This window comes from Scyliorhinus torazame, chromosome 4 (genome assembly GCF_047496885.1).
Source record: "Scyliorhinus torazame isolate Kashiwa2021f chromosome 4, sScyTor2.1, whole genome shotgun sequence".
Taxonomy (NCBI): domain Eukaryota; kingdom Metazoa; phylum Chordata; class Chondrichthyes; order Carcharhiniformes; family Scyliorhinidae; genus Scyliorhinus; species Scyliorhinus torazame.
In genome coordinates, this window is record NC_092710.1 from 78,719,093 (window position 1) to 79,287,760 (window position 568,668).

The following is a 568,668-nucleotide window of genomic DNA, read 5'->3' on the forward strand; positions in this document are numbered from 1 at the left end:
GCCTTTTACCTTTCTAAGCTGCTCTACAACCTTGCCTGTAGTCAGCACCCCAAATCTGGCCTGCAGCCTCTGTCGTTTCCTGAGTAACTCTGGCTTTGAGGATTCCACGTAACTCCTGTCCATCCGCAGAATTTCCTGAATCAGTCGGTCTGGCTCTGCCCTATCTGTCCTGTCCCTGTCCGCCCGGATTGAAATAAGCTCCCCTCTCACCACTGCCTTCAGTGTCTCCCAGAGCACCGCTGCCGAGACTTCTCCAGTATCATTCACCTGCAGGTAATTCTGCATGCATTTCCTCAGCCTCTCGCACACCGTCTCGTCCGCGAGTAGTCCAACTTCCAGCTGGGTGCAGAAAGCTGTCCTTACAAAACTGCAGGTCTACCCAGTGCGGAGCATGGTCCGATATGGCAATTGCCGAATATTCTGCCCCCACCATTCCGGCCAGCAGGTCCCTACTCAAAACAAAGTAGTCTATTCGGGAATACACCGTGTGGACGTGGGAGTTCTTTTATTATGCTCTTGACGTAGCATAAGCTGCTTCCTTGATGTGCACTCTGACAAAGGAAAGTTCAGACTTGGAGATAGCTTCAACACGTTTATTGAACTAGTAACAATTCTCCTACTTGGATTCGACGCTACTGTTAATCCTGCTATAGTTACTCAGACTGACTAACCAGTCTGCTACAATCCACGTGGTGAGAGTGATGTGTTTCAATCAACCCTGTGTTTGTACTCACTGAGGGTCTCCACTGGAAAGAGACTGAGCATGTGTGCAGTGTCCTCATATATGGGTTGGTGTAATGCCCTCCTGTGGTAGTGTCACCTCTGTGTGTATCGTGAATGTCCATTGGTCGTGTCCTATCTTACTGACCTATTGGTTGACTGCCTGTGTGTCATGTCTCTGGTGTTCCCTCTAGTGTCTAGTTAGGTGTAGTGTATGTACATTAACTCTTTGTGGACTTACAGTGATGTATATCACCACATTCCCCCTTTTTTCATGTTACATATTTTCTGTACAGTGTTAAAGGAAATTGAACAAACTAGGTAGATGAGTGATACTCTGTACAAGTTATGATAACAGTGATCATTAAACAATAAGTCCAAATCATATGTGTGAGTCCAAAACCCATCAATTATTATGGTCGAATGTCTTTCTTGTTTGGTTGGTGAGTTGGTGATGTTGATGGTGGCATTGCTTTGTAAACACCATCAGTGTCCCTGTGCTGAAGGAACCAAGAAGTGGTCAAATCACTTTGTTGTCCGATTTGGACTCTTTCTTTCGGTGCTTGTGGTGGTAATTCTTGATGGCATCTGTCCTGAAAGCCATGCTTCCTGTTGGTAGTGCAGCAAACGTGAATTGGTAAGATGCATCGTCCTGCCATGGTTGTCGTTGTACTGAGCTGAGCAGTAACAGTGTCCCTCATGGGCAGAGTTGTACCATGTCGGACCAGTCGTGGTTCCATTGGTGTTGTTGTTGTGTTTGTTGTCGACGCTGTTGCCTCTGGTACACTTCCTGTTATTGTCTTTGATGTTGTTGTGTTTGCTGCGCTCAAGGACCACACTCTGTGGATAATATGAGTCCTTCACACAGTTACTCGTGTCAGCGTGCTTTGCGGCATCTGCTGTTTTCTTGATGGTGCCGCCACTGAGTTTGCGGCGCTCCCCGTCTGGAGTCACGCCCGCTTTACTTGAATCAGCTTTGGCTTGTCGATGCTCCCCGCCCGGAGTCTGGTCTGTTTCACCTGAGTCAGTTTTGGTTTGTCGATGCTCCCCGCCCGGAGTCTGGTCTGTTTCACCTGAGTCAGTTTTGGTTTGTCGATGCTCCCCGCCCAGAGTCTGGTCTGTTTCACCTGAATCAGCTTTGGTTTGTCGATGCTCCCCGCCCGGAGTCTGGTCTGTTTCACCTGAGTCAGTTTTGGTTTGTCGATGCTCCCCGTCCGGAGTCTGGTCTGTTTCACCTGAGCCAGTTTTGGTTTGTCGATGCTCCCCGTCCGGAGTCTGGTCTGTTTCACCTGAGTCAGTTTTGGTTTGTCGATGCTCCCCGCCCGGAGTCTGGTCTGTTTCACCTGAATCAGCTTTGGTTTGTCGATGCTCCCCTCCCGGAGTCTGATCTGTTTCACCTGAGTCAGTTTTGGTTTGTCGATGCTCCCCTCCCGGAGTCTGGTCTGTTTCACCTGAGTCAGTTTTGGTTTGTCGATGCTCCCCTCCCGGAGTCTGGTCTGTTTCACCTGAGTCAGTTTTGGTTTGTCGATGCTCCCCGCCCGGAGTCTGGTCTGTTTCACCTGAGTCAGTTTTGGTTTGTCGATGCTCCCCTCCCGGAGTCTGGTCTGTTTCACCTGAGTCAGTTTTGGTTTGTCGATGCTCCCCGTCTGGAGTCTGGTCTGTTTCACCTGAGTCAGTTTTGGTTTGTCGATGCTCCCCGCCCGGAGTCTGGTCTGTTTCACCTGAATCAGTTTTGGTTTGTCGATGCTCCCCGCCCGGAGTCTGGTCTGTTTCACCTGAGTCAGTTTTGGTTTGTCGATGCTCCCCGTCTGGAGTCTGGTCTGTTTCACCTGAGTCAGTTTTGGTTTGTCGATGCTCCCCGTCTGGAGTCTGGTCTGTTTCACCTGAATCAGCTTTGGTTTGTCGATGCTCCCCGCCCGGAGTCTGGTCTGTTTCACCTGAGTCAGTTTTGGTTTGTCGATGCTCCCCGCCCGGAGTCTGGTCTGTTTCACCTGAGTCAGTTTTGGTTTGTCGATGCTCCCCGTCTGGAGTCTGGTCTGTTTCACCTGAGTCAGTTTTGGTTTGTCGATGCTCCCCGCCCGGAGTCTGGTCTGTTTCACCTGAGTCAGTTTTGGTTTGTCGATGCTCCCCGTCTGGAGTCTGGTCTGGTTCACCTGAGTCAGTTTTGGTTTGTCGATGCTCCCCGTCTGGAGTCTGGTCTGTTTCACCTGAGTCAGTTTTGGTTTGTCGATGCTCCCCGCCCGGAGTCTGGTCTGTTTCACCTGAGTCAGTTTTGGTTTGTCGATGCTCCCCTCCCGGAGTCTGGTCTGTTTCACCTGAGTCAGTTTTGGTTTGTCGATGCTCCCCTCCCGGAGTCTGGTCTGTTTCACCTGAGTCAGTTTTGGTTTGTCGATGCTCCCCGTCTGGAGTCTGGTCTGTTTCACCTGAGTCAGTTTTGGTTTGTCGATGCTCCCCGCCCGGAGTCTGGTCTGTTTCACCTGAATCAGTTTTGGTTTGTCGATGCTCCCCGCCCGGAGTCTGGTCTGTTTCACCTGAGTCAGTTTTGGTTTGTCGATGCTCCCCGTCTGGCGTCTGGTCTGTTTCACCTGAGTCAGTTTTGGTTTGTCGATGCTCCCCGCCCGGAGTCTGGTCTGTTTCACCTGAGTCAGTTTTGGTTTGTCGATGCTCCCCGCCCGGAGTCTGGTCTGTTTCACCTGAGTCAGTTTTGGTTTGTCGATGCTCCCCGCCCGGAGTCTGGTCTGTTTCACCTGAGTCAGTTTTGGTTTGTCGATGCTCCCCGCCCGGAGTCTGGTCTGTTTCACCTGAGTCAGTTTTGGTTTGTCGATGCTCCCCGTCTTGAGTCTGGTCTGTTTCACCTGAATCAGCTTTGGTTTGTCGATGCTCCCCGCCCGGAGTCTGGTCTGTTTCACCTGAGTCAGTTTTGGTTTGTCGATGCTCCCCGCCCGGAGTCTGGTCTGTTTCACCTGAGTCAGTTTTGGTTTGTCGATGCTCCCCGTCTGGAGTCTGGCCTGTTTCACCTGAGTCAGTTTTGGTTTGTCGATGCTCCCCGCCCGGAGTCTGGTCTGTTTCACCTGAGTCAGTTTTGGTTTGTCGATGCTCCCCGTCTGGAGTCTGGTCTGGTTCACCTGAGTCAGTTTTGGTTTGTCGATGCTCCCCGTCTGGAGTCTGGTCTGTTTCACCTGAGTCAGTTTTGGTTTGTCGATGCTCCCCGCCCGGAGTCTGGTCTGTTTCACCTGAGTCAGTTTTGGTTTGTCGATGCTCCCCTCCCGGAGTCTGGTCTGTTTCACCTGAGTCAGTTTTGGTTTGTCGATGCTCCCCTCCCGGAGTCTGGTCTGTTTCACCTGAGTCAGTTTTGGTTTGTCGATGCTCCCCGTCTGGAGTCTGGTCTGTTTCACCTGAGTCAGTTTTGGTTTGTCGATGCTCCCCGCCCGGAGTCTGGTCTGTTTCACCTGAATCAGTTTTGGTTTGTCGATGCTCCCCGCCCGGAGTCTGGTCTGTTTCACCTGAGTCAGTTTTGGTTTGTCGATGCTCCCCGTCTGGAGTCTGGTCTGTTTCACCTGAGTCAGTTTTGGTTTGTCGATGCTCCCCGCCCGGAGTCTGGTCTGTTTCACCTGAGTCAGTTTTGGTTTGTCGATGCTCCCCGCCCGGAGTCTGGTCTGTTTCACCTGAGTCAGTTTTGGTTTGTCGATGCTCCCCGCCCGGAGTCTGGTCTGTTTCACCTGAGTCAGTTTTGGTTTGTCGATGCTCCCCGTCTGGAGTCTGGTCTGTTTCACCTGAGTCAGTTTTGGTTTGTCGATGCTCCCCGCCCGGAGTCTGGTCTGTTTCACCTGAGTCAGTTTTGGTTTGTCGATGCTCCCCGTCTGGAGTCTGGTCTGGTTCACCTGAGTCAGTTTTGGTTTGTCGATGCTCCCCGTCTGGAGTCTGGTCTGTTTCACCTGAGTCAGTTTTGGTTTGTCGATGCTCCCCGCCCGGAGTCTGGTCTGTTTCACCTGAGTCAGTTTTGGTTTGTCGATGCTCCCCTCCCGGAGTCTGGTCTGTTTCACCTGAGTCAGTTTTGGTTTCTTGCCGCTCCCTGTCTGGAGCCCTTTCTGGTTCACTTGAGTCAGCTGAGGTTTATTGATGCTCCCCGTCCGGAGTCAAAACATTCAGGAATGCATTTGCTTGTGGAGAGGCTCGAGCGGATGAGGTTTGAAGCAACGTGGTGTCACCGGAGTCACCAGTAGTCTCACTGTGATTGTCGAGTGCCTGTGTACACACTAGCTGAGGTCTGTCACGTTGCACAGCTGGTATGGGAAGTGGGATGTCGTCATCACTTGTCTCACATACAGTGGGTGGAGCCTCAGTGTCTTCTTGTCGTTCACCCGAGCTGGGTGGACCGTCAGAGTCTTCTTCTGGCGGCTCCAATAATCTGGGTAGACTGTCAGAGTCTGCTTGCTGTACACTTGAGCGTGGTAGACTGTCAGAGTCTGCTTGGTGTACATTTGAGCATGGGAGACTGCCATAGTCTGCTTGGTGTACACTTGAGCGTGGTAGACTGCCATAGTCTGCTTGCTGTACACTTGAGCGTGGTAGACTGTCAGAGTCTTTCTGTTGTTCACTTGAGCGTGGCAGACTTGCATTGTCTGCTGCTGGTTGCTCAGAGGAGATTGCTAGACCCTCATGGTCTTGTTCATGCAAGGACTGCACTTTGGAGTCTTGCATTGCTTCCATCGTGGAGGCTGTCCACGAGCTCGCTGTGGAGGCTTGTGTCACTCCCTCTGTGGAGTCTTGCAGCGTTCCTTGCGTGGAATCGTGCATTGGTCTCTCTGTGGAAACTGTCATCACTTCTTGTTCATGCAAGGACTGCGCTCTGGAGGCTTGCGTTGCTTCTATCGTGGAGTCTGTCCATGAGCTCGCTGTGGAGGCTTTGATCACTTTCTGTGTGGAGGCTGGGACCCTTTGTGGTGCGTGGACCACTCTCTGTGTGGAGCTGGGGACACTTCGCGGTGCGTGGACCACTCTCTGTGTGGAGTCGGGGACCCTTGGCGGTGCGTGGACCACTCTCTGTGTGGAGTCGGGGACCCTTGGCGGTGCGTGGACCACTCTCTATGTGGCAGCAGAGCGCTCTCTGTGGGCTTGCACCGTTCTCTGTCTCTTGGTGCCAGGCCGCAGCATAATCCTGCACTCACGAGTCGGGATGTCATATCTGCTGGGCTGAAGATCCTCAAATCCGAAGAACTCGTCGTCGGGGTTGTCAATGTGCAACACGTCTAGCTGTGGTTCGGATTTGGTACTGGGGTAGCCTCCCAAGGTGAAAGCTTCGTCTGTGTCGTTGTCTTCCAAGACAATATCATCATGTTTTGTGTCGGAGCTGGCATTGGGCCCGCGATGTCCAAAGAAGAATTCAAGGTCTGAGTCACAGTCTTCAAGGACTGTATCGTCTCTTTGGGCGATGCTAACTGCTTGTTGCAGGGTTCTGCGGAGGTTACTTTCAGCGACTGGTCGAATTTCAGGCATCGTGCTGTCGTTCCAGGTGAAAGAATCTGGCTTTGAGGTATAATTTTTTTTGTGTGTTTTGGGACATTTCCCTTTTAAGTGGGAGTGGTCTGGGGCCTCTGACGTCATGACGTGTGTGACGTAGTGCGTAGGAAGCGATTGCGCATGAGCATGTGCATATCGCTGTTCGTTTAATTGGTGCCTTCTTTTCAGAAAAGAGAAGCCGCGCATGCGCAAACGGACCTGCTCGTTCTGCGCGCTCTTCGCGCAACTGCGCATGTGCAGCACCTTTCCCAAGATGGCTGCAATTCAAAACTGCCGTTCGTTGCTGCCAGCCGCCCTCGCGGTGAGTGTTGGCGCCTCTTTTACCTTTTCTTCTTGTATGTTCCTCGCAGAATTCTTGGAATTTGTCCAGGACTGCCTGGAAAACGCTCTTGTTTTGCCCCTTTGAGTATTTGAAGGTCTGGAAGATTTCAGCTGCTTCTGGACCCGCGATGGTAAGCTTTATTTTCTCTGCATCCGCCACGCCATCTAGGTCGGACGCTGCCGGGTAGATCTCGAATCTCTGCCGGAACCAACGGCAGTTTTCACTGAGATTGCCCTTCCCCGATTGTGACGACGCTGGACTGAGTCCGCAGTTGCCACGCCGAGCTGCCGACAAATGACAGCACACGTGACCAACGCGGTTGGGAACTCGGCCGGCCGGGGCGGAGCATCGGCATGGGGTAGGGGGAGGGGGGAGGGCCGCAGGCAATGCCTTGAGGCCGTCGATATGGCGCGCATTGGAGTGGGCGGAGCATCACGGAAGCAGCGCCGCCCCCCCCAATTTCGTCAGAAACGTTGATTCTCGGCCGATGCCCGTCCGATTTCGCCGTTGGCAATCGGAGAATCCCGCCCCACGTCTTTTGGGACTTGTGGGAGGAAACCGGAGCACCTGGAGGAAACCCACGCAGACACGGGGAGAACGTGCAGATAGTGCTAACCACTGTGCTACCATGCTGCCCTTGCTCTTCAGAGGTGATGTTGCCAGGTTCTCTCACTTATACAGCTGTTGTAAATCGGGCAGGTGTGACTTCATGTGGGGGGGGGGGGGGGCGGGAACCCCGACGGGTGGGCTTACTGATGATATTTGTTTAGACCCACCATTGATGAGGGATCGCGTTTCCGGGCTCTCCTGGGGCACCGTTCTCACTGCTGCTTAACCCGGGCTCAAAATTCCATTCATAAAAGACGGGATTTTCCGGCTGTTCCCACTGGTGGGATCTTCTGGTCCTGTCAACGGCGACCCCAACCCCCCGCCTCCCAGAAGATCCGTACTGCAAAACACCTTGCCGGGGTCAGGGGGGAGGGGCAACGTATATTCCCGTTTATAGAGAGGGAGCCACAGAGAGACGGCCAAAAACAGACCAAGAATAAAAAAGAGTGACAGAACTAATTGAACGTCAGAGAGAGAGAGAGAGAGATAGCGAGATGGAGAGAGGACAGTCAGAGGGAGCGAGGCAGGGGAGGGGCTGGGGAGATACTCAGAGATACACACAGTAACATGTTCAGAGTTCAGCACATCACCCCCGTGATGAGAGGCAGGCAGAGTCTCCGAGTTTGGTGCTCGATTTACTTCAATCTGCATGGTAAGCAGGAGAGCGAATGAGACGGAGTGACAGACAGTGGGAGAGGGAGAGAGAATCAGGGAGGGAGAAAGAGAAAAACGGGCAGAGAGGGACTGAGTGATTCTGAGACAGAGAAATTAATCGACAGAGAGGGAGAGAGAGAGAAAGTGAGAGTGAGAGAGAGGCAGTGACGGAGAGACAGAAAGAGAGAGGGAGAGACAAGAAGACAGAGAGATAGAACTGAGAGAGGGATAGATCAAAAGGATAGGCAGAGAGAGAGAAACGGGCTGAGAGGGACCGTGATTCTGAGACAGAGAAATGAATCGACAGAGAGGGGGATGCGAGAAATTGAGAGAGAGAGAGACAGCGAGGGAGAGACAGGAAGAGAGAGAGACAAAACTGAGAGCGGGACAGAGCAAAAGAGAGGGATAATGAGAGAGAGAGAGAGAGAGAGAGAGGGATTGAGAGTGATAGAGAGAGGGTTAGAGAGCGATAGAGAGCGACAGCGAGAGCGATAGAGAGCGACAGCGAGAGCGATAGAGAGCGACCGCGAGAGCGATAGAGAGCGACCGCGAGAGCGATAGAGAGTGACAGCGAGAGCGATAGAGAGCGACAGCGAGAGAGATAGAGAGCGACAGTGAGAGCGATAGAGAACGATAGAGAGCGAGAGCGAGAGCGATAGAGAGCGACAGGGAGAGCGATAGAGAGTGACAGCGAGAGCGATAGAGAGCGACAGCGAGAGCGATAGAGAGCGACCCCGAGAGCGATAGAGAGCGACAGCGAGAGCGATTGAGAGCGACAACGAGGGCGATAGAGAGCGACAGCGAGAGCGATAGAGAGCAAGAGCGATAGAGAATGACAGCGAGAGCGATAGAGAGCGACAGCGAGAGCAATAGAGAGCGACAGCGAGAGCGATAGAGAGCGACAGCGAGAACAATAGAGAGCGACCGCGAGAGCGATAGAGAGCGAGAGCGATAGAGAGCGATAGAGAGCGACAGCGAGAGCGATAGAGAGCGAGAGTGATAGAGAGCGACAGCGAGAGCGAGAGCGATAGAGAGCGACAGCGAGAGCGATAGAGAGCGACAGCGAGAGCGATAGAGAGCGATAGCGATAGAGGGCGACAGCGAGAGCGATAGAGAGCGACAGCGCGAGCGATAGAGAGCGAGAGTGATAGAGAGCGACAGCGAGAGCGATAGAGAGCGACAGCGATAGAGAGCGACAGCGAGAGCGATAGAGAGCAACAGCGAGAGCGATAGAAAGCGAGAGCGATAGAGAGCGAGAGCGAGAGCGAGAGCGATAGACAGCAACAGCGAGAGCGATAGAGCGCGAGAGCGATAGAGCGCGACAGCGAGAGCGATAGAGGGCGACAGCGAGAGCGATAGAGAGCGACAGCGAGAGCGATAGAGAGCGACAGCGAGAGGGTTTGAGAGTGACAGACAGAGGGATCGAGAAAGAAAGAGAAAGGCAGGCAGGGATAGATGTGGCATGGCGGCTCAGTGGTAAGCATTGTTGCTTCACAACTCCAGGGGCCCGGGTTCAATTCTGGCCTTGGGTGACTGTGTGGAGTTTGCACTTCCTCCCCGTGTCTGCGTGGGTTTCCTCCGGTTTCTCCGGTTTCCTCCCACAGTCCAAAGACGTGCAGGTTAGGATTGGCCATGAGCAATGCACGCATTACGGGGATAAGACCGGTGTGGGGCCTAGGTAAGGTGCAATTTTCGAGGGTGGGTGCAGGTTACAGGGCGGGGGATTGGGCCTATCGGGTGGCCTTTCAGAGGGTCGGTGCAGACCCAATGGGCCAAATGGACTCTTTTCCTACTGGAGGGATTCCATGACTCTATGACACGGAGACAGAGTCAGAAACAGAGTGAGACAGAGTCAGCGAGATAGAAAACAGACAGACGGATGAAGGAAGTGAGAGAGATCCCGCTGTACATTTTTCATTTCTTCCCGTTCTCGCGGTGATTTTTCCCTCTCTTGCTCAAGCTTTGTCATCGGCCCTGTATCTGTCCCGCTGCTCCCCCTCTACCTTCCCCGATGTCCCATTCACTAGACCTTCACCCTCACAATATCTCCAGTCTCCCACTATCTGCCCGAAAGGTCCGAGTTGGAGCTGGTCCAAGGTCACGGGAACAAAGCTTTCCATTTATTCAGAATTCCTGGGAACTGGGTCAGTGGACAATATAGAGAGAGGCTGCTTCATGTATACAATAACAGAATCACTGGAGTGGACTGAAATTAAGGGTTAGAGTGTTTAATATATAGAATAACAGATACCCAGGAGTGAGTTACAGACTGGAAACTAATCGAGGGTCTCGGGCGAAACGGCCCCGATCCCGACCGATTCAGGCCCTGACAATGGGCTAGGATCAGGGCCGCATCATCTACACGTGCCAGGCCTTGTCGCCGCGTAAAGGCAGCGCCGCATAGATGACGCGGCCGGTGCCGCATAACTGGCATCACCCGTGCATGCGCGGTTGCCGTCCTCTCTAAGTCCGCCCCGCAAGAAGATGGCGGACGGATCTTGCAGGGCCGCGGAAGGAAGGAGGTCCTCCTTCAGAGAGGACGGCCCGACGATCGGTGGGCACCGATCGCGGGCCATGGCTCATTTGAGGTACCCCCCCGGTGCAGGATGCCCCCTCGCCCCCCCCCACAGGCCGCCCCCCCCCCCAGCGTTCACGCACCGTTCACGACGGCAGCGACCAGGTGTGGACGGCGCCGGGGGAACCCGCCGTTTTGGCCTGGCTGCTCGGCACATCCGGGCCTGAGAATAGCCGGGGTGCCGGAGAATCGCCATTTTGGGTGTCAGCGGCCCACGGAACTCAACGGGGCCGTTCCCGCCGCTTGGGTGAATCGCGGGAGGGCGTTGGACCAGTGTCCCGGGAAATTTTGGCGGCCCAGGCGATTCTCCCAACCGGCGCAGGAGTGGAGAATCTCGCCCATGGAGTTTGAAAGGCTCAAACAGAGTAATTTTGATAGGTGGATAAGGGCTTTGAAAATAGACCAAACGTATGAAGCTCTCAGAGAAATTATACTTTTGGAGGAGTTTAAAAATTCAATTCCTGATGTACTGAGAACTCATGTGGAAGAACAGAGGGTTAAAACTGCGAGAGTAGCAGCAAAAATGGCAGATGATTATGAATTAGTTCATGAATCAAAAATTGGTTTCCGTCATCAGTTTCAGCCAGTGAGGGATAGAAACTGGGGACAAGAGAAATACTCAAGTGATAAAGGTAAAGGTGATCTGATGGGAGACAATAAAGCGAGTGTACCTCAGATTAAAAAAGAAATCCAGGAGGGTGGAAAAGAAATGAAAAGTTTCAGATGTTTTCACTGTAATAAACTAGGCCATGTAAAGTCACAGTGTTGCTGGTTGAAGAAAAGCACTGGGAAGGCTGATGTGGTAAAACCGGATAAGACAGTGGGGTTTGTTACAGTGGTAAAGGAAAGCCCAAGGGAAACGAAGGAGGTGCAAAAGATTGTATAGCCTGTTCAAGAAGTAATTGATAAGAAGGTGCCAGATGTATTTAAAGAATTTACTTGTGTGGGTAACAAGGTCGCAAAGTCACAGGTTAAGACAGGAGGAGAAATCAAAGAGTGAAGATGAACTTGAAGTGTAATTATCAGAAATGTTTTTTGATCAGATGGTTGAAAAAGAACAAGGATAGGTGGAGGATGAGGCGATTATTTTTAGTTCAGGAAAATTGGCGGAGTTACAACAGAAAGATGTAGAAATAAAACGGATAGATCAGAAAGCATACACGGAAGAGGAATCTGAGAGTATACCAGTGTTATTACCGTAAAAATGATGTCTTGATGAGAAAATGGGGACCTGTACATATGCAGGCGGATGAAAAGTGGGCAGAAGTTCATCAAGTCGTATTGCCGGTAGGGTATAGAAAGGACATGAGGTACCAGTGGGAGGTCATTTGTGAATAAGGGAAACTCAGGCTAAAATCCAGAAACATTTTTATTGGCCTGGACTACATAAAGATGTAGTTAAATTTTGTCAATCATGTCACACATGTCAAGTGATAGGGAAACCTCAAGCAGTGATAAAACTAGCGCCCTTAATACCCATTCCAGCATTTGAGGAACCTTTTACAAGGGTCCTAATCGATTGTGTAGGACCGCTTCCTCAAGCAAAAAGTGGGAATCAATATCTTTTGACTGTAATGGATGTGTCTACTAGGTTTCCAGAGGCCATTCCAGTACGTAATATTACAGCTAAAAGGATTGTGGAGGAGTTACTTAAATTCTTTACTAGATATGGACTACCCACAGAAATTAAATCGGATCAAGGAACGAATTTTACTTCAAAGTTATTCAAAGAAGTTATGGATAGCTTAGGAATAAAACAATTTCAATCAACTGCGTACCATCCAGAATCGCAGGGAGCGTTAGAAAGCTGGCATCAGACATTAAAGACAATGTTGAGGGCTTATTGTCAAGATTATCCAGAGGATTGGGATAAAGGAATCCCATTCGTATTGTTTGCAATTAGGGATGCACCTAATGAGTCTACCAAATGTAGTCCTTTTGAACTAATTTTTGGTCATGAGGTAAGAGGAGCACTTAAATTGATTAAGGAAAAATTGGTGGGTGAGAAATCGGAAATTACACTATTGGATTACGTGTCAAATTTTAGGGAACGATTAAATAGAGCAGGTGAATTGGCTAGACAACATTTCAACATTTGAAAGTTGCACAAAATGTGATGAAACGGGTAGCGGACAAGAAATCCAAAGTTCGTAGTTTTGCGAGTGGGGACAAAGTTTTAGTGTTGTTACCAGTGGTAGGGGAGCCTTTCAAAGCTAGGTTTTGTGGACCGTATCAGATTGAAAGGAAATTAAGTGAGGTAAATTATGTGGTAAAAACACCAGATAGAAAGAAGACTCACTGAGTGTGTCATGTGAATATGCTTAAAAGGTACTTTGAAAGGAAAGGAGAGAAAAAGGAGGTTTTAATGATTCTAACTCAAAGTGACGAACCAAATCCAGATGACTGTGAATTTGACATACTTCAAATTAAATTGGAAAATGAGGATGTTCTTAAAAATTGGGATAAATTGTTACGTTACCTTCCAGAGGAAAAACAAACTGACCTGAAAGAGTTACTGATATCACATGGGCAAGTTTGTAGAGATAAATTGGGAAGTACTATAATGGCTATACATGATGTAGATGTGGGAAATGCTGTTCCTATCAAACATCCATATAGACTTAATCCTTTAAAATTGGCACAGGTTAACAGAGAGATTGAGAGTATGCTGAAGAATGGCATAATTGAAGTGGGTTGCAGCCAATGGAGCTCACCCATAATGATGGTACCAAAACCAGACGGTACCCAACGGTTGTGTGTGGACTATCGAAAAGTGAATGCAGTTACAAGAACCGACTCTTATCCTATCCCACGTTTGGAGGATTGCATTGAGAAAGTGGGACAATCCGCTTTTATTTCCAAATTGGGTTTACTGAAAGGTTACTGGCAAGTACCTTTATCTGAACGGGCGAAGGAGATTTCAGCTTTTGTGATTCCAGATGGTATATACCAGTTCAAAGTTATGCCATTTGGCATAAAAAACGCCCCAGCCACATTTCAACGGTTAACTAATACAGTCGTTTCAGGATTACCCAATTGTGCGGTACACATCGACGATCTGGTAGTTTTCAGCCAGGCGTGGAAAGAACATTTAAAACATCTGAGGGAGTTATTCGATCAACTTCAGGAGGCGGGTTTGGTGATAAACCTAGCCAAAAGTGAATTTGGAAAAGCCCAAGTCACTTTCCTTGGCTATACAATCGGACAGGGTCGACTGGGAAATGTGATAGCCGATGCTCTGTCACGAATGTGATCAATTGAGAAGGATTTCGGTTGGAGGAAGCAGAACAAAGAAAAATAGACACGATTATTATACCTGTTTGAGTGTGCTGTTTTCTTTAAATGAAAATGTATATTTCTTAGTGGATGGTGCAAAAGTGAAAAATGAAACCATCTTGAAGTTGATGGTTTATTTTTTTTTGGGGGGGGAGGTGTCATGTGAGAATACCTTTAAGACATATATGTTTAAGCAATGTACCTTTAAGAAAACAGTGATGTCAGAGAGAGGTGGAGCTGGGCTTTAGGTCAGCCATTTTGCAGTTTAGTTTTACAGTTTGAAAAAGAGCTTGTGTGTGTCTGGGTGTTTCCAGAGGGCTGCAGTTTTAAAAAGCAGCTTGTGTGTGTCTGTGTGTTTCCAGAGAGCTGCAGTTTGGAGAAAAAGAGCTTGGGGAGTGTCTGTGTTTGCAGTGAGCTGGATCTCTGCCATGAAAGACTATCTCTGGATCATTAGGGCGATTTAAACTCATAATTGTAAAGCCTTTAACCTAATGTGATTCTGTTTAAAGGTGTTAAATCTCTTGGAATTTTGAAGGAACATTTTGAGGAATTATTTACTGTTGTAATATTTTCTGAGTTATCTTTGAAGTAAGGGGTGTTAAGAGATCCAATGTTTATTTAAGATGTTAAGTTGAGTTCATGGAATAAACAGTGTTTTGTGTTTGAAAACCCACGTGTCCATAATTGTAATCCCACTCCTAGGGAACAAGCCATGTGCTGGGAAAAGCAACAAATACATTAAAGGGAGAGGTTTGTTGAACTCCATGATACATTTTGGGGTTCTGAAAATGCCTCGCCCATAACATGGTTTATATATAGAATAACAGATACACGGGAGTGAGTTACAGACTGGAATCTAAACAAGGGGTTCAGGGTGGTTTATATATAGAATAATCAATACCCGGATGTGAGGTACAGACTGGAATCTAATTGAGAGGTTCAGGGTGGTTTATATATAGAATAACAGATACCCGGGAGTGAGTTACAGACTGGAATCTAATCGAGGGTTCAGGGTGGTTTATATATAGAATAACAGATACCCAGGGGTGAGTTACAGACTGGAATCTAATCGAGGATTTGGGGTGGTTTATATACAGAATAACAGATACCCGGGAGTGAGTTACAGACTGGAATCTAATCGAGGATTTGGGGTGGTTTATATACAGAATAACAGATACCCGGGAGTGAGTTACAGACTGGAATCTAATTGAGGGGTTCGGGGTGGTTTATATATAGAATAACAGATACCCAGGAGTGAGTTACAGACTGGAATCTAATCGAGGGGTTCGGGTGGTTTATATATAGATAACAGATACCCAGGAGTGAGTTACAGACTGGAATCTAATCGAGGGGTTCGGGGTGCTTTATATATAGAATAACAGACACCCGGGAGTGAGTTACAGACTGGAATCTAATCGAGGGATTCGGGTGGTTTATACATAGAATAACAGATACCCGGGAGTGAGTTACAGTCTGGAATCTAATCGAGGGGTTCGGGTTGGTTTATATGTAGAATAACAGACACCCGGGAGTGAGTTACAGACTGGAATCTAATTGAGGGGTTTGTGGTGGTTTATGTACAGAATAACAGATACCAGGGAGTGAGTTACAGACTGGAATCTAATCGAGGGGTTCGGGGTGGTTTATATATAGAATAACAGATACCCGGGAGTGAGTTACAAACTGGAATCTAATTGAGGGGTTCGGAATGGTTTAAAAATAGAATAACAGATGCCCGGGAGTGAGTTACAGACTGGAATCTAATCGAGGGGTTCAGGGTGGTTTATATACAGAATAACAGATACCCGGGAGTGAGTTACTGACTGGAATCTGATCGAGGGGTTCGAGGTGGTTTATATCGAGGGGTTCGAGGTGGTTTATATATAGAATAACAGATACCCGGGAGTGAGTTACAGACTGGAATCTAATGGAGGGGTTCGGGTGGTTTATATATAGAATAACAGATACCTGGGAGTGAGTTACAGACTGGAATCTAATCGAGGGGTTCGGGCTGGTTTATATACAGAATAACAGATACCCAGGAGTGAGTTACAGACTGGAATCTAATCGAGGGGTTCGGGTGGTTTATATATAGAATAACAGATACCCAGGAGTGAGTTACAGAATGGAATCTAATCGAGGGGTTCGGGTGGTTTATATATAGAATAACAGATACCCAGGAGTGAGTTACAGACTGGAATCTAATCGAGGGGTTCGGGATGGTTTATGTATAGAATAACTGATACCCACGAGTGAGTTACAGACTGGAATCTAATCGAGGGGTTTGAGGTGGTTTATATATAGAATAACAGATACCTGGGAGTGAGTTACAGACTGGAATCTAATCGAGGGGTTCGAGGTGGTTTATATACAGAATAACAGATACCCGGGAGTGAGTTACAGACTGGAATCTAATCGAGGGGTTTGAAGTGGTTTATATATAGAATAACAGATACCTGGGAGTGATTAAACACTGGAATCTAATCGAGGGGTTTGGGATGGTTTATTTTTTGAATAACAGATACCCAGGAGTGAGTTACAGACTGGAATCTAATTGAGGCGTTCGGGTGGATTATACATAGAATAACTGATTTGTAAATTTAATTTCAGCTATCAGATTGATTCGTTCTGCCAGTGTTACTGTAACCCATGGAGACCGTGCTGTTTTGCCTTGCGACCACCCAAGATTTGAAGATTCTTCTCGCCTTCACATTGTGTGGACATTAACCCCTTGGGCTGAGAATGCTGAAACTTTTCAGGTGATGCTGCAACCGGCTCCGCCAAATCCCCACGGCACAATCTGATCCCACTCTCCCCGCATCCGATATCCATCCAAATCCCACCCAGTCTAACCCACTCTCCCCGGCATCCGATATCCATCCAAATCCCACCCAGTCTAACCCACTCTCCCCGGCATCCGATATCCATCCAAATCCCACCCAGTCTAACCCACTCTCCCCGGCATCCGATATCCATCCAAATCCCACCCAGTCTAACCCACTCTCCCCGGCATCCGATATCCATCCAAATCCCACCCAGTCTAACCCACTCTCCCCAGCATCCGATATCCATCCAAATCCCACCCAGTCTAACCCCACTCTCCCCGGCATCCGATATCCATCCAAATCCCACCCAGTCTAACCCACTCTCCCCGGCATCCGATATCCATCCAAATCCCACCCAGTCTAACCCACTCTCCCCGGCATCCGATATCCATCCAAATCCCACCCAGTCTAACCCACTCTCCCCGGCATCCGATATCCATCCAAATCCCACCCAGTCTAACCCACTCTCCCCGGCATCCGATATCCATCCAAATCCCACCCAGTCTAACCCACTCTCCCCGGCATCCGATATCCATCCAAATCCCACCCCGTCTAACCCACTCTCCCCGGCATCCGATATCCATCCAAATCCCACCCAGTCTAACGCACTCTCCCCGGCATCCGATATCCATCCAAATCCCACCCAGTCTAACCCCACTCTCCCCGGCATCCGATATCCATCCAAATCCCACCCAGTCTAACCCACTCTCCCCGGCATCCGATATCCATCCAAATCCCACCCAGTCTAACCCACTCTACCCGGCATCCGATATCCATCCAAATCCCACCCAGTCTAACCCACTCTCCCCGGCATCCGATATCCATCAAAATCCCACCCAGTCTAACGCACTCTCCCCGGCATCCGATATCCATCCAAATCCCACCCAGTCTAACCCACTCTCCCCGGCATCCGATATCCATCCAAATCCCACCCCGTCTAACCCCACTCTCCCCGGCATCCGATATCCATCCAAATCCCACCCCGTCTAACCCACTCTCCCCGGCATCCGATATCCATCCAAATCCCACCCCGTCTAACCCACTCTCCCCGGCATCCGATATCCATCCAAATCCCACCCAGTCCAACCCACTCTCCCCGGCATCCGATATCCATCCAAATCCCACCCAGTCTAACCCACTCTCCCCGGCATCCGATATCCATCCAAATCCCACCCAGTCTAACCCACTCTCCCCGGCATCCGATATCCATCCAAATCCCACCCAGTCTAACCCACTCTCCCCGGCATCCGATATCCATCCAAATCCCACCCCGTCTAACCCACTCTCCCCGGCATCCGATATCCATCCAAATCCCACCCAGTCTAACCCACTCTCCCCGGCATCCGATATCCATCCAAATCCCACCCAGTCTAACCCACTCTCCCCGGCATCCGATATCCATCCAAATCCCACCCAGTCTAAACCACTCTCTCCGGCATCCGATATCCATCCAAATCCCACCCAGTCTAACCCCACTCTCCCCGGCATCCGATATCCATCAAAATCCCACCCAGTCTAAACCACTCTCCCCGGGATCCGATATCCATCCAAATCCCACCCAGTCTAACCCACTCTCCCCGGCATCCGATATCCATCCAAATCCCACCCCGTCTAACCCACTCTCCCCGGCATCCGATATCCATCCAAATCCCACCCAGTCTAACCCCACTCTCCCCGGCATCCGATATCCATCCAAATCCCACCCAGTCTAACGCACTCTCCCCGGCATCCGATATCCATCCAAATCCCACCCAGTCTAACCCACTCTCCCCGGCATCCGATATCCATCCAAATCCCACCCAGTCTAACGCACTCTCCCCGGCATCCGATATCCATCCAAATCCCACCCAGTCTAACGCACTCTCCCCGGTATCCGATATCCATCCAAATCCCACCCCGTCTAACCCACTCTACCCGGCATCCGATATCCATCCAAATCCCACCCCGTCTAACCCACTCTCCCCGGCATCCGATATCCATCCAAATCCCACCCAGTCTAACTCACTCTCCCCGGCATCCGATATACATCCAAATCCCACCCAGTCTAACCCACTCTCCCCGGCATCCGATATCCATCCAAATCCCACCCAGTCTAACCCACTCTCCCCGGCATCCGATATCCATCCAAATCCCACCCAGTCTAACCCACTCTCCCCGGCATCCGATATCCATCAAAATCCCACCCAGTCTAACCCACTCTCCCCGGGATCCGATATCCATCCAAATCCCACCCCGTCTAACCCACTCTCCCCGGCATCCGATATCCATCCAAATCCCACCCAGTCTAACCCACTCTCTCCGGCATCCGATATCCATCCAAATCCCACCCAGTCTAACCCACTCTCCCCGGCATCCGATATCCATCCAAATCCCACCCAGTCTAACCCACTCTCCCCGGCATCCGATATCCATCCAAATCCCACCCAGTCTAACCCACTCTCCCCGGCATCCGATATCCATCCAAATCCCACCCCGTCTAACCCACTCTCCCCGGCACCCGATATCCATCCAAATCCCACCCAGTCTAACCCACTCTCCCCGGCATCCGATATCCATCAAAATCCCACCCAGTCTAACCCACTCTCCCCGGGATCCGATATCCATCAAAATCCCACCCCGTCTAACCCACTCTCCCCGGCATCCGATATCCATCCAAATCCCACCCAGTCTAACCCACTCTCCCCGGCATCCGATATCCATCCAAATCCCACCCAGTCTAACCCACTCTCCCCGGCATCCGATATCCATCCAAATCCCACCCAGTCTAACCCACTCTCCCCGGCATCCGATATCCATCCAAATCCCACCCAGTCTAACCCACTCTCCCCGGCATCCGATATCCATCCAAATCCCACCCAGTCTAACCCACTCTCCCCGGCATCCGATATCCATCCAAATCCCACCCAGTCTAACCCACTCTCCCCGGCATCCGATATCCATCCAAATCCCACCCAGTCTAACCCACTCTCCCCGGGATCCGATATCCATCCAAATCCCACCCAGTCTAACCCACTCTCCCCGGCATCCGATATCCATCCAAATCCCACCCAGTCTAACGCACTCTCCCCGGCATCCGATATCCATCCAAATCCCACCCAGTCTAACCCACTCTCCCCGGCATCCGATATCCATCCAAATCCCACCCAGTCTAACCCACTCTCCCCGGCATCCGATATCCATCCAAATCCCACCCAGTCTAACCCACTCTCCCCGGGATCCGATATCCATCCAAATCCCACCCAGTCTAACCCACTCTCCCCGGCATCCGATATCCATCCAAATCCCACCCAGTCTAACGCACTCTCCCCGGCATCCGATATCCATCCAAATCCCACCCAGTCTAACCCACTCTCCCCGGCATCCGATATCCATCCAAATCCCACCCAGTCTAACCCACTCTCCCCGGCATCCGATATCCATCCAAATCCCACCCAGTCTAACCCACTCTCCTCGGCATCCGATATCCATCCAAATCCCACCCAGTCTAACCCACTCTCCCCGGCATCCGATATCCATCCAAATCCCACCCAGTCTAACGCACTCTCCCCGGCATCCGATATCCATCCAAATCCCACCCAGTCTAACCCACTCTCCCCGGCATCCGATATCCATCCAAATCCCACCCAGTCTAACCCACTCTCCCCGGCATCCGATATCCATCCAAATCCCACCCAGTCTAACCCACTCTCCCCGGCATCCGATATCCATCCAAATCCCACCCAGTCTAACCCACTCTCCCCGGCATCCGATATCCATCCAAATCCCACCCAGTCTAACCCACTCTCCCCGGCATCCGATATCCATCCAAATCCCACCCAGTCTAACCCCACTCTCCCCGGCATCCGATATCCATCCAAATCCCACCCAGTCTAACCCACTCTCCCCGGCATCCGATATCCATCCAAATCCCACCCAGTCTTACCCACTCTCCCCGGCATCCGATATCCATCCAAATCCCACCCCGTCTAACCCCACTCTCCCCGGCATCCGATATCCATCCAAATCCCACCCAGTCTAACCCCACTCTCCCCGGCATCCGATATCCATCCAAATCCCACCCAGTCTAACGCACTCTCCCCGGCATCCGATATCCATCCAAATCCCACCCAGTCTAACCCACTCTCCCCGGCATCCGATATCCATCCAAATCCCACCCAGTCTAACCCACTCTCCCCGGCATCCGATATCCATCCAAATCCCACCCAGTCTAACCCACTCTCCCCGGCATCCGATATCCATCCAAATCCCACCCAGTCTAACCCCACTCTCCCCGGCATCCGATATCCATCCAAATCCCACCCAGTCTAACCCACTCTCCCCGGCATCCGATATCCATCCAAATCCCACCCAGTCTAACCCACTCTCCCCGGCATCCGATATCCATCCAAATCCCACCCAGTCTAACCCCACTCTCCCCGGCATCCGATATCCATCCAAATCCCACCCAGTCTAACCCACTCTCCCCGGCATCCGATATCCATCCAAATCCCACCCCATCTAACCCACTCTCCCCGGCATCCGATATCCATCCAAATCCCACCCCGTCGAACCCACTCTCCCCTCACTCCGCACACATTAATATCCCACCCAGTGTAACCCCACCCTCCCCTTCACTCACAGACCCTTTAATATCCCACCCAGTCTAACCCCACTCTCCCCTCACTCCGCACACATTAATATCCCACCCACTGTAACCCCACTCTCCCCCTCACTCCCCACACATTAATATCCCACCCAGTCTAACCCCACTCGCCCCCTCACTCCGCACACCCTTTAATATCCCACCCACTGTAACCCCACTCTCCCCCTCACTCCCCACACATTAATATCCCACCCAGTCTAATCCCACTCTCCCCCTCACTCCCCGCACCCTTTAATATCCCACCCAGTCTAACCCCACTCTCCCCCCTCACTCCGCACACCCTTTAATATCCCACCCACTGTAACCCCACTCTCCCCCTCACTCCCCACACATTAATATCCCACCCAGTCTAATCCCACTCTCCCCTCACTCCCCACACCCTTTAATATCCCACCCAGTCTAATCCCACTCACCCCTCACTCCCCACACCCTTTAATATCCCACCCAGTCTAACCCCACTCTTCCCTCACTCCGCACACCCTTTAATATCCCACACAGCCTAACCCCACTCTCCCCTCACTCCCCACACCCTTTAATATCCCACCCAGTCTAACCCCACTCTCCCCCTCACTCCCCACACCCTTTAATATCCCACCCAGTCTAACCCCACTCTCCCCTCACTCCGCACACCCTTTAATATCCCACCCAGTCTAACCCAACTCTCCCCTCACTCCCCACACCCTTTAATATCCCACACAGTCTAACCCCACTCTCCCCCTCACTCCCCGCTCCCTTTAATATCCCACCCAGTCTAATCCCACTCTCCCCCTCACTCCGCACACCCTTTAATATCCCACCCAGTCTAACCCCACTCTCCCCTCACTCCCCACACACTTTAATATCCCACCCAGTCTAATCCCACTCTCCCCCTCACTCCCCACACCCTTTAATATCCCACCCAGTCTAATTCCACTCTCCCCCTCACTCCGCACACCCTTTAATATCCCACCCAGTCTAACCCCACTCTCCCCCTCACTCCCCACACCCTTTAATATCCCACCCAGTCTAATCCCACTCTCCCCCTCACTCCCCACACCCTTTAATATCCCACCCAGTCTAACCCCGCTCTGCCCCTCACTCCGCACACATTAATATCCCACCCAGTCTAACCCACTCTCCCCTCACTCCGCACAAATTAATATCCCACCCAGTCTAACCCCACCCTCCCCTTCACTCACCAGACCCTTTAATATCCCACCCAGTGTAACCCCACCCTCCCCTTCACTCAACAGACCCTTTAATATCCCACCCAGTCTAGCCCACTCTCCCCTCACTCCGCACACATTAATATCCCACCCAGTGGAACCCCACCCTCCCCTTCACTCACCAGACCCTTGAATATCCCACCCAGTCAAACCCCACTCTCCCCTCACTCCGCACACATTAATATCCCACCCAGTCTAACCCCACTCTCCCCTCACTACCCACAAATTAATATCCCACCCAGTCTAACCCCGCTCTGCCCCTCACTCCGCACACATTAATATCCCACCGAGTCTAACCCCACTCTCCCCCTCACTCCGCACACCGTTTAATATCCCACCCAGTCTAATCCCCCGCTCCCCCTCACTCCCCACACCCTTTAATATCCCACCCAGTCTAATCCCACTCTCCCCCTCACTCCCCACACCCTTTAATATCCCACCCAGTCTAACCCCACTCTCCCCTCACTCCCCACACACTTTAATATCCCACCCAGTCTAATCCCACTCTCCCCCTCACTCCCCACACCCTTTAATATCTCACCCAGTCTAATTCCACTCTCCCCCTCACTCCGCACACCCTTTAATATCCCACCCAGTCTAACCCCACTCTCCCCCTCACTCCCCACACCCTTTAATATCCCACCCAGTCTAATCCCACTCTCCCCCTCACTCCCCACACCCTTTAATATCCCACCCAGTCTAACCCCGCTCTGCCCCTCACTCCGCACACATTAATATCCCACCCAGTCTAACCCACTCTCCCCTCACTCCGCACAAATTAATATCCCACCCAGTCTAACCCCACCCTCCCCTTCACTCACCAGACCCTTTAATATCCCACCCAGTGTAACCCCACCCTCCCCTTCACTCAACAGACCCTTTAATATCCCACCCAGTCTAGCCCACTCTCCCCTCACTCCGCACACATTAATATCCCACCCAGTGGAACCCCACCCTCCCCTTCACTCACCAGACCCTTGAATATCCCACCCAGTCAAACCCCACTCTCCCCTCACTCCGCACACATTAATATCCCACCCAGTCTAACCCCACTCTCCCCTCACTACCCACAAATTAATATCCCACCCAGTCTAACCCCGCTCTGCCCCTCACTCCGCACACATTAATATCCCACCGAGTCTAACCCCACTCTCCCCCTCACTCCGCACACCGTTTAATATCCCACCCAGTCTAATCCCCCGCTCCCCCTCACTCCCCACACCCTTTAATATCCCACCCAGTCTAATCCCACTCTCCCCCTCACTCCCCACACCCTTTAATATCCCACCCAGTCTAATCCCCCTCTCCCCCTCACTCCCCGCACCCTTCAATATCCCACCCAGTCTAATCCCCCTCTCCCCTTCACTCCGCAAACATTAATATCCCACCCAGTCTAACCCCACTCTCCCCTCACTCCGCACACATTAATATCACACCCAGTGTAACACCACCCTCCCCTTCACTCACCAGACCCTTTAATATCCCACCCAGTCTAAACCCACTCTCCCCCTCACTCCCCACACCCGTTAATATCCCACCCAGTCTAATCCCACTCTCCCCCTCACTCCCCACACCCTTTAATATCCCACCCAGTCTAATCCCACTCTCCCCCTCACTCCCCACACCCTTTAATATCCCACCCAGTCTAACCCCGCTCTGCCCCTCACTCCGCACACATTAATATCCCACCCAGTCTAATCCCACTCTCCCCCTCACTCCGCACACCCTTTAATATCCCACCCAGTCTAACCCCACTCTCCCCTCACTTCGCACACATTAATATCCCACCCAGTCTAACCCACTCTCCCCTCACTCCGCACAAATTAATATCCCACCCAGTCTAACCCCACCCTCCCCTTCACTCACCAGACCCTTTAATATCCCACCCAGTGGAACCCCACCCTCCCCTTCACTCACCAGACCCTTTAATATCCCACCCAGTCTAACCCACTCTCCCCTCACTCCGCACACATTAATATCCCACCCAGTCTAACCCCACTCTGTCCCTCACTCCGCACATATTAATATCCCACCCAGTCTAACCCCACCCTTCCCTCACTCCACACACCCTTTAATATCCCACCCAGTCTAACCCCACTCTCCCCCCCACTCCGCACACCCTTTCATATCCCACCCAGTCTAATCCCACTCTCCCCCTCACTCCCCACTCCCTTTAATATCCCACCCAGTCTAACCCCACTCTCCCCTCACTCCGCACATATTAATATCCCACCCAGTTTAACCCCACTCTCCGCCTCACTCCCCACACCCTTTAATATCCCACCCAGTCTAACCCCACTCTCCCCTCACTCCGCACATATTAATATCCCACCCAGTCTAACCCCACTCTCCCCCTCACTCCCCACACCCTTTAATATCCCACCCAGTCTAATCCCACTCTCCCCGTCACTCCCCGCACCATTTCATATCCCACCCAGTCGAACACACTCTCCCCCTCACACCCCGCACACATTAATATTCCACTCAGTCTAATCCCACTCTCCCCATCACTCCCCGCTCCTGTTAATATCCCACCCAGTCTAATCCCACTCATCCCCTCATCCATTAATATACCACCCAGTCTAATCCCCCTCACTCCCCGTACCCTTTAATATCCCACCCAGTCAATCCCACTATCCCCTCACTCCCCACACGCTTTAATATCCCACCGAGTCTAATCCCATTCTCCCCCTCACTCTCCGCACCCTTTAATATCCCACCCAGTATAATCCTACTCGCCCCCACACTCCAACACCCTTTAATATCCCACCCAGTCTAATCCCATTCTCCCCCTCACTCCGCACACCCTTTAATATCCTACCCAGTCTAATCTCATTCTCCCCCTCAATCTCCGCACCCTTTTAATATCCCACCCAGTCTAATCCCACTCTCCGCCTCACACCATCAACCTTTAATATCCCACCCAGTCTAAACCCACTCTCCCCCTCACTCCGCACACCCTTTAATATCCCACCCAGTCTAATCCCACTCTCCCCCTCACTCACCACACCCTTTAATATCCCACCCAGTCTAACCCCACTCTCCCCCTCACTCCGCACACCCTTTAATATCCTACCCAGTCTAATCTCATTCTCCCCCTCACTCCCCGCACCCTTTAATATCCCACCCAGTCTAATCGCACTCTCCCCCTCACTCCCCACAGTCTTTAATATCCCACCGAGTCTAATCCCATTCTCCCCCTCACTCTCCGCACCCTTTAATATCCCACCCAGTCTAATCCCACTCTCCGCCTCACACCATCGCCCTTTAATATCCCACCCAGTCTAATCCTGCACTCCCCCTCACTCCCCACACCCTTTAATATCCCACCCAGTCTAACCCCACTCTCCCCTCACTCCCCACTCCCTTTAGTATCCCACCCAGTCTAATCCTGCACTGCCCCCTCACTCCCCACACCCTTTAATATCCCACCCAGTCTAATCCTCCACTGCCCCCTCACTCCCCACACCCTTTAATATCCCACCCAGTCTAAACCCACTCTCCCCCTCACTCCGCACACCCTTTAATACCCCACCCAGTCTAATCCCACCCTCCCCCTCACTCCCCACACCCTTTAATATCCCACCCAGTCTAACCCCACTCTCCCCCTCACTCCGCACACCCTTTAATATCCTACCCAGTCTAATCTCATTCTCCTCCTCACTCCCCGCACCCTTTAATATCCCACCCAGTCTAATCGCACTCTCCCCCTCACTCCCCACACCCTTTAATATCCCACCTAGTCTAATCCCACTCTCCCCCTCACTCCCCACACCCTTTAATATCCCACCCAGTCTAATCGCACTCTCCCCCTCACTCCTCGCACCCTTTAATATCCCACCCAGTCTAATCGCACTCTCCCCCTCACTCCGCACACCCTTTAATATCCTACCCAGTCTAATCTCATTCTCCCCCTCAATCTCCGCACCCTTTTAATATCCCACCCAGTCTAATCCCACTCTCCGCCTCACACCATCAACCTTTAATATCCCACCCAGTCTAAACCCACTCTCCCCCTCACTCCGCACACCCTTTAATATCCCACCCAGTCTAATCCCACTCTCCCCCTCACTCACCACACCCTTTAATATCCCACCCAGTCTAACCCCACTCTCCCCCTCACTCCGCACACCCTTTAATATCCTACCCAGTCTAATCTCATTCTCCCCCTCACTCCCCGCACCCTTTAATATCCCACCCAGTCTAATCGCACTCTCCCCCTCACTCCCCACAGTCTTTAATATCCCACCGAGTCTAATCCCATTCTCCCCCTCACTCTCCGCACCCTTTAATATCCCACCCAGTCTAATCCCACTCTCCGCCTCACACCATCACCCTTTAATATCCCTCCCAGTCTAATCCTGCACTCCCCCTCACTCCCCACACCCTTTAATATCCCACCCAGTCTAACGCCACTCTCCCCTCACTCCCCACTCCCTTTAATATCCCACCCAGTCTAATCCTGCACTGCCCCCTCACTCCCCACACCCTTTAATATCCCACCCAGTCTAATCCCACTCTCTCCCCCACTCCGCACACCCTTTAATATCCTACCCAGTCTAATCTCATTCTCCTCCTCACTCCCCGCACCCTTTAATATCCCACCCAGTCTAATCGCACTCTCCCCCTCACTCCCCACACCCTTTAATATCCCACCTAGTCTAATCCCACTCTCCCCCTCACTCCCCACACCCTTTAATATCCCACCCAGTCTAATCGCACTCTCCCCCTCACTCCTCGCACCCTTTAATATCCCACCCAGTCTAATCGCACTCTCCCCCTCACTCCCCACACTCTTTAATATCCCACCGAGTCTAATCCCATCTCCCCATCACTCCCCACACCCTTTAATATCCCACCCAGTCTAATCCCACTCTCCCCCTCACTCACCAGACCCTTTAATATCCCACCCAGTGGAACCCCACCCTCCCCTTCACTCACCAGACCCTTTAATATCCCACCCAGTCTAACCCACTCTCCCCTCACTCCGCACACATTAATATCCCACCCAGTCTAACCCCACTCTGTCCCTCACTCCGCACATATTAATATCCCACCCAGTCTAACCCCACCCTTCCCTCACTCCACACACCCTTTAATATCCCACCCAGTCTAACCCCACTCTCCCCCCCACTCCGCACACCCTTTCATATCCCACCCAGTCTAATCCCACTCTCCCCCTCACTCCCCACTCCCTTTAATATCCCACCCAGTCTAACCCCACTCTCCCCTCACTCCGCACATATTAATATCCCACCCAGTTTAACCCCACTCTCCGCCTCACTCCCCACACCCTTTAATATCCCACCCAGTCTAACCCCACTCTCCCCTCACTCCGCACATATTAATATCCCACCCAGTCTAACCCCACTCTCCCCCTCACTCCCCACACCCTTTAATATCCCACCCAGTCTAATCCCACTCTCCCCGTCACTCCCCGCACCATTTCATATCCCACCCAGTCGAACACACTCTCCCCCTCACACCCCGCACACATTAATATTCCACTCAGTCTAATCCCACTCTCCCCATCACTCCCCGCTCCTGTTAATATCCCACCCAGTCCGATCCCACTCATCCCCTCATCCATTAATATACCACCCAGTCTAATCCCCCTCACTCCCCGTACCCTTTAATATCCCACCCAGTCAATCCCACTATCCCCTCACTCCCCACACGCTTTAATATCCCACCGAGTCTAATCCCATTCTCCCCCTCACTCTCCGCACCCTTTAATATCCCACCCAGTATAATCCTACTCGCCCCCACACTCCAACACCCTTTAATATCCCACCCAGTCTAATCCCATTCTCCCCCTCACTCCGCACACCCTTTAATATCCTACCCAGTCTAATCTCATTCTCCCCCTCAATCTCCGCACCCTTTTAATATCCCACCCAGTCTAATCCCACTCTCCGCCTCACACCATCAACCTTTAATATCCCACCCAGTCTAAACCCACTCTCCCCCTCACTCCGCACACCCTTTAATATCCCACCCAGTCTAATCCCACTCTCCCCCTCACTCACCACACCCTTTAATATCCCACCCAGTCTAACCCCACTCTCCCCCTCACTCCGCACACCCTTTAATATCCTACCCAGTCTAATCTCATTCTCCCCCTCACTCCCCGCACCCTTTAATATCCCACCCAGTCTAATCGCACTCTCCCCCTCACTCCCCACAGTCTTTAATATCCCACCGAGTCTAATCCCATTCTCCCCCTCACTCTCCGCACCCTTTAATATCCCACCCAGTCTAATCCCACTCTCCGCCTCACACCATCGCCCTTTAATATCCCACCCAGTCTAATCCTGCACTCCCCCTCACTCCCCACACCCTTTAATATCCCACCCAGTCTAACCCCACTCTCCCCTCACTCCCCACTCCCTTTAGTATCCCACCCAGTCTAATCCTGCACTGCCCCCTCACTCCCCACACCCTTTAATATCCCACCCAGTCTAATCCTCCACTGCCCCCTCACTCCCCACACCCTTTAATATCCCACCCAGTCTAAACCCACTCTCCCCCTCACTCCGCACACCCTTTAATACCCCACCCAGTCTAATCCCACCCTCCCCCTCACTCCCCACACCCTTTAATATCCCACCCAGTCTAACCCCACTCTCCCCCTCACTCCGCACACCCTTTAATATCCTACCCAGTCTAATCTCATTCTCCTCCTCACTCCCCGCACCCTTTAATATCCCACCCAGTCTAATCGCACTCTCCCCCTCACTCCCCACACCCTTTAATATCCCACCTAGTCTAATCCCACTCTCCCCCTCACTCCCCACACCCTTTAATATCCCACCCAGTCTAATCGCACTCTCCCCCTCACTCCTCGCACCCTTTAATATCCCACCCAGTCTAATCGCACTCTCCCCCTCACTCCGCACACCCTTTAATATCCTACCCAGTCTAATCTCATTCTCCCCCTCAATCTCCGCACCCTTTTAATATCCCACCCAGTCTAATCCCACTCTCCGCCTCACACCATCAACCTTTAATATCCCACCCAGTCTAAACCCACTCTCCCCCTCACTCCGCACACCCTTTAATATCCCACCCAGTCTAATCCCACTCTCCCCCTCACTCACCACACCCTTTAATATCCCACCCAGTCTAACCCCACTCTCCCCCTCACTCCGCACACCCTTTAATATCCTACCCAGTCTAATCTCATTCTCCCCCTCACTCCCCGCACCCTTTAATATCCCACCCAGTCTAATCGCACTCTCCCCCTCACTCCCCACAGTCTTTAATATCCCACCGAGTCTAATCCCATTCTCCCCCTCACTCTCCGCACCCTTTAATATCCCACCCAGTCTAATCCCACTCTCCGCCTCACACCATCACCCTTTAATATCCCTCCCAGTCTAATCCTGCACTCCCCCTCACTCCCCACACCCTTTAATATCCCACCCAGTCTAACCCCACTCTCCCCTCACTCCCCACTCCCTTTAATATCCCACCCAGTCTAATCCTGCACTGCCCCCTCACTCCCCACACCCTTTAATATCCCACCCAGTCTAATCCCACTCTCTCCCCCACTCCGCACACCCTTTAATATCCTACCCAGTCTAATCTCATTCTCCTCCTCACTCCCCGCACCCTTTAATATCCCACCCAGTCTAATCGCACTCTCCCCCTCACTCCCCACACCCTTTAATATCCCACCTAGTCTAATCCCACTCTCCCCCTCACTCCCCACACCCTTTAATATCCCACCCAGTCTAATCGCACTCTCCCCCTCACTCCTCGCACCCTTTAATATCCCACCCAGTCTAATCGCACTCTCCCCCTCACTCCCCACACTCTTTAATATCCCACCGAGTCTAATCCCATCTCCCCATCACTCCCCACACCCTTTAATATCCCACCCAGTCTAATCCCACTCTCCCCCTCACTCTCCGCACCCTTTAATATCCCACCCAGTCTAATCCCACTCTCCGCCTCACACCATCACCCTTTAATATCCCACCCAGTCTAATCCTGCACTCCCCCTACTCCCCACACCCTTTAATATCCCACCCAGTCTAACCCCACTCTCCCCTCACTCCCCACACCCTTTAATATCCCACCCAGTCTAACCCCACTCTCCCCTCACTCCCCACACCCTTTAATATCCCACCCAGTCTAACCCCACTCACCCCCCTCACTCCCCACACCCTTTAATATCCCACCCAGTCTAATCCTGCACTGCCCCCTCACTCCCCACACCAGAGACATGACACACAGACAGTTATACAATAGGTCAGTAGGATAGGGCACGACCAATGGGCATTCACGAAACACACAGAGGTGACACTACCACAGGAGGGCATTACACCAACCCATATATAAGGACACAGCACACATGCTCAGTCTCTTTCCATGGAGACACTCAGTGAGTACAGACACAGAGTTGATTGAACAACACACCCACCACGTGGATTGTAGCAGACTGGTTCGTCAGTCTGAGTAACTATAGCAGGATTAACTGTAGCGTTGAATCCAAGTAGGAGAATTGTTAATAGTTTAATAAACGTGTTGAAGCTATCTCCAAGTCTGAACCTTCCTTTGTCAGAGTGCACATCAATGAAACAGCTTATGCTATGCCAAGAGCATAATAAAAGATGGTACCAGTGAGTAACTGTTTAAATCCATATAGTTTCAACTCATATAGCTCAACTCAACAAAACAGTGACAACCAGCAACAACAGCCAGGCAAGATGATGTTTGAGATTCCGGTTCCACAGCAGCTCACGTATCAAGGCAATCTCAGTGAAAACTGGCGTTGGTTCCGGCAGAGATTCGAGATCTACCTGGCAGCGTCCGACCTAGATGGCGTGGCGGATGCAGAAAAAAATAAAGCTTACCATCGCGGGTCCAGAAGCAGCTGAAATCTTCCAGACCTTCAAATACTCAAAGGGGCAAAACAAGAGCGTTTTCCAGGCAGTCCTGGACAAATTCCAAGAATTCTGCGAGGAACATACAAGAAGAAAAGGTAAAAGAGGCGCCAAAACTCACCGCGAGGTCGGCTGGCAGCAACGAACGGCAGTTTTGAATTGCAGCCATCTTGGGAAAGGTGCTGCACATGCGCAGTTGCGCGAAGAGCGCACAGAACGAGCAGGTCCGTTTGCGCATGCGCAATTGAGAACAGGACATCAAGTAAAGGAACAACGATATGCACATGCTCATGCGCAATCGCTTCCTACGCACTACGTCACACACGTCATGACGTCAGAGGCCCCAGACCACTCCCACTTAAAGGGGAAATGTCCCAAAACACAGAAAACAATTTAAAGCCTCAAAATCAGATTATTTCGCCTGGAACGACAGCACGATGCCTGACATTCGACCAGTCGCTGAAAGTAACCTCCGCAGAACCCTGCAACAAGCAGTTAGCATCGCCCAAAGAGATGATACAGTCCTTGAAGACTGTGACTCAGACCTTGAATTCTTCTTTGGACATCGCGGGCCCAATGCCAGCTCCGACACAAAACGTGATGATATTGTCTTGGAAGACAACGACACAGACGAAGCTTTCACCTTGGGAGGCTACCCCAGTCCCAAATCCGAACCACAGCTAGACGTATTGTACATTGACAACCCCGACGACGAGTTCTTCGGATTTGAGGATCTTCAGCCCAGCAGATATGACATCCCGACTCGTGAGTGCAGGATTGTGCTGCGGCCTGGCACCAAGAGACAGAGAGCGGTGCAAGCCCACAGAGAGCGGCCTGCTGCCACATAGAGAGTGGTCCACGCACCGCGAAGGGTCCTCGACTCCACACAGAGAGTGGTCCACGCACCGCCAAGGGTCCCCGACTCCACACAGAGAGTGGTCCACGCACCACAAAGGGTCCCCGACTCCACACAGAGAGTGGTCCATGCACCGCCAAGCGTCCCCGACTCCACACAGAGAGTGGTCCACGCACCACAAAGGGTCCCCGACTCCACACAGAGAGTGGTCCACGCACCGCGAAGGGTCCCAGCCTCCACACAGAGAGTGGTCCATGCACCACAAAGGGTCCCCGACTCCACACAGAGAGTGGTCCACACACCGCGAAGGGTTCCCGACTCCACACAGAGAGTGGTCCATGCACCACAAAGGGTCCCCGACTCCACACAGAGAGTGGTCCATGCACCGCCAAGGGTCCCCGACTACACACAGAGAGTGGTCCACGCACCACGAAGGGTCCCCGACTACACACAGAGAGTGGTCCACGCACCGCCAAGGGTCTCCGACTCCACACAGAGAGTGGTCCACGCACTTCAAAGGGTCCCAGCCTCCACACAGAAAGCGATGAAAGACTCCACAGCGAGCTCGTGGACAGACTCCACGATAGAAGCAACGCAAGACTCCAGAGCGCAGTCCTTGCATGAACAAGAAGTGATGACAGTTTCCACAGAGAGACCAATGCACGATTCCACGCAAGGAACGCTGCAAGACTCCACAGAGGGAGTGACACAAGCCTCCACAGCGAGCTCGTGGACAGCCTCCACGATGGAAGCAATGCAAGACTCCAAAGCACAGTCCTTGCATGAACATGACCATGAGGGTCTAGCAATCTCCTCTGAGCAACCAGCAGCAGACAATGAAAGTCTGCCACGCTCAAGTGAACAACAGAAAGACTCTGACAGTCTACCACGCTCAAGTGTACAGAAGAAAACTCTGACAGTCCACCCAGATTAAGTGAAAGACAAGAAGACACTGAGGCTCCACCCACTGTATGTGAGACAAGTGATGACGACATCCCACTTCCCATACCAGATGTGCAACGTGACAGACCTCAGCTAGAATGGACAGAGGCACTCGACAATCACAGTGAGACTACTGGTGACTCCGGTGATACCACGTTACTTCAAACCTCATCCGCTCGAGCCTCTCCACAAGCAAATGCATTCCTGAATGTTTTGACTTCAGATGTGGAGTATCAAGAAACCTCAGAAGATGCAAGTGAACCAGAAAGGGCTCCAGACGGAGAGCATCGACAAACCAAAACTGACTCAGGTGAAACAGACCAGACTCCAGACGGGGAGCATCGACAAACCAAAACTGACTCAGGTGAAACAGACCAGACTCCGGGCGGGGAGCATCGACAAACCAAAACTGACTCAGGTGAAACAGACCAGACTCCAGACGGGGAGTATCGACAAACCAAAACTGATTCAAGTAAACGGGGCGTGACTCCAGACGGGGAGCGCCGCAAATTCAGTGGCGGCACCATCAAGAAAACAGCAGATGTCACAAAGCACGCTGACACAAGTAACTGTGTGAAGGACTCGTATTATCCACAGAGTGTGGTCCTTGAGCGCAGCAAACACAACAACATCAAAGACAATAACAGGAAGTGTACCAGAGGCAACAGCGTCGACAACAAACACAACAACAACACCAATGGAACCACGACTGGTCCGACATGGTACAACTCTGCCCATGAGGGACACTGTTACTGCTCAGCTCAGTACAACGACATGCCATGGCAGGACGATGCATCTTACCAATTCACGTTTGCTGCACTACCAACAGGAAGCATGGCTTTCAGGACAGATGCCATCAAGAATTACCACCACAAGCACCGAAAGAAAAAAAAAGAGTCCAAATCGGACAACAAAGTGATTTGACCACTTCTTGGTTCCTTCAGCACAGGGACACTGATGGTGTTTACAAAGCAATGCCACCATCAACATCACCAACTCACCAACCAAACAAGAAAGCCACTCGACCATAATAATTAAAGAACTTTGGACTCATGATTTGGACTTATTGTTTAATGATCACTGTTATCATAACTTGTACAGAGTATCACTCATCTACCTAGTTTGTACAATTTTCTTTAACACTGTACAGAAAAAATATAACACGAAAAAAGGGGGGGGGGATGTGTCACTGTAAGTGCACAAAGGGTTAATGTACATAAACGACACCGAGCTAAACACGAGAGAGAGCACCAGAGACATGACACACAGACAGTCATCTAATAGGTCAGTAACATAGGACACGCCCAATGGGCATTCACGATATACACAGAGGTGACACCACCACAGTAAGGCATTACACCAGCCCATATAAAAGGACACATCACACATGCTCAGTCTCTTTCCAGTGGAGACACTCAGTGAGCACAGACACAGGGTTGATTGAACATCACTCACACCACGTGGATTGTAGCAGACTGGTTCGTCAGTCTGAGTAGCTATAGCAGGATTAACAGTAGCGTCGAATCCAAGTAGGAGAATTGTTAATAGTTCAATAAACGTGTTGAAGATATCTCCAAGTCTGAACCTTCCTTTGTCAGAGTGCACATCAAGGAAGCAGTTTATGCTACGTCAAGAGCAGAACAAAACACCACCAAGTATAATCTTCAGTCTCCCCATCACTCCCCACACCCTTTAATATCCCACCCAGTCTAATCCCACTCTCCCCTCACTCCCCACACACTTTAATATCCCACCCAGTCTAATCCCACTCTCCCCTCACTCCCTACACCCTTTAATATCCCACCCAGTCGAATCCCACTCTCCCCTCACTCCCCACACACTTTAATATCCCACCCAGTCTAATCCCACTCTCCCCTCACTCCCCACACCCTTTAATATCCCACCCAGTCTAATCCCACTCTCCCCTCACTCCCCACACCCTTTAATATCCCACCCAGTCTAATCCCACTCTCCCCTCACTCCCCACACACTTTAATTTCCCACCCAGTCAAATCCCACTCTCCCCTCACTCTCCACACCCTTTAATATCCCACCCACTCTTTTCTCTAGTCTCCCCTCAATCCCCGCACCCTTTAATATCCCACCCAGTCTAATCCCACTCTCCCCCTCACTCCCCACACTCTTTAATATCCCACCCAGTCTAATCCCCAGACTCCCCTCACTCCACACACCCTTTAATATCCCACCCAGTCTAATCCCACTCTCCCCTCACTCCGCACACCCTTTAATATCCCACCCAGTCTAATCCCACTCTCCCCTCACTCTCCACACCCTTTAATATCCCACCCACTCTAATCTCTAGTCTCCCCTCACTCCCCGCATCCTTTAATATCCCACCCAGTCTAATCCCCCTCTCCCCCTCACTCCCCACACCCTTTAATATCCCACCCAGTCTAATCTCCAGTCTCCCCTCACTCCCCGCACCCTTAAATATCCCACCCAGTCTAATCCTCCTTTCCCCCTCACTCTCCACAACCTTTAATATCCCACCCCGTCTAATCTCCAGTCTCCCCTCACTCCCCACACCCTTTAATATCCCACCCAGTCTAATCCCACACTCCCCCTCACTCCCCACACCCAATAATATCCCACCCAGTCTAATCCCACTCACCCCCCTCACTCTCCACACCCTTTAATATCCCTCCCAGTCTAATCTCCAGTCTCCCCTCACTCCCCACACCCTTTAATATCCCACCCAGTCTAATCCCACACTCCCCCTCACTCCCCACACCCAATAATATCCCACCCAGTCTAATCCCACTCACCCCCCTCACTCTCCACACCCTTTAATATCCCTCCCAGTCTAATCTCCAGTCTCCCCATCACTCCCCACACCCTTTAATATCCCACCCAGTCTAATCCCATTCTCCCCCCCACTCCCCACACGCTTTAATATGCCACCCAGTCTAATCACACACTCCCCCTCACTCCCCACACACTTTGATATCCCACCCAGTCTAATCCCATCTTCCCCTCACTCCCCACACACTTTAATATCCCACCCAGTCTAATCCCACTCTCCCCCTCACTCCCCACACCCTTTAATATCCCACCCAGTCTAATCCCACTCTCCCCCTCACTCCCCACACCCTTTAATATCCCACCCAGTCTAATCCCATTCTCCCCTCACTCCCCACACCCTTTAATATCCCACCGAGTCGAATTTCCACTCTCCCCCTCACTCCCCGCACCCTTTAATATCCCACCCAGTCTAATCCCACTCTCCCCTCACTCCCCACACCCTTTAATATCCCACCCAGTCTAATCCCATTCTCTCCCCCCCCCACTCCCCACACCATTTAATATCCCACCCAGTCCAATCCAACACTCCCCCTCACTCCCCACACCATTTAATATCCCACCCAGTCTAATCACACTCTCCCCCTCACTCCCCACACCCTTTAATATCCCACCCAGTCTAATCCCACTCCCCCCCACTCCCCACACCCTTTAATATCCCACCCAGTCTAATCCCACACTCCCGCTCACTCCGCACACCCTTTAATATCCTACCCAGTCTAACTCCACTCTCCCCCTCACTCCCCACATCCTTTAATATCCCAACCAGTCTAAACCCACTCTCCCCCTCACTCCCCACACCCTTTAATATCCCACTCAGTCTAATCCCAGTCTCCCCCTCACTCCCTACACCCTTTAATATCCCACCCAGTCTAATTCCACTCTCCCCCTCACTCCGCACACCCTTTAATATCTCACCCAGTCTAATCCCACTCTCCCCCTCACTCCCCACACCCTTTAATATCCTACCCAGTCTAACCCCACTCTCCCCCTCACTCCCCACATCCTTTAATATCCCACCCAGTCTAATTCCACTCAACCCCTCACTCCGCACACCCTTTAATATCCCACCCAGTCTAATTCCACTCTCCCCCTCACTCCCCACACCCTTTAATATCCTACCCAGTCTAATCCCACCCTCCCCCTCACTCCCCACATCCTTTAATATCCCACCCAGTCTAATTCCACTCTCCGCCTCACTCCGCACACCCTTTAATATCCCACCCAGTCTAATCCCACTCTCCCCCTCACTCCGCACATCCTTTAATATCCCACCCAGTCTAAACCCATTCTCCCCCTCACTCCCCACACCCTTTAATATCCCACCCAGACTTAACCCACTCTCCCCCTCACTCCGTACCCCTTCTATATCCCACCCAGTCTAATCCCCCTCTTCCCCTCACTCCGCACACCCTTTAATATCCCACCCAGTCTAATCCCCCTCTCCCCCTCACTCCGTACACCCTTCTATATCCCACCCAGCCTAATCCCCCTCTACCCCTCCCTCCGCACACCCTTTAATGTCCCACCCAGTCTAATCGCACTCTCCCCCTCACTCCGCACACCCTTTAATATCCCACCCAGTCTAATCCCACACTCCCCCTCACTCGGCACACCCTTTAATATCCTACCCAGTCTAATCCCACTCTCCCCCTCTCACCCCACACCTTTTAATATCCCACCAAGTCTAATCCCACTCTCCCCCTCACTCCCCACACCCTTTAATATCCCACCCAATCTAAATCCCACTCTCCCCCTCACTCCCCACACCCTTTAATATCCCACCCAGTCTAAACCCACTCTCCCTCTCACTCCGCACACCCTTTAATATCGCACCCAGTCTAATCCCACTCTCCCCTCACTCCCCACACCCTTTAATATCCCACAAAGTTTAATCCCACTCTCTCCCCCACTCCCCACACCCTCCTATATCCCACCCAGTCTAATCCCACTCTCCCCCTCACTCCCCACACCCTTTAATATGCCACCCAGTCTAAACCCCCTCTCCCCCTCACTCCCCACAACCTTTAATATTCCACCCAGTCTAACCCCACTCTCCCCCTCACTCCCCACACCCTTTAATATCCCACCCAGTCTGAACCCACTCTCCCTCTCACTCCGTACACTCTTCTATATCCCACCCAGTCTAATCCGCCTCTCCCCCTCACTCCGTACACCCTTCTATATCCCACCCAGTCTAATCCCCCTCTCCCCATCACTCCGCACACCCTTCTATATCCCACCCTGCCTAATCCCCCTCTACCCCTCCCTCCGCACACCCTTTAATATCCCACCCAGTCTAATCGCACTCTCCCCCTCACTCCGCACACCCTTTAATATCCCACCCAGTCTAATCCCACTCTCCCCCTCCCTCCGCACACCCTTTAATATGCCACCCAGTCTAATCCCACTCACCCCCTCACTCCCCACACCTTTTAATATCCCACCCAGTCTAATCCCACTCTCCCCCTCACTCCCCGCACCCTTTAATATCCCACCCAGTCTAACCCAGTCTCTCCCTCACTCCGCACACCATTCTATATCCCACCCAGTCTGAACCCACTCTCCCCCTCACTCCGTACACCCTTCTATAGCCCACCCAGTCTAATCCCCCTCTCCCCATCACTCCGTACACCCTTCTATATCCCACCCAGTCTAATCCCCCTCTCCCCATCACTCCGCACACCCTTCTATATCCCACCCAGCCTAATCCCCCTCTACCCCTCCCTCAGCACACCCTTTAATATCCCACCCAGTCTGATCCCACCCTCCCCCTCACTACCCACTCCCTTTAATATCCCACCCAGTCTGAACCCACTCTCCCTCTCACTCCGTACTCCCTTCTTTATCCCACCCAGTCTAATCCCCCTCTCCCCATCACTCCGCACACCCTTCTATATCCCACCCAGCCTAATCCCCCTCTACCCCTACCTCCGCACACCCTTTAATATCCCACCCAGTCTAATCCCCCTCTACCCCTCCCTCCGCACACCCTTTAATATCCCACCCAGTCTAATCACACTCTCCCCCTCACTCCCCACACCCTTTAATATCCCACCCAGTCTAATCCCACTCCCCCCCCACTCCCCATACCCTTTAATATCCCACCCAGTCTAATCCCACACTCCCGCTCACTCCGCACACCCTTTAATATCCTACCCAGTCTAACCCCACTCTCCCCCTCACTAATCACATCCTTTAATATCCCACCCTGTCTAAACCCACACTCCCCCCTCACTCCCCACACCCTTTAATATCCCATCCAGTCTGATCCCACTCTCCCCCTCACTCCCCACACCCTTTAATATCCCACCCAGTCTAATTCCACTCTCCCCCTCACTCCGCACACCCTTTAATATCCCACCCAGTCTAATCCCACTCTCCCCCTCACTCCCCACACCCTTTAATATCCTACCCAGTCTAACCCCACTCTCCCCCTCACTCCCCACATCCTTTAATATCCCACCCAGTCTAATTCCACTCTCCCCCTCACTCCGCACACCCTTTAATATCCCACCCAGTCTAATTCCACTCTCCCCCTCACTCCCCACACCCTTTAATATCCCACCCAGTCTAATTCCACTCTCCCCCTCACACCCAACACCCTTTAATATCCTACCCAGTCTAATCCCACTCTCCCCCTCACTCCCCACATCCTTTAATATCCCACCCAGTCTAATTCCACTCTCCCCCTCACTCCACACACCGTTTAATATCCCACCCAGTCTAATCCCACTCTCCCCCTCACTCCGCACACCCTTTAATATCCCACCCAGTCTAAACCCATTCTCCCCCTCACTCCCCACACCCTTTAATATCCCACCCAGACTTAACCCACTCTCCCCCTCACTCAGTACACCCTTCTATATCCCACCCAGTCTAATCCCCCTCTCCCCCTCACTCCGCACACCCTTTAATATCCCACCCAGTCTAATCCCCCTCTCCCCCTCACTCCCCACACCCTTTAATATCCCACCCAGACTTAACCCACTCTCCCCCTCACTCCGTACACCCTTCTATATCCCACCCAGTCTAATCCCCCTCTCCCCCTCACTCCGCACACCCTTCTATATCCCACCCAGTCTAATCCCACACTCCCCCTCACTCCGCACACCCTTTAATATACCACCCAATCTAAACCCACTCTCCCCCTCACTCCCCACACCCTTTAATATTCCACCCAGTCTAACCCACTCTCTCCCTCACTCCGCACACCCTTCTATATCCCACCCAGTCTAATCCCCCTCTCCCCCTCCCTCCGCACACCCTTTAATATCCCACCCAGTCTGATCCCACTCTCCCCCTCACTCCCCACAGCCTTTAATATCCCACACAGTCTAAACCCACTCTCCCCCTCACTCCGTACACCCTTCGATATCCCACCCAGCCTAATCCCCCTCTACCCCTCACTCCGCACACCCTTTAATATCCCACCCAGTCTAATCTCACACTCCCCCTCACTCCGCACACCCTTTAATATCCCACCCAGTCTAATCCCACTCTCCCCCTCACTCCCCACACCCTTTAATATCCTACCCAGTCTAACCCCACTCTCCCCCTCACTCCCCACATCCTTTGATATCCCACCCAGTCTAATTCCACTCTCCCCCTCACTCCGCACACCCTTTAATATCCCACCCAGTCTAATCCCACTCTCCCCCTCACTCCCCACACCCTTTAATATCCTACCCAGTCTAACCCCACTCTCCCCCTCACTACCCACATCCTTTAATATCCCACCCAGTCTAATTCCACTCTCCCCCTCACTCCGCACACCCTTTAATATCCCACCCAGTCTAATCCCACTCTCCCCCTCACTCGCCACACCCTTTAATATCCTTCCCAGTCTAATCCCACTCTCCCCCTCACTCTCCACATCCTTTAATATCCCACCCAGTCTAATTCCACTCTCCGCCTCACTCCGCACACCCTTTAATATCCCACCCAGTCGAATCCCACTCTCCCCCTCACTCCGCACACCCTTTAATATCCCACCCAGTCTAAACCCATTCTCCCCCTCACTCCCCACACCCTTTAATATCCCACCCAGACTTAACCCACTCTCCCCCTCACTCCGTACACCCTTCTATATCCCACCCAGTCTAATCCCCCTCTCCCCCTCACTCCGCACACCCTTTAATATACCACCCAGTCTAATCCCCCTCTCCCCCTCACTCCCCACACCATTCTATATCCCACCCAGTCTAATCCCACACTCCCCATCACTCCGCACACCCTTCTATATCCCACCCAGCCTAATCCCCCTCTACCCCTCCCTCAGCACACCCTTTAATATCCCACCCAGTCGAAACCCACTCTCCCCCTCACTACCCACACGCTTTAATATTCCACCCAGTCTAACGCACTCTCTCCCTCACTCCGCACACCCTTCTATATCCCACCCAGTCTAATCCCCCTCTCCCCCTCCCTCCGCACACCCTTTAATATCCCACCCAGTCTGATGCCACTATCCCCCTCACTCCCCACACCCTTTAATATCCCACCCAGTCTAAACCCACTCTCACCCTCACTCCGTACACCCTTCTATATCCCACCCAGCCTAATCCCCCTCTACCCCTCCCTCCGCACACCCTTTAATATCCCACCCAGTCTAATCGCACTCTCCCCCTCACTCCGCACACCCTTTAATATCCCACCCAGTCTAATCCCACACTCCCCCTCACTCCCCACACCCTTTAATATGCCACCCAGTCTAATCCCACTCTCCCCCTCACTCCCCACACCTTTTAATATCCCACCCAGTCTAATCCCACTCTCCCCCTCACTCCCCACACCCTTTAATATCCCACCCAATCTAATCCCACTCTCCCCCTCACTCCCCATACCCTTTAATATCCCACCCAGTCTAAACCCACTCTCTCCCTCACTCCGCACACTCTTCTATATCCCACCCAGTCTAATCCCACTCTCGCCCCCACTCCCCACATCCTTTAATATCCCACCCAGTCTAATCCCCCTGTCCCCCTTCCTCCGCACACCCTTTAATATCCCACCCAGTCTGATCCCACTCTCCCCCTCACTCCCCACACCCTTTAATATCCCACCCAATCTAAACCCACTCTCCCTCTCACTCCGTACACCCTTCTATATCCCACCCAGCCTAATCCCCCTCTACCCCTCCCTCCGCACACCCTTTAATATCCCACCCAGTCTAATCGCACTCTCCCCCTCATTCCGCACACCCTTTAATATCCCACCCAGTCTAATCCCACACTCCCCCTCACTCCGCACACCCTTTAATATCCCACCCAGTCTAAATCCACTCTCCCTCTCACTCCGCACACCCTTTAATATCCCACCCAGTCTAATCCCACTCTCCACTCACTCCCCACACCCTTTAATATCCCACCCAGTCTAATCCCACTGTCTCCCCCACTCCCCACACCCTCCTATATCCCACCCAGTCTAATCCCACTCTCCCCCTCACTCCCCACACCCTTTAATATGCCACCCAGTCTAAACCCCCTCTCCCCCTCACTCCCCACCACCTTTAATATTCCACCCAGTCTAACCCCACTCTCCCCCTCACTCCCCACACCCTTTAATATTCCACCCAGTCTAACCCACTCTCTCCCTCACTCCGCACACCCTTCTGTATCCCACCCAGTCTAATCCCCCTCTCCCCCACCCTCCGCACACCCTTTAATATCCCACCCAGTGTGATCCCACTCTCCCCTCACTCCCCACTCCCTTTAATATCCCACCCAGTCTATACCCACTCTCCCCCTCACTCCGTACACCCTTCTATATCCCACCCAGTCTAATCCCCCTCTCCCCATCACTCCGCACACCCTTCTATATCCCACCCTGCCTAATCCCCCTCTACCCCTCACTCCGCACACCCTTTAATATCCCACCCAGTCTAATCCCACTCTCCCCCTCCCTCCGCACACCCTTTAATATGCCACCCAGTCTAATCCCACTCACCCCCTCACTCCCCACACCTTTTAATATCCCACCCAGTCTAATCCCACTCTCCCCCTCACTCCCCACACCCTTTAATATCCGACCCAGTCTAATCCCTCTCCCCCTCACTCCCCACTCCCTTTAATATCCCACCCAGTCTAATCCCACTCTCCCCCTCACTCCCCACACCCTTTAATATCCTACCCAGTCTAACCCCACTCTCCCCCTCACTACCCACACCCTTTAATATCCTACCCAGTCTAACCCCACTCTCCCCCTCACTCCGCACACCCTTTAATATCCCACCCAGTCTAATCCCACTCTCCCCCTCACTCGCCACACCCTTTAATATCCTTCCCAGTCTAATCCCACTCTCCCCCTCACTCTCCACATCCTTTAATATCCCACCCAGTCTAATTCCACTCTCCGCCTCACTCCGCACACCCTTTAATATCCCACCCAGTCGAATCCCACTCTCCCCCTCACTCCGCACACCCTTTAATATCCCACCCAGTCTAAACCCATTCTCCCCCTCACTCCCCACACCCTTTAATATCCCACCCAGACTTAACCCACTCTCCCCCTCACTCCGTACACCATTCTATATCCCACCCAGTCTAATCCCCCTCTCCCCCTCACTCCACATACCCTTTAATATCCCACCCAGTCTAATCCCCCTCTCCCCCTCACTCCCCACACCATTCTATATCCGACCCAGTCTAATCCCACACTCCCCCTCACTCCGCACACCCTTTAATATACCACCCAATCTAATCCCACTCTCCCCCTCACTCCCCACAGCCTTTAATATGCCACCCAGTCGAAACCCACTCTCCCCCTCACTCCCCACATGCTTTAATATTCCACCCAGTCTAACCCACTCTCTCCCTCACTCCGCACACCCTTCTATATCCCACCCAGTCTAATCCCCCTCACCCCCTCCCTCCGCACACCCTTTAATATCCCACCCAGTCTGATGCCACTCTCCCCCTCACTCCCCACACCCTTTAATATCCCACCCAGTCTAAACCCACTCTCACCCTCACTCCGTACACCCTTCTATATCCCACCCAGCCTAATCCCCCTCTACCCCTCCCTCCGCACACCCTTTAATATCCCACCCAGTCTATTCCCACTCTCCCCCTCACTCTGCACACCCTTTAATATCCCACCCAGTCTAATCCCACACTCCCCCTCACTCCCCACACCCTTTAATATGCCACCCAGTCTAATCCCACTCTCCCCCTCACTCCCCACACCTTTTAATATCCCACCCAGTCTAATCCCACTCTCCCCCTCACTCCCCACACCCTTTAATATCCCACGCAATCTAATCCCACTCTCCCCCTCACTCCCCATACCCTTTAATATCCCACCCAGTCTAAACCCACTCTCTCCCTCACTCCGCACACCCTTCTATATCCCAACCAGTCTAATCCCACTCTCGCCCCCAATCCCCACATCCTTTAATATCCCACCCAGTCTAATCCCCCTGTCCCCCTCCCTCCGCACACCCTTTAATATCCCACCCAGTCTGATCCCACTCTCCCCCTCACTCCCCACACCCTTTAATATCCCACCCAGTCTAAACCCACTCTCCCCCTCACTCCGTACACCCTTCTATATCCCACCCAGCCTAATCCCCCTCTACTCCTCCCTCCGCACACCCTTTAATATCCCACCCAGTCTAATCGCACTCTCCCCCTCACACCGCACACCCTTTAATATCCCACCCAGTCTAATCCCGCACTCCCCCTCACTCCGCACACCCTTTAATATCCTACCCAGTCTAATCCCACTCTCCCCCTCACTCCCCACACCATTTAATATCCCACCAAGTCTAATCCCACTCTCCCCCTCACTCCCCACACCCTTTAATATCCCACCCAATCTAATCCCTCTCTCCCCCTCACTCCCCACACCCTTTAATATCCCACCCAGTCTAATCCCACTGTCTCCCCCACTCCCCACACCCTCCTATATCCCACCCAGTCTAATCCCACTCTCCCCCTCACTCCCCACACCCTTTAATATGCCACCCAGTCTAAACCACCTCTCCCCCTCACTCCCCACCACCTTTAATATTCCACCCAGTCTAACCCCACTCTCCCCCTCACTCCCCACACCCTTTAATATCCCACCCAGACTTAACCCACTCTCCCCCTCACTCCGTACACCCTTCTATATCCCACCCAGTCTAATCCCCCTCTCCCCCTCACTCCGCACACCCTTCTCTATCTCACCCAGTCTAATCCCACACTCCCCCTCACTCCGCACACCCTTTAATATACCACCCAATCTAAACCCACTCTCCCCCTCACTCCCCACACCCTTTAATATTCCACCCAGTCTAACCCACTCTCTCCCTCACTCCGCACACCCTTCTATATCCCACCCAGTCTAATCCCCCTCTCCCCCTCCCTCCGCACACCCTTTAATATCCCACCCAGTCTGATCCCACTCTCCCCCTCACTCCCCACACCCTTTAATATCCCACACAGTCTAAACCCACTCTCCCCCTCACTCCGTACACCCTTCTATATCCCACCCAGCCTAATCCCCCTCTACCCCTCACTCCGCACACCCTTTAATATCCCACCCAGTCTAATCTCACACTCCCCCTCACTCCGCACACCCTTTAATATCCCACCCAGTCTAATCCCACTCTCCCCCTCACTCCCCACACCCTTTAATATCCTACCCAGTCTAACCCCACTCTCCCCCTCACTCCCCACATCCTTTGATATCCCACCCAGTCTAATTCCACTCTCCCCCTCACTCCGCACACCCTTTAATATCCCACCCAGTCTAATCCCACTCTCCCCCTCACTCCCCACACCCTTTAATATCCTACCCAGTCTAACCCCACTCTCCCCCTCACTACCCACATCCTTTAATATCCCACCCAGTCTAATCACACTCTCCCCCTCACTCCGTACACCCTTCTATATCCCACCCAGTCTAATCCCCCTCTCCCCCTCACTCCGCACACCCTTCTATATCCCACCCAGTCTAATCCCACACTCCCCCTCACTCCGCACACCCTTTAATATACCACCCAATCTAAACCCACTCTCCCCCTCACTCCCCACACCCTTTAATATTCCACCCAGTCTAACCCACTCTCTCCCTCACTCCGCACACCCTTCTATATCCCACCCAGTCTAATCCCCTCTCCCCCTCCCTCCGCACACCCTTTAATATCCCACCCAGTCTGATCCCACTCTCCCCCTCACTCCCCACACCCTTTAATATCCCACACAGTCTAAACCCACTCTCCCCCTCACTCCGTACACCCTTCTATATCCCACCCAGCCTAATCCCCCTCTACCCCTCACTCCCCACACCCTTTAATATCCTACCCAGTCTAACCCCACTCTCCCCCTCACTCCCCACATCCTTTGATATCCCACCCAGTCTAATTCCACTCTCCCCCTCACTCCGCACACCCTTTAATATCCCACCCAGTCTAATCCCACACTCCCCCTCACTCCCCACACCCTTTAATATCCTACCCAGTCTAACCCCACTCTCCCCCTCACTACCCACATCCTTTAATATCCCACCCAGTCTAATTCCACTCTCCCCCTCACTCCGCACACCCTTTAATATCCCACCCAGTCTAATCCCACTCTCCCCCTCACTCGCCACACCCTTTAATATCCTTCCCAGTCTAATCCCACTCTCCCCCTCACTCTCCACATCCTTTAATATCCCACCCAGTCTAATTCCACTCTCCGCCTCACTCCGCACACCCTTTAATATCCCACCCAGTCGAATCCCACTCTCCCCCTCACTCCGCACACCCTTTAATATCCCACCCAGTCTAAACCCATTCTCCCCCTCACTCTCCACACCCTTTAATATCCGACCCAGACTTAACCCACTCTCCCCCTCACTCTGTACACCCTTCTATATCCCACCCAGTCTAATCCCCCTCTCCCCCTCACTCCGCACACCCTTTAATATCCCACCCAGTCTAATCCCCCTCTCCCCCTCACTCCCCACACCATTCTATATCCCACCCAGTCTAATCCCACACTCCCCATCACTCCGCACACCCTTCTATATCCCACCCAGCCTAAACCCCCTCTACCCCTCCCTCAGCACACCCTTTAATATCCCACCCAGTCGAAACCCACTCTCCCCCTCACTACCCACACGCTTTAATATTCCACCCAGTCTAACCCACTCTCTCCCTCACTCCGCACACCCTTCTATATCCCACCCAGTCTAATCCCCCTCTCCCCCTCCCTCCGCACACCCTTTAATATCCCACCCAGTCTCATGCCACTATCCCCCTCACTCCCCACACCCTTTAATATCCCACCCAGTCTAAACCCACTCTCACCCTCACTCCGTACACCCTTCTATATCCCACCCAGCCTAATCCCCCTCTACCCCTCCCTCCGCACACCCTTTGATATCCCACCCAGTCTAATCGCACTCTCCCCCTCACTCCGCACACCCTTTAATATCCCACCCAGTCTAATCCCACACTCCCCCTCACTCCCCACACCCTTTAATATGCCACCCAGTCTAATCCCACTCTCCCCCTCACTCCCCACACCTTTTAATATCCCACCCAGTCTAATCCCACTCTCCCCCTCACTCCCCACACCCTTTAATATCCCACCCAATCTAATCCCACTCTCCCCCTCACTCCCCATACCCTTTAATATCCCACCCAGTCTAAACCCACTCTCTCCCTCACTCCGCACACCCTTCTATATCCCACCCAGTCTAATCCCACTCTCGCCCCCACTCCCCACACCCTTTAATATCCTACCCAGTCTAACCCCACTCTCCCCCTCACTCCCCACATCCTTTGATATCCCACCCAGTCTAATTCCACTCTCCCCCTCACTCCGCACACCCTTTAATATCCCACCCAGTCTAATCCCACTCTCCCCCTCACTCCCCACACCCTTTAATATCCTACCCAGTCTAACCCCACTCTCCCCCTCACTACCCACATCCTTTAATATCCCACCCAGTCTAATTCCACTCTCCCCCTCACTCCGTACACCCTTCTATATCCCATCCAGTCTAATCCCCCTCTCCCCCTCACTCCGCACACCCTTCTATATCCCACCCAGTCTAATCCCACACTCCCCCTCACTCCGCACACCCTTTAATATACCACCCAATCTAAACCCACTCTCCCCCTCACTCCCCACACCCTTTAATATTCCACCCAGTCTAACCCACTCTCTCCCTCACTCCGCACACCCTTCTATATCCCACCCAGTCTAATCCCCCTCTCCCCCTCCCTCCGCACACCCTTTAATATCCCACCCAGTCTGATCCCACTCTCCCCCTCACTCCCCACACCCTTTAATATCCCACACAGTCTAAACCCACTCTCCCCCTCACTCCGTACACCCTTCTATATCCCACCCAGCCTAATCCCCCTCTACCCCTCACTCCCCACACCCTTTAATATCCTACCCAGTCTAACCCCACTCTCCCCCTCACTCCCCACATCCTTTGATATCCCACCCAGTCTAATTCCACTCTCCCCCTCACTCCGCACACCCTTTAATATCCCACCCAGTCTAATCCCACACTCCCCCTCACTCCCCACACCCTTTAATATCCCACCCAGTCTAATTCCACTCTCCCCCTCACTCCGCACACCCTTTAATATCCCACCCAGTCTAATCCCACTCTCCCCCTCACTCGCCACACCCTTTAATATCCTTCCCAGTCTAATCCCACTCTCCCCCTCACTCTCCACATCCTTTAATATCCCACCCAGTCTAATTCCACTCTCCGCCTCACTCCGCACACCCTTTAATATCCCACCCAGTCGAATCCCACTCTCCCCCTCACTCCGCACACCCTTTAATATCCCACCCAGTCTAAACCCATTCTCCCCCTCACTCTCCACACCCTTTAATATCCGACCCAGACTTAACCCACTCTCCCCCTCACTCCGTACACCCTTCTATATCCCACCCAGTCTAATCCCCCTCTCCCCCTCACTCCGCACACCCTTTAATATCCCACCCAGTCTAATCCCCCTCTCCCCCTCACTCCCCACACCATTCTATATCCCACCCAGTCTAATCCCACACTCCCCATCACTCCGCACACCCTTCTATATCCCACCCAGCCTAATCCCCCTCTACCCCTCCCTCAGCACACCCTTTAATATCCCACCCAGTCGAAACCCACTCTCCCCCTCACTACCCACACGCTTTAATATTCCACCCAGTCTAACCCACTCTCTCCCTTACTCCGCACACCCTTCTATATCCCACCCAGTCTAATCCCCCTCTCCCCCTCCCTCCGCACACCCTTTAATATCCCACCCAGTCTCATGCCACTATCCCCCTCACTCCCCACACCCTTTAATATCCCACCCAGTCTAAACCCACTCTCACCCTCACTCCGTACACCCTTCTATATCCCACCCAGCCTAATCCCCCTCTACCCCTCCCTCCGCACACCCTTTAATATCCCACCCAGTCTAATCGCGCTCTCCCCCTCACTCCGCACACCCTTTAATATCCCACCCAGTCTAATCCCACACTCCCCCTCACTCCCCACACCCTTTAATATGCCACCCAGTCTAATCCCACTCTCCCCCTCACTCCCCACACCTTTTAATATCCCACCCAGTCTAATCCCACTCTCCCCCTCACTCCCCACACCCTTTAATATCCCAGCCAATCTAATCCCACTCTCCCCCTCACTCCCCATACCCTTTAATATCCCACCCAGTCTAAACCCACTCTCTCCCTCACTCCGCACACCCTTCTATATCCCACCCAGTCTAATCCCACTCTCGCCCCCACTCCCCACATCCTTTAATATCCCACCCAGTCTAATCCCCCTGTCCCCCTCCCTCCGCACACCCTTTAATATCCCACCCAGTCTGATCCCACTCTCCCCCTCACTCCCCACACCCTTTAATATCCCACCCAGTCTAAACCCACTCTCCCTCTCATTCCGTACACCCTTCTATATCCCACCCAGCCTAATCCCCCTCTACCCCTCCCTCCGCACACCCTTTAATATCCCACCCAGTCTAATCGCACTCTCCCCCTCATTCCGCACACCCTTTAATATCCCACCCAGTCTAATCCCACACTCCCCCTCACTCCGCACACCCTTTAATATCCCACCCAGTCTAAACCCACTCTCCCTCTCACTCCGCACACCCTTTAATATCCCACCCAGTCTAATCCCACTCTCCCCTCACTCCCCACACCCTTTAATATCCCACCCAGTCTAATCCCACTGTCTCCCCCACTCCCCACACCCTCCTATATCCCACCCAGTCTAATCCCACTCTCCCCCTCACTCCCCACACCCTTTAATATGCCACCCAGTCTAAACCCCCTCTCCCCCTCACTCCCCACCACCTTTAATATTCCACCCAGTCTAACCCCACTCTCCCCCTCACTCCCCACACCCTTTAATATTCCACCCAGTCTAACCCACTCTCTCCCTCACTCCGCACACCCTTCTGTATCCCACCCAGTCTAATCCCCCTCTCCCCCACCCTCCGCACACCCTTTAATATCCCACCCAGTGTGATCCCACTCTCCCCTCACTCCCCACTCCCTTTAATATCCCACCCAGTCTATACCCACTCTCCCCCTCACTCCGTACACCCTTCTATATCCCACCCAGTCTAATCCCCCTCTCCCCATCACTCCGCACACCCTTTTATATCCCACCCTGCCTAATCCCCCTCTACCCCTCACTCCGCACACCCTTTAATATCCCACCCAGTCTAATCCCACTCTCCCCCTCCCTCCGCACACCCTTTAATATGCCACCCAGTCTAATCCCACTCACCCCCTCACTCCCCACACCTTTTAATATCCCACCCAGTCTAATCCCACTCTCCCCCTCACTCCGCACACCCTTTAATATCCCACCCAGTCTAATCCCACACTCCCCCTCACTCCCCACACCCTTTAATATGCCACCCAGTCTAATCCCACTCTCCCCCTCACTCCCCACACCTTTTAATATCCCACCCAGTCTAATCCCACTCTCCCCCTCACTCCCCACACCCTTTAATATCCCAGCCAATCTAATCCCACTCTCCCCCTCACTCCCCATACCCTTTAATATCCCACCCAGTCTAAACCCACTCTCTCCCTCACTCCGCACACCCTTCTATATCCCACCCAGTCTAATCCCACTCTCGCCCCCACTCCCCACATCCTTTAATATCCCACCCAGTCTAATCCCCCTGTCCCCCTCCCTCCGCACACCCTTTAATATCCCACCCAGTCTGATCCCACTCTCCCCCTCACTCCCCACACCCTTTAATATCCCACCCAGTCTAAACCCACTCTCCCTCTCATTCCGTACACCCTTCTATATCCCACCCAGCCTAATCCCCCTCTACCCCTCCCTCCGCACACCCTTTAATATCCCACCCAGTCTAATCGCACTCTCCCCCTCATTCCGCACACCCTTTAATATCCCACCCAGTCTAATCCCACACTCCCCCTCACTCCGCACACCCTTTAATATCCCACCCAGTCTAAACCCACTCTCCCTCTCACTCCGCACACCCTTTAATATCCCACCCAGTCTAATCCCACTCTCCCCTCACTCCCCACACCCTTTAATATCCCACCCAGTCTAATCCCACTGTCTCCCCCACTCCCCACACCCTCCTATATCCCACCCAGTCTAATCCCACTCTCCCCCTCACTCCCCACACCCTTTAATATGCCACCCAGTCTAAACCCCCTCTCCCCCTCACTCCCCACCACCTTTAATATTCCACCCAGTCTAACCCCACTCTCCCCCTCACTCCCCACACCCTTTAATATTCCACCCAGTCTAACCCACTCTCTCCCTCACTCCGCACACCCTTCTGTATCCCACCCAGTCTAATCCCCCTCTCCCCCACCCTCCGCACACCCTTTAATATCCCACCCAGTGTGATCCCACTCTCCCCTCACTCCCCACTCCCTTTAATATCCCACCCAGTCTATAGCCACTCTCCCCCTCACTCCGTACACCCTTCTATATCCCATCCAGTCTAATCCCCCTCTCCCCATCACTCCGCACACCCTTTTATATCCCACCCTGCCTAATCCCCCTCTACCCCTCACTCCGCACACCCTTTAATATCCCACCCAGTCTAATCCCACTCTCCCCCTCCCTCCGCACACCCTTTAATATGCCACCCAGTCTAATCCCACTCACCCCCTCACTCCCCACACCTTTTAATATCCCACCCAGTCTAATCCCACTCTCCCCCTCACTCCCCACACCCTTTAATATCCGACCCAGTCTAATCCCTCTCCCCCTCACTCCCCACTCCCTTTAATATCCCACCCAGTCTAATCCCACTCTCCCCCTCACTCCCCACACCCTTTAATATCCTACCCAATCTAACCCCACTCTCCCCCTCACTACCCACACCCTTTAATATCCTACCCAGTCTAACCCCACTCTCCCCCTCACTCCGCACACCCTTTAATATCCCACCCAGTCTAATCCCACTCTCCCCCTCACTCGCCACACCCTTTAATATCCTTCCCAGTCTAATCCCCCTCTCCCCCTCACTCTCCACATCCTTTAATATCCCACCCAGTCTAATTCCACTCTCCGCCTCACTCCGCACACCCTTTAATATCCCACCCAGTCGAATCCCACTCTCCCCCTCACTCCGCACACCCTTTAATATCCCACCCAGTCTAAACCCATTCTCCCCCTCACTCCCCACACCCTTTAATATCCCACCCAGACTTAACCCACTCTCCCCCTCACTCCGTACACCATTCTATATCCCACCCAGTCTAATCCCCCTCTCCCCCTCACTCCACATACCCTTTAATATCCCACCCAGTCTAATCCCCCTCTCCCCCTCACTCCCCACACCATTCTATATCCCACCCAGTCTAATCCCACACTCCCCCTCACTCCGCACACCCTTTAATATACCACCCAATCTAATCCCACTCTCCCCCTCACTCCCCACACCCTTTAATATGCCACCCAGTCGAAACCCACTCTCCCCCTCACTCCCCACATGCTTTAATATTCCACCCAGTCTAACCCACTCTCTCCCTCACTCCGCACACCCTTCTATATCCCACCCAGTCTAATCCCCCTCACCCCCTCCCTCCGCACACCCTTTAATATCCCACCCAGTCTGATGCCACTCTCCCCCTCACTCCCCACACCCTTTAATATCCCACCCAGTCTAAACCCACTCTCACCCTCACTCCGTACACCCTTCTATATCCCACCCAGCCTAATCCCCCTCTACCCCTCCCTCCGCACACCCTTTAATATCCCACCCAGTCTAATCGCACTCTCCCCCTCACTCCGCACACCCTTTAATATCCCACCCAGTCTAATCCCACACTCCCCCTCACTCCCCACACCCTTTAATATGCCACCCAGTCTAATCCCACTCTCCCCCTCACTCCCCACACCTTTTAATATCCCACCCAGTCTAATCCCACTCTCCCCCTCACTCCCCACACCCTTTAATATCCCACACAATCTAATCCCACTCTCCCCCTCACTCCCCATACCCTTTAATATCCCACCCAGTCTAAACCCACTCTCTCCCTCACTCCGCACACCCTTCTATATCCCAACCAGTCTAATCCCACTCTCGCCCCCACTCCCCACATCCTTTAATATCCCACCCAGTCTAATCCCGCTGTCCCCCTCCCTCCGCACACCCTTTAATATCCCACCCAGTCTGATCCCACTCTCCCCCTCACTCCCCACACCCTTTAATATCCCACCCAGTCTAAACCCACTCTCCCCCTCACTCCGTACACCCTTCTATATCCCACCCAGCCTAATCCCCCTCTACCCCTCCCTCCGCACACCCTTTAATATCCCACCCAGTCTAATCGCACTCTCCCCCTCACTCCGCACACCCTTTAATATCCCACCCAGTCTAATCCCACACTCCCCCTCACTCCGCACACCCTTTAATATCCTACCCAGTCTAATCCCACTCTCCCCCTCACTCCCCACACCATTTAATATCCCACCAAGTCTAATCCCACTCTCCCCCTCACTCCCCACACCCTTTAATATCCCACCCAATCTAATCCCTCTCTCCCCCTCACTCCGCACACCCTTTAATATCCCACCCAGTCGAATCCCACTCTCCCCCTCACTCCGCACACCCTTTAATATCCCACCCAGTCTAAACCCATTCTCCCCCTCACTCTCCACACCCTTTAATATCCGACCCAGACTTAACCCACTCTCCCCCTCACTCTGTACACCCTTCTATATCCCACCCAGTCTAATCCCCCTCTCCCCCTCACTCCGCACACCCTTTAATATCCCACCCAGTCTAATCCCCCTCTCCCCCTCACTCCCCACACCATTCTATATCCCACCCAGTCTAATCCCACACTCCCCATCACTCCGCACACCCTTCTATATCCCACCCAGCCTAAACCCCCTCTACCCCTCCCTCAGCACACCCTTTAATATCCCACCCAGTCGAAACCCACTCTCCCCCTCACTACCCACACGCTTTAATATTCCACCCAGTCTAACCCACTCTCTCCCTCACTCCGCACACCCTTCTATATCCCACCCAGTCTAATCCCCCTCTCCCCCTCCCTCCGCACACCCTTTAATATCCCACCCAGTCTCATGCCACTATCCCCCTCACTCCCCACACCCTTTAATATCCCACCCAGTCTAAACCCACTCTCACCCTCACTCCGTACACCCTTCTATATCCCACCCAGCCTAATCCCCCTCTACCCCTCCCTCCGCACACCCTTTGATATCCCACCCAGTCTAATCGCACTCTCCCCCTCACTCCGCACACCCTTTAATATCCCACCCAGTCTAATCCCACACTCCCCCTCACTCCCCACACCCTTTAATATGCCACCCAGTCTAATCCCACTCTCCCCCTCACTCCCCACACCTTTTAATATCCCACCCAGTCTAATCCCACTCTCCCCCTCACTCCCCACACCCTTTAATATCCCACCCAATCTAATCCCACTCTCCCCCTCACTCCCCATACCCTTTAATATCCCACCCAGTCTAAACCCACTCTCTCCCTCACTCCGCACACCCTTCTATATCCCACCCAGTCTAATCCCACTCTCGCCCCCACTCCCCACACCCTTTAATATCCTACCCAGTCTAACCCCACTCTCCCCCTCACTCCCCACATCCTTTGATATCCCACCCAGTCTAATTCCACTCTCCCCCTCACTCCGCACACCCTTTAATATCCCACCCAGTCTAATCCCACTCTCCCCCTCACTCCCCACACCCTTTAATATCCTACCCAGTCTAACCCCACTCTCCCCCTCACTACCCACATCCTTTAATATCCCACCCAGTCTAATTCCACTCTCCCCCTCACTCCGTACACCCTTCTATATCCCACCCAGTCTAATCCCCCTCTCCCCCTCACTCCGCACACCCTTCTATATCCCACCCAGTCTAATCCCACACTCCCCCTCACTCCGCACACCCTTTAATATGCCACCCAATCTAAACCCACTCTCCCCCTCACTCCCCACACCCTTTAATATTCCACCCAGTCTAACCCACTCTCTCCCTCACTCCGCACACCCTTCTATATCCCACCCAGTCTAATCCCCCTCTCCCCCTCCCTCCGCACACCCTTTAATATCCCACCCAGTCTGATCCCACTCTCCCCCTCACTCCCCACACCCTTTAATATCCCACACAGTCTAAACCCACTCTCCCCCTCACTCCGTACACCCTTCTATATCCCACCCAGCCTAATCCCCCTCTACCCCTCACTCCCCACACCCTTTAATATCCTACCCAGTCTAACCCCACTCTCCCCCTCACTCCCCACATCCTTTGATATCCCACCCAGTCTAATTCCACTCTCCCCCTCACTCCGCACACCCTTTAATATCCCACCCAGTCTAATCCCACACTCCCCCTCACTCCCCACACCCTTTAATATCCCACCCAGTCTAATTCCACTCTCCCCCTCACTCCGCACACCCTTTAATATCCCACCCAGTCTAATCCCACTCTCCCCCTCACTCGCCACACCCTTTAATATCCTTCCCAGTCTAATCCCACTCTCCCCCTCACTCTCCACATCCTTTAATATCCCACCCAGTCTAATTCCACTCTCCGCCTCACTCCGCACACCCTTTAATATCCCACCCAGTCGAATCCCACTCTCCCCCTCACTCCGCACACCCTTTAATATCCCACCCAGTCTAAACCCATTCTCCCCCTCACTCTCCACACCCTTTAATATCCGACCCAGACTTAACCCACTCTCCCCCTCACTCCGTACACCCTTCTATATCCCACCCAGTCTAATCCCCCTCTCCCCCTCACTCCGCACACCCTTTAATATCCCACCCAGTCTAATCCCCCTCTCCCCCTCACTCCCCACACCATTCTATATCCCACCCAGTCTAATCCCACACTCCCCATCACTCCGCACACCCTTCTATATCCCACCCAGCCTAATCCCCCTCTACCCCTCCCTCAGCACACCCTTTAATATCCCACCCAGTCGAAACCCACTCTCCCCCTCACTACCCACACGCTTTAATATTCCACCCAGTCTAACCCACTCTCTCCCTCACTCCGCACACCCTTCTATATCCCACCCAGTCTAATCCCCCTCTCCCCCTCCCTCCGCACACCCTTTAATATCCCACCCAGTCTCATGCCACTATCCCCCTCACTCCCCACACCCTTTAATATCCCACCCAGTCTAAACCCACTCTCACCCTCACTCCGTACACCCTTCTATATCCCACCCAGCCTAATCCCCCTCTACCCCTCCCTCCGCACACCCTTTAATATCCCACCCAGTCTAATCGCGCTCTCCCCCTCACTCCGCACACCCTTTAATATCCCCCCCAGTCTAATCCCACACTCCCCCTCACTCCCCACACCCTTTAATATGCCACCCAGTCTAATCCCACTCTCCCCCTCACTCCCCACACCTTTTAATATCCCACCCAGTCTAATCCCACTCTCCCCCTCACTCCCCACACCCTTTAATATCCCACCCAATCTAATCCCACTCTCCCCCTCACTCCCCATACCCTTTAATATCCCACCCAGTCTAAACCCACTCTCTCCCTCACTCCGCACACCCTTCTATATCCCACCCAGTCTAATCCCACTCTCGCCCCCACTCCCCACATCCTTTAATATCCCACCCAGTCTAATCCCCCTGTCCCCCTCCCTCCGCACACCCTTTAATATCCCACCCAGTCTGATCCCACTCTCCCCCTCACTCCCCACACCCTTTAATATCCCACCCAGTCTAAACCCACTCTCCCTCTCATTCCGTACACCCTTCTATATCCCACCCAGCCTAATCCCCCTCTACCCCTCCCTCCGCACACCCTTTAATATCCCACCCAGTCTAATCGCACTCTCCCCCTCATTCCGCACACCCTTTAATATCCCACCCAGTCTAATCCCACACTCCCCCTCACTCCGCACACCCTTTAATATCCCACCCAGTCTAAACCCACTCTCCCTCTCACTCCGCACACCCTTTAATATCCCACCCAGTCTAATCCCACTCTCCCCTCACTCCCCACACCCTTTAATATCCCACCCAGTCTAATCCCACTGTCTCCCCCACTCCCCACACCCTCCTATATCCCACCCAGTCTAATCCCACTCTCCCCCTCACTCCCCACACCCTTTAATATGCCACCCAGTCTAAACCCCCTCTCCCCCTCACTCCCCACCACCTTTAATATTCCACCCAGTCTAACCCCACTCTCCCCCTCACTCCCCACACCCTTTAATATTCCACCCAGTCTAACCCACTCTCTCCCTCACTCCGCACACCCTTCTGTATCCCACCCAGTCTAATCCCCCTCTCCCCCACCCTCCGCACACCCTTTAATATCCCACCCAGTGTGATCCCACTCTCCCCTCACTCCCCACTCCCTTTAATATCCCACCCAGTCTATACCCACTCTCCCCCTCACTCCGTACACCCTTCTATATCCCACCCAGTCTAATCCCCCTCTCCCCATCACTCCGCACACCCTTCTATATCCCACCCTGCCTAATCCCCCTCTACCCCTCACTCCGCACACCCTTTAATATCCCACCCAGTCTAATCCCACTCTCCCCCTCCCTCCGCACACCCTTTAATATGCCACCCAGTCTAATCCCACTCACCCCCTCACTCCCCACACCTTTTAATATCCCACCCAGTCTAATCCCACTCTCCCCCTCACTCCCCACACCCTTTAATATCCGACCCAGTCTAATCCCTCTCCCCCTCACTCCCCACTCCCTTTAATATCCCACCCAGTCTAATCCCACTCTCCCCCTCACTCCCCACACCCTTTAATATCCTACCCAGCCTAACCCCACTCTCCCCCTCACTACCCACACCCTTTAATATCCTACCCAGTCTAACCCCACTCTCCCCCTCACTCCGCACACCCTTTAATATCCCACCCAGTCTAATCCCACTCTCCCCCTCACTCGCCACACCCTTTAATATCCTTCCCAGTCTAATCCCACTCTCCCCCTCACTCTCCACATCCTTTAATATCCCACCCAGTCTAATTCCACTCTCCGCCTCACTCCGCACACCCTTTAATATCCCACCCAGTCGAATCCCACTCTCCCCCTCACTCCGCACACCCTTTAATATCCCACCCAGTCTAAACCCATTCTCCCCCTCACTCCCCACACCCTTTAATATCCCACCCAGACTTAACCCACTCTCCCCCTCACTCCGTACACCATTCTATATCCCACCCAGTCTAATCCCCCTCTCCCCCTCACTCCACATACCCTTTAATATCCCACCCAGTCTAATCCCCCTCTCCCCCTCACTCCCCACACCATTCTATATCCCACCCAGTCTAATCCCACACTCCCCCTCACTCCGCACACCCTTTAATATACCACCCAATCTAATCCCACTCTCCCCCTCACTCCCCACACCCTTTAATATGCCACCCAGTCGAAACCCACTCTCCCCCTCACTCCCCACATGCTTTAATATTCCACCCAGTCTAACCCACTCTCTCCCTCACTCCGCACACCCTTCTATATCCCACCCAGTCTAATCCCCCTCACCCCCTCCCTCCGCACACCCTTTAATATCCCACCCAGTCTGATGCCACTCTCCCCCTCACTCCCCACACCCTTTAATATCCCACCCAGTCTAAACCCACTCTCACCCTCACTCCGTACACCCTTCTATATCCCACCCAGCCTAATCCCCCTCTACCCCTCCCTCCGCACACCCTTTAATATCCCACCCAGTCTAATCGCACTCTCCCCCTCACTCCGCACACCCTTTAATATCCCACCCAGTCTAATCCCACACTCCCCCTCACTCCCCACACCCTTTAATATGCCACCCAGTCTAATCCCACTCTCCCCCTCACTCCCCACACCTTTTAATATCCCACCCAGTCTAATCCCACTCTCCCCCTCACTCCCCACACCCTTTAATATCCCACGCAATCTAATCCCACTCTCCCCCTCACTCCCCATACCCTTTAATATCCCACCCAGTCTAAACCCACTCTCTCCCTCACTCCGCACACCCTTCTATATCCCAACCAGTCTAATCCCACTCTTGCCCCCACTCCCCACATCCTTTAATATCCCACCCAGTCTAATCCCGCTGTCCCCCTCCCTCCGCACACCCTTTAATATCCCACCCAGTCTGATCCCACTCTCCCCCTCACTCCCCACACCCTTTAATATCCCACCCAGTCTAAACCCACTCTCCCCCTCACTCCGTACACCCTTCTATATCCCACCCAGCCTAATCCCCCACTACCCCTCCCTCCGCACACCCTTTAATATCCCACCCAGTCTAATCGCACTCTCCCCCTCACTCCGCACACCCTTTAATATCCCACCCAGTCTAATCCCACACTCCCCCTCACTCCGCACACCCTTTAATATCCTACCCAGTCTAATCCCACTCTCCCCCTCACTCCCCACACCATTTAATATCCCACCAAGTCTAATCCCACTCTCCCCCTCACTCCCCACACCCTTTAATATCCCACCCAATCTAATCCCTCTCTCCCCCTCACTCCCCACACCCTTTAATATCCCACCCAGTCTAATCCCACTGTCTCCCCCACTCCCCACACCCTCCTATATCCCACCCAGTCTAATCCCACTCTCCCCCTCACTCCCCACACCCTTTAATATGCCACCCAGTCTAAACCACCTCTCCCCCTCACTCCCCACCACCTTTAATATTCCACCCAGTCTAACCCCACTCTCCCCCTCACTCCCCACACCCTTTAATATCCCACCCAGACTTAACCCACTCTCCCCCTCACTCCGTACACCCTTCTATATCCCACCCAGTCTAATCCCCCTCTCCCCCTCACTCCGCACACCCTTCTATATCCCACCCAGTCTAATCCCACACTCCCCCTCACTCCGCACACCCTTTAATATACCACCCAATCTAAACCCACTCTCCCCCTCACTCCCCACACCCTTTAATATTCCACCCAGTCTAACCCACTCTCTCCCTCACTCCGCACACCCTTCTATATCCCACCCAGTCTAATCCCCCTCTCCCCCTCCCTCCGCACACCCATTAATATCCCACCCAGTCTGATCCCACTCTCCCCCTCACTCCCCACACCCTTTAATATCCCACACAGTCTAAACCCACTCTCCCCCTCACTCCGTACACCCTTCTATATCCCACCCAGCCTAATCCCCCTCTACCCCTCACTCCGCACACCCTTTAATATCCCACCCAGTCTAATCTCACACTCCCCCTCACTCCGCACACCCTTTAATATCCCACCCAGTCTAATCCCACTCTCCCCCTCACTCCCCACACCCTTTAATATCCTACCCAGTCTAACCCCACTCTCCCCCTCACTCCCCACATCCTTTGATATCCCACCCAGTCTAATTCCACTCTCCCCCTCACTCCGCACACCCTTTAATATCGCACCCAGTCTAATCCCACTCTCCCCCTCACTCCCCACACCCTTTAATATCCTACCCAGTCTAACCCCACTCTCCCCCTCACTACCCACATCCTTTAATATCCCACCCAGTCTAATTCCACTCTCCCCCTCACTCCGCACACCCTTTAATATCCCACCCAGTCTAATCCCACTCTCCCCCTCACTCGCCACACCCTTTAATATCCTTCCCAGTCTAATCCCACTCTCCCCCTCACTCTCCACATCCTTTAATATCCCACCCAGTCTAATTCCACTCTCCGCCTCACTCCGCACACCCTTTAATATCCCACCCAGTCGAATCCCACTCTCCCCCTCACTCCGCACACCCTTTAATATCCCACCCAGTCTAAACCCATTCTCCCCCTCACTCCCCACACCCTTTAATATCCCACCCAGACTTAACCCACTCTCCCCCTCACTCCGTACACCCTTCTATATCCCACCCAGTCTAATCCCCCTCTCCCCCTCACTCCGCACACCCTTTAATATCCCACCCAGTCTAATCCCCCTCACTCCCCACACCATTCTATATCCCACCCAGTCTAATCCCACACTCCCCCTCACACCGCACACCCTTTAATATACCACCCATTCTAATCCCACTCTCCCCCTCACTCCCCACACCCTTTAATATGCCACCCAGTCGAAACCCACTCTCCCCCTCACTCCCCACACGCTTTAATATTCCACCCAGTCTAACCCACTCTCTCCCTCACTCCGCACACCCTTCTATATCCCACCCAGTCTAATCCCCCTCTCCCCCTCCCTCCGCACACCCTTTAATATCCCACCCAGTCTGATGCCACTATCCCCCTCACTCCCCACACCCTTTAATATCCCACCCAGTCTAAACCCACTCTCACCCTCACTCCGTACACCCTTCTATATCCCACCCAGCCTAATCCCCCTCTACCCCTCCCTCCGCACACCCTTTAATATCCCACCCAGTCTAATCGCACTCTCCCCCTCACTCCGCACACCCTTTAATATCCCACCCAGTCTAATCCCACACTCCCCCTCACTCCCCACACCCTTTAATATGCCACCCAGTCTAATCCCACTCTCCCCCTCACTCCCCACACCTTTTAATATCCCACCCAGTCTAATCCCACTCTCCCCCTCACTCCCCACACCCTTTAATATCCCACCCAATCTAATCCCACTCTCCCCCTCACTCCCCATACCCTTTAATATCCCACCCAGTCTAAACCCACTCTCTCCCTCACTCCGCACACCCTTCTATATCCCACCCAGTCTAATCCCACTCTCGCCCCCACTCCCCACATCCTTTAATATCCCACCCAGTCTAATCCCCCTGTCCCCCTCCCTCCGCACACCCTTTAATATCCCACCCAGTCTGATCCCACTCTCCCCCTCACTCCCCACACCCTTTAATATCCCACCCAGTCTAAACCCACTCTCCCTCTCACTCCGTACACCCTTCTATATCCCACCCAGCCTAATCCCCCTCTACCCCTCCCTCCGCACACCCTTTAATATCCCACCCAGTCTAATCGCACTCTCCCCCTCATTCCGCACACCCTTTAATATCCCACCCAGTCTAATCCCACACTCCCCCTCACTCCGCACACCCTTTAATATCCCACCCAGTCTAAACCCACTCTCCCTCTTACTCCGCACACCCTTTAATATCCCACCCAGTCTAATCCCACTCTCCCCTCACTCCCCACACCCTTTAATATCCCACCCAGTCTAATCCCACTGTCTCCCCCACTCCCCACACCCTCCTATATCCCACCCAGTCTAATCCCACTCTCCCCCTCACTCCCCACACCCTTTAATATGCCACCCAGTCTAAACCCCCTCTCCCCCTCACTCCCCACCACCTTTAATATTCCACCCAGTCTAACCCCACTCTCCCCCTCACTCCCCACACCCTTTAATATTCCACCCAGTCTAACCCACTCTCTCCCTCACTCCGCACACCCTTCTGTATCCCACCCAGTCTAATCCCCCTCTCCCCCACCCTCCGCACACCCTTTAATATCCCACCCAGTGTGATCCCACTCTCCCCTCACTCCCCACTCCCTTTAATATCCCACCCAGTCTATACCCACTCTCCCCCTCACTCCGTACACCCTTCTATATCCCACCCAGTCTAATCCCCCTCTCCCCATCACTCCGCACACCCTTCTATATCCCACCCTGCCTAATCCCCCTCTACCCCTCACTCCGCACACCCTTTAATATCCCACCCAGTCTAATCCCACTCTCCCCCTCCCTCCGCACACCCTTTAATATGCCACCCAGTCTAATCCCACTCACCCCCTCACTCCCCACACCTTTTAATATCCCACCCAGTCTAATCCCACTCTCCCCCTCACTCCCCACACCCTTTAATATCCGACCCAGTCTAATCCCTCTCCCCCTCACTCCCCACTCCCTTTAATATCCCACCCAGTCTAATCCCACTCTCCCCCTCACTCCCCACACCCTTTAATATCCTACCCAGTCTAACCCCACTCTCCACCTCACTACCCACACCCTTTTATATCCTACCCAGTCTAACCCAACTCTCCCCCTCACTCCGCACACCCTTTAATATCCCACCCAGTCTAATCCCACTCTCCCCCTCACTCGCCACACCCTTTAATATCCTTCCCAGTCTAATCCCACTCTCCCCCTCACTCTCCACATCCTTTAATATCCCACCCAGTCTAATTCCACTCTCCGCCTCACTCCGCACACCCTTTAATATCCCACCCAGTCGAATCCCACTCTCCCCCTCACTCCGCACACCCTTTAATATCCCACCCAGTCTAAACCCATTCTCCCCCTCACTCCCCACACCCTTTAATATCCCACCCAGACTTAACCCACTCTCCCCCTCACTCCGTACACCATTCTATATCCCACCCAGTCTAATCCCCCTCTCCCCCTCACTCCACATACCCTTTAGTATCCCACCCAGTCTAATCCCCCTCTCCCCCTCACTCCCCACACCATTCTATATCCCACCCAGTCTAATCCCACACTCCCCCTCACTCCGCACACCCTTTAATATACCACCCAATCTAATCCCACTCTCCCCCTCACTCCCCACACCCTTTAATATGCCACCCAGTCGAAACCCACTCTCCCCCTCACTCCCACACGCTTTAATATTCCACCCAGTCTAACCCACTCTCTCCCTCACTCCGCACACCCTTCTATATCCCACCCAGTCTAATCCCCCTCACCCCCTCCCTCCGCACACCCTTTAATATCCCACCCAGTCTGATGCCACTCTCCCCCTCACTCCCCACACCCTTTAATATCCCACCCAGTCTAAACCCACTCTCACCCTCACTCCGTACACCCTTCTATATCCCACCCAGCCTAATCCCCCTCTACCCCTCCCTCCGCACACCCTTTAATATCCCACCCAGTCTAATCGCACTCTCCCCCTCACTCCGCACACCCTTTAATATCCCACCCAGTCTAATCCCACACTCCCCCTCACTCCCCACACCCTTTAATATGCCACCCAGTCTAATCCCACTCTCCCCCTCACTCCCCACACCTTTTAATATCCCACCCAGTCTAATCCCACTCTCCCCCTCACTCCCCACACCCTTTAATATCCCACGCAATCTAATCCCACTCTCCCCCTCACTCCCCATACCCTTTAATATCCCACCCAGTCTAAACCCACTCTCTCCCTCACTCCGCACACCCTTCTATATCCCAACCAGTCTAATCCCACTCTCGCCCCCACTCCCCACATCCTTTAATATCCCACCCAGTCTAATCCCCCTGTCCCCCTCCCTCCGCACACCCTTTAATATCCCACCCAGTCTGATCCCACTCTCCCCCTCACTCCCCACACCCTTTAATATCCCACCCAGTCTAAACCCACTCTCCCCCTCACTCCGTACACCCTTCTATATCCCACCCAGCATAATCCCCCTCTACCCCTCCCTCCGCACACCCTTTAATATCCCACCCAGTCTAATCGCCCTCTCCCCCTCACTCCGCACACCCTTTAATATCCCACCCAGTCTAATCCCACACTCCCCCTCACTCCGCACACCCTTTAATATCCTACCCAGTCTAATCCCACTCTCCCCCTCACTCCCCACACCATTTAATATCCCACCAAGTCTAATCCCACTCTCCACCTCACTCCCCACACCCTTTAATATCCCACCCAATCTAATCCCTCTCTCCCCCTCACTCCCCACACCCTTTAATATCCCACCCAGTCTAATCCCACTGTCTCCCCCACTCCCCACACCCTCCTATATCCCACCCAGTCTAATCCCACTCTCCCCCTCACTCCCCACACCCTTTAATATGCCACCCAGTCTAAACCACCTCTCCCCCTCACTCCCCACCACCTTTAATATTCCACCCAGTCTAACCCCACTCTCCCCCTCACTCCCCACACCCTTTAATATCCCACCCAGACTTAACCCACTCTCCCCCTCACTCCGTACACCCTTCTATATCCCACCCAGTCTAATCCCCCTACCCCCCCTCACTCCGCACACCCTTCTATATCCCACCCAGTCTAATCCCACACTCCCCCTCACTCCGCACACCCTTTAATATACCACCCAATCTAAACCCACTCTCCCCCTCACTCCCCACACCCTTTAATATTCCACCCAGTCTAACCCACTCTCTCCCTCACTCCGCACACCCTTCTATATCCCACCCAGCCTAATCCCCCTCTACCCCTCACTCCGCACACCCTTTAATATCCCACCCAGTCTAATCCCACACTCCCCCTCACTCCGCACACCCTTTAATATCCTACCCAGTCTAATCCCACTCTCCCCCTCACTCCCCACACCATTTAATATCCCACCAAGTCTAATCCCACTCTCCCCCTCACTCCCCACACCCTTTAATATCCCACCCAATCTAATCCCTCTCTCCCCCTCACTCCCCACACCCTTTAATATCCCACCCAGTCTAATCCCACTGTCTCCCCCACTCCCCACACCCTCCTACATCCCACCCAGTCTAATCCCACTCTCCCCCTCACTCCCCACTCCCTTTAATATGCCACCCAGTCTAAACCACCTCTCCCCCTCACTCCCCACCACCTTTAATATTCCACCCAGTCTAACCCCACTCTCCCCCTCACTCCCCACACCCTTTAATATCCCACCCAGACTTAACCCACTCTCCCCCTCACTCCGTACACCCTTCTATATCCCACCCAGTCTAATCCCCCTCTCCCCCTCACTCCGCACACCCTTCTATATCCCACCCAGTCTAATCCCACACTCCCCCTCACTCCGCACACCCTTTAATATACCACCCAATCTAAACCCACTCTCCCCCTCACTCCCCACACCCTTTAATATTCCACCCAGTCTAACCCACTCTCTCCCTCACTCCGCACACCCTTCTATATCCCACCCAGCCTAATCCCCCTCTACCCCTCACTCCGCACACCCTTTAATATCCCACCCAGTCTAATCTCACACTCCCCCTCACTCCGCACACCCTTTAATATCCCACCCAGTCTAATCCCACTCTCCCCCTCACTCCCCACACCCTTTAATATCCTACCCAGTCTAACCCCACTCTCCCCCTCACTCCCCACATCCTTTGATATCCCACCCAGTCTAATTCCACTCTCCCCCTCACTCCGCACACCCTTTAATATCCCACCCAGTCTAATCCCACTCCCCCCCTCACTCCCCACACCCTTTAATATCCTACCCAGTCTAACCCCACTCTCCCCCTCACTCCCCACATCCTTTAATATCCCACCCAGTCTAACCCCACTCTCGCCCTCACTCCCCACACCCTTTAATATCCCACCCAGACTTACCCCACTCTCCCCCTCACTCCGTACACCCTTCTATATCCCACCCAGTCTAATCCCCCTCTCCCCCTCACTCCGCACACCCTTCTATATCCCACCCAGTCTAATCCCACACTCCCCCTCACTCCGCACACCCTTTAATATACCACCCAATCTAAACCCACTCTCCCCCTCACTCCCCACACCCTTTAATATTCCCCCCAGTCTAACCCACTCTCTCCCTCACTCCGCACACCCTTCTATATCCCACCCAGTCTAATCCCCCTCTCCCCCTCCCTCCGCACACCCTTTAATATCCCACCCAGTCTGATCCCACTCTCCCCCTCACTCCCCACACCCTTTAATATCCCACACAGTCTAAATCCACTCTCCCCCCTCACTCCGTACACCCTTCTATATCCCACCCAGCCTAATCCCCCTCTACCCCTCACTCCGCACACCCTTTAATATCCCACCCAGTCTAATCTCACACTCCCCCTCACTCCGCACACCCTTTAATATCCCACCCAGTCTAATCCCACTCTCCCCCTCACTCCCCACACCCTTTAATATCCTACCCAGTCTAACCCCACTCTCCCCCTCACTCCCCACATCCTTTGATATCCCACCCAGTCTAATTCCACTCTCCCCCTCACTCCGCACACCCTTTAATATCCCACCCAGTCTAATCCCACTCTCCCCCTCACTCCCCACACCCTTTAATATCCTACCCAGTCTAACCCCACTCTCCCCCTCACTACCCACATCCTTTAATATCCCACCCAGTCTAATTCCACTCTCCCCCTCACTCCGCACAACCTTTAATATCCCACCCAGTCTAATCCCACTCTCCCCCTCACTCGCCACACCCTTTAATATCCTTCCCAGTCTAATCCCACTCTCCCCCTCACTCTCCACATCCTTTAATATCCCACCCAGTCTAATTCCACTCTCCGCCTCACTCCGCACACCCTTTAATATCCCACCCAGTCAAATCCCACTCTCCCCCTCACTCCGCACACCCTTTAATATCCAACCCAGTCTAAACCCATTCTCCCCCTCACTCCCCACACCCTTTAATATCCCACCCAGACTTAACCCACTCTCCCCCTCACTCCGTACACCCTTCTATATCCCACCCAGTCTAATCCCCCTCTCCCCCTCACTCCGCACACCCTTTAATATCCCACCCAGTCTAATCCCCCTCTCCCCCTCACTCCCCACACCATTCTATATCCCACCCAGTCTAATCCCACACTCCCCCTCACACCGCACACCCTTTAATATACCACCCAATCTAATCCCACTCTCCCCCTCACTCCCCACACCCTTTAATATGCCACCCAGTCGAAACCCACTCTCCCCCTCACTCCCCACACGCTTTAATATTCCACCCAGTCTAACCCACTCTCTCCCTCACTCCGCACACCCTTCTATATCCCACCCAGTCTAATCCCCCTCTCCCCCTCCCTCCGCACACCCTTTAATATCCCACCCAGTCTGATGCCACTATCCCCCTCACTCCCCACACCCTTTAATATCCCACCCAGTCTAAACCCACTCTCACCCTCACTCCGTACACCCTTCTATATCCCACCCAGCCTAATCCCCCTCTACCCCTCCCTCCGCACACCCTTTAATATCCCACCCAGTCTAATCGCACTCTCCCCCTCACTCCGCACACCCTTTAATATCCCACCCAGTCTAATCCCACACTCCCCCCCCACACCCTTTAATATGCCACCCAGTCTAATCCCACTCTCCCCCTCACTCCCCACACCTTTTAATATCCCACCCACTCTAATCCCACTCTCCCCCTCACTCCCCACACCCTTTAATATCCCACCCAATCTAATCCCACTCTCCCCCTCACTCCCCATACCCTTTAATATCCCACCCAGTCTAAACCCACTCTCTCCCTCACTCCGCACACCCTTCTATATCCCACCCAGTCTAATCCCACTCTGGCCCCCACTCCCCACATCCTTTAATATCCCACCCAGTCTAATCCCCCTGTCCCCCTCCCTCCGCACACCCTTTAATATCCCACCCAGTCTGATCCCACTCTCCCTCTCACTCCGTACACCCTTCTATATCCCACCCAGCCTAATCCCCCTCTACCCCTCCCTCCGCACACCCTTTAATATCCCACCCAGTCTAATCGCACTCTCCCCCTCATTCCGCACACCCTTTAATATCCCACCCAGTCTAATCCCACACTCCCCCTCACTCCGCACACCCTTTAATATCCCACCCAGTCTAAACCCACTCTCCCTCTCACTCCGCACACCCTTTAATATCCCACCCAGTCTAATCCCACTCTCCCCTCACTCCCCACACCCTTTAATATCCCACCCAGTCTAATCCCACTGTCTCCCCCACTCCCCACACCCTCCTATATCCCACCCAGTCTAATCCCACTCTCCCCCTCACTCCCCACACCCTTTAATATGCCACCCAGTCTAAACCCCCTCTCCCCCTCACTCCCCACCACCTTTAATATTCCACCCAGTCTAACCCCACTCTCCCCCTCACTCCCCACACCCTTTAATATTCCACCCAGTCTAACCCACTCTCTCCCTCACTCCGCACACCCTTCTGTATCCCACCCAGTCTAATCCCCCTCTCCCCCACCCTCCGCACACCCTTTAATATCCCACCCAGTGTGATCCCACTCTCCCCTCACTCCCCACTCCCTTTAATATCCCACCCAGTCTATACCCACTCTCCCCCTCACTCCGTACACCCTTCTATATCCCACCCAGTCTAATCCCCCTCTCCCCATCACTCCGCACACCCTTCTATATCCCACCCTGCCTAATCCCCCTCTACCCCTCACTCCGCACACCCTTTAATATCCCACCCAGTCTAATCCCACTCTCCCCTCCCTCCGCACACCCTTTAATATGCCACCCAGTCTAATCCCACTCACCCCCTCACTCCCCACACCTTTTAATATCCCACCCAGTCTAATCCCACTCTCCCCCTCACTCCCCACACCCTTTAATATCCGACCCAGTCTAATCCCTCTCCCCCTCACTCCCCACTCCCTTTAATATCCCACCCAGTCTAATCCCACTCTCCCCCTCACTCCCCACACCCTTTAATATCCTACCCAGTCTAACCCCACTCTCCCCCTCACTACCCACACCCTTTAATATCCTACCCAGTCTAACCCCACTCTCCCCCTCACTCCGCACACCCTTTAATATCCCACCCAGTCGAATCCCACTCTCCCCCTCACTCCGCACACCCTTTAATATCCCACCCAGTCTAAACCCATTCTCCCCCTCACTCCCCACACCCTTTAATATCCCACCCAGACTTAACCCACTCTCCCCCTCACTCCGTACACCATTCTATATCCCACCCAGTCTAATCCCCCTCTCCCCCTCACTCCACATACCCTTTAATATCCCACCCAGTCTAATCCCCCTCTCCCCCTCACTCCCCACACCATTCTATATCCCACCCAGTCTAATCCCACACTCCCCCTCACTCCGCACACCCTTTAATATACCACCCAATCTAATCCCACTCTCCCCCTCACTCCCCACACCCTTTAATATGCCACCCAGTCGAAACCCACTCTCCCCCTCACTCCCCACACGCTTTAATATTCCACCCAGTCTAACCCACTCTCTCCCTCACTCCGCACACCCTTCTATATCCCACCCAGTCTAATCCCCCTCACCCCCTCCCTCCGCACACCCTTTAATATCCCACCCAGTCTGATGCCACTCTCCCCCTCACTCCCCACACCCTTTAATATCCCACCCAGTCTAAACCCACTCGCACCCTCACTCCGTACACCCTTCTATATCCCACCCAGCCTAATCCCCCTCTACCCCTCCCTCCGCACACCCTTTAATATCCCACCCAGTCTAATCGCACTCTCCCCCTCACTCCGCACACCCTTTAATATCCCACCCAGTCTAATCCCACACTCCCCCTCACTCCCCACACCCTTTAATATGCCACCCAGTCTAATCCCACTCTCCCCCTCACTCCCCACACCTTTTAATATCCCACCCAGTCTAATCCCACTCTCCCCCTCACTCCCCACACCCTTTAATATCCCACGCAATCTAATCCCACTCTCCCCCTCACTCCCCATACCCTTTAATATCCCACCCAGTCTAAACCCACTCTCTCCCTCACTCCGCACACCCTTCTATATCCCAACCAGTCTAATCCCACTCTCGCCCCCACTCCCCACATCCTTTAATATCCCACCCAGTCTAATCCCCCTGTCCCCCTCCCTCCGCACACCCTTTAATATCCCACCCAGTCTGATCCCACTCTCCCCCTCACTCCCCACACCCTTTAATATCCCACCCAGTCTAAACCCACTCTCCCCCTCACTCCGTACACCGTTCTATATCCCACCCAGCCTAATCCCCCTCTACCCCTCCCTCCGCACACCCTTTCATATCCCACCCAGTCTAATCGCACTCTCCCTCTCACTCCGCACACCCTTTAATATCCCACCCAGTCTAATCCCACACTCCCCCTCACTCCACACACCCTTTAATATCCTACCCAGTCTAATCCCACTCTCCCCCTCACTCCCCACACCATTTAATATCCCACCAAGTCTAATCCCACTCTCCCCCTCACTCCCCACACCCTTTAATATCCCTCCCAATCTAATCCCTCTCTCCCCCTCACTCCCCACACCCTTTAATATCCCACCCAGTCTAATCCCACTGTCTCCCCCACTCCCCACACTCTCCTATATCCCACCCAGTCTAATCCCGCTCTCCCCCTCACTCCCCACACCCTTTAATATGCCACCCAGTCTAAACCACCTCTCCCCCTCACTCCCCACCACCTTTAATATTCCACCCAGTCTAACCCCACTCTCCCCCTCACTCCCCACACCCTTTAATATCCCACCCAGACTTAACCCACTCTCCCCCTCACTCCGTACACCCTTCTATATCCCACCCAGTCTAATCCCCCTCTCCCCCTCACTCCGCACACCCTTCTATATCCCACCCAGTCTAATCCCACACTCCCCCTCACTCCGCACACCCTTTAATATACCACCCAATCTAAACCCACTCTCCCCCTCACTCCCCACACCCTTTAATATTCCACCCAGTCTAACCCACTCTCTCCCTCACTCCGCACACCCTTCTATATCCCACCCAGCCTAATCCCCCTCTACCCCTCACTCCGCACACCCTTTAATATCCCACCCAGTCTAATCCCACACTCCCCCTCACTCCGCACACCCTTTAATATCCTACCCAGTCTAATCCCACTCTCCCCCTCACTCCCCACACCATTTAATATCCCACCAAGTCTAATCCCACTCTCCCCCTCACTCCCCACACCCTTTAATATCCCACCCAATCTAATCCCTCTCTCCCCCTCACTCCCCACACCCTTTAATGTCCCACCCAGTCTAATCCCACTGTCTCCCCCACTCCCCACACCCTCCTATATCCCACCCAGTCTAATCCCACTCTCCCCCTCACTCCCCACACCCTTTAATATGCCACCCAGTCTAAACCACCTCTCCCCCTCACTCCCCACACCTTTTAATATCCCACCCAGTCTAATCGCACTCTCCCCCTCACTCCGCACACCCTTTAATATCCCACCCAGTCTAATCCCACACTCCCCCTCACTCCCCACACCCTTTAATATGCCACCCAGTCTAATCCCACTCTCCCCCTCACTCCCCACACCTTTTAATATCCCACCCAGTCTAATCCCACTCTCCCCCTCACTCCCCACACCCTTTAATATCCCACGCAATCTAATCCCACTCTCCCCCTCACTCCCCATACCCTTTAATATCCCACCCAGTCTAAACCCACTCTCTCCCTCACTCCGCACACCCTTCTATATCCCAACCAGTCTAATCCCACTCTCGCCCCCACTCCCCACATCCTTTAATATCCCACCCAGTCTAATCCCCCTGTCCCCCTCCCTCCGCACACCCTTTAATATCCCACCCAGTCTGATCCCACTCTCCCCCTCACTCCCCACACCCTTTAATATTCCACCCAGTCTAAACCCACTCTCCCCCTCACTCCGTACACCCTTCTATATCCCACCCAGCCTAATCCCCCTCTACCCCTCCCTCCGCACACCCTTTAATATCCCACCCAGTCTAATCGCACTCTCCCCCTCACTCCGCACACCCTTTAATATCCCACCCAGTCTAATCCCACACTCCCCCTCACTCCGCACACCCTTTAATATCCTACCCAGTCTAATCCCACTCTCCCCCTCACTCCCCACACCATTTAATATCCCACCAAGTCTAATCCCACTCTCCCCCTCACTCCCCACACCCTTTAATATCCCACCCAATCTAATCCCTCTCTCCCCCTCACTCCCCACACCCTTTAATATCCCACCCAGTCTAATCCCACTGTCTCCCCCACTCCCCACACCCTCCTATATCCCACCCAGTCTAATCCCACTCTCCCCCTCACTCCCCACACCCTTTAATATGCCACCCAGTCTAAACCACCTCTCCCCCTCACTCCCCACCACCTTTAATATTCCACCCAGTCTAACCCCACTCTCCCCCTCACTCCCCACACCCTTTAATATCCCACCCAGACTTAACCCACTCTCCCCCTCACTCCGTACACCCTTCTATATCCCACCCAGTCTAATCCCCCTACCCCCCTCACTCCGCACACCCTTCTATATCCCACCCAGTCTAATCCCACACTCCCCCTCACTCCGCACACCCTTTAATATACCACCCAATCTAAACCCACTCTCCCCCTCACTCCCCACACCCTTTAATATTCCACCCAGTCTAACCCACTCTCTCCCTCACTCCGCACACCCTTCTATATCCCACCCAGCCTAATCCCCCTCTACCCCTCACTCCGCACACCCTTTAATATCCCACCCAGTCTAATCCCACACTCCCCCTCACTCCGCACACCCTTTAATATCCTACCCAGTCTAATCCCACTCTCCCCCTCACTCCCCACACCATTTAATATCCCACCAAGTCTAATCCCACTCTCCCCCTCACTCCCCACACCCTTTAATATCCCACCCAATCTAATCCCTCTCTCCCCCTCACTCCCCACACCCTTTAATATCCCACCCAGTCTAATCCCACTGTCTCCCCCACTCCCCACACCCTCCTACATCCCACCCAGTCTAATCCCACTCTCCCCCTCACTCCCCATACCCTTTAATATCCCACCCAGTCTAAACCCACTCTCTCCCTCACTCCGCACACCCTTCTATATCCCAACCAGTCTAATCCCACTCTCGCCCCCACTCCCCACATCCTTTAATATCCCACCCAGTCTAATCCCCCTGTCCCCCTCCCTCCGCACACCCTTTAATATCCCACCCAGTCTGATCCCACTCTCCCCCTCACTCCCCACACCCTTTAATATCCCACCCAGTCTAAACCCACTCTCCCCCTCACTCCGTACACCCTTCTATATCCCACCCAGCCTAATCCCCCTCTACCCCTCCCTCCGCACACCCTTTAATATCCCACCCAGTCTAATCGCACTCTCCCCCTCACTCCGCACACCCTTTAATATCCCACCCAGTCTAATCCCACACTCCCCCTCACTCCGCACACCCTTTAATATCCTACCCAGTCTAATCCCACTCTCCCCCTCACTCCCCACACCATTTAATATCCCACCAAGTCTAATCCCACTCTCCCCCTCACTCCCCACACCCTTTAATATCCCACCCAATCTAATCCCTCTCTCCCCCTCACTCCCCACACCCTTTAATATCCCACCCAGTCTAATCCCACTGTCTCCCCCACTCCCCACACCCTCCTATATCCCACCCAGTCTAATCCCACTCTCCCCCTCACTCCCCACACCCTTTAATATGCCACCCAGTCTAAACCACCTCTCCCCCTCACTCCCCACCACCTTTAATATTCCACCCAGTCTAACCCCACTCTCCCCCTCACTCCCCACACCCTTTAATATCCCACCCAGACTTAACCCACTCTCCCCCTCACTCCGTACACCCTTCTATATCCCACCCAGTCTAATCCCCCTACCCCCCTCACTCCGCACACCCTTCTATATCCCACCCAGTCTAATCCCACACTCCCCCTCACTCCGCACACCCTTTAATATACCACCCAATCTAAACCCACTCTCCCCCTCACTCCCCACACCCTTTAATATTCCACCCAGTCTAACCTACTCTCTCCCTCACTCCGCACACCCTTCTATATCCCACCCAGCCTAATCCCCCTCTACCCCTCACTCCGCACACCCTTTAATATCCCACCCAGTCTAATCCCACACTCCCCCTCACTCCGCACACCCTTTAATATCCTACCCAGTCTAATCCCACTCTCCCCCTCACTCCCCACACCATTTAATATCCCACCAAGTCTAATCCCACTCTCCCCCTCACTCCCCACACCCTTTAATATCCCACCCAATCTAATCCCTCTCTCCCCCTCACTCCCCACACCCTTTAATATCCCACCCAGTCTAATCCCACTGTCTCCCCCACTCCCCACACCCTCCTACATCCCACCCAGTCTAATCCCACTCTCCCCCTCACTCCCCACACCCTTTAATATGCCACCCAGTCTAAACCACCTCTCCCCCTCACTCCCCACCACCTTTAATATTCCACCCAGTCTAACCCCACTCTCCCCCTCACTCCCCACACCCTTTAATATCCCACCCAGACTTAACCCACTCTCCCCCTCACTCCGTACACCCTTCTATATCCCACCCAGTCTAATCCCCCTCTCCCCCTCACTCCGCACACCCTTCTATATCCCACCCAGTCTAATCCCACACTCCCCCTCACTCCGCACACCCTTTAATATACCACCCAATCTAAACCCACTCTCCCCCTCACTCCCCACACCCTTTAATATTCCACCCAGTCTAACCCACTCTCTCCCTCACTCCGCACACCCTTCTATATCCCACCCAGCCTAATCCCCCTCTACCCCTCACTCCCCACATCCTTTGATATCCCACCCAGTCTAATTCCACTCTCCCCCTCACTCCTCACACCCTTTAATATCCCACCCAGTCTAATCCCACTCCCCCCCTCACTCCCCACACCCTTTAATATCCTACCCAGTCTAACCCCACTCTCCCCCTCACTCCCCACATCCTTTAATATCCCACCCAGTCTAACCCCACTCTCCCCCTCACTCCCCACACCCTTTAATATCCCACCCAGACTTAACCCACTCTCCCCCTCACTCCGTACACCCTTCTATATCCCACCCAGTCTAATCCCCCTCTCCCCCTCACTCCGCACACCCATCTATATCCCACCCAGTCTAATCCCACACTCCCCCTCACTCCGCACACCCTTTAATATACCACCCAATCTAAACCCACTCTCCCCCTCACTCCCCACACCCTTTAATATTCCACCCAGTCTAACCCACTCTCTCCCTCACTCCGCACACCCTTCTATATCCCACCCAGTCTAATCCCCCTCTCCCCCTCCCTCCGCACACCCTTTAATATCCCACCCAGTCTGATCCCACTCTCCCCCTCACTCCCCACACCCTTTAATATCCCACACAGTCTAAATCCACTCTCCCCCTCACTCCGTACACCCTTCTATATCCCACCCAGCCTAATCCCCCTCTACCCCTCACTCCGCACACCCTTTAATATCCCACCCAGTCTAATCTCACACTCCCCCTCACTCCGCACACCCTTTAATATCCCACCCAGTCTAATCCCACTCTCCCCCTCACTCCCCACACCCTTTAATATCCTACCCAGTCTAACCCCACTCTCCCCCTCACTCCCCACATCCTTTGATATCCCACCCAGTCTAATTCCACTCTCCCCCTCACTCCGCACACCCTTTAATATCCCACCCAGTCTAATCCCACTCTCCCCCTCACTCCCCACACCCTTTAATATTCTACCCAGTCTAACCCCACTCTCCCCCTCACTACCCACATCCTTTAATATCCCACCCAGTCTAATTCCACTCTCCCCCTCACTCCGCACACCCTTTAATATCCCACCCAGTCTAATCCCACTCTCCCCCTCACTCGCCACACCCTTTAATATCCTTCCCAGTCTAATCCCACTCTCCCCCTCACTCTCCACATCCTTTAATATCCCACCCAGTCTAATTCCACTCTCCGCCTCACTCCGCACACCCTTTAATATCCCACCCAGTCAAATCCCACTCTCCCCCTCACTCCGCACACCCTTTAATATCCAACCCAGTCTAAACCCATTCTCCCCCTCACTCCCCACACCCTTTAATATCCCACCCAGACTTAACCCACTCTCCCCCTCACTCCGTACACCCTTCTATATCCCACCCAGTCTAATCCCCCTCTCCCCCTCACTCCGCACACCCTTTAATATCCCACCCAGTCTAATCCCCCTCTCCCCCTCACTCCCCACACCATTCTATATCCCACCCAGTCTAATCCCACACTCCCCCTCACACCGCACACCCTTTAATATACCACCCAATCTAATCCCACTCTCCCCCTCACTCCCCACACCCTTTAATATGCCACCCAGTCGAAACCCACTCTCCCCCTCACTCCCCACACGCTTTAATATTCCACCCAGTCTAACCCACTCTCTCCCTCACTCCGCACACCCTTCTATATCCCACCCAGTCTGATGCCACTATCCCCCTCACTCCCCACACCCTTTAATATCCCACCCAGTCTAAACCCACTCTCACCCTCACTCCGTACACCCTTCTATATCCCACCCAGCCTAATCCCCCTCTACCCCTCCCTCCGCACACCCTTTAATATCCCACCCAGTCTAATCGCACTCTCCCCCTCACTCCGCACACCCTTTAATATCCCACCCAGTCTAATCCCACACTCCCCCTCACTCCCCACACCCTTTAATATGCCACCCAGTCTAATCCCACTCTCCCACTCACTCCCCACACCTTTTAATATCCCACCCACTCTAATCCCACTCTCCCCCTCACTCCCCACACCCTTTAATATCCCACCCAATCTAATCCCACTCTCCCCCTCACTCCCCATACCCTTTAATATCCCACCCAGTCTAAACCCACTCTCTCCCTCACTCCGCACACCCTTCTATATCCCACCCAGTCTAATCCCACTCTGGCCCCCACTCCCCACATCCTTTAATATCCCACCCAGTCTAATCCCCCTGTCCCCCTCCCTCCGCACACCCTTTAATATCCCACCCAGTCTGATCCCACTCTCCCCCTCACTCCCCACACCCTTTAATATCCCACCCAGTCTAAACCCACTCTCCCTCTCACTCCGTACACCCTTCTATATCCCACCCAGCCTAATCCCCCTCTACCCCTCCCTCCGCACACCCTTTAATATCCCACCCAGTCTAATCGCACTCTCCCCCTCATTACGCACACCCTTTAATATCTCACCCAGTCTAATCCCACACTCCCCCTCACTCCGCACACCCTTTAATATCCCACCCAGTCTAAACCCACTCTCCCTCTCACTCCGCACACCCTTTAATATCCCACCCAGTCTAATCCCACTCTCCCCTCACTCCCCACACCCTTTAATATCCCACCCAGTCTAATCCCACTGTCTCCCCCACTCCCCACACCCTCCTATATCCCACCCAGTCTAATCCCACTCTCCCCCTCACTCCCCACACCCATTAATATGCCACCCAGTCTAAACCCCCTCTCCCCCTCACTCCCCACCACCTTTAATATTCCACCCAGTCTAACCCCACTCTCCCCCTCACTCCCCACACCCTTTAATATTCCACCCAGTCTAACCCACTCTCTCCCTCACTCCGCACACCCTTCTGTATCCCACCCAGTCTAATCCCCCTCTCCCCCACCCTCCGCACACCCTTTAATATCCCACCCAGTGTGATCCCACTCTCCCCTCACTCCCCACTCCCTTTAATATCCCACCCAGTCTATACCCACTCTCCCCCTCACTCCGTACACCCTTCTATATCCCACCCAGTCTAATCCCCCTCTCCCCATCACTCCGCACACCCTTCTATATCCCACCCTGCCTAATCCCCCTCTACCCCTCACTCCGCACACCCTTTAATATCCCACCCAGTCTAATCCCACTCTCCCCTCCATCCGCACACCCTTTAATGTGCCACCCAGTCTAATCCCACTCACCCCCTCACTCCCCACACCTTTTAATATCCCACCCAGTCTAATCCCACTCTCCCCCTCACTCCCCACACCCTTTAATATCCGACCCAGTCTAATCCCTCTCCCCCTCACTCCCCACTCCCTTTAATATCCCACCCAGTCTAATCCCACTCTCCCCCTCACTCCCCACACCCTTTAATATCCTACCCAGTCTAACCCCACTCTCCCCCTCACTACCCACACCCTTTAATATCCTACCCAGTCTAACCCCACTCTCCCCCTCACTCCGCACACCCTTTAATATCCCACCCAGTCTAATCCCACTCTCCCCCTCACTCGCCACACCCTTTAATATCCTTCCCAGTCTAATCCCACTCTCCCCCTCACTCTCCACATCCTTTAATATCCCACCCAGTCTAATTCCACTCTCCGCCTCACTCCGCACACCCTTTAATATCCCACCCAGTCGAATCCCACTCTCCCCCTCACTCCGCACACCCTTTAATATCCCACCCAGTCTAAACCCATTCTCCCCCTCACTCCCCACACCCTTTAATATCCCACCCAGACTTAACCCACTCTCCCCCTCACTCCGTACACCATTCTATATCCCACCCAGTCTAATCCCCCTCTCCCCCTCACTCCACATACCCTTTAATATCCCACCCAGTCTAATCCCCCTCTCCCCCTCACTCCCCACACCATTCTATATCCCACCCAGTCTAATCCCACACTCCCCCTCACTCCGCACACCCTTTAATATACCACCCAATCTAATCCCACTCTCCCCCTCACTCCCCACACCCTTTAATATGCCACCCAGTCGAAACCCACTCTCCCCCTCACTCCCCACACGCTTTAATATTCCACCCAGTCTAACCCACTCTCTCCCTCACTCCGCACACCCTTCTATATCCCACCCAGTCTAATCCCCCTCACCCCCTCCCTCCGCACACCCTTTAATATCCCACCCAGTCTGATGCCACTCTCCCCCTCACTCCCCACACCCTTTAATATCCCACCCAGTCTAAACCCACTCTCACCCTCACTCCGTACACCCTTCTATATCCCACCCAGCCTAATCCCCCTCTACCCCTCCCTCCGCACACCCTTTAATATCCCACCCAGTCTAATCGCACTCTCCCCCTCACTCCGCACACCCTTTAATATCCCACCCAGTCTAATCCCACACTCCCCCTCACTCCCCACACCCTTTAATATGCCACCCAGTCTAATCCCACTCTCCCCCTCACTCCCCACACCTTTTAATATCCCACCCAGTCTAATCCCACTCTCCCCCTCACTCCCCACACCCTTTAATATCCCACGCAATCTAATCCCACTCTCCCCCTCACTCCCCATACCCTTTAATATCCCACCCAGTCTAAACCCACTCTCTCCCTCACTCCGCACACCCTTCTATATCCCAACCAGTCTAATCCCACTCTCGCACCCACTCCCCACATCCTTTAATATCCCACCCAGTCTAATCCCCCTGTCCCCCTCCCTCCGCACACCCTTTAATATCCCACCCAGTCTGATCCCACTCTCCCCCTCACTCCCCACACCCTTTAATATCCCACCCAGTCTAAACCCACTCTCCCCCTCACTCCGTACACCCTTCTATATCCCACCCAGCCTAATCCCCCTCTCCCCCTCACTCCCCACACCATTTAATATCCCACCAAGTCTAATCCCACTCTCCCCTCACTCCCCACACCCTTTAATATCCCTCCCAATCTAATCCCTCTCTCCCCCTCACTCCCCACACCCTTTAATATCCCACCCAGTCTAATCCCACTGTCTCCCCCACTCCCCACACTCTCCTATATCCCACCCAGTCTAATCCCACTCTCCCCCTCACTCCCCACACTATTTAATATGCCACCCAGTCTAAACCACCTCTCCCCCTCACTCCCCACCACCTTTAATATTCCACCCAGTCTAACCCCACTCTCCCCCTCACTCCCCACACCCTTTAATATCCCACCCAGACTTAACCCACTCTCCCCCTCACTCCGTACACCCTTCTATATCCCACCCAGTCTAATCCCCCTCTCCCCCTCACTCCGCACACCCTTCTATATCCCACCCAGTCTAATCCCACACTCCCCCTCACTCCGCACACCCTTTAATATACCACCCAATCTAAACCCACTCTCCCCCTCACTCCCCACACCCTTTAATATTCCACCCAGTCTAACCCACTCTCTCCCTCACTCCGCACACCCTTCTATATCCCACCCAGCCTAATCCCCCTCTACCCCTCACTCCGCACACCCTTTAATATCCCACCCAGTCTAATCCCACACTCCCCCTCACTCCGCACACCCTTTAATATCCTACCCAGTCTAATCCCACTCTCCCCCTCACTCCCCACACCATTTAATATCCCACCAAGTCTAATCCCACTCTCCCCCTCACTCCCCACACCCTTTAATATCCCACCCAATCTAATCCCTCTCTCCCCCTCACTCCCCACACCCTTTAATATCCCACCCAGTCTAATCCCACTGTCTCCCCCACTCCCCACACCCTCCTATATCCCACCCAGTCTAATCCCACTCTCCCCCTCACTCCCCACACCCTTTAATATGCCACCCAGTCTAAACCACCTCTCCCCCTCACTCCCCACACCTTTTAATATCCCACCCAGTCTAATCGCACTCTCCCCCTCACTCCGCACACCCTTTAATATCCCACCCAGTCTAATCCCACACTCCCCCTCACTCCCCACACCCTTTAATATGCCACCCAGTCTAATCCCACTCTCCCCCTCACTCCCCACACCTTTTAATATCCCACCCAGTCTAATCCCACTCTCCCCCTCACTCCCCACACCCTTTAATATCCCACGCAATCTAATCCCACTCTCCCCCTCACTCCCCATACCCTTTAATATCCCACCCAGTCTAAACCCACTCTCTCCCTCACTCCGCACACCCTTCTATATCCCAACCAGTCTAATCCCACTCTCGCCCCCACTCCCCACATCCTTTAATATCCCACCCAGTCTAATCCCCCTGTCCCCCTCCCTCCGCACACCCTTTAATATCCCACCCAGTCTGATCCCACTCTCCCCCTCACTCCCCACACCCTTTAATATCCCACCCAGTCTAAACCCACTCTCCCCCTCACTCCGTACACCCTTCTATATCCCACCCAGCCTAATCCCCCTCTACCCCTCCCTCCGCACACCCTTTAATATCCCACCCAGTCTAATCGCACTCTCCCCCTCACTCCGCACACCCTTTAAAATCCCACCCAGTCTAATCCCACACTCCCCCTCACTCCGCACACCCTTTAATATCCTACCCAGTCTAATCCCACTCTCCCCCTCACTCCCCACACCATTTAATATCCCACCAAGTCTAATCCCACTCTCCCCCTCACTCCCCACACCCTTTAATATCCCACCCAATCTAATCCCTCTCTCCCCCTCACTCCCCACACCCTTTAATATCCCACCCAGTCTAATCCCACTGTCTCCCCCACTCCCCACACCCTCCTATATCCCACCCAGTCTAATCCCACTCTCCCCCTCACTCCCCACACCCTTTAATATGCCACCCAGTCTAAACCACCTCTCCCCCTCACTCCCCATCACCTTTAATATTCCACCCAGTCTAACCCCACTCTCCCCCTCACTCCCCACACCCTTTAATATCCCACCCAGACTTAACCCACTCTCCCCCTCACTCCGTACACCCTTCTATATCCCACCCAGTCTAATCCCCCTACCCCCCTCACTCCGCACACCCTTCTATATCCCACCCAGTCTAATCCCACACTCCCCCTCACTCCGCACACCCTTTAATATACCACCCAATCTAAACCCACTCTCCCCCTCACTCCCCACACCCTTTAATATTCCACCCAGTCTAACCCACTCTCTCCCTCACTCCGCACACCCTTCTATATCCCACCCAGCCTAATCCCCCTCTACCCCTCACTCCGCACACCCTTTAATATCCCACCCAGTCTAATCCCACACTCCCCCTCACTCCGCACACCCTTTAATATCCTACCCAGTCTAATCCCACTCTCCCCCTCACTCCCCACACCATTTAATATCCCACCAAGTCTAATCCCACTCTCCCCCTCACTCCCCACACCCTTTAATATCCCACCCAACCTAATCCCTCTCTCCCCCTTACTCCCCACACCCTTTAATATCCCACCCAGTCTAATCCCACTGTCTCCCCCACTCCCCACACCCTCCTACATCCCACCCAGTCTAATCCCACTCTCCCCCTCACTCCCCACACCCTTTAATATGCCACCCAGTCTAAACCACCTCTCCCCCTCACTCCCCACCACCTTTAATATTCCACCCAGTCTAACCCCACTCTCCCCCTCACTCCCCACACCCTTTAATATCCCACCCAGACTTAACCCACTCTCCCCCTCACTCCGTACACCCTTCTATATCCCACCCAGTCTAATCCCCCTCTCCCCCTCACTCCGCACACCCTTCTATATCCCACCCAGTCTAATCCCACACTCCCCCTCACTCCGCACACCCTTTAATATACCACCCAATCTAAACCCACTCTCCCCCTCACTCCCCACACCCTTTAATATTCCACCCAGTCTAACCCACTCTCTCCCTCACTCCGCACACCCTTCTATATCCCACCCAGCCTAATCCCCCTCTACCCCTCACTCCGCACACCCTTTAATATCCCACCCAGTCTAATCTCACACTCCCCCTCACTCCGCACACCCTTTAATATCCCACCCAGTCTAATCCCACTCTCCCCCTCACTCCCCACACCCTTTAATATCCTACCCAGTCTAACCCCTCTCTCCCCCTCACTCCCCACATCCTTTGATATCCCACCCAGTCTAATTCCACTCTCCCCCTCACTCCGTACACCCTTCTATATCCCACCCAGCCTAATCCCCCTCTACCCCTCCCTCCGCACACCCTTTAATATCCCAACCAGTCTAATCGCACTCTCCCTCTCACTCCGCACACCCTTTAATATCCCACCCAGTCTAATCCCACACTCCCCCTCACTCCACACACCCTTTAATATCCTACCCAGTCTAATCCCACTCTCCCCCTCACTCCCCACACCATTTAATATCCCACCAAGTCTAATCCCACTCTCCCCCTCACTCCCCACACCCTTTAATATCCCTCCCAATCTAATCCCTCTCTCCCCCTCACTCCCCACACCCTTTAATATCCCACCCAGTCTAATCCCACTGTCTCCCCCACTCCCCACACTCTCCTATATCCCACCCAGTCTAATCCCACTCTCCCCCTCACTCCCCACACCCTTTAATATGCCACCCAGTCTAAACCACCTCTCCCCCTCACTCCCCACCACCTTTAATATTCCACCCAGTCTAACCCCACTCTCCCCCTCACTCCCCACACCCTTTAATATCCCACCCAGACTTAACCCACTCTCCCCCTCACTCCGTACACCCTTCTATATCCCACCCAGTCTAATCCCCCTCTCCCCCTCACTCCGCACACCATTCTATATCCCACCCAGTCTAATCCCACACTCCCCCTCACTCCGCACACCCTTTAATATACCACCCAATCTAAACCCACTCTCCCCCTCACTCCCCACACCCTTTAATATTCCACCCAGTCTAACCCACTCTCTCCCTCACTCCGCACACCCTTCTATATCCCACCCAGCCTAATCCCCCTCTACCCCTCACTCCGCACACCCTTTAATATCCCACCCAGTCTAATCCCACACTCCCCCTCACTCCGCACACCCTTTAATATCCTACCCAGTCTAATCCCACTCTCCCCCTCACTCCCCACACCATTTAATATCCCACCAAGTCTAATCCCACTCTCCCCCTCACTCCCCACACCCTTTAATATCCCACCCAATCTAATCCCTCTCTCCCCCTCACTCCCCACACCCTTTAATATCCCACCCAGTCTAATCCCACTGTCTCCCCCACTCCCCACACCCTCCTATATCCCACCCAGTCTAATCCCACTCTCCCCCTCACTCCCCACACCCTTTAATATGCCACCCAGTCTAAACCACCTCTCCCCCTCACTCCCCACACCTTTTAATATCCCACCCAGTCTAATCGCACTCTCCCCCTCACTCCGCACACCCTTTAATATCCCACCCAGTCTAATCCCACACTCCCCCTCACTCCCCACACCCTTTAATATGCCACCCAGTCTAATCCCACTCTCCCCCTCACTCCCCACACCTTTTAATATCCCACCCAGTCTAATCCCACTCTCCCCCTCACTCCCCACACCCTTTAATATCCCACGCAATCTAATCCCACTCTCCCCCTCACTCCCCATACCCTTTAATATCCCACCCAGTCTAAACCCACTCTCTCCCTCACTCCGCACACCCTTCTATATCCCAACCAGTCTAATCCCACTCTCGCCCCCACTCCCCACATCCTTTAATATCCCACCCAGTCTAATCCCCCTGTCCCCCTCCCTCCGCACACCCTTTAATATCCCACCCAGTCTGATCCCACTCTCCCCCTCACTCCCCACACCCTTTAATATCCCACCCAGTCTAAACCCACTCTCCCCCTCACTCCGTACAACCTTCTATATCCCACCCAGCCTAATCCCCCTCTACCCCTCCCTCCGCACACCCTTTAATATCCCACCCAGTCTAATCGCACTCTCCCCCTCACTCCGCACACCCTTTAATATCCCACCCAGTCTAATCCCACACTCCCCCTCACTCCGCACACCCTTTAATATCCTACCCAGTCTAATCCCACTCTCCCCCTCACTCCCCACACCATTTAATATCCCACCAAGTCTAATCCCACTCTCCCCCTCACTCCCCACACCCTTTAATATCCCACCCAATCTAATCCCTCTCTCCCCCTCACTCCCCACACCCTTTAATATCCCACCCAGTCTAATCCCACTGTCTCCCCCACTCCCCACACCCTCCTATATCCCACCCAGTCTAATCCCACTCTCCCCCTCACTCCCCACACCCTTTAATATGCCACCCAGTCTAAACCACCTCTCCCCCTCACTCCCCACCACCTTTAATATTCCACCCAATCAAACCCCACTCTCCCCCTCACTCCCCACACCCTTTAATATCCCACCCAGACTTAACCCACTCTCCCCCTCACTCCGTACACCCTTCTATATCCCACCCAGTCTAATCCCCATACCCCCCTCACTCCGCACACCCTTCTATATCCCACCCAGTCTAATCCCACACTCCCCCTCACTCCGCACACCCTTTAATATACCACCCAATCTAAACCCACTCTCCCCCTCACTCCCCACACCCTTTAATATTCCACCCAGTCTAACCCACTCTCTCCCTCACTCCGCACACCCTTCTATATCCCACCCAGCCTAATCCCCCTCTACCCCTCACTCCGCACACCCTTTAATATCCCACCCAGTCTAATCCCACACTCCCCCTCACTCCGCACACCCTTTAATATCCTACCCAGTCTAATCCCACTCTCCCCCTCACTCCCCACACCATTTAATATCCCACCAAGTCTAATCCCACTCTCCCCCTCACTCCCCACACCCTTTAATATCCCACCCAATCTAATCCCTCTCTCCCCCTCACTCCCCACACCCTTTAATATCCCACCCAGTCTAATCCCACTGTCTCCCCCACTCCCCACACCCTCCTACATCCCACCCAGTCTAATCCCACCCTCCCCCTCACTCCCCACACCCTTTAATATGCCACCCAGTCTAAACCACCTCTCCCCCTCACTCCCCACCACCTTTAATATTCCACCCAGTCTAACCCCACTCTCCCCCTCACTCCCCACACCCTTTAATATCCCACCCAGACTTAACCCACTCTCCCCCTCACTCCGTACACCCTTCTATATCCCACCCAGTCTAATCCCCCTCTCCCCCTCACTCCGCACACCCTTCTATATCCCACCCAGTCTAATCCCACACTCCCCCTCACTCCGCACACCCTTTAATATACCACCCAATCTAAACCCACTCTCCCCCTCACTCCCCACACCCTTTAATATTCCACCCAGTCTAACCCACTCTCTCCCTCACTCCGCACACCCTTCTATATCCCACCCAGCCTAATCCCCCTCTACCCCTCACTCCGCACACCCTTTAATATCCCACCCAGTCTAATCTCACACTCCCCCTCACTCCGCACACCCTTTAATATCCCACCCAGTCTAATCCCACTCTCCCCCTCACTCCCCACACCCTTTAATATCCTACCCAGTCTAACCCCTCTCTCCCCCTCACTCCCCACATCCTTTGATATCCCACCCAGTCTAATTCCACTCTCCCCCTCACTCCGCACACCCTTTAATATCCCACCCAGTCTAATCCCACTCCCCCCCTCACTCCCCACACCCTTTAATATCCTACCCAGTCTAACCCCACTCTCCCCCTCACTCCCCACATCCTTTAATATCCCACCCAGTCTAACCCCACTCTCCCCCTCACTCCCCACACCCTTTAATATCCCACCCAGACTTAACCCACTCTCCCCCTCACTCCGTACACCCTTCTATATCCCACCCAGTCTAATCCCCCTCTCCCCCTCACTCCGCACACCCATCTATATCCCACCCAGTCTAATCCCACACTCCCCCTCACTCCGCACACCCTTTAATATACCACCCAATCTAAACCCACTCTCCCCCTCACTCCCCACACCCTTTAATATTCCACCCAGTCTAACCCACTCTCTCCCTCACTCCGCACACCCTTCTATATCCCACCCAGTCTAATCCCCCTCTCCCCCTCCCTCCGCACACCCTTTAATATCCCACCCAGTCTGATCCCACTCTCCCCCTCACTCCCCACACCCTTTAATATCCCACACAGTCTAAATCCACTCTCCCCCTCACTCCGTACACCCTTCTATATCCCACCCAGCCTAATCCCCCTCTACCCCTCACTCCGCACACCCTTTAATATCCCACCCAGTCTAATCTCACACTCCCCCTCACTCCGCACACCCTTTAATATCCCACCCAGTCTAATCCCACTCTCCCCCTCACTCCCCACACCCTTTAATATCCTACCCAGTCTAACCCCACTCTCCCCCTCACTCCCCACATCCTTTGATATCCCACCCAGTCTAATTCCACTCTCCCCCTCACTCCGCACACCCTTTAATATCCCACCCAGTCTAATCCCACTCTCCCCCTCACTCCCCACACCCTTTAATATTCTACCCAGTCTAACCCCACTCTCCCCCTCACTACCCACATCCTTTAATATCCCACCCAGTCTAATTCCACTCTCCCCCTCACTCCGCACACCCTTTAATATCCCACCCAGTCTAATCCCACTCTCCCCCTCACTCGCCACACCCTTTAATATCCTTCCCAGTCTAATCCCACTCTCCCCCTCACTCTCCACATCCTTTAATATCCCACCCAGTCTAATTCCACTCTCCGCCTCACTCCGCACACCCTTTAATATCCCACCCAGTCAAATCCCACTCTCCCCCTCACTCCGCACACCCTTTAATATCCAACCCAGTCTAAACCCATTCTCCCCCTCACTCCCCACACCCTTTAATATCCCACCCAGACTTAACCCACTCTCCCCCTCACTCCGTACACCCTTCTATATCCCACCCAGTCTAATCCCCCTCTCCCCCTCACTCCGCACACCCTTTAATATCCCACCCAGTCTAATCCCCCTCTCCCCCTCACTCCCCACACCATTCTATATCCCACCCAGTCTAATCCCACACTCCCCCTCACACCGCACACCCTTTAATATACCACCCAATCTAATCCCACTCTCCCCCTCACTCCCCACACCCTTTAATATGCCACCCAGTCGAAACCCACTCTCCCCCTCACTCCCCACACGCTTTAATATTCCACCCAGTCTAACCCACTCTCTCCCTCACTCCGCACACCCTTCTATATCCCACCCAGTCTAATCCCCCTCTCCCCCTCCCTCCGCACACCCTTTAATATCCCACCCAGTCTGATGCCACTATCCCCCTCACTCCCCACACCCTTTAATATCCCACCCAGTCTAAACCCACTCTCACCCTCACTCCGTACACCCTTCTATATCCCACCCAGCCTAATCCCCCTCTACCCCTCCCTCCGCACACCCTTTAATATCCCACCCAGTCTAATCGCACTCTCCCCCTCACTCCGCACACCCTTTAATATCCCACCCAGTCTAATCCCACACTCCCCCTCACTCCCCACACCCTTTAATATGCCACCCAGTCTAATCCCACTCTCCCCCTCACTCCCCACACCTTTTAATATCCCACCCAGTCTAATCCCACTCTCCCCCTCACTCCCCACACCCTTTAATATCCCACCCAATCTAATCCCACTCTCCCCCTCACTCCCCATACCCTTTAATATCCCACCCAGTCTAAACCCACTCTCTCCCTCACTCCGCACACCCTTCTATATCCCACCCAGTCTAATCCCACTCTGGCCCCCACTCCCCACATCCTTTAATATCCTACCCAGTCTAACCCCACTACCCCCTCACTCCCCACATCCTTTGATATCCCACCCAGTCTAATTCCACTCTCCCCCTCACTCCGCACACCCTTTAATATCCCACCCAGTCTAATCCCACTCTCCCCCTCACTCCCCACACCCTTTAATATCCTACCCAGTCTAACCCCACTCTCCCCCTCACTACCCACATCCTTTAATATCCCACCCAGTCTAATTCCACTCTCCCCCTCACTCCGCACACCCTTTAATATCCCACCCAGTCTAATCCCACTCTCCCCCTCACTCGCCACACCCTTTAATATCCTTCCCAGTCTAATCCCACTCTCCCCCTCACTCTCCACATCCTTTAATATCCCACCCAGTCTAATTCCACTCTCCGCCTCACTCCGCACACCCTTTAATATCCCACCCAGTCGAATCCCACTCTCCCCCTCACTCCGCACACTCGTTAATATCCCACCCAGTCTAAACCCATTCTCCCCCTCACTCCCCACACCCTTTAATATCCCACCCAGACTTAACCCACTCTCCCCCTCACTCCGTACACCCTTCTATATCCCACCCAGTCTAATCCCCCTCTCCCCCTCACTCCGCACACCCTTTAATATCCCACCCAGTCTAATCCCCCTCTCCCCCTCACTCCCCACACCATTCTATATCCCACCCAGTCTAATCCCACACTCCCCCTCACACCGCACACCCTTTAATATACCACCCAATCTAATCCCACTCTCCCCCTCACTCCCCACACCCTTTAATATGCCACCCAGTCGAAACCCACTCTCCCCCTCACTCCCCACACGCTTTAATATTCCACCCAGTCTAACCCACTCTCTCCCTCACTCCGCACACCCTTCTATATCCCACCCAGTCTAATCCCCCTCTCCCCCTCCCTCCGCACACCCTTTAATATCCCACCCAGTCTGATGCCACTATCCCCCTCACTCCCCACACCCTTTAATATCCCACCCAGTCTAAACCCACTCTCACCCTCACTCCGTACACCCTTCTATATCCCACCCAGCCTAATCCCCCTCTACCCCTCCCTCCGCACACCCTTTAATATCCCACCCAGTCTAATCGCACTCTCCCCCTCACTCCGCACACCCTTTAATATCCCACCCAGTCTAATCCCACACTCCCCCTCACTCCCCACACCCTTTAATATGCCACCCAGTCTAATCCCACTCTCCCCCTCACTCCCCAAACCTTTTAATATCCCACCCAGTCTAATCCCACTCTCCCCCTCACTCCCCACACCCTTTAATATCCCACCCAATCTAATCCCACTCTCCCCCTCACTCCCCATACCCTTTAATATCCCACCCAGTCTAAACCCACTCTCTCCCTCACTCCGCACACCCTTCTATATCCCACCCAGTCTAATCCCACTCTCGCCCCCACTCCCCACATCCTTTAATATCCCACCCAGTCTAATCCCCCTGTCCCCCTCCCTCCGCACACCCTTTAATATCCCACCCAGTCTAATCGCACTCTCCCCCTCACTCCACACACCCTTTAATATCCCACCCAGTCTAATCCCACACTCCCCCTCACTCCCCACACCCTTTAATATGCCACCCAGTCTAATCCCACTCTCCCCCTCACTCCCCACACCTTTTAATATCCCACCCAGTCTAATCCCACTCTCCCCCTCACTCCCCACACCCTTTAATATCCCACGCAATCTAATCCCACTCTCCCCCTCACTCCCCATACCCTTTAATATCCCACCCAGTCTAAACCCACTCTCTCCCTCACTCCGCACACCCTTCTATATCCCAACCAGTCTAATCCCACTCTCGCCCCCACTCCCCACATCCTTTAATATCCCACCCAGTCTAATCCCCCTGTCCCCCTCCCTCCGCACACCCTTTAATATCCCACCCAGTCTGATCCCACTCTCCCCCTCACTCCCCACACCCTTTAATATCCCACCCAGTCTAAACCCACTCTCCCCCTCACTCCGTACACCCTTCTATATCCCACCCAGCCTAATCCCCCTCTACCCCTCCCTCCGCACACCCTTTAATATCCCACCCAGTCTAATCGCACTCTCCCCCTCACTCCGCACACCCTTTAATATCCCACCCAGTCTAATCCCACACTCCCCCTCACTCCGCACACCCTTTAATATCCTACCCAGTCTAATCCCACTCTCCCCCTCACTCCCCACACCATTTAATATCCCACCAAGTCTAATCCCACTCTCCCCCTCACTCCCCACACCCTTTAATATCCCTCCCAATCTAATCCCTCTCTCCCCCTCACTCCCCACACCCTTTAATATCCCACCCAGTCTAATCCCACTGTCTCCCCCACTCCCCACACTCTCCTATATCCCACCCAGTCTAATCCCACTCTCCCCCTCACTCCCCACACCCTTTAATATGCCACCCAGTCTAAACCACCTCTCCCACTCACTCCCCACCACCTTTAATATTCCACCCAGTCTAACCCCACTCTCCCCCTCACTCCCCACACCCTTTAATATCCCACCCAGACTTAACCCACTCTCCCCCTCACTCCGTACACCCTTCTATATCCCACCCAGTCTAATCCCCCTCTCCCCCTCACTCCGCACACCCTTCTATATCCCACCCAGTCTAATCCCACACTCCCCCTCACTCCGCACACCCTTTAATATACCACCCAATCTAAACCCACTCTCCCCCTCACTCCCCACACCCTTTAATATTCCACCCAATCTAACCCACTCTCTCCCTCACTCCGCACACCCTTCTATATCCCACCCAGCCTAATCCCCCTCTACCCCTCACTCCGCACACCCTTTAATATCCCACCCAGTCTAATCCCACACTCCCCCTCACTCCGCACACCCTTTAATATCCTACCCAGTCTAATCCCACTCTCCCCCTCACTCCCCACACCATTTAATATCCCACCAAGTCTAATCCCACTCTCCCCCTCACTCCCCACACCCTTTAATATCCCACCCAATCTAATCCCTCTCTCCCCCTCAATCCCCACACCCTTTAATATCCCACCCAGTCTAATCCCACTGTCTCCCCCACTCCCCACACCCTCCTATATCCCACCCAGTCTAATCCCACTCTCCCCCTCACTCCCCACACCCTTTAATATGCCACCCAGTCTAAACCACCTCTCCCCCTCACTCCCCACCACCTTTAATATTCCACCCAGTCTAACCCCACTCTCCCCCTCACTCCCCACACCCTTTAATATCCCACCCAGACTTAACCCACTCTCCCCCTCACTCCGTACACCCTTCTATATCCCACCCAGTCTAATCCCCCTCTCCCCCTCACTCCGCACACCCTTCTATATCCCACCCAGTCTAATCCCACACTCCCCCTCACTCCGCACACCCTTTAATATACCACCCAATCTAAACCCACTCTCCCCCTCACTCCCCACACCCTTTAATATTCCACCCAGTCTAACCCACTCTCTCCCTCACTCCGCACACCCTTCTATATCCCACCCAGCCTAATCCCCCTCTACCCCTCACTCCGCACACCCTTTAATATCCCACCCAGTCTAATCTCACACTCCCCCTCACTCCGCACACCCTTTAATATCCCACCCAGTCTAATCCCACTCTCCCCCTCACTCCCCACACCCTTTAATATCCTACCCAGTCTAACCCCACTACCCCCTCACTCCCCACATCCTTTGATATCCCACCCAGTCTAATTCCACTCTCCCCCTCACTCCGCACACCCTTTAATATCCCACCCAGTCTAATCCCACTCTCCCCCTCACTCCCCACACCCTTTAATATCCTACCCAGTCTAACCCCACTCTCCCCCTCACTACCCACATCCTTTAATATCCCACCCAGTCTAATTCCACTCTCCCCCTCACTCCGCACACCCTTTAATATCCCACCCAGTCTAATCCCACTCTCCCCCTCACTCGCCACACCCTTTAATATCCTTCCCAGTCTAATCCCACTCTCCCCCTCACTCTCCACATCCTTTAATATCCCACCCAGTCTAATTCCACTCTCCGCCTCACTCCGCACACCCTTTAATATCCCACCCAGTCGAATCCCACTCTCCCCCTCACTCCGCACACTCGTTAATATCCCACCCAGTCTAAACCCATTCTCCCCCTCACTCCCCACACCCTTTAATATCCCACCCAGACTTAACCCACTCTCCCCCTCACTCCGTACACCCTTCTATATCCCACCCAGTCTAATCCCCCTCTCCCCCTCACTCCGCACACCCTTTAATATCCCACCCAGTCTAATCCCCCTCTCCCCCTCACTCCCCACACCATTCTATATCCCACCCAGTCTAATCCCACACTCCCCCTCACACCGCACACCCTTTAATATACCACCCAATCTAATCCCACTCTCCCCCTCACTCCCCACACCCTTTAATATGCCACCCAGTCGAAACCCACTCTCCCCCTCACTCCCCACACGCTTTAATATTCCACCCAGTCTAACCCACTCTCTCCCTCACTCCGCACACCCTTCTATATCCCACCCAGTCTAATCCCCCTCTCCCCCTCCCTCCGCACACCCTTCAATATCCCACCCAGTCTGATGCCACTATCCCCCTCACTCCCCACACCCTTTGATATCCCACCCAGTCTAAACCCACTCTCACCCTCACTCCGTACACCCTTCTATATCCCACCCAGCCTAATCCCCCTCTACCCCTCCCTCCGCACACCCTTTAATATCCCACCCAGTCTAATCGCACTCTCCCCCTCACTCCGCACACCCTTTAATATCCCACCCAGTCTAATCCCACACTCCCCCTCACTCCCCACACCCTTTAATATGCCACCCAGTCTAATCCCACTCTCCCCCTCACTCCCCAAACCTTTTAATATCCCACCCAGTCTAATCCCACTCTCCCCCTCACTCCCCACACCCTTTAATATCCCACCCAATCTAATCCCACTCTCCCCCTCACTCCCCATACCCTTTAATATCCCACCCAGTCTAAACCCACTCTCTCCCTCACTCCCCACATCCTTTAATATCCCACCCAGTCTAATCCCCCTGTCCCCCTCCCTCCGCACACCCTTTAATATCCCACCCAGTCTGATCCCACTCTCCCCCTCACTCCCCGCACCCTTTAATATCCCACCCAGTCTAAACCCACTCTCCCTCTCACTCCGTACACCCTTCTATATCCCACCCAGCCTAATCCCCCTCTACCCCTCCCTCCGCACACCCTTTAATATCCCACCCAGTCTAATCGCACTCTCCCCCTCATTCCGCACACCCTTTAATATCCCACCCAGTCTAATCCCACACTCCCCCTCACTCCGCACACCCTTTAATATCCTACCCAGTCTAATCCCACTCTCCCCCTCACTCCCCACACCTTTTAATATCCCACCAAGTCTAATCCCACTCTCCCCCTCACTCCCCACACCCTTTAAAATCCCACCCAATCTAATCCCTCTCTCCCCCTCACTCCCCACACCCTTTAATATCCCACCCAGTCTAAACCCACTCTCCCTCTCACTCCGCACACCCTTTAATATCCCACCCAGTCTAATCCCACTCTCCCCTCACTCCCCACACCCTTTAATATCCCACCCAGTCTAATCCCACTGTCTCCCCACTCCCCACACCCTCCTATATCCCACCCAGTCTAATCCCACTCTCCCCCTCACTCCCCACACCCTTTAATATGCCACCCAGACTAAACCCCCTCTCCCCCTCACTCCCCACCACCTTTAATATTCCACCCAGTCTAACCCCACTCTCCCCCTCACTCCCCACACCCTTTAATATTCCACCCAGTCTAACCCACTCTCTCCCTCACTCCGCACACCCTTCTGTATCCCACCCAGTCTAATCCCCCTCTCCCCCACCCTCCGCACACCCTTTAATATCCCACCCAGTGTGATCCCACTCTCCCCTCACTCCCCACTCCCTTTAATATCCCACCCAGTCTATACCCACTCTCCCCCTCACTCCGTACACCCTTCTATATCCCACCCAGTCTAATCCCCCTCTCCCCATCACTCCGCACACCCTTCTATATCCCACCCTGCCTAATCCCCCTCTACCCCTCACTCCGCACACCCTTTAATATCCCACCCAGTCTAATCCCACTCTCCCCCCTCCCTCCGCACACCCTTTAATATGCCACCCAGTCTAATCCCACTCACCCCCTCACTCCCCACACCTTTTAATATCCCACCCAGTCTAATCCCACTCTCCCCCTCACTCCCCACACCCTTTAATATCCGACCCAGTCTAATCCCTCTCCCCCTCACTCCCCACTCCCTTTAATATCCCACCCAGTCTAATCCCACTCTCCCCCTCACACCCCACACCCTTTAATATCCTTCCCAGTCTAACCCCACTCTCCCCCTCACTTCCCACACCCTTTAATATCCTACCCAGTCTAACCCCACTCTCCCCCTCACTCCGCACACCCTTTAATATCCCACCCAGTCTAATCCCACTCTCCCCCTCACTCGCCACACCCTTTAATATCCTTCCCAGTCTAATCCCACTCTCCCCCTCACTCTCCACATCCTTTAATATCCCACCCAGTCTAATTCCACTCTCCGCCTCACTCCGCACACCCTTTAATATCCCACCAAGTCGAATCCCACTCTCCCCCTCACTCCGCACACCCTTTAATATCCCACCCAGTCTAAACCCATTCTCCCCCTCACTCCCCACACCCTTTAATATCCCACCCAGACTTAACCCACTCTCCCCCTCACTCCGTACACCATTCTATATCCCACCCAGTCTAATCCCCCTCTCCCCCTCACTCCACATACCCTTTAATATCCCACCCAGTCTAATCCCCCTCTCCCCCTCACTCCCCACACCATTCTATATCCCACCCAGTCTAATCCCACACTCCCCCTCACTCCGCACACCCTTTAATATACCACCCAATCTAATCCCACTCTCCCCCTCACTCCCCACACCCTTTAATATGCCACCCAGTCGAAACCCACTCTCCCCCTCACTCCCCACACGCTTTAATATTCCACCCAGTCTAACCCACTCTCTCCCTCACTCCGCACACCCTTCTATATCCCACCCAGTCTAATCCCCCTCACCCCCTCCCTCCGCACACCCTTTAATATCCCACCCAGTCTGATGCCTCTCTCCCCCTCACTCCCCACACCCTTTAATATCCCACCCAGTCTAAACCCACTCTCACCCTCACTCCGTACACCCTTCTATATCCCACCCAGCCTAATCCCCCTCTACCCCTCCCTCCGCACATCCTTTAATATCCCACCCAGTCTAATCGCACTCTCCCCCTCACTCCGCACACCCTTTAATATCCCACCCAGTCTAATCCCACACTCCCCCTCACTCCCCACACCCTTTAATATGCCACCCAGTCTAATCCCACTCTCCCCCTCACTCCCCACACCTTTTAATATCCCACCCAGTCTAATCCCACTCTCCCCCTCACTCCCCACACCCTTTAATATCCCACGCAATCTAATCCCACTCTCCCCCTCACTCCCCATACCCTTTAATATCCCACCCAGTCTAAACCCACTCTCTCCCTCACTCCGCACACCCTTCTATATCCCAACCAGTCTAATCCCACTCTCGCCCCCACTCCCCACATCCTTTAATATCCCACCCAGTCTAATTCCACTCTCCGCCTCACTCCGCACACCCTTTAATATCCCACCCAGTCGAATCCCACTCTCCCCCTCACTCCGCACACCCGTTAATATCCCACCCAGTCTAAACCCATTCTCCCCCTCACTCCCCACACCCTTTAATATCCCACCCAGACTTAACCCACTCTCCCCCTCACTCCGTACACCCTTCTATATCCCACCCAGTCTAATCCCCCTCTCCCCCTCACTCCGCACACCCTTTAATATCCCACCCAGTCTAATCCCCCTCTCCCCCTCACTCCCCACACCATTCTATATCCCACCCAGTCTAATCCCACACTCCCCCTCACACCGCACACCCTTTAATATACCACCCAATCTAATCCCACTCTCCCCCTCACTCCCCACACCCTTTAATATGCCACCCAGTCGAAACCCACTCTCCCCCTCACTCCCCACACGCTTTAATATTCCACCCAGTCTAACCCACTCTCTCCCTCACTCCGCACACCCTTCTATATCCCACCCAGTCTAATCCCCCTCTCCCCCTCCCTCCGCACACCCTTTAATATCCCACCCAGTCTGATGCCACTATCCCCCTCACTCCCCACACCCTTTAATATCCCACCCAGTCTAAACCCACTCTCACCCTCACTCCGTACACCCTTCTATATCCCACCCAGCCTAATCCCCCTCTACCCCTCCCTCCGCACACCCTTTAATATCCCACCCAGTCTAATCGCACTCTCCCCCTCACTCCGCACACCCTTTAATATCCCACCCAGTCTAAACCCACACTCCCCCTCACTCCCCACACCCTTTAATATGCCACCCAGTCTAATCCCACTCTCCCCCTCACTCCCCACACCTTTTAATATCCCACCCAGTCTAATCCCACTCTCCCCCTCACTCCCCACACCCTTTAATATCCCACCCAATCTAATCCCACTCTCCCCCTCACTCCCCATACCCTTTAATATCCCACCCAGTCTAAACCCACTCTCTCCCTCACTCCGCACACCCTTCTATATCCCACCCAGTCTAATCCCACTCTCGCCCCCACTCCCCACATCCTTTAATATCCCACCCAGTCTAATCCCCCTGTCCCCCTCCCTCCGCACACCCTTTAATATCCCACCCAGTCTGATCCCACTCTCCCCCTCACTCCCCACACCCTTTAATATCCCACCCAGTCTAAACCCACTCTCCCTCTCACTCCGTACACCCTACTATATCCCACCCAGCCTAATCCCCCTCTACCCCTCCCTCCGCACACCCTTTAATATCCCACCCAGTCTAATCGCACTCTCCCCCTCATTCCGCACACCCTTTAATATCCCACCCAGTCTAATCCCACACTCCCCCTCACTCCGCACACCCTTTAATATCCTACCCAGTCTAATCCCACTCTCCCCCTCACTCCCCACATCTTTTAATATCTCACCAAGTCTAATCCCACTCTCCCCCTCACTCCCCACACCCTTTAATATCCCACCCAATCTAATCCCTCTCTCCCCCTCACTCCCCACACCCTTTAATATCCCACCCAGTCTAAACCCACTCTCCCTCTCACTCCGCACACCCTTTAATATCCCACCCAGTCTAATCCCACTCTCCCCTCACTCCCCACACCCTTTAATATCCCACCCAGTCTAATCCCACTGTCTCCCCCACTCCCCACACCCTCCTATATCCCACCCAGTCTAATCCCACTCTCCCCCTCACTCCCCACACCCTTTAATATGCCACCCAGTCTAAACCCCCTCTCCCCCTCACTCCCCACCACCTTTAATATTCCACCCAGTCTAACCCCACTCTCCCCCTCACTCCCCACACCCTTTAATATTCCACCCAGTCTAACCCACTCTCTCCCTCACTCCGCACACCCTTCTGTATCCCACCCAGTCTAATCCCCCTCTCCCCCACCCTCCGCACACCCTTTAATATCCCACCCAGTGTGATCCCACTCTCCCCTCACTCCCCACTCCCTTTAATATCCCACCCAGTCTATACCCACTCTCCCCCTCACTCCGTACACCCTTCTATATCCCACCCAGTCTAATCCCCCTCTCCCCATCACTCCGCACACCCTTCTATATCCCACCCTGCCTAATCCCCCTCTACCCCTCACTCCGCACACCCTTTAATATCCCACCCAGTCTAATCCCACTCTCCCCCTCCCTCCGCACACCCTTTAATATGCCACCCAGTCTAATCCCACTCACCCCCTCACTCCCCACACCTTTTAATATCCCACCCAGTCTAATCCCACTCTCCCCCTCACTCCCCACACCCTTTAATATCCGACCCAGTCTAATCCCTCTCCCCCTCACTCCCCACTCCCTTTAATATCCCACCCAGTCTAATCCCACTCTCCCCCTCACTCCCCACACCCTTTAATATCCTACCCAGTCTAACCCCACTCTCCCCCTCACTACCCACACCCTTTAATATCCTACCCAGTCTAACCCCACTCTCCCCCTCACTCCGCACACCCTTTAATATCCCACCCAGTCTAATCCCACTCTCCCCCTCACTCGCCACACACTTTAATATCCTTCCCAGTCTAATCCCACTCTCCCCCTCACTCTCCACATCCTTTAATATCCCACCCAGTCTAATTCCACTCTCCGCCTCACTCCGCACACCCTTTAATATCCCACCCAGTCGAATGCCACTCTCCCCCTCACTCCGCACACCCTTTAATATCCCACCCAGTCTAAACCCATTCTCCCCCTCACTCCCCACACCCTTTAATATCCCACCCAGACTTAACCCACCCTCCCCCTCACTCCGTACACCATTCTATATCCCACCCAGTCTAATCCCCCTCTCCCCCTCACTCCCCATACCCTTTAATATCCCACCCAGTCTAATCCCCCTCTCCCCCTCACTCCCCACACCATTCTATATCCCACCCAGTCTAATCCCACACTCCCCCTCACTCCGCACACCCTTTAATATACCACCCAATCTAATCCCACTCTCCCCCTCACTCCCCACACCCTTTAATATGCCACCCAGTCGAAACCCACTCTCCCCCTCACTCCCCACACGCTTTAATATTCCACCCAGTCTAACCCACTCTCTCCCTCACTCCGCACACCCTTCTATATCCCACCCAGTCTAATCCCCCTCACCCCCTCCCTCCGCACACCCTTTAATATCCCACCCAGTCTGATGCCACTCTCCCCCTCACTCCCCACACCCTTTAATATCCCACCCAGTCTAAACCCACTCTCACCCTCACTCCGTACACCCTTCTATATCCCACCCAGCCTAATCCCCCTCTACCCCTCCCTCCGCACACCCTTTAATATCCCACCCAGTCTAATCGCACTCTCCCCCTCACTCCGCACACCCTTTAATATCCCACCCAGTCTAATCCCACACTCCCCCTCACTCCCCACACCCTTTAATATGCCACCCAGTCTAATCCCACTCTCCCCCTCACTCCCCACACCTTTTAATATCCCACCCAGTCTAATCCCACTCTCCCCCTCACTCCCCACACCCTTTAATATCCCACGCAATCTAATCCCACTCTCCCCCTCACTCCCCATACCCTTTAATATCCCACCCAGTCTAAACCCACTCTCTCCCTCACTCCGCACACCCTTCTATATCCCAACCAGTCTAATCCCACTTTCGCCCCCACTCCCCACATCCTTTAATATCCCACCCAGTCTAATCCCCCTGTCCCCCTCCCTCCGCACACCCTTTAATATCCCACCCAGTCTGATCCCACTCTCCCCCTCACTCCCCACACCCTTTAATATCCCACCCAGTCTAAACCCACTCTCCCCCTCACTCCGTACACCCTTCTATGTCCCACCCAGCCTAATCCCCCTCTACCCCTCCCTCCGCACACCCTTTAATATCCCACCCAGTCTAATCGCACTCTCCCCCTCACTCCGCACACCCTTTAATATCCCACCCAGTCTAATCCCACACTCCCCCTCACTCCGCACACCCTTTAATATCCTACCCAGTCTAATCCCACTCTCCCCCTCACTCCCCACACCATTTAATATCCCACCAAGTCTAATCCCACTCTCCCCCTCACTCCCCACACCCTTTAATATCCCACCCAATCTAATCCCTCTCTCCCCCTCACTCCCCACACCCTTTAATATCCCACCCAGTCTAATCCCACTGTCTCCCCCACTCCCCACACCCTCCTATATCCCACCCAGTCTAATCCCACTCTCCCCCTCACTCCCCACACCCTTTAATATGCCACCCAGTCTAAACCACCTCTCCCCCTCACTCCCCACCACCTTTAATATTCCACCCAGTCTAACCCCACTCTCCCCCTCACTCCCCACACCCTTTAATATTCCACCCAGTCTAACCCACTCTCTCCCTCACTCCGCACACCCTTCTATATCCCACCCAGTCTAATCCCCCTCTCACCCACCCTCCGCACACCCTTTAATATCCCACCCAGTGTGATCCCACTCTCCCCTCACTCCCCACTCCCTTTAATATCCCACCCAGTCTAAACCCACTCTCCCCCTCACTCCGTACACCCTTCTATATCCCACCCAGTCTAACCCCCCACTCCCCATCACTCCGCACACCCTTCTATATCCCACCCTGCCTAATCCCCCTCTACCCCTCACTCCGCACACCCTTTAATATCCCACCCAGTCTAATCCCACTCTCCCCCTCCCTCCGCACACCCTTTAATATGCCACCCAGTCTAATCCCACTCACCCCCTCACTCCCCACACCTTTTAATATCCCACCCAGTCTAATCCCACTCTCCCCCTCACTCCCCACACCCTTTAATATCCGACCCAGTCTAATCCCTCTCCCCCTCACTCCCCACTCCCTTTAATATCCCACCCAATCTAATCCCACTCTCCCCCTCACTCCCCGCACCCTTTAATATCCCACCCAGTCTAACCCAGTCTCTCCCTCACTCCGCACACCCTTCTATATCCCACCCAGTCTGATCCCACTCTCCCCCTCACTCCCCGCACCCTTTAATATCCCACCCAGTCTAACCCAGTCTCTCCCTCCCTCCGCACACCCTTTAATATGCCACCCAGTCTAATCCCACTCACCCCCTCACTCCCCACACCTTTTAATATCCCACCCAGTCTAATCCCACTCTCCCCCTCACTTCCCACACTCTTTAATATCCCACCCAGTCTAATCCCACTCTCCCCCTCACTCCCCACACCCTTTAATATCCCACCCAGTCTAAACCCACTCTCTCCCTCACTCCGTACACCATTCTATATCCCACCCAGTCTAATCCCCCTCTCCCCATCACTCTGCACACCCTTCTATATCCCACCCTGCCTAATCCCCCTCTACCCCTCCCTCCGCACACCCTTTAATATGCCACCCAGTCTAATCCCACTCACCCCCTCACTCCCGACACCTTTTAATATCCCACCCAGTATAATCCCACTCTCCCCCTCACTCCCCGCACCCTTTAATATCCCACCCAGTCTAACCCAGTCTCTCCCTCACCCCGCACACCATTCTATATCCCACCCGGTCTGATCCCACTCTCCCCCTCACTACCCACACCCTTTCATATCCCACCCAATCTAATCCCACTCTCCCCCTCACTCCCCACACCCTATAATATCCCACCCAGTCTAAACCCACTCTCCCTCTCACTCCGCACACCCTTTAATATCCCACCCAGTCTAATCCCACTCTCCCCTCACTCCCCACACACTTTAATATCCCACCCAGTCTAATCCCACTCTCTCCCCCAAGCCCCACACCCTCCTATATCCCACCCAGTCTAATCCCACTCTCCCCCTCACTCCCCACACCCTTTAATATGCCACCCAGTCTAAACCCCCTCGCCCCCTCACTCCCCACAACCTTTAATATTCCACCCAGTCTAACCCCACTCTCTCCCTCACTCCGCACACCCTTTAATATCCCACCCAGTCTAAACCCACTCTCCCCCCTCACTCCCCACACCCTTTAATATCCCACCCAGTCTGATCCCACTCTCCCCCTCACTCCCCACACCCTTTAATATCCCACCCAGTCTAATTCCACTCTCCCCCTCACTCCGCACACCCTTCTATATCCCACCCAGTCTAATCCGCCTCTCCCCCTCACTCCGTACACCCTTCTATATCCCACCCAGTCTAATCCCCCTCTCCCCATCACTCCGCACACCCTTCTATATCACACCCTGCCTAATCCCCCTCTACCCCTCGCTCCGCACACCCTTTAATATCCCACCCAGTCTAATCGCACTCTCCCCCTCACTCCGCACACCCTTTAATATCCAACCCAGTATAATCCCACTCTCCCCCTCCCTCCGCACACCCTTTAATATGCCACCCAGTCTAATCCCACTCACGCCCTCACTCCCCACACCTTTTAATATCCCATCCAGTCTAATCCCACTCTCCCCCTCACTCCCCGCACCCTTTAATATCCCACCCAGTCTAACCCAGTCTCTCCCTCACTCCGCACACCCTTCTATATCCCACCCAGTCTGATCCCACTCTCCCCCTCACTACCCACTCCCTTTAATATCCCACCCAGTCTGAACCCACTCTCCCCCTCACTCCGTACACCCTTCTATATCCCACCCAGTCTAATCCCCCTCTCCCCTTCACTCCGTACACCCTTCTATATCCCACCCAGTCTAATCCCCCTCTCCCCATCACTCCGCACACCCTTCTATATCCCACCCAGCCTAATCCCCCTCTACCCCTCCCTCAGCACACCCTTTAATATCCCACCCAGTCTGATCCCACTCTCCCCCTCACTACCCACTCCCTTTAATATCCCAACCAGTCTGAACCCACTCTCCCTCTCACTCCGTACACCCTTCTAAATTCCACCCAGTCTAATCCCCCTCTCCCCATCACTCCGCACACCCTTCTATATCCCACCCAGCCTAATCCCCCTCTACCCCTCCCTCCGCACACCCTTTAATATCCCACCCAGTCTAATCCCCCTCTACCCCTCGCTCCGCACACCCTTTAATATCCCACCCAGTCTAATCACACTCTCCCCCTCACTCCCCAGACCCTTTAATATCCCACCCAGTCTAATCCCACTCCCCCCCACTCCCCACACCCTTTAATATCCCACCCAGTCTAATCCCACACTCCCGCTCACTCCGCACACCCTTTAATATCCTACCCAGTCTAACCCCACTCTCCCCCTCACTCCCCACATCCTTTAATATCCCACCCAGTCTAAACCCACTCTCCCCCCTCACTCCCCACACCCTTTAATATCCCACCCAGTCTGATCCCACTCTCCCCCTCACTCCCCACACCCTTTAATATCCCACCCAGTCTAATTCCACTCTCCCCTCACTCTGCACACCGTTTAATATCCCACCCAGTCTAATCCCACTCTCCCCCTCACTCCCCACACCCTTTAATATCCCACCCAGTCTAATCCCACACTCCCGCTCACTCCGCACACCCTTTAATATCCTACCCAGTCTAACCCCACTCTCCCCCTCACTCCCCACATCCTTTAATATCCCACCCAGTCTAAACCCACTCTCCCCCCTCACTCCCCACACCCTTTAATATCCCACCCAGTCTGATCCCACTCTCCCCCTCACTCCCCACACCCTTTAATATCCCACCCAGTCTAATCCCACTCTCCCCCTCACTCCCCACACCCTTTAATATCCTACCCATTCTAACCCCACTCTCCCCCTCACTCCCCACATCCTTTAATATCCACCCAGTCTAATTCCACTCTCCCCCTCAGTCCCCACACCCTTTAATATCCTACCCAGTCTAACCCCACTCTCCCCCTCACTCCCCACATCCTTTAATATCCCACCCAGTCTAATTCCACTCTCCCTCTCACTCCGCACACCCTTTAATATCCCACCCAGTCTAATTCCACTCTCCCCCTCACTCCCCACAACCTTTAATATCCTACCCAGTCTAATCCCACTCTCCCCCTCACTCCCCACAACCTTTAATATCCCACCCAGTCTAATTCCACTCTCCCCCTCACTCCGCACACCGTTTAATATCCCACCCAGTCTAATCCCACTCTCCCCCTCACTCCGCACACCCTTTAATATCCCACCCAGTCTAAACCCATTCTCCCCCTCACTCCCCACACCCTTTAATATCCCACCCAGACTTAACCCACTCTCCCCCTCACTCCGTACACCCTTCTATATCCCACCCAGTCTAATCCCCCTCTCCCCCTCACTCCGCACACCCTTTAATATCCCACCCAGTCTAATCCCCCTCTCCCCCTCACTCCCCACACCCTTCTATATCCCACCCAGTCTAATCCCACACTCCCCCTCACTCCGCACACCCTTTAATATACCACCCAATCTAATCCCACTCTCCCCCTCACTCCCCACACCATTTAATATGCCACCCAGTCTGAACCCACTCTCCCCCTCACTCCCCACACCCTTTAATATTCCACCCAGTCTAACCCACTCTCTCCCTCACTCCGCACACCCGTCTATATCCCACCCAGTCTAATCCCCCTCTCCCCCTCCCTCCGCACACCCTTTAATATCCCACCCAGTCTGATCCCACTCTCCCCCTCACTCCCCACACCCTTTAATATCCCACACAGTCTAAACCCACTCTCCCCCTCACTCCGTACACCCTTCTATATCCCACCCAGCCTAATCCCCCTCTACCCCTCACTCCGCACACCCTTTAATATCCTACCCAGTCTAATCCCACACTCCCCCTCACTCCGCACACCCTTTAATATCCCACCCAGTCTAATCCCACTCTCCCCCTCACTCCCCGCACCCTTTAATATCCTACCCAGTCTAACCCAGTCTCTCCCTCCCTCCGCACACCCTTTAATATGCCACCCTGTCTAATCCCACTCACCCCCTCACTCCCCACACCTTTTAATATCCCACCCAGTCTAATCCCACTCTCCCCCTCACTTCCCACACTCTTTAATATCCCACCCAGTCTAATCCCACTCTCCCCCTCACTCCCCACACCCTTTAATATCCCACCCAGTCTAAACCCACTCTCCCCCTCACTCCGTACACCCTTCTATATCCCACCCAGTCTAATCCCCCTCTCCCCATCACTCCGCACACCCTTCTATATCCCACCCTGCCTAATCCCCCTCTACCCCTCCCTCCGCACACCCTTTAATATGCCACCCAGTCTAATCCCACTCACCCCCTCACTCCCGACACCTTTTAATATCCCACCCAGTCTAATCCCACTCTCCCCCTCACTCCCCGCACCCTTTAATATCCCACCCAGTCTAACCCAGTCTCTCCCTCCCTCCGCACACCCTTTAATATGCCACCCAGTCTAATCCCACTCACCCCCTCACTCCCCACACCTTTTAATATCCCACCCAGTCTAATCCCACTCTCCCCCTCACTTCCCACACTCTTTAATATCCCACCCAGTCTAATCCCACTCTCCCCCTCACTCCCCACACCCTTTAATATCCCACCCAGTCTAAACCCACTCTCTCCCTCACTCCGTACACCATTCTATATCCCACCCAGTCTAATCCCCCTCTCCCCATCACTCTGCACACCCTTCTATATCCCACCCTGCCTAATCCCCCTCTACCCCTCCCTCCGCACACCCTTTAATATGCCACCCAGTCTAATCCCACTCACCCCCTCACTCCCGACACCTTTTAATATCCCACCCAGTCTAATCCCACTCTCCCCCTCACTCCCCGCACCCTTTAATATCCCACCCAGTCTAACCCAGTCTCTCCCTCACTCCGCACACCATTCTATATCCCACCCAATCTAATCCCACTCTCCCCCTCACTCCCCACACCCTATAATATCCCACCCAGTCTAAACCCACTCTCCCTCTCACTCCGCACACCCTTTAATATCCCACCCAGTCTAATCCCACTCTCCCCTCACTCCCCACACACTTTAATATCCCACCCAGTCTAATCCCACTCTCTCCCCCACGCCCCACACCCTCCTATATCCCACCCAGTCTAATCCCACTCTCCCCCTCACTCCCCACACCCTTTAATATGCCACCCAGTCTAAACCCCCTCGCCCCCTCACTCCCCACAACCTTTAATATTCCACCCAGTCTAACCCCACTCTCTCCCTCACTCCGCACACCCTTTAATATCCCACCCAGTCTAAACCCACTCTCCCCCCTCACTCCCCACACCCTTTAATATCCCACCCAGTCTGATCCCCGTCTCCCCCTCACTCCCCACACCCTTTAATATCCCACCCAGTCTAATTCCACTCTCCCCCTCACTCCGTACACCCTTCTATATCCCACCCAATCTAATCCGCCTCTCCCCCTCACTCCGTACACCCTTCTATATCCCACCCAGTCTAATCCCCCTCTCCCTATCACTCCGCACACCCTTCTATATGCCACCCTGCCTAATCCCCCTCTACCCCTCCCTCCGCACACCCTTTAATATCCCACCAAGTCTAATCGCACTCTCCCCCTCACTCCGCACACCCTTTAATATCCAACCCAGTATAATCCCACTCTCCCCCTCCCTCCGCACACCCTTTAATATGCCACCCAGTCTAATCCCACTGACGCCCTCACTCCCCACACCTTTTAATATCCCATCCAGTCTAATCCCACTCTCCCCCTCACTCCCCGCACCCTTTCATATCCCACCCAGTCTAACCCAGTCTCTCCCTCACTCCGCACACCCTTCTATATCCCACCCAGTCTGATCCCACTCTCCCCCTCACTACCCACTTCCTTTAATATCCCACCCAGTCTGAACCCACTCTCCCCCTCACTCCGTACACCCTTCTATATCCCACCCAGTCTAATCCCCCTCTCCCCTTCACTCCGTACACCCTTCTATATCCCACCCAGTCTAATCCCCCTCTCCCCATCACTCCGCACACCCTTCTATATCCCACCCAGCCTAATCCCCCTCTACCCCTCCCTCAGCACACCCTTTAATATCCCACCCAGTCTGATCCCACTCTCCCCCTCACTACCCACTCCCTTTAATATCCCACCCAGTCTGAACCCACTCTCCCTCTCACTCCGTACACCCTTCTAAATTCCACCCAGTCTAATCCCCCTCTCCCCATCACTCCGCACACCCTTCTATATCCCACCCAGCCTAATCCCCCTCTACCCCTCCCTCCGCACACCCTTTAATATCCCACCCAGTCTAATCCCCCTCTACCCCTCGCTCCGCACACCCTTTAATATCCCACCCAGTCTAATCACACTCTCCCCCTCACTCCCCACCTTTAATATACCACCCCAGTCTAATCCCACTCCCCCCCACTCCCCACACCCTTTAATATCCCACCCAGTCTAATCCCACACTCCCGCTCACTCCGCACACCCTTTAATATCCTACCCAGTCTAACCCCACTCTCCCCCTCACTCCCCACATCCTTTAATATCCCACCCAGTCTAAACCCACTCTCCCCCCTCACTCCCCCACACCCTTTAATATCCCACCCAGTCTGATCCCACTCTCCCCCCTCACTCCCCACACCCTTTAATATCCCACCCAGTCTAATTCCACTCTCCCCCTCACTCTGCACACCCTTTAATATCCCACCCAGTCTAATCCCACTATCCCCCTCACTCCCCACACCCTTTAATATCCTACCCATTCTAACCCCACTCTCCCCCTCACTCCCCACATCCTTTAATATCCCACCCAGTCTAATTCCACTCTCCCCCTCACTCCGCACACCCTTTAATATCCCACCCAGTCTAATTCCACTCTCCCCCTCAGTCCCCACACCCTTTAATATCCTACCCAGTCTAACCCCACTCTCCCCCTCACTCCCCACATCCTTTAATATCCCACCAAGTCTAATTCCACTCTCCCTCTCACTCCGCACACCCTTTAATATCCCACCCAGTCTAATTCCACTCTCCCCCTCACTCCGTACACCCTTTAATATCCTACCCAGTCTAATCCCACTCTCCCCCTCACTCCCCACAACCTTTAATATCCCACCCAGTCTAATTCCACTCTCCCCCTCACTCCGCACACCGTTTAATATCCCACCCAGTCTAATCCCACTCTCCCCCTCACTCCGCACACCCTTTAATATCCCACCCAGTCTAAACCCATTCTCCCCCTCACTCCCACACCCTTTAATATCCCACCCAGACTTAACCCACTCTCCCCCTCACTCCGTACACCCTTCTATATCCCACCCAGTCTAATCCCCCTCTCCCCCTCACTCCGCACACCCTTTAATATCCCACCCAGTCTAATCCCCCTCTCCCCCTCACTCCCCACACCCTTCTATATCCCACCCAGTCTAATCCCACACTCCCCCTCACTCCGCACACCCTTTAATATACCACCCAATCTAATCCCACTCTCCCCTCACTCCCCCACACCATTTAATATGCCACCCAGTCTGAACCCACTCTCCCCCTCACTCCCCACACCCTTTAATATTCCACCCAGTCTAACCCACTCTCTCCCTCACTCCGCACACCCGTCTATATCCCACCCAGTCTAATCCCCCTCTCCCCTCCCTCCGCACACCCTTTAATATCCCACCCAGTCTGATCCCACTCTCCCCCTCACTCCCCACACCCTTTAATATCCCACACAGTCTAAACCCACTCTCCCCCTCACTCCGACACCCTTCTATATCCCACCCAGCCTAATCCCCCTCTACCCCTCACTCCGCACACCCTTTAATATCCCACCCAGTCTAATCCCACACTCCCCCTCACTCCGCACACCCTTTAATATCCCACCCAGTCTAATCCCACTCTCCCCCTCACTCCCCGCACCCTTTAATATCCTACCCAGTCTAACCCAGTCTCTCCCTCCCTCCGCACACCCTTTAATATGCCACCCAGTCTAATCCCACTCACACCCTCACTCCCCACACCTTTTAATATCCCACCCAGTCTAATCCCCCTCTCCCCTTCACTCCGTACACCCTTCTATATCCCACCCAGTCTAATCCCCCTCTCCCCATCACTCCGCACACCCTTCTATATCCCACCCAGCCTAATCCCCCTCTACCCCTCCCTCAGCACACCCCTTTAATATCCCACCCAGTCTGATCCCACTCTCCCCCTCACTACCCACTCCCTTTAATATCCCAACCAGTCTGAACCCCACTCTCCCTCTCACTCCGTACACCCTTCTAAATTCCACCCAGTCTAATCCCCCTCTCCCCATCACTCCGCACACCCTTCTATATCCCACCCAGCCTAATCCCCCTCTACCCCCTCCCTCCGCACACCCTTTAATATCCCACCCAGTCTAATCCCCCTCTACCCCTCGCTCCGCACACCCTTTAATATCCCACCCAGTCTAATCACACTCTCCCCCTCACTCCCCAGACCCTTTAATATCCCACCCAGTCTAATCCCACTCCCCCCCACTCCCCACACCCTTTAATATCCCACCCAGTCTAATCCCACACTCCCGCTCACTCCGCACACCCTTTAATATCCTACCCAGTCTAACCCCACTCTCCCCCTCACTCCCCACATCCTTTAATATCCCACCCAGTCTAAACCCACTCTCCCCCCCTCACTCCCCACACCCTTTAATATCCCACCCAGTCTGATCCCACTCTCCCCCTCACTCCCCACACCCTTTAATATCCCACCCAGTCTAATCCCACTCTCCCCCTCACTCCCCACACCCTTTAATATCCCACCCAGTCTAATCCCACACTCCCGCTCACTCCGCACACCCTTTAATATCCTACCCAGTCTAACCCCACTCTCCCCCTCACTCCCCACATCCTTTAATATCCCACCCAGTCTAAACCCACTCTCCCCCCTCACTCCCCACACCCTTTAATATCCCACCCAGTCTGATCCCACTCTCCCCCTCACTCCCCACACCCTTTAATATCCCACCCAGTCTAATCCCACTCTCCCCCTCACTCCCCACACCCTTTAATATCCTACCCATTCTAACCCCACTCTCCCCCTCACTCCCCACATCCTTTAATATCCACCCAGTCTAATTCCACTCTCCCCCTCAGTCCCCACACCCTTTAATATCCTACCCAGTCTAACCCCACTCTCCCCCTCACTCCCCACATCCTTTAATATCCCACCCAGTCTAATTCCACTCTCCCTCTCACTCCGCACACCCTTTAATATCCCACCCAGTCTAATTCCACTCTCCCCCTCACTCCCCACAACCTTTAATATCCTACCCAGTCTAATCCCACTCTCCCCCTCACTCCCCACAACCTTTAATATCCCACCCAGTCTAATTCCACTCTCCCCCTCACTCCGCACACCGTTTAATATCCCACCCAGTCTAATCCCACTCTCCCCCTCACTCCGCACACCCTTTAATATCCCACCCAGTCTAAACCCATTCTCCCCCTCACTCCCCACACCCTTTAATATCCCACCCAGACTTAACCCACTCTCCCCCTCACTCCGTACACCCTTCTATATCCCACCCAGTCTAATCCCCCTCTCCCCCTCACTCCGCACACCCTTTAATATCCCACCCAGTCTAATCCCCCTCTCCCCCTCACTCCCCACACCCTTCTATATCCCACCCAGTCTAATCCCACACTCCCCCTCACTCCGCACACCCTTTAATATACCACCCAATCTAATCCCACTCTCCCCCTCACTCCCCACACCATTTAATATGCCACCCAGTCTGAACCCACTCTCCCCCTCACTCCCCACACCCTTTAATATTCCACCCAGTCTAACCCACTCTCTCCCTCACTCCGCACACCCGTCTATATCCCACCCAGTCTAATCCCCCTCTCCCCCTCCCTCCGCACACCGTTTAATATCCCACCCAGTCTGATCCCACTCTCCCCCTCACTCCCCACACCCTTTAATATCCCACACAGTCTAAACCCACTCTCCCCCTCACTCCGTACACCCTTCTATATCCCACCCAGCCTAATCCCCCTCTACCCCTCACTCCGCACACCCTTTAATATCCTACCCAGTCTAATCCCACACTCCCCCTCACTCCGCACACCCTTTAATATCCCACCCAGTCTAATCCCACTCTCCCCCTCACTCCCCGCACCCTTTAATATCCTACCCAGTCTAACCCAGTCTCTCCCTCCCTCCGCACACCCTTTAATATGCCACCCTGTCTAATCCCACTCACCCCCCTCACTCCCCCACACCTTTTAATATCCCACCCAGTCTAATCCCACTCTCCCCCTCACTTCCCACACTCTTTAATATCCCACCCAGTCTAATCCCACTCTCCCCCTCACTCCCCACACCCTTTAATATCCCACCCAGTCTAAACCCACTCTCCCCCTCACTCCGTACACCCTTCTATATCCCACCCAGTCTAATCCCCCTCTCCCCATCACTCCGCACACCCTTCTATATCCCACCCTGCCTAATCCCCCTCTACCCCTCCCTCCGCACACCCTTTAATATGCCACCCAGTCTAATCCCACTCACCCCCTCACTCCCGACACCTTTTAATATCCCACCCAGTCTAATCCCACTCTCCCCCTCACTCCCCGCACCCTTTAATATCCCACCCAGTCTAACCCAGTCTCTCCCTCCCTCCGCACACCCTTTAATATGCCACCCAGTCTAATCCCACTCACCCCCTCACTCCCCACACCTTTTAATATCCCACCCAGTCTAATCCCACTCTCCCCCTCACTTCCCACACTCTTTAATATCCCACCCAGTCTAATCCCACTCTCCCCCTCACTCCCCACACCCTTTAATATCCCACCCAGTCTAAACCCACTCTCTCCCTCACTCCGTACACCATTCTATATCCCACCCAGTCTAATCCCCCTCTCCCCATCACTCTGCACACCCTTCTATATCCCACCCTGCCTAATCCCCCTCTACCCCTCCCTCCGCACACCCTTTAATATGCCACCCAGTCTAATCCCACTCACCCCCTCACTCCCGACACCTTTTAATATCCCACCCAGTCTAATCCCACTCTCCCCCTCACTCCCCGCACCCTTTAATATCCCACCCAGTCTAACCCAGTCTCTCCCTCACTCCGCACACCATTCTATATCCCACCCAATCTAATCCCACTCTCCCCCTCACTCCCCACACCCTATAATATCCCACCCAGTCTAAACCCACTCTCCCTCTCACTCCGCACACCCTTTAATATCCCACCCAGTCTAATCCCACTCTCCCCTCACTCCCCACACACTTTAATATCCCACCCAGTCTAATCCCACTCTCTCCCCCACGCCCCACACCCTCCTATATCCCACCCAGTCTAATCCCACTCTCCCCCTCACTCCCCACACCCTTTAATATGCCACCCAGTCTAAACCCCCTCGCCCCCTCACTCCCCACAACCTTTAATATTCCACCCAGTCTAACCCCACTCTCTCCCTCCCTCCGCACACCCTTTAATATCCCACCCAGTCTAAACCCACTCTCCCCCCTCACTCCCCACACCCTTTAATATCCCACCCAGTCTGATCCCCGTCTCCCCCTCACTCCCCACACCCTTTAATATCCCACCCAGTCTAATTCCACTCTCCCCCTCACTCCGCACACCCTTCTATATCCCACCCAATCTAATCCGCCTCTCCCCCTCACTCCGTACACCCTTCTATATCCCACCCAGTCTAATCCCCCTCTCCCTATCACTCCGCACACCCTTCTATATGCCACCCTGCCTAATCCCCCTCTACCCCTCCCTCCGCACACCCTTTAATATCCCACCAAGTCTAATCGCACTCTCCCCCTCACTCCGCACACCCTTTAATATCCAACCCAGTATAATCCCACTCTCCCCCTCCCTCCGCACACCCTTTAATATGCCACCCAGTCTAATCCCACTGACGCCCTCACTCCCCACACCTTTTAATATCCCATCCAGTCTAATCCCACTCTCCCCCTCACTCCCCGCACCCTTTCATATCCCACCCAGTCTAACCCAGTCTCTCCCTCACTCCGCACACCCTTCTATATCCCACCCAGTCTGATCCCACTCTCCCCCTCACTACCCACTTCCTTTAATATCCCACCCAGTCTGAACCCACTCTCCCCCTCACTCCGTACACCCTTCTATATCCCACCCAGTCTAATCCCCCTCTCCCCTTCACTCCGTACACCCTTCTATATCCCACCCAGTCTAATCCCCCTCTCCCCATCACTCCGCACACCCTTCTATATCCCACCCAGCCTAATCCCCCTCTACCCCTCCCTCAGCACACCCTTTAATATCCCACCCAGTCTGATCCCACTCTCCCCCTCACTACCCACTCCCTTTAATATCCCACCCAGTCTGAACCCACTCTCCCTCTCACTCCGTACACCCTTCTAAATTCCACCCAGTCTAATCCCCCTCTCCCCATCACTCCGCACACCCTTCTATATCCCACCCAGCCTAATCCCCCTCTACCCCTCCCTCCGCACACCCTTTAATATCCCACCCAGTCTAATCCCCCTCTACCCCTCGCTCCGCACACCCTTTAATATCCCACCCAGTCTAATCACACTCTCCCCCTCACTCCCCACACCCTTTAATATACCACCCAGTCTAATCCCACTCCCCCCCACTCCCCACACCCTTTAATATCCCACCCAGTCTAATCCCACACTCCCGCTCACTCCGCACACCCTTTAATATCCTACCCAGTCTAACCCCACTCTCCCCCTCACTCCCCACATCCTTTAATATCCCACCCAGTCTAAACCCACTCTCCCCCCTCACTCCCCACACCCTTTAATATCCCACCCAGTCTGATCCCACTCTCCCCCTCACTCCCCACACCCTTTAATATCCCACCCAGTCTAATTCCACTCTCCCCCTCACTCTGCACACCCTTTAATATCCCACCCAGTCTAATCCCACTATCCCCCTCACTCCCCACACCCTTTAATATCCTACCCATTCTAACCCCACTCTCCCCCTCACTCCCCACATCCTTTAATATCCCACCCAGTCTAATTCCACTCTCCCCCTCACTCCGCACACCCTTTAATATCCCACCCAGTCTAATTCCACTCTCCCCCTCAGTCCCCACACCCTTTAATATCCTACCCAGTCTAACCCCACTCTCCCCCTCACTCCCCACATCCTTTAATATCCCACCAAGTCTAATTCCACTCTCCCTCTCACTCCGCACACCCTTTAATATCCCACCCAGTCTAATTCCACTCTCCCCCTCACTCCGTACACCCTTTAATATCCTACCCAGTCTAATCCCACTCTCCCCCTCACTCCCCACAACCTTTAATATCCCACCCAGTCTAATTCCACTCTCCCCCTCACTCCGCACACCGTTTAATATCCCACCCAGTCTAATCCCACTCTCCCCCTCACTCCGCACACCCTTTAATATCCCACCCAGTCTAAACCCATTCTCCCCCTCACTCCCACACCCTTTAATATCCCACCCAGACTTAACCCACTCTCCCCCTCACTCCGTACACCCTTCTATATCCCACCCAGTCTAATCCCCCTCTCCCCCTCACTCCGCACACCCTTTAATATCCCACCCAGTCTAATCCCCCTCTCCCCCTCACTCCCCACACCCTTCTATATCCCACCCAGTCTAATCCCACACTCCCCCTCACTCCGCACACCCTTTAATATACCACCCAATCTAATCCCACTCTCCCCTCACTCCCCACACCATTTAATATGCCACCCAGTCTGAACCCACTCTCCCCCTCACTCCCCACACCCTTTAATATTCCACCCAGTCTAACCCACTCTCTCCCTCACTCCGCACACCCGTCTATATCCCACCCAGTCTAATCCCCCTCTCCCCTCCCTCCGCACACCCTTTAATATCCCACCCAGTCTGATCCCACTCTCCCCCTCACTCCCCACACCCTTTAATATCCCACACAGTCTAAACCCACTCTCCCCCTCACTCCGACACCCTTCTATATCCCACCCAGCCTAATCCCCCTCTACCCCTCACTCCGCACACCCTTTAATATCCCACCCAGTCTAATCCCACACTCCCCCTCACTCCGCACACCCTTTAATATCCCACCCAGTCTAATCCCACTCTCCCCCTCACTCCCCGCACCCTTTAATATCCTACCCAGTCTAACCCAGTCTCTCCCTCCCTCCGCACACCCTTTAATATGCCACCCAGTCTAATCCCACTCACACCCTCACTCCCCACACCTTTTAATATCCCACCCAGTCTAATCCCACTCTCCCCCTCACTTCCCACACTCTTTAATATCCCACCCAGTCTAATCCCACTCTCCCCCTCACTCCCCACACCCTTTAATATCCCACCCAGTCTAAACCCACTCTCCCCCTCACTCCGTACACCCTTCTATATCCCACCCAGTCTAATCCCCCTCTCCCCATCACTCCGCACACCCTTCTATATCCCACCCTGCCTAATCCCCCTCTACCCCTCCCTCCGCACACCCTTTAATATGCCACCCAGTCTAATCCCACTCACCCCCTCACTCCCGACACCTTTTAATATCCCACCCAGTCTAATCCCACTCTCCCCCTCACTCCCCGCACCCTTTAATATCCCACCCAGTCTAACCCAGTCTCTCCCTCACTCCGCACACCATTCTATATCCTACCCGGTCTGATCCCACTCTCCCCCTCACTACCCACACCCTTTAATATCCCACCCAATCTAATCCCACTCTCCCCCTCACTCCCCACACCCTTTAATATCCCACCCAGTCTAAACCCACTCTCCCTCTCACTCCGCACACCCTTTAATATTCCACCCAGTCTAATCCCACTCTCTCCCCCACGCCCCACACCCTCCTATATCCCACCCAGTCTAATCCCACTCTCCCCCTCACTCCCCACACCCTTTAATATGCCACCCAGTCTAAACCCCCTCGCCCCCTCACTCCCCACAACCTTTAATATTCCACCCAGTCTAACCCCACTCTCTCCCTCACTCCGCACTCCCTTTAATATCCCACCCAGTCTAAACCCACTCTCCCCCCTCACTCCCCACACCCTTTAATATCCCACCCAGTCTGATCCCACTCTCCCCCTCACTCCCCACACCCTTTAATATCCCACCCAGTCTAATTCCACTCTCCCCCTCACTCCGCACACCCTTCTATATCCCACCCAGTCTAATCCGCCTCTCCCCCTCACTCCGTACACCCTTCTATATCCCACCCAGTCTAATCCCCCTCTCCCCATCACTCCGCACACCCTTCTATATCCCACCCTGCCCATTCCCCCTCTACCCCCTCCCTCCGCACACCCTTTAATATCCCACCCAGTCTAATCGCACTCTCCCCCTCACTCCGCACACCCTTTAATATCCAACCCAGTATAATCCCACACTCCCCCTCCCTCCGTACAACCTTTAATATGCCACCCAGTCTAATCCCACTCACGCCCTCACTCCCCACACCTTTTAATATCCCATCCAGTCTAATCCCACTCTCCCCCTCACTCCCCGCAACCTTTAATATCCCACCCAGTCTAATCCAGTCTCTCCCTCACTCCGCACACCCTTCTATATCCCACCCAGTCTGATCCCACTCTCCCCCTCACTACCCACTCCCTTTAATATCCCACACAGTCTGAACCCACTCTCCCCCTCACTCCGTACACCCTTCTATATCCCACCCAGTCGAATCCCCCTCTCCCCTTCACTCCGTACACCCTTCTATATCCCACCCAGTCTAATCCCCCTCTCCCCATCACTCCGCACACCCTTCTATATCCCACCCAGCCCAATCCCCCTCTACCCCTCCCTCAGCACACCCTTTAATATCCCACCCAGTCTGATCCCACTCTCCCCCTCACTACCCACTCCCTTTAATATCCCACCCAGTCTGAACCCACTCTCCCTCTCACTACCCACATCCTTTAATATCCCACCCAGTCTGATCCCACTCTCCCCCTCACTCCCCACACCCTTTAATATCCCACCCAGTCTAATTCCACTCTCCCCCTCACTCCCCACACCCTTCTATATCCCACCCAGTCTAATCCCACACTCCCCCTCACTCCGCACACCCTTTAATATACCACCCAATCTAATCCCACTCTCCCCCTCACTCCCCACACCATTTAATATGCCACCCAGTCTGAACCCACTCTCCCCCTCACTCCCCACACCCTTTAATATTCCACCCAGTCTAACCCACTCTCTCCCTCACTCCGCACACCCGTCTATATCCCACCCAGTCTAATCCCCCTCTCCCCCTCCCTCCGCACACCCTTTAATATCCCACCCAGTCTGATCCCACTCTCCCCCTCACTCCCCACACCCTTTAATATCGCACACAGTCTAAACCCACTCTCCCCCTCACTCCGTACACCCTTCTATATCCCACCCAGCCTAATCCCCCTCTACCCCTCACTCTGCACACACTTTAATATCCCACCCAGTCTAATCCCACACTCCCCCTCACTCCGCACACCCTTTAATATCCCACCCAGTCTAATCCCACTCTCCCCCTCACTCCCCACACCCTTTAATATCCTACCCAGTCTAACCCCATTCTCCCCCTCACTCCCCACATCCTTTGATATCCCACCCAGTCTAATTCCACTCTCCCCCTCACTCCGCACACCCTTTAATATCCCACCCAGTCTAATCCCACTCTCCCCCTCACTGACCGCACCCTTTAATATCCTACCCAGTCTAACCCCACTCTCCCCCTCACTACCCACATCCTTTAATATCCCACCCAGTCTAATTCCACTCTCCCCCTCACTCCGCACACCCTTTAATATCCCACCCAGTCTAATTCCACTCTCCCCCTCACTCCCCACACCCTTTAATATCCTACCCAGTCTAATCCCACTCTCCCCCTCACTCCCCACATCCTTTAATATCCCACCCAGTCTAATTCCACTCTCCCCCTCACTCCGCACACCGTTTAATATCACACCCAGTCTAATCCCACTCTCCCCCTCACTCCGCACACTCTTTAATATCCCACCCAGTCTAAACCCATTCTCCCCCTCACTCCCCACACCCTTTAATATCCCACCCAGACTTAACCCACTCTCCCCCTCACTCCGTACACCCTTCTATATCCCACCCAGTCTAATCCCCCTCTCCCCCTCAATCCGCACACCCTTTAATATCCCACCCAGTCTAATCCCCCTCACCCCCTCACTCCCCACACCCTTCTATATCCCACCCAGTCTAATCCCACACTCCCCCTCACTCCGCACACCCTTTAATATACCACCCAATCTAATTCCACTCTCCCCCTCACTCCCCACACCATTTAATATGCCACCCAGTCTGAACCCAACCTCCCCCTCACTCCCCACACCCTTTAATATTCCACCCAGTCTAACCCACTCTCTCCCTCACTCCGCACACCCGTCTATATACCACCCAGTCTAATCCCCCTCTCCCCCTCCCTCCGCACACCCTTTAATATCCCACCCAGTCTGATCTCACTCTCCCCCTCACTCCCCGCACCCTTTAATATCCCACACAGTCTAAACCCACTCTCCCCATCACTCCGTACACCCTTCTATATCCCACCCAGCCTAATCCCCCTCTACCCCTCACTCCGCACACCCTTTAATATCCCACCCAGTCTAATCCCACACTCCCCCTCACTCCGCACACCCTTTAATATCCCACCCAGTCTAATCCCACTCTCCCCCTCACTCCCCGCACCCTTTAATATCCTACCCAGTCTAACCCAGACTCTCCCTCCCTCCGCACACCCTTTAATATGCCACCCAGTCTAATCCCACTCACCCCCTCACTCCCCACACCTTTTAATATCCCACCCAGTCTAATCCCACTCTCCCCCTCACTTCCCACACTCTTTAATATCCCACCCAGTCTAATCCCACTCTCCCCCTCACTCCCCACACCCTTTAATATCCCACCCAGTCTAAACCCCACTCTCCCCCTCACTCCGTACACCCTTCTATATCCCACCCAGTCTAATCCCCCTCTCCCCATCACTCCGCACACCCTTCTATATCCCACCCTGCCTAATCCCCCTCTACCCCTCCCTCCGCACACCCTTTAATATGCCACCCAGTCTAATCCCAATCACCCCCTCACTCCCGACACCTTTTAATATCCCACCCAGTCTAATCCCACTCTCCCCCTCACTCCCCGCACCCTTTAATATCCCACCCAGTCTAACCCAGTCTCTCCCTCACTCCGCACACCATTCTATATCCCACCCGGTCTGATCCCACTCTCCCGCTCACTACCCACACCCTTTAATATCCCACCCAATCTAATCCCACTCTCCCCCTCACTCCGCACACCCTTTAATATCCCACCCAGTCTAAACCCACTCTCCCTCTCACTCCGCACACCCTTTAATATTCCACCCAGTCTAATCCCACTCTCCCCTCACTCCCCACACCCTTTAATATCCCACCCAGTCTAATCCCACTCTCTCCCCCACGCCCCACACCCTCCTATATCCCACCCAGTCTAATCCCACTCTCCCCCTCACTCCACACACCCTTTAATATGCCACCCAGTCTAAACCCCCTCGCCCCCTCACTCCCCACACCCTTTAATATCCCACCCAGTCTGATCCCACTCTCCCCCTCACTCCCCACACCCTTTAATATCCCACCCAGTCTAATTCCACTCTCCCCCTCACTCCGCACACCCTTCTATATCCCACCCAGTCTAATCCGCCTCTCCCCCTCACTCCGTACACCCTTCTATATCCCACCCAGTCTAATCCCCCTCTCCCCATCACTCCGCACACCCTTCTATATCCCACCAAGTCTAATCCCACACTCCCCCTCACTCCGTACACCCTTTTATATCCCACCCAGCCTAATCCCCCTCTACCACTCACTCCGCACACCCTATAATATCCCACCCAGTCTAATCCCACACTCCCCCTCACTCCGCACACCCTTTAATATCCCACCCAGTCTAATTCCATTCTCCGCCTCACTCCCCACACCCTTTAATATCCTACCCAGTCTAACCACACTCTCCCCCTCACTCCCCACATCCTTTGATATCCCACCCAGTGTAATTCCACTCTACCCCTCACTCCGCACACCCTTTAATATCCCACCCAGTCTAATCCCACTCTCCCCCTCACTCCCCACACCTTTTAATATCCTACCCAGTCTAACCCCACTCTCCCCCTCACTACCCACATCCTTTAATATCCCACCCAGTCTAATTCCACTCTCCCCCTCACTCCGCACACCCTTTAATATCCCACCCAGTCTAATCCCACTCTCCCCCTCACTCGCCACACCCTTTAATATCCTTCCCAGTCTAATCCCACTCTCCCCCTCACTCCCCACATCCTTTAATATCCCACCCAGTCTAATTCCACTCTCCGCCTCACTCCGCACACCCTTTAATATCCCACCCAGTCGAATCCCACTCTCCCCCTCACTCCGCACACCCTTTAATATCCCACCCAGTCTAAACCCATTCACCCCCTCACTCCCCACACCCTTTAATATCCCACCCAGACTTAACCCACTCTCCCCCTCACTCCGTACACCCTTCTATATCCCACCCAGTCTAATCCCCCTCTCCCCCTCACTCCGCACACCCTTTAATATCCCACCCAGTCTAATCCCCCTCTCCCCCTCACTCCCCACACCATTCTATATCCCACCCAGTCTAATCCCTCTCTCACCCTCACTCCGTACACCCTTCTATATCCCACCCAGCCTAATCCCCCTCTACCCCTCCCTCCGCACACCCTTTAATATCCCACCCAGTCTAATCGCACTCTCCCCCTCACTCCGCACACCCTTTAATATCCCACCCAGTCTAATCCCACACTCCCCCTCACTCCCCACGCCCTTTAATATGCCACCCAGTCTAATCCCACTCTCCCCCTCACTCCCCACACCTTTTAATATCCCACCCAGTCTAATCCCACTCTCCCCCTCACTCCCCACACCCTTTAATATCCCACCCAATCTAATCCCACTCTCCCCCTCACTCCCCATACCCTTTAATATCCCACCCAGTCTAAACCCACTCTCTCCCTCACTCCGCACACCCTTCTATATCCCACCCAGTCTAATCCCACTCTCGCCCCCACTCCCCACATCCTTTAATATCCCACCCAGTCTAATCCCCCTCTCCCCCTCCCTCCGCACACCCTTTAATATCCCACCCAGCCTAATCCCCCTCTACCCCTCCATCCGCACACCCTTTAATATCCCACCCAGTCTAATCGCACTCTCCCCCTCACTCCGCACACCCTTTCATATCCCACCCAGTCTAATCCCACACTCCCCCTCACTCCGCACACCCTTTAATATCCTACCCAGTCTAATCCCACTCTCCCCCTCACTCCCCACACCTTTTAATATCCCACCAAGTCTAATCCCACTCTCCCCCTCACTCCCCACACCCTTTAATATCCCACCCAATCTAATCCCTCTCTCCCCCTCACTCCCCACTCCCTTTAATATCCCACCCAGTCTAAACCCACTCTCCCTCTCAATCCGCACACCCTTTAATATCCCACCCAGTCTAATCCCACTCTCCCCTCACTCCCCACACCCTTTAATATCCCACCCAGTCTAATCCCACTCTCTCCCCCACTCCCCACACCCTCCTATATCCCACCCAGTCTAATCCCACTCTCCCCCTCACTCCCCACACCCTTTAATATGCCACCCAGTCTAAACCCCCTCTCCCCCTCACTCCCCACCACCTTTAATATTCCACCCAGTCTAACCCCACTCTCCCCCTCACTCCCCACACCCTTTAATATTCCACCCAGTCTAACCCACTCTCTCCCTCACTCCGCACACCCTTCTGTATCCCACCCAGTCTAATCCCCCTCTCCCCCACCCTCCGCACACCCTTTAATATCCCACCCAGTGTGATCCCACTCTCCCCTCACTCCCCACTCCCTTTAATATCCCACCCAGTCTAAACCCACTCTCCCCCTCACTCCGTACACCCTTCTATATCCCACCCAGTCTAATCCCCCTCTCCCCATCACTCCGCACACCCTTCTATATCCCACCCTGCCTAATCCCCCTCTACCCCTCACTCCGCACACCCTTTAATATCCCACCCAGTCTAATCCCACTCTCCCCCTCCCTCCGCACACCCTTTAATATGCCACCCAGTCTAATCCCACTCACCCCCTCACTCCCCACACCTTTTAATATCCCACCCAGTCTAATCCCACTCTCCCCCTCACTCCCCACACCCTTTAATATCCGACCCAGTCTAACCCCACTCTCCCCCTCACTCCCCACTCCCTTTAATATCCCACCCAATCTAATCCCACTCTCCCCCTCACTCCCCGCACCCTTTAATATCCCTCCCAGTCTAACCCAGTCTCTCCCTCACTCCGCACACCCTTCTATATCCCACCCAGTCTGATCCCACTCTCCCGCTCACTACCCACTCCCTTTAATATCCCACCCAGTCTGAACCCACTCTCCCCCTCACTCCGTACACCCTTCTATATCCCACCCAGTCTAATCCCCCTCTCCCCATCACTCCGCACACCCTTCTATATCCCACCCAGCCTAAACCCCCTCTACGCCTCCCTCCGCACACCCTTTAATATCCCACCCAGTCTAATCCCCCTCTACACCTCCCTCCGCACACCCTTTAATATCCCACCCAGTCTAATCGCACTCTCCCCCTCCCTCCGCACACCCTTTAATATGCCACCCAGTCTAATCCCACTCTCCCCCTCACTCCCCACACCCTTTAATATCCCACCCAGTCTAATCCCACTCTCCCCCTCACTCCCCAAACCCTTTAATATCCCACCCAGTCTAAACCCACTCGCCCCCTCACTCCGTACACCCTTCTATATCCCACCCAGTCTAATCCCCCTCTCCCCATCACTCCGCACACCCTTCTATATCCCACCCTGCCTAATCCGCCTCTACCCCTCCCTCCGCACACCCTTTAATATGCCACCCAGTCTAATCCCACTCACCCCCTCACTCCCCACACCTTTTAATATCCCACCCAGTCTAATCCCACTCTCCCCCTCACTCCCCGCACCCTTTAATATCCCACCCAGTCTAACCCAGTCTCTCCCTCACTCCACACACCATTCTATATCCCACCCGGTCTGATCCCACTCTCCCCCTCACTCCGCACACCCTTCTATATCCCACCCAGTCTAATCCCCCTCTCCCCATCACTCCGTACACCCTTCTGTATCCCACCCAGTCTAATCCCCCTGTCCCCATCACTCCGCACACCCTTCTATATCCCACCCAGTCTAATCCCCCTCTCCCCATCACTCCGTACACCCTTCTGTATCCCACCCAGTCTAATCCCCCTGTCCCCATCACTCCGCACACCCTTCTATATCCCACCCAGTCTAATCCTCCTCTCCCCATCACTCCGTACACCCTTCTATATCCCACCCAGTCTAATCCCCCTCTCCCCATCACTCCGTACACCCTTCTATATCCCACCCAGTCTAATCCCCCTCTCCCCATCACTCCGCACACCCTTCTATATCCCACCCAGCCTAATCCCCCTCTCCCCCTCACTCCCCACATCCTTTAATATCCCACCCAGTCTAATTCCACTCTCCGCCTCACTCCGCACACCCTTTAATATCCCACCCAGTCGAATCCCACTCTCCCCCTCACTCCGCACACCCTTTAATATCCCACCCAGTCTAAACCCATTCTCCCCCTCACTCCCCACACCCTTTAATATCCCACCCAGACTTAACCCACTCTCCCCCTCACTCCGTACACCCTTCTATATCCCACCCAGTCTAATCCCCCTCTCCCCCTCACTCCGCACACCCTTTAATATCCCACCCAGTCTAATCCCCCTCTCCCCCTCACTCCCCACACCATTCTATATCCCACCCAGTCTAATCCCACACTCCCCCTCACTCCGCACACCCTTTAATATACCACCCAATCTAATCCCACTCTCCCCCTCACTCCCCACACCCTTTAATATGCCACCCAGTCGAAACCCACTCTCCCCCTCACTCCCCACACGCTTTAATATTCCACCCAGTCTAACCCACTCTCTCCTTCACTCCGCACACCCTTCTATATCCCACCCAGTCTAATCCCCCTCTCCCCCTCCCTCCGCACACCCTTTAATATCCCACCCAGTCTGATGCCACTCTCCCCCTCACTCCCCACACCCTTTAATATCCCACCCAGTCTAAACGCACTCTCACCCTCACTCCGTACACCCTTCAATATCCCACCCAGCCTAATCCCCCTCTACCCCTCCCTCCGCACACCCTTTAATATCCCACCCAGTCTAATCGCACTCTCCCCCTCACTCCGCACACCCTTTAATATCCCACCCAGTCTAATCCCACACTCCCCCTCACTCCCCACACCCTTTAATATGCCACCCAGTCTAATCCCACTCTCCCCCTCACTCCCCACACCTTTTAATATCCCACCCAGTCTAATCCCACTCTCCCCCTCACTCCCCACACCCTTTAATATCCCACCCAGTCTAAACCCACTCTCTCCCTCACTCCGCACACCCTTCTATATCCCACCCAGTCTGATCCCACTCTCGCCCCCACTCCCCACATCCTTTAATATCCCACCCAGTCTAATCCCCCTCTCCCCCTCCCTCCGCACACCCTTTAATATCCCACTCAGTCTGATCCCACTCTCCCCCTCACTCCCCACACCCTTTAATATCCCACCCAGTCTAAACCCACTCTCCCCCTCACTCCGTACACCCTTCTATATCCCACCCAGCCTAATCTCCCTATACCACTCCATCCGCACACCCTTTAATATCCCACCCAGTCTAATCGCACTCTCCCCCTCACTCCGCACACCCTTTAATATACCACCCAGTCTAATCCCACACTCCCCCTCACTCCGCACACCCTTTAATATCCTACCCAGTCTAATCCCACTCTCCCCCTCACTCCCCACACCTTTTAATATCCCACCAAGTCTAATCCCACTCTCCCCCTCACTCCCCACACCCTTTAATATCCCACCCAATCTAATCCCTCTCTCCCCCTCACTCCCCACACCCTTTAATATCCCACCCAGTCTAAACCCACTCTCCCTCTCACTCCGCACACCCTTTAATATCCCACCCAGTTTAATCCCACTCTCCCCTCACTCCCCACACCCTTTAATATCCCACCCAGTCTAATCCCACTCTCTCCCCCACTCCCCACACCCTCCTATATCCCACCCAGTCTAATCCCACTCTCCCCCTCACTCCCCACACCCTTTAATATGCCACCCAGTCTAAACCCCCTCTCCCCCTCACTCCCCACCACCTTTAATATTCCACCCAGTCTAACCCCACTCTCCCCCTCACTCCCCACACCCTTTAATATTCCACCCAGTCTAACCCACTCTCTCCCTCACTCCGCACACCCTTCTGTATCCCACCCAGTCTAATCCCCCTCTCCCCAACCCTCCGCACACCCTTTAATATCCCACCCAGTGTGATCCCCCTCTCCCCCTCACTCCCCACTCCCTTTAATATCCCACCCAGTCTAAACCCACTCTCCCCCTCACTCCGTACACCCTTCTATATCCCACCCAGTCTAATCCCCCTCTCCCCATCACTCCGCACACCCTTTAATATCCCACCTAGTCTAATCCCACTCTCCCACTCCCTCCGCACACCCTTTAATATGCCACCCAGTCTAATCCCACTCACCCCCTCACTCCCCACACCTTTTAATATCCCACCCAGTCTAATCCCACTCTCCCCCTCACTCCCCACACCCTTTAATATCCGACCCAGTCTAATCCCACTCTCCCCCTCACTCCCCACTCCCTTTAATATCCCACCCAATCTAATCCCACTCTCCCCCTCACTCCCCGCACCCTTTAATATCCCACCCAGTCTAACCCAGTCTCTCCCTCACTCCGCACACCCTTCTATATCCCACCCAGTCTGATCCCACTCTCCCCCTCACTACCCACTCCCTTTAATATCCCACCCAGTTAGAACCCACTCTCCCCCTCACTCCGTACACCCTTCTATATCCCACCCAGTCTAATCCCCCTCTCCCCATCACTCCGCACACCCTTCTATATCCCACCCAGCCTAATCCCCCTCTACGCCTCCCTCCGCACACCCTTTAATATCCCACCCAGTCTAATCCCCCTCTACCCCTCCCTCCGCACACCCTTTAATATCCCACCCAGTCTAATCGCACTCTCCCCCTCCCTCCGCACACCCTTTAATATGCCACCCAGTCTAATCCCACTCTCCCCCTCACTCCCCACACCCTTTAATATCCCACCCAGTCTAATCCCACTCTCCCCCTCACTCCCCACACCCTTTAATATCCCACCCAGTCTAAACCCACTCTCCCCCTCACTCCGTACACCCTTCTATATCCCACCCAGTCTAATCCCCCTCTCCCCATCACTCCGCACACCCTTCTATATCCCACCCTGCCTAATCCGCCTCTACCCCTCCCTCCGCACACCCTTTAATATGCCACCCAGTCTAATCCCACTCACCCCCTCACTCCCCACACCTTTTAATATCCCACCCAGTCTAATCCCACTCTCCCCCTCACTCCCCGCACCCTTTAATATCCCACCCAGTCTAACCCAGTCTCTCCCTCACTCCACACACCATTCTATATCCCACCCGGTCTGATCCCACTCTCCCCCTCACCACCCACACCCTTTAATATCCCACCCAGTCTCATCCCCCTCTCCCCATCACTCCGCACACCCTTCTATATCCCACCCAGTCTAATCCCCCTCTCCCCATCACTCCGTACACCCTTCTGTATCCCACCCAGTCTAATCCCCCTGTCCCCATCACTCCGCACACCCTTCTATATCCCACCCAGTCTAATCCTCCTCTCCCCATCACTCCGTACACCCTTCTATATCCCACCCAGTCTAATCCCCCTCTCCCCATCACTCCGTACACCCTTCTATATCCCACCCAGTCTAATCCCCCTCTCCCCATCACTCCGCACACCCTTCTATATCCCACCCAGCCTAATCCCCCTCTCCCCCTCACTCCCCACATCCTTTAATATCCCACCCAGTCTAATTCCACTCTCCGCCTCACTCCGCACACCCTTTAATATCCCACCCAGTCGAATCCCACTCTCCCCCTCACTCCGCACACCCTTTAATATCCCACCCAGTCTAAACCCATTCTCCCCCTCACTCCCCACACCCTTTTATATCCCACCCAGACTTAACCCACTCTCCCCCTCACTCCGTACACCCTTCTATATCCCACCCAGTCTAATCCCCCTCTCCCCCTCACTCCGCACACCCTTTAATATCCCACCCAGTCTAATCCCCCTCTCCCCCTCACTCCCCACACCATTCTATATCCCACCCAGTCTAATCCCACACTCCCCCTCACTCCGCACACCCTTTAATATACCACCCAATCTAATCCCACTCTCCCCCTCACTCCCCACACCCTTTAATATGCCACCCAGTCGAAACCCACTCTCCCCCTCACTCCCCACACGCTTTAATATTCCACCCAGTCTAACCCACTCTCTCCTTCACTCCGCACACCCTTCTATATCCCACCCAGTCTAATCCCCCTCTCCCCCTCCCTCCGCACACCCTTTAATATCCCACCCAGTCTGATGCCACTCTCCCCCTCACTCCCCACACCCTTTAATATCCCACCCAGTCTAAACGCACTCTCACCCTCACTCCGTACACCCTTCAATATCCCACCCAGCCTAATCCCCCTCTACCCCTCCCTCCGCACACCCTTTAATATCCCACCCAGTCTAATCGCACTCTCCCCCTCACTCCGCACACCCTTTAATATCCCACCCAGTCTAATCCCACACTCCCCCTCACTCCCCACACCCTTTAATATGCCACCCAGTCTAATCCCACTCTCCCCCTCACTCCCCACACCTTTTAATATCCCACCCAGTCTAATCCCACTCTCCCCCTCACTCCCCACACCCTTTAATATCCCACCCAATCTAATTCCACTCTCCCCCTCACTCCCCATACCCTTTAATATCCCACCCAGTCTAAACCCACTCTCTCCCTCACTCCGCACACCCTTCTATATCCCACCCAGTCTGATCCCACTCTCCCCCTCACTCCCCACACCCTTTAATATCCGACCCAGTCTAATCCCACTCTCCACCTCACTCCCCACTCCCTTTAATATCCCACCCAATCTAATCCCACTCTCCCCCTCACTTCCCGCACCCTTTAATATCCCACCCAGTCTAACCCAGTCTCTCCCTCACTCCGCACACCCTTCTATATCCCACCCAGTCTGATCCCACTCTCCCCCTCACTACCCACTCCCTTTAATATCCCACCCAGTTAGAACCCACTCTCCCCCTCACTCCGTACACCCTTCTATATCCCACCCAGTCTAATCCCCCTCTCCCCATCACTCCGCACACCCTTCTATATCCCACCCAGCCTAATCCCCCTCTACGCCTCCCTCCGCACACCCTTTAATATCCCACCCAGTCTAATCCCCCTCTACCCCTCCCTCCGCACACCCTTTAATATCCCACCCAGTCTAATCGCACTCTCCCCCTCCCTCCGCACACCCTTTAATATGCCACCCAGTCTAATCCCACTCTCCCCCTCACTCCCCACACCCTTTAATATCCCACCCAGTCTAATCCCACTCTCCCCCTCACTCCCCACACCCTTTAATATCCCACCCAGTCTAAACCCACTCTCCCCCTCACTCCGTACACCCTTCTATATCCCACCCAGTCTAATCCCCCTCTCCCCATCACTCCGCACACCCTTCTATATCCCACCCTGCCTAATCCCCCTCTACCCCTCCCTCCGTACACCCTTTAATATGCCACCCAGTCTAATCCCACTCACCCCCTCACTCCCCACACCTTTTAATATCCCACCCAGTCTAATCCCACTCTCCCCCTCACTCCCCGCACCCTTTAATATCCCACCCAGTCTAACCCAGTCTCTCCCTCACTCCGCACACCATTCTATATCCCACCCGGTCTGATCCCACTCTCCCCCTCACTACCCACACCCTTTAATATCCCACCCAGTCTGATCCCACTCTCCCCCTCACTACCCACTCCCTTTAATATCCCACCCAGTCTGAACCCACTCTCCCCCTCACTCCGTACACCCTTCTGTATCCCACCCAGTCTAATCCCCCTCTCCCCATCACTCCGCACACCCTTCTATATCCCACCCAGTCTAATCCCCCTCTCCCCATCACTCCGTACACCCTTCTGTATCCCACCCAGTCTAATCCCCCTGTCCCCATCACTCCGCACACCCTTCTATATCCCACCCAGTCTAATCCTCCTCTCCCCATCACTCCGTACACCCTTCTATATCCCACCCAGTCTAATCCCCCTCTCCCCCTCCCTCCGCACACCCTTTAATATCCCACCCAGTCTGATGCCTCTCTCCCCCCCACTCCCCACACCCTTTAATATCCCACCCAGTCTAAACGCACTCTCACCCTCACTCCGTACACCCTTCAATATCCCACCCAGCCTAATCCCCCTCTACCCCTCCCTCCGCACACCCTTTAATATCCCACCCAGTCTAATCGCACTCTCCCCCTCACTCCGCACACCCTTTAATATCCCACCCAGTCTAATCCCACACTCCCCCTCACTCCCCACACCCTTTAATATGCCACCCAGTCTAATCCCACTCTCCCCCTCACTCCCCACACCTTTTAATATCCCACCCAGTCTAATCCCACTCTCCCCCTCACTCCCCACACCCTTTAATATCCCACCCAATCTAATTCCACTCTCCCCCTCACTCCCCATACCCTTTAATATCCCACCCAGTCTAAACCCACTCTCTCCCTCACTCCGCACACCCTTCTATATCCCACCCAGTCTGATCCCACTCTCGCCCCCACTCCCCACATCCTTTAATATCCCACCCAGTCTAATCCCCCTCTCCCCCTCCCTCCGCACACCCTTTAATATCCCACTCAGTCTGATCCCACTCTCCCCCTCACTCCCCACACCCTTTAATATCCCACCCAGTCTAAACCCACTCTCCCCCTCACTCCGTACACCCTTCTATATCCCACCCAGCCTAATCTCCCTCTACCCCTCCATCCGCACACCCTTTAATATCCCACCCAGTCTAATCGCACTCTCCCCCTCACTCCGCACACCCTTTAATATACCACCCAGTCTAATCCCACACTCCCCCTCACTCCGCACACCCTTTAATATCCTATCCAGTCTAATCCCACTCTCCCCCTCACTCCCCACACCTTTTAATATCCCACCAAGTCTAATCCCACTCTCCCCCTCACTCCCCACACCCTTTAATATCCCACCCAATCTAATCCCTCTCTCCCCCTCACTCCCCACACCCTTTAATATCCCACCCAGTCTAAACCCACTCTCCCTCTCACTCCGCACACCCTTTAATATCCCACCCAGTCTAATCCCACTCTCCCCTCACTCCCCACACCCTTTAATATCCCACCCAGTCTAATCCCACTCTCTCCCCCACTCCCCACACCCTCCTATATCCCACCCAGTCTAATCCCACTCTCCCCCTCACTCCCCACACCCTTTAATATGCCACCCAGTCTAAATCCCCTCTCCCCCTCACTCCCCACCACCTTTAATATTCCACCCAATCTAACCCCACTCTCCCCCTCACTCCCCACACCCTTTAATATTCCACCCAGTCTAACCCACTCTCTCCCTCACTCCGCACACCCTTCTGTATCCCACCCAGTCTAATCCCCCTCTCCCCAACCCTCCGCACACCCTTTAATATCCCACCCAGTGTGATCCCCCTCTCCCCCTCACTCCCCACTCCCTTTAATATCCCACCCAGTCTAAACCCACTCTCCCCCTCACTCCGTACACCCTTCTATATCCCACCCAGTCTAATCCCCCTCTCCCCATCATTCCGCACACCCTTCTATATCCCACCCTGCCTAATCCCCCTCTACCCCTCACTCCGCACACCCTTTAATATCCCACCCAGTCGAATCCCACTCTCCCCCTCACTCCGCACACCCTTTAATATCCCACCCAGTCTAAACCCATTCTCCCCCTCACTCCCCACACCCTTTAATATCCCACCCAGACTTAACCCACTCTCCCCCTCACTCCGTACACCCTTCTATATCCCACCCAGTCTAATCCCCCTCTCCCCCTCACTCCGCACACCCTTTAATATCCCACCCAGTCTAATCCCCCTCTCCCCCTCACTCCCCACACCATTCTATATCCCACCCAGTCTAATCCCACACTCCCCCTCACTCCGCACACCCTTTAATATACCACCCAATCTAATCCCACTCTCCCCCTCACTCCCCACACCCTTTAATATGCCACCCAGTCGAAACCCACTCTCCCCCTCACTCCCCACACGCTTTAATATTCCACCCAGTCTAACCCACTCTCTCCTTCACTCCGCACACCCTTCTATATCCCACCCAGTCTAATCCCCCTCTCCCCCTCCCTCCGCACACCCTTTAATATCCCACCCAGTCTGATGCCACTCTCCCCCTCACTCCCCACACCCTTTAATATCCCACCACGTCTAAACGCACTCTCACCCTCACTCCGTACACCCTTCAATATCCCACCCAGCCTAATCCCCCTCTACCCCTCCCTCCGCACACCCTTTAATATCCCACCCAGTCTAATCGCACTCTCCCCCTCACTCCGCACACCCTTTAATATCCCACCCAGTCTAATCCCACACTCCCCCTCACTCCCCACACCCTTTAATATGCCACCCAGTCTAATCCCACTCTCCCCCTCACTCCCCACACCTTTTAATATCCCACCCAGTCTAATCCCACTCTCCCCCTCACTCCCCACACCCTTTAATATCCCACCCAATCTAATTCCACTCTCCCCCTCACTCCCCATACCCTTTAATATCCCACCCAGTCTAAACCCACTCTCTCCCTCACTCCGCACACCCTTCTATATCCCACCCAGTCTGATCCCACTCTCGCCCCCACTCCCCACATCCTTTAATATCCCACCCAGTCTAATCCCCCTCTCCCCCTCCCTCCGCACACCCTTTAATATCCCACTCAGTCTGATCCCACTCTCCCCCTCACTCCCCACACCCTTTAATATCCCACCCAGTCTAAACCCACTCTCCCCCTCACTCCGTACACCCTTCTATATCCCACCCAGCCTAATCTCCCTCTACCCCTCCATCCGCACACCCTTTAATATCCCACCCAGTCTAATCGCACTCTCCCCCTCACTCCGCACACCCTTTAATATACCACCCAGTCTAATACCACACTCCCCCTCACTCCGCACACCCTTTAATATCCTACCCAGTCTAATCCCACTCTCCCCCTCACTCCCCACACCTTTTAATATCCCACCAAGTCTAATCCCACTCTCCCCCTCACTCCCCACACCCTTTAATATCCCACCCAGTCTAATCCCACTCTCTCCCCCACTCCCCACACCCTCCTATATCCCACCCAGTCTAATCCCACTCTCCCCCTCACTCCCCACACCCTTTAATATGCCACCCAGTCTAAACCCCCTCTCCCCCTCACTCCCCACCACCTTTAATATTCCACCCAGTCTAACCCCACTCTCCCCCTCACTCCCCACACCATTTAATATTCCACCCAGTCTAACCCACTCTCTCCCTCACTCCGCACACCCTTCTGTATCCCACCCAGTCTAATCCCCCTCTCCCCAACCCTCCGCACACCCTTTAATATCCCACCCAGTGTGATCCCCCTCTCCCCCTCACTCCCCACTCCCTTTAATATCCCACCCAGTCTAAACCCACTCTCCCCCTCACTCCGTACACCCTTCTATATCCCACCCAGTCTAATCCCCCTCTCCCCATCACTCCGCACACCCTTCTATATCCCACCCTGCCTAATCCCCCTCTACCCCTCACTCCGCACACCCTTTAATATCCCACCCAGTCTAATCCCACTCTCCCACTCCCTCCGCACACCCTTTAATATGCCACCCAGTCTAATCCCACTCACCCCCTCACTCCCCACACCTTTTAATATCCCACCCAGTCTAATCCCACTCTCCCCCTCACTCCCCACACCCTTTAATATCCGACCCAGTCTAATCCCACTCTCCACCTCACTCCCCACTCCCTTTAATATCCCACCCAATCTAATCCCACTCTCCCCCTCACTCCCCGCACCCTTTAATATCCCACCCAGTCTAACCCAGTCTCTCCCTCACTCCGCACACCCTTCTATATCCCACCCAGTCTGATCCCACTCTCCCCCTCACTACCCACTCCCTTTAATATCCCACCCAGTTAGAACCCACTCTCCCCCTCACTCCGTACACCCTTCTATATCCCACCCAGTCTAATCCCCCTCTCCCCATCACTCCGCACACCCTTCTATATCCCACCCAGCCTAATCCCCCTCTACGCCTCCCTCCGCACACCCTTTAATATCCCACCCAGTCTAATCCCCCTCTACCCCTCCCTCCGCACACCCTTTAATATCCCACCCAGTCTAATCGCACTCTCCCCCTCCCTCCGCACACCCTTTAATATGCCACCCAGTCTAATCCCACTCTCCCCCTCACTCCCCACACCCTTTAATATCCCACCCAGTCTAATCCCACTCTCCCCCTCACTCCCCACACCCTTTAATATCCCACCCAGTCTAAACCCACTCTCCCCCTCACTCCGTACACCCTTCTATATCCCACCCAGTCTAATCCCCCTCTCCCCATCACTCCGCACACCCTTCTATATCCCACCCTGCCTAATCCCCCTCTACCCCTCCCTCCGCACACCCTTTAATATGCCACCCAGTCTAATCCCACTCACCCCCTCACTCCCCACACCTTTTAATATCCCACCCAGTCTAATCCCACTCTCCCCCTCACTCCCCGCACCCTTTAATATCCCACCCAGTCTAACCCAGTCTCTCCCTCACTCCGCACACCATTCTATATCCCACCCGGTCTGATCCCACTCTCCCCCTCACTACCCACACCCTTTAATATCCCACCCAGTCTGATCCCACTCTCCCCCTCACTACCCACTCCCTTTAATATCCCACCCAGTCTGAACCCACTCTCCCCCTCACTCCGTACACCCTTCTGTATCCCACCCAGTCTAATCCCCCTCTCCCCATCACTCCGCACACCCTTCTATATCCCACCCAGTCTAATCCCCCTCTCCCCATCACTCCGTACACCCTTCTGTATTCCACCCAGTCTAATCCCCCTGTCCCCATCACTCCGCACACCCTTCTATATCCCACCCAGTCTAATCCTCCTCTCCCCATCACTCCGTACACCCTTCTATATCCCACCCAGTCTAATCCCCCTCTCCCCCTCCCTCCGCACACCCTTTAATATCCCACCCAGTCTGATGCCTCTCTCCCCCCCACTCCCCACACCCTTTAATATCCCACCCAGTCTAAACGCACTCTCACCCTCACTCCGTACACCCTTCAATGTCCCACCCAGCCTAATCCCCCTCTACCCCTCCCTCCGCACACCCTTTAATATCCCACCCAGTCTAATCGCACTCTCCCCCTCACTCCGCACACCCTTTAATATCCCACCCAGTCTAATCCCACACTCCCCCTCACTCCCCACACCCTTTAATATGCCACCCAGTCTAATCCCACTCTCCCCCTCACTCCCCACACCTTTTAATATCCCACCCAGTCTAATCCCACTCTCCCCCTCACTCCCCACACCCTTTAATATCCCACCCAATCTAATTCCACTCTCCCCCTCACTCCCCATACCCTTTAATATCCCACCCAGTCTAAACCCACTCTCTCCCTCACTCCGCACACCCTTCTATATCCCACCCAGTCTGATCCCACTCTCGCCCCCACTCCCCACATCCTTTAATATCCCACCCAGTCTAATCCCCCTCTCCCCCTCCCTCCGCACACCCTTTAATATCCCACTCAGTCTGATCCCACTCTCCCCCTCACTCCCCACACCCTTTAATATCCCACCCAGTCTAAACCCACTCTCCCCCTCACTCCGTACACCCTTCTATATCCCACCCAGCCTAATCTCCCTCTACCCCTCCATCCGCACACCCTTTAATATCCCACCCAGTCTAATCGCACTCTCCCCCTCACTCCGCACACCCTTTAATATACCACCCAGTCTAATCCCACACTCCCCCTCACTCCGCACACCCTTTAATATCCTATCCAGTCTAATCCCACTCTCCCCCTCACTCCCCACACCTTTTAATATCCCACCAAGTCTAATCCCACTCTCCCCCTCACTCCCCACACCCTTTAATATCCCACCCAATCTAATCCCTCTCTCCCCCTCACTCCCCACACCCTTTAATATCCCACCCAGTCTAAACCCACTCTCCCTCTCACTCCGCACACCCTTTAATATCCCACCCAGTCTAATCCCACTCTCCCCTCACTCCCCACACCCTTTAATATCCCACCCAGTCTAATCCCACTCTCTCCCACCCTCCCCACACCCTCCTATATCCCACCCAGTCTAATCCCACTCTCCCCCTCACTCCCCACACCCTTTAATATGCCACCCAGTCTAAATCCCCTCTCCCCCTCACTCCCCACCACCTTTAATATTCCACCCAATCTAACCCCACTCTCCCCCTCACTCCCCACACCCTTTAATATTCCACCCAGTCTAACCCACTCTCTCCCTCACTCCGCACACCCTTCTGTATCCCACCCAGTCTAATCCCCCTCTCCCCAACCCTCCGCACACCCTTTAATATCCCACCCAGTGTGATCCCCCTCTCCCCCTCACTCCCCACTCCCTTTAATATCCCACCCAGTCTAAACCCACTCTCCCCCTCACTCCGTACACCCTTCTATATCCCACCCAGTCTAATCCCCCTCTCCCCATCATTCCGCACACCCTTCTATATCCCACCCTGCCTAATCCCCCTCTACCCCTCACTCCGCACACCCTTTAATATCCCACCCAGTCTAATCCCACTCTCCCACTCCCTCCGCACACCCTTTAATATGCCACCCAGTCTAATCCCACTCACCCCCTCACTCCCCACACCTTTTAATATCCCACCCAGTCTAATCCCACTCTCCCCCTCACTCCCCACACCCTTTAATATCCGACCCAGTCTAATCCCACTCTCCCCCTCACTCCCCACTCCCTTTAATATCCCACCCAATCTAATCCCACTCTCCCCCTCACTCCCCGCACCCTTTAATATCCCACCCAGTCTAACCCAGTCTCTCCCTCACTCCGCACACCCTTCTATATCCCACCCAGTCTGATCCCACTCTCCCCCTCACTACCCACTCCCTTTAATATCCCACCCAGTTAGAACCCACTCTCCCCCTCACTCCGTACACCCTTCTATATCCCACCCAGTCTAATCCCCCTCTCCCCATCACTCCGCACACCCTTCTATATCCCACCCAGCCTAATCCCCCTCTACGCCTCCCTCCGCACACCCTTTAATATCCCACCCAGTCTAATCCCCCTCTACCCCTCCCTCCGCACACCCTTTAATATCCCACCCAGTCTAATCGCACTCTCCCCCTCCCTCCGCACACCCTTTAATATGCCACCCAGTCTAATCCCACTCTCCCCCTCACTCCCCACACCCTTTCATATCCCACCCAGTCTAATCCCACTCTCCCCCTCACTCCCCACACCCTTTAATATCCCACCCAGTCTAAACCCACTCTCCCCCTCACTCCGTACACCCTTCTATATCCCACCCAGTCTAATCCCCCTCTCCCCATCACTCCGCACACCCTTCTATATCCCACCCTGCCTAATCCCCCTCTACCCCTCCCTCCGCACACCCTTTAATATGCCACCCAGTCTAATCCCACTCACCCCCTCACTCCCCACACCTTTTAATATCCCACCCAGTCTAATCCCACTCTCCCCCTCACTCCCCGCACCCTTTAATATCCCACCCAGTCTAACCCAGTCTCTCCCTCACTCCGCACACCATTCTATATCCCACCCGGTCTGATCCCACTCTCCCCCTCACTACCCACACCCTTTAATATCCCACCCAGTCTGATCCCACTCTCCCCCTCACGACCCACTCCCTTTAATATCCCACCCAGTCTGAACCCACTCTCCCCCTCACCCCGTACACCCTTCTGTATCCCACCCAGTCTAATCCCCCTCTCCCCATCACTCCGCACACCCTTCTATATCCCACCCAGTCTAATCCCCCTCTCCCCATCACTCCGTACACCCTTCTGTATCCCACCCAGTCTAATCCCCCTGTCCCCATCACTCCGCACACCCTTCTATATCCCACCCAGTCTAATCCTCCTCTCCCCATCACTCCGTACACCCTTCTATATCCCACCCAGTCTAATCCCCCTCTCCCCATCACTCCGTACACCCTTCTATATCCCACCCAGTCTAATCCCCCTCTCCCCATCACTCCGCACACCCTTCTATATCCCACCCAGCCTAATCCCCCTCTACCCCTCCCTCAGCACACCCTTTAATATCCCACCCAGTCTGATCCCACTCTCCCCCTCACTACCCACTCCCTTTAATATCCCACCCAGTCTGAACCCACTCTCCCTCTCACTCCGTACACCCTTCTATATCCCACCCAGTCTAATCCCCCTCTCCCCATCACTCCGCACACCCTTCTATATCCCACCCAGCCTAATCCCCCTCTACCCCTCCCTCCGCACACCCTTTAATATCCCACCCAGTCTAATCCCCATCTACCCCTCCCTCCGCACACCCTTTAATATCCCACCCAGTCTAATCACACTCTCCCCCTCACTCCCCACAACCTTTAATATCCCACCCAGTCTAATCCCACTCCCCACCCACTCCCCACACCCTTTAATATCCCACCCAGTCTAATCCCACACTCCCGCTCTCTCCGCACGCCCTTTAATATCCTACCCAGTCTAACCCCACTCTCCCCCTCACTCCCCACACCCTTTAATATCCCACCGAGTCTGATCCCACTCTCCCCCTCACTCCCCACACCCTTTAATATCCCACCCAGTCTAATTCCACTCTCTCCCTCACTCCGCACACCCATTAATATCCCACCCAGTCTAATCCCACTCTCCCCCTCACTCCCCACACCCTTTAATATCCTACCCAGTCTAACCCCACTCTCCCCCTCACTCCCCACATCCTTTAATATCCCACCCAGTCTAATTCCACTCTCCCCCTCACTCCGCACACCGTTTAATATCCCACCCAGTCTAATCCCACTCTCCCCCTCACTCCGCACACCCTTTAATATCCCACCCAGTCTAAACCCATTCTCCCCCTCACTCCCCACACCCTTTAATATCCCACCCAGACTTAACCCACTCTCCCCCTCACTCCGTACACCCTTCTATATCCCACCCAGTCTAATCCCCCTCTCCCCCTCACTCCGCACACCCTTTAATATCCCACCCAGTCTAACCCCCCTCTCCCCCTCACTCCCCACACCCTTCTATATCCCACCCAGTCTAATCCCACACTCCCCCTCACTCCGCACACCCTTTAATATACCACCCAATCTAATCCCACTCTCCCCCTCACTCCCCACACCATTTAATATGCCACCCAGTCTAAACCCACTCTCCCCCTCACTCCCCACACCCTTTAATATTCCACCCAGTCTAACCCACTCTCTCCCTCACTCCGCACACCCTTCTATATCCCACCCAGTCTAATCCCCCTCTCCCCCTCCCTCCGCACACCCTTTAATATCCCACCCAGTCTGATCCCACTCTCCCCCTCACTCCCCACACCCTTTAATATCCCACTCAGTCTAAACCCACTCTCCCCCTCACTCCGTACACCCTGTCTATATCCCACCCAGCCTAATCCCCCTCTACCCCTCACTCCGCACACCCTTTAATATCCCACCCAGTCTAATCCCACACTCCCACTCACTCCGCACACCCTTTAATATCCCACCCAGTCTAATCCCACTCTCCCCCTCACTCCCCACACCCTTTAATATCCTACCCAGTCTAACCCCACTCTCCCCCTCACTCCCCACATCCTTTGATATCCCACCCAGTCTAATTCCACTCTCCCCCTCACTCCGCACACCCTTTAATATCCCACCCAGTCTAATCCCACTCTCCCCCTCACTCCCCACACCCTTTAATATCCTACCCAGTCTAACCCCACTCTCCCCCTCACTACCCACATCCTTTAATATCCCACCCAGTCTAATTCCACTCTCCCCCTCACTCCGCACACCCTTTAATGTCCCACCCAGTCTAATCCCACTCTCCCCCTCACTCCCCACACCCTTTAATATCCTTCCCAGTCTAATCGCACTCTCCCCCTCACTCCCCACATCCTTTAATATCCCACCCAGTCTAATTCCACTCTCCGCCTCACTCCGCACACCCTTTAATATCCCACCCAGTCGAATCCCACTCTCCCCCTCACTCCGCACACCCTTTAATATCCCACCCAGTCTAAACCCATTCTCCCCCTCACTCCCCACACCCTATAATATCCCACCCTGACTTAACCCACTCTCCCCCTCACTCCGTACACCCTTCTATATCCCACCCAGTCTAATCCCCCTCTCCCCCTCACTCCGCACACCCTTTAATATCCCACCCAGTCTAATCCCCCTCTCCCCCTCACTCCCCACACCATTCTATTTCCCACCCAGTCTAATCCCCCTCTCCCCCTCACTCCGCACACCCTTTAATATACCACCCAATCTAATCCCACTCTCCCCCTCACTCCCCACACCCTTTAATATGCCACCCAGTCTAATCCCACTCTCTCCCTCACTCCGCACACCCTTCTATATCCCACCCAGTCTAATCCCCCTCTCCCACTCCCTCCGCACACCCTTTAATATCCCACCCAGTCTGATGCCACTCTCCCCCTCACTCCCCACACCCTTTAATATCCCACCCAGTCTAAACCCACTCTCACCCTCACTCCGTACACCCTTCTATATCCCACCCAGCCTAATCCCCCTCTACCCCTCCCTCCGCACACCCTTTAATATCCCACCCAGTCTAATCGCACTCTCCCCCTCACTCCCCACACCCTTTAATATGCCACCCAGTCTAATCCCACTCTCCCCCTCACTCCCCACACCTTTTAATATCCCACCCAGTCTAATCCCACTCTCCCCCTCACTCCCCACACCCTTTAATATCCCACCCAATCTAATCCCACTCTCCTCCTCACTCCCCATACCCTTTCATATCCCACCCAGTCTAAACCCACTCTCTCCCTCACTCCGCACAACCTTCTATATCCCACCCAGTCTAATCCCACTCTCGCCCCCACTCCCCACATCCTTTAATATCCCACCCAGTCTAATACCCCTCTCCCCCTCCCTCCGCACACCCTTTAATATCCCACCCAGTCTGTTCCCACTCTCCCCCTCACTCCCCACACCCTTTAATATCCCACCCAGTCTAAACCCACTCTCCCCCTCACTCCGTACACCCTTCTATATCCCACCCAGCCTAATCCCCCTCTACCTCTCCCTCCGCACACCCTTTAATATCCCACCCAGTCTAATCGCACTCTCCCCCTCACTCCGCACACCCTTTAATATCCCACCCAGTCTAATCCCACACTCGCCCTCACTCCGCACACCCTTTAATATCCTACCCAGTCTAATCCCACTCTCCCCCTCACTCCCCACACCTTTTAATATCCCACCAAGTCTAATCCCACTCTCCCCCTCACTCCCCACACCCTTTAATATCCCACCCAATCTAATCCCTCTCTCCCCCTCACTCCCCACACCCTTTAATATCCCACCCAGTCTAAACCCACTCTCCCTCTCACTCCGCACACCCTTTAATATCCCACCCAGTCTAATCCCACTCTCCCCTCACTCCCCACACCCTTTAATATCCCACCCAGTCTAATCCCACTCTTTCTGCCATTCCTCACACTCTCCTATATCCCACCCAGTCTAATCCCACTCTCCCCCTCACTCCCCACACCCTTTAATATGCCACCCAGTCTAAATCCCCTCTCCCCCTCACTCCCCACCACCTTTAAAATTCCACCCAGTCTAACCCCACTCTCCCCCTCACTCCCCACACTCTTTAATATTCCACCCAGTCTAACCCACTCTCTCCCTCACTCCGCACACCCTTCTGTATCCCACCCAGTCTAATCCCCCTCTCCCCCACCCTCCGCACACCCTTTAATATCCTACCCAGTGTGATCCCACTCTCCCCTCACTCCCCACTCCCTTTAATATCCCACCCAGTCTAAACCCACTCTCCCCCTCACTCCGTACACCCTTCTATATCCCACCCAGTCTAATCCCCCTCTCCCCATCACTCCGCACACCCTTCTATATCCCACCCTGCCTCATCCCCCTCTACCCCTCACTCCGCACACCCTTTAATATCCCACCCAGTCTAATCCCACTCTCCCCCTCCCTCCGCACACCCTTTAATATGCCACCCAGTCTAATCCCACTCACCCCCTCACTCCCCACACCTTTTAATATCCCACCCAGTCTAATCCCACTCTCCCCCTCACTCCCCACACCCTTTAATATCCTACCCAATCTAATCCCACTCTCCCCCTCACTCCCCGCACCCTTTAATATCCCACCCAGTCTAACCCAGTCTCTCCCTCACTCCGCACACCCTTCTATATCCCACCCAGTCTGATCCCACTCTCCCCCTCACTACCCACTCCCTTTAATATCCCACCCAGTCTGAACCCACTCTCCCCCTCACTCCGTACACCCTTCTATATCCCACCCAGTCTAATCCCCCTCTCCCCATCACTCCGCACACCCTTCTATATCCCACCCAGCCTAATCCGCCTCTACCCCTCCCTCCGCACACCCTTTAATATCCCACCCAGTCTGATCCCACTCTCCCCCTCACTACCCACTCCCTTTAATATCCCACCCAGTCTGAACCCACTCTCCCCCTCACTCCGTACATCCTTCTATATCCCACCCAGTCTAATCCCCCTCTCCCCATCACTCCGCACACCCTTCTATATCCCACCCAGCCTAATCCCCCTCTACGCCTCCCTCCGCACACCCTTTAATATCCCACCCAGTCTAATCCCCCTCTACCCCTCCCTCCGCACACCCTTTTATATCCCACCCAGTCTAATCGCACTCTCCCCCTCCCTCCGCACACCCTTTAATATGCCACCCAGTCTAATCCCACTCTCCCCCTCACTCCCCACACCCTTAAATATCCCACCCAGTCTAATCCCACTCTCCCCCTCACTCCCCACACCCTTTAATATCCTACCCAGTCTAATCCCACTCTCCCCCTCACTCCCCACTCCCTTTAATATCCCACCCAATCTAATCCCACTCTCCCCCACACTCCCCACACCCTTTAATATCCCACCCAGTCTAAACCCACTCTCCCCTCACTCCCCACACCCTTTAATATCCCACTCAGTCTAATCGCACTCTCGCCCTCACTCCGCACACCCTTTAATATCCCACCCAGTCTAATCCCACTCTCCCCCTCACTCCCTACACCCTTGAATATCCCACCTAGTCTAATCCGACTCTCTCCCCCACTCCCCACACCCTTTAATATCCCACCCAGTCTAATCCCCCTCTCCCCCTCACTCCGCACGCCCTTTAATATCCCACCCAGTCTAATCCCACTCTCCCCCTCACTCCCCACACCCTTTAATATCCTACCCAGTCTAATCCCACTCTCCCCCTCACTCCCCACACCCTTTAATATCCCACCCAATCTAATCCCACTCTCCCCCACACTCCCCACACCCTTTAATATCCCACCCAGTCTAAACCCACTCTCCCATCACTCCCCACACCCTTTAATATCCCACTCAGTCTAATCGCACTCTCCCCCTCACTCCGCACACCCTTTAATATCCCACCCAGTTTAATCCCACTCTCCCCCTCACTCCCCACACCCTTTAATATCCAACCCAGTCTAATCCCACTCTCTCCCCCACTCCCCACACCCTTTAATATCCCACCCAGTCTAATCCCCCTCTCCCCCTCACTCCGCACGCCCTTTAATATACCACCCAGTCTAATCCCACTCTCCCCCTCACTCCCCACATCCTTTAATATCCCACTCAGTCTAATCGCACTCTCCCCCTCACTCCGCACACCCTTTAATATCCCACCCAGTCTAAGCCCACTCTCCCCCTCACTTCGCACACCCTTTAATATCCCACCCAGTCTAATCCCACTCTCTCCCCCACTCCCCACACCCTTTAATATCCCAACCAGTCTAATCCCCCTCTCCCCCTCACTCCGCACGCCCTTTAATATCCCACCCAGTCTAATCCCACTCTCCCCCTCACTCCCCACATCCTTTAATATCCCACCCAGTCTAATCCCCCTCATCCCCTCACTCCGCACGCCCTTTAATATCCCACCCAGTCTAATCCCACTCTCCCCCTCACTCCCTTCACCCTTTAATATCCCACCTAGTCTAATCCGACTCTCTCCCCCACTCCCCACACCCTTTAATATCCCACCCAGTCTAATCCCACTCTCTCCCCCACTCCCCACACCCTTTAATATCCCACCCAGTCTAATCCCCCTCTCCCCCTCACTCCGCACGCCCTTTAATATCCCACCCAGTCTAATCCCACTCTCCCCCTCACTCCCCACATCCTTTAATATCCCACTCAGTCTAATCGCACTCTCCCCCTCACTCCGCACACCCTTTAATATCCCACCCAGTCTAAAACCACTCTCCCCTCACTCCGCACACCCTTTAATATCCCTCCCAGTCTAATCCCACTCTCTCCCCCACTCCCCACACCCTTTAATATCCCAACCAGTCTAATCCCCCTCTCCCCCTCACTCCGCACGCCCTTTAATATCCCACTCAGTCTAATCCCACTCTCCCCCACACTCCCCACACCCTTTAATATCCCACCCAGTCTGATCCCACTCTCCCCCTCACTACCCACTCCCTTTAATATCCCACCCAGTCTGAACCCACTCTCCCCCTCACTCCGGACATCCTTCCATATCCCACCCAGTCTAATCCCCCTCTCCCCATCACTCCGCACACCCTTCTATATCCCACCCAGCCTAATCCCCATCTACGCCTCCCTCCGCACACCCTTTAATATCCCACCCAGTCTAATCCCCCTCTACCCCTCCCTCCGCACACCCTTTAATATCCCACCCAGTCTAATCGCACTCTCCCCCTCCCTCCGCACACCCTTTAATATGCCACCCAGTCTAATCCCACTCTCCCCCTCACTCCCCACACCCTTTAATATCCCACCCAGTCTAATCCCACTCTCCCCCTTACTCCCCACACCCTTAAATATCCCACCCAGTCTAATCCCACTCTCCCCCTCACTCCCCACACCCTTAAATATCCCACCCAGCCTAATCCGCCTCTACCCCTCCCTCCGCACACCCTTTAATATCCCACCCAGTCTGATCCCACTCTCCCCCTCACTACCCACTCCCTTTAATATCCCACCCAGTCTGAACCCACTCTCCCCCTCACTCCGTACATCCTTCTATATCCCACCCAGTCTAATCCCCCTCTCCCCATCACTCCGCACACCCTTCTATATCCCACCCAGCCTAATCCCCCTCTACGCCTCCCTCCGCACACCCTTTAATATCCCACCCAGTCTAATCCCCCTCTACCCCTCCCTCCGCACACCCTTTTATATCCCACCCAGTCTAATCGCACTCTCCCCCTCCCTCCGCACACCCTTTAATATGCCACCCAGTCTAATCCCACTCTCCCCCTCACTCCACACACCCTTAAATATCCCACCCAGTCTAATCCCACTCTCCCCCTCACTCCCCACACCCTTTAATATCCTACCCAGTCTAATCCCACTCTCCCCCTCACTCCCCACTCCCTTTAATATCCCACCCAATCTAATCCCACTCTCCCCCACACTCCCCACACCCTTTAATATCCCACCCAGTCTAAACCCACTCTCCCCTCACTCCCCACACCCTTTAATATCCCACTCAGTCTAATCGCACTCTCGCCCTCACTCCGCACACCCTTTAATATCCCACCCAGTCTAATCCCACTCTCCCCCTCACTCCCTACACCCTTGAATATCCCACCTAGTCTAATCCGACTCTCTCCCCCACTCCCCACACCCTTTAATATCCCACCCAGTCTAATCCCCCTCTCCCCCTCACTCCGCACGCCCTTTAATATCCCACCCAGTCTAATCCCACTCTCCCCCTCACTCCCCACACCCTTTAATATCCTACCCAGTCTAATCCCACTCTCCCCCTCACTCCCCACACCCTTTAATATCCCACCCAATCTAATCCCACTCTCCCCCACACTCCCCACACCCTTTAATATCCCACCCAGTCTAAACCCACTCTCCCATCACTCCCCACACCCTTTAATATCCCACTCAGTCTAATCGCACTCTCCCCCTCACTCCGCACACCCTTTAATATCCCACCCAGTTTAATCCCACTCTCCCCCTCACTCCCCACACCCTTTAATATCCAACCCAGTCTAATCCCACTCTCTCCCCCACTCCCCACACCCTTTAATATCCCACCCAGTCTAATCCCCCTCTCCCCCTCACTCCGCACGCCCTTTAATATCCCACCCAGTCTAATCCCACTCTCCCCCTCACTCCCCACGTCCTTTAATATCCCACTCAGTCTAATCGCACTCTCCCCCTCACTCCGCACACCCTTTAATATCCCACCCAGTCTAAGCCCACTCTCCCCCTCACTCCGCACACCCTTTAATATCCCACCCAGTCTAATCCCACTCTCTCCCCCACTCCCCACACCCTTTAATATCCCAACCAGTCTAATCCCCCTCTCCCCCTCACTCCGCACGCCCTTTAATATCCCACCCAGTCTAATCCCACTCTCCCCCTCACTCCCCACATCCTTTAATATCCCACCCAGTCTAATCCCCCTCACCCCCTCACTCCGCACGCCCTTTAATATCCCACCCAGTCTAATCCCACTCTCCCCCTCACTCCCCACACCCTTTAATATCCCACCTAGTCTAATCCGACTCTCTCCCCCACTCCCCACACCCTTTAATATCCCACCCAGTCTAATCCCACTCTCTCCCCCACTCCCCACACCCTTTAATATCCCACCCAGTCTAATCCCCCTCTCCCCCTCACTCCGCACGCCCTTTAATATCCCACCCAGTCTAATCCCACTCTCCCCCTCACTCCCCACATCCTTTAATATCCCACTCAGTCTAATCGCACTCTCCCCCTCACTCCGCACACCCTTTAATATCCCTCCCAGTCTAATCCCACTCTCTCCCCCACTCCCCACACCCTTTAATATCCCAACCAGTCTAATCCCCCTCTCCCCCTCACTCCCCACACCCTTAAATATCCCACCCAGTCTAATCCCACTCTCCCCCTCACTCCCCACACCCTTTAATATCCCACCCAGTCTGATCCCACTCTCCCCCTCACTACCCACTCCCTTTAATATCCCACCCAGTCTGAACCCACTCTCCCCCTCACTCCGTACATCCTTCTATATCCCACCCAGTCTAATCCCCCTCTCCCCATCACTCCGCACACCCTTCTATATCCCACCCAGCCTAATCCCCATCTACGCCTCACTACCCACTCCCTTTAATATCCCACCCAGTCTGAACCCACTCTCCCCCTCACTCCGTACATCCTTCTATATCCCACCCAGTCTAATCCCCCTCTCCCCCTTACTCCCCACACCCTTAAATATCCCACCCAGTCTAATCCCACTCTCCCCCTCACTCCCCACACCCTTAAATATCCCACCCAGTCTAATCCCACTCTCCCCCTCACTCCCCACACCCTTTAATATCCCACCCAGTCTAATCCCACTCTCCCCCTCACTCCCCACACCCTTTAATATCCTACCCAGTCTAATCCCACTCTCCCCCTCACTCCCCACACCCTTTAATATCCCACCCAATCTAATCCCACTCTCCCCCACACTCCCCACACCCTTTAATATCCCACCCAGTCTAAACCCACTCTCCCATCACTCCCCACACCCTTTAATATCCCACTCAGTCTAATCGCACTCTCCACCTCACTCCGCACACCCTTTAATATCCCACCCAGTTTAATCCCACTCTCCCCCTCACTCCCCACACCCTTTAATATCCCACCCAGTCTAATCCCACTCTCTCCCCCACTCCCCACACCCTTTAATATCCCACCCAGTCTAATCCCCCTCTCCCCCTCACTCCGCACGCCCTTTAATATCCCACCCTGTCTAATCCCACTCTCCCCCTCACTCCCCACATCCTTTAATATCCCACTCAGTCTAATCGCACTCTCCCCCTCACTCCGCACACCCTTTAATATCCCACCCAGTCTAAGTCCACTCTCCCCCTCACTCCGCACACCCTTTAATATCCCACCCAGCCTAATCCCACTCTCTCCCCCACTCCCCACACCCTTTAATATCCCAACCAGTCTAATCCCCCTCTCCCCCTCACTCCGCACGCCCTTTAATATCCCACTCAGTCTAATCCCACTCTCCCCCTCACTCCCCACATCCTTTAATATCCCACCCAGTCTAATCCCCCTCTCCCCCTCACTCCGCACGCCCTTTAATATCCCACCCAGTCTAATCCCACTCTCCCCCTCACTCCCCACATCCTTTAATATCCCACCCAGTGTAATCCCACTCTCCCCCTCACTCCCCACATCCTTTAATATCCCACCCAGTCTAATCCCACTCTCTCCCCCACTCCCCACACCCTTTAATATCCCAACCAGTCTAATCCCCCTCTCCCCCTCACTCCGCACGCCCTTTAATATCCCACCCAGTCTAATCCCACTCTCCCCCTCACTCCCCACATCCTTTAATATCCCACCCAGTCTAATCCCACTCTCCCCCTCACTCCCCACACCCTTTAATATCCTACCCAATCTAATCCCACTCTCCCCCTCACTCCCCGCACCCTTTAATATCCCACCCAGTCTAACCCAGTCTCTCCCTCACTCCGCACACCCTTCTATATCCCACCCAGTCTGATCCCACTCTCCCCCTCACTACCCACTCCCTTTAATATCCCACCCAGTCTGAACCCACTCTCCCCCTCACTCCGTACACCCTTCTATATCCCACCCAGTCTAATCCCCCTCTCCCCATCACTCCGCACACCCTTCTATATCCCACCCAGCCTAATCCGCCTCTACCCCTCCCTCCGCACACCCTTTAATATCCCACCCAGTCTGATCCCACTCTCCCCCTCACTACCCACTCCCTTTAATATCCCACCCAGTCTGAACCCACTCTCCCCCTCACTCCGTACATCCTTCTATATCCCACCCAGTCTAATCCCCCTCTCCCCATCACTCCGCACACCCTTCTATATCCCACCCAGCCTAATCCCCCTCTACGCCTCCCTCCGCACACCCTTTAATATCCCACCCAGTCTAATCCCCCTCTACCCCTCCCTCCGCACACCCTTTTATATCCCAACCAGTCTAATCGCACTCTCCCCCTCCCTCCGCACACCCTTTAATATGCCACCCAGTCTAATCCCACTCTCCCCCTCACTCCCCACACCCTTAAATATCCCACCCAGTCTAATCCCACTCTCCCCCTCACTCCCCACACCCTTTAATATCCTACCCAGTCTAATCCCACTCTCCCCCTCACTCCCCACTCCCTTTAATATCCCACCCAATCTAATCCCACTCTCCCCCACACTCCCCACACCCTTTAATATCCCACCCAGTCTAAACCCACTCTCCCCTCACTCCCCACACCCTTTAATATCCCACTCAGTCTAATCGCACTCTCGCCCTCACTCCGCACACCCTTTAATATCCCACCCAGTCTAATCCCACTCTCCCCCTCACTCCCTACACCCTTGAATATCCCACCTAGTCTAATCCGACTCTCTCCCCCACTCCCCACACCCTTTAATATCCCACCCAGTCTAATCCCCCTCTCCCCCTCACTCCGCACGCCCTTTAATATCCCACCCAGTCTAATCCCACTCTCCCCCTCACTCCCCACACCCTTTAATATCCTACCCAGTCTAATCCCACTCTCCCCCTCACTCCCCACACCCTTTAATATCCCACCCAATCTAATCCCACTCTCCCCCACACTCCCCACACCCTTTAATATCCCACCCAGTCTAAACCCACTCTCCCATCACTCCCCACACCCTTTAATATCCCACTCAGTCTAATCGCACTCTCCCCCTCGCTCCGCACACCCTTTAATATCCCACCCAGTTTAATCCCACTCTCCCCCTCACTCCCCACACCCTTTAATATCCAACCCAGTCTAATCCCACTCTCTCCCCCACTCCCCACACCCTTTAATATCCCACCCAGTCTAATCCCCCTCTCCCCCTCACTCCGCACGCCCTTTAATATCCCACCCAGTCTAATCCCACTCTCCCCCTCACTCCCCACATCCTTTAATATCCCACTCAGTCTAATCGCACTCTCCCCCTCACTCCGCACACCCTTTAATATCCCACCCAGTCTAAGCCCACTCTCCCCCTCACTTCGCACACCCTTTAATATCCCACCCAGTCTAATCCCACTCTCTCCCCCACTCCCCACACCCTTTAATATCCCAACCAGTCTAATCCCCCTCTCCCCCTCACTCCGCACGCCCTTTAATATCCCACCCAGTCTAATCCCACTCTCCCCCTCACTCCCCACATCCTTTAATATCCCACCCAGTCTAATCCCCCTCACCCCCTCACTCCGCACGCCCTTTAATATCCCACCCAGTCTAATCCCACTCTCCCCCTCACTCCCTTCACCCTTTAATATCCCACCTAGTCTAATCCGACTCTCTCCCCCACTCCCCACACCCTTTAATATCCCACCCAGTCTAATCCCACTCTCTCCCCCACTCCCCACACCCTTTAATATCCCACCCAGTCTAATCCCCCTCTCCCCCTCACTCCGCACGCCCTTTAATATCCCACCCAGTCTAATCCCACTCTCCCCCTCACTCCCCACATCCTTTAATATCCCACTCAGTCTAATCGCACTCTCCCCCTCACTCCGCACACCCTTTAATATCCCACCCAGTCTAAAACCACTCTCCCCTCACTCCGCACACCCTTTAATATCCCTCCCAGTCTAATCCCACTCTCTCCCCCACTCCCCACACCCTTTAATATCCCAACCAGTCTAATCCCCCTCTCCCCCTCACTCCGCACGCCCTTTAATATCCCACTCAGTCTAATCCCACTCTCCCCCACACTCCCCACACCCTTTAATATCCCACCCAGTCTGATCCCACTCTCCCCCTCACTACCCACTCCCTTTAATATCCCACCCAGTCTGAACCCACTCTCCCCCTCACTCCGGACATCCTTCCATATCCCACCCAGTCTAATCCCCCTCTCCCCATCACTCCGCACACCCTTCTATATCCCACCCAGCCTAATCCCCATCTACGCCTCCCTCCGCACACCCTTTAATATCCCACCCAGTCTAATCCCCCTCTACCCCTCCCTCCGCACACCCTTTAATATCCCACCCAGTCTAATCGCACTCTCCCCCTCCCTCCGCACACCCTTTAATATGCCACCCAGTCTAATCCCACTCTCCCCCTCACTCCCCACACCCTTTAATATCCCACCCAGTCTAATCCCACTCTCCCCCTTACTCCCCACACCCTTAAATATCCCACCCAGTCTAATCCCACTCTCCCCCTCACTCCCCACACCCTTAAATATCCCACCCAGCCTAATCCGCCTCTACCCCTCCCTCCGCACACCCTTTAATATCCCACCCAGTCTGATCCCACTCTCCCCCTCACTACCCACTCCCTTTAATATCCCACCCAGTCTGAACCCACTCTCCCCCTCACTCCGTACATCCTTCTATATCCCACCCAGTCTAATCCCCCTCTCCCCATCACTCCGCACACCCTTCTATATCCCACCCAGCCTAATCCCCCTCTACGCCTCCCTCCGCACACCCTTTAATATCCCACCCAGTCTAATCCCCCTCTACCCCTCCCTCCGCACACCCTTTTATATCCCACCCAGTCTAATCGCACTCTCCCCCTCCCTCCGCACACCCTTTAATATGCCACCCAGTCTAATCCCACTCTCCCCCTCACTCCCCACACCCTTAAATATCCCACCCAGTCTAATCCCACTCTCCCCCTCACTCCCCACACCCTTTAATATCCTACCCAGTCTAATCCCACTCTCCCCCTCACTCCCCACTCCCTTTAATATCCCACCCAATCTAATCCCACTCTCCCCCACACTCCCCACACCCTTTAATATCCCACCCAGTCTAAACCCACTCTCCCCTCACTCCCCACACCCTTTAATATCCCACTCAGTCTAATCGCACTCTCGCCCTCACTCCGCACACCCTTTAATATCCCACCCAGTCTAATCCCACTCTCCCCCTCACTCCCTACACCCTTGAATATCCCACCTAGTCTAATCCGACTCTCTCCCCCACTCCCCACACCCTTTAATATCCCACCCAGTCTAATCCCCCTCTCCCCCTCACTCCGCACGCCCTTTAATATCCCACCCAGTCTAATCCCACTCTCCCCCTCACTCCCCACACCCTTTAATATCCTACCCAGTCTAATCCCACTCTCCCCCTCACTCCCCACACCCTTTAATATCCCACCCAATCTAATCCCACTCTCCCCCACACTCCCCACACCCTTTAATATCCCACCCAGTCTAAACCCACTCTCCCATCACTCCCCACACCCTTTAATATCCCACTCAGTCTAATCGCACTCTCCCCCTCACTCCGCACACCCTTTAATATCCCACCCAGTTTAATCCCACTCTCCCCCTCACTCCCCACACCCTTTAATATCCAACCCAGTCTAATCCCACTCTCTCCCCCACTCCCCACACCCTTTAATATCCCACCCAGTCTAATCCCCCTCTCCCCCTCACTCCGCACGCCCTTTAATATCCCACCCAGTCTAATCCCACTCTCCCCCTCACTCCCCACGTCCTTTAATATCCCACTCAGTCTAATCGCACTCTCCCCCTCACTCCGCACACCCTTTAATATCCCACCCAGTCTAAGCCCACTCTCCCCCTCACTCCGCACACCCTTTAATATCCCACCCAGTCTAATCCCACTCTCTCCCCCACTCCCCACACCCTTTAATATCCCAACCAGTCTAATCCCCCTCTCCCCCTCACTCCGCACGCCCTTTAATATCCCACCCAGTCTAATCCCACTCTCCCCCTCACTCCCCACATCCTTTAATATCCCACCCAGTCTAATCCCCCTCACCCCCTCACTCCGCACGCCCTTTAATATCCCACCCAGTCTAATCCCACTCTCCCCCTCACTCCCCACACCCTTTAATATCCCACCTAGTCTAATCCGACTCTCTCCCCCACTCCCCACACCCTTTAATATCCCACCCAGTCTAATCCCACTCTCTCCCCCACTCCCCACACCCTTTAATATCCCACCCAGTCTAATCCCCCTCTCCCCCTCACTCCGCACGCCCTTTAATATCCCACCCAGTCTAATCCCACTCTCCCCCTCACTCCCCACATCCTTTAATATCCCACTCAGTCTAATCGCACTCTCCCCCTCACTCCGCACACCCTTTAATATCCCTCCCAGTCTAATCCCACTCTCTCCCCCACTCCCCACACCCTTTAATATCCCAACCAGTCTAATCCCCCTCTCCCCCTCACTCCCCACACCCTTAAATATCCCACCCAGTCTAATCCCACTCTCCCCCTCACTCCCCACACCCTTTAATATCCCACCCAGTCTGATCCCACTCTCCCCCTCACTACCCACTCCCTTTAATATCCCACCCAGTCTGAACCCACTCTCCCCCTCACTCCGTACATCCTTCTATATCCCACCCAGTCTAATCCCCCTCTCCCCATCACTCCGCACACCCTTCTATATCCCACCCAGCCTAATCCCCATCTACGCCTCACTACCCACTCCCTTTAATATCCCACCCAGTCTGAACCCACTCTCCCCCTCACTCCGTACATCCTTCTATATCCCACCCAGTCTAATCCCCCTCTCCCCCTTACTCCCCACACCCTTAAATATCCCACCCAGTCTAATCCCACTCTCCCCCTCACTCCCCACACCCTTAAATATCCCACCCAGTCTAATCCCACTCTCCCCCTCACTCCCCACACCCTTTAATATCCCACCCAGTCTAATCCCACTCTCCCCCTCACTCCCCACACCCTTTAATATCCTACCCAGTCTAATCCCACTCTCCCCCTCACTCCCCACACCCTTTAATATCCCACCCAATCTAATCCCACTCTCCCCCACACTCCCCACACCCTTTAATATCCCACCCAGTCTAAACCCACTCTCCCATCACTCCCCACACCCTTTAATATCCCACTCAGTCTAATCGCACTCTCCACCTCACTCCGCACACCCTTTAATATCCCACCCAGTTTAATCCCACTCTCCCCCTCACTCCCCACACCCTTTAATATCCCACCCAGTCTAATCCCACTCTCTCCCCCACTCCCCACACCCTTTAATATCCCACCCAGTCTAATCCCCCTCTCCCCCTCACTCCGCACGCCCTTTAATATCCCACCCAGTCTAATCCCACTCTCCCCCTCACTCCCCACATCCTTTAATATCCCACTCAGTCTAATCGCACTCTCCCCCTCACTCCGCACACCCTTTAATATCCCACCCAGTCTAAGCCCACTCTCCCCCTCACTCCGCACACCCTTTAATATCCCACCCAGCCTAATCCCACTCTCTCCCCCACTCCCCACACCCTTTAATATCCCAACCAGTCTAATCCCCCTCTCCCCCTCACTCCGCACGCCCTTTAATATCCCACTCAGTCTAATCCCACTCTCCCCCTCACTCCCCACATCCTTTAATATCCCACCCAGTCTAATCCCCCTCTCCCCCTCACTCCGCACGCCCTTTAATATCCCACCCAGTCTAATCCCACTCTCCCCCTCACTCCCCACATCCTTTAATATCCCACCCAGTGTAATCCCACTCTCCCCCTCACTCCCCACATCCTTTAATATCCCACCCAGTCTAATCCCACTCTCTCCCCCACTCCCCACACCCTTTAATATCCCAACCAGTCTAATCCCCCTCTCCCCCTCACTCCGCACGCCCTTTAATATCCCACCCAGTCTAATCCCACTCTCCCCCTCACTCCCCACATCCTTTAATATCCCACCCAGTCTAATTCCACTCTCCCCCTCACTCCACACACCGTTTAATATCCCACCCAGTCTAATCCCACTCTCCCCCTCACTCCGCACACCCTTTAATATCCCACCCAGTCTAAACCCATTCTCCCCCTCACTCCCCACACCCTTTAATATCCCACCCAGACTTAACCCACTCTCCCCCTCACTCCGCACGCCCTTTAATATCCCACCCAGTCTAAACCCACTCTCCCCCTCACTCCCCACACCCTTTAATATCCTACCCAGTCTAATCCCACTCTCCCCCTCACTCCCCACACCCTTTAATATCCCACCCAATCTAATCCCACTCTCCCCCACACTCCCCACACCCTTTAATATCCCACCCAGTCTAAACCCACTCTCCCATCACTCCCCACACAATTTAATATCCCACTCAGTCTAATCGCACTCTCCCCCTCACTCCGCACACCCTTTAATATCCCACCCAGTTTAATCCCACTCTCCCCCTCACTCCCCACACCCTTTAATATCCCACCCAACTAATCCCACTCTCTCCCCCACTCCCCACACCCTTTAATATCCCACCCAGTCTAATCCCCCTCTCCCCCTCACTCCGCACGCCCTTTAATATCCCACCCAGTCTAATCCCACTCTCCCCCTCACTCCCCACATCCTTTAATATCCCACTCAGTCTAATCACACTCTCCCCCTCACTCCGCACACCCTTTAATATCCCACCCAGTCTAAGCCCACTCTCCCCCTCACTCCGCACACCCTTTAATATCCCACCCAGTCTAATCCCACTCTCTCCCCCACTCCCCACACCCTTTAATATCCCATCCAGTCTAATCCCCCTCTCCCCCTCACTCCGCACGCCCTTTAATATCCCACTCAGTCTAATCCCACTCTCCCCCTCACTCCCCACATCCTCTAATATCCCACCCAGTCTAATCCCCCTCTCCCCCTCACTCCACACGCCCTTTAATATCCCACCCAGTCTAATCACACTCTCCCCCTCACTCCCCACATCCTTTAATATCCCACCCAGTGTAATCCCACTCTCCCCCTCACTCCCCACATCCTTTAATATCCCACCCAGTCTAATCCCCCTCTCCCCCTCACTCCGCACGCCCTTTAATATCCCACCCAGTCTAACCCCACTCTCCCCCTCACTCCCCACATCCTTTAATATCCCACCCAGTCTAATTCCAATCTCCCCCTCACTCCGCACACCCTTTAATATCCCACCCAGTCTAAACCCATTCTCCCCCTCACTCCCCACACCCTTTAATATCCCACCCAGTCTAAACCCACTCTCCCCCTCACTCAGTACACCCTTCTATATCCCACCCAGTCTAATCCCCCTCTCCCCCTCACCCGCACACCCTTTAATATCCCACCCAGTCTGATCCCACTCTCATCTCACTCCCCACTCCGTTTAATACCCCACCCAGTCTAACGCCGCTCTCCCCCTCACTCCGTACACCCTTCTACAACCCACCCAGTCTGATCCCACTCTCCCTCTCACTACCCACTCCCTTTAATATCCCACCCAGTCTAACCCCACTCTCCCCCTCACTCTGTACACCCTTCTATACCCCACCCAGTCTAATCCCACTCTCCCCCTCACTCCCCACACCCTTTAATATCCCACCCAGTCTAATCCCACTCTCACCCTCACTCCGTACACCCTTTAATATCCCACCCAGTCTAATCCCCCTCTCCCCCTCACTCCGCACACCCTTTAATATCCCACCCAGTCTGATCCCACTCTCATCTCACTCCCCACTCCCTTTAATATCCCACCCAGTCTAACCCCACTCTCCCCCTCACTCCGTACACCCTTCTTTATCCCACCCAGTCTGATCCCACTCTCCCCATCACTCCGCACACCCTTTAATATCCCACCCAGTCTGATCCCACTCTCCCCCTCACTACCTACTCCCTTTAATATCCCACCCAGTCTAATCCCACACTCCCCCTCACTCTCCATTCCATTTAATATCCGACCCAGTCTAACCCCACTCTCCCCCTCACTCCGCACACCCTTTAATAACCCACCCAGTCGAACCCCCCTCTCCCCCTCACTCCGCACACCCTTTAATATCCCACCCAGTCTAACCCCACCCTCCCCTTCACTCACCAGACCCTTTAATATCCCACCCAGTGTAACCCCACCCCCCCTTCACACACCAGACCCTTTAATATCCGACCCAGTCTAATCCCACTCTCCCCCTCACTCCCCACTCCCTTTAATATCCCACCCAGTCTAATCCCACTCTCCCCCTCACTCCCCACTCCCTTTAATATCCCACCCAGTCTAATCCCACTCTCCCCCTCAATCCGCACATCCTTTAATATCCCACCCAGTCTAATCCCACTCTCCCCCTCAATCCGCACATCCTATAATATCCTACCCAGTCTAACCCCACTCTCCCCCTCACTCCCCACATCCTTTGATATCCCACCCAGTCTAATTCCACTCTCCCCCTCACTCCGCACACCCTTTAATATCCCACCCAGTCTAATCCCCCTCTCCCCCTCACTCCCCAAGCTCATTAATATCCCACCCAATCTGATCCCAATCTCCTCCTTGCTATGCATTCCATTTAGGCTTCTTTGCTCTTTCCCAACAGATTCTCCTGTATCAGGGTGGGAATGTTATCAACATGCACTGGAATTTGGGGAGCCGTGTGGCCTTCATTGGCGACCCCGCCGTGAATGGGAGTATTTCCATTGAGAAGATACAGCGAAGTGATGGCGGTGTCTATCAGTGTTTGGTCGTGAATCCCCTACAGAACGATCAGAGCATCATCCGGCTGGTCAACCTCTCTGTGCTGGGTCGGTGCCTCAAACAGAGCGAGAGAAAGGCAGGACGGAGAGAGAGAAAGGCAGGACGGATAGAGAAAGGCAGGACTGCGAGACAAATACAGGACGGAGAGAGAGAAAGGCAGGACGGGGAGAGAGAAAGGCAGGGCGAAGAGAGAAAGGCAGGACAGAGAGAGAAAGGCAGGACGGAGAGTGAAAGGCAGGACGGAGAGTGAAAGGCAGGACGGAGAGAGAAAGGCAGGATGAAGAGAGAAAGGCGGGGAGGAGAGAGAAAGGCAGGATGGAGTGTGAAAGGCAGGACTGAGAGAGAAAGGCAGGACTGAGAGAAAGGCAGGACGGAGAGAGAAAAAGGCAGGACGGAGAGAGAGAAAGGCAGGATGAAGAGGGAGAAAGGCAGGACTGAGAGAGAGAAAGGCAGGGCTGAGAGAGAGATTGGCAGGACAAAGAGAAAAAGGCAGGACTGAGAGAGAGAAAGGCAGAACGGAGAGAGAGAAAGGCAAGGCTGAGAGGGAAAGGCAGGACGGAGAGAGAAAGGCAGGACTGAGAGAGAGAAAGGCAAGGCTGAGAGGGAAAGGCAGGACGGAGAGTGAAAGGCAGGACGGAGAGAGAGAAAGGCAGGACTGAGAGAGAGAAAGGCAGGATGGAGAGGGAAAGGCAGGACGGAGAGTGAAAGGCAGGACTGAGAGAGAAAGGCAGAACGGAGAGAGAGAATGGCAGGACGGAGAGAGAAAGGCAGGACTGAGAGAGAAAGGCAGGACAGAGAGAGAGAAAGGCAGGATGTAGAGAGAGAAAGGCAGGACTGAGAGAGAGAAAGGCAGGACTGAGAGAGAGAAAGGCAGGACGGAGAGAGAGAAAGGCAGGACTGAGAGAGAGAAAGGAAGGACGGAGAGAGAAAGGCAGGACTGAGAGAGAATTACAGGACGGAGATAGAGAAAGGCAGTACAGAGAGAGAGAAAGGCAGGACTTAGAGAGAGAAAGGCAGGTCAGAGAGAGAAAGGCAGGATGGAGAGAGAGAAAGGCAGGACTGAGAGAGAGAAAGGCAGGACTGAGAGAGAGAAAGGCAGGACGGAGAGAGAAAGGCAGGATGGAGAGAGAAAGGCAGGACTGAGAGAGAGAAAGGCAGGACTGAGAGAGAAAGGCAGGATGGAGAGAGAAAGGCTGGACTGAGAGAGCGAAAGGCAGGGCGGAGAGAGAAAGGCAGGACAGAGAGAGAAAGGCAGGACGGAGAGTGAAAGGCAGGACGGAGAGAGAAAGGCAGGATAGAGAGAGAAAGGCAGGGCGGAGAGAGAAAGGCAGGACAGAGAGAGAAAGGCAGGCTGGAGAGTGAAAGGCAGGACTGAGAGAGAAAGGTAGGACGGAGAGAGAAAGGCAGGACTGAGAGAGAGAAAGGCAGGAGGGAGAGAGAAAGGCAGGACTGAGAGAGAAAGGCAGGATGGAGAGAGAAAGGCAGGACGGAGAGAGAGAAAGGCAGGACTGAGAGAGAAAGGCAGGATGGAGTGCGAGAAAGGCAGGACGGAGAGAGAAAAAAGCAGGACGGAGAGAGAGAATGGCAGGACTGAGAGAGAAAGGCAGGACTGAGAGAGAGAAAAGCAGGACGGAGAGAGAGAAAGACAGGAGGGAGAGAGAAAGGCAGGACGGAGAGAGAAAGGCAGGACTGAGAGAGAAAGGCAGAACGGAGAGAGAAAAGCAGGACTGTGAGAGAATGGCAGGACGGAGAGAGAAAGGCAGGACTGAGAGAGAATGGCAGGACAGAGAGAGAGAAAGGCAGGATGTAGAGAGAGAAAGGCAGAACTGAGAGAGAGAAAGGCAGGTCAGAGAGAGAGAAAGGCAGGTCAGAGAGAGAAAGGCAGGACAGAGAGAGAATGGCAGGACAGAGAGAGAGAAAGGCAGGATGTAGAGAGAGAAAGGCAGTACGGAGAGAGAGAAAAGCTGGACTGAGAGAGAGAAAGGCAGGACGGAGAGAGAGAGAAAGGCAGGACTGAGAGAGAGAAAGGCAGGACTGAGAGAGAGAAAGGCAGGACTGAGAGAGAGAAAGGCAGGACGGAGAGAGAGAAAGGCAGGACTGAGAGAGAGAAAGGAAGGACGGAGAGAGAAAGGCAGGACTGAGAGAGAATTACAGGGCGGAGAGAGAGAAAGGCAGTACAGAGAGAGAGAAAGGCAGAACTGAGAGAGAGAAAGGCAGGTCAGAGAGAGAGAAAGGCAGGTCAGAGAGAGAAAGGCAGGACTGAGAGAGAAAGGCAGTACAGAGAGAGAGAAAGGCAGGACTGAGAGAGAGAAAGGCAGTACAGAGAGAGAGAAAGGCAGGTCAGAGAGAGAGAAAGGCAGGTCAGAGAGAGAAAGGCAGTACAGAGAGCGAGAAAGGCTGGACTAAGAGAGAGAAAGGCAGTACAGAGAGAGAGAAAGGCAGAACTGAGAGAGAGAAAGGCAGGATGGAGAGAGAGACAGGCAGATTGGAGAGAGAAAGGCACAACGGAGAGAGAGAAAGGCAAGACTGAGAGAGAGAAAGGCAGGACGGAGAGAGAGAAAGGCAGGATGGAGAGAGAGAAAGGCAGGACTGAGAGAAAGGAAGGCAGGACATAGAGAGAGAAAGGCAGGACGGAGTGAGAACGGCAGGACTGAGAGAGAGAAAGGCAGGACGGAGAGAGAGAAAGGCAGGACTGAGTCAGAGAAAGGCAGGACTGAGAGAGAGAATGGCAGGATTGAGAGAGAAAAAGGCAGGACGGAGCGAGAGAAAGGCAGGACGAAGAGGGAGAAAGGCAGGACTGAGAGAGAGAAAGGCAGGACCGAGAGAGAGATCAGCAGGACAGAGAGAAAAAAGCAGGACTGAGAGAGAGAAAGGCAGCACGGAGAGTGAAAGGCAGGACGGAGAGAGAATGGCAGGATTGAGAGAGAAAGGCAGGACTGAGAGAGAGATCAGCAGGACAGAGAGAAAAAAGCAGGACTGCGAGAAAAACGCAGGACGGAGAGAGAAAGGCAGGACTGAGAGAGGGAATGGCAGGACTGAGAGAGAGAAAGGCAGGACGGAGCGAGAGAAAGGCAGGACGGAGAGAGAGAAAGGCGGGACTGAGACAGAGAAAGAAAGGACAGAGAGAGAAAAGCAGGACTGCGAGAAAAACGCAGGACGGAGAGAGAAAGGCAGGACTGAGAGAGGGAATGGCAGGACTGAGAGAGAGAAAGGCAGGACGGAGAGAGAGAAAGGCAGGACTGAGAGAGAGAAAGGCAGGACGGAGAGAGAGAAAGGCAGGACATAGAGAGAGAAAGGCAGGACGGAGTGAGAACGGCAGGACTGAGAGAGAGAAAGGCAGGACGGAGAGAGAGAAAGGCAGGACTGAGTCAGAGAAAGGCAGGACTGAGAGAGAGAATGGCAGGATTGAGAGAGAAAAAGGCAGGACGGAGCGAGAGAAAGGCAGGACGAAGAGGGAGAAAGGCAGGACTGAGAGAGAGAAAGGCAGGACCGAGAGAGAGATCAGCAGGACAGAGAGAAAAAAGCAGGACTGAGAGAGAGAAAGGCAGGATGGAGAGCGAAAGACAGGACGGCGAGAGAAAGGCAGAATGGAGAGAGAAAGGCAGGATGGAGAGAGAGAAAGGCAGGACTGAGAAAGAGAAAGGCAGGACTGAGAGAGAGAAAGGCAGGTCTGAGAGAGAAAGGCAGGACTGAAAGAGAGAAAGGCAGGACTGAGACAGAGAAAGGCAGGATGGAGAGAGAGAAAGGCAGGACTGAGAGAGAGAAAGGCAGGACTGAGAGAGAGAAAGGCAGGACTGAGAGAGAAAGGCAGGACTGAGAGAGAAAGGCAGGACTGAGAGAGAGAAAGGCAGGACGGAGAGAGAATTGCAGGACGGAGAGAGAGAAGGGCAGGACTGAGAGAGAAAGGCAGGACTGAGAGAGAGAAAGGCAGGACTGAAAGAGAGAAAGGCAGGACTGAGACAGAGAAAGGCAGGATTGAGAGAGAGAAAGGCAGCACTGAGAGAGAGAAAGGCAGGACTGAGAGAGAGAAAGGCAGGACAGAGAGAGAAAGGCAGGACTGAGAGAGAGAAAGGCAGGACTGAGACAGGAAAGGCAGGATTGAGAGAGAGAAAGGCAGCACTGAGAGAGAGAAAGGCAGGACTGAGAGAGAGAAAGGCAGGACTGAGAGAGAAAGGCAGGACAGAGAGAGAGAAAGGCTGGACTGAGAGAGAGGAAGGCAGGACGGAGAGAGAGAGAAAGGCAGGACTGAGAGAGAGAAAGGCAGGACTGAGAGAGAGAAAGGCAGGACGGAGAGAGAGAAAGGCAGGACTGAGAGAGAGAAAGGAAGGACGGAGAGAGAAAGGCAGGACTGAGAGAGAATTACAGGGCGGAGAGAGAGAAAGGCAGTACAGAGAGAGAGAAAGGCAGGACAGAGAGAGAGAAAGGCAGAACTGAGAGAGAGAAAGGCAGGTCAGAGAGAGAGAAAGGCAGGTCAGAGAGAGAAAGGCAGGACTGAGAGAGAAAGGCAGTACAGAGAGAGAGAAAGGCAGGACTGAGAGAGAGAAAGGCAGGACTGAGAGAGAGAAAGGCAGGTCAGAGAGAGAGAAAGGCAGGTCAGAGAGAGAAAGGCAGGACTGAGAGAGAAAGGCAGTACAGAGAGAGAGAAAGGCAGGACTGAGAGAGAGAAAGGCAGTACAGAGAGAGAAAGGCAGGACTGAGAGAGAGAAAGGCAGGATGGAGAGAGAGAAAGGCAGATTGGAGAGAGAAAGGCACAACGGAGAGAGAGAAAGGCAAGACTGAGAGAGAGAAAGGCGGGACTGAGACAGAGAAAGGCAGGACATAGAGAGAGAAAGGCAGGACGGAGTGAGAACGGCAGGACTGAGAGAGAGAAAGGCAGGACGGAGAGAGAGAAAGGCAGGACTGAGTCAGAGAAAGGCAGGACTGAGAGAGAGAATGGCAGGATTGAGAGAGAAAAAGGCAGGACGGAGCGAGAGAAAGGCAGGACGAAGAGGGAGAAAGGCAGGACTGAGAGAGAGAAAGGCAGGACCGAGAGAGAGATCAGCAGGACAGAGAGAAAAAAGCAGGACTGAGAGAGAGAAAGGCAGCACGGAGAGTGAAAGGCAGGACGGAGAGAGAATGGCAGGATTGAGAGAGAAAGGCAGGACTGAGAGAGAGATCAGCAGGACAGAGAGAAAAAAGCAGGACTGAGAGAGAGAAAGGCAGGATGGAGAGCGAAAGACAGGACGGCGAGAGAAAGGCAGAATGGAGAGAGAAAGGCAGGATGGAGAGAGAGTCAGGCAGGACTGAGAGAGAAAGGCAGGACTGAAAGAGAGAAAGGCAGGACTGAGACAGAGAAAGGCAGGATGGAGAGAGATGGGCAGGACTGAGAGAGAGAAAGGCAGGACTGAGAGAGAAAGGCAGGACTGAGAGAGAAAGGCAGGACTGAGAGAGAGAAAGGCAGGACGGAGAGAGAATTGCAGGACGGAGAGAGAGAAAGGCAGGACTGAGAGAGAAAGGCAGGACTGAGAGAGAGAAAGGCAGGACTGAAAGAGAGAAAGGCAGGACAGAGAGAGAGAAAGGTAGGATTGAGAGAGAGAAAGGCAGCACTGAGAGAGAGAAAGGCAGGACTGAGAGAGAGAAAGGCAGGACTGAGAGAGAAAGGCAGGACTGAGAGAGAGAAAGGCAGGACTGAGAGAGAGAAAGGCAGGACTGAGACAGGAAAGGCAGGATTGAGAGAGAGAAAGGCAGCACTGAGAGAGAGAAAGGCAGGACTGAGAGAGAGAAAGGCAGGACTGAGAGAGAAAGGCAGGACTGAGAGAGAGAAAGGCAGGACTGAGAGAGAGAAAGGCAGGACGGAGAGAGAGAAAGGCAGGACTGAGAGAGAGAAAGGAAGGACGGAGAGAGAAAGGCAGGACTGAGAGAGAATTACAGGGCGGAGAGAGAGAAAGGCAGTACAGAGAGAGAGAAAGGCAGGACAGAGAGAGAGAAAGGCAGAACTGAGAGAGAGAAAGGCAGGTCAGAGAGAGAGAAAGGCAGGTCAGAGAGAGAAAGGCAGGACTGAGAGAGAAAGGCAGTACAGAGAGAGAGAAAGGCAGGACTGAGAGAGAGAAAGGCAGGACTGAGAGAGAGAAAGGCAGGTCAGAGAGAGAGAAAGGCAGGTCAGAGAGAGAAAGGCAGGACTGAGAGAGAAAGGCAGTACAGAGAGAGAGAAAGGCAGGACTGAGAGAGAGAAAGGCAGTACAGAGAGAGAGAAAGGCAGGTCAGAGAGAGAGAAAGGCAGGACTGAGAGAGAGAAAGGCAGGTCAGAGAGAGAAAGGCAGGACTGAGAGAGAGAAAGGCAGGATGGAGAGAGAAAGCCAGGACAGAGAGAGAAAGGCAGGACTGAGAGAGAAGGGCAGATTGGAGAGAGAAAGGCAGGACGGAGAGAGAGAAAGGCGGGACTGAGAGAGAAAAGAGCAGGACGGAGAGAGAGAAAGGCAGGATGGAGAGAGAGAAAGGCAGGACTGAGAGAAAGGAAGGCAGGACATAGAGAGAGAAAGGCAGGACGGAGTGAGAACGGCAGGACTGAGAGAGAGAAAGGCAGGACGGAGAGAGAGAAAGGCAGGACTGAGTCAGAGAAAGGCAGGACTGAGAGAGAGAATGGCAGGATTGAGAGAGAAAAAGGCAGGACGGAGCGAGAGAAAGGCAGGACGAAGAGGGAGAAAGGCAGGACTGAGAGAGAGAAAGGCAGGACCGAGAGAGAGATCAGCAGGACAGAGAGAAAAAAGCAGGACTGAGAGAGAGAAAGGCAGCACGGAGAGTGAAAGGCAGGACGGAGAGAGAATGGCAGGATTGAGAGAGAAAGGCAGGACTGAGAGAGAGAAAGGTAGGACGGAGAGAGAGAAAGGCAGGACTGAGTCAGAGAAAGACAGGACTGAGAGAGAGAATGGCAGGATTGAGAGAGAAAAAGGCAGGACGGAGAGAGAGAAAGGCAGGACGATGAGGGAGAAAGGCAGGACTGAGAGAGAGAAAGGCAGGACCGAGAGAGAGATCAGCAGGACAGAGAGAAAAAAGCAGGACTGAGAGAGAGAAAGGCAGGATGGTGAGCGAAAGACAGGACGGCGAGAGAAAGGCAGAATGGAGAAAGAAAGGCAGGATGGAGAGAGAGAAAGGCAGGACTGAGAAAGAGAAAGGCAGGACTGAGAGAGAGAAAGGCAGGACTGAGAGAGAAATGCAGGACTGAAAGAGAGAAAGGCAGGACTGAGACAGAGAAAGGCAGGATGGAGAGAGATGGGGAGGACTGAGAGAGAGAAAGGCAGGACTGAGAGAGAAAGGCAGGACTGAGAGAGAAAGGCAGGACTGAGAGAGAGAAAGGCAGGACGGAGAGAGAATTGCAGGACTGAGAGAGAGAAAGGCAGGACTGAGAGAGAAAGGCAGGACTGAGAGAGAAAGGCAGGACTGAGAGAGAGAAAGGCAGGACTGAAAGAGAGAAAGGCAGGACTCAGACAGAGAAAGGCAGGATTGAGAGAGAGAAAGGCAGCACTGAGAGAGAGAAAGGCAGGACTGAGAGAGAGAAAGGCAGGACAGAGAGAGAAAGGCAGGACTGAGAGAGAGAAAGGCAGGACTGAGACAGAGAAAGGCAGGACTGAGAGAGAGAATGGCAGGATTGAGAGAGAGAAAGGCAGCACTGAGAGAGAAAGGCAGGACTGAGAGAGAGAAAGGCAGGACAGAGAGAGAAAGGCAGGACTGAGAGAGAGAAAGGCAGGACTGAGAGAGAGAAAGGCAGGACTGAGACAGAGAAAGGCAGGATTGAGAGAGAGAAAGGCAGGACTGAGAGAGAAAGGCAGGGCTGAGAGAGAAAGGCAGGACGGAGACAGAGAAAGGCTGGACTGAGAGAGAGGAAGGCAGGACGGAGAGAGAGAGAAAGGCAGGACGGAGAGAGAGAAAGGCAGGACTGAGAGAGAGAAAGGAAGGACGGAGAGAGAAAGGCAGGACTGAGAGAGAAAGGCAGGACTGAGAGAGAAAGGCAGGACTGAGAGAGAAAGGCAGTACAGAGAGAGAGAAAGGCAGGATGGAGAGAGAAAGCCAGGACTGAGAGAGAAAGGCAGGACTGAGAGAGAAGGGCAGATTGGAGAGAGAAAGGCAGGGCGGAGAGAGAGAAAGGCGGGACTGAGAGAGAAAAGAGCCGGACAGAGAGAGAGAAAGGCACAACGGAGATAGAGAAAGGCAGGACGGAGAGAGAGAAAGGCGGGACTGAGACAGAGAAAGGAAGGACAGACAGAGAAAAGCAGGACTGCGAGAAAAACGCAGGACGGAGAGAGAAAGGCAGGACTGAGAGAGGGAAAGGCAGGATGGAGAGAGAGAATAGCAGGACTGAGAGAAAGGAAGGCAGGACATAGAGAGAGAAAGGCAGCACGGAGTGAGAACGGCAGGACTGAGAGAGAGAAAGGCAGGACGGAGAGAGAGAAAGGCAGGACTGAGTCAGAGAAAGGCAGGACTGAGAGAGAGAATGGCAGGATTGAGAGAGAAAAAGGCAGGACGGAGAGAGAGAAAGGCAGGACGAAGAGGGAGAAAGGCAGGACTGAGAGAGAGAAAGGCAGGACCGAGAGAGAGATCAGCAGGACAGAGAGAAAAAAGCAGGACAGAGAGAGAGAAAGGCAGCACGGAGAGAGAATGGCAGGATTGAGAGAGAAAGGCAGGACTGAGAGAGAGAAAGGCAGGACGGAGAGAGAGAAAGGCAGGACTGAGAGAGAGAAAGGCAGGACGGAGAGAGAGAAAGGCAGGACGGAGAGAGAGAAAGGCAGGACTGAGTCCGAGAAAGGCATGACTGAGAGAGAGAATGGCAGGATTGAGAGAGAAAAAGGCAGGACGGAGAGAGAGAAAGGCAGGACGAAGAGGGAGAAAGGCAGGACTGAGAGAGAGAAAGGCAGGACCGAGAGAGAGATCAGCAGGACAGAGAGAAAAAAGCAGGACTGAGAGAGAGAAAGGCAGGATGGAGAGAGAAAGGCAGGACGGAGAGCGAAAGACAGGACGGCGAGAGAAAGGCAGAATGGAGAGAGAAAGGCAGGATGGAGAGAGAGAAAGGCAGGACTGAGAAAGAGAAAGGCAGGACTGAGAGAGAGAAAGGCTGGACTGAGTGAGAGAAAGGCAGGACTGAGAGAGAGAAAGGCAGGACTGAGAGAGAAAGGCAGGACTGAAATAGAGAAAGGCAGGACGGAGAGAGAAAGGCAGGACGTTGAGAGAAAGGCAGGACGGAGAGAGAAAAAGGCGGGACGGAGAGAGAGAATGGCAGGACTGAGAGAGAAAGGCAGGACTGAGAGAGAGAAAGGCAGGACGGAGAGAGAGATTGGCAGGACAAAGAGGAAAAGGCAGGAATGAGAGAGAGAAAGGCAGAACGGAGAGAGAGAAAGACAGGACGGAGAGAGAAAGGCAGGTCTGAGAGAGAAAGGCAGAACGGAGAGAGAGAATGGCAGGACGGAGAGAGAAAGGCAGGACTGAGAGAGAATGGCAGGACAGAGAGAGAGAAAGGCAGGATGTAGAGAGAGAAAGGCAGTACGGAGAGAGAGAAAAGCTGGACTGAGAAAGAGAAAGGCAGGACGGAGAGAGAGAGAAAGGCAGGACTGAGAGAGAGAAAGGCAGGACTGAGAGAGAGAATGGCAGGATTGAGAGAGAAAAAGGCAGGATTGAGAGAGAAAAAGGCAGGACGGAGAGAGAAAGGCAGGACTGAGTCCGAGAAAGGCAGGACTGAGAGAGAGAATGGCAGGATTGAGAGAGAAAAAGGCAGGACGGAGAGAGAGAAAGGCAGGACGAAGAGGGAGAGAAAGGCAGGACCGAGAGAGAGATCAGCAGGACAGAGAGAAAAAAGCAAGACTGAGAGAGAGAAATGCAGGATGGAGAGAGAAAGGCAGGACGGAGAGAGAGAAAGGCAGGACTGAGAAAGAGAAAGGCAGGATGGAGAGAGAAAGGCACGACTGAGAGAGAGAAAGGCAGGACTGAGAGAGAAAGGCAGGACTGAAAGAGAGAAAGGCAGGACTGAGAGAGAAAGGTAGGACGGAGAGAGAAAGGCAGGACGTTGAGAGAAAGGCAGGACGGAGAGAGAAAAAGGCGGGACGGAGAGAGAGAATGGCAGGACTGAGAGAGAAAGGCAGGACTGAGAGAGAGAAAGGCAGGACGGAGAGAGAGATTGGCAGGACAAAGAGAAAAAGGCAGTAATGAGAGAGAGAAAGGCAGAACGGAGAGAGAGAAAGACAGGACGGAGAGAGAAAGGCAGGACTGAGAGAGAAAGGCAGAACGGAGAGAGAGAATGGCAGGACGGAGAGAGAAAGGCAGGACTGAGAGAGAATGGCAGGACAGAGAGAGAGAAAGGCAGGATGTAGAGAGAGAAAGGCAGTACGGAGAGAGAAAAAAGCTGGACTGAGAAAGAGAAAGGCAGGACGGAGAGAGAGAGAAAGGCAGGACTGAGAGAGAGAAAGGCAGGACTGAGAGAGAGAAAGGCAGGACGGAGAGAGAGAAAAGCAGGACTGAGAGAGAGAAAGGAAGGACGGAGAGAGAAAGGCAGGACTGAGAGAGAATTACAGGGCGGAGAGAGAGAAAGGCAGTACAGAGAGAGAGAAAGGCAGGACAGAGAGAGAGAAAGGCAGAACTGAGAGAGAGAAAGGCAGGTCAGAGAGAGAAAGGCAGGACTGAGAGAGAAAGGCAGGACTGAGAGAGAGAAAGGCAGGACTGAGAGAGAGAAAGGCAGGACTGAGACAGGAAAGGCAGGATTGAGAGAGAGAAAGGCAGCACTGAGAGAGAGAAAGGCAGGACTGAGAGAGAGAAAGGCAGGACTGAGAGAGAAAGGCAGGACTGAGAGAGAGAAAGGCAGGACTGAGAGAGAGAAAGGCAGGACGGAGAGAGAGAAAGGCAGGACTGAGAGAGAGAAAGGAAGGACGGAGAGAGAAAGGCAGGACTGAGAGAGAATTACAGGGCGGAGAGAGAGAAAGGCAGTACAGAGAGAGAGAAAGGCAGGACAGAGAGAGAGAAAGGCAGAACTGAGAGAGAGAAAGGCAGGTCAGAGAGAGAGAAAGGCAGGTCAGAGAGAGAAAGGCAGGACTGAGAGAGAAAGGCAGTACAGAGAGAGAGAAAGGCAGGACTGAGAGAGAGAAAGGCAGGACTGAGAGAGAGAAAGGCAGGTCAGAGAGAGAGAAAGGCAGGTCAGAGAGAGAAAGGCAGGACTGAGAGAGAAAGGCAGTACAGAGAGAGAGAAAGGCAGGACTGAGAGAGAGAAAGGCAGTACAGAGAGAGAGAAAGGCAGGTCAGAGAGAGAGAAAGGCAGGACTGAGAGAGAGAAAGGCAGGTCAGAGAGAGAAAGGCAGGACTGAGAGAGAGAAAGGCAGGATGGAGAGAGAAAGCCAGGACAGAGAGAGAAAGGCAGGACTGAGAGAGAAGGGCAGATTGGAGAGAGAAAGGCAGGACGGAGAGAGAGAAAGGCGGGACTGAGAGAGAAAAGAGCAGGACGGAGAGAGAGAAAGGCAGGATGGAGAGAGAGAAAGGCAGGACTGAGAGAAAGGAAGGCAGGACATAGAGAGAGAAAGGCAGGACGGAGTGAGAACGGCAGGACTGAGAGAGAGAAAGGCAGGACGGAGAGAGAGAAAGGCAGGACTGAGTCAGAGAAAGGCAGGACTGAGAGAGAGAATGGCAGGATTGAGAGAGAAAAAGGCAGGACGGAGCGAGAGAAAGGCAGGACGAAGAGGGAGAAAGGCAGGACTGAGAGAGAGAAAGGCAGGACCGAGAGAGAGATCAGCAGGACAGAGAGAAAAAAGCAGGACTGAGAGAGAGAAAGGCAGCACGGAGAGTGAAAGGCAGGACGGAGAGAGAATGGCAGGATTGAGAGAGAAAGGCAGGACTGAGAGAGAGAAAGGTAGGACGGAGAGAGAGAAAGGCAGGACTGAGTCAGAGAAAGACAGGACTGAGAGAGAGAATGGCAGGATTGAGAGAGAAAAAGGCAGGACGGAGAGAGAGAAAGGCAGGACGATGAGGGAGAAAGGCAGGACTGAGAGAGAGAAAGGCAGGACCGAGAGAGAGATCAGCAGGACAGAGAGAAAAAAGCAGGACTGAGAGAGAGAAAGGCAGGATGGTGAGCGAAAGACAGGACGGCGAGAGAAAGGCAGAATGGAGAAAGAAAGGCAGGATGGAGAGAGAGAAAGGCAGGACTGAGAAAGAGAAAGGCAGGACTGAGAGAGAGAAAGGCAGGACTGAGAGAGAAATGCAGGACTGAAAGAGAGAAAGGCAGGACTGAGACAGAGAAAGGCAGGATGGAGAGAGATGGGGAGGACTGAGAGAGAGAAAGGCAGGACTGAGAGAGAAAGGCAGGACTGAGAGAGAAAGGCAGGACTGAGAGAGAGAAAGGCAGGACGGAGAGAGAATTGCAGGACTGAGAGAGAGAAAGGCAGGACTGAGAGAGAAAGGCAGGACTGAGAGAGAAAGGCAGGACTGAGAGAGAGAAAGGCAGGACTGAAAGAGAGAAAGGCAGGACTCAGACAGAGAAAGGCAGGATTGAGAGAGAGAAAGGCAGCACTGAGAGAGAGAAAGGCAGGACTGAGAGAGAGAAAGGCAGGACAGAGAGAGAAAGGCAGGACTGAGAGAGAGAAAGGCAGGACTGAGACAGAGAAAGGCAGGACTGAGAGAGAGAATGGCAGGATTGAGAGAGAGAAAGGCAGCACTGAGAGAGAAAGGCAGGACTGAGAGAGAGAAAGGCAGGACAGAGAGAAAAAGGCAGGACTGAGAGAGAGAAAGGCAGGACTGAGAGAGAGAAAGGCAGGACTGAGACAGAGAAAGGCAGGATTGAGAGAGAGAAAGGCAGGACTGAGAGAGAAAGGCAGGGCTGAGAGAGAAAGGCAGGACGGAGACAGAGAAAGGCTGGACTGAGAGAGAGGAAGGCAGGACGGAGAGAGAGAGAAAGGCAGGACGGAGAGAGAGAAAGGCAGGACTGAGAGAGAGAAAGGAAGGACGGAGAGAGAAAGGCAGGACTGAGAGAGAAAGGCAGGACTGAGAGAGAAAGGCAGGACTGAGAGAGAAAGGCAGTACAGAGAGAGAGAAAGGCAGGATGGAGAGAGAAAGCCAGGACTGAGAGAGAAAGGCAGGACTGAGAGAGAAGGGCAGATTGGAGAGAGAAAGGCAGGGCGGAGAGAGAGAAAGGCGGGACTGAGAGAGAAAAGAGCCGGACAGAGAGAGAGAAAGGCACAACGGAGATAGAGAAAGGCAGGACGGAGAGAGAGAAAGGCGGGACTGAGACAGAGAAAGGAAGGACAGACAGAGAAAAGCAGGACTGCGAGAAAAACGCAGGACGGAGAGAGAAAGGCAGGACTGAGAGAGGGAATGGCAGGACTGAGAGAGAGAAAGGCAGGACGGAGAGAGAGAAAGGCAGGATGGAGAGAGAGAATAGCAGGACTGAGAGAAAGGAAGGCAGGACATAGAGAGAGAAAGGCAGCACGGAGTGAGAACGGCAGGACTGAGAGAGAGAAAGGCAGGACGGAGAGAGAGAAAGGCAGGACTGAGTCAGAGAAAGGCAGGACTGAGAGAGAGAATGGCAGGATTGAGAGAGAAAAAGGCAGGACGGAGAGAGAGAAAGGCAGGACGAAGAGGGAGAAAGGCAGGACTGAGAGAGAGAAAGGCAGGACCGAGAGAGAGATCAGCAGGACAGAGAGAAAAAAGCAGGACAGAGAGAGAGAAAGGCAGCACGGAGAGAGAATGGCAGGATTGAGAGAGAAAGGCAGGACTGAGAGAGAGAAAGGCAGGACGGAGAGAGAGAAAGGCAGGACTGAGAGAGAGAAAGGCAGGACGGAGAGAGAGAAAGGCAGGACGGAGAGAGAGAAAGGCAGGACTGAGTCCGAGAAAGGCATGACTGAGAGAGAGAATGGCAGGATTGAGAGAGAAAAAGGCAGGACGGAGAGAGAGAAAGGCAGGACGAAGAGGGAGAAAGGCAGGACTGAGAGAGAGAAAGGCAGGACCGAGAGAGAGATCAGCAGGACAGAGAGAAAAAAGCAGGACTGAGAGAGAGAAAGGCAGGATGGAGAGAGAAAGGCAGGACGGAGAGCGAAAGACAGGACGGCGAGAGAAAGGCAGAATGGAGAGAGAAAGGCAGGATGGAGAGAGAGAAAGGCAGGACTGAGAAAGAGAAAGGCAGGACTGAGAGAGAGAAAGGCTGGACTGAGTGAGAGAAAGGCAGGACTGAGAGAGAGAAAGGCAGGACTGAGAGAGAAAGGCAGGACTGAAATAGAGAAAGGCAGGACGGAGAGAGAAAGGCAGGACGTTGAGAGAAAGGCAGGACGGAGAGAGAAAAAGGCGGGACGGAGAGAGAGAATGGCAGGACTGAGAGAGAAAGGCAGGACTGAGAGAGAGAAAGGCAGGACGGAGAGAGAGATTGGCAGGACAAAGAGGAAAAGGCAGGAATGAGAGAGAGAAAGGCAGAACGGAGAGAGAGAAAGACAGGACGGAGAGAGAAAGGCAGGTCTGAGAGAGAAAGGCAGAACGGAGAGAGAGAATGGCAGGACGGAGAGAGAAAGGCAGGACTGAGAGAGAATGGCAGGACAGAGAGAGAGAAAGGCAGGATGTAGAGAGAGAAAGGCAGTACGGAGAGAGAGAAAAGCTGGACTGAGAAAGAGAAAGGCAGGACGGAGAGAGAGAGAAAGGCAGGACTGAGAGAGAGAAAGGCAGGACTGAGAGAGAGAATGGCAGGATTGAGAGAGAAAAAGGCAGGATTGAGAGAGAAAAAGGCAGGACGGAGAGAGAAAGGCAGGACTGAGTCCGAGAAAGGCAGGACTGAGAGAGAGAATGGCAGGATTGAGAGAGAAAAAGGCAGGACGGAGTGAGAGAAAGGCAGGACGAAGAGGGAGAGAAAGGCAGGACCGAGAGAGAGATCAGCAGGACAGAGAGAAAAAAGCAAGACTGAGAGAGAGAAATGCAGGATGGAGAGAGAAAGGCAGGACGGAGAGAGAGAAAGGCAGGACTGAGAAAGAGAAAGGCAGGATGGAGAGAGAAAGGCACGACTGAGAGAGAGAAAGGCAGGACTGAGAGAGAAAGGCAGGACTGAAAGAGAGAAAGGCAGGACTGAGAGAGAAAGGTAGGACGGAGAGAGAAAGGCAGGACGTTGAGAGAAAGGCAGGACGGAGAGAGAAAAAGGCGGGACGGAGAGAGAGAATGGCAGGACTGAGAGAGAAAGGCAGGACTGAGAGAGAGAAAGGCAGGACGGAGAGAGAGATTGGCAGGACAAAGAGAAAAAGGCAGTAATGAGAGAGAGAAAGGCAGAACAGAGAGAGAGAAAGACAGGACGGAGAGAGAAAGGCAGGACTGAGAGAGAAAGGCAGAACGGAGAGAGAGAATGGCAGGACGGAGAGAGAAAGGCAGGACTGAGAGAGAATGGCAGGACAGAGAGAGAGAAAGGCAGGATGTAGAGAGAGAAAGGCAGTACGGAGAGAGAAAAAAGCTGGACTGAGAAAGAGAAAGGCAGGACGGAGAGAGAGAGAAAGGCAGGACTGAGAGAGAGAAAGGCAGGACTGAGAGAGAGAAAGGCAGGACGGAGAGAGAGAAAAGCAGGACTGAGAGAGAGAAAGGAAGGACGGAGAGAGAAAGGCAGGACTGAGAGAGAATTACAGGGCGGAGAGAGAGAAAGGCAGTACAGAGAGAGAGAAAGGCAGGACAGAGAGAGAGAAAGGCAGAACTGAGAGAGAGAAAGGCAGGTCAGAGAGAGAGAAAGGCAGGTCAGAGAGAGAAATGCAGGACTGAGAGAGAGAAAGGCAGTACAGAGAGAGAGAAAGGCAGAACTGAGAGAGAGGAAGGCAGGTCAGAGAGAGAAAGGCAGGACTGAGAGAGAGAAAGGCAGGATGGAGAGAGAAAGGCAGGACTGAGAGAGAAAGGCAGATTGGAGAGAGAAAGGCAGGACGGAGAGAGAGAAAGGCAAGACTGAGAGAGAAAAGAGCAGGACAGAGAGAGAGAAAGGCACAACAGAGATAGAGAAAGGCAGGACGGAGAGAGAGAAAGGCGGGACTGAGACAGAGAAAGGAAGGACAGAGAGAGAAAAGCAGGACTGCGAGAAAAACGCAGGACGGAGAGAGAGAAAGGCAGGATGGAGAGAGAGAAAGGCAGGATGGAGAGAGAGAAAGGCAGGACTGAGAGAGGGAATGGCAGGACTGAGAGAGAGAAAGGCAGGACGGAGAGAGAGAAAGGCAGGATGGAGAGAGAGAAAGGCAGGACTGAGAGAAAGGAAGGCAGGACATAGAGAGAGAAAGGTAGGACTGAGAGAGAGAAAGGCAGTACAGAGAGAGAGAAAGGCAGAACTGAGAGAGAGAAAGGCAGGACTGAGAGAGAGAAAGGCAGGACCGAGAGAAAAAAGCAGGACTGAGAGAGAGAAAGGCAGGATGGAGAGAGAAAGGCAGGACGGAGAGCGAAAGACAGGACGGCGAGAGAAAGGCAGAATGGAGAGAGAAAGGCAGGATGGAGAGAGAGAAAGGCAGGACTGAGAAAGAGAAAGGCAGGACTGAGAGAGAGAAAGGCAGGACTGAGTGAGAGAAAGGCAGGACTGAGAGAGAGAAAGGCAGGTCAGAGAGAGAAAGGCAGGACTGAAAGAGAGAAAGGCAGGACTGAGACAGAGAAAGGCAGGATGGAGAGAGAAAGGCAGGACTGATAGAGAGAAAGGCAGGACTGAGAGAGAAAGGCAGGACGGAGAGAGAAAGGCAGGACTGAGAGAGAATTGCAGGACGGAGAGAGAGAAAGGCAGGACGGAGAGAGAATTGCAGGACGGAGAGAGAGAAAGGCAGGACTGAGAGAGAAAGGCAGGACTGAGAGAGAGAAAGGCAGGACTGAAAGAGAGAAAGGCAGGACTGAGACAGAGAAAGGCAGGATTGAGAGAGAGAAAGGCAGCACTGAGAGAGAGAAAGGCAGGACTGAGAGAGAGAAAGGCAGGACAGAGAGAGAAAGGCAGGACAGAGAGAGAAAGGCAGGACTGAGAGAGAAAGGCAGGGCTGAGAGAGAAAGGCAGGACGGAGACAGAGAAAGGCTGGACTGAGAGAGAGAAAGGCAGGGCTGAGAGAGAAAGGCAGGATGGAGAGAGAAAGGCAGGATGGAGAGAGAATTGCAGGGCGGTGAGAGAGAAAAAGGCAGTACGCAGAGCGGGAAAAGCAGGACTGAGAGAGAGAAAGGCAGGACTGAGAGAGAAAGGCAGGACGGAGAGAGAAAGGCAGGACTGAGAGAGAAAGGCAGGACAGAGAGAGAGAAATGCAGGACTGAGAGAGAGAAAGGCAGGACGGAGAAAGGCAGGACGGAGAGATAGAAAGGCAGGACTGAGAGAGAGAAAGGCAGGACTGAGAGAGAGAAAGGCAGGACTGAGAGAGAGAAAGGCAGGACGGAGAGAGAGAAAGGCAGGACGGAGAGAGAGTAAGGCAGGAATGAGAGAGAGAAAGGCAGGACTGAGAGAGAGAAAGGCAGGACTGAGAGAGAAAGGCAGGACAGAGAGAGAGAAAGGCAGGATGGAGAGAGAGAAAGGCAGGACGGAGACAGAAAGACAGGACGGAGAGAGAGAAACGCAGGACGGAGAGTGAAAGGCAAGACTGAGAGAGAAAGGCAGGACTGAGAGAGAGAAAGTCAGGACTGAGAGAGAGAAAGGCAGGACTGAGACAGAGAAAGGCAGGACTGAGAGAGAGAAAGGCAGGGCGGAGAGAGAGAAAGGCAGGACGTAGAGGGAGAAAGGCAGGACTGAGAGAGAGAAAGGCAGGACTGAGAGAGAGAAAGGAAGGATGGAGAGAGAAAGGCAGGACGGAGAGAGAGAAAGGTAGGATGGAGAGAGAGAAAAGCAGTGAGGAGAGAGAGAAAGGCAGGACTGAGAGAGAGAAAGGCAGGACGGAGAGAGCGAAAGGCAGGACTGAGACAGAGAAAGGCAGGACGGAGAGAGAGAAAGGCAGGATGGAGAGAGAGAAAAGCAGGACTGAGAGAGAGAAAGGCAGGACGGAGAGAGAATGGCATGACGGAGAGAGAGAAAAGCAGGAAAGAGTGAGAAAGACAGGATGGAGAGATAGAAAGGCAGGACGTAGAGAGAAAGGCAGGACTGTGAGAGAGAAGGGAGGACAGAGAAAGAAAGGCAGGACGGAGAGAGAGAAAGGCAGGACGGAGAGAGAAAGGCAGGTCGGAGAGAGAAAGGCAGGACTGAGAGAGAGAAAGGATGAGCAGAGAAAGAAAGGCAGGACAGACAGAGAGAAAGGCAGGATGGAGAGAGAAAGGCATGACGGAGAGAGAGAAAAACAGGACGGAGAGAGAGAAAGGCAGGACTGAGAGAGAAAGGCAGGACGGAGAGAGAGAAAGGCAGGACGGAGAGAGAGAAAGGCAGGACTGAGAGAGAAAGGCAGGACTGAGAGAGATAAAGGCAGGATGGAGAGAGAGAAAAATAGTACGGAAAGAGAGAAAGGCACGACTCAGAGAAATGCAGGACAGAGAAAGAAAGGGCAGCACGGTAGCCTTGTGGATAGCACAATAGCTTCACAGCTCCAGGTTCCCAGGTTCGATTCCGGCTTGGGTCACTGTCTGTGTGGAGTCTGCACATCCTCCCCGTGTGTGCGTGGGTTTCCTCCGGGCGCTCCGGTTTCCTCCCACAGTCCAAAGATGTGCAGGTTAGGTGGATTGGCCATGATAAATTGCCCTTAGTGTCCAAAATTGCCCTTAGTGTTGGCTGGGGATACTGGGTTATGGGGATAGGGTGGAGGTGTTGACCTTGGGTAGGGTGCTCTTTCCAAGAGCCGGTGCAGACGCGATGGGCCGAATGGCCTCCTTCTGCACTGTAATTTCTATGATAATCTATGACTGAGAGAGAGAAAGGCAGGACTGAGAGAGAAAGGGAGGACTGAGAGAGAGAAAAAGGCAGGACGGAGAGAGAAATGCTGGACGGAGAGTTAGAAAGGCAGGACTGAGAGAGAAAGGCAGGACTGAGACAGAGAAAGGCAGGATGGAGAGAGAAATGCAGGACAGAGAGAGAAAGGCAGAACAGAGAGAGTAAGGCAGGGCTGAGAGAGAAAGGCAGGACTGAGAGAGAGAAAGGCAGGGCTGAGAGAGAAAGGCAGGGCTGAGAGAGAAAGGCAGGACTGAGAGAGAGAAAGGAAGGACTGTGAGAGAGAAAGGCAGGACAGAGAGAGAAAGGCAGGACAGAGAGAGAGAAAGGCAGGACTGAGAGAGAGAAAGGCAGGTTGGAGAGAGAGCAAGGCAGGGAGGAGAGAGAGAAAGGCAGGACAGAGAGAGAAAGGCAGGACTGAGAGAGAGAAAGGCAGAACAGAGAGAGAAAGGCAGGACTGAGTGAGAAAGGCAGGACCGAGAGAGAGAAAGGCAGGACTGAGAGAGAGAAAGGCAGGATGGAGAGAGATAGGCAGGATGGAGAGAGAAAGGCAGGATGGAGAGAGAAAGGCAGTATGGAGAGAGAAAGGCAGGACTGAGAAAGAGAAAGGCAGGACTGAGAGAGAGAAACGCAGGACGGAGAGAGAGAAAGGCAGGAATGAGAGAGAAAGGCAGGATGGAGAGAGAAAGGCAGGACAGAGAGAGATAGGCAGGATGGAGAGAGATAGGCAGGATGGAGAGAGATAGGCAGGATGGAGAGAGAAAGGCAGTATGGAGAGAGAAAGGCAGGACTGAGAGAGAGAAAGGCAGGACTGAGAGAGAGAAACGCAGGACGGAGAGAGAGAAAGGCAGGAATGAGAGAGAAAGGCAGGACGTAGAGAGAGAAAGGCAGGACGGAGAGAGAGAAAGGCAGGACGGAGAGAGAGAAAGGCAGGACTGAGAGAGAGAAAGGCAGGACTGAGAGAGAGAAAGGAAGGATGGAGAGAGAAAGGCAGGACGGAGAGAGAGAAAGGTAGGATGGAGAGAGAGAAAAGCAGTGAGGAGAGAGAGAAAGGCAGGACTGAGAGAGAGAAAGGCAGGACGGAGAGAGCGAAAGGCAGGACTGAGACAGAGAAAGGCAGGACGGAGAGAGATAAAGGCAGGATGGAGAGAGAGAAAAGCAGGACTGAGAGAGAGAAAGGCAGGACGGAGAGAGAATGGCATGACGGAGAGAGAGAAAAGCAGGAAAGAGTGAGAAAGACAGGATGGAGAGATAGAAAGGCAGGACTGTGAGAGAGAAAGGCAGGACTGAGAGAGAGGAAGGCAGGACTGTGAGAGAGAAAGGCAGGACTGAGAGAGAGAAAGGCAGGACAGAGAGAGAAAGGCAGGGCTGAGAGAGAGAAAGGCAGAACAGAGAGAGAAAGGCAGGACTGAGAGAGAAAGGCAGGACGGAGAGAGAGAAAGGCAGGACTGAGAGAGAGAAAAGCAGGATGGAGACAGAAAGGCAGGACTGAGAGAGAAAGGCAGGACGGAGAGAGAGAAAGGCAGGACTGAGAGAGAAAGGCAGGACTGAGAGAGAAAGGCAGGACGGAAAGAGAGAAACGCAGGACGGAGAGAGAAAGGCAGGACGGAAAGAGAGAAACGCAGGACGGAGAGAGAAAGGCAGGACTGAGTGAGAGAAAGGCAGGACAGAGAGAGAAAGGCAGAATGGAGAGATAGAAAGGCAGGACTGAGAGAGAAAGGCAGGACGGAGAGAGAGAAAGGCAGGACTGAGAGAGAGAAACGCAGGACGGAGATGGAGAAAGGCAGGAATGAGAGAGAAAGGCAGGATGGAGAGAGAAAGGCAGGACGGAGAGAGCGAAAGGCAGGACGGAGAGAGAAAGGCAGGACAGAGAGAGAGAAAGGCAGGACAGAGAGAGAGAAAGGCAGGACTGAGAGAGAGAAAGGCAGGACGGAGAGAGAGAAAGGCAGGATGGAGAGAGAAAGGCAGGACGGAGAGAGCGAAAGGCAGGACTGAGACAGAGAAAGGCAGGACGGAGAGAGATAAAGGCAGGATGGAGAGAGAGAAAAGCAGGACTGAGAGAGAGAAAGGCAGGAAGGAGAGAGAATGGCATGACGGAGAGAGAGAAAAGCAGGAAAGATTGAGAAAGACAGGATGGAGAGATAGAAAGGCAGGACTGTGAGAGAGAAAGGCAGGACTGAGAGAGAGAAAGGCAGGACAGAGAGAGGAAAAGCAGGTTGGAGAGAGAGAAAGGCAGGACAGAGAGAGAAAGGCAGGGCTGAGAGAGAGAAAGGCAGAACAGAGAGAGAAAGGCAGGACTGAGAGAGAAAGGCAGGACGGAGAGAGAGAAAGGCAGGACTGAGAGAGAGAAAAGCAGGATGGAGATAGAAAGGCAGGACTGAGAGAGAAAGGCAGGACGGAGAGAGAGAAAGGCAGGACTGAGAGAGAAAGGCAGGACTGAGAGAGAACGGCAGGACGGAAAGAGAGAAACGCAGGACGGAGAGAGAAAGGCAGGACGGAAAGAGAGAAACGCAGGACGGAGAGAGAAAGGCAGGACTGAGTGAGAGAAAGGCAGGACGGAGAGAGAAAGGCAGAATGGAGAGATAGAAAGGCAGGACTGAGAGAGAAAGGCAGGACGGAGAGAGAGAAAGGCAGAACTGAGAGAGAGAAACGCAGGACGGAGATGGAGAAAGGCAGGAATGAGAGAGAAAGGCAGGATGGAGAGAGAAAGGCAGGACGTAGAGAGCGAAAGGCAGGACGGAGAGAGAAAGGCAGGACAGAGAGAGAGAAAGGCAGGACAGAGAGAGAGAAAGGCAGGACTGAGAGAGAGAAAGGCAGGACGGAGAGAGAGAAAGGCAGGATGGAGATAGAAAGGCAGGACTGAGAGAGAGAAACGCAGGACGGAGATGGAGAAAGGCAGGAAAGGGAGAGAAAGGCAGGATGGAGAGAGAAAGGCAGGACGGAGAGAGAGAAAGGCAGGACGGAGAGAGAAAGGCAGAATGGAGAGATAGAAAGGCTAAACTGAGAGAGAAAGGCAGGACGGAGAGAGAGAAAGGCAGAACTGAGAGAGAGAAAGGCAGGACTGAGAGAGAGAAATGCAGGACGGAGAGAGAGAAAGGCAGGATGGAGATAGAAAGGCAGGACTGAGAGAGAGAAAGGCAGGACTGAGAGAGAGAAAGGCAGGACTGAGAGAGAAAGGCAGGATGGAGAGAGAGAAAGGCAGGACTGAGAGAGAGAAAGGCAGGACTGAGAGAGAGAAAGGCAGGACGGAGAGAGAGAAAGGAAGGATGGAGAGAGAAAGGCAGGATGGAGAGAGAAAGGCAGGACTGAGAGAGAGAAAGGCAGGACTGAGAGAGAGAGGCAGGACGGAGAGAGAAAGGCAGGATGGAGAGAGAGAAAGGCAGGACGGAGAGAGAGAAAGGCATGAGAGAGAGAGAGAAAGGCAGGACAGAGAGAGAGAAAGGCAGGACGGAGAGAGAATGGCATGACTGAGAGAGAGAAAGGCAGGACAGAGAGAGAGAAAGGCAGGACGGAGAGAGAATGGCATGACGGAGAGAGAGAAAAGCAGGAAAGAGTGAGAAAGACAGGATGGAGAGATAGAAAGGCAGGACTGTGAGAGAGAAAGGCAGGACTGAGAGAGAGAAAGGCAGGACTGAGAGAGAGAAAGGCAGGACAGAGAGAGAGAAAGGCAGGTTGGAGAGAGAGCATAGCAGGGAGGAGAGAGAGAAAGGCAGGACAGAGAGAGAAAGGCATGACTGAGAGAGAGAAAGGCAGTACAGAGAGAGAAAGGCAGGACTGAGAGAGAAAGGCAGGACGGAGAGAGAGAAAGGCAGGACTGAGAGAGAGAAAAGCAGGACTGAGAGAGAAAGGCAGGACGGAGAGAGAGAAAGGCAGGACGGAGAGAGAGAAAGGCAGGACTGAGAGAGAGAAAAGCAGGATGGAGAGAGAAAGGTAGGATGGAGAGAGAAAGGCAGGACTGAGAGAGAGAAAGGCAGGACGGAGAGAGAAAGGCAGGACGGAAAGAGAGAAACGCAGGACGGAGAGAGAAAGGCAGGACTGAGTGAGAGAAAGGCAGGACGGAGAGAGAAAGGCAGAATGGAGAGATAGAAAGGCAGGACTGAGAGAGAAAGGCAGGACGGAGAGAGAGAAGGGCAGAACTGAGAGAGAGAAACGCAGGACGGAGATGGAGAAAGGCAGGAATGAGAGAGAAAGGCAGGATGGAGAGAGAAAGGCAGGACGGAGAGAGCGAAAGGCAGGACGGTGAGAGAAAGGCAGGACAGAGAGAGAGAAAGGCAGGACGGAGAGAGAAAGGCAGAATGGAGAGATAGAAAGGCAGGACTGAGAGAGAAAGGCAGGACGGAGAGAGAGAAAGGCAGAACTGAGAGAGAGAAAGGCAGGACAGAGAGAGAGAAAGGCAGGACAGAGAGAGAGAAAGGCAGGACGGAGAGAGAGAAAGGCAGGATGGAGATAGAAAGGCAGGACTGAGAGAGAGAAAGGCAGGACTGAGAGAGAGAAAGGCAGGACTGAGAGAGAAAGGCAGGATGGAGAGAGAGAAAGGCAGGACTGAGAGAGAGAAAGGCAGGATGGAGAGAGAGAAAGGCAGGATGGAGAGAGAAAGGCAGGATGGAGAGAGAAAGGCAGGACTGAGAGAGAGAAAGGCAGGACTGAGAGAGAGAGGCAGGACGGGGAGAGAAAGGCAGGATGGAGAGAGAGAAAGGCAGGACGGAGAGAGAAAGGCAGGACGGAGAGAGAGAAAGGCATGAGAGAGAGAGAGAAAGGCAGGACAGAGGGAGAAAGGCAGGACGGAGAGAGAGAAAGGCATGAGAGAGAGAGATAGGCAGGACAGAGAGTGAAAGGCAGAACTGAGAGAGAGAAAGGCAGGACTGAGAGAGAAAGGCAGGACTGAGAGAGAGAAAGGCAGAACAGAGAGAGAAAGGCAGGACTGAGAGAGAAAGGCAGGATGGAGAGAGAAAGGCAGGACTGAGAGAGAGAAAAGCAGGATGGAGAGAGAAAGGCAGGACTGAGAGAGAAAGGCAGGACTGAGAGAGAGAAAGGCAGGACAGAGAGAGAAAGGCAGGACTGAGAGAGAGAAAGGCAGAACAGAGAATGAAAGGCAGGACTGAGAGAGAAAGGCAGGATGGAGAGAGAAAGGCAGGACTGAGAGAGAGAAAGGCAGGACTGAGAGAGAGAAAGGCAGGACTGTGAGAGAGAAAGGCAGGACTGAGAGAGAGAAAGGCAGGACAGAGAGAGAGAAAGGCAGGTTGGAGAGGGAGAAAGGCAGGGAGGAGAGAGAGAAAGGCAGGACAGAGAGAGAAAGGCAGGACTGAGAGAGAGAAAGGCAGAACAGAGAGAGAAAGGCAGGACGGAGAGAGAGAAAGGCAGGAGAGAGAGAGAGAAAGGCAGGACAGAGAGAGAAAGGCAGAACTGAGAGAGAGAAAGGCAGGACTGAGAGAGAGAAAGGCAGGACTGAGAGAGAGAAAAGCAGGATGGAGAGAGAAAGGCAGGACTGAGAGAGAGAAAGGCAGGACTGAGAGAGAGAAAAGCAGGATGGAGAGAGAAAGGCAGGATGGAGAGAGAAAGGCAGGACTGAGAGAGAGAAAGGCGGGACTGAGAGAGAGAAATGCAGGACGGAGAGAGAGAAAGGCAGGAATGAGAGAGAAAGGCAGGATGGAGAGAGAAAGGCAGGACAGAGAGAGAGAGGCAGGACGGAGAGAGAGAAACGCAGGACGGAGAGAGAGAAAGGCAGGACGGAGAGAGAAAGGCAGGACGGAAAGAGAGAAACGCAGGACGGAGAGAGAGAAAGGCAGGAATGAGAGAGAAAGGCAGGACTGAGAGAGAGAAAGGCAGGAATGAGAGAGAAAGGCAGGACTGAGAGAGAAAGGCAGGACGGAGAGAGAAGAAAGGCAGGGAGGAGAGAGAGAAAGGCAGGATGGAGAGAGAAAGGCAGGACTGAGAGAGAGAAAGGCAGGACAGAGAGAGAAAGGCAGGACTGAGAGAGAGAAAGGCAGAACAGAGAGAGAAAGGCAGGACTGAGAGAGAAAGGCAGGATGGAGAGAGAAAGGCAGGACTGAGAGAGAGAAAGGCAGGACTGAGAGAGAGAAAGGCAGGACTGAGAGAGAGAAAGGCAGGACTGTGAGAGAGAAAGGCAGGACTGAGAGAGAGAAAGGCAGGACAGAGAGAGAGAAAGGCAGGTTGGAGAGGGAGAAAGGCAGGGAGGAGAGAGAGAAAGGCAGGACAGAGAGAGAAAGGCAGGACTGAGAGAGAGAAAGGCAGAACAGAGAGAGAAAGGCAGGACGGAGAGAGAGAAAGGCAGGAGAGAGAGAGAGAAAGGCAGGACAGAGAGAGAAAGGCAGAACTGAGAGAGAGAAAGGCGGGACTGAGAGAGAGAAAGGCAGGACTGAGAGAGAGAAAGGCAGGACAGGGAGAGAGAGAAAAGCAGGATGGAGAGAGAAAGGCTGGACTGAGAGAGAGAAAGGCAGGACTGAGAGAGAGAAAGGCAGGATGGAGAGAGAAAGGCAGGATGGAGAGAGAAAGGCAGGACTGAGAGAGAGAAATGCGGCACTGAGAGAGAAAGGCAGGACGGAGAGAGAAAGGCAGGACAGAGAGAGAGAAAGGCAGGACGGAGAGAGAAAGGCAGGACGGAAAGAGAGAAAGGCAGGACTGAGAGAGAGAAAGGCGGGACTGAGAGAGAAAGGCAGGACGGAGAGAGAAAGGCAGGACTGAGAGAGAGAAAGGCAGGACGGAGAGAGAAATGCAGGACGGAGAGAGAGAAAGGCAGGAATGAGAGAGAAAGGCAGGATGGAGAGAGAAAGGCAGGACAGAGAGAGAGAAAGGCAGGACGGAGAGAGAAAGGCAGGACGGAAAGAGAGAAACGCAGGACGGAGAGAGAGAAAGGCAGGAATGAGAGAGAAAGGCAGGACTGAGAGAGAGAAAGGCAGGAATGAGAGAGAAAGGCAGGACTGAGAGAGAGAAAGGCAGGATGGAGAGAGAGAAAGGCAGGGAGGAGAGAGAGAAAGGCAGGATGGAGAGAGAAAGGCAGGACGGAGAGAGAGAAAGGCAGGATGGAGTGAGAGAAAGGCAGGACGGAGAGAGAGAAAGGCAGGACTGAGAGAGAAAAAGGCAGGAAAGAGAGAGAAAGGCAGGATGGAGAGAGAAAGGCAGGACAGAGAGAGAATGGCAGGATGGAGAGAGATAGGCAGGACAGAGAGAGAGAAAGGCAGGATGGAGAGAGAAATGCAGGACGGAGAGAGAGAAAGGCAGGACTGAGAGAGAGAAAAGCAGGACTGTGAGAGAGAAAGGCAGGAATGAGAGAGAAAGGCAGGATGGAGAGAGAAAGGCAGGACAGAGAGAGAAAGGCAGGAGAGAGAGAGAGAAAGGCAGGACAGAGAGAGAAAGGCAGAACTGAGAGAGAGAAAGGCAGGACTGAGAGAGAGAAAGGCAGGACAGAGAGAGAGAAAGCCAGGACTGAGAGAGAGAAAAGCAGGATGGAGAGAGAAAGGCAGGATGGAGAGAGGAAGGCAGGACTGAGAGAGATGAAAAAGGCAGGACGGAGAGAGAAATACTGGACGGAGAGAGAAAGGCAGGACTGAGAGAGAGAAAGGCAGGACTGAGAGAGAAAGGCAGGACTGAGAGAGAGAAAGGCAGGACTGAGAGAGAAAGGCAGGATGGAGAGAGAAAGGCAGGACAGAGAGAGAAAGGCAGAACTGAGAGAGAGAATGGCAGGACTGAGAGAGAGAAAGGTAGGATGGAGAGAGAAAGGCAGGACTGAGAGAGAAAGGCAGGACTGAGAGAGAGAAAGGCAGGACTGAGAGAGAGAAAGGCAGGACAGAGAGAGAAAAGCAGGATGGAGAGAGAAAGGCAGGACTGAGAGAGAAAGGCAGGATGGAGAGAGAAAAGCAGGACTGAGAGAGAGAAAGGCAGGACGGAGAGAGAGAAAGGCAGGGAGGAGAGAGAGAAAGGCAGGATGGAGAGAGAAAGGCAGGACGAAGAGAGAGAAAGGCAGGACTGAGAGAGAGAAAGGCAGGAATGAGAGAGAAAGGCAGGATGGAGAGAGAAAGGCAGGACAGAGAGAGAATGGCAGGATGGAGAGAGATAGGCAGGACAGAGAGAGAGAAAGGCAGGATGGAGAGAGAAATGCAGGACGGAGAGAGAGAAAGGCAGGACTGAGAGAGAGAAAAGCAGGACTGTGAGAGAGAAAGGCAGGACTGAGAGTGAAAGGCAGGACTGAGAGAGAGAAAGGCAGGACTGAGAGAGAGAAAGGCAGGACAGAGAGAGAAAAGCAGGATGGAGAGAGAAAGGCAGGACTGAGAGAGAAAGGCAGGATGGAGAGAGAAAAGCAGGACTGAGAGAGAAAGGCAGGATGGAGAGAGAAAGGCAGGACTGAGAGAGAGAAAGGCAGGATGGAGAGAGAAAGGCAGGACAGAGAGAGAATGGCAGGATGGAGAGAGATAGGCAGGACAGAGAGAGAGAAAGGCAGGACTGTAAGAGAAAGGCAGGATGGAGAGAGAAATGCAGGATGGAGAGAGAAAGGCAGGATGGAGAGAGAAAGGCAGGATGGAGAGAGAAAGGCAGGACTGAGAGAGAGAAAGGCAGGAGAGAGAGAGAGAAAGGCAGGATGGAGAGAGAAAGGCAGGACGGAGAGAGAGAAAGGCAGGATGGAGTGAGAGAAAGGCAGGACGGAGAGAGAGAAACGCAGGACTGAGAGAGAGAAAGGCAGGAATGAGAGAGAAAGGCAGGATGGAGAGAGAAAGGCAGGACAGAGAGAGAATGGCAGGATGGAGAGAGATAGGCAGGACAGAGAGAGAGAAAGGCAGGATGGAGAGAGAAATGCAGGACGGAGAGAGAGAAAGGCAGGACTGAGAGAGAGAAAAGCAGGAATGAGAGAGAAAGGCAGGATGGAGAGAGAAAGGCAGGACAGAGAGAGAAAGGCAGGAGAGAGAGAGAGAAAGGCAGGACAGAGAGAGAAAGGCAGAACTGAGAGAGAGAAAGGCAGGACTGAGAGAGAGAAAGGCAGGACAGAGAGAGAGAAAGCCAGGACTGAGAGAGAGAAAAGCAGGATGGAGAGAGAAAGGCAGGATGGAGAGAGAAAGGCAGGGCGGAGAGAGAGAAAGGCAGGACTGAGAGAGAAAGGCAGGACTGAGATAGAGAAAGGCAGGACTGAGAGAGAAAGGCAGGACTGAGATAGAGAAAGGCAGGACTGAGAGAGAAAGGCAGGATGGAGAGAGAGAAAGGCAGGACTGAGAGAGAAAGGCAGGACTGAGATAGAGAAAGGCAGGACTGAGAGAGAAAGGCAGGACTGAGATAGAGAAAGGCAGGACTGAGAGAGAAAGGCAGGATGGAGAGAGAAAGGCAGGACTGAGAGAGAGAAAGGCAGGACTGAGAGAGAAAGGCAGGATGGAGAGAGAAATACTGGACGGAGAGAGAAAGGCAGGACTGAGAGAGAGAAAGGCAGGACTGAGAGAGAAAGGCAGGACTGAGATAGAGAAAGGCAGGACTGAGAGAGAAAGGCAGGATGGAGAGAGAAAGGCAGGACTGAGAGAGAAAGGCAGGATGGAGAGAGAAAAGCAGGATGGAGAGAGAAAGGCAGGATGGAGAGAGAAAGGCAGGACTGAGAGAGAGAAAGGCAGGAGAGAGAGAGAAAGGCAGGACAGAGAGAGAAAGGCAGAACTGAGAGAGAGAAAGGCAGGAGAGAGAGAGAGAAAGGCAGGATGTAGAGAGAAAGGCAGGATGGAGAGAGAAAGGCAGGACTGAGAGAGAGAAATGCAGGACGGAGAGAGAGAAAGGCAGGAATGAGAGAGAGAAAGGCAGGACTGAGAGAGAGAAAGGTAGGATGGAGAGAGAAAGGCAGGACTGAGAGAGAAAAGCAGGACTGAGAGAGAGAAAGGCAGGACTGAGAGAAAGAAAGGCAGGACTGAGAGAGAAAGGCAGGATGGAGAGAGAAAAGCAGGATGGAGAGAGAAAGGCAGGATGGAGAGAGAAAGGCAGGACTGAGAGAGAGAAAGGCAGGAGAGAGAGAGAGAAAGGCAGGACAGAGAGAGAAAGGCAGAACTGAGAGAGAGAAAGGCAGGAGAGAGAGAGAGAAAGGCAGGATGGAGAGAGAAAGGCAGGATGGAGAGAGAAAGGCAGGACTGAGAGAGAGAGATGCAGGACGGAGAGAGAGAAAGGCAGGAATGAGAGAGAAAGGCAGGATGGAGAGAGAAAGGCAGGACTGAGAGAGAGAGGCAGGACGGAGAGAGAGAAACGCAGGACGGAGAGAGAGAAAGGCAGGACGGAGAGAGAAAGGCAGGACTGAGAGAGAGAAAGGCAGGAATGAGAGAGAAAGGCAGGACTGAGAGAGAGAAAGGCAGGATGGAGTGAGAGAAAGGCAGGACGGAGAGAGAGAAAGGCAGGACTGAGTGAGAGAAAGGCAGGACTGAGAGAGAGAAAGGCAGGAATGAGAGAGAAAGGCAGGATGGAGAGAGAAAGGCAGGATGGAGAGAGATAGGCAGGACAGAGAGAGAAAGGCAGGATGGAGAGAGAGAAAGGCAGGATGGAGAGAGAGAAAGGCAGGACGGAGAGAGAGAAAGGCAGGACAGAGAGAGAGAAAGGCCGGATGGAGAGAGAAATGCAGGACGGAGAGAGAGAAAGGCAGGACGGAGAGAGAGAAAGGCAGGACTGAGGGAGGGAAAAGCAGGACTGTGAGAGAGAAAGGCAGGAGAGAGAGAGAGAAAGGCAGGGCAGAGAGAGATAGGCAGGACGGAGAGAGAGAAAGGCAGGAGAGAGAGAGAGAGAAAGGCAGGACAGAGAGAGAAAGGCAGGACTGAGAGAGAGAAAAGCAGGATGGAGAGAGAAAGGCAGGACTGAGAGAGAGAAACGCAGGACGGAGAGAGAGAAAGGCAGGAATGAGAGAGAAAGGCAGGATGGAGAGAGAAAGGCAGGAATGAGAGAGAAAGGCAGGACGGAGAGAGAGAAACGCAGGACGGAGAGAGAGAAAGGCAGGACGGAAAGAGAGAAAGGCAAGAATGAGAGAGAAAGGCAGGACGGAGAGAGAGAAAGGCAGGATGGAGTGAGAGAAAGGCAGGACGGAGAGAGAGAAAGGCAGGACTGAGAGAGAGAAAGGCAGGAATGAGAGAGAAAGGCAGGATGGAGAGACAAAGGCAGGACAGAGAGAGAATGGCAGGATGGAGAGAGAAAGACAGGACTGTGAGAGAGAAAGGCAGGACAGAGAGAGAGAAAGGCAGGACTGTGAGAGAGAAAGACAGGACAGAGAGAGAATGGCAGGATGGAGAGAGAAAGGCAGGACTGAGAGAGAAAGGCAGGACTGAGAGAGAAAGGCAGGACTGAGAGAGAAAGGCAGGACTGAGAGAGAAAGGCAGGACTGAGAGAGAGAAAGGCAGGACGGAGAGAGAAAGGCAGGACGGAGAGAGAGAAAGGCAGGATGGAGTGAGAGAAAGGCAGGACGGAGAGAGAGAAAGGCAGGACTGAGAGAGTGAAAAGCAGGACGGAGAGAGAGAAAAGCAGGATGGAGAGAGAAAGGCAGGGAGGAGCGAGAGAAAGGCAGGACGGAGTGAGAGAAAGGCAGCACGGAGAGAGAGAACGGCAGGACTGAGAGAGAAAGGAAGGACTGAGAGAGAGAATGTCAGGACGGAGAGAGAAAGGCAGGACTGAGTGAGAGAAAGGCTGGACTGAGACAGAGAAAGGCAGGATGGAGAGAGAGAAAGGCAGGATGGAGAGAGAGAAAGGCAGGGAGGAGCGAGAGAAAGGCAGGACGGAGTGAGAGAAAGGCAGGACGGAGAGAGAGAAAGGCAGGACTGAGAGAGAGAAAGGCAGGACTGAGAGAGAGAAAGGCAGGACTGAGAGAGAGAATGGCAGGACTGAGAGAGAAAGGCAGGACTGAGACAGAGAAAGGCTGGACTGAAAGAGAAAGGCAGGACTGAGAGAGAAAGGCAGGACTGAGAGAGAAAGGCAGGACTGAGAGAGAAAGGCAGGACTGAGAGAGAAAGGCAGGATGGAGAGAGAAAGGCAGGACGGAGTGAGAGAAAGGCAGGACTGAGAGAGAAAGGCAGGACGGAGAGTAAGAAAGGCAGGACTGAGAGAGAGACAGGCAGGACGGAGAGAATAAGGCAGGACTGAGAGAGAAAGGCAGGATGGAGAGAGAAAGGCAGGACGGAGTGAGAGAAAGGCGGGACTGAGAGAGAAAGGCAGGACTGAGAGAGAGAAAGTCAGGACTGAGACAGAGAAAGGCAGGACTGAGAGAGAAAGGCAGGACGGAGAGAGAGAAAGGCGGGACTGAGAGAGAAAGGCAGGACTGAGAGAGAGAAAGGCAGGACTGAGAGAGAAAGGCAGGACGGAGAGAGAGAAAGGCAGGATGGAGACAGAGAAAGGCAGGACTGAGAGAAAAAGGCAGGATGGAGATAGAAAGGCAGGACTGAGAGAGAGAAAGGCAGGACTGAGAGAAAAAGGCAGGACGGAGAGAGAGAAAGGCAGGATGGAGAGAGAGAAAGGCAGGACTGAGAGAAAAAGGCAGGATGGAGATAGAAAGGCAGGACTGAGAGAGAGAAAGGCAGGACTGAGAGAGAGAAAGGCAGGATGGAGAGAGAAAGGCAGGATGGAGAGAGAAAGGCAGGACTGAGAGAGAGAAAGGCGGGACTGAGAGAGAGAAATGCAGGACGGAGAGAGAGAAAGGCAGGAATGAGAGAGAAAGGCAGGATGGAGAGAGAAAGGCAGGACAGAGAGAGAGAGGCAGGACGGAGAGAGAGAAACGCAGGACGGAGAGAGAGAAAGGCAGGACGGAGAGAGAAAGGCAGGACGGAAAGAGAGAAACGCAGGACGGAGAGAGAGAAAGGCAGGAATGAGAGAGAAAGGCAGGACTGAGAGAGAGAAAGGCAGGAATGAGAGAGAAAGGCAGGACTGAGAGAGAGAAAGGCAGGACGGAGAGAGAGAAAGGCAGGGAGGAGAGAGAGAAAGGCAGGATGGAGAGAGAAAGGCAGGACGGAGAGAGAGAAAGGCAGGATGGAGTGAGAGAAAGGCAGGACGGAGAGAGAGAAAGGCAGGACTGAGAGAGAGAAAGGCAGGAATGAGAGAGAAAGGCAGGATGGAGAGAGAAAGGCAGGACAGAGAGAGAATGGCAGGATGGAGAGAGATAGGCAGGACAGAGAGAGAGAAAGGCAGGATGGAGAGAGAAATGCAGGACGGAGAGAGAGAAAGGCAGGACTGAGAGAGAGAAAAGCAGGACTGTGAGAGAGAAAGGCAGGAATGAGAGAGAAAGGCAGGATGGAGAGAGAAAGGCAGGACAGAGAGAGAAAGGCAGGAGAGAGAGAGAGAAAGGCAGGACAGAGAGAGAAAGGCAGAACTGAGAGAGAGAAAGGCAGGACTGAGAGAGAGAAAGGCAGGACAGAGAGAGAGAAAGCCAGGACTGAGAGAGAGAAAAGCAGGATGGAGAGAGAAAGGCAGGATGGAGAGAGAAAGGCAGGACTGAGAGAGATGAAAAAGGCAGGACGGAGAGAGAAATACTGGACGGAGAGAGAAAGGCAGGACTGAGAGAGAGAAAGGCAGGACTGAGAGAGAAAGGCAGGACTGAGAGAGAGAAAGGCAGTTGTGAGAGAGAGAAAGGCAGGACTGAGAGAGAACAAGGCAGGACTGAGAGAGAGAATGGCAGGACAGAGAGAGAAAAGCAGGATGGAGAGAGAAAGGCAGGACTGAGAGAGAAAGGCAGGATGGAGAGAGAAAAGCAGGATGGAGAGAGAGAAAGGCAGGACAGAGAGAGAGAAAGGCAGGACTGAAAGAGAGAAAAGCAGGATGGAGAGAGAAAGGCAGGACTGAGAGAAAGAAAGGCAGGACTGAGAGAGAGAAAGGCAGGATGGAGAGAGAAAGGCAGGACTGAGAGAGAAAGACAGGACTGAGAGAGAGAAAGGCAGGACTGAGAGAGAGAAAGGCAGGACTGAGAGAGAGAAAGGCAGGACAGAGAGAGAAAAGCAGGATGGAGAGAGAAAGGCAGGACTGAGAGAGAAAGGCAGGATGGAGAGAGAAAAGCAGGATGGAGAGAGAGAAAGGCAGGACTGAGAGAGAGAAAGGCAGGACTGAGAGAGAGAAAGGCAGGACTGAGAGAGAGAAAGGCAGGACAGAGAGAGAAAAGCAGGACTGAGAGAGAAAGGCAGGACTGAGAGAGAAAGGCAGGATGGCGAGAGAAAAGCAGGATGGAGAGAGAGAAAGGCAGGACAGAGAGAGAGAAAGGCAGGACTGAGAGAGAGAAAGGCAGGATGGAGAGAGAAAGGCAGGACTGAGAGAGAGAAAGGCAGGACTGAGAGAGAGAAAGGCAGGATGGAGAGAGAAAGGCAGGACTGAGAGAGAAAGGCAGGACTGAGAGAGAGAAAGGCAGGACTGAGAGAGAGAAAGGCAGGACAGAGAGAGAAAAGCAGGATGGAGAGAGAGAAAGGCAGGACTGAGAGAGAGAAAGGCAGGACTGAGAGAGAGAAAGGCAGGATGGAGAGAGAAAGGCAGGATGGAGAGAGAAAGGCAGGACTGAGAGAGAGAAATGCAGGACGGAGAGAGAGAAAGGCATGAATGAGAGAGAAAGGCAGGATGGAGAGAGAAAGGCAGGACTGAGAGAGAGAGGCAGGACGGAGAGAGAGAAACGCAGGACGGAGAGAGAGAAAGGCAGGACGGAGAGAGAGAAAGGCAGGATGGAGAGAGAAAGGCAGGACTGAGAGAGAGAAAGGCAGGACTGAGAGAGAAAGGCAGGATGGAGAGAGAAAGGCAGGACTGAGAGAGAGAGGCAGGACGGAGAGAGAGAAACGCAGGACGGAGAGAGAGAAACGCAGGACGGAGAGAGAGAAAGGCAGGATGGAGAGAGAAAGGCAGGACTGAGAGAGAGAAAGGCAGGAATGAGAGAGAGAAAGGCAGGATGGAGAGAGAAAGGCAGGATGGAGAGAGAAAGGCAGGACTGAGAGAGAGAAATGCAGGACGGAGAGAGAGAAAGGCATGAATGAGAGAGAAAGGCAGGATGGAGAGAGAAAGGCAGGACTGAGAGAGAGAGGCAGGACGGAGAGAGAGAAACGCAGGACGGAGAGAGAGAAAGGCAGGACGGAGAGAGAAAGGCAGGACTGAGAGAGAAAAAGGCAGGAATGAGAGAGAAAGGCAGGACTGAGAGAGAGAAAGGCAGGAATGAGAGAGAAAGGCAGGACTGAGAGAGAGAAAGGCAGGACGGAGAGAGAGAAAGGCAGGATGGAGTGAGAGAAAGGCAGGACGGAGAGAGAGAAAGGCAGGACTGAGAGAGAGAAAGGCAGGACTGAGAGAGAGAAAGGCAGAAATGAGAGAGAAAGGCAGGATGGAGAGAGAGAAAGGCAGGAGAGAGAGAGAGAAAGGCAGGACAGAGAGAGAAAGGCAGGAATGAGAGAGAAAGGCAGGACTGAGAGAGAAAGGCAGGATGGAGAGAGAAAGGCAGGATGGAGAGAGATAGGCAGGACAGAGAGAGAAAGGCAGGACGGAGAGAGAGAAAGGCAGGATGGAGAGAGAGAAAGGCAGGACGGAGAGAGAGAAAGGCAGGACAGAGAGAGAGAAAGGCCGGATGGAGAGAGAAATGCAGGACGGAGAGAGAGAAAGGCAGGACGGAGAGAGAGAAAGGCAGGACTGAGGGAGAGAAAAGCAGGACTGTGAGAGAGAAAGGCAGGAGAGAGAGAGAGAAAGGCAGGACAGAGAGAGATAGGCAGGACGGAGAGAGAGAAAGGCAGGAGAGAGAGAGAGAAAGGCAGGACAGAGAGAGAAAGGCAGGACTGAGAGAGAGAAAAGCAGGATGGAGAGAGAAAGGCAGGACTGAGAGAGAGAAACGCAGGACGGAGAGAGAGAAAGGCAGGAATGAGGGAGAAAGGCAGGATGGAGAGAGAAAGGCAGGAATGAGAGAGAAAGGCAGGACGGAGAGAGAGAAACGCAGGACGGAGAGAGAGAAAGGCAGGACGGAAAGAGAGAAAGGCAAGAATGAGAGAGAAAGGCAGGACGGAGAGAGAGAAAGGCAGGATGGAGTGAGAGAAAGGCAGGACGGAGAGAGAGAAAGGCAGGACTGAGAGAGAGAAAGGCAGGAATGAGAGAGAAAGGCAGGATGGAGAGACAAAGGCAGGACAGAGAGAGAATGGCAGGATGGAGAGAGAAAGGCAGGACTGTGAGAGAGAAAGGCAGGACAGAGAGAGAGAAAGGCAGGACTGTGAGAGAGAAAGACAGGACTGAGAGAGAAAGGCAGGACTGAGAGAGAGAAAGGCAGGACGGAGAGAGAAAGGCAGGACGGAGAGAGAGAAAGGCAGGATGGAGTGAGAGAAAGGCAGGACGGAGAGAGAGAAAGGCAGGACTGAGAGAGTGAAAAGCAGGACGGAGAGAGAGAAAAGCAGGATGGAGAGAGAAAGGCAGGGAGGAGCGAGAGAAAGGCAGGACGGAGTGAGAGAAAGGCAGGACGGAGAGAGAGAAAGGCAGGACTGAGAGAGAAAGGAAGGACTGAGAGAGAGAATGTCAGGACGGAGAGAGAAAGGCAGGACTGAGTGAGAGAAAGGCTGGACTGAGACAGAGAAAGGCAGGACTGAAAGAGAGAAAAGCAGGATGGAGAGAGAAAGGCAGGACTGAGAGAAAGAAAGGCAGGACTGAGAGAGAGAAAGGCAGGATGGAGAGAGAAAGGCAGGACTGAGAGAGAAAGGCAGGACTGAGAGAGAGAAAGGCAGGACTGAGAGAGAGAAAGGCAGGACTGAGAGAGAGAAAGGCAGGACAGAGAGAGAAAAGCAGGATGGAGAGAGAAAGGCAGGACTGAGAGAGAAAGGCAGGATGGAGAGAGAAAAGCAGGATGGAGAGAGAGAAAGGCAGGACTGAGAGAGAGAAAGGCAGGACTGAGAGAGAGAAAGGCAGGACTGAGAGAGAGAAAGGCAGGACAGAGAGAGAAAAGCAGGACTGAGAGAGAAAGGCAGGACTGAGAGAGAAATGCAGGATGGAGAGAGAAAAGCAGGATGGAGAGAGAGAAAGGCAGGACAGAGAGAGAGAAAGGCAGGACTGAGAGAGAGAAAGGCAGGATGGAGAGAGAAAGGCAGGACTGAGAGAGAGAAAGGCAGGACTGAGAGAGAGAAAGGCAGGATGGAGAGAGAAAGGCAGGACTGAGAGAGAAAGGCAGGACTGAGAGAGAGAAAGGCAGGACTGAGAGAGAGAAAGGCAGGACAGAGAGAGAAAAGCAGGATGGAGAGAGAGAAAGGCAGGACTGAGAGAGAGAAAGGCAGGACTGAGAGAGAGAAAGGCAGGATGGAGAGAGAAAGGCAGGATGGAGAGAGAAAGGCAGGACTGAGAGAGAGAAATGCAGGACGGAGAGAGAGAAAGGCATGAATGAGAGAGAAAGGCAGGATGGAGAGAGAAAGGCAGGACTGAGAGAGAGAGGCAGGACGGAGAGAGAGAAACGCAGGACGGAGAGAGAGAAAGGCAGGACGGAGAGAGAGAAAGGCAGGATGGAGAGAGAAAGGCAGGACTGAGAGAGAGAAAGGCAGGACTGAGAGAGAAAGGCAGGATGGAGAGAGAAAGGCAGGACTGAGAGAGAGAGGCAGGACGGAGAGAGAGAAACGCAGGACGGAGAGAGAGAAACGCAGGACGGAGAGAGAGAAAGGCAGGATGGAGAGAGAAAGGCAGGACAGAGAGAGAGAAAGGCAGGAATGAGAGAGAGAAAGGCAGGATGGAGAGAGAAAGGCAGGATGGAGAGAGAAAGGCAGGACTGAGAGAGAGAAATGCAGGACGGAGAGAGAGAAAGGCATGAATGAGAGAGAAAGGCAGGATGGAGAGAGAAAGGCAGGACTGAGAGAGAGAGGCAGGACGGAGAGAGAGAAACGCAGGACGGAGAGAGAGAAAGGCAGGACGGAGAGAGAAAGGCAGGACTGAGAGAGAAAAAGGCAGGAATGAGAGAGAAAGGCAGGACTGAGAGAGAGAAAGGCAGGAATGAGAGAGAAAGGCAGGACTGAGAGAGAGAAAGGCAGGACGGAGAGAGAGAAAGGCAGGATGGAGTGAGAGAAAGGCAGGACGGAGAGAGAGAAAGGCAGGACTGAGAGAGAGAAAGGCAGGACTGAGAGAGAGAAAGGCAGGAATGAGAGAGAAAGGCAGGATGGAGAGAGAGAAAGGCAGGAGAGAGAGAGAGAAAGGCAGGACAGAGAGAGAAAGGCAGAACTGAGAGAGAGAAAGGCAGGAGAGAGAGCGAGAAAGGCAGGATGGAGAGAGAAAGGCAGGATGGAGAGAGAAAGGCAGGACTGAGAGAGAGAAATGCAGGACGGAGAGAGAGAAAGGCAGGAATGAGAGAGAAAGGCAGGATGGAGAGAGAAAGGCAGGACTGAGAGAGAGAGGCAGGACGGAGAGAGAGAAACGCAGGACGGAGAGAGAGAAAGGCAGGACGGAGAGAGAAAGGCAGGACTGAGAGAGAGAAAGGCAGGAATGAGAGAGAAAGGCAGGACTGAGAGAGAGAAAGGCAGGATGGAGTGAGAGAAAGGCAGGACGGAGAGAGAGAAAGGCAGGACTGAGTGAGAGAAAGGCAGGACTGAGAGAGAGAAAGGCAGGAATGAGAGAGAAAGGCAGGATGGAGAGAGAAAGGCAGGATGGAGAGAGATAGGCAGGACAGAGAGAGAAAGGCAGGACGGAGAGAGAGAAAGGCAGGATGGAGAGAGAGAAAGGCAGGACGGAGAGAGAGAAAGGCAGGACAGAGAGAGAGAAAGGCCGGATGGAGAGAGAAATGCAGGACGGAGAGAGAGAAAGGCAGGACGGAGAGAGAGAAAGGCAGGACTGAGGGAGAGAAAAGCAGGACTGTGAGAGAGAAAGGCAGGAGAGAGAGAGAGAAAGGCAGGACAGAGAGAGATAGGCAGGACGGAGAGAGAGAAAGGCAGGAGAGAGAGAGAGAAAGGCAGGACAGAGAGAGAAAGGCAGGACTGAGAGAGAGAAAAGCAGGATGGAGAGAGAAAGGAAGGACTGAGAGAGAGAAACGCAGGACGGAGAGAGAGAAAGGCAGGAATGAGAGAGAAAGGCAGGATGGAGAGAGAAAGGCAGGAATGAGAGAGAAAGGCAGGACGGAGAGAGAGAAACGCAGGACGGAGAGAGAGAAAGGCAGGACGGAAAGAGAGAAAGGCAAGAATGAGAGAGAAAGGCAGGACGGAGAGAGAGAAAGGCAGGATGGAGTGAGAGAAAGGCAGGACGGAGAGAGAGAAAGGCAGGACTGAGAGAGAGAAAGGCAGGAATGAGAGAGAAAGGCAGGATGGAGAGACAAAGGCAGGACAGAGAGAGAATGGCAGGATGGAGAGGGAAAGGCAGGACTGTGAGAGAGAAAGGCAGGACAGAGAGAGAGAAAGGCAGGACTGTGAGAGAGAAAGACAGGACAGAGAGAGAATGGCAGGATGGAGAGAGAAAGGCAGGACTGAGAGAGAAAGGTAGGACTGAGAGAGAAAGGCAGGACTGAGAGAGAAAGGCAGGACTGAGAGAGAAAGGCAGGACTGAGAGAGAGAAAGGCAGGACGGAGAGAGAAAGGCAGGACGGAGAGAGAGAAAGGCAGGATGGAGTGAGAGAAAGGCAGGACGGAGAGAGAGAAAGGCAGGACTGAGAGAGTGAAAAGCAGGACGGAGAGAGAGAAAAGCAGGATGGAGAGAGAAAGGCAGGGAGGAGCGAGAGAAAGGCAGGACGGTGTGAGAGAAAGGCAGGACGGAGAGAGAGAAAGGCAGGACTGAGAGAGAAAGGAAGGACTGAGAGAGAGAATGTCAGGACGGAGAGAGAAAGGCAGGACTGAGTGAGAGAAAGGCTGGACTGAGACAGAGAAAGGCAGGATGGAGAGAGAGAAAGGCAGGATGGAGAGAGAGAAAGGCAGGGAGGAGCGAGAGAAAGGCAGGACGGAGTGAGAGAAAGGCAGGACGGAGAGAGAGAAAGGCAGGACTGAGAGAGAGAAAGGCAGGACTGAGAGAGAGAAAGGCAGGACTGAGAGAGAGAATGGCAGGACTGAGAGAGAAAGGCAGGACTGAGACAGAGAAAGGCAGGACTGAGAGAGAAAGGCAGGACTGAGAGAGAAAGGCAGGATGGAGAGAGAAAGGCAGGACGGAGTGAGAGAAAGGCAGGACTGAGAGAGAAAGGCAGGACGGAGAGTAAGAAAGGCAGGACTGAGAGAGAGACAGGCAGGACGGAGAGAATAAGGCAGGACTGAGAGAGAAAGGCAGGATGGAGAGAGAAAGGCAGGACGGAGTGAGAGAAAGGCGGGACTGAGAGAGAAAGGCAGGACTGAGAGAGAGAAAGTCAGGACTGAGACAGAGAAAGGCAGGACTGAGAGAGAAAGGCAGGACGGAGAGAGAGAAAGGCGGGACTGAGAGAGAAAGGCAGGACTGAGAGAGAGAAAGGCAGGACTGAGAGAGAAAGGCAGGACGGAGAGAGAGAAAGGCAGGATGGAGACAGAGAAAGGCAGGACTGAGAGAAAAAGGCAGGATGGAGATAGAAAGGCAGGACTGAGAGAGAGAAAGGCAGGACTGAGAGAAAAAGGCAGGACGGAGAGAGAGAAAGGCAGGATGGAGAGAGGGAAAGGCAGGACTGAGAGAAAAAGGCAGGATGGAGATAGAAAGGCAGGACTGAGAGAGAGAAAGGCAGGACTGAGAGAGAGAAAGGCAGGATGGAGAGAGAAAGGCAGGATGGAGAGAGAAAGGCAGGACTGAGAGAGAGAAAGGCGGGACTGAGAGAGAGAAATGCAGGACGGTGAGAGAGAAAGGCAGGAATGAGAGAGAAAGGCAGGATGGAGAGAGAAAGGCAGGACAGAGAGAGAGAGGCAGGACGGAGAGAGAGAAACGCAGGACGGAGAGAGAGAAAGGCAGGACGGAGAGAGAAAGGCAGGACGGAAAGAGAGAAACGCAGGACGGAGAGAGAGAAAGGCAGGAATGAGAGAGAAAGGCAGGACTGAGAGAGAGAAAGGCAGGAATGAGAGAGAAAGGCAGGACTGAGAGAGAGAAAGGCAGGACGGAGAGAGAGAAAGGCAGGGAGGAGAGAGAGAAAGGCAGGGTGGAGAGAGAAAGGCAGGACGGAGAGAGAGAAAGGCAGGATGGAGTGAGAGAAAGGCAGGACGGAGAGTGAGAAAGGCAGGACTGAGAGAGAGAAAGGCAGGACTGAGAGAGAGAAAGGCAGGAATGAGAGAGAAAGGCAGGATGGAGAGAGAAAGGCAGGACAGAGAGAGAATGGCAGGATGGAGAGAGATAGGCAGGACAGAGAGAGAGAAAGGCAGGATGGAGAGAGAAATGCAGGACGGAGAGAGAGAAAGGCAGGACTGAGAGAGAGAAAAGCAGGACTGTGAGAGAGAATGGCAGGAATGAGAGAGAAAGGCAGGGTGGAGAGAGAAAGGCAGGACAGAGAGAGAAAGGCAGGAGAGAGAGAGAGAAAGGCAGGACAGAGAGAGAAAGGCAGAACTGAGAGAGAGAAAGGCAGGACTGAGAGAGAGAAAGGCAGGACAGAGAGAAAGAAAGCCAGGACTGAGAGAGAGAAAAGCAGGATGGAGAGAGAAAGGCAGGATGGAGAGAGAAAGGCAGGACTGAGAGAGATGAAAAAGGCAGGACGGAGAGAGAAATACTGGACGGAGAGAGAAAGGCAGGACTGAGAGAGAGAAAGGCAGGACTGAGAGAGAAAGGCAGGACTGAGAGAGAGAAAGGCAGTTGTGAGAGAGAGAAAGGCAGGACTGAGAGAGAGAAAGGCAGGACTGAGAGAGAGAAAGGCAGGACAGAGAGAGAAAAGCAGGACTGAGAGAGAAAGGCAGGATGGAGAGAGAAAAGCAGGATGGAGAGAGAGAAAGGCAGGACAGAGAGAGAGAAAGGCAGGACTGAGAGAGAGAAAGGCAGGACTGAGAGAGAGAAAGGCAGGACAGAGAGAGAAAAGCAGGACTGAGAGAGAAAGGCAGGATGGAGAGAGAAAAGCAGGATGGAGAGAGAGAAAGGCAGGACTGAGAGAGAGAAAGGCAGGATGGAGAGAGAAAGGCAGGACTGAGAGAGAGAAAGGCAGGATGGAGAGAGAAAGGCAGGACTGAGAGAGAGAAAGGCAGGACTGAGAGAGAGAAAGGCAGGATGGAGAGAGAAAGGCAGGACTGAGAGAGAGAAAGGCAGGACTGAAAGAGAGAAAGGCAGGATGGAGAGAGAAAGGCAGGACTGAGAGAGAAAGGCAGGACTGAGAGAGAGAAAGGCAGGACTGAGAGAGAGAAAGGCAGGACTGAGAGAGAGAAAGGCAGGACAGAGAGAGAAAAGCAGGATGGAGAGAGAAAGGCAGGACTGAGAGAGAAAGGCAGGATGGAGAGAGAAAAGCAGGATGGAGCGAGAGAAAGGCAGGACTGAGAGAGAGAAAGGCAGGACTGAGAGAGAGAAAGGCAGGACTGAGAGAGAGAAAGGCAGGACAGAGAGAGAAAAGCAGGACTGAGAGAGAAAGGCAGGACTGAGAGAGAAAGGCAGGATGGAGAGAGAAAAGCAGGATGGAGAGAGAGAAAGGCAGGACAGAGAGAGAGAAAGGCAGGACTGAGAGAGAGAAAGGCAGGATGGAGAGAGAAAGGCAGGACTGAGAGAGAGAAAGGCAGGACTGAGAGAGAGAAAGGCAGGATGGAGAGAGAAAGGCAGGACTGAGAGAGAAAGGCAGGACTGAGAGAGAGAAAGGCAGGACTGAGAGAGAGAAAGGCAGGACAGAGAGAGAAAAGCAGGATGGAGAGAGAGAAAGGCAGGACTGAGAGAGAGAAATGCAGGACTGAGAGAGAGAAAGGCAGGATGGAGAGAGAAAGGCAGGATGGAGAGAGAAAGGCAGGACTGAGAGAGAGAAAGGCAGGACTGAGAGAGAAAGGCAGGATGGAGAGAGAAAGGCAGGACTGAGAGAGAGAGGCAGGACGGAGAGAGTGAAACGCAGGACGGAGAGAGAGAAACGCAGGACGGAGAGAGAGAAAGGCAGGATGGAGAGAGAAAGGCAGGACTGAGAGAGAGAAAGGCAGGACTGAGAGAGAGAAAGGCAGGATGGAGAGAGAAAGGCAGGATGGAGAGAGAAAGGCAGGACTGAGTGAGAGAAATGCAGGACGGAGAGAGAGAAAGGCATGAATGAGAGAGAAAGGCAGGATGGAGAGAGAAAGGCAGGACTGAGAGAGAGAGGCAGGACGGAGAGAGAGAAACGCAGGACGGAGAGAGAGAAAGGCAGGACGGAGAGAGAAAGGCAGGACTGAGAGAGAGAAAGGCAGGAATGAGAGAGAAAGGCAGGACTGAGAGAGAGAAAGGCAGGAATGAGAGAGAAAGGCAGGACTGAGAGAGAGAAAGGCAGGACGGAGAGAGAGAAAGGCAGGATGGAGTGAGAGAAAGGCAGGACGGAGAGAGAGAAAGGCAGGACTGAGAGAGAGAAAGGCAGGACTGAGAGAGAGAAAGGCAGGAATGAGAGAGAAAGGCAGGATGGAGAGAGAAAGGCAGGATGGAGAGAGATAGGCAGGACAGAGAGAGAAAGGCAGGACGGAGAGAGAGAAAGGCAGGATGGAGAGAGAGAAAGGCAGGACGGAGAGAGAGAAAGGCAGGACAGAGAGAGAGAAAGGCCGGATGGAGAGAGAAATGCAGGACGGAGAGAGAGAAAGGCAGGACGGAGAGAGAGAAAGGCAGGACTGAGGGAGAGAAAAGCAGGACTGTGAGAGAGAAAGGCAGGAGAGAGAGAGAGAAAGGCAGGACAGAGAGAGATAGGCAGGACGGAGAGAGAGAAAGGCAGGAGAGAGAGAGAGAAAGGCAGGACAGAGAGAGAAAGGCAGGACTGAGAGAGAGAAAAGCAGGATGGAGAGAGAAAGGCAGGATGGAGAGAGAAAGGCAGGTCTGAGAGAGAGAAACGCAGGACGGAGAGAGAGAAAGGCAGGAATGAGAGAGAAAGGCAGGATGGAGAGAGAAAGGCAGGAATGAGAGAGAAAGGCAGGACGGAGAGAGAGAAACGCAGGACGGAGAGAGAGAAAGGCAGGACGGAAAGAGAGAAAGGCAAGAATGAGAGAGAAAGGCAGGACGGAGAGAGAGAAAGGCAGGATGGAGTGAGAGAAAGGCAGAACTGAGAGAGAGAATGGCAGGACAGAGAGAGAAAAGCAGGATGGAGAGAGAAAGGCAGGACTGAGAGAGAGAAAGGTAGGATGGAGAGAGAAAGGCAGGACTGAGAGAGAAAGGCAGGACTGAGAGAGAGAAAGGCAGGACTGAGAGAGAGAAAGGCAGGACAGAGAGAGAAAAGCAGGATGGAGAGAGAAAAGCAGGACTGAGAGAGAAAGGCAGGATGGAGAGAGAAAGGCAGGACAGAGAGAGAATGGCAGGATGGAGAGAGATAGGCAGGACAGAGAGAGAGAAAGGCAGGATGGAGAGAGAAATGCAGGATGGAGAGAGAAAGGCAGGATGGAGAGAGAAAGGCAGGATGGAGAGAGAAAGGCAGGACTGAGAGAGAGAAAGGCAGGAGAGAGAGAGAGAAAGGCAGGATGGAGAGAGAAAGGCAGGACGGAGAGAGAGAAAGGCAGGATGGAGTGAGAGAAAGGCAGGACGGAGAGAGAGAAAGGCAGGACTGAGAGAGAGAAAGGCAGGAATGAGAGAGAAAGGCAGGATGGAGAGAGAAAGGCAGGACAGAGAGAGAATGGCAGGATGGAGAGAGATAGGCAGGACAGAGAGAGGGAAAGGCAGGATGGAGAGAGAAATGCAGGACGGAGAGAGAGAAAGGCAGGACTGAGAGAGAGAAAAGCAGGAATGAGAGAGAAAGGCAGGATGGAGAGAGAAAGGCAGGACAGAGAGAGAAAGGCAGGAGAGAGAGAGAGAAAGGCAGGACAGAGAGAGAAAGGCAGAACTGAGAGAGAGAAAGGCAGGACTGAGAGAGAGAAAGGCAGGACAGAGAGAGAGAAAGCCAGGACTGAGAGAGAGAAAAGCAGGATGGAGAGAGAAAGGCAGGATGGAGAGAGAAAGGCAGGACTGAGAGAGATGAAAAAGGCAGGACGGAGAGAGAAATACTGGACGGAGAGAGAAAGGCAGGACTGAGAGAGAGAAAGGCAGGACTGAGAGAGAAAGGCAGGACTGAGAGAGAGAAAGGCAGGACTGAGAGAGAAAGGCAGGATGGAGAGAGTAAGGCAGGACAGAGAGAGAAAGGCAGGACTGAGAGAGAGAAAGGCAGGATGGAGTGAGAGAAAGGCAGGACGGAGAGAGAGAAAGGCAGGACTGAGAGAGAGAAAGGCAGGACTGAGAGAGAGAAAGGCAGGAATGAGAGAGAAAGGCAGGATGGAGAGAGAAAGGCAGGATGGAGAGAGATAGGCAGGACAGAGAGAGAAAGGCAGGACGGAGAGAGAGAAAGGCAGGATGGAGAGAGAGAAAGGCAGGACGGAGAGAGAGAAAGGCAGGACAGAGAGAGAGAAAGGCCGGATGGAGAGAGAAATGTAGGACGGAGAGAGAGAAAGGCAGGACGGAGAGAGAGAAAGGCAGGACTGAGGGAGAGAAAAGCAGGACTGTGAGAGAGAAAGGCAGGAGAGAGAGAGAGAAAGGCAGGACAGAGAGAGATAGGCAGGACGGAGAGAGAGAAAGGCAGGAGAGAGAGAGAAAGGCAGGACAGAGAGAGAAAGGCAGGACTGAGAGAGAGAAACGCAGGACGGAGAGAGAGAAAGGCAGGAATGAGAGAGAAAGGCAGGATGGAGAGAGAAAGGCAGGAATGAGAGAGAAAGGCAGGACGGAGAGAGAGAAACGCAGGACGGAGAGAGAGAAAGGCAGGACGAAAAGAGAGAAAGGCAAGAATGAGAGAGAAAGGCAGGATGGAGAGACAAAGGCAGGACAGAGAGAGAATGGCAGGATGGAGAGAGAAAGGCAGGACTGTGAGAGAGAAAGGCAGGACAGAGAGAGAGAAAGGCAGGACTGTGAGAGAGAAAGACAGGACAGAGAGAGAATGGCAGGATGGAGAGAGAAAGGCAGGACTGAGAGAGAAAGGCAGGACTGAGAGAGAAAGGCAGGACTGAGAGAGAAAGGCAGAGACAGAGAGGGAGAGGGAGAGAGGGAGAGACAAAGGTGTAGATGGAGTCAGTCAATCAGATAGACAATGTGAGAGAGAGAGAGAGAGACAGACTGAGAGAGCGCGAGATAGTGAGAATGCGAGACAGAGTGAGCACGGGACAGAGAGCAGGTGATAGTGGGTGACAGAGAGAGAGCGCGTGAGACAGAGAGAGAGACAGAGAGAGAGAGACAGACTGAGAGAGCGCGAGATAGTGAGAATGCGAGACAGAGTGAGCACGGGACAGAGAGCGGGTCATAGTGGGTGACAGAGAGAGAGCGCGTTGTCATGATATTCAAACACACACATCATGATGGACACACTAACAGGCAAATCAGAGTACACAACACCACAACCAATCACAGACAAGAACACCAACCACATAAAAAGCACGAGCACGACACCTGGAGGTCAGTAGGTCTGGGGAGAAGGAAGCATGAAAGAGCTGTTGAAACACCACAAGCAGGGAGCCCCCCACGTGCAGAGTGCAAAGACCAAGTTGTAAATAGCAAGTTTAAATAAACAAGTGTTGTACCATATGCAACTGTGTTGGCTCTTCTGTGTGTTAGAACACCCAACACCACATGGTACAGGAGTGGATCGATACCTGCCTACCAACCTGCCATTCTGGACATGGACCACACCGGCAAACCGCAGCCGATGCAAGTCACGGGGAACCTAGGCACCAACTGGAAGCTCTACAGGCAGCGATTTGACCTGTACATCCGTGCCACCGAAAAACAGAATGTCTCGGATGATTCGAAGATTGCAATGCTCCTCTTCTACGCAGGCCCCCACCCAAATGATGTCTTTAATTCACTGGTGTTCGAGGAAGGCGAAAACCAGGCCAAATATGACACGGTCATCCTCAAAATGGACCAGCACTTTCAAACTGAAGTAAACGAAACTTTCGAAAGATACATCTTTCAGCAACGCCTGCAAGGTAAGGAGGAGCTTTTTCAACCCTTTTTGACGCACCTCCGGATTCTAGCGCAGTCCTGCGGTTACGGCACCACCACAGAGTCCATGATCAGGGACCAGATTGTTTTTGGCGTTGCCTCCAGTGGCCTACGCCAGCAGCTTCTTAAAATAAAGAGCCTCACCTTAGCGTCTGCTGTGGAAGCCTGTGTCCTCCATGAAAATGCGACCTGCCGTTTTGCCCGATTTCAGGCGTCCGAGTTGGCACGGAGGGGGTCCCCAGCCGTCGAATCGGCAAGCCAGGCCGCCCACGACGTTGAACGCATCCAGGCCGTCGATTTCTTCCCGCCCCACGGCCCGGACGACAGCGGCCGCTTCCCGCGCTTTTCGCGGTCTCCCGCGCAGGTGCGCGCCAAGAATAACGGCCACAACGAGGGACGCACTGCGCAGGCGCGCCCACCGCAAGATCGCACTGCGCATGCGCAGTGGCGCAACGAACGCCGTGACGTCATGACGTGCAGCAAGTGTGGAGGTCTACACTTAAAAGGGCAATGTCCTGCAAAATACCAACAGTGCAACAGATGTGCCATGATAGGCCACTACGCAGCCCGCTGTCGTGCGGCTCAACCCATGGATCCGGCGCATCCTCGACAACCTCGCACACGAGTCAGGACCGTCCAGCCCACGCATCAAGACTTCCAGTTAAGTGATGCAGATGACCAGGATGACTTCAGAGTTGCCGTCATTGATGTCAACAAGGTCAATGCCATCAATCCAGACGATGAGTGGTGTGCCACCCTGACGGTCAACCGATCGCGCGTCGCCTTCCGTCTGGACACCGGCGCATCCGCCAACCTGATTGCTTACTCTGCAGTCCAGGCCATGAAGGTCAAACCACTCATCACACCATCCCGGCTTAAGATGGTTGACTATAACGGGAACGTTATCCCGTCCGTAGGATCTTGCCAGCTACAGGTGACTCACAAGAGGTACACGGCCACACTCCCCTTCGAAGTTGTGGGCTCATCAAAGGACTCGTTACTGGGCGCACAAGCGTGTAAGGTCCTTCACCTGGTACAGCGCATCATGTCTCTCTCTCCAGATGAGATATCCGACTTCCCGGATGCTGAGTTCCACGCGAATCTCCATTCCCTCCTCGCTCACAACCAGGAGGTTTTTGAAGGCATGGGGACATTGCCACACACGTACAAGATTCGACTCAGACCGGACGCCATCCCTGTCGTTCACGCACCTCGCAGGGTTCCTGCGCCTCTCAAAGACCGCCTCAAGGCACAACTGCAGATTCTTCAGGACCAAGGGGTCCTATCCAAGGTCACGGAGCCCACGCCATGGGTCAGCTCCATGGTCTGTGTAAAGAAGCCCTCTGGCGAGCTCCGTATATGTATAGATCCAAAAGATCTGAACAACAACATCATGCGGGAACACTATCCCATCCCAAAACGAGAAGACCTCACCAGCGAGATGGCGCGAGCCAACATATTCACTAAATTGGATGCGTCCAAAGGATTCTGGCAGATCCAACTGGACCCGGCCAGCCGAAGACTATGCACATTCAACACCCCTTTTGGCAGATTCTGCTACAACCGGATGCCATTCGGCATCATTTCGGCATCTGAAGTATTCCACCGCATTATGGAGCAGATGATGGAAGGCATCGAAGGGGTACGTGTATATGTGGACGATATCATCATTTGGTCCACCACTCCGCAGGAACACATGCATCGTCTTCGACGTGTCTTCACCCGCATACGGCAAAATGGCCTGCGTCTCAACCGTGCGAAGTGTGCTTTCGGCCAGACGGAGCTGAAATTCCTCGGGGACCACATCTCAAGGTCCGGGGTCCGTCCCGATGCAGACAAGGTTAGCGCCATCACAGCCATGCCACGACCGGCTGACAAGAAGGCTGTCTTAAGATTCCTGGGCATGGTCAACTTCCTTGGGAAGTTCATTCCCAACCTGGCTTCTCATACAACAAACATGCGCCATCTCGTAAAAAAATCGACGGAATTCAACTGGCACCAGTCGCATCAGCAGGAATGGGAGGAGCTCAAGCACAAACTGGTCACGGCACCAGTGCTGGCCTTCTTTGACGCGACTCGCCCTACAAAGATCTCAACAGACGCCAGCCAATCTGGTATTGGAGCGGTACTCCTGCAAAAAGACAGCACGTCATCATGGGCCCCGGTTGCGTATGCCTCACGAGCCATGACCCCTACCGAACAGCGCTACGCGCAAATCGAAAAAGAATGCCTGGGCTTGTTAACTGGACTGGACAAGTTCCACGACTATGTGTATGGCCTGCCACGATTCACGGTCGAAACTGACCACCGCCCCCTGGTCAACATCATTAACAAAGACCTGAACGACATGACTCCTCGCCTCCAGCGCATCTTACTCAAACTCAGGAGGTACGATTTTGAACTGATCTACACTCCGGGGAAGGAACTCATAGTGGCGGACACTCTTTCCCGAGCAGTGAGCACACCACCAGATGCGGAGGGGTTCGTGCGTCAAATTGAGGCACACGTGACTCTGACAGCAGCAAATATGCCAGCTGATGATCCTTGTCTGGCCCACATACGCGCAGAGACGGCGACTGACCCTCTGCTGCAGCGAGTGATGCGCCACATGACGGAAGGGTGGCTAAAAGGGCAGTGCCCCCAGTTTTACAATGTGCGAGATGATCTCACCAATATAGACGGGGTCCTTATGAAATCGCATAGGATCGTCATTCCACACAGTGTGCGCCAGATGATTCTTCGTCAACTACACGAAGGCCACTTGGGTGTCGAAAAATGCAGACGAAGGGCCCGGGCGGCGGTATATTGGCCGGGTATTAATGAAGACATAGCCAACATGGTGCTCAACTGCACAACCTGTCAGAGGTTTCAGCCGGCGCAACCTCCGGAAACACTTCTACCACACGAGATGGTGACGTCCCCCTGGGCGAAGGTGGGTGTTGACCTATTTCACGCGCTCGGCAGAGATTACATTGTTATTATAGACTACTTCTCAAACTACCCGGAAGTCATGCCTCTCCATGATCTGACGTCGTCCGCAGTCATTGGGGCCTGCAAGGAAACGTTTGCTCGCCATGGCATTCCAAGGACTGTCATGTCAGACAATGGACCTTGTTTTGCCAGCCGTGAATGGTCGTCCTTTGCCGCAGCATATGGTTTCACTCATGTGACATCCAGCCCTCTGCATCCACAATCGAACGGGAAGGCTGAAAAGGGTGTCCACATCGCAAAGCGGCTCCTGTGCAAGGCGGCTGATGCCGGATCGGACTTTAACCTTGCCTTGCTGGCCTATCGATCGGCCCCGTTATCCACGGGCCTCTCGCCAGCGCAGCTACTAATGGGTCGCTCCCTCAGGACGACGGTACCTTCCGTCCTGGCACCGACAACAGACCATGAGGCGGTTCTTCGGGACATGCAACTGCAGCGTGATCGCCAGAAAGGTCGGTACGACACACGAGCGACGGACCTGCCCCCCCTGTCCTCCGGAGACAAAGTACGCGTCCATCAACCGTATGGTGGCTGGTCAGCACCGGCCGAAGTCCTCCGACAAGTGGCTCCCCGCTCGTTCCTGGTTCGCATGCCGGATGGTTCCGTGCGTCGCCGCAATCGGCGCGCCCTTCGCCGACTTCCACGTTCACAGCCACACAACACGCCAGATCCTCAACAGGCTTCCGAGGATGACTTTGTGGAGCTGCCGCACATCACGCCCTTTCCATCGCCACCCATGGCCATGCCTGCACAGCAGCCGGTGGTTCTTGATCCACCCTTAAGGCGGTCAACCCGAATTCGTCGCAAACCCATTAGAATGGACTTATAATACAGTTCATATGTTTAATAAGTTGGACGATTTTACATGATAACCTGTTGTTGTTTATCGTTCCAGATGTCGTCTGACTGGACAACTGTTCAAAATTTTTTTTCTTCTTCTCTCGTTCGCATTTCTGTTATGTTATGGTACAACTGGATTCATGTGACGCACTCGACATCGCCCCATGTACATAGTTCCGTCATAGACACATGCTGCACACGACACACACACACTCTTAGATGCACTCACGTCACGATCATATTTATTACCACGTAGGCACATATCTTTGTAAAAAGGGGGGATGTCATGATATTCAAACACACACATCATGATGGACACACTAACAGGCAAATCAGAGTACACAACACCACAACCAATCACAGACAAGAACACCAACCACATAAAAAGCACGAGCACGACACCTGGAGGTCAGTAGGTCTGGGGAGAAGGAAGCATGAAAGAGCTGTTGAAACACCACAAGCAGGGAGCCCCCCACGTGCAGAGTGCAAAGACCAAGTTGTAAATAGCAAGTTTAAATAAACAAGTGTTGTACCATATGCAACTGTGTTGGCTCTTCTGTGTGTTAGAACACCCAACACCACACGCGTGAGACAGAGGGAGACAGACTGAGAGAGTGCGAGATAGTGAGAATGCGAGACAGAGTGAGCGCGGGACAGAGAGCGGGTGATAGTGGGTGAGAGAGAGCGCGTGAGACAGAGAGAGAGACAGACAGAGAGAGCGCGAGATAGTGAGAGATAGTGAAAATGCGAGACAGAGTGAGCGCGGGACAGAGAGCGGGTGATAGTGGGTGAGAGAGAGCGCGTGAGACAGAGAGAGAGACAGAGAGAGAGAGAGAGAGAGAGACAGACTGAGAGAGCGCGAGATAGTGAGAATGCGAGACAGAGTGAGCACGGGACAGAGAGCGGGTGATAGTGGGTGACAGAGAGAGAGCGCGTGAGACAGAGAGAGAGACAGAGAGAGAGAGAGAGAGAGAGACAGACTGAGAGAGCGCGAGATAGTGAGAATGCGAGACAGAGTGAGCACGGGACAGAGAGCGGGTGATAGTGGGTGACAGAGAGAGAGCGCGTGAGACAGAGAGAGAGACAGAGAGAGAGAGACAGACTGAGAGAGCGCGAGATAGTGAGAATGCGAGACAGAGTGAGCACGGGACAGAGAGCGGGTCATAGTGGGTGACAGAGAGAGAGCGCGTGAGACAGAGGGAGACAGACTGAGAGAGTGCGAGATAGTGAGAATGCGAGACAGAGTGAGCGCGGGACAGAGAGCGGGTGATAGTGGGTGAGAGAGAGCGCGTGAGACAGAGAGAGAGACAGAGAGAGAGAGAGAGAGAGAGACAGACTGAGAGAGCGCGAGATAGTGAGAATGCGAGACAGAGTGAGCACGGGACAGAGAGCGGGTGATAGTGGGTGACAGAGAGAGAGCGCGTGAGACAGAGAGAGAGACAGAGAGAGAGAGAGAGAGAGAGACAGACTGAGAGAGCGCGAGATAGTGAGAATGCGAGACAGAGTGAGCACGGGACAGAGAGCGGGTGATAGTGGGTGACAGAGAGAGAGCGCGTGAGACAGAGAGAGAGACAGAGAGAGAGAGACAGACTGAGAGAGCGCGAGATGGTGAGAATGCGAGACAGAGTGAGCACGGGACAGAGAGCGGGTGATAGTGGGTGACAGAGAGAGAGCGCGTGAGACAGAGAGAGAGACAGAGAGAGAGAGAGACAGACTGAGAGAGCGCGAGATAGTGAGAATGCGAGACAGAGTGAGCACGGGACAGAGAGCGGGTGATAGTGGGTGACAGAGAGAGAGCGCGTGAGACAGAGAGAGACAGACTGAGAGAGAGCGAGATAGTGAGAATGCGAGACAGAGTGAGCACGGGACAGAGAGCGGGTGATAGTGGGTGACAGAGAGAGAGCGCGTGAGACAGAGAGAGAGACAGAGAGAGAGAGAGACAGACTGAGAGAGCGCGAGATAGTGAGAATGCGAGACAGAGTGAGCACGGGACAGAGAGCGGGTGATAGTGGGTGACAGAGAGAGAGCGCGTGAGACAGAGAGAGACAGACTGAGAGAGTGCGAGATAGTGAGAATGCGAGACAGAGTGAGCGCAGGACAGAGAGCGGGTGATAGTGGGTGAGAGAGAGCGCGTGAGACAGAGAGAGAGACAGACAGAGAGAGCGCGAGATAGTGAGAATGCGAGACAGAGTGAGCGCGGGACAGAGAGCGGGTGATAGTGGGTGAGAGGGAGCGCGTGAGACAGAGACAGAGACAGACAGAGAGAGCGCGAGATAGTGAGAATGCGAGACAGAGTGAGCATGGGACAGAGAGCGGGTGATAGTGGGTGAGAGAGAGCGCGTGAGACAGAGAGAGAGAGACAGAGAGAGAGAGAGAGACAGACTGAGAGAGCGCAAGATAGTGAGAATGCGAGACAGAGTGAGCACGGGATATAGAGCGGGTGATAGTGGGTGAGAGAGAGCGCGTGAGACAGAGAGAGAGACAGAGAGAGAGAGAGAGAGAGAGACAGACTGAGAGAGCGCGAGATAGTGAGAATGTGAGACAGAGTGAGCACGGGACAGAGAGCGGGCGATAGTGGGTGACAGAGAGAGAGCGCGTGAGACAGAGAGAGAGACAGAGAGAGAGAGACAGACTGAGAGAGCGCGAGACAGTGAGAATGCGAGACAGTGAGCACGGGACAGAGAGCGGGCGATAGTGGGTGACAGAGAGAGGGCTGGATTCTCCATTCTGGAGACTAAGTGTTGACGCCGTCGGGAAAACGGTGGAGTTTCACGACGGTGAAATCGATTCACCCACTCCCAAGGGGCTAGCACGGGCATAACGAGGAACTGCACACTCTGGGGACGGAACGGCGGCCGATTTGCCCGTTCCATGATTCCCACACCGCCGCAGCTGGATGGAATGCATTCTCCCCCTCCCACACACACAAGCCTCACAGCCAACATGGCCGCAAAGAGAGCAGCGTCGCGATTCCGGGACGCCGAACCGGAGACCCTCCTGTGTGGGCGAGAGGAGGCTGGTGCTGTACCCCGGGCCGGGAGGGAGGACGGCAAACACCAGCGTTCGCCGTGCCTGGGCGGAGGTGGAAGCCGCCGTCAGCACTGTCGGGGTGGTGGGCCGGACTGGACACCAGTGCAGGAGGAAAGTGCACAACCTCCTCAGGGCGACCAGGGTGAGTACCCAGCGGTGTACTCCTGGCACCCCCCTACCCCCACACACACATGTGACCTGGACATCCCCTCAAACCCCACCCCAGGGGGTGGCCGAACCCCCACCCTGACGCTGCACCCATGCCAGCCGCAATGGCTGGGTGCCCTGGCCAGTGATGCCATCTGCTACCTAATCCCTGGGCTGCATGCGCCGGACTGTCTAACACTGTCATTGTTTGTGTTTGCATCCCCCCCCCCGCAATGACAAGGCAGCGTACAACCACCAGGAGCGGGGGAAGACCGGAGGGAGACCACCAGACCTGTGGCCCCTAACCATGGCAGAGCAGAGGGCACTGGACGTGGTCGGCAGCCTGGGGGAGAGGGAAGCGGAAGTCGGCAGCGCGAGATGAAGTGAGACCACCTGCCTGGTTAGAACATACAGTGCAGAAGGAGGCCATTCGGCCCATCGAGTCTGCACTCACCCACTTAAGCCCTCACTTCCACCCTATCAACGTACCCCAATAACCTTTCCTAACCTCTTTTTGGACACTGAGGGGCAATTTATCACGGCCAATCCACCTAACCTGCACATCTTTGGACTGTGGGAGGAAACCGGAGCACCCGGAGGAAACCCACGCAGACACGGGGAGAACGTACAGATTCCGCACAGACAGTGACCCAGCGGGGAATCGAACCTGGGACCCTGGCGCTGTGAAGCAACTGTGCTATCCACTTGTGATACCGTGCTACCCGTGGTTGCGGGTCCTCACGACAAATGTGTGCCCACCCCAAACCCCCACACTGAAGGACAGATCTGAGGCGTACAAGTCAGGCGACCCTGGCCAGTACAAGAAATCCAGGTACGACCTCCGCAAAGCAATCCGAGATGCCAAGAGAAAATATCAGACCAAGCTAGAGTCACGGACTATCGTTACAGACTCTTGATGGTTGTGGCAACGCCTAAACAACATAACGGGGTACAAAGCGAAGCTGAGCAGTATCTCCAGCAGCAGCGCACCCCTCCCCGATGAACTCAGTGCATTCTATGCTCAGTTCGAGCAGGTAACCAACAATCCGCTGTCGAGTGCCCCAGCAGCCCAGAACTCACCCATACCCAGCTTCCGAGGTCGGATCGACCTTCCTGAAAGTGAACCCTCGGAGGGCGACGGGCCCGGATGGGATCCCTGGTTGTGCACTCAGAGCCTGCGCGGACCAGCTGGCAGAGGTATTCGCGGACATCTTCTACCTGTCCCCACTCCGCTCCGAGGTCCCCACCTGCTTCAAGAAGACCACCATCATACCGGTACCAAAGAAGAACCAGGCAACGTGCCTCAATGACTACCGTCCGGGGGCCCTGATGTCAGTCATAATGAAGTGCTTCGAGAGATTGATCATGAAGCGCATCACCTCCCTACTCCCAGAATGCCTTGATCCACTGCAATTCGCATACTGTCGCAACCGGTCCACAGCAGACGCCATTTCCCTGGCCCTACACTCATCCCTAGAGCATCTCGACAACAAGGATTCCTACATCAGACACCTATTGATAGATTATAGCTCCGCCTTCAATACCATAATCCCAGCCAAGCTCATAGCAAAGCTCCAAAACCTAGGACTTGGCTCCCCACTCTGCAACTGGATCCTCGACTTTCTGACCCACAGACCACAATCAGTAAGAATGAACAACAACACCTCCTCCACAATAGTCCTCAACACCGGGGCCCCGCAAGGCTGCGTACTTAGCCCCCTACTCTACTCCCTGTACACACACGACTGCATGACAAAATTTGGTTCCAACTCCCATCTACAAGTTTGCTGACGATACGACCATAGTGGGCCGGATCTTGAATAATGATGAGTCCGAATACAGGAGGGAGATAGAGAACCTAGTGGAGCGGTGCAGCGACAACAATCTCTCCCTCAATGCCAGCAAAACTAAAGAGCTGGTCATTGACTTCAGAAAGCAAAGTACTGTACACACCCCTGTCAGCATCATCGGGGCCCAGGTGGAGATGGTTAACAGTTTCAAATTCTTTGGGGTACACAGCTCCAAACGTCTGTCCTGGTCCACCCACCTCGACGCTACCACCAAGAAAGCACAACAGCGCCTATACTTCCTCAGGAAACTAAGGAAATTCGGCATGTCCACATTAACTCTTACCAACTTTTACAGATGCACCATAGAAAGCATCCTATCGGGCTGCATCACAGCCTGGTATGGCAACTGCTCGGCCCAGGACCGCAAGAAACTTCAGAGAGTCGTGAACACCGCCTAGTCCATCATACGAACCTGCCTCCCACCCATTGACTCCATCTACACCTCCCGCTGCCTGGGGAAAGCGGGCAGTATAATCAAAGATCCCTCCCACCCGGCTTACTAACTCTTCCAACTTCTTCCATCGGGCAGGAGATACAGAAGTCTGAGAACACGCACGAACAGACTCAAAAACAACTTCTTCCCCGGAGTTACCAGACTCCTAAATGACCCTCTTATGGACTGACATCATTAACACTACACCCTGCCTGCTTCACCCGATGCCAGTGCTTATGTAGTTACATTGAATATGTTGTGTTGCCCTATTGTGTATTTTCTTTTCTTCCCTTTTCTTCTCATGTACTTAATGATCTGTTCAGCTGCTCGCAGAAAAATACTTTTCACTGTACCTCGGTACACGTGACAATACACAAATCCAATATCCAACACACCCCAACCCCCTCAACCCACACCCCAACCCCCCCTTCACCCCACACCCTAACCCCTGGTCACCCCACACCCGAATCCCCCCTCACCCCAACTCCCCTCACCCCACACCCCCCTCACCCCACACCCCAACCCCCATCCCCCCACACCCCAACCCCCCTCACCCCACAGCCCAACCCCTCCTCACCCCACACACCAACCCCCCTCACCACACACCCCAACCCCCCTCACCCCACACCCAAACCCCCTCAACCCACACCCCAACCCCCCCTCACCCCAACCCCCTCACCCCACACACCAACCCCCCCTCACGCCACACCCCAACCACCGTCACCCCACACCCCAACCCCCCTCACCCCACACCCCAACACTCCCTCACCCCACACCCCAACCCCCTCACAACACACCCCAACCACCCTCACCCCACATCCCAACCCCCCCTCACCCCACACCCAACCCCCTTCACCCCACACCCCAGCCCCTGTCACCCCACCCCCCAACCCCCCTCACCCCACACCCCAACCCCCCTCACCCCACACCCCAACCCCCCCTCACCCCAACCACCCTCACCACACACCCAAACCCCACCTCACCCCACACCCCAACCCCTGTCACCCCACAGCCCAACCCCCCCTCAACCCACACCACAACCCCCCTCACCCCACACCCCAACCAACCAACACCCCAACCCCCCTCACCCCACCCCCCAACCCCAGTCACCCCACCCCCCAAGCCCCTCACCCCACATCTCAACCTACCCTCACCCCACACCCCAACCCACGTCACCCCACCCCCAACACCCTCACCCCACACCCCAATCCCTCTCACCCCACGCCCCAAACCCCCCCATCACCCCACATCCCAACCCCCCCTCATTCCAACCCCCTTCACCCCTACCCCAACCCCGCCTCACTCCACACCCCAAGCCCCTCATCCCCACCCCAACCCCCCCCTCACCTCACACCCCAACACCCTAGTTACCCAACACCCTAACCATCTGGTCACCACACACACCAAACCCCCCTCACCCCACACCCCAAATCCCCCTCACCCCACACCCCAACCGCCCTCACCCCACACCCCAACCCCTCCTCACCCCATAGCCCAACCCCCCTCACCCCCACACCAACCCGCCTCACCTCACACCCCAACCCCGCTCACCCCACACCCCAACCCACCCTCACCCCACACCCCTACACCCCTCACCCCCACCCCAACCCCCCTCACCCCACAGCCCAACCCCGCCTCACTCCACACCCCAACCCCCCTCACCCCACACCCCAACCTCCCTCATCCCACACCCCAACCCCCTCACCCCACACCCTAACCCCCCCTCACCCACACCCCAACCCCCCCTCACCCCACACCCCAACCACCCCACCCGCACCCCAACCCCCCTCACCCCACACCCCAATCCCCCTCACCACACAGCCCAACCCCGCCTCACCTCACACCCCAACCCCGCTCACCCCACACCCCAACCCACCTTCACCCCACACCCCTACACCCCTCACCCCCACCCCAACCCCCCCTCACCCCACTCCCCAACCACCCTCACCCCCACCCCAACCTAACTCACTCCACACCCCAACCCACTCACCCCCACCCCAACCCCCCCTCACCCCACACCCTAACCCCCTCACCCCCACCCCAAGCCCCTCATCCCCACCCCAACCCCCCCCTCACCTCACACCCCAACACCCTAGTTACCCAACACCCTAACCATCTGGTCACCACACACACCAAACCCCCCTCACCCCACACCCCAAATCCCCCTCACCCCACACCCCAACCGCCCTCACCCCACACCCCAACCCCTCCTCACCCCATAGCCCAACCCCCCTCACCCCCACACCAACCCGCCTCACCTCACACCCCAACCCCGCTCACCCCACACCCCAACCCACCCTCACCCCACACCCCTACACCCCTCACCCCCACCCCAACCCCCCTCACCCCACAGCCCAACCCCGCCTCACTCCACACCCCAACCCCCCTCACCCCACACCCCAACCTCCCTCATCCCACACCCCAACCCCCCTCACCCCACACCCTAACCCCCCCTCACCCACACCCCAACCCCCCCTCACCCCACACCCCAACCACCCCACCCGCACCCCAACCCCCCTCACCCCACACCCCAATCCCCCTAACCACACAGCCCAACCCCGCCTCACCTCACACCCCAACCCCGCTCACCCCACACGCCAACCCACCTTCACCCCACACCCCTACACCCCTCACCCCCACCCCAACCCCCCCTCACCCCACTCCCCAACCACCCTCACCCCCACCCCAACCTAACTCACTCCACACCCCAACCCACTCACCCCCACCCCAACCCCCCCTCACCCCACACCCTAACCCCCTCACCCCCACCCCAACCCCCCCTCACCCCACACCACAACCCCCCCCCTCACCACACACCCCAACAACCTCACCCCCACCCCAACCCCCCCTCACCCCACACCACAACCCCCCCTCACCTCACACCCAAACCCCCTCACCCCCACCCCAACCCCGCTCACCCCACACCCCAACCCCTCTCACCCCACACCCCAAGCCCCCTCACCCCCACCCCAACCCCCCTCAGCCCACACCCCAACCCCACTCACCCCCACCCCAACCCCCCTCACCCCACACCCCAATCCCCCTCACCACACAGCCCAACCCCGCCTCACTCCACACCCCAACCCCCCTCACCCCACCCCCCAACCTCCCTCATCCCACACCCCAACCCCCCTCACCCCACACCCAACCCCCCCTCACCCCACACCCCAACCACCCCACCCGCACCCCAACCCCCCTCACTCCACACCCTAACCCCAACCCCCCCTCACCCCACCCCCCAACCACCCCACCCCCACCCCAACCCCCCTCACCCCACACCCCAACCCCCTCACACGCACCCCAACCCCCCTCACCCCACACCCCAACCTCCCCTCACCCCACACCCAAACCCCCCTCACCCCACACCTCAACCCCCCTCACCCCACAACCCAACCCCCATCAACCACACCCCAACCCCCCTCACCCCACACCCCAACCCACCCTCACCCCACACCCCTACACCCCTCACCCCCACCCCAACTCCCCCCTCACCCCACACCCCAACCACCCTCACCCCCACCCCAACCCCCCCTCACCCCACACCACAACCCCCCCTCACCCCACACCCAAACCCCCTCACCCCCACCCCAACCCCGCACACCCCACACCCCAACCCCTCTCACACCACACCCCAAGCCCCCTCACCCCCACCCCAACCCCCCTCAGCCCACACCCCAACCCCTCTCACCCCCACCCCAACCCCCCTCACACCACACCCCATTCCCCCTCACCACACAGCCCAAGCACCCTCACTCCACACCCCAACCCCCCTCACCCCACACCCCAACCTCCCTCATCCCACATCCCAACCCCCCTCACCCCACACCCTAACCCCCCCTCACCCCACACCCCAACCCCCCCTCACCCCACACCCCAACCACCCCACCCCCACCCCAACCCCCCTCACCCCACACCCTAACCCCCCCTCACCCCACACCCCAACCCCCCCTCACCCCACACCCCAACCACCCCACCCCCACCCCAACCCCCCTCACTCCACACCCCAACCCCTCTCACCCCACAACCCAACCCCAACCCCGTCACCCCCACCCCAACCCCCTCAGCCCACACGCCGACCCCTCTCACCCCCACCCCAACCCCCCTCACCCCACACCCCAACCCCCCTCAACACACAGCCCAACCCCCCTCACCCCGCACCCCAATTCCCCTCACCCTACATCCCAACCCCCCTCACCCCACACCCCAACCCCCGCACCACACACCCCAACCCCCCCTCACCCCAAATCCCCTCACCCCACACCCCAACCACCCTCACCCCACACCCCAACCCCCCTCAGCCCACACCCCAACTGCCCTCACCCCACATCCCAACCCCCTCACCCCACACCCCAACCCCCCTCACCCCACACCCCAACTCCCCTCACCCTACACCCCAAACCCCCTCACCCCACACCCCAAACCCCCTCACCCCAACCCCCCCTCACCCCACACCCCAACACCCCCTCACCCCAACACCCCCTCACCCCAAACCCCCTCACCACACACCCCAACTCTCCTCACCCCACACCCCAGCCCCCCTCACACCACATCCCAACACCCCCTCTCCCCACAACCCAACACCCCCTCACCCCACACCCCAAACCCCCTCACCCCACACCCCAAATCCCCTCACCCTACACCCCAACTCCCCTCACCCCACACCCCAACCCCCCTCACCCCACACCCCAACCCCCCCTCACTCCACACCCCAACACCCCAACCCCCTGGTCAACCCATACCCCAACCCCCCCCTCACCCACACCCCAATCCCCCCTCACCCCACACCCCAACCCCCTCACCCCACACCCCAACACCCCCTCAACCCACACCCCAACCCCCCATACCACACACCCAAACCCCCCTCACCCCACACCCCATCCCCCCTCACCCCACCCCCCTCACCCCACACCCCTAACCCCCTGGCCACCCCACACCCCAACCCTCCCTCACCCCACACTCCAACCCCCCTCAGCCCACACCCCAACCCCCTCACCCCACACCTTAACCCCCGGGTCACCCCACATCCCAACCCTCACTCACCCCACACCCCAACCCCCCTCACCCAACACCCCCTCTCGCCACACCCCAACACCCCTCACCCACACCCCAACCCCCCTCACTCCACACCCTAACCCCCCTCACCCCATACCCTAACCCCCCTCACCCCACACCCCAACCCCCCCATACCCCACATCCCAACCCCCCTCACCCTAACCCCCCTCACCCCACACTCCAACCCCCCCATACCCCACATCCCAACCCCCCTCACCCTAACCCCCCTCACCCCACACTCCAACCCCCCTCACCCTAACCCCCCTCACCCCAACCCCCCTCACCCTAGCCCCCCTCACCCCACACCCCAACTCGCCTCACCCCACACCTCACCACATAACGACTCACCCCCATCCGGCTATCTAACCATACATGCTGTCTTGTGTCTTATAAGACTAGCTGGGGATGGGCCTGGCCTATCCGGGGCCACCCACCAGTGCCTGGGCCGGTGCCCCCCAGACAGTCGCGCACCGACGGGGAGGGCAGCTGGAACACCTGCCCTCTGCAGGAGACCCTGGACATGCCGGAGTTCAGGTCGGAGGAGGACACAGACTTTCCATCACTGCTGTCTCCAACACCCTCCACCATCCCAGAGACGATCACCTCGGTTGGTCAAATTAGTGAGGAGGCTTCTGGGACACTACCTGGTGCGCACCGCACAGCCGCTCCGTTACTGGAAGTAGGAGCAGCCGAGGGGCCGAACGGTCGGAGGGCAGGCCTGCCCCAGCAGCCAGCTGCCACCCAGACGGGTCCCAGGCTCCTGGCATATCCAGTCCCACCCGTAGATCGGGAGCAGTCAGCGACCCAGGGACCAGAGGAGGGGATGACGGCCGGCTTCCAGCACCTGCAGACGCCGGGGAATGATGCCGGTCATGCGTGCCACCCAGGCCGAAACCGGACGGGTGGTGTCCGCGGTGGAGGCAACGGGGGCGACCGTGTCTGACATGGGTCAGGGTGTGCAAGGCCTGGGGCTATCTGTGCAGGCGGGGCCCTGGCCCAGGACAGGGCTGCCCACTCACAGGCAGCCACGTGCCAAAGCCAGCTGCAGATTGCTGGGGCGCTCCTCAGCGTGGCCCAGTCCCAGCAGGCCATTGCTGAGAGCGTCGGCGGCATTGCCCAGGTGCTGGCCGGCGTCGCACAGACACAGAGGAACGTGGCTCCCTCACTGGCTCCTGTGCCACAGACCCTCAGTGTGGTGGCAACGTGATGTGGTGCAGACCCAGACCCAGATGGTCCACCCTCTGTGCTCCATGGCCGCGAGTGTGCAGACCCTTGTCGATACCAGATCGGGCATCCAGGACTGGCAGCGCCATGTGTCGGGGGGGGGGGGGGGCCTCGGGTTTGGCTCCGCTCGCACCCCGGTCCCATGGAGAAGCCCGGGGGCCATCGGGCACCCCGAGGGAGGAGGACGTGACGGAGTCCGTGCCGATGACTCCTGCAGGGGAGGTCCCAGAGCACCCTCCCCCGATTGTCCCCATCGCCCCCCCCACCCCAGCGATTCGACGCGACTGTGTGATGGACTGACCAGCTCGCATGCAGTGACCATCCAGGTGGAAGGTGCTATCGTGGTCATGAGTCAGACATTGTCTAACGATGTTGAGCTCGGGGTTCATCGCAGAGCGGGCTGTCATCATCCTCCATCACATGGACCAGACCCGCTGTCACTGCCAACCCAGTGCCCCCGTCTCGTAGTGCCACAGGAATATATAACGGAGGCAGTTTGCATGCGGGCATTTTGGTGGTGTGGGAGGTGAGGATGGTCAGTGGTGTGGGAGGTGAGGGTGTTTGGTGGTGAAGGGGTGTGATATGGTGTTGTCCGTGCCCCTGGCCAGCGAACCCCTCCTCCCCTAGCCGGTGAAACGTGTCTCGATTAATGGGTCCCGTGCTCGCTGGCCCTGGTGGTGCCGTGGTGCGGCTCTCCCGTGCCTGGCCAGCCCCCATGTCCCGCTCATTGTCCCACTCCCCCTCCTCGTCTGACGAGGCCTGCCCTTGCCCCTCATCCTCTTCCAGCACATCGCCCCTCCGCTGGGCTATATCGTGGAGGACGCAGCAGACCACCACGATGCGGCCGACCCTCCTTGCCTCGTACTGGAGGGGCCCTCCAGAGCAGTCCAGGCACCTGAAGCGCATCTCCAGCACCCTGAAGCACCTCTCGCCACACCCCTGGTCGCACAATGGGCCTCATTGTAGCGATCTGTGGCCTCCGCATAGGCATCATCAGCCACAACCGCAACGGGTAACCCCTGTCGCCCAGCAACCAGCCCCGCAGCCGGGGATGGGGGGGGGGTGGTTGGGGGTCTCTCGAACATGTCAGGGATCACCGATTGTGCCAATATGAATGAGTCATGCACACTGCCCGGGTACCAGGCGGAGACATGCAGGATCCTCATCTGGTGGTCACAGACCACCTGAATATTCATGGAGTGGTAACCCTTCCTGATCGTGAACAGGGACCTGTTATCCGTCAGTGACCATAGGGCGACATGCACCCCATTGATTACCCCCTGGAACTGGGGCATCCCGGCGACGGCAGCAAACCCCGCTGCCCGGGCATCCTGGTGGGCGCGGTCCACAGGGTACTGGGTGTACCGGTCCGCCATGCCATACAGGGCGTCAGTAATGGCGGCCGTTTGATGGCACTGCCCTCACTGGGGGCTTCCATCAGCGTGGCCCTGACTGGTCCACCAGTGGGTGTCGCCAGTTGAGTGGGGTGGTCGGGGCTGGGGGTGCGTAGCTGGGGTGCGCGGTGCTTGTGCCACACAAGTACCCTGGCATTGCCAGCCTGGAAACCTGGCAGTGCCACCTTGTGTTAGCTTGGCACTGCCATGGTGCCAGGCTGGCAAGTTTTGCGCAGTGCCGATCGGAGATACAGAGGGAGAGACAGTGACGGAGAGACAGAGAGAGAATTACAGACAGAGAGCGAGACAGAGAGCAAAAAAACAGACAGATAGAGACAGAGAGAGAGAGAGGCAGAGAGAGAGACAATGAGAGAGAGTGAGAGAGAGACGCATAGAGAGAGATGGAGGGAGAGGGAGAGTGAGAGATGGTAGGGTGCTTAGCACCGCTGCCTCACAGCACCAGGGAGCCGGGTTCAATTCTGGCCTCGGGTGATTGTCTATGCGGAGATTGCACTTTCTCCCTGTGTCTGTGTGCGCTTCCTCCCACAGTCCAAAGTTGTGCTAGTTAGGTGGATTGGCCATGATAAATTGCCCCTGAAGTGTCCAGAAAAGATGTGTAGGTTAGGTTAAGGGGTTAATGGGATAGGACTTGGGTGAAGTACTCTATCAGAGGGTCAGTGCAGACTCGACGGGCCAAATGGCCTCCTTCTGCACTGCAGTGATTCTATGATTCTATTCTATGAAAGGGAGAGAGAGAGACAGAGACTGAGAAAGGGAGAGATACTGGGAGAGTGAGATAGGGAGACACTGAGATATGTTCGATTCAAATGAGGATGGGAAGTGTGAATCATCCACCCTGTAGGTGCAGCATTCAGTCAATCTAATGTGTGTATCCATCCCCACAGAGAAACCATCAACACCAACATGCAGCACAGACGGAGGGCCACACCTGGGGGAAAGTGTCTCTCTGATCTGTTCATCCACCAATGGAAATCCAAATCCACAGTATAGCTGGTGGAAGATTGAATCCAGTGGGAATGTGCCCCTCAGCTTGTTACAAAGTAAGAGAGATTAGTCGAACTCAGTGCTGGGAGAATTTGCCCTGGGAGTATTTGATGGGGCCGGTGTCGCGGGAGATTTACTTTGCATCTACCCCGTGCTGTACCTGTCCTGGGAGTGTTTGATGGGGACACTGTAGAGGGAGCTTTAGTCTGTATCGAACCCCGTGTTGTACCTGTCCTGGGAGTGTTTGATGGGGACATTGAAGAGGGAGCTTTAGTCTGTATCGAACCCCGTGTTGTACCTGTCCTGGGAGTGTTTGATGGGGATAATGTAGAGGGAGCTTTACTATGTATCTAACCCCGTGCTGTACACGTCATGGGAGTATTTGATGGGGACAGTGTACAGGGAGTTTTACTCCGAATCTAACACCACGCTGTACCTGCACTGAGAGTGATTGATGGGGACAGTGTGGAGAGAGCTTAACTCTGTATCTAACCCAGTGCTGTACCTGTCCTGGGAGTGTTTGTTGGGGACAGTGAAGAGGGAGCTTCACTCTGTATCTAACCTCATGCTGTTCCTGTCCTAGGAATGTTTGATTGGTGACAGTGTCGAGGGAGCTTTGCTCTGCATCAAACCCCACGCTGTACCTGTCCTGGGAGTGTTTGATGGGGACATTGCAGAGGGAGCTTTACTCTGTATCTAATCCCATGCTGAACCTGTCCTGGGAATGCTTGTTGGGGACATTGCCGAAGGAGCTTTACTCAGTTTCTAACCCCGTGTTGTACCTGTCCTGGGAGTGTTTGATGGAGATATTCTAGGGGGAGCTTTACTCTGTATCTAACACCGTGCTGTCCCTGTTCTGGGAGTCATGATGTGGAGATGCCAGCGTTGGACTGGGGTGAGCACAGTAAGAAGTCTAACAACACCAGGTTAAAGTCCAACAGGTTTGTTTCAAATCACTAGCATTCGGAGCACTGCTCCTTCACTTGAGGTAGGAAATATGCTGCGAAAGCGAGTGATTTGAAACAAACCTGTTGGACTTTCCCCTGCTGTTGTTAGACTTCTTTCTGCGTTCTGGGAGTGTTTGATGGGGATAGTGTAGAGGGAGCTTTACTCTGTATCTAATCCCATGCTGTACCTGTCCTGGGAGTGTTTGATGGGGACAGTGTAGAGGGAGCTTTACTCTGTATCTAACCCCGTGCTGTACCTGTCCTGGGAGTATTTGATGGGGACAGTGTAGAGGGAGCTTTACTCTGTATCTAACCCCGTGCTGTACCTGTCCTGCGAGTATTTGATGGGGACAGTGTAGAGGGAGCTTTACTCTGTATCTAACCCCGTGCTGTACATGTCCTAGAAGTATTTGATGGGGACAGTTTAGAGGGAGCTTTATTCTGTATCTAACCCCGTGATGTACCTGTCCTGGGAGTGTTTGATGGGGATAATGTAGAGGGAGCTTTACTCTGTATCTAACCCCGTGCTGTACCTGTCCTGGGAGTGTTTGATGGGGACAGTGTAGAGGGAGCTTTACTCTGTATCTAACCCTGTGCTGTGCCTGTCCTGTGAGTGTTTGATGGGGACAGTGTAGAGGGAGCTTTACTCTGTATCTAACCCCGTGCTGTACCTGTCCTGGGAGTATTTGATGGGGACAGTGTAGAGGTAGCTTTACTCTGTATCTAACCCCGTGCTGTACATGTCCTGGGAGTATTTGATGGGGACAGTGTAGAGGGAGCTTTATTCTGTATCTAACCCCGTGATGTACCTGTCCTGGGAGTGTTTGATGGGGATAATGTAGAGGAAGCTTTACTCTGTATCTAACCTCGTGCTGTACCCGTCATGGGAGTATTTGATGGGGACAGTGCAGAGGGAGTTTTACTCTGTATCTAACACCAAGCTGTACCTGTGCTGGGAGTGATTGATGGGGACATTGCAGAGGGAGCTTTACTCGGTATCTATCCCCGTGCTGTACCCATCATGGGAGTATTTGATGAGGACAGTGCAGAAGGGTACAGGTTTACTCTGTATCAAACACCGAGCTGTACCTGTACTGGGAGTGATTGATGGGGACAGTGGGGAGAGAGCATAACTCTGTATCTAACCCCGTGCTGTATCTGTCCTGTGAGTGTTTGATGGGGACAGTGAAGAGGGATCTTCACTCTGCATCTAACCTTGTGCTGTACCTGTCCTAGGAATGTTTGATGGGTGACAGTGTCGAGGGAGCTTTGCTCTGCATCAAACCCCACGCTGTACCTGTCCTGGGAGTGTTTGATGGGGACATTGCAGAGGGAACTTTACTCTGTATCTAATCCCATGCTGAACCTGTCCTGGGAATGCTTGTTGGGGACATTGCCGAAGGAGCTTTACTCAGTTTCTAACCCCGTGTTGTATCTGTCCTGGGAGTGTTTGATGGAGATATTCTAGGGGGAGCTTTACTCTGTATCTAACACCGTGCTGTACCTGTTCTGGGAGTCATGATGTGTAGATGCCAGCGTTGGACTGGTGTGAGCACAGTAAGAAGTCTAACAACACCAGGTTCAAGTCCAACAGGTTTGTTTCAAATCACTAGCTTTCGGAGCTCTGCTCCATCACCTGAGGAAGGAAATGTGCTGCGAAAGCGAGTGATTTGAAACAAAACTGTTGGACTTTCACCTGCTGTTGTTAGACTTCTTTCTGCATTCTGGGAGTGTTTGATGGGGACAGTGTAGAGGGAGCCTTACTCTGTATCTAATCCCATGCTGTACCTGTCTTAGGAGTGTTTCATGGGGACAGTGTAGAGGGAGCTTTATGCTGTATCTAACCCCGTGCTGTATATGTCCTGGGAGTGTTTGATGGGGACAGTGTGGAAGGAGCTTTACTCTGTATCTAACCCTGTACTGTACCAGTCCTGGGGGTGTTTGACGGGGACAGTGTAGAGGGAGCTTTGCTCTGTATCTAATCCCATGCTGTACATGTCCTGGGAGTGTTTGATGGGGACAGTGCAGAGGGAGCTTTACTCTGTATCTAACCCCGTGCTGTACCTGTCCTGGGAGTGTTTGAAGGGGACAGTGTAGAGGGAGATTTATGCTGTATCTAACCCACTGCTGTATCTGTCCTGGTAATGTTTGATGGGGACAGTGTGGAAGGAGCTTTACTCTGTATCAAACCCTGTACTGGACCAGTCCTGGGAGTGTTTGATGGGGACAGTGCAGAGGGAGTTTTACTCCGAATCAAACACCGTGCTGTACCTGTACTGGGAATGTTTGATGGGGACAGTGTGGAAGGAGCTTTACTCTGTATCTAACCCTGTGCTGTACCTGTCCTGGGAGTGTTTGATGGGGACAGTGCAGAGGGAGTTTTACTCCGAATCAAACACCGTGCTGTACCTGTACTGGGAGTGATTGATGGGGACATTGAAGAGGGAGCTTTACTCTGCATCTAACCCCGTGCTGTGCCTGTCCTTGGAGTGTTTAATGGGGATAATGTAGAGGGAGCTTTACTCTGTATCTATCCCCGTGCTGTACCCATCATGGGAGTATTTGATGGGGACAGTGCAGATGGGTACAGGTTTACTCTGTATCTAACCCCGTGCTGTAACTGTCCTGGGAGTGATTGATGGGGACAGTGTGGAGAGAGCTTAACTCTGTGTCTAACCCCGTGCTGTATCTTTCCTGGGAGTGTTTGTGGGGACAGTGAAGAGGGACCTTCACTCTGTATCTAACCTTGTGCTGTACCTGTCCTAGAAATGTTTGATGGGTGACAATGTCGAGGGAGCTTTGCTCGGCATCAAACCCCATGCTGTACCTGTCCTGGGAGTGTTTGATGGGGACATTGCAGAGGGAGCTTTACTCTGTATCTCACCCCGTGCTGTACCTGTCCTGGGAATGTTTGTTGGAGACATTGCAGAGGGAGCTTTACTCTGTATCTAACCCCGTGTTGTACCTGTCCTGGGAGTGTTTGATGGAGATAGTCTAGGGGGAGCTTTACTCTGTATCTAACACCGTGCTTTACCTGTTCTGGGAGTCATTACGTGGAGGTGCCAACGTTGGACTGGGGTGAGCACAGTAAGAAGTCTAAGAACACCAGGTTAGAGTCCAACAGGTTTGTTTCAAATCACTAGCTATCGGAGCCCTGCTCCATCACCTGAGGAAGGAAATGTGCTGCGAAAGCGAGTGATTTGAAACAAACCTGTTGGACTGCCACCTGCTGTTGTTAGACTTCTTTCTGCGTTCTGGGAGTGTTTGATGGGGAGAGTGTAGAGGGAGCTTTACTCTGTATCGAACCCCGTGCTGTACCTGTCCTACGAGTGTTTAATGGGGACAGTGTAGAGGGAGCTTTACGCTGTATCTAACCCCGTGTTGTACCTGGCCTGGGAGTGTTTGATGGGGACATTGCAGAGGGAGCTTTACTCTGTATCTCGCCCCGTGTTGGACCTGTCCTGGGAGTGTTTGATGGAGATATTCTAGGGGAAGCTTTACTCTGTATCTAACCCTGTACTGTACCTGTCCTGGGAGTGTTTGATGGGGAGACTGTAAAGGGAGCTTTACTCTGTATCTAACCCCGTGCTGTACCTGTCCTGGGAGTGTTTAATGGGGACAGTGTAGAGGGAGCTTTATGCTGTATCTAACCCTTGCTGTACCTGTCCTGGGAGTGTTTAATGGGGACAGTGTAGAGGGAGCTTTACGCTGTATCTAACCCCGTGCTGTATCTGTCCTGGTAATGTTTGGTGGGGACAGTGTGGAGGGAGCTTTACTCTGTATCTAACCCTGTCCTGTACCAGTCCTGGGGGTGTTTGATGGGGACAGTGTAGAGGGAGCTTTGCTCTGTTTCTAACCACGTGCTGTACCTGTCCTGGGAGTGTTTGATGGGGGCAGTGTAGAGGGAGCTTTACCCTGTCTCTAATCCCATGCTGTACCTGTCCTGGGAGTGTTTGATGGGGAAATTGCAGAGCGAGCTTTAGTCTGTATCTAACACTGCGCTATACCTGTCCTGGGAGGCTATGTTGGGGACAGCGTAGAGGGAGCTTTACTCTGTATCTAACCCCGTGCTGTACCTGTCTCGGGATTGTATGATGGGGGCAGTGTAGAGAGAGCTTTACTCTTTGTCTAACCCAGTACTGTACCTGTCCTGGGAGTGTTTGAGAGGCACAGTGTACAGGGAGCTTTACTCTGTATTTTACCCCGTGCTGTAACTGTCCTGCGAGTGTTTTATGGGCACAGTGTAGAGGGAGCTTTACTCTGTATCGAACCCTGTGTTGTACCTGGCCTGGGAGTGTTTGATGGGGACAGTGTCGAGGGAGCTTTACTCGGTATCTAATCCTGAGCTGTACCAGTCCTGTGAGTATTTGATGGGGACAGTGTCGAGGGAGCTTTACTCGGTATCTAATCCTGTGCTGTACCAGTCCTGGGAGTGTTTGAAGGGGACAGTGTAGAGGGAGCTCTACTCTGTATCCAACCCTGTACTGTACCTGTCCTGGGAGTGTTTGATGGGGACAGTGTAGAGGGAGCTTTACTCTGTATCTAACCCCATGCTGTACCTGTCCTGGGAGTGTTTGATGGGGACAGTGTAGTGGGAGCTTTACTCTGTATCCAACCCTGTGCTGTACCTGTCCTGGGAGTGTATGATGGGGACAGTGTAGGGGGAGCTTTACTCTGTATCTAATCCTGTGCTGTACCTGTCCTGGGAGTGTTTGATGGGGACAGTGTAGAGGGAGCTTTACTCTGTGTCTAACCCCGTGCTGTACCTGTCCTGGGAGTGTATGATGGGGACAGTGTAGGGGAAGCTTTACTCTGTATCTAATCCTGTGCTGTACCTGTCCTGGGAGTGTTTGATGGGGACAGTGTAGAGGGAGCTTTACTCTGTATCTAATCCTGTGCAGTACCTGTCCTGGGAGTGTTTGATGGGGACATAAATTTTATCAAACCTAACTCCATTTTGCTTTCAGCAGATCAAGGCTCCGTTCTCATTCACAATGTCTCACTGGAGACATCAGGTCTCTATGTGTGCATCTCATCAAATTCTATTGGATCGAGCAGTTGTTCCATCCTCCTCAAGTTGGAGATTTGTGAGTCTCTATTATCATTTGATTGAATACAAAAGTGTTTGTGTCCATTGGAATTGTGTACAGTGGGAGTGAATGGGAAGGGGGTTGGGTCCATTGGGATTGTGTACAGTATGAGTGAATGGGAAGGTGTTTGAGTCCATTGGGATTGGGTACAGTGGGAGTGAATGGGAAGGGGTTTGGGTCCATTGTGTTTGGGTACAGTGGGAGTGAATGGGATGGGGTTTGGGTCCATTGGGATTGTATGCAGTGGGAGTGAATGGGAAGGGGTTTGGGTCAATAGGGATTGTGGACAGTGGGACTGAATGGGATGGGGTTTGGGTCCATTGGGATTGCGTGCAGTTGGGAGTGAATGGGAAGGGGTTTGGGTGCATTGGGATTGTGTACAGTGGAAGTGAATGGGAAGCGATTTGTGTCAATTGGAATTGTGTACAGTGAGAGTGAACGGGAAGAGGTTTGGGTCCATTGGGATTGTGTGCAGCGGGAGTGAATGGGAAGGGGTTTGGGTCCATTGGGATTGTGTACAGTGGGATTGAATGGGAAGGGGTTTGGGTCCATTGGGTTTTTGGTCTGTGGGAGTGAATGGGAAGGAGTTTGGGTCAATTGGGATTGTGTGCAGCGGGAGTGAATGGGATGGGGTTTGGGTCCATTGGGAGTGAATGGGAAGGGGTTCGGGTCCACTGGGATTGTGTACAGTGGGAGTGAATGGAATGGGGTTTGGGTCATTTGGGATTGTGTGCAGTGGGAGTGAATGGGATGGGGTTTGGGTCCATTGGGATTGTGTACAGTGGGAGTGAATGGGAAGGGGCTTGGGTCCATTGGGATTGTGTGCAGTGGGAGTGAATGGGATGGGGTTTAGGTCCATTGGGATTGTGTACAGTGGGAGTGAGTGGGATGGGGTTTGGGTCCATTGGGATTGTGTGCAGTGGGAGTGAATGGGATGGGGTTTGGGTCCATTGGGAGTGAATGGGAAGGGGTTCGGGTCCACTGGGATTGTGTACAGTGGGAGTGAATGGAATGGGGTTTGGGTCATTTGGGATTATGTGCAGTGGGAGTGAATGGGATGGGGTTTGGGTCCATTGGGATTGTGTACAGTGGGAGTGAATGGGAAGGGGCTTGGGTCCATTGGGATTGTGTGCAGTGGGAGTGAATGGGATGGGGTTTAGGTCCATTGGGATTGTGTACAGTGGGAGTGAGTGGGATGGGGTTTGGGTCCATTGGGATTGTGTGCAGTGGGAGTGAATGGGAAGGGGTTTTGGTCAATTGGGATTGTGGACAGTGTGACTGAATAGGTTGGGGTTGGGTCCATTGGGATTGTGTGCAGTTGGGAGTGAATGGGAAGGGCTTTGGGTCCATTGGGATTGTGCACAGTGGGAGTGAATGGGAAGCGATTTGGGTCAATTGGGATTGTGTACAGTGGGAGTGAATGGGATGGGGTTTGGGTGCATTGGAATTGTGTACAGTGAGAGTGAACGGGAAGAGTTTTGGGTGCATTGGAATTGTGTTCAGTGAGAGTGAATGGGAAGGGGTTTGGGTCCATTGGGATTGTGTACAGTGGGACTGAATGGGAAGGGGTTTGGGTCCATTGGGTTTTTGGTCTTTGGGAGTGAATGGGAAGGAGTTTGGGTCCATTGGGATTGTGTACAGTGGGAGTGAATGGGAAGTGGTTTGGGTCCATTGGGATTGTGTGCAGTGGGAGTGAATGGGAAGGGGTTTGGTTCGATTGTTATTGTGCACGGTGGGAGTGAATGGGAAGGGGTTTGGGTCCATTGGGAATGTGTACAGTGGGACTGAATGGGAAGGGGTTTGGGTCCATTGGGTTCTTGGTCTGTGGGAGTGAATGGGAAGGAGTTTGGGTCCATTGGGATTGTGTACAGTGGGAGTGAATGGGAAGTGGTTTGTATCCATTGGGATTGTGTGCAGTAGGAGTGAATGGGAAGGGGTTTGGGTCCATTGGGATTGGGTACAGTGGGAGTGAATGGGAAGGGGTTTGGGTCCATTTGGATTGTGTACAGTGCGAGGGAATGGGAAGTGGTTTGGGTCCATTGGGATTGTGTGCAGTGGGAGTGAATGGGAAGGGGTTTGGGTCCATTGGGATTGGGTACAGTGGGAGTGAATGGGAAGGGGTTTGGGTCAATTGGGATTGTGGACAGTGGGAGTGAATGGGAAGGGGTTTGGGTCAATTGGGATTGGGTACAGTGGGAGTGAATGTGATGGGGTTTGGGTCCATTGGGATTGTGTGCAGTGGGAGTGAATGGGAAGGGGTTTGGGTCCATTGGGATTGTGTGCAGTGGGACTGAATGGGAAGGGGTTTGGGTCCATTGGAATTGTGTACAGTGGGAGTGAATGGGATGGGGTTTGGGTCCATTGGGATTGTGTACATTGGGAGTGAATGGGAAGGGGTTCGGGTCCACTGGGATTGGGTACAGTGGGAGTGAATGGGTAGGGGTTTGGGTACATTGGGATTGTGTACAGTGGGAGTGATTGGAATGAGGTTTGGGTCATTTGGGATTGTGTGCAGTGGGAGTGAATGGGAAGGGGTTTGGGTCCATTGTGTTTGGGTACAGTGGGAGTGAATGGGAAGGGGTTTGGGTCCATTGGGATTGTGTGCAGTGGGAGTGAATGGGAAGGGGTTTGGGTCAATTGGGATTGTGGACAGTGGGAGTGAATGGGATGGGGTTTGGGTCCATTGGGATTGTGTGCAGTTGGGAGTGAATGGGAAGGTGTTTGGGTCCATTGGGATTGTGTACAGTGGGAGTGAATGGGAAGCGGATTGGGTCAATTGGAATTGTGTACAGTGGAAGTGAATGGGATGGGGTTTGGGTCCATTGGAATTGTGTACAGTGAGAGTGAACGGGAAGAGGTTTGGGTCCATTGGGATTGTGTACAGTGAGGGTGAATGGGAAGGCGTTTAAGTGCGTTGGAATTGTGTTCAGTGAGAGTGAATGGGAAGGGGTTTGGGTCCATTGGGATTGTGTACAGTGGGACTGAATGGGAAGGGGTTTGGTTCTATTGTCATTGTGCACAGTGGGAGTGAATGGGAAGGGGTTTGGGTCCATTGGGAATGTGTACAGGGGGACTGAATGGCAAGGGGTTTGGGCCCATTGGGTTTTTGGTCTGTGGGAGTGAATGGGGAGGAGTTTGGGTCCATTGGGATTGTGTACAGTGGGACTGAATGGGAAGGGGTTTGGGTCCATTGGGTTTTCGGTCTTTGGGAGTGAATGGGAAGGAGTTTGGCTCCATTGGGATTATGTACAGTGGGAGTGAATGGGAAGTGGTTTGGGTCCATTGGCATTGTGTGCAGTGGGAGTGAATGGGAAGGGGTTTGGTTCGATTGTTATTGTGCACGGTGGGAGTGAATGGGAAGGGGTTTGGGTCCATTGGGAATGTGTACAGTGGGACTGAATGGGAAGGGGTTTGGGTCCATTGGGTTTTTGGTCTGTGGGAGTGAATGGGAAGGAGTTTGGGTCCATTGGGATTGTGTACAGTGGGAGTGAATGGGAAGTGGTTTTTATCCATTGGGATTGTGTGCAGTAGGAGTGAATGGGAAGGGGTTTGGGTCCATTTGGATTGGGTACAGTGGGAGTGAATGGGAAGGGGTTTGGGTCCATTTGGATTGTGTACAGTGCGAGGGAATGGGAAGTGGTTTGGGTCCATTGGGATTGTGTGCAGTGGGAGTGAATGGGAAGGGGTTTGGGTCCATTGGGATTGGGTACAGTGGGAGTGAATGGGAAGGGTTTTGGGTCAATTGGGATTGTGGACAGTGGGAGTGAATGGGAAGGCGTTTGGGTGAATTGGGATTGGGTACAGTGGGAGTGAATGGGATGGGGTTTGGGTCCATTGGGATTGTGTGCAGTGGGAGTGAATGGGAAGGGGTTTGGGTCCATTGGGATTGTGTGCAGTGGGACTGAATGGGAAGGGGTTTGGGTCCATTGGAATTGTGTACAGTGGGAGTGAATGGGATGGGGTTTGGGTCCATTGGGATTGTGTACATTGGGAGTGAATGGGAAGGGGTTCGGGTCCACTGGGATTGGGTACAGTGGGAGTGAATGGGTAGGGGTTTGGGTCAATTGGGATTGTGGACAGTGGGAGTGAATGGGATGGGGTTTCGGTCCATTGAGATTGTGTGCAGTTGGGAGTGAATGGGAAGGTGTTTGGGTCCATTGGGATTGTGTACAGTGGGAGTGAATGGGAAGCGGTTTGGGTCAATTGGAATTGTGTACAGTGGGAGTGAATGGGATGGGGTTTGGGTCCATTGGAATTGTGTACAGTGAGAGTGAACGGGAAGAGGTTTGGGTCCATTGGGATTGTGTACAGTGAGGGTGAATGGGAAGGCGTTTGAGTGCATTGGAATTGTGTTCAGTGAGAGTGAATGGGAAGGGGTTTGGGTCCATTGGGATTGTGTACAGTGGGACTGAATGGGAAGGGGTTTGGTTCTATTGTCATTGTGCACAGTGGGAGTGAATGGGAAGGGGTTTGGGTCCATTGGGAATGTGTACAGGGGGACTGAATGGCAAGGGGTTTGGGTCCATTGGGTTTTTGGTCTGTGGGAGTGAATGGGAAGGAGTTTGGGTCCATTGGGATTGTGTACAGTGGGAGTGAATGGGAAGCGGTTTGTGTCCATTGGAATTGTGTGCAGTAGGAGTGAATGGGAAGGGGGTTGGGTCCAATTGTATTGGGTACAGTGGGAGTGAATGGGAAGGGGTTTGGATCCGTTGGGATTGTGTACAGTACGAGTGAATGGGAAGTGGTTTGGGTCCATTGGGATTGTGTGCAGTGGGAGTGAATGGGAAGAGGTTTGGGTCCATTGGGATTGGGTACAGTGGGAGTGAATGGGAAGGGGTTTGGGTCAATTAGGATTGTGGACAGTGGGAGTGAATGGGAAGGGGTTTGGGTCAATTGGGATTGGTACAGTGGGAGTGAATGGGATGGGGTTTGGGTCCATTGGGATTGTGTGCAGTGGAAGTGAATGGGAAGGGGTTTGGGTCCATTGGGATTGTGTGCAGTGGGAGTGTATGGGAAGGTGTTTGGGTCCATTGGGATAGTGTACAGTGAGAGTGAATGGGAAGGCGTTTGGGTGCACTGGAATTGTGTTCAGTGAGAGTGAATGGGAAGGGGTTTGGGTCCATTGGGATTGTGTATAGTGTGAGTGAATGGGAAGGGGTTTTGGTCCATTGGGTTTTTGGTCTGTGTGAGTGAATGGGAAGGGTTTTGGGTCCATTGGGATTGTGTACAGTGGGAGTGAATGGGAAGGGGTTTGGCTTTATTGTCATTGTGCACAGTGGGAGTGAATGGGAAGGGGTTTGGGTCCATTGGGATTGTGTCCAGTGGGACTGAATGGGAAGGGGTTTGGGTCCATTGGGTTTTTCGTCCTTGGGAGTGAATGGGAAGGAGTTTGGTTCCATTTGGATTGTGTACAGTCGGAGTGAATGGGAAGTGGTTTGGGTCCATTGGGATTGTGTGCAGTGGGAGTGAATGGGAAGCGGTTTGGATCCATTGAAACTGTGTACAGTGGGATGGAATGGGAAGGGTTTTGGGTCCGTTGGGACTCTGTAGAGTGAGAGTGAATGGGAAGTGGTTTGGGTCCATTGTGACTGTGTACAGTGGGACTGAATGGGAAGGGGTTTGGGTCCATTGGGTTTTTGGTCTGTGGGAGTGAATGGGAAGGGGTTTGGGTCCATTGGGATTGTGGACAGTGGGAGTGAATGGGATGGTGTTTTGTTCCATTGGGATTGTGTGCAGTTGTGAGTGAATGGGAAGGGGTTTGGGTCCATTGGGATTGTGTACAGTGGGAGTGAATGGGAAGCGGTTTGGGTCAATTGTAATTGTGTACAGTGGGAGTGAATAGGATGGTGTTTGAGCCCATTGGAATTGTGTACAGTGAGAGTGAACGGGAAGAGGTTTGGATCCATTGGGATTGTGTACAGTGAGGGTGAATGGGAAGGCGTTTGGGTCCATTGGGTTTTTGGTCTGTGGGAGGGAATGGGAAGGAGTTTGGGTCCATTGGGATTGTGTACAGTGGGAGTGAATGGGAAGTGTTTTGGGTCCATTGGGATTGTGTGCAGTGGGAGTGAATGGGAAGGGGTTTGGTTCTATTGTCATTGTGCAAAGTGGGTGTGTATGGGAAGGGGTTTGGGTCCATTGGGAATGTGTACAGTGGGAGTGAATGGGAAGGGGTTTGGTTCTATTGTCATTGTGCACAGTGGGACTGAATGGGAAGGGGTTTGTGTCCATTGGGTTTTTGGTCTGTGGGAGTGAATGGGAAGGTGTTTGGGTCCATTGGGATTGTGTACAGTGGGAGTGAATGGGATGGCGTTTGTGTCCATTGGGATTGTGTGCAGTGGGAGTGAATGGGAAGGGGTTTGGGTCCATTGGGATTGGGTACAGTGGGAGTGAATGGGAAGTGGTTTGGGTCCATTGGGATTGTGTGCAGTGGGAGTGAATGGGAAGGGGTTTGGTTCTATTGTCATTGCGCACAGTGGGACTGAATGGGAAGGGGTTTGGGTCCATTGGGTTTTTGGTCTGTGGGAGTGAATGGGAAGGTGTTTGGGTCCATTGGAATTGTGTACAGTGGGAGTGAATTGGATGGGGTTTGGGTCCATTGGGATTGTGTGCAGTGGGGGTGAATGGGAAGGGGATTGGGTCCATTGGGATTGTGTTCAGTGGGAGTGAATGGGAAGGGGTTTGGGTCCATTGGGATTGTGTACAGTGGGACTGAATGGGAAGGGGTTTGGGTCCATTGGGTTTTTGGTCTGTGGGAGTGAATGGGAAGGAGTTTGGGTCCGTTGGGATTGTGTGCAGTGGGAGTGAATGGGAAGGGGTTTGGGTCAATTGGGATTGTGGACAGTGGGAGTTAATGGGATGGCGTTTGGGTCCTTTGGGATTGTGTGCAGTTGGGAGTGAATGGGAAGGGGGTTGGTTCCATTGGGATTGTGTACAGTGGGAGTGAATGGGAAGCGGTTTTGGTCCATTGGAATTGTGTACAGTGGGAGTGAATGGGATGGGTTTTGTGTGCATTGGAGTTGTGTACAGTGAGAGTGAACGGGAAGAGGTTTGGGTCCATTGGGATTGTGTACAGTGGGAGTGAATGGGAAGGGGTTTGGGTACATTGGGATAGTGTACAGTGGGACTGAAATGGAAGGGGTTTGGGTCCATTGGGTTTTGGTCTGTAGGAGGGAATGGGAAGGAGTTTGGGTCCATTGGGATTGTGTACAGTGGGAGTGAATGGGAAGTGGTTTGGGTCCATTGGGATTGTGTGCAGTGGGAGTGAATGGGAAGGGGTTTGGGTCCGTTGGGATTGTGTACAGTGGGAGTGAGTAGGATGGGTTTGGGTCCATTGGGATTGTGTGCAGTGGGAGTGAAATGAAAGGGGTTTGGTTCAATTGGGATTGTGGACAGTGGGAGTGAATGTGATGGGGTTTGGGTCAATTGGGATTGTGTGCAGTGGGAGTGAATGGGAAGGGTTTGGGTCCATTGGGATTGTGTACAGCGGGAGTGAATGGGAAGGGGGTTGGGTCCATTGGGATTGGGTACAGTGGGAGTGAATGGGAAGGTGTTTGGTTCCATTGGGATTGTGTGAAGTGAGAGTGAATGGGAAGGGGTTTGTGTCCATTGGGATTGGGTACAGTGGGAGTGAATGGGAAGGTGTTTGGTTCCATTGGGATTGTGTTCAGTGGGAGTGAATGGGAAGGGATTTGGGTCCATTGGGATTGTGTACAGTGGGAGTGAATGGGAAGGCGTTTGGATGCATTGGAATTGTGTTCAGTGAGAGTCAATGGGAAGGGGTTTGGGTCCATTGGGATTGTGTATAGTGTGAGTGAATGGGAAGGGGTTTAGGTCCATTGGGGTTTTGGTCTGTGTGAGTGAATGGGAAGGGGTTTGGGTCCATTGGGATTGTATGCAGTGGGAGTTAAATGAAAGGGGTTTGGTTCAATTGGGATTGTGGACAGTGGGAGTGAATGGGAAGGGGTTTGGTTCTATTGTCATTGCGCACAGTGGGACTGAATGGGAAGGGGTTTGGGTCCATTGGGTTTTTGGTCTGTGGGAGTGAATGGGAAGGTGTTTGGGTCCATTGGAATTGTGTACAGTGGGAGTGAATGGGATGGCGTTTGTGTCCATTGGGATTGTGTGCAGTGGGAGTGAATGGGAAGGGGTTTGGGTCCATTGGGATTGGGTACAGTGGGAGTGAATGGGAAATGGTTTGGGTCCATTGGGATTGTGTGCAGTGGGAGTGAATGGGAAGGGGTTTGGTTCTATTGTCATTGTGCACAGTGGGACTGAATGGGAAGGGGTTTGGGTCCATTGGGTTTTTGGTCTGTGGGAGTGAATGGGAAGGTGTTTGGGTCCATTGGAATTGTGTACAGTGGGAGTGAATGGGATGGTGTTTGGGTCCATTGGGATTGTGTGCAGTGGGAGTGAATGGGAAGGGGATTGGGTCCATTGGGATTGTGTTCAGTGGGAGTGATTGGGAAGGGGTTTGGGTCCATTGGGATTGTGTACAGTGGGACTGAATGGGAAGGGGTTTGGGTCCATTGGGTTTTTGGTCTGTGGGAGTGAATGGGAAGGAGTTTGGGTCCGTTGGGATTGTGTGCAGTGGGAGTGAATGGGAAGGGGTTTGGGTCAATTGGGATTGTGGACAGTGGGAGTGAATGTGATGGGGTTTGGGTCCATTGGGGTTGTGTGCAGTGGGAGTGAATGGGAAGGGGTTTGGGTCCATTGGGATTGTGTTCAGTGGTAGTTAATGGGAAGGGGTTTGGGTCAATTGGGATTGTGGACAGTGGGAGTGAATGCGATGGGGTTTGGGTCCATTGGGGTTGTGGGCAGTTGGGAGTGAATGGAAAGGGGTTTGGGTATATTGGGATTGTGTTCAGTGGGAGTGAATGGGATGGGGTTTGGGTCCATTGGGATTGTGTACAGTGGGACTGAATGGGAAGGGGTTTGGGTCCATTGGGTTTTTGGTCTGTGGGAGTTAATTGGATGGCGTTTGGGTCCTTTGGGATTGTGTGCAGTTGGGAGTGAATGGGAAGGGGTTTGGTTCCATTGGGATTGTGTACAGTGGGAGTGAATGGGAAGCGGTTTTGGTCCATTGGAATTGTGTACAGTGGGGATGAATGGGATGGGGTTTGGGTCCATTGGAGTTGTGTACAGTGAGAGTGAACGGGAAGAGGTTTGGGTCCATTGGGATTGTGTACAGTGAGGGTGAATGGGAAGGCGTTTGGGTGCATTGGAATTGTGTTCAGTGAGAGTGAATGGGAAGGGGGTTGGGTCCATTGGGATTGTGTACAGTGGGAGTGAATGGGAAGGGGTTTGGGTCCATTGGGGTTGTGTACTGTGGGACTGAAAGGGAAGGGGTTTGGGTCCATTGGGTCTTTGGTCTGTGGGAGGGAATGGGAAGGAGTTTGGGTCCATTGGGATTGTGTACAGTGAGAGTGAATGGGAAGTGGTTTGGGTCCATTGGGATTGTGTGCAGTGGGAGTGAATGGGAATGGGTTTGGGTCCATTCGGATTGTGTACAGTGGGAGTAAGTGGGATGGGGTTTGGGTCCATTGGGATTGTGTGCAGTGGGAGTGAAATGAAAGGGGTTTGGTTCAATTGGGATTGTGGACAGTGGGAGTGAATGGGATGGGGTTTGGGTCAATTGGGATTGTGTACAGTGGGAGTGAATGGGAAGGGGTTTGGGTCCATTGGGATTGGGTACAGTGGGAGTGAATGGGAAGGCGTTTGGATGCATTGGAATTGTGTTCAGTGAGAGTCAATGGGAAGGGGTTTGGGTCCATTGGGATTGTGTATAGTGTGAGTGAATGGGAAGGGGTTTGGGTCCATTGGGGTTTTGGTCTGTGTGAGTGAATGGGAAGGGGTTTGGCTCCATTGGGATTGTGTACAGTGTGAGTGAATGGGAAGGGGTTTGGTTCTATTGTCATTGTGCACTGTGTGAGTGAATGGGAAGGGGTTTGGGTCCATTGGGATTGTGTACAGTGGGACTGAATGGGAAAGGGTTTGGGTCCATTGGGTTTTTGGTCTGTTGGAGTGAATGGGAAGGAGTTTGGGTCCATTGGGATTTTGTACAGTGGGAGTGAATGGGAACTCGTTTGGGTCCATTGGGATTGTGTGCAGTGGGAGTGAATGTGAAGCGGTTTGGATCCATTGAAATTGTGTACAGTGGGAGGGAATGGGAAGGGTTTTGGGTCCATTGGGACTCTGTAGAGTGAGAGTGAATGGGAAGCGGTTTGGGTCCTTGGGGACTGTGTACAGTGGGACTGAATGGGAAGGGGTTTGGGTCCATTGGGTTTTTGGTCTGTGGGAGTTAATGGGAAGGGGTTTGGGTCCATTTGGATTGTGTACAGTGGGAGTGACTGGGAATGGGTTTGGATCCATTGGGATTGTGCACAGTCAGAGTGAATGGGAAGGGGTTTGGATCCATTGGGATTGTGTACAGTGGGAGTGAATGGGAAGTGGTTTGGGTCCATTGGGATTGTGTGCAGTGGGAGTGAATGGGTAGCGGTTTGGGTCCATTGAAATTGTGTACAGTGGGAGTGAATGGGAAGGGGTTTGGAACCCTTGTGATTGTGTACACTGGGAGGGAATGGAAAAAAGTTTGGGTCCCTTGGGATTGTATACAGTGGGAGTGAATGGGAAGGGGTTTGGGTCCATTGGAATTGTGTACAGTGGGGGTGAATGGGAAGGGGTTTGGGTCCATTGAAATTGTATACAGTGGGAGTGAGTGGGAAGGGGTTTGGAACCATTGGGATTGTCTGCAGTGGGAGTGAATGCGAAGGGGTTTGGGTCCATTGAAATTGTGTAGAGTGGGAGTGACTGTGAAGAGGTTTGGATCGATTGGGATTGTGTACACTGGGAGGGAATGGAAAGAAGTTTGGGTCCATTGGGATTGTGTAGTGGAAGCAAACGGGAACGGGTTTGGGTCTATTGGGACTGTGTAGAGTGGGAGTCAAAGGGAAGGGGTTTGGGTCCATTGGGATTGTGTGTAGTGCGAGTGAATGGGAAGGGTTGGCTCCATTGGGATTGTATAATAGGAGCGAACGGGAAGGGGTTTGGTTCCATTCCGATTGTGTAGTATGGGAGTGAACGGGAAGTGGTTTGGGTCCATTGGGATTGTGTGCAGTGCAAGTGAATGGGAAGGGGATGGGTAAATTGGGATTGCGTAGTGGGAGCGAACGCGAAGGGTTTTGGGTCCATTGGGATTGTGTACGGTGGGAGTGAATGGGATGGGGTTTGGGTCTATTGGGATTGTGTAGAGTGCGAGTGAATGGGGAGGGGTTTGGGTCGATTGGGATTGTGTACAGTGCGAGTGAATGGAAAGGGTTTGGGTCTAGTGAGATTGTGCACAGTGTGAGGGAATGGGAAAGGGTTTAGGACCATTGGGATTGTGTGCAGTGGGAGTGAATGGGAAGCGGTTTGGGTCTATTGAAATGGTGTACCGTGGGAGGGAATGGGAAGGGTTTTGGGTCCTTTGGGATTGTGTACAGTGGGAGTGAATGGGAAGGGGTTGCGTCAATTAGGATTGTGTACAGAGCGGGTGAATGGAATGAGGTTTGGGTCAATTGGGATTGTGACGAGTGGGAGTGAACGGGAAGTTTTTTGGTTCCATTGGGATTGTGTGCAGTGCAAGTGAATGGGAAGGGGATGGGTCAATTGGGATTGCGTATTGGGAGCGAACGCGAAGTGTGTTGGGTCCATTGGGATTGCGTAGAGTGGGAGTGAACGGGAAGCGGTTTCGGTCCATTGGGATTGAGTGCAGTGCAAGTGAATGGGAAGGGGATGGGTAAATTGGGATTGCGTAGTGGGAGCGAACGCGAAGGGTTTTGGGTCCATTGGGATTGTGTAGAGTGGGTGTGAACAGAAAGGTGTTTCGGTCCATTTGGATTGTGTGTACTGCGAGTAAATGGTAAGGGGTTTGCGTCCATTAGGATTGTGTAGTGGTACCGAATGGGAAGGGGTTTCGGTCCATTGGGATTGTACAGTTGGATTGAACGGGAAGGGGTTTGGGTCCATTGTGATTGTGTACAGTGGGACCGAACGGGAAGGGTTTAAGACAATTGGGATTGTGTACAGTGGGAGTCAATGGGAAGGGGCCTGGCTCCATTGGGATTGTGTACAGTGGGAGTGAATGGGAAGTGGTTTCGGTCCATTGCGATTGTGTAGAGTGGGAATGAATTGGAAAGGGTTTCGATCCTTTGGGATTGTGTACATTTGGAGCGAATGGGAGGGGATTTGGTTACATTGCAATTGTGTACAGTTTGAGTGAATGGGAATGAGTTTTGTGTCCATTGGGAGTGTGTACAGTGAGAGTGAATGGGAATGGGTTTGGGTCCATTGTGATTGTGTACAGTGGGACTGAATGCGAAGGGGTTTGGGTCCATTGGGTTTTTGGTCTGTGGGAGTGAATGGGAAGAGGTTTGGGTCCATTGGGATTGTGTACAGTGGGAGTGAATGGGAAGGCGTTTGGGTGCATTTGAATTGTGTACAGTGAGAGTGAATGGGAAGGGGTTTGGGTCCATTGGGATTGTGTACAGTGAGAGTGAATGGGAAGGGGTTTGGGTCCATTGGGATTGTGTACAGTGAGAGTGAATGGGAAGGCGTTTGGGTGCATTGGAATTGTGTACAGTGGGAGAGAATGGGATGGGGTTTGGGTCCATTGGGATTGTGTACAGTGAGAGTGAATGGGAAGGGGTTTGGGTCCATTGGGATTGTGTCCAGTGGGACTGAATGGGAAGGGGTTTGGGTCCATTGCGTTTTTTGTCTGTGGGAGTGAATGGGAAGGGGTTTGGGTCCATTGGGATTGTGTGCAGTGGGAGTGAATGGGAAGGAGTTTGGGTCTATTGTCATTGTGCACAGTGGGAGTGAATGGGATGGGGTTTGGGTCCATTGGGATTGTGTACACTGGGACTGAATGGGAAGTGGTTTGGGTCCATTCGGATTGTGTATAGTGGGAGTCAATGGGAAGTGGTTTGGGTCCATTGAAATTGTGTACAGTGGGAGGGAATGGCAAGGACTTTGGGTCCATTGGGATTCTGTTGAGTGAGTGTGAATGGGAAGCGGTTTGGGTCCATTGGGAGTGTGTACAGTGGGACTGAATGGGAAGGGGTTGGGGTCAATTGGGTTTTTGGTCTGTGGGAGTGAATGGGAAGGGGTTTGGGTGCTTGGGATTGGGTACAGTGGGAGTGAATGGGAAGGGGTTTGGATCCATTGGGATTGTGTACAGTTAGAGTGAATTGGAAGGGTTTTGTGTCCATTGGGATTGTGTACACTGGGAGGAAATGGAAAGAAGTATGGGTCTGTTGGGACTGTGTAGGGTGGGAGTGAAAGGGAAGGGGTTTGTGTCCAATGGGATTGTGTAATAGGAGCGCACGGGAAGGGGTTTGGGTCCAATGGAATTGTGCACAGTGGGAGTGAATTGCAATGGGGTTTGGGGTCCATTGGGATTGTGTACGGTGGGAGTGAATGGGATGGGGTTTGGGTCTATTGGGATTGTGTAGAGTGCGAGTGAATGGGGAGGGGTTTGGGTCGATTGGGATTGTGTACAGTGCGAGTAATTGGTAAGGGGTTTGGGTCCATTAGGGTTGTGGATGGGGACCGAACGGGACTGGTTTGGGACCATTGGGATTGTGTACAGTGCGAGGAATGGGAAGGGGTTTGGTGCCATTGGGATTGTGTAGTGGGAGCTAACGGGAAGGGGCTTGGGGCCATTGGGAATGTACAGTTGGAGTGAATGGGAAGGGGTTTAGGTCCATTGGGATTTTGTACAGTGAGAGTGAATGGGAAGTGGTTTGGGTCCATTGGGATTGTGTACAGTGGGAGTGAATGGTAAGGGGTTTGGGTCCATTGGTGTTGTGTACAGTGTGAGTGAATGGGATGGGGTTTGGGTCCATTGGGATTGTGTACAGTGCGAGTAAGTGGGAAGGGGTTTGGGTCGATTGGGATTGAGTACAGTGGGAGTGAATGGGAAGGGGTTTGGGTCGATTGGGATTGTGTACAGTGCGAGTGAATGTGAAGGGTTTGGGTCTAGTGAGATTGTGCACAGTGGGAGGGAATGGGAAGGGGTTTGCGTCCATTGGGATTGTGTGCAGCGGGAGTGAATGGGAAGCGGTTTGAGTCTATTAAAATTGTGTACAATGGGAGGGAATGGGAAGGGATTTGGGTCCATTGGGATTGTGTAGAGTGAGAGTGAATGGGAAGGGGTTTGTGTCCATTGGGATTGTGTAGAGTGGGAGTGAATGGGAAGGTGTTTAGAACCATTGGTATTGTGTACACTGGGAGGGAATGGAAAGAAGTTTGGGTCCATTGGAATTATGTACAGTGGGAGGGAATGGGAAGGGGTTTGGGTCCATTGGGATTGTGTGCAGTGGGAGTGAATGGGAATGGGTTTGGGTCCATTCGGATTGTGTACAGTGGGAGTAAGTGGGATGGGGTTTGGGTCCATTGGGATTGTGTGCAGTGGGAGTGAAATGAAAGGGGTTTGGTTCAATTGGGATTGTGGACAGTGGGAGTGAATGGGATGGGGTTTGGGTCAATTGGGATTGTGTGCAGTGGGAGTGAATGGGAAGGGGTTTGGGTCCATTGGGATTGTGTACAGTGGGAGTGAATGGGAAGGGGTTTGGGTCCATTGGGATTGGGTACAGTGGGAGTGAATGGGAAGGCGTTTGGATGCATTGGAATTGTGTTCAGTGAGAGTCAATGGGAAGGGGTTTGGGTCCATTGGAATTGTGTATAGTGTGAGTGAATGGGAAGGGGTTTGGGTCCATTGGGGTTTTGGTCTGTGTGAGTGAATGGGAAGGGGTTTGGCTCCATTGGGATTGTGTACAGTGTGAGTGAATGGGAAGGGGTTTGGTTCTATTGTCATTGTGCACTGTGTGAGTGAATGGGAAGGGGTTTGGGTCCATTGGGATTGTGTACAGTGGGACTGAATGGGAAAGGGTTTGGGTCCATTGGGTTTTTGGTCTGTTGGAGTGAATGGGAAGGAGTTTGGGTCCATTGGGATTTTGTACAGTGGGAGTGAATGGGAACTCGTTTGGGTCCATTGGGATTGTGTGCAGTGGGAGTGAATGTGAAGCGGTTTGGATCCATTGAAATTGTGTACAGTGGGAGGGAATGGGAAGGGTTTTGGGTCCATTGGGACTCTGTAGAGTGAGAGTGAATGGGAAGCGGTTTGGGTCCTTGGGGACTGTGTACAGTGGGACTGAATGGGAAGGGGTTTGGGTCCATTGGGTTTTTGGTCTGTGGGAGTTAATGGGAAGGGGTTTGGGTCCATTTGGATTGTGTACAGTGGGAGTGACTGGGAATGGGTTTGGATCCATTGGGATTGTGCACAGTCAGAGTGAATGGGAAGGGGTTTGGATCCATTGGGATTGTGTACAGTGGGAGTGAATGGGAAGTGGTTTGGGTCCATTGGGATTGTGTGCAGTGGGAGTGAATGGGTAGCGGTTTGGGTCCATTGAAATTGTGTACAGTGGGAGTGAATGGGAAGGGGTTTGGAACCCTTGTGATTGTGTACACTGGGAGGGAATGGAAAAAAGTTTGGGTCCCTTGGGATTGTATACAGTGGGAGTGAATGGGAAGGGGTTTGGGTCCATTGGAATTGTGTACAGTGGGGGTGAATGGGAAGGGGTTTGGGTCCATTGAAATTGTGTACAGTGGGAGTGAGTGGGAAGGGGTTTGGAACCATTGGGATTGTCTGCAGTGGGAGTGAATGCGAAGGGGTTTGGGTCCATTGAAATTGTGTAGAGTGGGAGTGACTGTGAAGAGGTTTGGATCGATTGGGATTGTGTACACTGGGAGGGAATGGAAAGAAGTTTGGGTCCATTGGGATTGTGTAGTGGAAGCAAACGGGAACGGGTTTGGGTCTATTGGGACTGTGTAGAGTGGGAGTCAAAGGGAAGGGGTTTGGGTCCATTGGGATTGTGTGTAGTGCGAGTGAATGGGAAGGGTTGGCTCCATTGGGATTGTATAATAGGAGCGAACGGGAAGGGGTTTGGTTCCATTCGGATTGTGTAGTGTGGGAGTGAACGGGAAGTGGTTTGGGTCCATTGGGATTGTGTGCAGTGCAAGTGAATGGGAAGGGGATGGGTAAATTGGGATTGCGTAGTGGGAGCGAACGCGAAGGGTTTTGGGTCCATTGGGATTGTGTACGGTGGGAGTGAATGGGATGGGGTTTGGGTCTATTGGGATTGTGTAGAGTGCGAGTGAATGGGGAGGGGTTTGGGTCGATTGGGATTGTGTACAGTGCGAGTGAATGGAAAGGGTTTGGGTCTAGTGAGATTGTGCACAGTGTGAGGGAATGGGAAAGGGTTTAGGACCATTGGGATTGTGTGCAGTGGGAGTGAATGGGAAGCGGTTTGGGTCTATTGAAATGGTGTACCGTGGGAGGGAATGGGAAGGGTTTTGGGTCCTTTGGGATTGTGTAGAGTGAGAGTGAATGGGAAGGGGTTGCGTCAATTAGGATTGTGTACAGAGCGGGTGAATGGAAAGAGGTTTGGGTCAATTGGGATTGTGACGAGTGGGAGTGAACGGGAAGTTTTTTGGTTCCATTGGGATTGTGTGCAGTGCAAGTGAATGGGAAGGGGATGGGTCAATTGGGATTGCGTATTGGGAACGAACGCGAAGTGTGTTGGGTCCATTGGGATTGCGTAGAGTGGGAGTGAACGGGAAGCGGTTTCGGTCCATTGGGATTGAGTGCAGTGCAAGTGAATGGGAAGGGGATGGGTAAATTGGGATTGCGTAGTGGGAGCGAACGCGAAGGGTTTTGGGTCCATTGGGATTGTGTAGAGTGGGTGTGAACAGAAAGGTGTTTCGGTCCATTTGGATTGTGTGTACTGCGAGTAAATGGTAAGGGGTTTGCGTCCATTAGGATTGTGTAGTGGTACCGAATGGGAAGGGGTTTCGGTCCATTGGGATTGTACAGTTGGATTGAACGGGAAGGGGTTTGGGTCCATTGTGATTGTGTACAGTGGGACCGAACGGGAAGGGTTTAAGACAATTGGGATTGTGTACAGTGGGAGTCAATGGGAAGGGGCCTGGCTCCATTGGGATTGTGTACAGTGGGAGTGAATGGGAAGTGGTTTCGGTCCATTGCGATTGTGTAGAGTGGGAATGAATTGGAAAGGGTTTCGATCCTTTGGGATTGTGTACATTTGGAGCGAATGGGAGGGGATTTGGTTACATTGCAATTGTGTACAGTTTGAGTGAATGGGAATGAGTTTTGTGTCCATTGGGAGTGTGTACAGTGAGAGTGAATGGGAATGGGTTTGGGTCCATTGTGATTGTGTACAGTGGGACTGAATGCGAAGGGGTTTGGGTCCATTGGGTTTTTGGTCTGTGGGAGTGAATGGGAAGAGGTTTGGGTCCATTGGGATTGTGTACAGTGGGAGTGAATGGGAAGGCGTTTGGGTGCATTTGAATTGTGTACAGTGAGAGTGAATGGGAAGGGGTTTGGGTCCATTGGGATTGTGTACAGTGAGAGTGAATGGGAAGGGGTTTGGGTCCATTGGGATTGTGTACAGTGAGAGTGAATGGGAAGGCGTTTGGGTGCATTGGAATTGTGTACAGTGGGAGAGAATGGGATGGGGTTTGGGTCCATTGGGATTGTGTACAGTGAGAGTGAATGGGAAGGGGTTTGGGTCCATTGGGATTGTGTCCAGTGGGACTGAATGGGAAGGGGTTTGGGTCCATTGCGTTTTTTGTCTGTGGGAGTGAATGGGAAGGGGTTTGGGTCCATTGGGATTGTGTGCAGTGGGAGTGAATGGGAAGGAGTTTGGGTCTATTGTCATTGTGCACAGTGGGAGTGAATGGGATGGGGTTTGGGTCCATTCGGATTGTGTATAGTGGGAGTCAATGGGAAGTGGTTTGGGTCCATTGAAATTGTGTACAGTGGGAGGGAATGGCAAGGACTTTGGGTCCATTGGGATTCTGTTGAGTGAGTGTGAATGGGAAGCGGTTTGGGTCCATTGGGAGTGTGTACAGTGGGACTGAATGGGAAGGGGTTGGGGTCAATTGGGTTTTTGGTCTGTGGGAGTGAATGGGAAGGGGTTTGGGTGCTTGGGATTGGGTACAGTGGGAGTGAATGGGAAGGGGTTTGGATCCATTGGGATTGTGTACAGTTAGAGTGAATTGGAAGGGTTTTGTGTCCATTGGGATTGTGTACACTGGGAGGAAATGGAAAGAAGTATGGGTCTGTTGGGACTGTGTAGGGTGGGAGTGAAAGGGAAGGGGTTTGTGTCCAATGGGATTGTGTAATAGGAGCGAACGGGAAGGGGTTTGGGTCCAATGGAATTGTGCACAGTGGGAGAGAATTGCAATGGGGTTTGGGGTCCATTGGGATTGTGTACGGTGGGAGTGAATGGGATGGGGTTTGGGTCTATTGGGATTGTGTAGAGTGCGAGTGAATGGGGAGGGGTTTGGGTCGATTGGGATTGTGTACAGTGCGAGTAATTGGTAAGGGGTTTGGGTCCATTAGGGTTGTGGATGGGGACCGAACGGGACTGGTTTGGGACCATTGGGATTGTGTACAGTGCGAGGAATGGGAAGGGGTTTGGTGCCATTGGGATTGTGTAGTGGGAGCTAACGGGAAGGGGCTTGGGGCCATTGGGAATGTACAGTTGGAGTGAATGGGAAGGGGTTTAGGTCCATTGGGATTTTGTACAGTGAGAGTGAATGGGAAGTGGTTTGGGTCCATTGGGATTGTGTACAGTGGGAGTGAATGGTAAGGGGTTTGGGTCCATTGGTGTTGTGTACAGTGTGAGTGAATGGGATGGGGTTTGGGTCCATTGGGATTGTGTACAGTGCGAGTAAGTGGGAAGGGGTTTGGGTCGATTGGGATTGAGTACAGTGGGAGTGAATGGGAAGGGGTTTGGGTCGATTGGGATTGTGTACAGTGCGAGTGAATGTGAAGGGTTTGGGTCTAGTGAGATTGTGCACAGTGGGAGGGAATGGGAAGGGGTTTGCGTCCATTGGGATTGTGTGCAGCGGGAGTGAATGGGAAGCGGTTTGAGTCTATTAAAATTGTGTACAATGGGAGGGAATGGGAAGGGATTTGGGTCCATTGGGATTGTGTAGAGTGAGAGTGAATGGGAAGGGGTTTGTGTCCATTGGGATTGTGTAGAGTGGGAGTGAATGGGAAGGTGTTTAGAACCATTGGGATTGTGTACACTGGGAGGGAATGGAAAGAAGTTTGGGTCCATTGGAATTATGTACAGTGGGAGGGAATGGGAAGGGGTTTGGGTCCATTGGAATTGTATAATGCGAGAGTGAATGGGAAGCGGTTTGGGTGCATTGGGATTGTGTAGAGTGGGAGTGAATGGGAAGGGGTTTGGGTCCATTGAAATTGTGTACATTGGAAGTGGACAGGAAGGGGATTGTGTAGAGTGAGAGTGAATGGGAAGGGGTTTGTGTCCATTGGGATTGTGTAGTGTGGGAGTGAATGGGAAGGTGTTTAGAACCATTGGGATTGTGTACACTGGGAGGGAATGGAAAGAAGTTTGGGTCCATTGGAATTATGTACAGTGGGAGGGAATGGGAAGGGGTTTAGGTCCATTGGAATTGTATAATGCGAGAGTGAATGGGAAGCGGTTTGGGTGCATTGGGATTGTGTAGAGTGGGAGTGAATGGGAAGCTGTTTCGGTCCCTTGGGGCTGTGTACAGTGGGAGTGAATGGGATGGGGTATGGATCCTTTGAGATTGTGTACAGTGAGAATGAATGGTAAGGTGTTCGGGTCCATTGGGATTGTGTAGAGTGGGAGTGAATGGGAAGGGGTTTGGGTCCATTGAAATTGTGCACAGTGGGAGGGAATGAGAAGGGGGTTGGGTCCATTGGGATTGTGTCCAGCAAGAGTGAATGGGAAGGGGTTTGGATCCATTGGGATTGTGTACACTGGGAGGGAATGGAAAGAACTTTGGGTCCCCTTGTATTGTGCACAGTGGGAGTGAATGGGAAGGTGTAAGATCCATTGGAATTGTGTACAGTGGGAGTGAATGGGAAGGTGTAAGATCCATTGGAATTGTGTACAGTGGGAGTGAATGGGAAGGGTTTTGGATCCATTGGGATTGTGAACACTGGGAGGACATGGAAATAAGTTTGTGTCTGTTGGGACTGTGTCGGGTGGGAGTGAAAGGGAAAGAAGATTGTGTCTGTTGGGACTGTGTCAGGTGGGAGTGTTAGGGTAGGGGTTTGGGTCCATTGGGATTGTGTGTAGTGCGGGTGAATGGGTAGGGTTGGCTCCATTGGGATTGTGTAATAGGAGCGAACGGGAAGGGGTTTGGGTCCAATGGAATTGTGCACAGTGGGAGTGAATTGCAAAGGGGTTTGGGGTCCATTGGGATTGTGTACAGTGAGAGTGAATGGGAAGGGGTTTGGGTCCATTGGGATTGTGTACAGTGGGAGTGAATGGGAAGGGGTTTGGGTCCATTGGGATTGGGTACAGTGGGAGTGAATGGGAAGGCGTTTGGATGCATTGGAATTGTGTTCAGTGAGAGTCAATGGGAAGGGGTTTGGGTCCATTGGGATTGTGTATAGTGTGAGTGAATGGGAAGGGGTTTGGGTCCATTGGGGTTTTGGTCTGTGTGAGTGAATGGGAAGGGGTTTGGCTCCATTGGGATTGTGTACAGTGTGAGTGAATGGGAAGGGGTTTGGTTCTATTGTCATTGTGCACTGTGTGAGTGAATGGGAAGGGGTTTGGGTCCATTGGGATTGTGTACAGTGGGACTGAATGGGAAAGGGTTTGTGTCCATTGGGTTTTTGGTCTGTTGGAGTGAATGGGAAGGAGTTTGGGTCCATTGGGATTTTGTACAGTGGGAGTGAATGGGAACTCGTTTGGGTCCATTGGGATTGTGTGCAGTGGGAGTGAATGTGAAGCGGTTTGGATCCATTGAAATTGTGTACAGTGGGAGGGAATGGGAAAGGTTTTGGGTCCATTGGGACTCTGTAGAGTGAGAGTGAATGGGAAGCGGTTTGGGTCCTTGGGGACTGTGTACAGTGGGACTGAATGGGAAGGGGTTTGGGTCCATTGGGTTTTTGGTCTGTGGGAGTTAATGGGAAGGGGTTTGGGTCCATTTGGATTGTGTACAGTGGGAGTGACTGGGAATGGGTTTGGATCCATTGGGATTGTGCACAGTCAGAGTGAATGGGAAGGGGTTTGGATCCATTGGGATTGTGTACAGTGGGAGTGAATGGGAAGTGGTTTGGGTCCATTGGGATTGTGTGCAGTGGGAGTGAATGGGTAGCGGTTTGGGTCCATTGAAATTGTGTACAGTGGGAGTGAATGGGAAGGGGTTTGGAACCCTTGTGATTGTGTACACTGGGAGGGAATGGAAAAAAGTTTGGGTCCCTTGGGATTGTATACAGTGGGAGTGAATGGGAAGGGGTTTGGGTCCATTGGAATTGTGTACAGTGGGGGTGAATGGGAAGGGGTTTGGGTCCATTGAAATTGTGTACAGTGGGAGTGAGTGGGAAGGGGTTTGGAACCATTGGGATTGTCTGCAGTGGGAGTGAATGCGAAGGGGTTTGGGTCCATTGAAATTGTGTAGAGTGGGAGTGACTGTGAAGAGGTTTGGATCGATTGGGATTGTGTACACTGGGAGGGAATGGAAAGAAGTTTGGGTCCATTGGGATTGTGTAGTGGAAGCAAACGGGAACGGGTTTGGGTCTATTGGGACTGTGTAGAGTGGGAGTCAAAGGGAAGGGGTTTGGGTCCATTGGGATTGTGTGTAGTGCGAGTGAATGGGAAGGGTTGGCTCCATTGGGATTGTATAATAGGAGCGAACGGGAAGGGGTTTGGTTCCATTCGGATTGTGTAGTGTGGGAGTGAACGGGAAGTGGTTTGGGTCCATTGGGATTGTGTGCAGTGCAAGTGAATGGGAAGGGGATGGGTAAATTGGGATTGCGTAGTGGGAGCGAACGCGAAGGGTTTTGGGTCCATTGGGATTGTGTACGGTGGGAGTGAATGGGATGGGGTTTGGGTCTATTGGGATTGTGTAGAGTGCGAGTGAATGGGGAGGGGTTTGGGTCGATTGGGATTGTGTACAGTGCGAGTGAATGGAAAGGGTTTGGGTCTAGTGAGATTGTGCACAGTGTGAGGGAATGGGAAAGGGTTTAGGACCATTGGGATTGTGTGCAGTGGGAGTGAATGGGAAGCGGTTTGGGTCTATTGAAATGGTGTACCGTGGGAGGGAATGGGAAGGGTTTTGGGTCCTTTGGGATTGTGTAGAGTGAGAGTGAATGGGAAGGGGTTGCGTCAATTAGGATTGTGTACAGAGCGGGTGAATGGAAAGAGGTTTGGGTCAATTGGGATTGTGACGAGTGGGAGTGAACGGGAAGTTTTTTGGTTCCATTGGGATTGTGTGCAGTGCAAGTGAATGGGAAGGGGATGGGTCAATTGGGATTGCGTATTGGGAGCGAACGCGAAGTGTGTTGGGTCCATTGGGATTGCGTAGAGTGGGAGTGAACGGGAAGCGGTTTCGGTCCATTGGGATTGAGTGCAGTGCAAGTGAATGGGAAGGGGATGGGTAAATTGGGATTGCGTAGTGGGAGCGAACGCGAAGGGTTTTGGGTCCATTGGGATTGTGTAGAGTGGGTGTGAACAGAAAGGTGTTTCGGTCCATTTGGATTGTGTGTACTGCGAGTAAATGGTAAGGGGTTTGCGTCCATTAGGATTGTGTAGTGGTACCGAATGGGAAGGGGTTTCGGTCCATTGGGATTGTACAGTTGGATTGAACGGGAAGGGGTTTGGGTCCATTGTGATTGTGTACAGTGGGACCGAACGGGAAGGGTTTAGGACAATTGGGATTGTGTACAGTGGGAGTCAATGGGAAGGGGCCTGGCTCCATTGGGATTGTGTACAGTGGGAGTGAATGGGAAGTGGTTTCGGTCCATTGCGATTGTGTAGAGTGGGAATGAATTGGAAAGGGTTTCGATCCTTTGGGATTGTGTACATTTGGAGCGAATGGGAGGGGATTTGGTTACATTGCAATTGTGTACAGTTTGAGTGAATGGGAATGAGTTTTGTGTCCATTGGGAGTGTGTACAGTGAGAGTGAATGGGAATGGGTTTGGGTCCATTGTGATTGTGTACAGTGGGACTGAATGCGAAGGGGTTTGGGTCCATTGGGTTTTTGGTCTGTGGGAGTGAATGGGAAGAGGTTTGGGTCCATTGGGATTGTGTACAGTGGGAGTGAATGGGAAGGCGTTTGGGTGCATTTGAATTGTGTACAGTGAGAGTGAATGGGAAGGGGTTTGGGTCCATTGGGATTGTGTACAGTGAGAGTGAATGGGAAGGGGTTTGGGTCCATTGGGATTGTGTACAGTGAGAGTGAATGGGAAGGCGTTTGGGTGCATTGGAATTGTGTACAGTGGGAGAGAATGGGATGGGGTTTGGGTCCATTGGGATTGTGTACAGTGAGAGTGAATGGGAAGGGGTTTGGGTCCATTGGGATTGTGTCCAGTGGGACTGAATGGGAAGGGGTTTGGGTCCATTGCGTTTTTTGTCTGTGGGAGTGAATGGGAAGGGGTTTGGGTCCATTGGGATTGTGTGCAGTGGGAGTGAATGGGAAGGAGTTTGGGTCTATTGTCATTGTGCACAGTGGGAGTGAATGGGATGGGGTTTGGGTCCATTGGGATTGTGTACACTGGGACTGAATGGGAAGTGGTTTGGGTCCATTCGGATTGTGTATAGTGGGAGTCAATGGGAAGTGGTTTGGGTCCATTGAAATTGTGTACAGTGGGAGGGAATGGCAAGGACTTTGGGTCCATTGGGATTCTGTTGAGTGAGTGTGAATGGGAAGCGGTTTGGGTCCATTGGGAGTGTGTACAGTGGGACTGAATGGGAAGGGGTTGGGGTCAATTGGGTTTTTGGTCTGTGGGAGTGAATGGGAAGGGGTTTGGGTGCTTGGGATTGGGTACAGTGGGAGTGAATGGGAAGGGGTTTGGATCCATTGGGATTGTGTACAGTTAGAGTGAATTGGAAGGGTTTTCTGTCCATTGGGATTGTGTACACTGGGAGGAAATGGAAAGAAGTATGGGTCTGTTGGGACTGTGTAGGGTGGGAGTGAAAGGGAAGGGGTTTGTGTCCAATGGGATTGTGTAATAGGAGCGAACGGGAAGGGGTTTGGGTCCAATGGAATTGTGCACAGTGGGAGTGAATTGCAATGGGGTTTGGGGTCCATTGGGATTGTGTACGGTGGGAGTGAATGGGATGGGGTTTGGGTCTATTGGGATTGTGTAGAGTGCGAGTGAATGGGGAGGGGTTTGGGTCGATTGGGATTGTGTACAGTGCGAGTAATTGGTAAGGGGTTTGGGTCCATTAGGGTTGTGGATGGGGACCGAACGGGACTGGTTTGGGACCATTGGGATTGTGTACAGTGCGAGGAATGGGAAGGGGTTTGGTGCCATTGGGATTGTGTAGTGGGAGCTAACGGGAAGGGGCTTGGGGCCATTGGGAATGTACAGTTGGAGTGAATGGGAAGGGGTTTAGGTCCATTGGGATTTTGTACAGTGAGAGTGAATGGGAAGTGTTTTGGGTCCATTGGGATTGTGTACAGTGGGAGTGAATGGTAAGGGGTTTGGGTCCATTGGTGTTGTGTACAGTGTGAGTGAATGGGATGGGGTTTGGGTCCATTGGGATTGTGTACAGTGCGAGTAAGTGGGAAGGGGTTTGGGTCGATTGGGATTGAGTACAGTGGGAGTGAATGGGAAGGGGTTTGGGTCGATTGGGATTGTGTACAGTGCGAGTGAATGTGAAGGGTTTGGGTCTAGTGAGATTGTGCACAGTGGGAGGGAATGGGAAGGGGTTTGCGTCCATTGGGATTGTGTGCAGCGGGAGTGAATGGGAAGCGGTTTGAGTCTATTAAAATTGTGTACAATGGGAGGGAATGGGAAGGGATTTAGGTCCATTGGGATTGTGTAGAGTGAGAGTGAATGGGAAGGGGTTTGTGTCCATTGGGATTGTGTAGAGTGGGAGTGAATGGGAAGGTGTTTAGAACCATTGGGATTGTGTACACTGGGAGGGAATGGAAAGAAGTTTGGGTCCATTGGAATTATGTACAGTGGGAGGGAATGGGAAGGGGTTTGGGTCCATTGGAATTGTATAATGCGAGAGTGAATGGGAAGCGGTTTGGGTGCATTGGGATTGTGTAGAGTGGGAGTGAATGGGAAGGGGTTTGGGTCCATTGAAATTGTGTACATTGGAAGTGGACAGGAAGGGGATTGTGTAGAGTGAGAGTGAATGGGAAGGGGTTTGTGTCCATTGGGATTGTGTAGTGTGGGAGTGAATGGGAAGGTGTTTAGAACCATTGGGATTGTGTACACTGGGAGGGAATGGAAAGAAGTTTGGGTCCATTGGAATTATGTACAGTGGGAGGGAATGGGAAGGGGTTTGGGTCCATTGGAATTGTATAATGCGAGAGTGAATGGGAAGCGGTTTGGGTGCATTGGGATTGTGTAGAGTGGGAGTGAATGGGAAGCGGTTTCGGTCCCTTGGGGCTGTGTACAGTGGGAGTGAATGGGATGGGGTATGGATCCTTTGAGATTGTGTACAGTGAGAATGAATGGTAAGGTGTTCGGGTCCATTGGGATTGTGTAGAGTGGGAGTGAATGGGAAGGGGTTTGGGTCCATTGAAATTGTGCACAGTGGGAGGGAATGAGAAGGGGGTTGGGTCCATTGGGATTGTGTCCAGCAAGAGTGAATGGGAAGGGGTTTGGATCCATTGGGATTGTGTACACTGGGAGGGAATGGAAAGAACTTTGGGTCCCCTTGTATTGTGCACAGTGGGAGTGAATGGGAAGGTGTAAGATCCATTGGAATTGTGTACAGTGGGAGTGAATGGGAAGGGTTTTGGATCCATTGGGATTGTGAACACTGGGAGGACATGGAAATAAGTTTGTGTCTGTTGGGACTGTGTCGGGTGGGAGTGAAAGGGAAAGAAGATTGTGTCTGTTGGGACTGTGTCAGGTGGGAGTGTTAGGGAAGGGGTTTGGGTCCATTGGGATTGTGTGTAGTGCGGGTGAATGGGTAGGGTTGGCTCCATTGGGATTGTGTAATAGGAGCGAACGGGAAGGGGTTTGGGTCCAATGGAATTGTGCACAGTGGGAGTGAATTGCAAAGGGGTTTGGGGTCCATTGGGATTGTGTACAGTGAGAGTGAATGGGAAGGGGTTTGGGTCCATTGGGATTGTGTACAGTGGGAGTGAATGGGAAGGGGTTTGGGTCCATTGTGTTTTTTGTCTGTGGGAGTTAATGGGAAGGGGTTTGGGTCCATTGGGATTGTGTACAGTGGGAGTGAATGGGAAGGGATTTGGGTCCATTGGGATTGTGTGCAGCGGGAGTGATTGGGAAGGTGTTTGGGTCTATTGACATTGTGCTCAGTGGGAGTGAATGGGATGGGGTTTAGGTCCATTGTGTTTTTGGTCTGTGGGAGTGAATGGGAAGGGGTTTGCGTCCATTGGGATTGTGTACACTGGGAGGAAATGGAAATAAGTTTGGGTCTGGTGGGACTCTATAGGGTGGGAGTGAAAGGGAAGGGGTCTGGGTCCAATGGGATTGTGTGTATTGCGAGTGAATGGGAAAGGTTGGCTCCATTGGGATTGTGTAATAGGAGCGAACGGGAAGGGGTTTGGGTCCAATTGAATTGTGCACAGTGGGTGTGAATTGCAATGGGATTTGGGGTCCATTGGGATTGTGTACGGTGAGAGTGAATGGGATGGGGTTTGGGTCTATTGGGATTGTATACAGTGCGAGTGAATGGGGAGGGGTTTGGGTCGATTGGGATTGTGTACAGTGCGAGTGAATGGGAAGGGTTTAGGTCTAGTGAGATTGTGCACAGTGGGAGGGAATGGGAAGGGGTTTAGGTCCATTGGGATTGTGTGCAGTGGGAGTGAATGGGAAGCGGTTTGGGTCCATTGAAATTGTGTACCGTGGGAGGGAATGGTAAGGGTTTTGGGTCCATTGGGATTGTGTAGAGTGAGAGTGAATGGGAAGGGGTTGCGTCAATTAGGGTTGTGTACAGAGCGGGTGAATGGAAAGAGGTTTGTGTCGATTGGGATTGTGACGAGCGGGAGTGAACGGGAAGTTCTTTGTGTCCATTGGGATTGTTTGCAGTGGTAGTTAATGGGAAGGGGTTTGGGTCCATTGGGATTGTGTACAGTGGGAGTGAATGGGATGGCGTTTGTGTCCATTGGGATTGTGTGCAGTGGGAGTGAATGGGAAGGGGTTTGGGTCCATTGAGATTGGGTACAGTGGGAGTGAATGGGAAGTGGTTTGGGTCCATTGGGATTGTGTGCAGTGGGAGTGAATGGGAAGGGGTTTGGTTCTATTGTCATTGCGCACAGTGGGACTGAATGGGAAGGGGTTTGGGTCCATTGGGTTTTTGGTCTGTGGGAGTGAATGGGAAGGTGTTTGGGTCCATTGGAATTGTGTACAGTGGGAGTGAATGGGATGGGTTTTGGGTCCATTGGGATTGTGTGCAGTGGGAGTGAATGGGAAGGGGATTGGGTCCATTGGGATTGGGTACAGTGGGAGTGAATGGGAATGGGTTTTGATCCATTGGGATTGTGTACAGTGGGGGTGAATGGGATGGGGTTTGGGTCCATTGGGATTGTGGACAGTGGGAGTGAATGTGATGGGGTTTGGGTCCATTGGGTTTTTGGTCTGTGGGAGTGAATGGGAAGGTGTTTGGGTCCATTGGAATTGTGTACAGTGGGAGTGAATGGGAAGGGGTTTGGGTCAATTGGGATGGTGGACAGTGGGAGTGAATGGGATGGGGTTTGGGTCCATTGGGATTGTGTGCAGTGGGAGTGAATGGGAAGGGGTTTGGGTCCATTGGGATTGTGTACAGTGGTAGTTAATGGGAAGGGGTTTGGGTCAATTGGGATTGTGGACAGTGGGAGTGAATGTGATGGGGTTTGGGTCCATTGGGGTTGTGTGCAGTGGGAGTGAATGGGAAGGGGTTTGGGTCCATTGGGATTGTGTACAGTGGTAGTTAATGGGAAGGGGTTTGGGTCAATTGGGATTGTGGACAGTGGGAGTGAATGTGATGGGGTTTGGGTCCATTGGGGTTGTGGGCAGTTGGGAGTGAATGGAAAGGGGTTTGGGTCCATTGGGATTGTGTTCAGTGGGAGTGAATGGGATGGGGTTTGGGTCCATTTGGATTGTGTACAGTGGGACTGAATGGGAAGGGGTTTGGGTCCATTGGGTTTTTGGTCTGAAGGAGTGAATGTGAAGGAGTTTGGGTCCGTTGGGATTGTGTGCAGTGGGAGTGAATGGGAAGGGGTTTGGGTCAATTGTGATTGTGGACAGTGGGAGTTAATTGGATGGCGTTTGGGTCCTTTGGGATTGTGTGCAGTTGGGAGTGAATTGGAAGGGGTTTGGTTCCATTGGGATTGTGTACAGTGGGAGTGAATGGGAAGCGGTTTTGGTCCATTGGAATTGTGTACAGTGGGAGTGAATGGGATGAGGTTTGGGTCCATTGGAGTTGTGTACAGTGAGAGTGAACGGGAAGAGGTTTGGGTCCATTGGGATTGTGTACAGTGAGGGTGAATGGGAAGGCGTTTGGGTGCATTGGAATTGTGTTCAGTGAGAGTGAATGGGAAGGGGGTTGGGTCCATTGGGATTGTGTACAGTGGGAGTGAATGGGAAGGGGTTTGGGTCCATTGGGATTGTGTACAGTGGGACTGAAAGGGAAGGGATTTGGGTCCATTGGGTCTTTGGTCTGTGGGAGGGAATGGGAAGGAGTTTGGGTCCATTGGGATTGTGTACAGTGAGAGTGAATGGGAAGTGGTTTGGGTCCATTGGGATTGTGTGCAGTGGGAGTGAATGGAAATGGGTTTGGGTCCATTCGGATTGTGTACAGTGGGTGTGAATGGGAAGCGGTTTGGGTCCATTGAAATTGTGTACCGTGGGAGGGAATGGTAAGGGTTTTGGGTCCATTGGGATTGTGTAGAGTGAGAGTGAATGGGAAGGGGTTGCGTCAATTAGGGTTGTGTACAGAGCGGGTGAATGGAAAGAGGTTTGTGTCGATTGGGATTGTGACGAGCGGGAGTGAACGGGAAGTTCTTTGTGTCCATTGGGATTGTTTGCAGTGGTAGTTAATGGGAAGGGGTTTGGGTCCATTGGGATTGTGTACAGTGGGAGTGAATGGGATGGCGTTTGTGTCCATTGGGATTGTGTGCAGTGGGAGTGAATGGGAAGGGGTTTGGGTCCATTGAGATTGGGTACAGTGGGAGTGAATGGGAAGTGGTTTGGGTCCATTGGGATTGTGTGCAGTGGGAGTGAATGGGAAGGGGTTTGGTTCTATTGTCATTGCGCACAGTGGGACTGAATGGGAAGGGGTTTGGGTCCATTGGGTTTTTGGTCTGTGGGAGTGAATGGGAAGGTGTTTGGGTCCATTGGAATTGTGTACAGTGGGAGTGAATGGGATGGGTTTTGGGTCCATTGGGATTGTGTGCAGTGGGAGTGAATGGGAAGGGGATTGGGTCCATTGGGATTGGGTACAGTGGGAGTGAATGGGAATGGGTTTTGATCCATTGGGATTGTGTACAGTGGGGGTGAATGGGATGGGGTTTGGGTCCATTGGGATTGTGGACAGTGGGAGTGAATGTGATGGGGTTTGGGTCCATTGGGTTTTTGGTCTGTGGGAGTGAATGGGAAGGTGTTTGGGTCCATTGGAATTGTGTACAGTGGGAGTGAATGGGAAGGGGTTTGGGTCAATTGGGATGGTGGACAGTGGGAGTGAATGGGATGGGGTTTGGGTCCATTGGGATTGTGTGCAGTGGGAGTGAATGGGAAGGGGTTTGGGTCCATTGGGATTGTGTACAGTGGTAGTTAATGGGAAGGGGTTTGGGTCAATTGGGATTGTGGACAGTGGGAGTGAATGTGATGGGGTTTGGGTCCATTGGGGTTGTGTGCAGTGGGAGTGAATGGGAAGGGGTTTGGGTCCATTGGGATTGTGTACAGTGGTAGTTAATGGGAAGGGGTTTGGGTCAATTGGGATTGTGGACAGTGGGAGTGAATGTGATGGGGTTTGGGTCCATTGGGGTTGTGGGCAGTTGGGAGTGAATGGAAAGGGGTTTGGGTCCATTGGGATTGTGTTCAGTGGGAGTGAATGGGATGGGGTTTGGGTCCATTTGGATTGTGTACAGTGGGACTGAATGGGAAGGGGTTTGGGTCCATTGGGTTTTTGGTCTGAAGGAGTGAATGTGAAGGAGTTTGGGTCCGTTGGGATTGTGTGCAGTGGGAGTGAATGGGAAGGGGTTTGGGTCAATTGGGATTGTGGACAGTGGGAGTTAATTGGATGGCGTTTGGGTCCTTTGGGATTGTGTGCAGTTGGGAGTGAATGGGAAGGGGTTTGGTTCCATTGGGATTGTGTACAGTGGGAGTGAATGGGAAGCGGTTTTGGTCCATTGGAATTGTGTACAGTGGGAGTGAATGGGATGAGGTTTGGGTCCATTGGAGTTGTGTACAGTGAGAGTGAACGGGAAGAGGTTTGGGTCCATTGGGATTGTGTACAGTGAGGGTGAATGGGAAGGCGTTTGGGTGCATTGGAATTGTGTTCAGTGAGAGTGAATGGGAAGGGGGTTGGGTCCATTGGGATTGTGTACAGTGGGAGTGAATGGGAAGGGGTTTGGGTCCATTGGGATTGTGTACAGTGGGACTGAAAGGGAAGGGATTTGGGTCCATTGGGTCTTTGGTCTGTGGGAGGGAATGGGAAGGAGTTTGGGTCCATTGGGATTGTGTACAGTGAGAGTGAATGGGAAGTGGTTTGGGTCCATTGGGATTGTGTGCAGTGGGAGTGAATGGAAATGGGTTTGGGTCCATTCGGATTGTGTACAGTGGGAGTAAGTGGGATGGGGTTTGGGTCCATTGGGATTGTGTGCAGTGGGAGTGAAATGAAAGGGGTTTGGTTCAATTGGGATTGTGGACAGTGGGAGTGAATGGGATGGGGTTTGGGTCAATTGGGATTGTGTGCAGTGGGAGTGAATGGGAAGGGGTTTGGGTCCATTGGGATTGTGTACAGTGGGAGTGAATGGGAAGGGGTTTGGGTCCATTGGGATTGTGTACAGTGAGGGTGAATGGGAAGGCGTTTGGGTGCATTGGAATTGTGTTCAGTGAGAGTGAATGGGAAGGGGGTTGGGTCCATTGGGATTGTGTACAGTGGGAGTGAATGGGAAGGGGTTTGGGTCCATTGGGATTGTGTACAGTGGGACTGAAAGGGAAGGGATTTGGGTCCATTGGGTCTTTGGTCTGTGGGAGGGAATGGGAAGGAGTTTGGGTCCATTGGGATTGTGTACAGTGAGAGTGAATGGGAAGTGGTTTGGGTCCATTGGGATTGTGTGCAGTGGGAGTGAATGGAAATGGGTTTGGGTCCATTCGGATTGTGTACAGTGGGAGTGAATGGGAAGCGGTTTGGGTCCATTGAAATTGTGTACCGTGGGAGGGAATGGTAAGGGTTTTGGGTCCATTGGGATTGTGTAGAGTGAGAGTGAATGGGAAGGGGTTGCGTCAATTAGGGTTGTGTACAGAGCGGGTGAATGGAAAGAGGTTTGTGTCGATTGGGATTGTGACGAGCGGGAGTGAACGGGAAGTTCTTTGTGTCCATTGGGATTGTTTGCAGTGGTAGTTAATGGGAAGGGGTTTGGGTCCATTGGGATTGTGTACAGTGGGAGTGAATGGGATGGCGTTTGTGTCCATTGGGATTGTGTGCAGTGGGAGTGAATGGGAAGGGGTTTGGGTCCATTGAGATTGGGTACAGTGGGAGTGAATGGGAAGTGGTTTGGGTCCATTGGGATTGTGTGCAGTGGGAGTGAATGGGAAGGGGTTTGGTTCTATTGTCATTGCGCACAGTGGGACTGAATGGGAAGGGGTTTGGGTCCATTGGGTTTTTGGTCTGTGGGAGTGAATGGGAAGGTGTTTGGGTCCATTGGAATTGTGTACAGTGGGAGTGAATGGGATGGGTTTTGGGTCCATTGGGATTGTGTGCAGTGGGAGTGAATGGGAAGGGGATTGGGTCCATTGGGATTGGGTACAGTGGGAGTGAATGGGAATGGGTTTTGATCCATTGGGATTGTGTACAGTGGGGGTGAATGGGATGGGGTTTGGGTCCATTGGGATTGTGGACAGTGGGAGTGAATGTGATGGGGTTTGGGTCCATTGGGTTTTTGGTCTGTGGGAGTGAATGGGAAGGTGTTTGGGTCCATTGGAATTGTGTACAGTGGGAGTGAATGGGAAGGGGTTTGGGTCAATTGGGATGGTGGACAGTGGGAGTGAATGGGATGGGGTTTGGGTCCATTGGGATTGTGTGCAGTGGGAGTGAATGGGAAGGGGTTTGGGTCCATTGGGATTGTGTACAGTGGTAGTTAATGGGAAGGGGTTTGGGTCAATTGGGATTGTGGACAGTGGGAGTGAATGTGATGGGGTTTGGGTCCATTGGGGTTGTGTGCAGTGGGAGTGAATGGGAAGGGGTTTGGGTCCATTGGGATTGTGTACAGTGGTAGTTAATGGGAAGGGGTTTGGGTCAATTGGGATTGTGGACAGTGGGAGTGAATGTGATGGGGTTTGGGTCCATTGGGGTTGTGGGCAGTTGGGAGTGAATGGAAAGGGGTTTGGGTCCATTGGGATTGTGTTCAGTGGGAGTGAATGGGATGGGGTTTGGGTCCATTTGGATTGTGTACAGTGGGACTGAATGGGAAGGGGTTTGGGTCCATTGGGTTTTTGGTCTGAAGGAGTGAATGTGAAGGAGTTTGGGTCCGTTGGGATTGTGTGCAGTGGGAGTGAATGGGAAGGGGTTTGGGTCAATTGGGATTGTGGACAGTGGGAGTTAATTGGATGGCGTTTGGGTCCTTTGGGATTGTGTGCAGTTGGGAGTGAATGGGAAGGGGTTTGGTTCCATTGGGATTGTGTACAGTGGGAGTGAATGGGAAGCGGTTTTGGTCCATTGGAATTGTGTACAGTGGGAGTGAATGGGATGAGGTTTGGGTCCATTGGAGTTGTGTACAGTGAGAGTGAACGGGAAGAGGTTTGGGTCCATTGGGATTGTGTACAGTGAGGGTGAATGGGAAGGCGTTTGGGTGCATTGGAATTGTGTTCAGTGAGAGTGAATGGGAAGGGGGTTGGGTCCATTGGGATTGTGTACAGTGGGAGTGAATGGGAAGGGGTTTGGGTCCATTGGGATTGTGTACAGTGGGACTGAAAGGGAAGGGATTTGGGTCCATTGGGTCTTTGGTCTGTGGGAGGGAATGGGAAGGAGTTTGGGTCCATTGGGATTGTGTACAGTGAGAGTGAATGGGAAGTGGTTTGGGTCCATTGGGATTGTGTGCAGTGGGAGTGAATGGAAATGGGTTTGGGTCCATTCGGATTGTGTACAGTGGGAGTAAGTGGGATGGGGTTTGGGTCCATTGGGATTGTGTGCAGTGGGAGTGAAATGAAAGGGGTTTGGTTCAATTGGGATTGTGGACAGTGGGAGTGAATGGGATGGGGTTTGGGTCAATTGGGATTGTGTGCAGTGGGAGTGAATGGGAAGGGGTTTGGGTCCATTGGGATTGTGTACAGTGGGAGTGAATGGGAAGGGGTTTGGGTCCATTGGGATTGGGTACAGTGGGAGTGAATGGGAAGGCGTTTGGATGCATTAGAATTGTGTTCAGTGAGAGTCAATGGGAAGGGGTTTGGGTCCATTGGGATTGTGTATAGTGTGAGTGAATGGGAAGGGGTTTGGGTCCATTGGGGTTTTGGTCTGTGTGAGGGAATGGGAAGGGGTTTGGCTCCATTGGGATTGTGTACAGTGTGAGTGAATGGGAAGGGGTTTGGTTCTATTGTCATTGTGCACTGTGTGAGTGAATGGGAAGGGGTTTGGGTCCATTGGGATTGTGTACAGTGGGACTGAATGGGAAAGGGTTTGGGTCCATTGGGTTTTTGGTCTGTTGGAGTGAATGGGAAGGAGTTTGGGTCCATTGGGATTTTGTACAGTGGGAGTGAATGGGAACTCGTTTGGGTCCATTGGGATTGTGTGCAGTGGGAGTGAATGTGAAGCGGTTTGGATCCATTGAAATTGTGTACAGTGGGAGGGAATGGGAAGGGTTTTGGGTCCATTGGGACTCTGTAGAGTGAGAGTGAATGGGAAGCGGTTTGGGTCCTTGGGGACTGTGTACAGTGGGACTGAATGGGAAGGGGTTTGGGTCCATTGGGTTTTTGGTCTGTGGGAGTTAATGGGAAGGGGTTTGGGTCCATTTGGATTGTGTACAGTGGGAGTGACTGGGAATGGGTTTGGATCCATTGGGATTGTGCACAGTCAGAGTGAATGGGAAGGGGTTTGGATCCATTGGGATTGTGTACAGTGGGAGTGAATGGGAAGTGGTTTGGGTCCATTGGGATTGTGTGCAGTGGGAGTGAATGGGTAGCGGTTTGGGTCCATTGAAATTGTGTACAGTGGGAGTGAATGGGAAGGGGTTTGGAACCCTTGTGATTGTGTACACTGGGAGGGAATGGAAAAAAGTTTGGGTCCCTTGGGATTGTATACAGTGGGAGTGAATGGGAAGGGGTTTGGGTCCATTGGAATTGTGTACAGTGGGGGTGAATGGGAAGGGGTTTGGGTCCATTGAAATTGTGTACAGTGGGAGTGAGTGGGAAGGGGTTTGGAACCATTGTGATTGTCTGCAGTGGGAGTGAATGCGAAGGGGTTTGGGTCCATTGAAATTGTGTAGAGTGGGAGTGACTGTGAAGAGGTTTGGATCGATTGGGATTGTGTACACTGCGAGGGAATGGAAAGAAGTTTGGGTCCATTGGGATTGTGTAGTGGAAGCAAACGGGAACGGGTTTGGGTCTATTGGGACTGTGTAGAGTGGGAGTCAAAGGGAAGGGGTTTGGGTCCATTGGGATTGTGTGTAGTGCGAGTGAATGGGAAGGGTTGGCTCCATTGGGATTGTATAATAGGAGCGAACGGGAAGGGGTTTGGTTCCATTCGGATTGTGTAGTGTGGAAGTGAACGGGAAGTGGTTTGGGTCCATTGGGATTGTGTGCAGTGCAAGTGAATGGGAAGGGGATGGGTAAATTGGGATTGCGTAGTGGGAGCGAACGCGAAGGGTTTTGGGTCCATTGGGATTGTGTACGGTGGGAGTGAATGGGATGGGGTTTGGGTCTATTGGGATTGTGTAGAGTGCGAGTGAATGGGGAGGGGTTTGGGTCGATTGGGATTGTGTACAGTGCGAGTGAATGGAAAGGGTTTGGGTCTAGTGAGATTGTGCACAGTGTGAGGGAATGGGAAAGGGTTTAGGACCATTGGGATTGTGTGCAGTGGGAGTGAATGGGAAGCGGTTTGGGTCTATTGAAATGGTGTACCGTGGGAGGGAATGGGAAGGGTTTTGGGTCCTTTGGGATTGTGTAGAGTGAGAGTGAATGGGAAGGGGTTGCGTCAATTAGGATTGTGTACAGAGCGGGTGAATGGAAAGAGGTTTGGGTCAATTGGGATTGTGACGAGTGGGAGTGAACGGGAAGTTTTTTGGTTCCATTGGGATTGTGTGCAGTGCAAGTGAATGGGAAGGGGATGGGTCAATTGGGATTGCGTATTGGGAGCGAACGCGAAGTGTGTTGGGTCCATTGGGATTGCGTAGAGTGGGAGTGAACGGGAAGCGGTTTCGGTCCATTGGGATTGAGTGCAGTGCAAGTGAATGGGAAGGGGATGGGTAAATTGGGATTGCGTAGTGGGAGCGAACGCGAAGGGTTTTGGGTCCATTGGGATTGTGTAGAGTGGGTGTGAACAGAAAGGTGTTTCGGTCCATTTGGATTGTGTGTACTGCGAGTAAATGGTAAGGGGTTTGCGTCCATTAGGATTGTGTAGTGGTACCGAATGGGAAGGGGTTTCGGTCCATTGGGATTGTACAGTTGGATTGAACGGGAAGGGGTTTGGGTCCATTGTGATTGTGTACAGTGGGACCGAACGGGAAGGGTTTAGGACAATTGGGATTGTGTACAGTGGGAGTCAATGGGAAGGGGCCTGGCTCCATTGGGATTGTGTACAGTGGGAGTGAATGGGAAGTGGTTTCGGTCCATTGCGATTGTGTAGAGTGGGAATGAATTGGAAAGGGTTTCGATCCTTTGGGATTGTGTACATTTGGAGCGAATGGGAGGGGATTTGGTTACATTGCAATTGTGTACAGTTTGAGTGAATGGGAATGAGTTTTGTGTCCATTGGGAGTGTGTACAGTGAGAGTGAATGGGAATGGGTTTGGGTCCATTGTGATTGTGTACAGTGGGACTGAATGCGAAGGGGTTTGGGTCCATTGGGTTTTTGGTCTGTGGGAGTGAATGGGAAGAGGTTTGGGTCCATTGGGATTGTGTACAGTGGGAGTGAATGGGAAGGCGTTTGGGTGCATTTGAATTGTGTACAGTGAGAGTGAATGGGAAGGGGTTTGGGTCCATTGGGATTGTGTACAGTGAGAGTGAATGGGAAGGGGTTTGGGTCCATTGGGATTGTGTACAGTGAGAGTGAATGGGAAGGCGTTTGGGTGCATTGGAATTGTGTACAGTGGGAGAGAATGGGATGGGGTTTGGGTCCATTGGGATTGTGTACAGTGAGAGTGAATGGGAAGGGGTTTGGGTCCATTGGGATTGTGTCCAGTGGGAGTGAATGGGAAGGGGTTTGGGTCAATTGGGATGGTGGACAGTGGGAGTGAATGGGATGGGGTTTGGGTCCATTGGGATTGTGTGCAGTGGGAGTGAATGGGAAGGGGTTTGGGTCCATTGGGATTGTGTACAGTGGTAGTTAATGGGAAGGGGTTTGGGTCAATTGGGATTGTGGACAGTGGGAGTGAATGTGATGGGGTTTGGGTCCATTGGGGTTGTGTGCAGTGGGAGTGAATGGGAAGGGGTTTGGGTCCATTGGGATTGTGTACAGTGGTAGTTAATGGGAAGGGGTTTGGGTCAATTGGGATTGTGGACAGTGGGAGTGAATGTGATGGGGTTTGGGTCCATTGGGGTTGTGGGCAGTTGGGAGTGAATGGAAAGGGGTTTGGGTCCATTGGGATTGTGTTCAGTGGGAGTGAATGGGATGGGGTTTGGGTCCATTTGGATTGTGTACAGTGGGACTGAATGGGAAGGGGTTTGGGTCCATTGGGTTTTTGGTCTGAAGGAGTGAATGTGAAGGAGTTTGGGTCCGTTGGGATTGTGTGCAGTGGGAGTGAATGGGAAGGGGTTTGGGTCAATTGGGATTGTGGACAGTGGGAGTTAATTGGATGGCGTTTGGGTCCTTTGGGATTGTGTGCAGTTGGGAGTGAATGGGAAGGGGTTTGGTTCCATTGGGATTGTGTACAGTGGGAGTGAATGGGAAGCGGTTTTGGTCCATTGGAATTGTGTACAGTGGGAGTGAATGGGATGAGGTTTGGGTCCATTGGAGTTGTGTACAGTGAGAGTGAACGGGAAGAGGTTTGGGTCCATTGGGATTGTGTACAGTGAGGGTGAATGGGAAGGCGTTTGGGTGCATTGGAATTGTGTTCAGTGAGAGTGAATGGGAAGGGGGTTGGGTCCATTGGGATTGTGTACAGTGGGAGTGAATGGGAAGGGGTTTGGGTCCATTGGGATTGTGTACAGTGGGACTGAAAGGGAAGGGATTTGGGTCCATTGGGTCTTTGGTCTGTGGGAGGGAATGGGAAGGAGTTTGGGTCCATTGGGATTGTGTACAGTGAGAGTGAATGGGAAGTGGTTTGGGTCCATTGGGATTGTGTGCAGTGGGAGTGAATGGAAATGGGTTTGGGTCCATTCGGATTGTGTACAGTGGGAGTAAGTGGGATGGGGTTTGGGTCCATTGGGATTGTGTGCAGTGGGAGTGAAATGAAAGGGGTTTGGTTCAATTGGGATTGTGGACAGTGGGAGTGAATGGGATGGGGTTTGGGTCAATTGGGATTGTGTGCAGTGGGAGTGAATGGGAAGGGGTTTGGGTCCATTGGGATTGTGTACAGTGGGAGTGAATGGGAAGGGGTTTGGGTCCATTGGGATTGGGTACAGTGGGAGTGAATGGGAAGGCGTTTGGATGCATTAGAATTGTGTTCAGTGAGAGTCAATGGGAAGGGGTTTGGGTCCATTGGGATTGTGTATAGTGTGAGTGAATGGGAAGGGGTTTGGGTCCATTGGGGTTTTGGTCTGTGTGAGGGAATGGGAAGGGGTTTGGCTCCATTGGGATTGTGTACAGTGTGAGTGAATGGGAAGGGGTTTGGTTCTATTGTCATTGTGCACTGTGTGAGTGAATGGGAAGGGGTTTGGGTCCATTGGGATTGTGTACAGTGGGACTGAATGGGAAAGGGTTTGGGTCCATTGGGTTTTTGGTCTGTTGGAGTGAATGGGAAGGAGTTTGGGTCCATTGGGATTTTGTACAGTGGGAGTGAATGGGAACTCGTTTGGGTCCATTGGGATTGTGTGCAGTGGGAGTGAATGTGAAGCGGTTTGGATCCATTGAAATTGTGTACAGTGGAAGGGAATGGGAAGGGTTTTGGGTCCATTGGGACTCTGTAGAGTGAGAGTGAATGGGAAGCGGTTTGGGTCCTTGGGGACTGTGTACAGTGGGACTGAATGGGAAGGGGTTTGGGTCCATTGGGTTTTTGGTCTGTGGGAGTTAATGGGAAGGGGTTTGGGTCCATTTGGATTGTGTACAGTGGGAGTGACTGGGAATGGGTTTGGATCCATTGGGATTGTGCACAGTCAGAGTGAATGGGAAGGGGTTTGGATCCATTGGGATTGTGTACAGTGGGAGTGAATGGGAAGTGGTTTGGGTCCATTGGGATTGTGTGCAGTGGGAGTGAATGGGTAGCGGTTTGGGTCCATTGAAATTGTGTACAGTGGGAGTGAATGGGAAGGGGTTTGGAACCCTTGTGATTGTGTACACTGGGAGGGAATGGAAAAAAGTTTGGGTCCCTTGGGATTGTATACAGTGGGAGTGAATGGGAAGGGGTTTGGGTCCATTGGAATTGTGTACAGTGGGGGTGAATGGGAAGGGGTTTGGGTCCATTGAAATTGTGTACAGTGGGAGTGAGTGGGAAGGGGTTTGGAACCATTGTGATTGTCTGCAGTGGGAGTGAATGCGAAGGGGTTTGGGTCCATTGAAATTGTGTAGAGTGGGAGTGACTGTGAAGAGGTTTGGATCGATTGGGATTGTGTACACTGCGAGGGAATGGAAAGAAGTTTGGGTCCATTGGGATTGTGTAGTGGAAGCAAACGGGAACGGGTTTGGGTCTATTGGGACTGTGTAGAGTGGGAGTCAAAGGGAAGGGGTTTGGGTCCATTGGGATTGTGTGTAGTGCGAGTGAATGGGAAGGGTTGGCTCCATTGGGATTGTATAATAGGAGCGAACGGGAAGGGGTTTGGTTCCATTCGGATTGTGTAGTGTGGAAGTGAACGGGAAGTGGTTTGGGTCCATTGGGATTGTGTGCAGTGCAAGTGAATGGGAAGGGGATGGGTAAATTGGGATTGCGTAGTGGGAGCGAACGCGAAGGGTTTTGGGTCCATTGGGATTGTGTACGGTGGGAGTGAATGGGATGGGGTTTGGGTCTATTGGGATTGTGTAGAGTGCGAGTGAATGGGGAGGGGTTTGGGTCGATTGGGATTGTGTACAGTGCGAGTGAATGGAAAGGGTTTGGGTCTAGTGAGATTGTGCACAGTGTGAGGGAATGGGAAAGGGTTTAGGACCATTGGGATTGTGTGCAGTGGGAGTGAATGGGAAGCGGTTTGGGTCTATTGAAATGGTGTACCGTGGGAGGGAATGGGAAGGGTTTTGGGTCCTTTGGGATTGTGTAGAGTGAGAGTGAATGGGAAGGGGTTGCGTCAATTAGGATTGTGTACAGAGCGGGTGAATGGAAAGAGGTTTGGGTCAATTGGGATTGTGACGAGTGGGAGTGAACGGGAAGTTTTTTGGTTCCATTGGGATTGTGTGCAGTGCAAGTGAATGGGAAGGGGATGGGTCAATTGGGATTGCGTATTGGGAGCGAACGCGAAGTGTGTTGGGTCCATTGGGATTGCGTAGAGTGGGAGTGAACGGGAAGCGGTTTCGGTCCATTGGGATTGAGTGCAGTGCAAGTGAATGGGAAGGGGATGGGTAAATTGGGATTGCGTAGTGGGAGCGAACGCGAAGGGTTTTGGGTCCATTGGGATTGTGTAGAGTGGGTGTGAACAGAAAGGTGTTTCGGTCCATTTGGATTGTGTGTACTGCGAGTAAATGGTAAGGGGTTTGCGTCCATTAGGATTGTGTAGTGGTACCGAATGGGAAGGGGTTTCGGTCCATTGGGATTGTACAGTTGGATTGAACGGGAAGGGGTTTGGGTCCATTGTGATTGTGTACAGTGGGACCGAACGGGAAGGGTTTAGGACAATTGGGATTGTGTACAGTGGGAGTCAATGGGAAGGGGCCTGGCTCCATTGGGATTGTGTACAGTGGGAGTGAATGGGAAGTGGTTTCGGTCCATTGCGATTGTGTAGAGTGGGAATGAATTGGAAAGGGTTTCGATCCTTTGGGATTGTGTACATTTGGAGCGAATGGGAGGGGATTTGGTTACATTGCAATTGTGTACAGTTTGAGTGAATGGGAATGAGTTTTGTGTCCATTGGGAGTGTGTACAGTGAGAGTGAATGGGAATGGGTTTGGGTCCATTGTGATTGTGTACAGTGGGACTGAATGCGAAGGGGTTTGGGTCCATTGGGTTTTTGGTCTGTGGGAGTGAATGGGAAGAGGTTTGGGTCCATTGGGATTGTGTACAGTGGGAGTGAATGGGAAGGCGTTTGGGTGCATTTGAATTGTGTACAGTGAGAGTGAATGGGAAGGGGTTTGGGTCCATTGGGATTGTGTACAGTGAGAGTGAATGGGAAGGGGTTTGGGTCCATTGGGATTGTGTACAGTGAGAGTGAATGGGAAGGCGTTTGGGTGCATTGGAATTGTGTACAGTGGGAGAGAATGGGATGGGGTTTGGGTCCATTGGGATTGTGTACAGTGAGAGTGAATGGGAAGGGGTTTGGGTCCATTGGGATTGTGTCCAGTGGGACTGAATGGGAAGGGGTTTGGGTCCATTGCGTTTTTTGTCTGTGGGAGTGAATGGGAAGGGGTTTGGGTCCATTGGGATTGTGTGCAGTGGGAGTGAATGGGAAGGAGCTTGGGTCTATTGTCATTGTGCACAGTGGGAGTGAATGGGATGGGGTTTGGGTCCATTGGGATTGTGTACACTGGGACTGAATGGGAAGTGGTTTGGGTCCATTCGGATTGTGTATTGTGGGAGTCAATGGGAAGTGGTTTGGGTCCATTGAAATTGTGTACAGTGGGAGGGAATGGCAAGGACTTTCGGTCCATTGGGATTGTGTACAGTGGGAGTGAATGGGAAGCGGTTTGGGTCCATTGGGATTGTGTACAGTGGGACTGAATGGGAAGGGGTTGGGGTCAATTGGGTTTTTGGTCTGTGGGAGTGAATGGGAAGGGGTTTGGGTGCTTGGGATTGGGTACAGTGGGAGTGAATGGGAAGGGGTTTGGATCCATTGGGATTGTGTACAGTTAGAGTGAATTGGAAGGGTTTTGTGTCCATTGGGATTGTGTACACTGGGAGGAAATGGAAAGAAGTATGGGTCTGTTGGGACTGTGTAGGGTGGGAGTGAAAGGGAAGGGGTTTGTGTCCAATGGGATTGTGTAATAGGAGAGAACGGGAAGGGGTTTGGGTCCAATGGAATTGTGCACAGTGGGAGTGAATTGCAATGGGGTTTGGGGTCCATTGGGATTGTGTACGGTGGGAGTGAATGGGATGGGGTTTGGGTCTATTGGGATTGTGTAGAGTGCGAGTGAATGGGGAGGGGTTTGGGTCGATTGGGATAGTGTACAGTGCGAGTAATTGGTAAGGGGTTTGGGTCCATTAGGGTTGTGGATGGGGACCGAACGGGACTGGTTTGGGACCATTGGGATTGTGTACAGTGCGAGGAATGGGAAGGGGTTTGGTGCCATTGGGATTGTGTAGTGGGAGCTAACGGGAAGGGGCTTGGGGCCATTGGGAATGTACAGTTGGAGTGAATGGGAAGGGGTTTAGGTCCATTGGGATTTTGTACAGTGAGAGTGAATGGGAAGTGTTTTGGGTCCATTGGGATTGTGTACAGTGGGAGTGAATGGTAAGGGGTTTGGGTCCATTGGTGTTGTGTACAGTGTGAGTGAATGGGATGGGGTTTGGGTCCATTGGGATTGTGTACAGTGCGAGTAAGTGGGAAGGGGTTTGGGTCGATTGGGATTGAGTACAGTGGGAGTGAATGGGAAGGGGTTTGGGTCGATTGGGATTGTGTACAGTGCGAGTGAATGTGAAGGGTTTGGGTCTAGTGAGATTGTGCACAGTGGGAGGGAATGGGAAGGGGTTTGCGTCCATTGGGATTGTGTGCAGCGGGAGTGAATGGGAAGCGGTTTGGGTCTATTAAAATTGTGTACAATGGGAGGGAATGGGAAGGGATTTGGGTCCATTGGGATTGTGTAGAGTGAGAGTGAATGGGAAGGGGTTTGTGTCCATTGGGATTGTGTAGAGTGGGAGTGAATGGGAAGGTGTTTAGAACCATTGGGATTGTGTACACTGGGAGGGAATGGAAAGAAGTTTGGGTCCATTGGAATTATGTACAGTGGGAGGGAATGGGAAGGGGTTTGGGTCCATTGGAATTGTATAATGCGAGAGTGAATGGGAAGCGGTTTGGGTGCATTGGGATTGTGTAGAGTGGGAGTGAATGGGAAGGGGTTTGGGTCCATTGAAATTGTGTACATTGGAAGTGGACAGGAAGGGGATTGTGTAGAGTGAGAGTGAATGGGAAGGGGTTTGTGTCCATTGGGATTGTGTAGTGTGGGAGTGAATGGGAAGATGTTTAGAACCATTGGGATTGTGTACACTGGGAGGGAATGGAAAGAAGTTTGGGTCCATTGGAATTATGTACAGTGGGAGGGAATGGGAAGGGGTTTGGGTCCATTGGAATTGTATAATGCGAGAGTGAATGGGAAGCGGTTTGGGTGCATTGGGATTGTGTAGAGTGGGAGTGAATGGGAAGCGGTTTCGGTCCCTTGGGGCTGTGTACAGTGGGAGTGAATGGGATGGGGTATGGATCCTTTGAGATTGTGTACAGTGAGAATGAATGGTAAGGTGTTCGGGTCTATTGGGATTGTGTAGAGTGGGAGTGAATGGGAAGGGGTTTGGGTCCATTGGGATTGTGTGTAGTGCGGGTGAATGGGTAGGGTTGGCTCCATTGGGATTGTGTAATATGAGCGAACGGGAAGGGGTTTGGGTCCAATGGAATTGTGCACAGTGGGAGTGAATTGCAAAGGGGTTTGGGGTCCATTGGGATTGTGTACAGTGCGAGTGAAAGGGAAGGGGTTTGGGTCCATTGGGATTGTGTACAGTGGGACTGAATGGGAAGGGGTTTGGGTCCATTGTGTTTTTTCTCTGTGGGAGTTAATGGGAAGGGGTTTGGGTCCATTGGGATTGTGTACAGTGGGAGTGAATGGGAAGGGATTTGGGTCCATTGGGATTGTGTGCAGCGGGAGTGAATGGGAAGGTGTTTGGGTCTATTGACATTGTGCTCAGTGGGAGTGAATGGGATGGGGTTTAGGTCCATTGTGTTTTTGGTCTGTGGGAGTGAATGGGAAGGGGTTTGGGTGCATTGGAATTGGGTTCAGTGGGAGTGAATGGGAAGGGGTTTGCGTCCATTGGGATTGTGTACACTGGGAGGAAATGGAAATAAGTTTGGGTCTGGTGGGACTCTATAGGGTGGGAGTGAAAGGGAAGGGGTCTGGGTCCAATGGGATTGTGTGTAGTGCGAGTGAATGGGAAGGGTTGGCTCCATTGGGATTGTGTAATAGGAGCGAACGGGAAGGGGTTTGGGTCCAATTGAATTGTGCACAGTGGGTGTGAATTGCAATGGGGTTTGGGGTCCATTGGGATTGTGTACGGTGAGAGTGAATGGGATGGGGTTTGGGTCTATTGGGATTGTATACAGTGCGAGTGAATGGGGAGGGGTTTGGGTCGATTGGGATTGTGTACAGTGCGAGTGAATGGGAAGGGTTTGGGTCTAGTGAGATTGTGCACAGTGGGAGGGAATGGGAAGGGGTTTAGGTCCATTGGGATTGTGTGCAGTGGGAGTGAATGGGAAGCGGTTTGGGTCCATTGAAATTGTGTACCGTGGGAGGGAATGGGAAGGGTTTTGGGTCCATTGGGATTGTGTAGAGTGAGAGTGAATGGGAAGGGGTTGCGTCAATTAGGGTTGTGTACAGAGCGGGTGAATGGAAAGAGGTTTGTGTCGATTGGTATTGTGACGAGCGGGAGTGAACGGGAAGTTCTTTGTGTCCATTGGGATTGTTTGCAGTGCAAGTGAATGGGAAGGGGATGGGACAATTGGGATTGCGTAGTGGGAGCGAACGCGAAGGGTGTTGGGTCCATTGGGATTGCGTAGAGTGGGAGTGAACGGGAAGCGGTTTGGGTACATTGGGATTGAGTGTAGTGCGAGTAAATGGGAAGGGGTTTGGGTCCATTAGGGTTGTGGATGGGGACCGAACGGGACTGGTTTGGGACCATTGGGATTGTGTACAGTGGGAGGAATGGGAAGGGGTTTGGTGCCATTGGGATTGTGTAGTGGGAGCTAACGGGAAGGGGCTTGGGGCCATTGGGAATGTACAGTTGGAGTGAATGGGAAGGAGTTTGGGTCCATTGGGATTGTGTAGAGTGGCAGTGAATGGGAAGGTGTCCATTGGTGTTGTGTACAGTGTGAGTGAATGGGATGGGGTTTGGGTCCATTGGGATTATGTACAGTGCGAGTAAATGGGAATGGGTTGTGTCGATTGGGATTGTGTACAGTGCGAGTAAATGGGAAGGGGTTGGGTCCATTGGGATTGTGTGCAGCGGGAGTGAATGGGAAGCGGTTTGGGTCTATTAAAATTGTGTACAATGGGAGGGAATGGGAAGGGGTTTGGGTCCATTGGGATTGTGTAGAGTGGGAGTGAATGGGCACGTGTTTAGAACCATTGGGAGTGTGTACACTGGGAGGGAATGGAAAGAAGTTTGGGTCCCTTGGGATTATGTACAGTGGGCGTGAATGGGAAGGGGTTTGGGTCCTTTGGAATTCTGTCCAGTGGTAGGGAATGGGAAGGGGGTTGGGTCCATTGGGATTGTGTAATGCAAGAGTGAATGGGAAGCGGTTTGGGTGCATTGGGATTGTGTAGAGTGTGAGTGAATGGCAAGGGGTTTGGGTCCATTGAAATTGTGTACATTGGGAGTGGACAGGAAGGGGTTTGGAACCATTGGGATTGTGTACACAGGGAGGGAATGGAAAGATGTTTGGGTCCCTTGGGGCTTTGTACAGTGGGAGTGAATGGGAAGGTGTATGGATCCATTGGGATTGTGTACAGTGGGAGTGAATGGGAAGGTGTTTGGGTCCATTGGGATTGTGTACAGTGGGAGTGAATGGGAAGGGGATTGGGTCCATTGAAATTGTGCACAGTGGTAGGGAATGAGAAGGGGGTTGGGTCCATTGGGATTGAGTCCAGTGAGAGTGAATGGGAAGGGGTTTGGATCCATTGGGATTGTGTACACTGGGAGGGAATGGAAAGAACTTTGGGTCCCCTGGGATTGTGTACAGTGGGAGTGAATGGGAAGGGGTTTAGTCCATTGGAATTGTGTACAGTGGGAGTGAATGGGAAGGGGTTTGGATCCATTGGGATTGTGGACACTGGGAGGGAATGGAAAGAACTTTGTGTCCCTTGGGATTGTATTGAGTGAGAGTGAATGGGAAGCGATTTGGGTCCATTGGGATTGTGTACAATGTGAGTGAATGGGAAGGGACTTGTGTCCATTGGGATTGTGTACAGTGGGAGTAAATGGGAAGGGGTTTGGATCCATTGGGATTGTGTACACTGGGAGGAAATGGAAAGAAGTTTGTGTCTGTTGGGACTGTGTCGGGTGGGAGTGAAAAGGAAGGGGTTTGGGTCCATAGAACATAGAACATAGAACAATACAGCGCAGTACTGGCCCTTCGGCCCACGATGTTGCACCGAAACAAAAGCCATCTAACCTACACTATGCCATTATCATCCATATGTTTATCCAATAAACTTTTAAATGCCCTCAATGTTGGCGAGTTCACTACTGTAGCAGGTAGGGCATTCCACGGCCTCACTACTCTTTGCGTAAAGAACCTACCTCTGACCTCTGTCCTATATCTATTACCCCTCAGTTTAAAGCTATGTCCCCTCGTGCCAGCCATTTCCATCCGCGGGAGAAGGCTCTCACTGTCCACCCTATCCAACCCCCTGATCATTTTGTATGCCTCTATTAAGTCTCCTCTTAACCTTCTTCTCTCCAACGAAAACAACCTCAAGTCCATCAGCCTTTCCTCATAAGATTTTCCCTCCATACCAGGCAACATCCTGGTAAATCTCCTCTGCACCCGCTCCAAAGCCTCCACGTCCTTCCTATAATGCGGTGACCAGAACTGTACGCAATACTCCAAATGCGGCCGAACCAGAGTTCTGTACAGCTGCAACATGACCTCCTGACTCCGGAACTCAATCCCTCTACCAATAAAGGCCAACACTCCATAGGCCTTCTTCACAACCCTATCAACCTGGGTGGCAACTTTCAGGGATCTATGTACATGGACACCTAGATCCCTCTGCTCATCCACACTTTCAAGAACTTTACCATTAGCCAAATATTCCGCATTCCTGTTATTCCTTCCAAAGTGAATCACCTCATACTTCTCTACATTAAACTCCATTTGCCACCTCTCAGCCCAGCTCTGCAGCTTATCTATATCCCTCTGTAACCTGCTACTTCCTTCCACACTATCGACAACACCACCGACTTTAGTATCGTCTGCAAATTTACTCACCCACCCTTCTGCGCCTTCCTCTAGGTCATTGATAAAAATGACAAACAGCAACGGCCCCAGAACAGTCCTTGTGGTACTCCACTTGTGACTGAACTCCATTCTGAACATTTCCCATCAACCACCACCCTCTGTCTTCTTTCAGCTAGCCAATTTCTGATCCACATCTCTAAATCACCCTCAATCCCCAGCCTCCGTATTTTCTGCAATAGCCTACCGTGGGCAACCTTATCAAACGCTTTGCTGAAATCCATATACACCACATCAACTGCTCTACCCTCATCTACCTGTTCAGTCACCTTCTCAAAGAACTCAATAAGGTTGGTGAGGCATGACCTACCCTTCACAAAGCCATGCTGACTATCCCTGATCATATTATTCCTATCTAGATGATTATAAATCTTGTCTCTTATAATCCCCTCCAAGACTTTACCCACTACAGACGTGAGGCTCACCGGTCTATAGTTGCCGGGGTTGTCTCTGCTCCCCTTTTTGAACAAAGAGAGGTGGTAACTTTCCCTTGCAACTCGTTGGAGGTAGTTTGTCTTGTTCCTACGTCGGACGACAGTCCTCTTAAGTCATGCTGCCCACACCGACAGCTGCTTCCAGTACCTCCCATGCGGCATTGCTGATCCTGTTGGTCTACCAACACCCTCAGGGAACAGGATGGCCCACCTCTCATCCACATCGTTGAGAAACCTTGTGAGGTCGCCATCCTCAAAATGAGCAGGTCTGCGCACTGCTTGACTGGGAGTGAGTGGTGAGGTCGCACTTAAAGGCAACTCCCCTTTGTTAGCGGCGAGCTGCTGAGGCCCGAGTCGGGAAAATCAGACAGCGAGGCAGCCAGCAATGTCGAGGATCTAAGTGCCGTCGAATACCGACTGCGATCTCACCCATGCGGCCGTCCCAAAATACTCTGACAAACGCGCCCAAAATCGGACTTCGGAATTTTGCCATTGAACTGCGCCCAATATATATTAAAAGAAGTGTTTCTGATTCTAATCTCTGATGGACACCACTACACAAGTCCCTCCAGTTTGTCCATTGGGATTGTGTGTAGTGCGGGTGAATGGGAAGGGTTGGCTCCATTGGGATTGTGTAATATGAGCGAAAGGGAAGGGGTTTGGGTCCAATGGAATTGTGCACAGTGGGAGTGAATTGCAATGGGGTTTGGAGTCCATTGGGATTGTGTACGGTGAGAGTGAATGGGTTGGGGTTTGGGTCTATTGGGATTGTGTACAGTGCGAGTGAATGGGGAGGGGTTTGGGTCCATTGGTATTGTGTACAGTGGGAGGAATGGGAAGGGGTTTGGTGCCATTGGGATTGTGTAGTGGGAGCTAACGGGAAGGGGTTTGGGGCCATTGGGATTGTACAGTTGGAGTGAATGGGAAGGGGTTTGGGTCCATTGGGATTGTGTACAGTGGGAATGAATGCTAAGGTGTTTGGGTCCATTGGGATTGTGTACAGTGGGAGTGAATGGGAAGGGGTTTGGGTCCATTGAAATTGTGCACAGTGGGAGGGAATGAGAAGGGTGTTGGGTCCATTGGGATTGTGTCCAGTGAGAGTGAATGTGAAGGGGTTTGGATCCATTGGGATTGTGTACACAGGGAGGGAATGAAAAGAACTTTGGGTCCCCTGGGATTGTGTACAGTGGGAGTGAATGGGAAGGGGTTTGGTCCATTGGCATTGTGTACAGTGGGAGTGAATGGGAAGGGGTTTGGGCCCATTGGGATTGTGTACAGTGAGAGTGAATGGGAAGGGGTTTGGGTCCATTGAAATTGTGTACAGTGGGAGGGATTGAGAAGGGGGTTTGTTCCATTGGGATTGTGTCCAGTGAAAGTGAATGGGAATGGGTTTGGATCCATTGGGATTGTGTACACTGGGAGGGAACGGAAATATCTTTGGGTCCCCTGGGATTATGTACAGTGGGAGTGAATGGGAAGGGGTTTGGTCCATTGGAATTGTGTACAGTGGGAATGAATGTGAAGGGGATTGGATCCATTGGGATTGTGTACACTGGGAGGGAATGGAAAGAACTTTGGGTCCCTTGGGATTGTATAGAGTGAGAGTGAATGGGAAGGGATTTGAGTCCATTGGGATTGTGCACAGTGGGAGTGAATGGGAAGGGACTTGGGTCCATTGGGATGGTGTACAGTGGGAGTGAATGGGAAGGTGTTTGGATGCATTGGGATTGTGTGCACTGGGAGGAAATGGAAAGATGTTTGGGTCTGTTGGGACTGTGTCGGGTGGGAGTGAAATGGAAGGGTTTTGGGTCCATTGGGATTGTGTGTAGTGCGAGTGAATGGGAAGGGTTGGCTCCATTGGGATTGTGTAATAGGAGCGAACGCGAAGGGGTTTGGGTCCAATGGAATTGTGCACAGTGGGAGTGAATTGCAATGGGGTTTGGGGTCCATTGGGATTGTGTCCAGTGCGGGTGAATGGGGAGGGGTTTGGGTCCATTGGTATTGTGTACAGTGGGAGGAATGGGAAAGGGTTTGGTGCCATTGGGATTGTGTAGTGGGAGCTAACGGGAAGGGGTATGGGGCCATTGGGAATGTACAGTTGGTGTGAATGGGAAGGGGTTTGGGTCCATTTGGATTGTGTACAGTGGGAGTTAATGGGAAGTGGTTTGGGTCCATTTGGATTATGTGTAGTGCGAGTCAATGGGATGTGGTTTGGGTCCATTGAAATTGTGTACAGTGGGAGGGAATGGGAAGGATTTTGGGTCCATTGGGATTCTGTAGAGTGAGTGTGAATGGGAAGTGGTTTGGGTCCATTGGGATTGTGTATAGTGGGACTGAATGGGAAGGGGTTTAGGTCCATTGTGTTTTTGGTCTGTGGGAGTGAATTGGAAGGGGTTTGGGTGCATTGGGATTGGGTACAGTGGGAGTGAATGGGAAGGGGTTTGGGTCTATTGGGATTGTGTACAGTTAGAGTGAATTGGAAGGGGTTTGCGTCCATTGGGATTGTGTACACTGGGAGGAAATGGAAAGAAGTTTGGGTCTGTTGGGACTCTGTAGGGTGGGAGTGAAAGTGAAGGGGTTTGGTCCAATGGGATTGTGTGTAGTGCGAGTGAATGGGAAGGGTTGGCTCCATTGGGATTGTGTAATAGGAGTGAACGGGAAGGGCTTTGGGTCCAATGGAATTGTGCAGAGTGGGAGTGAATTGCAATGGGGTTTGGGGTCCATTGGGATTGTGTACGGTGAGAGTGAATGGGATGGGGTTTGAGTCTATTGGGATTGTGTGCAGTGCGAGTGAATGGGGAGGGGCTTGGGTCGATTGGGATTGTGCACAGTGTGATGGAATGCGAAAGGGGTTAGGTCCATTGGGATTGTGTGCAGTGGGAGTGAATGGGAAGCGGTTTGGTTCTATTGAAATGGTGTACCGTGGGAGGGAATGGGAAGGGTTTTGGGTCCATTGGGATTGTGTAGAGTGAGAGTGAATGGGAAGGGGTTGCGTCAATTAGGATTGTGTACAGAGCGGGTGAATGGAAAGAGGTTTGGGTCAATTGGGATTGTGACGAGTGGGAGTGAACGGGAAGTTTTTTGGGTCCATTGGGATTGTGTGCAGTGCAAGTGAATGGGAAGGGGATGGGTCAATTTGGATTATGTAGAGCGGGAGTGAACGGGAAGCGGTTTCGGTCCATTGGGATTGAGTGAAGTGCGAGTAAATGGTCAGGGGTTTAGGTCCATTAGGGTTGTGGATGGGGACCGAACGGGACTGGTTTGGGACCATTGGGATTGTGTACAGTGCGAGGAATGGGAAGGGGTTTGGTGTCATTGGGATTGTGTAGTGGGAGCTAACGGGAAGGGGCTTGGGGCCATTGGGAATGTACAGTTGGAGTGAATGGGAAGGGGTTTGGGTCCATTGGGATTTTGTACAGTGAGAGTGAATGGGAAGTGGTTTGGGTCTATTATGATTGTGTACAGTGGGAGTGAATGGTAAGGGGTTTGGGTCCATTGGTGTTGTGTACAGTGTGAGTGAATGGGATGGAGTTTGGTTCCATTGGGATTGTGTACAGTGCGAGTAAATGGGAAGGGGTTTGGGTCGTTTGGGATTGTGTACAGTGGGAGTGAATGGGAAGGGGTTTGGGTCGATTGGGATTGTGTACAGTGCGAGTGTATGTGAAGGGTTTGGGTCGAGTGAGATTGTGCACAGTGGGAGGGAATGGGAAGGTGTTTGGGTTCATTGGGATTGTGTGCAGCGGGAGTGAATGGGAAGCGGTTTGGGTCTATTAAAATTGTGTACAATGGGAGGGAATGGGAAGGGGTTTGGGTCCATTGGGATTGTGTATAGTGGGAGTGAATGGGAAGGGGTTTGGATCCATTGGGATTGTGGACACTGGGAGGGAATGGAACGAACTTTGGGTCCCCTCGGATTGTGTACAGTGGGAGTGAATGGGAAGGGGTTTGGTCCATTGGAATTGTGTATAGTGGGAGTGAATGGGAAGGGGTTTGGATCCATTGGGATTGTGGACACTGGGAGGGAATGGAAAGAACTTTGTGTCCCTTGGGATTGTATAGAGTGAGAGTGAATGGGAAGGGATTTGGGTCCATTGGGATTGTGTACAGTGGGAGTGAATGGGAAGGGGTGTGGATCCATTGGGATTGTGTACACTGGGAGGAAATGGAAAGAAGTTTGTGTCTGTTGGGACTGTGTCGGGTGGGAGTGAAAGGGAAGGGGTTTGGGTCCATTGGGATTGTGTGTAGTGCGGGTGAATGGGAAGGGTTGGCTCCTTTGGGATTGTGTAATAGGAGCGAAAGGGAAGGGGTTTGGGTCCAATGGAATTGTGCACAGTGGGAGTGAATTGCAATGGGGTTTGGGGTCCATTGGGATTGTGTACGGTGAGAGTGAATGGGTTGGGGTTTGGGTCTATTGGGATTGTGTACAGTGCGAGTGAATGGGGAGGGGTTTGGGTCCATTGGTATTGTGTACAGTAGGAGGAATGGGAAGGGGTTTGGTGCCATTGGGATTGTGTAGTGGGAGCTAACGGGAATGGGTTTGGGGCCATTGGGATTGTACAGTTGGTGTGAATGGGAAGGTGTTTGGGTCCATTGGGATTGTGTACAGTTGGAATGAATGGGAAGTGGTTTGGGTCTATTGTGATTGTGCACAGTAATAGTGAATGGGATGGGGTTTGCGTCCATTATCCATTGGTGTTGTGTACAGTGTGAGTGAATGGGGATGGGTTTGGGTCTATTGGGATTGTGTACAGTGGGAGTGAATGGGAAGGGGTTTGGGTCGATTCGGATTGTGTACAGTGCGAGTGAATGGGAAGGGTTTGGGTCGAGTGAGATTGTGCACAGTGAGAGGGAATTGGAAGGGGTTTGGGTCCATTGGGATTGTGTGCAGCGTGAGTGAATGGGAAGCGGTTTGGGTCCATTAAAATTGTGTACGGTGAGAGTGAATGGGATGGGGTTTGGGTCTTTTGGGATTGTGTACAGTGCGAGTGAATGGGGAGGGGTTTGGGTCGATTGGGATTGTGTACAGTGCGAGTGAATGGGAAGGGTTTGGGTCTAGTGAGATTGTGCACAGTGGGAGGGAATGGGAAGGGGTTTAGGTCCATTACGATTGTGTGCAGTGGGAGTGAATGGGAAGCGGTTTGGGTTCATTGAAATTGTGTACCGTGGGAGGGAATGGTAAGGGTTTTGGGTCCATTGGGACTGTGTAGTGAGAGTGAATGGGAAGGGGTTGCGTCAATTAGGATTGTGTACAGTGGGAGTGAATGGGAAGGGGTTTGGGTCGATTGGGATTGTGTACAGTGCGAGTGTATGTGAAGGGTTTGGGTCGAGTGAGATTGTGCACAGTGGGAGGGAATGGGAAGGTGTTTGGGTCCATTGGGATTGTGTGCAGCGGGAGTGAATGGGAAGCGGTTTGGGTCTATTAAAAATGTGTACAATGGGAGGGAATGGGATGGTGTTTAGAACCATTGGGATTGTGTATAATGGGAGGGAATGGAAAGAAGTTTGGGTCCATTGGAATTATGTACAGTGGGAGGGAATGGGAAGGGGTTTGGGTCCATTGAAACTGTGTACATTGGGAGTGGACAGGAAGGGGTTTGGAACCATTGGGATTGTGTAGAGTGGGAGTGAATGGGAAGGGGTTTGGTTCCCTTGGGGCTGTGTACAGTGGGAGTGAATGGGATGGGGTATGGATCCATTGAGATTGTGAACAGTGGGAGGGAATGAGAAGGGTTTTGGGTCCATTGGGATTGTGTAGAGTGAGAGTGAATGGGAAGGAGTTGCGTCAATTAGGGTTGTGTACAGAGCGGGTGAATGGAAAGAGGTTTGTGTCGATTGGGATTGTGCCGAGTGGGAGTGAACGGGAAGTTCTTTGGGTCCATTCGGATTGTTTGCAGTGCAAGTGAATGGGAAGGGGATGGGTCAATTGGGATTGCGCAGTGGGAGCGAACGCGAAGGGTGTTGGGTCCATTGGGATTGCGTAGAGTGGGAGTAAACGGGAAGCGGTTTGGGTCCATTGGGATTGAGTGTAGTGCGAGTAAATGGTAAGGGGTTTGGGTCCATTAGGGTTGTGTATGGGGACCGAACGGGACTGGTTTGGGACCATTGGGATTGTGTACAGTGGGAGGAATGGGAAGGGGTTTGGTGCCATTGGGATTGTGTAGTGGGAGCTAACGGGAAGGGGCTTGGGGCCATTGGGAATGTACAGTTGGAGTGAATGGGAAGGGGTTTGGGTCCATTGAGATTTTGTACAGTGGGAGTGAACGGGAAGTGGTTTGGGTCTATTCTGATTGTGTACAGTGGGAGTGAATGGGATGGGGTCTGGGTCCATTGGGATTGTGTACAGTGCGAGTAAATGGGAAGTGGTTTGGGTCCATTGGTGTGTGCAGTGAGAGTGAATGGGATGGGGTTTGGGTCCATTGGGATTGTGTACAGTGCGAGTAAATGGGAAGGGGTTGTGTCGATTGGGATTGTGTACAGTGGGAGTGAATGGGAAGGGGTTGGGTCCATTGGGATTGTGTGCAGTGGGAGTGAATGGGAAGCGGTTTGGGTCTATTAAAATTGTGTACAATGGGAGGGAATGGGAAGGGGTTTGGGTCCATTGGGATTGTGTAGAGTGAGAGTGAATGGGAAGGGGTTTGTGTCCATTGGGATTGTGTAGAGTGGGAGCGAATGGGAAGGTGTTTAGAACCATTGGGAGTGTGTACACTGGGAGGGAATGGAAAGAAGTTTGGGTCCCTTGGGATTATGTGCAGTGGGCGTGAATGGGAAGGGTTTTGGGTCCATTGGAATTCTGTACAGTGGGAGGGAATGGGAAGGGGGTTGGGTGCATTGGGATTGTGTAGAGTCTGAGTGAATGGGAAGGGGTTTGGGTCCATTGAAATTGTGTACATTGGGAGGGAATGAGAAGGGGGCTGGGTCCATTGGGATTGAGTCCAGTGAGAGTGAATGGGAAGGGGTTTGGATCCATTGGGATATTGTACACTGGGAGGGAATGGAACGAACTTTGGGTCCCCTGGGATTGTGTACAGTGGGAGTGAATGGGAAGGGGTTTGGTCCATTGGAATTGTGTATAGTGGGAGTGAATGGGAAGGGGTTTGGATCCATTGGGATTGTGGACACTGGGAGGGAATGGAAAGAACTTTGTGTCCCTTGGGATTGTATAGAGTGAGAGTGAATGGGCAGGGATTTGGGTCCATTGGGATTGTGTACAATGGGAGTGAATGGGAAGGGACTTGTTTCCATTGGGATTGTGTACAGTGGGAGTGAATGGGAAGGGGTGTGGATCCATTGGGATTGTGTACAGTGCGAGTGAATGGGGAGGGGTTTGGGTCGATTGGGATTGTGTACAGTGCGAGTGAATGGGAAGGGTTTGGGTCTAGTGAGATTGTGCACAGTGGGAGGGAATGGGAAGGGGTTTAGGTCCATTGAGATTGTGTGCAGTGGGAGTGAATGGGAAGCGGTTTGGGTTCATTGAAATTGTGTACCGTGGGAGGGAATGGTAAGGGTTTTGGGTCCATTGGGATTGTGTAGTGAGAGTGAATGGGAAGGGGTTGCGTCAATCAGGATTGTGTACAGAGCGGGTGAATGGAAAGAGGTTTGGGTCCATTGGGATTGTTTGCAGTGCAAGTGAATGGGAAGGGGATGGGTCAATTGGGATTGCGTAGTGGGAGCGAACGCGAAGGGTGTTTGGTCCATTGGGATTGCGTAGAGTGGGAGTGAACGGGAAGTGGTTTCGGTCCATTGTGATTGAGTGTAGTGCGAGTAAATGGTACGGGGTTTGGGTCCATTAGGGTTGTGTATGGGGACCGAACGGGACTGGTTTGGGACCATTGGGATTGTGTACAGTGGGAGGAATGGGAAGGGGTTTGGTGCCATTGGGATTGTGTAGTGGGAGCTAACGGGAAGGGGCTTGGGGCCATTGGGAATGTACAGTTGGAGTGAATGGGACGGGGTTTGGGTCCATTGAGATTTTGTACAGTGGGAGTGAACGGGAAGTGGTTTGGGTCTATTGTGATTGTGCACGGTGGGAGTGAATGGGATGGGGTCTGGGTCCATTGGGATTGTGTACAGTGCGAGTAAATGGGAAGTGGTCCGGGTCCATTGGTGCTGTGTACAGTGAGAGTGAATGGGATGGGGTTTGGGTCCATTGGGATTGTGTACAGTGCGAGTAAATGGGAAGGGGTTGTGTCGATTGGGATTGTGTACAGTGGGAGTGAATGGGAAGGGGTTGGGTCCATTGGGATTGTGTGCAGCGGGAGTGAATGGGAAGCGGTTTGGGTCTATTAAAATTGTGTACATTGGGAGGGAATGGGAAGGGGTTTGGGTCCATTGGGATTGTGTAGAGTGAGAGTGAATGGGAAGGGGTTTGTGTCCATTGGGATTGTGTAGAGTGGGAGCGAATGGGAAGGTGTTTAGAACCATTGGGAGTGTGTACACTGGGAGGGAATGGAAAGAAGTTTGGGTCCCTTGGGATTATGTACAGTGGGCGTGAATGGGAAGCGGTTTGGGTCCATTGGAATTCTGTACAGTGGGAGGGAATGGGAAGGGGGTTGGGTCCATTGGGATTGTGTAATGCGAGAGTGAATGGGAAGTGGTTTGGGTGCATTGGGATTGTGTAGAGTCTGAGTGAATGGGAAGGGGTTTGGGTCCATTGAAATTGTGTACATTGGGAGTGGACAGGAAGGGGTTTGGAACCATTGGGATTGTGTACACTGGGAGTGAATGGAAAGATGTTTGGGTCCCTTGGGGCTGTGTACAGTGGGAGTTAATGCGAAGGGGTATGGATCCATTGGGATTGTGTACAGTGGGAGTGAATGGGAAGGTGTTTGGGTCCATTGGGATTGTGTACAGTGGGAGTGAATGGGAAGGGGATTGGGTCCATTAAAATTGTGCACAGTGGGAGGGAATGAGAAGGGGGCTGGGTCCATTGGGATTGATTCCAGTGAGAGTGAATGGGAAGGGGTTTGGATCCATTGGGATATTGTACACTGGGAGGGAATGGAAAGAACTTTGGGTCCCCTGGGATTGTGTACAGTGGGAGTGAATGGGAAGGGGTTTGGTCCATTGGAATTGTGTATAGTGGGAGTGAATGGGAAGGGGTTTGGATCCATTGGGATTGTGGACACTGGGTGGGAATGGAAAGATCTTTGTGTCCCTTCGGATTGTATAGAGTGAGAGTGAATGGGAAGGGGTTTGGGTCCATTGGGATTGTGTACAATGGGAGTGAATGGGAAGGGACTTGTGTCCATTGGGATTGTGTACAGTGGGAGTGAATGGGAAGGGGTGTGGATCCATTGGGATTGTGTACACTGGGAGGAAATGGAAAGAAGCTTGTGTCTGTTGGGGCTGTGTCGGGTGGGAGTGAAAGGGAAGGGTTTTGGGTCCATTGGGATTGTGTGTAGTGCGCGTGAATGGGAAGGGTTGGCTCCATTGGGATTGTGTAATAGGAGCGAAAGGGAAGGGGTTTGGGTCCAATGGAATTGTGCACAGTGGGAGTGAATTGCAATGGGTTTTGGGGTCCATCGGGATTGTGTACGGTGAGAGTGAATGGGTTGGGGTTTGGGTCTATTGGGATTGTGTACAGTGCGAGTGAATGGGGAGGGGTTTGGGTCCATTGGTATTGTGTACAGTAGGAGGAATGGGAAGGGGTTTGCTGCCATTGGGATTGTGTAGTGGGAGCTAACGGGAAGGGGTTTGGGGCCATTGGGATTGTACAGTTGGTGTGAATGGGAAGGGGTTTGGGTCCATTGGGATTGTGTACAGTGGGAATGAATGGGAAGTGGTTTGGGTCTATTGTGATTGTGCACAGTGGGAGTGAATGGGATGGGGTTTGCGTCCGTTATCCATTGGTGTTGTGTACAGTGTGAGTGAATGGGGAGGGGTTTGGGTCGATTGGGATTGTGTACAGTGGGAGTGAATGGGAAGGGGTTTGGGTCGATTCGGATTGTGTACAGTGCGAGTGAATGGGAAGGGTTTGGGTCTAGTGAGATTGTGCACAGTGGGAGGGAATTGGAAGGGGTTTGGGTCCATTGGGATTGTGTGCAGCGTGAGTGAATGGGAAGCGGTTTGGGTCCATTAACATTGTGTACGCTGAGAGTGAATGGGATGGGGTTGCGTCAATTAGGATTGTGTACAGAGCGGGTGAATGGAAAGAGGTTTGGGTCGATTGGGATTGTGCCGAGTGGGAGTGAACGGGAAGTTGTTTGGGTCCATTGGGATTGTTTGCAGTGCAAGTGAATGTGAAGGGGATGGGTCAATTGGGATTGCGTAGTGGGAGCGAACGCGAAGGGTGTTTGGTCCATTGGGATTGCGTAGAGTGGGAGTGAACGGGATGTGGTTTCGGTCCATTGGGATTGAGTGTAGTGCGAGTAAATGGTAAGGGGTTTGGGTCCATTAGGGTTGTGTATGGGGACCGAACGGGACTGGTTTGGGACCATTGGGATTGTGTACAGTGGGAGGAATGGGAAGGGGTTTGGTGCCATTGGGATTGTGTAGTGGGAGCTAACGGGAAGGGGCTTGGGGCCATTGGGAATGTACAGTTGGAGTGAATGGGAAGGGGTTTGGGTCCATTGGGATTTTGTACAGTGGGAGTGAATGGGAAGTGGTTTGGGTCTATTGTGATTGTGTACAGTGGGAGTGAATGGGATGGGGTCTGGGTCCATTGGGATTGTGTACAGTGCGAGTAAATGGGAAGGAGTTTGGGTCCATTGGGATTGTGTACAGTGCGAGTAAATGGGAAGGGGTTTGTGTCGATTGGGATTGTGTACAGTGGGAGGGAATGTGAAGGGTTTGGGTCTAGTGAGATTGTGCACAGTGGGAGGGAATGGGAAGTGGTTTGGGTCCATTGGGATTGTGTACAATGGGAGTGAATGGGAAGGGGTTTGGGTCCATTGGGATTGTGTGCAGCGGGAGTGAATGGGAAACGGTTTGGGTCTATTAAAATTGTGCACAATGGGAGGGAATGGGAAGGGGTTTGGGTCCATTGGGATTGTGTAGAGTGAGAGTGAATGGGAAGGGATTTAGACCCATTGGGAGTGTGTACACTGGGAGGGAATGGAAAGAAGTTTGGGTCCCTTGGGATTATGTGCAGTGGGAGTGAATGGGAAGAAGTTTGGGTCCATTGGAATTATGTACAGTGGGAGGGAATGGGAAGGGGTTTGGGTCCATTGGGATTGTATAATGCGAGAGTGAATGGGAAGCGGTTTGGGTGCATTGGGATTGTGTGGAGTGGGAGTGAATGGGATGGGGTATGGATCCATTGAGATTGTGTACAGTGGGAATGAATGGAAAGGTGTTTGGGTCCATTGGGATTGTGTAGAGTGGGAGTGAATGGGAAGGGGTTTGGGTCCATTGAAATTGTGCACAGTGGGAGGGAATGAGAAGGGTTTTGGGTCCATTGGGATTGTGTAGAGTGAGAGTGAATGGGAAGGGGTTGCGTCAATTAGGATTGTGTACAGAGCGGATGAATGGAAAGAGGTTTGTGTCGGTTGGGATTGTGACGAGTGGGAGTGAACGGGAAGTTCTTTGGGTCCATTCGGATTGTTTGCAGTGCAAGAGAATGGGAAGGGGATGGGTCAATTGGGGTTGCGTAGTGGGGGCGAACGCGAAGGGTGTTGGGTCCATTGGGATTGCGTAGAGTGGGACTGAACGGGAAGCGGTTTGGGTCCATTGGGATTGAGTGTAGTGCGAGCAAATGGTAAGGGGCTTGGGTCCATTAGGGTTGTGTATGGGGACCGAACGGGACTGGTTTGGGACCATTGGGATTGTGTACAGTTGGAGGAATGGGAAGGGGTTTGGTGCCATTGGGATTGTGTAGTGGGAGCTAACTGGAAGGGGCTTGGGGCCATTGGGAATGTACAGTTGGAGTGAATGGGAAGGGGTTTGGGTCCATTGAGATTTTGTGCAGTGGGAGTGAACGGGAAGTGGTTTAGGTCTATTGTGATTGTGTACAGTGGGAGTGAATGGGAAGGGGTTTGGGTCCATTGGGATTGTGTACAGTGCGAGTAAATGGGAAGTGGTTTGGGCCCATTGGTGTTGTGTACAGTGAGAGTGAATGGGATGGGGTTTCTGTCCATTGGGATTGTGTACAGTGCGAGTAAATGGGAAGGGGTTGTGTCGATTGGGATTGTGTACAGTGGGAGTGAATGGGAAGCGGTTGGGTCCATTGGGATTGTGTGCAGCGGGAGTGAATGGGAAGCGGTTTGGGTCTATTGGGATTGTGTACAGTGGGAGTGAATGGGAAGGGGTTTGGGTCCATTGGGATTGTGTACAGTGAGAGTGAATGGGAAGGGGTTGGGTCCATTGGGATTGTGTACAGTGGGAGTGAATGGGAAGCGGTTTGGGTCTATTGGGATTGTGTACAGTGGGAGTGAATGGGAAGGGTTTGGGTCCATTGGGATTGTGTGCAGTGGGAGTGAATGGGAAGCGGTTTGGGTCTATTAAAATTGTGTACAATGGGAGTGAATGGGAAGGGGTTTGTGTCCATTGGGATTGTGTAGAGTGGGAGCGAATGGGAAGGTGTTTAGAACCATTGGGAGTGTGTACACTGGGAGGGAATGGAAAGAAGTTTGGGTCCCTTGGGATTATGTACAGTGGGCGTGAATGGGAAGGGGTTTGGGTCCATTGAGATTTTGTACAGTGGGAGTGAACGGGAAGTGGTTTGGGTCTATTGTGATTGTGCACGGTGGGAGTGAATGGGATGGGGTCTGGGTCCATTGGGATTGTGTACAGTGCGAGTAAATGGGAAGTGGTCCGAGTCCATTGGTGTTGTGTACAGTGAGAGTGAATGGGATGGGGTTTGGGTCCATTGGGATTGTGTACAGTGCGAGTAAATGGGAAGGGGTTGTGTCGATTGGGATTGTGTACAGTGGGAGTGAATGGGAAGGGGTTGGGTCCATTGGGATTGTGTGCAGCGGGAGTGAATGGGAATCGGTTTGGGTCTATTAAAATTGTGTACAATGGGAGGGAATGGGAAGGGGTTTGGGTCCATTGGGATTGTGTAGAGTGAGAGTGAATGGGAAGGGGTTTGTGTCCATTGGGATTGTGTAGAGTGGGAGCGAATGGGAAGGTGTTTAGAACCATTGGGAGTGTGTACACTGGGAGGGAATGGAAAGAAGTTTGGGTCCCTTGGGATTATGTACAGTGGGCGTGAATGGGAAGCGGTTTGGGTCCATTGGAATTCTGTACAGTGGGAGGGAATGGGAAGGGGGTTGGGTCCATTGGGATTGTGTAATGCGAGAGTGAATGGGAAGTGGTTTGGGTGCATTGGGATTGTGTAGAGTCTGAGTGAATGGGAAGGGGTTTGGGTCCATTGAAATTGTGTACATTGGGAGTGGACAGGAAGGGGTTTGGAACCATTGGGATTGTGTACAGTGGGAGTGAATGGGAAGGTGTTTGGGTCCATTGGGATTGTGTACAGTGGGAGTGAATGGGAAGGGGATTGGGTCCATTAAAATTGTGCACAGTGGGAGGGAATGAGAAGGCGGCTGGGTCCATTGGGATTGATTCCAGTGAGAGTGAATGGGAAGGGGTTTGGATCCATTGGGATATTGTACACTGGGAGGGAATGGAAAGAACTTTGGGTCCCCTGGGATTGTGTACAGTGGGAGTGAATGGGAAGGGGTTTGGTCCATTGGAATTGTGTATAGTGGGAGTGAATGGGAAGGGGTTTGGATCCATTGGGATTGTGGACACTGGGTGGGAATGGAAAGATCTTTGTGTCCCTTCGGATTGTATAGAGTGAGAGTGAATGGGAAGGGGTTTGGGTCCATTAGGATTATGTACAATGGGAGTGAATGGGAAGGGACTTGTGTCCATTGGGATTGTGTACAGTGGGAGTGAATGGGAAGGGGTGTGGATCCATTGGGATTGTGTACACTGGGAGGAAATGGAAAGAAGCTTGTGTCTGTTGGGGCTGTGTCGGGTGGGAGTGAAAGGGAAGGGTTTTGGGTCCATTGGGATTGTGTGTAGTGCGCGTGAATGGGAAGGGTTGGCTCCATTGGGATTGTGTAATAGGAGCGAAAGGGAAGGGGTTTGGGTCCAATGGAATTGTGCACAGTGGGAGTGAATTGCAATGGGTTTTGGGGTCCATCGGGATTGTGTACGGTGAGAGTGAATGGGTTGGGGTTTGGGTCTATTGGGATTGTGTACAGTGCGAGTGAATGGGGAGGGGTTTGGGTCCATTGGTATTGTGTACAGTAGGAGGAATGGGAAGGGGTTTGCTGCCATTGGGATTGTGTAGTGGGAGCTAACGGGAAGGGGTTTGGGGCCATTGGGATTGTACAGTTGGTGTGAATGGGAAGGGGTTTGGGTCCATTGGGATTGTGTACAGTGGGAATGAATGGGAAGTGGTTTGGGTCTATTGTGATTGTGCACAGTGGGAGTGAATGGGATGGGGTTTGCGTCCGTTATCCATTGGTGTTGTGTACAGTGTGAGTGAATGGGGAGGGGTTTGGGTCGATTGGGATTGTGTACAGTGGGAGTGAATGGGAAGGGGTTTGGGTCGATTCGGATTGTGTACAGTGCGAGTGAATGGGAAGGGTTTGGGTCTAGTGAGATTGTGCACAGTGGGAGGGAATTGGAAGGGGTTTGGGTCCATTGGGATTGTGTGCAGCGTGAGTGAATGGGAAGCGGTTTGGGTCCATTAACATTGTGTACGCTGAGAGTGAATGGGATGGGGTTGCGTCAATTAGGATTGTGTACAGAGCGGGTGAATGGAAAGAGGTTTGGGTCGATTGGGATTGTGCCGAGTGGGAGTGAACGGGAAGTTGTTTGGGTCCATTGGGATTGTTTGCAGTGCAAGTGAATGTGAAGGGGATGGGTCAATTGGGATTGCGTAGTGGGAGCGAACGCGAAGGGTGTTTGGTCCATTGGGATTGCGTAGAGTGGGAGTGAACGGGAAGTGGTTTCGGTCCATTGGGATTGAGTGTAGTGCGAGTAAATGGTAAGGGGTTTGGGTCCATTAGGGTTGTGTATGGGGACCGAACGGGACTGGTTTGGGACCATTGGGATTGTGTACAGTGGGAGGAATGGGAAGGGGTTTGGTGCCATTGGGATTGTGTAGTGGGAGCTAACGGGAAGGGGCTTGGGGCCATTGGGAATGTACAGTTGGAGTGAATGGGAAGGGGTTTGGGTCCATTGGGATTTTGTACAGTGGGAGTGAATGGGAAGTGGTTTGGGTCTATTGTGATTGTGTACAGTGGGAGTGAATGGGATGGGGTCTGGGTCCATTGGGATTGTGTACAGTGCGAGTAAATGGGAAGGAGTTTGGGTCCATTGGGATTGTGTACAGTGCGAGTAAATGGGAAGGGGTTTGTGTCGATTGGGATTGTGTACAGTGGGAGGGAATGTGAAGGGTTTGGGTCTAGTGAGATTGTGCACAGTGGGAGGGAATGGGAAGTGGTTTGGGTCCATTGGGATTGTGTACAATGGGAGTGAATGGGAAGGGGTTTGGGTCCATTGGGATTTTGTGCAGCGGGAGTGAATGGGAAGCGGTTTGGGTCTATTAAAATTGTGCACAATGGGAGGGAATGGGAAGGGGTTTGGGTCCATTGGGATTGTGTAGAGTGAGAGTGAATGGGAAGGGGTTTAGACCCATTGGGAGTGTGTACACTGGGAGGGAATGGAAAGAAGTTTGGGTCCCTTGGGATTATGTACAGTGGGCGTGAATGGGAAGCGGTTTGGGTCCATTGGAATTCTGTACAGTGGGAGGGAATGGGAAGGGGGTTGGGTCCATTGGGATTGTGTAATGCGAGAGTGAATGGGAAGTGGTTTGGGTGCATTGGGATTGTGTAGAGTCTGAGTGAATGGGAAGGGGTTTGGGTCCATTGAAATTGTGTACATTGGGAGTGGACAGGAAGGGGTTTGGAACCATTGGGATTGTGTACAGTGGGAGTGAATGGGAAGGTGTTTGGGTCCATTGGGATTGTGTACAGTGGGAGTGAATGGGAAGGGGATTGGGTCCATTAAAATTGTGCACAGTGGGAGGGAATGAGAAGGCGGCTGGGTCCATTGGGATTGATTCCAGTGAGAGTGAATGGGAAGGGGTTTGGATCCATTGGGATATTGTACACTGGGAGGGAATGGAAAGAACTTTGGGTCCCCTGGGATTGTGTACAGTGGGAGTGAATGGGAAGGGGTTTGGTCCATTGGAATTGTGTATAGTGGGAGTGAATGGGAAGGGGTTTGGATCCATTGGGATTGTGGACACTGGGTGGGAATGGAAAGATCTTTGTGTCCCTTCGGATTGTATAGAGTGAGAGTGAATGGGAAGGGGTTTGGGTCCATTGGGATTATGTACAATGGGAGTGAATGGGAAGGGACTTGTGTCCATTGGGATTGTGTACAGTGGGAGTGAATGGGAAGGGGTGTGGATCCATTGGGATTGTGTACACTGGGAGGAAATGGAAAGAAGCTTGTGTCTGTTGGGGCTGTGTCGGGTGGGAGTGAAAGGGAAGGGTTTTGGGTCCATTGGGATTGTGTGTAGTGCGCGTGAATGGGAAGGGTTGGCTCCATTGGGATTGTGTAATAGGAGCGAAAGGGAAGGGGTTTGGGTCCAATGGAATTGTGCACAGTGGGAGTGAATTGCAATGGGTTTTGGGGTCCATCGGGATTGTGTACGGTGAGAGTGAATGGGTTGGGGTTTGGGTCTATTGGGATTGTGTACAGTGCGAGTGAATGGGGAGGGGTTTGGGTCCATTGGTATTGTGTACAGTAGGAGGAATGGGAAGGGGTTTGCTGCCATTGGGATTGTGTAGTGGGAGCTAACGGGAAGGGGTTTGGGGCCATTGGGATTGTACAGTTGGTGTGAATGGGAAGGGGTTTGGGTCCATTGGGATTGTGTACAGTGGGAATGAATGGGAAGTGGTTTGGGTCTATTGTGATTGTGCACAGTGGGAGTGAATGGGATGGGGTTTGCGTCCGTTATCCATTGGTGTTGTGTACAGTGTGAGTGAATGGGGAGGGGTTTGGGTCGATTGGGATTGTGTACAGTGGGAGTGAATGGGAAGGGGTTTGGGTCGATTCGGATTGTGTACAGTGCGAGTGAATGGGAAGGGTTTGGGTCTAGTGAGATTGTGCACAGTGGGAGGGAATTGGAAGGGGTTTGGGTCCATTGGGATTGTGTGCAGCGTGAGTGAATGGGAAGCGGTTTGGGTCCATTAACATTGTGTACGCTGAGAGTGAATGGGATGGGGTTGCGTCAATTAGGATTGTGTACAGAGCGGGTGAATGGAAAGAGGTTTGGGTCGATTGGGATTGTGCCGAGTGGGAGTGAACGGGAAGTTGTTTGGGTCCATTGGGATTATGTACAGTGGGAGGGAATGGGAAGGGGTTTGGGTCCATTGGGATTGTATAATGCGAGAGTGAATGGGAAGCGGTTTGGGTGCATTGGGATTGTGTGGAGTGGGAGTGAATGGGATGGGGTATGGATCCATTGAGATTGTGTACAGTGGGAATGAATGGAAAGGTGTTTGGGTCCATTGGGATTGTGTAGAGTGGGAGTGAATGGGAAGGGGTTTGGGTCCATTGAAATTGTGCACAGTGGGAGGGAATGAGAAGGGTTTTGGGTCCATTGGGATTGTGTAGAGTGAGAGTGAATGGGAAGGGGTTGCGTCAATTAGGATTGTGTACAGAGCGGATGAATGGAAAGAGGTTTGTGTCGGTTGGGATTGTGACGAGTGGGAGTGAACGGGAAGTTCTTTGGGTCCATTCGGATTGTTTGCAGTGCAAGTGAATGGGAAGGGGATGGGTCAATTGGGATTGCGTAGTGGGGGCGAACGCGAAGGGTGTTGGGTCCATTGGGATTGCGTAGAGTGGGACTGAACGGGAAGCGGTTTGGGTCCATTGGGATTGAGTGTAGTGCGAGCAAATGGTAAGGGGCTTGGGTCCATTAGGGTTGTGTATGGGGACCGAACGGGACTGGTTTGGGACCATTGGGATTGTGTACAGTTGGAGGAATGGGAAGGGGTTTGGTGCCATTGGGATTGTGTAGTGGGAGCTAACGGGAAGGGGCTTGGGGCCATTGGGAATGTACAGTTGGAGTGAATGGGAAGGGGTTTGGGTCCATTGAGATTTTGTGCAGTGGGAGTGAACGGGAAGTGGTTTAGGTCTATTGTGATTGTGTACAGTGGGAGTGAATGGGAAGGGGTTTGGGTCCATTGGGATTGTGTACAGTGCGAGTAAATGGGAAGTGGTTTGGGCCCATTGGTGTTGTGAACAGTGAGAGTGAATGGGATGGGGTTTCTGTCCATTGGGATTGTGTACAGTGCGAGTAAATGGGAAGGGGTTGTGTCGATTGGGATTGTGTACAGTGGGAGTGAATGGGAAGCGGTTGGGTCCATTGGGATTGTGTGCAGCGGGAGTGAATGGGAAGCGGTTTGGGTCTATTGGGATTGTGTACAGTGGGAGTGAATGGGAAGGGGTTTGGGTCCATTGGGATTGTGTACAGTGAGAGTGAATGGGAAGGGGTTGGGTCCATTGGGATTGTGTACAGTGGGAGTGAATGGGAAGCGGTTTGGGTCTATTGGGATTGTGTACAGTGGGAGTGAATGGGAAGGGTTTGGGTCCATTGGGATTGTGTGTAGTGGGAGTGAATGGGAAGCGGTTTGGGTCTATTAAAATTGTGTACAATGGGAGGGAATGGGAAGGGGTTTGGGTCCATTGGGATTGTGTACAGTGGGAGTGAATGGGAAGGGGATTGGGTCCATTAAAATTGTGCACAGTGGGAGGGAATGAGAAGGCGGCTGGGTCCATTGGGATTGATTCCAGTGAGAGTGAATGGGAAGGGGTTTGGATCCATTGGGATATTGTACACTGGGAGGGAATGGAAAGAACTTTGGGTCCCCTGGGATTGTGTACAGTGGGAGTGAATGGGAAGGGGTTTGGTCCATTGGAATTGTGTATAGTGGGAGTGAATGGGAAGGGGTTTGGATCCATTGGGATTGTGGACACTGGGTGGGAATGGAAAGATCTTTGTGTCCCTTCGGATTGTATAGAGTGAGAGTGAATGGGAAGGGGTTTGGGTCCATTGGGATTATGTACAATGGGAGTGAATGGGAAGGGACTTGTGTCCATTGGGATTGTGTACAGTGGGAGTGAATGGGAAGGGGTGTGGATCCATTGGGATTGTGTACACTGGGAGGAAATGGAAAGAAGCTTGTGTCTGTTGGGGCTGTGTCGGGTGGGAGTGAAAGGGAAGGGTTTTGGGTCCATTGGGATTGTGTGTAGTGCGCGTGAATGGGAAGGGTTGGCTCCATTGGGATTGTGTAATAGGAGCGAAAGGGAAGGGGTTTGGGTCCAATGGAATTGTGCACAGTGGGAGTGAATTGCAATGGGTTTTGGGGTCCATCGGGATTGTGTACGGTGAGAGTGAATGGGTTGGGGTTTGGGTCTATTGGGATTGTGTACAGTGCGAGTGAATGGGGAGGGGTTTGGGTCCATTGGTATTGTGTACAGTAGGAGGAATGGGAAGGGGTTTGCTGCCATTGGGATTGTGTAGTGGGAGCTAACGGGAAGGGGTTTGGGGCCATTGGGATTGTACAGTTGGTGTGAATGGGAAGGGGTTTGGGTCCATTGGGATTGTGTACAGTGGGAATGAATGGGAAGTGGTTTGGGTCTATTGTGATTGTGCACAGTGGGAGTGAATGGGATGGGGTTTGCGTCCGTTATCCATTGGTGTTGTGTACAGTGTGAGTGAATGGGGAGGGGTTTGGGTCGATTGGGATTGTGTACAGTGGGAGTGAATGGGAAGGGGTTTGGGTCGATTCGGATTGTGTACAGTGCGAGTGAATGGGAAGGGTTTGGGTCTAGTGAGATTGTGCACAGTGGGAGGGAATTGGAAGGGGTTTGGGTCCATTGGGATTGTGTGCAGCGTGAGTGAATGGGAAGCGGTTTGGGTCCATTAACATTGTGTACGCTGAGAGTGAATGGGATGGGGTTGCGTCAATTAGGATTGTGTACAGAGCGGGTGAATGGAAAGAGGTTTGGGTCGATTGGGATTGTGCCGAGTGGGAGTGAACGGGAAGTTGTTTGGGTCCATTGGGATTATGTACAGTGGGAGGGAATGGGAAGGGGTTTGGGTCCATTGGGATTGTATAATGCGAGAGTGAATGGGAAGCGGTTTGGGTGCATTGGGATTGTGTGGAGTGGGAGTGAATGGGATGGGGTATGGATCCATTGAGATTGTGTACAGTGGGAATGAATGGAAAGGTGTTTGGGTCCATTGGGATTGTGTAGAGTGGGAGTGAATGGGAAGGGGTTTGGGTCCATTGAAATTGTGCACAGTGGGAGGGAATGAGAAGGGTTTTGGGTCCATTGGGATTGTGTAGAGTGAGAGTGAATGGGAAGGGGTTGCGTCAATTAGGATTGTGTACAGAGCGGATGAATGGAAAGAGGTTTGTGTCGGTTGGGATTGTGACGAGTGGGAGTGAACGGGAAGTTCTTTGGGTCCATTCGGATTGTTTGCAGTGCAAGTGAATGGGAAGGGGATGGGTCAATTGGGATTGCGTAGTGGGGGCGAACGCGAAGGGTGTTGGGTCCATTGGGATTGCGTAGAGTGGGACTGAACGGGAAGCGGTTTGGGTCCATTGGGATTGAGTGTAGTGCGAGCAAATGGTAAGGGGCTTGGGTCCATTAGGGTTGTGTATGGGGACCGAACGGGACTGGTTTGGGACCATTGGGATTGTGTACAGTTGGAGGAATGGGAAGGGGTTTGGTGCCATTGGGATTGTGTAGTGGGAGCTAACGGGAAGGGGCTTGGGGCCATTGGGAATGTACAGTTGGAGTGAATGGGAAGGGGTTTGGGTCCATTGAGATTTTGTGCAGTGGGAGTGAACGGGAAGTGGTTTAGGTCTATTGTGATTGTGTACAGTGGGAGTGAATGGGAAGGGGTTTGGGTCCATTGGGATTGTGTACAGTGCGAGTAAATGGGAAGTGGTTTGGGCCCATTGGTGTTGTGAACAGTGAGAGTGAATGGGATGGGGTTTCTGTCCATTGGGATTGTGTACAGTGCGAGTAAATGGGAAGGGGTTGTGTCGATTGGGATTGTGTACAGTGGGAGTGAATGGGAAGCGGTTGGGTCCATTGGGATTGTGTGCAGCGGGAGTGAATGGGAAGCGGTTTGGGTCTATTGGGATTGTGTACAGTGGGAGTGAATGGGAAGGGGTTTGGGTCCATTGGGATTGTGTACAGTGAGAGTGAATGGGAAGGGGTTGGGTCCATTGGGATTGTGTACAGTGGGAGTGAATGGGAAGCGGTTTGGGTCTATTGGGATTGTGTACAGTGGGAGTGAATGGGAAGGGTTTGGGTCCATTGGGATTGTGTGTAGTGGGAGTGAATGGGAAGCGGTTTGGGTCTATTAAAATTGTGTACAATGGGAGGGAATGGGAAGGGGTTTGGGTCCATTGGGATTGTGTAGAGAGAGTGAATGGGAAGGGGTTTGTGTCCATTGGGATTGTGTAGAGTGGGAGCGAATGGGAAGGTGTTTAGAACCATTGGGAGTGTGTACACTGGGAGGGAATGGAAAGAAGTTTGGGTCCCTTGGGATTATGTACTGTGGGCGTGAATGGGAAGCGGTTTGGGTCCATTGGAATTCTGTACAGTGGGAGGGAATGGGAAGGGGGTTGGGTCGATTCGGATTGTGTAATGCGAGAGTGAATGGGAAGTGGTTTGGGTGCATTGGGATTGTGTAGAGTCTGAGTGAATGGGAAGGGGTTTGGGTCCATTGAAATTGTGTACATTGGGAGTGGACAGGAAGGGGTTTGGAACCATTGGGATTGTGTACACTGGGAGGGAATGGAAAGATGTTTGGGTCCCTTGGGGCTGTGTACAGTGGGAGTGAATGGGAAGGGGTATGGATCCATTGGGATTGTGTACAGTGGGAGTGAATGGGAAGGTGTTTGGGTCCATTGGGATTGTGTACAGTGGGAGTGAATGGGAAGGGGATTGGGTCCATTAAAATTGTGCACAGTGGGAGGGAATGAGAAGGGGGCTGGGTCCATTGGGATTGAGTCCAGTGAGAGTGAATGGGAAGGGGTTTGGATCCATTGGGATATTGTACACTGGGAGGGAATGGAAAGAACTTTGGGACCCCTGGGATTGTGTACAGTGGGAGTGAATGGGAAGGGGTTTGGTTCATTGGAATTGTGTATAGTGGGAGTGAATGGGAAGGGGTTTGGATCCATTGGGATTGTGGACACTGGGAGGGAATGGAAAGAACTTTGTGTCCCTTGGGATTGTATAGAGTGAGAGTGAATGGGAAGGGATTTGGGTCCATTGGGATTGTGTACAATGGGAGTGAATGGGAAGGGATTGGGCCCATTGGGATTGTGTACAGTGGGAGTGAATGGGAAGGGGTGTGGATCCATTGGGATTGTGTACACTGGGAGGAAATGGAAAGAAGTTTGTGTCTGTTGGGGCTGTGTCGGGTGGGAGTGAAAGGGGAGGGGTTTGGGTCCATTGGGATTGTGTGTAGTGCGGGTGAATGGGAAGGGTTGGCTCCATTGGGATTGTGTAATAGGAGCGAAAGGGAAGGGGTTTGGGTCCAATGGAATTGTGCTCCGTGGGAGTGAATTGCAATGGGTTTTGGGGTCCATCGGGATTGTGTACGGTGAGAGTGAATGGGTTGGGGTTTGGGTCTATTGGGATTGTGTACAGTGCGAGTGAATGGGGAGGGGTTTGGGTCCATTGGTATTGTGTACAGTAGGAGGAATGGGAAGGGGTTTGGTGCCATTGGGGTTGTGTAGTGGGAGCTAACGGGAAGGGGTTTGGGGCCATTGGGATTGTACAGTTGGTGTGAATGGGAAGGGGTTTGGGTCCATTGCGATTGTGTACAGTGGGAATGAATGGGAAGTGGTTTGGGTCTATTGTGATTGTGCACAGTGGGAGTGAATGGGATGGGGTTTGCGTCCATTATCCATTGGTGTTGTGTACAGTGTGAGTGAATGGGGAGGGGTTTGGGTCGATTGGGATTGTGTACAGTGGGAGTGAATGGGAAGGGTTTTGGGTCGATTCGGATTGTGTACAGTGCGAGTGAATGTGAAGGGTTTGGGTCTAGTGAGATTGTGCACAGTGGGAGGGAATTGGAAGGGGTTTGGGTCCATTGGGATTGTGTGCAGCGTGAGTGAATGGGAAGCGGTTTGGGTCCATTAACATTGTGTACGGTGAGAGTGAATGGGATGGGGTTTGGGTCTATTGGGATTGTGTACAGTGCGAGTGAATGGGGAGGGGTTTGGGTCGATTGGAATTGTGTACAGTGCGAGTGAATGGGAAGGGTTTGGGTCTAGTGAGATTGTGCACAGTGGGCGGGAATGGGAAGGGGTTTAGGTCCATTGGGATTGTGTGCAGTGGGAGTGAATGGGAAGCGGTTTGGGTTCATTGAAATTGTGTACGGTGGGAGGGAATGGTAAGGGTTTTGGGTCCATTGGGATTGTGTCGAGTGAGAGTGAATGGGAGGGGGTTGCGTCAATTAGGATTGTGTACAGAGCGGGTGAATGGAAAGAGGTTTGGGTCGATTGGGATTGTGCCGAGTGGGAGTGAACGGGAAGTTGTTTGGGTCCATTGGGATTGTTTGCAGTGCAAGTGAATGTGAAGGGGATGGGTCAATTGGGATTGCGTAGTGGGAGCGAACGCGAAGGGTGTTTGGTCCATTGGGATTGCGTAGAGTGGGAGTGAACGGGAAGTGGTTTCGGTCCATTGGGATTGAGTGTAGTGCGAGTAAATGGTAAGGGGTTTGGTTCCATTAGGGTTGTGTATGGGGACCGATCGGGACTGGTTTGGGACCATTGGGATTGTGTACAGTGGGAGGAATGGGAAGGGGTTTGGTGCCATTGGGATTGTGTAGTGGGAGCTAACGGGAAGGGGCTTGGGGCCATTGGGAGTGTGTACACTGGGAGGGAATGGAAAGAAGTTTGGGTCCCTTGTGATTATCTACAGTGGGAGTGAATGGGAAGGGGTGTGGGTCCATTGGAATTCTGTACAGAGGGAGGGAATGGGAAGGGGGTTGGGTCCACTGGGATTGTGTAATGCGAGAGTGAATGGGAAGCGGTTTCGGTGCATTGGGATTGTGTAGATTGGGAGTGAATGGGAAGGGGTTTGGGTCCATTGAAATTGTGTACATTGGGAGTGGACAGGAAGGGGTTTGGAACCACTGGGATTGTGTACACTGGGAGGGAATGGAAAGATGTTTGGGTCCCTTGGGGCTGTGTACAGTGGGAGTGAATGGGAAGGTGTTTGGGTCCATTGGGAATGTGTACAGTGGGAGTGAATGGGAAGGGGTTGGGTCCATTGAAATTGTGCACAGTGGGAGGGAATGAGAAGGGGGTATGGTCCATTGGGATTGAGTCCAGTGAGAGTGAATGGGAAGGGGTTTGGATCCATTGGGATTGTGTACACTGGGAGGGAATGGAAAGAACTTTGGGTCCCCTGGGATTCTGTACAGTGGGAGTGAATGGGAAGGGATTTGGGTCCATTGGGATTGTGTACAATGGGAGTGAATGGGAAGGGACTTGGGTCCATTGGGATTGTGTACAGTGGGAGTGAATGGGACGGGGTTTGGATCCATTGGGATTGTGTACACTGGGAGGAAATGGAAAGAAGTTTGGGTCTGTTGGGACTCTGTAGGGTGGGAGTGAAAGGGAAGGGGTTTGGTCCAATGGGATTGTGTGTAGTGCGAGTGAATGGGAAGGGTTGGCTCCATTGGGATTGTGTAATAGGAGCGAACGGGAAGGGGTTTGGGTCCAATGGAATTGTGCACAGTGCGAGTGAATTGCAATGGGGTTTGGGGTCCATTGGGATTGTGTACGGTGAGAGTGAATGGGATGGGGTTTGGGTCTATTGGGATTGTGTACAGTGCGAGTGAATGGGGAGGGGTTTGGGTCGATTGGGATTGTGTACAGTGCGAGTGAATGGGAAGGGTTTGGGTCTAGTGAGATTGTGCACAGTGTGAGGGAATGCGAAATGGTTTAGGTCCATTGGGATTGTGTGCAGTGGGAGTGAATGGGAAGCGGTTTGGGTCTATTGAAATGGTGTACCGTGGGAGGGAATGGGAAGGGTTTTGGGTCCATTGGGATTGTGTAGAGTGAGAGTGAATGGGAAGGGGTTGCGTCAATTAGGATTGTGTACAGAGCGGGTGAATGGAAAGAGGGTTGGGTCAATTGGGATTGTGACGAGTGGGAGTGAACGGGAAGTTTTTTGGGTCCATTGGGATTGTGTGCAGTGCAAGTGAATGGGAAGGGGATGGGTCAATTTGGATTGCGTAGAGTGGGAGCGTGTGTAATGCGAGAGTGAATGGGAAGCGGTTTGGGTGCATTAGGATTGTGTAGAGTCAGAGTGAATGGGAAGGGGTTTGGGTCCATTGGAATTGTGTACATTGTGAGTGGACAGGAAGGTGTTTGGAACCATTGGGATTGTGTACACTGGGAGGGAATGGAAAGATGTTTGGGTCCCTTGGGGCTGTGTACAGTGGGAGTGAATGGGAAGGGGTATGGATCCATTGGGATTGTGTACAGTGGGAGTGAATGGGAAGGTGTTTGGGTCCATTGGGATTGTGTACAGTGGGAGTGAATGGGAAGGGGATTGGATCCATTGAAATTGTGCACAGTGGGAGGGAATGAGAAGGGGGCTGGGTCCATTGGGATTGAGTCCAGTGAGAGTGAATGGGAAGGGGTTTGGATCCATTGGGATATTGTACACTGGGAGGGAATGGAAAGAACTTTGTGTCCCTTGGGATTGTATAGAGTGAGAGTGAATGGGGAGGGGTTTGGGTCGATTGGGATTGTGTACAGTGGGAGTGAATGGGATGGGGTCTGGGTCCATTGGGATTGTGTACAGTGCGAGTAAATGGGAAGGGGTTTGGGTCCATTGGTGTTGTGTACAGTGTGAGTGAATGGGATGGGGTTTGGGTCCATTGGGATTGTGTACAGTGCGAGTAAATAGGAAGGGGTTTGTGTCGATTGGGATTGTGTACAGTGGGAGGGAATGTGAAGGGTTTGGGTCTAGTGAGATTGTGCACAGTGGGCGGGAATGGGAAGGGGTTTGGGTCCATTGGAATTGTGTACAGTGGGAGTGAATGGGAAGCGGTTTGGGTCTATTAAAATTGTGTACAATGGGAGGGAATGGGAAGGGGTTTGGGTCGATTGGGATTGTGTAGAGTGAGAGTGAATGGGAAGGGGTTTGTGTCCATTGGGATTGTGTAGAGTGGGAGTGAATGGGAAGGTGTTTAGAACCATTGGGAGTGTGTACACTGGGAGGGAATGGAAAGAAGTTTGGGTCCCTTGGGATTATGTACAGTGGGAGTGAATGGGAAGGGGTGTGGGTCCATTGGAATTCTGTACAGAGGGAGGGAATGGGAAGGGGGTTGGGTCCATTGGGATTGTGTAATGCGAGAGTGAATGGGAAGCGGTTTCGGTGCATTGGGATTGTGTAGATTGGGAGTGAATGGGAAGGGGTTTGGGTCCATTGAAATTGTGTACATTGCGAGTGGACAGGAAGGGGTTTGGAACCACTGGGATTGTGTACACTGGGAGGGAATGGAAAGATGTTTGGGTCCCTTGGGGCTGTGGTACAGTGGGAGTGAATGGGAAGGTGTTTGGGTCCATTGGGATTGTGTACAGTGGGAGTGAATGGGAAGGGGTTTGGGTCCATTGAAATTGTGCACAGTGGGAGGGAATGAGAAGGGGTTATGGTCCATTGGGATTGAGTCCAGTGAGAGTGAATGGGAAGGGGGTTGGATCCATTGGGATTGTGTACACTGGGAGGGAATGGAAAGAACTTTGGGTCCCCTGGGTTTGTGTACAGTGGGAGTGAATGGGAAGGGGTTTGGTCCATTGGAATTGTGTACAGTGGGAGAGAATGGCAAGGGGTGTGGAACCATTGGGATTGTGGACACTGGGAGGGAATGGAAAGAACTTTATGTCCCTTGGGATTGTATAGAGTGAGAGTGAATGGGAAGGGATTTGGGTCCATTGGGATTGTGTACAATGGGAGTGAATGGGAAGGGACTTGGGTCCATTGGGATTGTGTTCAGTTAAAGTGAATTGGAAGGGGTTTGCGTCCAATGGGATTGTGTACACTGGGAGGAAATGGAAAGAAGTTTGTGTCTGTTGGGACTCTGTAGGGTGGGAGTGAAAGGGAAGGGGTTTGCGTCCAATGGGATTGTGTGTAGTGCGAGTGAATGGGAAGGGAAGGCTCCATTGGGATTGTGTAATAGGTGCGAACGGGAAGGGGTTTGGGTCCAATGGAATTGTGCACAGTGGGAGTGAATTGCAATGGGGTTTGGGGTCCATTTGGATTGTGTACGGTGAGAGTGAATGGGATGGGGTTTGGGTCTATTGGGATTGTGTACAGTGCGAGTGAATGGGGAGGGATTTGGGTCGATTGGGATTGTGTACAGTGCGAGTGAATGGGAAGGGTTTGGGTCTAGTGAGATTGTGCACAGTGGGAGTGAATGGGAAGGGGTTGAGGTCCATTGGGATTGTGTGCAGTGGGAGTGAATGGGAAGCGGTTTGGGTTCATTGAAATTGAGTACCGTGGGAGGGAATGGTAAGGGTTTTGGGTCCATTGGGATTGTGTAGAGTGAGAGTGAATGGGAAGGGGTTGCGTCAATTAGGATTGTGTACAGAGCGGGTGAATGGAAAGAGGTTTGGGTCGATTGGGATTGTGCCGAGTGGGAGTGAACGGGAAGTTCTTTGGGTCCATTGGGATTGTTTGCAGTGCAAGTGAATGGGAAGGGGATGGGTCAATTGGGATTGCGTAGTGGGAGCGAACGCGAAGGGTGTTTGGTCCATTGGGATTGCGTAGAGTGGGGGTGAACGGGAAGTGGTTTGGGTCCATTGGGATTGAGTGTAGTGCGAGTAAATGGTAAGGGGTTTGGGTCCATTTGGGTTGTGTATGGGGACCGAACGGGACTGGTTTGGGACCATTGGGATTGTGTACAGTGGGAGTGAATGGGAAGCGGTTTGGGTCTATTAAAATTGTGTACAATGGGAGGGAATGGGAAGGGGTTTGGGTCGATTGGGATTGTGTAGAGTGAGAGTGAATGGGAAGGGGTTTGTGTCCATTGGGATTGTGTAGAGTGGGAGTGAATGGGAAGGTGTTTAGAACCATTGGGAGTGTGTACACTGGGAGGGAATGGAAAGAAGTTTGGGTCCCTTGGGATTATGTACAGTGGGAGTGAATGGGAAGGGGTGTGGGTCCATTGGAATTCTGTACAGAGGGAGTGAATGGGGAGGGGTTTGGGTCGATTGGGATTGTGTACAGTGCGAGTGAATGGGAAGGGTTTGGGTCTCGTGAGATTGTGCACAGTGTGAGGGAATGCGAAATGGTTTAGGTCCATTGGGATTGTGTGCAGTGGGAGTGAATGGGAAGCGGTTTGGGTCTATTGAAATGGTGTACCGTGGGAGGGAATGGGAAGGGTTTTGGGTCCATTGGGATTGTGTAGAGTGAGAGTGAATGGGAAGGGGTTGCGTCAATTAGGATTGTGTACAGAGCGGGTGAATGGAAAGAGGGTTGGGTCAATTGGGATTGTGACGAGTGGGAGTGAACGGGAAGTTTTTTGGGTCCATTGGGATTGTGTGCAGTGCAAGTGAATGGGAAGGGGATGGGTCAATTTGGATTGCGTAGAGTGGGAGCGTGTGTAATGCGAGAGTGAATGGGAAGCGGTTTGGGTGCATTAGGATTGTGTAGAGTCAGAGTGAATGGGAAGGGGTTTGGGTCCATTGGAATTGTGTACATTGTGAGTGGACAGGAAGGTGTTTGGAACCATTGGGATTGTGTACACTGGGAGGGAATGGAAAGATGTTTGGGTCCCTTGGGGCTGTGTACAGTGGGAGTGAATGGGAAGGGGTATGGATCCATTGGGATTGTGTACAGTGGGAGTGAATGGGAAGGTGTTTGGGTCCATTGGGATTGTGTACAGTGGGAGTGAATGGGAAGGGGATTGGGTCCATTGAAATTGTGCACAGTGGGAGGGAATGAGAAGGGGGCTGGGTCCATTGGGATTGAGTCCAGTGAGAGTGAATGGGAAGGGGTTTGGATCCATTGGGATATTGTACACTGGGAGGGAATGGAAAGAACTTTGTGTCCCTTGGGATTGTATAGAGTGAGAGTGAATGGGGAGGGGTTTGGGTCGATTGGGATTGTGTACAGTGGGAGTGAATGGGATGGGGTCTGGGTCCATTGGGATTGTGTACAGTGCGAGTAAATGGGAAGGGGTTTGGGTCCATTGGTGTTGTGTACAGTGTGAGTGAATGGGATGGGGTTTGGGTCCATTGGGATTGTGTACAGTGCGAGTAAATAGGAAGGGGTTTGTGTCGATTGGGATTGTGTACAGTGGGAGGGAATGTGAAGGGTTTGGGTCTAGTGAGATTGTGCACAGTGGGCGGGAATGGGAAGGGGTTTGGGTCCATTGGAATTGTGTACAGTGGGAGTGAATGGGAAGCGGTTTGGGTCTATTAAAATTGTGTACAATGGGAGGGAATAGGAAGGGGTTTGGGTCGATTGGGATTGTGTAGAGTGAGAGTGAATGGGAAGGGGTTTGTGTCCATTGGGATTGTGTAGAGTGGGAGTGAATGGGAAGGTGTTTAGAACCATTGGGAGTGTGTACACTGGGAGGGAATGGAAAGAAGTTTGGGTCCCTTGGGATTATGTACAGTGGGAGTGAATGGGAAGGGGTGTGGGTCCATTGGAATTCTGTACAGAGGGAGGGAATGGGAAGGGGGTTGGGTCCATTGGGATTGTGTAATGCGAGAGTGAATGGGAAGCGGTTTCGGTGCATTGGGATTGTGTAGATTGGGAGTGAATGGGAAGGGGTTTGGGTCCATTGAAATTGTGTACATTGCGAGTGGACAGGAAGGGGTTTGGAACCACTGGGATTGTGTACACTGGGAGGGAATGGAAAGATGTTTGGGTCCCTTGGGGCTGTGGTACAGTGGGAGTGAATGGGAAGGTGTTTGGGTCCATTGGGATTGTGTACAATGGGAGTGAATGGGAAGGGGTTTGGGTCCATTGAAATTGTGCACAGTGGGAGGGAATGAGAAGGGGTTATGGTCCATTGGGATTGAGTCCAGTGAGAGTGAATGGGAAGGGGGTTGGATCCATTGGGATTGTGTACACTGGGAGGGAATGGAAAGAACTTTGGGTCCCCTGGGTTTGTGTACAGTGGGAGTGAATGGGAAGGGGTTTGGTCCATTGGAATTGTGTACAGTGGGAGAGAATGGCAAGGGGTGTGGAACCATTGGGATTGTGGACACTGGGAGGGAATGGAAAGAACTTTATGTCCCTTGGGATTGTATAGAGTGAGAGTGAATGGGAAGGGATTTGGGTCCATTGGGATTGTGTACAATGGGAGTGAATGGGAAGGGACTTGGGTCCATTGGGATTGTGTTCAGTTAAAGTGAATTGGAAGGGGTTTGCGTCCATTGGGATTGTGTACACTGGGAGGAAATGGAAAGAAGTTTGTGTCTGTTGGGACTCTGTAGGGTGGGAGTGAAAGGGAAGGGGTTTGCGTCCAATGGGATTGTGTGTAGTGCGAGTGAATGGGAAGGGAAGGCTCCATTGGGATTGTGTAATAGGTGCGAACGGGAAGGGTTTTGGGTCCAATGGAATTGTGCACAGTGGGAGTGAATTGCAATGGGGTTTGGGGTCCATTTGGATTGTGTACGGTGAGAGTGAATGGGATGGGGTTTGGGTCTATTGGGATTGTGTACAGTGCGAGTGAATGGGGAGGGATTTGGGTCGATTGGGATTGTGTACAGTGCGAGTGAATGGGAAGGGTTTGGGTCTAGTGAGATTGTGCACAGTGGGAGTGAATGGGAAGGGGTTGAGGTCCATTGGGATTGTGTGCAGTGGGAGTGAATGGGAAGCGGTTTGGGTTCATTGAAATTGAGTACCGTGGGAGGGAATGGTAAGGGTTTTGGGTCCATTGGGATTGTGTAGAGTGAGAGTGAATGGGAAGGGGTTGCGTCAATTAGGATTGTGTACAGAGCGGGTGAATGGAAAGAGGTTTGGGTCGATTGGGATTGTGCCGAGTGGGAGTGAACGGGAAGTTCTTTGGGTCCATTGGGATTGTTTGCAGTGCAAGTGAATGGGAAGGGGATGGGTCAATTGGGATTGCGTAGTGGGAGCGAACGCGAAGGGTGTTTGGTCCATTGGGATTGCGTAGAGTGGGGGTGAACGGGAAGTGGTTTGGGTCCATTGGGATTGAGTGTAGTGCGAGTAAATGGTAAGGGGTTTGGGTCCATTTGGGTTGTGTATGGGGACCGAACGGGACTGGTTTGGGACCATTGGGATTGTGTACAGTGGGAGGAATGGGAAGTGGTTTGGTGCCATTAGGGTTGTGTAGTGGGAGCTAACGGGAAGGGGCTTGGGGCCATTGGGAATGTACAGTAGGAGTGAATGGGAAGGCGTTTGGGTCCATTGGGATTTTGTACAGTGGGAGTGAATGGGAAGTGGTTTGGGTCTATTGTGATTGTGTACAGTGGGAGTGAATGGGATGGGGTCTGGGTCCATTGGGATTGTGTACAGTGCGAGTAAATGGGAAGGGGTTTGGGTCCATTGGTGTTGTGTACAGTGTGAGTGAATGGGATGGGGTTTGGGTCCATTGGGATTGTGTACAGTGCGAGTAAATGGGAAGGGGTTTGTGTCGATTGGGATTGTGTACAGTGGGAGGGAATGTGAAGGGTTTGGGTCTAGTGAGATTGTGCACAGTGGGAGGGAATGGGAAGGGGTTTGGGTCCATTGGAATTGTGTGCAGCGGGAGTGAATGGGAAGGGGTTGGGTCCATTGGGATTGTGTGCAGCGGGAGTCAATGGGAAGCGGTTTGGGTCTATTAAAATTGTGCACAATGGGACGGAATGGGAAGGGGTTTGGGTCCACTGGGATTGTGTACACTGGGAGGGAATGGAAAGATGTTTGGGTCCCTTGGGGCTGTGGTACAGTGGGAGTGAATGGGAAGGTGTTTGGGTCCGTTGGGATTGTGTAGAGTGGGAGTGAATGGGAAGGTGTTTAGAACCATTGGGAGTGTGTGCACTGGGAGGGAATGGAAAGAAGTTTGGGTCCATTGGGATTGTGTAATGCGAGAGTGAATGGGAAGCGGTTTGGGTGCATTGGGATTGTGTAGATTGGGAGTGAATGGGTAGGGGTTTGGGTCCATTGAAACTGTGTACATTGGGAGTGGACAGGAAGGGGTTATGAACCACTGGGATTGTGTACACTGGGAGGGAATGGAAAGATATTTGGGTCCCTTGGGGCTGTGTACAGTGGGAGTGAATGGGAAGGGGAATGGATCCATTGGGATTGTGTGCAGTGGGAGTGAATGGGAAGGTGTTTGGTTCCATTGGGATTGTGTACAGTGGGAGGGAATGAGAAGGGGGTATGGTCCATTGGGATTGAGTCCAGTGAGAGTGAATGGGAAGGGGTTTGGATCCATTGGGATTGTGTACACTGGGAGGGAATGGAAAGAACTTTGGGTCCCCTGGGATTATGTACAGTGGGAGTGAATGGGAAGGGGTTTGGTCCATTGGAATTGTGTACAGTTGGAGAGAATGGGAAGGGGTTTGGATCCATTGGGATTGTGGACTCTGGGAGGGAATGGAAAGAATTTTGTGTCCCTTGGGATTGTATAGAGTGAGAGTGAATGGGAAGGGATTTGGGTCCATTGGGATTGTGTACAATGGGAGTGAATGGGAAGGGACTTGGGTCCATTGGGATTGTGTACAGTGGGAGTGAATGGGACGGGGTTTGGATCCATTGGGATTGTGTACACTGGGAGGAAATGGAAAGAAGTTTGTGTCTGTTGGGACTGTGTCGGGTGGGAGTGAAAGGGAAGGGTTTTGGGTCCATTGGGATTGTGTGTAGTGCGGGTGAATGGGAAGGGTTGGCTCCATTGGGATTGTGTAATAGGAGCGAACAAGAAGGGGTTTGGGTCCAATGGAATTGTGCACAGTGGGAGTGAATTGCAATGGCGTTTGGGGTCCATTGGGATTGTGTACGGTGAGAGTGAATGGGATGGGGTTTGGTTCTATTGGGATTGTGTACAGTGCGAGTGAATGGGGAGGGGTTTGGGTCCATTGGTATTGTGTACAGTGGGAGGAATGGGAAGGGGTTTGGTCCCATTGGGATTGAGTAGTGGGAGCTAACGGGAAGGGGTTTGGGTCTATTGTGATTGTGCACAGTGGGAGTGAATGGGATGGGGTTTGTGTCCATTATCCATTGGTGTTGTGTACAGTGTGAGTGAATGGGGAGGGGTTTGCGTCGATTGGGATTGTGTACAGTGGGAGTGAATGGGAAGGGGTTTGGGTAGATTGGGATTGTGTACCGTGCGAGTGAATGGGAAGGGTTTGTTTCTAGTGAGATTGTGCACAGTGGGAGGGAATTGAAAGGGGTTTGGGTCCATTGGGATTGTGTGCAGCGGGAGTGAATGGGAAGCGGTTTGGGTCCATTAAAATTGTGTACAATGGGAGGGAATGGGAAGGGGTTTGGGTCCATTGGGATTGTGGAGAGTGAGAGTGAATGGGAAGGGGTTTGTGTCTATTGCGATTGTGTAGAGTGGGAGTGAATGGGAAGGTGTTTAGAACCATTGAGATGGTGTACACTGGGAGTTAATGGAAAGAACTTTGGGTCCCTTGGGATTATGTACAGTGGGAGTGAATGGGAAGGGGTTTGGGTCCATTGGAATTCTGTACAGTGGGAGGGAATGGGAACGGGGTTGGGTCCATTGGGATTGTGTAATGCGAGAGTGAATGGGAATCGGTTTGGGTGCATTGGGATTGTGTAGAGTGGGAGTGAATGGGAAGGGGTTTGGGTCCATTGAAATTGTGTACAATGGGAGTGGACGGGAAGGGGTTTGGAACCATTGGGATTGTGTACACTGGGAGGGAATGGAAAGAAGTTTGGGTCCCTTGGGGCTGTGTACATTGGGAGTGAATGGGAAGGGGTTTGGCTCCATTGGAATTGTGTACAGTGGGAGTGAATGGAAAGGGGTATGGATCCATTGGGATTGTGTACAGTGAGAGTGAATGCGAAGGGGTTTGGGTGCATTGGGATTGTGTAGATTGGGAGTGAATGGGAAGGGGTTTGGGTCCATTGAAATTGTGTACAGTGGGAGGGAAAGAGAAGGGTGTTGGGTCCATTGGGATGGTGTCCAGTGCGAGTGAATGGGAAGGGGTTTGGATCCATTGGGATTGTGTACACAGGGAGGGAATGGAAAGAACTTTGGGTCCCCTGGGATTGTGTACAGTGGGAGTGAATGGGAAGGGGTTTGGTCCATTGGAATTGTGTACAGTGGGAGAGAATGGGAAGGGGTTTGGGCCCATTGGGATTGTGTACAGTGAGAGTGAATGGGAAGGGGTTTTGGGTCCATTGAAATTGTGTACAGTGGGAGGAAATGAGAAGGGGGTTTGGTCCATTGGGATTGTGTCCAGTGAAAGTGAATGGGAAGGGGTTAGGATCCATTGGGATTGTGTACACTGGGAGGGAACGGAATGAACTTTGGGTCCCCTGGGATTGTGTACAGTGGGAGTGAATGGGAAGGGGTTTGGTCCATTGGAATTGTGTACACTGGGAGGGAATGGAAAGAACTTTGGGTACCTTGGGATTGTATAGAGTGAGAGTGAATGGGAAGGGATTTGGGTCCATTGGGATTGTGCACAGTGGGAGTGAATGGGAAGGGACTTGGGTCCATTGGGATGGTGTACAGTGGGAGTGAATGGGAAGGTGTTTGGATCCATTGGGATTGTGTACACTGGGAGGAAATGGAAAGATGTTTGAGTCTGTTGGGACTGTGTCGGGTGGGAGTGAAAGGGAAGGGGTTTGGGTCCATTGGGATTGTGTGTAGTGCGAGTGAATGGGAAGGGTTGGCTCCATTGGGATTGTGTAATAGGAGCGAACGCGAAGGGATTTGGGTCCAAAGGAATTGTGCACAGTGGTAGTGAATTGCAATGGGGTTTGGGGTCCATTGGGATTGTGTCCAGTGCGAGTGAATGGGGAGGGGTTTGGGTCCATTGGTATTGTGTACAGTGGGAGGAATGGGAAAGGGTTTGGTGCCATTGGGATTGTGTAGTGGGAGCTAACGGGAAGGGGTTTTCGAGCCATTGGGATTGTACAGTTGGTGTGAATGGGAAGGGGTTTGGGTCCATTGGGATTGTGTACAGTGGGAGTGAATGGGAAGTTGTTTGGGTCTATTGTGATTGTGCGCAGTGGGAGTGAATGGGATGGGGTTTGGGTCCATTGGGATTGTGTACAGTGCGAGTAAATGGTAAGGGGTTTGGGTCCATTGGTGTTGTATAAGGTGTGAGTGAATGGGGAGGGGTTTGGGTCGATAGGGATTGTGTACAGTGGGAGTGAGTGGGAAGGGGTTTGGGTCGATTGGGATTGTGTACAGTGCGAGTGAATGGGAATGGTTTGGGTCTAGTGTGCAGAGGGGGAGAGAATGGGAAGAGGTTTGGGTCCATTGGGATTGTATGCAGCGGGAGTGAATGGTAAGGGGATTGGGTCCATTGGTGTTGTGTAAAGTGTGAGTGAATGGGGAGGGGTTTGGGTCGATTGGGATTGTGTACAGTGGGAGTGAGTGGGAAGGAGTTTGGGTCGATTGGGATTGTGTACAGTGCGAGTGAATGGGAAGGTGTTTGGGTCCATTGGGATTGTGTACCGTGAAAGTGAATGCAATGGGGTTTGGGTCTATTGGGATTGTGTGCAGTGTCAGTGAATGGGAAGGGGTTTGGGTCCATCGCGATTGTGTGCAGTGGGATTGAATGGGAAGCGGTTTCGGTCCATTGAAATTGTGTACAGTGGGAGGGAATCGGAAGTGGTTTGTGTCCATTGGGATTTTGTAGAGTGAGAGTGAATGGGAAGGGATTCGGTTCCATTGGGATTGTGTCCAGTGGGAGTGAATGGGAAGGGGTTTGGATCCATTGGGATTGTATACAGTGGGAGTGAATTTGAAGAGTTTTGGATCCATTGGGATTGTGTACACTGGGAGGGAATGGAAAGAAGTTTGGGTCCATTGGGATTGTGTGTTGTGGGAGTGAATGGGAAGAGAATGGGTCCATTGGGATTGTGTCGTGGGGGCAAACGGGAAGGCGTTTTGGTCTATTGGGACTGTGTCGATTGGGAGTGAAGTTTGGGTCTATTGTGATTGTGTACGGTGGGACGGTAGGAGTGAATGGGATGGGGTTTGGTCTATTGGGATTGTGTACAGTGCGGGTGAATGTAAAGAGATTTGGGTCTATTGGGATTGTGTCGAGTGGGAGTGAACGGGAAGTTATTTGGGTCCATTGGGATTGTGTGCAGTGCAAGTGAATGGGAAGGGGATGGGTCAATTGGGATTACGTAGTCGGAAGGAACGCGAAGGGTGTTGGGTCCATTGGGATGGCGTAGAGTGGGAGTGAACGGGAAGGGGTTTGGGTCCATTGGGATTGAGTGTAGTGCGAGTAAATGGGAAGGGATTTGGGTCCATTCGGGTTGTGTAGTGGGACTGAACGGGAAGGATTTGGGACCATTGGGATTGTGTACAGTGGGAGTGAATGCGAAGGGGTTTGGGTCTATTGGGATTGTGTACAGTGGGAGGAATGGGAAGGGGTTTGGTTCCATTGGGATTGTGTAGTGGGAGCGAACGGGAAGGGGTTTGGGTCCATTGGGATAGTACAGTTGGAGTGAATGGGAAGGGTTTGGGTCGATTGGGATTGTGTACAGTGGGAGTGAATGGGAAGGGGTATGGATCCATTGGGATTGTGTACAGTGGGAGTGAATGGTAAGGTGTTTGGGTCCATTGGGATTGTGTACAGTGGGAGTGAATGGGAAGGGGTTTGGGTCCATTGGGATTGTGTACAGTGCGAGTGAATGGGAAGGGGTTTGGCTCCATTGGAATTGTGTACAGTGGGAGTGAATGGGACGGGGTATGGATCCATTGGGATTGTGTACAGTGGGAGTGAATGGGAAGGTGTTTGGGTCCATTGGGATTGTGTACAGTGCGAGTGAATGGGGAGGTGTTTGGGTCGATTGGGTTTGTGTACAGTGCGAGTGAATGGGGAGGTGTTTGGGTCGATTGGGAATGTGTACAGAGCGAGTGAATGGGAATGGTTTGGGTCTAGTGAGATTGTGCACAGTGGGAGGGAATGGGAAGGGGTTTGGGTCCATTGGGATTGTGTGCAGTGGGAGTGAATGGGAAGCGGTTTGGGTCCATTGAAATTGTGTACAGTGGGAGGGAATGGGAAGGGGTTATGGTCCATTGGGATTGTGTAGAGTGAGAGTGAATGAGAAGGGGTTTGGGTCCATTGGGATTGTGTACAGTGGGAGTGAATGGGAAGGGGTTTGGGTCTATTGTGATTGTGCATTGTGGGAGTGAATGGGATGGGGTTTGGGTCCATTGGGATTGTGCGCAGTGCGCGTGAATGGGGAGGTGTTTGGGTCGATTGGGATTGTGTACAGTGCGAGTGAATGGGGAGGTGTTTGGGTCGATTGGGATTGTGTACAGAGCGAGTGAATGGGAAGGGTTTGGGTCTAGTGAGATTGTGCACTGTGGGAGGGAATGGGAAGGGGTTTGGGTCCATTGGGATTTTGTGCAGTGGGAGTGAATGGGAAGCGGTTTGGGTCCATTGAAATTGTGTACAATGGGATGGAATGGGAAGGGGTTTGGGTCCATTGGGATTGTGTAGAGTGAGAGTGAATGGGAAGGGGTTTGGGTCCATTGGGATTCTGTGCAGTGGGAGTGAATGGGAAGTGGTTTGGGTCCATTGAAATTGTGTACAGTGGGTGGGAATGAGAAGGGGGTTGGGTCCATTGGGATTGTGTCCAGTGAGAGTGAATGAGAAGGGGTTTCGATCCATTGGGACTATGTACACTGGGAGGGAATGGAAAGAACTTTGGGTCCCCTGTGATTGTGTACAGTGGGAGTGAATGGGAAGGGGTTTGGTCCATTGGAATTGTGTACAGTGGGAGTGAATGGGAAGGGGTTTGGATCCATTGGGATTGTGTACACTGGGATGAAATGGAAAGAGGTTTGGGTCTGTTGGGACTGTGTAGGGTGGGAGTGAAAGGGAAGGGGTTTGGGTCCATTGGGATTGTGTGCAGTGCGAGTGAATGGGAAGGGTTGGCTCCATTGGGATTGTGTAATAGGAGCGAACGGGAAGGATTTTTTGGTCCAATGGAATTGTGCACAGTGGGAGTGAATTGCAATGGGGTTTGGGGTCCATTGGGATTGTGTATGGTGAGAGTGAATGGGATGGGGATTGGCTCTATTGGGATTGTGTACAGAGGGAGTGAATGGATGGAGTTTGGGTCTATTGGAATTGTGTACAGTGCGGGTGAATGGAAAGAGGTTTGGGTCTATTGGGATTGTGTCGAGTGGGAGTGAACGGGAAAGGTGTTTGGTCCATTGGGATTGCGTAGAGTGGGAGTGAACGGGATGGGGTTTGGGTCCATTGGGATTGTATGTAGTGCGAGTAAATGGGAAGAGGTTTGGGTCCATTAGGGTTGTGTAACGGGACCGAACGGGAAGGGCTTGGGACCATTGGGATTGGGTACAGTGGAAGTGAATGCGAAGGGGTTTGGGTCCATTGGTATTGTGCACTGTGAGAGGAATTGGAAGGGGTTTGGTTCCATTGGAATTGTGTAGTGGGAGAGAACGGGAAGGGGTTTGGGTCCATTGGGATTGTACAGTTGGAGTGAACAGGAAGGGGTTTGGGCCCATTGGCATTGTGTAGAGTGAGAATGAATGTGAAGGGGTTTGGATCCATTGAGAGTGTGTACATTGGGAGTGAATGGGAAGTGCTTTGGGTCCATTGGGATTGTGTACACTGGAAGTGAATGGAAGGGGATTGTGTCCATTGGGATTGTGCGCAGTGGGAGTGAATGGGAAGGGGTTTTGGTCCATTCGGAGTGTGTACAGTGGTAGTGAATGGGACGGGATTTGGGGTCCATTGGGATTGCGTACAGTGGGAGTCAATGGGAAGGGGTTTGGATCCATTGGGTTTATGGACAATGGGAGTGAATGGGAAGTGGTTTGGGTCCATTGAGATTGTGTAGAGTGGGAATGAATGGGAAGGGGTTTGGATCCATTGGGATTGTGTACAGTGGGAGTGAATGGGAAAAGGTTTGTGTCCATTAGGATTGTGAACAGTGAGAGTGAATGGGAAGGTGTTTGGGTCCATTGGAATTGTGTACAGTCGGAGTGAACAGGAAGGGCTTTGGCTCCATTGGAATTTTGTACAGTGGGAGTCAATGGGATGGGGTTTGTTGTCCATTGGGATTGTGTACAGTGAGAGTGAATGGGAAGGGGTTTGGATCTATTGGAATTGTGTACAGTGAGAGTGAATGCGATGGGGTTTGGGTCTATTGGGATTGTGTACAGTGAGAGTGCATGGGAAGGTGTTTGGGTCCATTGGAAATGTGTCCCATGAGAGAGAATGCAATGGGGGTTGGGTCTATTGGGATTATGTACAGTGGGAGTGAATGGAAAGGTGTTTGGGTCCATTGGAATTGTGTCCCGTGAGAGAGAATGCAATGGGGGTTGGGTCTATTGGGATTGTGTACAGTGGGAGTGAATGGAAAGGTGTTTGGGTCCATTGAAATTGTGTCCCGTGAGAGTGAATGCGATGGGCGTTGGGTCTATTGGGATTGTGTACAGTGAGAATGAATGGGAAGGGGTTTGGGTCCATTGAAATTGTGTACAGTGGGAGGAATAGGAAGGGGTTTGGTTCCATTGGGATTGTGTAGTGGGAGCGAACGGGAAGGGGTTTGGGTCCAATGGGATAGTACAGTTGGAGTGAATGGGAAGGGGTTTGGGTCCATTGGGATTGTGTACAGTGGGAGTGAATGGGAAGGATTTTGGGTCCATTGGGATTGTGTACAGTGGGAGGGAATGAGAAGGGGGTTGTGTCTATTGGGATTGTGCGCAGTGCGAGTGAATGGGGAGGTGTTTGGGTCGATTGGGATTGTGTACAGTGCGAGTGAATGGGGAGGTGTTTTGGTCGATTGGGAATGTGTACAGAGCGAGTGAATGGGAAGGGTTTGGGACTAGTGAGATTGTGCACAGTGGGAGGAAATGGGAAGGGGATTGGGTCCATTGGGATTGTGTGCAGTGGGAGTGAATGGGAAGCGGTTTGGGTCCATTGAAATTGTGTACAGTGGGAGGGAATGGGAAGGGGTTTGGGTCCATTGGGATTGTGTACAGTGGGAGTGAATGCGAAGGGGTTTGAGTCCATTGGTATTGTGTACAGTGGGAGGAATGGGAAGGGGTTTGGTTCCATTGGGATTGTGTAGTGGGAGCGAACGGGAAGGGGTTTGGGTCCATTGGGATAGTACAGTTGGAGTGAATGGGAAGGGGTTTGGGTCTATTGTGATTGTGCACGGTGGGAGTGATTGGGATGGGGTTTGGGTCCATTGGGATTGTGCGCAGTGCGAGTGATTGGGGAGGTGTTTGGGTCGATTGGGATTGTGTACAGTGCGAGTGAATGGGGAGGGGTTTGGGTCGATTGGGATTGTGTACAGAGCGAGTGAATGGGAAGGGTTTGGGTCTAGTGAGATTGTGCACAGTGGGAGGGAATGGGAAGGGGTTTGGGTCCATTGGGATTGAGTAGAGTGAGAGTGAATGGGAAGCGATTTGGGTCCATTGAAATTGTGTACAATGGGAAGGAATGGGAAGGGTTTTGGGTCCATTAGGATTGTGTAGAGTGAGAGTGAATGTGAAGGGGTTTGGCTCCATTGGGATTTTGTGCAGTGGGAGTGAATGGGAAGTGGTTTGAGTCCATTGAAATTGTGTACAATGTGAGGGAATGTGAAGGGGTTTGGGTCCCTTGGGATTGTGTACAGTGGGAGGGAGTGGGAAGGGGTTTGGGTCCATTTGGATTGTCTCATGTGAGAGTGAATGGGAAGCGGTTTGGGTGCATTGGGATTGTGTATAGTGGGAGTGAATGGGAAGGGGTTTGGGTCCATTGAAATTGTGTACAGTGGGAGTGAATGGGAAGGGGGTTGGGTCCATTGGGATTGTGTCCAGTGAGAGTGAATGGGAAGGGGTTTGGTTCCATTGGCAGTGTGTACACTGGGAGGGAATGGAAAGAACTTTGGGTCCCTTGGGATTGTGTACAGTGAGAGTGAATGGGAATGGGTTTCGTCCATTGGAATTGTGTACAGTGGGAGTGAATGGGAAGGGGTTTGGATCCATTCGGATTGTGTACACTGGAAAGGAATGGAAAGAACTTTGGGTCCCTTGGGATTGTGTACAATGGGAGTGAATGTGAAGAGATTTGGATCCATTGGGAATGTGTACACTGGGAGGGAATGGAAAGAAGTTTGGGTCCATTGGGATTGTGTATTGTGGGAGTGAATGGGAAGATGATGGGTCCTTTGGGATTGTGTCGTGGGGGCAAACGGGAAGGCGTTTGGGTCTATTGGGACTGTGTCGATTGGGAGTGAAAGGGAAGGGGTTTGGGTCCATTGGGATTGTGTGTAGTGCGAGTGAATGGGAAGGGTTGGCTCCATTGGGATTGTGTCATCGGAGCGAACGGGAAGGGGTTGGGACCAATGGAATTGTGCACAGTGGGAGTGAATTGCAATGGGGTTTGGGGTCCATTGGGATTGTGTACGGTGAGAGTGAATGGGATGGGGATTGGGTCTATTGGGATTGTGTACAGAGGGAGTGAATGGATGGAGTTTGGGTCTATTGTGATTGTGTACGGTGGGACGGTAGGAGTGAATGGGATCGGCTTTGGGTCTATTGGGATTGTGTACAGTGCGGGTGAATGGAAAGAGGTTTGGGTCTATTGGGATTGTGTCGAGTGGGAGTGAACGGGAAAGGTGTTGGGTCCATTGGGATTGCGTAGCGTGGGAGTGAACGGGATGGGGTTTGGGTCCATTGGGATTGTATGTAGTGCGAGTAAATGGGAAGGGGTTTGGGTCCATTAGGGTTGTGTAATGGGACCGAACGGGAAGGGTTTGGGACCATTGGGATTGTGTACAGTGGAAGTGAATGCGAAGGGGTTTGGGTCCATTGGTATTGTGCACAGTGGGAGGAATTGGAAGGGGTTTGGTTCCATTGGAATTGTGTAGTGGGAGCGAACGGGAAGGGGTTTGGGTCCATTGGGATTATACAGTTGGAGTGAACAGGAAGGGGTTTGGGCCCATTGGGATTGTGTAGAGTGCGAATGAATGTGAAGGGGTTTGGATCCATTGAGATTGTGTACATTGGGAGTGAATGGGAAATGCTTTGTGTCCATTGGGATTGTGTACACTAGAAGTGAATGGAAGGAGTTTGTGTCCATTGGTATTGTGCACAGTGGGAGTGAATGGGAAGGGGTTTGGGTCCATTGGGATTGTGTACAGTGGGAGTCAATGGGAAGGGGTTTGGATCCATTGGGTTTATGGACAATGGGAGTGAATGGGAAGTGGTTTGGGTCCATTGAGATTTTGTAGAGTGGGAATGAATGGGAAGAGGTTTGGGTCCATTGGAATTGTGTACAGTCGGAGTGAACAAGAAGGGCTTTGGCTCCATTGGAATTTTGTACAGTGGGAGTCAATGGGATGGGGTTTGTTGTCCATTGGGATTGTGTACAGTGAGAGTGAATGGGAAGGGGTTTGGGTCCATTGGAATTGTGTACAGTGAGAGTGAATGCAATGGGGTTTGGATCTATTGGAATTGTGTACAGTGAGAGTGAATGGGAAGGTGTTTGAGTCCATTGGAATTGTGTCCCGTGAGAGAGAATGCAATGGGGGTTGGGTCAATTGGGATTGTGTACAGTGGGAGTGAATGGAAAGGTGTTTGGGTCCATTGGAAATGTGTCCCGTGAGAGTGAATGCGATGGGCGTGGGTCTATTGGGATTGTGTACAGTGAGAGTGAATGCGATGGGGGTTGTGTCTATTGGGATTGTGTGCAGTGGGAGTGAATGGGAAGGGATTTGGGTCTATTGGGATTGTGTACAGTGAGAGTGAATGCGATGGGGGTTGGGTCCATTGGAAATGTGTCCCATGAGAGTGAATACGATGGGCGTTGGGTCTATTGGGATTGTGTACAGTGAGAGTGAATGCGATGGGGGTTGTGTCTATTGGGATTGTGTGCAGTGGGAGTGAATGGGAAGGGGTTTGGGTAGATTGGGATTGTGTACAGTGAGAGTGAATGCGATGGGGGTTGGGTCCATTGGGATTGTGTACAGTGGGAGTGAATGGGACGGGGTTTGGGTCTATTGGGATTGTGTACAGTGGGAGTGAATGGGAAGGGGTTGGGTCTATTGGGATTGTGTACAGTGGGAGTGAATGCGATGGGGGTTGGGTCTATTGGGATTGTGTACAGTGAGAGTGAATGCGATGGGGGTTGGGTCTATTGGGATTGTGTACAGTGGGAGTGAATGGAAAGGGGTATGGGTCTATTGGGATTGTGTACAGTGAGAGTGAATGCGATGGGGGTTGGGTCTATTGGGATTGTGTACAGTGGGAGTGAATGCGATGGGGGTTGGGTCTATTGGGATTGTGTACAGTTAGAGTGAATGCGATGGGGGTTGGGTCCATTGGGATTGTGTACAGTGGGAGTGAATGGGAAGGGGTTTGGGTCTATTGGGATTGTGTACAGTGAGAGTGAATGTGATGGGGGTTGGGTCTATTGGGATTGTGTACAGTGAGAGTGAATGCGATGGGGGTTGGGTCTATTGGGATTGTGTACAGTGAGAGTGAATGCGATGGGGGTTGGGTCTAATGGGATTGTGTACAGTGGGAGTGAATGCGAAGGGGTTTGGGGCCATTGTGATTGTGTACAGTGGGAGTGAATGGGAAGGGGTTTGGATCCATTGGGATTGTGGACAGTGAGAGTGAATGCGATGGGGGTTGGGTCTATTGGGATTGTGTACAGTGGGAGTGAATGGGAAGGGGTTTGGGTCCATTGGGATTGTGTACAGTGGGAGTGAATGCGAAGGGGTTTGAGTCCATTGGTATTGTGTACAGTGGGAGGAATGGGAAGGGGTTTGGTTCCATTGGGATTGTGTAGTGTGAGCGAACGTGAAGGGGTTTGGGTCCATTGGGATTGTGTACAGTGGGAGTGAATGGTAAGGGGTTTGGGTCTATTGTGATTGTGCACGGTGGGAGTGAATGGGATGGGGTTTGGGTCCATTGGGATTGTGCGCAGTGCGCGTGAATGGGGAGGTGTTTGGGTCGATTGGTATTGTGTACAGTGCGAGTGAATGGGAAGGGGTTTGGCTCCATTGGAATTGTGTACAGTGGGAGTGAATGGGAAGGGGTATGGATCCATTGGGATTGTGTACAGTGGGAATGAATGGGAAGGTGTTTGGGTCCATTGGGATTGTGTACAGTGGGAGTGAATGGGAAGGGGTTTGGGTCCATTGAAATTGTGTACAGTGGGAGGGAATGAGAAGGGGGTTGGGTCCATTGGGATTGTGCGCAGTGCGAGTGAATGGGGAGGTGTTTGGGTCGATTGGGATTGTGTACAGTGCGAGTGAATGGGGAGGTGTTTGGGTCGATTGGGAATGTGTACAGAGCGAGTGAATGGGAAGGGTTTTGCGTCTAGTGAGATTGTGCACTGTGGGAGGGAATGGGAAGGGGTTTGGGTCCATTGAGATTGTGTGCAGTGGGAGTGAATGGGAAGCGGTTTGGGTACATTGAAATTGTGTACAGTGGGAGGGAATGGGAAGGGGTTTGGGTCCATTGGGATTGTGTACAGTGGGAGTGAATGCGAAGGGGTTTGAGTCCATTGGTATTGTGTACAGTGGGAGGAATGGGAAGGGGTTTGGTTCCATTGGGATTGTGTAGTGTGAGCGAACGGGAAGGGGTTTGGGTCCATTGGGATTGTGTACAGTGGGAGTGAATGGTAAGGGGTTTGGGTCTATTGTGATTGTGCACGGTGGGAGTGAATGGGATGGGGTTTGGGTCCATTGGGATTGTGCGCAGTGCGCGTGAATGGGGAGGTGTTTGGGTCGATTGGGATTGTGTACAGTGCGAGTGAATGAGGAGGTGTTTGGGTCGATTGGGATTGTGTACAGAGCGAGTGAATAGGAAGGGTTTGGGTCTCGTGAGATTGTGCACTGTGGGAGGGAATGGGAAGGGGTTTGGGTCCATTGGGATTGTGTGCAGTGGGAGGGAATGGGAAGGGGTTTGGTTCCATTGGGATTGAGTAGAGTGAGAGTGAATGGGAAGGGGTTTGGGTCCATTGGGATTCTGTGCAGTGGGAGTGAATGGGAAGTGGTTTGGGTCCATTGAAATTGTGTACAATGGGAGGGAATGGGAAGGGGTTTGTGTCCCTTGGGATTGTGTACAGTGGGATGGAATGGGAAGGGGTTTGGGTCCATTGGGATTGTGTCCAGTGAGAGTGAATGGGAAGGGGTTTGGTTCCATTGGCAGTGTGCACACTGGAAGGGATTGGAAAGAACTTTGGGTCCCTTGGGATTATGTACAGTGAGAGTGAATGGGAAGGGGTTTCGTCCATTGGAATTGTGTACAGTGGGAGTGAATGGGAAGGGGTTTGGATCCATTCGGATTGTGTACACTGGAAGTGAATGGAAAGAACATTGGGTCCCTTAGGATTGTGTACAGTGGGAGTAAATGGGAAAGGATTTGGGTCCATTGGGATTGTGTACAGTGGGAGTGAACCGGAAGGGGTTTGGATCCATTGGGTTTGTGTACAATTGGAGTGAATTTGAAGAGGTTTGGATCCATTGGGAATGTGTACACTGGGAGGGAATGGAAAGATGTTTGGGTGTATTTGGATTGTGTATTGTGGGAGTGAATGGGAAGAGGATGGGTCCATTGGGATTGTGTAGTGGGAGCAAGCGGGAAGGGGTTTGGATCCATTGGGATTGTGTGTAGTGTGAGTGAATGGGAAAGGTTGGCTCTATTGGGATTGTGTACAGTGGGAGTGAATTGCAATGGGGTTTGGGGTCCATTGGGATTGTGTACGGTGAGAGTGAATAGGATGGTGTTTGGGTCTATTGGGATTGTGTACAGTGGGAGTGAATGGGATGGAGTTTGGGTCTAGGGTGATTGTGTACGGTAGGACTGTAGGAGTGAATGGGATGGTGTCGATTGGGATTGTGTCGAGTGGGAGTGAACGGAAAGTTCTTTGGGTCCATTGGGATTGTGTGCAGAGCAAGTGAATGGGAAGGGAATGGTTCAATTGGGATTACGTCGTGGGAGGAAACGCGAAGGGTGTTGGGTCCATTGGGATTGCGTAGAGTGTGAATGAACGGGAAGAGGTTTGCGTCCATTGGGATTAAGTGTAGTGCGAGTAAATGGGAAGGGGTTTGGGTCCATTAGGGTTGTGTAGTGGGACTGAATTGGAAGGGTTTGGGACTAATGGGATTGTGTACAGTGGAAATGAATGCGAAGAGGTTTGAGTCCATTGGCATTGAGTACAGTGCGAGTGAATGGGGAGGTTTCTGGGTCGATTGGGATTGTGTACATTGGGAGTGGACAGGAAGGGGTTTGGGACCATTGGGATTGTGTTCACTGGGAGGGAATGGAAAGAAGTTTGGGTCGAGTGGAATTTTGCACAGTGCGAGTGAATGGGGAGGGGTTTGGGTCCATTGGAATTGTGTACAGTGGGAGTGAATGGGAAGGGGTATGGATCCATTGGGATTGTGTACAATGGGAGTGAATGGGAAGGGGTTTGTGTCCATTGGGATTGCGTACAGTGGGAGTGAATGGGAAGGGGTTTGGGTCCATAGAAATTGTGTACAGTGCGTGGGAATGAGAAGGGGATTGGGTCCATTGGGATTGTGTCCAGTGAGAGTGAATGGGAAGGGGTTTCGATCCATTGGGATGGTGTACACTGGGAGGGAATGGAAATAACTTTGGGTCCCCTGGGATTGTGTACAGTGGGAGTGAATGGGAAGGGGTTTGGTCCATTGGAATTGTGTACAGTGGGAGTGAATGGGAAGGGGTTTGGATCCATTGGGATTGTGTACACTGGGAGGAAATGGAAAGAAGTTTGGGTCTGTTGGGACTGTGTAGGGTGGGAGTGAAAGGGAAGGGGTTTGGGTCCATTGGGATTGTGTGTAGTGCGAGTGAATGGGAAGGGTTGGCTCCATTGGGATTGTGTAATAGGAGCGAACGGGAAGGGATTTTTGGTCCAATGGAATTGTGCACAGTGGGAGTGAATTGCAATGGGGTTTGGGGTCCATTGGGATTGTGTATGGTGTGAGTGAATGGGATGGGGATTGGGTCTATTGGGATTGTGTACAGAGGGAGTGAATGGATGGAGTTTGGGTCTATTGTGATTGTGTACGGTGGGACGGTAGGAGTGAATGGGATCGGCTTTGGGTCTATTGGGATTGTGTACAGTGCGGGTGAATGGAAAGAGGTTTGGGTCTATTGGGATTGTGTCGAGTGGGAGTGAACGGGAAAGGTGTTGGGTCCATTGGGATTGCGTAGCGTGGGAGTGAACGGGATGGGGTTTGGGTCCATTGGGATTGTATGTAGTGCGAGTAAATGGGAAGGGGTTTGGGTCCATTAGGGTTGTGTAATGGGACCGAACGGGAAGGGTTTGGGACCATTGGGATTGTGTACAGTGGAAGTGAATGCGAAGGGGTTTGGGTCCATTGGTATTGTGCACAGTGGGAGGAATTGGAAGGGGTTTGGTTCCATTGGAATTGTGTAGTGGGAGCGAACGGGAAGGGGTTTGGGTCCATTGGGATTATACAGTTGGAGTGAACAGGAAGGGGTTTGGGCCCATTGGGATTGTGTAGAGTGCGAATGAATGTGAAGGGGTTTGGATCCATTGAGATTGTGTACATTGGGAGTGAATGGGAAATGCTTTGTGTCCATTGGGATTGTGTACACTAGAAGTGAATGGAAGGAGTTTGTGTCCATTGGTATTGTGCACAGTGGGAGTGAATGGGAAGGGGTTTGGGTCCATTGGGATTGTGTACAGTGGGAGTCAATGGGAAGGGGTTTGGATCCATTGGGTTTATGGACAATGGGAGTGAATGGGAAGTGGTTTGGGTCCATTGAGATTTTGTAGAGTGGGAATGAATGGGAAGAGGTTTGGGTCCATTGGGATTGTGTACAGTGAGAGTGAATGGGAAGGTGTTTGGGTCCATTGGAATTGTGTACAGTCGGAGTGAACAAGAAGGGCTTTGGCTCCATTGGAATTTTGTACAGTGGGAGTCAATGGGATGGGGTTTGTTGTCCATTGGGATTGTGTACAGTGAGAGTGAATGGGAAGGGGTTTGGGTCCATTGGAATTGTGTACAGTGAGAGTGAATGCAATGGGGTTTGGATCTATTGGAATTGTGTACAGTGAGAGTGAATGGGAAGGTGTTTGAGTCCATTGGAATTGTGTCCCGTGAGAGAGAATGCAATGGGGGTTGGGTCAATTGGGATTGTGTACAGTGGGAGTGAATGGAAAGGTGTTTGGGTCCATTGGAAATGTGTCCCGTGAGAGTGAATGCGATGGGCGTGGGTCTATTGGGATTGTGTACAGTGAGAGTGAATGCGATGGGGGTTGTGTCTATTGGGATTGTGTGCAGTGGGAGTGAATGGGAAGGGATTTGGGTCTATTGGGATTGTGTACAGTGAGAGTGAATGCGATGGGGGTTGGGTCCATTGGAAATGTGTCCCATGAGAGTGAATACGATGGGCGTTGGGTCTATTGGGATTGTGTACAGTGAGAGTGAATGCGATGGGGGTTGTGTCTATTGGGATTGTGTGCAGTGGGAGTGAATGGGAAGGGGTTTGGGTAGATTGGGATTGTGTACAGTGAGAGTGAATGCGATGGGGGTTGGGTCCATTGGGATTGTGTACAGTGGGAGTGAATGGGACGGGGTTTGGGTCTATTGGGATTGTGTACAGTGGGAGTGAATGGGAAGGGGTTGGGTCTATTGGGATTGTGTACAGTGGGAGTGAATGCGATGGGGGTTGGGTCTATTGGGATTGTGTACAGTGAGAGTGAATGCGATGGGGGTTGGGTCTATTGGGATTGTGTACAGTGGGAGTGAATGGAAAGGGGTATGGGTCTATTGGGATTGTGTACAGTGAGAGTGAATGCGATGGGGGTTGGGTCTATTGGGATTGTGTACAGTGGGAGTGAATGCGATGGGGGTTGGGTCTATTGGGATTGTGTACAGTTAGAGTGAATGCGATGGGGGTTGGGTCCATTGGGATTGTGTACAGTGGGAGTGAATGGGAAGGGGTTTGGGTCTATTGGGATTGTGTACAGTGAGAGTGAATGTGATGGGGGTTGGGTCTATTGGGATTGTGTACAGTGAGAGTGAATGCGATGGGGGTTGGGTCTATTGGGATTGTGTACAGTGAGAGTGAATGCGATGGGGGTTGGGTCTAATGGGATTGTGTACAGTGGGAGTGAATGCGAAGGGGTTTGGGGCCATTGTGATTGTGTACAGTGGGAGTGAATGGGAAGGGGTTTGGATCCATTGGGATTGTGGACAGTGAGAGTGAATGCGATGGGGGTTGGGTCTATTGGGATTGTGTACACTGTGAGTGAATGGGAAGGGGTTTGGGTCCATTGGAATTGTGTACAGTGGGAGTGAATGGGATGGAGTTTGGGTCAATTGTGATTGTGTACAGTGGGAGTGAATGGGATGGGGTTTGGGTCTATTGTGATTGTGTACGGTGAGACGGTAGGAGTGAATGGGATCGGCTTTGGGTCTATTGGGATTGTGTACAGTGCGGGTGAATGGAAAGAGGCTTGGGTCTATTGGGATTGTGTCGAGTGGGAGTGAACGGGAAAGGTGTTGGGTCCATTGGGATTGCGTAGCGTGTGAGTGAACGGGGTGGGGTTTGGGTCCATTGGGATTGTATGTAGTGCGAGTAAATGGGAAGGGGTTTGGGTCCATTAGGGTTGTGTAATGGGACCGAACGGGAAGGGCTTGGGACCATTGGGATTGTGTACAATGGAAGTGAATGCGAAGGGGTTTGGGTCCATTGGTATTGTGCACAGTGGGAGGAATTGGAAGGGGTTTGGTTCCATTGGAATTGTGTCGTGGGAGTGAACGGGAAGGGGTTTGGGTCCATTAGGATTGTACAGTTGGAGTGAACAGGAAGGGGTTTGGGCCCATTGGGATTGTGTAGAGTGAGAATGAATGTGAAGGGGTTTGGATCCATTGGGATTGTGTACATTGGGAGTGAATGGGAAGTGCTTTGGGTCCATTGGGATTGTGTACACTGGAAGTGAATGGAAGGGGTTTGTGTCCATTGGGATTGTGCACAGTGGGAGTGAATGTGATGGGGGTTGGGTCTATTGGGATTGTGTACAGTGAGAGTGAATGCGATGGGGGTTGGGTCTATTGGGATTGTGTACAGTGAGAGTGAATGCGATGGGGGTTGGGTCTAATGGGATTGTGTACAGTGGGAGTGAATGCGAAGGGGTTTGGGGCCATTGTGATTGTGTACAGTGGGAGTGAATGGGAAGGGGTTTGGATCCATTGGGATTGTGGACAGTGAGAGTGAATGCGATGGGGGTTGGGTCTATTGGGATTGTGTACAGTGGGAGTGAATGGGAAGGGGTTTGGGTCCATTGGAATTGTGTACAGTGGGAGTGAATGGGATGGAGTTTGGGTCAATTGTGATTGTGTACAGTGGGAGTGAATGGGATGGGGTTTGGGTCTATTGTGATTGTGTACGGTGAGACGGTAGGAGTGAATGGGATCGGCTTTGGGTCTATTGGGATTGTGTACAGTGCGGGTGAATGGAAAGAGGCTTGGGTCTATTGGGATTGTGTCGAGTGGGAGTGAACGGGAAAGGTGTTGGGTCCATTGGGATTGCGTAGCGTGTGAGTGAACGGGGTGGGGTTTGGGTCCATTGGGATTGTATGTAGTGCGAGTAAATGGGAAGGGGTTTGGGTCCATTAGGGTTGTGTAATGGGACCGAACGGGAAGGGCTTGGGACCATTGGGATTGTGTACAGTGGAAGTGAATGCGAAGGGGTTTGGGTCCATTGGTATTGTGCACAGTGGGAGGAATTGGAAGGGGTTTGGTTCCATTGGAATTGTGTCGTGGGAGTGAACGGGAAGGCGTTTGGGTCCATTAGGATTGTACAGTTGGAGTGAACAGGAAGGGGTTTGGGCCCATTGGGATTGTGTAGAGTGAGAATGAATGTGAAGGGGTTTGGATCCATTGGGATTGTGTACTTTGGGAGTGAATGGGAAGTGCTTTGGGTCCATTGGGATTGTGTACACTGGAAGTGAATGGAAGGGGTTTGTGTCCATTGGGATTGTGCACAGTGGGAGTGAATGGGAAGGGGTTTGGGTCCATTGGGATTGTGTACAGTGGGAGTGAATGGGACGGGATTTGGGGTCCATTGGGATTGTGTACAGTGGGAGTCAATGGGAAGGGGTTTGGATCCATTGGGATTGTGTAGAGTGGGAGTGAATGGGAAGACGTTTGGGTCCATTAGGATTGTGTACAGTGAGAGTGAATGGGAAGGTGTTTGGGTCCATTGGAATTGTGTACAGTCGGAGTGAACAGGAAGGGCTTTGGCTCCATTGGAATTGTGTACAGTGGGAGTCAATGGGATGGGGTTTGTTGTCCATTGGGATTGTGTACAGTGAGAGTGAATGGGAAGGGGTTTGGGTCCATTGGAATTGTGTACAGTGAGAGTGAATGCGATGGGGTTTGGCTCCATTGGAATTTTGTACAGTGGGTGTCAATGGGATGGGGTTTGTTGTCCATTGGGATTGTGTACAGTGAGAGTGAATGGGAAGGTGTTTGGGTCCATTGGAATTGTGTCCCGTGAGAGTGAATGCGATGGGGATTGTGTACAGTGAGAGTGAATGGAAAGGTGTTTGGGTCTATTGGAATTGTGTCCCGTGAGAGTGAATGCGATGGGCGTTGGGTCTATTGGGATTGTCTACAGTGAGAGTGAATGCGATGGGGGTTGGGTCTTTTGGCATTGTGTACAGTGAGAGTGAATGCGATGGTGGTTGGGTCTATTGGGATTGTGTACAGTGAGAATGAATGCGATGGGGGTTGGGTCTATTGGGATTCTGTACAGTGTGAGCGAATGCGATGGGGGTTGGGCTCATTGGGATTGTGTACAGTGGGAGTGAAAGGGAAGGGGTTTGGGTCCATTGGGATTGTGTGTAGTGCGAGTGAATGGGAAGGTTTGGCTCCATTGGGATTGTGCCATCGGAGCGAACGGCAAGGGGTTGGGTCCATTGGAATTGTGCACAGTGGGACTGAATTGCAATGGTGTTTGGGGTCCATTGGGATTGTGTACGGTGAGAGTGAATGGGATGGACTTTCGGTCTATTGGGATTGTGTACAGTGGGAGTGAATGGGATGGAGTTTGGGTCAATTGTGATTGTGTACGGTGAGACGGTAGGAGTGAATGGGATGGGGTTGGGTCTATTGGGATTGTGTACAGTGCGGGTGAATGGAAAGAGATTTGGTTCTATTGGGATTGTGTCGAGTGGGAGTGAACGGGAAGTTCGTTGGGTCCATTCGGATTGTGTGCAGTGCAAGTGAATGGGAAGGGGATGGGTCAATTGGGATTACGTAGTGGGAGGGAACGCGAAGGGTGTTGGGTCCCTTGGGATGGCGTACAGTGGGAGTCAATGGGAAGGTGTTTAGAACCATTGGGATTGTGTACACTGGGAGGGAATGGAAAGAAGTTTGGGTCCCTTGGGATTGTGTACAGTAGGAGGGAATGGGAAGGGGTTTTGGTCCATTGGGATTGTGTGCAGTGGGAGTAAATGGGAAGTGGTTTGGGTCCATTGAAATTGTGTACAATGGGAGGGAATGGGAAGGGGTTTGGGTCCCTTGGGATTGTGTACAGTGGGAGGGAATGGGAAGGGGTTCGGGTCCATTGGGATTGTGTAAACTGGGAGGGAATGGAAAGAACTTTGGGTCCCTTGGGATTGTATAGAATGAGAGTGAATGGGAAGGGACTTGGGTCCATTGGAATTGTGTACAGTGGGAGTGAATGGGAAGGGGTTTGGATCCATTGGGATTGTGTACACTGGGAGGAAATGGAAAGAAGTTTGGGTCTGTTGGGACTGTGTCGGGTGGGAGTGAAAGGGAAAGGGTTTGGGTCCATTGCGATTATGTGTAGTGCGAGTGAATGGGAAGGGTTGGCTCCATTGGGATTGTGGAAGAGGAGCGAACGGGAAGGGGTTTGGGTCCAATGGAATTGTGCACACTGGGAGTGAATTGCAAAGAGGTCCATTGGGATTGTGTACGGTGAGAGTGAATGGGATGGGATTTTGGCCTATTGGGATTGTGTACAATGCGAGTGAATGGGGAGGGGTTTGGGTCCATTGGTATTGTGTACAGTGGGAGGAATGGGAAGGCGTTTTGGTGCCATTGGGATTGTGTAGTGGGAGCTAACGGGCAGGGGTTTGGGGCCATTGGGATTGTACAGTTGGAGTGAATAGGAATGGGTTTGGGTCCTTTGGGATTGTGTACAGTGGGAGTGAATGGGATGGGTTTTGGGTCCATTGGGATTGTGTACAGTGCGAGTAAATGGGAAGGGGTTTGGGTCCATTGGCGTTGTCTACAGTGTGAGTGAATGGGGAGGGTTTTGGGTCGATTGGGATTGTGTACAGTGGGAGTGAATGGGAAGGGTTTGAGTCTTGTGAGATTGTGCACAGTGGGATGGAATGGGAAGGGGTTTTCGTCCATTGTGATTGTGTGCAGCGGGAGTGAATGACAAGCGGTTTGTGTCCATTAAAATTGTGTACAATGGGAGTGAATGGGAAGGTGTTTGAGTCCATTGCGATTGTGTAGAGTGTGAGTGAATGGGAAGGTGTTTATAACCATTGGGATTGTGTACACTGGGAGGGAATGGAAAGAAGTCTACGTCCCTTGGGATTATGTACAGTGGGAGTGAACGGGAAGGGGTTTGGGTCCATTGGAATTCTGTACAGTGGGAGGGAATGGGAAGGGGGTTGGGTCCATTGGGATTGTGTAATGCGAGAGTGAATGGGAAGCGGTTTGGGTGCATTGGGATTGTGTAGAGTGGGAGTGAATGGGAAGGGGTATGGATCCATTGGGATTGTGTACAATGGGAGTGAATGGGAAGGGGTTTGGGTCCATTGGGATTGTGTACAGTGGGAGTGAATGGGAAGGGATTTGGGTCCATTGAAATTGTGTACAGTGGGAGGGAATGAGAAGGGGGTTGGGCCCATTGGGATTGTGTCCAGTGAGAGTGAATGGAAAGGGGTTTGGATCCGTTGGGATTGTGTACACTGGGAGGGAATGGAAAAAACTTTGGGTCCCTTGGGATTGTATAGAGTGAGAGTGAATGGGAAGGGATTTGGGTCCATTGTGATAGTGTACAATGGGAGTGAATGGGAAGGGTCTTGGGTCCATTGGGATTGTGTACAGTGGGAGTGAATGGGAAGGGGTTTGGATCCATTGGGATTGTGTACACTGGAAGGAAATGGAAAGAAGTTTGGGTCTGTTGGGACTGTGTAGGGTGGGAATGAAAGGGAAGGGGTTTGGGTCCATTGGGATTGTGTGTAGTGCGAGTGAATGTGAAGGGGTTTGGGTCGATTGGGTTTGTGTGCAGTACGAGTGAATGGAAAGGGTTTGGGTCTAGTGAGATTGTGCACAGTGGGAGGGAATGGGAAGGGGTTTGGGTCCATTGGGATTGTGTGCAGCGGAATGAATGGGAAGCGGTTTGGGTCCATTAAAAATGTGTACAATGGGAGGGAATGGGAAGGGGTTTGGGTCCATTGGGATTGTGTAGACTGAGAGTGAATGGGAAGGGGTTTGTGTCCATTGCGATTGTGTAGATTGGGAGTGAATGGGAAGGTGTTTAGAACCATTGGGATTGTGTACACTGGGAGGGAATGGAAATAAGTTTGGGCCCCTTGGGATTATGTACAGTGGGAGTGAATGGGAAGGAGTTTGGGTCCATTGGGATTGTACAGTTGGAGTGAACAGGAAGAGGTTTGGGCCCATTGGGATTGTGTAGAGTGAGAATGAATGTGAAGGGGTTTGGATCCACTGAGATTGTGTACATTGGGAGTGAATGGGAAGTGGGTTGGGTCCATTGGGATTGTGTACACTGGAAGTGAATGGGAAGGGGTTTGTGTCCATTGGGATTGTGCACAGTGGGAGTGAATGGGAAGGGGTTTGGGTCCATTGGGATTGTGTACAGTGGGAGTGAATGGGAAGAGGTTTGGGTCCATTAGGATTGTGTACAGTGAGAGTGAATGGGAAGGTGTTTGGGTCCATTGGAATTATGTACAGTCGGAGTGAACAGGAAGGGCTTTGGCTCCATTGGAATTTTGTACAGTGGGAGTCAATGGGATGGGGTTTGTTGTCCATTGGGATTGTGTACAGTGAGAGTGAATGGGAAGGGGTTTGGGTCCATTGGAATTGTGTACAGTGAGAGTGAATGCGATGGGGTTTGGCTCCATTGGAATTTTGTACAGTGGGTGTCAATGGGATGGGGTTTGTTGTCCATTGGGATTGTGTACAGTGAGAGTGAATGGGAAGATGTTTGGGTCCATTGGAATTGTGTCCCGTGAGAGTGAATGCGATGGGCGTTGGGTCTATTGGGATTGTGTACAGTGAGAGTGAATGGAAAGGTGTTTGGGTCTATTGGAATTGTGTCCCGTGAGAGTGAATGCGATGGGCGTTGGGTCTATTGGGATTGTGTACAGTGAGAGTGAATGCGATGGGGGTTGGGTCTTTTGGCATTGTGTACAGTGAGAGTGAATGCGATGGGGGTTGGGTCAATTGGGATTGTGTACAGTGTGAGTGAATGCGATGGGGTTTGGGTTCATTGGGATTGTGTACAGTGGGAGTGAAAGGGAAGGGGTTTTTGTCCATTGGGATTGTGTGTAGTGCGAGTGAATGGGAAGGTTTGGCTCCATTGGGATTGTGTCATCGGAGCGAACGGCAAGGGGTTGGGTCCATTGGAATTGTGCACAGTGGGACTGAATTGCAATGGTGTTTGGGGTCCATTGGGATTGTGTACGGTGAGAGTGAATGGGATGGACTTTCGGTCTATTGGGATTGTGTACAGTGGGAGTGAATGGGATGGAGTTTGGGTCAATTGTGATTGTGTACGGTGAGACGGTAGGAGTGAATGGGATGGGGTTGGGTCTATTGGGATTGTGTACAGTGCGGGTGAATGGAAAGAGATTTGGTTCTATTGGGATTGTGTCGAGTGGGAGTGAACGGGAAGTTCGTTGGGTCCATTCGGATTGTGTGCAGTGCAAGTGAATGGGAAGGGGATGGGTCAATTGGGATTACGTAGTGGGAGGGAACGCGATGGGTGTTGTGTCCATTGGGATGGCGTACAGTGGGAGTCAATGGGAAGGTGTTTAGAACCATTGGGATTGTGTACACTGGGAGGGAATGGAAAGAAGTTTGGGTCCCTTGGGATTGTGTACAGTAGGAGGGAATGGGAAGGGGTTTTGGTCCATTGGGATTGTGTGCAGTGGGAGTAAATGGGAAGTGGTTTGGGTCCATTGAAATTGTGTACAATGGGAGGGAATGGGAAGGGGTTTGGGTCCCTTGGGATTGTGTACAGTGGGAGGGAATGGGAAGGGGTTCGGGTCCATTGGGATTGTGTAAACTGGGAGGGAATGGAAAGAACTTTGGGTCCCTTGGGATTGTATAGAATGAGAGTGAATGGGAAGGGACTTGGGTCCATTGGAATTGTGTACAGTGGGAGTGAATGGGAAGGGGTTTGGATCCATTGGGATTGTGTACACTGGGAGGAAATGGAAAGAAGTTTGGGTCTGTTGGGACTGTGTCGGGTGGGAGTGAAAGGGAAAGGGTTTGGGTCCATTGCGATTATGTGTAGTGCGAGTGAATGGGAAGGGTTGGCTCCATTGGGATTGTGGAAGAGGAGCGAACGGGAAGGGGTTTGGGTCCAATGGAATTGTGCACAGTGGGAGTGAATTGCAAAGGGGTCCATTGGGATTGTGTACGGTGAGAGTGAATGGGATGGGATTTTGGCCTATTGGGATTGTGTACAATGCGAGTGAATGGGGAGGGGCTTTGGTCCATTGGTATTGTGTACAGTGGGAGGAATGGGAAGGCGTTTTGGTGCCATTGGGATTGTGTAGTGGGAGCTAACGGGCAGGGGTTTGGGGCCATTGGGATTGTACAGTTGGAGTGAATGGGAATGGGTTTGGGTCCTTTGGGATTGTGTACAGTGGGAGTGAATGGGAAGTGGTTTGGGTCTATTGTGATTGTGCACAGTGGGAGTGAATGGGATGGGGTTTGGGTCCATTGGGATTGTGTACAGTGCGAGTAAATGGGTAGGGGTTTGGGTCCATTGGCGTTGTCTACAGTGTGAGTGAGTGGGGAGGGTTTTGGGTCGATTGGGATTGTGTACAGTGGGAGTGAATGGGAAGGGTTTGAGTCTTGTGAGATTGTGCACAGTGGGATGGAATGGGAAGGGGTTTTGGTCCATTGGGATTGTGTGCAGCGGGAGTGAATGTCAAGCGGTTTGGGTCCATTAAAATTGTGTACAATGGGAGTGAATGGGAAGGTGTTTGAGTCCATTGCGATTGTGTAGAGTGTGAGTGAATGGGAAGGTGTTTATAACCATTGGGATTGTGTACACTGGCAGGGAATGGAAAGAAGTCTACGTCCCTTGGGATTATGTACAGTGCGAGTGAACGGGAAGGGGTTTGGGTCCATTGGAATTCTGTACAGTGGGAGGGAATGGGAAGGGGGTTGGGTCCATTGGGATTGTGTAATGCGAGAGTGAATGGGAAGCGGATTGGGTGCATTGGGATTGTGTAGAGTGGGAGTGAATGGGAAGGGGTATGGATCCATTGGGATTGTGTACAATGGGAGTGAATGGGAAGGGGTTTGGGTCCATTGGGATTGTGTACAGTGGGAGTGAATGGGAAGGGATTTGGGTCCATTGAAATTATGTACAGTGGGAGGGAATGAGAAGGGGGTTGGGCCCATTGGGATTGTGTCCAGTGAGAGTGAATGGAAAGGGGTTTGGATCTGTTGGGATTGTGTACACTGGGAGGGAATGGAAAAAACTTTGGGTCCCTTGGGATTGTATAGAGTGGGAGTGAATGGGAAGGGTCTTGGGTCCATTGGGATTGTATACAGTGGGAGTGAATGGGAAGGGGTTTGGATCCATTGGGATTGTGTACACTGGAAGGAAATGGAAAGAAGTTTGGGTCTGTTGAGACTGTGTAGGGTGGGAGTGAAAGGGAAGGGGTTTGGGTCCATTGGGATTGTGTGTAGTGCGAGTGAATGTGAAGGGTTGGCTCCATTGGGATGGTGCCATCGGAGCGAACGGGAAGAGGTTGGGTCCATTGGAATTGTGCACAGTGGGAGTGAATTGCAATGGGGTTTGGGGTCCATTGGGATTGTGTACGGTGAGACTGAATGGGATGGGGTTTGGGTCTATTGTGATTGTGTACGGTGCGGGTGAATGGAAAGAGGTTTGGGTCTATTGGGATTGTGTCGAGTGGGAGTGAACGGGAAAGGTGTTGGGTCCATTGGGATTGCGTAGAGTGGGAGTGAACGGGATGGGATTGGGTCCATTGGGATTGTGTGTAGTGCGAGTAAATGGGAAGGGGTTTTGGTCCATTAGGGTTGTGTAGTGGGAGCGAACGGGAAGGGGTGTGGGTCCATTGGGATTGTACAGTTGGAGTGAACAGGAAGGGGTTTTGGGCCCATTGGGATTGTGTAGAGTGAGAATGAATGTGAAGGGGTTTGGTTCCATTGAGATTGTGCACAGTGGGAGTGAAAGCGAAGGGGTTTGGATCCATTGGGATTGTGTACAGTGGGAGTGAATGGGAAGGGGTTTGGGTCTATTGGGATTGTGTACAGTGGGAGTGAATGGGAAGGGTTTGGGTCTAGTGAGATTGTGCACAGTGGGAGGGAATGGGAAGGGGTTTGGGTCCATTGGGATTGTGTGCAGCGGAATGAATGGGAAGCGGTTTGGGTCCATTAAAATTGTGTAAAATGGGAGGGAATGGGAAGGGGTTTGGGTCCATTGGAATTGTGTAGACTGAGAGTGAATGGGAAGGGGTTTGTGTCCATTGCGATTGTGTAGATTGGGAGTGAATGGGAAGGTGTTTAGAACCATTGGGATTGTGTACACTGGGAGGGAATGGAAATAAGTTTGGGCCCCTTGGGATTATGTACAGTGGGAGTGAATGGGAAGGGGTTTGGGTCCATTGGGATTGTACAGTTGGAGTGAACAGGAAGAGGTTTGGGCCCATTGGGATTGTGTAGAGTGAGAATGAATGTGAAGGGGTTTGGATCCACTGAGATTGTGTACATTGGGAGTGAATGGGAAGTGGGTTGGGTCCATTGGGATTGTGTACACTGGAAGTGAATGGGAAGGGGTTTGTGTCCATTGGGATTGTGCACAGTGGGAGTGAATGGGAAGGGGTTTGGGTCCATTGGGATTGTGTACAGTGGGAGTGAATGGGAAGAGGTTTGGGTCCATTAGGATTGTGTACAGTGAGAGTGAATGGGAAGGTTTTTGGGTCCATTGGAATTATGTACAGTCGGAGTGAACAGGAAGGGCTTTGGCTCCATTGGAATTTTGTACAGTGGGAGTCAATGGGATGGGGTTTGTTGTCCATTGGGATTGTGTACAGTGAGAGTGAATGGGAAGGGGTTTGGGTCCATTGGAATTGTGTACAGTGAGAGTGAATGCGATGGGGTTTGGCTCCATTGGAATTTTGTACAGTGGGTGTCAATGGGATGGGGTTTGTTGTCCATTGGGATTGTGTACAGTGAGAGTGAATGGGAAGATGTTTGGGTCCATTGGAATTGTGTCCCGTGAGAGTGAATGCGATGGGCGTTGGGTCTATTGGGATTGTGTACAGTGAGAGTGAATGGAAAGGTGTTTGGGTCTATTGGAATTGTGTCCCGTGAGAGTGAATGCGATGGGCGTTGGGTCTATTGGGATTGTGTACAGTGAGAGTGAATGCGATGGGGGTTGGGTCTTTTGGCATTGTGTACAGTGAGAGTGAATGCGATGGGGGTTGGGTCAATTGGGATTGTGTACAGTGTGAGTGAATGCGATGGGGTTTGGGTTCATTGGGATTGTGTACAGTGGGAGTGAAAGGGAAGGGGTTTTTGTCCATTGGGATTGTGTGTAGTGCGAGTGAATGGGAAGGTTTGGCTCCATTGGGATTGTGTCATCGGAGCGAACGGCAAGGGGTTGGGTCCATTGGAATTGTGCACAGTGGGACTGAATTGCAATGGTGTTTGGGGTCCATTGGGATTGTGTACGGTGAGAGTGAATGGGATGGACTTTCGGTCTATTGGGATTGTGTACAGTGGGAGTGAATGGGATGGAGTTTGGGTCAATTGTGATTGTGTACGGTGAGACGGTAGGAGTGAATGGGATGGGGTTGGGTCTATTGGGATTGTGTACAGTGCGGGTGAATGGAAAGAGATTTGGTTCTATTGGGATTGTGTCGAGTGGGAGTGAACGGGAAGTTCGTTGGGTCCATTCGGATTGTGTGCAGTGCAAGTGAATGGGAAGGGGATGGGTCAATTGGGATTACGTAGTGGGAGGGAACGCGATGGGTGTTGTGTCCATTGGGATGGCGTACAGTGGGAGTCAATGGGAAGGTGTTTAGAACCATTGGGATTGTGTACACTGGGAGGGAATGGAAAGAAGTTTGGGTCCCTTGGGATTGTGTACAGTAGGAGGGAATGGGAAGGGGTTTTGGTCCATTGGGATTGTGTGCAGTGGGAGTAAATGGGAAGTGGTTTGGGTCCATTGAAATTGTGTACAATGGGAGGGAATGGGAAGGGGTTTGGGTCCCTTGGGATTGTGTACAGTGGGAGGGAATGGGAAGGGGTTCGGGTCCATTGGGATTGTGTAAACTGGGAGGGAATGGAAAGAACTTTGGGTCCCTTGGGATTGTATAGAATGAGAGTGAATGGGAAGGGACTTGGGTCCATTGGAATTGTGTACAGTGGGAGTGAATGGGAAGGGGTTTGGATCCATTGGGATTGTGTACACTGGGAGGAAATGGAAAGAAGTTTGGGTCTGTTGGGACTGTGTCGGGTGGGAGTGAAAGGGAAAGGGTTTGGGTCCATTGCGATTATGTGTAGTGCGAGTGAATGGGAAGGGTTGGCTCCATTGGGATTGTGGAAGAGGAGCGAACGGGAAGGGGTTTGGGTCCAATGGAATTGTGCACAGTGGGAGTGAATTGCAAAGGGGTCCATTGGGATTGTGTACGGTGAGAGTGAATGGGATGGGATTTTGGCCTATTGGGATTGTGTACAATGCGAGTGAATGGGGAGGGGCTTTGGTCCATTGGTATTGTGTACAGTGGGAGGAATGGGAAGGCGTTTTGGTGCCATTGGGATTGTGTAGTGGGAGCTAACGGGCAGGGGTTTGGGGCCATTGGGATTGTACAGTTGGAGTGAATGGGAATGGGTTTGGGTCCTTTGGGATTGTGTACAGTGGGAGTGAATGGGAAGTGGTTTGGGTCTATTGTGATTGTGCACAGTGGGAGTGAATGGGATGGGGTTTGGGTCCATTGGGATTGTGTACAGTGCGAGTAAATGGGTAGGGGTTTGGGTCCATTGGCGTTGTCTACAGTGTGAGTGAGTGGGGAGGGTTTTGGGTCGATTGGGATTGTGTACAGTGGGAGTGAATGGGAAGGGTTTGAGTCTTGTGAGATTGTGCACAGTGGGATGGAATGGGAAGGGGTTTTGGTCCATTGGGATTGTGTGCAGCGGGAGTGAATGTCAAGCGGTTTGGGTCCATTAAAATTGTGTACAATGGGAGTGAATGGGAAGGTGTTTGAGTCCATTGCGATTGTGTAGAGTGTGAGTGAATGGGAAGGTGTTTATAACCATTGGGATTGTGTACACTGGCAGGGAATGGAAAGAAGTCTACGTCCCTTGGGATTATGTACAGTGCGAGTGAACGGGAAGGGGTTTGGGTCCATTGGAATTCTGTACAGTGGGAGGGAATGGGAAGGGGGTTGGGTCCATTGGGATTGTGTAATGCGAGAGTGAATGGGAAGCGGATTGGGTGCATTGGGATTGTGTAGAGTGGGAGTGAATGGGAAGGGGTATGGATCCATTGGGATTGTGTACAATGGGAGTGAATGGGAAGGGGTTTGGGTCCATTGGGATTGTGTACAGTGGGAGTGAATGGGAAGGGATTTGGGTCCATTGAAATTATGTACAGTGGGAGGGAATGAGAAGGGGGTTGGGCCCATTGGGATTGTGTCCAGTGAGAGTGAATGGAAAGGGGTTTGGATCTGTTGGGATTGTGTACACTGGGAGGGAATGGAAAAAACTTTGGGTCCCTTGGGATTGTATAGAGTGGGAGTGAATGGGAAGGGTCTTGGGTCCATTGGGATTGTATACAGTGGGAGTGAATGGGAAGGGGTTTGGATCCATTGGGATTGTGTACACTGGAAGGAAATGGAAAGAAGTTTGGGTCTGTTGAGACTGTGTAGGGTGGGAGTGAAAGGGAAGGGGTTTGGGTCCATTGGGATTGTGTGTAGTGCGAGTGAATGTGAAGGGTTGGCTCCATTGGGATGGTGCCATCGGAGCGAACGGGAAGAGGTTGGGTCCATTGGAATTGTGCACAGTGGGAGTGAATTGCAATGGGGTTTGGGGTCCATTGGGATTGTGTACGGTGAGACTGAATGGGATGGGGTTTGGGTCTATTGTGATTGTGTACGGTGCGGGTGAATGGAAAGAGGTTTGGGTCTATTGGGATTGTGTCGAGTGGGAGTGAACGGGAAAGGTGTTGGGTCCATTGGGATTGCGTAGAGTGGGAGTGAACGGGATGGGATTGGGTCCATTGGGATTGTGTGTAGTGCGAGTAAATGGGAAGGGGTTTTGGTCCATTAGGGTTGTGTAGTGGGAGCGAACGGGAAGGGGTGTGGGTCCATTGGGATTGTACAGTTGGAGTGAACAGGAAGGGGTTTTGGGCCCATTGGGATTGTGTAGAGTGAGAATGAATGTGAAGGGGTTTGGTTCCATTGAGATTGTGCACAGTGGGAGTGAAAGCGAAGGGGTTTGGATCCATTGGGATTGTGTACAGTGGGAGTGAATGGGAAGGGGTTTGGGTCTATTGGGATTGTGTACAGTGGGAGTGAATGGGAAGGGTTTGGGTCTAGTGAGATTGTGCACAGTGGGAGGGAATGGGAAGGGGTTTGGGTCCATTGGGATTGTGTGCAGCGGAATGAATGGGAAGCGGTTTGGGTCCATTAAAATTGTGTAAAATGGGAGGGAATGGGAAGGGGTTTGGGTCCATTGGAATTGTGTAGACTGAGAGTGAATGGGAAGGGGTTTGTGTCCATTGCGATTGTGTAGATTGGGAGTGAATGGGAAGGTGTTTAGAACCATTGGGATTGTGTACACTGGGAGGGAATGGAAATAAGTTTGGGCCCCTTGGGATTATGTACAGTGGGAGTGAATGGGAAGGGGTTTGGGTCCATTGGGATTGTACAGTTGGAGTGAACAGGAAGAGGTTTGGGCCCATTGGGATTGTGTAGAGTGAGAATGAATGTGAAGGGGTTTGGATCCACTGAGATTGTGTACGTTGGGAGTGAATGGGAAGTGGGTTGGGTCCATTGGGATTGTGTACACTGGAAGTGAATGGGAAGGGGTTTGTGTCCATTGGGATTGTGCACAGTGGGAGTGAATGGGAAGGGGTTTGGGTCCATTGGGATTGTGTACAGTGGTAGTGAATGGGAAGTGGTTTGGGTGTATTGTGATTGTGCACAGTGGGAGTGAATGGGATGGGGTTTGGGTCTATTGGGATTGTGTACAGAGCGAGTAAATGGGAAGGGGTTTGGGTCCATTGGTGTTGTGTCCAGTGTGAGTGAATGGGAAGCGATTTGGGTCGATTGGGATTGTGTAGAGTGAGAGTGAATGGGAAGGTGTTTTGAACCATTGGGATTGTGTACACTGGGAGGGAATGGGAAAGGGGTTGGGTCCATTGGGATTGTGTAATGCGAGAGTGAATGGGAAGCGGTTTGGGTGCATTGGGATTGTGTAGAGTGGGAGTGAATGGAAGGGGAATGGATCCATTGGGATTTTGTACAATAGGAGTGAATGGGAAGGGGTTTGGGTCCATTGGGATTGTGTACAGTGGGAGTGAATGGGAAGGGATTTCGGTCCATTGGGATTGTGTACACTGGAAGGAAATGGAAAGAAGTTTGGGTCTGTTGGGACTGTGTAGGGTGGGAATGAAAGGGAAGGGGTTTGGGTCCATTGGGATTGTGTGTAGTGCGAGTGAATGTGAAGGGTTGGCTCCATTGGGATGGTGCCATCGGAGCGAACGGGAAGAGGTTGGGTCCATTGGAATTGTGCACAGTGGGAGTGAATTGCAATGGGGTTTGGGGTCCATTGGGATTGTGTACGGTGAGACTGAATGGGATGGGGTTTGGGTCTATTGTGATTGTGTACGGTGCGGGTGAATGGAAAGAGGTTTGGGTCTATTGGGATTGTGTCGAGTGGGAGTGAACGGGAAAGGTGTTGGGTCCATTGGGATTGCGTAGAGTGGGAGTGAACGGGATGGGATTGGGTCCATTGGGATTGTGTGTAGTGCGAGTAAATGGGAAGGGGTTTTGGTCCATTAGGGTTGTGTAGTGGGAGCGAACGGGAAGGGGTTTGGGTCCATTGGGATTGTACAGTTGGAGTGAACAGGAAGGGGTTTTGGGCCCATTGGGATTGTGTAGAGTGAGAATGAACGTGAAGGGATTTGGTTCCATTGGGATTGTGTACAGTGGAAGTGAATGGGAAGGGGTTTGGGTCCATTGGGATTGTGTGCAGCGGAATGAATGGGAAGCGGTTTGGGTCCATTAAAATTGTGTACAATGGGAGGGAATGGGAAGGGGTTTGGGTCCATTGGGATTGTGTACAGTGGGAGTGAATGGGAAGTCGTTTGGGTCTATTGGGATTGTGTACAGTGGGAGTGAATGGGAAGGGGTTTGGGTCCATTGGGATTGTGTGCAGCGGAATGAATGGGAAGCGGTTTGGGTCCATTAAAATTGTGTACAATGGGAGGGAATGGGAAGGGGTTTGGGTCCATTGGGATTGTGTAGACTGAGAGTGAATGGGAAGGGGTTTGTGTCCATTGCGATTGTGTAGATTGGGAGTGAATGGGAAGGTGTTTAGAACCATTGGGATTGTGTACACTGGGAGGGAATGGAAATAAGTTTGGGCCCCTTGGGATTATGTACAGTGGGAGTGAATGGGAAGGGGTTTGGGTACATTGGGATTGTACAGTTGGAGTGAACAGGAAGAGGTTTGGGCCCATTGGGATTGTGTAGAGTGAGAATGAATGTGAAGGGGTTTGGATCCACTGAGATTGTGTACATTGGGAGTGAATGGGAAGTGGGTTGGGTCCATTGGGATTGTGTACACTGGAAGTGAATGGGAAGGGGTTTGTGTCCATTGGGATTGTGCACAGTGGGAGTGAATGGGAAGGGGTTTGGGTCCATTGGGATTGTGTACAGTGGGAGTGAATGGGAAGTGGTTTGGGTGTATTGTGATTGTGCACAGTGGGAGTGAATGGGATGGGGTTTGGGTCCATTGGGATTGTGTACAGAGCGAGTAAATGGGAAGGGGTTTGGGTCCATTGGGATTGTGTACAGTGGGAGTGAATGGGAAGTGGTTTGGGTGTATTGTGATTGTGCACAGTGGGAGTGAATGGGATGGGGTTTGGGTCCATTGGGATTGTGTACAGAGCGAGTAAATGGGAAGGGGTTTGGGTCCATTGGGATTGTGTAGAGTGAGAGTGAATGGGAAGGTGTTTTGAACCATTGGGATTGTGTACACTGGGAGGGAATGAAAAGACGTTTGGGTCCCTTGGGATTATGTACAGTGGGAGTGATTGGGAAGGGGTTTGGGTCCATTGGAATTCTGTACAGTGGGAGGGAATGGGAAAGGGGTTGGGTCCATTGGGATTGTGTACAGTGGGAGGGAATGGGAAAGGGGTTGGGTCCATTGGGATTGTGTAATGCGAGAGTGAATGGGAAGCGGTTTGGGTGCATTGGGATTGTGTAGAGTGGGAGTGAATGGGAAGGGGAATGGATCCATTGGGATTGTGTACAATAGGAGTGAATGGGAAGGGGTTTGGGTCCATTGGGATTGTGTACAGTGGGAGTGAATGGGAAGGGATTTGGGTCCATTGAAATTGTGTACAGTGGGAGGGAATGAGAAGGGGGTTGGGTCCATTGGGATTGTGCCAGTGAGAGTGAATGGAAAGGGGTTTGGATCCATTGGGATTGTGTACAATAGGAGTGAATGGGAAGGGGTTTGGGTCCATTGGGATTGTGTCCAGTGAGAGTGAATGGAAAGGGGTTTGGATCCATTGGGATTGTGTACACTGGGAGGGAATGGAAAGAACTTTGGGTCCCCTGGGATTGTGTACAGTGGGAGTCAATGGGAAGGGGTTTGGTCCATTGGAATTGTGTACAGTGGGAGTGAATGGGAAGGGGTTTGGATCCGTTGGGATTGTGTACAGTGGGAGGGAATGGAAAGAAGTTTGGGTCCCTTGGGATTGTATAGAGTGAGAGTGAATGGGAAGGGTTTTGGGTCCATTGGGATAGTGTACAGTGGGAGTGAATGGGAAGGGTCTTGGGTCCATTGGGATTGTGTACAGTGGGAGTGAATGGGAAGGGGTTTGGATCCATTGGGATTGTGTACACTGGAAGGAAATGGAAAGAAATTTGGGTCTGTTGGGACTGTGTAGGGTGGGAGTGAAAGGGAAGGGGTTTGGGTCCATTGGGATTGTGTGTAGTGCGAGTGACTGTGAAGGGTTGGCTCCATTGGGATGGTGCCATCGGAGCGAACGGGAAGAGGTTGGGTCCATTGGAATTGTGCACAGTGGGAGTGAATTGCAATGGGGTTCGGGGTCCATTGGGATTGTGTACGGTGAGACTGAATGGGATGGGGTTTGGGTCTATTGTGATTGTGTACGGTGCGGGTGAATGGAAAGAGGTTTGGGTCTATTGGGATTGTGTCGAGTGGGAGTGAACGGGAAAGGTGTTGGGTCCATTGGGATTGCGTAGAGTGGGAGTGAACGGGATGGGGTTGGGTCCATTTGGATTGTGTGTAGTGCGAGTAAATGGGAAGGAGTTTTGGTCCATTAGGGTTGTGTAGTGGGAGCGAACGGGAAGGGGTTTGGGTCCATTGGGATTGTACAGTTGGAGTGAACAGGAAGGGGTTTTGGGCCCATTGGGATTGTGTAGAGTGAGAATGAATGTGAAGGGGTTTGGTTCCATTGAGATTGTGCACAGTGGGAGTGAATGGGAAGGGGTTTGGGTCTATTGTGATTGTGTACAATGTGAGTGAAAGGGAAGGGGTTTGGCGTCCATTGGGATTGTGCACAGTGGGAGTGAATGGGAAGGGGTTTGGGTCGATTGGGATTGTGTACAGTGCGAGTGAATGGGAAGGGGTTTGGGTCGATTGGGTTTGTGTGCAGTACGAGTGAATGGGAAGGGTTTGGGTCTAGTGAGATTGTGCACAGTGGGAGGGAATGGGAAGGGGTTTGGGTCCATTGGGATTGTGTACAGTGGGAGGGAATGGGAAGGGGTTTGGGTCCATTGGGATTGTGTGTAGCGGAATGAATGGGAAGCGGTTTGGGTCCATTAAAATTGTGTACAATGGGAGGGAATGGGAAGGGGTTTGGGTCCATTGGGATTGTGTAGACTGAGAGTGAATGGGAAGGGGTTTGTGTCCATTGCGATTGTGTAGATTGGGAGTGAATGGGAAGGTGTTTAGAACCATTGGGAATGTGTACACTGGGAGGGAATGGAAATAAGTTTGGGCCCCTTGGGATTATGTACAGTGGGAGTGAATGGGAAGGGGTTTGGGTCCATTGGGATTGTACAGTTGGAGTGAACAGGAAGAGGTTTGGGCCCCTAGGGATTATGTACAGTGAGAATGAATGTGAAGGGGTTTGGATCCACTGAGATTGTGTACATTGGGAGTGAATGGGAAGTGGGTTGAGTCCATTGGGATTGTGTACACTGGAAGTGAATGGGAAGGGGTTTGTGTCCATTGGGATTGTGCACAGTGGGAGTGAATGGGAAGGGGTTTGGGTCCATTGGGATTGTGTACAGTGGGAGTGAATGGGAAGTGGTTTGGGTGTATTGTGTTTGTGCACAGTGGGAGTGAATGGGATGGGGTTTGGGTCCATTGGGATTGTGTACAGAGCGAGTAAATGGGAAGGGGTTTGGGTCCATTGGTGTTGTGTCCAGTGTGAGTGAATGGGAAGCGATTTGGGTCGATTGGGATTGTGTAGAGTGAGAGTGAATGGGAAGGTGTTTTGAACCATTGGGATTGTGTACACTGGGAGGGAATGAAAAGACGTTTGGGTCCCTTGGGATTATGTATAGTGGGAGTGAATGGGAAGGGGTTCGGGTCCATTGGAATTCTGTACAGTGGGAGGGAATGGCAAAGGGGTTGGGTCCATTGGTATTGTGTAATGCGAGAGTGAATGGGAAGCGGTTTGGGTGCATTGGGATTGTTTAGAGTGGGAGTGAATGGGAAGGGGAATGGATCCATTGGGATTGTGTACAATAGGAGTGAATGGGAAGGGGTTTGGGTCCATTGGGATTGTGTACAGTGGGAGTGAATGGGAAGGGATTTGGGTCCATTGAAATTGTGTACAGTGGGAGGGAATGAGAAGGGGGTTGGGTCCATTGGGATTGTGTCCAGTGAGAGTGAATGGAAAGGGGTTTCGATCCATTGGGATTGTGTACACTGGGAGGGAATGGAAAGAACTTTGGGTCCCCTGGGATTGTGTACAGTGGGAGTCAATGGGAAGGGGTTTGGTCCATTGGAATTGTGAACAGTGGGAGTGAATGGGAAGGGGTTTGGATCCGTTGGGATGGTGTACACTGGGAGGGAATGGAAAGAACTTTGGGTCCCTTGGGATTGTATAGAGTGAGAGTGAATGGGAAGGGATTTGGGTCCATTGGGATAGTGTACAGTGGGAGTGAATGGGAAGGGTCTTGGGTCCATTGGGATTGTGTACAGTGGGAGTGAATGGGAAGGGGTTTGGATCCATTGGGATTGTGTACACTGGAAGGAAATGGAAAGAAGTTTGGGTCTGTTGGGACTGTGTAGGGTGGGAGTGAAAGGGGAGGGTTTTGGTCCATTGGGATTGTGTGTAGTGCGAGTGAATGTCAAGGGTTGGGTCCATTGGAATTGTGCACAGTGGGTGTGAATTGCAATGGGGTTTGGGGTCCATTGGGATTGTGTACGGTGAGACTGAATGGGATGGGGTTTGGGTCTATTGTGATTGTGTACGGTGCGGGTGAATGGGAAGGGGTTTGGGTCCATTGGGATTGTACAGTTGGAGTGAACAGGAAGGGGTTTGGGCCCATTGGGATTGTGTAGAGTGAGAATGAATGTGAAGGGGTTTGGATCCACTGAGATTGTGTACATTGGGAGTGAATGGGAAGTGGTTTGGGTCCATTGGGATTGTGTACACTGGAAGTGAATGGGAAGGGGTTTGTGTCCATTGGGATTGTGCACAGTGGGAGTGAATGGGAAGGGGTTTGGGTCCATTGGGATTGTGTACAGTGGGAGTGAATGGGAAGTGGTTTGGGTGTATTGTGATTGTGCACAGTGGGAGTGAATGGGATGGGGTTTGGGTCCATTGGGATTGTGTACAGTGCGAGTAAATGGGAAGGGGTTTGGGTCCATTGGGATTGTGTACAATGGGAGGGAATGAAAAGACGTTTGGGTCCCTTGGGATTATGTACAGTGGGAGTGAATGGGAAGGGGTTTCGGGCCATTGGAATTCTGTACAGTGGGAGGGAATGGGAAAGGGGTTGGGTCCATTGGGATTGTGTAATGCGAGAGTGAATGGGAAGCGGTTTGGGTGCATTGGGATTGTGTACAGTGGGAGTGAATGAGAAGGGGTTTGGGTACATTGAAATTGTGTACAGTGGGAGGGAATGAGAAGGGGGTTGGGTCCATTGGGATTGTGTCCAGTGAGAGTGAATGGGATGGGGTTTGGATCCATTGGGATTGTGTACACTGGGAGGGAATGGAAAGAACTTTGGGTCCCCTGGGATTGTGTACATTGGGAGTGAATGGGAAGGGGTTTGGTCCATTGGAATTGTGTACAGTGGGAGTGAATGGGAAGGGGTTTGGATCCATTGGGATTGTGTACACTGGGAGGGAATGACCTTTGGGTCCCTTGGGATTGTATAGAGTGAGAGTGAATGGGAAGGGATTTGGTTCCATTGGGATAGTGTACAGTGGGAGTGGATGGGAAGGGGTTTGGGTCCATTGGGATTGTGTGTAGTGCGATTGAATGGGAAGGGACGGCTCCATTGGGACTGTGTAATAGGAGCGAATGGGAAGGGGTTTGGGTCCAATGGAATTGTGCACAGTGGGAGTGAATTGCAATGGGGTTTGGGCGCCATTGGGATTGTGTACGGTCAGAGTAAATGGGGTGGGGTTTAGGTCTATTGGGATTGTGTACAGTGGGACGGTAGGAGTGAATGGGATCGGCTTTGTGTCTATTGGGATTGTGTACAGTGCGGGTGAAAGGAAATAGGTTTGGGTCTATTGGGATTGTGTCGAGTGGGAATGAACGGGAAAGGTGTTGGGTCCATTGGGATTGCGTAGAGTGGGTGTGAACGGGATGGGGTTTGGGTCCATTGGGATTGTGTGTAGTGCGAGTAAATGGGAAGGGGTTTGGGTCCATTAGGGTTGTGTAGCGGGACCGAACGGGAAGGATTTGGGACCATTGGGATTGTGTACAGTGGAAGTGAATGCGAAGGGGTTTTTTGCCAATTGGGATTGTGTAGAGTGAGAATGAATGTGAAGGGGTTTGGATACACTGAGATTGTGTTCATTGGGAGTGAATGGGAAGGGGTTTGGGTCCATTGGGATTGTGTACACTGGAAGTGAATGGGAAGGGGTTTGTGTCCATTGGGATTGTGCACAGTGGGAGTGAATGGGAAGTGGTTTGGGTCCATTGGGATTGTGTACAGTGGGAGTGAATGGGAAGTGTTTTGGGTGCATTGTGATTGTGCACAGTGGGAGTGAATGGAATGGGGTTTGGGTCCATTGGGATTGTGTACAGTGCGAGTAAATGGGAAGGGGTTTGGGTCCATTGGTGTTGTGTACAGTGTGAGTGAATCGGAACGGATTTGGGTCGATTGGGATTGTGTGGAGTGGGAGTGAATGGGAAGGGGTTTGTGTCCACTGCGATTGTGTAGAGTGGGAGTGAATGGGAAGGTGTTTTGAACCATTGCGATTGTGTACACTGGGAGGGAATGGAAAGACGTTTGGGTCCCTTGGGATTATGTACAGTGGGAGTGAATGGGAAGGGGTTTGGGTCCATTGGAATTCTGTACAGTGGGAGTGAATGGGAAAGGGGTTGGGTCCATTGGGATTGTGTACAGTGGGAGGGAATGGAAAGAAATTTGGGTCCCCTGGGATTGTGTACAGTGGGAGTGAATGGGAAGGGGTTTGGTCCATTGGAATTGTGTACAGTGGGAGTGAATGGGAAGGGGTTTGGATCCATTGGGATTGTGTACACTGGGAGGGAATGACATTTGGGTCCCTTGGGATTGTATAGAGTGAGAGTGAATGGGAAGGGATTTGGGTCCATTGGGATAGTGTACAGTGGGAGTGAATGGGAAGGGCTTTGGGTCCATTGGGATTGTGTGTAGTGCGAGTGAATGGGAAGGGTTGGCTCCATTGGGATTGTGTAATAGGAGCGAATGGGAAGGGGTTTAGGTCCAATGGAATTCTGTACAGTGGGAGGGAATGGGAAGGGGGTTGGGTCCATTGGGATTGTGTAATGCGAGAGTGAATGGGAAGCGGTTTGGGTGCGTTGGGATTGTGTAGAGTGGGAGTGAATGGAAAGGGGTTTGGGTCCATTGAAATTGTGTAAATTGGGAGTGGACAGGAAGGGGTTTGGAACCATTGGGATTGTGTACACTGGGAGGGAATGGAAAGAAGTTTGGGTCCCTTGGGGCTATGTACAGTGGGAGTGAATGGGAAGGGATTTGGGTCCATTGGGATTGTGTGTAGTGCGAGTAAATGGGAAGGGGTTTGGGTCCATTAGGGTTGTTTAGTGGGACCGAACGGGAAGGTTTTGGGACCTTTGGGATTGTGTACAGTGGAAGTGAATGCGAAGGGGTTTGGGTCCATTGGTATTGTGCACAGTGGGAGGAATTGGAAGGGGTTTGGTTCCATTGGAATTGTGTAGTGGGAGCGAGTGGGAAGGGGTTTGGGTCCATTGGGATTGTACAGTTGTAGTGAACAGGAAGGGGTTTGGGCCCACTTGGATTGTGTAGAGTGAGAATGAATGTGAAGGGGTTTGGATCCATTGAGATTGTGTACATTGGGAGTGAATGGGAAGTGGTTTGGGTCCATTGGGATTGTGTACACTGGAAGTGAATGGGAAGGGGTTTGTGTCCATTGGGATCGTGCACAGTGGTAGAGAATGGGAAGGGGTTTGGTTCCATTGGGATTGTGTACAGTGGGAGAGAATGTAAAGTGGTCTGGGTCTTTTGTGATTGTGCACAGTGGGAGTGAATGGGATGTGGTTTGGGTCCATTGGGATTGTGTACAGTGCGAGTAAATGGGAAGGGGTTTGCGTCCATTGGTGTTGTGTACAGTGTGAGTGAATGGGGAGGGGTTTGGGTCGATTGGGATTGTGTACTGTGGGAGTGAATGGGAAGGGGTTCGGGTTGATTGGGTTTGTGCACAGTGCGAGTGAATGGGAAGGGTTTGGGTCTAGTGAGATTGTGCACAATGGGAGGGAATGGGAAGGGGTTTGGGTCCATTGGGTTTGTGTGCAGCGGAATGAATGGGAAGCGGTTTGGGTCCATTAAAATTATGTACAATGGGAAGGAATGGGAAGGGGTTTTGGTCCATTGGAATTGTGTAGAGTGAGAGTGAAAGGGAAGGGGTTTGTGTCCATTGTGATTGTGTAGAGTGGGAGTGAATGGGAAGGTGTTTAGAACCATTGGGATTGTGTACACTGGGAGGGAATGTAAAGAAGTTTGGGTCCCTTGGGATTATGTACAGTGGGAGTGAATGGGAAGGGGTTTGGGTCCATTGGAATTCTGTACAGTGGGAGGGAATAGGAAGGGGGTTGGGTCCATTGGGATTATGCACAGTGGGAGGAATTGGATGGGGTTTGGTTCCATTGGAATTGTGTAGTGGGAGCGAACGGGAATGGGTTTGGGTCCATTGGGATTGTACAGTTGGAGTGAACAGGAAGGGGTTTGGGCCCATTGGGATTGTGTAGAGTGAGAATGAATGTGAAGGGGTTTGGATACATTGAGATTGTGTACATTGGGAGTGAATGGGAAGTGGTTTGTGTCCATTGGGATTGTGTACACTGGGAGTGAATGGGAAGGGCTCTGTGTCCATTGGGATTGTGCACAGTGGGAGTGAATGGGAAGGGGTTTGGGTCCATTGGGATTGGGTACAGTGGGAGTGAATGGGAAGTGGTTTGGGTCTATTGTGATTGTGCACAGTGGGAGTGAATGGGATGGGGTTTGGGTCGATTGGGTTTGTGTAGAGTGGGAGTGAATGGGAAGGGCTTTGGGTCCATTGAAATTGTGTACATTGGGAGTGGACAGGAAGGGGTTTGGAACCATTGGGATTGTGTACAGTGGGAGTGAATGGGAAGGGGTTTGGGTCGATTGGGTTTGTGTAGAGTGGGAGTGAATGGGAAGGGCTTTGGGTCCATTGAAATTGTGTACATTGGGAGTGGACAGGAAGGGGTTTGGAACCATTGGGATTGTGTACACTGGGATGGAATGGAAAGAAGTTTGGGTCCCTTGGGGCTGTGTACAGTGGGAGTGAATGGGAAGGGGTTTGGGTCCATTGAAATTGTGTACAGTGGGAGGGAATGAGAAGGGGGCTGGGTCCATTGGGATTGTGTCCAGTGAGAGTGAATGGGAAGGGTTTTGGATCCTTTGGGATTGTGTACACTGGGAGGGAATGGAAAGAACTTTGGGTCCCCTGGGATTGTGTACAGTGGGAGAGAATGGGGAGGGGATTGGTCCATTGGAATTCTGTACAGTGGGCGTGAATGGGAAGGGGTTTGGATCCATTGGGATTGTGTACACTTGGAGGGAATGGAATGAACTTTGGGTCCCTTGGGATTGTATAGAGTGAGAGTGAATGGGAAGGGATTTGGTCCATTGGAATTGTGTACAGTGGGAGTGAATGGGAAGGGGTTTGGATCCATTGGGATTGTGTACACTGGGAGGGAATGACCTTTGGGTCCCTTGGGATTGTATAGAGTGAGAGTGAATGGGAAGGGATTTGGGTCCATTGGGATAGTGTACAGTGGGAGTGAATGGGAAGGACTTTGGGTCCATTGGGATTGTGTGTAGTGCGAGTGAATGGGAAGGGTTGGCTCCATTGGGATTGTGTAATAGGAGCGAATGGGAAGGGGTTTGGGTCCAATGGATTTCTGTACAGTGGGAGGGAATGGGAAGGGGGTTGGGTCCATTGGGATTGTGTAATGCGAGAGTGAATGGGAAGCGGTTTGGGTGCGTTGGGATTGTGTAGAGTGGGAGTGAATGGGAAGGGGTTTGGGTCCATTGAAATTGTGTAAATTGGGAGTGGACAGGAAGGGGTTTGGAACCATTGGGATTGTGTACACTGGGAGGGAATGGAAAGAAGTTTGGGTCCCTTGGGGCTGTGTACAGTGGGAGTGAATGGGAAGGGATTTGGGTCCATTGGGATTGTGTGTAGTGCGAGTAAATGGGAAGGGGTTTGGGTCCATTAGGGTTGTTTCGTGCGACCGAACGGGAAGGTTTTGGGACCTTTGGGATTGTGTACAGTGGAAGTGAATGCAAAGGGGTTTGGGTCCATTGGTATTGTGCACAGTGGGAGGAATTGGAAGGGGTTTGGTTCCATTGGAATTGTGTAGTGGGAGCGAGTTGGAAGGGGTTTGGGTCCATTGGGATTGTACAGTTGTAGTGAACAGGAAGTGGTTTGGGCCCACTTGGATTGTGTAGAGTGAGAATGAATGTGAAGGGGTTTGGATCCATTGAGATTGTGTACTTTGGGAGTGAATGGGAAGTGGTTTGGGTCCATTGGGATTGTGTACACTGGAAGTGAATGGGAAGGGGTTTGTGTCCATTGGGATTGTGCACAGTGGTAGAGAATGGGAAGGGGTTTGGTTCCATTGGGATTGTGTACAGTGGGAGTGAATGGGAAGTGGTTTGGGTCTATTGTGATTGTGCACAGTGGGAGTGAATGGGAAGGGGTTTGGATCCATTGGTGTTGTGTACAGTGTGAGTGAATGGGGAGGGGTTAGGGTCGATTGGGATTGTGTACAGTGCGAGTAAATGCGAAGGGGTTTGGGTCCATTGGTGTTGTGTACAGTGTGAGTGAATGGGGAGGGGTTAGGGTCGATTGGGATTGTGTACAGTGCGAGTAAATGCGAAGGGGTTTGGGTCCATTGGTGTTGTGTACAGTGTGAGTGAATGGGGAGGGGTTTGGGTCAATTGGGATTGTGTACAATCGGACTGAATGGGAAGGGGTTCGGGTCGATTGGGTTTGTGTACAGTGCGAGTGAATGGGAAGGGTTTGGGTCGAGTGAGATTGTGCACAATGGGAGGGAATGGGAAGGGGTTTGGGTCCATTGGGATTGTGTGCAGCGGAATGAATGGGCAGCGGTTTGGATCCATTAAAATTGTGTACAATGGGAGGGAATGGGAAGGGGTTTGGGTCCATTGGGATTGTGTCGAGTGAGAGTGAATGGGAAGCGGTTTGTGTCCATTGCGATTGTGTAGAGTGGGAGTGAATGGGAAGGTGTTTAGAACCATTGGGATTGTGTACACTGGGAGGGAATGGAAAGTAGTTTGGGTCCCTTGGGATTATGTACAGTGGGAGTAAATGGGAAGGGGTTTGGGTCCATTGGAATTCTGTACAGTGGCAGGGAATGGGAAGGGGGTTTGGTCCATTGGGATTGTGCACAGTGGGAGGAATTGGATGGGGTTTGGTTCCATTGGAATTGTGTAGAGGGAGCGAACGGGAAGGTGTTTGGGTCCATTGGGATTGTACAGTTGGAGTGAACAGGAAGGGGTTTGGGCCCATTGGTATTGTGTAGAGTGAGAATGAATGTGAAGGGGTTTGGATCCATTGAGATTGTGTACATTGGGAGTGAATGGAAGGTGGTTTGGGTCCATTGGGATTGTGTACACTGGAAGTGAATGGGAAGGGGCCTGTGTCCATTGGGATTGTGCACAGTAGGAGTGAATGGGAAGGGGTTTGGGTCCATTGGGATTGTGTACAGTGGGAGTGAATAGGAAGTGGTTTGGGTCTATTGTGATTGTGCACAGTGGGAGTGAATGGGATGGGGTTTGGGTCCATTGGGATTGTGTAAAGTGGGAGTGAATTGGAAGGGGTTTGGGTCGATTGGGTTTGTGTAGAGTGGGAGTGAATGGGAAGGGGTTTGGGTCCATTGAAATTGTGTACATTGGGAGTGGACAGGAAGGGGTTTGGAACCATTGGGATTGTGTACACTGGGATGGAATGGAAAGAAGTTTGGGTCCCTTGGGGCTGTGTACAGTGGGAGTGAATGGGAAGGGGTTTGGGTCCATTGAAATTGTGTACAGTGGGAGGGAATGAGAAGGGGGCTGGGTCCATTGGGATTGTGTCTAGTGAGAGTGAATGGGAAGGGGTTTGGATCCTTTGGGATTGTGTACACTGGGAGGGAATGGAAAGAACTTTGGGTCCCCTGGGATTGTGTACAGTGGGAGAGAATGGGAAGGGGATTGGTCCATTGGAATTCTGTACAGTGGGCGTGAATGGGAAGGGGTTTGGATCCATTGGGATTGTGCACACTTGGAGGGAATGGAATGAACTTTGGGTCCCTTGGGATTGTATAGAGTGAGAGTGAATGGGAAGGGATTTGGGTCCATTGGGATAGTGTACAGTGGGAGTGAATGGGAAGGGGTTTGGGTCCATTGGGATTGTACAGTTGTAGTGAACAGGAAGGGGTTTGGGCCCACTTGGATTGTGTAGAGTGAGAATGAATGTGAAGGGGTTTGGGTCCATTGGGATTGTGTACACTGGAAGTGAATGGGAAGGGGTTTGTGTCCATTGGGATTGTGCACAGTGGTAGAGAATGGGAAGGGGTTTGGTTCCATTGGGATTGTGTACAGTGGGAGAGAATGTGAAGTGGTCTGGGTCTTTTGTGATTGTGCACAGTGGGAGTGAATGGGATGGGGTTTGGGTCCATTGGGATTGTGTACAGTGCGAGTAAATGGGAAGGGGTTTGCGTCCATTGGTGTTGTGTACAGTGTGAGTGAATGGGGAGGGGTTTGGGTTGATTGGGTTTGTGCACAGTGCGAGTGAATGGGAAGGGTTTGGGTCTAGTGAGATTGTGCACAATGGGAGGGAATGGGAAGGGGTTTGGGTCCATTGGGTTTGTGTGCAGCGGAATGAATGGGAAGCGGTTTGGGTCCATTAAAATTGTGTACAATGGGAAGGAATGGGAAGGGGTTTGGGTCCATTGGGATTGTGTGTAGTGCGGGTGAATGGGAAGGGTTGGCTACATTGGGATTGTGTGATAGTAGCGAACGGGAAGGGGTTTGGGACCAATGGAATTGTGCACAGTGGGAGTGAATTGCAATGGGGTTTGGGGTCCATTGGGATTGTGTACGGTGAGAGTGAATGGGATGGGGTTTGGGTCTATTGTGATTGTGTACGGTGGGACGGTAGGAGTGAATGGGATCGGCTTTGGGTCTATTGGGATTGTGTACAGTGCGGGTGAATGGAAAGAGGTTTGGGTCTATTGGGATTGTGTCGAGTGGGAGTGAACGGGAAAGGTGTTGGGTCCATTGGGATTGTGTGTATAGCGAGTAAATGGGAAGGGGTTTGGGTCCATTAGGGGTGTGTAGTGGGACCGAACGGGAAGGGTTTGGGCCCATTGGGATTGTGTACATTGGGAGTGAATCGGAAGTGGTTTGGCTCCATTGGGATTGTGTACACTGGAAGTGAATGGGAAAGGGTTTGTGTCCATTGGGATTGTGCACAGTGGGAATGAATGGGAAGGGGTTTGGGTCTATTGGGATTGTGTACAGTGGGAGTGAATGGAAGAGAAGGGGTTTGGGTCCATCGGGATTCTACAGTTGGAGTGAACAGGAAGGGGCTTGGGTCCATTGTGATTGTGCACAGTGGGAGCGAACGGGAAGGGGTTTGGGCCCATTGGAATTGTGTACAGTGGGAGTCAATGGGAAGGGATTTGGATCCATTGGGTTTATGGACAATGGGAATGAATGGGAAGGGGTTTGGATCCATTGGGACTGTGCACAGTGGGAGTGAATGGGAAGAGGTTTGGGTCCATTGGGATTGTGTACAGTGAGAGTGAATGGGAAGCGGTTTGGGTCCATTGGAATTGTGTACAGTGGGAGTGAACAGGAAGGGCTTTGGCTCCATTGGAATTGTGTACAGTGGGAGTCAATGGGATGGGGTTTGTGGTCCATTGGGATTGTGTACAGTGAGAGTGAATGGGAAGGGGTTTGGGTCTATTGGAATTGTGTACAGTGAGAGTGAATGCGATGGGGTTTGTGTCTATTGAGAATGTGTACAGTGGGAGTGAACAGGAAGGGCTTTGGCTCCATTGGAATTGTGTACGGTGGCAGTGAATGGGAAGGAGTTTGTGTCCATTGGAATTGTGTACAGTGAGAGTGAATGCGATGGGGGTTGTGTCTATTGGGATTGTGTACAGTGGGAGTGAATGGGAAGGGGTTTGCGTCTATTGGAATTGTGTACAGTGAGAGTGAATGCGATGGGGTTTCGGTCTATTGGAATTGTGTACAGTGGGAGTGAATGGCATGCAGTTCGGGTCTATTGTGATTGTGTTCGGTGGGACGGTAGGAGTGAATGGGATGGGGGTTGGGTCTATTGGGATTGTGTACAGTGCGGGTGAATGGAAATAGATTTGGGTCTATTGGGATTGTTGTCGAGTGGGAGTGAATGGGAAGGGGGTTGGGTCCATTGGAATTGTGTCCCGTGAGAGTGAATGCGTTGGGGGTTGGGTCTATTGGGATTGTGTACAGTGGGAGTGAATGGGATTGGGGTTGGGTCTATTGGGAGTGTGTACGGTGAGAGTGAATGGGATGGGGTTTCGGTCTATTGGGATTGTGTACAGTGGGAGTGAATGGCATGCAGTTCGGGTTTATTGGGATTGTGTTCGGTGGGACGGTAGGAGAGAATGGGATGGGGTTTGGGTCTATTGGGATTGTGTACGGTGAGAGTGAATGGGATGGGGTTTCGTTCTATTCGGATTGTGTACAGTGGGAGTGAATGGCATGCAGTTCGGGTCTATTGTGATTGTGTTCGGTGGGACGGTAGGAGTGATTGGGATGGGGGTTGGGTGTATTGGGATTGTGTACCGTGCGAGTGAATGGGAAGGGGTTTGGGTCTATTGGGATTGTGTGCAGTGAGAATTAATGGGAAGCTGTTTCGGTCCATTGAAATATTGTACAGTGGGAGGGAATGGGAAGGGGTTTGGGTCCATTGGGAATGTGTAGAGTGAGAGTGAATGGGAAGGGATTTGGGTCCATTGGGATTGTGTATAGTGGGAGTGAATGGGAAGGGGTTTGGATCCATTGGGATTGTGTACAGTGGGAGTGAATGTGAAGAGGTTTGGATCCATTGGGATTGTGTACACTGGTACGGAATGGAAAGAGGTTGGGTCCATTGGGATTGTGTATTGTGGGAGTGAATGGGAAGAGGATGGGTCCATTGGGATTGTGAAGTGGGAGCAAACGGAAAGGGGTTTGGGTCAATTGGGACTGTGTCGATTGGGAGTGAAAGGGAAGGGGTTTGGGTCCATTGGGATTGTGTGTAGTGCGAGTGAATGGGAGGGTTGGCTCCATTGGGATTGTGTCATCGGAGCGAACGGGAAGGGGTTGGGTCCATTGGAATTGTGCACAGTGGGAGCGAATTGCAATGGGGTTTGGGGTCCATTGGGATTGTGTACGGTGAGAGTGAATGGGATGGGGTTTGGGTCTATTGGGATTGTGTACATTGGGAGTGAATGGGATGGAGTTTGGGTCTATTGTGATTGTGTACGGTGGGACGGTAGGAGTGAATGGGATGGGGTTGAGTCTATTGGGATTGTGTACAGTGCGGGTGAATGGAAAGAGATTTGGGTCTATTGGGATTGTGTCGAGTGGGAGTGAACGGAAAGTTCTTTGGGTCCATTGGGATTGTGTGCAGTGCAAGTGAATGGGAAGGGGATGGGTCAATTGGGATTACGTAGAGGGAGGGTACGCGAAGGGTGTTGGGTCCATTGGGATGGCGTAGAGTGGGAGTGAACCGGAAGGGGTTTGGATCCATTGGGATTGAGTGTAGTGCGAGTAAATGGGAAGGGGTTTGGGTCCATTCGGGTTGTGTAGTGGGACTGAACGAGAAGGATTTGGGACCATTGGGATTGTGTACAGTGGGAGTGAATGCGAAGGGGTTTGATTCCATTGGTATTGTGTACAGTGGGAGGAATGGGAAGGGATTTGGTTCCATTGGGATTGTACAGTTGGAGTGAATGGGAAGGGGTTTGGGCCATTTGGATTGTGTACAGTGGGAGTGAATGGGAAGGCGTTTGGATCCATTGGGATTGTGTACAGTGGGAGTGAATGCGATGGGGGTTGGGTCTATTGGGATTTTGTACAGTGGGAGTGAATGGGAAGGGGTTTGGGTCCATTGGGATTGTGCACAGTGGGACTGAATGGGAAGGGGTTTGGGTCCATTGGGATTGTGTACTGTGGGAGCGAATGGGAAGGGGTTTGGGTCCATTGGGATTCTGCGCAGTGCGAGTGAATGGGGAGGTGTTTGGTTCGATTGGGATTGTGTACAGTGCGAGTGAATGGGGAGGGGTTTGGGTCGATTGGGATTGTGTACAGAGCGAGTGAATGGGAAGGGTTAGGGTCTAGTGAGATTGTGCACAGTGGGAGGGAATGGGAAGGGGTTTGGGTCCATTGGGATTGTGTGCAGTGGGAGTGAATGGGAAGCGGCTTGGGTCCATTGAAATTGTGTACAATGGGAGGGAATGGGAAGGGGTTTGGGTCCCTTGGGATTGTGTAAAGTAGGACGGAATGGGAATGGGTTTGGGTCCGTTGGGATTGTGTCCAGTGGGAGTCAATGGGAAGTGGTTTTGGTCCATTTAAATTGTGTACAATGGGAGGGAATGGGAAGGGGTTTCGGTTCTTTGGGATTGTGTACAGTGGGAGGGAATGGGAAAGGGTTTAGGTCCATTGGGATTGTGTAATGTGAGAGTGAATGGGAAGCGGTTTGGGTGCATTGGGATTGTGTAGAGTGGGAGTGAATCGGAAGGGGTTTGGGTCCATTGAAATTGTGTACAGTGGGAGTGAATGGGAAGGGGGTTGGGTCCATTGGGATTGTGTCCAGTGAGAGTGAATGGGAAGGGGTTTGTTTCCATTGGCAGCGTGTACACTGGGAGGGAATGGAAAGAACTTTTGGTCCCTTGGGATTGTGTACAGTGAGAGTGAATGGGAAGGGGTTTCGTCCATTGGAATTGTGAACTGTGGGAGTGAATGGGAAGGGGTTTGGATCCATTGGGATTGTGTACACTGGGAGGGAATGGATAAAACTTTGGGTCCCTTGGGATTGTATACAGTGAGAGTGAATGGGAAGGGATTTGGGTCCATTGGGATTGTGTACAGTGGGAGTGAATGGGAAAGGATTTGGGTCCATTGGGTTGGGTACAGTGGGAGTGAACGGGAAGGGGTTTTGATCCATTGGGATTGTGTACAATGGGAGTGAATGTGAAGAGGTTTGGATCCATTGGGAATGTGTCCACTGGGAGGGAATGGAAAGAAGTTTGGGTGCATTAGGATTGTGTATTGTGGGAGTGAATGGGAAGAGGATGGGTCCATTTGGATTGTGTAGTGGGAGCAAACGGGAAGGGGTTTGGGTCCATTGGGATTGTGTGTAGTGTGAGTGAATGGGAAAAGTTGGCTCCATTGGGATTGTGTACAGTGGGAGTGAATTGCAATGGGGTTTGGGGTCCACTGGGATTGTGTACGGGGAGAGTGAATGGGATGGGGTTTGGGTCTATTGGGATGGTGTACAGTGGGAGTGAATGGGATGGAGTTTGGGTCCAGGGTGATTGTGTACGGTGGGACGGTGGGAGTGAATGGGATGGGGTCTATTGGGATTGTGTCGAGTGGGAGTGAACGGGAAGTTCTTTGGGTCCATTGGGATTGTGCGCAGTGCAAGTGAATGTGAAGGGGATGGGTCAATTGGGATTACTTAGTGGGAGGGAACGCGAAGGGTGTTGGGTCCATTGGGATTGCGTAGAGTGGGAGTGAACGGGAAGGGATTTGGGTCCATTGGGATTGAGTGTAGTGCGAGTAAATGGGAAGGGGTTTGGGTCCATTCGGTTTGTGTAGTGGGACTGAACGGGAAGGGTTTGGGACTATTGGGATTGTGTACAGTGGGAATGTATGCAAAGTGGTTTGAGTCCATTGGTATTGAGTACAGTGTGAGTGGATGGGGAGGTGTTTGGTTCGATTGGGATTGTGTACAGTGCGAGTGAATGGGGAGGGGTTTGGGTCGATTGGGATTTTGTACAGAGCGAGTGAATGGGAAGGGTTTGGGTCGAGTGAGATTGTGCACAGTGGGAGGGAATGGGAAGGGGTTTGGGTCCATTGGGATTGTACAGTTGGAGTGAACAGGAAGGGGTTTGTGCCCATTCTAATTATGTGTCGTGGGAGCGAACGGGAAGAGGTTTGGGTCCATTGGGATTGTGTACAGTGGGAGTGAATGGGAAGGGGTTTGTATCCATTGGGTTTGTGGACAATGAGAGTGAATGGGAAGTGGTTTGGTTCCATTGGGAGGGTGTAGAGTGGGAATGAATGGTAAGGTGGTTTGGATCCATTGGCATTGTGTTCTGTGGGCGTGAATGGGATGAGGTTTGGGTCCATTGAGATTGTGTACAGTGAGAGTGAATGGGAAGGGGTTTGGGTCCATTTGAATTGTGTACAGTGCGAGTGAACGGGAAGGGCTTTGGGTCCATTGGGGTAGTGTGCAGTGGAAATGAATGGGAAGGGGTTGGTGTCCATTGGGATTGTGTACAGTGGGAATGAATCGGAAGGGGTTTGGGTCCATTGGTATTGTGTACAGTGGGAGTGAATGGGAAGGAGTTTCGATCCATTGGGTTTGTGGACAATGGGAGTGAATGGGAAGTAGTTTGGGTCCATTGGGATTGTGTAGAGTGGGAATGAATGGGTAGGGGTTTGGATCCATTGGGATTGTGTACAGAGCGAGTGAATGGGAAAAGGTTTGGGTCCATTGGGATTGTGTACAGTGCGAGTGATTGGGAGGGGGTTTGGGTCCATTGGAATTGTGTACAATGGGAGTGAACGGGAAGGGTTTTGAGTCTGTAGGGATTATGTACAGTGGGAGTTAATGGAAGGGGTTTGTGTACATTGGGATTCTATACAGTGGGAGAGAACGAGAAGAGGTTTTGGTCCATTGGGATTGTACAGTTGGAGTGAACAGGAAGGGGTTTCGGTCCATTCTGATTATGTGTAATGGGAGCAAACGGGAAGGCGATTGGGTCCATTGGAATGGTGTACAGTGGGAGTGAACGGGAAGAGGTTTGGGTCCATTGGGTTTGTGTACAGTGAGAGTGAATGGTAAGGGGTTTGTGTCCATTGGGATTGTGTGCAATGGGAGTGTGTGGGAAGCGGTTTGGGTCCATTGAAATTGTGTACAATGGGAGGGAATGGGAAGGGGTTTGGGTCCATTTGGATTGTGTAGAGTGAGAGTGAATGGAAAGGGTTAGGATCCATTGGGATTGTGTAGAGTTGGAGGGAATGGAAAGAAGTTTGGGTCCCTTGGGATTGTGTACAGTGGTAGGGAATGGGAAGGGATTTGGGTCCATTGGGATTGTGTAATGTGAGAGAGAATGGGAAGCGGTTTGGGTGCATTGGGATTGTGTAGAGTGGGAGTGAATGGCAAGGGGTTTATGTCCATTGAAATTGTGTGCATTGGGAGTGAATTGCAATGCGGTTTGGGGTCCATTGGGATTGTGTACAGTGGGAGTGAATGGGAAGGGGTTTGGGTCCATTGGAATTGTGTACAGTGGGAGTGAATGGGAAGGGGCATGGACCCATTGGGATTGTGTACAGTGGGAGTGAATGAGAAGGGTTTTGGGTCCATTGAAACTGTGTACAGTGGGAGTAAATGGGAAGGGGGTTGGGCCCATTGAGATTGTGTCCAGTGAGAGTGAATGGGAAGGGGTTTGGATCCATTGGGATTGTGTACACTGGAAGGTAATGGAAAGAACTTTGGGTCCCTTGGGATTGTGTACACTGGGAGTGAATGGGAAGGGGCTTGGTTCCATTGGGATTGTGTACAGTGAGAGTGAATGGGAGGGGGTTTGGGTCCATTGGAATTGTGTACAGTGGGAGTGAACAGGAAGGGCTGTGGGTCCATTGGAATTGTGTACAGTGGGAGTGAACGGGAAGGGTTTTGGGTCCGTAGGCATTATGTACAGTGGGAGTGAATGGAAGGGATCTGTGTCCATTGGGATTGTGTACAGTGGGAGCGAACGGGAAGGGGGTTGGGTCCATTGGGATTGTACAGTTGGAGTGAACAGGAAGGGGTTTGTGCCCATTCTAAATATGTGTAGTGGGAGCGAACGGGAAGAGGTTTGGGTCCATTGGGATTGTGTACAGTGGGAGTGAATGGGAAGGGGTTTGTATCCATTGGGTTTGTGGACAATGAGAGTGAATGGGAAGTGGTTTGGTTCCATTGGGAGGGTGTAGAGTGGGAATGAATGGTAAGGTGGTTTGGATCCATTGGGATTGTGTTCTGTAGGCGTGAATGGGAAGAGGTTTGCGTCCATTGAGATTGTGTACAGTGAGAGTGAATGGGAAGGGGTTTGGGTCCATTTGAATTGTGTACAGTGCGAGTGAACGGGAAGGGCTTTGGGTCCATTGGGGTAGTGTGCAGTGGAAATGAATGGGAAGGGGTTGGTGTCCATTGGGATTGTGTACAGTGGGAATGAATCGGAAGGGGTTTGGGTCCATTGGTATTGTGTACAGTGGGAGTGAATGGGAAGGAGTTTCGATCCATTGGGTTTGTGGACAATGGGAGTGAATGGGAAGTAGTTTGCGACCATTGGGATTGTGTAGAGTGGGAATGAATGGGAAGGGGTTTGGATCCATTGGGATTGTGTACAGAGCGAGTGAATGGGAAAAGGTTTGGGTCCATTGGGATTGTGTACAGTGCGAGTGATTGGGAGGGGGTTTGGGTCCATTGGAATTGTGTACAGTGGGAGTGAACGGGAAGGGTTTTGAGTCTGTAGGGATTATGTACAGTGGGAGTTAATGGAAGGGGTTTGAGTACATTGGGATTCTATACAGTGGGAGAGAACGAGAAGGGGTTTCGGTCCATTGGGATTGAACAGTTGGAGTGAACAGGAAGGGTTTTTGGTCCATTCTGATTATGTGTAATGGGAGCAAACGGGAAGGGGATTGGGTCCATTGGAATGGTGTACAGTGGGAGTGAACGGGAAGAGGTTTGGGTCCATTGGGTTTGTGTACAGTGAGAGTGAATGGTAAGGGGTTTGTGTCCATTGGGATTGTGTACAGTGGGAGTGAATCGGAAGGGGTTTGGGTCCATTTTGACTGTGTACAGTGGGAGTGAATGGGAAGGTGTTTGGGTCCATTGGGATTGTGCACAGTGGAGTGAATCGAAGGGGTTTGAGACCATTGGTATTGTGTACAGTGGAAGTGAATGGGAAGGGCTTTGGGTCCATTGGGATTGTGTACAGTGGGGGTGAACGGGATGGGGTTTGGATCTATTGGGTTTGTGGACAATGAGAGTGAATGGGAAGTGGTTTGGTTCCATTGGGATTGTGTAGAGTGGGAATGAATGGGAAGGTGCTTTGGATCCATTGGGATTGTGTTCAGTGGGAGTGAATGGGAAGGGGTTTGGGTCCATTGGGATTGTGTACAGTGGGATTGAATGGGAAGCGTTTTGTGTCCATTGGGATTGTGTACAGTGGGAGTGAATCGGAAGGGGTTTGGATCCATTGGGATTGTGTACAGTGGGAGTGAATGGGAAGAGGTTTTGGTCCATTGGGATTGTGTACAGTGAGAGTGAATGGTAAGGGGTTTGTGTCCATTGGGATTGTGTACAGTGGAGTGAATGGAAGGGGTTTGTGTCCATTGGGATTGTGTACAGTGGACGTGAATGGGAAGGGGTTTGGGTCCATTGGGATTGTCCAGTGGGAGTGAATGGGAATGGGTTTCGGTCCATTGGGATTGTGGACAGTGGAGTGAATGGAAGGGGTTTGGGTCCATTGGGATTGTGTACAATGGGAGTGAATGGGAAGCGGTTTGTTCCATTGGGATTGTGTAGTGGGAGTGAATGTGAAGGGGTTTGGGTCCATTGGGATTGTGTACAATGGGAGTGAATGGGAAGCGGTTTGTGTCCATTGGGATTGTGTAGTGGGAGTGAATGTGAAGGGGTTTGGGTCCATTGGGATTGTGTACAGTGGGTGTGAACATGAAGCATTTTGAGCAGACTCACTCTCATCGCCAAGTGTGAGTGCGTGTGTCCATTGTGGAGTTTTACCTTGTCCTCTGATTGAATCAGTGTGTTGGTTCTTGTTGCTTTCCTCCTGCTGACTGTCCCTTTGATTTTCAGTTGAGCAACACGAGAACACTCTCGCCGCTGCTGTCACTGTTGCCCTGGCAATGGCTTTGATTCTGCTCATTCTCTTTGGTCTTGTCCTGTGCCTGCACTGGGAGAACAGGAGGCAGCAATGGAGAGCTGCCCAGGAAAACCAGGTGAGATTCTCCCTCCTGGAGCACACACTGGGTCACTCACTCTCAACATGTCGGGGGACCTGGGCTTCATCCTCACCTTGTGACTGAGCTGTCTGACACTGGCCCGCTCTTGGTGTCAGGGGGCTGGTGGCCCCAAATGTCCTTTTACCCTTTGTGGTATTGATAGCTCTTTGCCGTGACAACACATTGGATTTCCAGAGCCCCTCACACATGACCTACCATCCCAAGACACTTCAGAGCAGTGTTTTCAAACTGATATCGACACTGAGCCAGGATGAGGATGAAATGATCGAAAGTTCAGCCAAAGCGAGAGGATTCAGGGAGTCTTAACGGAGGATTGGGAGAGAGAGACAAAGAAAGAGGGAGAGATTTTGACAGTGAATTTCAGAGCTTTGGGTCCAGACATCTGAAGGAACAGCTGCCAGTGTGGAGGGATGGGATTCAGGGGATGGGCAAGAGGCTGGAATTGGAGGAGCACAGATATCTTGGAGAGTTGTAGGGGCTGGAGGAGGTTAAAGAGATAGGGAGGGCTGTAGGGGCTGGAGGATGTTACAGAGATAGGGAGGGTTGTAGGGGCTGGAGGAGGTTACAGAGATCGGGAGGGTTGTAGGGGCTGGAGGAGGTTACAGAGATAGGAGGGTTGTCACGGCTGGAGAAAGTTACAGAGATAGGGAGGGTTGTAGGGACTCAGGGAGGTTACAGAGATAGGAACGGTTGTCGGGTCTGGAGGAGGGTACAGAGATAGGGAGGGTTGTAGGGGCTGGAGGAGGTTACAGAGATAGGGAGGGTTGTAGGGGCTGGAGGAGGTTACAGAGATAGGAGGGTTGTCGCGGCTGGAGAAAGTTACAGAGATAGGGAGGGTTATAGGGACTGGAGGAGGTTACAGAGATAGGGAAGATTGTAGGGGCTGGAGAAGGTTACAGAGATAGGGAGGGTTGTAGAGGCGAGGAGGTTCAGAGATAGGGAGGATTGTAGGGGCTGGAGAAGGTTACAGAGACAGGGAGAGTTTTAGGGGCTGGAGGAGGTTACAGAGATCGGGAGCGTTGTAGGGGCTGGAGGAGTTCACAGAGATGGGGGAGGGTGCGGAGCTGGAGGGGGTTACAGAGATAGGGAGGGTTGTAGGGTCTGGAGAAGGTTTCAGAGAAAGTGAGGGTTGTAGGGGCTGGGGGAGATAACAGAGATCGGGAGGGTTGTAAGGTTTGGAGCAGGTAACAGAGATAGGGAGGGTTGAAGGGACTGGAGGAGGTTTCAGAGATAGGGAGAGTTGTAGGGGCTGTTGGAGGTTACAGAGATAGGGAGGGTTGTAGGGGCTGGAGGAGGTTTCAGAGATAGGGAGGGTTTTGGGGACTGGACGTGGTAACAGAGATAGGGAGGTTTGTCGGGGCTCGAAGAGGTTACAAAGAAAGGGAGGGTTTTCAAAAAAGATTTTCCTATAAATTTTACAACTAAATCCATATTCCCACAGATCACAGAGTCATAGATGTTTACAGCATGGAAACAGGCCCTTCGGCCCAGCTTGTCCATGCCGCCCAGATTCTATCACTAAGCTAGTCCCACTTGCCCACATTTGGCCCATACCCCTCTATACCCACCCTGCCCACGTAACTGTCTAACTGCTTTTTAAAGACAAAACCGTACCCGCCTCTACCACTGCCTCTGGCAGCTCGTTCCAGACACACACCACCCTCTGTGTGAAGAAATTACCCCTCTGGTCTCTTTTGTATCTCTCCCCTCTCACTTAAACCTGCGCCCTCTAGCTCCAGACTCCTCTACCTTTGGGGAAAGATGTTGACTATCTACCTTATCGATGCTGCTCATTATTTTATAGACATCTATAAGATCACCCCTAAGCCTCCTACGCTCCAGGGAAAAAGTCCCAGCCTATCCAGCCTCTCCTTATAACTCAGACCATTAAGTCCTGGTAGCATCCTTGTAAATTTCATCTGCACTCATTCTAGTTTAACAATATCCTTCCTATAATAGGGTGACCAGAACTGAACACCGTATTCCATGTCTGGTCTTATCAATGTCTTGTACAACTTCAACAAGGCGTCCCAACTCCTGTATTGCCGAATGCCTTCTTCACCACCCTGACCATCTGCCTCTCCACCTTCAAGGAGCTATGAACCTGTATTCCTGTTGCAATCTTATATAACCTTCTTCACTATCCACTGTGCCACCAATCTTGGTGTCATCTGCAAACTTACTAACCAGGCCTCCTACATTCTCATCCAAATCATTAATATATATAACAAACAACAGTGGACCCAGCGCCGATCCCTGAGGCACACCGCTGGTCACAGGCCTCCAGTTTGTAACAACCCTCCACAACCACCCTCTGTCTTCTGTCGTCCAGCCAATTTTGTATCCAATTGGCTACCTCACGCGGGATTCCGTGAGATTTAACCTTTTGCAACAACCTACCATGCGGTACCTTGTCAAAGACCTGGCTGAACCAGGACAAGCATCACATGTGAGCACGATCTGTATCCCAGGGTTGAAGTGAACTGAACACAAAACTCAACAGAACGAAGATCCTGATTAATCTGGCCCACCCCATCCACCAAGATAAAAAAAGACAACCGAAAAAACAAACAAACTAAATTCCAAACCGTATCCCCCAGCAACTGACGGTGACTAATTCCTTAAAGTAGCTAATGAAAGGCTGCCATCTCCGGTCGGGCCCTCACCCAACCCCCGAGGGTGTACCTTTCTTCAGGTATTATAATTCCATTAGGTCACCCAACCACACTGAGACACTGGGCAGAGACGGTGACCTCCAACCCCGCAGGCTCGCCTCAAGGCAATCAGCAAGGCAAAGGGCGGCACGGCTGCACAGTGGCTACCACAGTTGCCTCACAGCTCCAGGGTCCCAGGTTCGATTCCCCGCTGGGTCACTGTCTGTGCAGTGTCTGCACGTTCTCCCCGTGTCTGCGTGGGTTTCCTCCGGGTGCTCCGGTTTCCACCCACAGTCCAAAGATGTGCAGGTTGTCATGATATGCAGGCACACACATAATGATATACAGACAAGCAGCTAATGGACACAGAGAACAGGACATGACCAATAAGCAGGCAGGACACTCGGGTGGGATCTGACTGTAAAAGACACGAGGCACTCACACTCTGCCTCTTTCCACTGATGAACATCTAGAGAGTCAGTCAAGGGTGTATATACAGTATCTCACCTCCAGCATGTGGCTAAGAGCTAGTCTGGTTCAGTCAGACAGAGTAACCACACTTAAGTTAGCAGAGAGTCGAACTCACAGAGAACTGTGCTTACTGTGCTATTAGTTCAATAAACCTGATTGAACTGACTTCAATGTCTGGAGTATCTTTCTGATCTAAGCTGCATCCAGTTGCAGCCAGTGTTAGACCAGTGTACCTATTACGACATGATACCAGGAGACTACTAATTTAAGGTGGCTTACCTCAGTCCGTTCCGTGACGACCAGCAAAATGTATCCCGGCACCATGGAGAAGATTCAGGCTCCTCACCAACTCAGGACCTCCGGCAATCTCAGTGCTGACTGGTGGATATTCAAGCAAAAGTTTCTGCTGTACATCGAAGCGTCAGACCTCGAGGGGGCGTCTGGTGCAAGAAAGATCACGCTTCTCCTCTCAACAGCGGGTGATCAAGCCATCGAACTCTTCAAGTCGTTTAACTTCACCGAAGGCCAGGACAAGACAAAGTTTCAGACCATCCTGGACAAGTTCGATAGTCATTGTGAAGTGGACACCAATGAAATCTTTTGAGCGCTACATATTCAAATAACGTCTTCAAGGTAAAGATGAAGCTTTCAATGCCTTCTTAACTATCCTCCGCCTGCTCGCGCTGTCCTGCAACTTTGGTGATATTGCTGACTCCATGATCAGAGACCAAATCATGTTTGGAGTTCACTCTGATCCTCTGAGAGATCAGCTCTTAAAAATCAAACATATGACCCTACCAGTCGCGATTGAAACATGTACAGTGCATGAACACGCAAAAAATCGGTATTCCCAATACAAATCAGCTGGAAATGAGAAACTTGCCTCCTACGAGGCAGTGAGTGTGCAGGCCATCTCCCAGATGCAGCTCCTCAGCATTGAAGACAGCGCCCACCTCATGCGCTTTTCCAGGAGCCCCACGCATGCGCGATGCGACCTGGATAACGAAGCGGCCGACGCCCACACTGCGCAGGTGCAGGCGTCTGCCGACCGCACTGCGCATGTGCGACGATGTACACGGCGTCACAACGCCGATGTCATGACGTGCCCGAACTGTGGCAACGGCGACGTCATGATGTGCCCGAACTGTGGCAATGCCCACTTCAGGGGCACTGCCCTGCAAGAGGCAGGCGATGTTTAAACTGCGGGATGCCTGGACACTATGCAGCCTTGTGCAGGTCAGAGGCCAGTGCTCCCAATTCCGACGACTGCGCGTCCAGAATGTGCAACGACGATTCCAGGATTCTGATCCTGGCAGTACAACGGATCCAGAGGACGAGTGCCTGGAGTCCGCCTGCCGAGTGGGCATCATTACCACACGTGAACGTGCCACACCTAACTCATCTCGCATTCAGTCCATCCTCGCTGTGGATTCGGAGGACGAATGACGTGCGGTGATGGAGGTCAACCGCTGCTCCATCCAGTTCAAGCTGGACGCAGGTGCTTCTGCCAACCTCCTCTCACAGGCAGACTTCAAACGCATCAAGAAGCCCCCCAAGGTCCTTCCAGCAGCCTGCCAGCTCCTGGATTATAATGGTAATGCCAGCACGGCACTGGGACCTGCCATCTACTCGTCTCCAACCGGAGTACCCATGCACGGCTAAGGTTTGAAATTGTCAAGCTGGACAGGGCATCCCTTCTGGGCGCGCATGCCTGCAAAAAGCTAAACCTGGTGCAGCGGGTTTATTCAACGTCATCCTCCAACGTGGATCTTCAAGCTGGCATTGACGACATCCTCGCTCAGTATCCAGATGTGTTTGACGGGATGGGCACTTTGCCATATCGGTACAAAATCTTACTGCGACCTGATGCCAAGCCTGTGGTCCATGCACCACGCCGGGTCCTGGCTCCGCTGAAGGAGTGCCTGAAGGAACAGCTCAAGGTGCTGCAGCAGCAGGGGATCATTTCCAGGGTAACCGAACCGACTGACTGGGTCAGCTCGATGGTGGTGGTTAAAAAACCCTCTGGAGACCTGCGCATCTGCATTGATCCCAAGGGTCTCAACCAGAATATAATGCATGAACACTACCCCATCCCGAAGCGGGAGGAACTCACCAGTGAGATGGCACATGCAAGGTTTTTCATGAAGTTAGATGTGTCACATGGATTCTGGCAAATCCAGCTGGATGAGTCCAGCAGAAGGCTCTGCACCTTCAACACACCGTTTGGCAGATACTGCTATAACCGTATGCCGTTCGGCATCGTCTCGGCACCGAAGATATTTCATCGCATCATGGAGCAGATGATGGAGGGCATCGAAGGGGTTCGTGTGTACGTGGACAACGTCATCATATGGTCCACGACCCCCAAGGAGCATATTTCCCATCTCCAGCAGGTATTCCGTCGTGTCCACGCCAATGGCCTGAAGCGGAACAGGGCCAAATGTTGCTTTGGCATGTCGACACTCAAGTTCCGAGGTGACCAGATCTCTCAGCAGGGCGTGTGCCCCGACACAGACAAGGTCAAGGCCATCGCAGCCATGAAGGTCCTGGAAGTCAAGAAGGCGGTATTGCGCTTCCTGGGCCTGGTCAATTTTCTGGGCAATTTCATCCCAAACATGGGCTCACACACCACGGCCCTACGAAACCTAGTGAAGAAGTCCACTGCCTTCGAGTGGAAGGCGGCCCATCAGGCAGAGTGGTTGGAGCTGAAAGCCAAGCTCACCACTGCACCCGTATTGGCATTTTTCGACCCAGACAGGGAAACGAAAGTCTTGGCAGATGCGAGCCAGGATGGCATCGGTGCGGTCCTGCTGCAACGCAATGACACTTCATCCTGGGCACCGGTTGCCTACGCATCAAGGGCAATGACGCCCACCAAACAAACGTATGCACAAATCGAGAAGGAATGCCTGGGCCTTCTCACTTGCATTCTCAGGTTTCACGACTATGTCTACGGCCTGACAACATTCACAGTCGAGACGGATCACAGGCCCCTGGTCCACATTATCCACAAGGACCTTAATGACATGACGCCTCGGTTGCAACGCATCCTCCCCAAACTCAGAAGGTACGACTTTGACCTGGTCTACATGCCTGGCAAGGAGCTCACCATTGCCGATACGCTGTCCCGCTCCATCACCGTGCCTCGTGAACCACCGAACGTCAGCCGGCAAATTGAGTCACAGGTTGAGTCACAGGTGCAGCTGTGTGCTAGCACCCTCCCGGCATCTGATGAGAAGGTGATTCGTATCCGTGAGGAGACAGCCAAAGACCCCCTCTTGCAACACCTAGCCAATGGCTGGCAGAAAGGGCAGTGCCCTCAAACTTTCAATGTAAAGGACAACCTGACGGTGGTTGATGGTATCCTCCTCAAACTGGACCGGATTGTAATTCCACACAGTCTCCAGAGCTTGGTGCACCGTCAAATCCATGAGGGCCACCTGGGTGTGGAAAAGTGCGGACGCAGAGCCAGGCAGGCTGTCTACTGGCCCGGGATCAGCCAGGACATCGCGGACATGGACCTTAACTGTGCGACCTGTCAATGCTTCCAGCCAGCGCAGAGCAAGGAGACGCTCCAGCAGCATGAAATCGAAACCTCTCCGTGGTCCAAGGTTGGCATGGACCTCTTTAATGCAAATGGTCGTGATTACGTGTTAATCATTGATTACTGTTCCAATTACCCTGAAGTCGTGAAGCTCTCAGACCTCACATCTCGGACCGTCATCAAGGCCTGTAAGGAGACGTTCTCCAGGCATGGTATCCCACTCACTGTCATGAGTGACAATGGCCCGTGCTTCAGCATCCACGAGTGGTCTCTGTTTGCCCAGTCGTATCAGTTCACACACGTCACTTCCAGCCCACACTATCCGCAGTCAAACGGAAAAGTTGAGAAAGGGGTGCACATAGTGAAGCAGCTCATCTGCAAGGCCGCGGATTCTGCGTCTGACATTCACCTTGTGCTGCTTGAGTACAGGGCAACCCCACTGTCCACTGGCATGTCACCGGCTCAACTCCTGATGAACTGGGACCTGCGAACGACACTTCCAGCCATACATGTGCCCAACCTGGATCACCTCCCGGTGCTGCAGAAGGTGCAGCAACTCCGAGACCGGCAAAAACAGGGCTATGATGCTCATGCCACCGATTTGCCCGTGTTATCCCCGTCAGACACTGTTCGAGTCAAGATCCCTGATGGAGGCTGGTCAGCTCCAGCTGTCGTTGTTCGACAGGCTGCCCCCCGCTCGTATGTTGTGCGTCTGGCTGATGGTTCTGTTGTGCGACAAAACAGACGGGCACTGCGCAAAGTTGCCTGCCCGCAACCACATTCTTTCCCGTTTCCATCTGTTGTTTTGCCACTTCCTGATACCTCGACTCACGAGGCCACCAGTCAGACTTCAATCCCGCCCATCAAGGCGCTGTCGTCCCCACCACCACCTCTCCGGCGGTCGACCAGGATCAGATGCAAGCCCCAGAGACTGGATTTATGAACATTTGTTCTGTTTGCTATGTTCTGTGTTCTCGCATTAGACAGCTGTCTTCACATGTACATATGTTAACATCCACTGCATGTATATATGTTAATATTGGCCTATTCTTGTAAATACGTTCACATATGTCATCCAAACATTAAAAAAAGGGGAGATGTCATGATATGCAGACACACATAATGATATACAGACAAGCAGCTAATGGACACAGAGAACAGGACATGACCAATAAGCAGGCAGGACACTCAGGGGTGGGATCTGACTATAAAAGACACGAGGCACTCACACTCCACCTCTTTCCACTGATGAACATCTAGAGAGTCAGTCAAGGGTGTTGTTACAATCTCACACCCCCACCATGTGGCTAAGAGCTAGTCTGGTTCAGTCAGACAGAGTAACCACACTTAAGTTAGCAGAGAGTCGAACTCACAGGGAACTGTGCTTACTGTGCTATTAGTTCAATAAACCTGATTGAACTAACTTCAAGGTCTGGAGTATCTTTCTGATCTAAGCTGCATCCAGTTGCAGCCAGTGTTAGACCAGTGTACCTAACACGTTAGGTAAATTGGTCATGCTAAATTGCCCCTTAAGTGACCAAAACTTGGGTGGGGTTACTGGATTAATGGGATAGGGTGGAGGTGTGGGTTTAGGTAGGATGCTCTTTCAGGGGCCTGTGCAGACATGATGGGGCGAATGGCCTCCTTCTGCACTGTAAATTCTATTTAAATCTATTCTATGAAGGCAAGGACATCTGCCCATAGCCCCGGCGAGTCCGATATCCTAAAATGGCCCCCAGAGGACAAGATTCTGGATCAATATTCAACATAGCGTTGAAGACCCAAAGGTTTATCAGTTTGGGGCATGACCTGAAGATATGCGAGTGACAGGTCGGCTCCCCGGAATGCCACTCACTTCTGTCTCCGAAGTCCGGAAAGAAAAAACACTCAACCTAGTTTTTGTCAGGAGCGGCCTGTGCAACACCTTGAACTGGATTCGATCAAGCTGCACAGAGGAAGATGGGAAGTTCACCCTGCAGTGAGCCTCACTCCACACCTCATCATCCACTGTCGGCCACAGCTCCCTCTCCCACTTCGCCTTCACTCCATCTGCCAAACCCGAGTCCTCAGACACAATTTGCCCAGACGTGGTACCCTCTTCCGACCCCTCCAGCGAAAATATCATTCCCAACAGAGGCACCCGCTGTGTCGCGGGACAAGTTGAGAAGGCCACCCCCACAAAATTCCTCACGCGGAACTACCTGAACGAGTCCGCCCTCCCCCGCCCAATCTCCCCCGACAACTCCAAGCTGGCAAACCGACATTCTATTAACAAATCCCCGAATCTCTCCAGACCCTTTCCATCCCACACCTCGAGTGTAGCGTCCAATCTCAGCCTTTCAAATAAATAATTACCACAGATGGCGGCCAGCTTTGACACAGTTCCAAGCTTAAAGTTCGGCCTGAAGGGTCTCCATATCCTTAAAGTGGGCACGACCAACGGGTTCGAGGAGTACCTAGCCGGAGAAAATGGAAGCAAGGCCGTCCCCAGACTATACCCCCCGACAGGACCTCACCTTGATCTTCTCCATGTGGCATCTAGGTCACTGCCCCACCCCAACACCATCTCAGCATGGTGAATTGGACATTCTGAATTCTCCCTCCGTGTATCCGAACAGGTGCCGGAGTGTGGCGACTAGGGGCCTTTCACAGTAACTTCATTGCAGTGTTAATGTAAGCCTGCTTGTGACAATGAAGATTACTGTTATATTATAAAAACCTTGGACGAATATTCATTTTGATAAGACTGGACTCTGCCTGCCGGGGACCGAGGAAGGTTGTCCACCAGACTTGCGAGGTTCAATGTATGAAGCTGGGCCCAATCGTGGGTCACCCGGACAGCCAGATACTTGAAGTTAGAGCTGGCCAAGCGAAAAGGCAACAGCCCCAAGTTGGCTCTCATTCCCGGGGGGTTAACAGGAAAATATTCACTCTTTTCCAGATTCAGCGTGCAATTGGAAAAAGAACCAGAGCTCCCAGGAGCTCCATTATTTCACCCATAATGAGGACCGGGTCCATAACATAAAGCAACAGATCATCAGCATATAGGGACACCCTGTTCTACACCCCTCCTCTCTTTATCCCTTTCCACATACACGAAGCCCTCAAAGCTATGGCTAAGGGCTCAATCGATAACGCGAGTAAGGGGGGAGACATTGGACATCCCGGTCTAGCCCCCTCCCTTTTCAAATGGAAGTACCCCAAATTCAAGGTATTAATACGAACACTAACCAAGGGAGCCCCATACATCAACCCGAGGACAAACCTCTCCACCCTGCTGAATGCCTTTGGGGCATCAAAAGACACAACCAGCTCCGGCACGGGCTCCTCAGGCGGGGCGAGATAACCACACTCAACAGCCCTTGACACAGCCTGTCTGATCCTCCACAATCACCTTCGTGAGGAAGGTGTTGCACCCCCCTCCTCCCCCGCCCCTCAATTGATGGCTCCGACCCATAAAGATTCCTGTAAAAAGCCTCAAATGCCGCATGACTTTGTTCAGATGGAAACTAAACATACATAGAAAATAGAAGCACAAGGAGGCCATTCTGGCATGTTCTTGCTCTCGAGGGAGTGCAGCGAAGGTTTACCAGACTGATTCCAGGGATGGCGGGACTGTCATATGAGGAGAGATTGACTAGGTTGGGATTGTTCTCACTGGAGTTCAGAAGAATGAGGGGGGATCTCAGAGACACTTATAAAATTCTAACAGGACTAGACAGGGTAGATGCAGGGAAGATGTCACCAATGATGGTGTGTCCAGAACCAGGGGTCACAGTCTGAGGATTCAGGGTAAACCATTTCAGACCGAGATAAGGAGACATTTCTTCACACAAAGAGTGGTGAGCCTGTGGAATTCATCACCACAGGAAGTAGTTGATGCTAAAACTTTGAATATATTCAAGAGGCGGCTGGATATAGCACTTGGGGTGAATTGGATCAAAGGCTATGGGGAGAAAGCAGGATTAGACTATTGAGTTGGATGATCAGCCCTGATCGTGATGAATGGCGGAGCAGGCTCGAAGGGCCAAAAGGCCTCCTGCTCCTATCTTCTATATATCTATGTATGTATTATGATCATGGCTGATCATCAAGTTCAATACCCTGATCCCACCTCCTCCACCCTCCCCACTCCATATCCCTTGATCTCTTTAGCCCCAGGAGCTATATCTAATTCCTTCTTGAAATTACACAATGTTTTGGCCTCAACTACTTTCTGTTGAATTCCACAGATTCACCACTCTCTGGGTGAAGAAGTTTCTCACCTCAGTACTGAAGGATCTCTGCATGCTTCTCACAGCTCACCTTCCCACTCAACTTTGTATCATCTGTAAACTTGGAGATAATACATTTAGTTCCCTCATCCAAATCATTAATATATATTATGAACAATTGAGGTCCGAGCACAACCCCCTGCAGTACCTCACTAGTCACTGCCTGCCAATCAGAAAAAGACAAATTTATTCCAAATTTTTGCTTCCTGTGTGTTTTTTTCTTTATTTGTTCCTGGGATGTGGGCCCCGCTGGCCGGGCCAGCATTTATTGCCCATCCCCGAGGGCATTTAAGAGTCAGCCACATTGCTGTGGATCTGGAGTCACATGTAGGCCAGACCAGGTAAGGATGGCAGATTTCCTTCCCTAATGGACATTAGTGAACCAGAGGGTTTTTTATGACGATCAACAATGGTTTCATGCTCATCGTTAGACTTTTAATTCCAGATTTTTATTAAATTCAAATTCTACCACCTGCCATGTGCGGGATTCGAACTCGGGTCCCCAGAACATTACACTGGGTTTCTGGATTACTACTTCAGTGACAATTCACTACGCCACTGCATCCCGTCTGCTAACCAGCTTTCTCTACATCTAAAGACACTACCTGCAATCCCATGGACTTTAACTTTGCCCATTCATCCCGATGTGCGACCTTGTCGAAAGCCTTCTGAAAGTCTAAGTAAACCACATCCACCATTTCTCCCTGGTCAACTCTACTAGTTACGTCTTCAAAGAATTCCATTTGATTTGTCAAACATGATTTTCCTTTCGTAAATCCATGCTGACTTTGTCTGATTACAGAACTACTTTCCAAATGCTGTGGTATGAAATCCTTCATAATGGACTCCGGCAACTTCCCTACTATTGACGTTAGGCTCACTGGTCTATAGTTCCCTGTTTTCTCTCTGCCTCCGTTTTTGAATAGTGGGGTTACACTCGCTACCCTCCAATATGGAGGAATCATTCCGGAGTCCAAAAAAGTTTGGAAAATGACCACCAATGGAGCTACTACATCTAGGGCCACTACCTAAAGTACTCTGGGATGAAGATTGTCAGGCCCTGGAGATTTATCCACCTTCAATCCCATTAATTTCTCCAAAACCATTTCTCTACTAATACTAATTTCCTTCAGCTCCTCACTAAACCTTGTGCTTCTCAGAACTTCCGGTACATTATTCATGTCTTCCTTTGTGAATACAGAAGCAAAGTATGTATTTAGTTCCTCGCCCATTTCTTTGTTCCTGGTTATGAATTCCCCCGTTTCTGACTGTCAGGGGCCGACATTAGTTTTTAATCAATCTTTTTCTCTTTACATATCACTTTTACAGTCAGTTTTTATGTTCCCCGCTAATTTACTTTCATATTGTATTGTCCCTTCTCAATCAATCCCTTGGTCCGCCTTTGCTGAATTTTAAACTGTTTGCAATCCTCAGGTCTATTGCTTTTTCTTGCTCATTTGTATGTGTCATGGGAGTGTACCTTTAAGAAATGGGCGTTTATCAAATAGCTGCAGGGATGTCATTGTGGGGGTGGAGCTGGATTGTCTCTCTGGCTTTTACTTTCGTTTTGAGCTGGAAGCTGTTTGTGGCTTTGTGTTTTGCTTTTGTTTTAGGCAGTTGAAAGCTGAATTCAGACAAGGAAGGTTCATTTTGTCTCTCTCTCTGTATGTTAAAAGGTGTCCAGATCACTTGATAATTTAAAAGTGATAACTGTCTTGTTTAAAGAATTTATACCTACTGCTTTGTTAAAAAGGGGGTTTGGCTTATGGATGTTGTTAGGAAAGTTATTACGGGTTACGTATAGAGTACTGTATCTGTCGGGGGTAGTTGTGTTGGTAGTTGATAAAATGTTTATTGTGTGTTTATAAAATGTTAACTAAATTCATAGAATAAACATTGTTTTGGTGTCTCTGTTGCATCAGACCTGTAGAGTGGGCCCTTGTGCTCCCCATAACCAAAATCTATTAAAAGTTTTAGGTCAGGTAAACTCCATGATACACTTTGGAGTTTACGAAATCCTGGCCCATGGCCTATGCCTCTCATGGATGAGTGGGATTCAGCAGCCAAGGAGCTACGGTGGAGGAAGGGAAACCCAATGTCCATATGGTCCACCTAATTGATGGTTTTATGCTATCTTTCAGGAGGCATCTGTTCCTATTGATCTCGATGAAGCACCCATTCAGCTAGCAGACCCTCGGAGTGCCGTCGGCAGACAGCGATAAGCAATTTGTTCCCACATGCTGTGGCTTCCAGACTATCCTCTCCCCTCAACCCTGCCCCCACCCCACTCTGCACGAGTCAATTCCGCAAACACATCACGCCGTAATTCCTCACTGGAGTTCTTCCTCACCTATAACCGTGTTCAGACCCTACATGTTCCCTTCCTGTCTCCCAACACCCTTCCCCAATCATGTTGAGCTTTTTTTTGAAACCACAATTAAAGGTCCACAACTACAACCACAATTCAATCTCTGGTGTTTCAATCTCGCTCTCTCGGAGTTTATGGAAAGAGCTTCCAAATGCCACCAGCTATCTGTCAAAGGTTATTAATCAGGAGCAGGCCTTCATCCTAATCCCATAATCCCCTCTAACCTACAATCCCACTGACCCACCATCTCCCAACCTCATAATCCCACTGACCCACCTTCTCCCCAATCCCACCGACCCGCCTACTCCCCAATCCCTCAATCCCACTGACCCACATTCTCCCCAATCCCTCAATCCCACCTTCCCATCTCCTCCACAATACGTCAATCCCATTGACCCATCTTCTCCCCAATCCCTCAATCCCACTGACCCACCTTCTCCCCAATCCCTCAATCCCACCGACCCACCTTCTCCCCAATCCCTCAATCCCTCTGACCCACCTTCTCCACAAACCCTTTGACCCACATTCTCCCTATTCCCTCAATCCCACCGACCAACCTTCTCCCCAATCCCTTTGACCCACCTTCTCCCCAATCCCATAATCGCACCGACCCACCTTCTCCACAATCCCACTGACCCAGCTTCTCCCCAATCACTCAATCCCACTGACCCACCTTCTCCCCATCCCTCAATCCCACCGACCCAACCTCTCCACAATCCCACTGACCCACCTTCTCCCCAATCCCTCAATCCCACTGACCCACCATCTCCCAATCCTTCAATCCAACTGACCCACGTTCTCCCCAATCCCACCAACCCACCTTCTCCACAATCCCTGAATCCCACTGACCCACCTACTCCCCAATCCCTCAATCCCACTGACCCACCTTCTCCCCAATCCCTCAGATCCACTGCCCACCTTCTCCCCAATCCCTCAATCCCACCGACCCACCTTCTCCCCAATCCCTCAATCCCACTGACCCACCTTCTCCCCAATCCCTCAAACCCACTCCCCACCTTCTCCCCAATCCCTCAATCCCACCGACCCACCTTCTCCCCAATCCCACTGACCCACCTTCTCCCCAATCCCTCAATCCCACTGACCCACCTTCTCCCCAATCCCTCAATCCCACTGACCAACCTTCTCCCCAATCCCTCCATCCCACTGACCCACCTTCTCCCCATTTCCATGGACCCACCTTCTCCCCAATCCCTCAATCCCACCGACCCACTTTCTCCCCAATCCCATTGACCCACCATCTCCCCAATCACTCAATCCCACTGACCCACCATCCCCCTATCCCTCAATCCTACTGACCCACCTTCTCCCCAATCCCACCGAACCAACTTCTCCCCAATCCCTCAATCCCACTGACCACCTACTCCCCAATGCCTCAATCCCACTGACCCACCTTCTCCACAATCCCTCAAACCCACTGCCCACCTTCTCCCCAATCCCTCAATCCCACCGACCCACCTTCTCCCCAATCCCACAGACCCACCTTCTCCCCAATCCCTGAATCCCACTGACCTACCTACTCCTCAATCCCACTGACCCACCTTATCCCCAATCCCACAGACCCGCCTTCTCCCCAATCCCTCAATCCCACCGACCCACCTTCTCCCCAATCCCACTGACCCACCTTCTCCCCAATCCCTCAATCCCACCGACCCACCTTCTCCCCAATCCCTCAATCCCACCGACCCAACCTCTCCACAATCCCACCGACCCACCTTCTCCCCAATCCCTCAATCCCACTGACCCACCTTCTCCCCAATCCCTCAAACCCACTCCCCACCTTCTCCCCAATCCCTCAATCCCACCGACCCACCTTCTCCCCAATCCCACTGACCCACCTTCTCCCCAATCCCTCAATCCCACTGACCCACCTTCTCCCCAATCCCTCAATCCCACTGACCAACCTTCTCCCCAATCCCTCCATCCCACTGACCCACCTTCTCCCCATTTCCATGGACCCACCTTCTCCCCAATCCCTCAATCCCACCGACCCACTTTCTCCCCAATCCCATTGACCCACCATCTCCCCAATCACTCAATCCCACTGACCCACCATCCCCCTATCCCTCAATCCTACTGACCCACCTTCTCCCCAATCCCACCGAACCAACTTCTCCCCAATCCCTCAATCCCACTGACCACCTACTCCCCAATGCCTCAATCCCACTGACCCACCTTCTCCACAATCCCTCAAACCCACTGCCCACCTTCTCCCCAATCCCTCAATCCCACCGACCCACCTTCTCCCCAATCCCACAGACCCACCTTCTCCCCAATCCCTGAATCCCACTGACCAACCTACTCCTCAATCCCACTGACCCACCTTATCCCCAATCCCACAGACCCGCCTTCTCCCCAATCCCTCAATCCCACCGACCCACCTTCTCCCCAATCCCACTGACCCACCTTCTCCCCAATCCCTCAATCCCACCGACCCACCTTCTCCCCGATCCCTCAATCCCACCGACCCAACCTCTCCACAATCCCACTAACCCACCTTCTCCTCAATCCCTCAATCCCACTGACCCACCATCTCCCAATCCTTCAATCCTACTGACCCACGTTCTCCCCAATCCCACCAACCCACCTTCTCCACAATCCCTGAATCCCACTGACCCACCTACTCCCCAATCCCTCAATCCCACTGACCCACCTTCTCCCCAATCCCTCAAATCCACTGCCCACCTTCTCCCCAACCCCTCAATCCCACCGACCCAGCTTCTCCCCAATCCCTCAATCCCACTGACCCACCTTCTCCCCAATCCCTCAAACCCACTCCCCCACCTTCTCCCCAATCCCTCAATCCCACAGACCCAGCTTCTCCCCAATCCCACTGACCCACCTTCTCCCAATCCCTCAATCCCACTGACGCACCTTCTCCCCAATCCCTCAATCCCTCTGACCCACCTTCTCCCCAATCCCTCCATCCCACTGACCCACCTTCTCCCCAATTCCATGGACCCACCTTCTCCCCAATCCCTCAATCCAACCGACCCACCTTCTCCCCAATCCCTCAATCACACCGACCCACTTTCTCCCCAATCCCACTGACCCACCATCTCCCCAATCACTCAATCCCACTGACCCACCATCCCTCAATCCCTCAATTCTACTGACCCACCTTCTCCCCAATCCCACCGAACCAACTTCTCCCCAATCCCTCAATCCCACTGACCACCTACTCCCCAATGCCTCAATCCCACTGACCCAACTTCTCCAAAATCCCTCAATCCCACAGACCCACCTTCTCCCCAATCCCTGAATCCCACTGACCTACCTACTCACCAATCCCTCAATGCCACTGACCCACCTTCTCCTCAATCCCACTGACCCACCGTATCCCCAATCCCACCGACCCACCTTCCCAACTTCTCCAAAATCCCTCAAACCCACTGCCCACCTCATCCCCAATCCCTCAATCCCACCGACCCACCTTCTCCCCAATCCCACAGACCCACCTTCTCCCCAATCCCTCAATCCCACTGACCCACCTCCTCCCCAATCCCTCAATCCCACAGACCCACCTTCTCCCCAATCCCTCAATCCCACTGACCCACCTTCTCCCCAATCCCTCAATCCCACTGACCTTTCTACCCAATCCCTCAAACCTACTGACCCACCTTCTCCCCAATTCCACTGACCCACCTTCTCTCCAATCCCTCAATTCCACTGACACACATTCTCCCCAATCCCTCAATCCTACTGACCCACCTTCTCCCCAATCCCACCGACCCACCTTCTCCCCGATCCCTCAATCCCACTGACCCACCTTCTCCCCAATCCCTCAATCCCACAGACCCAGCTTCTCCCCAATCCCACTGACCCACCTTCTGCCAATCCCTCAATCCCACTGACCCACCTTCTCCCCAATCCCTCCATCCCACTGACCCACCTTCTCCCCAATTCCATGGACCCACCTTCTCCCCAATCCCTCAATCCAACCGACACACGTTCTCCCCAATCCCTCAATCACACCGACCCACTTTCTCCCCAATCCCACTGACCCACCATCTCCCCAATCACTCAATCCCACTGACCCACCATCCCTCAATCCCTCAATTCTACTGACCCACCTTCTCCCCAATCCCACCGAACCAACTTCTCCCCAATCCCTCAATCCCACTGACCACCTACTCCCCAATGCCTCAATCTCACTGACCCAACTTCTCCAAAATCCCTCAAACCCACTGCCCACCTCATCCCCAATCCCTCAATCCCACCGACCCACCTTCTCCCCAATCCCACAGACCCACCTTCTCCCCAATCCCTGAATCCCACTGACCTACCTACTCCCCAATCCCTCAATGCCACTGACCCACCTTCTCCTCAATCCCACTGACCCACCGTATCCCCAATCCCACTGACCCACCTTCTCCCCAATCCCTCAATCCCACAGACCTGCCTTCTCCCCAATCCCGCAATCCCACCAACCCACCTTCTCCCCAACCCCACTGACTCGCCTTCTCCCCAATCCCTCAATCCCAATGACCCACTGTCTCCCAATCCTTCAATCCTACTGACCCACCTTCTCCCCAATCCCACCGACCCACCATCTCCCCAATCCGTCAATCCCACTGACCCACCTCCTCCCCAATCCCTCAATCCCACAGACCCACCTTCTCCCCAATCCCTCAATCCCACTGATCCACCTTCTCCCCAATCCCTCAATCCCACTGACCTTTCTACCCAATCCCTCAAACCTACTGACCCACCTTCTCCCCAATTCCACTGACCCACCTTCTCTCCAATCCCTCAATTCCACTGACACACATTCTCCCCAATCCCTCAATCCTACTGACCCACCTTCTCCCCAATCCCACCGACCCACCTTCTCCCCGATCCCTCAATCCCACTGACCCACCTTCTCCCCAATCACTCAATCCTACTGACCCAGCTTCTCCCCAATCCCACCAACCGACCTTCTCCCCAATTCCTCAATCCCACTGACCCAAATTCACTCCAATGCCTCAATCCCCCTGACCCACCTTCTCCCCAATACCTCAATCCCACTGACCCACCTTCTCCCCAATCCCACTGACCCACCTTCTCCCCAATCCCTCAATCGCACCATTCCACCTACTCCCCAATCCCTCAATCCCACAGACCCTTATCCCCAATCCCACTGACACACATTCTCCCCAATCCCACCGACCCACCTTCACCCCAATCCCACAATCCCACTGTCCCAGCTTCTCCCCAATCACTCAATCCCACTGACCAACCTTCTCCTCAATCTCACTGACCCACCTTCTCCTCAATCCCTCAATCCCACTGACCCACCTTCTCCCCAATCCCTCAATCCCACTGACCCAACTTCTCTCCAATCCCACTGACCCACCTTCTCTCCAATCCCTCAATCCCACCGACCGACCTTCTACCCAATCCCACTGACCCACCTTCTCCCCAATCCCTCAATCCCACTGAGCCACCTTCTCCCCAATCCCACTGACCCACCTTCTCCCCAAACCCTCAATCCCACTGACCCACCTTTTCCCCAATCCGACTGACCCACCTTCTCCCCAATCCCTCAATCCCACTGACCCACCCTCTCCCCAATCCCTCAATGCCACTGACCCACCATCTCACCTATCCCACCGACCCACCTTCTCCTCAATTCCTCAATCCCACTGATCATCCTTCTCCCCAATCCCACTGACCCACCTTCCCCCAATCCGACTGACCCACCTTCTCCCCAATCCCTCAATCCCACTGACCCACCTGCTCCTCAATCCCACTGACCCACCCTCTCCCCAATCGCTCAATCCCACTGACCCACCTTCTCCCCAATCCCACTCACTCACCTTCTCCTCAATCCCACTGACCCACCAGCTCCCCAATCCCACTGACCTACCTTCTCCCCAATCCCTCATTCCCACTGACCCACCTTCTACCCAATCCCACTGACCCATCTTCTCCCCAATCCCTCAATCCCACTGACCCCATTCTCCCCAAACCCACTGTCCCGCATTCTCCCTAATCCCTCAATCTCACTGACCCACCTTCTCCACAATCCCACAATCACACTGACCCACCTTCTCCCCATGCCCACTGACCCACCTTCTCCCCAATCCCACTGACCCACCTTCTCCCCAATCCCTCAATCCCACTGACCAACCTTCTCCCCAATCCCACTGACCCACCTTCTCCCCAATCCCACTGACCCACCTTCTCCCAAATCCCTCAATTCCAGTGACCCACCTTCTCAACAATCCCACCGACCCACCTTCTCCCCAATCTCTCAATCCCACTGACCCACCCTCTCCCCAATCCCTCAATGCCACTGACCCACCATCTCCCCTATCCCACCGACCCACCTTCTCCTCAATCCCTCAATCCCACTGACCCACCTTCTCCACAATCCCTCAATCCCACTGACCATTCTTCTCCTCAATCCATCAATCCCACTGACCCACCTTCTGCCCAATCACACTGACCTACCTTCTCCCCAATCCCTCATTCCCTCTGACCCACCTTCTACCCAATCCCACTGACCCATCTTCTCCCCAATCCCTCAATCCCACTGACCCCATTCTCCCCAAACCCACTGTCCCGCATTCTCCCTAATCCCTCAATCTCACTGACCCACCTTCTCCACAATCCCACAATCACACTGACCCACCTTCTCCCCATGCCCACTGACCCACCTTCTCCCCAATCCCACTGACCCACCTTCTCCCCAATCCCTCAATCCCACTGACCCACCTTCTCCCCAATCCCTCAATCCCACTGACCAACCTTCTCCCCAATCCCACTGACCCACCTTCTCCCCAATCCCACTGACCCACCTTCTCCCAAATCCCTCAATTCCAGTGACCCACCTTCTCAACAATCCCACCGACCCACCTTCTCCCCAATCTCTCAATCCCACTGACCCACCCTCTCCCCAATCCCTCAATGCCACTGACCCACCATCTCCCCTATCCCACCGACCCACCTTCTCCTCAATCCCTCAATCCAACTGACCCACCTTCTCCACAATCCCTCAATCCCACTGACCATTCTTCTTCTCAATCCATCAATCCCACTGAGCCACCTTCTGCCCAATCACACTGACCCACCTTCTCCACAATCCCTGAATCCCACTAACACTTCTCCCCAATCCCACTGACCCGCCTTCTCCCCAATCCCTCAATCCCACTGACCCATCTTCGCCCCAATCCCTCATTTCCACCGACCCACATTCTACTCAATCACACTGACCCAATTTCTCCCCAATCCCGCAATCCTACTGACCCACCTTCTCCCCAATCCCACCGACCCACCTTCTCCCCAATCCCTCAATACCACTGACCCACCTACGCCCCAATCCCTCAATAACACAGACCAACATTCTCCCCAATCCCTCAATCCCACTGACCCAATTTCTGCCCAATCCATCAATTCCACTGACCCTTCTCCCCAATTCCTCAATCCCACTGACCCACCTTCTCCCCAATCCCTCAATCCCACTGACCATTCTTCTCCTCAATGCATCAATCCCACTGACCCACCTTCTCCCCAATTCCACTGACCCACCTTCTCCCCAATCCCTCAATCCCACTAACACTTCTCGCCAATCCCACTGACCCACCTTCTCCCCTATCACTCAATCCCACTGACCCATCTTCGCCCCAATCCCTCAATCCCACTGACCCACCTACGCCCCAATCCCTCAATAACACAGACCAACATTCTCCCCAATCCCTCAATCCCACTGACCCATCTTCGCCCCAATCCCTCAATCCCACTGACCCACCTTCTCCTCAATCCCACTGACCCAACTTCTCCCCAGTCCCGCAATCATACTGATCCACCTTCTCCCCAATCCCACCGACCCACCTTCTCCCCAATCCCTCAATCCCACCGACCCTCCTTCTCCCCAATCCCTCAATCCCACCGACCCACTTTCTCCCCAATCCCACTGACCCACCATCTCCCCAATCACTCAATCCCACTGACCCACCATCCCCCAATCCCTCAATCCTACTGACCCACCTTCTCCCCAATCCCACCGAACCAACTTCTCCCCAATCCCTCAATCCCACTGACCACCTACTCCCCAATGCCTCAATCCCACTGACCCACCTTCTCCACAATCCCTCAAACCCACTGCCCACCTTCTCCCCAATCCCTCAATCCCACCGACCCACCTTCTCCCCAATCCCACAGACCCACCTTCTCCCCAATCCCTGAATCCCACTGACCTACCTACTCCTCAATCCCACTGACCCACCTTATCCCCAATCCCACAGACCCGCCTTCTCCCCAATCCCTCAATCCCACCGACCCACCTTCTCCCCAATCCCACTGACCCACCTTCTCCCCAATCCCTCAATCCCACCGACCCACCTTCTCCCCAATCCCTCAATCCCACCGACCCAACCTCTCCACAATCCCACTAACCCACCTTCTCCTCAATCCCTCAATCCCACTGACCCACCATCTCCCAATCCTTCAATCCTACTGACCCACGTTCTCCCCAATCCCACCAACCCACCTTCTCCACAATCCCTGTATCCCACTGACCCACCTACTCCCCAATCCCTCAATCCCACTGACCCACCTTCTCCCCAATCCCTCAAATCCACTGCCCACCTTCTCCCCAACCCCTCAATCCCACCGACCCAGCTTCTCCCCAATCCCTCAATCCCACTGACCCACCTTCTCCCCAATCCCTCAAACCCACTCCCCCACCTTCTCCCCAATCCCTCAATCCCACAGACCCAGCTTCTCCCCAATCCCACTGACCCACCTTCTCCCAATCCCTCAATCCCACTGACGCACCTTCTCCCCAATCCCTCAATCCCTCTGACCCACCTTCTCCCCAATCCCTCCATCCCACTGACCCACCTTCTCCCCAATTCCATGGACCCACCTTCTCCCCAATCCCTCAATCCAACCGACCCACCTTCTCCCCAATCCCTCAATCACACCGACCCACTTTCTCCCCAATCCCACTGACCCACCATCTCCCCAATCACTCAATCCCACTGACCCACCATCCCTCAATCCCTCAATTCTACTGACCCACCTTCTCCCCAATCCCACCGAACCAACTTCTCCCCAATCCCTCAATCCCACTGACCACCTACTCCCCAATGCCTCAATCCCACTGACCCAACTTCTCCAAAATCCCTCAAACCCACTGCCCACCTCATCCCCAATCCCTCAATCCCACCGACCCACCTTCTCCCCAATCCCACAGACCCACCTTCTCCCCAATCCCTGAATCCCACTGACCTACCTACTCCCCAATCCCTCAATGCCACTGACCCACCTTCTCCTCAATCCCACTGACCCACCGTATCCCCAATCCCACTGACCCACCTTCTCCCCAATCCCTCAATCCCACAGACCTGCCTTCTCCCCAATCCCGCAATCCCACCGACCCACCTTATCCCCAACCCCACTGACTCGCCTTCTCCCCAATCCCTCAATCCCAATGACCCACTGTCTCCCAATCCTTCAATCCTACTGACCCACCTTCTCCCCAATCCCACCGACCCACCATCTCCCCAATCCCTCAATCCCACTGACCCACCTCCTCCCCAATCCCTCAATCCCACAGACCCACCTTCTCCCCAATCCCTCAATCCCACTGACCCACCTTCTCCCCAATCCCTCAATCCCACTGACCTTTCTACCCAATCCCTCAAACCTACTGACCCACCTTCTCCCCAATTCCACTGACCCACCTTCTCTCCAATCCCTCAATTCCACTGACACACATTCTCCCCAATCCCTCAATCCTACTGACCCACCTTCTCCCCAATCCCACCGACCCACCTTCTCCCCGATCCCTCAATCCCACTGACCCACCTTCTCCCCAATCCCTCAATCCCACAGACCCAGTTTCTCCCCAATCCCACTGACCCACCTTCTCCCAATCCCTCAATCCCACTGACCCACCTTCTCCCCAATCCCTCAATCCCACTGACCCACCTTCTCCCCAATCCCTCCATCCCACTGACCCACCTTCTCCCCAATTCCATGGACCCACCTTCTCCCCAATCCCTCAATCCAACCGACCCACGTTCTCCCCAATCCCTCAATCACACCGACCCACTTTCTCCCCAATCCCACTGACCCACCATCTCCCCAATCACTCAATCCCACTGACCCACCATCCCTCAATCCCTCAATTCTACTGACCCACCTTCTCCCCAATCCCACCGAACCAACTTCTCCCCAATCCCTCAATCCCACTGACCACCTACTCCCCAATGCCTCAATCTCACTGACCCAACTTCTCCAAAATCCCTCAAACCCACTGCCCACCTCATCCCCAATCCCTCAATCCCACCGACCCACCTTCTCCCCAATCCCACAGACCCACCTTCTCCCCAATCCCTGAATCCCACTGACCTACCTACTCCCCAATCCCTCAATGCCACTGACCCACCTTCTCCTCAATCCCACTGACCCACCGTATCCCCAATCCCACTGACCCACCTTCTCCCCAATCCCTCAATCCCACAGACCTGCCTTCTCCCCAATCCCGCAATCCCACCAACCCACCTTCTCCCCAACCCCACTGACTCGCCTTCTCCCCAATCCCTCAATCCCAATGACCCACTGTCTCCCAATCCTTCAATCCTACTGACCCACCTTCTCCCCAATCCCACCGACCCACCATCTCCCCAATCCCTCAATCCCACTGACCCACCTCCTCCCCAATCCCTCAATCCCACAGACCCACCTTCTCCCCAATCCCTCAATCCCACTGACCCACCTTCTCCCCAATCCCTCAATCCCACTGACCTTTCTACCCAATCCCTCAAACCTACTGACCCACCTTCTCCCCAATTCCACTGACCCACCTTCTCTCCAATCCCTCAATTCCACTGACACACATTCTCCCCAATCCCTCAATCCTACTGACCCACCTTCTCCCCAATCCCACCGACCCACCTTCTCCCCGATCCCTCAATCCCACTGACCCACCTTCTCCCCAATCACTCAATCCTACTGACCCAGCTTCTCCCCAATCCCACCAACCGACCTTCTCCCCAATTCCTCAATCCCACTGACCCAAATTCACTCCAATGCCTCAATCCCCCTGACCCACCTTCTCCCCAATACCTCAATCCCACTGACCCACCTTCTCCCCAATCCCACTGACCCACCTTCTCCCCAATCCCTCAATCGCACCATTCCACCTACTCCCCAATCCCTCAATCCCACAGACCCTTATCCCCAATCCCACTGACACACATTCTCCCCAATCCCACCGACCCACCTTCACCCCAATCCCACAATCCCACTGTCCCAGCTTCTCCCCAATCCCTCAATCCCACTGACCAACCTTCTCCTCAATCTCACTGACCCACCTTCTCCTCAATCCCTCAATCCCACTGACCCACCTTCTCCCCAATCCCTCAATCCCACTGACCCAACTTCTCTCCAATCCCACTGACCCACCTTCTCTCCAATCCCTCAATCCCACCGACCCACCTTCTACCCAATCCCACTGACCCACCTTCTCCCCAATCCCTCAATCCCACTGACCCACCTTCTCCCCAATCCCACTGACCCACCTTCTCCCCAAACCCTCAATCCCACTGACCCACCTTTTCCCCAATCCGACTGACCCACCTTCTCCCCAATCCCTCAATCCCACTGACCCACCCTCTCCCCAATCCCTCAATGCCACTGACCCACCATCTCACCTATCCCACCGACCCACCTTCTCCTCAATTCCTCAATCCCACTGATCATCCTTCTCCCCAATCCCACTGACCCACCTTCCCCCAATCCGACTGACCCACCTTCTCCCCAATCCCTCAATCCCACTGACCCACCTGCTCCTCAATCCCACTGACCCACCCTCTCCCCAATCGCTCAATCCCACTGACCCACCTTCTCCCCAATCCCACTCACTCACCTTCTCCTCAATCCCACTGACCCACCAGCTCCCCAATCCCACTGACCTACCTTCTCCCCAATCCCTCATTCCCACTGACCCACCTTCTACCCAATCCCACTGACCCATCTTCTCCCCAATCCCTCAATCCCACTGACCCCATTCTCCCCAAACCCACTGTCCCGCATTCTCCCTAATCCCTCAATCTCACTGACCCACCTTCTCCACAATCCCACAATCACACTGACCCACCTTCTCCCCATGCCCACTGACCCACCTTCTCCCCAATCCCACTGACCCACCTTCTCCCCAATCCCTCAATCCCATTAACCAACCTTCTCCCCAATCCCACTGACCCACCTTCTCCCCAATCCCACTGACCCACCTTCTCCCAAATCCCTCAATTCCAGTGACCCACCTTCTCAACAATCCCACCGACCCACCTTCTCCCCAATCTCTCAATCCCACTGACCCACCCTCTCCCCAATCCCTCAATGCCACTGACCCACCATCTCCCCTATCCCACCGACCCACCTTCTCCTCAATCCCTCAATCCCACTGACCCACCTTCTCCACAATCCCTCAATCCCACTGACCATTCTTCTCCTCAATCCATCAATCCCACTGACCCACCTTCTGCCCAATCACACTGACCTACCTTCTCCCCAATCCCTCATTCCCACTGACCCACCTTCTACCCAATCCCACTGACCCATCTTCTCCCCAATCCCTCAATCCCACTGACCCCATTCTCCCCAAACCCACTGTCCCGCATTCTCCCTAATCCCTCAATCTCACTGACCCACCTTCTCCACAATCCCACAATCACACTGACCCACCTTCTCCCCATGCCCACTGACCCACCTTCTCCCCAATCCCACTGACCCACCTTCTCCCCAATCCCTCAATCCCACTGACCCACCTTCTCCCCAATCCCTCAATCCCACTGACCAACCTTCTCCCCAATCCCACTGACCCACCTTCTCCCCAATCCCACTGACCCACCTTCTCCCAAATCCCTCAATTCCAGTGACCCACCTTCTCAACAATCCCACCGACCCACCTTCTCCCCAATCTCTCAATCCCACTGACCCACCCTCTCCCCAATCCCTCAATGCCACTGACCCACCATCTCCCCTATCCCACCGACCCACCTTCTCCTCAATCCCTCAATCCAACTGACCCACCTTCTCCACAATCCCTCAATCCCACTGACCATTCTTCTTCTCAATCCATCAATCCCACTGAGCCACCTTCTGCCCAATCACACTGACCCTCCTTCTCCACAATCCCTGAATCCCACTAACACTTCTCCCCAATCCCACTGACCCGCCTTCTCCCCAATCCCTCAATCCCACTGACCCATCTTCGCCCCAATCCCTCATTTCCACCGACCCACATTCTACTCAATCACACTGACCCAATTTCTCCCCAATCCCGCAATCCTACTGACCCACCTTCTCCCCAATCCCACCGACCCACCTTCTCCCCAATCCCTCAATACCACTGACCCACCTACGCCCCAATCCCTCAATAACACAGACCAACATTCTCCCCAATCCCTCAATCCCACTGACCCAATTTCTGCCCAATCCATCAATTCCACTGACCCTTCTCCCCAATTCCTCAATCCCACTGACCCACCTTCTCCCCAATCCCTCAATCCCACTGACCATTCTTCTCCTCAATGCATCAATCCCACTGACCCACCTTCTCCCCAATTCCACTGACCCACCTTCTCCCCAATCCCTCAATCCCACTAACACTTCTCCCCAATCCCACTGACCCACCTTCTCCCCTATCACTCAATCCCACTGACCCATCTTCGCCCCAATCCCTCAATCCCACTGACCCACCTACGCCCCAATCCCTCAATAACACAGACCAACATTCTCCCCAATCCCTCAATCCCACTGACCCAATTTCTGCCCAATCCATCAATTCCACTGACCCTTCTCCCCAATTCCTCACTCCCACTGACCCACCTTCTCCCCAATCCCTCAATCCCACTGACCATTCTTCTCCTCAATCCATCAATCCCACTGACCCACCTTCTCCCCAATCCCACTGACCCACCTTCTCCCCAATGCCTCAATCCCACTAACACTTCTCCCCAATCCCACTGACCCACCTTCTCCCCTATCCCTCAATCCCACTGACCCATCTTCGCCCCAATCCCTCAATCCCACTGACCCACCTTCTCCTCAATCCCACTGACCCAACTTCTCCCCAGTCCCGCAATCATACTGATCCACCTTCTCCCCAATCCCACCGACCCACCTTCTCCCCAATCCCTCAATCCCACTGACCCACCTACTCCCCAATTCCTCAATACCACAGACCCACATTCTCCCCAACCCCTCAATCCCACTGACGCAATTTCTCCCCAATGCTTCAATCCCACTGACTCTTCTCCCCAATCCCTCAATCCCACTGCCCCACCTTCTCCCCAATCCCTCAATCCCACTGACCCACCTTCTCCCCAATCCCTCAATCCTACTGACACACCTTCTCCTCAATCCTACCGACCCACCTTCTCTCCAATCCCTCAATCCCACTAACCCACCTTCTCCCACATCCCTCAATCCTACTGACCCACCTTCTCCCCAATCCCATCGACCGACCTTCACCCCAATCCCTCAATCCCACTGGCCCAACTTCACCCAATTCTCTCAATCCCACTGACCCAGCTTCTCCCCAATCCCTCAGTCCCACTGACCCACCTTCCCCCCAATCGCACTGACCCACCTTCTCCCCAATCCCACTGACTCACCTTCTCTCCAATCTCTCAATCCCACTGACCCACCTTCTCCACAATACCTGAATCGCACAGACCCACCTTCTCCCCAATCCCTCAATCCCAGTGACCCACCTTCTCCCCAATCCCTCAATCCCACTGACCCACCTTCTCCCCAATCCCACCGACCCACATTCTCCCCAATCCCACCGACCCACCTTCTCCACGATCTCTTAATCACACTGACCCGCCTTCTCCCCAATACCTCAATCCCACCTTCTCCCCAATCCCACTGACCCACCTCCTCCCCAATTACTAAATCCCACTGACCCACCTTCTCCCCAAGCCCTCAATCCCAATGACCCACCTTCTCCTCAATATCCACTGACCCACCAACTTCCCAATCCCTCACTCCCACTCACCCACATTCTCCCCATTCCCACTGACTCACATTCTCCCCAATCCCTCAATCCCACTGACCCACCTTCTCCCCAATCACTCAATCCCACTGACCCACCTTCTCTGCAAGCCAACTAACACTCCTTCTCCCCAATCCCTCAATCCCACTGACCCACCGTCTCCCCAATCACTCAATCCCACAGACCCACCTTCTCCCCAATCCCTCAATCCCACTGACGCACCGTCTCCCCAATCCCTCAATCCCACAGACCAACCTTCTCCCAATCCCTCAAACCCACTGTCCCATCTTCTCCCCAATCCCTCAATCTCACTGACCCAACTTCTCCTCAATCCCTCAATCCCACTGATCCACCTTCTCCCCAATCCCACTGACCCACATTCTCCCCAATCCGTCAATCACGCTGACCTACATTCTCCCCAATCCCACTGACCCACCTTTCTCCCCAATCCCTCAATCTCACTGAACCATCTTCTCCCCAATCCCACTGACTCACCTTCTCCCCAATCCCTCAATCCCACTGATCCACCTTCTCCACAATCCCTCAATCCCACTGACCCACCTTCTCCCCAATCCCTCAATCCCACAGACCAACCTTCTCCCAATCCCTCAAACCCACTGTCCCATCTTCTCCCCAATCCCTCAATCTCACTGACCCAATTTCTCCTAAATCCCTCAATCCCACTTATCCACCTTCTCCCCAATCCCGCTGACCCACCTTCTCCCCAATCCCACTGACCCACCTTCTCCCTAATCCCACAATCCCACTGTCCCACCTTCTCCTGATCCCTCAATCTCACTGACCCACCTTCACCACAATCCCTCAATCCCAATGACCCATTTTCTCCCCAAACCCACAATCCCACTGACCCACATTCTCCCCAATCCCACTGACCCACCTTCTCCCCAATCCCACTGACCCACCTTCTCCCCAATCCCACTGACCCACCTTCTCCCCAATCCCTCAAACACACTGACCAACCATCTCCTCAATCCCACTGACCTACCTTCTCCTCAATCCCTCAATCCCACTGACCTACCTTGTCCCCAATCCCTGAATCCCACTGACCTACCTACTCACCAATCCCTCAATGCCACTGACCCACCTTCTCCTCAATCCCACTGACCCACCTTATCCCCAATCCCACTGACCCACCTTCTCCCCTATCCCTCAATCCCACAGACCCGCCTTCTCCCCAATACCTCAATCCCACCGACCCACCTTCTCCACAATCCCACTGACCCACCTTCTCCCCAATCCCACAATCCCAATGACCCACTGTCTCCCAATCCCTCAATCCTACTGACCCCCCTTCTCCCCAATCCCACCGACCCACCATCTCCCCAATCCCTCAATCCCACTGACCCACCTTCTCCTCAATCCCTCAATCCCCCTGTCCCACCTTCTTCCAAATCCCACTGAATCATCTTCTCCCCAAGCCCTGAATCCCACTGAACCACCTTCTCCACAATCCCTCAATCCCACTGACCCACCTTCTCCCCAATACCTCAATCCCAGTGACCCACCTTTTCAACAATCCCACCGAATAACCTTCTCCCCAATCTCTCAATCCCACTGACCCACCTTCTCCCCAATCCCTCAATGCCACTGACCCACCATCTCCCCTATCCCACCGACCCACCTCTATACCTCAATCCCACTGACCCATCTTCTCCCCAATCCCTCAATCCCACTGACCCAATTTCTCCCCAATCCTTCAATCCCACTGACCCTTCTCCCCAATCCCTCAATCCCACTGACCCAACTTCTCCCCAATCCCTCAATCCCACTGACCCACCTTCTCCCCAATCCCTCAATCCTACTGACCCACCTTCTCCTCAATCCCACCGACCCACCTTCTCTCCAATCCCTCAATCCCACTAACCCACCTTCTCCCACATCCCTCAATCCTACTGACCCACCTTCTCCCCAATCCCATCGACCGACCTTCTCACCAATCACTCAATCCCACTGACCCAAATTCACCCCAATCTCTCAATCCCACTGATCCACCTTCCCCCCAATCCCACTGACCCACCTTCTCCCCAATCCCTCAATCCCACTGACCCACCTTCTCCCCAACCCCACCGACCCACCTTCTTACCAATCCCACCGACCCACCTTCTCCACGATCTCTCAATCCCAATGACACACCTTCTCCCCAATCCCACTGACCCACCATCTCCCCAATCCCTCAATCCCACTGACCCACATTCTCCCCAATCCCACTGACCCACCTTCTCCCCAATCACTCAATCCCACTGACCCACCTTCTCCTCAATCCCACTGACCCACCTTCTCCCCAATCACACTGACCCACCTTCTCCCCAAGCCCTCAATCCCACTGACCCACCGTCTCCTCAATATCCACTGACCCACCAACTTCCCAATCCCTCACTCCCACTCACCCACCTTCTCCCCAATCCCACTGACTCACCTTCTCCCCAATCCCTCAATCCCACTGCCCCACCTTCTCCCCAATCACTCAATCCCACTGACCCACCTTCTCTCCAAGCCAACTAACCCACCTTCTCCCCAATCGCTCAGTCCCACTGACCCACCATCTCCCCAATCCCTCAATCCCACAGACCCACCTTCTCCCCAATCCCTCAATTTCACTGACCCACCGTCTCCCCAATCCCTCAATCCCACAGACCGACCTTGTCCCAATCCCTCAAACCCACTGTCCCACCTTCTCCCCAATCCCTCAATCTCACTGACACACCTTCTCCCCATCACTCAATCCCACTGTCCCACCTTCTCCTCAATCCCACAATCCCACTGACCCACCTTTTCCTCAATCCCACTGACCCACCTTCTCCCCAATCCGTCAATCCCGCTGACCCACATTCTCCCCAATCCCACTGACCAGCCTTTCTCCCCAATCCCTCACTCCCACTCACCCACATTCTCCCCAATCCCACTGACTCACCTTCTCCCCAATCCCTCAATCCCACTGACCCAACTTCTCCCCAATCACTCAATCCCACTGACCCACCTTCTCCCCAATCCCTCATTCCCACTGACCCACTTTCTCCCCAATCCCTCAATCCCACTGACCCACCTTCTCCCCAATCCCGCTGACCCACCTTCTCCCCAATCCCACTGACCCACCTTCTCCCCAATCCCACTGACCCACCTTCTCCCCAATCCCTCAAACCCACTGACCAACCATCTCCTCAATCCCACTGACCTACCTTCTCCTCAATCCCTCAATCCCACTGACCTACCTTCTCCCCAATCCCTGAATCCCACTGACCTACCTACTCACCAATCCCTCAATGCCACTGACCCACCTTCTCCTCAATCCCACTGACCCACCTTATCCCCAATCCCACTGACCCACCTTCTCCCCAATCCCTCAATCCCACAGACCCGCCTTCTCCCCAATCCCTCAATCCCACCGACCCACCTTCTCCACAATCCCACTGACCCACCTTCTCCCCAATCCCTCAATCCCAATGACCCACTGTCTCCCAATCCCTCAATCCTACTGACCGCCCTTCTCCCCAATCCCACCGACCCACCTTCTCCCCAAGCCCTCAATCCCACTGACCCACCTTCTCCTCAATCCCTCAATCCCACTGACCCACCTTCTCCCCAATCCCACTGAATCATCTTCTCCCCAAGCCCTGAATCCCACTGACCCACCATCTCCCCAATCCCTCAATCCCAGTGACCCACCTTCTCAACAATCCCACCGAATAATCATCTCCCCAATCTCTCAAACCCACTGACCCACCATCTCCCCTATCCCACCGACCCACCTTCTCCTCTATCCCTCAATCCCACTGACCCACCTTCTCCCCAATCCCTCAACCCCACTGACCATTCTTCTCCTCAATACATCTATCCCACGGACCCACCTTTTCCTCAATCCCACTGACCCAACTTCTCCCCAATCCCGCAATCCTACTGACCCACCTTCTCCCCAATCCCACCGACCCATCTTCTCCCCAATACCTCAATCCCACTGACCCACCTACGCCCCAATCCCTCAATACCACAGACCCACATTCTCCCCAATCCCTCAATCCCACTGACACAATTCCTCCCCAATGCTTCAATCCCACTGACCCTTCTCCCCAATCCCTCAATCCCACAGACCCACCTTCTCCCCAATCCCTCAATCCCACTGACCCACCTTCTCCCCAATCCCTCAATCCTACTGAGCCAACTTCTCCTCAATCCCACCGACCCACCTTCTCTCCAATCCCTCAATCCCACTGACCCACCTTCTCCCACATCCCTCAATTCTACTGACCCGCCTTCTCCCCAATCCCATCGACCGACCTTCTCCCCAATCCCTCAATTCCACTGACCCAACTTCACCTCAATCTCTCAATCCCACTGATCCACCTTCTCCCCAATCGCTCAGTCCCACTGACCCACCATCTCCCCAATCCCTCAATCCCACAGACCCACCTTCTCCCCAATCCCTCAATTTCACTGACCCACCGTCTCCCCAATCCCTCAATCCCACAGACCGACCTTGTCCCAATCCCTCAAACCCACTGTCCCACCTTCTCCCCAATCCCTCAATCTCACTGACACACCTTCTCCCCATCACTCAATCCCACTGTCCCACCTTCTCCTCAATCCCACAATCCCACTGACCCACCTTTTCCTCAATCCCACTGACCCACCTTCTCCCCAATCCGTCAATCCCGCTGACCCACATTCTCCCCAATCCCACTGACCAGCCTTTCTCCCCAATCCCTCACTCCCACTCACCCACATTCTCCCCAATCCCACTGACTCACCTTCTCCCCAATCCCTCAATCCCACTGACCCAACTTCTCCCCAATCACTCAATCCCACTGACCCACCTTCTCCCCAATTCCTCATTCCCACTGACCCACTTTCTCCCCAATCCCTCAATCCCACTGACCCACCTTCTCCCCAATCCCGCTGACCCACCTTCTCCCCAATCCCACTGACCCACCTTCTCCCCAATCCCACTGACCCACCTTCTCCCCAATCCCTCAAACCCACTGACCAACCATCTCCTCAATCCCACTGACCTACCTTCTCCTCAATCCCTCAATCCCACTGACCTACCTTCTCCCCAATCCCTGAATCCCACTGACCTACCTACTCACCAATCCCTCAATGCCACTGACCCACCTTCTCCTCAATCCCACTGACCCACCTTATCCCCAATCCCACTGACCCACCTTCTCCCCAATCCCTCAATCCCACAGACCCGCCTTCTCCCCAATCCCTCAATCCCACCGACCCACCTTCTCCACAATCCCACTGACCCACCTTCTCCCCAATCCCTCAATCCCAATGACCCACTGTCTCCCAATCCCTCAATCCTACTGACCGCCCTTCTCCCCAATCCCACCGACCCACCATCTCCCCAATCCCTCAATCTCACAGACCCACCTTCTCCCCAAGCCCTCAATCCCACTGACCCACCTTCTCCTCAATCCCTCAATCCCACTGACCCACCTTCTCCCCAATCCCACTGAATCATCTTCTCCCCAAGCCCTGAATCCCACTGACCCACCATCTCCCCAATCCCTCAATCCCAGTGACCCACCTTCTCAACAATCCCACCGAATAATCATCTCCCCAATCTCTCAAACCCACTGACCCACCATCTCCCCTATCCCACCGACCCACCTTCTCCTCTATCCCTCAATCCCACTGACCCACCTTCTCCCCAATCCCTCAACCCCACTGACCATTCTTCTCCTCAATACATCTATCCCACGGACCCACCTTTTCCTCAATCCCACTGACCCAACTTCTCCCCAATCCCGCAATCCTACTGACCCACCTTCTCCCCAATCCCACCGACCCATCTTCTCCCCAATACCTCAATCCCACTGACCCACCTACGCCCCAATCCCTCAATACCACAGACCCACATTCTCCCCAATCCCTCAATCCCACTGACACAATTCCTCCCCAATGCTTCAATCCCACTGACCCTTCTCCCCAATCCCTCAATCCCACAGACCCACCTTCTCCCCAATCCCTCAATCCCACTGACCCACCTTCTCCCCAATCCCTCAATCCTACTGAGCCAACTTCTCCTCAATCCCACCGACCCACCTTCTCTCCAATCCCTCAATCCCACTGACCCACCTTCTCCCACATCCCTCAATTCTACTGACCCGCCTTCTCCCCAATCCCATCGACCGACCTTCTCCCCAATCCCTCAATTCCACTGACCCAACTTCACCTCAATCTCTCAATCCCACTGATCCACCTTCTCCCCAATCACTCAGTCCCACTGACCCACCTTACCCCCAATCCCAGTGACCCACCTTCTCCCCAATCCCTCAATCCCACTTATCCACCTTCTCCCAAATCCCTCAATCCCACTGACCCACCTTCTCCCCAATCCCACTGACCCACCTTCTCTCCAATCTCTCAATCCCACTGACCAACCTTCTCCCCAATACCTGAATCCCACTGACCCACCTTCTCCCCAATCCCTCAATCCCAGTGACCCACCTTCTCCCCAATCCCTCAATCCCACTGACCCACGTTCTCCCCAATCCCACCGACCCACCTTCCTCCCAATCCCACTGACCCATCTTCTCCACAAACCCTCAATGCCACAGTCACACCTTCTCCCCAACCCCACCGACCCACCTTCTCCACGATCTCTCAATCCCACTGACACACCTTCTCCCCAATCCCACTGACCCACCTTCTCCCCAATCCCTCAATCCCACTGACCCACATTCTCCCCAATCCCACTGACCCACCTTCTCCCCAATCACTCAATCCCACTGACCCACCTTCTCCTCAATCCGTCAATCCCACTGACCCACCTTCTCCACAATCCCTCAATCCCACTGACCATTCTTCTCCTCAATCAATCAATCCCACTGACCCACCTTTTGCCCAATCACACTGACCCACCTTCTCCCCAATCCCTCAATCCCACTGACCCATCTTCGCCCCAATCCCTCAATCCTACTGACCCACATTCTCCTCAATCCCACTGACCCAATTTCGCCCCAATCTCGCAATCCTACTGACCCACCTTCTCCCCAATCCCACCGACCCACCTTCTCCCCAATCCCTCAATCCCACTGACCCACCTACGCCCCAATCCCTCAATAACACAGACCCACATTCTCCCCAATCCCTCAATCCCACTGACCCAATTTCTCCCCAATCCCTCAATCCCACTGACCCTTCTCCCCAATCCCTCAATCCCACAGACCCATTTTCTCCCCAATCCCTTAATCCCACTGACCCACATTCTCCTCAATCCCACTGACGCAATTTCTCCCCAATCCCGCAATCCTACTGACCCACCTCCTCCCCAATCCCACCGACCCACCTTCTCCCCAATCCCTCAATCCCACTGACCTACCTACGCCCCAATCCCTCAATAACACAGACCCACATTCTCCCCAATCCCTCAATCCCACTGACCCAATTTCTGCCCAATCCCTCAATCCCACTGACCCTTCTCCCCAATTCCTCAATCCCACTGACCCACCTTCTCCCCAATCCCTCAATCCCACTGACGATTCTTCTCCTCAATCCATCAATCCCACTGACCAACCTTCTCCCCAATCCCACTGACCCACCTTCTCCCCAATCCCTCAATCCCACTAACACTTCTCCCCAATCCCACTGACCCACCTTCTCCCCTATCCCTCAATCCCACTGACCCATCTTCGCCCCAATCCCTCAATCCCACTGACCCACCTTCTCCTCAATCCCACTGACACAACTTCTCCCCAATCCCGCAATCATACTGACCCACCTTCTCCCCAATCCCACCGACCCATCTTCTCCCCAATACCTCAATCCCACTGACCCACCTACGCCCCAATCCCTCAATACCACAGACCCACATTCTCCCCAATCCCTCAATCCCACTGACCCTTCTCCCCAATCCCTCAATCCCACAGACCCACCTTCTCCCCAATCCCTCAATCCCACTGACCCACCTTCTCCCCAATCCCTCAATCCTACTGAGCCAACTTCTCCTCAATCCCACCGACCCACCTTCTCACCAATCCCTCAATCCCACTAACCCACCTTCTCCCACATCCCTCAATTCTACTGACCCACCTTCTCCCCAATCCCATCGACCGACCTTCTCCCCAATCCCTCAATCCCACTGACCCAACTTCACCCCAATCTCTCAATCCCACTGATCCACCTTCTTCCCAATCACTCAGTCCCACTGACCCACCTTACCCCCAATCCCAGTGACCCACCTTCTCCCCAATCCCTCAATCCCACTGATCCACCTTCTCCCCAATCCCTCAATCCCATTGACCCACCTTCTCCCCAATCCCACTGACCCACCTTCTCTCCAGTCTCTCAATCCCACTGACCAACCTTCTCCCCAATACCTGAATCCCACTGACCCACCTTCTCCCCAATCCCTCAATCCCAGTGACCCACCTTCTCCCCAATCCCTCAATCCCACTGACCCACGTTCTCCCCAATCCCACCGACCCACCTTCCTCCCAATCCCACTGACCCATCTTCTCCACAAACCCTCAATGCCACAGTCACACCTTCTCCCCAACCCCACCGACCCACCTTCTCCACGATCTCTCAATCCCACTGACACACCTTCTCCCCAATCCCACTGACCCACCTTCTCCCCAATCCCTCAATCCCACTGACCCACCTTCTCCCCAAACCCTCAATCCTACTGACACACATTCTCCTCAATCCCACCGGCCCACCTTCTCCCCAATCCCTCAATCCCACTGACCCAACTTCACCCAATTCTCTCAATCCCACTGACCCAGCTTCTCCCCAATCCCTCAGTCCCACTGACCCACCTTTCCCCCAATCGCACTGACCCACCTTCTCCCCAATCCCTCAATCCCACTGATCCACCTTCTCCCCAATCCCTCAATCCCACTGACCCACCTTCTCCCCAATCCCACAGACCCACCTTCTCTCCAATCTCTCAATCCCACTGACCCACCTTCTCCCCAATCCCACTGACCCACCTTCTCCCCAATTACTAAATCCCACTGACCCACCTTCTCCCCAAGCCCTCAATCCCAATGACCCACCTTCTCCTCAATATCCATTGACCCACCAACTTCCCAAACCCTCACTCCCACTCACCCACCTTCTCCCCAGTCCCACCGACTCACATTCTCCCCAATCCCTCAATCCCACTGACCCACCTTCTCTCCAAGCCAACTAACCCTCCTTCACCCCAATCCCTCAATCCCACTGACCCACCGTCTCCCCAATCACTCAATCCCACAGACCCACCTTCTCCCCAATCCCTCAATCCCACTGACCCACCGTCTCCCCAATCCCTCAATCCCACTCACCCACCTTCTCCCCAGTCCCACTGACTCACATTCTCCCCAATCCCTCAATCCCACTGACCCACCTTCTCCCCAATCACTCAATCCCACTGACCCACCTTCTCTCCAAGCCAACTAACCCTCCTTCTCCCCAATCCCTCAATCCCACTGACCCACCGTCTCCCCAATCACTCAATCCCACAGACCCACCTTCTCCCAATCCCTCAAACCCACTGTCCCATCTTCTCCCCAATCCCTCAATCTCACTGACGCAACTTCTCCTCAATCCCTCAATCCCACTGATCCACCTTCTCCCCAATCCCACTGACCCACCTTCTCCCCAATCCGTCAATCCCGCTGACCTATATTCTCCCCAATCCCACTGACCCACCTTTCTCCCCAATCCCTCAATTTCACTGAACCATCTTCTCCCCAATCCCACTGACTCACCTTCTCCCCAATCCCTCAATCCCACTGATCCACCTTCTCCACAATCTCTCAATCCCACTGACCCACCTTCTCCCCAATCCCTCAATCCCACTGACACACTTTCTCCCCAATCCCTCAATCTCACTGACCCACCTTCTCCCCAATCCCGCTGACCCACCTTCTCCCCAATCCCACTGACCCACCTTCTCCCTAATCCCACAATCCCACTGTCCCACCTTCTCCTAATCCCTCAATCTCACTGACCCACCTTCACCACAATCCCTCAATCCCAATGACCCATCTTCTCCCCAATCCCACAATCCCACTGACAGACCTTCTCCACAATCACACAATCCCACTGACCCACATTCTCCCCAATCCCACTGACCCACCTTCTCCCCAAACACACTGACCCACCTTCTCCCCAATCCCACTGACCCACCTTCTCCACAATCCCTCAAACCCACTGACCAACCATCTCCTCAATCCCACTGACCTACCTTCTCCTCAATCCCTCAATCCCACTGACCTACCTTGTCCCCAATCCCTGAATCCCACTGACCTACCTACTCACCAATCCCACAATGCCACTGACCAACCTTCTCCTCAATCCCACTGACCCACCTTCTCCCCAATCCCACTGACCCACCTTCTCCCCAATCCCTCAATCCCACAGACCCGCCTTCTCCCCAATTCCTCAATCCCACCGACCCACCTTCTCGACAATCCCACTGACCAACCTTCTCCCCAATCCCTCAATCCCAATTACCCACTGTCTCCCAATCCCTCAATCCTACTGACCCCCCTTCTCCCCAATCCCACCGACCCACCATCTCCCCAATCCCTGAATCCCACAGACCCACCTTCTCCCCAATCCCTCAATCCCACTGACCCACCTTCTCCTCAATCCCTCAATCCCACTGACCCACCTTCTCCCCAATCCCACTGAATCATCTTCTCCCCAAGCCCTGAATCCCACTGACCCACCTTCTCCCCAATCCCTCAATCCCAGTGACCCACCTTCTCAACAATCCCACCGAATAACCTTCTCCCCAATCTCTCAATCCCACTGACCCACCTTCTCCCCAATCCCTCAATGCCACTGACCCACCATCTCCCCAATCCCACCGACCCACCTTCTCCTCTATACCTCAATCCCACTGACCCATCTTCTCCCCAATCCCTCAATCCCACTGACCATTCTTCTCCTCAATCCATCAATCCCACTGACCCTCCTTCTCCCCAATCCCACTGACCCACCTTCTCCCCAATCCCTCAATCCCACTGACCCATTTTCACCCCAATCCCTCTATCCCACTGACCCACCTTCTCCTCAATCCCACTGACCCAACTTCTCCCCAATCCCGCAATCCTACTGACCCACGTTCTCCCCAATCCCACAGAACCACTTTCTCCCCAATCCCTCAATCCCACTGACCCACCTACGCCCCTATCCCTCAATAGCACAGACCCACATTCTCCCCAATCCCTCAATCCCACTGACCCACCTTCTCCCCAATCCCTCAATCCCACTGACCCACCTTCTCCCCAATCCCTCAATCCTACTGACCCACCTTCTCCTCAATCCCACCGACCCACCTTCTCTCCAATCCCTCAATCCCACTAACCCACCTTCTCCCACATCCCTCAATCCTACTGACCCACCTTCTCCGCAATCCCATCGACCGACCTTCTCCCCAATCCCTCAATCCCACTGACCCAACTTCACCCCAATCTCTCAATCCCACTGATCCACCTTCTCCCCAATCCCTCAGTCCCACTGACCCACCTTCCCCCCAATCCCACTGACCCACCTTCTCCCCAATCCCTCAATCCCACTGATCCACCTTCTCCCCAATCCCTCTATCCCACTGACCCACCTTCTCCCCAATCCCACTGACCCACCTTCTCCCCAATCCCTCAATCCCACTGACCCACCTTCTCCCCAATCCCACCGACCCACCTTCTTCCCAATCCCACTGACCCATCTTCTCCACAAACCCTCAATGCCACAGACACACCTTCTCCCCAATCCCACCGACCCACCTTCTCCACGATCTCTCAATCCCACTGACACACCTTCTCCCCAATCCCACTGACCCACCATCTCCCCAATCCCTCAATCCCACTGACCCACATTCTCCCCAATCCCACTGACCCACCTTCTCCCCAATCACTCAATCCCACTGACCCACCTTCACCTCAATCCCACTGACCCACCTTCTCCCCAATTACACTGACCCACCTTCTCCCCAAGCCCTCAATCCCACTGACCCACCGTCTCCTCAATATCCACTGACCCACCAACTTCCCAATCCCTCACTCCCACTCACCCACCTTCTCCCCAATCCCACTGACTCACCTTCTCCCCAATCCCTCAATCCCACAGCCCCACCTTCTCCCCAATCACTCAATCCCACTGACCCACCTTCTCTCCCAGCCAACTAACCCACCTTCTCCCCAATCGCTCAGTCCCACTGACCCACCTTCTCCCCAATCCCTCAATTTTACTGACCCACCGTCTCCCCAATCCCTCAATCCCACAGACCCACCTTCTCCCCAATCCCTCAATTTCACTGACCCACCGTCTCCCCAATCCCTCAATCCCACAGACCCACCTTCTCCCCATCCCTCAATCCCACTGACCCACCATCTCCCCAATGCCTCAATCCCACAGACCCACCATCTCCCTAATCCCTCAATCCCACAGACCCACCTTGTCCCAATCCCTCAAACACACTGTCCCACCTTCTCCCCAATCCCTCAATCTCACTGACCCACCTTCTCCCCATCACTCAATCCCACTGACCCACCTTCTCCTCAATCCCACAATCCCACTGACCCACCTTTTCCCCAATCCCACCGACCCACATTCTCCCCAATCCGTCAATCCCGCTGACCCACATTTTCCCCAATCCCACTGACCAGCCTTTCTCCCCAAACCCTCACTCCCACTCACCCACCTTCTCCCCAATCCCACTGACTCACCTTCTCCCCAATCCCTCAATCCCACTGACCCACCTTCTCCCCAATCACTCAATCCCACTGACCCACCTTCTCCCCAATCCCTCAATCCCACTGACCCACTTTCTCCCCAATCTCTCAATCCCACTGACCCACCTTCTCCCCAATCCCGCTGACCCACATTCTCCCCAATCCCACTGACCCACCTTCTCCCCAATCCCACTGACCCACCTTCTCCCCAATCCCTCAAACCCACTGACAAACCATCACCTCAATCCCACTGACCTACCTTCTCCTCAATACCTCAATCCCACTGACCTACCTTCTCCCCAATCCCTGAATCCCTCTGACCTACCTACACACCAATCCCTCAATGCCACTGACCCACCTTCTCCTCAATCCCACTGACCCACCTTATCCCCAATCCCACTGACCCACCTTCTCCCCAATCCCTCAATCCCACAGACCCGCCTTCTCCCCAATCCCTCAATCCCACCGATCCACCATCTCCACAATCCCACTGACCCACCTTCTCCCCAATCCCTCAATCCCAATGACCCACTGTCTCCCAATCCCTCAATCCTACTGACCTCCCTTCTCCCCAATCCCACCGACCCACCATCTCCCCAATCCCTCAATCCCACAGACCCACCTACTCCCCAATCCCTCAATCCCACTGACCCACCTTCTCCTCAATCCCTCAATCCCACTGACCCACCTTCTCCCCAATCCCACTGAATCATCTTCTCCCCAAGCCCTGAATCCCACTGACCCACCTTCTCCCCAATCCCTCAAACCCAGTGACCCACCTTCTCCCCAATCCCTCAATCCCACTGACCCACGTTCTCCCCAATCCCACCGACCCAACTTCCTCCCAATCCCACTGACCCATCTTCTCCACAAACCCTCAATGCCACAGACACACCTTCTCCCCAACCCCACCGACCCACCTTCTCCACGATCTCTCAATCCCACTGACATACCTTCTCCCCAATCCCACTGACCCACCGTCTCCCCAATCCCTCAATCCCACTGACCCACATTCTCCCCAATCTAACTGACCCACCTTCTCCCCAATCACTCAATCCCACTGACCCACCTTCTCCTCAATCCGTCAATCCCACTGACCCACCTTCTCCCCAATCCCACTGACCCACCTTCTCCCCAAGCCCTCAATCCCACTGACCCACCATCTCCTCAATATCCACTGCCCCACCAACTTCCCAATCCCTCACTCCCACTCACCCACATTCTCCCCAATCCCACTGACTCACCTTCTCCCCAATCCCTCAATCCCACTGACCCACCTTCTCTCCAAGCCAACTAACCCACCTGCTCCCCAATCCCTCAGTCCCACTGACCCACCGTCTCCCCAATCCCTCAATCCCACAGACCCACCTTCTCCCAATCCCTCAAACCCACTGTCCCACCTTCTCCCCAATCCCTCAATCTCACTGACCCACCTTCTCCCCATCACTCAATCCCACTGACCCACCTTCTCCTCAATCTCTCAATCCCACTGACCCACCTTCTCCCCAATCCCACTGACCCACCTTCTCCCCAATCCGTCAACCCCGCTGACCCACATTCACCCCAATTCCACTGACCAACCTTTCTCCCCAATCCCTCACTCCCACTCACCCACCTTCTCCCCAATCCCACTGACTCACCTTCTGCCCAATCCCTCAATCCCACTGACCCACCTTCTCCCCAATCACTCAATCCTACTGACCCACCTTCTCTCCAAGCCAACTAACACACCTTCTCCCCAATCCCTCAATCCCACTGACCCACCGTCTTCCCAATCCCTCAATCCCACAGACCCACCTTCTCCCAATCCCTAAAACCCACTGTCCCACCTTCTCCCCAATCCCTCAATCTCACTGACCCACCTCCTCCCCATCACTCAATCCCACTGACCCACCTTCTTCCCAATCCCTCAATCCCACTGACCCACCTTCTCCCCAATCCCACTGACCCACCTTCTCCCCAATCCGTCAATCCCGCTGACCCACATTCTCCCCAATCCCACTGACCCACCTTTCTCCCCAATCCCTCAATCTCACTGACCCACCTTCTCCCCAATCCCACTGACACACCTTCTCCCCAATCCCTCAATCCCACTGACCCACCTTCACCCCATTCCCTCAATCCCACTGACCCACCTACTCCCCAATCTCTCAATCCCACTGATCCACCTTCTCCCCAATCCCTCAATCCCACAGACCCACCTTCTCCCCAATCCCACTGATTCACCTTCTCCGCAAACCCTCAATCCCACTGACCCACCTTCTCCCCAATCCCTCAATCCCACTGACCCACTTTCTCCCCAATCCCTCAATCCCACTGACCCACCTTCTCCACAATCCCACTGACACATCTTCTCCCCAATCCCACTGACCCACCTTCTCCCCAATCCCACAATCCCACTGTCCCACCTTCTCCTAATCCCGCAATCTCACTGACCCACCTTCACCACAATCCCTCAATCCCAATGACCCATCTTCTCCCCAATCCCACAATCCCACTCACCGACCTTCTCCACAATCACACAATCCCACTGACCCACATTCTCCCCAATCCCACTGACACACCTTCTCCCCAATACCACTGACCCACCTTCTCCCCAATCCCTCAAACCAACTGACCAACCTTCTCCTCAATCCCACTGACCCACCTTCTCCCCAATCCCTGAATCCCACTGACCTACCTACTCCCCAATGCCTCAATGCCACTGACCCAGCTTCTCCTCAATCCCACTGACCCACTTTATCCCCAATCCCACTGACCCACCTTCTCCCTAATCCCTCAATCCCACAGACCCGCCTTCTCCCCAATCCCTCAATCCCACTGACCCACCTTCTCCACAATCCCACTGACCCACCTTCTCCCCAATCCCTCAATCCCAATAACCCACTGTCTCCCAATCCCTCAATCCTACTGACCCCCCTTCTCCCCAATCCCACCGACCCACCATCTCCCCAATCCCTCAATCCCACTGACCCACCTCCTCCCCAATCCCTCAATCCCACAGACCCACCTTCTCCTCAATCCCTCAATCCCACTGACCCACCTTCTCCTCAATCCCACTGACCCACCTTCTCCCCAATCCCACTGACCCACCTTCTACCCAAGCCCTGAATCCCACTGACCCACCTTCTCCCCAATCCCTCAATCCCAGTGACCCACCTTCTCAACAATCTCACCGACCCACCTTCTCCCCAATCTCTCAATCCCACTGACCCACCTTCTCCCCAATCCCTCAATACCACTGACCCACCATCTCCCCTATCCCACCGACCCACATTCTCCTCAATCCCTCAATCCCACTGACCATTCTTCTCCTCAATCCATCAATCCCCCTGACCCACCTTCTCCCCAATCCCACTGACCCACCTTCTCCCCAATCCCGCAATCCTACTAAAACTTCTCCCCAATCCCACTGACCCACATTCTCCCCAATCCCTCAATCCCACTGACCCATCTTCGCCCCAATCCCTCAATCCCACTGACCCACCTTCTCCTCAATCCCACTGACCCAACCTCAACAATCCCGCAATCCTACTGACCCACCTTCTCCCCAATCCCAACGACCCACCTTCTCCCCAATCCCTCAATCCCACTGACCCACCTACGCCCCAATCCCTCAATACCACAGACCCACATTCTCCCCAATCCGTCAATCCCACTGACCCAATTTCTCCCCAATCCTTCAATCCCACTGACCCTTCTCCCCAATCCCTCAATGCCACTGACCCACCTTCTCCCCAATCCCTCAATCCTACTGACCCACCTTCTCCTCAATCCCACCGACCCACCTTCTCTCCAATCCCTCAATCCCACTAACCCACCTTCTCCCACATCCCTCAATCCTGTTTACCCACCTTCTCCCCAATCCCATCGACCGACCTTCTCCCCAATCCCTCAATCCCACTGACCCCACTTCACCCCAATCTCTCAATCCCACTGACCCACCTTGTCCCCAATCCCTCAGTCCCACTGACCCACCTTCCCCCCAATCCCACTGACCCACCTTCTCCCCAATCCCTCAATCCCACTGATCCACCTACTCCCCAATCCCTCAATCCCACTGACCCACCTTCTCCCCAATCCCACTGACCCACCTTCTCCCCAATACCTGAATCCCACTGACCCACCTTCTCCCCAATCCCTCAATCCCAGTGACCCACCTTCTCCCCAATGCCTCAATCCCACTGACCCACCTTCTCCCCAATCCCACCGACCCACAAAGAACAAAGAACAAAGAAATGTACAGCACAGGAACAGGCCCTTCGGCCTTCCAAGCCCGTGCCGACCATGCTGCCCGACTAATCTACAATCTTCTACACTTCCTGGGTCCGTATCCCTCTATTCCCATCCTATTCATGTATTTGTCAAGATGCCCCTTATCTGTCACTATCGTCCCTGCTTCCACCACTTCCTCCGGTAGCGAGTTCCAGGCACCCACTACCCTCTGCGTAAAAAACTTGCCTCGTACATCTACTCTAAACCTTGCCCCTCTCACCTTAAACCTATGCCCCCTAGTAATTGACCCCTCTACCCTGGGGAAAAGCCTCTGACTATCCACTCTGTCTATGCCCCTCATAATTTTGTATACCTCTATCAGGTCTCCCCTCAACCTCCTTCGTTCCAGTGAGAACAAACCAAGTTTATTCAACCGCTCCTCATAGCTAATGCCCTCCATACCAGGCAACATTCTGGTAAATCTCTTCTGCACCCTCTCTAAAGCCTCCACATCCTTCTGGTAGTGTGGCGACCAGAATTGAACACTATACTCCAAGTGTGGCCTAACTAAGGTTCTATACAGCTGCAACATGACTTGCCAATTCTTATACTCAATGCCCCGGCCAATGAAGGCAAGCATGCCTCCCCACCTTCTCCCCAATTCCACTGACCCATCTTCTCCACAATCCCTCAATACCACAGACACACCTTCTCCCCAATCCCACCGACCCACCTTCTCCACGATCTCTCAATCCCACTGACCCGCCTTCTCCCCAATCCCTCAATCCCACTGATCCACCTTCTCCCCAATCCCACTGACCCACCTTCTCCCCAACCCCTCAATCCCACTGACCCACCTTCTCCTCAACATCCACTGACCCACCAACTTCCCAATCCCTCACTCCCACTCACCCACCTTCTCCCCAATCCCACTGACTCACCTTCTCTCCAATCCCTCAATCCCACTGACCCAACTTCTCCCCAATCACTCAATCCCACTGACCCACCTTCTCGCCAAGCCAACTAACCCATTTTCTCCCCAATCCCTCAATCCCACTGACCCACCGTCTCCCCAATCCCACAATCCCAGAGACCCACCTTCTCCCCAATCCCTCAATCCCACTGACCCACCGTCTCCCCAATCCCTCAATCCCACAGACCCACCTTCTCCCAATCCCTCAAACCCACTGTCCCACCTTCTCCCCAATCCCTCATTCTCACTGACCCACCTTCTCCCCATCACTCAATCCCACTGACCCACCTTCTCCTCAATCCCTCAATCCCACTGACCCACCTTCTCCCCAATCCCACTGACCCACCTTCTCCCTAATCCGTCAATCCCACTGACCCACATTCTCCCCAATCCCACTGACCCACCTTTCTCCCCAATCCCACTGGCCCACCTTTCTCCCCAATCCCTCAATCTCACTGACCCACCTTCTCCCCAATCCCACTGACTCACCTCCTCCCCAGTCCCTCAATCCCACTGACCCACTTTGTCCTCAATCCCTCAATCCCACTGACCAACCTACTCCCCAATCCCTCAATCCCACTGATCCACCTTCTCCCCAATCCCTCAATCCCACAGACCCACCTTCTCCCCAATCCCACTGATTCACCTTCTCCGCAAACCCTCAATCCCACTGACCCACCTTCTCCCCAATCCCTCAATCCCACTGACCCACTTTCTCCCCAATCCCTCAATCCCACTGACCCACCTTCTCCCCAATCCCACTGACCCACCTTCTCCCCAATCCCACTGACCCACCTTCTCCCCAATCCCACAATCCCACTGTCCCACCTTCTCCTAATCCCTCAATCTCACTGACCCACCTTCACCACAATCCCGCAATCCCAATGACCCATCTTCTCCCCAATCCCACAATCCGACTGACCGACCTTCTCCACAATCACACAATCCCACTGACCCACATTCTCCCCAATCCCACTGACACACATTCTCCCCAATCCCACTGACCCACCTTCTACCCAATCCCACTGACCCACCTTCTCCCCAATCCCTCAAACCCACTGACCCACCTTCTCCCCATCACTCAATCCCACTGACCCACCTTCTCCCCAATACCTGAATCCCACTGACCCACCTTCTCCCCAATCCCTCAATCCCAGTGACCCACCTTCTCCCCAATGCCTCAATCCCACTGACCCACCTTCTCCCCAATCCCACCGACCCACAAAGAACAAAGAACAAAGAAATGTACAGCACAGGAACAGGCCCTTCGGCCTTCCAAGCCCGTGCCGACCATGCTGCCCGACTAATCTACAATCTTCTACACTTCCTGGGTCCGTATCCCTCTATTCCCATCCTATTCATGTATTTGTCAAGATGCCCCTTATCTGTCACTATCGTCCCTGCTTCCACCACTTCCTCCGGTAGCGAGTTCCAGGCACCCACTACCCTCTGCGTAAAAAACTTGCCTCGTACATCTACTCTAAACCTTGCCCCTCTCACCTTAAACCTATGCCCCCTAGTAATTGACCCCTCTACCCTGGGGAAAAGCCTCTGACTATCCACTCTGTCTATGCCCCTCATAATTTTGTATACCTCTATCAGGTCTCCCCTCAACCTCCTTCGTTCCAGTGAGAACAAACCAAGTTTATTCAACCGCTCCTCATAGCTAATGCCCTCCATACCAGGCAACATTCTGGTAAATCTCTTCTGCACCCTCTCTAAAGCCTCCACATCCTTCTGGTAGTGTGGCGACCAGAATTGAACACTATACTCCAAGTGTGGCCTAACTAAGGTTCTATACAGCTGCAACATGACTTGCCAATTCTTATACTCAATGCCCCGGCCAATGAAGGCAAGCATGCCTCCCCACCTTCTCCCCAATTCCACTGACCCATCTTCTCCACAATCCCTCAATACCACAGACACACCTTCTCCCCAATCCCACCGACCCACCTTCTCCACGATCTCTCAATCCCACTGACCCGCCTTCTCCCCAATCCCTCAATCCCACTGATCCACCTTCTCCCCAATCCCACTGACCCACCTTCTCCCCAACCCCTCAATCCCACTGACCCACCTTCTCCTCAACATCCACTGACCCACCAACTTCCCAATCCCTCACTCCCACTCACCCACCTTCTCCCCAATCCCACTGACTCACCTTCTCTCCAATCCCTCAATCCCACTGACCCAACTTCTCCCCAATCACTCAATCCCACTGACCCACCTTCTCTCCAAGCCAACTAACCCATTTTCTCCCCAATCCCTCAATCCCACTGACCCACCGTCTCCCCAATCCCACAATCCCAGAGACCCACCTTCTCCCCAATCCCTCAATCCCACTGACCCACCGTCTCCCCAATCCCTCAATCCCACAGACCCACCTTCTCCCAATCCCTCAAACCCACTGTCCCACCTTCTCCCCAATCCCTCAATCTCACTGACCCACCTTCTCCCCATCACTCAATCCCACTGACCCACCTTCTCCTCAATCCCTCAATCCCACTGACCCACCTTCTCCCCAATCCCACTGACCCACCTTCTCCCTAATCCGTCAATCCCACTGACCCACATTCTCCCCAATCCCACTGACCCACCTTTCTCCCCAATCCCACTGGCCCACCTTTCTCCCCAATCCCTCAATCTCACTGACCCACCTTCTCCCCAATCCCACTGACTCACCTCCTCCCCAGTCCCTCAATCCCACTGACCCACTTTGTCCTCAATCCCTCAATCCCACTGACCAACCTACTCCCCAATCCCTCAATCCCACTGATCCACCTTCTCCCCAATCCCTCAATCCCACAGACCCACCTTCTCCCCAATCCCACTGATTCACCTTCTCCGCAAACCCTCAATCCCACTGACCCACCTTCTCCCCAATCCCTCAATCCCACTGACCCACTTTCTCCCCAATCCCTCAATCCCACTGACCCACCTTCTCCCCAATCCCACTGACCCACCTTCTCCCCAATCCCACTGACCCACCTTCTCCCCAATCCCACAATCCCACTGTCCCACCTTCTCCTAATCCCTCAATCTCACTGACCCACCTTCACCACAATCCCGCAATCCCAATGACCCATCTTCTCCCCAATCCCACAATCCGACTGACCGACCTTCTCCACAATCACACAATCCCACTGACCCACATTCTCCCCAATCCCACTGACACACATTCTCCCCAATCCCACTGACCCACCTTCTACCCAATCCCACTGACCCACCTTCTCCCCAATCCCTCAAACCCACTGACCCACCTTCTCCCCATCACTCAATCCCACTGACCCACCTTCTCCTCAATCCCTCAATCCCACTGACCCACCTTCTCCCCAATCCCACTGACCCACCTTCTCCCTAATCCGTCAATCCCACTGACCCACATTCTCCCCAATCCCACTGACCCACCTTTCTCCCCAATCCCACTGGCCCACCTTTCTCCCCAATCCCTCAATCTCACTGACCCACCTTCTCCCCAATCCCACTGACTCACCTCCTCCCCAGTCCCTCAATCCCACTGACCCACTTTGTCCTCAATCCCTCAATCCCACTGACCAACCTACTCCCCAATCCCTCAATCCCACTGATCCACCTTCTCCCCAATCCCTCAATCCCACAGACCCACCTTCTCCCCAATCCCACTGATTCACCTTCTCCGCAAACCCTCAATCCCACTGACCCACCTTCTCCCCAATCCCTCAATCCCACTGACCCACTTTCTCCCCAATCCCTCAATCCCACTGACCCACCTTCTCCCCAATCCCACTGACCCACCTTCTCCCCAATCCCACTGACCCACCTTCTCCCCAATCCCACAATCCCACTGTCCCACCTTCTCCTAATCCCTCAATCTCACTGACCCACCTTCACCACAATCCCGCAATCCCAATGACCCATCTTCTCCCCAATCCCACAATCCGACTGACCGACCTTCTCCACAATCACACAATCCCACTGACCCACATTCTCCCCAATCCCACTGACACACATTCTCCCCTATCCCACTGACCCACCTTCTACCCAATCCCACTGACCCACCTTCTCCCCAATCCCTCAAACCCACTGACCAACCTTCTCCTCAATCCCACTGACCTACCTTCTCCTCAATCCCTCAATCCCACTGACCTACCTTCTCCCCAATCCCTGAATCCCACTGACCTACCTATGACGAATGTGATATAAAATAGTTACTTTAGAGATACTAGTTAATGTAATGTATAAATAAGCCACTTTGATTCTGGCAGTTAGGGAGAAAGGGATTTGAGACCGCATGGAAAAAGCAGGAAGAGGTGTGTCTATGAGAGTGATGCTGCATTGATAGGGGCCAGAGAAAGGGATTGGAAGTGAGCCAATCAGAATAGATCAAACAGGTCAGGAGGGATATAGGCTGACCTATGGATGTCGAGTATGTGAAACTTGATACCATTTGAATTGATTTGCAGAGATCCCTTTGTTTCTTTGTTCATTCGCTTTCTGGGATATAGGAAACTGGATGTCTCTTATATTTCTATGAAATGAATCAAGCTTGCAAGCTAAATAAATAACTTCTTTTTACGTGCGAATCCATCTCAACTTTTATTGAGGCCAGACTGACAGAGAAAGAAATTTGGGAATCAACATTTGGTGCCGAAACCCGGAATTTCTCAGGGCGATCCTGATCCAACTGCGAAATCAGAATTAGACTGATTATGAACAGGAGGATGGGGAACAAAGGGCCCTCAATGTAGAACTGGAAAACGACCGCGCATTGATTGTTCCCCTCTTCTTATCGTCTGATTAGTCTGGTCACTCGCGATTGGCACAGAAAGACCGCCTCGACGAAATCACAGGTCAGTCTGGGGATTAGCAATTTAATTGATGGGATTTCATATTGTTGTTTCGGCTTGGGTTAGGGTTTTGGGTTGATGGGACATCTCAAATGATGATTCAATTCCAAGTATAAGGGTTCAGAGGCTGATGTGACTTCATTAATGAAGGTTCAGTCTATTATATGGGTTCAGAGGCTGATGTGACTTCATTAATGAAGGTTCAGTCTATTATATGGGTTCAGGGGCTGATGTGACTTCATTAATGAAGGTTCAGTCCAGTATAACTGTTTTTAAATCTGAAGATGGTTCAACTCTATGTGTGAGTGTTTTAAATATATAGTTGATTAAGCTAAAATTGTCTCCTTGGACTGTATTGGCGGAAAACGCAGTTCCGAGGTCTAGTTGAGATTGTGAGGAATGCTGCATATTGGTTGAAGCAGAAGTCTCTCAAAGGGTTAACAGCAGCAGGCGAAGTTGAAAACAGACAGTGCTTCTCACTCAGGCTTTGAGATAACAGCAGCAGCCGTAGTGTAATCGGATACCTTTCCTTTGAGTCAGTGAACACCAGCAAAATTACGTTTTGAATTAATTAAAGGAAACCAGTGGGTTTCTCCACCTCTTTGATAAAAGTTATTATTTTTTTCGAAAGCAATTGATTGAAATTGCCAGAATCTTAAGTTTTACTTACTTGAAATAAGGTTTATCTCATTTTATCTGGAGATTAATAGAAACTTAAAGAAGATCATGGACACCATTTTAAAAAGTGTCAATCTGGAGATGATAGTTGATTTTGCTAATACTTATGTGTATGTAAAAGAAAAAAAAAACTTGCTAAAAGAAAAATTGTTAAGATCAAGAAATAATTAAGTTGTAAATGTTATACAAGTTTGTGTTAAGCAAATTGTAAATTTAGTTCTGAGTTGAGATCAGAGCTAAGCTTGCAAGTTGCAGTAATTCAATTTGAATTTTCAAACATTTTTAAGTTTAAAAAAAAAGAGAGCAAATAGAGAAAAGGACACAGATCTTGAATGCGTTGAATAGCACATTTCAAAGGCCCATAAATCTTTCTGTTATCTTAGACCTTAAACCTAGGAAGATTGAAGAGCCAGAGGAATTTCTGGAGCGTTTTAATGAAATCTACCGGGGGCAGTCAGGCGATTTGCTGTATCAAAATGGTCAGAATTCCCCTCAATACTGTGCTATGTTAATGCATTGCCTACCACCTTCTGTGGTTACTGCTGTGAAATGTAATAACATGAATTGGACAGAGAACGACCCTTCCCAGATGGCAAGGGCAGTCAGATTTTACTGGAAGGAGGGTGTAGGCCAAGAAGGAGGCTCAGTTACAAAGGTTAAGACTGAGTATGTAATGAAAAAGGATGATCTGCGACCCAACAAGCGGCAGAAATGGTAGTTTACCAGCAGGAGCTCCAATATAGTGACTTTGGGTGGGTGGATCAGCGAAGAGGAGGATGAGACAACAGTGCTATATTTCTATCACCCCCCAGTGGTGGACGTTAGATGTTGAACAGTCACTGCATCACGTTACCCTGGCCTATGACAGAACTGGACGAAACAGGGAGTTGGAGGACAAATACCGGCCATTACTTGAGACCGAATGGCCAGTCAAGGTTACAGCCACAGTCACGGGAAAAGAAGGTACAGCCAATTTTGTTACAATATCACCACATTTATGGCCACGGTCAGCTTCGGTAAGCCCTCATATTACACGTCAGGTCCATGACCAGTACCATGCCAGGGATATGGGGCGAATGGTCAGGAGGGCAGTGGATCATTCGGATCCAACAGAGTACGCACTTCAAGTCATGCCGGACGGCACTACCATAAAATATTTTGAGGTCCCTGAAACGATTAACACTCGACTGCAGCATCACAGGGGACATGATGTGTTGGAATGTGTCAATCCACAGGTCTGGGCGGAATACCCATCACAAGTGGGAAAGACAAATGTTACACCTATTAAGGTGATGATTAAGGATCATGTAAAGCTACCTTCCATTCGACAATACCCCCTGAAATCTCAAGCTGCTCCATCAAAGAACAAAGAACAAAGAACAAAGAAATGTACAGCACAGGAACAGGCCCTTCGGCCCTCCAAGCCCGTGCCGACCATACTGCCCGACTAAACTACAATCTTCTACACTTCCTGGGTCCGTATCCTTCTAATAGATCAATAGATAAATTAATTCAAGAGCTGTTGAAAGAGGGTATTTTGGTCCCTTGCCAATCAGAATGTAACACCCCCATACTTGCTGTGCCTAAACCAGCCAAACCAGACCAGTACCGATTAGTACAGGATTTACGTTCAATTAATGCCATCGCATAGCCATTACATGCTCTCACCCTCCAACAGGATATTACGGTGTATAGCTCCCACTCGGTCATCGCACTACTGAGGCAACTGCAGACTCAGCATCTTACCGCAGCTCGTCAGAATAGGTATGAGCTATACCTTTTGAACAATCCACGTCTGACGTTTAAATACTGTACCACTATCAATCCAGCCTGTTTTCTTAGTGGTCCCCCTGCCCATGAAGACGCACCTGGCCACGACTGTTTAGCCTTGATTCAGGAAACTACCACAATAAGGGGCGATTTGAGTGACATTTCGTCAGAACAACCTGACATGATTATGTGTGGTCAAATATCCCACCGAGGTTTAGTCAATGACCTACTGCAGGCCCTCCTTATGCCCGCGCATATTTCCGTTATTAAATGCGCTGCCCACATGAATGGTACAACCCCAGTTGACGTTGGTAATGAACGAGCAGATTCAGCAAGTGATGGTGCCTAAGATGTTAAGTCAGACTAAACGATCTACTATAAATATGTCTGCTTCTGACAAGTCAATGCCAACCATCCAAGATGTCATAAGGTTACAGGAGGACGCTCCTGAGAGTGATAAACAAATGTGGAAACGGTTAGGTTGTACATATGATTCTGTTTCCTCTTTATGGACCACGCCTGCACATCAGACTTGTATGTCTGATGTGCTGGCTTTATGGGTCATTGAATGTGTACACTTTGCAACTCATTGTGGGGCTCGAGGGACTAGTGATTTGTTGCTGGACACTTGGTGGCACCCTAAAATGCAGGGGTTGGCCCAAAGTATCAGTAATCGGTGTTTGATTTGTCAGCAATATAACACCGGCAAAGGTATCCCTTGTGGGATGGGGCAAACCCCGTTGCCCAGTGGTCCCTTTGAGACGCTCCAAATGGATTACATTGAGTTGGAAAGGTGTCAATGTTACAAATATGTTTTGGTCATTGTGGATGTGTTCAGCAGATGGGTCGAGGCGTATCCGACTATCGATAATAAAGCTGCTACTGTGGTTAAAGTCTTGATGAGGGAAATCATTCCCCGGTACGGTATACCAGCTCAGTTAAGTTCTGATAATGGGCCTCATTTTATTGGACAAATTAACAAGGAGTTTTGCTCCCAGTTGGGCATACGCCAGCAGTTACACTGTGCTTACAGACCGCAGGCGGCCGGGTTGGTTGAGAGACACAATCAGACCCTCAAAACTAAATTGGCTAAATTAAGAGCAGACACGGGACTGACATGGCTTAAGTTGCTCCCCGTTGCCCTCTTCCAGCTGCGGGTTACACCTGCGGGACCGGCCCGGCTCTCTCCCGCCGAGATTCTTTATGGCAGGCCTCTTAGAACTCCCTGGAGCCTGCAGGTTCCCAGACTGGTTCAGTTTCATTAGATGACTGAAGAAATGACCGCCTATGTTCTAGCCCTTACGCAAGTGCTCAAGGAACTCCATGGCCAAGTCCGCGTGGCTCACCAGCCATTGCCCCAGTACCTAGCTCACTTTCAGTCCAGCCCGGTAGTTATGTCATGGTCAAAAATTGGACTAGGAAGGGGTCGGAGCCGCGATGGGACGGGCCCTTCCAAGTTCTCCTTACCACCCCCACAGCAGTTAAAGTGGAGGGGCGAAGTGCTTGGGTCCACCTACATCACTGTAAATTGAGTCCATCTCCACTACTGTAAAAGGTCGGATACTAACCTGCCTCCCTTCTCCAGTGCTATTTTACAGGTGTGGAGCATGATGGAGTGGCTACGCATCGTCTGTCTGATATTTGGCCTCACTTCGCTTGGCGTGTTATTGGCGATGGACATGGAAAAGGGGAATATTATGTATCTGTGTAGCCCCAACCAATCTACAAGGATACATCACCTATGCAAAGGTGATGTTCTTCGCTGCCCCCATATACGAGGACATGGTATCGACTCATGGAAGGTCATCAAAGTTAAGGAGAATGCAGGAGTCATGAAGCAGTTGCACCGGTCCCGGCGATAGGAAGGGAACATTACATGGACATTGCCTTGTTTTTGGAATACATGTAAATTTGATTTTGGATGTGTTAAGAGTGGTACAATAAAGGTAAAATCAGGCTGTCAGAAGAGTGTAGGAAGAGGCTATGAGAAAGAGAAAGGGACTAGAGAGAGGACGGGGCGTATGAGAAGGGAAGTACAGCTAGAACGTAGGTTACCGGGAGATACACTTAAGTTAGTTAAAGGCCAAACTGAGGAAAACCCGGGTAGTAAACCTTGGGAGCCCTCGGGGCAATAACCAAGGAGTTGTCTCAGCTACGGTTGTTTGCAATGCAGAACCGGTATGCTCTTGACTATCTTCTGGCCCGTGAGGGTGGGGTATGCGCCATAGTGCAGGGCAAGTGTATCATGGGAGTTCAGGACTTGACCGCTAACATCACTAAATTTATGGATCGCATACGGGATCACTTGGACGGGATGCAGGATCCTGGCACTTGGGGTAACTGGGGATTTGGAGGATGGAAGGACTGGTTGATAAATATGGCCATGTATCTAGTGGTAGCTATCGGCTGCATCTTTGTGGGCCTGGCCATCCTTAAATGTGTGATGGGTAGAATGCGGGGTGCACTGGATCAGATCACCGCCCCAATCACCGAAAAAAAATTTAACTGTTAAAATCCATGAGGGTGAGGCAGATGAAGTGAGGCCAAATATCAGACAGACGATGCGTAGCCACTCCATCATGCTCCACACCTGTAAAATAGCACTGGAGAAGGGAGGCAGGTTAGTATCCGAACTTTTACAGTAGTGGAGATGGACTCAATTTACAGTGATGTAGGTGGACCCAAGCACTTCACCCCTCCACTTTAACTGCTGTGGGGGTGGTAAGGAGAATTTGGAAGGGCCCGTCCCATCGCGGCTCCGACCCCTTCCTAGTCCAATTTTTGACCATGACATAACTACCGGGCTGGACTCAGACAGGAATTGGAAATGCAGCGACGGATCTTTTAGATGAGGAACCGTAGCTATGGATTGGATAGTTCGGTTATCATGGAATGATAAAAGGAGGGAATGACGAATGTGATATAAAATAGTTACTTTAGAGATACTAGTTAATGTAATGTATAAATAAGCCACTTTGATTCTGGCAGTTAGGGAGAAAGGGATTTGAGACCGCATGGAAAAAGCAGGAAGAGGTGTGTCTATGAGAGTGATGCTGCATTGATAGGGGCCAGAGAAAGGGATTGGAAGTGAGCCAATCAGAATAGATCAAACAGGTCAGGAGGGATATAGGCTGACTTATGGACGTCGAGTATGTGAAACTTGATACCATTTGAATTGATTTGCAGAGATCCCTTTGTTTCTTTGTTCATTCGCTTTCTGGGATATAGGAAACAGGATGTCTCTTATATTTCTATGAAATGAATCAAGCTTGCAAGCTAATAAATAACTTCTTTTTACGTGCGAATCCATCTCAACTTTTATTGAGGCCAGACTGACAGAGAAAGAAATTTGGGAATCAACACTTACTCCCCAATCCCTCAATGCCACTGACCCACCTTCTCCTCAATCCCACTGACCCACCTCATCCCAAATCCCACTGACCCACCTTCTCCCCAATCCTTCAATCCCACAGACCCGCCTTCTCCCCAATCCCTCAATCCCACCGACCCACCTTCTCCACAATCCCACTGACCCACCTTCTCCCCAATCCCTCAATCACAATGACCCACTGTCTCCCAATCCCTCAATCCTACTGACCCCCCTTCTCCCCAATCCCACCGACACACCATCTCCCCAAACCCTCAATCCCACTGACCCACCTCCTCCCCAATCCCGCAATCCCACAGACCCACCTTCTCCCCAATCCCTCAATCCCACTGACCCACCTTCTCCCCAATCCCTCAATCCCACTGACCTTTCTCCCCAATCCCACTGAACCACCATCTCCCCAATCCCTCAAACCTACTGACCCACCTCCTCCCCAATCCCACTGACCCACCTTCTCCCCAGTCCCTCAATTCTACTGGCCCACCTTCTCCCCAATCGCACCGACCCACTTTCTCCCCGATATTTCAATCCCACTGACCCACCTTCTCCCCAATCCCTCAATCCTACTGACCCAGCTTCTCCCCAATCCCACCGACCGACATTCTCCCCAATTCCTCAATCCCTCTGACGCAACTTCACCCCAATCCCTCAATCCCACTGACCCACCTTCTCCCCAATCCATCAATCCCACTGAGCCATCTTCTCCCCAAACCCTCAATCCCACTGACCCACCTTCTCCCCAATCCCTCAATCCTACATACCCACCTTCACCCCAATCCCGCCGACCGACATTCTCACCAATCCCTCAATCCCACTGACCCAACTTCACCCCAATCCCTCAATCCCACTGACTCACCTTCTCCCCAATCCCTCAATCACACTGACCCAACTTCTCCCCAATCCCTCAATCCTACTGACCCACCTTCTCCTCAATCCCACTGACCCACCTTCTCCCCAATCCCTCAATCCCACTGACCGACCTTCTCCCCAATCCCTCAATCCCACTGACCCACCATCTCGCCAATCCCACTGACCCACCTCCTCCCCAATCCCTCAATCAGACAGACCCTTCTCCCCAATCCCACTGACACACATTCTAGCCAATCCCACCGACCCACCTTCTCCTCAATCCCTCAATCCCACTGACCCACCTTCTCCCCAATCCCTCAATCCCACTGACTCACATTCTCTCCTATCCCACTGACCCACCTTCTCTCCAATCCCTCAATCCCACCGACCCACCTCCTCCCCAATCCCTCAATCCCACTGACCCACCTTCTCCCCAATCCCTCAATCCCACTGACCCACCTTCTCCCCAATCCCACTGACCCACCTTCTCCCCAATCCCTCAACCCCACTGACACAACTTTTCCCCAATCCCTCAATCCCACTGATCATCCTTCTCCCCAATCCCACTGACCCACTTCCTCCCCAATCCCTCAATCCCACTGACCCACCTTCTCCCCAATCCCTCATTCCCACTGATCCACCTTCTCCACAATCCCTCAATCCCAGTGACCCAGATTGTCCCCAATCCCACCGACCCACCTTCTCCCAATTCCCACTGACCCACCTTCTCCCCCATCCCACTGCCCCACCTTCTCCCCAATCCCACTGACCCACCTTCTCCTCAATCCCACTGACCCACCTTCCCCTCAATGCCACTGACCCACCTCCCCCTCAGTGCCACTGACCCACCTCCCCAATACCACCGACCCACCTTCACCCCAATCCCACTCACCCACCTTCTCCCCAATCCCTCAATCCCACTGACCCTTCTCCCCAATCCCACTGACCCACCTTCCCCCAATCACTCAATCCCACTGATCCACCTGCTCCTCAATTCCTCAATCCCACTGACCCACCTTCTCCCCAATCCGAGTGACCCACCTTCTCCCCAATCCCTCAATGTCACTGACCCACCTTCTCCCCAATCCCACTGACTCACCTCCCCAATCCCTCAATCCCACTAACCCACCATCTCCTCAATCCCTCAATCCCACTGACCCACGTTCTCCCCAATCGCTCAATCCCACTGACCCACCTTCTCCCCAATCCCACTGACTCACCTTCTCCTCAATCCCTCAATCCCACTGACCAACCATCTCCCCAATCCCACTGACGCACCTTCTCCCCAATCCCTCATTCCCACTGACCCATCTTCTACCCAATCCCACTGACCCACCTTCTCCCCAATACCTCAATCCCACTGACCCACCTTCTCCCCAATCCCACTGTCCCGCATTCTCCCGAATCCCTCAATCTCACTGACCCACCTTCTCCACAACCCCCAAACACACTGACCCACCTTCTCCCCAGTCCCACTGACCCACCTTCTCCCCAATCCCACTGACCCAACTTCTCCCCAATCCCACTGACCCACCTTCTCCCCAATCCCTCAATCCCACTGACCCACCATCTCCCCAATCCCACTGACCTACCTTCTCCCCAATCCCTGAATCCCACTGACCCACCTTCTCCCCAACCCTCAATCCCAGTGACCCACCTTCTCAACAATCCCACCGACCCACCTTCTCCCGAATATCTCAATCCCACTGACCCACCTTCTTCCCAATCCCTCAATCCCTCTGACCCACCATCTCCCCTATCCCACCGAACCACCTTCTCCCCAATCCCTCAATCCCACTGACCCACCTTCTCCCCAATCCCTAAATCCCACTGACCAACGTTCTCCCCAATCAATCTGAACCCCCTTCTCCCCAATCCCTCAATCCCACTAACCCTTCTCCCCTATCCCACCGACCCGCCTTCTCCCCAATCCCTCAATCCCACTAACCCTTCTCCCCAATCCCACTGACCCACCTTTTGCCCAATCCCTCAATCCCACTGACCCATCTTCGCCCCAATCCCACTGACCCACCTTCTCCTCAATCCCACTGACCCAACTTCTCCCCAATCCCGCAATCCTACTGACCCACCTTCTCCCCAATACCACCGACCCACCTTCTCCCCAATCCCTCAATCCCACTGACCCACCGACGCCCCAATCTCTCAATCCCACTGTCCCACCTTCTCCCCATTTCCTCAATCCTACTGACCCACCTTCTCCTCAATCCCACCGACCCACCTTCTCTCCAATCCCTCAATCCCACTGACCCACCTTCCCCCAATCACTCAAACCCACTGATCCACCTTCTCCTCAATTCCTCAATCCCACTGACCCACCTTCTCCCCAATCCGACTGACCCACCTTCTCCCCAATCCCTCAATCCCACTGACCCACCTTCTCCTCAATCCCACTGACCCACCTTCTCCTGAATCCCTCCACCTCACTGATCCACCTTCTCCCCAATCCCACTGACTCACCTCCCCAATCCCTCAATCCCACTGACCCTCCTTCTGCCCAATCCCTCAATCCCACTGACCCACCTTCTCCCCAATCGCTCAGTCCCACTGACCCACCTTCTCCCCAAACCCACTGACTCACCTTCTCCTCAAATCTCAATCCCACTGACCCACCATCTCCCCAATCCCACTAACCCACCTTCTCCCCAATCCCTCATTCCCACTGACCCACCTTCTACCCAATCCCACTGACCCACCTTTTCCCCAATCCCTCAATCCCACTGACCCACCTTCTCCCCAATCCCACTGTCCCGCATTCTCCCTAATCCCTCAATCTCACTGACCCACCTTCTCCACAACTCCCAAACACACTGACCCACCTTCTCCCCAGTCCCACTGACCGACCTTCTCCCCAATCCCACTGACCCACCTTCTCCCAATCCCACTGACCCATCTTCTCCCCAATCCCTCAATCCCACTGACCCACCTTCTCCCCAATCACACTGACCCACCTTCTCCCCATCCTTCAATCCCACTGACGCACCTTCTCCCCAATCCCTCAATCCCAGTGACCCACCTTCTCAACAATCCCTCCGACCCACCTTCTCCCGAATCTCTCAATCCCACTGACCCACCTTCTCCCCAATCCCTCAATGTCACTGACCCACCATCTCCCCTATCCCACCGACCCACCTTCTCCCCAATCCCTCAATCCCACCGACCCACCTTCTCCCCAATCCCTCAATCCCACTAACCCTTCTCCCCTATCCCACCGACCCACATTCTCCCCAATCCATCAATCCCACTGACCCACCTTCTCCCCAATCCCACTGACCCACCTTCTCCCCAATCCCTCAATCCCACTGACCCACCTTCTCCCCAATCCCTCAATCCTACTGACCCACCTTCTCCTCAATCCCACCGACCCACCTTCTCTCCAATCCCTCAATCCCACTAAACCACCTTCTCTCCAATCCGTCAATCCCACTAACCCACCTTCTCCCCAATCCCTCAATCCCACTGACCCAACTTCACCCCAATCTCTCAATCCCACTGATCCACCTTCTCCCCAATCCCTCAGTCCCACTGACCCACCTTCCCCCCATTCCCACTGACCCACCTTCTCCCCAATCCCTCAATCCCAGTGACCCACCTTCTCCCTAATCCCTCATACCCACTGACCCACCTTCTCCCCAATCCCACCGACCCATCTTCTCCCCAATCCCACTGACCCATCTTCTCCACAATCCCTCAATGCCACAGACACACCTTCTCCCCAATCCCACCGACCCACCTTCTCCACGATCTCTCAATCTCACTGACCCGCATTCTCCCCAATACCTCAATCCCACTAACCCACCTTCTCCCCAATCCCACTGACCCACCTTCTCCCGAATCACTCAATCCCACTGACCCACCTTCTCCTCAATCCCTCAATCCCACTGACCCACCTTCTCCTCAATATCCACTGACCCACCAACTTCCCAATCCCTCACTCCCACTCACCCACCTTCTCCCCAATCCCACTGACTCACCTTCTCCCCAATCCCTCAATCCCACTGACCCACCTTCTCCCCAATCACTCAATCCCACTGACCCACCTTCTCTCCAAGCCAACTAACCCACCTTCTCCCCAATCCGTCAATCCCACTGACACACAGTCTCCCCAAGAGAGTGAGAGTGAAGGAATAGAGAGAGAGAGTGAAGGAGCAGAGAGAGGGAGTGAATGAACAGAGAGAGAGAGTGAAGGAGCAGAGAGAGGGAGTGAAGGAGCAGGGAGAGGGAGTGAAGGAGCAGAGAGAGGGAGTGAAGGAGCAGAGAGAGGGAGTGAAGGAGCAGAGATAGGGAGTGAAGGAGCAGAGAGAGAGAGTGAAGGAGCAGAGCGAGTGAGTGAAGGAGCAGAGCGAGTGAGTGAAGGAGCAGAGAGAGGGAGTGAAGGAGCAGAGAGAGGGAGTGAAGGAGCAGAGAGAGAGAGTGAAGGAGCAGAATGAGGGAGTTAAGGAGCAGAGAGAGGGAGTGAATGAGCAGAGAGAGGGAGTGAAGGAGCAGAGAGAGTGAAGGAGCAGAGAGAGGGAGTGAAGGAGCAAGAGAGAATGAAGGAGCAGAGAGAGGAAGCGAAGGAGCAGGGAGAGGGAGTGAAGGAGCAGAGAGAGGGAGTGACGGAGCAGAGAGAGAGAGTGAAGGAGCAGAGAGAGGGAGTGAAGGAGCAGAGAGAGGGAGTGAGGGAGCAGAGAGAGTGAAGGAGCAGAGACAGGGAGTGAAGGAGCAGAAAGAGAGAGTGAAGGAGCAGAGAGAGAGAGTGAAGAAGCAGAGAGAGGGAGTGAAGGAGCAGAGAGAGAGAGTGAAGGAGCAGAGAGAGGGAGTGAAGGAGCAGAGAGGGAGTGAACGAGCAGAGAGAGGGAGTGAAGGAGCAGAGAGAGGTAGTGAAGGAGCAGAGAGAGGGAGTGAAGGTGAAGAGAAAGTGAGTGAAGGAGCAGAGAGAGTGAGAGTGAAGGGGCAGAGAGAGGGAGTGAAGTAGCAGAAAGAGGGAGTGAAGGAGCAGAGAGAGGGAGTGAAGGAGCAGAGAGAGAGAGTGAAGGAGCAAAGAGAGGGAGTGAAGGAGCAGATAGAGAGAGTGAATGAGCAAAGAGAGGGAGTGAAGGTGCAGAGAGAGGGAGTGAAGGAGCAGAGAGAGATAGTGAAGGAGCAGAGAGAGAGAGTGAAGGAGCAGAGAGAGGGAGTGAAGTAGCAGATAGAGAGAGTGAATGAGCAAAGAGAGGGAGTGAAGGTGCAGAGAGAGGGAGTGAAGGAGCAGAGAGAGATAGTGAAGGAGCAGAGAGAGAGAGTGAAGGAGCAGAGAGAGGGAGTGAAGTAGCAGAGAGAGGGAGTGAAGGAGCAGAGAGAGGGAGTGAAGGAGCAGAGAGAGAGAGTGAAGGAGCAGAGAGAGCGAGTGAAGGAGCAGACAGAGAGAGTGAAGGAGCAAAGAGAGGGAGTGAAGTAGCAGATAGAGAGAGTGAAGGAGCAAAGAGAGGGAGTGAAGGAGCAGACAGAGGGAGTGAAGGAGCAGAGAGAGGGAGTGAAGAAGCAGAGAGAGGGAGTAAAGGAGCAGAGAGAGGGAGTGAAGGAGCAGAGAGAGGGAGTGAAGGAGCAGAGAGAGAGTGAAGGAGCAGAGCGAGAGAGTGAAGGAGCAGAGAGAGGGAGTGAAGGAGCAGAGAGAGTTAGTGAAGGAGCAGAGAGAGTGAAGGAGCAGAGAGTGGGAGTGAAGGAGCAGAGAGAGGGAGTGAAGGAGCAGAGAGAGGAAGTGAAGGAACAGAGAGAGGGAGTGAAGGAGCAGAGAGAGGGAGTGAAGGAGCAGAGAGAGGGAGTGAAGGTGCAGAGAGAGGGAGTGAAGGAGCAGAGAGAGAGAGTGAAGGAGCAGAGAGAGGGAGTGAAGGAGCAGAGAGAGTGAGTGACGGAGCAGAGAGTGGGAGTGAAGGAGCAGAGAGAGGGAGTGAAGGAGCAGAGAGAGGGAGTGAAGGAGCAGAGAGAGAGAGTGAAAGAGCAGAGAGAGAGAGTGACGGAGCAGAGAGAGGGAGTGAAGGAGCAGAGAGAGAGAGCGAAGGAGCAGAGAGAGAGAGCGAAGGAGCAGAGAGTGGGAGTGAAGGAGCAGAGAGAGGGAGTGAAGGAGCAGAGAGAGGGAGTGAAGGAGCAGAGAGAGAGAGTGAAAGAGCAGAGAGAGAGAGTGATGGAGCAGAGAGAGTGAGTGACGGAGCAGAGAGTGGGAGTGAAGGAGCAGAGAGAGGGAGTGAAGGAGCAGAGAGAGGGAGTGAAGGAGCAGAGAGAGAGAGTGAAAGAGCAGAGAGAGAGAGTGATGGAGCAGAGAGAGGGAGTGAAGGAGCAGAGAGCGAGAGCGAAGGAGCAGAGAGAGAGAGACTGAAGGAGCAGAGAGAGTGAGTGAAAAGCAGAGAGATGGAGTGAAGGAGCAGAGAGAGGGAGTGAAGGAGCAGATAGAGAGAGTGACGAAGCAGAGAGAGAGAGTGACGGAGCAGAGAGAGGGAGTGAAGGAGCAGAGAGAGTGAGTGAAGGAGCGGAGAGAGAGAGTGAAGGAGCAGAGAGAGGGAGTGAAGGAGCAGAGAGAGGGAGTGAAGGAGCAGAGAGAGGGAGTGAAGGAGTGGAGAGAGTGAGTGAAGGAGCGGAGAGAGGGAGTGAAGGAGCAGAGAGATGGAGTGAAGGAGCAGAGAGAGGGAGTGAAGGAGCAGATAGAGAGAGTGACGAGGCAGAGAGAGAGAGTGACGGAGCAGAGAGAGGGAGTGAAGGAGCAGAGAGAGTGAGTGAAGGAGCAGAGAGAGGGAGTGAAGGAGCAGAGAGAGGGAGTGAAGGAGCAGAGAGAGGGAGTGAAGGAGCAGAGAGAGTGAGTGAAGGAGCAGAGAGAAAGAGAGAAGGAGCAGAGAGAGAGAGTGAAGGAGCAGAGAGAGAGAGTGACGGAGCAGAGAGAGGGAGTGAAGGAGCAGAGAGAGAGAGTGAAAGAGCAGAGAGAGAGAGTGACGGAGCAGAGAGAGGGAGTGAAGGAGCAGAGAGAGAGAGCGAAGGAGCAGAGAGAGAGACTGAAGGAGCAGAGAGAGAGAGTGAAGGAGCAGAGAGAGAGTGAAGGAGCAGAGAGAGGGAGTGAAGGAGCACAGAGAGGGAGTAAAGGAGCAGAGAGAGAGAGCGAAGGAGCAGAGAGAGGGAGTGAAGGAGCAGAGAGAGGGAGGGAAGAAGTGGAGAGAGGGAGTGAAGGCGCGGAGAGAGGGAGTGAAGGAGCGGAGAGAGGGAGTGAAGGAGCAGGGAGAGGGAGTGAAGGAGCAGAGAGAGAGAGTGAAGGAGCAGAAGGAGTGAAGGAGCAGAGAGAGGGAGTGAAGGAGCAGAGAGAGTGACGGAGCAGAGTGAGAGAGTGTAGGAGCAGAAAGAGGGAGTGAAGGAGCAGAGAGAGTGAGTGACGAAGCAGAGAGTGGGAGTGAAGGAGCAGAGAGAGGGAGTGAAGGAGCAGAGGGAGTGAAGGAGCAGAGAGAGAGAGAGAAGGAGCAGGGAGAGGGGGCGAAGGAGCAGAGAGAGGGAATGAAGGAGCAGAGAGAGGGAGTGAAGGAGCAGGGAGAGGGGGCGAAGGAGCAGAGAGAGGGAGTGAAGGAGCAGAGAGAGAGAGTGAAGGAGCAGAGAGAGAGAGTGAAGGAGCAGAGAGAGGGAGTGAAGGAGCAGAGAGAGAGTGAAGGAGCAGAGACAGGGAGTGAAGGAGCAGAGAGAGGGAGTGTAGGAGCAGAGACAGTGAGTGAAGGAGCAGAGAGAGAGTGAAGGAGCAGAGAGAGTGAAGGAGCAGAGAGAGGGAGTGAAGGAGCAGAGAGAGGGAGTGAAGGAGCAGAGAGAGAGTGAAGGAGCAGAGAAAGAGTGAAGTAGCAGAGAGAGAGTCAAGGAGCATAGAGAGAGAGTGAAGGAGCAGAGAGAGAGAGCGAAGGAGCAGAGAGAGAGAGTGAAGGAGCAGAGAGAGAGAGTGAAGGAGCAGAGAGAGGGAGTGAAGGAGCACAGAGAGGGAGTGAAGGAGCAGAGAGAGAGAGCGAAGGAGCAGAGAGAGGGAGTGAAGGAGCAGAGAGAGCGAGTGAAGGAGCAGAGAGAGGGAGTGAAGGAGCAGAGAGAGGGATTGAAGGAGCAGAGGGAGTGAAGGAGCAAAGAGAGGGAGTGAAGGAGCAGAGAGAGTGAGTGACGGAGCAGAGAGAGGGAGTGAAGGAGCAGAGAGAGGGAGTGAAGGAGCAGATAGAGAGAGTGAAGGAGCAGAGGGAGTGAAGGAGCAGAGAGAGAGAGAGAAGGAGCAGTGAGAGGGGGTGAAGGAGCAGAGAGAGGGAATGAAGGAGCAGAGAGAGGGAGTGAAGGAGCAGAGAGAGGGAGTGAAGGAGCAGAGAGAGGGAGTGAAGGAGCAGAGAGAGAGAGTGAAGGAGCAGAGGGAGTGAAGGAGCAGAGAGAGGGAGTGAAGGAGCAGAGAGAGAGAGTGAAGGAGCAGAGAGAGCGAGCGAAGGAGCAGGCAGAGGGAGTGAAGGAGCAAAGAGAGGGAGTGAAGGAGCAAATAGAGAGAGTGAAGGAGCAGAGAGAGGGAGTGAAGGAGCAGAGAGAGGGAGTGAAGGAGCAGAGAGAGAGTGAAGGAGCAGAGAGAGGGAGTGAAGGAGCAGAGAGAGGGAGTGAAGGAGCAGAGAGAGGGAGTGAAGGAACAGAGAGAGGGAGTGAAGGAGCAGAGAGAGAGACTGAAGGAGCAGAGAGAGGGAGTGAAGGAGCAGAGAGAGGGAGTGAAGGAGCAGAGAGAGGGAGTGAAGGAGCAGAGAGAGGGAGTGAAGGAGCAGAGAGAGAGAGAGAAGGAGCAGAGAGAGAGAGAGTGAAGGAGCAGAGAGAGAGAGTGACGGAGCAGAGAGAGGGAGTGAAGGAGCAGAGAGAGAGCGAAGGAGCAGAGAGAGACACTGAAGTAGCAGAGAGAGTGAGTGAAAAGCAGAGAGAGGGAGTGAAGGAGCAGAGAGAGGGTGTGAAGGAGAAGATATTGAGAGTGACGGAGCAGAGAGAGGGAGTGAAGGAGCAGAGAGAGGGAGTGAAGGAGCAGAGAGAGGGAGTGAAGGAGTGGAGAGAGGGAGTGAAGGAGCAGAGAGAGGGAGCGAAGGAGCAGAGAGAGGGAGTGAAGGAGCAGAGAGAGTGAGTGAAGGAGCAGAGAGAAAGAGAGAAGGAGCAGAGAGAGAGAGTGAAGGAGCAGAGAGAGAGAGTGACGGAGCAGAGAGAGGGAGTGAAGGAGCAGAGAGAGAGAGAGTGAAAGAGCAGAGAGAGAGAGTGACGGAGCAGAGAGAGGGAGTGAAGGAGCAGAGAGAGAGAGCGAAGGAGCAGAGAGAGAGACTGAAGGAGCAGAGAGAGAGAGTGAAGGAGCAGAGAGAGAGTGAAGGAGCAGAGAGAGGGAGTGAAGGAGCACAGAGAGGGAGTAAAGGAGCAGAGAGAGAGAGCGAAGGAGCAGAGAGAGGGAGTGAAGGAGCAGAGAGAGGGAGGGAAGAAGTGGAGAGAGGGAGTGAAGGCGCGGAGAGAGGGAGTGAAGGAGCGGAGAGAGGGAGTGAAGGAGCAGGGAGAGGGAGTGAAGGAGCAGAGAGAGAGAGTGAAGGAGCAGAAGGAGTGAAGGAGCAGAGAGAGGGAGTGAAGGAGCAGAGAGAGTGACGGAGCAGAGTGAGAGAGTGTAGGAGCAGAAAGAGGGAGTGAAGGAGCAGAGAGAGTGAGTGACGAAGCAGAGAGTGGGAGTGATGGAGCAGAGAGAGGGAGTGAAGGAGCAGAGGGAGTGAAGGAGCAGAGAGAGAGAGAGAAGGAGCAGGGAGAGGGGGCGAAGGAGCAGAGAGAGGGAATGAAGGAGCAGAGAGAGGGAGTGAAGGAGCAGGGAGAGGGGGCGAAGGAGCAGAGAGAGGGAGTGAAGGAGCAGAGAGAGAGAGTGAAGGAGCAGAGAGAGAGAGTGAAGGAGCAGAGAGAGGGAGTGAAGGAGCAGAGAGAGAGTGAACAACAAAGAACAAAGAACAAAGAAATGTACAGCACAGGAACAGGCCCTTCGGCCCTCCAAGCCCGTGCCGACCATACTGCCCGACTAAACTACAATCTTCTACACTTCCTGGGTCCGTATCCTTCTATTCCCATCCTATTCATATATTTGTCAAGATGCCCCTTAAATGTCCCTATCGTCCCTGCCTCCACTACCTCCTCCGGTAGTGAGTTCCAGGCACCCACTACCCTCTGCGTAAAAAACTTGCCTCGTACATCTACTCTAAACTTTGCCCCTCTCACTTTAAACCTATGCCCCCTAGTAATTGACCCCTCTACCCTGGGGAAAAGCCTCTGACTATCCACTCTGTCTATGCCCCTCATAATTTTGTATACCTCTATCAGGTCGCCTCTCAACCTCCTTCGTTCCAGTGAGAACAAACCGAGTTTATTCAATCGCTCCTCATAGCTTATGCCCTCCATACCAGGCAACATTCTGGTAAATCTCTTCTGCACCCTCTCTAAAGCCTCCACATCCTTCTGATAGTGTGGCGACCAGAATTGAACACTATACTCCAAGTGTGGCCTAACTAAGGTTCTATACAGCTGCAACATGACTTGCCAATTCTTATACTCAATGCCCCGGCCAATGAAGGCAAGCATATGAAGGAGCAGAGACAGGGAGTGAAGGAGCAGAGAGAGGGAGTGTAGGAGCAGAGACAGTGAGTGAAGGAGCAGAGAGAGAGTGAAGGAGCAGAGAGAGTGAAGGAGCAGAGAGAGGGAGTGAAGGAGCAGAGAGAGGGAGTGAAGGAGCAGAGAGAGAGTGAAGGAGCAGAGAAAGAGTGAAGTAGCAGAGAGAGAGTCAAGGAGCATAGAGAGAGAGTGAAGGAGCAGAGAGAGAGAGCGAAGGAGCAGAGAGAGAGAGTGAAGGAGCAGAGAGAGAGAGTGAAGGAGCAGAGAGAGGGAGTGAAGGAGCACAGAGAGGGAGTGAAGGAGCAGAGAGAGAGAGCGAAGGAGCAGAGAGAGGGAGTGAAGGAGCAGAGAGAGCGAGTGAAGGAGCAGAGAGAGGGAGTGAAGGAGCAGAGAGAGGGATTGAAGGAGCAGAGGGAGTGAAGGAGCAAAGAGAGGGAGTGAAGGAGCAGAGAGAGTGAGTGACGGAGCAGAGAGAGGGAGTGAAGGAGCAGAGAGAGGGAGTGAAGGAGCAGATAGAGAGAGTGAAGGAGCAGAGGGAGTGAAGGAGCAGAGAGAGAGAGAGAAGGAGCAGTGAGAGGGGGTGAAGGAGCAGAGAGAGGGAATGAAGGAGCAGAGAGAGGGAGTGAAGGAGCAGAGAGAGGGAGTGAAGGAGCAGAGAGAGGGAGTGAAGGAGCAGAGAGAGAGAGTGAAGGAGCAGAGGGAGTGAAGGAGCAGAGAGAGGGAGTGAAGGAGCAGAGAGAGAGAGTGAAGGAGCAGAGAGAGCGAGCGAAGGAGCAGGCAGAGGGAGTGAAGGAGCAAAGAGAGGGAGTGAAGGAGCAAATAGAGAGAGTGAAGGAGCAGAGAGAGGGAGTGAAGGAGCAGAGAGAGGGAGTGAAGGAGCAGAGAGAGAGTGAAGGAGCAGAGAGAGGGAGTGAAGGAGCAGAGAGAGGGAGTGAAGGAGCAGAGAGAGGGAGTGAAGGAACAGAGAGAGGGAGTGAAGGAGCAGAGAGAGAGACTGAAGGAGCAGAGAGAGGGAGTGAAGGAGCAGAGAGAGGGAGTGAAGGAGCAGAGAGAGGGAGTGAAGGAGCAGAGAGAGGGAGTGAAGGAGCAGAGAGAGAGAGAGAAGGAGCAGAGAGAGAGAGAGTGAAGGAGCAGAGAGAGAGAGTGACGGAGCAGAGAGAGGGAGTGAAGGAGCAGAGAGAGAGCGAAGGAGCAGAGAGAGACACTGAAGTAGCAGAGAGAGTGAGTGAAAAGCAGAGAGAGGGAGTGAAGGAGCAGAGAGAGGGTGTGAAGAAGATATTGAGAGTGACGGAGCAGAGAGAGGGAGTGAAGGAGCAGAGAGAGGGAGTGAAGGAGCAGAGAGAGGGAGTGAAGGAGTGGAGAGAGGGAGTGAAGGAGCGGAGAGAGGGAGTGAAGGAACGGAGAGAGGGAGTGAAGGAGCAGGGAGGGGGAGTGAAGGAGCAGAGAGAGAGAGTGAAGGAGCAGAAGGAGTGAAGGAGCAGAGAGAGGGAGTGAAGGAGCAGAGAGAGCGACGGAGCAGAGTGAGAGAGTGTTGGAGCAGAAAGAGGGAGTGAAGGAGCAGAGAGAGTGACTGACGAAGCAGAGAGTGGGAGTGAAGGAGCAGAGAGAGGGAGTGAAGGAGCAGAGAGAGGGAGTGAAGGAGCAGAGAGAGAGAGTGAAGGAGCAGAGGGAGTGAATGAGCAGAGAGCGAGAGAGAAGGAGCAGGGAGAGGGGGCGAAGGAGCAGAGAGAGGGAATGAAGGAGCAGAGAGAGGGAGTGAAGGAGCAGGGAGAGGGGGCGAAGGAGCAGAGAGAGGGAGTGAAGGAGCAGAGAGAGAGAGTGAAGGAGCAGAGAGAGAGAGTGAAGGAGCAGAGAGAGGGAGTGAAGGAGCAGAGAGAGAGTGAAGGTGCAGAGACAGGGAGTGAAGGAGCAGAGAGAGGGAGTGTAGGAGCAGAGACAGTGAGTGAAGGAGCAGAGAGAGAGTGAAAGAGCAGAGAGAGAGTGAAGGAGCAGAGAGAGGGAGTGAAGGAGCAGAGAGAGGGAGTGAAGGAGCAGAGAAAGAGTGAAGGAGCAGAGAGAGAGTCAAGGAGCAGAGAGAGAGTGAAGGAGCAGAGAGAGAGAGTGAAGGAGCAGAGAGAGAGTGAAGGAGCAGAGAGAGAGAGTGAGGGAGCAGAGAGAGAGAGTGAAGGAGCAGAGAGAGGGAGTGAAGGAGCACAGAGAGGGAGTGAAGGAGCAGAGAGAGAGAGCGAAGGAGCAGAGAGAGAGTGAAGGAGCAGAGAGAGCGAGTGAAGGAGCAGAGAGAGGGAGTGAAGGAGCAGAGAGAGGGATTGAAGGAGCAGAGGGAGTGAAGGAGCAGAGAGAGGGAGTGAAGGAGCAGAGAGAGTGAGTGACGGAGCAGAGAAAGGGAGTGAAGGAGCAGAGAGAGGGAGTGAAGGAGCAGAGAGAGGGAGTGAAGGAGCAGATAGAGAGAGTGAAGGAGCAGAGGGAGTGAAGGAGCAGAGAGAGAGAGAGAAGGAGCAGTGAGAGGGGGTGAAGGAGCAGAGAGAGGGAATGAAGGAGCAGAGAGAGGGAGTGAAGGAGCAGGGAGAGGGGGCGAAGGAGCAGAGAGAGGGATTGAAGGAGCAGAGAGAGAGAGTGAAGGAGCAGAGAGAGGGAGTGAAGGAGCAGAGAGCGAGAGTGAAGGAGCAGAGAGAGGGAGTGAAGGAGCAGAGAGAGGGAGTGAAGGAGCAGAGAGAGGGAGTGAAGGAGCAGAGAGAGAGAGTGAAGGAGCAGAGAGAGAGACAGTGAAGGAGAAGAGAGAGAGAGTGAAGGAGCAGAGAGAGGGAGTGAAGGAGCAGAGAGAGGGAGTGAAGGAGCAGAGAGAGAGAGCGAAGGAGCAGAGAGAGGGAGTGAAGGAGCAGAGAGAGCGAGTGAAGGAGCAGAGAGAGGGAGTGAAGGAGCAGAGAGAGGGATTGAAGGAGCACAGGGAGTGAAGGAGCAAAGAGAGGGAGTGAAGGAGCAGAGAGAGTGAGTGACGGAGCAGAGAGAGGGAGTGAAGGAGCAGAGAGAGGGAGTGAAGGAGAAGATAGAGAGAGTGACGGAGCAGAGAGAGGGAGTGAAGGAGCAGAGAGAGGGAGTGAAGGAGTGGAGAGAGGGAGTGAAGGAGTGGAGAGAGGGAGTGAAGGAGCGGAGAGAGGGAGTGAAGGAGCGGAGAGAGGGAGTGAAGGAGCAGGGAGAGGGAGTGAAGGAGCAGAGAGAGAGAGTGAAGGAGCAGAAGGAGTGAAGGAGCAGAGAGAGGGAGTGAAGGAGCAGAGAGAGCGACGGAGCAGAGTGAGAGAGTGTTGGAGCAGAAAGAGGGAGTGAAGGAGCAGAGAGAGTGACTGACGAAGCAGAGAGTGGGAGTGAAGGAGCAGACAGAGGGAGTGAAGGAGCAGAGAGAGGGAGTGAAGGAGCAGAGAGAGAGAGTGAAGGAGCAGAGGGAGTGAATGAGCAGAGAGAGAGAGAGAAGGAGCAGGGAGAGGGGGCGAAGGAGCAGAGAGAGGGAATGAAGGACCAGAGAGAGGGAGTGAAGGAGCAGGGAGAGGGGGCGAAGGAGCAGAGAGAGGGAGTGAAGGAGCAGAGAGAGAGAGTGAAGGAGCAGAGAGAGAGAGTGAAGGAGCAGAGAGAGGGAGTGAAGGAGCAGAGAGAGAGTGAAGGTGCAGAGACAGGGAGTGAAGGAGCAGAGAGAGGGAGTGTAGGAGCAGAGACAGTGAGTGAAGGAGCAGAGAGAGAGTGAAAGAGCAGAGAGTGAGTGAAGGAGCAGAGAGAGGGAGTGAAGGAGCAGAGAGAGGGAGTGAAGGAGCAGAGAGAGAGTGAAGGAGCAGAGAAAGAGTGAAGGAGCAGAGAGAGAGTCAAGGAGCAGAGAGAGAGAGTGAAGGAGCAGAGAGAGAGAGTGAAGGAGCAGAGAGAGAGTGAAGGAGCAGAGAGAGAGAGTGAGGGAGCAGAGAGAGAGTGAAAAGGCAGAGAGAGGGAGTGAAGGAGCACAGAGAGGGAGTGAAGGAGCAGAGAGAGAGAGCGAAGGAGCAGAGAGAGAGTGAAGGAGCAGAGAGAGGGAGTGAAGGAGCAGAGAGAGGGATTGAAGGAGCAGAGGGAGTGAAGGAGCAGAGAGAGGGAGTGAAGGAGCAGAGAGAGTGAGTGACGGAGCAGAGAAAGGGAGTGAAGGAGCAGAGAAAGGGAGTGAAGGAGCAGAGAGAGGGAGTGAAGGAGCAGATAGAGAGAGTGAAGGAGCAGAAGGAGTGAAGGAGCAGAGAGAGAGAGAGAAGGAGCAGTGAGAGGGGGTGAAGGAGCAGAGAGAGGGAATGAAGGAGCAGAGAGAGGGAGTGAAGGAGCAGGGAGAGGGGGCGAAGGAGCAGAGAGAGGGAGTGAAGGAGCAGAGAGAGAGAGTGAAGGAGCAGAGAGAGGGAGTGAAGGAGCAGAGAGCGAGAGTGAAGGAGCAGAGAGAGGGAGTGAAGGAGCAGAGAGAGGGAGTGAAGGAGCAGAGAGAGGGAGTGAAGGAGCAGAGAGAGAGAGAGTGAAGGAGCAGAGAGAGAGACAGTGAAGGAGAAGAGAGAGAGAGTGAAGGAGCAGAGAGAGGGAGTGAAGGAGCAGAGAGAGGGAGTGAAGGAGCAGAGAGAGGGAGCGAAGGAGCAGAGAGAGGGAGTGAAGGAGCAGAGAGAGCGAGTGAAGGAGCAGAGAGAGGGAGTGAAGGAGCAGAGAGAGGGATTGAAGGAGCAGAGGGAGTGAAGGAGCAAAGAGAGGGAGTGAAGGAGCAGAGAGAGTGAGTGACGGAGCAGAGAGAGGGAGTGAAGGAGCAGAGAGAGGGAGTGAAGGAGCAGATAGAGAGAGTGAAGGAGCAGAGGGAGTGAAGGAGCAGAGAGAGAGAGAGAAGGAGCAGTGAGAGGGGGTGAAGGAGCAGAGAGAGGGAATGAAGAAGCAGAGAGAGGGAGTGAAGGAGCAGAGAGAGGGAGTGAAGGAGCAGAGAGAGGGAGTGAAGGAGCAGAGAGAGAGAGTGAAGGAGCAGAGGGAGTGAAGGAGCAGAGAGAGGGAGTGAAGGAGCAGAGAGAGAGAGTGAAGGAGCAGAGAGAGCGAGCGAAGGAGCAGGCAGAGAGAGTGAAGGAGCAAAGAGAGGGAGTGAAGGAGCAAATAGAGAGAGTGAAGGAGCAGAGAGAGGGAGTGAAGGAGCAGAGAGAGGGAGTGAAGGAGCAGAGAGACAGTGAAGGAGCAGAGAGAGGGAGTGAAGGAGCAGAGAGAGGGAGTGAAGGAGCAGAGAGAGGGAGTGAAGGAACAGAGAGAGGGAGTGAAGGAGCAGAGAGAGAGACTGAAGGAGCAGAGAGAGGGAGTGAAGGAGCAGAGAGAGGGAGTGAAGGAGCAGAGAGAGGGAGTGAAGGTGCAGAGAGAGGGAGTGAAGGAGCAGAGAGAGAGAGAGAAGGAGCAGAGAGAGAGAGAGAGTGAAGGAGCAGAGAGAGAGAGTGACGGAGCAGAGAGAGGGAGTGAAGGAGCAGAGAGAGAGAGTGAAAGAGCAGAGAGAGAGAGTGACGGAGCAGAGAGAGGGAGTGAAGGAGCAGAGAGAGAGCGAAGGAGCAGAGAGAGAGACTGAAGGAGCAGAGAGAGTGAGTGAAAAGCAGAGAGAGGGAGTGAAGGAGCTGAGAGAGGGTGTGAAGGAGAAGATAGAGAGAGTGACGGAGCAGAGAGAGGGAGTGAAGGAGCAGAGAGAGGGAGTGAAGGAGCAGAGAGAGGGAGTGAAGGAGTGGAGAGAGGGAGTGAAGGAGCGGAGAGAGGGAGTGAAGGAGCGGAGAGAGGGAGTGAAGGAGCAGGGAGAGGGAGTGAAGGAGCAGAGAGAGAGAGTGAAGGAGCAGAAGGAGTGAAGGAGCAGAGAGAGGGAGTGAAGGAGCAGAGAGAGCGACGGAGCAGAGTGAGAGAGTGTTGGAGCAGAAAGAGGGAGTGAAGGAGCAGAGAGAGTGAGTGACGAAGCAGAGAGTGGGAGTGAAGGAGCACAGAGAGGGAGTGAAGGAGCAGAGAGAGAGCGAAGGAGCAGAGAGAGAGTGAAGGAGCAGAGAGAGGGAGTGAAGGAGCAGAGAGAGGGAGTGAAGGAGCAGAGAGAGGGATTGAAGGAGCAGAGGGAGTGAAGGAGCAGAGAGAGTGAGTGACGGAGCAGAGAAAGGGAGTGAAGGAGCAGAGAGAGGGAGTGAAGGAGCAGAGAGAGGGAGTGAAGGAGCAGATAGAGAGAGTGAAGGAGCAGAAGGAGTCAAGGAGCAGAGAGAGAGAGAGAAGGAGCAGTGAGAGGGGGTGAAGGAGCAGAGAGAGGGAATGAAGGAACAGAGAGAGGGAGTGAAGGAGCAGGGAGAGGGGGCGAAGGAGCAGAGAGAGGGAGTGAAGGAGCAGAGAGAGAGAGTGAAGGAGCAGAGAGAGGGAGTGAAGGAGCAGAGAGCGAGAGTGAAGGAGCAGAGAGAGGGAGTGAAGGAGCAGAGAGAGGGAGTGAAGGAGCAGAGAGAGGGAGTGAAGGAGCAGAGAGAGAGAGAGTGAAGGAGCAGAGAGAGAGACAGTGAAGGAGAAGAGAGAGAGAGTGAAGGAGCAGAGAGAGGGAGTGAAGGAGCAGAGAGAGGGAGTGAAGGAGCAGAGAGAGAGAGCGAAGGAGCAGAGAGAGGGAGTGAAGGAGCAGAGAGAGCGAGTGAAGGAGCAGAGAGAGGGAGTGAAGGAGCAGAGAGAGGGATTGAAGGAGCAGAGGGAGTGAAGGAGCAAAGAGAGGGAGTGAAGGAGCAGAGAGAGTGAGTGACGGAGCAGAGAGAGGGAGTGAAGGAGCAGAGAGAGGGAGTGAAGGAGCAGATAGAGAGAGTGAAGGAGCAGAGGGAGTGAAGGAGCAGAGAGAGAGAGAGAAGGAGCAGTGAGAGGGGGTGAAGGAGCAGAGAGAGGGAATGAAGGAGCAGAGAGAGGGAGTGAAGGAGCAGAGAGAGGGAGTGAAGGAGCAGAGAGAGGGAGTGAAGGAGCAGAGAGAGAGATTGAAGGAGCAGAGGGAGTGAAGGAGCAGAGAGAGGGAGTGAAGGAGCAGAGAGAGAGAGTGAAGGAGCAGAGAGAGCGAGCGAAGGAGCAGGCAGAGAGAGTGAAGGAGCAAAGAGAGGGAGTGAAGGAGCAAATAGAGAGAGTGAAGGAGCAGAGAGAGGGAGTGAAGGAGCAGAGAGACGGAGTGAAGGAGCAGAGAGACAGTGAAGGAGCAGAGAGAGGGAGTGAAGGAGCAGAGAGAGGGAGTGAAGGAGCAGAGAGAGGGAGTGAAGGAACAGAGAGAGGGAGTGAAGGAGCAGAGAGAGAGACTGAAGGAGCAGAGAGAGGGAGTGAAGGAGCAGAGAGAGGGAGTGAAGGAGCAGAGAGAGGGAGTGAAGGAGCAGAGAGAGGGAGTGAAGGAGCAGAGAGAGAGAGAGAAGGAGCAGAGAGAGAGAGAGTGAAGGAGCAGAGAGAGAGAGTGACGGAGCAGAGAGAGGGAGTGAAGGAGCAGAGAGAGAGAGTGAAAGAGCAGAGAGAGAGAGTGACGGAGAAGAGAGAGGGAGTGAAGGAGCAGAGAGAGAGCGAAGGAGCAGAGAGAGAGACTGAAGGAGCAGAGAGAGTGAGTGAAAAGCAGAGAGAGGGAGTGAAGGAGCAGAGAGAGGGTGTGAAGGAGAAGATAGAGAGAGTGACGGAGCAGAGAGAGGGAGTGAAGGAGCAGAGAGAGGGAGTGAAGGAGCAGAGAGAGGGAGTGAAGGAGTGGAGAGAGGGAGTGAAGGAGCGGAGAGAGGGAGTGAAGGAGCGGAGAGAGGGAGTGAAGGAGCAGGGAGAGGGAGTGAAGGAGCAGAGAGAGAGAGTGAAGGAGCAGAAGGAGTGAAGGAGCAGAGAGAGGGAGTGAAGGAGCAGAGAGAGCGACGGAGCAGAGTGAGAGAGTGTTGGAGCAGAAAGAGGGAGTGAAGGAGCAGAGAGAGTGAGTGACGAAGCAGAGAGTGGGAGTGAAGGAGAAGAGAGAGGGAGTGAAGGAGCAGAGAGTGAGAGTGAAGGAGCAGAGGGAGTGAAGGAGCAGAGAGAGAGAGAGAAGGAGCAGGGAGAGGGGGAGAAGGAGCAGAGAGAGGGAATGAAGGAGCAGAGAAAGGGAGTGAAGGAGCAGGGAGAGGGGGCGAAGGAGCAGAGAGAGGGAGTGAAGGAGCAGAGAGAGAGAGTGAAGGAGCAGAGAGAGAGAGTGAAGGAGCAGAGAGAGGGAGTGAAGGAGCAGATAGAGAGTGAAGGTGCAGAGACAGGGAGTGAAGGAGCAGAGAGAGGGAGTGTAGGAGCAGAGACAGTGAGTGAAGGAGCAGAGAGAGAGTGAAAGAGCAGAGAGAGAGTGAAGGAGCAGAGAGAGGGAGTGAAGGAGCAGGGAGAGGGTGTGAAGGAGCAGAGAGAGAGTGAAGGAGCAGAGAAAGAGTGAAGGAGCAGAGAGAGAGTCAAGGAGCAGAGAGAGAGAGTGAAGGAGCAGAGAGAGAGAGTGAAGGAGCAGAGAGAGAGTGAAGGAGCAGAGAGAGAGAGTGAAGGAGCAGAGAGAGAGAGTGAAGGAGCAGAGAGAGGGAGTGAAGGAGCACAGAGAGGGAGTGAAGGAGCAGAGAGAGAGAGCGAAGGAGCAGAGAGAGGGAGTGAAGGAGCAGAGAGAGGGATTGAAGGAGCAGAGGGAGTGAAGGAGCAGAGAGAGGGAGTGAAGGAGCAGAGAGAGTGAGTGACGGAGCAGAGAAAGGGAGTGAAGGAGCAGAGAGAGGGAGTGAAGGAGCAGAGAGAGGGAGTGAAGGAGCAGATAGAGAGAGTGAAGGAGCAGAGGGAGTGAAGGAGCAGAGAGAAGGAGCAGTGAGAGGGGGTGAAGGAGCAGAGAGAGGGAATGAAGGAGCAGAGAGAGGGAGTGAAGGAGCAGGGAGAGGGGGCGAAGGAGCAGAGAGAGGGAGTGAAGGAGCAGAGAGAGAGAGTGAAGGAGCAGAGAGAGGGAGTGAAGGAGCAGAGAGCGAGAGTGAAGGAGCAGAGAGAGGGAGTGAAGGAGCAGAGAGAGGGAGTGAAGGAGCAGAGAGAGGGAGTGAAGGAGCAGAGAGAGAGAGAGTGAAGGAGCAGAGAGAGAGACAGTGAAGGAGAAACGAGAGAGAGTGAAGGAGCAGAGAGAGGGAGTGAAGGAGCAGAGAGAGAGTGTGAAAGAGCAGAGAGAGAGAGTGACGGAGCAGAGAGAGGGAGTGAAGGAGCAGAGAGAGAGAGCGAAGGAGCAGAGAGAGAGACTGAAGGAGCAGAGAGAGGGAGTGAAGGAGCAGAGATAGAGAGTGAAGGAGGAGAGAGAGAGATTGAAGGAGCAGAAAGAGCGAGTGAAGGAGTAGAGAGAGAGAGTGAAGGAGCAGAGAGAGAGAGTGAAAGAGCAGAGATAGAGAGTGCCGGAGCAGAGAGAGGGAGTGAAGGAGCAGAGAGAGTGAGTGAAGGAGCAGAGAGAGGTAGTGAAGGAGCAGAGAGAGAGAGTGAAGGAGGAGAGAGAGGGAGTGAAGGAGCAGAGAGAGGGAGTGAAGGAGCAGAGAGAGGGAGTGAAGGAGCAGAGACAGAGAGTGAAGGAGCAGAGAGAGGGAGTGAAGGAGCAGAGAGAGGGAGTGAAGGAGGAGAGAGAGGGAGTGAAGGAGCAGAGAGAGAGAGTGAAGGAGCAGAGAGAGAGAGTGAAGGAGCAGAGAGAGAGAGTGAAGGAGCAGCGAGAGAGAGTGAAGGAGCAGAGAGAGGGAGTGAAGGAGCAGAGAGAGAGAGTGAAAGAGCAGAGAGAGAGAGTGACGGAGCAGAGAGAGGGAGTGAAGGAGCAGAGAGAGAGAGCGAAGGAGCAGAGAGAGAGACTGAAGGAGCAGAGAGAGTGAGTGAAAAGCAGAGAAAGGGAGTGAAGGAGCAGAGAGAGGGAGTGAAAGAGAAGATAGAGAGAGTGACGGAGCAGAGAGAGAGAGTGACGGAGCAGAGAGAGGGAGTGAAGGAGCAGAGAGAGTGAGTGAAGGAGCAGAGAGAGGTAGTGAAGGAGCAGAGAGAGAGAGTGAAGGAGCAGAGAGAGGGAGTGAAGGAGCAGAGAGAGGGAGTGAAGGAGCAGAGAGAGGGAGTGAAGGAGCAGAGACAGAGAGTGAAGGAGCAGAGAGAGGGAGTGAAGGAGCAGAGAGAGGGAGTGAAGGAGCAGAGAGAGGGAGTGAAGGAGCAGAGAGAGGGAGTGAAGGAGCAGAGAGAGGGAGTGAAGGAGCAGAGAGAGAGAGTGAAGGAGCAGAGAGAGAGAGTGAAGGAGCAGCGAGAGAGAGTGAAGGAGCAGAGAGAGGGAGTGAAGGAGCAGAGAGAGAGAGTGAAAGAGCAGAGAGAGAGAGTGACGGAGCAGAGAGAGGGAGTGAAGGAGCAGAGAGAGAGAGCGAAGGAGCAGAGAGAGAGACTGAAGGAGCAGAGAGAGTGAGTGAAAAGCAGAGAGAGGGAGTGAAGGAGCAGAGAGAGGGAGTGAAAGAGAAGATAGAGAGAGTGACGGAGCAGAGAGAGAGAGTGACGGAGCAGAGAGAGGGAGTGAAGGAGCAGAGAGAGTGAGTGAAGGAGCAGAGAGAGAGAGTGAAGGAGCAGAGAGAGGGAGTGAAGGAGCAGAGAGAGGGAGTGAAGGAGCAGAGAGAGGGAGTGAAGGAGTGGAGAGAGGGAGTGAAGGAGCGGAGAGAGGGAGTGAAGGAGCAGGGAGAGGGAGTGAAGGAGCAGAGAGAGAGAGTGAAGGAGCAGAGGGAGTGAAGGAGCAGAGAGAGGGAGTGAAGGAGCAGAGAGAGTGACGGAGCAGAGTGAGAGAGTGTAGGAGCAGAGAGAGGGAGTGAAGGAGCAGAGAGAGGGAGTGAAGGAGCAGAGAGTGGGAGTGAAGGAGCAGAGAGTGGGAGTGAAGGAGCAGAGAGAGGGAGTGAAGGAGCAGAGAGAGCGAGTGAAGGAGCAGAGAGAGAGAGTGAAGGAGCAGAGGGAGTGAAGGAGCAGAGAGAGAGAGAGAAGGAGCAGGGAGAGGGGGCGAAGGAGCAGAGAGAGGGAGTGAAGGAGCAGAGAGAGGGAGTGAAGGAGCAGATAGAGAGAGTGAAGGAGCAGAGGGAGTGAAGGAGCAGAGAGAGAGAGAGAAGGAGCAGTGAGAGGGGGTGAAGGAGCAGAGAGAGGGAATGAAGGAGCAGAGAGAGGGAGTGAAGGAGCAGGGAGAGGGGGCGATGGAGCAGAGAGAGGGAGTGAAGGAGCAGAGAGAGAGAGTGAAGGAGCAGAGAGAGGGAGTGAAGGAGCAGAGAGCGAGAGTGAAGGAGCAGAGAGAGGGAGTGAAGGAGCAGAGAGAGGGAGCGAAGGAGCAGAGAGACGGAGTGAAGGAGCAGAGAGAGAGAGAGTGAAGGAGCAGAGAGAGAGACAGTGAAGAAGAAGAGAGAGAGAGTGAAGGAGAAGAGAGAGGGAGTGAAGGAGCAGAGAGAGAGTGTGAAAGAGCAGAGAGAGAGAGTGACGGAGCAGAGAGAGGGAGTGAAGGAGCAGAGAGAGAGAGCGAAGGAGCAGAGAGAGAGACTGAAGGAGCAGAGAGAGGGAGTGAAGGAGCAGAGAGAGAGAGTGAAGGAGGAGAGAGAGAGATTGAAGGAGCAGAAAGAGCGAGTGAAGGAGTAGAGAGAGAGAGTGAAGGAGCAGAGAGAGAGAGTGAAAGAGCAGAGATAGAGAGTGCCGGAGCAGAGAGAGGGAGTGAAGGAGCAGAGAGAGGGAGTGAAGGAGCAGAGAGAGGTAGTGAAGGAGCAGAGAGAGAGAGTGAAGGAGCAGAGAGAGGGAGTGAAGGAGCAGAGAGAGGGAGTGAAGGAGCAGAGAGAGGGAGTGAAGGAACAGAGAGAGGGAGTGAAGGAGCAGAGACAGAGAGTGAAGGAGCAGAGAGAGGGAGTGAAGGAGCAGAGAGAGAGAGTGAAAGAGCAGAGAGAGAGAGAGACGGAGCAGAGAGAAGGAGTGAAGGAGCAGAGAGAGAGAGCGAAGGAGCAGAGAGAGAGACTGAAGGAGCAGAGAGAGTGAGTGAAAAGCAGAGAGAGGGAGTGAAGGAGCAGAGAGAGGGAGTGAAAGAGAAGATAGAGAGAGTGACGGAGCAGAGAGAGAGAGTGACGGAGCAGAGAGAGGGAGTGAAGTAGCAGAGAGAGTGAGTGAAGGAGCAGAGAGAGAGAGTGAAGGAGCAGAGAGAGGGAGTGAAGGAGCAGAGAGAAGGAGTGAAGGAGCAGAGAGAGGGAGTGAAGGAGTGGAGAGAGGGAGTGAAGGAGCGGAGAGAGGGAGTGAAGGAGCAGGGAGAGGGAGTGAAGGAGCAGAGAGAGAGAGTGAAGGAGCAGAGGGAGTGAAGGAGCAGAGAGAGGGAGTGATGGAGCAGAGAGAGTGACGGAGCAGAGTGAGAGAGTGTAGGAGCAGAGAGAGGGAGTGAAGGAGCAGAGAGAGGGAGTGAAGGAGCAGAGAGAGGGAGTGAAGGAGCAGAGAGTGGGAGTGAAGGAGCAGAGAGAGGGAGTGAAGGAGCAGAGAGAGCGAGTGAAGGAGCAGAGAGAGAGAGTGAAGGAGCAGAGGGAGTGAAGGAGCAGAGGGAGTGAAGGAGCAGAGAGAGAGAGAGAAGGAGCAGGGAGAGGGGGCGAAGGAGCAGAGAGAGGGAATGAAGGAGCAGAGAGAGGGAGTGAAGGAGCAGGGAGAGGGGGCGAAGGAGCAGAGAGAGGGAGTGAAGGAGCAGAGAGAGAGAGTGAAGGAGCAGAGAGAGGGAGTGAAGGAGCAGAGAGAGGGAGCTAAGGAGCAGAGAGAGGGAGTGAAGGAGCAGAGAGAGAGAGTTAAGGAGCAGAGATAGGGAGTGAAGGAGCAGAGAGAGAGAGTGAAGGAGCAGAGAGAGGGAGTGAAAGAGCAGAGAGAGAGAGTGAAAGAGCAGAGAGAGCGAGTGACGGAGCAGAGAGAGAGAGTGAGCGAGCAGAGAGAGAGAGTGAAGGAGCAGAGAGAGGGAGTGAAGGAGCAGAGAGAGGGAGTGAAGGAGCAGAGGGAGCGAAGGAGCAGAGAGAGGGAGTGAAGGAGCAGAGAGAGTGACGGAGCAGAGTGAGAGAGTGTAGGAGCAGAGAGAGGGAGTGAAGGAGCAGAGAGAGTGAGTGACGGAGCAGAGAGAGGGAGTGAAGGAGCAGAGAGAGGGAGTGAAAGAGCAGAGAGAGGGAGTGAAGGAGCAGAGAGAGAGAGTGAAGGAGCAGAGGGAGTGAAGGAGCAGAGGGAGAGAGAGAAGGAGCAGGGAGAGGGGGCGAAGGAGCAGAGAGAGGGAATGAAGGAGCAGAGAGAGGGAGGGAAGGAGCAGGGAGAGGGGGCGAAGGAGCAGAGAGAGGGAGTGAAGGAGCAGAGAGAGAGAGTGAAGGAGAAGAAAGAGGGACTGAAGGAGCAGAGAGAGATAGTGAAGGAGCAGAGAGAAGGAGTGAAGGAGCAGAGAGAGGGAGTGAAAGAGCAGAGAGAGGGAGTGAAGGAGCAAAGAGAGGGCGTGAAGGAGCAGAGAGAGGGAGTGAAGGAGCAGAGAGAGAGTGAAGGAGCACAGAGAGAGAGCGAAGGAGCAGAGAGAGAGAGCGAAGGAGCAGAGAGAGGGAGTGAAGGAGCAGAGAGAGAGAGTGAAAGAGCAGAGAGAGGGAGTGAAGGAGCAGAGAGAGGGAGTGAAGGAGCAGAGAGAGGGAGTGAAGGAGCAGAGAGAGGGAGTGAAGGAGCAGAGAGAGAGTGAAGAAGCAGAGAGAGAGAGTGAAGGAGCAGAGAGAGGGAGTGAAGGAGCAGAGAGAGCGAGTGAATGAGCAGAGAGAGGGAGTGAAGGAGCAGAGAGAGGGAGTGAAGGAGCAGAGAGAGTATGAAGGAGCAGAGAGAGAGAGTGAAGGAGCAGGGAGAGGGAGTGAAGGAGCAGAGAGAGGGAGTGAAGGAGCAGAGAGAGAGAGTAAAGGAGCAGAGTGAGAGAGTGAAGGAGCAGGGAGAGGGAGTGAAGGAGCAGAGAGAGAGAGTGTAGGAGCAGAGACAGGGAGTGAAGGAGCAGTGAGAGAGTGAAGGAGCAGAGAGAGAGTGAAGGAGCAGAGAGAGTGAGTGAAGGAGCAGAGAGAGGGAGTGTAGGAGCAGAGACAGGGAGTGAAGGAGCAGTGAGAGAGTGAAGGAGCAGAGAGAGAGTGAAGGAGCAGAGAGAGGGAGTGAAGGAGCAGAGATGGTGAGTGACGGAGCAGAGAAAGGGAGTGAAGGAGCAGAGAGAGGGAGTGAAGGAGCAGAGAGAGGGAGTGAAGGAGCAGATAGAGAGAGTGAAGGAGCAGAGGGAGTGAAGGAGCAGAGAGAGAGAGAGAAGGAGCAGTGAGAGGGGGAAGTGAAGGAGCAGGGAGAGGGGGCGAAGGAGCAGAGAGAGGGAGTGAAGGAGCAGAGAGAGAGAGTGAAGGAGCAGAGAGAGGGAGTGAAGGAGCAGAGAGCGAGAGTGACGGAGCAGAGAGAGGGAGTGAAGGAGCAGAGAGAGTGAGTGAAGGAGCAGAGAGAGAGAGTGAAGGAGCAGAGAGAGGGAGTGAAGGAGCAGAGAGAGGGAGTGAAGGAGCAGAGAGAGGGAGTGAAGGAGTGGAGAGAGGGAGTGAAGGAGCGGAGAGAGGGAGTGAAGGAGCAGGGTGAGGGAGTGAAGGAGCAGAGAGAGAGAGTGAAGGAGCAGAGGGAGTGAAGGAGCAGAGAGAGGGAGTGAAGGAGCAGAGAGAGGGAGTGAAGGAGCAGAGAGAGGGAGTGAAGGAGCAGAGAGTGGGAGTGAAGGAGCAGAGAGTGGGAGTGAAGGAGCAGAGAGAGGGAGTGAAGGAGCAGAGAGAGCGAGTGAAGGAGCAGAGAGAGAGAGTGAAGGAGCAGAGGGAGTGAAGGAGCAGAGAGAGAGAGAGAAGGAGCAGGGAGAGGGGGCGAAGGAGCAGAGAGAGGGAGTGAAGGAGCAGAGAGAGGGAGTGAAGGAGCAGATAGAGAGAGTGAAGGAGCAGAGGGAGTGAAGGAGCAGAGAGAGAGAGAGAAGGAGCAGTGAGAGGGGGTGAAGGAGCAGAGAGAGGGAATGAAGGAGCAGAGAGAGGGAGTGAAGGAGCAGGGAGAGGGGGCGATGGAGCAGAGAGAGGGAGTGAAGGAGCAGAGAGAGAGAGTGAAGGAGCAGAGAGAGGGAGTGAAGGAGCAGAGAGCGAGAGTGAAGGAGCAGAGAGAGGGAGTGAAGGAGCAGAGAGAGGGAGCGAAGGAGCAGAGAGACGGAGTGAAGGAGCAGAGAGAGAGAGAGTGAAGGAGCAGAGAGAGAGACAGTGAAGGAGAAGAGAGAGAGAGTGAAGGAGAAGAGAGAGGGAGTGAAGGAGCAGAGAGAGAGTGTGAAAGAGCAGAGAGAGAGAGTGACGGAGCAGAGAGAGGGAGTGAAGGAGCAGAGAGAGAGAGCGAAGGAGCAGAGAGAGAGACTGAAGGAGCAGAGAGAGGGAGTGAAGGAGCTGAGAGAGAGAGTGAAGGAGGAGAGAGAGAGATTGAAGGAGCAGAAAGAGCGAGTGAAGGAGTAGAGAGAGAGAGTGAAGGAGCAGAGAGAGAGAGTGAAAGAGCAGAGATAGAGAGTGCCGGAGCAGAGAGAGGGAGTGAAGGAGCAGAGAGAGGGAGTGAAGGAGCAGAGAGAGGTAGTGAAGGAGCAGAGAGAGAGAGTGAAGGAGCAGAGAGAGGGAGTGAAGGAGCAGAGAGAGGGAGTGAAGGAGCAGAGAGAGGGAGTGAAGGAACAGAGAGAGGGAGTGAAGGAGCAGAGACAGAGAGTGAAGGAGCAGAGAGAGGGAGTGAAGGAGCAGAGAGAGAGAGTGAAAGAGCAGAGAGAGAGAGAGACGGAGCAGAGAGAAGGAGTGAAGGAGCAGAGAGAGAGAGCGAAGGAGCAGAGAGAGAGACTGAAGGAGCAGAGAGAGTGAGTGAAAAGCAGAGAGAGGGAGTGAAGGAGCAGAGAGAGGGAGTGAAAGAGAAGATAGAGAGAGTGACGGAGCAGAGAGAGAGAGTGACGGAGCAGAGAGAGGGAGTGAAGTAGCAGAGAGAGTGAGTGAAGGAGCAGAGAGAGAGAGTGAAGGAGCAGAGAGAGGGAGTGAAGGAGCAGAGAGAAGGAGTGAAGGAGCAGAGAGAGGGAGTGAAGGAGTGGAGAGAGGGAGTGAAGGAGCGGAGAGAGGGAGTGAAGGAGCAGGGAGAGGGAGTGAAGGAGCAGAGAGAGAGAGTGAAGGAGCAGAGGGAGTGAAGGAGCAGAGAGAGGGAGTGATGGAGCAGAGAGAGTGACGGAGCAGAGTGAGAGAGTGTAGGAGCAGAGAGAGGGAGTGAAGGAGCAGAGAGAGGGAGTGAAGGAGCAGAGAGAGGGAGTGAAGGAGCAGAGAGTGGGAGTGAAGGAGCAGAGAGAGGGAGTGAAGGAGCAGAGAGAGCGAGTGATGGAGCAGAGAGAGAGAGTGAAGGAGCAGAGGGAGTGAAGGAGCAGAGGGAGTGAAGGAGCAGAGAGAGAGAGAGAAGGAGCAGGGAGAGGGGGCGAAGGAGCAGAGAGAGGGAATGAAGGAGCAGAGAGAGGGAGTGAAGGAGCAGGGAGAGGGGGCGAAGGAGCAGAGAGAGGGAGTGAAGGAGCAGAGAGAGAGAGTGAAGGAGCAGAGAGAGGGAGTGAAGGAGCAGAGAGAGGGAGCTAAGGAGCAGAGAGAGGGAGTGAAGGAGCAGAGAGAGAGAGTTAAGGAGCAGAGATAGGGAGTGAAGGAGCAGAGAGAGAGAGTGAAGGAGCAGAGAGAGGGAGTGAAAGAGCAGAGAGAGAGAGTGAAAGAGCAGAGAGAGCGAGTGACGGAGCAGAGAGAGAGAGTGAGCGAGCAGAGAGAGAGAGTGAAGGAGCAGAGAGAGGGAGTGAAGGAGCAGAGAGAGGGAGTGAAGGAGCAGAGGGAGCGAAGGAGCAGAGAGAGGGAGTGAAGGAGCAGAGAGAGTGACGGAGCAGAGTGAGAGAGTGTAGGAGCAGAGAGAGGGAGTGAAGGAGCAGAGAGAGTGAGTGACGGAGCAGAGAGAGGGAGTGAAGGAGCAGAGAGAGGGAGTGAAAGAGCAGAGAGAGGGAGTGAAGGAGCAGAGAGAGAGAGTGAAGGAGCAGAGGGAGTGAAGGAGCAGAGGGAGAGAGAGAAGGAGCAGGGAGAGGGGGCGAAGGAGCAGAGAGAGGGAATGAAGGAGCAGAGAGAGGGAGGGAAGGAGCAGGGAGAGGGGGCGAAGGAGCAGAGAGAGGGAGTGAAGGAGCAGAGAGAGAGAGTGAAGGAGAAGAAAGAGGGACTGAAGGAGCAGAGAGAGAGAGTGAAGGAGCAGAGAGAAGGAGTGAAGGAGCAGAGAGAGGGAGTGAAAGAGCAGAGAGAGGGAGTGAAGGAGCAAAGAGAGGGCGTGAAGGAGCAGACAGAGGGAGTGAAGGAGCAGAGAGAGAGTGAAGGAGCACAGAGAGAGAGCGAAGGAGCAGAGAGAGAGAGCGAAGGAGCAGAGAGAGGGAGTGAAGGAGCAGAGAGAGAGAGTGAAAGAGCAGAGAGAGGGAGTGAAGGAGCAGAGAGAGGGAGTGAAGGAGCAGAGAGAGGGAGTGAAGGAGCAGAGAGAGGGAGTGAAGGAGCAGAGAGAGAGTGAAGAAGCAGAGAGAGAGAGTGAAGGAGCAGAGAGAGGGAGTGAAGGAGCAGAGAGAGGGAGTGAATGAGCAGAGAGAGGGAGTGAAGGAGCAGAGAGAGGGAGTGAAGGAGCAGAGAGAGTATGAAGGAGCAGAGAGAGAGAGTGAAGGAGCAGGGAGAGGGAGTGAAGGAGCAGAGAGAGGGAGTGAAGGAGCAGAGAGAGAGAGTAAAGGAGCAGAGTGAGAGAGTGAAGGAGCAGGGAGAGGGAGTGAAGGAGCAGAGAGAGAGAGTGTAGGAGCAGAGACAGGGAGTGAAGGAGCAGTGAGAGAGTGAAGGAGCAGAGAGAGAGTGAAGGAGCAGAGAGAGGGAGTGAAGGAGCAGAGAGAGGGAGTGTAGGAGCAGAGACAGGGAGTGAAGGAGCAGTGAGAGAGTGAAGGAGCAGAGAGAGAGTGAAGGAGCAGAGAGAGGGAGTGAAGGAGCAGAGATGGTGAGTGACGGAGCAGAGAAAGGGAGTGAAGGAGCAGAGAGAGGGAGTGAAGGAGCAGAGAGAGGGAGTGAAGGAGCAGATAGAGAGAGTGAAGGAGCAGAGGGAGTGAAGGAGCAGAGAGAGAGAGAGAAGGAGCAGTGAGAGGGGGAAGTGAAGGAGCAGGGAGAGGGGGCGAAGGAGCAGAGAGAGGGAGTGAAGGAGCAGAGAGAGAGAGTGAAGGAGCAGAGAGAGGGAGTGAGGGAGCAGAGAGCGAGAGTAAAGGAGCAGAGAGAGGGAGTGAAGGAGCAGAGAGAGGGAGTGAAGGAGCAGAGAGAGGGAGTGAAGGAGCAGAGAGAGAGAGAGTGAAGGAGCAGAGAGAGAGACAGTGAAGGAGAAGAGAGAGAGAGTGAAGGAGCAGAGAGAGGGAGTGAAGGAGCAGAGAGAGAGTGTGAAAGAGCAGATAGAGATAGTGACGGAGCAGAGAGAGGGAGTGAAGGAGCAGAGAGAGAGAGCGAAGGAGCAGAGAGAGAGACTGAAGGAGCAGAGAGAGGGAGTGAAGGAGCAGAGAGAGAGAGTGAAGGAGGAGAGAGAGAGATTGAAGGAGCAGAAAGAGCGAGTGAAGGAGTAGAGAGAGAGAGTGAAGGAGCAGAGAGAGAGAGTGAAAGAGCAGAGATAGAGAGTGCCGGAGCAGAGAGAGGGAGTGAAGGAGCAGAGAGAGGGAGTGAAGGAGCAGAGAGAGGTAGTGAAGGAGCAGAGAGAGGTAGTGAAGGAGCAGAGAGAGAGAGTGAAGGAGCAGAGAGAGGGAGTGAAGGAGCAGAGAGAGGGAGTGAAGGAGCAGAGAGAGGGAGTGAAGGAACAGAGAGAGGGAGTGAAGGAGCAGAGACAGAGAGTGAAGGAGCAGAGAGAGGGAGTGAAGGAGCAGAGAGAGGGAGTGAAGGAGCAGAGAGAGGGAGTGAAGGAGCAGAGAGAGAGAGTGAAGGAGCAGAGAGAGAGAGTGAAGGAGCAGAGAGAGAGAGTGAAGGAGCAGAGAGAGGGAGTGAAGGAGCAGAGAGAGAGAGTGAAAGAGCAGAGAGAGAGAGTGACGGAGCAGAGAGAGGGAGTGAAGGAGCAGAGAGAGAGCGAAGGAGCAGAGAGAGAAACTGAAGGAGCAGAGAGAGTGAGTGAAAAGCAGAGAGAGGGAGTGAAGGAGCAGAGAGAGGGAGTGAAAGAGAAGATAGAGAGAGTGACGGAGCAGAGAGAGAGAGTGACGGAGCAGAGAGAGGGAGTGAAGGAGCAGAGAGAGTGAGTGAAGGAGCAGAGAGAGAGAGTCAAGGAGCAGAGAGAGGGAGTGAAGGAGCAGAGAGAGGGTGAAGGAGCAGAGAGAGGGAGTGAAGGAGTGGAGAGAGGGAGTGAAGGAGCGGAGAGAGGGAGTGAAGGAGCAGGGAGAGGGAGTGAAGGAGTGGAGAGAGGGAGTGAAGGAGCGGAGAGAGGGAGTGAAGGAGCAGGGAGAGGGAGTGAAGGAGCAGAGAGAGAGAGTGAAGGAGCAGAGGGAGTGAAGGAGCAGAGAGAGGGAGTGAAGGAGCAGAGAGAGTGACGGAGCATTGTGAGAGAGTGTAGGAGCAGAGAGAGGGAGTGAAGGAGCAGAGAGAGGGAGTGAAGGAGCAGAGAGAGGGAGTGAAGGAGCAGAGAGTGGGAGTGAAGGAGCAGAGAGAGGGAGTGAAGGAGTAGAGAGAGCGAGTGAAGGAGCAGAGAGAGAGAGTGAAGGAGCAGAGGGAGTGAAGGAGCAGAGAGAGAGAGAGAAGGAGCAGGGAGAGGGGGCGAAGGAGCAGACAGAGGGAATGAAGGAGCAGAGAGAGGGAGTGAAGGAGCAGGGAGAGGGGGCGAAGGAGCGGAGAGAGGGAGTGAAGGAGCAGAGAGAGAGAGTGAAGGAGCAGAGAGAGGGAGTGAAGGAGCAGAGAGAGGGAGCGAAGGAGCAGAGAGAGGGAGCGAAGGAGCAGAGAGAGGGAGTGAAGGAGCAGAGAGAGAGAGTGAAGGAGCAGAGAGAGGGAGTGAAGGAGCAGAGAGAGAGAGTGAAGGAGCAGAGAGAGGGAGTGAAAGAGCAGAGAGAGAGAGTGAAAGAGCAGAGAGAGAGAGTGACGGAGCAGAGAGAGAGAGTGAGCGAGCAGAGAGAGAGAGTGAAGGAGCAGAGAGAGGGAGTGAAGGAGCAGAGAGAGGGAGTGAAGGAGCAGAGGGAGCGAAGGAGCAGAGAGAGGGAGTGAAGGAGCAGAGAGAGTGACGGAGCAGAGTGAGAGAGTGTAGCAGCAGAGAGAGGGAGTGAAGGAGCAGAGAGAGTGAGTGACGGAGCAGAGAGAGGGAGTGAAGGAGCAGAGAGAGGGAGTGAAAGAGCAGAGGGAGGGAGTGAAGGAGCAGAGAGAGAGAGTGAAGGAGCAGAGGGAGTGAAGGAGCAGAGAGAGAGAGAGAAGGAGCAGGGAGAGGGGGCGAAGGAGCAGAGAGAGGGAATGAAGGAGCAGAGAGAGGGAGGGAAGGAGCAGGGAGAGGGGGCGAAGGAGCAGAGAGAGGGAGTGAAGGAGCAGAGAGAGAGAGTGAAGGAGAAGAAAGAGGGAGTGAAGGAGCAGAGAGAGAGAGTGAAGGAGCAGAGAGAAGGAGTGAAGGAGCAGAGAGAGGGAGTGAAAGAGCAGAGAGAGGGAGTGAAGGAGCAAAGAGAGGGCGTGAAGGAGCAGAGAGAGGGAGTGAAGGAGCAGAGAGAGAGTGAAGGAGCACAGAGAGAGAGCGAAGGAGCAGAGAGAGAGAGCGAAGGAGCAGAGAGAGGGAGTGAAGGAGCAGAGAGAGAGAGTGAAAGAGCAGAGAGAGGGAGTGAAGGAGCAGAGAGAGGGAGTGAAGGAGCAGAGAGAGGGAGTGAAGGAGCAGAGAGAGGGAGTGAAGGAGCAGAGAGAGAGTAAAGAAGCAGAGAGAGAGAGTGAAGGAGCAGAGAGAGGGAGTGAAGGAGCAGAGAGAGGGAGTGAATGAGCAGAGAGAGGGAGTGAAGGAGCAGAGAGAGGGAGTGAAGGAGCAGAGAGAGTGTGAAGGAGCAGAGAGAGAGAGTGAAGGAGTAGGGAGAGGTAGTGAAGGAGCAGAGAGAGGGAGTGAAGGAGCAGAGAGAGAGAGTAAAGGAGCAGAGTGAGAGAGTGAAGGAGCAGGGAGAGGGAGTGAAGGAGCAGAGAGAGAGAGTGAAGGAGCAGAGAGAGGTAGTGAAGGAGCAGAGAGAGAGAGAAGGAGCAGAGAGAGGGAGTGAAGGAGCAGAGAGAGGGAGTGTAGGAGCAGAGACAGGGAGTGAAGGAGCAGTGAGAGAGTGAAGGAGCAGAGAGAGAGTGAAGGAGCAGAGAGAGGGAGTGAAGGAGCAGAGAGAGGGAGTGTAGGAGCAGAGACAGTGAGTGAAGGAGCAGTGAGAGAGTGAAGGAGCAGAGAGAGGGAGTGAAGGAACAGAGAGAGGGAGTGAAGGAGCAGAGAGAGAGTGAAGGAGCAGAGAAAGAGTGAAGGAGCAGAGAGAGTGAGTGACGGAGCAGAGAGAGGGAGTGAAGGAGCAGAGAGTGGGAGTGAAGGAGCAGAGAGAGGGAGTGAAGGAGCAGAGAGAGCGAGTGAAGGAGCAGAGAGAGAGAGTGAAGGAGCAGAGGGAGTGAGAAGGAGCAGAGAGAGAGTGAAGGAGCAGAGAGAGGGAGTGAAGGAGCAGAGAGAGGGAGTGAAGGAGCAGAGAGAGGGAGTGAAGGAGCAGAGAGAGAGAGTGAAGGAGCAGAGGGAGTGAAGGAGCAGAGAGAGTGACGGAGCAGAGTGAGAGAGTGTAGGAGCAGAGAGAGGGAGTGAAGGAGCAGAGAGAGGGAGTGAAGGAGCAGAGAGAGGGAGAGAAGGAGCAGAGGAGTGAAGGAGCAGAGAGAGAGAGAGAAGGAGCAGTGAGAGGGGGTGAAGGAGCAGAGAGAGGGAATGAAGGAGCAGAGAGAGGGAGTGAAGGAGCAGAGAGAGGGAGTGAAGGAGCAGAGAGAGGGAGTGAAGGAGCAGAGAGAGGGAGTGAAGGAGCAGAGAGAGAGAGTGAAGGAGCAGAGGGAGTGAAGGAGCAGAGAGAGTGACGGAGCAGAGTGAGAGAGTGTAGGAGCAGAGAGAGGGAGTGAAGGAGCAGAGAGAGGGAGTGAAGGAGCAGAGAGAGGGAGTGAAGGAGCAGAGAGTGGGAGTGAAGGAGCAGAGAGAGGGAGTGAAGGAGCAGAGAGAGCGAGTGAAGGAGCAGAGAGAGAGAGTGAAGGAGCAGAGGGAGTGAGAAGGAGCAGAGAGAGAGTGAAGGAGCAGAGAGAGGGAGTGAAGGAGCAGAGAGAGGGAGTGAAGGAGCAGAGAGAGGGAGTGAAGGAGCAGAGAGAGAGAGTGAAGGAGCAGAGGGAGTGAAGGAGCAGAGAGAGTGACGGAGCAGAGTGAGAGAGTGTAGGAGCAGAGAGAGGGAGTGAAGGAGCAGAGAGAGGGAGTGAAGGAGCAGAGAGAGGGAGAGAAGGAGCAGAGGAGTGAAGGAGCAGAGAGAGGGAGTGAAGGAGCAGAGAGAGCGAGTGAAGGAGCAGAGAGAGAGAGTGAAGGAGCAGAGGGAGTGAAGGAGCAGAGAGAGAGTGAAGGAGCAGAGAGAGGGAGTGAAGGAGCAGAGAGAGGGAGTGTAGGAGCAGAGACAGGGAGTGAAGGAGCAGTGAGAGAGTGAAGGAGCAGAGAGAGAGTGAAGGAGCAGAGAGAGGGAGTGAAGGAGCAGAGAGAGTGAGTGACGGAGCAGAGAAAGGGAGTGAAGGAGCAGAGAGAGTGAGTGAAATGGCAGAGAGAGGGAATGAAGGAGCAGATAGAGAGAGTGAAGGAGCAGAGGGAGTGAAGGAGCAGAGAGAGAGAGAGAAGGAGCAGTGAGAGGGGGTGAAGGAGCAGAGAGAGGGAATGAAGGAGCAGAGAGAGGGAGTGAAGGAGCAGGGAGAGGGGGCGAAGGAGCAGAGAGAGGGAGTGAAGGAGCAGAGAGAGAGAGTGAAGGAGCAGAGAGAGGGAGTGAAGGAGCAGAGAGCGAGAGTGAAGGAGCAGAGAGAGGGAGTGAAGGAGCAGAGAGAGGGAGTGAAGGAGCAGAGAGAGGGAGTGAAGGAGCAGAGAGAGAGAGAGTGAAGGAGCAGAGAGAGAGACAGTGAAGGAGAAGAGAGAGAGAGTGAAGGAGCAGAGAGAGGGAGTGAAGGAGCAGAGAGAGAGTGTGAAAGAGCAGATAGAGATAGTGACGGAGCAGAGAGAGGGAGTGAAGGAGCAGAGAGAGAGAGCGAAGGAGCAGAGAGAGAGACTGAAGGAGCAGAGAGAGAGACTGAAGGAGCAGAGAGAGGGAGTGAAGGAGCAGAGAGAGAGAGTGAAGGAGGAGAGAGAGAGATTGAAGGAGCAGAAAGAGCGAGTGAAGGAGTAGAGAGAGAGAGAGTGAAGGAGCAGAGAGAGAGAGTGAAAGAGCAGAGATAGAGAGTGCCGGAGCAGAGAGAGGGAGTGAAGGAGCAGAGAGAGGGAGTGAAGGAGCAGAGAGAGGTAGTGAAGGAGCAGAGAGAGAGAGTGAAGGAGCAGAGAGAGGGAGTGAAGGAGCAGAGAGAGGGAGTGAAGGAGCAGAGAGAGGGAGTGAAGGAACAGAGAGAGGGAGTGAAGGAGCAGAGACAGAGAGTGAAGGAGCAGAGAGAGGGAGTGAAGGAGCAGAGAGAGGGAGTGAAGGAGCAGAGAGAGGGAGTGAAGGAGCAGAGAGAGGGAGTGAAGGAGCAGAGAGAGAGAGTGAAGGAGCAGAGAGAGAGAGTGAAGGAGCAGAGAGAGAGAGTGAAGGAGCAGAGAGAGGGAGTGAAGGAGCAGAGAGAGAGAGTGAAAGAGCAGAGAGAGAGAGTGACGGAGCAGAGAGAGGGAGTGAAGGAGCAGAGAGAGAGAGCGAAGGAGCAGAGAGAGAGACTGAAGGAGCAGAGAGAGTGAGTGAAAAGCAGAGAGAGGGAGTGAAGGAGCAGAGAGAGGGAGTGAAAGAGAAGATAGAGAGAGTGACGGAGCAGAGAGAGAGAGTGACGGAGCAGAGAGAGGGAGTGAAGGAGCAGAGAGAGGGAGTGAAGGAGCAGAGAGAGGGAGTGAAGGAGCAGAGAGAGGGAGTGAAGGAGTGGAGAGAGGGAGTGAAGGAGCGGAGAGAGGGAGTGAAGGAGCAGGGAGAGGGAGTGAAGGAGCAGAGAGAGAGAGTGAAGGAGCAGAGGGAGTGAAGGAGCAGAGAGAGGGAGTGAAGGAGCAGAGAGAGTGACGGAGCAGAGTGAGAGAGTGTAGGAGCAGAGAGAGGGAGTGAAGGAGCAGAGAGAGGGAGTGAAGGAGCAGAGAGAGGGAGTGAAGGAGCAGAGAGTGGGAGTGAAGGAGCAGAGAGAGGGAGTGAAGGAGCAGAGAGAGCGAGTGAAGGAGCAGAGAGAGAGAGTGAAGGAGCAGAGGGAGTGAAGGAGCAGAGAGAGAGAGAGAAGGAGCAGGGAGAGGGGGCGAAGGAGCAGAGAGAGGGAATGAAGGAGCAGAGAGAGGGAGTGAAGGATCAGGGAGAGGGTCGAAGGAGCAGAGAGAGGGAGTGAAGGAGCAGAGAGAGAGAGTGAAGGAGCAGAGAGAGGGAGTGAAGGAGCAGAGAGAGGGAGCGAAGGAGCAGAGAGAGGGAGTGAAGGAGCAGAGAGAGAGAGTGAAGGAGCAGAGAGAGGGAGTGAAGGAGCAGAGAGAGAGAGTGAAGGAGCAGAGAGAGGGAGTGAAAGAGCAGAGAGAGAGAGTGAAAGAGCAGAGAGAGAGAGTGACGGAGCAGAGAGAGAGAGTGAGCGAGCAGAGAGAGAGAGTGAAGGAGCAGAGAGAGGGAGTGAAGGAGCAGAGAGAGGGAGTGAAGGAGCAGAGGGAGCGAAGGAGCAGAGAGAGGGAGTGAAGGAGCAGAGAGTGACGGAGCAGAGTGAGAGAGTGTAGGAGCAGAGAGAGGGAGTGAAGGAGCAGAGAGAGTGAGTGACGGAGCAGAGAGAGGGAGTGAAGGAGCAGAGAGAGGGAGTGAAAGAGCAGAGAGAGGGAGTGAAGGAGCAGAGAGAGAGAGTGAAGGAGCAGAGGGAGTGAAGGAGCAGACAGAGTGAGAGAAGGAGCAGGGAGAGGGAGTGAAGGAGCAGAGAGAGGGAGTGAAGGAGCAGAGAGAGGGAGTGAAGGAGCAGAGAGTGGGAGTGAAGGAGCAGAGAGAGGGAGTGAAGGAGCAGAGAGAGCGAGTGAAGGAGCAGAGAGAGAGAGTGAAGGAGCAGAGGGAGTGAGAAGGAGCAGAGAGAGAGTGAAGGAGCAGAGAGAGGGAGTGAAGGAGCAGAGAGAGGGAGTGAAGGAGCAGAGAGAGGGAGTGAAGGAGCAGAGAGAGAGAGTGAAGGAGCAGAGGGAGTGAAGGAGCAGAGAGAGTGACGGAGCAGAGTGAGAGAGTGTAGGAGCAGAGAGAGGGAGTGAAGGAGCAGAGAGAGGGAGTGAAGGAGCAGAGAGAGGGAGTGAAGGAGCAGAGGAGTGAAGGAGCAGAGAGAGGGAGTGAAGGAGCAGAGAGAGCGAGTGAAGGAGCAGAGAGAGAGAGTGAAGGAGCAGAGGGAGTGAAGGAGCAGAGAGAGAGTGAAGGAGCAGAGAGAGGGAGTGAAGGAGCAGAGAGAGGGAGTGTAGGAGCAGAGACAGGGAGTGAAGGAGCAGTGAGAGAGTGAAGGAGCAGAGAGAGAGTGAAGGAGCAGAGAGAGGGAGTGAAGGAGCAGAGAGAGTGAGTGACGGAGCAGAGAAAGGGAGTGAAGGAGCAGAGAGAGGGAGTGAAGTAGCAGAGAGAGGGAATGAAGGAGCAGATAGAGAGAGTGAAGGAGCAGAGGGAGTGAAGGAGCAGAGAGAGAGAGAGAAGGAGCAGTGAGAGGGGGTGAAGGAGCAGAGAGAGGGAATGAAGGAGCAGAGAGAGGGAGTGAAGGAGCAGGGAGAGGGGGCGAAGGAGCAGAGAGAGGGAGTGAAGGAGCAGAGAGAGAGAGTGAAGGAGCAGAGAGAGGGAGTGAAGGAGCAGAGAGCGAGAGTGAAGGAGCAGAGAGAGGGAGTGAAGGAGCAGAGAGAGGGAGTGGAGGAGCAGAGAGAGGGAGAGAAGGAGCAGGGAGAGGGAGTGAAGGAGCAGAGAGAGGGAGTGAAGGAGCAGAGAGAGGGAGTGAAGGAGCAGACAGAGTGAGAGAAGGAGCAGGGAGAGGGAGTGAAGGAGCAGAGAGAGGGAGTGAAGGAGCAGAGAGAGGGAGTGAAGGAGCAGAGAGTGGGAGTGAAGGAGCAGAGAGAGGGAGTGAAGGAGCAGAGAGAGCGAGTGAAGGAGCAGAGAGAGAGAGTGAAGGAGCAGAGGGAGTGAGAAGGAGCAGAGAGAGAGTGAAGGAGCAGAGAGAGGGAGTGAAGGAGCAGAGAGAGGGAGTGAAGGAGCAGAGAGAGGGAGTGAAGGAGCAGAGAGAGAGAGTGAAGGAGCAGAGGGAGTGAAGGAGCAGAGAGAGTGACGGAGCAGAGTGAGAGAGTGTAGGAGCAGAGAGAGGGAGTGAAGGAGCAGAGAGAGGGAGTGAAGGAGCAGAGAGAGGGAGTGAAGGAGCAGAGGAGTGAAGGAGCAGAGAGAGGGAGTGAAGGAGCAGAGAGAGCGAGTGAAGGAGCAGAGAGAGAGAGTGAAGGAGCAGAGGGAGTGAAGGAGCAGAGAGAGAGTGAAGGAGCAGAGAGAGGGAGTGAAGGAGCAGAGAGAGGGAGTGTAGGAGCAGAGACAGGGAGTGAAGGAGCAGTGAGAGAGTGAAGGAGCAGAGAGAGAGTGAAGGAGCAGAGAGAGGGAGTGAAGGAGCAGAGAGAGTGAGTGACGGAGCAGAGAAAGGGAGTGAAGGAGCAGAGAGAGGGAGTGAAGTAGCAGAGAGAGGGAATGAAGGAGCAGATAGAGAGAGTGAAGGAGCAGAGGGAGTGAAGGAGCAGAGAGAGAGAGAGAAGGAGCAGTGAGAGGGGGTGAAGGAGCAGAGAGAGGGAATGAAGGAGCAGAGAGAGGGAGTGAAGGAGCAGGGAGAGGGGGCGAAGGAGCAGAGAGAGGGAGTGAAGGAGCAGAGAGAGCGAGTGAAGGAGCAGAGAGAGAGAGTGAAGGAGCAGAGGGAGTGAAGGAGCAGAGAGAGAGAGAGAAGGAGCAGGGAGAGGGGGCGAAGGAGCAGAGAGAGGGAATGAAGGAGCAGAGAGAGGGAGTGAAGGATCAGGGAGAGGGTCGAAGGAGCAGAGAGAGGGAGTGAAGGAGCAGAGAGAGAGAGTGAAGGAGCAGAGAGAGGGAGTGAAGGAGCAGAGAGAGGGAGCAAAGGAGCAGAGAGAGGGAGTGAAGGAGCAGAGAGAGAGAGTGAAGGAGCAGAGAGAGGGAGTGAAGGAGCAGAGAGAGAGAGTGAAGGAGCAGAGAGAGGGAGTGAAAGAGCAGAGAGAGAGAGTGAAAGAGCAGAGAGAGAGAGTGACGGAGCAGAGAGAGAGAGTGAGCGAGCAGAGAGAGAGAGTGAAGGAGCAGAGAGAGGGAGTGAAGGAGCAGAGAGAGGGAGTGAAGGAGCAGAGGGAGCGAAGGAGCAGAGAGAGGGAGTGAAGGAGCAGAGAGTGACGGAGCAGAGTGAGAGAGTGTAGGAGCAGAGAGAGGGAGTGAAGGAGCAGAGAGAGTGAGTGACGGAGCAGAGAGAGGGAGTGAAGGAGCAGAGAGAGGGAGTGAAAGAGCAGAGAGAGGGAGTGAAGGAGCAGAGAGAGAGAGTGAAGGAGCAGAGGGAGTGAAGGAGCAGACAGAGTGAGAGAAGGAGCAGGGAGAGGGAGTGAAGGAGCAGAGAGAGGGAGTGAAGGAGCAGAGAGAGGGAGTGAAGGAGCAGAGAGTGGGAGTGAAGGAGCAGAGAGAGGGAGTGAAGGAGCAGAGAGAGCGAGTGAAGGAGCAGAGAGAGAGAGTGAAGGAGCAGAGGGAGTGAGAAGGAGCAGAGAGAGAGTGAAGGAGCAGAGAGAGGGAGTGAAGGAGCAGAGAGAGGGAGTGAAGGAGCAGAGAGAGGGAGTGAAGGAGCAGAGAGAGAGAGTGAAGGAGCAGAGGGAGTGAAGGAGCAGAGAGAGTGACGGAGCAGAGTGAGAGAGTGTAGGAGCAGAGAGAGGGAGTGAAGGAGCAGAGAGAGGGAGTGAAGGAGCAGAGAGAGGGAGTGAAGGAGCAGAGGAGTGAAGGAGCAGAGAGAGGGAGTGAAGGAGCAGAGAGAGCGAGTGAAGGAGCAGAGAGAGAGAGTGAAGGAGCAGAGGGAGTGAAGGAGCAGAGAGAGAGTGAAGGAGCAGAGAGAGGGAGTGAAGGAGCAGAGAGAGGGAGTGTAGGAGCAGAGACAGGGAGTGAAGGAGCAGTGAGAGAGTGAAGGAGCAGAGAGAGAGTGAAGGAGCAGAGAGAGGGAGTGAAGGAGCAGAGAGAGTGAGTGACGGAGCAGAGAAAGGGAGTGAAGGAGCAGAGAGAGGGAGTGAAGTAGCAGAGAGAGGGAATGAAGGAGCAGATAGAGAGAGTGAAGGAGCAGAGGGAGTGAAGGAGCAGAGAGAGAGAGAGAAGGAGCAGTGAGAGGGGGTGAAGGAGCAGAGAGAGGGAATGAAGGAGCAGAGAGAGGGAGTGAAGGAGCAGGGAGAGGGGGCGAAGGAGCAGAGAGAGGGAGTGAAGGAGCAGAGAGAGAGAGTGAAGGAGCAGAGAGAGGGAGTGAAGGAGCAGAGAGCGAGAGTGAAGGAGCAGAGAGAGGGAGTGAAGGAGCAGAGAGAGGGAGTGGAGGAGCAGAGAGAGGGAGAGAAGGAGCAGGGAGAGGGAGTGAAGGAGCAGAGAGAGGGAGTGAAGGAGCAGAGAGAGGGAGTGAAGGAGCAGACAGAGTGAGAGAAGGAGCAGGGAGAGGGAGTGAAGGAGCAGAGAGAGGGAGTGAAGGAGCAGAGAGAGGGAGTGAAGGAGCAGAGAGTGGGAGTGAAGGAGCAGAGAGAGGGAGTGAAGGAGCAGAGAGAGCGAGTGAAGGAGCAGAGAGAGAGAGTGAAGGAGCAGAGGGAGTGAGAAGGAGCAGAGAGAGAGTGAAGGAGCAGAGAGAGGGAGTGAAGGAGCAGAGAGAGGGAGTGAAGGAGCAGAGAGAGGGAGTGAAGGAGCAGAGAGAGAGAGTGAAGGAGCAGAGGGAGTGAAGGAGCAGAGAGAGTGACGGAGCAGAGTGAGAGAGTGTAGGAGCAGAGAGAGGGAGTGAAGGAGCAGAGAGAGGGAGTGAAGGAGCAGAGAGAGGGAGTGAAGGAGCAGAGGAGTGAAGGAGCAGAGAGAGGGAGTGAAGGAGCAGAGAGAGCGAGTGAAGGAGCAGAGAGAGAGAGTGAAGGAGCAGAGGGAGTGAAGGAGCAGAGAGAGAGTGAAGGAGCAGAGAGAGGGAGTGAAGGAGCAGAGAGAGGGTGTGTAGGAGCAGAGACAGGGAGTGAAGGAGCAGTGAGAGAGTGAAGGAGCAGAGAGAGAGTGAAGGAGCAGAGAGAGGGAGTGAAGGAGCAGAGAGAGTGAGTGACGGAGCAGAGAAAGGGAGTGAAGGAGCAGAGAGAGGGAGTGAAGTAGCAGAGAGAGGGAATGAAGGAGCAGATAGAGAGAGTGAAGGAGCAGAGGGAGTGAAGGAGCAGAGAGAGAGAGAGAAGGAGCAGTGAGAGGGGGTGAAGGAGCAGAGAGAGGGAATGAAGGAGCAGAGAGAGGGAGTGAAGGAGCAGGGAGAGGGGGCGAAGGAGCAGAGAGAGGGAGTGAAGGAGCAGAGAGAGAGAGTGAAGGAGCAGAGAGAGGGAGTGAAGGAGCAGAGAGCGAGAGTGAAGGAGCAGAGAGAGGGAGTGAAGGAGCAGAGAGAGGGAGTGAAGGAGCAGAGAGAGGGAGTGAAGGAGCAGAGAGAGAGAGAGTGAAGGAGCAGAGAGAGAGACAGTGAAGGAGAAGAGAGAGAGAGTGAAGGAGCAGAGAGAGGGAGTGAAGGAGCAGAGAGAGAGTGTGAAAGAGCAGATAGAGATAGTGACGGAGCAGAGAGAGGGAGTGAAGGAGCAGAGAGAGAGAGCGAAGGAGCAGAGAGAGAGACTGAAGGAGCAGAGAGAGAGACTGAAGGAGCAGAGAGAGGGAGTGAAGGAGCAGAGAGAGAGAGTGAAGGAGGAGAGAGAGAGATTGAAGGAGCAGAAAGAGCGAGTGAAGGAGTAGAGAGAGAGAGTGAAGGAGCAGAGAGAGAGAGTGAAAGAGCAGAGATAGAGAGTGCCGGAGCAGAGAGAGGGAGTGAAGGAGCAGAGAGAGGGAGTGAAGGAGCAGAGAGAGGTAGTGAAGGAGCAGAGAGAGAGAGTGAAGGAGCAGAGAGAGGGAGTGAAGGAGCAGAGAGAGGGAGTGAAGGAGCAGAGAGAGGGAGTGAAGGAGCAGAGAGAGGGAGTGAAGGAGCAGAGAGAGGGAGTGAAGGAACAGAGAGAGGGAGTGAAGGAGCAGAGACAGAGAGTGAAGGAGCAGAGAGAGGGAGTGAAGGAGCAGAGAGAGGGAGTGAAGGAGCAGAGAGAGGGAGTGAAGGAGCAGAGAGAGGGAGTGAAGGAGCAGAGAGAGAGAGTGAAGGAGCAGAGAGAGAGAGTGAAGGAGCAGAGAGAGAGAGTGAAGGAGCAGAGAGAGGGAGTGAAGGAGCAGAGAGAGAGAGTGAAAGAGCAGAGAGAGAGAGTGACGGAGCAGAGAGAGGGAGTGAAGGAGCAGAGAGAGAGAGCGAAGGAGCAGAGAGAGAGACTGAAGGAGCAGAGAGAGTGAGTGAAAAGCAGAGAGAGGGAGTGAAGGAGCAGAGAGAGGGAGTGAAAGAGAAGATAGAGAGAGTGACGGAGCAGAGAGAGAGAGTGACGGAGCAGAGAGAGGGAGTGAAGGAGCAGAGAGAGGGAGTGAAGGAGCAGAGAGAGGGAGTGAAGGAGCAGAGAGAGGGAGTGAAGGAGTGGAGAGAGGGAGTGAAGGAGCGGAGAGAGGGAGTGAAGGAGCAGGGAGAGGGAGTGAAGGAGCAGAGAGAGAGAGTGAAGGAGCAGAGGGAGTGAAGGAGCAGAGAGAGGGAGTGAAGGAGCAGAGAGAGTGACGGAGCAGAGTGAGAGAGTGTAGGAGCAGAGAGAGGGAGTGAAGGAGCAGAGAGAGGGAGTGAAGGAGCAGAGAGAGGGAGTGAAGGAGCAGAGAGTGGGAGTGAAGGAGCAGAGAGAGGGAGTGAAGGAGCAGAGAGAGCGAGTGAAGGAGCAGAGAGAGAGAGTGAAGGAGCAGAGGGAGTGAAGGAGCAGAGAGAGAGAGAGAAGGAGCAGGGAGAGGGGGCGAAGGAGCAGAGAGAGGGAATGAAGGAGCAGAGAGAGGGAGTGAAGGAGCAGGGAGAGGGTCGAAGGAGCAGAGAGAGGGAGTGAAGGAGCAGAGAGAGAGAGTGAAGGAGCAGAGAGAGGGAGTGAAGGAGCAGAGAGAGGGAGCGAAGGAGCAGAGAGAGGGAGTGAAGGAGCAGAGAGAGAGAGTGAAGGAGCAGAGAGAGGGAGTGAAGGAGCAGAGAGAGAGAGTGAAGGAGCAGAGAGAGGGAGTGAAAGAGCAGAGAGAGAGAGTGAAAGAGCAGAGAGAGAGAGTGACGGAGCAGAGAGAGAGAGTGAGCGAGCAGAGAGAGAGAGTGAAGGAGCAGAGAGAGGGAGTGAAGGAGCAGAGAGAGGGAGTGAAGGAGCAGAGGGAGCGAAGGAGCAGAGAGAGGGAGTGAAGGAGCAGAGAGTGACGGAGCAGAGTGAGAGAGTGTAGGAGCAGAGAGAGGGAGTGAAGGAGCAGAGAGAGTGAGTGACGGAGCAGAGAGAGTGAGTGAAGGAGCAGAGAGAGGGAGTGAAAGAGCAGAGAGAGGGAGTGAAGGAGCAGAGAGAGAGAGTGAAGGAGCAGAGGGAGTGAAAGAGCAGACAGAGTGAGAGAAGGAGCAGGGAGAGGGGGCGAAGGAGCAGAGAGAGGGAATGAAGGAGCAGAGAGAGGGAGGGAAGGAGCAGGGAGAGGGGGCGAAGGAGCAGAGAGAGGGAGTGAAGGAGCAGAGAGAGAGAGTGAAGGAGAAGAAAGAGGGAGTGAAGGAGCAGAGAGAGAGAGTGAAGGAGCAGAGAGAAGGAGTGAAGGAGCAGAGAGAGGGAGTGAAAGAGCAGAGAGAGGGAGTGAAGGAGCAAAGAGAGGGCGTGAAGGAGCAGAGAGAGGGAGTGAAGGAGCAGAGAGAGGGAGTGAAGGAGCAGAGAGAGGGAGTGAAGGAGCAGAGAGAGGGAGTGAAGGAGCAGAGAGAGGGAGTGAAGGAGCAGAGAGAGAGAGTGAAGGAGCAGAGAGAGAGAGTGAAGGAGCAGAGAGAGAGAGTGAAGGAGCAGAGAGAGGGAGTGAAGGAGCAGAGAGAGAGAGTGACGGAGCAGAGAGAGGGAGTGAAGGAGCAGAGAGAGAGCGAAGGAGCAGAGAGAGAGACTGAAGGAGCAGAGAGAGTGAGTGAAAAGCAGAGAGAGGGAGTGAAGGAGCAGAGAGAGGGAGTGAAAGAGAAGATAGAGAGAGTGACGGAGCAGAGAGAGAGAGTGACGGAGCAGAGAGAGGGAGTGAAGGAGCAGAGAGAGTGAGTGAAGGAGCAGAGAGAGAGAGTGAAGGAGCAGAGAGAGGGAGTGAAGGAGCAGAGAGAGGGAGTGAAGGAGTGGAGAGAGGGAGTGAAGGAGCGGAGAGAGGGAGTGAAGGAGCAGGGAGAGGGAGTGAAGGAGCAGAGAGAGAGAGTGAAGGAGCAGAGAGAGGGAGTGAAGGAGCAGATAGAGAGAGTGAAGGAGCAGAGGGAGTGAATGAGCAGAGAGAGAGAGTGAAGGAACAGAGAGAGGGAGTGAAGGAGCAGAGAGAGAGAGACTGAAGGAGCAGAGAGAGGGAGTGAAGGAACAGAGAGAGGGAGTGAAGGAGCAGAGAGAGGGAGTGAAGGAGCAGAGAGAGGGAGCGAAGGAGCAGAGAGAGAGAGAGAAGGAGCAGAGAGAGAGAGAGTGAAGGAGCAGAGAGAGAGAGTGACGGAGCAGAGAGAGGGAGTGAAGGAGCAGAGAGAGAGAGTGAAAGAGCAGAGAGAGAGAGTGACGGAACAGAGAGAGGGAGTGAAGGAGCAGAGAGAGAGAGCGAAGGAGCAGAGAGAGAGACTGAAGGAGCAGAGAGAGTGAGTGAAAAGCAGAGAGAGGGAGTGAAGGAGCAGAGAGAGGGAGTGAAGGAGAAGATAGAGAGAGTGACGGAGCAGAGAGAGGGAGTGAAAGAGCAGAGACAGAGTGAAGGTGCAGAGACAGGGAGTGAAGGAGCGGGGAGAGGGAGTGTAGGAGCAGAGACAGTGAGTGAAGGAGCAGAGAGAGAGTGAAAGAGCAGAGAGAGAGTGAAGGAGCAGAGAGAGGGAGTGAAGGAGCAGAGAGAGGGAGTGAAGGAGCAGAGAGAGAGTGAAGGAGCAGAGAAAGAGTGAAGGAGCAGAGAGAGAGTGAAGGAGCAGAGAGAGAGAATGAAGGAGCAGAGAGAGAGTGAAGGAGCAGAGAGAGAGAGTGAAGGAGCAGAGAGAGAGAGTGAAGGAGCAGAGAGAGGGAGTGAAGGAGCACAGAGAGGGAGTGAAGGAGCAGAGAGAGAGAGCGAAGGAGCAGAGAGAGAGTGAAGGAGCAGAGAGAGCGAGTGAAGGAGCAGAGAGAGGGAGTGAAGGAGCAGAGAGAGGGATTGAAGGAGCAGAGGGAGTGAAGGAGCAGAGAGAGGGAGTGAAGGAGCAGAGAGAGTGAGTGACGGAGCAGAGAAAGGGAGTGAAGGAGCAGAGAGAGTGAGTGAAGGAGCAGAGAGAGGGAGTGAAGGAGCAGATAGAGAGAGTGAAGGAGCAGAGGGAGTGAAGGAGCAGAGAGAGAGAGAGAAGGAGCAGTGAGAGGGGGTGAAGGAGCAGAGAGAGGGAATGAAGGAGCAGAGAGAGGGAGTGAAGGAGCAGGGAGAGGGGGCGAAGGAGCAGAGAGAGGGAGTGAAGGAGCAGAGAGCGAGAGTGAAGGAGCAGAGAGAGGGAGTGAAGGAGCAGAGAGAGGGAGTGAAGGAGCAGAGAGAGGGAGTGAAGGAGCAGAGAGAGAGAGAGTGAAGGAGCAGAGAGAGAGACAGTGAAGGAGAAGAGAGAGAGACTGAAGGAGCAGAGAGAGGGAGTGAAGGAGCAGAGAGAGAGTGTGAAAGAGCAGAGAGAGAGAGTGACGGAGCAGAGAGAGGGAGTGAAGGAGCAGAGAGAGAGAGCGAAGGAGCAGAGAGAGAGACTGAAGGAGCAGAGAGAGGGAGTGAAGGAGCAGAGAGAGAGAGTGAAGGAGGAGAGAGAGAGAGATTGAAGGAGCAGAAAGAGCGAGTGAAGGAGTAGAGAGAGAGAGTGAAGGAGCAGAGAGAGAGAGTGAAAGAGCAGAGATAGAGAGTGCCGGAGCAGAGAGAGGGAGTGAAGGAGCAGAGAGAGGGAGTGAAGGAGCAGAGAGAGGTAGTGAAGGAGCAGAGAGAGAGAGTGAAGGAGCAGAGAGAGGGAGTGAAGGAGCAGAGAGAGGGAGACAAGGAGCAGAGAGAGGGAGTGAAGGAACAGAGAGAGGGAGTGAAGGAGCAGAGACAGAGAGTGAAGGAGCAGAGAGAGGGAGTGAAGGAGCAGAGAGAGGGAGTGAAGGAGCAGAGAGAGGGAGTGAAGGAGCAGAGAGAGGGAGTGAAAAGCAGAGAGAGGGAGTGAAGGAGCAGAGAGAGGGAGTGAAAGAGAAGATAGAGAGAGTGACGGAGCAGAGAGAGAGAGTGACGGAGCAGAGAGAGGGAGTGAAGGAGCAGAGAGAGTGAGTGAAGGAGCAGAGAGAGAGAGTGAAGGAGCAGAGAGAGGGAGTGAAGGAGCAGAGAGAGGGAGTGAAGGAGCAGAGAGAGGGAGTGAAGGAGTGGAGAGAGGGAGTGAAGGAGCGGAGAGAGGGAGTGAAGGAGCAGGGAGAGGGAGTGAAGGAGCAGAGAGAGAGAGTGAAGGAGCAGAGAGAGGGAGTGAAGGAGCAGATAGAGAGAGTGAAGGAGCAGAGGGAGTGAAGGAGCAGAGAGAGAGAGAGAAGGAGCAGTGAGCGGGGGTGAAGGAGCAGAGAGAGGGAATGAAGGAGCAGAGAGAGGGAGTGAAGGAGCAGGGAGAGGGGGCGAAGGAGCAGAGAGAGGGAGTGGAGGAGCAGAGAGAGAGAGTGAAGGAGCAGAGAGAGGGAGTGAAGGAGCAGAGAGCGAGAGTGAAGGAGCAGAGAGAGGGAGTGAAGGAGCAGAGAGAGGGAGTGAAGGAGCAGAGAGAGGGAGTGAAGGAGCAGAGAGAGAGAGTGAAAGAGCAGAGAGAGAGAGTGACGGAACAGAGAGAGGGAGTGAAGGAGCAGAGAGAGAGAGCGAAGGAGCAGAGAGAGAGACTGAAGGAGCAGAGAGAGTGAGTGAAAAGCAGAGAGAGGGAGTGAAGGAGCAGAGAGAGGGAGTGAAGGAGAAGATAGAGAGAGTGACGGAGCAGAGAGAGGGAGTGAAAGAGCAGAGACAGAGTGAAGGTGCAGAGACAGGGAGTGAAGGAGCGGGGAGAGGGAGTGTAGGAGCAGAGACAGTGAGTGAAGGAGCAGAGAGAGAGTGAAAGAGCAGAGAGAGAGTGAAGGAGCAGAGAGAGGGAGTGAAGGAGCAGAGAGAGGGAGTGAAGGAGCAGAGAGAGAGTGAAGGAGCAGAGAAAGAGTGAAGGAGCAGAGAGAGAGTGAAGGAGCAGAGAGAGAGAGTGAAGGAGCAGAGAGAGAGTGAAGGAGCAGAGAGAGAGAGTGAAGGAGCAGAGAGAGAGAGTGAAGGAGCAGAGAGAGGGAGTGAAGGAGCACAGAGAGGGAGTGAAGGAGCAGAGAGAGAGAGCGAAGGAGCAGAGAGAGAGTGAAGGAGCAGAGAGAGCGAGTGAAGGAGCAGAGAGAGGGAGTGAAGGAGCAGAGAGAGGGATTGAAGGAGCAGAGGGAGTGAAGGAGCAGAGAGAGGGAGTGAAGGAGCAGAGAGAGTGAGTGACGGAGCAGAGAAAGGGAGTGAAGGAGCAGAGAGAGTGAGTGAAGGAGCAGAGAGAGGGAGTGAAGGAGCAGATAGAGAGAGTGAAGGAGCAGAGGGAGTGAAGGAGCAGAGAGAGAGAGAGAAGGAGCAGTGAGAGGGGGTGAAGGAGCAGAGAGAGGGAATGAAGGAGCAGAGAGAGGGAGTGAAGGAGCAGGGAGAGGGGGCGAAGGAGCAGAGAGAGGGAGTGAAGGAGCAGAGAGCGAGAGTGAAGGAGCAGAGAGAGGGAGTGAAGGAGCAGAGAGAGGGAGTGAAGGAGCAGAGAGAGGGAGTGAAGGAGCAGAGAGAGAGAGAGTGAAGGAGCAGAGAGAGAGACAGTGAAGGAGAAGAGAGAGAGACTGAAGGAGCAGAGAGAGGGAGTGAAGGAGCAGAGAGAGAGTGTGAAAGAGCAGAGAGAGAGAGTGACGGAGCAGAGAGAGGGAGTGAAGGAGCAGAGAGAGAGAGCGAAGGAGCAGAGAGAGAGACTGAAGGAGCAGAGAGAGGGAGTGAAGGAGCAGAGAGAGAGAGTGAAGGAGGAGAGAGAGAGAGATTGAAGGAGCAGAAAGAGCGAGTGAAGGAGTAGAGAGAGAGAGTGAAGGAGCAGAGAGAGAGAGTGAAAGAGCAGAGATAGAGAGTGCCGGAGCAGAGAGAGGGAGTGAAGGAGCAGAGAGAGGGAGTGAAGGAGCAGAGAGAGGTAGTGAAGGAGCAGAGAGAGAGAGTGAAGGAGCAGAGAGAGGGAGTGAAGGAGCAGAGAGAGGGAGACAAGGAGCAGAGAGAGGGAGTGAAGGAACAGAGAGAGGGAGTGAAGGAGCAGAGACAGAGAGTGAAGGAGCAGAGAGAGGGAGTGAAGGAGCAGAGAGAGGGAGTGAAGGAGCAGAGAGAGGGAGTGAAGGAGCAGAGAGACGGAGTGAAGGAGCAGAGAGAGAGAGTGAAGGAGCAGAGAGAGAGAGTGAAGGAGCAGAGAGAGAGAGTGAAGGAGCAGAGAGAGGGAGTGAAGGAGCAGAGAGAGAGAGTGACGGAGCAGAGAGAGGGAGTGAAGGAGCAGAGAGAGAGAGCGAAGGAGCAGAGAGAGAGACTGAAGGAGCAGAGAGAGTGAGTGAAAAGCAGAGAGAGGGAGTGAAGGAGCAGAGAGAGGGAGTGAAAGAGAAGATAGAGAGAGTGACGGAGCAGAGAGAGAGAGTGACGGAGCAGAGAGAGGGAGTGAAGGAGCAGAGAGAGTGAGTGAAGGAGCAGAGAGAGAGAGTGAAGGAGCAGAGAGAGGGAGTGAAGGAGCAGAGAGAGGGAGTGAAGGAGCAGAGAGAGGGAGTGAAGGAGTGGAGAGAGGGAGTGAAGGAGCGGAGAGAGGGAGTGAAGGAGCAGGGAGAGGGAGTGAAGGAGCAGAGAGAGAGAGTGAAGGAGCAGAGAGAGGGAGTGAAGGAGCAGATAGAGAGAGTGAAGGAGCAGAGGGAGTGAAGGAGCAGAGAGAGAGAGAGAAGGAGCAGTGAGCGGGGGTGAAGGAGCAGAGAGAGGGAATGAAGGAGCAGAGAGAGGGAGTGAAGGAGCAGGGAGAGGGGGCGAAGGAGCAGAGAGAGGGAGTGGAGGAGCAGAGAGAGAGAGTGAAGGAGCAGAGAGAGGGAGTGAAGGAGCAGAGAGCGAGAGTGAAGGAGCAGAGAGAGGGAGTGAAGGAGCAGAGAGAGGGAGTGAAGGAGCAGAGAGAGGGAGTGAAGGAGCAGAGAGAGAGAGAGTGAAGGAGCAGAGAGAGAGACAGTGAAGGAGAAGGGAGAGAGAGTGAAGGAGCAGAGAGAGGGAGTGAAGGAGCAGAGAGAGAGTGTGAAAGAGCAGAGAGAGAGAGTGACGGAGCAGAGAGAGAGAGCGAAGGAGCAGAGAGAGAGACTGAAGGAGCAGAGAGAGGGAGTGAAGGAGCAGAGAGAGAGAGTGATGGAGGAGAGAGAGAGATTGAAGGAGCAGAGAGAGGGAGTGAAGGAGCAGAGACAGAGTGAAGGTGCAGAGACAGGGAGTGAAGGAGCAGAGAGAGGGAGTGTAGGAGCAGAGACAGTGAGTGAAGGAGCAGAGAGAGAGTGAAAGAGCAGAGAGAGAGTGAAGGAGCAGAGAGAGGGAGTGAAGGAGCAGAGAGAGGGAGTGAAGGAGCAGAGAGAGAGTGAAGGAGCAGAGAAAGAGTGAAGGAGCAGAGAGAGAGTGAAGGAGCAGACAGAGAGAGTGAAGGAGCAGAGAGAGAGTGAAGGAGCAGAGAGAGTGAGTGAAGGAGCAGAGAGAGGGAGTGAAGGAGCACAGAGAGGGAGTGAAGGAGCAGAGAGAGAGACCGAAGGAGCAGAGAGAGAGTGAAGGAGCAGAGAGAGCGAGTGAAGGAGCAGAGAGAGGGAGTGAAGGAGCAGAGAGAGGGATTGAAGGAGCAGAGGGAGTGAAGGAGCAGAGAGAGGGAGTGAAGGAGCAGAGAGAGTGAGTGACGGAGCTGAGAAAGGGAGTGAAGGAGCAGAGAGAGGGAGTGAAGGAGCAGAGAGAGGGAGTGAAGGAGCAGAGAGAGGGAGTGAAGGAGCAGATAGAGAGAGTGAAGGAGCAGAGGGAGTGAAGGAGCAGAGAGAGAGAGAGAAGGAGCAGTGAGAGGGGGTGAAGGAGCAGAGAGAGGGAATGAAGGAGCAGAGAGAGGGAGTGAAGGAGCAGGGAGAGGGGGCGAAGGAGCAGAGAGACGGAGTGAAGGAGCAGAGAGAGAGAGTGAAGGAGCAGAGAGAGGGAGTGAAGGAGCAGAGAGCGAGAGTGAAGGAGCAGAGAGAGGGAGTGAAGGAGCAGAGACAGGGAGTGAAGGAGCAGAGAGAGGGAGTGAAGGAGCAGAGAGAGAGAGAGTGAAGGAGCAGAGAGAGAGACAGTGAAGGAGAAGAGAGAGAGAGTGAAGGAGCAGAGAGAGGGAGTGAAGGAGCAGAGAGAGAGTGTGAAAGAGCAGAGAGAGAGAGTGACGGAGCAGAGAGAGGGAGTGAAGGAGCAGAGAGAGAGAGCGAAGGAGCAGAGAGAGAGACTGAAGGAGCAGAGAGAGGGAGTGAAGGAGCAAAGAGAGAGAGTGAAGGAGGAGAGAGAGAGATTGAAGGAGCAGAAAGAGCGAGTGAAGGAGTAGAGAGAGAGAGTGAAGGAGCAGAGAGAGAGAGTGAAAGAGCAGAGATAGAGAGTGCCGGAGCAGAGAGAGGGAGTGAAGGAGCAGAGAGAGGGAGTGAAGGAGCAGAGAGAGGTAGTGAAGGAGCAGAGAGAGAGAGTGAAGGAGCAGAGAGAGGGAGTGAAGGAGCAGAGAGAGGGAGTGAAGGAGCAGAGAGAGGGAGTGAAGGAACAGAGAGAGGGAGTGAAGGAGCAGAGACAGAGAGTGAAGGAGCAGAGAGAGGGAGTGAAGGAGCAGAGAGAGGGAGTGAAGGAGCAGAGAGAGGGAGTGAAGGAGCAGAGAGAGGGAGTGAAGGAGCAGAGAGAGAGAGTGAAGGAGCAGAGAGAGAGAGTGAAGGAGCAGAGAGAGAGAGTGAAGGAGCAGAGAGAGAGAGTGAAGGAGCAGAGAGAGGGAGTGAAGGAGCAGAGAGAGAGAGTGAAAGAGCAGACAGAGAGAGTGACGGAGCAGAGAGAGGGAGTGAAGGAGCAGAGAGAGAGAGCGAAGGAGCAGAGAGAGAGACTGAAGGAGCAGAGAGAGTGAGTGAAAAGCAGAGAGAGGGAGTGAAGGAGCAGAGAGAGGGAGTGAAAGAGAAGATAGAGAGAGTGACGGAGCAGAGAGAGAGAGTGACGGAGCAGAGAGAGGGAGTGAAGGAGCAGAGAGAGTGAGTGAAGGAGCAGAGAGAGAGAGTGAAGGAGCAGAGAGAGGGAGTGAAGGAGCAGAGAGAGAGAGTGAAAGAGCAGAGATAGAGAGTGCCGGAGCAGAGAGAGGGAGTGAAGGAGCAGAGAGAGTGAGTGACGGAGCAGAGAAAGGGAGTGAAGGAGCAGAGAGAGTGAGTGAAGGAGCAGAGAGAGGGAGTGAAGGAGCAGATAGAGAGAGTGAAGGAGCAGAGGGAGTGAAGGAGCAGAGAGAGAGAGAGAAGGAGCAGTGAGAGGGGGTGAAGGAGCAGAGAGAGGGAATGAAGGAGCAGAGAGAGGGAGTGAAGGAGCAGGGAGAGGGGGCGAAGGAGCAGAGAGAGGGAGTGAAGGAGCAGAGAGCGAGAGTGAAGGAGCAGAGAGAGGGAGTGAAGGAGCAGAGAGAGGGAGTGAAGGAGCAGAGAGAGGGAGTGAAGGAGCAGAGAGAGAGAGAGTGAAGGAGCAGAGAGAGAGACAGTGAAGGAGAAGAGAGAGAGACTGAAGGAGCAGAGAGAGGGAGTGAAGGAGCAGAGAGAGAGTGTGAAAGAGCAGAGAGAGAGAGTGACGGAGCAGAGAGAGGGAGTGAAGGAGCAGAGAGAGAGAGCGAAGGAGCAGAGAGAGAGACTGAAGGAGCAGAGAGAGGGAGTGAAGGAGCAGAGAGAGAGAGTGAAGGAGGAGAGAGAGAGAGATTGAAGGAGCAGAAAGAGCGAGTGAAGGAGTAGAGAGAGAGAGTGAAGGAGCAGAGAGAGAGAGTGAAAGAGCAGAGATAGAGAGTGCCGGAGCAGAGAGAGGGAGTGAAGGAGCAGAGAGAGGGAGTGAAGGAGCAGAGAGAGGTAGTGAAGGAGCAGAGAGAGAGAGTGAAGGAGCAGAGAGAGGGAGTGAAGGAGCAGAGAGAGGGAGACAAGGAGCAGAGAGAGGGAGTGAAGGAACAGAGAGAGGGAGTGAAGGAGCAGAGACAGAGAGTGAAGGAGCAGAGAGAGGGAGTGAAGGAGCAGAGAGAGGGAGTGAAGGAGCAGAGAGAGGGAGTGAAGGAGCAGAGAGAGGGAGTGAAGGAGCAGAGAGAGAGAGTGAAGGAGCAGAGAGAGAGAGTGAAGGAGCAGAGAGAGAGAGTGAAGGAGCAGAGAGAGGGAGTGAAGGAGCAGAGAGAGAGAGTGACGGAGCAGAGAGAGGGAGTGAAGCAGCAGAGAGAGAGAGCGAATGAGCAGAGAGAGAGACTGAAGGAGCAGAGAGAGAGAGTGACGGAGCAGAGAGAGAGAGTGACGGAGCAGAGAGAGGGAGTGAAGGAGCAGAGAGAGTGAGTGAAGGAGCAGAGAGAGAGAGTGAAGGAGCAGAGAGAGGGAGTGAAGGAGCAGAGAGAGGGAGTGAAGGAGCAGAGAGAGGGAGTGAAGGAGTGGAGAGAGGGAGTGAAGGAGGGGAGAGAGGGAGTGAAGGAGCAGGGAGAGGGAGTGAAGGAGCAGAGAGAGAGAGTGAAGGAGCAGAGAGAGGGAGTGAAGGAGCAGATAGAGAGAGTGAAGGAGCAGAGGGAGTGAAGGAGCAGAGAGAGAGAGAGAAGGAGCAGTGAGCGGGGGTGAAGGAGCAGAGAGAGGGAATGAAGGAGCAGAGAGAGGGAGTGAAGGAGCAGGGAGAGGGGGCGAAGGAGCAGAGAGAGGGAGTGGAGGAGCAGAGAGAGAGAGTGAAGGAGCAGAGAGAGGGAGTGAAGGAGCAGAGAGCGAGAGTGAAGGAGCAGAGAGAGGGAGTGAAGGAGCAGAGAGAGGGAGTGAAGGAGCAGAGAGAGGGAGTGAAGGAGCAGAGAGAGAGAGAGTGAAGGAGCAGAGAGAGAGACAGTGAAGGAGAAGGGAGAGAGAGTGAAGGAGCAGAGAGAGGGAGTGAAGGAGCAGAGAGAGAGTGTGAAAGAGCAGAGAGAGAGAGTGACGGAGCAGAGAGAGAGAGCGAAGGAGCAGAGAGAGAGACTGAAGGAGCAGAGAGAGGGAGTGAAGGAGCAGAGAGAGAGAGTGATGGAGGAGAGAGAGAGATTGAAGGAGCAGAGAGAGGGAGTGAAGGAGCAGAGACAGAGTGAAGGTGCAGAGACAGGGAGTGAAGGAGCAGAGAGAGGGAGTGTAGGAGCAGAGACAGTGAGTGAAGGAGCAGAGAGAGAGTGAAAGAGCAGAGAGAGAGTGAAGGAGCAGAGAGAGGGAGTGAAGGAGCAGAGAGAGGGAGTGAAGGAGCAGAGAGAGAGTGAAGGAGCAGAGAAAGAGTGAAGGAGCAGAGAGAGAGTGAAGGAGCAGAGAGAGAGAGTGAAGGAGCAGAGAGAGAGTGAAGGAGCAGAGAGAGTGAGTGAAGGAGCAGAGAGAGAGAGTGAAGGAGCAGAGAGAGGGAGTGAAGGAGCACAGAGAGGGAGTGAAGGAGCAGAGAGAGAGTGAAGGAGCAGAGAGAGTGAGTGAAGGAGCAGAGAGAGCGAGTGAAGGAGCAGAGAGAGGGAGTGAAGGAGCAGAGAGAGGGATTGAAGGAGCAGAGGGAGTGAAGGAGCAGAGAGAGGGAGTGAAGGAGCAGAGAGAGTGAGTGACGGAGCTGAGAAAGGGAGATAAGGAGCAGAGAGAGGGAGTGAAGGAGCAGAGAGAGGGAGTGAAGGAGCAGAGAGAGGGAGTGAAGGAGCAGATAGAGAGAGTGAAGGAGCAGAGGGAGTGAAGGAGCAGAGAGAGAGAGAGAAGGAGCAGTGAGAGGGGGTGAAGGAGCAGAGAGAGGGAATGAAGGAGCAGAGAGAGGGAGTGAAGGAGCAGGGAGAGGGGGCGAAGGAGCAGAGAGACGGAGTGAAGGAGCAGAGAGAGAGAGTGAAGGAGCAGAGAGAGGGAGTGAAGGAGCAGAGAGCGAGAGTGAAGGAGCAGAGAGAGGGAGTGAAGGAGCAGAGACAGGGAGTGAAGGAGCAGAGAGAGGGAGTGAAGGAGCAGAGAGAGAGAGAGTGAAGGAGCAGAGAGAGAGACAGTGAAGGAGAAGAGAGAGAGAGTGAAGGAGCAGAGAGAGGGAGTGAAGGAGCAGAGAGAGAGTGTGAAAGAGCAGAGAGAGAGAGTGACGGAGCAGAGAGAGGGAGTGAGGGAGCAGAGAGAGAGAGCGAAGGAGCAGAGAGAGAGACTGAAGGAGCAGAGAGAGGGAGTGAAGGAGCAAAGAGAGAGAGTGAAGGAGGAGAGAGAGAGATTGAAGGAGCAGAAAGAGCGAGTGAAGGAGTAGAGAGAGAGAGTGAAGGAGCAGAGAGAGAGAGTGAAAGAGCAGAGATAGAGAGTGCCGGAGCAGAGAGAGGGAGTGAAGGAGCAGAGAGAGGGAGTGAAGGAGCAGAGAGAGGTAGTGAAGGAGCAGAGAGAGAGAGTGAAGGAGCAGAGAGAGGGAGTGAAGGAGCAGAGAGAGGGAGTGAAGGAGCAGAGAGAGGGAGTGAAGGAACAGAGAGAGGGAGTGAAGGAGCAGAGACAGAGAGTGAAGGAGCAGAGAGAGGGAGTGAAGGAGCAGAGAGAGGGAGTGAAGGAGCAGAGAGAGGGAGTGAAGGAGCAGAGAGAGGGAGTGAAGGAGCAGAGAGAGAGAGTGAAGGAGCAGAGAGAGAGAGTGAAGGAGCAGAGAGAGAGAGTGAAGGAGCAGAGAGAGGGAGTGAAGGAGCAGAGAGAGAGAGTGAAAGAGCAGAGAGAGAGAGTGACGGAGCAGAGAGAGGGAGTGAAGGAGCAGAGAGAGAGAGCGAAGGAGCAGAGAGAGAGACTGAAGGAGCAGAGCGAGTGAGTGAAAAGCAGAGAGAGGGAGTGAAGGAGCAGAGAGAGGGAGTGAAAGAGAAGATAGAGAGAGTGACGGAGCAGAGAGAGAGAGTGACGGAGCAGAGAGAGGGAGTGAAGGAGCGGAGAGAGTGAGTGAAGGAGCAGAGAGAGAGAGTGAAGGAGCAGAGAGAGGGAGTGAAGGAGCAGAGAGAGGGAGTGAAGGAGCAGAGAGAGGGAGTGAAGGAGTGGAGAGAGGGAGTGAAGGAGCGGAGAGAGGGAGTGAAGGAGCAGGGAGAGGGAGTGAAGGAGCAGAGAGAGAGAGTGAAGGAGCAGAGAGAGGGAGTGAAGGAGCAGATAGAGAGAGTGAAGGAGCAGAGGGAGTGAAGGAGCAGAGAGAGAGAGAGAAGGAGCAGTGAGAGGGGGTGAAGGAGCAGAGAGAGGGAATGATGGAGCAGAGAGAGGGAGTGAAGGAGCAGGGAGAGGGGGCGAAGGAGCAGAGAGAGGGAGTGAAGGAGCAGAGAGAGAGAGTGAAGGAGCAGACAGAGGGAGTGAAGTAGCAGAGAGCGAGAGTGAAGGAGCAGAGAGAGGGAGTGAAGGAGCAGAGAGAGAGAGAGTGAAGGAGCAGAGAGAGAGACAGTGAAGGAGAAGAGAGAGAGAGTGAAGGAGCAGAGAGAGGGAGTGAAGGAGCAGAGAGAGAGTGTGAAAGAGCAGAGAGAGAGAGTGACGGAGCAGAGAGAGGGAGTGAAGGAGCAGAGAAAGAGAGCGAAGGAGCAGAGAGAGAGACTGAAGGAGCAGAGAGAGGGAGTGAAGGAGCGGAGAGAGAGAGTGAAGGAGGAGAGAGAGAGATTGAAGGAGCAGAAAGAGCGAGTGAAGGAGTAGAGAGAGAGAGTGAAGGAGCAGAGAGAGAGAGTGAAAGAGCAGAGATAGAGAGTGCCGGAGCAGAGAGAGGGAGTGAAGGAGCAGAGAGAGGGAGTGAAGGAGCAGAGAGAGGTAGTGAAGGAGCAGAGAGAGAGAGTGAAGGAGCAGAGAGAGGGAGTGAAGGAGCAGAGAGAGGGAGTGAAGGAGCAGAGAGAGGGAGTGAAGGAACAGAGAGAGGGAGTGAAGGAGCAGAGACAGAGAGTGAAGGAGCAGAGAGAGGGAGTGAAGGAGCAGAGAGAGGGAGTGAAGGAGCAGAGAGAGGGAGTGAAGGAGCAGAGAGAGGGAGTGAAGGAGCAGAGAGAGGGAGTGAAGGAGCAGAGAGAGATAGTGAAGGAGAAGAGAGAGAGAGTGAAGGAGCAGAGAGAGAGAGTGAAGGAGCAGAGAGAGAGAGTGAAGGAGCAGAGAGAGGGAGTGACGGAGCAGAGAGAGGGAGTGAAGGAGCGGAGAGAGTGAGTGAAGGAGCAGAGAGAGAGAGTGAAGGAGCAGAGAGAGGGAGTGAAGGAGCAGAGAGAGGGAGTGAAGGAGCAGAGAGAGGGAGTGAAGGAGTGGAGAGAGGGAGTGAAGGAGCGGAGAGAGGGAGTGAAGGAGCAGGGAGAGGGAGTGAAGGAGCAGAGAGAGAGAGTGAAGGAGCAGAGAGAGGGAGTGAAGGAGCAGATAGAGAGAGTGAAGGAGCAGAGGGAGTGAAGGAGCAGAGAGAGAGAGAGAAGGAGCAGTGAGAGGGGGTGAAGGAGCAGAGAGAGGGAATGATGGAGCAGAGAGAGGGAGTGAAGGAGCAGGGAGAGGGGGCGAAGGAGCAGAGAGAGGGAGTGAAGGAGCAGAGAGAGAGAGTGAAGGAGCAGACAGAGGGAGTGAAGTAGCAGAGAGCGAGAGTGAAGGAGCAGAGAGAGGGAGTGAAGGAGCAGAGAGAGAGAGAGTGAAGGAGCAGAGAGAGAGACAGTGAAGGAGAAGAGAGAGAGAGTGAAGGAGCAGAGAGAGGGAGTGAAGGAGCAGAGAGAGAGTGTGAAAGAGCAGAGAGAGAGAGTGACGGAGCAGAGAGAGGGAGTGAAGGAGCAGAGAAAGAGAGCGAAGGAGCAGAGAGAGAGACTGAAGGAGCAGAGAGAGGGAGTGAAGGAGCGGAGAGAGAGAGTGAAGGAGGAGAGAGAGAGATTGAAGGAGCAGAAAGAGCGAGTGAAGGAGTAGAGAGAGAGAGTGAAGGAGCAGAGAGAGAGAGTGAAAGAGCAGAGATAGAGAGTGCCGGAGCAGAGAGAGGGAGTGAAGGAGCAGAGAGAGGGAGTGAAGGAGCAGAGAGAGGTAGTGAAGGAGCAGAGAGAGAGAGTGAAGGAGCAGAGAGAGGGAGTGAAGGAGCAGAGAGAGGGAGTGAAGGAGCAGAGAGAGGGAGTGAAGGAACAGAGAGAGGGAGTGAAGGAGCAGAGACAGAGAGTGAAGGAGCAGAGAGAGGGAGTGAAGGAGCAGAGAGAGGGAGTGAAGGAGCAGAGAGAGGGAGTGAAGGAGCAGAGAGAGGGAGTGAAGGAGCAGAGAGAGGGAGTGAAGGAGCAGAGAGAGATAGTGAAGGAGAAGAGAGAGAGAGTGAAGGAGCAGAGAGAGAGAGTGAAGGAGCAGAGAGAGAGAGTGAAGGAGCAGAGAGAGGGAGTGAAGGAGCAGAGAGAGGGAGTGAAAGAGCAGAGAGAGAGAGTGACGGAGCAGAGAGAGGGAGTGAAGGAGCAGAGAGAGAGAGCGAAGGAGCAGAGAGAGAGGCTGAAGGAGCAGAGAGAGTGAGTGAAAAGCAGAGAGAGGGAGTGAAGGAGCAGAGAGAGGGAGTGAAAGAGAAGATAGAGAGAGTGACGGAGCAGAGAGAGAGAGTGACGGAGGAGAGAGAGGGAGTGAAGGAGCAGAGAGAGTGAGTGAAGGAGCAGAGAGAGTGAGTGAAGGAGCAGAGAGAGGGAGTGAAGGAGCAGAGAGAGGGAGTGAAGGAGCAGAGAGAGGGAGTGAAGGAGTGGAGAGAGGGAGTGAAGGAGCGGAGAGAGGGAGTGAAGGAGCAGAGAGAGAGAGTGAAGGAGCAGAGGGAGTGAAGGAGCAGAGAGAGAGAGAGAAGGAGCAGGGAGAGGGGGTGAAGGAGCAGACAGAGGGAATGAAGGAGCAGAGGGAGGGAGTGAAGAAGCAGGGAGAGGAAGTGTAGGAGCAGAGACAGGGAGTGAAGGAGCAGAGAGAGAGTGAAGGAGCAAAGAGAGAGTGAAGGAGCAGAGAGAGGGAGTGAAGGAGCAGAGAGAGGGAGTGAAGGAGCAGAGAGAGAGTGAAGGAGCAGAGAAAGAGTGAAGATGCAGAGAAAGAGTGAAGGAGCAGAGAGAGAGAGTGAAGGAGCAGAGAGAGAGAGTGAAGGAGCAGAGAGAGAGAGTGAAGGAGCAGAGAGAGAGAGTGAAGGAGCAGAGAGAGAGAGTGAAGGAGCAGAGAGAGAGAGTGAAGGAGCAGAGAGAGGGAGTGAAGGAGCAGAGAGAGGGAGTGAAGGAGCAGAGAGAGAGAGCGAAGGAGCAGAGAGAGAGACTGAAGGAGCAGAGAGAGCGAGTGAAGGAGCAGAGAGAGGGAGTGAAGGAGCAGAGCGAGGGAGTGAAGGAGCAGAGAGAGAGAGCGAAGGAGCAGAGAGAGAGACTGAAGGAGCAGAGCGAGTGAGTGAAAAGCAGAGAGAGGGAGTGAAGGAGCAGAGAGAGGGAGTGAAAGAGAAGATAGAGAGAGTGACGGAGCAGAGAGAGAGAGTGACGGAGCAGAGAGAGGGAGTGAAGGAGCGGAGAGAGTGAGTGAAGGAGCAGAGAGAGAGAGTGAAGGAGCAGAGAGAGGGAGTGAAGGAGCAGAGAGAGGGAGTGAAGGAGCAGAGAGAGGGAGTGAAGGAGTGGAGAGAGGGAGTGAAGGAGCGGAGAGAGGGAGTGAAGGAGCAGGGAGAGGGAGTGAAGGAGCAGAGAGAGAGAGTGAAGGAGCAGAGAGAGGGAGTGAAGGAGCAGATAGAGAGAGTGAAGGAGCAGAGGGAGTGAAGGAGCAGAGAGAGAGAGAGAAGGAGCAGTGAGAGGGGGTGAAGGAGCAGAGAGAGGGAATGATGGAGCAGAGAGAGGGAGTGAAGGAGCAGGGAGAGGGGGCGAAGGAGCAGAGAGAGGGAGTGAAGGAGCAGAGAGAGAGAGTGAAGGAGCAGACAGAGGGAGTGAAGTAGCAGAGAGCGAGAGTGAAGGAGCAGAGAGAGGGAGTGAAGGAGCAGAGAGAGGGAGTGAAGGAGCAGAGAGAGGGAGTGAAGGAGCAGAGAGAGAGAGAGTGAAGGAGCAGAGAGAGAGACAGTGAAGGAGAAGAGAGAGAGAGTGAAGGAGCAGAGAGAGGGAGTGAAGGAGCAGAGAGAGAGTGTGAAAGAGCAGAGAGAGAGAGTGACGGAGCAGAGAGAGGGAGTGAAGGAGCAGAGAAAGAGAGCGAAGGAGCAGAGAGAGAGACTGAAGGAGCAGAGAGAGGGAGTGAAGGAGCGGAGAGAGAGAGTGAAGGAGGAGAGAGAGAGATTGAAGGAGCAGAAAGAGCGAGTGAAGGAGTAGAGAGAGAGAGTGAAGGAGCAGAGAGAGAGAGTGAAAGAGCAGAGATAGAGAGTGCCGGAGCAGAGAGAGGGAGTGAAGGAGCAGAGAGAGGGAGTGAAGGAGCAGAGAGAGGTAGTGAAGGAGCAGAGAGAGAGAGTGAAGGAGCAGAGAGAGGGAGTGAAGGAGCAGAGAGAGGGAGTGAAGGAGCAGAGAGAGGGAGTGAAGGAACAGAGAGAGGGAGTGAAGGAGCAGAGACAGAGAGTGAAGGAGCAGAGAGAGGGAGTGAAGGAGCAGAGAGAGGGAGTGAAGGAGCAGAGAGAGGGAGTGAAGGAGCAGAGAGAGGGAGTGAAGGAGCAGAGAGAGGGAGTGAAGGAGCAGAGAGAGATAGTGAAGGAGAAGAGAGAGAGAGTGAAGGAGCAGAGAGAGAGAGTGAAGGAGCAGAGAGAGAGAGTGAAGGAGCAGAGAGAGGGAGTGAAGGAGCAGAGAGAGGGAGTGAAAGAGCAGAGAGAGAGAGTGACGGAGCAGAGAGAGGGAGTGAAGGAGCAGAGAGAGAGAGCGAAGGAGCAGAGAGAGAGGCTGAAGGAGCAGAGAGAGTGAGTGAAAAGCAGAGAGAGGGAGTGAAGGAGCAGAGAGAGGGAGTGAAAGAGAAGATAGAGAGAGTGACGGAGCAGAGAGAGAGAGTGACGGAGGAGAGAGAGGGAGTGAAGGAGCAGAGAGAGTGAGTGAAGGAGCAGAGAGAGTGAGTGAAGGAGCAGAGAGAGGGAGTGAAGGAGCAGAGAGAGGGAGTGAAGGAGCAGAGAGAGGGAGTGAAGGAGTGGAGAGAGGGAGTGAAGGAGCGGAGAGAGGGAGTGAAGGAGCAGAGAGAGAGAGTGAAGGAGCAGAGGGAGTGAAGGAGCAGAGAGAGAGAGAGAAGGAGCAGGGAGAGGGGGTGAAGGAGCAGACAGAGGGAATGAAGGAGCAGAGGGAGGGAGTGAAGAAGCAGGGAGAGGAAGTGTAGGAGCAGAGACAGGGAGTGAAGGAGCAGAGAGAGAGTGAAGGAGCAAAGAGAGAGTGAAGGAGCAGAGAGAGGGAGTGAAGGAGCAGAGAGAGGGAGTGAAGGAGCAGAGAGAGAGTGAAGGAGCAGAGAAAGAGTGAAGATGCAGAGAAAGAGTGAAGGAGCAGAGAGAGAGAGTGAAGGAGCAGAGAGAGAGAGTGAAGGAGCAGAGAGAGAGAGTGAAGGAGCAGAGAGAGAGAGTGAAGGAGCAGAGAGAGAGAGTGAAGGAGCAGAGAGAGAGAGTGAAGGAGCAGAGAGAGGGAGTGAAGGAGTAGAGAGAGGGAGTGAAGGAGCAGAGAGAGAGAGCGAAGGAGCAGAGAGAGAGACTGAAGGAGCAGAGAGAGCGAGTGAAGGAGCAGAGAGAGGGAGTGAAGGAGCAGAGTGAGGGAGTGAAGGAGCAGAGAGCGTGAAGGAGCAGAGAGAGGGAGTGAAGGAGCAGAGAGAGTGACGGAGCAGAGTGAGAGAGTGTAGGAGCAGAGAGAGGGAGTGAAGGAGCAGAGAGAGTGAGTGACGGAGCAGAGAGAGGGAGTGAAGGAGCAGAGAGAGGGAGTGAAGGAGCAGAGAGAGGGAGTGAAGGAGCAGATAGAGAGAGTGAAGGAGCAGAGGGAGTGAAGGAGCAGAGAGAGAGAGAGAAAAGGAGCAGTGAGAGGGGGTGAAGGAGCAGAGAGAGGGAATGAAGGAGCAGAGAGAGGGAGTGAAGGAGCAGAGAGAGGGAGTGAAGGAGCAGAGAGAGAGAGTGAAGGAGCAGAGAGAGGGAGTGAAGGAGCAGAGAGAGAGAGTGAAGGAGCAGAGAGAGGGAGTGAAGGAGCAGAGAGAGGGAGTGAAGGAGCAGAGAGAGGGAGTGAAGGAGCAGAGAGAGGTAGTGAAGGAGCAGAGAGAGAGAGTGAAGGAGCAGAGAGAGGGAGTGAAGGAGCAGAGAGAGGGAGTGAAGGAGCAGAGAGAGGGAGTGAAGGAACAGAGAGAGGGAGTGAAGGAGCAGAGACAGAGAGTGAAGGAGCAGAGAGAGGGAGTGAAGGAGCAGAGAGAGGGAGTGAAGGAGCAGAGAGAGGGAGTGAAGGAACAGAGAGAGGGAGTGAAGGAGCAGAGACAGAGAGTGAAGGAGCAGAGAGAGGGAGTGAAGGAGCAGAGAGAGGGAGTGAAGGAGCAGAGAGAGGGAGTGAAGGAGCAGAGAGAGGGAGTGAAGGAGCAGAGAGAGAGAGTGAAGGAGCAGAGAGAGAGAGTGAAGGAGCAGAGAGAGAGAGTGAAGGAGCAGAGAGAGGGAGTGAAGGAGCAGAGAGAGAGAGTGAAAGAGCAGAGAGAGAGAGTGACGGAGCAGAGAGAGGGAGTGAAGGAGCAGAGAGAGAGAGCGAAGGAGCAGAGAGAGAGACTGAAGGAGCAGAGCGAGTGAGTGAAAAGCAGAGAGAGGGAGTGAAGGAGCAGAGAGAGGGAGTGAAAGAGAAGATAGAGAGAGTGACGGAGCAGAGAGAGAGAGTGACGGAGCAGAGAGAGTGTGAAGGAGCAGAGAGAGAGAGTGAAGGAGCAGGGAGAGTGAGTGAAGGAGCAGAGAGAGGGAGTGAAGGAGCAGAGAGAGGTAGTGAAGGAGCAGAGAGAGAGAGTGAAGGAGCAGAGAGAGGGAGTGAAGGAGCAGAGAGAGGGAGTGAAGGAGCAGAGAGAGGGAGTGAAGGAACAGAGAGAGGGAGTGAAGGAGCAGAGACAGAGAGTGAAGGAGCAGAGAGAGGGAGTGAAGGAGCAGAGAGAGGGAGTGAAGGAGCAGAGAGAGGGAGTGAAGGAGCAGAGAGAGGGAGTGAAGGAGCAGAGAGAGGGCGTGAAGGAGCAGAGAGAGATAGTGAAGGAGAAGAGAGAGAGAGTGAAGGAGCAGAGAGAGAGAGTGAAGGAGCAGAGAGAGAGAGTGAAGGAGCAGAGAGAGGGAGTGAAGGAGCAGAGAGAGGGAGTGAAAGAGCAGAGAGAGAGAGTGACGGAGCAGAGAGAGGGAGTGAAGGAGCAGAGAGAGAGAGCGAAGGAGCAGAGAGAGAGGCTGAAGGAGCAGAGAGAGTGAGTGAAAAGCAGAGAGAGGGAGTGAAGGAGCAGAGAGAGGGAGTGAAAGAGAAGATAGAGAGAGTGACGGAGCAGAGAGAGAGAGTGACGGAGGAGAGAGAGGGAGTGAAGGAGCAGAGAGAGTGAGTGAAGGAGCAGAGAGAGAGTGAAGGAGCAGAGAGAGGGAGTGAAGGAGCAGAGAGAGGGAGTGAAGGAGCAGAGAGAGGGAGTGAAGGAGTGGAGAGAGGGAGTGAAGGAGCGGAGAGAGGGAGTGAAGGAGCAGAGAGAGAGAGTGAAGGAGCAGAGGGAGTGAAGGAGCAGAGAGAGAGAGAGAAGGAGCAGGGAGAGGGGGTGAAGGAGCAGACAGAGGGAATGAAGGAGCAGAGGGAGGGAGTGAAGAAGCAGGGAGAGGAAGTGTAGGAGCAGAGACAGGGAGTGAAGGAGCAGAGAGAGAGTGAAGGAGCAAAGAGAGAGTGAAGGAGCAGAGAGAGGGAGTGAAGGAGCAGAGAGAGGGAGTGAAGGAGCAGAGAGAGAGTGAAGGAGCAGAGAAAGAGTGAAGATGCAGAGAAAGAGTGAAGGAGCAGAGAGAGAGAGTGAAGGAGCAGAGAGAGAGAGTGAAGGAGCAGAGAGAGAGAGTGAAGGAGCAGAGAGAGAGAGTGAAGGAGCAGAGAGAGGGAGTGAAGGAGCAGAGAGAGGGAGTGAAGGAGCAGAGAGAGAGAGCGAAGGAGCAGAGAGAGAGACTGAAGGAGCAGAGAGAGCGAGTGAAGGAGCAGAGAGAGGGAGTGAAGGAGCAGAGCGAGGGAGTGAAGGAGCAGAGAGCGTGAAGGAGCAGAGAGAGGGAGTGAAGGAGCAGAGAGAGTGACGGAGCAGAGTGAGAGAGTGTAGGAGCAGAGAGAGGGAGTGAAGGAGCAGAGAGAGTGAGTGACGGAGCAGAGAGAGGGAGTGAAGGAGCAGAGAGAGGGAGTGAAGGAGCAGAGAGAGGGAGTGAAGGAGCAGATAGAGAGAGTGAAGGAGCAGAGGGAGTGAAGGAGCAGAGAGAGAGAGAGAAAAGGAGCAGTGAGAGGGGGTGAAGGAGCAGAGAGAGGGAATGAAGGAGCAGAGAGAGGGAGTGAAGGAGCAGAGAGAGGGAGTGAAGGAGCAGAGAGAGAGAGTGAAGGAGCAGAGAGAGGGAGTGAAGGAGCAGAGAGAGAGAGTGAAGGAGCAGAGAGAGAGAGTGAAGGAGCAGAGAGAGGGAGTGAAGGAGCAGAGAGAGGGAGTGAAGGAGCAGAGAGAGGGAGTGAAGGAGCAGAGAGAGGTAGTGAAGGAGCAGAGAGAGAGAGTGAAGGAGCAGAGAGAGGGAGTGAAGGAGCAGAGAGAGGGAGTGAAGGAGCAGAGAGAGGGAGTGAAGGAACAGAGAGAGGGAGTGAAGGAGCAGAGACAGAGAGTGAAGGAGCAGAGAGAGGGAGTGAAGGAGCAGAGAGAGGGAGTGAAGGAGCAGAGAGAGGGAGTGAAGGAGTGGAGAGAGGGAGTGAAGGAGCGGAGAGAGGGAGTGAAGGAGCAGGGAGAGGGAGTGAAGGAGCAGAGAGAGAGAGTGAAGGAGCAGAGAGAGGGAGTGAAGGAGCAGATAGAGAGAGTGAAGGAGCAGAGGGAGTAAAGGAGCAGAGAGAGAGAGAGAAGGAGCAGTGAGAGGGGGTGAAGGAGCAGAGAGAGGGAATGATGGAGCAGAGAGAGGGAGTGAAGGAGCAGGGAGAGGGGGCGAAGGAGCAGAGAGAGGGAGTGAAGGAGCAGAGAGAGAGAGTGAAGGAGCAGACAGAGGGAGTGAAGTAGCAGAGAGCGAGAGTGAAGGAGCAGAGAGAGTGAGTGAAGGAGCAGAGAGAGGGAGTGAAGGAGCAGAGAGAGGGAGTGAAGGAGCAGAGAGAGAGAGAGTGAAGGAGCAGAGAGAGAGACAGTGAAGGAGAAGAGAGAGAGAGTGAAGGAGCAGAGAGAGGGAGTGAAGGAGCAGAGAGAGAGTGTGAAAGAGCAGAGAGAGAGAGTGACGGAGCAGAGAGAGGGAGTGAAGGAGCAGAGAAAGAGAGCGAAGGAGCAGAGAGAGAGACTGAAGGAGCAGAGAGAGGGAGTGAAGGAGCGGAGAGAGAGAGTGAAGGAGGAGAGAGAGAGATTGAAGGAGCAGAAAGAGCGAGTGAAGGAGTAGAGAGAGAGAGTGAAGGAGCAGAGAGAGAGAGTGAAAGAGCAGAGATAGAGAGTGCCGGAGCAGAGAGAGGGAGTGAAGGAGCAGAGAGAGGGAGTGAAGGAGCAGAGAGAGGTAGTGAAGGAGCAGAGAGAGAGAGTGAAGGAGCAGAGAGAGGGAGTGAAGGAGCAGAGAGAGGGAGTGAAGGAGCAGAGAGAGGGAGTGAAGGAACAGAGAGAGGGAGTGAAGGAGCAGAGACAGAGAGTGAAGGAGCAGAGAGAGGGAGTGAAGGAGCAGAGAGAGGGAGTGAAGGAGCAGAGAGAGGGAGTGAAGGAGCAGAGAGAGGGAGTGAAGGAGCAGAGAGAGGGAGTGAAGGAGCAGAGAGAGATAGTGAAGGAGAAGAGAGAGAGAGTGAAGGAGCAGAGAGAGAGAGTGAAGGAGCAGAGAGAGAGAGTGAAGGAGCAGAGAGAGGGAGTGAAGGAGCAGAGAGAGGGAGTGAAAGAGCAGAGAGAGAGAGTGACGGAGCAGAGAGAGGGAGTGAAGGAGCCGAGAGAGAGAGCGAAGGAGCAGAGAGAGAGGCTGAAGGAGCAGAGAGAGTGAGTGAAAAGCAGAGAGAGGGAGTGAAGGAGCAGAGAGAGGGAGTGAAAGAGAAGATAGAGAGAGTGACGGAGCAGAGAGAGAGAGTGACGGAGGAGAGAGAGGGAGTGAAGGAGCAGAGAGAGTGAGTGAAGGAGCAGAGAGAGAGTGAAGGAGCAGAGAGAGGGAGTGAAGGAGCAGAGAGAGGGAGTGAAGGAGCAGAGAGAGGGAGTGAAGGAGTGGAGAGAGGGAGTGAAGGAGCGGAGAGAGGGAGTGAAGGAGCAGAGAGAGAGAGTGAAGGAGCAGAGGGAGTGAAGGAGCAGAGAGAGAGAGAGAAGGAGCAGGGAGAGGGGGTGAAGGAGCAGACAGAGGGAATGAAGGAGCAGAGGGAGGGAGTGAAGGAGCAGGGAGAGGAAGTGTAGGAGCAGAGACAGGGAGTGAAGGAGCAGAGAGAGAGTGAAGGAGCAAAGAGAGAGTGAAGGAGCAGAGAGAGGGAGTGAAGGAGCAGAGAGAGGGAGTGAAGGAGCAGAGAGAGAGTGAAGGAGCAGAGAAAGAGTGAAGATGCAGAGAAAGAGTGAAGGAGCAGAGAGAGAGAGTCAAGGAGCAGAGAGAGAGAGTGAAGGAGCAGAGAGAGAGAGTGAAGGAGCAGAGAGAGAGAGTGAAGGAGCAGAGAGAGAGAGTGAAGGAGCAGAGAGAGAGAGTGAAGGAGCAGAGAGAGGGAGTGAAGGAGCAGAGAGAGGGAGTGAAGGAGCAGAGAGAGAGAGCGAAGGAGCAGAGAGAGAGACTGAAGGAGCAGAGAGAGCGAGTGAAGGAGCAGAGAGAGGGAGTGAAGGAGCAGAGCGAGGGAGTGAAGGAGCAGAGAGCGTGAAGGAGCAGAGAGAGGGAGTGAAGGAGCAGAGAGAGTGACGGAGCAGAGTGAGAGAGTGTAGGAGCAGAGAGAGGGAGTGAAGGAGCAGAGAGAGTGAGTGACGGAGCAGAGAGAGGGAGTGAAGGAGCAGAGAGAGGGAGTGAAGGAGCAGAGAGAGGGAGTGAAGGAGCAGATAGAGAGAGTGAAGGAGCAGAGGGAGTGAAGGAGCAGAGAGAGAGAGAGAAAAGGAGCAGTGAGAGGGGGTGAAGGAGCAGAGAGAGGGAATGAAGGAGCAGAGAGAGGGAGTGAAGGAGCAGAGAGAGGGAGTGAAGGAGCAGAGAGAGAGAGTGAAGGAGCAGAGAGAGGGAGTGAAGGAGCAGAGAGAGAGAGTGAAGGAGCAGAGAGAGGGAGTGAAGGAGCAGAGAGAGGGAGTGAAGGAGCAGAGAGAGGGAGTGAAGGAGCAGAGAGAGGTAGTGAAGGAGCAGAGAGAGAGAGTGAAGGAGCAGAGAGAGGGAGTGAAGGAGCAGAGAGAGGGAGTGAAGGAGCAGAGAGAGGGAGTGAAGGAACAGAGAGAGGGAGTGAAGGAGCAGAGACAGAGAGTGAAGGAGCAGAGAGAGGGAGTGAAGGAGCAGAGAGAGGGAGTGAAGGAGCAGAGAGAGGGAGTGAAGGAGCAGAGAGAGGGAGTGAAGGAGCAGAGAGAGATAGTGAAGGAGCAGAGAGAGAGAGTGAAGGAGCAGAGAGAGAGAGTGAAGGAGCAGAGAGAGAGAGTGACGGAGCAGAGAGAGGGAGTGAAGGAGCAGAGAGAGAGAGCGAAGGAGCAGAGAGAGAGGCTGAAGGAGCAGAGACAGTGAGTGAAAAGCAGAGAGAGGGAGTGAAGGAGCAGAGAGAGGGAGTGAAAGAGAAGATAGAGAGAGTGACGGAGCAGAGAGAGAGAGTGACGGAGGAGAGAGAGGGAGTGAAGGAGCAGAGAGAGTGAGTGAAGGAGCAGAGAGAGAGTGAAGGAGCAGAGAGAGGGAGTGAAGGAGCAGAGAGAGGGAGTGAAGGAGCAGAGAGAGGGAGTGAAGGAGTGGAGAGAGGGAGTGAAGGAGCGGAGAGAGGGAGTGAAGGAGCAGAGAGAGAGAGTGAAGGAGCAGAGGGAGTGAAGGAGCAGAGAGAGAGAGAGAAGGAGCAGGGAGAGGGGGTGAAGGAGCAGACAGAGGGAATGAAGGAGCAGAGGGAGGGAGTGAAGGAGCAGGGAGAGGAAGTGTAGGAGCAGAGACAGGGAGTGAAGGAGCAGAGAGAGAGTGAAGGAGCAAAGAGAGAGTGAAGGAGCAGAGAGAGGGAGTGAAGGAGCAGAGAGAGGGAGTGAAGGAGCAGAGAGAGAGTGAAGGAGCAGAGAAAGAGTGAAGGAGCAGAGAAAGAGTGAAGGAGCAGAGAGAGAGAGTCAAGGAGCAGAGAGAGAGAGAGTGAAGGAGCAGAGAGAGAGAGTGAAGGAGCAGAGAGAGAGAGTGAAGGAGCAGAGAGAGAGAGTGAAGGAGCAGACAGAGAGAGTGAAGGAGCAGAGAGAGGGAGTGAAGGAGCAGAGAGAGGGAGTGAAGGAGCAGAGAGAGAGAGCGAAGGAGCAGAGAGAGAGACTGAAGGAGCAGAGAGAGCGAGTGAAGGAGCAGAGAGAGGGAGTGAAGGAGCAGAGCGAGGGAGTGAAGGAGCAGAGAGCGTGAAGGAGCAGAGAGAGGGAGAGAAGGAGCAGAGAGAGAGAGTGAAGGAGGAGAGAGAGAGATTGAAGGAGCAGAAAGAGCGAGTGAAGGAGCAGAGAGAGAGAGTAAAGAAGCAGAGGGAGAGAGTGAAGGAGCAGAGAGAGAGAGTGAAGGAGCAGAGAGAGAGAGTGAAGGAGCAGAGAGAGGGAGTGAAGGAGCAGAGAGAGAGAGTGAAAGAGCAGAGAGAGAGAGTGACGGAGCAGAGAGAGGGAGTGAAGGAGCAGAGAGAGAGAGCGAAGGAGCAGAGAGAGAGACTGAAGGAGCAGAGAGAGGGAGAGAAGGAGCAGGGAGAGAGAGTGAAGGAGGAGAGAGAGAGATTGAAGGAGCAGAAAGAGCGAGTGAAGGAGCAGAGAGAGAGAGTAAAGAAGCAGAGAGAGAGAGTGAAAGAGCAGAGATAGAGAGTGCCGGAGCAGAGACAGGGAGTTAAGGAGCAGAGAGAGGGAGTGAAGGAGCAGAGAGAGGGAGTGAAGGAGCAGAGAGAGGGGGTGAAGGAGCAGAGAGAGAGAGTGAAGGAGCAGAGAGAGGGAGTGAAGGAGCAGAGAGAGGGAGTGAAGGAGCAGAGAGAGGGAGTGAAGGAGCAGAGAGAGGGAGTGAAGGAACAGAGAGAGGAAGTGAAGGAGCAGAGAGAGAGAGTGAAGGAGCAGAGAGAGTGAGTGAAGGAGCAGAGAGAGGGAGTGAAGGAGCAGAGAGAGGGAGTGAAGGAGCAGAGAGAGGGAGTGAAGGAGCAGAGAGAGAGAGTGAAGGAGCAGAGAGAGAGAGTGAAGGAGCAGAGAGAGAGAGTGAAGGAGCAGAGAGAGGGAGTGAAGGAGCAGAGAGAGAGAGTGAAAGAGCAGAGAGAGAGTGTGACGGAGCAGAGAGAGGGAGTGAAGGAGCAGAGAGATAGAGTGAAGGAGCAGAGAGAGAGAGTGAAGAAGCAGAGAGAGAGAGTGAAGGAGCAGATAGAGGGAGTGAAGGAGCAGAGAGAGGGAGTGAAGGAGCAGAGAGAGAGTCAAGGAGCAGAGAGAGAGAGTGAAGGAGCAGAGAGAGGGAATGAAGGAGCAGAGGGAGTGAAGGTGCAGAGAGAGGGACGGAGCAGAGTGAGAGAGTGTAGGAGCAGGGAGAGGGAGTGAAGGAGCAGAGAGAGGGAGTGAAGGAGCAGAGAGAGGGAGTGAAGGAGTAGAGAGAGAGAGTGAAGGAGCAGAGGGAGTGAAGGAGCAGAGAGAGAGAGAGAAGGAGCAGGGAGAGGGGGCGAAGGAGCAGAGAGAGGGAATGAAGGAGCAGAGAGAGGGAGTGAAGGAGAAGGGAGAGGGGGCGAAGGAGCAGAGAGAGGGAGTGAAGGAGCAGAGAGAGAGAGTGAAGGAGCAGAAAGCGGGAGTGAAGGAGCAGAGAGAGAGAGTGAAGGAAAAGAGGGAGTGAAGGAGCAGAGAGAGAGAGTGAAAGAGCAGAGAGAGGGAGTGAAGGAGCAGAGAGAGGGAGTGAAGGAGCAGAGAGAGGGAGTGAAGGAGCAGAGAGAGGGAGAGAAGGAGCAGACAGAGGGAGTGATGGAGCAGAGAGAGGGAGTGAAGGAGCAGAGAGAGAGAGTGAAGGAGCAGAGAGAGAGAGTGAAGGAGCAGAGAGAGAGAGTGAAGGAGCAGAGAGAGAGAGTGAAGGAGCAGAGAGAGAGTGAAGGAGCAGAGAGAGGGAGTGAAGGAGCAGAGAGAGAGAGTGAAGGAGCAGAGAGAGGGAGTGAAGGAGCAGAGAGAGAGAGTGAAGGAGCAGAGAGAGGGAGTGAAAGAGCAGAGAGAGGGAGTGAAGGAGCAGAGAGAGGGAGTGAAGGAGCAGAGAGAGGGAGTGTAGGAGCAGAGACAGGGAGTGAAGGAGCAGAGAGGGAGTGAAGGAGCAGTGTGAGAGTGAAGGAGCAGAGAGAGGGAGTGAAGGAGCAGAGAGAGGGAGTGAAGGAGCAGAGAGAGAGTGAAGGAGCAGAGAGAGAGTGAAGGAGCAGAGAAAGAGTGAAGGAGCAGAGAGAGAGAGTGAAGGAGCAGAGAGAGAGAGTGAAGGAGCAGAGAGAGAGAGTGAAGGAGCAGAGAGAGCGAGTGAAGGAGCAGAGAGAGGAAGTGAAGGAGCAGAGAGAGGGAGTGAAGGAGCAGAGGGAGTGAAGGAGCAGAGAGAGGGAGTGAAGGAGCAGAGAGAGTGACGGAGCAGAGTGAGAGAGTGTAGGAGCAGAGAGAGGGAGTGAAGGAGCAGAGAGAGAGTGACGGAGCAGAGAGAGGGAGTGAAGGAGCAGAGAGAGGGAGTGAAGGTGCAGAGAGAGAGAGTGAAGGAGCAGAGGGAGTGATGGAGCAGAGAGAGAGAGAGAAGGAGCAGGGAGAGGGGGTGAAGGAGCAGAGAGAAGGAATGAAGGAGCAGAGAGAGGGAGTGAAGGAGCAGGGAGAGGGGGCGAAGGAGCAGAGAGAGAGAGTGAAGGAGCAGAGAGAGGGAGTGAAGGAGCAGAGAGAGAGAGTGAAGGAGCAGAGAGGGAGTGAAGGAGCAGAGAGAGGGAGTGAAGGAGCAGAGAGAGGGAGTGAAGGAGCAGAGAGAGGGAGTGAACGAGCAGAGAGAAGGAGTGACGGAGAAGAGAGAGGGAGTGAAGGAGCAGAGAGAGAGAGTGAAGGAGCAGAGAGAGAGAGTGAAGGAGCAGAGTGAGAGAGCGAAGGAGCAGGGTGAGGGAGTGAAGGAGCAAAGAGAGGGAGTGAAGGAACAGAGAGAGGGAGTCAAGGAGCAGAGAGAGGGAGTGAAGGAGCAGAGAGAGAGAGTGAAGGAGCAGAGAGAGGGAGTGAAGGAGCAGAGAGAGGGAGTGAAGGAGCAGAGAGAGGGAGTGAAGGTGCAGAGAGAGGGAGTGAAGGAGCAGAGAGAGGGAGTGAAGGAGCAGAGGGAGTGAAGGAGCAGAGAGAGGGAGTGAAGGAGCAGAGAGAGTGACGGAGCAGAGTGAGAGAGTGTAGGAGCAGAGAGAGGGAGTGAAGGAGCAGAGAGAGAGTGACGGAGCAGAGAGAGGGAGTGAAGGAGCAGAGAGAGGAAGTGAAGGTGCAGAGAGAGAGAGTGAAGGAGCAGAGGGAATGAAGGAGCAGAGAGAGAGAGAGAGAAGGAGCAGGGAGAGGGGGTGAAGGAGCAGAGAGAGGGAATGAAGGAGCAGAGAGAGTGAGTGAAGGAGCAGGGAGAGGGGGCGAAGGAGCAGAGAGAGGGAGTGAAGGAGCAGAGAGAGAGAGTGAAGGAGCAGAGAGAGGGAGTGAAGGAGCAGAGAGAGAGAGTGAAGGAGCAGAGAGGGAGTGAAGGAGCAGAGAGAGGGAGTGAAGGAGCAGAGAGAGGGAGTGAAGGAGCAGAGAGAGGGAGTGAACGAGCAGAGAGAGGGAGTGATGGAGAAGAGAGAGGGAGTGAAGGAGCAGAGAGAGAGAGTGAAGGAGCAGAGAGAGAGAGTGAAGGAGCAGAGAGAGAGAGCGAAGGAGCAGGGTGAGGGAGTGAAGGAGCAGAGACAGGGAGTGAAGGAGCAGAGAGAGGGAGTGAAGGAGCAGAGAGAGGGAGTGAAGGAGCAGAGAGAGAGAGTGAAGGAGCAGAGAGAGGGAGTGAAGGAGCAGAGAGAGTGACGGAGCAGAGTGAGAGAGTGTAGGAGCAGAGAGAGGGAGTGAAGGAGCAGAGAGAGTGAGTGACGGAGCAGAGAGAGGGAGTGAAGGAGCAGAGAGAGGGAGTGAAGGAGCAGAGAGAGGGAGTGAAGGAGCAGATAGAGAGAGTGAAGGAGCAGAGGGAGTGAAGGAGCAGAGAGAGAGAGAGAAAAGGAGCAGTGAGAGGGGGTGAAGGAGCAGAGAGAGGGAATGAAGGAGCAGAGAGAGGGAGTGAAGGAGCAGAGAGAGGGAATGAAGGAGCAGAGAGAGAGAGTGAAGGAGCAGAGAGAGGGAGTGAAGGAGCAGAGAGAGAGAGTGAAGGTGCAGAGAGAGGGAGTGAAGGAGCAGAGAGAGGGAGTGAAGGAGCAGAGAGAGGGAGTGAAGGAGCAGAGGGAGAGAGTGAAGGAGCAGAGAGAGAGAGTGAAGGAGCAGAGAGAGAGAGTGAAGGAGCAGAGAGAGGGAGTGAAGGAGCAGAGAGAGAGGTGAAAGAGCAGAGAGAGAGAGTGACGGAGCAGAGAGAGGGAGTGAAGGAGCAGAGAGAGAGAGCGAAGGAGCAAAGAGAGAGACTGAAGGAGCAGAGAGAGGGAGAGAAGGAGCAGAGAGAGAGAGTGAAGGAGGAGAGAGAGAGATTGAAGGAGCAGAGAGAGTGACGAGCAGAGTGAGAGAGTGTAGGGGCAGAGAGAGGGAGTGAAGGAGCAGAGAGAGTGAGTGACGGAGCAGAGAGAGGGAGTGAAGGAGCCGAGAGAGGGAGTGAAGGAGCAGAGAGAGGGAGTGAAGGAGCAGAGAGAGGGAGTGAAGGAGCAGATAGAGAGAGTGAAGGAGCAGAGGGAGTGAAGGAGCAGAGAGAGAGAGAGAAGGAGCAGTGAGAGGGGGTGAAGGAGCAGAGAGAGGGAATGAAGGAGCAGAGAGAGGGAGTGAAGGAGCAGGGAGAGGGGGCGAAGGAGCAGAGAGAGTGAGTGAAGGAGCAGAGAGAGAGAGTGAAGGAGCAGAGAGAGGGAGTGAAGGAGCAGAGAGAGAGAGTGAAGGAGCAGAGAGAGGGAGTGAAGGAGCAGAGAGAGGGAGTGAAGGAGTAGAGAGAGGGAGTGAAGGAGCAGAGAGAGAGAGTGAAGGAGCAGAGAGAGAGAGTGAAGGAGCAGAGAGAGAGAGTGTAGGAGCAGAGAGAGGGAGTGAAGGAGCAGAGAGAGAGAGTGAAAGAGCAGAGAGAGAGAGTGACGGAGCAGAGAGAGGGAGCAAAGTAGCAGAGAGAGTGAGCGAAGGAGCAGAGAGAGAGACTGAAGGAGCAGAGAGAGGGAGTGAAGGAGCAGAGAGAGAGAGTGAAGGAGGAGAGAGAGAGATTGAAGGACCAGAAAGAGCGAGTGAAGGAGCAGAGAGAGAGAGTGAAGGAGCAGAGAGAGAGAGTGAAAGAGCAGAGATAGAGAGTGCCGGAGCAGAGAGAGGGAGTTAAGGAGCAGAGAGAGGGAGTGAAGGAGCAGAGAGAGGGAGTGAAGGAGCAGAGAGAGGGAGTGAAGGAGCAGAGAGAGGGAGTGAAGGAGCAGAGAGAGAGAGTAAAGGAGCAGAGAGCGGGAGTGAAGGAGCAGAGAGAGGGAGTGAAGGAGCAGAGAGAGGGAGTGAAGGAGCAGAGAGAGGGAGTGAAGGAACAGAGAGAGGGAGTGAAGGAGCAGAGAGAGAGAGTGAAGGAGCAGAGAGAGTGAGTGAAGGAGCAGAGAGAGGGAGTGAAGGAGCAGAGAGAGGGAGTGAAGGAGCAGAGAGAGGGAGTGAAGGAGCAGAAAGAGAGAGTGAAGGAGCAGAGCGAGAGAGTGAAGGAGCAGAGCGAGAGAGTGAAGGAGCAGAGAGAGGGAGTGAAGGAGCAGAGAGAGAGAGTGAAAGAGCAGAGAGAGAGAGTGACGGAGCAGAGAGAGGGAGTGAAGGAGCAGAGAGAGAGAGCGAAGGAGCAGAGAGAGAGACTGAAGGAGCAGAGAGAGAGACTGAAGGAGCAGAGAGAGTGAGTGAAAAGCAGAGAGAGGGAGTGAAGGAGCAGAGAGAGGGAGTGAAGGAGAAGATAGAGAGAGTGACGGAGCAGAGAGAGGGAGTGACGGAGTAGAGAGAGTGAGTGAAGGAGCAGAGAGAGAGAGTGAAGGAGCAGAGAGAGGGAGTGAAGGAGCAGAGAGAGGGAGTGAAGGAGCAGAGAGAGGGAGTGAAGGAGCGGAGAGAGGGAGTGAAGGAGCGGAGAGAGGGAGTGAAGGAGCAGGGAGAGGGAGTGAAGGAGCAGAGAGAGAGAGTGAAGGAGCAGAGGGAGTGAAGGAGCAGAGAGAGGGAGTGAAGGAGCAGAGAGAGTGACGGAGCAGAGTGAGAGAGTGTAGGGGCAGAGAGAGGGAGTGAAGGAGCAGAGAGAGTGAGTGACGGAGCAGAGAGTGGGAGTGAAGGAGCAGCGAGAGGGAGTGAAGGAGCAGAGAGATGGAGTGAAGGAGCAGAGAGAGAGAGTGAAGGAGCAGAGGGAGTGAAGGAGCAGAGAGAGAGAGAGAAGGAGCAGGGAGAGGGGGCAAAGGAGCAGAGAGAGGGAATGAAGGAACAGAGAGAGGGAGTGAAGGAGCAGGGAGAGGGGGCGAAGGAGCAGAGAGAGGGAGTGAAGGAGCAGAGAGAGAGAGTGAAGGTGCAGAGAGAGAGAGTGAAGGAGCAGAGAGAGAGAGTGAAGGAGCAGAGAGAGAGAGTGAAGGAGCAGAGAGAGAGAGTGATGGAGCAGAGAGAGAGAGTGAAGGAGCAGATAGAGGGAGTGAAGGACAGAGAGAGGGAGTGACGGAGCAGAGAGAGGGAGTGAAGGAGCAGAGAGAGGGAGTGAAGGAGCAGAGAGAGGGAGTGAAGGAGCAGAGAGAGAGAGGGAAGGAGCAGAGAATGGGAGTGAAGGAGCAGAGAGAGAGAGTGAAGGAGCAGAAAGAGGGAGTGAAGGAGCAGAGAGAGGGAGTGAAGGTGCAGAGAGAGAGAGTGAAGGAGCAGAGGGAGTGAAGGAGCAGAGAGAGAGAGAGAAGGAGCAGGGAGAGGAGGTGAAGGGGCAGAGAGAGGGAATGAAGGAGCAGAGAGAGGGAGTGAAGGAGCAGAGAGAGAGAGTGAAGGAGCAGAGGGAGTGAAGGAGCAGAGAGAGAGAGAGAAGGAGCAGGGAGAGGGGGTGAAGGAGCAGAGAGAGGGAATGAAGGAGCAGAGAGAGGGAGTGAAGGAGCAGGGAGAGGGGGCGAAGGAGCAGAGAGAGGGAGTGAAGGAGCAGAGAGAGGGAGTGAAGGTGCAGAGAGAGAGAGTGAAGGAGCAGAGGGAGTGAAGGAGCAGAGAGAGAGAGAGAAGGAGCAGGGAGAGGGGGTGAAGGAGCAGAGAGAGGGAATGAAGGAGCAGAGAGAGGGAGTGAAGGAGCAGGGAGAGGGGGCGAAGGAGCAGAGAGAGGGAGTGAAGGAGCAGAGAGAGGGAGTGAAGGAGCAGAGAGAGAGAGGGAAGGAGCAGAGAGAGGGAGTGAAGGAGCAGAGAGAGAGAGTGAAGGAGCAGAGAGGGAGTGAAGGAGCAGAGAGAGGGAGTGAAGGAGCAGAGAGAGGGAGTGAAGGAGCAGAGAGAGGGAGTGAACGAGCAGAGAGAGGGAGTGATGGAGAAGAGAGAGGGAGTGAAGGAGCAGAGAGAGAGAGTGAAGGAGCAGAGAGAGAGAGTGAAGGAGCAGAGAGAGAGAGTGAAGGAGCAGAGAGAGGGAGTGAAGGAGCAGAGAGAGGGAGTGAAGGAGCAGAGAGAGGGAGTGAAGGAGCAGAGAGACGGAGTGAAGGAGCAGAGAGAGGGAGTGAAGGAGCAGAGGGAGTGAAGGAGCAGAGAGAGGGAGTGAAGGAGCAGAGAGAGTGACGGAGCAGAGTGAGAGAGTGTAGGAGCAGAGAGAGGGAGTGAAGGAGCAGAGAGAGAGTGACGGAGCAGAGAGAGGGAGTGAAGGAGCAGAGGGAGTGAAGGAGCAGAGAGAGAGAGAGAAGGAGCAGGGAGAGGGGGTGAAGGAGCAGAGAGAGGGAATGAAGGAGCAGAGAGAGGGAGTGAAGGAGCAGAGAGAGAGAGTGAAGGAGCAGAGGGAGTGAAGGAGCAGAGAGAGAGAGAGAAGGAGCAGGGAGAGGGGGTGAAGGAGCAGAGAGAGGGAATGAAGGAGCAGAGAGAGGGAGTGAAGGAGCAGGGAGAGGGGGCGAAGGAGCAGAGAGAGGGAGTGAAGGAGCAGAGAGAGAGAGTGAAGGAGCAGAGGGAGTGAAGGAGCAGAGAGAGAGAGAGAAGGAGCAGGGAGAGGGGGTGAAGGAGCAGAGAGAGGGAATGAAGGAGCAGAGAGAGGGAGTGAAGGAGCAGGGAGAGGGGGTGAAGGAGCAGAGAGAGGGAGTGAAGGAGCAGAGAGAGAGAGTGAAGGAGCAGAGAGAGGGAGTGAAGGAGCAGAGAGAGAGAGTGAAGGAGCAGAGAGGGAGTGAAGGAGCAGAGAGAGGGAGTGAAGGAGCAGAGAGAGGGAGTGAAGGAGCAGAGAGAGGGAGTGAACGAGCAGAGAGAGGGAGTGATGGAGAAGAGAGAGGGAGTGAAGGAGCAGAGAGAGAGAGTGAAGGAGCAGAGAGAGAGAGTGAAGGAGCAGAGAGAGAGAGCGAAGGAGCAGGGTGAGGGAGTGAAGGAGCAGAGAGAGGGAGTGAAGGAGCAGAGAGAGGGAGTGAAGGAGCAGAGAGAGGGAGTGAAGGAGCAGAGAGAGAGAGTGAAGGAGCAGAGAGAGGGAGTGAGGGAGCAGAGAGAGGGAGTGAAGGAGCAGAGAGAGGGAGTGAAGGAGCAGAGAGAGGGAGTGAAGGACCAGAGAGAGAGAGTGAAGGAGCAGAGAGAGAGTGAAGGAGCAGAGAGAGAGAGTGAAGGAGCAGAGAGAGAGAGTGAAGGAGCAGAGAGAGGGAGTGAAGGAGCAGGGAGAGAGAGTGAAGGAGCAGAGAGAGGGAGTGAAGGAGGAGAGAGAGAGAGTGAAGGTGCAGAGAGAGAGTGAAGGAGCAGAGAGAGAGAGTGAAGGAGCAGAGAGAGAGAGTGATGGAGCAGAGAGAGAGAGAGTGAAGGAGCAGAGAGAGGGAGTGAAGGACAGAGAGAGGTAGTGACGGAGCAGAGAGAGGGAGTGAAGGAGCAGAGAGAGGGAGTGAAGGAGCAGAGAGAGGGAGTGAAGGAGCAGAGAGAGAGAGGGAAGGAGCAGAGAATGGGAGTGAAGGAGCAGAGAGAGAGAGTGAAGGAGCAGAAAGAGGGAGTGAAGGAGCAGAGAGAGGGAGTGAAGGAGCAGAGAGAGGGAGTGAAGGAGCAGAGAGAGGGAGTGAAGGAGCAGAGAGAGTGTGAAGGAGCAGAGAGAGAGAGTGAAGGAGCAGAGAGAGAGAGTGAAGGAGCAGAGAGAGGGAGTGAAGGAGCAGAGAGAGGGAGTGAAGGAGCAGAGAGAAAGAGCGAAGGAGCAGAGAGAGAGACTGAAGGAGCAGAGAGAGCGAGTGAAGGAGCAGAGAGAGGGAGTGAAGGAGCAGAGCGAGGGAGTGAAGGAGCAGAGAGCGTGAAGGAGCAGAGAGAGGGAGTGAAGGAGCAGAGAGAGTGACGGAGCAGAGTGAGAGAGTGTAGGAGCAGAGAGAGGGAGTGAAGGAGCAGATAGAGAGAGTGAAGGAGCAGAGGGAGTGAAGGAGCAGAGAGAGAGAGAGAAAAGGAGCAGTGAGAGGGGGTGAAGGTGCAGAGAGAGGGAATGAAGGAGCAGAGAGAGGGAGTGAAGGAGCAGAGAGAGGGAATGAAGGAGCAGAGAGAGAGAGTGAAGGAGCAGAGAGAGGGAGTGAAGGAGCAGAGAGAGAGAGTGAAGGAGCAGAGAGAGGGAGTGAAGGAGCAGAGAGAGGGAGTGATGGAGCAGAGAGAGGGAGTGAAGGAGCAGAGGGAGAGAGTGAAGGAGCAGAGAGAGAGAGTGAAGGAGCAGAGAGAGAGAGTGAAGGAGCAGAGAGAGGGAGTGAAGGAGCAGAGAGAGAGGTGAAAGAGCAGAGAGAGAGAGTGACGGAGCAGAGAGAGGGAGTGAAGGAGCAGAGAGAGAGAGCGAAGGAGCAGAGAGAGAGACTGAAGGAGCAGAGAGAGGGAGAGAAGGAGCAGAGAGAGAGAGTGAAGGAGGAGAGAGAGAGATTGAAGGAGCAGAAAGAGCGAGTGAAGGAGCAGAGAGAGCGAGTAAAGAAGCAGAGAGAGAGCGTGAAAGAGCAGAGATAGAGAGTGCCGGAGCAGAGAGAGAGACTGAAGGAGCAGAGAGAGTGAGTGAAAAGCAGTGAGAGGGAGTGAAGGAGCAGAGAGAGGGAGTGAAGGAGAAGATAGAGAGAGTGACGGAGCAGAGAGAGAGAATGACGGAGCAGAGAGAGAGAGTGAAGGAGCAGAAAGAGGGAGTGAAGGAGCAGAGAGAGGGAGTGAAGGAGCAGAGAGAGAGTGAAGAAGCAGAGAGAGAGAGTGAAGGAGCAGAGAGAGGGAGTGAAGGAGCAGAGAGAGTGAGTGACGGAGCAGAGAGAGGGAGTGAAGGAGCAGAGAGAGGGAGTGAAGGAGCAGAGAGAGAGAGTGAAGGAGCAGAGAGGGAGTGAAGGAGCAGAGAGAGGGAGTGAAGGAGCAGAGAGTGTGAGTGAAGGAGCAGAGAGAGGGAGTGAACGAGCAGAGACAGGGAGTGATGGAGAAGAGAGAGGGAGTGAAGGAGCAGAGAATGGGAGTGAAGGAGCAGAGAGAGAGAGTGAAGGAGCAGAAAGAGGGAGTGAAGGAGCAGAGAGAGGGAGTGAAGGAGCAGAGAGAGGGAGTGAAGGAGCAGAGAGAGGGAGTGAAGGAGCAGAGAGAGTGTGAAGGAGCAGAGAGAGAGAGTGAAGGAGCAGAGAGAGAGAGTGAAGGAGCAGAGAGAGGGAGTGAAGGAGCAGAGAGAGGGAGTGAAGGAGCAGAGAGAAAGAGCGAAGGAGCAGAGAGAGAGACTGAAGGAGCAGAGAGAGCGAGTGAAGGAGCAGAGAGAGGGAGTGAAGGAGCAGAGCGAGGGAGTGAAGGAGCAGAGAGCGTGAAGGAGCAGAGAGAGGGAGTGAAGGAGCAGAGAGAGTGACGGAGCAGAGTGAGAGAGTGTAGGAGCAGAGAGAGGGAGTGAAGGAGCAGATAGAGAGAGTGAAGGAGCAGAGGGAGTGAAGGAGCAGAGAGAGAGAGAGAAAAGGAGCAGTGAGAGGGGGTGAAGGTGCAGAGAGAGGGAATGAAGGAGCAGAGAGAGGGAGTGAAGGAGCAGAGAGAGGGAATGAAGGAGCAGAGAGAGAGAGTGAAGGAGCAGAGAGAGGGAGTGAAGGAGCAGAGAGAGAGAGTGAAGGAGCAGAGAGAGGGAGTGAAGGAGCAGAGAGAGGGAGTGATGGAGCAGAGAGAGGGAGTGAAGGAGCAGAGGGAGAGAGTGAAGGAGCAGAGAGAGAGAGTGAAGGAGCAGAGAGAGAGAGTGAAGGAGCAGAGAGAGGGAGTGAAGGAGCAGAGAGAGAGGTGAAAGAGCAGAGAGAGAGAGTGACGGAGCAGAGAGAGGGAGTGAAGGAGCAGAGAGAGAGAGCGAAGGAGCAGAGAGAGAGACTGAAGGAGCAGAGAGAGGGAGAGAAGGAGCAGAGAGAGAGAGTGAAGGAGGAGAGAGAGAGATTGAAGGAGCAGAAAGAGCGAGTGAAGGAGCAGAGAGAGCGAGTAAAGAAGCAGAGAGAGAGCGTGAAAGAGCAGAGATAGAGAGTGCCGGAGCAGAGAGAGAGACTGAAGGAGCAGAGAGAGTGAGTGAAAAGCAGTGAGAGGGAGTGAAGGAGCAGAGAGAGGGAGTGAAGGAGAAGATAGAGAGAGTGACGGAGCAGAGAGAGAGAATGACGGAGCAGAGAGAGAGAGTGAAGGAGCAGAAAGAGGGAGTGAAGGAGCAGAGAGAGGGAGTGAAGGAGCAGAGAGAGAGTGAAGAAGCAGAGAGAGAGAGTGAAGGAGCAGAGAGAGGGAGTGAAGGAGCAGAGAGAGTGAGTGACGGAGCAGAGAGAGGGAGTGAAGGAGCAGAGAGAGGGAGTGAAGGAGCAGAGAGAGTGAAGGAGCAGAGAGGGAGTGAAGGAGCAGAGAGAGGGAGTGAAGGAGCAGAGAGTGTGAGTGAAGGAGCAGAGAGAGGGAGTGAACGAGCAGAGACAGGGAGTGATGGAGAAGAGAGAGGGAGTGAAGGAGCAGAGAGAGAGAGTGAAGGAGCAGAGAGAGAGAGTGAAGGAGCAGAGAGAGAGAGTGAAGGAGCAGAGAGAGGGAGTGAAGGAGCAGAGAGAGGGAGTGAAGGAGCAGAGAGAGGGAGTGAAGGAGCAGAGAGAGAGAGTGAAGGAGCAGAGAGGGAGTGAAGGAGCAGAGAGAGGGAGTGAAGGAGCAGAGAGAGGGAGTGAAGGAGCAGAGAGAGGGAGTGAACGAGCAGAGAGAGGGAGTGATGGAGAAGAGAGAGGGAGTGAAGGAGCAGAGAGATGGAGTGAAGGAGCAGAGAGAGAAAGTGAAGGAGCAGAGGGAGTGAAGGAGCAGAGAGAGAGAGAGAAGGAGCAGGGAGAGGGGGCAAAGGAGCAGAGAGAGGGAATGAAGGAACAGAGAGAGGGAGTGAAGGAGCAGGGAGAGGGGGCGAAGGAGCAGAGAGAGGGAGTGAAGGAGCAGAGAGAGAGAGTGAAGGTGCAGAGAGAGAGAGTGAAGGAGCAGAGAGAGAGAGTGAAGGAGCAGAGAGAGAGAGTGAAGGAGCAGAGAGAGAGAGTGATGGAGCAGAGAGAGAGAGTGAAGGAGCAGAGAGAGGGAGTGAAGGACAGAGAGAGGGAGTGACGGAGCAGAGAGAGGGAGTGAAGGAGCAGAGAGAGGGAGTGAAGGAGCAGAGAGAGGGAGTGAAGGTGCAGAGAGAGAGAGTGAAGGAGCAGAGGGAGTGAAGGAGCAGAGAGAGAGAGAGAAGGAGCAGGGAGAGGGGGTGAAGGAGCAGAGAGAGGGAATGAAGGAGCAGAGAGAGGGAGTGAAGGAGCAGAGAGAGAGAGTGAAGGAGCAGAGGGAGTGAAGGAGCAGAGAGAGAGAGAGAAGGAGCAGGGAGAGGGGGTGAAGGAGCAGAGAGAGGGAATGAAGGAGCAGAGAGAGGGAGTGAAGGAGCAGGGAGAGGGGGCGAAGGAGCAGAGAGAGGGAGTGAAGGAGCAGAGAGAGGGAGTGAAGGAGCAGAGAGCGTGAAGGAGCAGAGAGAGGGAGTGAAGGAGCAGAGAGAGTGACGGAGCAGAGTGAGAGAGTGTAGGAGCAGAGAGAGGGAGTGAAGGAGCAGAGAGAGTGAGTGACGGAGCAGAGAGAGGGAGTGAAGGAGCAGAGAGAGGGAGTGAAGGAGCAGAGAGAGGGAGTGAAGGAGCAGATAGAGAGAGTGAAGGAGCAGAGGGAGTGAAGGAGCAGAGAGAGAGAGAGAAAAGGAGCAGTGAGAGGGGGTGAAGGTGCAGAGAGAGGGAATGAAGGAGCAGAGAGAGGGAGTGAAGGAGCAGAGAGAGGGAATGAAGGAGCAGAGAGAGAGAGTGAAGGAGCAGAGAGAGGGAGTGAAGGAGCAGAGAGAGAGAGTGAAGGAGCAGAGAGAGGGAGTGAAGGAGCAGAGAGAGGGAGTGATGGAGCAGAGAGAGGGAGTGAAGGAGCAGAGGGAGAGAGTGAAGGAGCAGAGAGAGAGAGTGAAGGAGCAGAGAGAGAGAGTGAAGGAGCAGAGAGAGGGAGTGAAGGAGCAGAGAGAGAGGTGAAAGAGCAGAGAGAGAGAGTGACGGAGCAGAGAGAGGGAGTGAAGGAGCAGAGAGAGAGAGCGAAGGAGCAGAGAGAGAGACTGAAGGAGCAGAGAGAGGGAGAGAAGGAGCAGAGAGAGAGAGTGAAGGAGGAGAGAGAGAGATTGAAGGAGCAGAAAGAGCGAGTGAAGGAGCAGAGAGAGCGAGTAAAGAAGCAGAGAGAGAGCGTGAAAGAGCAGAGATAGAGAGTGCCGGAGCAGAGAGAGAGACTAAAGGAGCAGAGAGAGTGAGTGAAAAGCAGTGAGAGGGAGTGAAGGAGCAGAGAGAGGGAGTGAAGGAGAAGATAGAGAGAGTGACGGAGCAGAGAGAGAGAATGACGGAGCAGAGAGAGAGAGTGAAGGAGCAGAAAGAGGGAGTGAAGGAGCAGAGAGAGGGAGTGAAGGAGCAGAGAGAGAGTGAAGAAGCAGAGAGAGAGAGTGAAGGAGCAGAGAGAGGGAGTGAAGGAGCAGAGAGAGTGAGTGACGGAGCAGAGAGAGGGAGTGAAGGAGCAGAGAGAGGGAGTGAAGGAGCAGAGAGAGAGAGTGAAGGAGCAGAGAGGGAGTGAAGGAGCAGAGAGAGGGAGTGAAGGAGCAGAGAGTGTGAGTGAAGGAGCAGAGAGAGGGAGTGAACGAGCAGAGACAGGGAGTGATGGAGAAGAGAGAGGGAGTGAAGGAGCAGAGAGAGAGAGTGAAGGAGCAGAGAGAGAGAGTGAAGGAGCAGAGAGAGAGAGTGAAGGAGCAGAGAGAGGGAGTGAAGGAGCAGAGAGAGGGAGTGAAGGAGCAGAGAGAGGGAGTGAAGGAGCAGAGAGAGAGAGTGAAGGAGCAGAGAGGGAGTGAAGGAGCAGAGAGAGGGAGTGAAGGAGCAGAGAGAGGGAGTGAAGGAGCAGAGAGAGGGAGTGAACGAGCAGAGAGAGGGAGTGATGGAGAAGAGAGAGGGAGTGAAGGAGCAGAGAGATGGAGTGAAGGAGCAGAGAGAGAAAGTGAAGGAGCAGAGGGAGTGAAGGAGCAGAGAGAGAGAGAGAAGGTGCAGGGAGAGGGGGCAAAGGAGCAGAGAGAGGGAATGAAGGAACAGAGAGAGGGAGTGAAGGAGCAGGGAGAGGGGGCGAAGGAGCAGAGAGAGGGAGTGAAGGAGCAGAGAGAGAGAGTGAAGGTGCAGAGAGAGAGAGTGAAGGAGCAGAGAGAGAGAGCGAAGGAGCAGAGAGAGAGAGTGAAGGAGCAGAGAGAGAGAGTGATGGAGCAGAGAGAGAGAGTGAAGGAGCAGAGAGAGGGAGTGAAGGACAGAGAGAGGGAGTGACGGAGCAGAGAGAGGGAGTGAAGGAGCAGAGAGAGGGAGTGAAGGAGCAGAGAGAGGGAGTGAAGGTGCAGAGAGAGAGAGTGAAGGAGCAGAGGGAGTGAAGGAGCAGAGAGAGAGAGAGAAGGAGCAGGGAGAGGGGGTGAAGGAGCAGAGAGAGGGAATGAAGGAGCAGAGAGAGGGAGTGAAGGAGCAGAGAGAGAGAGTGAAGGAGCAGAGGGAGTGAAGGAGCAGAGAGAGAGAGAGAAGGAGCAGGGAGAGGGGGTGAAGGAGCAGAGAGAGGGAATGAAGGAGCAGAGAGAGGGAGTGAAGGAGCAGGGAGAGGGGGCGAAGGAGCAGAGAGAGGGAGTGAAGGAGCAGAGAGAGGGAGTGAAGGTGCAGAGAGAGAGAGTGAAGGAGCAGAGGGAGTGAAGGAGCAGAGAGAGAGAGAGAAGGAGCAGGGAGAGGGGGTGAAGGAGCAGAGAGAGGGAATGAAGGAGCAGAGAGAGGGAGTCAAGGAGCAGGGAGAGGGGGCGAAGGAGCAGAGAGAGGGAGTGAAGGAGCAGAGAGAGAGAGTGAAGGAGCAGAGAGAGGGAGTGAAGGAGCAGAGAGAGAGAGTGAAGGAGCAGAGAGGGAGTGAAGGAGCAGAGAGAGGGAGTGAAGGAGCAGAGAGAGGGAGTGAAGGAGCAGAGAGAGGGAGTGAACGAGCAGAGAGAGGGAGTGATGGAGAAGAGAGAGGGAGTGAAGGAGCAGAGAGAGAGAGTGAAGGAGCAGAGAGAGAGAGTGAAGGAGCAGAGAGAGAGAGTGAAGGAGCAGAGAGAGGGAGTGAAGGAGCAGAGAGAGGGAGTGAAGGAGCAGAGAGAGGGAGTGAAGGAGCAGAGAGACAGAGTGAAGGAGCAGAGAGAGGGAGTGAAGGAGCAGAGGGAGTGAAGGAGCAGAGAGAGGGAGTGAAGGAGCAGAGAGAGTGACGGAGCAGAGTGAGAGAGTGTAGGAGCAGAGAGAGGGAGTGAAGGAGCAGAGAGAGAGTGACTGAGCAGAGAGAGGGAGTGAAGGAGCAGAGGGAGTGAAGGAGCAGAGAGAGAGAGAGAAGGAGCAGAGAGATGGAGTGAAGGAGCAGAGAGAGAAAGTGAAGGAGCAGAGGGAGTGAAGGAGCAGAGAGAGAGAGAGAAGGAGCAGGGAGAGGGGGCAAAGGAGCAGAGGGAGGGAATGAAGGAACAGATAGAGGGAGTGAAGGAGCAGGGAGAGGGGGCGAAGGAGCAGAGAGAGGGAGTGAAGGAGCAGAGAGAGAGAGTGAAGGTGCAGAGAGAGAGAGTGAAGGAGCAGAGAGAGGGAGTGAAGGTGCAGAGAGAGAGAGTGAAGGAGCAGAGAGAGAGAGTGAAGGAGCAGAGAGAGAGAGCGAAGGAGCAGGGTGAGGGAGTGAAGGAGCAGAGAGAGGGAGTGAAGGAGCAGAGAGAGGGAGTGAAGGAGCAGAGAGAGGGAGTGAAGGAGCAGAGAGAGAGAGTGAAGGAGCAGAGAGAGGGAGTGAGGGAGCAGAGAGAGGGAGTGAAGGAGCAGAGAGAGGGAGTGAAGGAGCAGAGAGAGGGAGTGAAGGAGCAGAGAGAGGGAGTGAAGGACCAGAGAGAGAGAGTGAAGGAGCAGAGAGAGAGTGAAGGAGCAGAGAGAGAGAGTGAAGGAGCAGAGAGAGAGAGTGAAGGAGCAGAGAGAGGGAGTTAAGGAGCAGGGAGAGAGAGTGAAGGAGCAGAGAGAGGGAGTGAAGGAGCAGAGAGAGAGAGTGAAGGTGCAGAGAGAGAGTGAAGGAGCAGAGAGAGAGAGTGAAGGAGCAGAGAGAGAGAGTGATGGAGCAGAGAGAGAGAGAGTGAAGGAGCAGAGAGAGGGAGTGAAGGACAGAGAGAGGGAGTGACGGAGCAGAGAGAGGGAGTGAAGGAGCAGAGAGAGGGAGTGAAGGAGCAGAGAGAGGGAGTGAAGGAGCAGAGAGAGAGAGGGAAGGAGCAGAGAATGGGAGTGAAGGAGCAGAGAGAGAGAGTGAAGGAGCAGAAAGAGGGAGTGAAGGAGCAGAGAGAGGGAGTGAAGGAGCAGAGAGAGGGAGTGAAGGAGCAGAGAGAGGGAGTGAAGGAGCAGAGAGAGTGTGAAGGAGCAGAGAGAGAGAGTGAAGGAGCAGAGAGAGAGAGTGAAGGAGCAGAGAGAGGGAGTGAAGGAGCAGAGAGAGGGAGTGAAGGAGCAGAGAGAAAGAGCGACGGAGCAGAGAGAGAGACTGAAGGAGCAGAGAGAGCGAGTGAAGGAGCAGAGAGAGGGAGTGAAGGAGCAGAGCGAGGGAGTGAAGGAGCAGAGAGCGTGAAGGAGCAGAGAGAGGGAGTGAAGGAGCAGAGAGAGTGACGGAGCAGAGTGAGAGAGTGTAGGAGCAGAGAGAGGGAGTGAAGGAGCAGAGAGAGTGAGTGACGGAGCAGAGAGAGGGAGTGAAGGAGCAGAGAGAGGGAGTGAAGGAGCAGAGAGAGGGAGTGAAGGAGCAGATAGAGAGAGTGAAGGAGCAGAGGGAGTGAAGGAGCAGAGAGAGAGAGAGAAAAGGAGCAGTGAGAGGGGGTGAAGGTGCAGAGAGAGGGAATGAAGGAGCAGAGAGAGGGAGTGAAGGAGCAGAGAGAGGGAATGAAGGAGCAGAGAGAGAAAGTGAAGGAGCAGAGGGAGTGAAGGAGCAGAGAGAGAGAGAGAAGGAGCAGGGAGAGGGGGCAAAGGAGCAGAGGGAGGGAATGAAGGAACAGATAGAGGGAGTGAAGGAGCAGGGAGAGGGGGCGAAGGAGCAGAGAGAGGGAGTGAAGGAGCAGAGAGAGAGAGTGAAGGTGCAGAGAGAGAGAGTGAAGGAGCAGAGAGAGGGAGTGAAGGTGCAGAGAGAGAGAGTGAAGGAGCAGAGAGAGAGAGTGAAGGAGCAGAGAGAGAGAGCGAAGGAGCAGGGTGAGGGAGTGAAGGAGCAGAGAGAGGGAGTGAAGGAGCAGAGAGAGGGAGTGAAGGAGCAGAGAGAGGGAGTGAAGGAGCAGAGAGAGAGAGTGAAGGAGCAGAGAGAGGGAGTGAGGGAGCAGAGAGAGGGAGTGAAGGAGCAGAGAGAGGGAGTGAAGGAGCAGAGAGAGGGAGTGAAGGAGCAGAGAGAGGGAGTGAAGGACCAGAGAGAGAGAGTGAAGGAGCAGAGAGAGAGTGAAGGAGCAGAGAGAGAGAGTGAAGGAGCAGAGAGAGAGAGTGAAGGAGCAGAGAGAGGGAGTTAAGGAGCAGGGAGAGAGAGTGAAGGAGCAGAGAGAGGGAGTGAAGGAGCAGAGAGAGAGAGTGAAGGTGCAGAGAGAGAGTGAAGGAGCAGAGAGAGAGAGTGAAGGAGCAGAGAGAGAGAGTGATGGAGCAGAGAGAGAGAGAGTGAAGGAGCAGAGAGAGGGAGTGAAGGACAGAGAGAGGGAGTGACGGAGCAGAGAGAGGGAGTGAAGGAGCAGAGAGAGGGAGTGAAGGAGCAGAGAGAGGGAGTGAAGGAGCAGAGAGAGAGAGGGAAGGAGCAGAGAATGGGAGTGAAGGAGCAGAGAGAGAGAGTGAAGGAGCAGAAAGAGGGAGTGAAGGAGCAGAGAGAGGGAGTGAAGGAGCAGAGAGAGGGAGTGAAGGAGCAGAGAGAGGGAGTGAAGGAGCAGAGAGAGTGTGAAGGAGCAGAGAGAGAGAGTGAAGGAGCAGAGAGAGAGAGTGAAGGAGCAGAGAGAGGGAGTGAAGGAGCAGAGAGAGGGAGTGAAGGAGCAGAGAGAAAGAGCGACGGAGCAGAGAGAGAGACTGAAGGAGCAGAGAGAGCGAGTGAAGGAGCAGAGAGAGGGAGTGAAGGAGCAGAGCGAGGGAGTGAAGGAGCAGAGAGCGTGAAGGAGCAGAGAGAGGGAGTGAAGGAGCAGAGAGAGTGACGGAGCAGAGTGAGAGAGTGTAGGAGCAGAGAGAGGGAGTGAAGGAGCAGAGAGAGTGAGTGACGGAGCAGAGAGAGGGAGTGAAGGAGCAGAGAGAGGGAGTGAAGGAGCAGAGAGAGGGAGTGAAGGAGCAGATAGAGAGAGTGAAGGAGCAGAGGGAGTGAAGGAGCAGAGAGAGAGAGAGAAAAGGAGCAGTGAGAGGGGGTGAAGGTGCAGAGAGAGGGAATGAAGGAGCAGAGAGAGGGAGTGAAGGAGCAGAGAGAGGGAATGAAGGAGCAGAGAGAGAGAGTGAAGGAGCAGAGAGAGGGAGTGAAGGAGCAGAGAGAGAGAGTGAAGGAGCAGAGAGAGGGAGTGAAGGAGCAGAGAGAGGGAGTGATGGAGCAGAGAGAGGGAGTGAAGGAGCAGAGGGAGAGAGTGAAGGAGCAGAGAGAGAGAGTGAAGGAGCAGAGAGAGAGAGTGAAGGAGCAGAGAGAGGGAGTGAAGGAGCAGAGAGAGAGGTGAAAGAGCAGAGAGAGAGAGTGACGGAGCAGAGAGAGGGAGTGAAGGAGCAGAGAGAGAGAGCGAAGGAGCAGAGAGAGAGACTGAAGGAGCAGAGAGAGGGAGAGAAGGAGCAGAGAGAGAGAGTGAAGGAGGAGAGAGAGAGATTGAAGGAGCAGAAAGAGCGAGTGAAGGAGCAGAGAGAGCGAGTAAAGAAGCAGAGAGAGAGCGTGAAAGAGCAGAGATAGAGAGTGCCGGAGCAGAGAGAGAGACTGAAGGAGCAGAGAGAGTGAGTGAAAAGCAGAGAGAGGGAGTGAAGGAGCAGAGAGAGGGAGTGAAGGAGAAGATAGAGAGAGTGACGGAGCAGAGAGAGAGAGTGACGGAGCAGAGAGAGAGAGTGAAGGAGCAGAAAGAGGGAGTGAAGGAGCAGAGAGAGGGAGTGAAGGAGCAGAGAGAGAGTGAAGAAGCAGAGAGAGAGAGTGAAGGAGCAGAGAGAGGGAGTGAAGGAGCAGAGAGAGTGAGTGACGGAGCAGAGAGAGGGAGTGAAGGAGCAGAGAGAGGGAGTGAAGGAGCAGAGAGAGAGAGTGAAGGAGCAGAGAGGGCGTGTAGGAGCAGAGAGAGGGAGTGAACGAGCAGAGAGTGTGAGTGAAGGAGCAGAGAGAGGGAGTGAACGAGCAGAGAGAGGGAGTGTTGGAGAAGAGAGAGGGAGTGAAGGAGCAGAGAGAGAGAGTGAAGGAGCAGAGAGAGAGAGTGAAGGAGCAGAGAGAGAGAGTGAAGGAGCAGAGAGAGGGAGTGAAGGAGCAGAGAGAGGGAGTGAAGGAGCAGAGAGAGGGAGTGAAGGAGCAGAGAGAGAGAGTGAAGGAGCAGAGAGGGAGTGAAGGAGCAGAGAGAGGGAGTGAAGGAGCAGAGAGAGGGAGTGAAGGAGCAGAGAGAGGGAGTGAACGAGCAGAGAGAGGGAGTGATGGAGAAGAGAGAGGGAGTGAAGGAGCAGAGAGATGGAGTGAAGGAGCAGAGAGAGAAAGTGAAGGAGCAGAGGGAGTGAAGGAGCAGAGAGAGAGAGAGAAGGAGCAGGGAGAGGGGGCAAAGGAGCAGAGAGAGGGAATGAAGGAACAGAGAGAGGGAGTGAAGGAGCAGGGAGAGGGGGCGAAGGAGCAGAGAGAGGGAGTGAAGGAGCAGAGAGAGAGAGTGAAGGTGCAGAGAGAGAGAGTGAAGGAGCAGAGAGAGAGAGTGAAGGAGCAGAGAGAGAGAGTGAAGGAGCAGAGAGAGAGAGTGATGGAGCAGAGAGAGAGAGTGAAGGAGCAGAGAGAGGGAGTGAAGGACAGAGAGAGGGAGTGACGGAGCAGAGAGAGGGAGTGAAGGAGCAGAGAGAGGGAGTGAAGGAGCAGAGAGAGGGAGTGAAGGTGCAGAGAGAGAGAGTGAAGGAGCAGAGGGAGTGAAGGAGCAGAGAGAGAGAGAGAAGGAGCAGGGAGAGGGGGTGAAGGAGCAGAGAGAGGGAATGAAGGAGCAGAGAGAGGGAGTGAAGGAGCAGAGAGAGAGAGTGAAGGAGCAGAGGGAGTGAAGGAGCAGAGAGAGAGAGAGAAGGAGCAGGGAGAGGGGGTGAAGGAGCAGAGAGAGGGAATGAAGGAGCAGAGAGAGGGAGTGAAGGAGCAGGGAGAGGGGGCGAAGGAGCAGAGAGAGGGAGTGAAGGAGCAGAGAGAGGGAGTGAAGGTGCAGAGAGAGAGAGTGAAGGAGCAGAGGGAGTGAAGGAGCAGAGAGAGAGAGAGAAGGAGCAGGGAGAGGGGGTGAAGGAGCAGAGAGAGGGAATGAAGGAGCAGAGAGAGGGAGTCAAGGAGCAGGGAGAGGGGGCGAAGGAGCAGAGAGAGGGAGTGAAGGAGCAGAGAGAGAGAGTGAAGGTGCAGAGAGAGAGTGAAGGAGCAGAGAGAGAGAGTGATGGAGAAGAGAGAGGGAGTGAAGGAGCAGAGAGAGAGAGTGAAGGAGCAGAGAGAGAGAGTGAAGGAGCAGAGAGAGAGAGCGAAGGAGCAGGGTGAGGGAGTGAAGGAGCAGAGAGAGGGAGTGAAGGAGCAGAGAGAGGGAGTGAAGGAGCAGAGAGAGGGAGTGAAGGAGCAGAGAGAGAGAGTGAAGGAGCAGAGAGAGGGAGTGAGGGAGCAGAGAGAGGGAGTGAAGGAGCAGAGAGAGGGAGTGAAGGAGCAGAGAGAGGGAGTGAAGGAGCAGAGAGAGGGAGTGAAGGACCAGAGAGAGAGAGTGAAGGAGCAGAGAGAGAGTGAAGGAGCAGAGAGAGAGAGTGAAGGAGCAGAGAGAGAGAGTGAAGGAGCAGAGAGAGGGAGTGAAGGAGCAGGGAGAGAGAGTGAAGGAGCAGAGAGAGGGAGTGAAGGAGCAGAGAGAGAGAGTGAAGGTGCAGAGAGAGAGTGAAGGAGCAGAGAGAGAGAGTGAAGGAGCAGAGAGAGAGAGTGATGGAGCAGAGAGAGAGAGAGTGAAGGAGCAGAGAGAGGGAGTGAAGGACAGAGAGAGGGAGTGACAGAGCAGAGAGAGGGAGTGAAGGAGCAGAGAGAGGGAGTGAAGGAGCAGAGAGAGGGAGTGAAGGAGCAGAGAGAGAGAGGGAAGGAGCAGAGAATGGGAGTGAAGGAGCAGAGAGAGAGAGTGAAGGAGCAGAAAGAGGGAGTGAAGGAGCAGAGAGAGGGAGTGAAGGAGCAGAGAGAGGGAGTGAAGGAGCAGAGAGAGGGAGTGAAGGAGCAGAGAGAGTGTGAAGGAGCAGAGAGAGAGAGTGAAGGAGCAGAGAGAGAGAGTGAAGGAGCAGAGAGAGGGAGTGAAGGAGCAGAGAGAGGGAGTGAAGGAGCAGAGAGAAAGAGCGAAGGAGCAGAGAGAGAGACTGAAGGAGCAGAGAGAGCGAGTGAAGGAGCAGAGAGAGGGAGTGAAGGAGCAGAGCGAGGGAGTGAAGGAGCAGAGAGCGTGAAGGAGCAGAGAGAGGGAGTGAAGGAGCAGAGTGAGTGACGGAGCAGAGTGAGAGAGTGTAGGAGCAGAGAGAGGGAGTGAAGGAGCAGAGAGAGTGAGTGACGGAGCAGAGAGAGGGAGTGAAGGAGCAGAGAGAGGGAGTGAAGGAGCAGAGAGAGGGAGTGAAGGAGCAGATAGAGAGAGTGAAGGAGCAGAGGGAGTGAAGGAGCAGAGAGAGAGAGAGAAAAGGAGCAGTGAGAGGGGGTGAAGGTGCAGAGAGAGGGAATGAAGGAGCAGAGAGAGGGAGTGAAGGAGCAGAGAGAGGGAATGAAGGAGCAGAGAGAGAGAGTGAAGGAGCAGAGAGAGGGAGTGAAGGAGCAGAGAGAGAGAGTGAAGGAGCAGAGAGAGGGAGTGAAGGAGCAGAGAGAGGGAGTGATGGAGCAGAGAGAGGGAGTGAAGGAGCAGAGGGAGAGAGTGAAGGAGCAGAGAGAGAGAGTGAAGGAGCAGAGAGAGAGAGTGAAGGAGCAGAGAGAGAGAGTGAAGGAGCAGAGAGAGAGGTGAAAGAGCAGAGAGAGAGAGTGACGGAGCAGAGAGAGGGAGTGAAGGAGCAGAGAGAGAGAGCGAAGGAGCAGAGAGAGAGACTGAAGGAGCAGAGAGAGGGAGAGAAGGAGCAGAGAGAGAGAGTGAAGGAGGAGAGAGAGAGATTGAAGGAGCAGAAAGAGCGAGTGAAGGAGCAGAGAGAGCGAGTAAAGAAGCAGAGAGCGTGAAAGAGCAGAGATAGAGAGTGCCGGAGCAGAGAGAGAGACTGAAGGAGCAGAGAGAGTGAGTGAAAAGCAGAGAGAGGGAGTGAAGGAGCAGAGAGAGGGAGTGAAGGAGAAGATAGAGAGAGTGACGGAGCAGAGAGAGAGAGTGACGGAGCAGAGAGAGAGAGTGAAGGAGCAGAAAGAGGGAGTGAAGGAGCAGAGAGAGGGAGTGAAGGAGCAGAGAGAGAGTGAAGAAGCAGAGAGAGAGAGTGAAGGAGCAGAGAGAGGGAGTGAAGGAGCAGAGAGAGTGAGTGACGGAGCAGAGAGAGGGAGTGAAGGAGCAGAGAGAGGGAGTGAAGGAGCAGAGAGAGAGAGTGAAGGAGCAGAGAGGGAGTGAAGGAGCAGAGAGAGGGAGTGAAGGAGCAGAGAGTGTGAGTGAAGGAGCAGAGAGAGGGAGTGAACGAGCAGAGAGAGGGAGTGATGGAGAAGAGAGAGGGAGTGAAGGAGCAGAGAGAGAGAGTGAAGGAGCAGAGAGAGAGAGTGAAGGAGCAGAGAGAGAGAGTGAACGAGCAGAGAGAGGGAGTGAAGGAGCAGAGAGAGGGAGTGAAGGAGCAGAGAGAGAAAGTGAAGGAGCAGAGGGAGTGAAGGAGCAGAGAGAGAGAGAGAAGGAGCAGGGAGAGGAGGCAAAGGAGCAGAGAGAGGGAATGAAGGAACAGAGAGAGGGAGTGAAGGAGCAGGGAGAGGGGGCGAAGGAGCAGAGAGAGGGAGTGAAGGAGCAGAGAGAGAGAGTGAAGGTGCAGAGAGAGAGAGTGAAGGAGCAGAGAGAGAGAGTGAAGGAGCAGAGAGAGAGAGTGAAGGAGCAGAGAGAGAGAGTGATGGAGCAGAGAGAGAGAGTGAAGGAGCAGAGAGAGGGAGTGAAGGACAGAGAGAGGGAGTGACGGAGCAGAGAGAGGGAGTGAAGGAGCAGAGAGAGGGAGTGAAGGAGCTGAGAGAGGGAGTGAAGGTGCAGAGAGAGAGAGTGAAGGAGCAGAGGGAGTGAAGGAGCAGAGAGAGAGAGAGAAGGAGCAGGGAGAGGGGGTGAAGGAGCAGAGAGAGGGAATGAAGGAGCAGAGAGAGGGAGTGAAGGAGCAGAGAGAGAGAGTGAAGGAGCAGAGGGAGTGAAGGAGCAGAGAGAGAGAGAGAAGGAGCAGGGAGAGGGGGTGAAGGAGCAGAGAGAGGGAATGAAGGAGCAGAGAGAGGGAGTGAAGGAGCAGGGAGAGGGGGCGAAGGAGCAGAGAGAGGGAGTGAAGGAGCAGAGAGAGGGAGTGAAGGTGCAGAGAGAGAGAGTGAAGGAGCAGAGGGAGTGAAGGAGCAGAGAGAGAGAGAGAAGGAGCAGGGAGAGGGGGTGAAGGAGCAGAGAGAGGGAATGAAGGAGCAGAGAGAGGGAGTCAAGGAGCAGGGAGAGGGGGCGAAGGAGCAGAGAGAGGGAGTGAAGGAGCAGAGAGAGAGAGTGAAGGAGCAGAGAGAGGGAGTGAAGGAGCAGAGAGAGAGAGTGAAGGAGCAGAGAGGGAGTGAAGGAGCAGAGAGAGGGAGTGAAGGAGCAGAGAGAGGGAGTGAAGGAGCAGAGAGAGGGAGTGAAGGAGCAGAGAGACGGAGTGAAGGAGCAGAGAGAGGGAGTGAAGGAGCAGAGGGAGTGAAGGAGCAGAGAGAGGGAGTGAAGGAGCAGAGAGAGTGACGGAGCAGAGTGAGAGAGTGTAGGAGCAGAGAGAGGGAGTGAAGGAGCAGAGAGAGAGTGACGGAGCAGAGAGAGGGAGTGAAGGAGCAGAGGGAGTGAAGGAGCAGAGAGAGAGAGAGAAGGAGCAGAGAGATGGAGTGAAGGAGCAGAGAGAGAAAGTGAAGGAGCAGAGGGAGTGAAGGAGCAGAGAGAGAGAGAGAAGGAGCAGGGAGAGGGGGCAAAGGAGCAGAGAGAGGGAATGAAGGAACAGAGAGAGGGAGTGAAGGAGCAGGGAGAGGGGGCGAAGGAGCAGAGAGAGGGAGTGAAGGAGCAGAGAGAGAGAGTGAAGGTGCAGAGAGAGAGAGTGAAGGAGCAGAGAGAGAGAGTGAAGGAGCAGAGAGAGAGAGTGAAGGAGCAGAGAGAGAGAGTGATGGAGCAGAGAGAGAGAGTGAAGGAGCAGATAGAGAGAGTGAAGGAGCAGAGGGAGTGAAGGAGCAGAGAGAGAGAGAGAAAAGGAGCAGTGAGAGGGGGTGAAGGTGCAGAGAGAGGGAATGAAGGAGCAGAGAGAGGGAGTGAAGGAGCAGAGAGAGGGAATGAAGGAGCAGAGAGAGAGAGTGAAGGAGCAGAGAGAGGGAGTGAAGGAGCAGAGAGAGAGAGTGAAGGAGCAGAGAGAGGGAGTGAAGGAGCAGAGAGAGGGAGTGATGGAGCAGAGAGAGGGAGTGAAGGAGCAGAGGGAGAGAGTGAAGGAGCAGAGAGAGAGAGTGAAGGAGCAGAGAGAGAGAGTGAAGGAGCAGAGAGAGAGAGTGAAGGAGCAGAGAGAGAGGTGAAAGAGCAGAGAGAGAGAGTGACGGAGCAGAGAGAGGGAGTGAAGGAGCAGAGAGAGAGAGCGAAGGAGCAGAGAGAGAGACTGAAGGAGCAGAGAGAGGGAGAGAAGGAGCAGAGAGAGAGAGTGAAGGAGGAGAGAGAGAGATTGAAGGAGCAGAAAGAGCGAGTGAAGGAGCAGAGAGAGCGAGTAAAGAAGCAGAGAGAGAGCGTGAAAGAGCAGAGATAGAGAGTGCCGGAGCAGAGAGAGAGACTGAAGGAGCAGAGAGAGTGAGTGAAAAGCAGAGAGAGGGAGTGAAGGAGCAGAGAGAGGGAGTGAAGGAGAAGATAGAGAGAGTGACGGAGCAGAGAGAGAGAGTGACGGAGCAGAGAGAGAGAGTGAAGGAGCAGAAAGAGGGAGTGAAGGAGCAGAGAGAGGGAGTGAAGGAGCAGAGAGAGAGTGAAGAAGCAGAGAGAGAGAGTGAAGGAGCAGAGAGAGGGAGTGAAGGAGCAGAGAGAGTGAGTGACGGAGCAGAGAGAGGGAGTGAAGGAGCAGAGAGAGGGAGTGAAGGAGCAGAGAGAGAGAGTGAAGGAGCAGAGAGGGAGTGAAGGAGCAGAGAGAGGGAGTGAAGGAGCAGAGAGTGTGAGTGAAGGAGCAGAGAGAGGGAGTGAACGAGCAGAGAGAGGGAGTGATGGAGAAGAGAGAGGGAGTGAAGGAGCAGAGAGAGAGAGTGAAGGAGCAGAGAGAGAGAGTGAAGGAGCAGAGAGAGAGAGTGAAGGAGCAGAGAGAGGGAGTGAAGGAGCAGAGAGAGGGAGTGAAGGAGCAGAGAGAGGGAGTGAAGGAGCAGAGAGAGAGAGTCAAGGAGCAGAGAGGGAGTGAAGGAGCAGAGAGAGGGAGTGAAGGAGCAGAGAGAGGGAGTGAAGGAGCAGAGAGAGGGAGTGAACGAGCAGAGAGAGGGAGTGATGGAGAAGAGAGAGGGAGTGAAGGAGCAGAGAGATGGAGTGAAGGAGCAGAGAGAGAAAGTGAAGGAGCAGAGGGAGTGAAGGAGCAGAGAGAGAGAGAGAAGGAGCAGGGAGAGGAGGCAAAGGAGCAGAGAGAGGGAATGAAGGAACAGAGAGAGGGAGTGAAGGAGCAGGGAGAGGGGGCGAAGGAGCAGAGAGAGGGAGTGAAGGAGCAGAGAGAGAGAGTGAAGGTGCAGAGAGAGAGAGTGAAGGAGCAGAGAGAGAGAGTGAAGGAGCAGAGAGAGAGAGTGAAGGAGCCGAGAGAGAGAGTGATGGAGCAGAGAGAGAGAGTGAAGGAGCAGAGAGAGGGAGTGAAGGACAGAGAGAGGGAGTGACGGAGCAGAGAGAGGGAGTGAAGGAGCAGAGAGAGGGAGTGAAGGAGCTGAGAGAGGGAGTGAAGGTGCAGAGAGAGAGAGTGAAGGAGCAGAGGGAGTGAAGGAGCAGAGAGAGAGAGAGAAGGAGCAGGGAGAGGGGGTGAAGGAGCAGAGAGAGGGAATGAAGGAGCAGAGAGAGGGAGTGAAGGAGCAGAGAGAGAGAGTGAAGGAGCAGAGGGAGTGAAGGAGCAGAGAGAGAGAGAGAAGGAGCAGGGAGAGGGGGTGAAGGAGCAGAGAGAGGGAATGAAGGAGCAGAGAGAGGGAGTGAAGGAGCAGGGAGAGGGGGCGAAGGAGCAGAGAGAGGGAGTGAAGGAGCAGAGAGAGGGAGTGAAGGTGCAGAGAGAGAGAGTGAAGGAGCAGAGGGAGTGAAGGAGCAGAGAGAGAGAGAGAAGGAGCAGGGAGAGGGGGTGAAGGAGCAGAGAGAGGGAATGAAGGAGCAGAGAGAGGGAGTCAAGGAGCAGGGAGAGGGGGCGAAGGAGCAGAGAGAGGGAGTGAAGGAGCAGAGAGAGAGAGTGAAGGAGCAGAGAGAGGGAGTGAAGGAGCAGAGAGAGAGAGTGAAGGAGCAGAGAGGGAGTGAAGGAGCAGAGAGAGGGAGTGAAGGAGCAGAGAGAGGGAGTGAAGGAGCAGAGAGAGGGAGTGAAGGAGCAGAGAGACGGAGTGAAGGAGCAGAGAGAGGGAGTGAAGGAGCAGAGGGAGTGAAGGAGCAGAGAGAGGGAGTGAAGGAGCAGAGAGAGTGACGGAGCAGAGTGAGAGAGTGTAGGAGCAGAGAGAGGGAGTGAAGGAGCAGAGAGAGAGTGACGGAGCAGAGAGAGGGAGTGAAGGAGCAGAGGGAGTGAAGGAGCAGAGAGAGAGAGAGAAGGAGCAGAGAGATGGAGTGAAGGAGCAGAGAGAGAAAGTGAAGGAGCAGAGGGAGTGAAGGAGCAGAGAGAGAGAGAGAAGGAGCAGGGAGAGGGGGCAAAGGAGCAGAGAGAGGGAATGAAGGAACAGAGAGAGGGAGTGAAGGAGCAGGGAGAGGGGGCGAAGGAGCAGAGAGAGGGAGTGAAGGAGCAGAGAGAGAGAGTGAAGGTGCAGAGAGAGAGAGTGAAGGAGCAGAGAGAGAGAGTGAAGGAGCAGAGAGAGAGAGTGATGGAGCAGAGAGAGAGAGTGAAGGAGCAGAGAGAGGGAGTGAAGGACAGAGAGAGGGAGTGACGGAGCAGAGAGAGGGAGTGAAGGAGCAGAGAGAGGGAGTGAAGGAGCAGAGAGAGGGAGTGAAGATGCAGAGAGAGAGAGTGAAGGAGCAGAGGGAGTGAAGGAGCAGAGAGAGAGAGAGAAAGAGCAGGGAGAGGGGGTGAAGGAGCAGAGAGAGGGAATGAAGGAGCAGAGAGAGGGAGTGAAGGAGCAGAGAGAGAGAGTGAAGGAGCAGAGGGAGTGAAGGAGCAGAGAGAGAGAGAGAAGGAGCAGGGAGAGGGGGTGAAGGAGCAGAGAGAGGGAATGAAGGAGCAGAGAGAGGGAGTGAAGGAGCAGGGAGAGGGGGCGAAGGAGCAGAGAGAGGGAGTGAAGGAGCAGAGAGAGGGAGTGAAGGTGCAGAGAGAGAGAGTGAAGGAGCAGAGGGAGTGAAGGAGCAGAGAGAGAGAGAGAAGGAGCAGGGAGAGGGGGTGAAGGAGCAGAGAGAGGGAATGAAGGAGCAGAGAGAGGGAGTCAAGGAGCAGGGAGAGGGGGCGAAGGAGCAGAGAGAGGGAGTGAAGGAGCAGAGAGAGAGAGTGAAGGAGCAGAGAGAGGGAGTGAAGGAGCAGAGAGAGAGAGTGAAGGAGCAGAGAGGGAGTGAAGGAGCAGAGAGAGGGAGTGAAGGAGCAGAGAGAGGGAGTGAAGGAGCAGAGAGAGGGAGTGAACGAGCAGAGAGAGGGAGTGATGGAGAAGAGAGAGGGAGTGAAGGAGCAGAGAGAGAGAGTGAAGGAGCAGAGAGAGAGAGTGAAGGAGCAGAGAGAGAGAGTGAAGGAGCAGAGAGAGGGAGTGAAGGAGCAGAGAGAGGGAGTGAAGGAGCAGAGAGAGGGAGTGAAGGAGCAGAGAGACGGAGTGAAGGAGCAGAGAGAGGGAGTGAAGGAGCAGAGGGAGTGAAGGAGCAGAGAGAGGGAGTGAAGGAGCAGAGAGAGTGACGGAGCAGAGTGAGAGAGTGTAGGAGCAGAGAGAGGGAGTGAAGGAGCAGAGAGAGAGTGACGGAGCAGAGAGAGGGAGTGAAGGAGCAGAGGGAGTGAAGGAGCAGAGAGAGAGAGAGAAGGAGCAGGGAGAGGGGGTGAAGGAGCAGAGAGAGGGAATGAAGGAGCAGAGAGAGGGAGTTAAGGAGCAGAGAGAGAGAGTGAAGGAGCAGAGGGAGTGAAGGAGCAGAGAGAGAGAGAGAAGGAGCAGGGAGAGGGGGTGAAGGAGCAGAGAGAGGGAATGAAGGAGCAGAGAGAGGGAGTGAAGGAGCAGGGAGAGGGGGCGAAGGAGCAGAGAGAGGGAGTGAAGGAGCAGAGAGAGAGAGTGAAGGAGCAGAGGGAGTGAAGGAGCAGAGAGAGAGAGAGAAGGAGCAGGGAGAGGGGGTGAAGGAGCAGAGAGAGGGAATGAAGGAGCAGAGAGAGGGTAGCAGGGAGAGGGGGCGAAGGAGCAGAGAGAGGGAGTGAAGGAGCAGAGAGAGAGAGTGAAGGAGCAGAGAGAGGGAGTGAAGGAGCAGAGAGAGAGAGTGAAGGAGCAGAGAGGGAGTGAAGGAGCAGAGAGAGGGAGTGAAGGAGCAGAGAGAGGGAGTGAAGGAGCAGAGAGAGGGAGTGAACGAGCAGAGAGAGGGAGTGATGGAGAAGAGAGAGGGAGTGAAGGAGCAGAGAGAGAGAGTGAAGGAGCAGAGAGAGAGAGTGAAGGAGCAGAGAGAGAGAGCGAAGGAGCAGGGTGAGGGAGTGAAGGAGCAGAGAGAGGGAGTGAAGGAGCAGAGAGAGGGAGTGAAGGAGCAGAGAGAGGGAGTGAAGGAGCAGAGAGAGAGAGTGAAGGAGCAGAGAGAGTGAGTGAGGGAGCAGAGAGAGGGAGTGAAGGAGCAGAGAGAGGGAGTGAAGGAGCAGAGAGAGGGAGTGAAAGAGCAGAGAGAGGGAGTGAAGGACCAGAGAGAGAGAGTGAAGGAACAGAGAGACAGTGAAGGAGCAGAGAGAGAGAGTGAAGGAGCAGAGAGAGAGTGTGAAGGAGCAGAGAGAGGGAGTGAAGGTGCAGGGAGAGAGAGTGAAGGAGCAGAGAGAGGGAGTGAAGGAGCAGAGAGAGAGAGTGAAGGTGCAGAGAGAGAGAGTGAAGGAGCAGAGAGAGAGAGTGAAGGAGCAGAGAGAGAGAGTGATGGAGCAGAGAGAGAGAGAGTGAAGGAGCAGAGAGAGGGAGTGAAGGACAGAGAGAGGGAGTGACGGAGCAGAGAGAGGGAGTGAAGGAGCAGAGAGAGGGAGTGAAGGAGCAGAGAGAGGGAGTGAAGGAGCAGAGAGAGAGAGGGAAGGAGCAGAGAATGGGAGTGAAGGAGCAGAGAGAGGGAGTGAAGGAGCAGAAAGAGGGAGTGAAGGAGCAGAGAGAGGGAGTGAAGGAGCAGAGAGAGGGAGTGAAGGAGCAGAGAGAGGGAGTGAAGGAGCAGAGAGAGTGTGAAGGAGCAGAGAGAGAGAGTGAAGGAGCAGGGAGAGTGAGTGAAGGAGCAGAGAGAGGGAGTGAAGGAGCAGAGAGAGAGAGTGAAGGAGCAGAGAGAGAGAGTGAAGGAGCAGAGAGAGAGAGTGAAGGAGCAGAGAGAGAGAGGGAAGGAGCAGAGAATGGGAGTGAAGGAGCAGAGAGAGGGAGTGAAGGAGCAGAAAGAGGGAGTGAAGGAGCAGAGAGAGGGAGTGAAGGAGCAGAGAGAGGGAGTGAAGGAGCAGAGAGAGGAAGTGAAGGAGCAGAGAGAGTGTGAAGGAGCAGAGAGAGAGAGTGAAGGAGCAGGGAGAGTGAGTGAAGGAGCAGAGAGAGGGAGTGAAGGAGCAGAGAGAGGGAGTGAAGGAGCAGAGAGAGAGAGTGAAGGAGCAGAGAGAGAGAGTGAAGGAGCAGAGAGAGAGAGTGAAGGAGCAGAGAGAGAGAGTGAAGGAGCAGAGAGAGAGAGTGAAGGAGCAGAGAGAGGGAGTGAAGGAGCAGAGAGAAAGAGCGAAGGAGCAGAGAGAGAGACTGAAGGAGCAGAGAGAGCGAGTGAAGGAGCAGAGAGAGGGAGTGAAGGAGCAGAGAGAGTGACGGAGCAGAGTGAGAGAGTGTAGGAGCAGAGAGAGATCGAGTGAAGGAGCAGAGAGAGTGAGTGACGGAGCAGAGAGAGGGAGTGAAGGAGCAGAGAGAGGGAGTGAAGGAGCAGAGAGAGAGAGTGAAGGTGCAGAGAGAGAGAGTGAAGGAGCAGAGAGAGAGAGTGAAGGAGCAGAGAGAGAGAGTGAAGGAGCAGAGAGAGAGAGTGAAGGAGCAGAGAGAGAGAGTGAAGGAGCAGAGAGAGGGAGTGAAGGAGCAGAGAGAGGGAGTGAAGGAGCAGAGAGAAAGAGCGAAGGAGCAGAGAGAGAGACTGAAGGAGCAGAGAGAGCGAGTGAAGGAGCAGAGAGAGGGAGTGAAGGAGCAGAGCGAGGGAGTGAAGGAGCAGAGAGCGTGAAGGAGCAGAGAGAGGGAGTGAAGGAGCAGAGAGAGTGACGGAGCAGAGTGAGAGAGTGTAGGAGCAGAGAGAGGGAGTGAAGGAGCAGAGAGAGTGAGTGACGGAGCAGAGAGAGGGAGTGAAGGAGCAGAGAGAGGGAGTGAAGGAGCAGAGAGAGGGAGTGAAGGAGCAGATAGAGAGAGTGAAGGAGCAGAGGGAGTGAAGGAGCAGAGAGAGAGAGAGAAAAGGAGCAGTGAGAGGGGGTGAAGGTGCAGAGAGAGGGAATGAAGGAGCAGAGAGAGGGATTGAAGGAGCAGAGAGAGGGAATGAAGGAGCAGAGAGAGAGAGTGAAGGAGCAGAGAGAGGGAGTGAAGGAGCAGAGAGAGAGAGTGAAGGAGCAGAGAGAGGGAGTGAAGGAGCAGAGAGAGGGAGTGATGGAGCAGAGAGAGGGAGTGAAGGAGCAGAGGGAGAGAGTGAAGGAGCAGAGAGAGAGAGTGAAGGAGCAGAGAGAGAGAGTGAAGGAGCAGAGAGAGGGAGTGAAGGAGCAGAGAGAGAGGTGAAAGAGCAGAGAGAGAGAGTGACGGAGCAGAGAGAGGGAGTGAAGGAGCAGAGAGAGAGAGCGAAGGAGCAGAGAGAGAGACTGAAGGAGCAGAGAGAGGGAGAGAAGGAGCAGAGAGAGAGAGTGAAGGAGGAGAGAGAGAGATTGAAGGAGCAGAAAAAGCGAGTGAAGGAGCAGAGAGAGCGAGTAAAGAAGCAGAGAGAGAGCGTGAAAGAGCAGAGATAGAGAGTGCCGGAGCAGAGACAGGGAGTTAAGGAGCAGAGAGAGGGAGTTAAGGAGCAGAGAGAGGGAGTGAAGGAGCAGAGAGAGGGAGTGAAGGAGCAGAGAGAGAGAGTGAAGGAGCAGAGAGAGGGAGTGAAGGAGCAGAGAGAGGGAGTGAAGGAGCAGAGAGAGGGAGTGAAGGAGCAGAGAGAGGGAGTGAAGGAACAGAGAGAGGAAGTGAAGGAGCAGAGAGAGAGAGTGAAGGAGCAGAGAGAGTGAGTGAAGGAGCAGAGAGAGGGAGTGAAGGAGCAGAGAGAGGGAGTGAAGGAGCAGAGAGAGGGAGTGAAGGAGCAGAGAGAGAGAGTGAAGGAGCAGAGAGAGAGAGTGAAGGAGCAGAGAGAGAGAGTGAAGGAGCAGAGAGAGGGAGTGAAGTAGCAGAGAGAGAGAGTGAAAGAGCAGAGAGAGAGAGTGACGGAGCAGAGAGAGGGAGTGAAGGAGCAGAGAGAGAGAGCGAAGGAGCAGAGAGAGAGACTGAAGGAGCAGAGAGAGTGAGTGAAAAGCAGAGAGAGGGAGTGAAGGAGCAGAGAGAGGGAGTGAAGGAGAAGATAGAGAGAGTGACGGAGCAGAGAGAGAGAGTGACGGAGCAGAGAGAGAGAGTGAAGGAGCAGAAAGAGGGAGTGAAGGAGCAGAGAGAGGGAGTGAAGGAGCAGAGAGAGAGTGAAGAAGCAGAGAGAGAGAGTGAAGGAGCAGAGAGAGGGAGTGAAGGAGCAGAGAGAGTGAGTGACGGAGCAGAGAGAGGGAGTGAAGGAGCAGAGAGAGGGAGTGAAGGAGCAGAGAGAGAGAGTGAAGGAGCAGAGAGGGAGTGAAGGAGCAGAGAGAGGGAGTGAAGGAGCAGAGAGAGTGAGTGAAGGAGCAGAGAGAGGGAGTGAACGAGCAGAGAGAGGGAGTGATGGAGAAGAGAGAGGGAGTGAAGGAGCAGAGAGAGAGAGTGAAGGAGCAGAGAGAGAGAGTGAAGGAGCAGAGAGAGAGAGTGAAGGAGCAGAGAGAGGGAGTGAAGGAGCAGAGAGAGGGAGTGAAGGAGCAGAGAGAGGGAGTGAAGGAGCAGAGAGAGAGAGTGAAGGAGCAGAGAGGGAGTGAAGGAGCAGAGAGAGGGAGTGAAGGAGCAGAGAGAGGGAGTGAAGGAGCAGAGAGAGGGAGTGAAGGAGCAGAGAGAGGGAGTGATGGAGAAGAGAGAGGGAGTGAAGGAGCAGAGAGATGGAGTGAAGGAGCAGAGAGAGAGAGTGAAGGAGCAGAGGGAGTGAAGGAGCAGAGAGAGAGAGAGAGAAGGAGCAGGGAGAGGGGGCAAAGGAGCAGAGAGAGGGAATGAAGGAACAGAGAGAGGGAGTGAAGGAGCAGGGAGAGGGGGCGAAGGAGCAGAGAGAGGGAGTGAAGGAGCAGAGAGAGAGAGTGAAGGTGCAGAGAGAGAGAGTGAAGGAGCAGAGAGAGAGAGTGAAGGAGCAGAGAGAGAGAGTGAAGGAGCAGAGAGAGAGAGTGATGGAGCAGAGAGAGAGAGTGAAGGAGCAGAGAGAGGGAGTGAAGGACAGAGAGAGGGAGTGACGGAGCAGAGAGAGGGAGTGAAGGAGCAGAGAGAGGGAGTGAAGGAGCAGAGAGAGGGAGTGAAGGAGCAGAGAGAGGGAGTGAAGGAGCAGAGAGAGAGAGGGAAGGAGCAGAGAATGGGAGTGAAGGAGCAGAGAGAGAGAGTGAAGGAGCAGAAAGAGGGAGTGAAGGAGCAGAGAGAGGGAGTGAAGGTGCAGAGAGAGAGAGTGAAGGAGCAGAGGGAGTGAAGGAGCAGAGAGAGAGAGAGAAGGAGCAGGGAGAGGGGGTGAAGGAGCAGAGAGAGGGAATGAAGGAGCAGAGAGAGGGAGTGAAGGAGCAGAGAGAGAGAGTGAAGGAGCAGAGGGAGTGAAGGAGCAGAGAGAGAGAGAGAAGGAGCAGGGAGAGGGGGTGAAGGAGCAGAGAGAGAGAGTGAAGGAGCAGAGAGAGGGAGTGAAGGAGCAGAGAGAGGGAGTGAAGGAGCAGAGAGAGGGAGTGAAGGAGCAGAGAGAGAGTGAAGGAGCAGAGAGGGAGAGTGAAGGAGCAGACAGAGGGATTGAAGGAGCAGAGAGAGTGAAGGAGCAGACACAGGGAGTGAAGCAGCAGAGAACGGGAGTGAAGGAGCAGAGAGAGGGAATGAAGGAGCAGAGAGAGGGAGTGAAGGAGCAGGGAGAGGGGGCGAAGGAGCAGAGAGAGGGAGTGAAGGAGCAGAGAGAGGGAGTGAAGGTGCAGAGAGAGAGAGTGAAGGAGCAGAGGGAGTGAAGGAGCAGAGAGAGAGAGAGAAGGAGCAGGGAGAGGGGGTGAAGGAGCAGAGAGAGGGAATGAAGGAGCAGAGAGAGGGAGTCAAGGAGCAGGGAGAGGGGGCGAAGGAGCAGAGAGAGGGAGTGAAGGAGCAGAGAGAGAGAGTGAAGGAGCAGAGAGAGGGAGTGAAGGAGCAGAGAGAGAGAGTGAAGGAGCAGAGAGGGAGTGAAGGAGCAGAGAGAGGGAGTGAAGGAGCAGAGAGAGGGAGTGAAGGAGCAGAGAGAGGGAGTGAACGAGCAGAGAGAGGGAGTGATGGAGAAGAGAGAGGGAGTGAAGGAGCAGAGAGAGAGAGTGAAGGAGCAGAGAGAGAGAGTGAAGGAGCAGAGAGAGAGAGTGAAGGAGCAGAGAGAGGGAGTGAAGGAGCAGAGAGAGGGAGTGAAGGAGCAGAGAGAGGGAGTGAAGGAGCAGAGAGACGGAGTGAAGGAGCAGAGAGAGGGAGTGAAGGAGCAGAGGGAGTGAAGGAGCAGAGAGAGGGAGTGAAGGAGCAGAGAGAGTGACGGAGCAGAGTGAGAGAGTGTAGGAGCAGAGAGAGGGAGTGAAGGAGCAGAGAGAGAGTGACGGAGCAGAGAGAGGGAGTGAAGGAGCAGAGGGAGTGAAGGAGCAGAGAGAGAGAGAGAAGGAGCAGGGAGAGGGGGTGAAGGAGCAGAGAGAGGGAATGAAGGAGCAGAGAGAGGGAGTGAAGGAGCAGAGAGAGAGAGTGAAGGAGCAGAGGGAGTGAAGGAGCAGAGAGAGAGAGAGAAGGAGCAGGGAGAGGGGGTGAAGGAGCAGAGAGAGGGAATGAAGGAGCAGAGAGAGGGAGTGAAGGAGCAGGGAGAGGGGGCGAAGGAGCAGAGAGAGGGAGTGAAGGAGCAGAGAGAGAGAGTGAAGGAGCAGAGGGAGTGAAGGAGCAAAGAGAGAGAGAGAAGGAGCAGGGAGAGGGGGTGAAGGAGCAGAGAGAGGGAATGAAGGAGCAGAGAGAGGGAGTGAAGGAGCAGGGAGAGGGGGCGAAGGAGCAGAGAGAGGGAGTGAAGGAGCAGAGAGAGAGAGTGAAGGAGCAGAGAGAGGGAGTGAAGGAGCAGAGAGAGAGAGTGAAGGAGCAGAGAGGGAGTGAAGGAGCAGAGAGAGGGAGTGAAGGAGCAGAGAGAGGGAGTGAAGGAGCAGAGAGAGGGAGTGAACGAGCAGAGAGAGGGAGTGATGGAGAAGAGAGAGGGAGTGAAGGAGCAGAGAGAGAGAGTGAAGGAGCAGAGAGAGAGAGTGAAGGAGCAGAGAGAGAGAGCGAAGGAGCAGGGTGAGGGAGTGAAGGAGCAGAGAGAGGGAGTGAAGGAGCAGAGAGAGGGAGTGAAGGAGCAGAGAGAGCGAGTGAAGGAGCAGAGAGAGGGAGTGAAGGAGCAGAGAGAGTGACGGAGCAGAGTGAGAGAGTGTAGGAGCAGAGAGAGGGAGTGAAGGAGCAGAGAGAGTGAGTGACGGAGCAGAGAGAGGGAGTGAAGGAGCAGAGAGAGGGAGTGAAGGAGCAGAGAGAGGGAGTGAAGGAGCAGATAGAGAGAGTGAAGGAGCAGAGGGAGTGAAGGAGCAGAGAGAGAGAGAGAAAAGGAACAGTGAGAGGGGGTGAAGGTGCAGAGAGAGGGAATGAAGGAGCAGAGAGAGGGAGTGAAGGAGCAGAGAGAGGGAATGAAGGAGCAGAGAGAGAGAGTGAAGGAGCAGAGAGAGGGAGTGAAGGAGCAGAGAGAGGGAGTGAAGGAGCAGAGAGAGGGAGTGAAGGAGCAGAGAGAGGGAGTGAACGAGCAGAGAGAGGGAGTGATGGAGAAGAGAGAGGGAGTGAAGGAGCAGAGAGAGAGAGTGAAGGAGCAGAGAGAGAGAGTGAAGGAGCAGAGAGAGAGAGCGAAGGAGCAGGGTGAGGGAGTGAAGGAGCAGAGAGAGGGAGTGAAGGAGCAGAGAGAGGGAGTGAAGGAGCAGAGAGAGCGAGTGAAGGAGCAGAGAGAGGGAGTGAAGGAGCAGAGAGAGTGACGGAGCAGAGTGAGAGAGTGTAGGAGCAGAGAGAGGGAGTGAAGGAGCAGAGAGAGTGAGTGACGGAGCAGAGAGAGGGAGTGAAGGAGCAGAGAGAGGGAGTGAAGGAGCAGAGAGAGGGAGTGAAGGAGCAGATAGAGAGAGTGAAGGAGCAGAGGGAGTGAAGGAGCAGAGAGAGAGAGAGAAAAGGAACAGTGAGAGGGGGTGAAGGTGCAGAGAGAGGGAATGAAGGAGCAGAGAGAGGGAGTGAAGGAGCAGAGAGAGGGAATGAAGGAGCAGAGAGAGAGAGTGAAGGAGCAGAGAGAGGGAGTGAAGGAGCAGAGAGAGAGAGTGAAGGAGCAGAGAGAGGGAGTGAAGGAGCAGAGAGAGGGAGTGATGGAGCAGAGAGAGGGAGTGAAGGAGCAGAGGGAGAGAGTGAAGGAGCAGAGAGAGAGAGTGAAGGAGCAGAGAGAGAGAGTGAAGGAGCAGAGAGAGGGAGTGAAGGAGCAGAGAGAGAGGTGAAAGAGCAGAGAGAGAGAGTGACGGAGCAGAGAGAGGGAGTGAAGGAGCAGAGAGAGAGAGCGAAGGAGCAGAGAGAGAGACTGAAGGAGCAGAGAGAGGGAGAGAAGGAGCAGAGAGAGAGAGTGAAGGAGGAGAGAGAGAGATTGAAGGAGCAGAAAGAGCGAGTGAAGGAGCAGAGAGAGCGAGTAAAGAAGCAGAGAGAGAGCGTGAAAGAGCAGAGATAGAGAGTGCCGGAGCAGAGACAGGGAGTTAAGGAGCAGAGAGAGGGAGTGAAGGAGCAGAGAGAGGGAGTGAAGGAGCAGAGAGAGGGAGTGAAGGAGCAGAGAGAGAGAGTGAAGGAGCAGAGAGAGGGAGTGAAGGAGCAGAGAGAGGGAGTGAAGGAGCAGAGAGAGGGAGTGAAGGAGCAGAGAGAGGGAGTGAAGGAACAGAGAGAGGAAGTGAAGGAGCAGAGAGAGGGAGTGAAGGAGCAGAGAGAGGGAGTGAAGGAGCAGAGAGAGGGAGTGAAGGAGCAGAGAGAGAGAGTGAAGGAGCAGAGAGAGAGAGTGAAGGAGCAGAGAGAGAGAGTGAAGGAGCAGAGAGAGAGAGTGAAGTAGCAGAGAGAGAGAGTGAAAGAGCAGAGAGAGAGAGTGACGGAGCAGAGAGAGGGAGTGAAGGAGCAGAGAGAGAGAGCGAAGGAGCAGAGAGAGAGACTGAAGGAGCAGAGAGAGTGAGTGAAAAGCAGAGAGAGGGAGTGAAGGAGCAGAGAGAGGGAGTGAAGGAGAAGATAGAGAGAGTGACGGAGCAGAGAGAGAGAGTGACGGAGCAGAGAGAGAGAGTGAAGGAGCAGAAAGAGGGAGTGAAGGAGCAGAGAGAGGGAGTGAAGGAGCAGAGAGAGAGTGAAGAAGCAGAGAGAGAGAGTGAAGGAGCAGAGAGAGGGAGTGAAGGAGCAGAGAGAGTGAGTGACGGAGCAGAGAGAGGGAGTGAAGGAGAAGAGAGAGGGAGTGAAGGAGCAGATAGAGAGAGTGAAGGAGCAGAGGGAGTGAAGGAGCAGAGAGAGAGAGAGAAAAGGAACAGTGAGAGGGGGTGAAGGTGCAGAGAGAGGGAATGAAGGAGCAGAGAGAGGGAGTGAAGGAGCAGAGAGAGGGAATGAAGGAGCAGAGAGAGAGAGTGAAGGAGCAGAGAGAGGGAGTGAAGGAGCAGAGAGAGGGAGTGAAGGAGCAGAGAGAGGGAGTGAAGGAGCAGAGAGAGGGAGTGAACGAGCAGAGAGAGGGAGTGATGGAGAAGAGAGAGGGAGTGAAGGAGCAGAGAGAGAGAGTGAAGGAGCAGAGAGAGAGAGTGAAGGAGCAGAGAGAGAGAGCGAAGGAGCAGGGTGAGGGAGTGAAGGAGCAGAGAGAGGGAGTGAAGGAGCAGAGAGAGGGAGTGAAGGAGCAGAGAGAGCGAGTGAAGGAGCAGAGAGAGGGAGTGAAGGAGCAGAGAGAGTGACGGAGCAGAGTGAGAGAGTGTAGGAGCAGAGAGAGGGAGTGAAGGAGCAGAGAGAGTGAGTGACGGAGCAGAGAGAGGGAGTGAAGGAGCAGAGAGAGGGAGTGAAGGAGCAGAGAGAGGGAGTGAAGGAGCAGATAGAGAGAGTGAAGGAGCAGAGGGAGTGAAGGAGCAGAGAGAGAGAGAGAAAAGGAACAGTGAGAGGGGGTGAAGGTGCAGAGAGAGGGAATGAAGGAGCAGAGAGAGGGAGTGAAGGAGCAGAGAGAGGGAATGAAGGAGCAGAGAGAGAGAGTGAAGGAGCAGAGAGAGGGAGTGAAGGAGCAGAGAGAGAGAGTGAAGGAGCAGAGAGAGGGAGTGAAGGAGCAGAGAGAGGGAGTGATGGAGCAGAGAGAGGGAGTGAAGGAGCAGAGGGAGAGAGTGAAGGAGCAGAGAGAGAGAGTGAAGGAGCAGAGAGAGAGAGTGAAGGAGCAGAGAGAGGGAGTGAAGGAGCAGAGAGAGAGGTGAAAGAGCAGAGAGAGAGAGTGACGGAGCAGAGAGAGGGAGTGAAGGAGCAGAGAGAGAGAGCGAAGGAGCAGAGAGAGAGACTGAAGGAGCAGAGAGAGGGAGAGAAGGAGCAGAGAGAGAGAGTGAAGGAGGAGAGAGAGAGATTGAAGGAGCAGAAAGAGCGAGTGAAGGAGCAGAGAGAGCGAGTATAGAAGCAGAGAGAGAGCGTGAAAGAGCAGAGATAGAGAGTGCCGGAGCAGAGACAGGGAGTTAAGGAGCAGAGAGAGGGAGTGAAGGAGCAGAGAGAGGGAGTGAAGGAGCAGAGAGAGAGAGTGAAGGAGCAGAGAGAGGGAGTGAAGGAGCAGAGAGAGGGAGTGAAGGAGCAGAGAGAGGGAGTGAAGGAGCAGAGAGAGGGAGTGAAGGAACAGAGAGAGGAAGTGAAGGAGCAGAGAGAGAGAGTAAAGGAGCAGAGAGAGTGAGTGAAGGAGCAGAGAGAGGGAGTGAAGGAGCAGAGAGAGGGAGTGAAGGAGCAGAGAGGGGGAGTGAAGGAGCAGAGAGAGAGAGTGAAGGAGCAGAGAGAGAGAGTGAAGGAGCAGAGAGAGAGAGTGAAGGAGCAGAGAGAGAGAGTGAAGTAGCAGAGAGAGAGAGTGAAAGAGCAGAGAGAGAGAGTGACGGAGCAGAGAGAGGGAGTGAAGGAGCAGAGAGAGAGAGCGAAGGAGCAGAGAGAGAGACTGAAGGAGCAGAGAGAGTGAGTGAAAAGCAGAGAGAGGGAGTGAAGGAGCAGAGAGAGGGAGTGAAGGAGAAGATAGAGAGAGTGACGGAGCAGAGAGAGAGAGTGACGGAGCAGAGAGAGAGAGTGAAGGAGCAGAAAGAGGGAGTGAAGGAGCAGAGAGAGGGAGTGAAGGAGCAGAGAGAGAGTGAAGAAGCAGAGAGAGAGAGTGAAGGAGCAGAGAGAGGGAGTGAAGGAGCAGAGAGAGTGAGTGACGGAGCAGAGAGAGGGAGTGAAGGAGAAGAGAGAGGGAGTGAAGGAGCAGAGAGAGAGAGTGAAGGAGCAGAGAGGGAGTGAAGGAGCAGAGAGAGGGAGTGAAGGAGCAGAGAGAGTGAGTGAAGGAGCAGAGAGAGGGAGTGAACGAGCAGAGAGAGGGAGTGATGGAGAAGAGAGAGGGAGTGAAGGAGCAGAGAGAGAGAGTGAAGGAGCAGAGAGAGAGAGTGAAGGAGCAGAGAGAGAGAGTGAAGGAGCAGAGAGAGGGAGTGAAGGAGCAGAGAGAGGGAGTGAAGGAGCAGAGAGAGGGAGTGAAGGAGCAGAGAGAGAGAGTGAAGGAGCAGAGAGGGAGTGAAGGAGCAGAGAAACGGAGTAAAGGAGCAGAGAGAGGGAGTGAAGGAGCAGAGAGAGGGAGTGAACGAGCAGAGAGAGGGAGTGATGGAGAAGAGAGAGGGAGTGAAGGAGCAGAGAGATGGAGTGAAGGAGCAGAGAGAGAGAGTGAAGGAGCAGAGGGAGTGAAGGAGCAGAGAGAGAGAGAGAAGGAGCAGGGAGAGGGGGCAAAGGAGCAGAGAGAGGGAATGAAGGAACAGAGAGAGGGAGTGAAGGAGCAGGTAGAGGGGGCGAAGGAGCAGAGAGAGGGAGTGAAGGAGCAGAGAGAGAGAGTGAAGGTGCAGAGAGAGAGAGTGAAGGAGCAGAGAGAGAGAGTGAAGGAGCAGAGAGAGAGAGTGAAGGAGCAGAGAGAGAGAGTGATGGAGCAGAGAGAGAGAGTGAAGGAGCAGAGAGAGGGAGTCAAGGACAGAGAGAGGGAGTGACGGAGCAGAGAGAGGGAGTGAAGGAGCAGAGAGAGGGAGTGAAGGAGCAGAGAGAGGGAGTGAAGGAGCAGAGAGAGAGAGGGAAGGAGCAGAGAATGGGAGTGAAGGAGCAGAGAGAGAGAGTGAAGGAGCAGAAAGAGGGAGCGAAGGAGCAGAGAGAGGGAGTGAAGGTGCAGAGAGAGAGAGTGAAGGAGCAGAGGGAGTGAAGGAGCAGAGAGAGAGAGAGAAGGAGCAGGGAGAGGGGGTGAAGGAGCAGAGAGAGGGAATGAAGGAGCAGAGAGAGGGAGTGAAGGAGCAGAGAGAGAGAGTGAAGGAGCAGAGGGAGTGAAGGAGCAGAGAGAGAGAGAGAAGGAGCAGGGAGAAGGGGTGAAGGAGCAGAGAGACGGAATGAAGGAGCAGAGAGAGGGAGTGAAGGAGCAGGGAGAGGGGGCGAAGGAGCAGAGAGAGGGAGTGAAGGAGCAGAGAGAGGGAGTGAAGGTGCAGAGAGAGAGAGTGAAGGAGCAGAGGGAGTGAAGGAGCAGAGAGAGAGAGAGAAGGAGCAGGGAGAGGGGGTGAAGGAGCAGAGAGAGGGAATGAAGGAGCAGAGAGAGGGAGTGAAGGAGCAGGGAGAGGGGGCGAAGGAGCAGAGAGAGGGAGTGAAGGAGCAGAGAGAGAGAGTGAAGGAGCAGAGAGAGGGAGTGAAGGAGCAGAGAGAGAGAGTGAAGGAGCAGAGAGGGAGTGAAGGAGCAGAGAGAGGGAGTGAAGGAGCAGAGAGAGGGAGTGAAGGAGCAGAGAGAGGGAGTGAACGAGCAGAGAAAGGGAGTGATGGAGAAGAGAGAGGGAGTGAAGGAGCAGAGAGAGAGAGTGAAGGAGCAGAGAGACAGAGAGTGAAGGAGCAGAGAGAGAGAGTGAAGGAGCAGAGAGAGGGAGTGAAGGAGCAGAGAGAGGGAGTGAAGGAGCAGAGAGAGGGAGTGAAGGAGCAGAGAGACGGAGTGAAGGAGCAGAGAGAGGGAGTGAAGGAGCAGAGGGAGTGAAGGAGCAGAGAGAGGGAGTGAAGGAGCAGAGAGAGTGACGGAGCAGAGTGAGAGAGTGTAGGAGCAGAGAGAGGGAGTGAAGGAGCAGAGAGAGAGTGACGGAGCAGAGAGAGTGAGTGAAGGAGCAGAGGGAGTGAAGGAGCAGAGAGAGAGAGAGAAGGAGCAGGGAGAGGGGGTGAAGGAGCAGAGAGAGGGAATGAAGGAGCAGAGAGAGGGAGTGAAGGAGCAGAGAGAGAGAGTGAAGGAGCAGAGGGAGTGAAGGAGCAGAGAGAGAGAGAGAAGGAGCAGGGAGAGGGGGTGAAGGAGCAGAGAGAGGGAATGAAGGAGCAGAGAGAGGGAGTGAAGGAGCAGGGAGAGGGGGCGAAGGAGCAGAGAGAGGGAGTGAAGGAGCAGAGAGAGAGTGTGAAGGAGCAGAGGGAGTGAAGGAGCAGAGAGAGAGAGAGAAGGAGCAGGGAGAGGGGGTGAAGGAGCAGAGAGAGGGAATGAAGGAGCAGAGAGAGGGAGTGAAGGAGCAGGGAGAGGGGGCGAAGGAGCAGAGAGAGGGAGTGAAGGAGCAGAGAGAGAGAGTGAAGGAGCAGAGAGAGGGAGTGAAGGAGCAGAGAGAGAGAGTGAAGGAGCAGAGAGGGAGTGAAGGAGCAGAGAGAGGGAGTGAAGGAGCAGAGAGAGGGAGTGAAGGAGCAGAGAGAGGGAGTGAACGAGCACAGAGAGGGAGTGATGGAGAAGAGAGAGGGAGTGAAGGAGCAGAGAGAGAGAGTGAAGGAGCAGAGAGAGAGAGTGAAGGAGCAGAGAGAGAGAGCGAAGGAGCAGGGTGAGGGAGTGAAGGAGCAGAGAGAGGGAGTGAAGGAGCAGAGAGAGGGAGTGAAGGAGCAGAGAGAGGGAGTGAAGGAGCAGAGAGAGAGAGTGAAGGAGCAGAGAGAGTGAGTGAGGGAGCAGAGAGAGGGAGTGAAGGAGCAGAGAGAGGGAGTGAAGGAGCAGAGAGAGGGAGTGAAGGAGCAGAGAGAGGGAGTGAAGGAGCAGAGAGAGAGAGTGAAGGAGCAGAGAGAGAGTGAAGGAGCAGAGAGAGAGAGTGAAGGAGCAGAGAGAGAGAGTGAAGGAGCAGAGAGAGGGAGTGAAGGAGCAGGGAGAGAGAGTGAAGGAGCAGAGAGAGGGAGTGAAGGAGCAGAGAGAGAGAGTGAAGGTGCAGAGAGAGAGAGTGAAGGAGCAGAGAGAGAGAATGAAGGAGCAGAGAGAGAGAGTGATGGAGCAGAGAGAGAGAGAGTGAAGGAGCAGAGAGAGGGAGTGAAGGACAGAGAGAGGGAGTGACGGAGCAGAGAGAGGGAGTGAAGGAGCAGAGAGAGGGAGTGAAGGAGCAGAGAGAGGGAGTGAAGGAGCAGAGAGAGGGAGTGAAGGAGCAGAGAGAGAGAGGGAAGGAGCAGAGAATGGGAGTGAAGGAGCAGAGAGAGAGAGTGAAGGAGCAGAAAGAGGGAGTGAAGGAGCAGAGAGAGGGAGTGAAGGAGCAGAGAGAGGGAGTGAAGGAGCAGAGAGAGGGAGTGAAGGAGCAGAGAGAGGGAGTGAAGGAGCAGAGAGAGTGTGAAGGAGCAGAGAGAGAGAGTGAAGGAGCAGGGAGAGTGAGTGAAGGAGCAGAGAGAGGGAGTGAAGGAGCAGAGAGAGGGAGTGAAGGAGCAGAGAGAGAGAGTGAAGGAGCAGAGAGAGAGAGTGAAGGAGCAGAGAGAGAGAGTGAAGGAGCAGAGAGAGAGAGAGTGAAGGAGCAGAGAAAGGGAGTGAAGGAGCAGAGAGAGGGAGTGAAGGAGCAGAGAGAAAGAGCGAAGGAGCAGAGAGAGAGACTGAAGGAGCAGAGAGAGCGAGTGAAGGAGCAGAGAGAGGGAGTGAAGGAGCAGAGCGAGGGAGTGAAGAAGCAGAGAGCGTGAAGGAGCAGAGAGAGGGAGTGAAGGAGCAGAGAGAGTGACGGAGCAGAGTGAGAGAGTGTGGGAGCAGAGAGAGGGAGTGAAGGAGCAGAGAGAGTGAGTGACGGAGCAGAGAGAGGGAGTGAAGGAGCAGAGAGAGGGAGTGAAGGAGCAGAGCGAGGGAGTGAAGGAGCAGATAGAGAGAGTGAAGGAGCAGAGGGAGTGAAGGAGCAGAGAGAGAGAGAGAAAAGGAGCAGTGAGAGGGGGTGAAGGTGCAGAGAGAGGGAATGAAGGAGCAGAGAGAGGGAGTGAAGGAGCAGAGAGAGGGAATGAAGGAGCAGAGAGAGAGTGTGAAGGAGCAGAGAGAGGGAGTGAAGGAGCAGAGAGAGAGAGTGAAGGAGCAGAGAGAGGGAATGAAGGAGCAGAGAGAGGGAGTGATGGAGCAGAGAGAGGGAGTGAAGGAGCAGAGGGAGAGAGTGAAGGAGCAGAGAGAGAGAGTGAAGGAGCAGAGAGAGAGAGTGAAGGAGCAGAGAGAGGGAGTGAAGGAGCAGAGAGAGAGGTGAAAGAGCAGAGAGAGAGAGAGTGACGGAGCAGAGAGAGGGAGTGAAGGAGCAGAGAGAGAGAGCGAAGGAGCAGAGAGAGAGACTGAAGGAGCAGAGAGAGGGAGAGAAGGAGCAGAGAGAGAGAGTGAAGGAGGAGAGAGAGAGATTGAAGGAGCAGAAAGAGCGAGTGAAGGAGCAGAGAGAGCGAGTAAAGAAGCAGAGAGAGAGCGTGAAAGAGCAGAGATAGAGAGTGCCGGAGCAGAGACAGGGAGTTAAGGAGCAGAGAGAGGGAGTGAAGGAGCAGAGAGAGGGAGTGAAGGAGCAGAGAGAGAGAGTGAAGGAGCAGAGAGAGGGAGTGAAGGAGCAGAGAGAGGGAGTGAAGGAGCAGAGAGAGGGAGTGAAGGAGCAGAGAGAGGGAGTGAAGGAGCAGAGAGAGGAAGTGAAGGAGCAGAGAGAGAGAGTGAAGGAGCAGAGAGAGTGAGTGAAGGAGCAGAGAGAGTGAGTGAAGGAGCAGAGAGAGGGAGTGAAGGAGCAGAGAGAGGGAGTGAAGGAGCAGAGAGAGGGAGTGAAGGAGCAGAGAGAGAGAGTGAAGGAGCAGAGAGAGAGAGTGAAGGAGCAGAGAGAGGGAGTGAAGTAGCAGAGAGAGAGAGTGAAAGAGCAGAGAGAGAGAGTGACGGAGCAGAGAGAGGGAGTGAAGGAGCAGAGAGAGGGAGTGAAGCAGCAGAGAGAGGGAGTGAAGGAGCAGAGAGAGAGTCAAGGAGCAGAGAGAGAGAGTGAAGGATCAGAGAGAGAGAGTGAAGGAGCAGAGAGAGTGAAGGAGCAGAGAGAGCGAGTGAATGAGCAGAGAGAGGGAGTGAAGGAGCAGAGAGAGGGAGTGAAGGAGCAGAGGGAGCGAAGGAGCAGAGAGAGTGTGAAGGAGCAGAGAGAGAGAGTGAAGGAGCAGGGAGAGTGAGTGAAGGAGCAGAGAGAGGGAGTGAAGGAGCAGAGAGAGGGAGTGAAGGAGCAGAGAGAGAGAGTGAAGGAGCAGAGAGAGAGAGTGAAGGAGCAGAGAGAGAGAGTGAAGGAGCAGAGAGAGGGAGTGAAGGAGCAGAGAGAGGGAGTGAAGGAGCAGAGAGATAGAGCGAAGGAGCAGAGAGAGAGACTGAAGGAGCATTGAGAGCGAGTGAAGGAGCCGAGAGAGCGAGTGAAGGAGCAGAGAGAGGGAGTGAAGGAGCAGAGAGCGTGAAGGAGCAGAGAGAGGGAGTGAAGGAGCAGAGAGAGTGACGGAGCAGAGAGAGAGAGTGTAGGAGCAGAGAGAGGGAGTGAAGGAGCAGAGAGAGTGAGTGACGGAGCAGAGAGAGGGAGTGAAGGAGCAGAGAGAGGGAGTGAAGGAGCAGAGAGAGGGAGTGAAGGAGCAGATAGAGAGAGTGAAGGAGCAGAGGGAGTGAAGGAGCAGAGAGAGAGAGAGAAAAGGAGCAGTGATAGGGGGTGAAGGAGCAGAGAGAGGGAATGAAGGAGCAGAGAGAGGGAGTGAAGGAGCAGAGAGAGGGAATGAAGGAGCAGAGAGAGAGAGTGAAGGAGCAGAGAGAGGGAGTGAAGGAGCAGAGAGAGAGAGTGAAGGAGCAGAGAGAGGGAGTGAAGGAGCAGAGAGAGGGAGTGAAGGAGCAGAGAGAGGGAGTGAAGGAGCAGAGGGAGAGAGTGAAGGAGCAGAGAGAGAGAGTGAAGGAGCAGAGAGAGAGAGTGAAGGAGCAGAGAGAGGGAGTGAAGGAGCAGAGAGAGAGGTGAAAGAGCAGAGAGAGAGAGTGACGGAGCAGAGAGAGGGAGTGAAGGAGCAGAGAAAGAGAGCGAAGGAGCAAAGAGAGAGACTGAAGGAGCAGAGAGAGGGAGAGAAGGAGCAGAGAGAGGGAGTGAAGGAGCAGAGAGAGGGAGTGAAGGAGCAGATAGAGAGAGTGAAGGAGCAGAGGGAGTGAAGGAGCAGAGAGAGAGAGAGAAGGAGCAGTGAGAGGGGGTGAAGGAGCAGAGAGAGGGAATGAAGGAGCAGAGAGAGGGAGTGAAGGAGCAGGGAGAGGGGGCGAAGGAGCAGAGAGAGTGAGTGAAGGAGCAGAGAGAGAGAGTGAAGGAGCAGAGAGAGGGAGTGAAGGAGCAGAGAGAGAGAGTGAAGGAGCAGAGAGAGGGAGTGAAGGCGCAGAGAGAGGGAGTGAAGGAGTAGAGAGAGGGAGTGAAGGAGCAGAGAGAGAGAGTGAAGGAGCAGAGAGAGAGAGTGAAGGAGCAGAGAGAGAGAGTGTAGGAGCAGAGAGAGTGAGTGAAGGAGCAGAGAGAGAGAGTGAAAGAGCAGAGAGAGAGAGTGACGGAGCAGAGAGAGGGAGCGAAGGAGCAGAGAGATTGAGCGAAGGAGCAGAGAGAGAGACTGAAGGAGCAGAGAGAGGGAGTGAAGGAGCAGAGAGAGAGAGTGAAGGAGGAGAGAGAGAGCTTGAAGGACCAGAAAGAGCGAGTGAAGGAGCAGAGAGAGAGAGTGTGGGAGCAGAGAGAGGGAGTGAAGGAGCAGAGAGAGTGAGTGACGGAGCAGAGAGAGGGAGTGAAGGAGCAGAGAGAGGGAGTGAAGGAGCAGAGAGAGGGAGTGAAGGAGCAGATAGAGAGAGTGAAGGAGCAGAGGGAGTGAAGGAGCAGAGAGAGAGAGAGAAAAGGAGCAGTGAGAGGGGGTGAAGGTGCAGAGAGAGGGAATGAAGGAGCAGAGAGAGGGAGTGAAGGAGCAGAGAGAGGGAATGAAGGAGCAGAGAGAGAGAGTGAAGGAGCAGAGAGAGGGAGTGAAGGAGCAGAGAGAGAGAGTGAAGGAGCAGAGAGAGGGAGTGAAGGAGCAGAGAGAGGGAGTGATGGAGCAGAGAGAGGGAGTGAAGGAGCAGAGGGAGAGAGTGAAGGAGCAGAGAGAGAGAGTGAAGGAGCAGAGAGAGAGAGTGAAGGAGCAGAGAGAGGGAGTGAAGGAGCAGAGAGAGAGGTGAAAGAGCAGAGAGAGAGAGAGAGACGGAGCAGAGAGAGGGAGTGAAGGAGCAGAGAGAGAGAGCGAAGGAGCAGAGAGAGAGACTGAAGGAGCAGAGAGAGGGAGAGAAGGAGCAGAGAGAGAGAGTGAAGGAGGAGAGAGAGAGATTGAAGGAGCAGAAAGAGCGAGTGAAGGAGCAGAGAGAGCGAGTAAAGAAGCAGAGAGAGAGCGTGAAAGAGCAGAGATAGAGAGTGCCGGAGCAGAGACAGGGAGTTAAGGAGCAGAGAGAGGGAGTGAAGGAGCAGAGAGAGGGAGTGAAGGATCAGAGAGAGAGAGTGAAGGAGCAGAGAGAGTGAAGGAGCAGAGAGAGCGAGTGAATGAGCAGAGAGAGGGAGTGAAGGAGCAGAGAGAGGGAGTGAAGGAGCAGAGGGAGCGAAGGAGCAGAGAGAGTGTGAAGGAGCAGAGAGAGAGAGTGAAGGAGCAGGGAGAGTGAGTGAAGGAGCAGAGAGAGGGAGTGAAGGAGCAGAGAGAGGGAGTGAAGGAGCAGAGAGAGAGAGTGAAGGAGCAGAGAGAGAGTGAAGGAGCAGAGAGAGAGAGTGAAGGAGCAGAGAGAGGGAGTGAAGGAGCAGAGAGAGGGAGTGAAGGAGCAGAGAGATAGAGCGAAGGAGCAGAGAGAGAGACTGAAGGAGCAGAGAGAGCGAGTGAAGGAGCCGAGAGAGCGAGTGAAGGAGCAGAGAGAGGGAGTGAAGGAGCAGAGAGCGTGAAGGAGCAGAGAGAGGGAGTGAAGGAGCAGAGAGAGTGACGGAGCAGAGAGAGAGAGTGTAGGAGCAGAGAGAGGGAGTGAAGGAGCAGAGAGAGTGAGTGACGGAGCAGAGAGAGGGAGTGAAGGAGCAGAGAGAGGGAGTGAAGGAGCAGAGAGAGGGAGTGAAGGAGCAGATAGAGAGAGTGAAGGAGCAGAGAGAGGGAGTGAAGGAGCAGAGAGAGGGAATGAAGGAGCAGAGAGAGAGAGTGAAGGAGCAGAGAGAGGGAGTGAAGGAGCAGAGAGAGAGAGTGAAGGAGCAGAGAGAGGGAGTGAAGGAGCAGAGAGAGGGAGTGAAGGAGCAGAGAGAGGGAGTGAAGGAGCAGAGGGAGAGAGTGAAGGAGCAGAGAGAGAGAGTGAAGGAGCAGAGAGAGAGAGTGAAGGAGCAGAGAGAGGGAGTGAAGGAGCAGAGAGAGAGGTGAAAGAGCAGAGAGAGAGAGTGACGGAGCAGAGAGAGGGAGTGAAGGAGCAGAGAAAGAGAGCGAAGGAGCAAAGAGAGAGACTGAAGGAGCAGAGAGAGGGAGAGAAGGAGCAGAGAGAGGGAGTGAAGGAGCAGAGAGAGGGAGTGAAGGAGCAGATAGAGAGAGTGAAGGAGCAGAGGGAGTGAAGGAGCAGAGAGAGAGAGAGAAGGAGCAGTGAGAGGGGGTGAAGGAGCAGAGAGAGGGAATGAAGGAGCAGAGAGAGGGAGTGAAGGAGCAGGGAGAGGGGGCGAAGGAGCAGAGAGAGTGAGTGAAGGAGCAGAGAGAGAGAGTGAAGGAGCAGAGAGAGGGAGTGAAGGAGCAGAGAGAGAGAGTGAAGGAGCAGAGAGAGGGAGTGAAGGCGCAGAGAGAGGGAGTGAAGGAGTAGAGAGAGGGAGTGAAGGAGCAGAGAGAGAGAGTGAAGGAGCAGAGAGAGAGAGTGAAGGAGCAGAGAGAGAGAGTGTAGGAGCAGAGAGAGTGAGTGAAGGAGCAGAGAGAGAGAGTGAAAGAGCAGAGAGAGAGAGTGACGGAGCAGAGAGAGGGAGCGAAGGAGCAGAGAGAGTGAGCGAAGGAGCAGAGAGAGAGACTGAAGGAGCAGAGAGAGGGAGTGAAGGAGCAGAGAGAGAGAGTGAAGGAGGAGAGAGAGAGCTTGAAGGACCAGAAAGAGCGAGTGAAGGAGCAGAGAGAGAGAGTGTGGGAGCAGAGAGAGGGAGTGAAGGAGCAGAGAGAGTGAGTGACGGAGCAGAGAGAGGGAGTGAAGGAGCAGAGAGATGGAGTGAAGGAGCAGAGAGAGGGAGTGAAGGAGCAGATAGAGAGAGTGAAGGAGCAGAGGGAGTGAAGGAGCAGAGAGAGAGAGAGAAAAGGAGCAGTGAGAGGGGGTGAAGGTGCAGAGAGAGGGAATGAAGGAGCAGAGAGAGGGAGTGAAGGAGCAGAGAGAGGGAATGAAGGAGCAGAGAGAGAGAGTGAAGGAGCAGAGAGAGGGAGTGAAGGAGCAGAGAGAGAGAGTGAAGGAGCAGAGAGAGGGAGTGAAGGAGCAGAGAGAGGGAGTGATGGAGCAGAGAGAGGGAGTGAAGGAGCAGAGGGAGAGAGTGAAGGAGCAGAGAGAGAGAGTGAAGGAGCAGAGAGAGAGAGTGAAGGAGCAGAGAGAGGGAGTGAAGGAGCAGAGAGAGAGGTGAAAGAGCAGAGAGAGAGAGAGTGACGGAGCAGAGAGAGGGAGTGAAGGAGCAGAGAGAGAGAGCGAAGGAGCAGAGAGAGAGACTGAAGGAGCAGAGAGAGGGAGAGAAGGAGCAGAGAGAGAGAGTGAAGGAGGAGAGAGAGAGATTGAAGGAGCAGAAAGAGCGAGTGAAGGAGCAGAGAGAGCGAGTAAAGAAGCAGAGAGAGAGCGTGAAAGAGCAGAGATAGAGAGTGCCGGAGCAGAGACAGGGAGTTAAGGAGCAGAGAGAGGGAGTGAAGGAGCAGAGAGAGGGAGTGACGGAGCAGAGAGAGGGAGTGAAGGAGCAGAGAGAGAGAGTGAAGGAGCAGAGAGAGGGAGTGAAGGAGCAGAGAGAGGGAGTGAAGGAGCAGAGAGAGGGAGTGAAGGAGCAGAGAGAGGGAGTGAAGGAACAGAGAGAGGAAGTGAAGGAGCAGAGAGAGAGAGTGAAGGAGCAGAGAGAGTGAGTGAAGGAGCAGAGAGAGGGAGTGAAGGAGCAGAGAGAGGGAGTGAAGGAGCAGAGAGAGGGAGTGAAGGAGCAGAGAGAGAGAGTGAAGGAGCAGAGAGAGAGAGTGAAGGAGCAGAGAGAGGGAGTGAAGTAGCAGAGAGAGAGAGTGAAAGAGCAGAGAGACAGAGTGACGGAGCAGAGAGAGGGAGTGAAGGAGCAGAGAGAGGGAGTGAAGGAGCAGAGAGAGAGTCAAGGAGCAGAGAGAGAGAGTGAAGGATCAGAGAGAGAGAGTGAAGGAGCAGAGAGAGTGAAGGAGCAGAGAGAGCGAGTGAATGAGCAGAGAGAGGGAGTGAAGGAGCAGAGAGAGGGAGTGAAGGAGCAGAGGGAGCGAAGGAGCAGAGAGAGTGTGAAGGAGCAGAGAGAGAGAGTGAAGGAGCAGGGAGAGTGAGTGAAGGAGCAGAGAGAGGCAGTGAAGGAGCAGAGAGAGGGAGTGAAGGAGCAGAGAGAGAGAGTGAAGGAGCAGAGAGAGAGAGTGAAGGAGCAGAGAGAGAGAGTGAAGGAGCAGAGAGAGGGAGTGAAGGAGCAGAGAGAGGGAGTGAAGGAGCAGAGAGATAGAGCGAAGGAGCAGAGAGAGAGACTGAAGGAGCAGAGAGAGCGAGTGAAGGAGCCGAGAGAGCGAGTGAAGGAGCAGAGAGAGGGAGTGAAGGAGCAGAGAGCGTGAAGGAGCAGAGAGAGGGAGTGAAGGAGCAGAGAGAGTGACGGAGCAGAGAGAGAGAGTGTAGGAGCAGAGAGAGGGAGTGAAGGAGCAGAGAGAGTGAGTGACGGAGCAGAGAGAGGGAGTGAAGGAGCAGAGAGAGGGAGTGAAGGAGCAGAGAGAGGGAGTGAAGGAGCAGATAGAGGGAGTGAAGGAGCAGAGGGAGTGAAGGAGCAGAGAGAGAGAGAGAAAAGGAGCAGTGATAGGGGGTGAAGGAGCAGAGAGAGGGAATGAAGGAGCAGAGAGAGGGAGTGAAGGAGCAGAGAGAGGGAATGAAGGAGCAGAGAGAGAGAGTGAAGGAGCAGAGAGAGGGAGTGAAGGAGCAGAGAGAGGGAGTGAAGGAGCAGAGAGAGGGAGTGAAGGAGCAGAGAGAGGGAGTGAAGGAGCAGAGAGAGAGAGTGAAGGAGCAGAGAGAGAGAGTGAAGGAGCAGAGAGAGAGAGTGAAGGAGCAGAGAGAGGGAGTGAAGTAGCAGAGAGAGAGAGTGAAAGAGCAGAGAGAGAGAGTGACGGAGCAGAGAGAGGGAGTGAAGGAGCAGAGAGAGGGAGTGAAGGAGCAGAGAGAGAGTCAAGGAGCAGAGAGAGAGAGTGAAGGATCAGAGAGAGAGAGTGAAGGAGCAGAGAGAGTGAAGGAGCAGAGAGAGCGAGTGAATGAGCAGAGAGAGGGAGTGAAGGAGCAGAGAGAGGGAGTGAAGGAGCAGAGGGAGCGAAGGAGCAGAGAGAGTGTGAAGGAGCAGAGAGAGAGAGTGAAGGAGCAGGGAGAGTGAGTGAAGGAGCAGAGAGAGGCAGTGAAGGAGCAGAGAGAGGGAGTGAAGGAGCAGAGAGAGAGAGTGAAGGAGCAGAGAGAGAGAGTGAAGGAGCAGAGAGAGAGAGTGAAGGAGCAGAGAGAGGGAGTGAAGGAGCAGAGAGAGGGAGTGAAGGAGCAGAGAGATAGAGCGAAGGAGCAGAGAGAGAGACTGAAGGAGCAGAGAGAGCGAGTGAAGGAGCCGAGAGAGCGAGTGAAGGAGCAGAGAGAGGGAGTGAAGGAGCAGAGAGCGTGAAGGAGCAGAGAGAGGGAGTGAAGGAGCAGAGAGAGTGACGGAGCAGAGAGAGAGAGTGTAGGAGCAGAGAGAGGGAGTGAAGGAGCAGAGAGAGTGAGTGACGGAGCAGAGAGAGGGAGTGAAGGAGCAGAGAGAGGGAGTGAAGGAGCAGAGAGAGGGAGTGAAGGAGCAGATAGAGGGAGTGAAGGAGCAGAGGGAGTGAAGGAGCAGAGAGAGAGAGAGAAAAGGAGCAGTGATAGGGGGTGAAGGAGCAGAGAGAGGGAATGAAGGAGCAGAGAGAGGGAGTGAAGGAGCAGAGAGAGGGAATGAAGGAGCAGAGAGAGAGAGTGAAGGAGCAGAGAGAGGGAGTGAAGGAGCAGAGAGAGAGAGTGAAGGAGCAGAGAGAGGGAGTGAAGGAGCAGAGAGAGGGAGTGAAGGAGCAGAGAGAGGGAGTGAAGGAGCAGAGGGAGAGAGTGAAGGAGCAGAGAGAGAGAGTGAAGGAGCAGAGAGAGGGAGTGAAGGAGCAGAGAGAGGGAGTGAAGGAGCAGAGAGAGGGAGTGAAGGAGCAGAGAGAGAGAGTGAAGGAGCAGAGAGAGAGAGTGAAGGAGCAGAGAGAGAGAGTGACGGAGCAGAGAGAGGGAGTGAAGGAGCAGAGAGAGGGAGTGAAGGAGCAGAGAGAGGGAGTGAAGGAGCAGAGAGAGAGTCAAGGAGCAGAGAGAGAGAGTGAAGGATCAGAGAGAGAGAGTGAAGGAGCAGAGAGAGTGAAGGAGCAGAGAGAGCGAGTGAATGAGCAGAGAGAGGGAGTGAAGGAGCAGAGAGAGGGAGTGAAGGAGCAGAGGGAGCGAAGGAGCAGAGAGAGTGTGAAGGAGCAGAGAGAGAGAGTGAAGGAGCAGGGAGAGTGAGTGAAGGAGCAGAGAGAGGGAGTGAAGGAGCAGAGAGAGGGAGTGAAGGAGCAGAGAGAGAGAGTGAAGGAGCAGAGAGAGAGAGTGAAGGAGCAGAGAGAGAGAGTGAAGGAGCAGAGAGAGGGAGTGAAGGAGCAGAGAGAGGGAGTGAAGGAGCAGAGAGATAGAGCGAAGGAGCAGAGAGAGAGACTGAAGGAGCAGAGAGAGCGAGTGAAAGAGCCGAGAGAGCGAGTGAAGGAGCAGAGAGAGGGAGTGAAGGAGCAGAGAGCGTGAAGGAGCAGAGAGAGGGAGTGAAGGAGCAGAGAGAGTGACGGAGCAGAGAGAGAGAGTGTAGGAGCAGAGAGAGGGAGTGAAGGAGCAGAGAGAGTGAGTGACGGAGCAGAGAGAGGGAGTGAAGGAGCAGAGAGAGGGAGTGAAGGAGCAGAGAGAGGGAGTGAAGGAGCAGATAGAGAGAGTGAAGGAGCAGAGGGAGTGAAGGAGCAGAGAGAGAGAGAGAAAAGGAGCAGTGATAGGGGGTGAAGGAGCAGAGAGAGGGAATGAAGGAACAGAGAGAGGGAGTGAAGGAGCAGAGAGAGGGAGTGAAGGAGCAGAGAGATAGAGCGAAGGAGCAGAGAGAGAGACTGAAGGAGCAGAGAGAGCGAGTGAAGGAGCCGAGAGAGCGAGTGAAGGAGCAGAGAGAGGGAGTGAAGGAGCAGAGAGCGTGAAGGAGCAGAGAGAGGGAGTGAAGGAGCAGAGAGAGTGACGGAGCAGAGAGAGAGAGTGTAGGAGCAGAGAGAGGGAGTGAAGGAGCAGAGAGAGTGAGTGACGGAGCAGAGAGAGGGAGTGAAGGAGCAGAGAGAGGGAGTGAAGGAGCAGAGAGAGGGAGTGAAGGAGCAGATAGAGAGAGTGAAGGAGCAGAGGGAGTGAAGGAGCAGAGAGAGAGAGAGAAAAGGAGCAGTGATAGGGGGTGAAGGAGCAGAGAGAGGGAATGAAGGAGCAGAGAGAGGGAGTGAAGGAGCAGAGAGAGGGAATGAAGGAGCAGAGAGAGAGAGTGAAGGAGCAGAGAGAGGGAGTGAAGGAGCAGAGAGAGAGAGTGAAGGAGCAGAGAGAGGGAGTGAAGGAGCAGAGAGAGGGAGTGAAGGAGCAGAGAGAGGGAGTGAAGGAGCAGAGGGAGAGAGTGAAGGAGCAGAGAGAGGGAGTGAAGGAGCAGAGAGAGAGGTGAAAGAGCAGAGAGAGGGAGTGAAGGAGCAGATAGAGAGAGTGAAGGGGCAGAGGGAGTGAAGGAGCAGAGAGAGAGAGAGAAGGAGCAGTGAGAGGGGGTGAAGGAGCAGAGAGAGGGAATGAAGGAGCAGAGAGAGGGAGTGAAGGAGCAGGGAGAGGGGGCGAAGGAGCAGAGAGAGTGAGTGAAGGAGCAGAGAGAGAGAGTGAAGGAGCAGAGAGAGGGAGTGAAGGAGCAGAGAGAGAGAGTGAAGGAGCAGAGAGAGGGAGTGAAGGCGCAGAGAGAGGGAGTGAAGGAGTAGAGAGAGGGAGTGAAGGAGCAGAGAGAGAGAGTGAAGGAGTAGAGAGAGAGAGTGAAGGAGCAGAGAGAGAGAGTGTAGGAGCAGAGAGAGTGAGTGAAGGAGCAGAGAGAGAGAGTGAAAGAGCAGAGAGAGAGAGTGACGGAGCAGAGAGAGGGAGCGAAGGAGCAGAGAGAGTGAGCGAAGGAGCAGAGAGAGTGAGCGAAGGAGCAGAGAGAGAGACTGAAGGAGCAGAGAGAGGGAGTGAAGGAGCAGAGAGAGAGAGTGAAGGAGGAGAGAGAGAGCTTGAAGGACCAGAAAGAGCGAGTGAAGGAGCAGAGAGAGAGACTGAAGAAGCAGAGAGAGAGAGTGAAAGAGCAGAGATAGAGAGTGCCGGAGCAGAGAGAGGGAGTTAAGGAGCAGAGAGAGGGAGTGAAGGAGCAGAGAGAGGGAGTGAAGGAGCAGAGAGAGGGAGTGAAGGAGCAGAGAGAGGGAGTGAAGGAGCAGAGAGAGAGAGTGAAGGAGCAGAGAGCGGGAGTGAAGGAGCAGAGAGAGGGAGTGAAGGAGCAGAGAGAGGGAGTGAAGGAGCAGAGAGAGGGAGTGAAGGAGCAGAGAGAGAGAGTGAAGGAGCAGAGAGAGAGAGTGAAGGAGCAGAGAGAGAGAGTGACGGAGCAGAGAGAGGGAGTGAAGGAGCAGAGAGAGGGAGTGAAGGAGCAGAGAGAGGGAGTGAAGGAGCAGAGAGAGAGTCAAGGAGCAGAGAGAGAGAGTGAAGGATCAGAGAGAGAGAGTGAAGGAGCAGAGAGAGTGAAGGAGCAGAGAGAGCGAGTGAATGAGCAGAGAGAGGGAGTGAAGGAGCAGAGAGAGGGAGTGAAGGAGCAGAGGGAGCGAAGGAGCAGAGAGAGTGTGAAGGAGCAGAGAGAGAGAGTGAAGGAGCAGGGAGAGTGAGTGAAGGAGCAGAGAGAGGGAGTGAAGGAGCAGAGAGAGGGAGTGAAGGAGCAGAGAGAGAGAGTGAAGGAGCAGAGAGAGAGAGTGAAGGAGCAGAGAGAGAGAGTGAAGGAGCAGAGAGAGGGAGTGAAGGAGCAGAGAGAGGGAGTGAAGGAGCAGAGAGATAGAGCGAAGGAGCAGAGAGAGAGACTGAAGGAGCAGAGAGAGCGAGTGAAAGAGCCGAGAGAGCGAGTGAAGGAGCAGAGAGAGGGAGTGAAGGAGCAGAGAGCGTGAAGGAGCAGAGAGAGGGAGTGAAGGAGCAGAGAGAGTGACGGAGCAGAGAGAGAGAGTGTAGGAGCAGAGAGAGGGAGTGAAGGAGCAGAGAGAGTGAGTGACGGAGCAGAGAGAGGGAGTGAAGGAGCAGAGAGAGGGAGTGAAGGAGCAGAGAGAGGGAGTGAAGGAGCAGATAGAGAGAGTGAAGGAGCAGAGGGAGTGAAGGAGCAGAGAGAGAGAGAGAAAAGGAGCAGTGATAGGGGGTGAAGGAGCAGAGAGAGGGAATGAAGGAGCAGAGAGAGGGAGTGAAGGAGCAGAGAGAGGGAGTGAAGGAGCAGAGAGATAGAGCGAAGGAGCAGAGAGAGAGACTGAAGGAGCAGAGAGAGCGAGTGAAGGAGCCGAGAGAGCGAGTGAAGGAGCAGAGAGAGGGAGTGAAGGAGCAGAGAGCGTGAAGGAGCAGAGAGAGGGAGTGAAGGAGCAGAGAGAGTGACGGAGCAGAGAGAGAGAGTGTAGGAGCAGAGAGAGGGAGTGAAGGAGCAGAGAGAGTGAGTGACGGAGCAGAGAGAGGGAGTGAAGGAGCAGAGAGAGGGAGTGAAGGAGCAGAGAGAGGGAGTGAAGGAGCAGATAGAGAGAGTGAAGGAGCAGAGGGAGTGAAGGAGCAGAGAGAGAGAGAGAAAAGGAGCAGTGATAGGGGGTGAAGGAGCAGAGAGAGGGAATGAAGGAGCAGAGAGAGGGAGTGAAGGAGCAGAGAGAGGGAATGAAGGAGCAGAGAGAGAGAGTGAAGGAGCAGAGAGAGGGAGTGAAGGAGCAGAGAGAGAGAGTGAAGGAGCAGAGAGAGGGAGTGAAGGAGCAGAGAGAGGGAGTGAAGGAGCAGAGAGAGGGAGTGAAGGAGCAGAGGGAGAGAGTGAAGGAGCAGAGAGAGGGAGTGAAGGAGCAGAGAGAGAGGTGAAAGAGCAGAGAGAGGGAGTGAAGGAGCAGATAGAGAGAGTGAAGGGGCAGAGGGAGTGAAGGAGCAGAGAGAGAGAGAGAAGGAGCAGTGAGAGGGGGTGAAGGAGCAGAGAGAGGGAATGAAGGAGCAGAGAGAGGGAGTGAAGGAGCAGGGAGAGGGGGCGAAGGAGCAGAGAGAGTGAGTGAAGGAGCAGAGAGAGAGAGTGAAGGAGCAGAGAGAGGGAGTGAAGGAGCAGAGAGAGAGAGTGAAGGAGCAGAGAGAGGGAGTGAAGGCGCAGAGAGAGGGAGTGAAGGAGTAGAGAGAGGGAGTGAAGGAGCAGAGAGAGAGAGTGAAGGAGTAGAGAGAGAGAGTGAAGGAGCAGAGAGAGAGAGTGTAGGAGCAGAGAGAGTGAGTGAAGGAGCAGAGAGAGAGAGTGAAAGAGCAGAGAGAGAGAGTGACGGAGCAGAGAGAGGGAGCGAAGGAGCAGAGAGAGTGAGCGAAGGAGCAGAGAGAGTGAGCGAAGGAGCAGAGAGAGAGACTGAAGGAGCAGAGAGAGGGAGTGAAGGAGCAGAGAGAGAGAGTGAAGGAGGAGAGAGAGAGCTTGAAGGACCAGAAAGAGCGAGTGAAGGAGCAGAGAGAGAGACTGAAGAAGCAGAGAGAGAGAGTGAAAGAGCAGAGATAGAGAGTGCCGGAGCAGAGAGAGGGAGTTAAGGAGCAGAGAGAGGGAGTGAAGGAGCAGAGAGAGGGAGTGAAGGAGCAGAGAGAGGGAGTGAAGGAGCAGAGAGAGGGAGTGAAGGAGCAGAGAGAGAGAGTGAAGGAGCAGAGAGCGGGAGTGAAGGAGCAGAGAGAGGGAGTGAAGGAGCAGAGAGAGGGAGTGAAGGAGCAGAGAGAGGGAGTGAAGGAACAGAGAGAGGGAGTGAAGGAGCAGAGAGAGAGAGTGAAGGAGCAGAGAGAGTGAGTGAAGGAGCAGAGAGAGGGAGTGAAGGAGCAGAGAGAGGGAGTGAAGGAGCAGAGAGAGGGAGTGAAGGAGCAGAAAGAGAGAGTGAAGGAGCAGAGCGAGAGAGTGAAGGAGCAGAGCGAGAGAGTGAAGGAGCAGAGAGAGAGAGTGAAAGAGCAGAGAGAGAGAGTGACGGAGCAGAGAGAGGGAGTGAAGGAGCAGAGAGAGAGAGCGAAGGAGCAGAGAGAGAGACTGAAGGAGCAGAGAGAGAGACTGAAGGAGCAGAGAGAGTGAGTGAAAGCAGAGAGAGGGAGTGAAGGAGCAGAGAGAGGGAGTGAAGGAGAAGATAGAGAGAGTGACGGAGCAGAGAGAGGGAGTGACGGAGTAGAGAGAGTGAGTGAAGGAGCAGAGAGAGAGAGTGAAGGAGCAGAGAGAGGGAGTGAAGGAGCAGAGAGAGGGAGTGAAGGAGCAGAGAGAGGGAGTGAAGGAGCGGAGAGAGGGAGTGAAGGAGCGGAGAGAGGGAGTGAAGGAGCAGGGAGAGGGAGTGAAGGAGCAGAGAGAGAGAGTGAAGGAGCAGAGGGAGTGAAGGAGCAGAGAGAGGGAGTGAAGGAGCAAAGAGAGTGACGGAGCAGAGTGAGAGAGTGTAGGGGCAGAGAGAGGGAGTGAAGGAGCAGAGAGTGGGAGTGAAGGAGCAGCGAGAGGGAGTGAAGGAGCAGAGAGATGGAGTGAAGGAGCAGAGAGAGAGAGTGAAGGAGCAGAGGGAGTGAAGGAGCAGAGAGAGAGAGAGAAGGAGCAGGGAGAGGGTGCAAAGGAGCAGAGAGGGAATGAAGGAACAGAGAGAGGGAGTGAAGGAGCAGGGAGAGGGGGCGAAGGAGCAGAGAGAGGGAGTGAAGGAGCAGAGAGAGAGTGAAGGAGCAGAGAGAGGGAGTGAAGGAGCAGAGAGAGAGAGTGAAGGAGCAGAGAGAGGGAGTGAAAGAGCAGAGAGAGAGAGTGAAAGAGGAGAGAGAGAGAGTGAAGGAGCAGAGAGAGGGAGTGAAAGAGCAGAGAGAGAGAGTGAAAGAGGAGAGAGAGAGAGTGACGGAGCAGAGAGAGAGAATGAACGAGCAGAGAGAGAGAGTGAAGGAGCAGAGAGAGGGAGTGAAGGAGCAGAGAGAGGGAATGAAGGAGCAGAGGGAGTGAAAGTGCAGAGAGAGGGACGGAGCAGAGTGAGGGAGTGTAGGAGCAGGGAGAGGGAGTGAAGGAGTAGAGAGAGTGAGTGACGGAGGAGAGAGAGTGAGTGACGGAGCATAGAGAGGGAGTGAAGGAGCAGAGAGAGGGAGTGAAGGAGCAGAGAGAGGGAGTGAAGGAGTAGAGAGAGAGAGTGAAGGAGCAGAGGGAGTGAAGGAGCAGAGAGAGAGAGAGAAGGAGCAGGGAGAGAGGGCGAAGGAGCAGAGAGAGGGAATGAAGGAGCAGAGTGAGGGAGTGAAGGAGAAGGGAGAGGGGGCGAAGGAGCAGAGAGAGGGAGTGAAGGAGCAGAGAGAGAGAGTGAAGGAGCAGAAAGAGGGAGTGAAGGAGCAGAGAGAGAGAGTGAAGGAAAAGAGGGAGTGAAGGAGCAGAGAGAGAGAGTGAAGGAGCAGAGAGAGGGAGTGAAGGAGCAGAGAGAGGGAGTGAAGGAGCAGAGAGAGGGAGTGAAGGAGCAGAGAGAGGGAGTGAAGGAGCAGAGAGAGGGAGAGAAGGAGCAGACATAGGGAGTGATGGAGCAGAGAGATGGAGTGAAGGAGCAGAGAGAGAGAGTGAAGGAGCAGAGAGAGAGAGAGAAGGAGCAGAGAGAGAGAGTGAAGGAGCAGAGAGAGAGAGTGAAGGAGCAGAGAGAGAGTGAAGGAGCAGAGAGAGGGAGTGAAGGAGCAGAGAGAGAGAGTGAAGGAGCAGAGAGGGAGTGAAGGAGCAGAGAGAGAGAGTGAAGGAGCAGAGAGAGGGAGTGAAAGAGCAGAGAGGGGGAGTGAAGGAGCAGAGAGAGAGTGAAGGAGCAGAGAGAGGGAGTGAAGGAGCAGAGAGAGGGAGAGTAGGAGCAGAGACAGGGAGTGAAGGAGCAGAGAGAGTGTGAAGGAGCAGTGTGAGAGTGAAGGAGCAGAGAGAGGGAGTGAAGGAGCAGAGAGAGGGAGTGAAGGAGCAGAGAGAGAGTGAAGGAGCAGAGAAAGAGAGAAGGAGCAGAGAGAGAGAGAGTGAAGGAGCAGAGAGAGAGAGTAAAGGAGCAGAGAGAGAGAGTGAAGGAGCAGAGAGAGAGAGTGAAGGAGCAGAGAGATAGAGTGAAGGAGCAGAGAGAGGGAGTGAAGGAGCAGAGAGAGAGCGAAGGAGCAGAGAGAGAGAGTGAAGGAGCAGAGAGAGCGAGTGAAGGAGCAGAGAGAGGGCGTGAAGGAGCAGAGAGAGGGAGTGAAGGAGCAGAGGGAGTGAAGGAGCAGAGAGAGGGAGTGAAGGAGCAGAGAGAGTGACGGAGCAGAGTGAGAGAGTGTAGGAGCACAGAGAGGGAGTGAAGGAGCAGAGAGAGAGTGACAGAGCAGAGAGAGGGAGTGAAGGAGCAGAGAGAGGGAGTGAAGGAGCAGAGAGAGAGAGTGAAGGAGCAGAGGGAGTGAAGGAGCAGAGAGAGAGAGAGAAGGAGCAGGGAGAGGGGGTGAAGGAGCAGAGAGAGGGAATGAAGGAGCAGGGAGAGGGAGTGAAGGAGCAGGGAGAGGGGGCGAAGGAGCAGAGAGAGGGAGTGAAGGAGCAGAGAGAGAGAGTGAAGGAGCAGAGAGAGGGAGTGAAGGAGCAGAGAGAGAGAGTGAAGGAGCAGAGAGGGAGTGAAGGAGCAGAGAGAGGGAGTGAAGGAGCAGAGAGAGGGAGTGAAGGAGCAGAGAGAGGGAGTGAACGAGCAGAGAGAGGGAGTGATGGAGAAGAGAGAGGGAGTGAAGGAGCAGAGAGAGAGAGTGAAGGAGCAGAGAGAGAGAGTGAAGGAGCAGAGAGAGAGAGCGAAGGAGCAGGGTGAGGGAGTGAAGGAGCAGAGAGAGGGAGTGAAGGAGCAGAGAGAGGGAGTGAAGGAGCAGAGAGAGAGAGTGAAGGAGGAGAGAGAGAGCTTGAAGGACCAGAAAGAGCGAGTGAAGGAGCAGAGAGAGAGACTGAAGAAGCAGAGAGAGAGAGTGAAAGAGCAGAGATAGAGAGTGCCGGAGCAGAGAGAGGGAGTTAAGGAGCAGAGAGAGGGAGTGAAGGAGCAGAGAGAGGGAGTGAAGGAGCAGAGAGAGGGAGTGAAGGAGCAGAGAGAGGGAGTGAAGGAGCAGAGAGAGAGAGTGAAGGAGCAGAGAGCGGGAGTGAAGGAGCAGAGAGAGGGAGTGAAGGAGCAGAGAGAGGGAGTGAAGGAGCAGAGAGAGGGAGTGAAGGAGCAGAGAGAGAGAGTGAAGGAGCAGAGAGAGAGAGTGAAGGAGCAGAGAGAGAGAGTGACGGAGCAGAGAGAGGGAGTGAAGGAGCAGAGAGAGGGAGTGAAGGAGCAGAGAGAGGGAGTGAAGGAGCAGAGAGAGAGTCAAGGAGCAGAGAGAGAGAGTGAAGGATCAGAGAGAGAGAGTGAAGGAGCAGAGAGAGTGAAGGAGCAGAGAGAGCGAGTGAATGAGCAGAGAGAGGGAGTGAAGGAGCAGAGAGAGGGAGTGAAGGAGCAGAGGGAGCGAAGGAGCAGAGAGAGTGTGAAGGAGCAGAGAGAGAGAGTGAAGGAGCAGGGAGAGTGAGTGAAGGAGCAGAGAGAGGGAGTGAAGGAGCAGAGAGAGGGAGTGAAGGAGCAGAGAGAGAGAGTGAAGGAGCAGAGAGAGAGAGTGAAGGAGCAGAGAGAGAGAGTGAAGGAGCAGAGAGAGGGAGTGAAGGAGCAGAGAGAGGGAGTGAAGGAGCAGAGAGATAGAGCGAAGGAGCAGAGAGAGAGACTGAAGGAGCAGAGAGAGCGAGTGAAAGAGCCGAGAGAGCGAGTGAAGGAGCAGAGAGAGGGAGTGAAGGAGCAGAGAGCGTGAAGGAGCAGAGAGAGGGAGTGAAGGAGCAGAGAGAGTGACGGAGCAGAGAGAGAGAGTGTAGGAGCAGAGAGAGGGAGTGAAGGAGCAGAGAGAGTGAGTGACGGAGCAGAGAGAGGGAGTGAAGGAGCAGAGAGAGGGAGTGAAGGAGCAGAGAGAGGGAGTGAAGGAGCAGATAGAGAGAGTGAAGGAGCAGAGGGAGTGAAGGAGCAGAGAGAGAGAGAGAAAAGGAGCAGTGATAGGGGGTGAAGGAGCAGAGAGAGGGAATGAAGGAGCAGAGAGAGGGAGTGAAGGAGCAGAGAGAGGGAGTGAAGGAGCAGAGAGATAGAGCGAAGGAGCAGAGAGAGAGACTGAAGGAGCAGAGAGAGCGAGTGAAGGAGCCGAGAGAGCGAGTGAAGGAGCAGAGAGAGGGAGTGAAGGAGCAGAGAGCGTGAAGGAGCAGAGAGAGGGAGTGAAGGAGCAGAGAGAGTGACGGAGCAGAGAGAGAGAGTGTAGGAGCAGAGAGAGGGAGTGAAGGAGCAGAGAGAGTGAGTGACGGAGCAGAGAGAGGGAGTGAAGGAGCAGAGAGAGGGAGTGAAGGAGCAGAGAGAGGGAGTGAAGGAGCAGATAGAGAGAGTGAAGGAGCAGAGGGAGTGAAGGAGCAGACAGAGAGAGAGAAAAGGAGCAGTGATAGGGGGTGAAGGAGCAGAGAGAGGGAATGAAGGAGCAGAGAGAGGGAGTGAAGGAGCAGAGAGAGGGAATGAAGGAGCAGATAGAGAGAGTGAAGGAGCAGAGGGAGTGAAGGAGCAGACAGAGAGAGAGTGAAGGAGCAGAGAGAGGGAGTGAAGGAGCAGAGAGAGAGAGTGAAGGAGCAGAGAGAGGGAGTGAAGGAGCAGAGAGAGGGAGTGAAGGAGCAGAGAGAGGGAGTGAAGGAGCAGAGGGAGAGAGTGAAGGAGCAGAGAGAGGGAGTGAAGGAGCAGAGAGAGAGGTGAAAGAGCAGAGAGAGGGAGTGAAGGAGCAGATAGAGAGAGTGAAGGGGCAGAGGGAGTGAAGGAGCAGAGAGAGAGAGAGAAGGAGCAGTGAGAGGGGGTGAAGGAGCAGAGAGAGGGAATGAAGGAGCAGAGAGAGGGAGTGAAGGAGCAGGGAGAGGGGGCGAAGGAGCAGAGAGAGTGAGTGAAGGAGCAGAGAGAGAGAGTGAAGGAGCAGAGAGAGGGAGTGAAGGAGCAGAGAGAGAGAGTGAAGGAGCAGAGAGAGGGAGTGAAGGCGCAGAGAGAGGGAGTGAAGGAGTAGAGAGAGGGAGTGAAGGAGCAGAGAGAGAGAGTGAAGGAGTAGAGAGAGAGAGTGAAGGAGCAGAGAGAGAGAGTGTAGGAGCAGAGAGAGTGAGTGAAGGAGCAGAGAGAGAGAGTGAAAGAGCAGAGAGAGAGAGTGACGGAGCAGAGAGAGGGAGCGAAGGAGCAGAGAGAGTGAGCGAAGGAGCAGAGAGAGTGAGCGAAGGAGCAGAGAGAGAGACTGAAGGAGCAGAGAGAGGGAGTGAAGGAGCAGAGAGAGAGAGTGAAGGAGGAGAGAGAGAGCTTGAAGGACCAGAAAGAGCGAGTGAAGGAGCAGAGAGAGAGACTGAAGAAGCAGAGAGAGAGAGTGAAAGAGCAGAGATAGAGAGTGCCGGAGCAGAGAGAGGGAGTTAAGGAGCAGAGAGAGGGAGTGAAGGAGCAGAGAGAGGGAGTGAAGGAGCAGAGAGAGGGAGTGAAGGAGCAGAGAGAGGGAGTGAAGGAGCAGAGAGAGAGAGTGAAGGAGCAGAGAGCGGGAGTGAAGGAGCAGAGAGAGGGAGTGAAGGAGCAGAGAGAGGGAGTGAAGGAGCAGAGAGAGGGAGTGAAGGAACAGAGAGAGGGAGTGAAGGAGCAGAGAGAGAGAGTGAAGGAGCAGAGAGAGTGAGTGAAGGAGCAGAGAGAGGGAGTGAAGGAGCAGAGAGAGGGAGTGAAGGAGCAGAGAGAGGGAGTGAAGGAGCAGAAAGAGAGAGTGAAGGAGCAGAGCGAGAGAGTGAAGGAGCAGAGCGAGAGAGTGAAGGAGCAGAGAGAGAGAGTGAAAGAGCAGAGAGAGAGAGTGACGGAGCAGAGAGAGGGAGTGAAGGAGCAGAGAGAGAGAGCGAAGGAGCAGAGAGAGAGACTGAAGGAGCAGAGAGAGAGACTGAAGGAGCAGAGAGAGTGAGTGAAAGCAGAGAGAGGGAGTGAAGGAGCAGAGAGAGGGAGTGAAGGAGAAGATAGAGAGAGTGACGGAGCAGAGAGAGGGAGTGACGGAGTAGAGAGAGTGAGTGAAGGAGCAGAGAGAGAGAGTGAAGGAGCAGAGAGAGGGAGTGAAGGAGCAGAGAGAGGGAGTGAAGGAGCAGAGAGAGGGAGTGAAGGAGCGGAGAGAGGGAGTGAAGGAGCGGAGAGAGGGAGTGAAGGAGCAGGGAGAGGGAGTGAAGGAGCAGAGAGAGAGAGTGAAGGAGCAGAGGGAGTGAAGGAGCAGAGAGAGGGAGTGAAGGAGCAAAGAGAGTGACGGAGCAGAGTGAGAGAGTGTAGGGGCAGAGAGAGGGAGTGAAGGAGCAGAGAGTGGGAGTGAAGGAGCAGCGAGAGGGAGTGAAGGAGCAGAGAGATGGAGTGAAGGAGCAGAGAGAGAGAGTGAAGGAGCAGAGGGAGTGAAGGAGCAGAGAGAGAGAGAGAAGGAGCAGGGAGAGGGTGCAAAGGAGCAGAGAGGGAATGAAGGAACAGAGAGAGGGAGTGAAGGAGCAGGGAGAGGGGGCGAAGGAGCAGAGAGAGGGAGTGAAGGAGCAGAGAGAGAGTGAAGGAGCAGAGAGAGGGAGTGAAGGAGCAGAGAGAGAGAGTGAAGGAGCAGAGAGAGGGAGTGAAAGAGCAGAGAGAGAGAGTGAAAGAGGAGAGAGAGAGAGTGAAGGAGCAGAGAGAGGGAGTGAAAGAGCAGAGAGAGAGAGTGAAAGAGGAGAGAGAGAGAGTGACGGAGCAGAGAGAGAGAATGAACGAGCAGAGAGAGAGAGTGAAGGAGCAGAGAGAGGGAGTGAAGGAGCAGAGAGAGGGAATGAAGGAGCAGAGGGAGTGAAAGTGCAGAGAGAGGGACGGAGCAGAGTGAGGGAGTGTAGGAGCAGGGAGAGGGAGTGAAGGAGTAGAGAGAGTGAGTGACGGAGGAGAGAGAGTGAGTGACGGAGCATAGAGAGGGAGTGAAGGAGCAGAGAGAGGGAGTGAAGGAGCAGAGAGAGGGAGTGAAGGAGTAGAGAGAGAGAGTGAAGGAGCAGAGGGAGTGAAGGAGCAGAGAGAGAGAGAGAAGGAGCAGGGAGAGAGGGCGAAGGAGCAGAGAGAGGGAATGAAGGAGCAGAGTGAGGGAGTGAAGGAGAAGGGAGAGGGGGCGAAGGAGCAGAGAGAGGGAGTGAAGGAGCAGAGAGAGAGAGTGAAGGAGCAGAAAGAGGGAGTGAAGGAGCAGAGAGAGAGAGTGAAGGAAAAGAGGGAGTGAAGGAGCAGAGAGAGAGAGTGAAGGAGCAGAGAGAGGGAGTGAAGGAGCAGAGAGAGGGAGTGAAGGAGCAGAGAGAGGGAGTGAAGGAGCAGAGAGAGGGAGTGAAGGAGCAGAGAGAGGGAGAGAAGGAGCAGACATAGGGAGTGATGGAGCAGAGAGATGGAGTGAAGGAGCAGAGAGAGAGAGTGAAGGAGCAGAGAGAGAGAGAGAAGGAGCAGAGAGAGAGAGTGAAGGAGCAGAGAGAGAGAGTGAAGGAGCAGAGAGAGAGTGAAGGAGCAGAGAGAGGGAGTGAAGGAGCAGAGAGAGAGAGTGAAGGAGCAGAGAGGGAGTGAAGGAGCAGAGAGAGAGAGTGAAGGAGCAGAGAGAGGGAGTGAAAGAGCAGAGAGGGGGAGTGAAGGAGCAGAGAGAGAGTGAAGGAGCAGAGAGAGGGAGTGAAGGAGCAGAGAGAGGGAGAGTAGGAGCAGAGACAGGGAGTGAAGGAGCAGAGAGAGTGTGAAGGAGCAGTGTGAGAGTGAAGGAGCAGAGAGAGGGAGTGAAGGAGCAGAGAGAGGGAGTGAAGGAGCAGAGAGAGAGTGAAGGAGCAGAGAAAGAGAGAAGGAGCAGAGAGAGAGAGAGTGAAGGAGCAGAGAGAGAGAGTAAAGGAGCAGAGAGAGAGAGTGAAGGAGCAGAGAGAGAGAGTGAAGGAGCAGAGAGATAGAGTGAAGGAGCAGAGAGAGGGAGTGAAGGAGCAGAGAGAGAGCGAAGGAGCAGAGAGAGAGAGTGAAGGAGCAGAGAGAGCGAGTGAAGGAGCAGAGAGAGGGCGTGAAGGAGCAGAGAGAGGGAGTGAAGGAGCAGAGGGAGTGAAGGAGCAGAGAGAGGGAGTGAAGGAGCAGAGAGAGTGACGGAGCAGAGTGAGAGAGTGTAGGAGCACAGAGAGGGAGTGAAGGAGCAGAGAGAGAGTGACAGAGCAGAGAGAGGGAGTGAAGGAGCAGAGAGAGGGAGTGAAGGAGCAGAGAGAGAGAGTGAAGGAGCAGAGGGAGTGAAGGAGCAGAGAGAGAGAGAGAAGGAGCAGGGAGAGGGGGTGAAGGAGCAGAGAGAGGGAATGAAGGAGCAGGGAGAGGGAGTGAAGGAGCAGGGAGAGGGGGCGAAGGAGCAGAGAGAGGGAGTGAAGGAGCAGAGAGAGAGAGTGAAGGAGCAGAGAGAGGGAGTGAAGGAGCAGAGAGAGAGAGTGAAGGAGCAGAGAGGGAGTGAAGGAGCAGAGAGAGGGAGTGAAGGAGCAGAGAGAGGGAGTGAAGGAGCAGAGAGAGGGAGTGAACGAGCAGAGAGAGGGAGTGATGGAGAAGAGAGAGGGAGTGAAGGAGCAGAGAGAGAGAGTGAAGGAGCAGAGAGAGAGAGTGAAGGAGCAGAGAGAGAGAGCGAAGGAGCAGGGTGAGGGAGTGAAGGAGCAGAGAGAGGGAGTGAAGGAGCAGAGAGAGGGAGTGAAGGAGCAGAGAGAGGGAGTGAAGGAGCAGAGAGAGAGAGTGAAGGAGCAGAGAGAGGGAGTGAAGGAGCAGAGAGAGGGAGTGAAGGAGCAGAGAGAGAGTGAAGGAGCAGAGAAAGAGAGAAGGAGCAGAGAGAGAGAGAGTGAAGGAGCAGAGAGAGAGAGTAAAGGAGCAGAGAGAGAGAGTGAAGGAGCAGAGAGAGAGAGTGAAGGAGCAGAGAGATAGAGTGAAGGAGCAGAGAGAGGGAGTGAAGGAGCAGAGAGAGAGCGAAGGAGCAGAGAGAGAGAGTGAAGGAGCAGAGAGAGCGAGTGAAGGAGCAGAGAGAGGGCGTGAAGGAGCAGAGAGAGGGAGTGAAGGAGCAGAGGGAGTGAAGGAGCAGAGAGAGGGAGTGAAGGAGCAGAGAGAGTGACGGAGCAGAGTGAGAGAGTGTAGGAGCACAGAGAGGGAGTGAAGGAGCAGAGAGAGAGTGACAGAGCAGAGAGAGGGAGTGAAGGAGCAGAGAGAGGGAGTGAAGGAGCAGAGAGAGAGAGTGAAGGAGCAGAGGGAGTGAAGGAGCAGAGAGAGAGAGAGAAGGAGCAGGGAGAGGGGGTGAAGGAGCAGAGAGAGGGAATGAAGGAGCAGGGAGAGGGAGTGAAGGAGCAGGGAGAGGGGGCGAAGGAGCAGAGAGAGGGAGTGAAGGAGCAGAGAGAGAGAGTGAAGGAGCAGAGAGAGGGAGTGAAGGAGCAGAGAGAGAGAGTGAAGGAGCAGAGAGGGAGTGAAGGAGCAGAGAGAGGGAGTGAAGGAGCAGAGAGAGGGAGTGAAGGAGCAGAGAGAGGGAGTGAACGAGCAGAGAGAGGGAGTGATGGAGAAGAGAGAGGGAGTGAAGGAGCAGAGGGAGTGAAGGAGCAGGGAGAGGGGGCGAAGGAGCAGAGAGAGGGAGTGAAGGAGCAGAGAGAGAGTGAAGGAGCAGAGAGAGGGAGTGAAGGAGCAGAGAGAGAGAGTGAAGGAGCAGAGAGAGGGAGTGAAAGAGCAGAGAGAGAGAGTGAAAGAGGAGAGAGAGAGAGTGAAGGAGCAGAGAGAGGGAGTGAAAGAGCAGAGAGAGAGAGTGAAAGAGGAGAGAGAGAGAGTGACGGAGCAGAGAGTGAAGGAGCAGAGAGAGAGAGTGAAGGAGCAGAGAGAGAGAGTGAAGGAGCAGAGAGAGGGAGTGAAGTAGCAGAGAGAGAGAGTGAAAGAGCAGAGAGAGAGAGTGACGGAGCAGAGAGAGGGAGTGAAGGAGCAGAGAGAGGGAGTGAAGGAGCAGAGAGAGGGAGTGAAGGAGCAGAGAGAGAGTCAAGGAGCAGAGAGAGAGAGTGAAGGATCAGAGAGAGAGAGTGAAGGAGCAGAGAGAGTGAAGGAGCAGAGAGAGCGAGTGAATGAGCAGAGAGAGGGAGTGAAGGAGCAGAGAGAGGGAGTGAAGGAGCAGAGGGAGCGAAGGAGCAGAGAGAGTGTGAAGGAGCAGAGAGAGAGAGTGAAGGAGCAGGGAGAGTGAGTGAAGGAGCAGAGAGAGGGAGTGAAGGAGCAGAGAGAGGGAGTGAAGGAGCAGAGAGAGAGAGTGAAGGAGCAGAGAGAGAGAGTGAAGGAGCAGAGAGAGAGAGTGAAGGAGCAGAGAGAGGGAGTGAAGGAGCAGAGAGAGGGAGTGAAGGAGCAGAGAGATAGAGCGAAGGAGCAGAGAGAGAGACTGAAGGAGCAGAGAGAGCGAGTGAAAGAGCCGAGAGAGCGAGTGAAGGAGCAGAGAGAGGGAGTGAAGGAGCAGAGAGCGTGAAGGAGCAGAGAGAGGGAGTGAAGGAGCAGAGAGAGTGACGGAGCAGAGAGAGAGAGTGTAGGAGCAGAGAGAGGGAGTGAAGGAGCAGAGAGAGTGAGTGACGGAGCAGAGAGAGGGAGTGAAGGAGCAGAGAGAGGGAGTGAAGGAGCAGAGAGAGGGAGTGAAGGAGCAGATAGAGAGAGTGAAGGAGCAGAGGGAGTGAAGGAGCAGAGAGAGAGAGAGAAAAGGAGCAGTGATAGGGGGTGAAGGAGCAGAGAGAGGGAATGAAGGAGCAGAGAGAGGGAGTGAAGGAGCAGAGAGAGGGAGTGAAGGAGCAGAGAGATAGAGCGAAGGAGCAGAGAGAGAGACTGAAGGAGCAGAGAGAGCGAGTGAAGGAGCCGAGAGAGCGAGTGAAGGAGCAGAGAGAGGGAGTGAAGGAGCAGAGAGCGTGAAGGAGCAGAGAGAGGGAGTGAAGGAGCAGAGAGAGTGACGGAGCAGAGAGAGAGAGTGTAGGAGCAGAGAGAGGGAGTGAAGGAGCAGAGAGAGTGAGTGACGGAGCAGAGAGAGGGAGTGAAGGAGCAGAGAGAGGGAGTGAAGGAGCAGAGAGAGGGAGTGAAGGAGCAGATAGAGAGAGTGAAGGAGCAGAGGGAGTGAAGGAGCAGAGAGAGAGAGAGAAAAGGAGCAGTGATAGGGGGTGAAGGAGCAGAGAGAGGGAATGAAGGAGCAGAGAGAGGGAGTGAAGGAGCAGAGAGAGGGAATGAAGGAGCAGAGAGAGAGAGTGAAGGAGCAGAGAGAGGGAGTGAAGGAGCAGAGAGAGAGAGTGAAGGAGCAGAGAGAGGGAGTGAAGGAGCAGAGAGAGGGAGTGAAGGAGCAGAGAGAGGGAGTGAAGGAGCAGAGGGAGAGAGTGAAGGAGCAGAGAGAGGGAGTGAAGGAGCAGAGAGAGAGGTGAAAGAGCAGAGAGAGGGAGTGAAGGAGCAGATAGAGAGAGTGACGGGGCAGAGGGAGTGAAGGAGCAGAGAGAGAGAGAGAAGGAGCAGTGAGAGGGGGTGAAGGAGCAGAGAGAGGGAATGAAGGAGCAGAGAGAGGGAGTGAAGGAGCAGGGAGAGGGGGCGAAGGAGCAGAGAGAGTGAGTGAAGGAGCAGAGAGAGAGAGTGAAGGAGCAGAGAGAGGGAGTGAAGGAGCAGAGAGAGAGAGTGAAGGAGCAGAGAGAGGGAGTGAAGGCGCAGAGAGAGGGAGTGAAGGAGTAGAGAGAGGGAGTGAAGGAGCAGAGAGAGAGAGTGAAGGAGTAGAGAGAGAGAGTGAAGGAGCAGAGAGAGAGAGTGTAGGAGCAGAGAGAGTGAGTGAAGGAGCAGAGAGAGAGAGTGAAAGAGCAGAGAGAGAGAGTGACGGAGCAGAGAGAGGGAGCGAAGGAGCAGAGAGAGTGAGCGAAGGAGCAGAGAGAGTGAGCGAAGGAGCAGAGAGAGAGACTGAAGGAGCAGAGAGAGGGAGTGAAGGAGCAGAGAGAGAGAGTGAAGGAGGAGAGAGAGAGCTTGAAGGACCAGAAAGAGCGAGTGAAGGAGCAGAGAGAGAGACTGAAGAAGCAGAGAGAGAGAGTGAAAGAGCAGAGATAGAGAGTGCCGGAGCAGAGAGAGGGAGTTAAGGAGCAGAGAGAGGGAGTGAAGGAGCAGAGAGAGGGAGTGAAGGAGCAGAGAGAGGGAGTGAAGGAGCAGAGAGAGGGAGTGAAGGAGCAGAGAGAGAGAGTGAAGGAGCAGAGAGCGGGAGTGAAGGAGCAGAGAGAGGGAGTGAAGGAGCAGAGAGAGGGAGTGAAGGAGCAGAGAGAGGGAGTGAAGGAACAGAGAGAGGGAGTGAAGGAGCAGAGAGAGAGAGTGAAGGAGCAGAGAGAGTGAGTGAAGGAGCAGAGAGAGGGAGTGAAGGAGCAGAGAGAGGGAGTGAAGGAGCAGAGAGAGGGAGTGAAGGAGCAGAAAGAGAGAGTGAAGGAGCAGAGCGAGAGAGTGAAGGAGCAGAGCGAGAGAGTGAAGGAGCAGAGAGAGGGAGCGAAGGAGCAGAGAGAGAGAGTGAAAGAGCAGAGAGAGAGAGTGACGGAGCAGAGAGAGGGAGTGAAGGAGCAGAGAGAGAGAGCGAAGGAGCAGAGAGAGAGACTGAAGGAGCAGAGAGAGAGACTGAAGGAGCAGAGAGAGTGAGTGAAAGCAGAGAGAGGGAGTGAAGGAGCAGAGAGAGGGAGTGAAGGAGAAGATAGAGAGAGTGACGGAGCAGAGAGAGGGAGTGACGGAGTAGAGAGAGTGAGTGAAGGAGCAGAGAGAGAGAGTGAAGGAGCAGAGAGAGGGAGTGAAGGAGCAGAGAGAGGGAGTGAAGGAGCAGAGAGAGGGAGTGAAGGAGCGGAGAGAGGGAGTGAAGGAGCGGAGAGAGGGAGTGAAGGAGCAGGGAGAGGGAGTGAAGGAGCAGAGAGAGAGAGTGAAGGAGCAGAGGGAGTGAAGGAGCAGAGAGAGGGAGTGAAGGAGCAGAGAGAGTGACGGAGCAGAGTGAGAGAGTGTAGGGGCAGAGAGAGGGAGTGAAGGAGCAGAGAGTGGGAGTGAAGGAGCAGCGAGAGGGAGTGAAGGAGCAGAGAGATGGAGTGAAGGAGCAGAGAGAGAGAGTGAAGGAGCAGAGGGAGTGAAGGAGCAGAGAGAGAGAGAGAAGGAGCAGGGAGAGGGTGCAAAGGAGCAGAGAGGGAATGAAGGAACAGAGAGAGGGAGTGAAGGAGCAGGGAGAGGGGGCGAAGGAGCAGAGAGAGGGAGTGAAGGAGCAGAGAGAGAGTGAAGGAGCAGAGAGAGGGAGTGAAGGAGCAGAGAGAGAGAGTGAAGGAGCAGAGAGAGGGAGTGAAAGAGCAGAGAGAGAGAGTGAAAGAGGAGAGAGAGAGAGTGAAGGAGCAGAGAGAGGGAGTGAAAGAGCAGAGAGAGAGAGTGAAAGAGGAGAGAGAGAGAGTGACGGAGCAGAGAGAGAGAATGAACGAGCAGAGAGAGAGAGTGAAGGAGCAGAGAGAGGGAGTGAAGGAGCAGAGAGAGGGAATGAAGGAGCAGAGGGAGTGAAAGTGCAGAGAGAGGGACGGAGCAGAGTGAGGGAGTGTAGGAGCAGGGAGAGGGAGTGAAGGAGTAGAGAGAGTGAGTGACGGAGGAGAGAGAGTGAGTGACGGAGCATAGAGAGGGAGTGAAGGAGCAGAGAGAGGGAGTGAAGGAGCAGAGAGAGGGAGTGAAGGAGTAGAGAGAGAGAGTGAAGGAGCAGAGGGAGTGAAGGAGCAGAGAGAGAGAGAGAAGGAGCAGGGAGAGAGGGCGAAGGAGCAGAGAGAGGGAATGAAGGAGCAGAGTGAGGGAGTGAAGGAGAAGGGAGAGGGGGCGAAGGAGCAGAGAGAGGGAGTGAAGGAGCAGAGAGAGAGAGTGAAGGAGCAGAAAGAGGGAGTGAAGGAGCAGAGAGAGAGAGTGAAGGAAAAGAGGGAGTGAAGGAGCAGAGAGAGAGAGTGAAGGAGCAGAGAGAGGGAGTGAAGGAGCAGAGAGAGGGAGTGAAGGAGCAGAGAGAGGGAGTGAAGGAGCAGAGAGAGGGAGTGAAGGAGCAGAGAGAGGGAGAGAAGGAGCAGACATAGGGAGTGATGGAGCAGAGAGATGGAGTGAAGGAGCAGAGAGAGAGAGTGAAGGAGCAGAGAGAGAGAGAGAAGGAGCAGAGAGAGAGAGTGAAGGAGCAGAGAGAGAGAGTGAAGGAGCAGAGAGAGAGTGAAGGAGCAGAGAGAGGGAGTGAAGGAGCAGAGAGAGAGAGTGAAGGAGCAGAGAGGGAGTGAAGGAGCAGAGAGAGAGAGTGAAGGAGCAGAGAGAGGGAGTGAAAGAGCAGAGAGGGGGAGTGAAGGAGCAGAGAGAGAGTGAAGGAGCAGAGAGAGGGAGTGAAGGAGCAGAGAGAGGGAGTGTAGGAGCAGAGACAGGGAGTGAAGGAGCAGAGAGAGTGTGAAGGAGCAGTGTGAGAGTGAAGGAGCAGAGAGAGGGAGTGAAGGAGCAGAGAGAGGGAGTGAAGGAGCAGAGAGAGAGTGAAGGAGCAGAGAAAGAGAGAAGGAGCAGAGAGAGAGAGAGTGAAGGAGCAGAGAGAGAGAGTAAAGGAGCAGAGAGAGAGAGTGAAGGAGCAGAGAGAGAGAGTGAAGGAGCAGAGAGATAGAGTGAAGGAGCAGAGAGAGGGAGTGAAGGAGCAGAGAGAGAGCGAAGGAGCAGAGAGAGAGAGTGAAGGAGCAGAGAGAGCGAGTGAAGGAGCAGAGAGAGGGCGTGAAGGAGCAGAGAGAGGGAGTGAAGGAGCAGAGGGAGTGAAGGAGCAGAGAGAGGGAGTGAAGGAGCAGAGAGAGTGACGGAGCAGAGTGAGAGAGTGTAGGAGCACAGAGAGGGAGTGAAGGAGCAGAGAGAGAGTGACAGAGCAGAGAGAGGGAGTGAAGGAGCAGAGAGAGGGAGTGAAGGAGCAGAGAGAGAGAGTGAAGGAGCAGAGGGAGTGAAGGAGCAGAGAGAGAGAGAGAAGGAGCAGGGAGAGGGGGTGAAGGAGCAGAGAGAGGGAATGAAGGAGCAGGGAGAGGGAGTGAAGGAGCAGGGAGAGGGGGCGAAGGAGCAGAGAGAGGGAGTGAAGGAGCAGAGAGAGAGAGTGAAGGAGCAGAGAGAGGGAGTGAAGGAGCAGAGAGAGAGAGTGAAGGAGCAGAGAGGGAGTGAAGGAGCAGAGAGAGGGAGTGAAGGAGCAGAGAGAGGGAGTGAAGGAGCAGAGAGAGGGAGTGAACGAGCAGAGAGAGGGAGTGATGGAGAAGAGAGAGGGAGTGAAGGAGCAGAGAGAGAGAGTGAAGGAGCAGAGAGAGAGAGTGAAGGAGCAGAGAGAGAGAGCGAAGGAGCAGGGTGAGGGAGTGAAGGAGCAGAGAGAGGGAGTGAAGGAGCAGAGAGAGGGAGTGAAGGAGCAGAGAGAGGGAGTGAAGGAGCAGAGAGAGAGAGTGAAGGAGCAGAGAGAGGGAGTGAAGGAGCAGAGAGAGGGAGTGAAGGAGCAGAGAGAGAGTGAAGGAGCAGAGAAAGAGAGAAGGAGCAGAGAGAGAGAGAGTGAAGGAGCAGAGAGAGAGAGTAAAGGAGCAGAGAGAGAGAGTGAAGGAGCAGAGAGAGAGAGTGAAGGAGCAGAGAGATAGAGTGAAGGAGCAGAGAGAGGGAGTGAAGGAGCAGAGAGAGAGCGAAGGAGCAGAGAGAGAGAGTGAAGGAGCAGAGAGAGCGAGTGAAGGAGCAGAGAGAGGGCGTGAAGGAGCAGAGAGAGGGAGTGAAGGAGCAGAGGGAGTGAAGGAGCAGAGAGAGGGAGTGAAGGAGCAGAGAGAGTGACGGAGCAGAGTGAGAGAGTGTAGGAGCACAGAGAGGGAGTGAAGGAGCAGAGAGAGAGTGACAGAGCAGAGAGAGGGAGTGAAGGAGCAGAGAGAGGGAGTGAAGGAGCAGAGAGAGAGAGTGAAGGAGCAGAGGGAGTGAAGGAGCAGAGAGAGAGAGAGAAGGAGCAGGGAGAGGGGGTGAAGGAGCAGAGAGAGGGAATGAAGGAGCAGGGAGAGGGAGTGAAGGAGCAGAGAGAGAGAGTGAAGGAGCAGAGAAAGAGAGTGAAGGAGCAGAGAGAGAGTGAAGGAGCAGAGGGAGAGTGAAGGAGCAGAGAGAGGGAGTGAAGGAGCAGAGAGAGGGAGTGAAGGAGCAGAGAGAGAGTGAAGGAGCAGAGAGAGGGAGTGAAGGAGCAGAGAGAGAGAGTGAAGGAGCAGAGAGAGGGAGTGAAGGAGCAGAGAGAGAGAGTGAAGGAGCAGAGAGGGAGTGAAGGATCAGAGAGAGGGAGTGAAGGAGCAGAGAGAGGGAGTGAAGGAGCAGAGAGAGGGAGTGAACGAGCAGAGAGAGGGAGTGATGGAGAAGAGAGAGGGAGTGAAGGAGCAGAGAGAGAGAGTGAAGGAGCAGAGAGAGAGAGTGAAGGAGCAGAGAGAGAGAGCGAAGGAGCAGGGTGAGGGAGTGAAGGAGCAGAGAGAGGGAGTGAAGGAGCAGAGAGAGGGAGTGAAGGAGCAGAGAGAGGGAGTGAAGGAGCAGAGAGAGAGAGTGAAGGAGCAGAGAGAGGGAGTGAAGGAGCAGAGAGAGGGAGTGAAGGAGCAGAGAGAGGGAGTGAAGGAGCAGAGAGAGGGAGTGAAGGAGCAGAGAGAGGGAGTGAAGGACCAGAGAGAGAGAGTGAAGGAGCAGAGAGAGAGTGAAGGAGCAGAGAGAGAGAGTGAAGGAGCAGAGAGAGAGAGTGAAGGAGCAGAGAGAGGGAGTGAAGGAGCAGGGAGAGAGAGTGAAGGAGCAGAGAGAGGGAGTGAAGGAGCAGAGAGAGAGAGTGAAGGTGCAGAGAGAGAGAGTGAAGGAGCAGAGAGAGAGAGGGAAGGAGCAGAGAGAGAGAGTGATGAAGCAGAGAGAGAGAGAGTGAAGGAGCAGAGAGAGGGAGTAAAGGAGCAGAGGGAGGGAGTGAAGGACAGAGAGAGGGAGTGACGGAGCAGAGAGAGGGAGTGAAGGAGCAGAGAGAGGGAGTGAAGGAGCAGAGAGAGGGTGTGAAGGAGCAGAGAGAGAGAGGGAAGGAGCAGAGAATGGGAGTGAAGGAGCAGAGAGAGAGAGAGTGAAGGAGCAGAGAGAGGGAGTGAAGGAGCAGAGAGAGGGAGTGAAGGAGCAGAGAGAGGGAGTGAAGGAGCAGAGAGAGGGAGTGAAGGAGCAGAGAGAGGGAGTGAAGGAGCAGAGAGAGTGTGAAGGAGCAGAGAGAGAGAGTGAAGGAGCAGGGAGAGTGAGTGAAGGAGCAGGGAGAGTGAGTGAAGGAGCAGAGAGAGGGAGTGAAGGAGTAGAGAGAGGGAGTGAAGGAGCAGAGAGAGGGAGTGAAGGAGCAGAGAGAACGAATGAAGGAGCAGAGAGAGTGTGAAGGAGCAGAGAGAGAGAGTGAAGGAGCAGGGAGAGGGAGTGAAGGAGCAGAGAGAGGGAGTGAAGGAGCAGAGAGAGAGAGTGAAGGAGCAGAGTGAGAGAGTGAAGGAGCAGAGAGAGGGAGTGAAGGAGCAGAGAGAGAGTGAAGGAGCAGAGTGAGAGAGTGAAGGAGCAGAGAGAGGGAGCGAAGGAGCAGAGAGAGAGGGTGAAGGAGCAGAGAGAGGGAGTGAAGGAGCAGAGAGAGAGTGCAGGAGCAGAGAGAGGGAGTGAAGGAGCAGAGAGAGGGAGTGAAGGAGCAGAGACAGGGAGTGAAGGAGCAGAGAGAGAGTGAAGCAGCAGAGAGAGAGTGAAGGAGCAGAGAAAGAGTGAAGGAGCAGAGAGTAGAGAGTCAAGGAGCAGAGAGAGAGAGAGAAGGAGCAGAGAGAGAGAGTGAAGGAGCAGAGAGAGAGAGTGTAGGAGCAGAGAGAGAGAGTGAAGGAGCAGAGAGAGGGAGTGAAGGAGCAGAGAGAGGGAGTGAAGGCGCAGAGAGAGAGAGCGAAGGAGCAGAGAGAGCGAGTGAAGGAGCAGAGAGAGGGAGTGAAGGAGCAGAGAGAGGGAGTGAAGGAGCAGAGAGGAAGTGAAGGAGCAGAGAGAGAGAGTGAAGGAGCAGAGAGAGAGAGTGAAGGAGCAGAGAGGGAGTGAAGGAGCAGAGAGAGGGAGTGAAGGAGCAGACAGAGGGAGTGAAGGAGCAGAGAGAGGGAGTGAAGGAGCAGAGAGAGAGAGTGAAGGAGCAGAGAGAGGGAGTGAAGGAGCAGAGAGAGGGAGTGAAGGAGCAGAGAGAGAGGGAAGGAGCAGAGAGAGAGAGTGAAGGAGCAGGGAGAGGGAGTGAAGGAGCAGAGAGAGGGAGTGAAGGAGCAGAGAGAGTGAAGGAGCAGAGAGAGGGAGTGAAGGAGCAGAGAGAGGGAGTGAAGGAGCAGGGAGAGTGAGTGAAGGAGCAGGGAGAGGGAGTGAAGGAGCAGAGAGAGGGAGTGAAGGAGCAGAGAGAGGGAGTGAAGGAGCAGAGAGAGGGAGTGAAGGAGCAGAGAGAGGGAGTGAAGGAGCAGAGAGAGAGTGAAGGAGCAGAGAGAGAGAGAGTGAAGGAGCAGAGAGAGAGAGTGAAGGAGCAGAGAGAGAGAGTGAATGATCAGAGAGAGAGATTGAAGGAGCAGAGAGAGGGAGTGAAGGAGCAGGGAGAGAGAGTGAAGGAGCAGAGAGAGGGAGTGAAGGAGCAGAGAGAGAGAGTGAAGGTGCAGAGAGAGAGAGTGAAGGTGCAGAGAGAGAGAGTGAAGGAGCAAGGAGAGAGAGTGAAGGAGCAGAGAGAGAAAGTGAAGGAGCAGAGAGAGGAACGGAAGAAGCAGAGAGAGGGAGTGAAGGAGCAGAGAGAGAGAGTGAAGGAGCAGAGAGGGAGTGAAGGAGCAGAGAGAGGGAGTGAAGGAGCAGAGAGGGAGTGAAGGAGCAGAGAGAGAGTGAAGCAGCAGAGAGAGAGAGTGAAGGAGCAGAGAGAGGGAGTGAAGGAGCTGAGAGAGGGAGTGAAGGAGCAGAGAGAGAGAGTGAAGGAGGAGAGAGAGAGATTGAAGGAGCAGAAAGAGCGAGTGAAGGAGCAGAGAGAGATTGAAAGAGCAGAGATAGAGAGTGCCGGAGCAGAGAGAGGGAGTGAAGGAGCAGAGAGAGGGAGTGAAGGAGCAGAGAGAAAGAGTGAAGGAGCAGAGAGAGAGAGTGAAGGCCCAGAGAGAGAGAGTGAAGGAGCAGAGAGAGAGTGAAGGACCAGAGAGAGAGAGAGTGAAGGAGCAGAGAGAGAGAGTGAAGGAGCAGAGAGAGGGAGTGAAGGAGCAGGGAGAGAGAGTGAAGGAGCAGAGAGAGGGAGTGAAGGAGCAGAGAGAGAGAGTGAAGGTGCAGAGAGAGAGAGTGAAGGAGCAGAGAGAGAGAGTGAAGGAGCAGAGAGAGAGAGAGTGATGGAGCAGAGAGAGAGAGAGTGAAGGAGCAGAGAGAGGGAGTGAAGGAGCAGAGAGAGGGAGTGAAGGACAGAGAGAGGGAGTGACGGAGCAGAGAGAGGGAGTGAAGGAGCAGAGAGAGGGAGTGAAGGAGCAGAGAGAGGGAGTGAAGGAGCAGAGAGAGGGAGTGAAGGAGCAGAGAGAGAGAGGGAAGGAGCAGAGAATGGGAGTGAAGGAGCAGAGAGAGAGAGTGAAGGAGCAGAAAGAGGGAGTGAAGGAGCAGAGAGAGGGAGTGAAGGAGCAGAGAGAGGGAGTGAAGGAGCAGAGAGAGGGAGTGAAGGAGCAGAGAGAGGGAGTGAAGGAGCAGAGAGAGTGTGAAGGAGCAGAGAGAGAGAGTGAAGGAGCAGGGAGAGTGAGTGAAGGAGCAGAGAGAGGGAGTGAAGGAGCAGAGAGAGGGAGTGAAGGAGCAGAGAGAGGGAGTGAAGGAGCAGAGAGAACGAATGAAGGAGCAGAGAGAGTGTGAAGGAGCAGAGAGAGCGAGTGAAGGAGCAGGGAGAGGGAGTGAAGGAGCAGAGAGAGGGAGTGAAGGAGCAGAGAGAGAGAGTGAAGGAGCAGAGTGAGAGAGTGAAGGAGCAGAGAGAGGGAGTGAAGGAGCAGAGAGAGAGTGAAGGAGCAGAGTGAGAGAGTGAAGGAGCAGAGAGAGGGAGCGAAGGAGCAGAGAGAGAGGGTGAAGGAGCAGAGAGAGGGAGTGAAGGAGCAGAGAGAGAGTGCAGGAGCAGAGAGAGGGAGTGAAGGAGCAGAGAGAGGGAGTGAAGGAGCAGAGACAGGGAGTGAAGGAGCAGAGAGAGAGTGAAGCAGCAGAGAGAGAGTGAAGGAGCAGAGAGAGGGAGTGAAGGAGCAGAGAGAGGGAGTGAAGGAGCAGAGAGAGAGTGAAGGAGCAGAGAAAGAGTGAAGGAGCAGAGAGTAGAGAATGAAGGAGCAGAGAGAGAGAGTGAAGGAGCAGAGAGAGAGAGTGAAGGAGCAGAGAGAGAGAGTGAAGGAGCAGAGAGAGAGAGTGAAGGAGCAGAGAGAGGGAGTGAAGGAGCAGAGAGAGGGAGCGAAGGAGCAGAGAGAGAGAGCGAAGGAGCAGAGAGAGCGAGTGAAGGAGCAGAGAGAGAGAGTGAAGGAGCAGAGAGAGAGAGAGAGAAGGAGCAGAGAGAGGGAGTGAAGGAGCAGAGAGAGGGAGTGAAGGAGCAGAGAGGAAGTGAAGGAGCAGAGAGAGGGAGTGAAGGAGCAGAGAGAGAGAGTGAAGGAGCAGAGAGGGAGTGAAGGAGCAGAGAGAGGGAGTGAAGGAGCAGACAGAGGGAGTGAAGGAGCAGAGGGAGGGAGTGAAGGAGCAGAGAGAGAGGGAAGGAGCAGAGAGAGAGAGTGAAGGAGCAGGGAGAGGGAGTGAAGGAGCAGAGAGAGGGAGTGAAGGAGCAGAGAGAGTGAAGGAGCAGAGAGAGGGAGTGAAGGAGCAGAGAGAGGGAGTGAAGGAGCAGGGAGAGGGAGTGAAGGAGCAGGGAGAGGGAGTGAAGGAGCAGAGAGAGGGAGTGAAGGAGCAGAGAGAGGGAGTGAAGGAGCAGAGAGAGGGAGTGAAGGAGCAGAGAGAGAGTGAAGGAGCAGAGAGAGAGAGTGAAGGAGCAGAGAGAGAGAGTGAAGGAGCAGAGAGAGAGAGTGAATGAGCAGAGAGAGAGATTGAAGGAGCAGAGAGAGGGATTGAAGGAGCAGGGAGAGAGAGTGAAGGAGCAGAGAGAGGGAGTGAAGGAGCAGAGAGAGAGAGTGAAGGTGCAGAGAGAGAGAGTGAAGGAGCAGGGAGAGAGAGTGAAGGAGCAGAGAGAGAAAGTGAAGGAGCAGAGAGAGGAACGGAAGAAGCAGAGAGAGGGAGTGAAGGAGCAGAGAGAGAGAGTGAAGGAACAGAGAGGGAGTGAAGGTGCAGAGAGAGTGAAGGAGCAGAGAGAGGGAGTGAAGGAGCAGAGAGAGGGAGTGAAGGAGCAGGCAGAGGGAGTGAAGGAGCAGGGAGAGGGAGTGAAAGAGCAGAGAGAGGGAGTGAAGGAGCAGAGAGAGGGAGTGAAGGAGCAGAGAGAGGGAGTGAAGGAGCAGAGAGAGGGAGTGAAGGAGCAGAGAGAGAGTGAAGGAGCAGAGAGAGAGAGTGTAGGAGCAGAGAGAGAGAGTGAAGGAGCAGAGAGAGAGAGTGAATGAGCAGAGAGAGAGATTGAAGGAGCAGAGAGAGGGAGTGAAGGCGCAGAGAGAGAGAGCGAAGGAGCAGAGAGAGCGAGTGAAGGAGCAGAGAGAGAGAGTGAAGGAGCAGAGAGAGAGAGAGAGAAGGAGCAGAGAGAGGGAGTGAAGGAGCAGAGAGAGGGAGTGAAGGAGCAGAGAGGAAGTGAAGGAGCAGAGAGAGAGAGTGAAGGAGCAGAGAGAGAGAGTGAAGGAGCAGAGAGGGAGTGAAGGAGCAGAGAGAGGGAGTGAAGGAGCAGACAGAGGGAGTGAAGGAGCAGAGAGAGGGAGTGAAGGAGCAGAGAGAGAGGGAAGGAGCAGAGAGAGAGAGTGAAGGAGCAGGGAGAGGGAGTGAAGGAGCAGAGAGAGGGAGTGAAGGAGCAGAGAGAGTGAAGGAGCAGAGAGAGGGAGTGAAGGAGCAGAGAGAGGGAGTGAAGGAGCAGGGAGAGGGAGTGAAGGAGCAGGGAGAGGGAGTGAAGGAGCAGAGAGAGGGAGTGAAGGAGCAGAGAGAGGGAGTGAAGGAGCAGAGAGAGGGAGTGAAGGAGCAGAGAGAGGGAGTGAAGGAGCAGAGAGAGAGTGAAGGAGCAGAGAGAGAGAGAGTGAAGGAGCAGAGAGAGAGAGTGAAGGAGCAGAGAGAGAGAGTGAATGATCAGAGAGAGAGATTGAAGGAGCAGAGAGAGGGAGTGAAGGAGCAGGGAGAGAGAGTGAAGGAGCAGAGAGAGGGAGTGAAGGAGCAGAGAGAGAGAGTGAAGGTGCAGAGAGAGAGAGTGAAGGTGCAGAGAGAGAGAGTGAAGGAGCAAGGAGAGAGAGTGAAGGAGCAGAGAGAGAAAGTGAAGGAGCAGAGAGAGGAACGGAAGAAGCAGAGAGAGGGAGTGAAGGAGCAGAGAGAGAGAGTGAAGGAGCAGAGAGGGAGTGAAGGAGCAGAGAGAGGGAGTGAAGGAGCAGAGAGGGAGTGAAGGAGCAGAGAGAGAGTGAAGCAGCAGAGAGAGAGAGTGAAGGAGCAGAGAGAGGGAGTGAAGGAGCTGAGAGAGGGAGTGAAGGAGCAGAGAGAGAGAGTGAAGGAGGAGAGAGAGAGATTGAAGGAGCAGAAAGAGCGAGTGAAGGAGCAGAGAGAGAGTGAAAGAGCAGAGATAGAGAGTGCCGGAGCAGAGAGAGGGAGTGAAGGAGCAGAGAGAGGGAGTGAAGGAGCAGAGAGAAAGAGTGAAGGAGCAGAGAGAGAGAGTGAAGGCCCAGAGAGAGAGAGTGAAGGAGCAGAGAGAGAGTGAAGGACCAGAGAGAGAGAGAGTGAAGGAGCAGAGAGAGAGAGTGAAGGAGCAGAGAGAGGGAGTGAAGGAGCAGGGAGAGAGAGTGAAGGAGCAGAGAGAGGGAGTGAAGGAGCAGAGAGAGAGAGTGAAGGTGCAGAGAGAGAGAGTGAAGGAGCAGAGAGAGAGAGTGAAGGAGCAGAGAGAGAGAGAGTGATGGAGCAGAGAGAGAGAGAGTGAAGGAGCAGAGAGAGGGAGTGAAGGAGCAGAGAGAGGGAGTGAAGGACAGAGAGAGGGAGTGACGGAGCAGAGAGAGGGAGTGAAGGAGCAGAGAGAGGGAGTGAAGGAGCAGAGAGAGGGAGTGAAGGAGCAGAGAGAGGGAGTGAAGGAGCAGAGAGAGAGAGGGAAGGAGCAGAGAATGGGAGTGAAGGAGCAGAGAGAGAGAGTGAAGGAGCAGAAAGAGGGAGTGAAGGAGCAGAGAGAGGGAGTGAAGGAGCAGAGAGAGGGAGTGAAGGAGCAGAGAGAGGGAGTGAAGGAGCAGAGAGAGGGAGTGAAGGAGCAGAGAGAGTGTGAAGGAGCAGAGAGAGAGAGTGAAGGAGCAGGGAGAGTGAGTGAAGGAGCAGAGAGAGGGAGTGAAGGAGCAGAGAGAGGGAGTGAAGGAGCAGAGAGAGGGAGTGAAGGAGCAGAGAGAACGAATGAAGGAGCAGAGAGAGTGTGAAGGAGCAGAGAGAGCGAGTGAAGGAGCAGGGAGAGGGAGTGAAGGAGCAGAGAGAGGGAGTGAAGGAGCAGAGAGAGAGAGTGAAGGAGCAGAGTGAGAGAGTGAAGGAGCAGAGAGAGGGAGTGAAGGAGCAGAGAGAGAGTGAAGGAGCAGAGTGAGAGAGTGAAGGAGCAGAGAGAGGGAGCGAAGGAGCAGAGAGAGAGGGTGAAGGAGCAGAGAGAGGGAGTGAAGGAGCAGAGAGAGAGTGCAGGAGCAGAGAGAGGGAGTGAAGGAGCAGAGAGAGGGAGTGAAGGAGCAGAGACAGGGAGTGAAGGAGCAGAGAGAGAGTGAAGCAGCAGAGAGAGAGTGAAGGAGCAGAGAGAGGGAGTGAAGGAGCAGAGAGAGGGAGTGAAGGAGCAGAGAGAGAGTGAAGGAGCAGAGAAAGAGTGAAGGAGCAGAGAGTAGAGAATGAAGGAGCAGAGAGAGAGAGTGAAGGAGCAGAGAGAGAGAGTGAAGGAGCAGAGAGAGAGAGTGAAGGAGCAGAGAGAGAGAGTGAAGGAGCAGAGAGAGGGAGTGAAGGAGCAGAGAGAGGGAGCGAAGGAGCAGAGAGAGAGAGCGAAGGAGCAGAGAGAGCGAGTGAAGGAGCAGAGAGAGAGAGTGAAGGAGCAGAGAGAGAGAGAGAGAAGGAGCAGAGAGAGGGAGTGAAGGAGCAGAGAGAGGGAGTGAAGGAGCAGAGAGGAAGTGAAGGAGCAGAGAGAGGGAGTGAAGGAGCAGAGAGAGAGAGTGAAGGAGCAGAGAGGGAGTGAAGGAGCAGAGAGAGGGAGTGAAGGAGCAGACAGAGGGAGTGAAGGAGCAGAGGGAGGGAGTGAAGGAGCAGAGAGAGAGGGAAGGAGCAGAGAGAGAGAGTGAAGGAGCAGGGAGAGGGAGTGAAGGAGCAGAGAGAGGGAGTGAAGGAGCAGAGAGAGTGAAGGAGCAGAGAGAGGGAGTGAAGGAGCAGAGAGAGGGAGTGAAGGAGCAGGGAGAGGGAGTGAAGGAGCAGGGAGAGGGAGTGAAGGAGCAGAGAGAGGGAGTGAAGGAGCAGAGAGAGGGAGTGAAGGAGCAGAGAGAGGGAGTGAAGGAGCAGAGAGAGAGTGAAGGAGCAGAGAGAGAGAGTGAAGGAGCAGAGAGAGAGAGTGAAGGAGCAGAGAGAGAGAGTGAATGAGCAGAGAGAGAGATTGAAGGAGCAGAGAGAGGGATTGAAGGAGCAGGGAGAGAGAGTGAAGGAGCAGGGAGAGAGAGTGAAGGAGCAGAGAGAGGGAGTGAAGGAGCAGAGAGAGAGAGTGAAGGTGCAGAGAGAGAGAGTGAAGGTGCAGAGAGAGAGAGTGAAGGAGCAAGGAGAGAGAGTGAAGGAGCAGAGAGAGAAAGTGAAGGAGCAGAGAGAGGAACGGAAGAAGCAGAGAGAGGGAGTGAAGGAGCAGAGAGAGAGAGTGAAGGAGCAGAGAGGGAGTGAAGGAGCAGAGAGAGGGAGTGAAGGAGCAGAGAGGGAGTGAAGGAGCAGAGAGAGAGTGAAGCAGCAGAGAGAGAGAGTGAAGGAGCAGAGAGAGGGAGTGAAGGAGCTGAGAGAGGGAGTGAAGGAGCAGAGAGAGAGAGTGAAGGAGGAGAGAGAGAGATTGAAGGAGCAGAAAGAGCGAGTGAAGGAGCAGAGAGAGAGTGAAAGAGCAGAGATAGAGAGTGCCGGAGCAGAGAGAGGGAGTGAAGGAGCAGAGAGAGGGAGTGAAGGAGCAGAGAGAAAGAGTGAAGGAGCAGAGAGAGAGAGTGAAGGCCCAGAGAGAGAGAGTGAAGGAGCAGAGAGAGAGTGAAGGACCAGAGAGAGAGAGAGTGAAGGAGCAGAGAGAGAGAGTGAAGGAGCAGAGAGAGGGAGTGAAGGAGCAGGGAGAGAGAGTGAAGGAGCAGAGAGAGGGAGTGAAGGAGCAGAGAGAGAGAGTGAAGGTGCAGAGAGAGAGAGTGAAGGAGCAGAGAGAGAGAGTGAAGGAGCAGAGAGAGAGAGAGTGATGGAGCAGAGAGAGAGAGAGTGAAGGAGCAGAGAGAGGGAGTGAAGGAGCAGAGAGAGGGAGTGAAGGACAGAGAGAGGGAGTGACGGAGCAGAGAGAGGGAGTGAAGGAGCAGAGAGAGGGAGTGAAGGAGCAGAGAGAGGGAGTGAAGGAGCAGAGAGAGGGAGTGAAGGAGCAGAGAGAGAGAGGGAAGGAGCAGAGAATGGGAGTGAAGGAGCAGAGAGAGAGAGTGAAGGAGCAGAAAGAGGGAGTGAAGGAGCAGAGAGAGGGAGTGAAGGAGCAGAGAGAGGGAGTGAAGGAGCAGAGAGAGGGAGTGAAGGAGCAGAGAGAGGGAGTGAAGGAGCAGAGAGAGTGTGAAGGAGCAGAGAGAGAGAGTGAAGGAGCAGGGAGAGTGAGTGAAGGAGCAGAGAGAGGGAGTGAAGGAGCAGAGAGAGGGAGTGAAGGAGCAGAGAGAGGGAGTGAAGGAGCAGAGAGAACGAATGAAGGAGCAGAGAGAGTGTGAAGGAGCAGAGAGAGCGAGTGAAGGAGCAGGGA

At 53.4% G+C, this 568,668-nt stretch overlaps 1 protein-coding gene across 3 annotated transcripts; it reads left to right on the top strand.

The window, feature by feature from the left end:
- Window positions 1–7,746: 7,746 nt before the first annotated feature.
- On the top strand, window positions 7,747–374,277 carry LOC140411610 (immunoglobulin superfamily member 11-like). Of its 3 annotated transcripts, none has more exons than XM_072500668.1 (7): window positions 7,747–7,823; window positions 16,287–16,435; window positions 157,016–157,220; window positions 220,754–220,909; window positions 226,768–226,887; window positions 360,705–360,847; window positions 373,956–374,277. In XM_072500668.1, exons 1-7 carry the CDS (start codon window positions 7,769–7,771, stop codon window positions 374,034–374,036), a joined length of 909 nt encoding a protein of 302 aa, XP_072356769.1. In that variant the 5' UTR covers window positions 7,747–7,768; the 3' UTR covers window positions 374,037–374,277. The 3 variants fall into 3 exon arrangements, with proteins under 3 accessions (XP_072356769.1, XP_072356770.1, XP_072356771.1); XM_072500669.1 differs by having other exon boundaries at window positions 226,771–226,887; XM_072500670.1 differs by lacking the exon at window positions 226,768–226,887.
- Window positions 374,278–568,668: the final 194,391 nt, after the last annotated feature.

Excerpts from the sequence above, each read along its gene's own strand:
- LOC140411610 (XM_072500668.1), top strand. The coding sequence starts at position 7,769 with ATGAGAGGCAGGCAGAGTCTCCGAGTTTGGTGCTCGATTTACTTCAAT. Across the intron at positions 16,436-157,015 it reads AGAATGCTGAAACTTTTCAG|ATTCTCCTGTATCAGGGTGG; the intron begins GTGATGCTGCAA and ends CTTTCCCAACAG. Across the intron at positions 226,888-360,704 it reads CCTCCTCAAGTTGGAGATTT|TTGAGCAACACGAGAACACT; the intron begins GTGAGTCTCTAT and ends TTTGATTTTCAG.